Raw genomic sequence first — 493,397 nt, 5'->3', positions numbered from 1 at the left:
GCCCAGATGCCGTCCCTGTATCCGTTTTCTCCTACTGGGGACTAATCAGAGATATTGTTGAGGGAGCAGATTCAGACCCCAATAAAAAGCAGCTGCTCTCAGTAGCAGAATTCTGCCTCCAACCCGTGTCGCGGTCTGCTTCGAGAACGTCTTTACAGGCGACCGGAGGGTCGGCTTCCCCTAATGATCCTGAGAGACCAACATGCCCTTCCCCTTGCCCCTCAGTTTGTATTAATATGCCCCCTCAGGACCCATCGGTTGAGCTCCAAACATCTACGGACGAGCCCCCTATTAGTAAGCCAGACACCAAGACCCTCTACCCTCCCTTACCCGAGGGTACAGCCCCTCATGCATTCAATTACCCGGTATTCAAGAGACAACCCCTCCGAGAGTCCCTCGACCCCGCAGAAGAGGCAACCCTCGAAAAGGGAGTGGCCCGATGTCACGATCCCAAATGGCCGCCTCTTACCGTAGCACCCCATAGACCTCCTCCTTACGCACCCCAGATTTGCGCACCTTTGTTAATGCCTCCCCTTACAATGCCCTTACTTTTGCGTGCCAAAGAAGACTTAAGTCAAAGGGTTACGCAATTAAAGGATGTCTTACAACTTCAGAAAGTTTGCCCAGCTTTCCAAAGACTTGTCCTCCCTCCAAGATACGCTTAAAGATTCGGTCTTCATTAGCCACCCACATCATGAGACCGCCCAATCATATGCCACCTTAAATAAGAAATCCTTAAAGTCCTCCCATAAAGCCCTAGCATTCCCGGTAGTTACCCGGTCTAATAGGCGGGGAGACCTTGCCGCCCCTTCTTCCAGCCAGTCCCCGCCCCAAGATTCAGATAATGAGGATACGGAAGGGAGGGAAAGAGAAAGCGAAAGTGATGACCTCCCAGAAGAAACAGACTCAGAGCCCACTGAATTTCGCAGACTACAATTTAAAACCTTAAAAGAACTGAATTCTGCCGTGAGGGCGTATGGGCCCAATGCACCCTTTACCTACTCCCTCCTAGAGGCAGCCTCGGGGGGCGGCTACCTGCTCCCCGGAGAATGGGTCACACTAGTACAGGCGGTCCTTTCTGGCGGGCAGTTCCTCTCTTGGAAGGCCGACTTTCTCGACCGCTGTCAGACCACGGCTGCTAATAATTTAAAAAACCCCAATTCTGCATCTTGGACCCTTGAAAAGCTTAGCGGACAGGGGAGATTTGCCACTGAACAGCGCCAAAGGAGACTCCCAATTAGACTTTTGTCTCAGACCGCCGCAGCCGCCTGCGGCGCCTGGCGAACACTTCCCTCTACGGGATCTGTTCTTACTCCCCTGACAAAAATCACCCAGGGGGCTCAAGAGGGTTTCAGTGAATTTGTGGGCAGGCTTCTAGAGTCTGCTGAACGAACCCTCGGACACGAAGATGAGAATAATAGGCTTATTAAACAGTTAGCTTATGAAAATGCCAACAGCACCTGTAGGGCCATTCTTAGAGGCAAACTCAAAAATAAAGACCTTAATGACATGATTAGAATGTGTAATGATGTTGACCCCTTTACCCATAAGGTATCACAGGCCGTGCAGCTTGCGGTTGGGGCCGCCATCCAAGGGACCGCGGCACAGAGGGACTGCTTTAAATGCGGTCAACCAGGGCACTTTGCGAGGCAGTGCTCCTTGGCCACCCCTAACCTCAGTGAGCCGCCAGGCAGGCCAGCCCAGCCCCCCTCCCTCTGTCCTCGCTGTAGGAGGGGAAAGCATTGGGCCAATCAATGCTGCTCCAAGACTGATGTCTTTGGAAACCCCTTGCCCCCCCTTTCGGGAAACGGCCTGAGGGGCCAGCCCTGGGCCCCCATCCTATTCAATTTCAGTCGGCCTCAGGGAACAGCCGACAAGAGGATCCCCAGCCCCTAGACTCCTCCGAGCAACCACAGGGAGCGCAGGAGTGGACTTGTGTGCCTCCTCCGACACAATATTAAGACCTGAGGATGGTGTTCAGATTTTGCCCACTGGCTCCTTTGGACCCCCACCAGCTAACATGTTCTTTTTTATTCTGGGCCGAGCCTCCTCCACTCTTGCGGGGCTCATAGTCCACCCCTCCATAGTAGGTAGTGACTTTACCGGGGAAATTAACATCTTAGCCAGCCCACTTACAGGCCCTGTGTGTGTCTCTAAGGGACAGTGCTTAGCTCAGACGTTGCCCTTGCCCCTTAATACATCCTTCCCAGCCATCGCCTCTAACCGAGGTGCTTCTCGCCCTGGCTCTTCTGATCTCTATTGGATCCAAGCTATCACCAAAGAACGGCCCACCCTGCGGCTAAAATTAGATGGTAAACTTTTTGAAGGCCTCAGGTGCCGATTCCACGGTTATCGCCCAAGACGCCTGGCCTGATTCATGGCCACTGCAGCCCTCCCTTACGCACTTACAAGGTATAGGACAGTCTAGAGATACTCTCCAGAGCTCAAAAATTTTGACATGGGAAGACTCTGAGGGAAACAGAGGTACTACTCAACCCTTTGTAGTCCCGAGCCTACCTGTTAACTTATGGGGGCGTGATATCCTTGCACAAATGAATGTCATTATGTGCAGCCCCAATGAAGTTGTAGCCAGCCAAATGCTTAAACAGGGATTCCTCCCAGGGCAGGGTTTAGGCAAAGAGGGTCAGGGACTAAGAGCACCCCTGACCACCCTCCCTAAGTCAGACAGATCAGGACTAGGGTTCAAAGACCATTTTACGTAAGGGCCATTAATCCCCCTGCACTTCAGGCAGATAAAATCACTTGGAAAAGTGACTTCCCTGTCTGGATCAATCAGTGGCCCCTCCCGTCTAACAAGCTAGCCGCAGCTACAGCGTTGGTGCAGGAACAATTAGCTGCCGGACACATAGAGCCCTCTACTTCACCATGGAACACCCCCATTTTCGTCATCCAAAAAAGGACTGGCAAGTGGCGGTTGCTACAAGACTTACGGGCTATTAATCAAACAATGGTTCCCATGGGGGCACTCCAGCCTGGTTTGCCTTCGCCCGTAGCTATCCCCAAAGGCTACTATAAGATAGTCATTGACCTAAAAGACTGCTTTTTCTCCATACCATTGCACCCAGATGACTGCAAGCGCTTCGCTTTCAGTCTCCCGGTGGTAAATTGTATAGGACCCTCTCTGCGCTTCCAATGGCGAGTATTGCCTCAAGGCATGGCCAACAGCCCTACCCTCCTCCTCAGCTGTGTCCCCTTTTCCATTTAGCACCTCCCTATACCAACCTACCCTGCCCAAGGGGCCCCCCTCCTCTGCAGAACTAATTCTCACCTTAGTCAATGCCTCTGTCAGGACCATCTGAGAGGCCAATAATTCAGAATATCAGGAGTGTTGGGTATGCTACTCCCCCCGGCCTCCCTTCTATGAGGGCATTGCTACATTTGGTAAACTATTATTTACTAACGACACCAGCAAACTCAGATGGGGCCTAGAGACCCATGATGGCCTGACACTCAGCCAAGTCATAGGCCTAGGCCTTTGCCTTCTTGGCCCAAAAATGCTCCCCCCCGCACCCTTAGAGAAAATACGCAATCCGTCAATTACTGTCAACTCCACTTTTCAGTATATTCAGGCATCTAACACCTCTTATTTTGCTTGTTCTTCCGGCCTTACCCCGTATGTAGTCACTGCTACGTTTCTGGAGCATAGAGAATATTGTGTGTTAGTCATGCTCTTCCCCAGACTCACTATACGTCCTGCTGACGAATTGCTCAAATTTTGGGAGCGTGGCACCACAATGCCCCGAGAAAAGAGAGAGCCCATCACGGCCATAACACTCGCAGTTGTTCTAGGCCTTGGTGCCACAGGGGCTGGAACAGGCATAGCCTCTCTAGTCACCTCCAACCAGCAGTACCTGCAGCTCTCTGCTGCCATCGATAATAATCTCCGAGAGCTACAGCAGGGCCTAAAATATCTCAAAGAATCCCTCGCTTCGCTTTCTGAGGTAGTGTTGCAAAATAGAAGAGGCCTAGACTTAGTGTTCCTCCAAGAGGGAGGCTTGTGCACAACACTCAAAGAAGAATGTTGCTTCTACGCAGACAAAACAGGTCTGGTAGAAGATAGCATTGAGAGAGTTAGACAGAGCCTAGAAGATAGAAAAAAACGGAGAGAACAAAGTGAGGCATGGTATCAAAATTGGTTTTCTACATCCCCCTGGCTATCCACATTGCTTCCCAGTGTCTTGGGGCCGTTTGTAGGTTTCTTGTTGCTTCTCACTTTTGGGCCTTGGGCATTCAAAAAACTAACCAACTTTGTCAAGTCGCAGGTAGATGCAGCCACACAAAAATCGGTCTCCGTGTTTTACCCACGGCTAGAACTAAGAGGCTCCAGAGAAGACCTCCATGAAGAGTCTCCCAACACACCCACTGAAGGTCTAAATTTCTCAGACCTTGCCGCAGACGTGGAACGCAGTTGGTTCCAAAAGCTGTGGAGACGCCCATGACGGGATTATCGCGATGCCTCGTACCAGGTGCACACCCCGCCAGCAGTGAGGTGACTCCATGACGGGAATATTGTAGGTCCATGCCCGGGGGCACACTTCATAATCAGGAGTGCCGGAGCTGGATGACACCTACATAGCCTAAGACAGAGGCCTCACCTTCACATTGATCGCCCGATCTTATATTTGGGGTGCTGGTCGAGGAAGCACATCACGTAGCCTAAGACAGGCTCTCCACCAACCTATATAAATCTCCCTCATACTAATAAAGAGAAGGGGAGATGTTAGAGGCAAGGACCCTCAGAGATCCTCAACTCCCCTATGACTTGTCCTATGCATGGGCCTCGCCCTAGAAAAATTCCTAGGACAAAAACAACACCCCACCCTCCAGCTATAGCTCCGAAAAGAATGCGTTCCAAAATGCTCCAGGGTGTGCTAACTGCAATTGTTCCCGACCACCTGCCAGGTTGGGGTCAAGTAATCAGTCACAAACAACCTCGATACCAAGATACTGATTGGGGCTGATTAGCCCAAACCCAAGACTCACCGTCACCCCACTGCATTTTTTGTTTCTACTTCCTTGTTTCTGTATGCTTATAAAACCTACTAAGAATCTAAGTAAAGTAGACCTTGACAACCCTTTGCTTGGTCTCGTTCCTTTCTCTCGCCCATCTCTTTCAGGCACGGTCCCCCTTGCCCCCACGAGTAACAGAAGGTCCCGCGGGCCAGGACACCTGGGCTCAAGGGATCCTCCTGTCTCAGTGTCCCAAGTAGCCCGGCATGCGCCATCATGCCCATACTGCATTTTTTTTTTTTTTGAGACAGAGTCTCACTTTGTTGCCCAGGCTAGAGTGAGTGCAGTGGTGTCAGCCTAGCTCACAGCAACCTCAAACTCCTGGGCTTAAGCAATCCTCCTGCCTCAGCCTCCCGAGTAGGTGGGACTACAGGCATGCACCACCATGCCCGGCTAATTTTTTTTTGTATATATATATTAGTTGGCCAATTAATTGCTTTCTATTTACAGTAGAGACGGTCTCGATCTTGCTCAGGATGGTTTCAAACTCCTGACCTTGAGCAATCCTCCTGCCTTGGCCTCCCAGAGTGCTAGGATTATAGGCGTGAGCCACCGTGCCCAGCCTGCATTTTGATATTTAGTATGAAAAATGAAAGGATATAAAATATTTCCTTAATAATTTTTATACTGATCACATACTGAAATGAGAATATTTTGGACATATTGGGTTAAATGATTAAATTAATCTCACCTGTTTCTTTTTGCTTTTTAAAACATGATTGCCAGAAAATTTAAAATTACACATGTAGCTCACATGATATTTCTTTTGGATGGTGCTGGGGGAAAGGGCTTAGAAGAATGGGCGTGTGATTTTCAGCTGCCACTATAAGCAGCCCTAAGGACCCATTTTTGTTCCAACAGCCACCTGATTGTTATTTGGCTACTAAACACAAAGAAAGCATTTTGATTAATTTTTTTGTTTGTTTTTAGAGTAAGAAATGAAGACAAATTAATAGTAGATACAGAATTCTGTGTGATTCTTAAATGGTTCTCAAATCTATTCATTTCTTTCTACCACCTGGACTCTTACTTTGCAATCAGAATCATTTGCAAATATGGTCACGTCCTCCCACGGACTCTAACCCTTTTGTGACCCCCCCAGCACTCTCAGGATAAGGTCCAAATGCCCCACCGTGGCTTAAAAGGCCACGCAGGACCTGCCCCTTCCTCACCTTGCCACTGCTTCATGCCTCCTTTAATTAAGGGCCTCCTTTGGGGCTTCCCAATAATTGTTGTGATCACTCAGAATTGTCACCATCTGGGGAATGAGTCTGTCTCTGCCATAGGACTTTGAGTCCCCCTGAGGGCAGGGCTGGGGCTGGAGTGTCAGCACAGCACAGCTCAGGGTTGGGCACAGAGGAGGGTTTCAATGACTGTTGGTTGAATGAATAATAGATGAGTTCAGACATCAAACAGATTTATTCATCACAGGATTCCTGAGAAGTCAGGGTGCTGTCTCTTTCTCTTTCCTCTTTGCACTTTTCTCCTTACAGGTTTCCTCCAGGACGGACTAACAGTTGGCATCTTCATTCCTGGATGGCAGCTCCGTGCTGCAGGGAAGTGGCTGTAGTTTCTGTGGAAAGTCCCAGAAAAACTCCTTTTTTCCCAGTTCCCCTAACCCATCCAAGCCAATTTTTTTTGCTGACTCAGCAGCCTCCTAACTTTTATTTTTACATTTTCCCAAACATTTTTAATAAACATTTCAGAGAGAAAAGTGGGGTACAGTGAGCACTTAGGTACCCGTCACCTAGATCCTGCAATTAGCATTTTATTGTACCTGCTTTATCAGGTATCTGCCCATCTTCCCGCCCCCTCTCCATCCATCGCTCCCTCTTACCTTTCTGATGCATTTCACAGCAAGTTGCCATCATCGGTATACTTCCCCTACTTCCCCCTAAATACTGCCACGTGCATAAAATTAAGGAAAGTTCAGTATTTGCTTGCTGTTCCTTTTTACTTACTTAGTTCCTACTTTTCAGGTGAAATTTACATACGTCGAAATGCACAAAACTGAAGCACCCTGTTAGAGGCATTCTGACAAATGTGTAGACCTGTGCCCTGAAATCTCTATTGCGACTCAGAGTGCTCCCATCACTCCGGTTTCAGACGGGAGTAAAAGGGGTGGGGGGAACAGGGTGGGAAGAGGGGGCAGAGGTTGGGGCCAGACCTTGAAGGGCCTCATAGGCCACGATGAGAAATAAAACAGTAATTCCAATACTAATACTAATACTGATATTATGCTGGATATTTTCTGCTTGCCCTGTTAGAGCCGCCCCCCCCCCACCATGCTGTTAGGAGCAGGGTCAGTTCCTGGGAGGCTGATCAGCGTGGACCACAACAGGCTTTCCTGACCTTTCTTCCTGCCTGGTTTGACCAGTGGGCAACGCTGATGAGAGATCGGAGGGCAAGTATTTATTTCCCAGGCTCCCTCCCTGGTGTGGGGTTGCCTTGGGCTGGCTGTGTCTTTCCACCCAAGGCCACAGTCCCCTTCTCGCCCCAGCCCGGGTTCTGGTAATGACCGTCCTTCAGGCCGGAGCTGGTGAAAGCTCCCTCTTTGGAGCTCTGGGGTCCTGCACCACCTTTTGTGGATTCTCTACTCACTGCCTCTACCCCTGTAAATAGTCTCTTGCCTAATTAAGCTCTCTCCAGTGACTCCGCGTGAACTGGCTGGCTGTTTCCTGCCGAGACCCCGAGTGTCCCAGCAGCCAATGCGCAGTGACAACATCCTAAATGTCTGACAGCTAAATGTTCCAAATGTGTTGCAGGAACAATCTATTGCATCTACCCGACAGCCCTACGTAGAAGCAGAGGCTTGGAGAGGGGATGGCACTAGCTCAGAGTTTCAGAATGGATAAGTGGCCCAAGCCAAGATCTGCAACCAGTAGGCAGCTTGACTGTTAATCATTAAGAGCACTGAGAGCCGCTGTGGGCGGTCCAGCCAGGAAGTCAGGTTGGTGTTTTGCAAGCGCCCTCTGGCGGCGCGGAGGAGCACTGCCAGCTGGGATTTAGCACCCAGCTCTGTCCCCGCTCTAGGGAAGCGCCGCCGCTGTTTCGCTAGTGCGCATGCGCCGACAGGCAACCAGCTCTGCAGCCTAGACACTGACGAATGGACCCGCCTGGGTTTCCAGAAAGTCTCCTTGGAGGTGGTGACGTTGGAGCAGGGCCTTGAAGGACAAGTAGCACGTAGCACGTGAAGGCCTGAGAGAGCCTCGTTCAGGGAAGGGGGTGAAGCTTCGCATGGGAGGGAGGCAGGAGATAAGTTGGGGGGAAAGTCAGAGCCCATCTGGGAAAGACGCCTGACATTGGGTCTTTGTCCTGTAAACCAGTTTGGAGCTTGTGAACCAGCACGTTTCAAAGACAAAATTGGAGGGTCAGACATTAGGGTTGTCAACTTTTTCTGCTGTCAGTATGGACTTAAAAAAAAAACCCAACCATTTTTATTCCTTCTAAAAGCTTGTAATGAACATTGACTGTGTATTAGGGAATGTTCTGGGCAGGGCCTGAGTCTGTTTCGCTCACGTTGTACCCTCAGAGTCCAGAGTCATGGAAAGCCCCCCCGTAGAAGGAATGAATAGGATAAGAGATAATGGCTCTTGGCAAGCTCAGCGCAGGAACAAGCTGCTGGGAATACAGTTAAAAGTCTTCAGTTTTGGGGCCGTCAAGGGACAAAATGACAACAAATTTAGTTGATGGGTCTTAATTGGCTTTTATTTGTGCTTCTAGAATCAGGCAACACTTTATTATATGAAGTAGAATGAGTGTTCTGATTAGCTGAGCAGATGAAGTAGACTTTCTAGAAAGAAAAGGGCTGAGGAAGCAGAACAGAGAACAAAAAGCGGATTGGCCATTTCAAAGTTACTTTGCCTCGACAAAGCTCTCCCTCCCAGTCACCGGGCAGCTTCCTCTCCCTTGTCGTCCACGTGTTGCTGGAATGTTGTTTCCTCCCAGTGGGCTTCCACGGCCACCTTATCAAAAGCAGCGTCTCTCCTCTCCCACCCCAGCCCCGACCTTTACTCAGCTTCACTTCCGTTTGGCCGTTACTCTCTACCTGACTTTACATGGCAGACCTCTTTGTCTTTTATGCATCTGGAACTTTGTCTCATTCATCGTTATCTTCTCCTCACACAGAGCAATAGGTGCTCCATAAATAGTAGGCTCCTGGAACAGTCCTGTTGGGTTAGACCTGCCCTTGTCCCACTTTGTAGATGGGGGCATCTAAGGCACAGGGAGGTTAAGTCACTCAGCTGACAAATGGCAGAGATCGGTTTCACATCCAAGCACACTGGCTTCAGGATTGGACTGGGCAGCAAAGGTTTCCTGTATCAGTTAGTTATGGTAATGCGGTGTGACAAACCACCCCAACACTCAGTAGCATTTTTTTGTTGTTAAGCTCATGAGTTTGTGGGTGGACAGTTTAGGCTGGGCTTGGCTGGGTGGTTCTTCTGGACTCAGTAGTTGGCTTATATGTCTGGCAGTTGTCTGGCAGCTAATCTAGGTTGGTTTAGGCTGCAATGATTGGGACAACTTTGGTTGTGCTCCACAAGGCTCTCATCTCCCAATAGTCTAGCCTGGGCTTATTCTCACAGAGGTACCAAAATACAAGTGGAAATGTGCAAAGCCTCTCAACTGAGGCCCAGGCTTGAAACTGGCATGTGTCACTCCTACTTGATTGTGTTGGTGAAAGCAAGTCACATGGCCAAGCCCAGAGTCATATAAGCATAAAGTTACATGGTGAAGGGCATGGATACAAAGAGGAGTGAAGAATTGGGGCTGGCAGTACAATCTGCCATGGTTCCCATTGGCTCAAAGTTCTTGGGCTCTGTTCCCAGGCATGAGAGTCAGAGACCATTTGGAAAAGGACCCCAGGGAGCCCTTCGCCCTCCCCTTCTTTCCTTCCTTCCTCCCTCCCTTTCTCCCTTTCTTCCTTTCTTTTTCTCTCCCCTTCCATTTCCCGCCTACCAGGAAATGCAGCTTCTTTGAAGGGCACTCCCAGATTCAGGATGCTCAGGGTTTGTGGGGGGTGGGGGAAGGAACAAAGTAGGAGAGGGCAGCTGAGCAGGGAAGCTGTTGTGTCTGCATTTGTCATTTGGGTGTGGTGGTCTAGAGGAAGCTGGCAGGAAGCTTTGTAGGTGTTCACTTTTGCTGATTGGTGAAGAGTGAATGCTTTGACATTATTTGATCTTAGTCACTGCATCACCTGTTTTGGGGTTTTTTATATTAATCTATCTATCTATGTATCTATCTAGCTTTCAATTATCTATCTTTTCCTTCACTTTCGCCTTTAGCTCAATTAAGCATTGACTTGTAAATAAAGGTGCAGATGAGGATTTTATGCATCCCCAGATCTTTTGAGCTCATTTCACAATCTTTTCTCATAGTTTTGGCTCTAGGCCTCACCAACCTGGATTGCAAACCGATTCCACTCATCTGATACACAGAACCACCTAATGGTCAGGACAACTCCGTGAAGCCAAAACTGTGATTATTTCCATTTTACAAGTGAGGGAAATTTAGTGGCTTCCACAAGACAGTTTCCCAGGACTTTGACTGCTTGTAAAAAAATAATTGGGCCAGATGATTCTAGAACTTTCCTGAGTAGAATGAGCTGGCTGGGCTGTTGCCGGCAGATTAGGAACGGCTGTCCTGACACAGGGGCACATTCCCATCTCTGTGGCTCTGCAGGAAGTACAACCCAGGGCTGGTCTGGTTTGCAGTTGTCATCCTTACAGTAACCCTGGGCGTGGGCCTTTCCTGGTTCCTGGTCTCTAGGAGGGACCTCCCTGCCCTCAGGGCTGTCAGGGTTGGAGAGGCTCCTGACTGTAATAACACTGTTGCTTTTACAGCCACTCTGAGAAACCCAAACTGTCAGATAAGCACCTTTCAGCCCTCCCAGCATCTCACTAAGGACCTTTGAATTTCCCCCTATGGAGGCCACATTTGGAAGATTTATCATCGCTTAAAGATGGCTTTGGGGCCAGGCGTGGTGGCTCACGCCAGTAATCCTAGCACTCTGGGAGGCCAAGGCGGGAGGATCACTCGAGGTCAGGGGTTTGAAACCAACCTGAGCAATAGTGAGACCCCATCTCTACTATAATAAATAGAAAGAAATTAATTGGCCAACTAAAAATATATAGAAAAAATTAGTCTGGCGTGGTGGCACATGCCTGTAGTTCCAGCTACTTGGGAGGCTGAGGCAGAAGGATTGCTTGAGCCCAGGAGTTTGAGGTTGCTGAGCTAGGCTGATGCTACAGCACTATATAGCCCAGGCAACAGAGTGAGACTCTGTCTCAAAAAAAGAGATGGATTTGGAATGTTAATTAATTTCCCTGGGTCTTGCCAATCAGAGCTCCACTTTCCCTGGCCTTGGTCTTTAAGCAGTGGGAGGCAACTGGTATTTCCTGGCCCCACTCAGCGATATTATTGCAGCCCAGAGCAGAGATCTTGAGCCAATGTCAGGCTTTTGCAATACTGAGAGTTACTCTGGCTCCCTCGTGTCCATCACTGCACTCCTAAGGGTGTTCCTTCCACTCACCATCAGACCAGGATCAAATGTCCCATCACCCAGCTTGGAGCCGGAAAGGACATTATCAGCCCCAGCCCCACACCCTGTCACGGTGCTGGGTGGCTGTGCCCACCGGCCTCCTGGGAAGTGCTTCCCGACAGCGCCAGGGCTGCAGGCCTCTTGCAGCTCAGGTCCTGAAGGTTCCACATTCCCTAGCCCCGATGAGTGATAATGAACATGAGCTGCAAACTTTCCAGGATCTCCTGAACGGAGAGGGAAAATGGCGGCTCTTTCACCTCCACCTTCCAAATCTCATGCAAGATGTCTCTTGTGGCTCATGTGAACTCGGAACAATGCAGGGAAGGCATTCTGGAAACAATAGCTCCAGTTTAGCTAAATTGTAACAATACAAATGCATCAAAGTGGCTGACGCCTACACATGTCAACAAGGAGGCCCCAGTGGTGGATGTATATTAAAATACGCACATATTTGAGGTATACAATTTGATGAGCTTTGACATGCATTCACTCGTGAACTTCCCTGAATTTCCTGAAGGGACTTTCCAGAGAATTTAAGAAGTTTCCAGAACTCTAGGGTGTGTTTCCAGGGCTTGTGAAATGGGAAGATGGTGCCTCCCAGGGGAGTTGTGTGTCCCTATTGGGGTCAAAACCTTCTGAATCCCCACCCTGTGCCATTTTCAAGGCCAGCATCCTCCAGGCAACCCAAACCCTGTGGAGGGAGCAACCTGAGTCACCGGGATTCCTGAACCTCCACTGCCCCCCCCCCCCCACCGAAGGAAGGTGATGGCAGGGAACACCACCAGTCTCAGGATGGGTACATGCATGGAGCAAGGAGAGGGGAAGGGGTTCAGAACAGCATTTCTTTTTTTCTTTCTTTTTCTATTATGAAATATTTCAAACTTCACAAATGTACAGAGAAGGGTACAATAAACCCCCAGGTCCTAATCATCCAGCTGCTCAATCCATCCATCTTCTCAATTAATTTGAGATCAACCACAAATGTCATTTCATTGATATTTTCCAAAGAGACAGAAATTTTAGTATGTGTCTCTACTCTTAAGACAAATTCACCATAACATTATCAGACCTAAAAAGTAATTAACGATAATTGGTTAATATAATTAACAAAATGTTAGTGTTTTCAATTTGGTGGTGTCATGAACTTTTTTTGTACAGTTAAGTTTATTCAACTCATGAAGCAAACAAAGGTTGACACATTGCATTTCATTGATGTTTCTTTTTTTTTTTTTTTTTTTGAGACAGAGTCTCGCTTTGTTGCCCAGGCTAGAGTGAGTGCCGTGGCATCAGCCTAGCTCACAGCAACCTCAAACTCCTGGGCTCAAGCAATCCTTCTGCCTCAGCCTCCCAAGTAGCTGGGACTACAGGCATGCGCCACCATGCCTGGCTAATTTTTCTATATATATTAGTTGGCCAATTAATTTCTTTCTATCTATAGTAGAGACGGGGTCTGCTCTTGCTCAGGCTGGTTTTGAACTCCTGACCTCGAGCAATCCGCCCGCCTCGGCCTCCCAGAGAGCTAGGATTACAGGCGTGAGCCACCGTGCCCGGCCGATGTTTCTTTTTTTTTTTTTTTTTTTTTTTGAGAGAGGCTAGAGTGCCGTGGCATCAGCCTAGGTCACAGCAACCTCAATCTTCTGGGCTGGTCTCAAACTCCTGACCTCAAGTGATCCTCCTGCCTCAGCCTCCCAGAGTGCTGGGATTTAGGCATGAGCCACTGTGCCCGGCCTTGTTGATATTTTTTAGTTTTTGGATCACCCCTCCCTCTCTACTCCTTTCACTTACAATACATTTGGTAAATAATCAGGGTCATTTGTCTGGTAGAGTTTTCAACCTCCAGGATTTTGCTGATTGTAACCCAGTTGAGTCGTTTTGCATGTTCCTTCACGAAGTGCTTCTCAAAAGAGGGATTGTGATAACTTTTTTTTTTTTTTTAAAACAGGTTTTGGCCAGGTGCGGTGGCTCACGCCTGTAATCCTAGCACTCTGGGAGGCCGAGGCGGGTGGATTGCTTGAGGTCAGGAGTTTGAAACCAGGCTGAGCAAGAGCGAGACCCCATCTCTACTATAGATAGAAATAAATTAATTGGCCAACTAACATATATATAGAAAAAATTAGCCGGGCATGGTGGCGCATGCCTGTAGTCCCAGCTACTGGGGAGGCTGAGGCAGCAGGATTGCTTGGGCCCAGGAGATTGAGGTTGCTGTGAGCTAGGCTGATGCCATGGCACTCACTCTAGCCTGGGCAACAAAGCAAGACTCTGTCTCAAAACAAAACAAAACAAAAAACCCAGCTTTTATTAAGGTCTAATTGATATAGAAAAAACCTTCATATACTTGAGGTATACAATTTGCTGCGCTTTGACAAGTATTCACCTGTGAGACCACCACCACAGTCGGGGTGGTAGTGGGAAGACAGGTTCTCTCACTCATCATGGGTAGGAGTGTAAACTGTGCAAGCTCTATGGAGAGAAATTTGGCATCTCTTCCCATGACCAGCACAAACACCCTTTGACTCAGCAATGCCACTATTCCACTTGTCACGCTTGTGGTACGAGATGAATCCTTAAGGTTGTATGTTGCAGCGTTGTCTGAAATAGCAAAGGATCCGATACTCGGCTATGGTAAAACAGTCATATAACATGAAGTACCAGGCATGTTCTCTGTGCTTTACAAATAATAATTCACTTAATCCTCACAATATGCAGATGAGGCAGGTGCTATGATTAGGCGTACTTTAAAGATGGGGAAACTGGGGCCCAGAGAGATAAGTGGCTTGTCCAAGATCACACAGCCAGTCACAGTAGCACTGGCACCTAGGCAGTCTTTCTACACAGCCTGTGCACTTTCCTGCTGTGTTGCAATAGTCCTGTTGTAACTGGGCCATTGTCACAACAGAATGTCATGTAGCTATAAAAAAGAATGAAGAGGTTCTTTATGGACTGACATAAAATGGTTTCCAAGGTATAATGTAAAGCAAAGTATAAACCACCAGTGTAAAGTGGAATGAAAAAAACGTGTGTTTATATATGTGTATATGTGCCCACTTGTGTGTAGGCATGTGTCATGTTTACCTATGTAGATGTGCTTCGTACATGTATCTGCATGTGCACACATGTGTTATTTGTACATGTTCATGTATGTTTGTGGTTGTTTTTTGATTTTGCTTTTCACCCCAACTAGTATTTATCAGCCATGGCTCTGAATGCTTGTTATGCCCCCAAATTACCCCTCACAAAGTTAAAATTTGATTTGCTTGTGCTTCTTCTCCCTCTTTAGGGAGATTTAGCAAACAGATACAACAGGGAACTGTGTGCCTAAGGACAAAGATGAGGAATTAGCTAGAGTCTGGCATTAACTGCAAGAGAGTTGGTAGAACTAGAGAATCTTCTAGAAAGAACTTGATTGGCATATATCATGGCCAAATTTCCCAATCTTTTGGGAGGGTGACAAGAGTCTGCATTAAAAGTCTTTCTTCCCACTCCCCCAGCGCAGTTTACTGTGGGTCAATTCAACCTCAGTGAAGCTGCTTTGAAGAATAATGTCTCCCCTTTACCCTCCTCACCTTTTACTTTGCTCTATACACCTCCTGTATCATTTGAGTATTTTCCAATAAGATAGATTTTATGTATTCTTGAGCAGTAAGTAAATAAATAGGCATGAGAACTTTCCAAAAAATCTCCCCTACCAGTAGTCACAGATTCATGATATCTTACTGAGCCCTAGCTCTCTCCCAAGTCCCCTCTGTCCACTGAAGTCATTATGTAAGCTGCAGAGACGGGAAAAGATGGTGTAGAGCAGGCAAGGAACAGACAGGGCATAGGGAGATGGGGCCCATTACAATCAGATAATGTGGAGTCTAATTTTTCTCATTCTGACATACCTGCTGGGCAAATATTAGGACCAGAAACAGCAGACTTTGGCTTTAAAATTGGGCTAGGAGTGCTCTGGAGGTGGTTAATACTAGTCACTTACCCAGCTAACAAGAGAAGTTTGCATATTATGATGAAAGGAAAATCAGACTTTAGGTCAAAATATCTAGTTCTTGTCTTGGCTCTGCCCATAGCTATGTAACTGTGAGAAACTTACTAAAGTTTTCTGGATTTCAGATGCTCTTTCTGGAAAATGTATGGGTTGGAGAAGTCGAATTTTAAGAGCCCTTGCAGCACTAAAATTCTACTTCTAGTCTTGAAGCATACACAAATCATAGCAGAAATTTTATTAAAAATGTCAAGTACATCCACAGCATCTTTCTTTGCTCTCCCTCAAATTCCCACCCACTCCTCGACTTGTTGATGACCGCAGTCAGTCACCAAGCTCCCAGTGAAAAAAGGTGTCCTGAGACCTAGGACCAGAAGCACATTCTCAGAAAAAATGGACAAACGATTGCAGCAGCAATGGCAGCAGTAGCTGTAAACTCCAAACTGACATGGGAAGATACGTGGCTCCATTTTGAGCCTTTCTGGGTTCAGTAAGAAGCTTCTTCGGGCAGATTTCCTTCACTGACATGGGTCCTACTACTAAGACACCGGCCATCAGCCTGCAGCCTCTCATGGCTGTACAGCCTTTGACTTCCAGAGATGACTCAATGCCACCTATGGAACAAGGAAGAACAGGGAGACACAGATGTTTTAGGAACTCAGAGGGGAATCCAATCCAGATACTCATCCCTGGAGCCCTGAACGTAGAACCTCTTGGTATCTACCAAGATGTCTGGTTTTTCAGCTTCTGAAACCATCAGATGTTCATTTCGATTTACCTCCAGTAATCTCAAGTTTTCCTTCATAGCATTGTGTTGTACCGATGGGACAGGGAAGAGAAGGAGCACTGGAACAGTTCCCCAAAGACACGCAGGTTGGGCAATGGAGGGTTGCTGTCTTAGCGAAAACTGGAGGGGAAAGAAAGAGACAGTTAAGGGCATGTCCTGCCTCCAGAGATGTTCCTCCTTGCTGCTTTGTCTTCCTTAAGTCTTTCCGGCTGGTGCTACTCTAATCAATCAAAGCCAATTACTGCAGCCTCTCCGTACTTCCTCAGCTGACTATCTTTGCTGTCAGATCCCATCAGCATGACTGCCAAACTCTGTGCTCAGGTGTGGGGCTACAGAGATGAAAATGGCATGGTTTCTGCCATCTAGCATCATTGCCTAGAAGGAGAAAGTCACATAAGTAATAAACTACAATACCAACTCAGTAGTTTCTGTGCTCAGGGTATAATGGCAAAGGAATGGAGGAGTGCCATTTGCTAAGTATTTTTGAAGAGCTGATTCTGAGTTGAGATTGAGGGTGCATAGGGATTAGCTATGTGAAAATGGGAGTTGCAGGCAGGTCACAAAGGAAACAGCAAGGACTAAGGCCAGGAGGTGTGAGCCAGCTTGGTGGATGCAGGGAATTGTGAGACACTGAAGGGCCTGATCTTCAGCTGGTAGGCACAGTAGGGCTGAACGGTTTCATTTTTATGGCCAGAATTCATTTTGATTGGCTAGTGCTATCTCCATTGTTAAGTATTTTTAATATTAGCCCCAGCTAGAACGTAATAAATGAGAGAAGGAAGGAGGGAAATTAAGCTGAAAAGACAGGCAGGGCCAGGTTACTATAGGTCTTGAGTCCAAACTGGGGCATTGGGCTGTTGTCATGCAGTTATGGGGAACTGATACCTGTTATATTGATAATATCACCACCCTGCTCAGAAACCTGCACTGACATCTTCCTGCTTAATAAACACAAAACCCAGTTTACACTCCAGCCTTCACTGATTTTCCTCTACTCTGGTTGGACCCCAAGGAACAATTCAGAAAAAGGAAGACAATCATTTGAACTGTGAGGTCCTTTTGTGTAGAGCCCACTTGGGCTAAGGCAAGTAAGAAACACAAAGAGGGAAGATTTACAGTGTCTTTATGGAGTTTTTCTTAGCACTGATCTCCTCCACTTCCAGGGTACCTGAGGGTCTTCCTTCATTCCAGAACTGATATAAGCTGTCTTTGTCGTTACATAAGTAATCATCACAGTAGTTAGTGTAGGAGAGTGCAACCAGGCCAGGGGATGTGGTGTGCTGGATAAACGTTACCAACTCCAACTCTCCAGGCACGCAGCCCCTAGAGGCCAAAACAGCTGTCTTATTCCCTGTTAGGAGACAGGAGGGAGGGAAAGTGGATGGTGAGCCCAACGATTGGCCTTGACATGGACATAATCACCCTCCCTCCCACCCAACCCAACTGGCCCATTCTCATTTTACCTGCTTTAATCATCAGTGTGGTTTCCTGGCAAACTCTTCCATTGTCACAAGATTCAACTTTCTCTGTGGTCCAGTTAAATGCATCGGCTGCCTCCTCTGCTATAGTCACGGACCCATCCTTGTAACAATACAACTGGTTGGCCGCTGGGGAGGAAACGAGATAAAGATAAGCACTTGCCCTACTGTGTGGGCTAATGTGACTCCGTTTCCATCACAAATCCCTCCTCTGTGACCCGGCTGCTCTTCCGTCAAGTCCCCGATACGTACAGGCCAAGGAGGAAGCTCCTAGGAGAAAGAGGAACAGCAAACGTTGGCTATGGTCTGTTCCCATGGCTTCTCTGAGAGGTCGGGAAGAGCTGAGCAGGATCTGTGATTTGATGGAGAAAAGGCAACTTTTTAACCAGGTGGAGTGAGATTAAACCTAGGTTCTGGCAAGTACTGACTTGAGGGTGGAGCTGACGGGTCTACAAGGCTATGGTCTCTGAAGTCAGCCTGCCCCCAACTAGCTTGTGAGTTTGAGAAAGTTAGCAAGCTTGTTGTGCCTCGCTTTCCACAGACCCAGCCCGCCGGCTGTTCCCTCAGACATGGAATTCGGTGACCCAGCCCCCTCCAACTTCAGGATCAGGAGTCTGGGCCCAAAGGCGCCTTCTCCCTCAGACTCAGCTCAGGTTCAAACCTACTCTCTCAGGGCCTCGGTATCTCGGCCCCCAGCCCCGGGTTCACCGGCACCCGGGAGTCTGAGAACCCGTCCCCCTCTTGCCCAGGGATCCCGGAGTTTGGGTTCCAGCCCCCTTTCCCCGCAGGACGCACGGTTCTGGGCCCCCAGCCCGCTCCCTCTCAGGCGCGGGAGCCCGCGCCCCCAGCCCTGGTTCCCTCAGACTCAGGAGTCCGGGCCCTCGGCCTCCTCTTTCCTCAGGACTCAGGAATCTGGGTCCCCAGCCTCCTTTTTCTCTTTAAGGGGGCAAAATTCCTGCCGGCTTCCAGATGACCTCAATGGAATCTTAACCGCCGCGAAGGTGTGGCCTGAAGCGTTCTCTCGCCCAGCCAGCGTTCTCTCACAGCTCCCAGAGGCACGGAAGGCGGGGCCAGCTTCGGCCAGACAGGCAACTCGAAGCCCCATTGGTCGACTCAAAAGCATAGGATGAGCTCATTGGATGAGCCTGAGGAACGCAGCACCTCATTGGCGGCAGAGAAGCCAATTGCTGGCAGCCTTGGAAGGCGCACATGCGCAGAAGGTGAGTGGCGGGAAAACTGAAAGAACCCGTGTCTTTGTAGCCCTGGACATGGGCTGGGCATCCCCAGATGACCTCACTTCACCCTTTTGTGTCTTTGCGTTGTGTTGTCTCTGCTTCTACAGCCACACTAGGAGGTCAAACCTTTGGCTTTCACTCACTGAACTTATCTCCCTGTACCCAAATGGCCTCTCATGTACCCAGCCTGGCCCTTGCCCCAGCCCTGGCTGCTGGGAGTCCCCTTGGCCTCCTCACTTGTCACGTGCAGTGGCCCCTTGCTCCGCCCTGGCATCAACCTCTGATCGTATCAGGGCATCAACTTCTGATTGTATCATGGCATCAACTTCTGATTGTATCATGGCGTCACCCTCTGATCGTATCATGGCATCAACCTCCTCCGCCATCTGCTGGAGGGCCGAATTGAGGAATGCCTGCTTTGTGTTACTTCTGAGTTTGTCCTGTAAAAGCCTCCCGCTTGCATTCCCTAAGTGGAGCTCCTGAACCTCTTCTGGCTTGAAGCTGCCTGATTTCATGAATTGTTGTTTGCTCAAATAAACTCTTTAAAATTTTGGCCGGGGGCGGGGCGACCAGAGGCCTGTAGACGGCGCGGCCACGGGGAGGCACGAGCGGCCCTGCAGTCCAGATTTAGACTGGAGTCCCAACAGTGGTGAAGTAATAAGAGTTGAGCTTTTGTTGTCTGTTCATTCATGCCAGGAATATAAAGCCTAAAATGTTATATGCGCCATGGCTATGACTAATGTCAGATTGCTTGCTGGTATTTTAAGAAAGCCAGATGCCTGGATTGGACTCTGGGGTGTGCTCCGACGGACACCTTCTTCACATAAACTCTGTACTTCTTGAAATCAATACTTGTATTTTTCAAGTACTGAGTTAAATGCATCAAATTATAAAACATTTTTCCGTAATATTTTCTCACTGAGACTGCCAGGACTTTTAATATCTCCAGAATATGTTTTTTCCATTTTCCGTAAGACTCAAAGGTAATATAAGCTCTAAAAAAATCCACTAAAACGTCTCCACAAAAAGTCGAAGATGAAGAGGACTCTGATGCGGAGGAGGATGACAATGAAATGAGTGAGATGGAAGAGGAGCTTGAGGATGACCCTAGTGTGGTCAAAGAGTATAAAGACTTGGAAAAAGGAGTGCCATCTTTTTGGTATAATGTTATCCTGAAGACAGGCCTAGATGTTGGGAGAAACAAAGTGGAAGAAGCATTCTACAAAGGTGAACTGAGGCTGAATGGGGAAAAATTATGGAAGAAAAGCAGAACGGTGAAAGTGAGAGATACATTGGATCTTCTCATTGGAGACAATAAAGAAGCAGAAGCAGAGACAGTGATGCGGATTCTCCTGAAAAAAAGTGTTTGAAGAGAAGACTCAAAGTGAAAAATACAGAGTGGTGTTACGACGGTGGAAGAATTTAAAGTTGCCTAAGAAGAATGTGTCTAAATAAGCTTTTTTAGTGATAAAGCTGCTTTCTAGTGGTGGTGGGGGGGGCAACTTAAAAAGAGGACATTTTTATTAAAATAAAGTTCTCTTACCATTTGTGGAATCTGCTGAGCCATTTTGTGGAAATCAGGATCTATGTCTTAGAGACACTTCACTTGGCCTGGGTTTCCCGCTGGGCTTGATTTGTGCTCCTTTGGACACAATGAGGACATCAGCGTAAGGGCCTTTTGCCCAGTGAGATGTGTGCTGAACTAAGCCCAGAGAGGGTTTAATGACTTGCCTGCTGTTTCCCACATAAACTACCTCAGGATTCATTGTAAAATAAACCAGCATTGTTTCTTTAAATAAAAAATTATTGTGCCTCAGTTTACTTTATAACAGTGTTCAGGCTGTGCTGAGGCAAAAACACTAGTGGAGAAGGGAGTGCGGAGCTGAGACATGGGATAGGGACCTCAGGCAGACCATCTCCCCACACGGTGACAGCCAGGAGGACATCGCCACTCCCATTGGAGGGAACCAGGCCCGTCCCCTCCCCTGCACAAAAGCTTGCCACCGTCTGTGCCTGGGGCAGTTGCCACACAAGAGAATGCTTACCTTCCTCCATACCCACAATGGGAAATCTACTAAGAGTGAAGTTACGTAGAGAAGGACAGGCCTGACCTGGAACCACAGGGTCATGCACTGAAAGCCTTACAGGACTCACCAGCCTGAACTGCAAGGGGTTCCGGGGCATGTGTGTAAATAGATTTTGTTCCAATTATCCACTGATTGCCTCTCAGTTCCAAATCCACCCTTCGGCACCCTGCTTGTGATACCTGAGTTGGGTCTCGTCTCACAAGCTTGTCTCCTTGTCTCCCTGGTGTAATGCTAGACTTTGCCGGTAGAGGGTGCTAGAGGGACACTGCAGGAGGAAGAGCCTCTTCCAGCCATAGGGGTAGAAGTTGCTCCTTGGACCTGTCATTCCCATTTTCTGGAGAGTTCTCTTTACCCTTCAGTACCAATACCCTCTTAACCCCAATCCCCTGTTCCTAGTTAAGGATCCTTTTTTTTTTTTTTTGAGACAGAGTCTCACTTTGTTGCCCAGGCTAGAGTGAGTGCCATGGCATCAGCCTAGCTCACAGCAACCTCAAACTCCTGGGCTCAAGCGATCCTCCTGCCTCAGCCTCCCGAGTAGCTGGGACTACAGGCATGCGCTGCCATGCCCGGCTAATTAGGCAGGATCCTTTATATTAAACTTTTCCTGTTGAAATTAGCATGTGGTTTTTGACTCCTGCCTGGACCCTGACTGACACAGGTCTTGAGTGTGGACCAAATAAAGTGAATGAGAGGGGTTGATAGGGCCAAATTCTTTCGTGTGGGATATGGGATTTTTTCCATCCGCAGGAGGGAAGAGGCTGGAGGCTGTCAGCAACCCTCTCTGAATGTCTCTCTCTGCGGATGCCAGCAATGGCTCCTTCTCCTCCCCGTTTCAGGTCTAGGGTGGTAACAGAGCCCAGAGGCAACAGTCTGGGAAACTGTGCTAGCTCTTTTGTTCTCAACTGCTCTTAAGACATTATGTCAATTATCCCATTACTGTCATGTGCCACATAGCAACAGTTCAGCCGACCGCGGGCCGCATATACAATAGTGGCTCCATTAGATTCTAATACCGTGAATTAACTGTACCTTTTCTAGGCTTAGATGTGTTTAGAAACACACATACATGCCACAGTGCTACGGTTGCTACAGTATTCCGCATGGTGACATGCCGTTCAGGTTTGCAGCTTAGGAGCAAGCTTGTGTGTGAATACACATTCACATCCGGGCGTGTGTGAATACACTCTATGATGTTCACACAACAGCAAAATCATCTAAAAACAGAATGTGTCCCTGTGGTTACTCGACACATGACTACACTCACTTCTCCTCCAGGTACTGAGACCAGGGGAGCCCCGATGTGTGCTGGGGCCGATTGCCAGGGTGGAAGCTCCATTGGTCTCGGCGCATTTCCCCTCCCAGGTCATGGCGACGCCCAAATACCTTTGGCTGCAGCACTCTGGAAGTCCTGCCGCCACCCAAGCTGGAATGGACGTGTGGACCAAGCCCCTGAAGGTTGGGCCTTGGGTGGCAATTTTCTCACCAGAGTCCTCTCCTGCCCCATGCCAGACCTCTGGGAGTCCGGCCCTGCCCTCCCAAAGAGAAATCCCAGCACTGGAGAAAGGACAGGTCTTTATTATTATCAGGTACATGTGGCCGCTCCTTGAATGTCCCCTCTCTGTAGGGCAAGTTCAGCTGCTCCCAGGCCCTCCCTCTGTTATCATCAGGTGATAACCTGTGTTTGGGTGCGGGGGGGATGGTAATCCATAGAAAGGATGGAAAAACAATTTGTTGTCCAAGGCCACTAGATTGTGGGGTCAGAGGGAGGGTGGGGTTTGGGTGGTCAGCAGGGGTTAAGACTCATGAGGGAAATGGAGTTAGCGGGAAACACAAAGACCCCCATACCAGAGGGCTAGGGCTGGCCCCAGCCCCAACACCTGAGCAAGGGAGGCGGTGAGGGCAGCACCACTTTGGAGAAGAGGATTTCTATTATAATTATCATTATCTTTTTTGTTCTCATGCACGGAGAAGACCCCAATATTCCTGGTGTGGCTCAGCAAGGAGGTAGAAGATTGTGCCACGCAGCCCTGGATGCCCACTGTGGTGGTCACTCCACCTAGAGGGAGAAGATCAAGTCAGAGAGGAGACCAACTACAGCACATCAGCCTAAGAACCAGCCCCTCCCCTCCCAGACCCAGGGGTCCAGCCCCAGCCCCTCCCCCTCAGACCCAGGGGTCCAGCCCCAGCCCCTCCTCCCTCAGACCCAGGGGTCCAGCCCCAGCCCCTCCTCCCTCAGACCCAGGGGTCCGGCCCCAGCCCCTCCTCCTTCAGACCCAGGGGTCCGGCCCCAGCCCCTCCTCCCTCAGACCCAGGGGTCCAGCCCCAGCCCCTCCTCCCTCAGACCCAGGGGTCCAGCCCCAGCCCCTCTCCCCTCAGACCCAGGGGTCCAGCCCCAGCCCCTCCCCCCACAGACCCAGGGGGCCAGCCCCAGCCCCTCCCCCCTCAGACCCAGGGGGCCAGCCCCAGCCCCTCCTCCCCTAGACTCAGGGGTCCAGGCCCCAGCCCCTCCTCCCTCAGACCCAGGGGTCCAGCCCCAGCCCCTCCTCCCCTAGACTCAGGGGTCCAGGCCCAGCCCCTCCTCCCCTAGACTCAGGGGTCGGGGTCCCCAGGCCCCTTTATCCTTGGGATCCAGCTTTCAGCACTCACCTCCCTTGACGGAAATGCGGCCATCATAACAGTGGGCAGTGCTGTTAGGACACGTAATGCGGGGCGAGTTCTGAGAGCAGGATCCGAAGATGTTCACACAGCTCGGGCACTGCAGGCCTCCCGGGGCAGGGGCAGCTGGGGAGGGGAGAGAAGGTTGGGGGTGCACAGCTCTGTTCTCAGCTGTAGCCACCTGCCTTGGGCTCCAAGTGTCTGTGTCTCTGTGGCCCGGTCTCCCCAAGTCCCTGGATCCCATACCTGGACGAGGGAGGGACTTCAGCAGGACGCTGCTGCTGTTGGCTCCGTTGCAAAAGTTGGAGGAGCAGAACCGCGTATAGGAGGCCATGAGCACCCCGGTGGGCCCGGCATGTATGGAGGTGGCCTGGGAGTCCTGAGCCCCAGCCCTGCTGCAGCCCTTGCTCCATAGCAGGGCTGAATTGTCTCCTGAGGGGGTGAGAGGGGGACAGCTGGGCTGGGGAGGGGGCTCTGAGGGCAGCAGGGACTCAAAGCAGGACTCCCTGCATTCCACGGTGCTCCCCAGGCAGAGGGCAGAGGCAGGTTGTGCTTAGTTCTCATTAGGGGAAACCAAGGCACAGAGAGAGGAAGAGTTGGGTTGAGAACTCCAGGCGTGAGGGGAACTGAACAGGAAATTCAGGGGACAGGACCCGGGGTGCTACAGGGGACACAGGTAGGTGTGCGGCCCTCTCGCCCAGCCACGCACCTGCGTCTATGAGCAGCAGCGTCTCCTGACACTCCTGCCCAGCGTCGCAGAGCTGGACCAATTCTGGGTCCCAGTACACAGGTTCATGAGTTAAGCTGCTGCTAGTCACAATATTGGTCCCGTAGTCACATATGGGAAAATCTGGGGAGAGGAAATCATCAGGGTCTGTGTCAGCAGGAACCCGCCACATCTGTCCCTCCAGGTCCCATGCTGGGGAAGGAGATCACATTCTGAATCGCATTCCAGGTGGCCTGCACTGCTCACCCGTTTCTGCTTGAACACCACAGGGCCCTCCTCCTGGGGCCTTTTTGGGAAGGCTGCCCCTCCCTGCGGCGGGGGAGAGCCATGGACAGCCGGTCTTCCCTTCCCTGTCTGGGCTACAAGGTCCTCATCGGGATAATACGGAAGGCAGCCTGAGACCGTGTTTCTTTGCATTGAGAAACCCAATGTTCCAAACAGAAAGACTCGGTGCCTGGCGTGTACTGAGCTGTTGTAGCCCCTTTAACCCTTCCAAGGAGCTCGCCTTGTCTGCATGGCCTCACAGCGACCCACGAAGTAGGTGTTGTCGTCATCATCATCATCATCATCCTCACTGTGAAGCAACTGCCCGATATCACACAACTAGTGATGGCAGAACCAGCCTCAGAACGAGGCGTTCTGGCTCCTTAGGGCTGGGTTTGGGCTTGGCGGTGGGGAAGATGGGTGTTGAAGACCATCTGCAGCCACCCTGGCCCTGGTGGCCCTCAGGAGTCTAGTGCGAAAGCCACGAGCCTCGGTCTTCTCTCAAGGCCATCACGGACCGGCGGTGACGTGTCCCACTGTGCAGAAACTCCTCGGCTGGGGACTCCACATCCACCAACACCTGTAACCTTCAGAGCAGCCCCTAACCACCCCAAGCAGAACCAGTGTCTGTGGCGTCTCTCCCTCCTAGCCCTGGAGGCTCTCTAGGTGGGGACAGAGTCTGACTCATCTGGGGTCCCTGGGACCCTGGGACCCTGGGATCCTGCCTGGCCTCACTTCAGCCTACGCGTCCTGGGCAACCGTCCCGAGCCAGTGCTTCTGCTGCATAAGCTGGAAACCTTGGTGTCAGTGACACGCAGCCCCTGCCCTCAGGCTCCTGGTCTAGCCAGGGAGACAGCTCCCAATACAAAGAGGGACGTTTGCTGAGTTCACTCAACTCTCTCCTCGAAGCTCTAAGGGTTAGGCAACGTGGGCAGAGGAGGAAACTGAGGCACAAGCAGGGAAGACCTTGCCCTAGGACAGCTGGGACTCCTATCTGACGCTTCCTTCCCCCGCCCCCCACGGCTTTCCCTTGCCTCAAGGCCCCTCTTACTGAGGACCCTATGCCACTCTCCATCGTCCCGTGACTGGGCCAGTGGGGACCCTGTTGAACCCTTGCCTTCCCTGTCTCCCCTGAAGCACACTTGATTTTCCCTCTGGTTTTCTTTCCTGTGTAGACACGGCTGCTGGGGGCTCCAGGACCAAGGGTGGGGGGTGGATGAGGGCAGCAGAGAGGGCGGCGTGGTCAGGGGGAAGTGGGAGCCCCAGGGTTGCCCAAGGTCAAGAGTGTAGAGAAACAGAACTGGAAGTCCCCGGGCCTCATGAGAACCGGCAGGTCAACCCACCCGCACCCTGACCTTCCCCCCTGCCCCTCCCCAGCAGGCTGCCCTAACTCAGCCTGGTATCATTTAAAACTCAAGAGCAGTGGGCTCCTGTCCCCTGGGCCACACACCCATTCTCTCCTTCAGCTGGACACCTCTTGCTGGCACCCCATCCAGAGAGTCCCTGCACTTCACACACACCCGAGTGAGCAGTAAACCCCCAAATTGCCTGTGGCTGCTGGCTTAGGTGTGATGCCCTTGCACGCCCCACACGTTAGCCAGGGCCATCCCGCCCCAGGGCCGCGGTGCGGGACACAGCCTCCCTGTTAGGCGTGGGACTCACCTTTGACATTGCAGCTCTCCCTCAATTCTATGGGCCCGATGTCCCGGGTCCCGTTGAGCAGGTTGCAGCCTGGTTGGGACATGCATCCCTGCACTTGCAGTCTGGTGAAGATTTTCCCTGAGGAAGGCGGGGGGAGAGGCAGCGAGGCTGCTGCAGGGACCAGCCGACCCTCAGAGGGGGACGCTGCCCCAGGAAGCCAGGTCCACCTCCCTCCGGGCCCCTTCCATGCCTCAGCTCCCCAGAGACTCAGATCTCAGTCCCCAGACCTCCCCATTCAGCCCCCGCAGGGACCCCAAGGTCCCCGGCTCACCTCCCACCAGCCGGAGGACTCCATTGTAGCAGTGTGTGCTCCCCTCGGGACAGGCCTCTGTCACATCCCCCGCACAGCTGTCTGTAGAAAGGCAGGCTGGGCACCGCAAGGGCCCTGGCGCTGGGGAGGTGACAGACAGAGTGAGGGGGCACAGGGAGGGCTCTGGATTTGGACCAGATGCCTTCTCTCTGCCCCGCATTTGCTGGCCCCAATCTCCCCAGTGTCCTTCCTCGGGCCCCTCTGCCACAGCCCAGGTGTGCGGAATTAGGGGTGTGAGTCCAGTGAAAGAGGAAGTGAGGGGGGATATGAGGTCTGAGGGGAGCCGGGCACAGTGGCTCACGCCTGTAATCCAGCACTCTGAGAGGATCACTTGAGCCCAGGAGTTTGAGACCAGCCTGGGTAACATAGCCAGACCCCATCCCTAAAATATATTTTAAAAATGAGGTGGGCATGGTGGCACACACCTGTAGCTACCAGCTACTTAGGAGGCTGAGACAGAAGGATCCCTTGAGCCCAGGAGTTGGAGGCTGCAGTGAGCTATGATGGCACCACTGCACGCCAGCCCGGGTGAGGGAGCCAGACCGGGCCTCTAACAACAACAAAAATCTGGGCAGAGGCTCCTGGGCTGAGTAGGGAAGGGGGTGCTGGGGTGCAGGGGGTGGGGGTGGGGCTGCTGAGGCCGCACACAGACAGCCCTGGTCAAGTCTGAACGGGAAGTCTGGCCTTCTGAGGCTGACATGGACACAGACTCCTCGGTCAAGGCAGGGAGGGGTCCCCTGGAAGAGCCCCTGGCTTCACCTGCAAGTGCTACTAAACAGTAAGGAACACAAGACACGCGCGTTCAAAACTATTCCAGAGCCAGGCGCAGTGGCTCACGCCTGTAATCCTAGCACTCTGGGAGGCCGAGGTGGGTGGATTGATCAAGGTCAGGAGTTTGAAACCAGGCTGAGCAAGAGCGAGACCCCGTCTCTACTATAAATAGAAAGAAATTAATTGGCCAACTAATATATATATATACATATATTATATATTAGATACACACACACACACACACACACACACACACACATATATATATATAAAATAGCCGGGCATGGTGGCACATGCCTGTAGTCCCAGCTACTCGGGAGGCTGAGGCAGGAGGATTGCTTGAGCCCAGGAGTTTGAGGTTGCTGTGAGCTAGGCTGCTGCCATGGCACTCACTCTAGCCTGGACAACAAAGTGAGACTCTGTCTCAAAAAAAAAAAAACTATTCCAGAGAACAGAAGCGCAACACATCGCCCCAAACTCTATTTACAGCAGCCGACATGGATAGTGGGAAGGTAGGGGCCATGTTACTCAGGAACAGGAAATGCAAACGCCCTACGGGAGACATTGGCGAAGCTAATGCGACAGTACAGAAGAAAGGACAACGCACGCGATGAGCAGGCGAGCACGGTGGCCAGAGTGTGCGGCTGGTGGTTTCACGTGAGACATCAATCCAGGCTGCTGCTCCTGGACTGTTAGCAGCGGCTGGGCAGGGAGCCCTGGGCGGGCAGGGCACAGGGCACAGGGCGGAGGCAGGGATGGGGAGTGAGTGCAGAAGAGATGGGGAAGCAGGGGGCCAGGGGTTCAGGGCGCCGGCAGGGAGGGCTGCAGCGAGTGCGCCACGCCCTCTGCGGCCCCTCCCTGCCTGCTCCTCTGGGCCCTCCTCCTGTGGCACCTGTCTGGAGGGGCGGGGCCCAGACCGGAGCGCTGTTGGAGAGGTCGTTGCAGAGGTCCGCCTCGCGGCACACGTGGGTGTAGGAGACCACGGAGAGGCCGGGGCCTGTCCTGTGCAGGGTGACGCGGGCCTCGTGGTCCTCCCCCTTAGTGCAGCCCTTGCTGATCACCACCATCGCCTGTGGTCCTGGCCGAGAGAGGGAGGCAGGCGGGCGGGATCAGGACTCCAGGGCCCAGAGCAAGGGGCTGCATCGGGGCTTGGGGTGAGAGGCTGGAGGGGAGGGGCTGGGCACCCGAGGGGCTGCACCTGCTGGGGAGGGGGCTCCTGTGACCCTGCAGGGGAAGGGGCGGGCTGAGCGCCAGGGGCAGGGCCCTCCTCACCGTTCTCAATGATCATCAGCGTGTCTTGGCAGCCCTCGCCGCTGCCACATTGTTCCTGTTCAGCTGTCCATTGGACGGGCAGGGCCGATACGTTGAACACGGAATTATGTCTCAGCAGCTGGCAGAGCAGGGCCTGCACTCCTGGGGGGGGGAGCAAATCCATTTCAGCAGAGGCCCTGCCGCTCCTGCAGGCAAGTCCTCTCCAGGGCGAGGTCCTCACTCACCGGGCAGCGTGAGGGTGACCCCCAGGAGGGCCAGCAGGAGGGCAGAGCTCATGACCGGTGTGCAGCAGAAAGTTCCCTACTGCTCTTCCAACCAGGAAACAAGCCCTTTATACGTGCCCTGACCCAGCAGCCAGGAAAGGGGTGGGGAGGGCCAGGCCTTGCTAAACCGAGGCCTGGGCCGAACCCTCAGTCTCAACCGCTTGAAGGGCCTGGTACCAGGGCCCCTCCTCCCTCAGACCTGGGGGTCCAGGCCCAGCTCCCCGCACAATTGGAAACTGAGGCAGCCTGACTCCAAGGCCCCCTGGTCTGGATGCCTGGGCCTCTGTGCCAGCTTTGAAGTCCCCACCCCCACCCAGTGTCACAGCATTTGGGAAGGCAGTTTCCTCACCCCTCCTGGCCCCACGGCCACTTCTGGCTTCAAGTGGGGAAATGGCCCAACTGCCTGTGAGGACACTGTGCAGGGGGCACTGGCCGGTCCCCACAGTCTTCCTGCCCCAGCCTGCGCTGCCCGGCTACTCCTCCCTCTTGGTTCTCTTTCCTTCCTATGTGGCTTTCCTTTCCATTTCCCCTTTCGTGACTTTGGTTCAGGCTTCCTCTTCTGTCCTGTCCCCTCTCGGCACAGCATGGGCCCTGAGCCCCCACTTCCTTGCCCCCCAGGAAAGATTAAGGTGTGGCCTGGGGAGAGGTGGGAGTGGAGACAGATGTGGGCTGAGGAATGAAGGTGTGTCCCGACAGAGCAACCTTTCTTTGCTGGAAACAGGTGGGGCCCGTGGGGGCTGGAAAGCCAGCTCTTCAGAAAAACATCAGCAAACCTTTCTGCCTTGTCGTGCTGGCCTATTTCTGTGGTGTAAATATTCCCAACGTGTCTGATTTGAAGCTATAGGCAGTTTAATACCCAGCTGGGAAAATTCCTAGCTATTCAACCTCAGCTTTCACAGGCCCGTACAAACCAGCTCCAGCACACTGGGTAGGTAGGAGGGAGACAGGAGGGAATGAGGGGTGTCTGCCAGTGACTGCAGAGGGAAGAGGGGGGTGTGTGTGACAGAGAGAGGACAGGCCGAAGACGGAGGGTGAGAGCACATATCGTTGAGAAAGAGAAATGAATTTGTAACTTGTAACTATGTTTATTTTTGACATCTCTATACACTCCATCTTTTTTTGCAAGTTTGTTATTTTGCTACACGGGCGGGGACATGTTTGTCTGATCTCCTACTGTGTCTACACCCCCTACATGGCATATAGTAGGGGGTGCTTGATAAATGCTTATTGATTGAATAATGAATGAATGGAAAGGGAAAGATGGCAACAGAGCCATCTCCGTAGTGAATTCAGGTTGTGCCCTGTGGCAACCTTGGCCCCTCCCCAGCGATTCACATTGTGTGGGAGTGGCTCCCTCTGGCTTGTGCATGGCCTGAAGCAGTGTCCCTGCTGGAAGAGGTGAAGGAAGTATTGGCAAAGGGGCTCATAGGGTCATAGGTGCTCCATTAAATGTCTTGTTTTAGTCAACAAATACCCCGGAGGCCGTTGTTGTGCCAGGCACCATCCTAGTCGCTGGAAATACAGGGAAACAAAGAGGAATGGGGTTGCTACTTTTCGAGGAGCTCACAGCCTAGTAAGACAGACAGATCTGAAACAAATACATGAGCATGGAAAATACCAGATGGTTCTGGTTTGCTTGCCAGGGAGTGAAAACTAGGTGACCTGAAAGTGAGAAAATGAACTAGCTTTTTCAGCTTACAAGGGGCTCAGGGAGGTGACATTTTTGCCCCAGGCAGAGGGAAAAGACAGAGGCAGCTCTGGAAAGACTCACAGAAAGCACGCTGTAGGCAGGGAGGAGCAGGTGCAAAGGCCCAGAGGTGGTATGGAGCTTGGCTTGTGTAGGATTAGAGAGAGCACAGGTGGCTGGACTGCAGTGGATGACAGGGAGAGTGACAGGGGGTGACAGGGGATGAGAGCAGAAAAGGCTCGCAGGGCCGCTGATGTAGGACTAAGTGTATTAAGGCAGCCTTCCTGGGAGTCCACCTGCTTTCAGGTGGCAAATGCAAAGGCTGGGGGTGGGGCTGTTGAGCTAAGAGTCTGCCAGTCCTTGGTCTGTTTCACTCAGGTGCCACCGGGCCTGGCTCTGCTGCCTCAGACTGTGTGGCCTTGTGTCATTCACTTGCCCCTGCATCTCGTGGGGTGTGGGGAGGATTAAGAGCATTAATTATGCTAATTACACCCCTAAGTAGCTTCTCAGCAAATGATGAAGATAGTTAACATGTGAGCCCTATTCTGTTCCAGGTCCTGGTCCCAGTGCTCATTCAAGCATGGCCACAACTGAGGGAGATCCTATTAATAGCCCAATTTCGGCCGGGTGTGCGGTAGCTCACGCCTATAATGCTACTGCTCTGGGAGGCTGAGACAGGATCGCTTGAGTTCAGGAATTTGAGACCAATCTGAGCAAGAGCGAGACCCCGTCTCTACTAAAAATAGAAAACTTAGCTGGGCATGGTGGTACACATTTGTAGTTCCAGCTACTCGGGAGGCTGAGGCCGGAGGATCGCTTGAGCCCAGGAGTTGGAGGGTGCAGTGAGCTGTGATGATGCCACTGCACTGTAGCCCAGGACAACAAGAGCAAGACTCCAACTCAAAAAAAAAAAACAAAAAAAGTCCAATTTTCTAGGTAAAGAAACTGAGTCCCAGAGCAGCTAAATAACTTGCCCAAGGGCACACCAAGTGGCAGAAGTCTCGGTCCAGCAAAGATCCATGCTAGGTGGTGACTGCCCAGCTAGGGACCACCTTTCCCAACTCCCCTGCCCCTGGGGGACCGTGGGACTAGTTCCCACGGATGGAACATGGGCAGAAGTGATTCGGGTCACTCCAGAGCCTGAGTGGTTAAGAAACAGCAGTGCCTTCTCCCTCCCCCACGTACCAGCTGGGTGCTGGCATCGGGATGGCCCTGGGGACACAGAGACTGCAAAGCCAGCCTTAGCCTGAGTCCCTGCATGTCTGAGTACAAATGAGAGATAAACATCTATCAAGTTAAACTGTGAAACTGTAGCTTAATGATGTATCTGTTCCTAGCATTTCTAATACACACAGCTTCTGGCTTTTCTTGGTCTGAAGCTTGGGGTGCAGCCTCCTCGGCAAGGGTCTCCCGCTGCGCAAGGGCACTTCTCCAGTCAGCCAACACCAGCTGGCCAAGGGCACCTGGGTGAGACACAGCACATCCCCTGCAGCGCAGGACACAGGCTTGATCCCAGGGGCCAGCTCCTAACCCCTACACCACGCACGGATGCATTTGTAGTTGCATAAATACCAACTCCATAACACTAACGGCGACAGAAGCTACCATAGAGCGAGGGCCACAGTAAAGCGCTCTAAGGCACCCACCTATAGCACTGCCGGTACTGGTTTTTTTTTTTTTTTTTTTTTTGAGACAGAGTCTCACTTTGTTGCCCAGGCTAGAGTGAGTGCCATGGTGTCAGCCTTGCTCACAGCAACCTCAATCTCCTGGGCTCAAGCAATCCTCCTGCCTCAGCCTCCCGAGTAGCTGGGACTACAGGCATGCGCCACCATGCCCGGCTGATTTTTTGTATATATATTTTTAGTTGGTCGATTAATTTCTTTCTATTTTTGGTAGAGACGGGGTCTCGCTCAGGCTGGTTTCGAACTCCTGACCTTGAGCGATCCGCCTGCCTCGGCCTCCCAAAGTGCTAGGATTACAGGCGTGAGCCACCGCGCCCGGCCCCAGTACTGCGTTTTATTGTAGTAGTGTTTTGTTTTTGTTTTGCTATTGGGTGAAATAATTGCAAAGATTCCTTTCATCTTACAGAAGAGGATGTGGAGGTTGAGAGAGGGAAAGGGGCTTGCCCAGGGCCTCTGGGTCAGCATGTGGCCAAGCTAGGATCAGGTCTGGTCCCTTAGCACACAGTTTCGCTGACTCATTCTTTCTCCTTCTTGATGGGCCCGTGGGTTCCCCACCTGTGGGCAGCCCAGATCATGCCAGAATTTGTTCTGGATGTTTACCAAGAGAGGACAGAGCCAGACCCTTTAGCATGTGGGTGGGCCTTTCTCCATGCAGATAAACACTCCTTCGTGAGGGTAAATACTTTCTCCATGGAGATAAATCCTCCAGAAAGCACACTTAAGGAAGAAAGCAAACTTCCTTAATGATGTGAAATCAAATATTTCCCCTCTGGGTTTCCCCTTCTCCCACCTCTCTCTGTCTCTGCGGCAGTCATCCGGGGCTGGGACTGTCCCGTGGGTCTCTCCATGGCTAATTCCTGATTTCTGTCCCACGCAGGACGGGTAGGGAGGGTTAAGAACCTTCTATCCCACCTGTCTTCAAAGTGGTCCGAGGTCTTTCTGTTTCTTTTTCTTCCCTAATGATTTCATTTTGAAACATTTCAAACCTAACAGAAAAGCTGCAAGGATAGGGCAATGACCACCCGTATTCCATGCACCTGGGTTCACCAATTGTTAACATTTTGCTGAATTTGTTTATACACACGTAGCACATGCTTTGAAAATATTCTTAAAACTTAAAAAGCCGGGCGCGGTGGCTCACGCCTGTAATCCTAGCACTCTGGGAGGCTGAGGCGAGCGGATTGCTCGAGGTCAGGAGTTCGAAACCACCCTGAGGAAGAGCGAGACCCCGTCTCTACTATAAATAGAAAGAAATTAATTGGCCAACTAATATATATAGAAAAAAAATTAGCCAGGCATGGTGGCGCATGCCTGTAGTCCCAGCTACTCGGGAGGCTGAGGCAGAAGGATTGCTTGAGCCCAGGAGTTTGAGGTTGCTGTGAGCTAGGCTGATGCCACGGCACTCACTCTAGCCTGGGCGACAAAGTGAGACTCTGTCTCAAAAAAAAAAAAAAAAAAAAAAAACTTAAAAAGAAGTTGTAGACATTGTGACTGTCACTGCTAAGTGCTTCAGCAAGAACCTTCTTAAGAAGAAGCACTTTGTCCTACATAGCTGCAAGACCATTAGCATGCTTGAGTAATTCACACTGATGCAACACTGTCTAATACCCCACTTTCAATTTCCTCTGTTCTCCCAGTAACATCCTTCAGAGCGTTTTTGCTTTCCTGGCTCGGGGACGTCCAGGGTCAAGCACTGGATGCCCTGGACTCTCTCGTCTCTGGAATCTTCTTTAATCTGGGAGTGTTTCCTGCCTTCCGTTTTCTGGAATGTCACTGAAAGCCACATTCCAATTGCTTCATGGAGTCTTCTGCAACCTGGCTATGTCTGACTGTTTCTTTATGATGAGAGTAATTTCTAATAGCTTTTGGCAATCTTCTACATGGTTAACGTAGAGGAGGTCTTTAAATGCCTGTTTGTCAGATTTTTAGCTAATTAACAAGTAAGGTGTGGGGTGATCTGTGGAGGCCTCGTGAGCATCCTATTCCCCACCCCGAGATCCTTCTGCATCCTTGCAATCATGGTGCCTGCACTACTTCCTGAAAGTCCTCTTTGGCAAACAAAGCCAGTTGGAGGATGCTTTGCGCAGCTTCTCCCCCTGCCCAGCTCTGCGCGTTACTCGAAGCCTCCCACCCAGCCCCCAGAGCTGGTTCCATTCATCCACTTCAAGGAGAGGGGAACTGAGCCTTAGAAGGAGAAGTGAAGCTTGAGTTACCAAGCCCGGAAATGGAGCCCAGGCCCTGGGAGATAAGCTGCACTGTCTCCCAAGAGGCTCAAGAGTCATCTGAATGGTTCATTTCCATCCTCCTCCCCTGCCAGGTACTCAGTGTTCTCCAGCAAAGAAAAATTATTCATTGTCACCCTTGGGGCTGGACGGGGTGGCACACGCCTATAATCCTAGCACTCTGGGAAGCCAAGGCAGGAGGATCGCTTGAGGTCAGGAGTTTGAGACCAGCCTGAGCAATAGCGAGACCATCTTTATAAAAAAACGATAGAAAAATTAGCCGGGCGTACTGGCCCGCACCTGTAGTCCCAGCTCCTCAGAGGTCAAGGCAGGAAGATCACTTGAGCCCAGGAATTTGAGGCTGCAGTGAGCTGTGATGATGTCACTGTAGCCAGGTGATAAAGTGAGACTCTGTCTCCAAAACAAAAAAAAAAGAGGTTCATTTTATGTTATGTGAATTTTACCTACACTAAAAAATAATAAGCTGAATGAAAGAAGCCCAACAAAAAAGAGAACACACTACATGATTCCATTTATATAAAATTCTAGAAAATGCAAGTTACTTTCTGGTGACAGAAACAGGATGAATGATTCCCCGTGGACTGTGGGGATGGGTGGTACATGAGAGGGAGAGATTGCCAAGGTGCACGAGGAAACTCTCTGGTGTGATGGACAGGCTCACTGTTTTGATTGCAGTGAATGTCATGGAATGCTGGCGCAGGATTACAGGTGGTGGCTCAAGCTTGTAATCCCAGCACTTTGGGAGGCCAAAGCAGGAGGATCACTTGAGGCCAGAAATTCGAGACCAGCCTGGACAACAGAGCAAGACCCTCTCTCAAGAAAAAACAGAACAGAGAGTACAGAAATAAGTCCATGTATTTATAGCCAACTGATTTTCATTAAAGGCACCAAGAACATAATTTGGGAAGGAACATGCTCTTCAAAATTGGGAGGAAATGTCCCCAAACTGGGAAAATTGGATATCCACACACAGACAAATGAAACTGGACCCCTATTTCTCCCCATATACAAAAATCAACTGAAGTTGGATTAAAGACTTAAAGGTGAGACCTGAAACTATGAAATTACTAGGAAAAAACACAGGAAAAATTCTTCGAGACATCGATCTAGGCAAAGATGCCATGGCTAAGACCTCAAAAACACAGACACTGTAGACCTATAGAACTATAACAAAAATAGACAACTAGAACTATATGAAACCTTACAAGAAGCTTCTGCACAGCTAAGGAAACTATCAACAGAGTGAAGAGAAAACTTGTTGAATGGAAGAAAATACTTGCAAACAATTCATCTGACAAGTAACTAATATCCAGAATATACAAGGAACTCAAACAACTTAATGATAAAAAAGAATCCTATCAAAAAGTGGACAAAGGATATGAATAGACAATTCTCAAGAGAAGATATACAAGATATACAAAAAGCCCAACATGTCTAATCATCATGGAAATGGAAATTAAAACCACACTGAGATATCATTTTACCCCAGTCAGAATGTATTATTGAAAAGACAAAAAACAACAGATGTTGACAAGAGTGCAGAGAAAAGGGAACCCTTACACACTGCTGGTGGGAATGTAAATTAGTACAACCACTATGGAAAACAGTATTGAGATTTTTCAAAAAACTAGAAATAGGACTTTTATGTAATCTAGCAATCTCACTACTGGGTATTTATCCAAAGGAAAAGAAATCTGTATATCATAGCAATACCTGCACTCACATGTTTATCACACCACAATTCATAATAGCGAAGATATAGAACAGCCTAAGTGTCCACCAATGGTTGAATGGATAAAGAGAACCACATTCTCTTTGGAATACTATTCAGCCATAAAAAAGAATGAAAGCATGTCATGTGCAACAACATGGATGGAACTGGGGGTCATTATGTTAAGTGAAATAACCCAGGCATAGAAAGACAAATATTGCATGTTTTAACGGATATGTGGGAGCTTATAAAATTGATCTCAAAGAGATGAAGAGTAGAATGATACATACCAAAGTGTGGGAAGGGTGTGTGAGTAGGAGGGGCGCCATAGATAGGTTGGTTAGTGGATACAAACACACAGTTAGATGAAAGAATACTACGTAGCAGAGTAGGATGGCTATAGTTAGCAACAAAGCATTGTATATTTCAAATTGCTCAAAGAGAGGACTTGAAATGTTACCAACACATAGAAATGATACATATTTGTTTATTGGGGTGATCGATACCCCAAATACGTTGACTTGATCATTATGCATTCTATGCATGGAACAACCATGTGTAACAACCATGTAACGACCCCATAAATATGTAAAATATTTTCTATCAGTAAAACAAAAGCAAAAAAAGTGATAATGGACAAAGGCATGTGCATGTTTTCAGAAACATAAGGGGTAGAGAAGTTTCCTGATGGTGATGTCTTTGGGTTTCTCTTACCATATTCTTGTAACACGGAAAGGTTGGGAGAGATGGAGAGTTAGAAGGAAATAGAAAGAAAGAGAGAGAGGTGATGACAAGAGACAGACAGAACAAAAGAGAGACAGAGAAAGAGAGAGAGAGAAAGAGAGAGAGAGTCAGAAAAAAAGTGAGATGAGAGAGAGAGAGTCAACCCAGCCTGGAGAGGGTTGCCCGACAGGCACAGGCGCTCTGATCTCAGGCTGAAAAATGCGTCCAGCCTGAGGGGGGAGGGAGCAGGGAAGTGATATTCCAGCCTCACCCAGTGTCCTCCCTCGGTCTCCTGTTGGGGCTCCCACTGGCTGGACCCAGCTGGCAGCCGGAAGCAGGAGCCGCCATTGACCCAACCCCACGCACCTGCACCCACCGTGTAGAGCAGGCGGAGGGGGCAGGAGGGGCATCCGCAGAAGGAAACAGAAAGTGTCCAGCACAGGTCAGCCCTGTCCCCTCGGCACCCACCCTCTTCCCTCGTGCAGGTGGGAATCAGAGTCCTCGGTACAGAAGGCACACAATTCCCACCCGCCATTCAATCACTAACTCTGCGATGAGGACAGAGAAGTCCTCCCCGCGCCGTGTCGCACCACCAGTTCCCACACAGCGAGAGGAAGAAGAGGGAGGAGATGACTTCAAACAGAGCTGCTGAGGTCCAGGGTGTGGAGCTGCAACCCCCGTGTTCCCCGCCACCTCCAACACCGCGTTTGGACGGTGTCCGGGGCCTGTCGTGAGGCCAAATCTCCATTCTCACAGGGAGCCAGGCTTGGAAGGTCTCGTCTGTGTTGGGTTTCTGTAGTTTTCCACGGGACAGGGCCCTGGCCAAGGAAGGAGTACCCCAACGAGTCGCCTCAGTCCAAACCTAGTCTCTTTTTTTGAGACAGAGTCTCACTCTGTTGCCCGGGCTAGAGTGCCGTGGCGTCAGCCTAGCTCACAGCAACCTCAAACTCCTGGGCTCGAGCTATCCTCCTGCCTCAGCCTCCCGAGTAGCTGGGACTACAGGCATGTGCCACCACGCCTGGCTAACTTTTTTCTATATATTTCTAGTTGTCCAACTAATTTCTTTCTATTTTTTTTAGTAGATATGGGGTCTCAGTCTTGCTCAGGCTGGTCTCGAACTCCTGAGCTCAAACGATCTACCTGTCTCGGCCTCCCAGAGTGCTAGGATTACAGGCGTGTGCCACCATGCCCGGCTAATTTTTTCTCTATATATATATTAATGGCCAATTAATTTCTTTCTATTTTTAGTAGAGACGGGGCCTTGCTCTTGCTCAGGCTGGCCTCGAACTCCTGACCTTGAGCCATCCACCCACCTCGGCCTCCCAGAGAGCTAGGATTACAGATGTGAGCCACCGCGCCCGGCCCAAACCTAGTCTCTTTGTCCAGCAACCCAACTGCCCTCCGGTAACCAGGTTCAGTCACCGCAGCCCACAGGGTGACCCCCTTCTTTGCCTGTTGTTTTGGCCGCACGGGGAGCACACAATGGTGAGTGGCAGTCATGGCCTTCGCTGGGCAGAGCTATGAAGGACTCTTCACCCAACCAGCCCAAGGTCACAGGGACAAGGAGCAAACATTCTTTCAGTGGGTAGGCAGGTGCAGCAGGTGGAAGGGACAGTCCCTTGTTCTTCCTTTATGCCCTGGATCTGTGCATCTGGCCATGGAGAAGGTGGCACAGGAGACTGGCCCTTGGTTTAAGATGCATGGCAGTTCCTGTTGGATGTCAGGCAGGGTACGATCTGTCCCCTGGGGCCCTGGGAAGCCACTCGTGGGCCTTTCCACCATCCCGAGAAGCCAGGCGTCTCCACGTACCAAGGCACATGGGAATGTCGGTGGGTTCCATGGTGTGAATTAATTACCCCACTTCCACTGCCTTAAAATGCACCGCTTAGTTGGAAGCAATGCCGCGTGGGCTACCGTGGCACCAGAAAAGTCATCTCGGTCCCAGAACGGTGGTGTTCACAGAAGCACTGAATACAGGGGCAGGGCAACTGGAACCCACAGTATGTGTCTGTCCCTGTGAGGATAAAGCTCTGTCCCCTCCACGACAGGACGTGTCCTGTGTAGTCAACCTACCTCGGTGCCCCGTGGTCGGGCATTCAGATTCCGCTCTTGCTTTCCGAAAGGTGGGGAGTTTGCCCCAGAAGCTGCAGTTCTGCGCTCTGAATCTCCTAGCGGGGCTTGCAAAAGCCTCTATAAATGATACTCCAGGCTGGGCACCGTGGCTCACGCCTGTAATCCTAGCTCTCTGGGAGGCTGAGGCGGGCGGATTGCTCCAGGTCAGGAGTTCGAAACCAGCCTGAGCAAGAGCGAGACCCCGTCTCTACTATAAATAGAAAGAAATTAATTGGCCAACTAATATATATAGAAAAAATTAGCTGGGCATGGTGGTGCATGCCTGTAGTCCCAGCTACTTGGGAGGCTGAGGCAGGAGGATCCCTTGAGCCCAGGAGTTTGAGGTTGCTGTGAGCTAGGCTGACGCCACGGCACTCGCTCTAGCCTGGGCAACAAAGCGAGACTCTGTCTCAAACAAACAAACAAAAAATGATACTCCAGGTTAGAAACAGATGCTGTTACCTTCATTATGTTCTACAAGTGCCCACCCAGGAGTTTGTTAGGAGAGTATTTTATAATTCCAACTGGGCGATTTTGGTGAGAAGGGATGTGGTTAATTTCCACTGTAATTCTATCGTGGTTTAAATGGTTTTTCCCTTTTACAATATGTGGCTAGTCCCTGCAGGGCCTTTTGTTACTGTCCCTTTGATCTTTAACATACCTACATTTTTCAACACCTGATCTTACTTCTTTAGAGCCAGCATCAGATTAGTCAAGTCTGATTTCCTCTTACAGGAAGAAAGGGTTTTGCCCCATTGTATTTGTGTAATCAGGTTACAAGATTTTAAAAATCTATTGCAAGTGACTGCAAAGAAATATGTATATATATATCTCAAATATATATGTCAAATATATATATCAAATATGTGTATATATATATATATATCTCAACTGTGGGCTACAGAAGAAGAAAGCATTGGAATGCAGAGTTTATTTGTTTATTTGCAGAGACATGAACCAGCTTACACTCATTTAATTTCTTACTTATTCATGTCGGGTCTAAAGTCAATCTCTGCTAACAAAGTAACCAACTTTAAAAGGTGTGTAAAGTCTATTAGCATGACTCACAAAGGGGAGAAGAAAGGTGTTAAGAAAAAGAGAGAGGAGAAAAGAGAAAGAGTGGGAGGGAGAAACAAAAAAATTCATGCAAAAATATTAGTGAGAGCCGGACGTGATAGAAACAAATTAATTGGCCAACTAATATATATAGAAAAAAAAAATTAGCCGGTCATGGTGTCGCATGCCTGTAGTCCCAGCTACTCGGGAGGCTGAGGCAGGAGGATTGCTTGAGTCCAGGAGTCTGAGGTTGCTGTGAGCTAGGCTGATGCTATGGCACTCACTCTAGCCTGGACAACAAAGCGAGACTCTGTCTCAAAAAAAAAAAAATATATTAGTGAGAGAATGGAGTTGGAGAGAAAAGCAGTAGAGAGAGACAGAGTAAGCAGTGGGGTCTGTCATAACTAAAGATCGGCCTCTCTTCTCTGGATGGGGACCTCCAAACTGATCCCAGAAACAGGCTGATCCTTAACTCCGACCACACGCTCAGCCCTGGTTCTGACTGCAAATGCCTTCTCACAACCAGAGCCTGGTCCTCACTGGCCACAGCCTCAACCCTAAAGCCCGACTCGTCTTTGTTCTACACACTTGAACGTTCGAGATCCTGAAGTCATCAATCCCCAAGCCACCATCTGCCCCAAGAGACGACACTTCTCATGGTAACAGAGAGTGTGGGGCAGCCTGTGCCCCGACAGCCTTCAATGTCCCCCTCTCCATTGGCTCCGTCCCTTCATCCTACACATCCTCTGAGGCCACTTATGGGAAAAAAAATTTCCTTCCTTGGATTTCCTTTCCTTCCACTGCCTCTTCCCTTCTCAGTCAAGCATCTTCAACTTTCAACTATCCGAATACATTTCTTTTTTTAAATTAATTAATTAATTAATTTTTAATTTTTAATTTTTTTAGAGACAGAGTCTCACTTTGTTGTCCAGGCTAGAGTGAGTGCCGTGGCATCAGCCTCGCTCACAGCAACCTCAATCTCCTGGGCTCAAGCGATCCTCCTGCCTCAGCCTCCCGAGTAGCTGGGACTACAGGCATGCACCACCATGCCCGGCTAATTTTTTGTATGTATATTTTTAGTTGGTCAATTAATTTCTTTCTATTTTTAGTAGAGGCAGGGTCTCGCTCTTGCTCAGGCTGGTTTCGAACTCCTGACCTTGAGCAATCCACCCGCCTCGGCCTCCCAGAGTGCTAGGATTACAGGCGTGAGCCACCACGCCCGGCCCAGATACATTTCTTTGTTTCCACTTAGTCACCTCACAATCATTCCACATCCACTTTCCATCTTCCCCTTTCTCTGAAATGGCTTTCACCAAGATCACCAGCGTCCACCTTTATTGCTAGACCTTTCAGGCACTCCCGAGGCTTGTTTTGTGGCATTTGACACCATTCGTCACTTCTCCTGAATAATCTCTGAGAAGGTAAATACAAATTTTTAAAACGTATTTTTCCATGGTGCAAAAGAGCTTTCAGAGCATTTTTCTTTAGAAAAAGTGCAATTGAAAATTCTTTCTCTGCCTTTTGTATTTTTGAAACCCAAATAAGCCTCTTACCTGCTTTGCAATCCAGAACTGCCTTTCTCAAGAGTGAGAGAGAGAAACGAAAAATGGATGCAAAAAAATATTAGCTAGTGAATAGAGGTGGAGAGAAAAGCATTAGAGAGAGAGAGAGAGTGAGCAGCGGGGTGTGTCTCGCAGGTAAAGATCGGCTTCTCTTCTCCGGACAGGAACTTCTAAACTGATCCCCCAAACAGGCTGATCCTTAACTCTGACCACACCCTCAGCCCTGATTCTGACCCCAAACACCTTCTCGCAATCGGTGCCTGGGAACCATCTCTTTGAAAGGCACTCAGCGCCCCCATTTCCATGAGAAGGTCGGGGCCTGACTTCCATGGCCCCTCTCTCCAAGTTGCAAAATTACCACCTGTCATAAAGATGTGAGGTTACTTTTCCTGCAGCTAAAGCCAATTAACTAACACAGATCGTCAACCCAGTTACCAGGCAAATGTAGGATGAACTGTGTGTGACGAACAGAACTGTCAAGTCCTCTTCCCCACGGACTAGTTACTGTTAACCTAGAAAACACAGGTGTAACAGGCTGCGTACCTTTGGCTAGATGCAAGAGTGGGATTTCTTTCTCTTTGTGATCTTGCAACAGGTTGCCTGGGATTCTGGTTTAATGCTTATCCAATAATAAAACTGTTTCCTTTTCCTTCTATCTATGTGTTTTCTGGGTTGAGAGGAGACTTTGTTTTTAATTATATTTTCCCAACACCTCCTACCCTGTGAATTTCGAAGAACTCGCCCACCATGCCACTTCTTCTGCTTTTTAAGCTGCTGCCCCCAGCTTTTAAATAAGGCTATTCCCCAGGGACCCTCTCGGACCCTTTCCTCTCACGGTTCCTAAACTTTCCCAGCTGTGTCACTCCCCTTCTGTGTTCTGGCTGCCTAACGAGCGTACTTTAAATGCCTTTGCTGTATTTGGGGACTGTCCTGCCTTTCCAAGGCAGAAACCATTTTCCTGGCACTCCTTCCAGGGATGACACTGCCACGTGACTCAAGCTTTCCGCATCAGGTGCTCCCGCACAAGCCTCAGGATCGTAAGGTGGTGGTGCAGAAGCTTCTGGACCCCCGGGCCAGCCTCAGCAGTGCAGCGTGCATTGTGGTTCCTGCGCCCAGCAGTGGGGCCAGAAGGTCTTGACCAGAGCTGCCCTGTGCCTGTGGCTTGGGCTGCTTTGGTGCCCCCGGAGCTCGGTGATTTTCCAACAGGGCCCTTTAATCAATTCCTTTCGTCCTTCAGCTAGCTGGAGTGAGCTCGGCTGTCTCCTCCTCTTAGATAAGGGGACCCCTGGGCACTCGTCACCTCAACTGGATGGATGCTCAGTAGACGTTCTCCATGCTCTCGTTTTTCTTGCTCTTCATATCCAGTGATCGCTCATCCCTGTCCCTTGTGTGTCCTAAGTCTCTCTTTACTGTGTCCCTTCCTCCCCACCCTGTGGCCACCACCTAAGTTCAGGCCACCGTCCACCCTTCCTTGAATTTATGCAGTGGTTCCCCAGGTCTCCCTGTCCCCAGAGGGGCCACCAGCAGCCAGTCCACTCTTGTCCCTGTGGCCGAGCTGATCTTTCTCAGGCCCCCGTGCCATGGCCCTCCCTGCTCACCTTTCCAGAGTCCCCAAGTCCACGGGACCCGCTCCGAGCTCCGAGTGACATGTAAGGCTTCCTGAGATTTGTCCTCTGTTGTCCTCAGCAGTGGCCCCACCCACCCCCATCCTTCAGATATGGAAACTTTGCCTTTTTAATCTTTTGAATAGGTATTACATTTACATGGCTCAGAAATTTATTTCCGTGGGTATCTGTATATGGGTACAGACATGAAAAGCCTGTGTCCCATTCCACCGAGGTCCTAGCCCCGTGCCAGCCCCAGTGGTGAGCTGTACCATTAGCGACCTCAAAGCTTCCTACAGCTTCTTTCTGCAAATCAAATAAGAATTATTGAGAATTGTGGTAAAATACATATAGCATACAATTTACCATTTAAACTATATATATATATTTTTTGAGACAGAGTCTCACTTTTGTTGCCCAGGCTAGAGTGAGTGCCGTGGCGTCAGCCTAGCTCACAGCAACCTCAAACTCCTGGGCTCAAGCGATCCTCCTGCCTCAGCCTCCCGAGTAGCTGGGACTACAGGCATGCGCCACCTTGCCCGGCTAATTTTTTTGTATATATATTAGTTGGCCAATTAATTTCTTTCTATTTATAGTAGAGACGGGGTCTCGCTCTTGCTCAGGTTGGTTTCGAACTCCTGAACTCAAATGATCTGCCCGCCTCGGCCTCCCAGAGAGCTAGGATTACAGGCATGAGCCACCGTGCCCGGCCATTTAAACTATTTTTATACACACATTCAGTGGCATTAATTTATACTCAGATTGTCGTGCAACCGTCACCACCATCCGTCCCCGGAACCTTTTCATCTCCCCCACCTGAAGCTCTGTACCCATGAGACACTAACTCCTCATCCCCTCACCCCACCGCCCAGCCCCTGGCAACCCCCTTCTACTTTCTGCTTTCTGTCTATGAGGTGTGGCTACTCTGGGCGTCTCATATAAATGGAATCATACCGTATCTGTCCTTTCATGTGTCATTATTTCACTTAGCATAATGTCCTCAAGGTTCACCCATGTTGGAGCATGTGTCAGAACCTCCTTCTTCTTTTTTATTTTTTGAGACAGAGTCTCGCTTTGTTGCCCAGGCTAGAGTGAGTGCCGTGGCGTCAGCCTAGCTCATAACAACTTCAATCTCCTGGGCTCGAGCAATCCTGCTGCCTCAGCCTCCCAAGTAGCTGGGACTACGGGCAGGTGCCACCATGCCTGGCTAATTTTTTCTAAACATATTAGTTGGCCAATTAATTTCCTTGTTTTTTTATTTATAGTAGAGACAGAGGTCTCGCTCTTGCTCAGGCTGGTTTCAAACTCCTGACCTTGAGCAATCCTCCCGCCTCGGCCTCCCAGAGTACTAGGATTACAGGTATGAGCCACCACGCCTGGCCTCCTTCTTCCTTTTTAAGGATGAATAATATTCCATCGTCCGTATAGACTACATGTTGTTTAGCCACTCATGATCAGTGGACACTCGGCTTGCTCCCACATTTTGGCTATTATGAGGACCGCTGATATGAGCCAGGTATACAAGTATCTGTTCAAATCCCTGCCCTCCATTCTTTTGGGTATATGCCCAGAAGTGGAATTGCTGGATCACATGGTAATTCTATGCTCAATATTTTGAGAAACCACCATTGTGGCTGTACCATTTTATATTCCCATCAACACTACATAAGGGTTCCAATTTCTACTCACCAACACTTGTTATTTCCTGTTGTTGTTTTTTTGATAACAGCTGTCCTAATGGGTGCGAAGTGGCATCTCATTGTAGTTTTAATTTGCATTCTGTAATGATCAGTGATGTTGAGCATCTCCGCATGTGCTTATTGGCCATTTAAGAATTATTTTTCCATTTCCCTCTTTGTAATGCAAAAGCAGCCCGCTACGCATGTGCATGTGCTGCCCCGCTGCCTGTCCCCCTCCTGTTGCAACACCCCTTGGGAGTCTTCCCATGCCGCTGTCCTGCTCATTCTTTTTCGCAGCTGCATCGTGTTCCAGGGTATGGATCGCCGCTTCTCACCCGCCCCCCTATGGATGAACGTCTGGGTCATTCCCAGTCTTTGGCCTGTACCAGCCCTGCAGTAACTGGTCATGTGCTGGAGTCATCTTGTTTGCAATTCCCCGAAGTGGGCTGCTCAGTCAGAAGGGAAGTGCATTGGTGAGGTGTTCCCATGATGTGATGATAAACTTGCATTTTTTTCCTCAACCAGAAAGGCATGTAAACTTCTGAACCCTTTTGGGGAGCTGAATTCTCATTTTTCCGGGGGGTTCCTATGTATACACATTAAATAAATGTTCTAATTTTTCTCCTATTAATCTGCTTTATTGTGTGTTGATTTTTTTAGCGAGTCTTCCAAGGGTGAAGGGGAAGGTTTGTAACAGAGGTAAAGGTCTAAAAAAGGGCAATGAAATGTTTTACGAGCAGTCTCTTTAAAACTGCCACACATTTTGGGAATTAAAACCTGCATTCCTTCTGGAGGCCAGAAAAATATTTTTAGCTATTTGATTTCTAAGTATCTTGAATCACAGGAGATGGCTGAACATAATTGTCCAGACAAGGGTCATGAGATCATCGTCGTCAGAGATAAGGTTGACCAAAACCGCCAGTTATAGTTAAACAACAATACCCCGAAGCCACACTGGTCACATGGACCTGAGCCCAACTCCCGAAACCCGCAGCTTTAAAAAGCCCTGTACTTCTGCTAAACCCAGGATCGTGGTCTTTGAGATGCTAGTCCACTGACTCCCTCATTTACTGACAAATTAATAAACTTCTCTTTCCTTTTCCTCAAACCACTTGTCCTCCTTCTTCGTTCTCACAGATTTGGCCTTGGGGACGAGGACCAAACTTTTGGTAACAGTTTTGCCTTTGCCCCACAGTGTGGCACAGCGAGCAGGGTCATCGACGTTGCTCTGTTCTCTGGAGGCCGCAGTGACAGGTGTCCAGGGCCCGATGCAGCCAGCAAAGTGGGAAAGAGCTTTTGACCAGTCGGACTCCCGATTTCTACTTCTCTGGTCTCCAGTCAAGCAGATGGTAAAAATTGTTGTCTCCTCTTCCCTTTCCAAATTTAAGATTGATGAGAGAAAAGCATTTTGCATGACTAGTCTTGGTAAAGCCACTCTGGTGTGTTTTTTGGTCCCTTCTGGTCCTGTGACAATCACACCACCCAGGATGCCCAGTGTAAGGGTCAGCAGGGAAACGCTGAACACTGGGGGCTTCTGTGCCTTGGACTGGAACAGATCGCTCCTAACATCCCGCATCTGAGCAGCCACCAGGGTCCTCTGGGCCCTGTCCTCACACTCAGTGTCTCTGTCCCGGGTCACCCTTGTCATTTCTCCTGGACACAGCCACAGCTCTGACGGGTGGGGTTGAGGCTCTGTCTCCCCAGGAGTCCTTCCCACTCTGCCCACGTGAACCTGCTCAGCCCCATCCGACCCTCCCCTCACCAGGGCCTTGTGCTCGGGGTCCCTGGACACCTGTGTCCATGTCATGCAAGCTTCAGAACAATGACAACCACCCAGTCCTGACACCCTCACCCAAGGCAAGTGTCCAGTGAGCCTCACCAGGCTCACTAAAAATAGGCAAATAGGCACTTCTCTGGAGAAGATATACAAATAGTCAACGAACACATGAAAAGACGCTCAGCTGGGGTCGGGGAGCAGGACGCTGTGTTCAGAGGCTGCTCCAGGCTGGGTGATGGGTGAGGTTCCAAGGTCAGGCTCGGGGGCTCAGAAATTAATCATGGAATGTCCCCAGTGTGTCGTAGGCAGAGACAGTGGCCTGAGTGTCTGGGCTAGTGAGACTCGCCATGAGGCCAGCATGGGCTGCCAGCCTCGCCAAGGTCACACTCCGGGTGCAGAAATCAGCCCTGCAGGGACTGGCGATGGATGTGTCATCAACCCCAATGTCCAGACATGTGCAGATGGCTCGCAATACAGAAATCAGAGAAGAATCAGATTACCCCTGTAATAACTTTCTCCATGCCTCTTTGTCATGTAGGCTAGACAGGGGGCCTTCCCCACAGTCCCTCCCAACCCGTGAGCTCCCTGGTGCCCCTCCTGGGAAGAAGCTTCCCTGAGTCACTGTCCGAGGTGCTGATGGCCAGGAGGAGGAGGTGACGGTTCACGGTGATGACCGTGAACTATTGAAAGGCTTGGGAGCTGCGATCTTTCGGTTGTGTCTGCTGTCTTTCGTGCTGAACTGAGCATGTCACCAAGGAGAGGTTGGAGAGGTCCTGGGGGCGTGGAGAGACCTCTGTCTCGGGACCGGCGGCTGCTGTGGGTGTCACTGCGGGAACTGACAGCACAGGCAGGGCCACCCCATCCAGGGGCTCGCGTGCAGTTTGCACTGAACGAAGATGACAAAATGGCCTTGAGAGGAGTGGGGGGCAGAGCACGGGCCTCTCAAAGCCGTGCGTGGGAAAAGAGACGCTACAGACTAAAGGAAGGATGAGGAGATTGGAGATCATTGTCATTTATCCAGGTGGCGCCAGTAGAATCACAAGGCCCCTTCATCACCGATGAAGAGGGAGGCAGGAGGGTGAGGGGAGGAGGAGGAGATGGGAGGATGGGAGCAGAGCACAGAGGGCTCTCAAGACACTGTGCTGCTGGCTTTGACGCTGGAAGAAGGGGACACAGCCGATGACGCAGGTGACCTTGCCAAGGTGGAAAAGGTGAGGCAGTGGACTCTCTCCTGCAGCCCCCTGAAAGAGCACAGCCAAGCGGGCACCTTGGTTTGTGTTGTTCTATGTCACCAAATTTGTGACATTTGTTATAGCAGTAACAGGAAACGAAAGCAGGAGGCGCCACCTGGTCTAATCGGTGATGTGTGCGTGTGGATACAGGGTCAGTTAGAGCGGAATCATGACGTGAGATGTCGCAGTTGTATTTCTTACCCCTCAGCTCATGACAAACGACACTCGGCAACAGCGGAACATCTTCAGGAACGGTGACCCTGGGCTTCAGGGCGCTGACCGGCTTGTTGGTGAGAATGTCGCACCTGAGCTGACTGCCCGTGGGTGCTCCGTCCTCGTCCATCTGCGTGTGGACATCGGATGGTCCCCTCTTCTGTGCCCCTGAGACCCAGTGTGAATTCACGGGGTGGTGGGGGGAAGGGCCTGCAAAGGCTGGGAGCTGTCCCTGGTGCCCTGGGGGGGGTCTGAGGACAGCTGAGTGCTCTGTGGGCTGGGCAGGCCCTCCTGGATGTCACCCTCCCCTGTGTGTGGTCCACCCCATCCCGAATCCCAACTCCTGCCTCCTGTCTCCCAGCAAAGAGAGACTGGGGTAGGGGTAATGTAAGGGTCACGTTTTCCCTTTGTGACCCGGGACAGAGCACACAGAGGGTGTCAATTTCTGTTAAGTCTCCATGAGCAGACACAGAGCCATCGAAGGAAGGGTCCTCTTTATTGAGCCCTTTCCAGGTGGTCCTTGGTGCCACGAGCCCCATTCACTGTCCCTGGAAGCTGCACTTCCTGTGGTGACAGGAGCCCTTATCCTGGCCCTGCCAGAGCCCTGGCAGCCTGTCCAGGACTGCGGACACCAGGAGGGACCCCCGTCCCCAGCTGCAGGACACAGAACCTGCCAGGGCTTAGCGGATTCTCTACTCAGGTTCCACACCCTGCCCCCTCCACAGAGTTGGGGACTTAGGGGACTCTCAGCCCACAGGGGCAGTTCCTGGAGGAAGCTAAGAAGCCACATCTGCTCTGTGGTTGATGCAGCCGTACACGTTTGTGTCAGGGTGCAGCAGTTCCTGCAAAGAGAAAGAAGAGGCCTCTGACCCCTGCAGGCTTCTCAGAGCAGGGGGCGGCGTCTCCCAGCTCTGGGCCCAGCGGGCTGCTCTGTGGTTGGACCCGGCTGTGCTCAGGGGGCTCCTGCTCCCAGGCCCCCCCCTGCTCTGCTCACCACCCCCTGCTCCCATTTTTGCTGCAGTTTCCTGAGTCTCCAAGCTCAGCCAGGTGTGGGGTGGGGACAGATCCTGGGTCCCCGGGGGCCTGTGGGACCAGAACATGGAGGGCTACACTCACCTCATAGGTGGGGCTGGCTGTCCTGGGGTCAGGTCGGGGGACCTGGGCGGGGAGAGAGAGCCACGTCAAGGGACAGTGAGGGAAGGTCATGGAGGCTGGGGCTGAGACTGGAAGGGTCTTGTTTCTGACCAGCCAGGATTTACTTTCCGAGTCTACTGTGGGTCATTTCCCCTGAGGAGGGACCAGCTCTGCATCCTGAGCTCAGCCTCCCAGGCTGGACACGACAGCCCATCCCTGCCCTGTGCCCTCCCTGCACCCTTGTTAACCTGGGACCCTGAGGGACACTCCCAGCACCCGCTCTGCCCCTGCTGGACTCAGGGGTCTCCTCAGGGTGGATCAGGACAGGGCAAGGGTGATCCTGGCCCTGATGACAGGCACTGCTCCTGGCCAGGGCGGGCCTAACCTTGTCCTGGCCGTTCTGGGGTAGGGAGGGTCTGTGCAGGGGTTGACAGTCCCCCTGTCCTGAGCCTGCACAGCTGGGGTCCCCTTGAGAAGCCGCTGGGGAGGGGACAGGCTTACCGAGGGGGTGCCTCTGTTAGAGGGAGCAGGTCCTGGGGGAAGAGACAGGAGTTAGCTCCAGGGTGGGGAGAGCCTGGGCCCCTCCTCCAGGAAGTCAGGGGTCCTCGCTCCCAGAGAATGGGGGAGAGGCGTCTCCTGGGAGAGACCCTCTCAACCATAGGAGCCTTGTGAGCCAGTGAGGCTGAGGAGGTGACCCGTGACCCAGAGGCCACAGGTCAGGGCTGACCCAGCCAGTCGGAGTCCCCTGGGCTGATGTTCATGAGACTCCTCTTTGGGGTCCATGGAAGGGTCAGAGCCCCCAGGGGTGACTGGCAGGAGTGGACACTGTGGGGCAGGCCTTGGGGCTCAGCCACACCCGGGGGAAGGGCACTCACCGCTGGTGGACTTGGGGGGCTGCTGCTCCCTGAGGTCATCCTGGCCACTGGCCCTAGGAAAGGTCAGGCTTATTGGTGAGGGTGCAGGGTTAAATTCAGAACTTTAGAGTTAGAACAGGGGACAGGGAGGGGACCTCATTTCCAGGGAGGGGCGTGGGGATTTCCTTTCCCCATCAGTTCTGTGGTGGGCGCAGGAGAGGGAGCTGAGTTAAGGCCTTAAGAGCCACATGTGTCCTGGCCCAGAGGGAAGGACCCTGAGGCGGATGTGGGCCAGAGGAGGGCTGCACTGAGGGGAGGGTCCCGGCCCTGCAGGGAAAGCCCGGCCAGCCGCGTCTCAGGACACTGGGGAAGACACAGGACTCTTAGATCCTCCCTGAAATCGCTGTCCCTGCTGTGGCCAGACCCTTGGCTCAGGCCAGAAAAGACCAACATGTGACCAGCCTTGGCGCCCCTCTCCACCCACCTGGGCAAGAGACATGAGGACACTGCAGGACGTGGAGCCACGTCTCTGCGGCCACCAGGCGCTGCCGTCAGCATCTGGGGCCGCTGGCCCCAGTCTGTCCAGGCTCTCCCTCTCTCCACTGTGGGACCCTGGCCAGGACCCCCTCAGCCCCTGAGCCTGTAAATCGCCCCTCCCTGTGGGCGGATTGCAATGGAGGGCAGGGGGCGCCGAGACTGAGCACTTACCCAGGCAGCTGCAGGGAGCTGTGAGGGAACCAGAACACACTCAGGGCCTGTCCTCTACTGTGCCTCACTCCCAGAGGACCACGCTGCTGAGGACACAGCCCAAGCCGCAGCTGGCGAGGGAGGGGCCGGATGGAACGAGAGGGAAGAACCTCTGGGGTTCGGGAGGCCTGGGAGAGCCGGGCCCAGAACACAGGACGGGGTCTCATTTCTCTTGCCTGGCTCAGCTGGGGACAGGACGAGGAAGTGGGAAGCCCTGGTACCTTCCAGTCCTTCTGAGGAACAGGACACACCCCAGGGCGGCCACCAGAGCCACCCCGGCCAGGACCCCAATCACGATGCCAGCGATGGCCCCCACCGGGACGCCCGGGGCGTTTTCTTTTGCTGAAAGGAGAAGAAACGGGATGAGCCCCAAGTCTGCTCCTGGGGAGACCACAAGGGGCCTTGCAGGAAGGGATGTGGTTAGGGAGGAAGGAAATGCCACCATGTCCCTGTGCCCCTTGTGGTGTTGTCACCATAACCGACTCCCTTGCTCTCCGTGGTGGCATCATCTTCAGTCTCTCAGGTGACGCCGTGGATTTGCTCGGACTCTACCTTCTCCACACGCAGCCTGGACCTCCCCTGCCCTGGTGCCCTTAATGCCACTGTCCTCCAAGTCACGCCTCTCCCTGTTTCCTCTTTCCATCGTGTGACAGTGTTCTCGGCAGGCCCTTCCCAGCCAGGGCGGTGCTCATCCGTGGCCATGACGGCCATTGGCTGTTTGCAGGAGCCTTCTGGTGCCAGGCACAGGGGAAAACAACTCCGACCCTCCTCTGATCCTGCCCTCACCGTAGCAAGGTGATATTGTGAAGTATGTTTTTGGCCTTCAACTGTGATTCCTGCCTGAGGACTTCTAAAAAGCAATGTCTTCGTGTGCTGATGACTGCCTGTGGGGTGCAGCCCCTGGGCAGCTTCGGGATGGGGCTGGTCCCTGGAGAGACCAAGGCCGGATTAGAGGGGTGGCACTCTCAGCTGCACCCCAGCCTCTGGGTGGGGAGGAGACCGGACATCACCATGACCACCAATAGCCAATGGTTCAACCAATCATGCCTGAGTAATGGCGCCTCCATAGAAACCCACAAGGGCTGGGCTCAGAGACCTTCCGATAGCTGAACCCATGGAGGTTCGTGGAGGGTGGCGCACCAGGGAGAGCTCGGACGCTCCTCACACCTCGCCCGATGATCCTGTCATCTGTATTCTTTGTAATATATTTCATACAGTTTTACAGTGAGGAAACAGGGACTCAAGAGTTTGGGTGTCTTGCACAAACAAGATCAAGGTCAAGGTAAAACACCTGGAACGCATCAGAACGAAGAGAATGACCAGGCGAGTCTAATCCCTGGATGGACCACGTTTCTCCATAGACTCTGGGAGAGTGTCCCCCTCCCTGTGGCTTGGATCATTTTACATCCCCCAGCAGTGAGATTAGGGAAGCAAGGAGTGGAGGGACCCAGGGTCACTCACGTTCCACGGTCAGCCTGAAGATGTCACTTCGGCAGTGACTGACTGGGTTGGAGACCTCACACTGATACTCCCCGGCATCCCCCCTCTCCACAGGGTTTATGCTGAGACTGATGTTGCCCTGGGACAGCTGCATCCTCTCTGTCACCTGCAGACTTTGGTTGTTGAAGATCCACCGGATGGAGATTCCAGTGTCATTTGTGAGGCAGGTCAGGACCACAGAGTCCTTGTCCTCCGTGACTGTGCTGCTGCTGGCGTGGATGGAGGGCTGTGCCACTGGCTGTGGCTCTGTGGACAAGCAGAGGACTGAGAGTGGCCTGGGCCTGGGGCCATGCCCCTTCCTCAGAGGTCTCAGCCAGCTGTCAGGCCCCACAGGGAGCTGTGCAAAGGTGACCACCCAGGGGACACTGTGACCCTCTGTAGAAGGTCAGGTGTCTTTGTTCAGGTGATGATCTGTAAGGAGAGGGCGGCACCTCCCCTCTGGCCCCAGGATGACCCCTGACTTCTCCCCTGGACATCTCTGTGGCATCCGCTCCGGGACCCTTTCTCAGCGCACATGTCCTGCAGCCTCATCGTCAGGTGCGATGTTTCTCCCATCGACTGTGTGACCTTTTCCTAGAGCTTCCTGGGATCAGGCCCCTTCCTAGTGCTGTCGCTCTACACACAAAAGAGGTGCTTTCTTCCACTAAATCATTTATTAGGAATGAAGAAGGCCCAGCCAGTCTTCATGACCTTGTATCTGAACAAGTTGCAACCTCAAGGATTTCTCAATCTGAAGGACTTTCACTTCCTGGTCTGTGGACGGGTGTTAATAAAAGGCTGAGACTCTTACATTCTCTGCAGATAGAAACTTTTGGAGCTGCCACTTCCGCCCTTGCCGAGACTCACAAGTGGATCTTTCTGTTTCTCCACGGGGGCATCACTCGCTGTTCTCTGCAGTGGGTCACAGGTGCTGTGTCCACAGCTTTATGTTTTTTGGTGACTTCAGAGCCAGGACACTCTCAGGAGTCTGCCCTGAGGCTCTCTCTCTTCCCATTTCCCTGGTTTTTTTTTACGTTCTCCCTGAGCTACGAAGAAGATAGGAGGTTTCAAAACAGGCTCACATTATTTTCCCCCAAATGAGAAGATGAAACCCCCTCAGAGGAGGGGTGAGCATCTCGGAGCTCTGCTCCCTGCTCTGCTCCCGGCTGGCCTGGTGACCGGCCCTGTTGTGACCCCATCCGGGCTGGGACGGGCCATGTGCAGAAGGTGTCCAGATGGCCTGGCCTGAGTCTGGCTACATTGTGCTGCCAGAGCCTTCCCCAAGTGAGGCTGCAGGGAAATGGGAAGAGAGAGGGTCCTGTTGTCCAGGGACATCACCAGCCTGTCACTGTCTTGGAGCCTCTGGCCGTCTTTCCACCACAGGTAGGTGGTGTCCTGAGTCTCAGGTTCACAGGTTAATGCTACGGAGTCCTCATCCTCCACGGGGCTGGAGCTGTTGCTTGTGATGGAGGGTTTGGGTAACTCCGCTGTGCAGATAACAGAGAGAGGTTGCCCTGTGTGCTACCTTTAATTCCTCTAAAATCATCCCTCAATCAGGGTTGGCATCTCTCACCTCTCAGCCAACCCGAGTGATTAAAAGACCAAGGCAGGTGCGTGTGTCACGAGACAGACGCAGGACGAACTGAGGGTCAGAGAACGTGAGGCCACCTGCTCTGTGTCTGGGAGATGCACAGACTTTCTCACCTGAGCAGCAGCAGTGGGTGGTGGACAGACACAGGACCTGGAGCTAGAGTGCCCCTCCACCCCCACCCTGGCGCCTCTCCTGGTCCTTCCCTGACTGCCCGACTGACCCTGTGGTCCTCACCTGGAATGTGCGGGCATTAGGTCCCCTCTAGCTTCATAGTCCCACTTTGCCCCCCTAGGTGTGTTTCTCTCAGGCTGTCCTCAGATATCCCAGAGATGGGTGCTGAGGGGACTTCCCATTGTCCTTAGACCATGTGGTTACTGGGAAGCCTGGCCTGGGACTGGGTGTTTGAGCCCAAATAAGGCAGGGAGAGCAGGAGCCAGCCTGGAGACCAGCTCAGCAGTCAGGCTGTGGGGCCACGGGTTGGGGCAGTGTTTCCCAGCTGCTTGATGGTGACTGACATGAGCCAGTGACTCCTGAAAGGTAGAGCAGAGTCCAAGGAATGATTCGGAAAAGACTGAGGGGACAGGTAGGAGCTGGTGGGTTTGGAGTAGAGCCATGTTCCCTGCCATTGGTCCTTAATGTCCCTTCTCCCTCTGCAGAGTGCATATGAGGACTCTGTGTGGATCATTCCAGAAATACACATGGACGTTTGCAAACACAGACCTGACTCGTGGAAAGGGGGTAACACAAACGTGCTGGAATCTGGCCTCATGGACTTCGTGTGTTGGGCAGATGGGTTAGGAATATGTGAAGTTAAGTTTCTTCCGTATCTGAAAAGTATTATTAGTACTCAGGATCTAAGACCAATTGCTGGGAGGAATATTTCTCTAGAGAGCATGATGAGGTCTTGGACCAAGCTCTGAAGTCCAGCAGGTCACATTACGCTCAAAGAAAGATGCTGAAGTCAGTTTGGAATCAGTGACTCCCTGGGTAGAGAGAGACGTGTGAGCCCTGTTACGAGGACAGAACTGGTCAGAGGGAAGTGTGAGGTGTCTCAATAATAAAAACAGAAGAATGTTACCAAATTAGGAGAAGTGATATGTGTGATGGTAATAAATTTAGAAAGAGTTTCATGACCATCATTTCTGCTGACAGTTAGCCAAAATGGGGAGGAGCCCAACAAGGCATGGGAAATGTGTTCTTCCTTTTTCTTGACCTCAGGAAGCACAACTAGGGTTTGATCAAATTTGTCCACACTGGGCAGAGTCTAACTGAGATGCCCTGGCTTGTGCATGTCACCATCTGAGGGACCCCACCTTCTTGTAACCATGTCATCTGGAGGGACACAGGTGCCTGTGGAGCAAGCTGTCACCCCTCAGACAGCACCTGTCTGGCCAGCTCCACCTGGGAAGGTCCCGGCAACCACGGAGGACGTGAGCCCAGGCCAGGACGAGGCAGGAGTCAGGAGTCAGTGGGTGAAATGAGCCTGTGGCTTTGAGGGCTGCAGGCCTGTCCTGCTCCTCTGACCCCTGGTCAGACTGTGTACAAAATACATGAATGAGTTGCCTGTTCTTGTCCTATGGCCTGCCCCATGTGTCAACCTCATAGAGAGAAAGAGCCCTGGGTGGGGACATAATGGAAGCCCCTTTTCCCCCAACCTGGGGACATTCGCTCACGATGCAGCCTGGCAGGGGCGGCTGCTCCCTTTGATTTCCATGCCTTTACTATTGCCTAGGAGGTGGGCCAGGCCACAGGGAGTGGGAAGGGACCAGCACAGGCAACTGTTGTTGGTGGAAGTGCCAGAGGAAAGCCTAAAGATGGTGGAAGCTGTGCAGGGCAGGCGCAGTCCCGGCTGGAATGAAGGGGAAGGAAGATGAGGAACACGGAAGAGCAGAAAGAGCCAGACACGCCGTGGCAGTGAGCATGGGGGTTCCAAGGACTTCAGAGACCCCAGAACTAGTACCAGGGAGACCTGAAACCCCCACAGCCGGGAAGCCCCTGATTCACATGAGACAGTTCCTGGTGGCTTTAGGGGCAGGGGTCAGAGGGATGGAGCTTGGGTCTCAGCCCCTGAGGGTCAGGGAACAGGCAGAGTCAGAACCTCCTAGGATTCTGTATCCAGGATCCAGTCTCTGCAGAGGACATGGATCATTCATTCACTAATTCATTCATTCCCTCCCTCCTTCATCAGAGAACTACTGAGATTATGTCACATGTCAGACCCTGTGCTAGAGCAGGGTGTGAGTGGGGAGAGAGAAAGCCACGTCCTTTCCTGTACCTTCCGTGGCTGTGAAATGCACACACCAAGAAGCACCTGGTTTAGAGTCCAGTGGTGGGTGTGTGGCTGAGGGGACCCTGGGCATTCCTGACGCTGACTCTGCTTGTTGAGGCAGGTGATTTAGTTCTAGAGTGAAACTAAATAATTCTCCATTTGCTCCTCATTTCCCTCTGAGCTGCAGATGCAGCTGATCCCACCACTGGTGTTGGGGTCCCCGGATGCCTAATAAGGCCCCTGGAGTTGAGGGAGGTTGAGGCTGTGGCTGCAGACAGGCCTCCTGTGACTCTGATCTTCAGTCATTATCTGTGTGACTCTATTTCAATGATTCTGTTGCCCTGTGCCTCAGTTTCCACTCAGTATAATAGGATACATGGTAAATGGTCTCTGGCTTTCTTGTCTGTGCATTAACCTTAAAATATTCACAATTACCTGACCTAAAGCTTCGTGCAGAGGAGCTGCCCAAATAAACAGCATCGATTGTTGCTGCATCCATGAGAGCCTCCCGGCCTGATCCCTGGTGGACAGGAGCTTCCAGGAGCGTCCTCTGTCCTCTGTTCCTCCCCCTGGGGACACTGACTTCCCTGAGGTCTCTTAGGTCCCCCAGGGCAGTGAGCTGATGGCCTGAGGAGGCTGTCCGTGTGCCATCCACACTGAGTCTCGGTGACTTTCTGGGCATTGTGATTGCCCAGAGGAGGCTGTGGGTTTCGGCCCTGGCTGGTAACCAGGTCCAGGAGCCATGGCCCTTGGACAGCTGGTAAATTGTGGCCCCCTGTCAGGAGGCCAAAACCCAGCCCTGGCCATGGGCTACAGGTCACCTGGGCTCAGGAGCCCTGGGCCTGAGCTTCTCTGTGAGGATCCCAGGGGGCCCCTCAGGCCAGGCCCTGACCAGGTCCTACAGGATCCTTGTCAGGGCCATGTGCATGGGGAGGGCACAGGGTGCTGAAGGGAGACTGGTCCCCTGCTGAGTTGCCTGTCACACTGGTCCTTCCCCTGCAGGGAATGTCTGCAGGGTCTGGACACAGGAAAGGATTCTGATCTTTTGACGTTTGCCTCCCCCGTCTGTGTCCTGCACTAAGTGCCCAACCCCCACCATGGGACATGATGCAGAGGGGGAGGCAGGATCTGTCCAGGCCTGACAATCCCCGTGTGTGTGAAATAGAACTGACCCCCCAACACCCAGGGGTCACAGGGAAGCACTCACGAAACACGTGGAACTGTCCAGTCACTTCTTCATTTTGAAGATTTTTCCCTGTAACTTGTAGTGTGTAGTACCCTGTGTCATTCAGGGTGACGTTCTGGAACAGCAGGGATCCATTGTGGTAAACTGTCTCTCGACCACTGTATGCAGGCCCCGTGCTGATTGCTTGACTGACTGTTACATATGTTATAATTTGATAGTTGCTGCCCACCCTGTCCCCTTTGTACCAGCTGTAGCCATAAGGATCCTGTAGCACATTGTGGACGACTAGAAGAACGTGCTTCCCCTCCACAGCATTGAGCGGCACGGATTCCACAGAGAGTTGGGCAGCGGCGGGCGGGTTCCAGAAGGTTAAAAGTGAGACTAGGAAGGAGGAGAGAGAATCAATCCATATTGGGGCCTTGAGATTGGGATGGAAAGATGGGCCCTGGGTCTGGAGCAGGTCTCTTCACCCTCAGCCTTGGGGTGTGTGTGTGTGTGTGTGTGTGTATGTGACCGTGTGAGTGTGAGTGTCTGTGAGTGCGTGTGTGAGTGTGTGGTCTGGGTCCAGGTCAGCAGTGTGACCACCATCACTCTGGCGCCTCCGGACTGGCCATGCCCCTGCTTGGAATCCTCTTCCCAGATGTCTGCACGGCTCACCCCCCACTGCCCTCAGATCCCTGCTCACACTCAGGGGCGTCCTTGGGAGGGACCTTCCCTGGACACCTCCTCTAGGGACCCTGGGTCTTCCCCTCCTGACCTTTCCCTGCCTGTTCCCTCCGTGGCTCTTGTCCACAGCTGGCCTCACATTCGAGATCTGTCTGCTTGTCTGTCTTCCTTTCTCTAGGATGTGGGCTCCATGAGCTCAGGACGTGTCTGACCTTTGTTGTGTCCCAGAGCCTGGGACAGGCTGCGGACACCTGTGGGTGAGTGAATGAGCGTTCCCAGGGCCCACCATGTCTTGCTGTTTATTTTACAATGAACATAAAGATAATATCTGACACTGGTGGGTAAGGGCCATGTTTCGTGCCCCTTGTTATGTTTACTTGAAGTGTCACCCTGTTATAGTTATGACCATTTTCCAATGTATTACCAATGTAGTGACCATTGATGATTAACCTGGAGAACACAGAGCAATTGAGACTGTCCTGCCCCTTTCCAATTCCAGTTCAATGTGACTTCCCTGTTGTGACTTCCTCTTTTCCATTGGTGTCACCTCCTCTCTTCAGGCTCCAGCAGAAGTCCTCTGACCCTCTCAGAGCCCCGTCCTCCCCAGGAGACCCTGCCCAGTGTCTGTGCTCCCTCCTCGCACCCACCCCCAGGGCATCGTCCCTCTCACCTGTCAGCAGAAGCCCCTGCCAGGGGACTCGCCGTCTGCCGGGAGAGCCCAAGGGGGGCTCCATGGTCCCTGCTGCCTGCTCTGTCCTCTGTGCAGAAGAGCTTCAGCTCCAGGAACGCTCCGATCACGGCTGCTCCAACGAGTCAGCTCTGCTGTCCTTCCTCCCTCTGTGCTGAGCCTCCTCCCAGGCTCAGAGCTTTGGCTGGTCATGTGTGTCAGGGGCGGGGTCTGTGCCCAGGGCACCTCCCTGTCCCCTCCCCTCTCAATCCTGCCTCCTTGTCCCTCCTCCTCCTTTCCCTCTCTCTGTGTTTTGCTTTTGCAGTCCACACTTTGAGAAGCAAGGCTGATTGGATCCTCTCTCCCCAGCACTGACCTGTGTCTTGGCTTTGGGTCTGTCAGCGCCACACAGAGAGCCCGTGGATCAGACCAGGGTTTATTTCTCTTTGCAACACAGAAAGTCAGCTGGGCTCCAGGTCTTCTGGTTTTCCCTAGTGCGCTGGGGAGGAGGGTGACACCCGGCAGGCTGGTGGCAGGGAAGGCTCTGGGGGCCTGAAAGGGCAGCTGATTCTATCTCCAGAGTCACTGTCCTATCCTGTGACCCAGAGACAGAGCCCCAGGTCTGGGAGTGTCAGGAGGGGCTGCAGCTCCTGGGTGTGTGGGGGGGCGGTGTCCCGGGCAGAGAGGACTGTGGTGCAGGGAGGTGGGGGGCCTCTGGTGTCCACTGTCCTTGGGGAAGGGCGTCAGGGAGACCCTCCCTCTCTGTGTCTGGTGTCTGTTCCTTGGCTCAGGCCTGTCCATGTTCTCCCTGACTGTCCTGAGTGGTCTCTACCCTCTGTCCGGCTCACCTTCCTATGGTCACCCCACCTTCCCCATGGAGGGTGCCAGGAGTGAGTGCACAGGGACCCCTGGTAGAGAAGGGACCTAGAGGCCCCTGGAAGGATCCAGCAGGACACAGCAGGCATGTGGGAAGTACCAGAAGGGTCTACTGGAGCAGGGGATGGAAATCAGACTCCATCTCCACCTCCTCAGCCAAAGCTAGATTTTTCCATGGGGGAATTAATTCCCTCAGTGTTTCGGTGTCCCGATGTCGCCCCCTGGAGGAAAAGACATGTAAGGGCTGCCGCAGAGAGGCTGAGCAGCCTCCCAATGGTGAGAGCTGGCCCTGACTCTCTGGGCAGGGGTGGGCGCTGACCCCTGGTGAGAGTGCAGGGTCAGGTCAGCTGGGTCCCATTCACTGTGTCCCCAGGCTGCCCACCTGCATCCAGTGCAGGGTGTAGGGGGCAATGTCCACTCAGCGGAGGGCTTGGATACAATAAAATGGCAGAGGGACGGTGAATTCTCTCTGTGTCTGTTTGTCTGTGTGTCTGTGTGTCTGTCTCTCTCTCCCTGTGGAGCTGGGACACTTTCTTCTCCTGCCCTTGGATATTAGAACTCCAGGTTCTCAGGCCTGAGGGTCACGCCATTGCCTCCCTGGTCCTGAGGCTTTTGGACTTGGCCTGCTTCGTGCTTCCGACTTCCCTGGCTCTCCAGCTAGTCCTGGGTCGGCTTTGCCTCCATATTCACATAAGCCAATTCCCCTAATAAATCCCCTCTCATATCTGTAACTGTTTCTGTTTCTGTAATTATATTTATAGCTTAGTGTTTCTGTCTTTCTGGAGAACCTGACTGATACAGGTTGGAAGATAATAAGGGAAGAGTAATGTTTTCAAGTAAATGGTGCTGCAACATCTGGATAACCACCTGCAAAAGCATGAAGTTCTGGAATCTACTTCTCACCATATTCAACAATTAACTCAGAACAGATCAGTGAGTTAAATATAAGAACTAAACCCATAAAAAACTCTGAGTAACATGAGGGTAAATCTTCATGACCTCAGGTGTGTCAATGGATTCTTAGATATGACACAAAAGTATGAACCACGAAAGGGAAAATAGATAAACTGGGCTTTATCAAGATGAAAGCCTTTTGTGCATCAAAGGATATTATCAACAATGTGCAAAGACCATCCAAAGAATGAAAGAAAAAATTTGCAAATCATAGACATCATAAAGCTTTCATGTTTAGAACATATGAAGAACTGCACCCACTCAACAACATAAAAAAACAACCCAATTAAAAAAAATGGGCAAAGGACTTAAGCAGACATTTCTCCAGAGAAGATATGCAAATAGTCAAGAAGCACAGGGAAAGACTCTCAACATCATTAATCATTAGAGAAATGCAAATCAAAATCACAAGGACGGCCGAGCACGGTGGCAAGGTGGCTCATGCTTGTAATCCTAGCTCTCTGGGAGGCCGAGGTAGGCAGATCACTCAAGGTCAGGAGTTCCAAACCAGCCTGAGCAAGAGTGAGACCCAGTCTCTACTAAAAATAGAAATAAATTAATTTGCCAACTAAAACTATATAGAAAATATTAGCCGAGCATGGTGGCACATGCCTGTAGTCCCAGCTCCTCGGGAGGCTGAGGCAGGAGGATTGCTTGAGCCCAGGAGTTTGAGGTTGCTGTGAGCTAGGCTGAGTCCATGGCACTCTAGCCCGGGCAACAGAGTGAGACTCTGCCTCAAAAAAAAAAATCACAATGAGATATCACATCATGCCTATAATAATGGCTATAATTCTTTTAAAATGTTAAATAACATAATGTTGGCATTATGTGGAGAATTTAAAATCCTCATGCATCGCTGGTGGGAATATATGAATAAAATAGCACAGCCAATATGGGAAACCGTTTAGCTGTCCCTGGAAAAGCTAAACATAGAGTGATCTTATGAAGCAGCAATTTCACTCCTAGATATATACCCAAAGAATTAAAGACTGGGACTCAGATGAATACTTGCATGGGAATGGTCATTGCATCATTATTCACAATAAGTCAGATGTGGAAACAACCCAATTGCACATCAGCAGATGAAGGGGTAAGTAAATAGAGTATAAACAGACAACGGAATGTTAATCAGCCATAAAAGGAACGAAGCTCTGACACATGCTATTAATCCACATGGGTGTAGTAAGCAGATAAGCCAGAAACAAAATGACATATGTCGTATGATTCTATTTGTGTGAAATATCAAGAACAGGCAACTTCATAGAGACAGAACATAGATTACAGATTATCAGGGTCTAGGGGCAGGAGGAATGTGGGGGTTATGATTGAATGACTGTAGAGTTTCTACTTGGGGTGATGAAAATTTTCTGAAAAAAAATAGTGCCGATGGTCATGTAACATTGTAAATATAGTTAATTTCATTTAATTTGTACACTTAAAAATGGTTAAAATGATAGATTTTATGTTAGATATATATTACCACAGTTAACAAAAAGTCTTGATGTAAAAAATCCACCATGTGAAACACACCCACCCTGGTGAGAATAGTCCTCATTAAACTCACTTGCAGAACCCTCGACATCTGGGTAGAAAAATCCAAGGATTAGGGACATGAGATTGACCATTCAACTGTAGGTGCACAAAGTAGACTGAGTTGATCTGGCTGCTGTGGGCAGTGCCGAGGGAGGTCAGGCCCCCGGAGACTCTGGGCTGTGGGTGACTTTGCCGCCCTCTGGTGGACAGTGAGGAAAATGTAGAAGGAAAAGTATGACGAGCAGTTTTTATTTTAAAAAAATCATCCTTTAAACATTTTTCATGTGTCTAAACAAAATTGCAATGGTACATCACATTCCATATCTTTTCTTTCAGAGTCTTTCCTTTTTTTGTTTTGGAGACAGGATCTTGCTCTGTCACCCAGCCTAGAGTGCAGTGGCATCATCATAGCTCACTGTAACCTCAAACTCCTGGGCTCAAGGGTTCCTCCCAACCCGCCTCAGCCTCCTGAGCAGCAGAGATAACAGGCATGTGCCACCACCACATCCAGCCTCACAGCCTTTCCTGATCCTAGTCTTCCTGAACAAGGTTACACTAAACTCAGATTTGCACAGTCTGATGCCTTGTTGCTTCGTTTATTTCAGTGCACCTTTTTTCTCTCTCCTCTCCTCTCCTCTCCTCTCCTCTCCTCTCCTCTCCTCTCCTCTCCTCTCCTCTCCTCTCCTCTCCTCTCCTCTCCTCTCCTCTCCTCTCCTCTCCTCTCCTCTCCTCTCCTCTCCTCTCCTCTCCTCTCCTCTCCTCTCCTCTCCTCTCCTCTTCCTTTGTTGCCCAGGCTAGAGTGAGTGCCGTGGCATCACCCTAGCTCACAGCAACCTCAAACTCCTGGGCTCAAGCAATCGTCCTGCCTCAGCCTCCTGAGTAGCTGGGACTACAGGCATGCACCACCATGCCCGGCTAAGTTTTTCTATATATATTAGTTGGCCAATTGATTTCTTTCTATTTATAGTAGAGATGGGGTCTCACTCTTGCTCAGGCTGGTTTTGAACTCCTGACCTCGAGCAATCCACCTGCCTCGGCCTCCCAGAGTGCTAGGATTACAGGTGTGAACCACCGTGCCTGGCCTCTTTCTTTCTTTCTTTTTTGAAAGAGTCTTGCTGTGGTGGCTGGGCTAGAGTGCCATGGTATCACTCTAACTCACAGCAACCTCAACCTCCTGCATTGAAGCAATTATCCTGCCTCAGCCTTCGGAGTAGTTGGGACTACAGGCACACGCCACCATGCCTGGTTAATTTTGTCTATTTTTAGTAGACACTGGGTCTTGCTCTTGCCCAGGCTGGTCTCAAACTCCTGACCTTAAGCGATCCCCTGCCTTGACCCCCCCAGAGTGCTAGGGTTATAGGAGTGAGCCACTGTGCTGGACCCACATTTCTTGTAATTACTTTTAAATCGAGCGACAGCCATTGGCATGCATGAGGTCTGCCAACGCTTATCTCCGGAATAAGCTCAGTGGGGATGTTGAGGACTCAGGGCACAGTTATCACTGGGGCAGGATGCTGTGCGGCAGATGATTATCCAGGGGCACCTGCAGGGTGGGGGTGGGGATCTGGTCCTGCAGACAGTGGGAGCCATAGACAGTTCCATCAGGAAAGAGGCACAGTGACCATGTCAGGGCTCAGGACCTTTTGGGTCCTGCACCAGGCAAAGATCAGGGTTCGGATTAGTGCTCTGGCCACTGACCCCTGGGCAGACATGGACAATGGCCTCTTTCTGCAGGGCAGGGCCTGGCCACCTTAGGACCCCCTGGATCTTCCTGGGGCACAGAGAGTTCAAGGGTGACATGGGCATGAGGCCTTTCCCTGCAGTGGCACGTTGGCCATGTTCTTCTGGCTCAGAGGGTGGCCGTCATCTTCCCGCCACATCACCTAAGGGGCTCTTTGCTCTGAGGGATTTCAGAGGGGACTCAGCAGTGCGGGGGTAGGATGGAGGTCTGGGCTCTGAGCCCTGAGGATGTCACACTCTTCCTGGGTCATTTCAATGGCTTCATCTGTTGTTTGAGAAATCACATAGGAAAGCATGTTTGCTGTAAATTCCAGCAATACGAACATGTGCAATACGGTGTCTAGACCCCGAACTCCGCCTCTGCCCCAGCTCAGTTTCCAGGGTGTGAGCACTGTTTGCAGCTGGTGTGAATCCTCCTACACTTCCTCATTTGTCCCACTCATAGTTTTTGTAGCCAAACATTATTGAATTATATTATTGCTTGGTAACATTATTTTATAAAAACATGCTTCCTTAGTACATGAGGATTTGCTCCAATCATGTGTTTCACTGGTCCCCACTATTCCACTGCATGGCTACACTCTGATGCTCTACCCACATGCCTCTGCGGGCTCGAGGCTGCTTCTCCCTGGTGGCACTGACAGGCCATGCTGCAGTGACCATCCTCGTACCTGTCTCTCCCGTGTGCAGTGTGGATCCTGGATCTCACTCATTCCACATGCTTTTATGGGACACCCTGTGCCAGGCTGGGGGCTGGTCGCTGGCTTGAGCAGAGGCAGCACAGGCGCAGTCCTGCCTTCTCAGAGTCCCAGCTCGGGGAGGCTCTCAGAAGTGGACACTGGTCAACAGCAGTCTGCAGGAGTGTATGAGAACATCCATCTCCCGTCTCCTCTCCTTTCTGGGAATAATTCTTTGGGTGGAAAGCTCCCATGTCCCTGTGTCCACCCTCTGTCCGCCACTCATCCTTTCAGGAAGAGCTATTGGCCACACCCCTGGTGTAGATCAGATGCCAGGGCCCCTGAGACGCCCTGAGCAGCTCCCTCTGCTGGTCCCTCTGGGGGTCCTGGTCCCACAGGTGACCTGAGCCCAGCTGACCCCTGCAGAACCTGTGATTACACCCAAGGCCCACACTGAGCAGTGGGTGATCCAGGAGGGGCTGTCACCTCCATGGGCAGAGGCGGGGAAGATGGAGGGGAGCAGGTGGCTGGTGACTTTGGCAGGTGGACGGCTAGGTCTGGGCTCACAGGAGAGAGGGAAGGGAGAGCGTCCCAGGCAGTGACAGAAAGGCTGGAACCTGCCTCCATGGAGCACGAGCAGCAAGGAGCTGATCCAGGCTGCAGCTGGGGAGGGAAGACGTGGGGAGTGGAGTCAGGGGGAATGGGCTGGGATTGGACTTGGGGGCTGGACAGGAGCAGAGGTGAGTTCTGTGTGTCTGTCCCTGTCATGGATGTGAGGAGGGGGGGGCTGTGGTGGTGCCTGGGTAGGTGGGTTTCCGGGTGCCTGCTGTTCCCCACATCTCCCCCATGCAGACAGTCAGCATAGACTGAGTGGTCTGGGGGACGGGGCTGGTGGCCTGAGGCAGCCTGTGGTGCCCACTGACCCGGGGAGGGAGGGAGGGGGTGGATGAGGACACCCTGCACGTGGAAGCCTCAAGTGTGCGAGCCACAGGTGTCCCACCTGGGGAGGCTCCCTGGACTCCTGCCTTGGGTGGGCGTGTGTGGACTGGGTGGTTGTCATTGTTCTGAAGTTTGCGTGACGTGGGCACGGGTGTCCAGGGACCCAGAGCACAAGGCCCTGGTGAGGGGAGGGTTGGATGGGGCTGAGCAGGTTCACGTGGGCAGAGTGGGAAGGACTGGGGAGACGGAGCCTCAACCCCACCCATCAGAGCTGTGGCTGTGTCCAGGAGAGGTGACGAGTGTGACCCAGGAAAGAGACACTGAGTGTGAGGACAGGGCCCAGAGGACCCTGGTGGCTGCTCAGATGCAGGGTGTGAGGCAAGGCCCTGACCCAGCCAGGTCACAGGGGCACCCCACCCCTGAGCACCCAGGTGACCTCACACTGAGCTTCCTCAGTGCTGTGTGTGACCAGCAGACACACTGGATCATCTGGACTGAGTCCCTGGAAGGGCAGGGCTGGGTCTATAGGACCTGAGTTTGCTCTGTGGGTGTGACATGGGCAGGAATGAATGAAATGGGGGTGACAAGGCTCAGCCCGGACCAGCTGCCAGAGTAGCCTGGAGGCCCAGCTCAGCTCAGCTTCCTGGGGCTCAGCGGGGGTCGGGGGCAGGACGCTGTGTTCAGGGGCTGCTCCTGGCTGGGTGATGGGTGAGGTTCCAAGGTCAGGCACGGGGGCTCAGAAATTAATCGTGGAATGTTCCCAGTGTGTCGTAGGTAGAGACAGTGACTTGAGTCTCTGGGCTAGGGAGACACTCCATGAGGCCAGCATGGGCTGTCAGCCTCGCCAAGGTCACACTCTGGGTGCAAAAATCAGCCCTGCAGGGAGTGGCAATGGATGTGCCAACAGTCATACATCCTGACACGTGCAACGGGGTCACAATACACAAATCAGAGAAATTAGAGAAGACTCAGATTTTCCCTCCTTGCGTATTTCTCAGGTAGAATAGAATGGCTGGCTTTTCCTACAGTCCCCCCCCCACCCCCCCCCACACACATACACCTGCCTGCTCCCTGCTGCAGCCCCTGGGAAGTCAAGTCCCAGAGTCACTGTCCGTGGTCCTGAGGAGCAGAGACTGCAGAGGGGCCTGTGAGTTAGGATTTTCCAGTTACATCTGAGCTGAGTCAGTGGCAGTCTCTCTCTCTCTCTCTCTCTCTCTCTCTCTCTCTCTCTTTCTCTCTCTCTCTCTCTCTCTCTCTCTCTCTCTCTCTCTCCTCTGTTTCTCCCACCCTCCCTCTCAAAACAGAACTATGGCTTACAATCTTTCCATTTAAAAAAACTGATCATTATTACCAAAGAGCAGGTGGAGAGGTATGGGGGAACATGCAGTGGCCTCTGTCTCCCTCTCTCTGGACCTGGAGGGGCTATAAATATTATTGCAGCAAATGACACCATAGTCAGGATGACCAAGTCCAGGCTGCCAATGTGCTTTGTGTAAGGAGCAATGAGCAAAGAGTGAAGATGGCCTTAAGAAGTGTGGTGGACAAGAGAAGGGCCTCTCAAAGATGGGCACATGTTCATCTGCAGAATCTACGAATTTGTCGCATGGTTAAAAAAAAAAAAAGACTTTACAAATTAAATGAGAGATCAGGAGATCGTGAGAGTATTGACATTTAACCAGTATGCAGGTGACTCCAATAATGATAGTCCAGGTCTCCAGGATGGGGACAGACACACAGAACTCACCTCTGCTGCCATCCAGCCCCCAAGGTCAAGCCCAGCCTATTCTCCCTGACTCGCCGATCCCCACGACTTCCCTCCCCCGCTGCAGCCTGGGTGAGCTCCTTGCTGTTCTTGCTGCATGAAGGAAGGTGCTAGGAGGGACCCCGATCTGCAGCCCAAGTACCCAGAGTCTGCCCAGGGCTCAGCTGATTTTCTGGCTCAGGCTCCATGAACTGCCCCCTCCAGAGGGTTGGGGACTTAGGGGACTCTCAGCCCACAGGGGCAGTTCCTGGAGGAAGCTAAGAAGCCACATCTGCTCTGTGGTTGATGCGGCCATACACGTGTGTGTCGGGGTGCAGCAATTCCTGCAGAGAGAAAGAAGAGGCCTCTGACCCCTGCAGGCTTCTCAGAGCAAAGAGTGGTGTCTCCCAGCTCTGGGCCCAGCGGGCTGCTGTGTGGCTGAACCTGGCTGTGCTCAGGGGGCTCCTGCTCCCAGGCCCCTCCCTGCTCTGCTCACCACCCCTTGTTCCTGTTTCCACTGCAGTTTCCTGAGTCTCGAAGCTCAGCCAGGTGTGGGGTGGGGACAGATCCTGGGTCCCCGGGGGCCTGTGGGACCAGAACATGGAGGGCCACACTCACCTCATAGGTGTGGCTGGCTGTCCTGGGGCTAGGTTGGGGTCCCTGGGTGGGGAGAGAGAGCCACATCAGGGGACAGGGACGGAGGGTCATAGAGGCTAGGGCTGAGACGAGAAGGGTCTTGTCTCTGACCAGCAAGGACTTACGTTCCGAGTCTATGTGGGTCATTTCCTCTCAGGAGAGACCAGCTCTGCATCCTGAGCTCATCCCCTCTGCCTGGACACGACACCCCAGTCCCTACCTTGTGCCCTCCCTGCACCCTTGTTAACCCGGGACCCTGAGGGACACTCCCAGCACCCCCTCTGCACCTGCTGGACTCCAGGGTCTCCTCAGGGTGGGTCAGGGAAGAGCGTGGGTGGTCCTTGCCCAGAGGACAGGCCCAGCTCCTGGCTAGTGTGGGCCTAACCTTGTCCTGGCCATTCTGGGGTAGGGAGGGTCTTGCTGGGGGTTGACAGTCCCCTTGCCCTGAGCCTACACAGCTGGGGTCCCCTTGAGAAGGGGCTGAGGAGCCTACAGGCTTACCGAGGGGGTGCTGTGTTCTGAGGGAGCAGGTCCTGGGGACAGAGACAGGTGTTAGCTCCAGGGTGGGGAGAGCCTGGGCCCCTCCTCCAGGACGGCATGGGGTCCTCAATTCCCAGAGAATGGGGGAGAGAACGTCTCCTGGGAGAGACCCTCCCACCACCATAGGGGACTCGTGAGCAAGTGAGGCTAAGGAGGTGACCTGTGACCCAGAGGCCACAGCTCGAGGCTGACCCAGCCAGTCAGGGTCTCCTGTGCTGATGTTCATGAGACTCTTCCTTGGGGTGCATGGAAGGGTCAGAGTCCCCAAGGGGTGACTGGCAGGAGTGGACCCTGCGGGACAGGCCTTGGGGCTCAGCCACACCTGCGGGGGAAGGGCACTCACCGCTGGTGGACTTGGGGGGCTGCTGGTCCCTGAGGTCATGCTGGCCACCCGCCCTAGGAAAGGTCAGGCTTATTGGTGAGGGTGCAGGGTTAAATTCACAAGTTTAGAGTTAGAACAGGGGACAGGGAAGGGATCTCATTTCCAGGGAGGGGCGTGGAGATTCCCTTTCCCCATCAGCTCCGTGGCGGGGGCAGGAGAGGGAGCTGAGTTAAGGCCTTAAGAGCCACATGTGTCCTGGCCCAGAGGGAAGGACCCTGAGGCGGATGTGGGCCAGAGGAGGGCTGCACTGAGGGGAGGGTCCCGGCCCTGCAGGCAAAGCCTGGCCAGCCTCGCCTCAGGACCCTGGGGAAGACACAGGACTCTTAGATCCTCCCTGAAATCGCTGTCCCTGCTGTGGCCAGACCCTTGGCTCAGGCCAAAACAGACCGACATGTGACCAAGCCTTGGCGCCTCTCTCCACCCACCTGGGCAACAGACATGAGGACACTGCAGGACGTGCCTCCACGTGTCTGCTGCCACCAGGTGTTGCCGTCTCAGGATCACCGGCCGCTGACCCCCAACCAGTCCAGGCTCTCCCTCTCTCCACTTGGGACCCTGGCCAGAACCCCCTCAGCCCCTGAGCCTGTAAATCACCCCTCCCTGTGGGCGGATTGCAATGGACGGCAGGGGGCGCCGACACTGAGCACTTACCCAGGCAGCTGCAGGGAGCTGCGAGGGAACCAGAACACACTCAGGGCCTGTCCTCTACTGTGCCTCACTCCCAGAGGACCACGCTGCTGAGGACACAGCCCAGGGCCAGCAGCTGGCGAGGGAGGGGCCAGATGGAACGAGAGGGAAGGACCCCCGGGGTTCGGGAGGCCTGGGAGAGCCGGGCCCAGAACACAGGACGGGGTCTCCGTCCTCCTGCCTGGCTCAGCTGGGGACAGGACGAGGAAGGGGGAAGCCCTGGTACCTTCCAGTCCTTCTGAGGAACAGGACACACCCCAGGGCGGCCACCAGAGCCACCCCGGCTAGGACCTGGATCACGATGCCAGCGATGGCCCACACAGGGACGCCCGGGGCGTTTTCTTTTGCTGAAAGGAGAAGAAACGGGATGAGCCCCAAGTCTGCTCCTGGGGAGACCACAAGGGGCCTTGCAGGAAGGGATGTGGTTAGGGAGGAAGGAAATGCCACCATGTCCCTGTGCCCCTTGTGGTGTTGTCACCATAACCGACTCCCCTGCTCTCCGTGGTGGCATCATCTTCAGTTGTCAGGTGACGCCGTGGACTTGCTCGGACTCTACCTTCTCCACACGCAGCCTGGACCTCCCCTGCCCTGGTGCCCTTAATGCCACTGTCCTGTCACGTCCCGCCTCTCCCTGTTTTTTCTTTCCATCGTGTGACAGTGTTCACGGCAGCCCCTTCCCAGCCAGGTCGGTGCTCATCCGTGGTCATGAGGGTCATTGGCTGTTTGCAGGAGCCTTCTGGTGCCAGGCACAGGGGGAAACAACTTCCCGACCCCCCTCTGATCCTGCCCTCACCGTAGCGAGGGGGTGTCACCCCTATTCTGCAGATTTAGAATCTGAGACTTAAAGTGCTCAGTAAGTCAATGAAGATCACAGAACTAGTGACAACAAACAGCAAGCTGCCTCACTTGGCTGCTATTAAAACTGTTAATAAAACTAAGAGTGCCAGTTTGTGGTATTGACTGAGCACTGACTGGGTATGACCCTGTGCTAAGGGCTTTAATTTCATTAATCTCCTAATAACCGCCCTCACAGTGACTTTGAGATCCAGGTGTTCTAATTTTACAGATAAGGAAACTGAGGCTCAGGAGGTGGAGCGTCTTGCTCAAGGTGGAACACCTGCGCAATGAGAACCTGGTACCGGCTGGGTTAGTCTAATGCCTGGACTGTCCCGCTGCTCCGCAGGCTCTGAAGGAGTCCCCGCTCCTCCTGGCTCAGGTCGCCTTACCTGCCCCAGCAGTGACATACACAAGCCAATGGGTGGAGGGACCCAGGGTCACTCCCACTTCATGGCCAGCCTGAGGGGTCACTTATGCTGGAGCTGACTGGCGTGGAGACCTCACATCTCTACTCCCAGCAGCCTCCCTCCCGACAGGGTCTGTGCCCAGCACACTGTGGTCCCGGGACAGCTGCCTCCTCTGTGACCTGCAGACTCTGGCCACCGGGGAACCACGGGATGGACCCAGGAGCCCTGGGCCTGAGCTCTTGTGAGGATCCCAGGGGCCCTCTCAGGCCAGGCCCTGATCGGGTCCTACAGGGTCCTTCTCAGGGCCATGTCCACGGGGAGGGCACAGGGGCTGGTCTGAGACTGTCCCCTGCGAGTTACCTGTCACACTGGTCCTTCCCCTGCAGGGAATGTCTGCAGGTGTGGACACAGGAAAGGAATCTGATCTTCTGACGTTTGTCCCCCCTGTGTGTGTCCTGTACTAAGTACCCAAACCCCACCCTGGGACATGATGCAGAGGGAGAGGCAGGCTCAGTCCAAGCCTGCACCACGTGTGCCTCAAGTAGAACTGACCCCCCAACACCGAGAGGTCACAGGGAATCACTCACGGTACACGCGGAGCTGTCCAGTTACTGCTTCATTGTCAAAATTTTCCCTTATAAGTTGTAGGGTGTAGTATCCTGTGTCCTTCAGGGTGACATGCTGGAACAGCAGGGATCCGTTGGGGTAAATTGTCTCTCGACCACTGTATGCAGGCCCCATGATGCTTTCTTGAGTGACTGTTATATATTCTACAATTCCATAGTGGATGTCTGCCTTGTCCCCTTTGTACCAGACATAGCTAAAAGCATCCTGTGGCAGATTGTGGACGAGTAGAAGAACGTCCTTCCCCTCCACAGCATTGAGCGGCACGGATTCCACAGAGAGTTGGGCAGTGGCGGGCGGGTTCCAGAAGGTTAAAAGTGAGACTAGGAAAGAGGAGAGAGAATCAATCCATATTGGGGCCTTGGAATTGGGATGGAAAGATGGGCCCTGGGTCTGGAGCAGGTCTCTTCACCCTCAGCTTTGTGGCATGAGTGTGTCAGTGTGTGAGAGTGTGTGTGAGTGTGCTCTGGGTCAAGGTCAGCAGTGTGACCACCATCACTCCAGCGCCTCTGGACTGGCCATGCCCCTGCTTGGGATCCTCTTCCCAGGTGTCTGCACGGCTCACCCCCCACTGCCCTCAGATCCCTGCTCACACTCAGGGGCGTCCTTGGGAGGGACCTTCCCTGGCCACCTCCTCTAGGGACCCTGGGTCTTCCCTTCCTGACTTTTCCTGCCTGTTTCCTCTGTGGCACTTGTCCACAGCTGGCCTCACATTCGAGATCTCTCTGCTTGTCTGTCTTCCTCCCACTAGGACGTGAGCTCTGTGAGGGCAGGGACGTGTCTGACCTTTGTTGTGCCCCAGAGCCTGGGACAGGCTGCAGAGCTGGGGTGAGTGAACGAGTGTTTTCAGGGCCTGGCATGTCCTGCTGTTTATTTTACAATGAATATAAAGATAGTATCTGACACTGGTGGGTAAGGGCCATGTTTAGTGCCCCTTCTTATGTTTATTTCAAGCGTCACCCTAATATAGTTTTTATCATTTTTAAAATTAGTGACCATTGATGATTAACCTTGAGAACACAGAGCAATTGAGTCTGTCCTGCCCCTTTCCAATTTTAGTTCAATGCTACTTTCCTGTTGTGACCTCCTCTTTCCCTTTGGTGTCCCCTCCCGTTATCAGGCTCCAATAGAAGTCCTCTGTCCCTCTCAGAGCCCCGTCCTCCCCAGGAGACCCCAGCCAGTGTCTGTGCTCCCTCCTCCTGCCCACCCCAGGGCATCATCCTCTCACCTGTGAGCAGGAGCCCCTGCCAGGGGACGCGCCCTCTGCAGGGAGGGGCTGAGGGGGGCTCCATGGTCCCTGCTGCCTGCTCTGTCCTCTGTGCAGAAGAGCTTCAGCTCCAGGAACGCTCCGAGCACGGCTGCTCCGACCTGTCAGCTCTGCTGTCCTTCCTCCCTCTGTGCTGAGCCTCCCTATGGGGCAGGAGCCCTTCCCAGGGTCATGGGGCTGGGGCGGGGTCTGTGCCCAGGACACCTCCCTGTCCCCTCCCCGTCCCCTCCCTTCTTAGTCCTGCCTCCTTGTCCCTCCTTCCCCTTTTCTTCTGTCCACATCTCAGGGCCCTGAAAACTCCTGAGGCCTTTACCTTTTTCAGCAAGAATTCTGTCACCCCAACCTGCGGGCCACAGACACACACACACACACACACACACAGAAGTATGACACACAAAGGCAGACACACTCACAAACACACATATAGACACACACACACACACACACACATCTTGTTAGTTGGGTGAGCACAGCCCTGTGCCCTCAGCGTCCTGTGGTCCCCACGGCTCCGGGTCGGGGTGCACCGGGAGCCCCACCCCTGCTGCCCTCTCCCATCCCCACCTGGTTCCTCAGAGCAGGAGCAGGGCGGGGCCTCCACCAGGAAGTCTGTCACAGGGATTGCACCCCGCCATGCATCGGGCAAGCTGAGTGACGATTGGTGACAGGGACCCTCCCTCTCTCATTGGGTTTAGCCTGGTCACAGCTTCCAGGACCCCAGAGTCCCAGAGGGAACTGTCCCTCCTGGAGGTGTGCAGGGTCAGGCTCTCCTGTGTCCTGGGCGGAGGGACCTGTGCTGGTTGGTTAGTCGGGGACAGGCAGGGCAGAGCAGGGACTCAGGCTGGAGAGACCCGTGCTGACTCCTGACTGCCTCTGTGGCCAGGATGGGCTCAGCCTTTCGGTGCTCACTCACCTGGGGTCTGGCCTCGAGGGTTTGGGGGTCTGGTGAAGCCCTCAGTGCAGAGGAAGGACAGGCAGTGGCCAGAGAACCCGGTGGCTGTGGGCCGTGTTCTGGGAGCGGATGGGGCTCCTCCCTCACCCCTGTCCACCTGTCGAGCTCTGTCCTCCCTCCCCAGTCAGGCAGGGTGGAGGCCCCACATGTGCCAGAGAGCAGGGTCAGGTGGTCACACCCTCCGCGGTGCCTGTGCCCTGTCCTCGCACACTGCGGGGCCGGTCACCCTGTGTCTGGTCCCTTTGCTTCCACCATAAGGAGCCCCTCTGCCCTGTCAGCTCCGGGCTGGGCCCTGACTCCCCAGAGAACAGGACAGGCGGAGCCGGGCGGCATTTGGTGAACAGGTGATGGCGCTGGAGAGAAGGTCATGAGGGAAAGTGCCCTGTTGGGGAGGATTCAGGGCAGGAGCTGCCTGCAGGGGGAGCGGCCTTCAGGTGGGGACGCCTGGTGGTGGAGGAGGTGACAGAGAGGTGTGGGGAGCTTGCAGAGCGAGGAGCACCGTGGGCTGAGGCAGGGGGGTGTGGGTCAGACCCTGCCCGGCTGAGGAAGTTTTCACCGGGAGCTCCAGCTGGGGGACGTTGCCGCCCCCTGGTGGGCAGTGAGGAGAGTGTAGAGGGCAGAGATGCGGGGACAGGCGGCCTATTTGCTTCATCATCCACGTGTAGACATTTCCTGTGGGGTGTGGACTATGTGTTGTCAAAGCTCCATCAGGGTCGAGCCCCGTGGCTCACGCCTGTAATCCTAACCCTTTGGGAGGATGAGACGGGAGGACTGCTTGAGGCCAGGAGTTTGAAACCAGCTTGAGCAAGAGCGAGACTGTCTCTACAAAAAACAGAAGACTGAGCCGGGTGTGGTGGTGCACACATATGGTCCCAGCTACTAGGGAGGCTCAGGCAGGAGAGTTGCTTGAGCCCAGGAGATTGAGGTTGCAGAGAGTTATGATGAGTCCACTGCACTCTAAACTCTAATCAGGGCAACAGAACAAGACACTGTCACAAAAAAAAGGAAGGAAGGAAAGGAAAGGAAAGGAAAGGAAAGGAAAGGAAAAGAAAGGAAAGGAAAGGAAAGGAAAGGAAAGGAAAGGAAAGGAAAGGAAAGGAAAGGAAAGGAAAGGAAAGGAAAGGAAAGGAAAGGAAAGGAAAAGTTAGTTCCATCAGGTTCCAGTTCTGTGAGTCCCAATCTGTCCGTGTTTGTCTGCGGTAGGTTGCACCGTGCATGTCCCCAGGGGGACAGCGATGTCTGGGGCTGAGCGCTGGGTGGAGGTCAGGGAGTGGAAGATGGAGGGATGGGAGATGAAGGTCGGTGTCAGGGGAGCAGAGTGGGGAGGAGGGACAAGTCAACTTCGCTTCTCCTCCCAGGGTCCAGAACAGGGGACCCAGACTCTGGGGACATAGCACCACACAAGTCATGTCCTGGTCGGTGGAGGTAGAATTCATTCCTCTCCTGTTCACCTGGGCCTGGCCTCACCTGCTGGGATGGCTCACACTCAGTGTCCACACTGCGCTGTACCCCACAGAGCCTGTGTCCTCCTCTCCTCTCCTGCCCATGCCTGGGTTTTCCTTCCTGCACCAGCTTCTCCCTGGGCGTCTGCTGCCGCCTAGGTCAGTGCCCCCCTGCTCCTGCTCCAGGCAGCTGCCCCTGTGGTCGCCATCCCTTCTCAATCTCTGGCCTCACTGGGCTCTGCCATGGCCACGTGTTCTGAGCCTTGATCCCTGTGAGGGGGGAAGGGTGGAGATGAGATTGGCGCTGTCCAAGGTGCTGCACTGTCTGGACAGCTTGATCCTGAGGGACGCCGCTGTGTCAGCAGGGAGGAGGCCCCAGGATGGAGCTGTGTCTCAAGGGTGCCCGGATCACGTCCAGTGCGGGCTGGACCTGTGAACTGCAGGGACCCAGCTCTGGCTCATCGATCAGCTCTTCCAGCTCAGCTGACTCTCTTGCATTGTCCCTGACCCAGGGCTAGAGTCCTCCTCACGATGTCCAGATGGCCAGAGCTGTGTGTGAACACCTAGCAGAGGTAGGGACACTGTTTCAGGGCATACACAATGCAAGAGGGAGCCACTCCCAGAGCAACAATGTGAATCGCTGGGGAAGGGCCAAGATTGCCACAGTGCATGACCTGAATTAACTGCAGGGATGGCTCTGTTGCCATCTTTCCCTTTCTATTCATTCATTTATTCAGTCAACAAGCATTTATCAAGCACCCCCTACTATATGCCAAGTAGGGGGTGTAGACACAGTAGGAGATCAGACAAACATGTCCCCGCCCATGTAGCAAAACAAGAAACTTGCAAACACAAATAAAGATGGAATGTATAGAGATGTCAAAAATACACATATAGTTGCAAGTTACAAATTCATTTCTCTTTCTCCACGATACAATACGTGCTCTCACCCTCCGTCTTCGGCCTGTCCTCTCTCTGTCACACACACCCCCCTCTTCCCTCTGCAGTCACTGGCAGACACCCCTCATTCCCTCCTGTCTCCCTCCTACCTACCCAGTGTGCTGGAGCTGGTTTGTACAGGCCTGTGAAAGCTGAGGTTGAATAGCTAGGAATTTTCCCAGCTGGGTATTAAACTGCCTGTAGCTTCAAATCAGACACGTTGGGAATATTTACACCACAGAAATAGGCCAGCACGACAAGGCAGGGTTTGCTGATGTTTTTCTGAAGAGCTGGCTTTCCAGCCCCCACGGGCCCCACCTGTTTCCAGCAAAGAAAGGTTGCTCTGTCGGGACACACCTTCATTCCTCAGCCCACATCTGTCTCCACTCCCACCTCTCCCCAGGCCACACCTTAATCTTTCCTGGGGGCAAGGAAGTGGGGGCTCAGGGCCCATGCTGTGCCGAGAGGGGACAGGACAGAAGAGGAAGCCTGAACCAAAGTCACGAAAGGGGAAATGGAAAGGAAAGCCACATAGGAAGGAAAGAGAACGAAGAGGGAGGAGTAGCCGGGCAGCGCAGGCTGGGGCAGGAAGACTGTGGGGACCGGCCAGTGCCCCCGGCACAGTGTCCTCACAGGCAGTTGGGCCACTTCCCCACCTGAAGCCAGAAGTGGCCGTGGGGCCAGGAGGGGTGAGGAAACTGCCTTCCCACATGCTGTGACACTGGGTGGGGGTGGGGACTTCAAAGCTGGCACAGAGGCCCAGGCATCCAGACCAGGGGGCCCTGGAGTCAGGCTGCCTCAGTTTCCAATTGTGCGGGGAGCTGGGGCCTGGACCCCCAGGTCTGAGGGAGGAGGGGCCCTGGTACCAGGCCCTTCAAGCGGTTGAGACTGAGGGTTCGGCCCAGGCCTCGGTTTAGCAAGGCCTGGCCCTCCCCACCCCTTTCCTGGCTGCTGGGTCAGGGCACGTATAAAGGGCTTGTTTCCTGGTTGGAAGAGCAGTAGGGAACTTTCTGCTGCACACCGGTCATGAGCTCTGCCCTCCTGCTGGCCCTCCTGGGGGTCACCCTCACGCTGCCCGGTGAGTGAGGACCTCGCCCTGGAGAGGACTTGCCTGCAGGAGCGGCAGGGCCTCTGCTGAAATGGATTTGCTCCCCCCCAGGGGTGCAGGCCCTGCTCTGCCAGCTGCTGAGACATAATTCCGTGTTCAACGTATCGGCCCTGCCCGTCCAATGGACAGCTGAACAGGAACAATGTGGCAGCGGCGAGGGCTGCCAAGACACGCTGATGCTCATTGAGAACGGTGAGGAGGGCCCTGCCCCTGGCGCTCAGCCCGCCCCTTCCCCTGCAGGGTCGCGGGAGCCCCCTCCTCAGCAGGTGCAGCCCCTCCCCTCCAGCCTCTCACCCCAAGCCCCGATGCAGCCCCTTGCTCTGGGCGCTGGAGTCCTGATCCCGCCCGCCTGCCTCCCTCTCTCGGCCAGGACCACAGGCGATGGTGGTGATCAGCAAGGGCTGCACTAAGGGGGAGGACCACGAGGCCCGAGTCACCCTGCACAGGACAGGCCCCGGCCTCTCCGTGGTCTCCTACACCCACGTGTGCCGCGAGGCGGACCTCTGCAACGACCTCTCCAACAGCGCTCCGGTCTGGGCCCCGCCCCTCCAGACAGGTGCCACAGGAGGAGGGCCCAGAGGAGCAGGCAGGGAGGGGCCGCAGAGGGCGTGGCGCACTCGCTGCAGCCCTCCCTGCCGGCGCCCTGAACCCCTGGCCCCCTGCTTCCCCATCTCTTCTGCACTCACTCCCCATCCCTGCCACCGCCCTGTGCCCTGTGCCCTGCCCGCCCAGGGCTCCCTGCCCAGCCGCTGCTAACGGTCCCCGGGCAGCAGCCTGGATTGATGTCTCACGTGAAACCACCAGCCGCACACTCTGGCCACCGTGCTCGCCTGCTCATCGCGTGCGTTGTCCTTTCTTCTGTACTGTCGGGTAGCTTCGCCAATGTCTCCCGTAGGGCGTTTGCATTTCCTGTTCCTGAGTAACATGGCCCCTACCTTCCCACTGTCCATGTCGGCTGCTGTAAATACAGTTTGGGGCGATGTGTTGCGCTTCTCTTCTCTGGAATAGTTTTGAACGCGCGTGTCTTGTGTTCCTTACTGTTTAGTAGCACTTGCAGGTGAAGCCAGGGGCTCTTCCAGGGGACCCCTCCCTGCCCTGACCGAGGAGTCTGTGTCCATGTCAGCCTCGGAAGGCCAGACTTCCCGGTCAGACTTGACCAGGGCTGTCTGTGTGCGGCCTCAGCAGCCCCGCCCCCACCCCCTGCACCCCAGCACCCCCTTCCCTACTCAGCCCAGGAGCCTCTGCCTGGATTTTTGTTGTTGTTAGAGGCCGGGTCTGGCTCCCTCACCCGGGCTGGCATGCAGTAGTGCCATCATAGCTCACTGCAGCCTCCAACTCCTGGGCTCAAGGGATCCTTCTGTCTCAGCCTCCTAAGTAGCTGGTAGCTACAGGTGTGTGCCACCATGCCCACCTCATTTTTAAAAAAATATTTTAGGGATGGGGTCTGGCTATGTTGTCCAGGCTGGTCTCAAACTCCTGGGCTCAAGTGATCCTCTCAGAGTGCTGGATTACAGGTGTGAGCCACTGTGCCCGGCTCCCCCCAGACCTCGTATCCCCCCTCACTTCCTCTTTCACTGGCCTCACACCCCTAATTCTGCACACCTGGGCTGTGGCAGAGGGGCCCGAGGAAGGACACTGGGGAGATTGGGGCCAGCAAATGCAGGGCGGAGAGAAGGCATCTGGTCCAAATCCAGAGCCCTCCCTGTGTCCCCTCACTCTGTCTGTCACCTCCCCAGTGCCAGGGCCCTTGCGGTGCCCAGCCTGCCTTTCTACAGACAGCTGTGCGGGGGATGTGACAGAGGCCTGTCCCGAGGGGAGCACACACTGCTACAATGGAGTCCTCCGGCTGGTGGGAGGTGAGCCGGGGACCTTGGGGTCCCTGCCAGGGCTGAATGGGGAGGTCTGGGGACTGAGATCTGAGTCTCCTGGGAGCTGAGGCATGGAAGGGGCCCGGAGGGAGGTGGACCTGGCTTCCTGGGGCAGCGGCCCCTCTGAGGGTCGGCTGGTCCCTGCAGCAGCCTCGCTGCCTCTCCCCCTGCCTTCCTCAGGGAAAATCTTCACCAGACTGCAAGTGCAGGGATGCATGTCCCAACCAGGCTGCAACCTGCTCAACGGGACCCAGGACATCGGGCCCATAGAATTGAGGGAGAGCTGCAATGTCAAAGGTGAGTCCCACGCCTAACAGGGAGGCTGTGTCCCGCACCGCGGCCCTGGGGCGGGATGGCCCTGGCTAACGTGTGGGGCATCCCATCGTCACAGCCAGTGACGCCCCCATGGAGAAATAGAAAGATCCACCCGTGGAGTCTCTGCATGGGGTTAGAGGAAAGTGGCAAAGCCAAACGTTTCTCTCTGCAGAGAATGTTAAGTCTCAGCCTTTCATTAACACCCGGCCACAGACCAGGAAGTGAAAGTCCTCTTCATGTTGGGAAATCCTTGAGGTTGCAACTTGTTCAGATACAAGGTCATGGAGACTGGCTGGGCCTTCTTCATTCCTAATAAATGATTTAGTGGAAGAAAGCACCTCTTTTGTGTGTAGAGCGACAGCACTAGGAAGGGGCCTGATCCCAGGAGCTCTAGGAAAAGGTCACACAGTCAATGGGAGAAACATCGCACCTGACGATGAGGCTGCAGGACATGAGCGCTGAGAAAGGGTCCCGGTGCAGATGCCACAGAGATGTCCAGGGGGGTAGTCAGGGGTCAGCCTGGGGTCAGAGGGGAGGTGCCGCCCTCTCCTTACAGATCATCACCTGAACAAAGACACCCGACCTTCTACCGAGGGTCACAGCTGTCCCCTGGGTGGTCACCTTTGCACAGCTCCCTGTGGGGCCTGACAGCTGGCTGAGACCTCTGAGGAAGGGGCATGGCCCCAGGCCCAGGCCACTCTCAGTCCTCTGCTTGTCCACAGAGCCACAGCCAGTGGCACAGCCCTCCATCCAGGCCAGCAGCAGCACAGTCATGGAGGACAAGGACTCTGTGGTCCTGACCTGCCTCACAAGTGACACTGGAATCTCCATCTGGTGGATCTTCAACAACCAAAGTCTGCAGGTGACACAGAGGATGCAGCTGTCCCAGGACAACATCAGTCTCAGCATAAACCCTGTCGAGAGGGGGGATGCCGGGGAGTATCAGTGTGAGGTTCAACCCCAGGTGAGTGAGCACGGGGAGGCTGAGCCCATCCTGGTCGCAGAGGCAGTCAGGAGTCAGCACGGGTCTCTCCAGCCTGAGCCCCTGCTCTGCCCTCCCTGTCCCCGACTAACCAAGAGCACAGGTCCCTCCACCCAGGACACAGGGGAGCCTGACACTGCACACCTCCAGGAGGGACAGTTCCCTCTGGGACTCTGGGGTCCTGGAAGCTGTGACCAGGCTAAACCCAATGAGAGAGGGAGGGTCCCTGTCACCAATCGTCACTCAGCTTGTCCAATGCATGGCGGGGTGCAATCCCTGTGACAGGCTTCCTGGTGGAGGCCCCGCCCTGCTCCTGCTCTGAGGAACCAGGTGGGGATGGGAGAGGGCAGCAGGGGTGGGGCTCCCGGTGCACCCCGACCCGGAGCCGTGGGGACCACAGGACACTGAGGGCGCAGGGCTGTGCTCACCCAACTAACAGGATGCATATGTGTGTGTGTCTATATCTGTGTTTGTGTGTGTGTCTGCCTTTGTGTGTGTGTGTGTTATATGTCTGTGTGTGTGTGTGACTCTGTGTGTGTGTGTGTCATACTTTGTGTGTGTGTGTTTGTGTCTGTGTGTGTGTGTGTGTGCATAGGTTGGGGTGACAGAATCCTTGCTGAAAAAGGCAAAGGCCTCAGGAGTTTTCAGGGCCCTGAGATGTGGACAGAAGAAAAAGGGAAGGAGGAACAAGGAGGCAGGACTGAGAGGGGAGGGGACAGGGAGGTGTCCTGGGCACAGACCCCGCCCCAGCCCATGACCCTGGGAAGAGCTCCTGCCCCAGGGGGAGGCGCAGCACAGAGGGAGGAAGGACAGCAAAGCTGACTCGTTGGAGCAGCCGTGCTCGGAGCGTTCCTGGAGCTGAAGCTCTTCTGCACAGAGGACAGAGCAGGCAGCAGGGACCATGGGGCTCCCCTCCGCCCCTCCCCACAGAGGGCGAGTCCCCTGGCAGGGGCTCCTGCTCACAGGTAAGAGGGGTGATGCCCTGGGGTGGGCAGGAAGAGGGAGCACAGACACTGGGCAGAGGTCTCAGGGGAGGACGGGGCTCTGAGAGGGACAGAGGACTTCTGCTGGAGCCTGAAGAGGTAGGGGGACACCAAAGGAGAAGAGGTGGTGACAACAGGAAAGTCACATTGAACTGAAACTGGAAAGGGACAGGACAGTCTCAATTGCTCTGTGTTCTCCAGGTTCATCCTCAATGGTCACTACATTTTGAAAATGGTAATAACTATATCAGGGTGACCCTTGAAATAAACATAAGAAGGGGCACTAAACATGGCCCTTACCCACCAGTGTCAGATATTATCTTTATGTTCATTGTAAGATAAACAGCAGGTCATAGGGCTCTGGGAACACTTGTTCACTCACCCACAGGTGTCCGCAGCCTGTCCCAGGCTCTGGGGCACAACAAAGGTCAGACACGTCCCTGCCCTCACGGAGCTCACGTCCTAGTGGGAGGAAGACAGACAAGCAGAGAGATCTGGAATGTGAGGCCAGCTGTGGACAAGAGCCACAGAGAAAACAGGCAGGGAAAGGTCAGGAAGGGAAGACCCAGGGGCCCTAGAGGAGGTGTCCAGGGAAGGTCCCTCCCAAGGACGTCCCTGAGTGTGAGCAGGGATCTGAGGGCAGTGGGGGGTGAGCCGTGCAGACACCTGGGAAGAGGATTCCAAGCAGGGGCATGGCCAGTCCAGAGGCGCTGGAGTGATAGTGGTCACACTGCTGACCTTGACCCAGACCACACACGTACGCACTCACACACAGTCACAGACACCCCAAGGCTGAGGGTGAAGAGACCTGCTCAGGACCCAGGGCCCATCTTTCCATCCCAATTCCAAGGTCCCAATATGGATTGATTCTCTCTCCTCATTCCTAGTCTCACTTTTAACCTTCTGGAACCCACCCGCCACTGCCCAACTCTCTGTGGAATCCGTGCCGCTCAATGCTGTGGAGGGGAAGGACGTTCTTCTACTCGTCCACAATATGCCACAGGACCCTTATGGCTATGCCTGGTACAAAGGGGACAGGGTGGACAGCACATATAAAATTGTATCGTATGTAACAGACACTCAAGTAAACAACACGGGGCCTGCATACAGTGGTCGAGAGACAATTTACCCCAACGGATCCCTGCTGTTCCAGCACGCCACCCTGAATGACACAGGGTACTACACCCTACAGGTTGTAAAGGCAGATCTTGAGAATGAAGCAGTAACTGGACAGCTCCGCGTGTACCGTGAGTGATTCCCTGCGACTTCTGGTGTTGTGGGGTCGGTTCTACTTCACTCACACAGGGTTGTCATGCCTGAACTACACCTGCCTCCCACTTTGCGTCATGTCCCATGGTGGGGTTTGGGCGCTTAGTGCAGGACACACACAGGGGGGACAAACGTCAGAAGATCAGATTCCTTTCCTGGGTCCAGACCTGCAGACATTCCCTGCAGGGGAAGGACCAGTGTGACGGGTAACTCGCAGGGGACAGTCTCAGACCAGCCCCTGTGCCCTCCCCGTGGACATGGCCCTAAGAAGGACCCTGTAGGACCCGGTCAGGGCCTGGCCTGAGGGGGCCCCTGGGATCCTCACAAGAGCTCAGGCCCAGGGCTCCTGGGTCCATCCCGTGGTTCCCCGGTGGCCAGAGTCTGCAGGTCACAGAGGAGGCAGCTGTCCCGGGACCACAGTGTGCTGGGCACAGACCCTGTCGGGAGGGAGGCTGCTGGGAGTAGAGATGTGAGGTCTCCATGCCAGTCAGCTCCAGCATAAGTGACCCCTCAGGCTGGCCATGAAGTGGGAGAGACCCTGGGTCCCTCCACCCATTGGCGTGTGTATTTCACTGCTGGGGCAGGCAAGGTGACCTGAGCCAGGAGGAGCGGGGACTCCTTCAGAGCCTGCGGAGCAGCGGGACAGTCCAGGCATTAGACTAACCCAGCCGGTACCAGGTTCTCATTGCGCAGGTGTTCCACCTTGAGCAGGACGCTCCACCTCCTGAGCCTCAGTTTCCTTATCTGTAAAATTAGAACACCTGGATCTCAAAGTCACTGTGAGGGTGGTTATTAGGAGATTAATGAAATTAAAGCCCTTAGCACAGGGCCATACCCAGTCAGTGCTCAGTCAATGCCACCAACTGGCACTCTTAGTTTTATTAACAGTTTTAATAGCAGCCAAGTGAGGCAGCTTGCTGTTTGTTGTCACTAGTTCTGTGATCTTCACTGACTTACTGAGCACTTTAAGTCTCAGATTCTAAATCTGCAGAATAGGGGTGACACCCCCTCGCTACGGTGAGGGCAGGATCAGAGGGGGGTCGGGAAGTTGTTTCCCCCTGTGCCTGGCACATAGAAGGCCCCTGCAAACAGCCAATGACCCTCATGACCACGAACCACTGCTGACCTGGCTGGGAAGGGGCTGCTGCAAACACTGTCACACAATGGAAAAGAAGAAACAGGGAGAGGCGGGACGTGACAGGAAAGTGGCATTAAGGGCACCAGGGCAGGGCGAGGTCCAGGCTGCGTGTGGAGAAGGTAGAGTCCGAGCAAGTCCACGGCGTCACCTGAGAGACTGAAGATGATGCCACCACGGAGAGCAAGGGAGTCGGTTATGGTGACAACACAAGGGGCACAGGGACATGGTGGCATTTCCTTCCTCCCTAACCACATCCCTTCCTGCAAGGCCCCTTGTGGTCTCCCCAGGAGCGGACTTGGGGCTCATCCCGTTTCTTCTCCTTTCAGCAAAAGAAAACGCCCCGGGCGTCCCCGTGGGGGCCATCGCTGGCATCGTGACTGGGGTCCTGGCCGGGGTGGCTCTGGTGGCCGCCCTGGGGTGTGTCCTGTTCCTCAGAAGGACTGGAAGGTACCAGGGCTTCCCCCTTCCTCGTCCTGTCCCCAGTTCAGCCAGGCAGGAGGAAGGAGACCCCGTCCTGTGTTCTGGGCCCGGCTCTCCCAGGCCTCCCAAACCCCGGGGGTCCTTCCCTCTCGTTCCATCTGGCCCCTCCCTCGCCAGCTGCCGGCCCTGGGCTGCGTCCTCAGCAGTGTGGTCCTCTGGGAGTGAGGCACAGTAGAGGACAGGCCCTGAGTGTGTCCTGGTTCCCTCACAGCTCCCTGCAGCTGCCTGGGAAAGTGCTCAGCGTGGGTGCCCCCTGCCGTCCATTGCAATCCGCCCACAGGGGGGCGATTTACAGGCTCAGGGGCTGAGGGGATCCTGGCCAGGGTCCCACAGTGGAGAGAGGAAGAGCCTGGACAGACTGGGTCCAGCGGCCCCAGATGCTGACGGCAGCGCCTGGTGGCCGCAGAGATATGGCGCCATGTCCTGCAGTGTCCTCATGTCTCTTGCCAGGTGGGTGGAGAGAGGCGCCAAGGCTTGGTCACATGTCAGTGTATTTTGGCCTGAGCCAAGCGTCTGGCCACAGCAGGGACAGCGATTTCAGGGAGGATCTAAGAGTCCTGTGTCTTCCCCAGTGTCCTGAGACGCGGCTGGCCGGGCTTTCCCTGCAGGGCCTGGACCCTCCCTCAGTGCAGCCCTCCTCTGGCCCACATCCGCCTGAGGGTCCTTCCCTCTGGGCCAGGACACATGTGGCTCTTAAGGCCTTAACTCAGCTCCCTCTCCTGCCCCCGCCACGGAGCTGATGGGGAAAGGAAATCTCCACGCTCCTCCCTGGAAATGAGGTCTCCTCCCTGTCCCCTGTTCTAACTCTAAAGTTGTGAATTTAACCCTGCACCCTCACCAATAAGCCTGACCTTTCCTAGAGCGGGTGGCCAGCATGACCTCAGGGAGCAGCAGCCCCCCAAGTCCACCAGCGGTGAGTGCCCTTCCTCCAGGTGTGGCTGGAGCCCCAAGGCCTGCCCCGCAGGGTCCACTCCTGCCAGTCACCCCCTGGGGGCTCTGACCCTTCCATGGACCCCACGGTAGAGTCTCATGAACATCAGCTCAGGGGACTCCGACTGGCTGGGTCAGCCCCAACCTGTGGCCTCTGGGTCACGGGTCACACCTCACTTGCTCACGAGGCCCCTATGGTGGTGGGAGGGTCTTTCCCAGGAGACGCCTCTCCCCCATTCTCTGGGAGCTGAGGACCCCATGCCGTCCTGGAGGAGGGACCCAGGCTCTCCCCACCCTGGAGCTAACTCCTGTTTCTGTCCCCAGGACCTGCTCCCTCAGAACACAGCATCCCCTCGGTAAGCCCATCTCCTCCTCAGCCCCTTCTCAAGGGGACCCCAGCTGTGCAGGCTCAGGACAAGGGGACTGTCAACCCCCAGCAAGACCCTCCCTACCACAGAATGGCCAGGACAAGGTTAGGCCCGCCCTAGCCAGGAGCTGGGCCTGTCCTCAGGGCAAGACCACCCATGCTCTGCCGTGACCCACCCTGAGGAGACCCTGGAGTCCAGCAGGGGCAGAGCGGGTGCTGGGAGTGTCCCTCAGGGTCCCGGGTTAATAAGGATGCAGGGAGGGCACAGGGCAGGGATGAGCTGTCATGTGCAGCCTGGGAGGCTGAGCTCAGGATGCAGAGCTGATCCCTCCTCAGGGGAAATGACCCACAGTAGACTCAGAAAGTAAGTCCTGGCTGGTCAGAGACAAGACCCTTCCAGTCTCAGCCCCAGCCTCTATGAGCCTCCCTCACTGTCCCCTGACGTGGCTCTTTCTCCCCGCCCAGGTCCCCCGACCTGGCCCCAGGACAGACAGCCCCACCTATGAGGTGAGTGTGGTCCTCCATGTTCTGGTCCCACAGGCCCCCGGGGACCCAGGATCTGTCCCCACCCCACACCTGGCTGAGCTTCGAGACTCAGGAAACTGCAGCCAAAATGGGAGCAAGGGTGGTGAGCAGAGCAGGGGGGGGCCTGGGAGCAGGAGTCCCCTGAGCACAGCCGGGTCCAGCCACACAGCAGCCCGCTGGGCCCAGAGCTGGGAGACGCTGCCCCCTGCTCTGAGAAGCCTGCAGGGGTCAGAGGCCTCTTCTTTCTCTCTGCAGGAACTGCTGCACCCCGACACAAACGTGTACTGCCGCATCAACCCTAGAGCAGATGTGGCTTCTTAGCTTCCTCCAGGAACTGCTCCTGTGGGCTAAGAATCCCCTAAGTCCCCAACCCTATGGAAGGGCAGTTCATGGAGCCTGAGCCAGAGAATCCTCTGAGCCCTGGGCAAACTCTGGGTGCTGGGCTGGAGCTGGGTTTCCCTCCTAGCACCTTCCTTCATGCAGCAAGAATAGCAAGGAGCTCACCCAGGCTGCAGCTGGGGAGAGAAGTCGTGGGGTGCGGTGAGTCAGGTAGAATAGGCTGGGCTTGACCTTGGGGGCTGGACAGGAGGAGAGGTGAGTTCCGTGTGTCTGTCCCCATCCTGGAGACCTGGCCTGTCATTATATTGGAGTCACCTGCTTACTGGTTAAACCACAATACTCTCCCAATGTCCTGATCTTTCATTTAATTTGTGAAGTATTTTTTTTAACCATGTGACAAATACATAGATTCTGGGGATGAAGATGTGCACATCTTTGAGAGCCCTTCTCTTGTCCACCACACTTCATGAGGCCATCTTCACTGTTCGCTCATTGCTAGTCACACAGAGCACCTGGGCAGCCTGGACTTGGTCAACCTGACTATGGTGTCATTTGCTGCAATAATGTTTAGAGCCCCTCCAGGTCCTGAGAGAGGGAGACAAAGGCCACTGAATGCTCCCCAGTACCTCTCCAACTTCTCTTTGGTAATAATGATCAGTTTTTTAAAATTAAAAGATTATAAGCTATAGTTCTGTTTTGAGACAGAGAGAGAGAGAGAGAGAGAGAAAGAGAGAGAGAGAGAGAGAGAGAGAGAGAGAGAGAGAGAGAGAGAGAGAGAGAGAGAGAGAGAGAGAGAGAGAGAGAGAGAGAGAGAAGGATGGAAGGAGGGAGGGAGGGAGGGAATTCACCTTCCCTCTGCCATTTTATTGTATCCAAGCCCTCAGCTGAGTGGACGTTGCCCCCTACACCCTGCACTGGATGCAGGTGGGCAGCCTGGGGACACAGTGAATGGGACCCAGCTGACCTGACCCTGCACTCTCACCAGGGGTCAGCGCCCACCCCTGCCCAGAGAGTCAGGGCCAGCTCACACCCTTGGGAGGCTGCTCAGCCTCTCTGCGGCAGCCCTTACATGTCTTTTCCTCCAGGGGGCGACATCGGGACACCGAAACACTGAGGGAATTAATTCCCCCATGGAAAAATCTAGCTTTGGCTGAGGAGGTGGAGATGGAGTCTGATTTCCATCCCCTGCTCCAGTAGACCCTTCTGGTACTTCCCCACATGCCTGCTGTGTCCTGCTGGATCCTTCCAGGAGCCTCTGAGGTCCCTGCTCTGCCAGGGGTCCCTGTGCACTCACTCCTGGCATCCTCGATGGGGAAGGTGGGGTGACCATAGGAAGGTGAGCCGGACAGAGGGCAGAGACCACTCAGGACAGTCAGGGAGAACATGGACAGGCCTGAGCCAAGGAACAGACACCAGACACAGAGAGGGAGGGTCTCCCTGACACCCTCCCCCAAGGACAGTGGACCCCAAGGCCCCCCACATCCCTGCACCACAGTCCTCTCTGCCCAGGACACCGCCCCCCCCACACCCAGGAGTGCAGCCCCTCCTGACACTCCTGCACCTGGGGCTCTGTCCCTGGGTCAGAGGACAGGATGGTGACTCTGGATATGAAAACAGCTGCCCCGTTCAGGTCCCCAGTGCTGTCCCAGCCACCAGCCTGCCCGGCGTCACCCTCCTCCCAGAGCACTAGAGAACAGGGGAAGACCCAAGGCCCGGCTGGGTTTCTGTGTTGCAAAGAGAAATAAACCCCCGGTCTGACCCCAGGGGCTCTGTGTGGCGCTGACAGACCCAAGGCCAGGACACAGCAGAGGCCGGTGCTGGGGAGGGCAGGGCAGCCTGGCATGGGAAAGAGGATCCAATCAGCCTTGCCTCTCTAAGTGTGGTCTGAGAAAGCAAAACTCAGACACAGGGACAGGAGGAGGAGGAACAAGGAGGCAGGATTGGGAGGGGAGAGGACAGGAAGGTGCTCTGGGCACAGACCCCGCCCCTGACACACATGACCAGCCAAAGCTCTGGGCCCCAGGAGGAGGCTCAGCACAGAGGGAGGAAGGACAGCAGAGCTGACTCGTCGGAGCAGCCGTGATCGGAGCGTTCCTGGAGCTGAAGCTCTTCTGCACACAGGACAGAGCAGGCAGCAGGACGATGGAGCCCCCCTTGGGCTCTCCTGGCAGACGGCGTGTCCCCTGGCAGGGGCTCCTGCTCACAGGTGAGAGGGACGATGCCCTGGGGATTGGTGCAAGGAGGGAGCACAGACACTGGCTGGGGTATCCTGGGGAGGACGGGGCTCTGAGAGGGACAGAGGACTTCTGCTAGAGCCTGAAGAAGAGAGGGGACACCAAAGGAAAAGAGGCGGTGACAACAGGAAAGACACATAGAACTGAAACTGGAAAGGGACAGGACAGTCTCAATTGCTCTGTGTTCTACAGGTTAATCATCAATGGTCACTACATTTTGAAAATGGTAATAACGATATCAGGGTGACCTTTGAAATAAACATAACGAGGAGCACTAAACATGGCCCTTACCCACCAGTGTCAGATATTATCTTTATGTTCGTTGTAAAATAAACAGTAGCATGTGGCAGGCCCTGGGAACACTCATTCACTCACCCACAGGTGTCTGCAGCCTGTCCCAGGCTTTGGGGCACAATGAAGGTCCGACACGCGCCTGCCATCATGAGGCTCAGGTCCTAGTGGGAGGAAGACAGACAAGTAGAGAGATCTTGAATATGAGGCCAGCTGTGGATAAGAGCCACTGAGGGAAGAGTCAGGAAAAATCAGGAAGGGAAGACCCAGGGTCCCTAGAGGAGGTGTCCAGGGAAGGTCCCTCCCAAGGACGCCCCTGAGTGTGAGCAGGGATCTGAGGGCAGTGGGGGGTGAGCCGTGCAGACACCTGGGAAGAGGATTCCAAGCAGGGGCATGGCCAGTCCAGAGGCGCTGGAGTGATGGTGGTCACACTGCTGACCTTGACCCAGACCACACATGCACACACTCACACATATACTCACACACATACACACACACTCACACACTCACACACAGTCACATACTCTCACACACACACACACACACACACATACACACCCCAAGGCTGAGGGTGAAGAGACCTGCTCAGGACCCAGGGCCCATCTTTCCATCCCAATTCCAAGGTCCCAATATGGATTGATTCTCTCTCCTCCTTCCTAGTCTCACTTTTAACCTTCTGGGACCCGCCCGCCACTGCCCAACTCTCTGTGGAATCCGTGCCGCTCAATGCTGTGGAGGGGAAGCACGTTCTTCTACTGGCCCACAATGTGCCACAGGATACTACAGGCTACAGCTGGTACAAAGGGGACACGGTGGGCAACAGCTACAGAATTGTATCGTATGTAATAGACATTCAAGAAAACAGCACGGGGCCTGCATACAGTGGTCGAGAGACAATTTACCCCAACGGATCCCTGCTGTTCCAGCACGTCACCCTGAAGGACACGGGATACTACACCCTACAAGTTATAAGGAAAAATTTTGACAATGAAGAAGTAACTGGACAGTTCCGTGTGTACTGTGAGTGACCTTTGGGCATTCGGGGTGGGGGGTAGTTCTACCTCACACAGATGGGATTGTCAGGCCTGGACTGAGCCTGCCTCCCCCTCTGCATCATGTCCCATGGTGGGGTTTGGGCACTTAGTGCAGGACACACACGGGGGAGGCAAACGTCAGAAGATCAGATTCCTTTCCTGCGTCCAGACCTGCAGACACTCCCTGCAGGGGAAGGACCAGTGTGACGGGTAACTGAGCAGGGGATCAGTCTCAGACCAGCCCCTGTGCCCTCCCCATGGACATGGCCCTGAGAAAGACCCGGTCAGGGCCTGGCCTGAGGGGCCCCCTGGGATTCTCACAGAGAAGCTGAGGCCCAGGGCTCCTGGGTCCAGGTGACCCTGGGGAGCTCATGGCCAGGGCTGGGTGTTGGACTCCTGACTGGGGGCCACAATTTACCAGCTATCCAAGGTTCCTGGAGCTGGTCACCAGCCAGGGCCTGACCCCACAACCTCATCTGGGCAATCACGATGCCCAGAAAGTCACCTGAGACTCAGTGTGGATGGCACAGACGGACAGTTTCCTCAGGCCATCAGCTCACTGCCCTCGGGGATTTAAGAGACTTCAGGGAAGTTGGTGTCCCCACGGGGAGGAACAGAGGACAGAGGACGCTCCTAGAAGCTCCTGTCCACCAGGGATCAGGCTGGGAGGCTCTCAAGGGTGCAACAACAATTGATGCTGTTTATTTGGGCAGCTCCTCTGCACGAAGCTTTAGGTCAGGTAATTATGAATGTTTTAAGGTTAATTCACAGACAAGATAAGCCAGAGACCAATTACCATACATCTTACTTTACTGAGGGGAAACTGAGGAATGGGGCAATACAGTCACTGAATTACAGTCACACAGAACATGACTGAAGATCAGAGTCACAAGAGGCCTGTCTGTAGCCACAGCCTCAACCTCCCTCAACTCCAGGGCCTTATTAGGCATCCGGGGACCCTAATGTCAGTTGTGGGATCAGCTGCATCTGCAGCTCAGAGGGGGGATTCTGGTCTGGGGAGTGAGGAGCAAATGGAGAATTAGTCAGTTTCATTCTAGAACTAAATCACCTGCCTCAACAAGCAGAGTCAGCGTCAGGAATGCCCAGGCCTCCCCCTCAGCCACACACACCCCACTGGACTCTAAACCAGGTGCTTCCCCGTATGTCCGTCACTGCCATGAAGAGTACAGGAAATGATGTGGCTGTCTCTCCCCACTCACACCCTGCACCAGTACAGAGTCCAACATGTGACACACTCTCAGTAGTTCTCAGATGAAGGAGGGAGGGAATGAATGAATGAAGGAAGGAACGATCCATGTCCTCTTCAGAGACTGGTTCCTGGATGTAGAATCCTAGGAGGTTCTGACCCTGCCTGTTCCTTGCTCCTCATGGCCTGAGACCCAAGCTCCATCCCGCTGACCCCTGCCCCTAAAGCCAGCAGGAACTTCGTCTAATGTGACTCTGGGGGGAACTTCCTGGCTGTGGGGGTTTCAGGGCTCCCTGGTCCTGGTCCTGAGGTCTCTGAAGTCCCTGGAATCGCCATGCTCACTGCCATGGCCTGTCTGGCAATTTCTGCTCCTCCGTGTCCCTCATCTTCCTTTCTATTCCAGCCTGTGCCTGACCTGCACAGCTTCCTCCACCCCTAAGCCTTCACCTGACACTCCCACCAACAACACCTGCCTATCCTGGTCCCTTCCCACTAACCCCGTGGCCAGGCCCACCTCATGGACAGTAGTAAAGGCACAGAAATCAGTGGGAGCAGCCGCCCCTGCCAGGCTGCATCACGAGCCAATGTCCCCAGGTCATCAGGAGAACGAGCTTCCACTATGTCCCCACCCAGGGCTCTTTCCCTCTGTGAGGTTGACACAAGACAGGCCACGGGACAGGACAGGCGACCCCTTCATCTATTTTGTACACTGCCTGACCAGGGGTCAGAGGAGCAGGACAGGTCTGCAACCCCCAAAGCCACAGGCTCATTTCACCCACTGACTCCAGACTCCAGCCTCGTCCTGGCCTGGGCTCACGTCCTCCGTGGTTCCCAGGACCTTCCCTGGTGGACCTGGCCAGACTGGTGCTGTCTGAGGGGTGACAGCCCCACAGGCAACTGCGTCCCTCCAGACGACATGGTTACCAGAAGGTGGGGTCCCTCAGATGGTGAGAGGCACGAGCCAGGGCATCTTAGTTAGACTCTGCCCAGTTTGGACAAATGTGATCAAACCCTAGTGTGTTTCCTGAGGTCAAGAGAAAGGAAGAAGGCATTTCACATGCCTTGTCGGGCTCCTCCCCATTTTGCCTAACTCTCACCTGGAATGATGGTCATGAAACTCTTTCTACGTTTATTACCATCACACATATAACTTCTAATTTGGTGACATTCTTCTCTTTTTACTATTGAGACACCTCAGACTTCCCTATGATTAGTTCTGTCCTCGTAACAGGGCTCACGAGTCTCTCTCTACCCAGGGAGCCACTGATTCCAAACCGACTTCAGCATCTTCCTTTGAGCGTAATGTGACCTGCTGGACTTCAGAGCTTCATCTAAGACCTCATCATGCTCCCTACAGAAATATTCCTCCCAGCAATTGGTCTTAGATCCTGAGTACTAATAATACTTTAGAGATATGGAAGAAACTGACTTTTCATATTCCTATCCCATCTGCCCAACACACGAGGTCCATGAGGCCAGATTCCAGCATGTTCGTACTCCCCCCTTTGCACCAGTCAGTTTTGCATTTGCATATGTCAATGTATATTTCTGGAATGATCCACACAGATTCCTCATATGCCCTGTGCAGAGGGAGAAGGGACATTAAGGACCAAGGGCAGGGAACATGGCTCTGCTCCAAACCCACCAACTCCTACCTGTCCACTCACTCTTTTCTAGAACATTCCTTGGACTCTGCTCTACCTTTCAGGAGTCACTGGCTCATGTCAGTCACCATCAAGCAGCTGGGAAACACTGCCCCAACCTGTGGCCCCACAGCCTGACTGCTGAGCTGCTCTCCAGGCTGGCTCCTGCTCTCCCTGCCTTATTTGTGCTCAAACACCCAGTCCCAGGCCAGGCTGCCCAGTAACCACATGGTCTAAGGACAATGGGAAGTCCCCTCAGTACCCATCTCTGGGACAACTGAGGACAGCCTCACAGAAACACACCTAGGGGGGCAAAGTGGGACTATGAAGCTAGAGGGGACCTAACGCCCACACATTCCAGGTGAGGACCACAGGGTCAGTCAGGCAGTCAGGGAAGGACCAGGAGAGGCGCCAGGGTGGGGGTGGAGGGGCACTCTGGCTCCAGGTCCTGTGTCTGTCCACCACCCACTGCTGCTGCTCAGGTGAGAAAGTCTGTGCATCTCCCAGACACAGAGCAGGTGGCCTCACGTTCTCTGACCCTCAGATCGTCCTGCGTCTGTCTCGTGACACACGCACCTGCCTTGGTCTTTTAATCACTCAGGTTGGCTGAGAGGTGAGAGATGCCAACCCTGATTGAGGGATGATTTTAGAGGAATCAAAGGTAGCACACAGGGCAACCTTCTCTCTGTTATCTGCACAGCGGAGTTACCCAAACCCTCCATCACAAGCAACAGCTCCAGCCCCGTGGAGGATGAGGACTCCGTAGCATTAACCTGTGAACCTGAGACTCAGGACACCACCTACCTGTGGTGGAAAGACGGCCAGAGGCTCCAAGGCAGTGACAGGCTGGTGATGTCCCTGGACAACAGGACCCTCATTTTACTCAATATCACAAGGAATGACACAGGACCCTATCAGTGTGAAAACAGGAACCCAGTGAGTGGCAGCCGCAGTGACCCAGTCAACCTGAATGTGATCTGTGAGTATTTTCTGTTCCTCCACAGCCCAGGCTGCAGCCCAAATCCACACGGCCAGAGACAAGGCCATTCAGTCCCTGTGGGGTCCGAGTACACAGACCCTCACCCCTGGACACCCAGGCTGGCCAAGATTCCTGCCCCAGGCAAACCCGGTCAGGCCCAGCCTTGACCAAGAGTAGGAGGGAGGGGCGCTCCTGTCCTGAGATGCTCATGGTCAACAACCTGTGATGAGAGAAACAGGTCAGTGTCTCCATGTCTCAGACTCAGGTTATGGTTGGGATTTTTTTTTTCAAGAGACAGGGTCTCATTCTGTTCCCCATGCTGGAGTGCTCTGGAGCGATCACAGCTCACTGTAACCTCCAACTCTTGGGATCAAGTGATCCTCCTGCCTCAGCCTCCTGAGTAGCTAGGACTATAGGCACACACAACCAAGCCCAGTCAGGTTTTTTAATTTTCTGTACAGAGAGGGTCTCCCTGTGATGCCCGGGCTGGTCTCTAACTCCTGGCCTCGCACCTCAGCCTCTAAAAGCACTGGGATTACAGGTGTGAGCTGCCCCACCTGGCCAGCTTGTTACTTTTTAAACAAGATTGTGACAGGATTCAGAGAGCCCCTGTGGCCCTTCTATAGACCAGGAGCTTCCCCTTTCCTCTGATGACATCCCATGTGGCTTTATTCTCTTTGTCCAGATGGCCCCGACGTCCCCACCATTTCCCCCCCAGACTCCTACTACCCTCCAGGTGCAAACCTCCACCTCTCCTGCCACGCGGCCTCTAACCCGCCTGCACGGTATTCCTGGCTTATCAATGGGCGTCTCCAGCAACCCACACAAGAGCTCTTCGTCCCCAATGTTACTGTGAATAATAGCGGATCCTATGCCTGTGTAGCCCACAACTTTGCAACTGGCCGCAATAGGACCACTGTCAAGAATATCACAGTTTCCGGTAAGTGAATCCCTGGAGGATTGGCATTGAGTTTTGGCATGGACTATGTCTGCTGTCCAGAAAAGAGCCATAAAGAAGTTTTCTTTCCCAGCCTGTGTCCTGGGCACAAAGGAGTCCCAGCTTCCCCCTGAGCCCTCCCACTGCATCTCTGCAGACTGTCTCCTCCCTGGCTTCTCTGATTTCACACACATGACCTTGGGTCCAGCCTGGAATGTGGGGTGGCAGGGGCGGGTAGTGGTGGTGTCCCCTCAGCCCCAGAGAGCCCATCTAGTGGGAGGGGCTTCACAGAGAGGGAGAGAAAGGGTCCTCAAGGTCAAGTGGCTTCTCTCTTTGACTAACACTTCCCTGTCTGTAAATTCTTTGATTTTTTTTTTTTTTACGTTCTCCCTGAGTTACAAAGAACATAGGTGGTTTCGAAACAGGCTCACATTATTTTTCCCCAAATGAGAAGATGAAACCCCCTCAGAGGACGGGTGAGCATCTCGGAGCTCTGCTCCCTGCTCTGCTCCCGGCTGGCCTGGTGACCGGCCCTGCTCTGACTCCATCCGGGCTGGGACGGGCCATGTGCAGAAGGTGTCCGGATGGCCTGGCCTGAGTCTGGCTACATTGTGCTGCCAGAGCCTTCCCCAAGTGAAGCTGCTGGGAAAGGGGAAGAGAGAGAGCCTCAGGGCAGACTCCTGAGAGTGTCCTGGCTCTGAAGTCACCAAAAAACATAAAGCTGTGGACACAGCACCTGTGACCCACTGCAGAGAACAGCGAGTGACGCCCCCGTGGAGAAACAGAAAGATCCACCCGCAGAGTCTCGGCAAGGGGGGAAGTGGCAGCTGCAAAAAGTTTCTATCTGCAGAGAATGTAAGAGTCTCAGCCTTTTATTAACACCCGTCCACAGACCAGGAAGTGAAAGTCCTTCAGATTCAGAAATCCTTGAGGTTGAAACTTATTCCGATACAAGGTCATGAAGACAGGCTGGGCCTTCTTCATTCCTAATAAATGATTTAGTGGAAGAAAGCACCTCTTTTGTGTGTGAGCGACAGCACTAGGAAGGGGCCTGATCCCAGGAAGCTCTAGGAAAAGGTCACACAGTCAATGGGAGAAACATCACACCTGACGATGAGGCTGCAGGACATGTGCGCTGAGAAAGGGTCCCGGAGCGGATGCCACAGAGATGTCCGGGGGGTAGTCAGGGGTCATCCTGGTGTCAGAGGGGAGGTGCCGCCCTCTCCTTACAGATCATCACCTGAACAAACACACTTGACCTTCTACAGAGGGTCACGGCTGTCCCCTGGGTGGTCACTTTGCACAGCTCCCTGTGGGGCCTGACAGCTGGCTGAGACCTCTGAGGAAGGAACATGGCCCCGGCCCAGGCCACTCTCAGTCCTCTGCTTGTCCACAGAGCCACAGCCAGTGGCACAGCCCTCCATCCACGCCAGCAGCAGCACAGTCACGGAGGACAAGGACTCTGTGGTCCTGACCTGCCTCACAAATGACACTGGAATCTCCATCCGGTGGATCTTCAACAACCAAAGTCTGCAGGTGACAGAGAGGATGCAGCTGTCCCAGGGCAACATCAGTCTCAGCATAAACCCTGTCGAGAGGGGGGATGCCGGGGAGTATCAGTGTGAGGTCTCCAACCCAATCAGTCACTACCGAAGTGACATCTTCAGGCTGACCGTGGAACGTGAGTGACCCTGGGTCCCTCCACTCCTTGCTTTCCTAATCTCACTGCTGGGGGATGTAAAATGATCCAAGCCACAGGGAGGGGGACACTCTCCCAGAGTCTATGGAGAAACATGGTCCATCCCGGGATTAGACTCACCTGGTCATTCTCTTCATTCTGCTGCGTTCCAGGTGTTTTACCTTGACCTTGATCTTGTTTGTGCAAGACACCCAAACTCTTGAGTCCCAGTTTCCTCACTGTAAAACTGTATCACAACACCTGGATCTCAGGGTGGTAGTGACAATGGTTACTCAGAGATTAGTGAGGTTAAAGTCCTAAACAAGGTCATAAAGAGTGAGTGCTCAGTCGATGCCACCCTTTTTATGAGCGCTGTGGTTACTAGCTGTTGAGTTGAGCAGACGTCGGTTAAAGTTTTGTGTCATGGCTTAGCAGTTCTGTGACCTTCAGTGACTTACTAAAGCACTTTGAGTCTCAGAATCTAAATCTGCCGTTGGGGGTGACGCCCTGTCTGGAAAGACTCGAACCGTGTTTTCCTCTGCTCTCACTCCCCAACAAAAACCCTCAGCACAACCAGGCTTCTGTGAGCAACTGTGGGAGGTTCCCCACACACAAAACAAGCAACTGATTGCACGACACACTCCACTGGGTGCCCTTCAATCTGACTCTGCCGCTATGTACCTGCAGATAGCATCGAATCCCATGGGTGAGGTCTCAGTCCCACCAGAAAAATCCCCCTTCGCCCGAGTTCAGGCCTTGGGAACATGTGACCAGCCAGCTTCCAGCGAGGTTCCCAGGACTCCCTATCAGAGCTCAAGTAATTTGCTGGAGCAGCTCACAGACCTAAGGCGAGCACATCCGTGTGTTTACCGGTTTATTATGAAGGATATCACAAAGAATACAGATGACAGGATCATCGGGCGAGGTGTGGGGACCGTCCGAATTCACCCTGGTGCGCCACCCTCCACGAACCTCCATGGGTTCAGCTATCGGAAGGTCTCTGAGCCCAGCCCTTGTGGGTTTCTATGGAGGCGCCATTACTCAGGCATGATTGGTTGAACCATTGGCTATTGGTGGTCATGGTGATGTCCGGTCTCCTCCCCACCCAGAGGCTGGGGTGCAGCTGAGAGTGCCACCCCTCTAACCCAGCCTTGGTCTCTCCAGGGACCAGCCCCATCCCGAAGCTGCCCAGGGCTGCACCCCACAGGCAGTCATCAGCACACGAAGACATTGCTTTTTAGAAGTCCTCAGGCAGGAATCACAGTTGAAGGCCAAAAACATACTTCACAATATCACCTTGCTACGGTGAGGGCAGGATCAGAGGAGGGTCGGAGTTGTTTCCCCCTGTGCCTGGCACCAGAAGGCTCCTGCAAACAGCCAATGGCCGTCATGGCCACGGATGAGCACCGCCCTGGCTGAGAAGGGCCTGCCGAGAACACTGTCACATGATAGAAAGAGGAACTGGGAGAGGTATGAATATGAGGACAGTGGCATTAATGGCACCAGGGCAGGACGAGGTCCAGGCTGCGTGTGGAGAAGGTAGAGTCCAAGCAAGTCCACGGCGTCACCTGAGAGACTGAAGATGATGCCACCACGAAGAGCAAGGGAGTCGGTTATGGTGACAACACCACAAGGGCACAGGGACATGGTGGCATTTCCTTCTTCCCTAACCACATCCCATCCCTCAGGGCCCCTTGTGGTCTCCCCAGGAGCAGACTTGGGGCTCATCCTGTTTCTTCTCCTTTCAGCAAAAGAAAACGCCCCGGGCGTCCCCGTGGGCGCCATCGCTGGCATCGTGATCGGGGTCCTGGCCGGGGTGGCTCTGGTGGCCGCCCTGGGGTGTGTCCTGTTCCTCAGAAGGACTGGAAGGTACCAGGGCTTCCTCCTTACTCATCCTGTCCCCAGCTGAGCCAGGCAGGAGGAAGGAGACCCCATCCTGTGTTCTGGGCCTGGCTCTCCCAGGCCTCCCGAACCCCAGAGGTTCTTCCCTCTCGTTCCATCCGGCCCCTCCCTCGCCAGCTGCTGGCCCTGGGCTGCGTCCTCAGCAGCGTGGTCCTCTGGGAGTGAGGCACAGTAGAGGACAGGCCCTGAGTGTGTCCTGGTTCCCTCACAGCTCCCTGCAGCTGCCTGGTAAGTTCTCAGCGTCGGCGCCCCCTGCCGTCCATTGCAATCCGCCCACAGGGGGGGCGATTTACAGGCTCAGGGGCTGAGGGGATCCTGGCCAGGGTCCCACAGTGGAGAGAGGGAGAGCCTGGACAGACTGGGGCCAGCGGCCCCAGATGCTGACGGCAGCAACACCTGGTGGCCACAGAGATGTGGCTCCACATCCTGCAGTGTCCTCATGTCTCTTGCCCAGGTGGGTGGAGAGAGGCGCCAAGGCTTGGTCACATGTCAGTATATTTTGGCCTGAGCCAAGCGTCTGGCCACAGCAGGGACAGCGATTTCAGGGAGGATCTAAGAGTCCTGTGTCTTCCCCAGTGTCCTGCGACGCGGCTGGCCGGGCTTTCCCTGCAGGGCCGGGACCTCCCCTCAGTGCAGCCCTCCTCTGGCCCACATCCGCCTCAGGGTCCTTCCCTCTGGGCCAGGACACATGTGGCTCTTAAGGCCTTAACTCAGCTCCCTCTCCTGCCCCCGCCACGGAGCTGATGGGGAAAGGAAATCTCCACGCCCCTCCCTGGAAATGAGGTCTCCTCCCTGTCCCCTGTTCTAACTCTAAAGTTGTGAATTTAACGCTGCACCCTCACAAATAAGCCTGACCTTTCCTAGGGCCAATGGCCAGCGTGACCTCAGGGAGCAGCAGCCCCCCAAGTCCATCAGCGGTGAGTGCCCTTCCCCCAGGTGTGGCTGGAACCCCAAGGCCTGACCTATAGTGTCCACTCCTGCCAGTCACCCCCTGGGGGCTCACCCTTCCCTCAGCCCTAAGCAAGAGTCTCCTGAACATCAGCCTAGGGGACCCCGACTGGCTGGGTCAGCCCTGAGCTGTGGCCTCTGGGCCACGCGTCACCTCCTCAGCCTCACTTGCTCACGAGGCTCCTACAGTGGTGAGAGGGTCTCTCCCTGGGAGACGTTCTCTCCCCCATTCTCTGGGAGCAAGGACCCCATGCCCTCCTGGTGGAGGGGCCCAGGCTCTCCTCACCCTGGAGCTAACTCCTGTCTCTGCCCCCAGGCCCTACTGCCTCCAACCGCCACATGCCCTCGGCAAGCACAGCCCCTCCCCAGCCCCTTCTTAAGGGGACCCCAGCTGTGTAGGCTCAGGGCAAGGGGACTGTCAACCCCCAGCAAGACCCTCCCTACCCCAGAATGGCCAGGACAAGGTTAGGCCCACCCTGGCCAGGAGCAGGGCCTGTCCTCAGAGCCAGGACCACCCACACACTGCCGTGACCCCCCCTGAGGAGACCCCAGAGTCCAGCAGGAGCAGAGCGGGTGCTGGGAGTGTCCCTCAGGGTCCCGGGTTAACAAGGGTGCAGGGAGGGCACAGGGCCGGGACTGGGCTGTCGTGTCCAGGCAGGGGGGCTGAGCTGAGGATGCAGAGCTGGTCCCTCCTGAGAGGAAATGACCCACAGTAGACTCAGAACGTAAGTCCTGGCTGGTCAGAGACAAGACCCTTCCAGGCTCAGCCCCGGGGCCTCCATGGCCCTCTGTTCCTGTCCCCTGATGTGGCTCTCTCTCCCCACCCAGGTCCTCCAACCTGACCCCAGGACAGCCAGCCACACCTATGAGGTGAGTGTGGCCCTCCATGTTCTGGTACCACAGGCCCCAGGGGACCCAGGATCTGTCCCCACCCCACACCTGGCTGAGCTTCGAGACTCAGGAAACTGCAGTGGAAACAGGAACAAGGGGTGGTGAGCAGAGCAGGGTGGGGCCTGGGAGCAGGAGCCCCCTGAGCACAGGCGGGTCCAGCCACAGAGCAGCCCGCTGGGCCCAGAGCTGGGAGACGCCACTCTTTGCTCTGAGAAGCCTGCAGGGGTCAGAGGCCTCTTCTTTCTCTTTGCAGGAATTGCTGTACCCTGACACACACGTGTACTGCCGCATCAACCCTACAGCAGATGTGGCTTCTTAGCTTCCTCCAGGAACTGCTCCTGTGGGCTGAGAGTCCCCTAAGTCCCCAACCCTTTGGAGGGGGCAGTTCATGGAGCCTGAGCCAGAAAATCAGCTGAGCCCTGGGCAGACTCTGGGTACTTGGGCTGCAGATCGGGGTCCCTCCTAGCACCTTCCTTCATGCAGCAAGAACAGCAAGGAACTCACCCAGGCTGCAGCTGGGGAGGGAAGTCGGGTGGAGCGGCGAGTCAGGGAGAATAGGCTGGGCTTGACCTTGGGGGCTGGATGGAAGCAGAGGTGAGTTCCCTGTGTCTGTCCCCATCCTGGAGACCTGGCCTGTCATTATGTTGGAGTCACCTGCATACTGGTTAAACCACAATACTCTCCCGGTCTCCTGATGTTCCCCCATACCTCTCACCTTCTCTTGTCCCCATCATGGAGACCTGGCCTGTCATTATGTTGGAGTCACCTGCATACTGGTTAAACCACAATACTCTCCCGGTCTCCTGATGTTCCCCCATACCTCTCCACCTTCTCTTTGGTAATAATGATCAATTTTTTTAAATGAAAAGATTGTAAGTCATAGTTCTGTTTTGAGAGAGGGAGGGTGGGAAAAACAGAGAGGGGAGAGAGAGAGAAAGAGGGAGAGAGAGAGAAAGAGAGAGAGAGAGAGAGAGAGAGAGAGAGAGACAGACTGCCACTGACTCAGCACAGATGTAATTGGAAAATCCTATCTCACAGGCCCCTCTGCAGTCTCTGCTCCTCAGGACCACGGACAGTGACTCTGGGACTTGACTTCTCAGGGGCTGCAGCAGGGTCAAGCAGCTGTGTGTGTGTGTGTGTGTGTGTGTGTGTGTGTGTGTGTTGGGGGTGGGGACTGCAGGAAAAGCCAGCCATTCTATTCTACCTGAGAAATACTCAAGGAGGGAGAATCTGATCCTTTAATTTCTCTGATTTGTATATTTTGACCCCTTTGCACGTGTCAGGATGTATGACTGTTGGCACATCCATTTCCACTCCCTGCAGCGCTGATTTTTGCACCCAGAGTGTGACCTCCAAGAGGCTGAGAGCCCATGCTGGCCTCATGGAGTGTCTCCCTAGCCCAGAGACTCAGGTGACTGTCTCTACTTACGACACACTGGGAACATTCCATGATTAATTTCAGAGCCCCCGTGCCTGACCTTGGAACCTCACCCATCACCCAGCCAGGAGCAGCCCCTGAACACAGCGTCCTGCTCCCTGACCCCTGCTGAGCCCCAGGAAGCTGAGCTGAGCTGGACCCCCAGGCTACTATGGCAGCTGCTCCGGACTGAGCCTTGTCACTCGCATTTCATTCATTTCTGCCCATGTCACACCCACAGAGCAAACTCAGGTCCTATAGACCCAGCCCTGCCCTTCCAGGGACTCAGTCCAGATGATCCAGTGTGCCTACTGGTCACACACAGCACTGAGGAAGCTCAGTGTGAGGTCACCTGGGTGCTCAGGGGTGGGGTGCCCCTGTGACCTGGCTGGGTCAGGGCCTTCCCTCACACCCTGCATCTGAGCAGCCACCAGGGTCCTCTGGGCCCTGTCCTCACATTCAGTGTCTCTGTCCTGGGTCATACTCGTCACCTCTCCTGGACACAGCCACAGCTCTGATGGGTGGGGTTGAGGCTCCGTCTCCCCAGTCCTTCCCACTCTGACCACGTGAACCTGCTCAGCCCCATCCAACCTTCCCCTCACCAGGGCCTGTGCTCTGGGTCCCTGGACACCTGTGCCCACGTCACACAAACTTCAGAACAATGACAACCACCCAGTCCTGACATGCTCACCCAAGGCAGGAGTCCAGGGAGCCTCCCCAGGTGGGACACCTGTGGCTCCGCACACTTGAGGCTTCCACGTGCAGGGGTGTCCACATCCACCCCCTCCCTCCCTCCCCGGGTCAGTGGGCACCACAGGCTGCCTCAGACCACCAGCCCCGTCCCCAGACCACTCAGTCTATGCTGACTGTCTGCATGGGGGAGATGTGGGGAACAGCAGGCACCCGGAAACCCACCTACTCAGGCACCACCACAGCCCACCCCTCCTCACATCCATGACAGGGACAGACACACAGAACTCACCTCTGCTCCTGTCCAGCCCCCAAGTCCAATCCCAGCCTATTCCCCCTGACTCCACTCCCCACGTCTTCCCTCCCCAGCTGCAGCCTGGATCAGCTCCTTGCTGCTCTTGCTCCATGGAGGCAGGTTCCAGCCTTTCTGTCACTGCCTGGCACGCTCTCCCTTCCCTCTCTCCTGTGAGCACAGACCTAGCCGTCCACCTGCAAAAGTCACCAGCCACCTGCGCCCCTCCGTCTTCCCCGCCTCTGCCCATGGAGGTGACAGCCCCTCCTGGATCACTCACTGCTCAGTGTGGGCCTTGGGTGTAATCACAGGTTCTGCAGGGGTCAGCTGGGCTCAGGTCACCCGTGGGACCAGGACCCCCAGAGGGACCAGCAGAGGGAGCTGCTCAGGGCGTCTCAGGGGCCCTGGCATCTGGTCTACACCAGGGGTGTGGCCAATAGCTCTTCCTGAAAGGATGAGTGGTGGACAGAGGGTGGACACAGGGACATGGGAGCTTTCCACCCAAAGAATAATTCCCAGAAAGGAGAGGAGAAAGGAGATGGACGTTCTCATACACTCCTGCAGACTGCTGTTGACCAGTGTCCACTTCTGAGAGCGTCCCCGAGCTGGGACTCTGAGAAGGCAGGACTGCGCCTGTGCTGCCTCTGCTCAAGCCAGCGACCAGCCCCCAGCCTGGCACAGCGTGTCCCATAAAAGCATGTGGAATGAGTGAGATCCAGGATCCACACTGCACACGGGAGAGACACCCACGAGGATGGTCACTGCAGCATGGCCTGTCAGTGCCACCAGGGAGAAGCAGCCTCGAGCCCGCAAAGGCATGTGGGTAGAGCATCAGAGTGTAGCCATGCAGTGGAATAGTGGGGACCAGTGAAACACATCATTGGAGCAAATCCTCATGTACTAAGGAAGCATGTTTTTATAAAATAATGTTACCAAGCAATAATATAATTCGATAATGTTTGGCTACAAAAACTATGAGTGGGACAAATGAGGAAGTGTAGGAGGATTCACACCAGCTGCAAACAGTGCTCACACCCTGGAAACTGAGCTGGGGCAGAGGCGGAGTTCGGGGTCTAGACACCGTATTGCACATGTTCGTATTGCTGGAATTTACAGCAAACATGCTTTCCTATGTGATTTCTCAAACAACAGATGAAGCCATTAGAAATGACCCAGGAAGAGTGTGACATCCTCAGGGCTCAGAGCCCAGACCTCCATCCTACCCCCGCACTGCTGAGTCCCCTCTGATACCCTCAGAGCAAAGAGCCCCTTAGGTGATGTGACGGGAAGATGACGGCCACCCTCTGAGCCAGAAGAACATGGCCAAGGTGCCACTGCAGGGAAAGGCCTCATGCCCATGTCACCCTTGAACTCTCTGTGCCCCAGGAAGATCCAGGGGGTCCTAAGGTGGCCTGGCCCTGCCCTGCAGAAAGAGGCCATTGTCCATGTCTGCCCAGGGGTCAGTGGCCAGAGCACTAATCCGAACCCTGATCTTTGCCTGGTGCGGGACCCAAAAGGTCCTGAGCCCTGACATGGTCACTGTGCCTCTTTCCTGATGGAACTGTCTATGGCTCCCACTGTCTGCAGGACCAGATCCCCACCCCCACCCTGCAGGTGCCCCTGGATAATCGTCTGCTGCACAGCATCCTGCCCCAGTGATAACTGTGCCCTGAGTCCTCAACATCCCCACTGAGCTTATTCCGGAGATAAGCGTTGGCAGACCTCATGCATGCCCATGGCTGTGGCCCGATTTAAAAGTAATTACAAGAAATGTGGGTCCAGCATGGTGGCTCACTCCTATAACTCTAGCACTCTGGGGGGGGGGTCAAGGCAGGGAATCGCTTAAGGTCAGGAGTTGGAGACCAGCCTGGGCAAGAGCAAGACCCAGTGTCTACTAAAAATAGAAACAATTAGCCATGCGTGGTGGCGTGCGCGTGTAGTCCCAACTACTCCGGAGGCTGAGGCAGGATAATTGCTTCAATGCAGGAGGTTGAGGTTGCTTTGAGTTAGAGTGATGCCATGGCACTCTAGCCCAGCCAACACAGCAAGACTCTTTCAAAAAAGAAAGAAAGAAAGAGGCTGGGCACGGTGGTTCACGCCTATAATCCTAGCACTCTGGGAGGCCGAGGCAGGCGGATTGTTCGAGGTCAGGAGTTCAAAACCAGCCTGAGCAAGAGTGAGACCCTGTCTCTACCATAAATAGAAAGAAATCAATTGGCCAACTAATATATATAGAAAAACTTAGCTGGGCATGGTGGTGCATGCCTGTAGTCCCAGCTACTCGGGAGGCTGAGGCAGGAGGATTGCTTGAGCCCAGGAGTTTGAGGTTGCTGTGAGCTAGGCTGATGCCACCGCACTCACTCTAGCCTGGGCAACAAGGAAAGGAAAGGAAAGGAAAGGAAAGGAAAGGAAAGGAAAGGAAAGGAAAGGAAAGGAAAGGAAAGGAAAGGAAAGGAAAGGAAAGGAAAGGAAAGGAAAAAGGAAAGGAAAGGAAAGGAAAGGAAAGGAAAGGAAAGGAAAGGAAAGGAGAAAGGAAAGGAAAGGAAAGGAGAAAGGAAAGGAAAGGAAAGGAAAGGAAAGGAAAGGAAAGGAAAGGAAAGGAAAGGAAAGGAGAAAGGAAAGGAAAGGAAAGGAAAGGAAAGGAAAGGAAAGGAAAGGAAAGGAGAAAGGAAAGGAAAGGAAAGGAGAAAGGAAAGGAAAGGAAAGGAGAAAGGAAAGGAAAGGAAAGGAAAGGAAAAAGGAAAGGAAAGGAAAAAGGAAAGGAAAGGAAAGGAAAGGAAAAAGAAAAGAAAAAAGGTGCACTGAAATAAACGAAGCAACAAGGCATCAGACTGTGCAAATCTGAGTTTAGTGTAACCTTGTTCAGGAAGACTAGGATCAGGAAAGGCTGTGAGGCTGGATGTGGTGGTGGCACATGCCTGTTATCCCTGCTGCTCAGGAGGCTGAGGTGGGTCAGGAGGAACCCTTGAGCCCAGGAGTTTGAGGTTGCAGTGAGCTATGATGATGCCACTGCACTCTAGGCTGGGTGACAGAGCAAGATGCTGTCTCCAAAAACAAAAAAAAGAAGGAAAGACTCTGAAAGAAAAGATATGGAATGTGACGTAGCATTGCAATTTTGTTTAGATACATGAAAAATGCTTAAAGGATGATTTTTTTTTAAATAAAAACTGCTTGTCATACTTTTCCCTCTACATTTTCCTCACTGTCCACCAGAGGGCGGCAAAGTCACCCACAGTCCAGAGCCTCCGGGGGCCTGACCTCCCTCGGCACCGCCCACAGCAGCCAGATCAACTGTCAGTCCACTTTGTGCACCTACAGTTGAATGGTTAATCTTGTGTCCCTAATCCTTGGATTTTTCGACCCAGATGTCGAGGGTTCTGCAATGATTTTAATGAGGACTATTCTCACCAAGGTGGGTGTGTTTCACATGGTGGATTTTTTACATCAAGACTTTTTGTTAACTGTGGTAATATATATCTAACATAAAATCTACCATTTTAACCATTTTTAAGTGTACAAATTAAATGAAATTAACTATATTTACAATGCTACATGACCATCGGCACTATTTTTTTCCAGAAAATTTTCATCACCCCAAGTAGAAACTCTACAGTCATTCAATCATAACTCCCCCATTCCTCCTGCCCCTAGACCCTGATAATCTGTGATCTATGTTCTGTCTCTATGAAGTTGCCTGTTCTTGATATTTCATACAAATAGAATCATACAACATATGTCATTTTGTTTCTGGCTTATTTGCTTACTACTCCATGTGGATTAATAGCATGTGTCAGAGCTTCGTTCCTTTTATAGCTGATTAACATTCCGTTTTCTGTTTATATTCTATTCACTTACCCCTTCATCTGCTGATGTGCAATTGGTTTGTTTCCACATCTGACTTATTGTGAATAATGATGCAATGACCATTCCCATGCAAGTATTCATCTGAGTCCCAGTCTTTAATTCTTTGGGTATATATCTAGGAGTGAAATTGCTGCTTCATAAGATCACTCTACGTTTAGCTTTTCCAGGGACAACTAAACGGTTTCCCATATTGGCTGTGCTATTTTATTCATATATTCCCACCAGCGATGCATGAGGATTTTAAATTCTCCACATAATGCCAACAGTTGTTATTTAACATTTTAAAAGAATTATAGCCATTATTATAGACATGATGTGATATCTCATTGTGATTTTTTTTTTTTGAGGCAGAGTCTCACTCTGTTGCCCGGGCTAGAGTGCCATGGCCTCAGCCTAGCTCACAGCAACCTCAAACTCCTGGGCTCAAGCAATCCTCCTGCCTCAGCCTCCCGAGGAGCTGGGACTACAGGCATGTGCCACCATGCTCGGCTAATATTTTCTATATAGTTTTAGTTGGCAAATTAATTTATTTCTATTTTTAGTAGAGACTGGGTCTCACTCTTGCTCAGGCTGGTTTTGAACTCCTGACCTTGAGCTATCCGCCTACCTCCGCCTCCCAGAGAGCTAGGATTACAGGCATGAGCCACCTTGCCACCGTGCTCGGCCGTCATTGTGATTTTGATTTGCATTTGTCTAATGATTAATGATGTTGAGAGTCTTTCCCTGTGCTTCTTGACTATTTGCATATCTTCTCTGGAGAAATGTCTACTTAAGTCCTTTGCCCATTTTTTTTAATTGGGTTGTTTTTTCATGTTGTTGAGTGGGTGCAGTTCTTCATATGTTCTAAACATGAAAGCTTTATGATATCTATGATTTGCAAATTTTTTCTCTCATTCTTTGCACGGTCTTTTCACATTGTTGATAATATCCTTTGATGCACAAAAGGCTTTCATCTTGATAAAGCCCAGTTTATCTATTTTCCCTTTCGTCGTTCATACTTTTGTGTCATATCTAAGAATCCATTGACACACCTGAGGTCATGAAGATTTACCCTCATGTTACTCAGAGTTTTTTATGGGTTTAGTTCTCATATTTAACTCACTGATCTGTTCTGAGTTAATTGTTGAATATGGTGAGAAGTAGATTCCAGAACCTCATGCTTTTGCAGGTGGTTATCCAGTGGTTGCAGCACCATTTACTTGAAAACATTATTCTTCCCTTATTATCTTCCAACCTGTATTAGTCAGGTTCTCCAGAAAGACAGAAACACTAATATAATATAATTACAGAAACACAAACAGTTACGGATATGAGAGGGGATTTATTAGGGGAATTGGCTTATGTGAATATGGAGGCAAAGCCGACCCAGGACAAGCTGGGGAGCCAGGGAAGTCGGAAGCAGGGCTCAGGCCAAGTCCAAAAGCCTCAGGACCAGGGAGGCGATGGCGTGACCCTCAGGCCTGAGAACCTGGAGTTCTAATATCCAAGGGCAGGAGAAGAAAGTGTCCCAGCTCCACAGGGAGAGAGAGAGAGAAAGACAGACACACAGACAAACAGACACAGAGAGAATTCACCTTCCCTCTGCCATTTTATTGTATCCAAGCCCTCAGCTGAGTGGACGTTGCCCCCTGCACCCTGCACTGGATGCAGGTGGGCAGCCTGGGGACACAGTGAATGGGACCCGGCTGACCTGACCCTGCACTCTCACCAGGGGTCAGCGCCCACCCCCGCCCAGAGAGTCAGGGCCAGCTCACACCATTGGGAGGCTGCTCAGCCTCTCTGCGGCAGCCCTTACATGTCTTTTCCTCCAGGGGGCGACATCGGGACACCGAAACACTGAGGGAATTAATTCCCCCATGGAAAAATCTAGCTTTGGCTGAGGAGGTGGAGATGGAGTCTGATTTCCATCCCCTGCTCCAGTAGACCCTTCTGGTACTTCCCACATGCCTGCTGTGTCCTGCTGGATCCTTCCAGGAGCCTCTGAGGTCCCTGCTCTGCCAGGGGTCCCTGTGCACTCACTCCTGGCACCCTCCATGGGGAAGGTGGGGTGACCATAGGAAGGTGAGCCGGACAGAGGGTAGAGACCACTCAGGACAGTCAGGGAGAACATGGACAGGCCTGAGCCAAGGCACAGACACCAGACACAGAGAGGGAGGGTCTCCCTGAAGCCCTCCCCCAAGGACAGTGGACCCCAGAGGCCCCCCACCTCCCTGCACCACAGTCCTCTCTGTCCGGGACACCGCCCCCCCACACACCCAGGAGCTGCAGCCCCTCCTGACACTCCCAGACCTGGGGCTCTGTCTCTGGGTCACAGGATAGGACAGTGACTCTGGAGATAGAATCAGCTGCCCTTTCAGGCCCCAGAGCCTTCCCTGCCACCAGCCTGCCTGGTGTCACCCTCCTCCCCAGCGCACTAGGGAAAACCAGAAGACCTGGAGCCCAGCTGACTTTCTGTGTTGCAAAGAGAAATAAACCCCCGGTCTGATCCACGGGCTCTCTGTGTGGCGCTGACAGACCCAAAGCCAAGACACAGGTCAGTGCTGGGGAGAGAGGATCCAATCAGCCTTGCTTCTCAAAGTGTGGACTGCAAAAGCAAAACACAGAGAGAGGGAAAGGAGGAGGAGGGACAAGGAGGCAGGATTGAGAGGGGAGGGGACAGGGAGGTGCCCTGGGCACAGACCCCGCCCCTGACACACATGACCAGCCAAAGCTCTGAGCCTGGGAGGAGGCTCAGCGCAGAGGGAGGAAGGACAGCAGAGCTGACTCGTCGTAGCAGCCGTGCTCGGAGCGTTCCTGGAGCTGAAGCTCTTCTGCACAGAGGACAGAGCAGGCAGCAGGGACCATGGGGCCCCCCTTGGGCTCTCCCGGCGGATGGCGTGTCCCCTGGCAGGGGCTCCTGCTCACAGGTGAGAGGGACAATGCCCTGGGGATTCGTGCGAGGAGGGAGCACAGACACTGGCTGGGGTCTCCTGGGAAGGACGGGGCTCTGAGAGGGTCAGAGGACTTCTGCTGGAGCCTGAAGAGATGAGGGGACACCAACGGAAAAAAGGAGGTCACAACAGGGAAGTCACATTGAACTGGAATTGGAAAGGGGCAGGACAGTCTCAATTGCTCTGTGTTCTCCAGGTTCATCAACAGTGGTGACAACAATGGTAATACATTGGAAAATGGTCAGAACTATAACAGGGTGACACTTCAAGTAAACATAACGAGGGGCACAAAACATGGCCCTTACCCACCAGTGTCAGATATTATCTTTATGTTCATTGTAAAATAAACAGCAAGACATGGTGGGCCCTGGGAACGCTCAATCACTCACCCACAGGTGTCCGCAACCTGTCCCAGGCTCTGGGACACAACAAAGGTCAGACACGTCCTGAGCTCATGGAGCCCACATCCTAGAGAAAGGAAGACAGACAAGCAGACAGATCTCGAATGTGAGGCCAGCTGTGGACAAGAGCCACGGAGGGAACAGGCAGGGAAAGGTCAGGAAGGGAAGACCCAGGGGCCCTAGAGGAGGTGTCCAGGGAAGGTCCCTCCCAAGGACGCCCCTGAGTGTGAGCAGGGATCTGAGGGCAGTGGGGGGTGAGCCGTGCAGACACCTGGGAAGAGGACTCCAAGCAGGGGCATGGCCAGTCCGGAGGCGCCAGAGTGATGGTGGTCACACTGCTGACCTTGACCCAGAGCTCACACTCACACACTCACACACGCACTCACAGACACTCACACTCACACGGTCACATACACACACACACACACACACACACACACACACACACACACCCCAAGGCTGAGGGTGAAGAGACCTGCTCCAGACCCAGGGCCCATCTTTCCATCCCAATTCCAAGGTCCCAATATGGATTGATTCTCTCTCCTCCCTCCTAGTCTCACTTTTAACCTTCTGGGACCCGCCTGCCGCTGCCCAACTCTCTGTGGAATCCGTGCCGCTCAATGCTGTGGAAGGAAAGAACGTTCTTCTACTCGTCCACAATATGCCACAGGATCCTTATGGCTATGTCTGGTACAAAGGGGACAGGGTGGACAGCAGCAATCAAATTATATCATATGTAACAGTCAGTCAAGCAATCAGCACGGGGCCTGCATACAGTGGTCGGGAGACAGTTTACCCCAACGGATCCCTGCTGTTCCAGCACGCCACCCTGAAGGACACAGGGTACTACATGCTACAAGTTACAGGGAAAAATCTTCAAAATGAAGCAGTAACTGGACAGTTCCACGTGTTTCGTGAGTGCTTCCCTGTGACCCCTGGGTGTTGGGGGGTCAGTTCTATTTCACACACACGGGGATTGTCAGGCCTGGACTGATCCTGCCTCCCCCTCTGCATCATGTCCCAGGGTGGGGTTTGGCACTTAGTGCAGGACACAGACGGGGGAGACAAACGTCAGAAGATCAGAATCCTTTCCTGCGTCCAGACCTGCAGACATTCCCTGCAGGGGAAGGACCAGTGTGACAGGCAACTCAGCAGGGGATCAGTCTCCCTTCAGCACCCTGTGCCCTCCCCATGGACATGGCCCTGACAAGGATCCTGTAGGACCTGGTCAGGGCCTGGCCTGAGGGGCCCCCTGGGATCCTCACAGAGAAGCTCAGGCCCAGGATTCCTGAGTCCAGGTGACCTGTAGCCCGTGGCCAGGACTGGGTTTTGGCCTCCTGACAGGGGGCCACAAATTACCAGCTGTCCAAGGGCCATGGCTCCTGGAGCTCGTCACCAGCCAGGGCCGAAACCCACAGCCTCCTCTGGGCAACCACAATGCCCAAAAGTCACCGAGACTCAGTGTGGATGGCACAGATGGACAGCCTCCTCAGGCCATCAGCTCACTGCCCTGGGGGACCTAAGAGAACTCAGGAAAGTCAGTGTACTCAGGGGAGGATCTGAGGACAGAGGAGACTCCTGGAAGCTCCTGTCCACCAGGGATCAGGCCGGGAGGCTCTCATGGATGCAAAACAATCGATGCTGTTTATTTGGGCAGCTCCTCTGCACGAAGCTTCAGGTCAGGTAATTGTGAATATTTTAAGGTTAATTCACAGACAAGATAAGCCAGAGACCATTTACCATGTATCCTATTTTACTGAGTGGAAACTGAGGCACAGGGCAACAGAATCATTGAATTAGGGTCACACAGAACATGACTGAAGATCAGAGTCACAGGAGGCCTGTCTGCAGCCACAGCCTCAACCTCCCTCAACTCCAGGGCCTTATTAGGCATCCGGGGACCCCAACGCCAGTGGTGGGATCAGCTGCATCTGCAGCTCAGAGGGGAGGTTCCGGTCTAGGGAGTGAGGAGCAGATGGAGAATTAGTCAGTTTCACTCTAGAACCAAATGACCTGCCTCAACAAGCAAAGTCAGTGTCAGGAATGCCCAGGGTCCCTTCAGCCACACACACCCCACACTGGAATCTAAACCAGGTGCTTCTTGGTGTGTCCATTTCACTGCCACGGAAGGTACAGGAAAGGACGTGGCTTTCTCTCTCCCCACTCACACCCTGCTCTAGCACAGGGTCTGACATGTGACATAATCTCAGTAGTTCTCTGATGAAGGAGGGAGGGAATGAATGAATTAGTGAATGAATGATCCATGTCCTCTGCAGAGACTGGATCCTGGATGCAGAATCCTAGGAGGTTCTGACTCTGCCTGTTCCCTGCCTCTCAGGGGCTGAGACCCAAGCTCCATCCCTCTGACCCCTGCCCCTAAAGCCACCAGGAACTGTCTCATGTGACTCAGGGGCTTCCCGGCTGTGGGGGTTTCAGGGCTCCCTGGTCCTAGTTCTGGGGACTCTGAAGTCCTTGGAACCCCCATGCTCACTGCCATGGCATGTCTGGCTCTTTCTGCTCTTCCGTGTTCCTCATCTTCCTTCCCCTTCATTCCAGCCGGGACTGCGCCTGCCCTGCACAGCTTCCACCACCTGCAAGCTTTCCTCTGGCACTTCCACCAACAACAGTTGCCTGTGCTGGTCTCTTCCCACTCCCTGTGGCCTGACCCACCTCCTAGGCAATAGTAAAGCCATGGAAATCAAAGGGAGCAGCCGCCCCTGCCAGGCTGCATCGTGAGCGAATGTCCCCAGGTTGGGGGAAAAGGGGCTTCCATTATGTCCCCACCCAGGGCTCTTTCTCTCTATGAGGTTGACACATGGGGCAGGCCATAGGACAAGAACAGGCAACTCATTCATGTATTTTGTACACTGTCTGACCAGGGGTCAGAGGAGCAGGACAGGTCTACAACCCTCAAAGCCACAGGCTCATTTTACCCACTGACTCCTGACTCCTGCCTCGTCCTGGCCTGGGCTCACGTCCTCCGTGCTTGCCGGGACCTTCCCAGGTGGAGCTGGCCAGGCAGGTGCTGTCTGAGGGGTGACAGCTTGCTCCACAGGCACCTGCGTCCCTCCAGATGACATGGTTACAAGAAGGTGGGGTCCCTCAGATGGTGACATGCACAAGCCAGGGCATCTCAGTTAGACTCTGCCCAGTGTGGACAAATTTGATCAAACCCTAGTTGTGCTTCCAGAGGTCAAGAAAAAGGAAGAACACATTTCCCATGCCTTGTCGGGCTCCTCCCCATTTTGGCTAACTGTCAGCAGAAATGATGGTCATGAAACTCTTTCTAAATTTATTACCATCACACATATCACTTCTCCTAATTTGGTAACATTCTTCTGTTTTTATTATTGAGACACCTCACACTTCCCTCTGACCAGTTCTGTCCTCGTAACAGGGCTCACGCGTCTCTCTCTACCCAGGGAGTCACTGATTCCAAACCGACTTCAGCATCTTCCTTTGAGCATAATGTGACCTGCTAGACTTCAGAGTTTGGTCCAAGACCTCATCGTGCCCTCTAGAGAAATATTCCTCCCAGCAATTGGTCCTAGATACTCAGTATTAATAATACTTTTCAGATATGGGAGAAACTTAACTTCACATATTCCTAACCCATCTGCCCAACACACGAAGTCCATAAGGCCAGATTCCAGCATGTTCGTGCTCCCCCCTTTCCACGAGTCAGGTCTGTGTTTGCAAACGTCCATGTGTATTTCTGGAATGATCCACACAGAGTCCTCATATGCCCTATGCAGAGGGAGAAGGGACATTAAGGACCAACGGCAGGGAACATGGCTCTTCTCCAAACCCACCAGCTCCTACCTGTCCCCTCAGTCTTTTCCCAATCATTCTTTGGACTCTGCTCTATGTTTTAGGAGTCACTGGCTCATGTCAGTCACCATCAAGCAGCTGGGAGACACTGCCCCAACCCGTGGCCCCACAGCCTGACTGCTAAGCTGCTCTCCAGGCTGGCTCCTGCTCTCCCTGCCTTATTTGTGCTCAAACACCCAGTCCCAGGCCAGGCTGCCCAGTAACCACAGGGTCTAAGGACAATGGGAAGTCCCCTCAGTACCCATCTCTGGGATAACTGAGGACAGCTTCAGAGAAACACACCTAGGGGGGCAAAGTGGGACTATGAAGCTAGAGGGGACCTAATGCCCGCACATTCCAGGTGAGGACCACAGGGTCAGTCAGGCAGTCAGGGAAGGACCAGGAGAGGCGCCAGTGGGGGTGGAGGGGCACTCTGGCTCCAGGTCCTGTGTCTGTCCACCACCCACTGCTGCTGCTCAGGTGAGAAAGTCTGTGCATCTCCCAGACACAGAGCAGGTGGCCTCACATTCTCTGACCCTCAGATCGTCCTGTGTCTCTCTCGTGACACACACACCTGCCTTGGTCTTTTAATCACTCGGGTTGGCTGAGAGGTGAGAGTTGCCCACCCTGATTGAGGGATGATTTTAGAGGAATCAAAGGTAGCACACAGGGCCACCTTCTCTCTGTTATCTGCACAGCGGAGTTACCCAAACCCTCCATCACAAGCAACAGCTCCAGCCCCGTGGAGGATGAGGACTCCGTAGCATTAACCTGTGAACCTGAGACTCAGGACACCACCTACCTGTGGTGGAAAGACGGCCAGAGGCTCCAAGGTAGTGACAGGCTGGTGATGTCCCTGGACTACAGGACCCTCATTTTACTCAATATCACAAGGAATGACACAGGATCCTATCAGTGTGAAAACAGGAACCCAGTGAGTGGCAGCCGCAGTGACCCAGTCAACCTGAATGTGATCTGTGAGTATTTTCTGTTCCTCCACCGCCCAGGCTGCAGCCCAAATCCACATGGCCAGAGACAAGGCCATTCAGTCCCTGTGGGGTCCGAGTACACAGACCCTCAGCCCTGGACACCCAGGCTGGCCAAGATTCCTGCCCCAGGCAAACCCGGTCAGGCCCAGCCTTGACCAAGAGTAGGAGGGAGGGGCGCTCCTGTCCTGAGATGCTCATGGTCAACAACCTGTGATGAGAGAAACAGGTCAGTGTCTCCATGTCTCAGACTCAGGTTATGGTTGGGATTTTTTTTTTCAAGAGACAGGGTCTCATTCTGTTCCCCATGCTGGAGTGCTCTGGAGCGATCACAGCTCACTGTAACCTCCAACTCTTGGGATCAAGTGATCCTCCTGCCTCAGTCTCCTGAGTAGCTAGGACTATAGGCACACACAACCAAGCCCAGTCAGGTTTTTAAATTTTCTGTACAGAGAGGGTCTCCCTGTGATGCCTGGGCTGGTCTCTAACTCCTGGCCTCCCACCTCAGCCTCTAAAAGCACTGGGATTACAGGTGTGAGCTGCCGCAGCTGGCCAGCTTGTTACTTTTTAAACAAGATTGTGACAGGATTCAGAGGGACACTGTGACCCTTCTACAGACCAGGAGCTTCCCCTTTCCTCTGATGACATCCCATGTGGCTTTATTCTCTTTGTCCAGATGGCCCCGACGTCCCCACCATTTCCCCCCCAGACTCCTACTACCCTCCAGGTGCAAACCTCCACCTCTCCTGCCACGCGGCCTCTAACCCGCCTGCACGGTATTCCTGGCTTATCAATGGGCGTCTCCAGCAACCGACACAAGAGCTCTTCGTCCCCAATGTTACTGTGAATAATAGCGGATCCTATGCCTGTGTAGCCCACAACTTTGCAACTGGCCGCAATAGCACCACTGTCAAGAATATCACAGTTTCCGGTAAGTGAATCCCTGGAGGATTGGCATTGAGTTTTGGCATGGACTATGTCTGCTGTCCAGAGAAGAGCCATAAAGAAGTTTTCTTTCCCAGCCTGTGTCCTGGGCACAAAGGAGTCCCAGCTTCCCCCTGAGCCCTCCCACGGCATCTCTGCAGACTGTCTCCTCCCCTGGCTTTTCTGATTTCACACACCTGACCTTGGGTCCAGCCTGGAATGTGGGGTGGCGGGGCGGGTAGTGGTGGTGTCCCCTCAGCCCCAGAGAGCCCATCTAGGGGGAGGGCTTCACAGAGAGGGAGAGAAAGGGTCCTCAAAGTCAAGTGGCTTCTTCCTTTGACTAACACTTCCCTGTCTGTAAATTCTTTGCTTTTTTTTTTTTTTTTTTACCTTCTCCCTGAGTTAAAAAGAACATAGGTGGTTTCGAAACAGGCTCACATTATTTTCCCCCAAATGAGAAGATGAAACGCCATCAGAGGAGGGATGAGCATCTCAGAGCTCTGCTCCCTGCTCTGTTCCCGGCTGGCCTGGTGACCAGCCCTGCTCTGACTCCATCCGGGCTGGGACGGGCCATGTGCAGAAGGTGTCCGGATGGCCTGGCCTGAGTCTGGCTACATTTTGCTGCCAGAGCCTTCCCCAAGTGAAGCTGCAGGGAAATGGGAAGAGAGAGAACCTCAGGGCAGACTCCTGAGAGTGTCCTGGCTCTGAAGTCACCAAAAAACATAAAGCTGTGGACACAGCACCTGGGACCCACTGCAGAGAACAGCGAGTGACACCCCCGTGGAGAAACAGAAAGATCCACCCGCAGAGTCTCTACAAGGGGGGAAGTGGCAGCTCCAAAAAGTTTCTATCTGTAGAGAATGTAAGAGTCTCAGCCTTTTATTAACACCCGTCCACAGACCAGGAAGTGAAAGTCCTTCAGATTGAGAAATCCTTGAGGTTGCAACTTGTTCAGATACAAGGTCATGAAGACTGGCTGGGCCTTCTTCATTCCTAATAAATGATTTAGTGGAAGAAAGCACCTCTTTTGTGTGTAGAGCGACAGCACTAGGAAGGGGCCTGATCCCAGGAGCTCTAGGAAAAGGTCACACAGTCAATGGGAGAAACATCGCACCTGACGATGAGGCTGCAGGACATGTGCGCTGAGAAAGGGTCCCGGAGCGGATGCCACAGAGATGTCCAGGGGGGTAGTCAGGGGTCAGCCAGGGGTCAGAGGGGAGGTGCCGCCCACTCCTTACAGATCATCACCTGAACAAAGACACCTGACCTTCTACAGAGGGTCACAGCTGTCCCCTGTGTGGTCACCTTTGCACAGCTCCCTGTGGGGCCTGACAGCTGGCTGAGACCTCTGAGGAAGGGGCATGGCCCCGGCCCAGGCCACTCTCAGTCCTCTGCTTATCCACAGAGCCACAGCCAGTGGCACAGCCCTCCATCCACGCCAGCAGCAGCACAGTCACGGAGGACAAGGACTCTGTGGTCCTGACCTGCCTCACAAATGACACTGGAATCTCCATCCGGTGGATCTTCAACAACCAAAGTCTGCAGGTGACAGAGAGGATGCAGCTGTCCCAGGGCAACATCAGTCTCAGCATAAACCCTGTTGAGAGGGGGGATGCCGGGGAGTATCAGTGTGAGGTCTCCAACCCAGTCAGTCACTGCCGAAGTGACATCTTCAGGCTGACCGTGGAACGTGAGTGACTCTGGGTCCCTCCACTCCTTGCTTTCCTAATCTCACTGCTGGGGGATGTAAAATGATCCAAGCCACAGGGAGGGGGACACTCTCCCAGAGTCTATGGAGAAACGTGGTCCATCCCGGGATTAGACTCACCTGGTCATTCTCTTCGTTCTGATGCGTTCCAGGTGTTTTACCTTGACCTTGATCTTGTTTGTGCAAGACACCCAAACTCTTGAGTCCCGGTTTCCTCACTGTAAAACTGTATCACAACACCTGGATCTCAGGGTGGTAGTGACAATGGTTACTCAGAGATTAGTGAGGTTAAAGTCCTAAACAAGGTCATAAAGAGTGAGTGCTCAGTCGTTGCCACCCTTTTTATGAGCGCTGTGGTTACTAGCTGTTGAGCTGAGCAGACGTCGGTTAAAGTTTTGTGTCATGGCTTAGCAGTTCTGTGACCTTCAGTGACTTACTAAAGCACTTTGAGTCTCAGAATCTAAACTGCCGTTGGGGGTGACGCCCTGTCTGGAAAGACTCGAACCGTGTTTTCCTCTGCTCTCACTCCCCAACAAAAACCCTCAGCACAACCAGGCTTCTGTGAGCAACTGTGGGAGGTTCCCACACACAAAACAAGCAACTGATTGCACGACACACTCCACTGGGTGCCCTTCAGTCTGATTCTGCCGCTATGTACCTGCAGATAGCAGCGAATCCCATGGGTGAGGGCTCAGTCCCACCAGATAAATCCCCCTTCGCCCGAGTTCAGGCCTTGGGAACATGTGACCAGCCAGCTTCCAGCGAGGTTCCCAGGACTCCCTGTCGGAGCTCAAGTAATTTGCTGGAGCAGCTCACAGACCTAAGGCGAGCACATCCGTGTGTCTACCGGTTTATTATGAAGGATATCACAAAGAATACAGATGACAGGATCATCGGGCGAGGTGTGGGGACCGTCCGAGTTCACCCTGGTGCGCCACCCTCCACCAACCTCCATGGGTTCAGCTATCGGAAGGTCTCTGAGCCCAGGCCTTGTGGGTTTCCATGGAGGCGCCATTATTCAGGCATGATTGGTTGAACCATTGGCTATTGGTGATCATGGTGATGTCCAGTGTCCTCCGCACCCACAGGCTGGGGTGCAGCTGAGAGTGCAACCCCTCTAACCCAGCCTTGGTCTCTCCAGGGACCAGCCCCATCCAGAAGCTGCCCAGGGGCTGCACCCCACAGGCAGTCATCAGCACACGAAATACATTGCTTTTTAGAAGTCCTCAGGCAGGAATCACAGTTGAAGGCCAAAAACATACTTCACAATATCACACACCCCTCGCTACGGTGAGGGCAGGATCAGAGGAGGGTCAGAGTTGTTTCCCCCTGTGCCTGGCACCAGAAGGCTACTGCAAACAGCCAATGGCCGTCATGGCCACGGATGAGCACCGCCCTGGCTGGGAAGGGCCTGCCGCGAACACTGTCACACGATGGAAAGGGGAAACAGGGAGAGGCGTGACTTGGAGGACAGTGGCATTAAGGGCACCAGGGCAGGGCGAGGTCCAGGCTGCGTGAGGAGAAGGTAGAGTCAGAGCAAGTCCAGGGCGTCACCTGAGAGACTGAAGATGATGCCACCACGGAGAGCAGGGGAGTCGGTTATGGTGACAACACCACAAGGGGCACAGGGACATGGTGGCATTTCCTTCTTCCCTAACCACATCCCATCCCTCAGGGCCCCTTGTGGTCTCCCCAGGAGCAGACTTGGGGCTCATCCCGTTTCTTCTCCTTTCAGCAAAAGAAAACGCCCCGGGTGTCCCCGTGGGGGCCATCGCTGGCATCGTGATCGGGGTCCTGGCCTTTGTGGCTCTGGTGGCTGCCCTGGGGTGTGTCCTGTTCCTCAGAAGGACTAGAAGGTACCAGGGCTTCCCACTTCCTCGTCCTGTCCCCAGCTGAGCCAGGCAAGAGAAATGAGACCCCGTCCTGTGTTCTGGGCCCGGCTCTCCCAGGCCTCCCGAACCCCAGAGGTTCTTCCCTCTCGTTCCATCCGGCCCCTCCCTCGCCAGCTGCGGCTTGGGCTGTGTCCTCAGCAGCGTGGTCCTCTGGGAGTGAGGCACAGTAGAGGACAGGCCCTGAGTGTGTCCTGGTTCCCTCACAGCTCCCTGCAGTGCTGCCTGGGTAAGTTCTCAGTGTCCCGAGCCCCCTGCCGTCCATTGCAATCCGCCCACAGAAGGGGGCGATTTACAGGCTCAGGGGCTGAGGGGGTCTTGGCCAGGGTCCCACAGTGGAGAGAGGGAGAGCCTGGACAGACTGGGGCCAGCGGCCCCAGATGCTGACGGCAGTGACTGGTGGCCACAGAGACGTGGCTCCACGTCCTGCAGTGTCCTCATGTCTCTTGCCAGGTGGGTGGAGAGAGGCGCCAAGGCTTGGTCACATGTCAGTATATTTTGGCCTGAGCCAAGCGTCTGGCCACAGCAGGGACAGCGATTTCAGGGAGGATCTAAGAGTCCTGTGTCTTCCCCAGTGTCCTGCGACGCGGCTGGCCGGGCTTTCCCTGCAGGGCCGGGACCCTCCCCTCAGTGCAGCCCTCCTCTGGCCCACATCCGCCTCAGGGTCCTTCCCTCTGGGCCAGGACACATGTGGCTCTTAAGGCCTTAACTCAGCTCCCTCTCCTGCCCCCGCCACGGAGCTGATGGGGAAAGGAAATCTCCACGCCTCTCCCTGGAAATGAGGTCTCCTCCCTGTCCCCTGTTCTAACTCTAAAGTTCTGAATTTAACCCTGCACCCTCACAAATAAGCCTGACCTTTCCTAGGGCCAATGGCCAGCGTGACCTCAGGGAGCAGCAGCCCCCCAAGTCCACCAGCGGTGAGTGCCCTTCCCCCGCAGGTGTGGCTGGAGCCCAAGGCCTTCCCCACAGTGTCTACTCCTGCCACTCACTCCCTGGGGGCTCACCCTTCCTTGGGCCCCAAGCAAGAGTCTCCTGAACATCAGCCCAGGGGACCCCAACTGGCTGGGTCAGCCCCGAGCTGTGGCCTCTGGGTCACGGGTCACCTCCTCAGCCTCACTTGCTCACAAGGCTCCTACAGTGGTGAGAGGGTCTCTCCCTGGGAGACGTTCTCTCCCCCATTCTCTGGGAGCAAGGACCCCATGCCCTCCTGGCGGAGGGGCCCAGGCTCTCCTCACCCTGGAGCTAACTCCTGTCTCTGCCCCCAGGCCCTACTGCCTCCAACCGCCACATGCCCTCGGTAAGCCCAGCCCCTTCCCAGCCCCTTCTTAAGGGGTCCCCAGCTGTGTAGGCTCAGGGCAAGGGGACTGTCAACCCCTAGCAAGACCCTCCCTACCCCAGAATGGCCAGGACAAGGTTAGGCCTGCCCTGGCCAGGAGCAGGGCCTGTCCTCAGGTCCAGGAACACCCACACACTGCCGTGATCCCCCCCTGAGGACACCCCAGAGTCCAGCAGGAGCAGAGCGGGTGCTGGGAGTGTCCCTCAGGGTCCCGGGTTAACAAGGGTGCAGGGAGGGCACAGGGCCGGGACTGGGCTGTGGTGTCCAGGCAGGGGGGCTGAGCTGAGGACGCAGAGCTGGTCTCTCCTGAGAGGAAATGACCCACAGTAGACTCAGAACGTAAGTCCTGGATGGTCAGAGACAAGACCTTCCAGGCTCAGCCCCAGGGCCTCCCTGACCCTCTGTCCCTGTCCCCTGATGTGGCTCTCTATCCCTACCCAGGTCCCCCAACCTGACCCCAGGACAGCCAGCCACACCTATGAGGTGAGTGTGGCCCTCCATGTTCTGGTCCCACAGGCCCCAGGGGACTCAGGATCTGTCCCCACCCCACACCTGGCTGAGCTTCGAGACTCAGGAAACTGCAGTGGAAACAGGAACAAGGGGTGGTGAGCAGAGCGGGGGGGGGGGGGCTGGGAGCAAGAGTCCCCTGAGCACAGCCGGGTCCAGCCACACAGCAGCCCGCTGGGCCCAGAGCTGGGAGACGCCACTCTTTGCTCTGAGAAGCCTGCAGGGGTCAGAGGCCTCTTCTTTCTCTCTGCAGGAATTGCTGCGCCCCGACACACACGTGTACTGCCGCATCAACCCTAGAGCAGATGTGGCTTCTTAGCTTCCTCCAGGAACTGCTCCTGTGGGCTGAGAGTCCCCTAAGTCCCCAACCCTTTGGAGGGGGCAGTTCATGGAGCCTGAGCCAGAAAATCAGCTGAGCCCTGGGCAGACTCTGAGTACTTGGGCTGCAGATCGGGGTCCCTCCTAGCACCTTCCTTCATGCAGCAAGAACAGCAAGGAGCTCACCCAAGGCTGCAGCTGGGGAGGGAAGTCGGGTGGAGTGGCGAGTCAGGGAGAATAGGCTGGGCTTGACCTTGGGGGCTGGATGGAAGCAGAGGTGAGTTCTGTGTGTCTGTCCCCATCCTGGAGACCTGGCCTGTCATTATATTGGAGTCACCTGCATACTGGTTAGACCACAATACTCTCCCGGTCTCCTGATGTTCCCCCATACCTCTCACCTTCTCTGGTAATAATGATCAGTGTTTTTAAATGAAAAGACTGTAAGCCATAGTTCTGTTTTGAGAGAGGGAGGGTGGGAAAAACAGAGATGAGAGAGAGAGAGAGAGAGAGAGAGAGAGAGAGAGAGAGAGAGAGAGAGAGGGGGAGAGAGAGAGAGAGAGACTGACTCAGCACAGATGTAACTGGAAAATCCTACCTCACAGGCCCCTCTGCAGTCTCTGCTCCTCAGGACCACGGACAGTGACTCTGGGACTTGACTTCCCAGGGGCTGCAGCAGGGTCAAGCAGCTGTGTGTGTGTGTGTGTGTGTGTGTGTGTGTGTGTGTGTGTGTGTGTGTGTGTGTGTGTTGGGGGTGGGGACTGCAGGAAAAGCCAGCCATTCTATTCTACCTGAGAAATACTCAGGGAGGGAGAATCTGATCCTTTAATTTCTCTGATTTGTATATTTTGACCCCTTTGCACGTGTCAGGATGTATGACTGTTGGCACATCCATTGCCACTCCCTGCAGGGCTGATTTTTGCACCCAGAGTGTGACCTCCAAGAGGCTGAGAGCCCATGCTGGCCTCATGGAGTGTCTCCCTAGCCCAGAGACTCAGGTGACTGTCTCTACCTACGACACACTGGGGACATTCCATGATTAATTTCTGAGCCCCCGTGCCTGACCTTGGAACCTCACCCATCACCCGGCCAGGAGCAGCCCCTGAGCAAAGTGTCCTGCTCCCCGACCCCCGCTGAGCCCCAGGAAGCTGAGCTGAGCTGGGCCCCCACGCTACACTGGCAGCTGCTCCGGGCTGAGCATTGTCACCCCCAATTTATTCATTCCTGCCCATGTCACACCCATGGAGCAAACTTAGGTCCTATAGACCCAGCCCTACCTTCCAGGGACTCAGTCCAGATGATCCAGTGTGCCTACTGGTCACACACAGCACTGAGGAAGGTCAGTGTGAGGTCACCTGGGTGCTCAGGGGTGGGGTGCCCCTGTGACCTGGCTGGGTCAGGGCCTTGCCTCACACCCTGCATCTGAGCAGCCACCAGGGTCCTCTGGGCCCTGTCCTCACACTCAGTATCTCTGTCCTGGGTCATACTCGTCACCTCTCCTGGACACAGCCACAGCTCTGATGGGTGGGGTTGAGGCTCCGTCTCCCCAGTCCTTCCCACTCTGCCCACGTGAACCTGCTCAGCCCCATCCAACCCTCCCCTCACCAGGGCCTTGTGCTCTGGGTCCCTGGACACCCGTGTCCACGTCACGCAAACTTCAGAACAATGACAACCACCCAGTCCACACACGCTACCCAAGGCAGGAGTCCAGGGAGCCTCCCCAGGTGGGACACCTGTGGCTCCGCACACTTGAGGCTTCCATGTGCAGGGGTGTCCTCATCCACCCCCTCCCTCCCTCCCCAGGGTCAGTGGGCACCACAGGCTGCCTCAGACCACCAGCCCCGTCCCCCAACCACTCAGTCTATGCTGACTGTCTGCATGGGGGAGATGTGGGGAACAGCAGGCACCCGGAAACCCACCTACCCAGGCACCACCACAGCCCACCCCTCCTCACATCCATGACAGGGACAGGCACACAGAACTCACCTCTGCTGCTGTCCAGCCCCCAAGTCCAATCCCAGCCTATACCCCCTAACTCCACTCCCCACGTCTTCCCTCCCCAGCTGCAGCCTGGATCAGCTCCTTGCTGCTCTTGCTCCATGGAGGCAGGTTCCAGCCTTTCTGTCACTGCCTGGGACGCTCTCCCTTCCCTCTCTCCTGTGAGCCCAGACCTAGCCGTCCACCTGCCAAAGTCACCAGCCACCTGCGCCCCTCCATCTTCCCCGCCTCTGCCCATGGAGGTGACAGCCCCTCCTGGATCACCCACTGCTCAGTGTGGGCCTTGGGTGTAATCACAGGTTCTGCAGGGGTCAGCTGGGCTCAGGTCACATGTGGGACCGAGACCCCCAGAGGGACCAGCAGAAGGAGCTGCTCAGGGCGTCTCAGGGGCCTTGGCATCTGGTCTACACCAGGGGTGTGGCCAATAGCTCTTCCTGAAAGGATGAGTGTCAGACAGAGGGTGGACACAGGGACATGGGAGCTTTCCACCCAAAGAATTATTCCCAGAAAGGAGAGGAGAAGGGAGTTGGACATTCTTATAAACTCCTGCAGACTGCTGTTGACCACTGTCCACTTCTGAGAGCCTCCCCGAGCTGGGACTCTGAGAAGGCAGGACTGCGCCTGTGCTGCCTCTGCTCAAGCCAGCGACCAGCCCCCAGCCTGGCACAGGGTGTCCCATAAAAGCATGTGGAATGAGTGAGATCCAGGATCCACACTGCGCACGGGAGAGACACCCACGAGGATGGTCACTGCAGCATGGCCTGTCAGTGCCACCAGGGAGAAGCAGCCTCAAGCCCGCAGAGGCATGTGGGCAGAGCATCAGAGTGTAGCCATGCAGTGGAATAGTGGGGACCAGTGAAACACATGATTGGAGCAAATCCTCATGTACTAATGAAGCATGTTTTTATAAAATAATGTTACAAAGCAATAATATAATTCAATAATGTTTGGCTACAAAAACTATGAGTGGGACAAATGAGGAAGTGTAGGAGGATTCACACCAGCTGCAAACACTGCTCACACCCTGGAAACTGAGCTGGGGCAGAGGCGGAGTTCGGGGTCTAGACACCGTATTGCACATGTTCGTATTGCTGGAATTTACAGCAAACATGCTTTCCTATGTGATTTCTCAAACAACAGATGAAGCCATTAGAAATGACCCAGGAAGAGTGTGACATCCTCAGGGCTCAGAGCCCAGACCTCCATCCTACCCCCGCACTGCTGAGTCCCCTCTGATACCCTCAGAGCAAAGAGCCCCTTAGGTGATGTGATGGGAACATGACGGCCACCCTCTGAGCCAGAAGAACATGGCCAAGGTGCCACTGCAGGGAAAGGCCTCATGCCCATGTCACCCTTGAACTCTCTGTGCCCCAGGAAGATCCAGGGGGTCCTAAGGTGGCCAGGCGCTGCCCTGCAGAAAGAGGCCATTGTCCATGTCTGCCCAGGGGTCAGTGGCCAGAGCACTAATCCGAACCCTGATCTTTGCCTGGTGCAGGCCCCAAAAGGTCCTGAGCCCTGACATGGTCACTGTGCCTCTTTCCTGATGGAACTGTCTATTGCTCCCACTGTCTGCAGGACCCAATCCCCACCCCCACCCTGCAGGTGCCCCTGGGTACTCGTTGGCCGCAAAGCATCCTGCCCCAGTGATAATTGTGCCCTGAGTTCTCAACATCCCCACTTAGCTTATTCCGGAGATAAGCGTTGGCAGACCTCATGCATGCCAATGGCTGTGGCCCGATTTAAAAGTAATTACAAGAAATGTGGGTCCAGCATGGTGGCTCACTCCTATAACCCTAGCACTCTGGGGAGGTCAAGGCCGGGAATCGCTTAAGGTCAGGAGTTGGAGACCAGCCTGGGCAAGAGCAAGACCCAGTGTCTACTAAAAATAGAAACAATTAGCCATGCGTGGTGGCGTGCGCCTGTAGTCCCAACTACTCCGGAGGCTAAGGCAGGATAATTGCTTCAATGCAGGAGGTTGAGGTTGCTGTGAGTTAGAGTGATGCCATGGCACTCTAGCCCAGGCAACACAGCAAGACTCTTTCAAAAAAGAAAGAAAGAAAGAGGCCGGGCGCGGTGGTTCACGCCTGTAATTCTAGCACTCTGGGAGGCCGAGGCAGGCGGATTGCTCGAGGTCAGGAGTTCAAAACCAGCCTGAGCAAGAGTGAGACCCCATTTCTACTATAAATAGAAAGAAATCAATTGGCCAACTAATATATATAGAAAAACTTAGCCGGGCATGGTGGCGCATGCCTGTAGTCCCAGCTACACGGGAGGCTGAGGCAGGACGATTGCTTGAGCCCAGGAGTTTGAGGTTGCTGTGAGCTAGGCTGATGCCACGGCACTCACTCTAGCCTGGGCAACAAAGCAAGACGAAAGGAAGAAAAGGAAAGAAAAGAAAAGGAAAGGAAAGGAAAGGAAAGGAAAGGAAAGGAAAGGAAAGGAAAGGAAAGGAAAGGAAAGGAAAGGAAAGGAAAGGAAAGGAAAGGAAAGGGAAAAGAAAAGAAAAAAGGTGCACTGAAATAAACGAAGCAACAAGGCATCAGACTGTGCAAATCTGAGTTTAGTGTAACCCTGTTCAGGAAGACTAGGATCAGGAAAGGCTGTGAGGCTGGATGTGGTGGTGGACATGCCTGTTATCCCTGCTGTTCAGGAGGCTGAGGCGGGTCGCAAGGAACCCTTTAGCCCAGGAGTTTGAGGTTGCAGTGAGCTATGATGATGCCACTGCACTCTAGGCTGGGTGACACAGCAAGATCCTGTCTCCAAAAACAATAAAAGAAGGAAAGACTCTGAAATTTCTTTCAGATATGGAATGTGATGTAGCATTGCAATTTTGTTTAGACACATGAAAAATGTATAAAGGATGATTTTTTTTTAATAAAAATTGCTTGTCATACTTTTCCTTCTACATTTTCCTCACTGTCCACCAGAGGGCGGCAAAGTCACCCACAGCCCAGAGTCTCCGGGGGCCTGACCTCCCTCGGCACCGCCCACAGCAGCCAGATCAACTCAGTCTACTTTGTGACCTACAGTTGAATGGTCAATCTCGTGTCCCTAAATCCTTGGATTTTTCTACTCAGATGTCCAGGGTTCTGCAAGTGAGTTTAATGAGGACTATTCTCACCAGGGTGGGTGTGTTTCACATGGTGGATTTTTTACATCAAGACTTTTTGTTAACTGTGGTAATATATATCTAACATAAAATCTATCATTTTAACCATTTTTAAGTGTACAAATTAAATGAAATTAACTATATTTACAATGTTACATGACCATCGGCACTATTTGTTTTCAGAAAATTTTCATCACCTCAAGTAGAAACTCTACAGTCATTCAATCATAACTCCCCCATTCCTCCTGCCCCTAGACCCTGATAATTTGTAATCTATGTTCTGTCTCTATGAAGTTGCCTGTTCTTGATATTTCATACAAATAGAATCATACAACATATGTCATTTTGTTTCTGGCTTATTTTCTTACTACTCCATGTAGATTAATAGCATGTGTCAGAGCTTCGTTCCTTTTATAGCTGATTAACATTCCGTTTTCTGTTTATATTCTATTCACTTACCCCTTCATCTGCTGATGTGCAATTGGGTTGTTTCCACATCTGACTTATTGTGAATAATGATGCAATGAACATTCCCATGCAAGTATCCGTTTGAGTCCCAGTCTTTAATTCTTTGTGTATATATCTAGGAGTGAAATTGCTGCTTCATAAGATCACTCCATGTTTAGCTTTTCCAGGGACAGCTAAACGGTTTCCCATATTGGCTGCGCTATTTTATTCATATATTCCCACCAGCGATGCATGAGGATTTTAAATTCTCCACATAATGCCAACAGTTGTTATTTAACATTTTAAAAGAATTATAGCCATTATTATAGGCATGATATGGTAGCTCATTGTGATTTTTTTTTTTTTTTTTGAGACAGAGTCTCACTCTGTTGCCCAAGCTAGAGTGCCATGGCCTCAGCCTAGCTCACAGCAACCTCAAACTCCTGGGCTCAAGCGATCCTCCTGCCTCAGCCTCCCGAGGAGCTGGGACTACAGGCATGTGCCACCATGCTCAGCTAATATTTCTATATAGTTTTAGTTGGCAAATTAATTTATTTCTATTTTTAGTAGAGACTGGATCTCACTCTTGCTCAGGCTGGTTTGGAACTCCTGACCTTGAGCGATCCGCCTACCTCGGCCTCCCAGAGAGCTAGGATTACAGGCGTGAGCCACCTTGCCACCGTGCTCAGCCGTCATTGTGATTTTGATTTGCATTTGTCTAATGATTAATGATGTTGAGAGTCTTTCCCTGTGCTTCCTGACTATTTGCATATCTTCTCTGGAGAAATGTCTACTTAAGTCCTTTGCCCATTTTTTTAAATTGGGTTGTTTTTCTTTATGTTGTTGAGTGGTAGCAATTCTACATATGTTCTAAACATGAAAGCCTTATGATATCTATGATTTGCAAATTTTTTCTCTCCTTCTTTGGACGGTCATTTCACATTCTTGATAATATCCTTTGATGCACAAAAGGCTTTCATCTTGATAAAGCCCAGTTTATCTATTTTCCCTTTCATTGTTCATACTTTTGTGTCATATCTAAGAATCCATTGACACACCTGAGGTCATGAAGATTTACCCTCATGTTTTCTTCTAAGAGTTTTTTATGGGTTTAGTTCTTATATTTAACTCACTGATCTGTTCTGAGTTAATTGTTGAATATGGTGAGAAGTAGATTCCAGAACTTCATGCTTTTGCAGGTGGTTATCCAATTGTTGCAGCACCATTTACTTGAAAACATTACTCTTCCCTCATTAACTTATCTTCGCACCTGTATCAGTCAGGTTCTCCAGAAATAAGAAACACTAAGCTACAAATATAATTACAGAAACAGAAACAGTTACAGATATGAGAGGGGATGTATTAGGGGAATTGGCTTATGTGAATATGGAGGCAAAGCCGACCCAGGACAAGCTGGGGAGCCAGGGAAGTCGGAAGCACGGCTCAGGCCAAGTCCAAAAGCCTCAGGACCAGGGAGGCGATGGTGTGACCCTCAGGCCTGAGAACCTGGAGTTCTAATATCCAAGGGCAGGAGAAGAAAGTGTCCCAGCTCCACAGGGAGAGAGAGAGACAGACAGACAGACACACAGACAGACAGACAAAGAGAGAATTCACCGTCCCTCTGCCATATTATTGTATCCAAGCCCTCAGCTGAGTGGACGTTGCCCCCTGCACCCTGCACTGGATGCAGGTGGGCAGCCTGGGGACACAGTGAATGGGACCCGGCTGACCTGACCCTGCACTCTCACCAGGGGTCAGAGCCCACCCCTGCCCAGAGAGTCAGGGCCAGCTCTCACCATTGGGAGGCTGCTCAGCCTCTCTGCGGCAGCCCTTACATGTCTTTTCCTCCAGGGGGCGACATTGGGACACCGAAACACTGAGGGAATTAATTCCCCCATGGAAAAATCTAGCTTTGGCTGAGGATGTGGAGATGGAGTCTGATTTCCATCCCCTGCTCCAGTAGACCCTTCTGGTACTTCCCCATGCCTGCTGTGTCCTGCTGGATCCTTCCAGGGGCTTCTGAGGTCCCTGCTCTGCCAGGGGTCCTTAGGCAGTTCCCTACTCACTCCTGGCACCCCCCATGGGGAAGGTGGGGTGACCACAGGAGGGTCAGCTGGATAGAGGGCAGAGGCCACCCAGGACAGTCAGGGAGAACATGGACAGGCCCTGAGCCAAGTCTCAGCCATCAGACATGGAGAGGAAGGGGCGTCCTGAGGCCCTCCACCAAGGACAGTAGATCCCCAGAGGCCCCCCACATCCCTGCACCACAGTCCTCTCTGCCCAGAACACTGCCTCCTCCACACCCAGGAGTGCAGCTCCTCCTGACACTCCTGCACCTGGGGCTCTGTCCCTGGGTCAGCGGACAGGATGGTGACTCTGGATATAAAAAAGCTACCAGCCTGCCAGCCGTCACCCTCCTCCCCAGAGCACTAGAGAACAGGGGAAGACCCAAGCCCCAGCTGGGTTTCTGTGTTGCAAAGAGAAATAAACCCCCGGTCTGACCCCAGGGGCTCTGTGTGGCACTGACAGACCCAAGGCCAGGACACAGCAGAGGCCAGTGCTGGGGAAAAAGGATCCAATCAGCCTTGCTTCTCAAAGTGTGGTCTGCAAAAGCAAAACACAGAGAGAGGGAAAGGAGGAGGAGGGACAAGGAGGCAGGATTGAGAGGGGAGGGGACAGGAAGGTGCCCTGGGCACAGACCCCGCCCCTGACACACATGACCAGCCAAACTCTGAGCCTCAGGGGAAGGCTCAGCACAGAGGGAGGAAGGACAGCAGAGCTGACTTATCAGAGCAGCTGTGCTGGGGAGCGTTCCTGGAGCTGAAGCTCTTCTGCACAGAGGACAGAGCAGGCAGCAGGGACCATGGAGCCCCCCTCAGCCCCTCCCCACAGAGGGCGCGTCCCCTGGCAGGGGCTCCTGCTCACAGGTGAGAGGGACGATCCCTGGCATGGGGTGGGAAGAAGAAGCACAGACACTGGCCGGGGTCTCCTGGGGAGGACAGGGCTCTGAGAAGGACAGAGAACTTCTGTTAGAGCCAGAAATGGGGAGGGGACACCAGAGGGAAAGAGGAGGTCATAATAGGAAAGTAGCATTGAACTGGAATTGGAAAGGGGCAGGACAGTCTCAATTGCTCTGTGTTCTCCAGGTTAATCATCAATGGTCACTACAATTTTAAAATGGTAATAATGATATCAGGCTGATGCTTCAAGTAAACATAACCAGGGACACTAAACATGACCCTTACCCACCAGGGTCAGATATTATCTTTATGTTATTGTAAAATAAACAGCAGGACATGGAGGACCCAGGAAATGCTCATTCACTCACCCAGAGGTGTCCGCAGCCTATCCCGGGCTTTGAGGCACAACAAAAGTCCGACATGTCCCTGCCCTCACACAGCTCAAGTCCTAGTGGGAGGAAGACAGACAAGCAGAGAGTTCTCGAATATGAGGCCAGCTGTGGACAAGAGCCACGGAGGAAACAGGCAGGGAAAGGTCAGGAAGGGAAGACCCAGGGTCCCGAGGATGTGTCCAGGGAAGGTCCCTCCCAAGGACGCCCCTGAGTGTGAGCAGGGATCTGAGGGCAGTGGGGGGTGAGCCGTGCAGACACCTGGGAAGAGGATTCCAAGCAGGGGCATGGCCAGTCCAGAGGCGCTCGAGTGATGATGGTCACACTGCTGACCTTGACCCAGACCACACACGCACACACTCACATTCAGGCATAGTCACTCACACACTCACAGATTCTCATACACACACACACTCACACACTCACACACACCCCAAGGCAGAGGGCGAAGAGACCTGCTCAGGACCCAGGGCCCATCTTTCTATCCCAAACAAGGTCCCAATATGGATTGATTCTCTCTCCTCCTTCCTAGTCTCACTTTTAACGTCCTGGAACCCGCCCGCCACTGCCCAACTCTCTGTGGAATCCGTGCCGCTCAATGCTGTGGAGGGGAAGCACGTTCTTCTACTCGTCCACAATGTGCCACAGGATGCTTTTGTTTACAACTGGCACAAAGGGGACACGGTGGGCAACAGCTATCGAATAATATCATATAGAACAGACACTCAAGTAAACAGCACAGGGCCTGCATACAGTGGTCGAGAGACAATTTACCCCAATGGATCCCTGCTGTTCCAGAACGTCACCCTGAATGACACAGGGCACTACACCCTACAAGTTATAAAGGAAGATGTTCAGAATGAAGAAGTAACTGGACAGTTCTTCGTGTACCGTGAGTGATTCCCTGTGACCTCTGGGTTTCGGGGGAGGGGTGGTAAATTCTACTTCACCCACACGGACTTGTCAGGCCTGGACTGAGCCTGCCTCCCCCTCTGCGTCATGTCCCATGGTGGGGTTTGGGCACTTAGTGCAGGACACACATGGGGGAGGCAAACGTCAGAAGATCAGATTCCTTTCCTGCGTCCAGACCTGCAGACATTCCCTGCAGGGGAAGGACCAGTATGACGGGTAACTCAGCAGGGGATCAGTCTTCGTTCAGCACGCTGTGCCCTCCCCTTGGACAAGGCCCGGAGTAAGACCCTATAGGACCTGGTCAGGGCCTGGACTGAGGGGCCCCCTGGGATTGTCACAGAGAAGCTCAGGCCCAGGGCTCCTGAGTCCCGGTGATTTGTTCTCCTGTTGGGGACCACATTATACCACCTACCCAGGGGCCATGGCTCCTGGAGCTGGTCACCAGCCAGGGCCTGACCCCACAGCTCATCTGGGCAATCACGATGCCCAGAAAGTCACCTGAGACTCAGTGTGGATGGCACAGATGGACAACTTCCTCAGGCCATCAGCTCACTGCTCTGGGGGACCTAAGAGACTTCAGGGAAGTTGGTGTCCCCACGGGGAGGAACAGAGGACAGAGGACGCTCCTAGAAGCTCCTGTCCACCAGGGATCAGGCCGGGAGGCTCTCATGGATGCAATAACAATCGATGCTGTTTATTTGGGCAGATCCTCTGCACGAACCTTTAGGTCAGGTAATTGTGAATATTTTAAGGTTAATTCACAGACAATATAAGCCAGAGACCATTTACCATGTATCCTATTTTACTGAGGGGAAACTGAGGCAGAGGCCAACAGAGTCATTGAATTAGGGTCACACAAAACATGACTGAAGATCAGAGTCACAGGAGGCCTGTCTGCAGCCACAGCCTCAACCTCCCTCAACTCCCAGGGGCCTTATTAGGCATCCGGGGACCCCAACGCCAGTGGTGGGATCAGCTGCATCTGCAGCTCAGAGGGGAGATTCCGGTCTGGGGAGTGAGGAGCGAATGGAGAATTAGTCAGCTTCACTCTAGAACTAAATCACCTGCCTCAACAAGCAGAGTCAGTGTCAGGAATGCCCAGGGTCCCCTCAGCCACACCCCCCACTGGACTCTAAACCAGGTGCTTCCTGGTGTGTCCCTGTCACTGCCATGGAGAGTATAGGAAATGATGTGGCTTTGTCTCTCCCCACTCACACCCTGCACCAGCACAGGGCCCAATGTGCGATACTCTCAGTAGTTATTTGGGGAATGAATGAATGAATAAATGATCCACAACTTCTTCAGAGACTAGATCCTAGATGCAGAATCCTAGGAAGTTTTGACCACACCTGTTCCCAGCCCCACAAGTATTGAGACCCAAGCTCCATCCCTCTGACCCCTGCCCTTACAGCTACTAGGAACCTGTCGCATGTGACTCTAGAGTTTCCCGGCTGTGGGGGTTTCAGGGCTCCCTGGTCCTAGTTCTGAGATCTCTGAAGTCCTCAGAACCCCCATGCTCACTGCCAGGGCATGTCTGGCTCTTTCTGCTCCTCATGTCCCTCATCTTCCTTCCCCTTCATTCCAGCTGGCACTGTGCCCACCCTGCACGGCTTCCTCCACCCCTAAGCTTTCACCTGACACTCCCACTAACAACACCTGCCTGTCCTGGTCCCCTCTCACTAATCCCATGGCCAGGCCCACCTCCTAGGCAATAGTAAAGGCACAGAAATCAGTGGGAGCAGCCGCCCCTGCCAGGCTGCATCACAAGCCAATGTCCCCAGGTCATCAGGAAAATGAGCTTCCACTATGTCCCCACCCACGGCTCTTTCCTTCTGTGAGGTTGACACAAGAGAGAGGCCACGGGACAAGGACTGGCAACCCCTTCATCTATTTTGTACACTGTGTGACCAGGGGTCAGAGAAGAAGGACAGGTCTACAACCCCCAAAGCCACAGGCTCATTTCGCCCACTGACTCCTGACTCCAACCTGATTCTGGCCTGGGCTCACGTCCTCCATGGTTCCCAGGACCTTCCCTGGTGGAGCTGGCCAGACTGGTGCTGTCACAGGGGTGACAGCCAGCTCCACAGGCATCTGCGTCCCTCCAGACGACATGGTTACTAGAAGGTGGGGTCCCTCAGATGGTGAGAGGCATGAGCCAGGGCATCTTAGTTAGACTGCCCGGTTTGGACAAATGTGATCAAACCCTAGTTGTGTTTCCTGAGGTCAAGAGAAAGGAAGAACGCATTTCACATGCCTCATCGGGCTCCTCCCCATTTTGCCTAACTCTCACCAGGAGTGATGGCTATGAAACTCTGCTACATTTATTATCATCACACATATCACTTCTCCTAATTTGGTAACATTCTTCTCTTTTTACTATTGAGACACCTCAGACTTCCCTATGATTAGTTCTGTCCTCGTAACAGGGCTCACGAATCTCTCTCTACCCAGGGAGTCGTTGATTCCAAACCGACTTCAGCATCTTCCTTTGAGCATAATGTGACCTGCTGGACTTCAGAGCTTCATCTAAGACCTCATCATGCTCCCTACAGAAATATTCCTCCCAGCAATTGGTCTTAGATCCTGAGTACTAATAACACTTTTCAGATATGGAAGAAACTTAACTTTTCATATTCCTATCCCATCTGCCCAACACATGAGGTCCATGAGGCCAGATTCCAGCATGTTCATGCTCCCCCCTTTGCACCAGTCAGTTTTGCATTTGCATATGTCCATGTATATTTCTGGAATGATCCACACAGAGTCCTCATATGCTCTGTGCAGAGGGAGAAGGGACATTAAGGACCAAGGGCAAGGAACATGGCTCTGCTCCAAACCCACCAGCTCCCACCTGTCCCCTCAGTCTTTTCTAGAACATTCCTTGGACTCTGCTCTACCTTTTAGGAGTCACTGGCTCATGTCAGTCACCATCAAGCAGCTGGGAAACACTGCCCCAACCCGTGGCCCCACAGCCTGACTGCTGAGCTGCTCTCCAGGCTGGCTCCTGCTCTCCCTGCCTTATTTGTGCTCAAACACCCAGTCCCAGGCCAGGTTGCCCAGTAACCACATGGTCTAAGGACAATGGGAAGTCCCCTCAGTACCCACCTCTGGGATCACTGAGGACAGCCTCACAGAAACACACCTAGGGGGTCAAAGTGGGACAATCAAGCTAGAAGGGACCTAACGCCCGCACATTCCAGGTGAGGACCACAGGGTCAGTCAGGCAGTCAGGGAAGGACCAGGAGAGGCGCCAGGGTGGGGGTGGAGGGGCACTCTGGCTCCAGGTCCTGTGTCTGTCCACCACCCACTGCTGCTGCTCAGGTGAGAAAGTCTGTGCATCTCCCAGACACAGAGCAGGTGGCCTCACGTTCTCTGACCCTCAGTTCGTCCTGCGTCTGTCTCGTGACACACACACCTGCCTTGGTCTTTTAATCACTCAGGTTGGCTGAGAGGTGAGAGATGCCAACCCTGATTGAGGGATGATTTTAGAGGAATCAAAGGTAGCACCCAGGGCAACCTTCTCTCTGTTATCTGCACAGCGGAGTTACCCAAACCCTCCATCACAAGCAACAGCTCCAGCCCCATGGAGGATGAGGACTCCGTAGCATTAACCTGTGAACCTGAGACTCAGGACACCACCTACCTGTGGTGGATAGACGGCCAGAGGCTCCAAGACAGTGACAGGCTGGTGATGTCCCTGGACAACAGGACCCTCATTTTACTCAATATCACAAGGAATTACACAGGATCCTATCAGTGTGAAAACAGGAACCCAGTGAGTGGCAGCCGCAGTGACCCAGTCAACCTGAATGTACTCTGTGAGTATTTTCTGTTCCTCCACAGCCCAAGCTGCAGCCCAAATTCACCTGGCCAGAGAAAAGGCCATTCAGTCCCTCTGGGGTCTGAGTATACAGACCCTCACCCCTGGACACCCAGGCTGGCCAAGATTCCTGCCCCAGGCAAACCCGGTCAGGCCCAGCCTTGACCAAGAGTAGGAGGGAGGGGCGCTCCTGTCTTGAGATGCTCATGGTCAACAACCTGTGATGAGAGAAACAGGTCAGTGTCTCAATGTCTCAAACACAGGTTATTGTTGGAATTTTTTTTTTTTTAAAGAGAGATAGGGTCTCATTCTGTTGCTCAGGCTGGAGTGTGCTGGTGAGATCACAGCTCACTATTACCTCGAAGTCCTGGTCTCAAGTGATTCTCCTGCTTCAGTCTCCTGAGTAGCTAAAGCTACAGGCATGGATCACCAAGCCCAGTTAGTTTTTTGTTAATTTCCTGTACAGACGGGGTCTCCCTATGATACCCAGGCTGCTCTTGAATTCCTGGCTTCCCACTTTAGCCTCCAAAAGCACTGGGATTAGAGGTGTGAGCTGCCACACACGGCCAGGTTGTTACTTTTAAACAAGATTGTGACAGGATTCAGAGGGACACTGTGACCCTTCTACAGACCTGGAGCTTCCCCTTTCCTCTGATTACATCCCATGTGGCTTTATTCTCTTTGTCCAGATGGCCCCGACGTCCCCACCATTTCCCCCCCAGACTCCTATTACCCTCCAGGTGCAAACCTCAACCTTACCTGCCACGCGGCCTCTAACCCGTCTGCACGGTATTCCTGGCTTATCAATGGGAGTCTCCAGCCACCCACACAAGAGCTCTTCATCCCCAATGTCACTGTGAATAATAGCGGATCCTATGCCTGTGTCGCCCACAACTCTGCAACTGGCCGCAATAGGACCACAGTCAAGAATATCACAGTTTCTGGTAAGTGAATCCCTGGAGGATTGGCATTAAGTTTTGGCATGGGCTATGTCTGGTGTTCAGAGAAGAGCCATAAAGAAGTTTTCTTTCCCCACCTGTCCTGGGCACAAACAAGTCCCAGGTTACCCTCCCGAACCCTCCGTCTCTGCAGACTGTCTCCTCCACTGGCTTCTCTGATTTTGCACACCTGATCTTGGGTCCAGCCTGGAATGTGGGGAGGGGGTGCCCTCAGCCCCAGACAACCCCATCTAGTGGGAGGGGCTTCACAGAGGGGGGAGAGGAAGGGTCCTCAAGGTCAAGTGGCGTCTTTCTTTCACTATCATGTCCCTGTCTGTAACGTCTTTGCTTTTTTTAATTTTTTGCCTACTCCATGAGCTACAAGGAACATAGGAGGTTTTGTAATAGGCTCAGATTATTTTTCCCCATATAAGAAGATGAAACCCCCTCAGAGGAGGGGTGAGCATCTCGGAGCTCTGCTCCCTGCTCTGCTCCCAGCTGGCCTGGTGACCGGCCCTGCTCTGACTCCATCCGGGCTGGGACGGGCCATGTGCAGAAGGTGTCCGGATGGCCTGGCCTGAATCTGGCTACATTGTGCTGCCAGAGCCTTCCCCTGTTGAAGCTGCAGGGAAATGGGAAGATAGAGAGCCTCAGGGCAGACTCTTGACTTGTGTCCTGGCTCTGAAGTCACCAACTACATAAAGCTGTAGACACAGCACCTATGATGCACCACAGAGAACAGCGAGTGACACTCCCATGGAAAAACAGAAAAATCCACCTGTGAGTCTCTGCAGGGGCCAAAGTGGCAGCACCAAAAATTTATATCTGCAGAGAATGTAAGAGTCTCAGCCTTTTATTAACAGCAGTCCACAGACCAGGAAGTGAAAGTCCTCTTCAGATTGAGAAATCCTTGAGGTTGGGACATACATGTTCAGATACAAGGTCATGAAGACAGGCTGGGCCTTCTTCATTCCTAATAAATGATTTAGTGGAAGAAAGCACCTCTTTTGTGTGTAGAGCGACAGCACTAGGAAGGGGCCTGATCACAGGAAGCTCTAGGAAAAGGTCACAAAGTCAATGGGAGAAACATCACACCTGACGATGAGGCTGCAGGACATGTGCGCTGAGAAAAGGGTCCCGGTGCAGATGCCACAGAGATGTCCAGGGGAGAAGTCAGGGGTCATCCTGGTGTCAGAGGGGAGGTGCCGCCCTCTCCTTACAGAGTATCTCCTGAACAAACACACTTGACCTTCTACAGAGGGTCACGGCTGTCCCCTGGGTGGTCACCTTTGCACAGCTCCCTGTGGGGCCTGACAGCTGGCTGAGACCTCTGAGGAAGGGGCATGGCCCCAGGCCCAGGCCACTCTCAGTCCTCTGCTTGTCCACAGAGCCACAGCCAGTGGCACAGCCCTCCATCCAGGCCAGCAGCAGCACAGTCACGGAGGACAAGGACTCTGTGGTCCTGACCTGCCGCACAAATGATACTGGAATCTCCATCCGGTGGATCTTCAACAACCAAAGTCTGCAGGTGACAGAGAGGATGCAGCTGTCCCAGGGCAACATCAGTCTCAGCATAAACCCTGTCAAGAGGGGGGATGCCGGGGAGTATCAGTGTGAGGTCTCCAACCCAGTCAGTCACTACCGAAGTGACATCTTCAGGCTGACCGTGGAACGTGAGTGACCTCTCGCTTCTTCCTCCATCTTCCTGGAGAATTACTCTGCCAACGGTGTGCAAAATGGATAAAAGTCCAGGGGGCAGAATATCAATTAAGCGACCACTAGAGTAAACAGAATTGCAAAGTGGTTAAGAGCTCGGGCTGTGAATCAGATATACTTAGTTTTTTCCCTGGGTCTCACATTTATTGTGTGACTTTACATAACATTGTGGTTTTGTTTTTCTGTTAACATTTGTGTGTGTGTGGTAAAATATACAATACATAAGACCTACATTTTAGCCATTTTCAGTGTACAGGTCAGTGGCATTAAGTACATTCACATCGTACAACCATCACCACTATCCATTTCCAGAACTTTTCATCCTACCATACTATGCCTGTGTACCCCTTAAACAATAACTACCCACTCCCCACCCCAGACCCCAGTAACTACCATTCTACTTTCTGTCTCTATGTGTTTGATTATTCTAAGTACCTCTCATACAAGTGGAAACATACAATATTGGTTCCTTTTTGTCTGGCTTACTTCTCTTAGCATAATGTCTTCGAGTCTATCCACATTGTAGCACGTATCAGAATTTCATTCCTTTTAAGACTGAATAATATTCTGCTCTATAGATATACCACATTTTGCTTCTTCATTCATCCATCTATGAACACTTAGGTTGCTTCCTTCTTTTGCCTATTATGAATAATGCTGCTATGAATGTGGGTATATAAGTATCTGTTCTAATCCCTGCTTTCAGTTCTTTTAGGTATATACCCAGAAGTGGAATTGCTGGATCAAATGGTGATTCCCTGTTCTTTGAGGAACCACCATATCATTTTCCACTGTGACTGTACCATTTTATATTCCCACCAGCAATGCCCACGAGTTCCAATTTCTCTACATCCTCAAAAACACCTGTTTTCTGTTTTAGTTTTGTTAGCCATCTTAATGGGTGTGAGGTGGTATATCACTAGAGTTTTGATTTGCATTTCCCTAATGATTAGCAATGTTTAGCATCTTTTCATGTGCTTTTGGGCCATTTGTTTATCTTCTTTGGAGAAATGTCTATGCAAATCCTTTGCCCATTTTTCAATTGGGATGTTTGGGAGTTTGGGGTTGCTGTTGAGTTATAGTAGTTCTTTATATATTCTGGATATTAATCCCTTTTCAGATATATGATTTTCAAATATTTTCTCCCATTCTATAGGTGATCTTTTCACTATCTTGATAATGCCCTTTAATGCACAAAAGTTTTTACTTTTCATGAGGTACAATTTATCTATTTTTCTTTTGTTGCCCATGCTTTTGGTGTCATAGCCAAGAAATCATTGCCAAATCCAATTACATGAAGTTTTCACCCTATGTTTTCTTCTAAGATTTTTTATAGTTTTAGCTCTACATTTAGGTCTTTGATGAATTTTCAGTTAATTTTTGTAGGTGGTGTTAGGTAAAAGTTCAACTTCACCTTTCACATGGATATCCAATTTTCTCAACACCATTTGTGGAAAAGATGATCCTTTCCCCACAGAATGGCCTTGGCACCCTCGTGAAAAGCCATTTGGCCATGTATGCAAGCGTCTATCTCGGGGCTCTCTAGTTCATTCCATTGGTTTCTATATCTTGCTTCATGCCAATACCACATTATGGGGTTTTTGTTTTTGTTTTGGGGGGATTTTTTTGAGACAGAGTCTCTCTCTGTTGCCCTGGCTAGAGTGTCGTGGTGTCAGCCTAGCTCACAGCAACCTCAAACTCCTGGGCTCAAGCGATCCTGCTGCCTCAGCCTTCCTAGCAGCTGGGACTACAGGCATGTGCCTCCATGCCCGGCTCATTTTTTCTATATATTTTTACTTGGCCAATTAATTTATTTCTATTTATAGTAGAGACAGGGTCTCGCTCTTGCTCAGGCTGGTTTTGAATTCCTCACCTTGCGCGATCCTCCCACCTCGGCCTCCCAGAGTGCTAGGATTACAGGTGTGCACCACCAATACCACATCGTTTTGCATACTGCAGCTTTGTAGTAAACTTTAAAATAAGGAAGTGTGAGCCCTGCAACTTTGTTCTTCTTTTTCAAGAGTGTTTGGCTATTCAGGATCCCTTGAGATTCCATGTGAATTTTAGAATGGGTTTTTCTATTTCTGCAAAAAATCTCACTGGGATTTTGATGGGATTGCATTAAATCTGTAGTTCACTTTGGGTAGTGCTTCCATCTTAATAATATTACATCTTCCAGTCCATGGAAACAGGACACCTTTTCCACTTATTTATGCCTTCTTTAATTTTTTTTCAGCAATGTTTTGTAGTTTTCAGGGTACAAGTATTTACATTCTTTAAGTTTATTCCTAAATATTTTTTTGAAGTTCTTGTAAATAGAATATTTTTCTTAATTTTCTTGTGGGCCAGGCACAGTGGCTCATGCCTATAATCCTAGCACTCTGTGGGGCTGAGGCAGGAGGATTGCTTAAGGTCAGGAGTTTGAAGTTGCTATGAGCTAGGCTGATGCCAAGGCACTCTAGCCTGGGCAATAGAGTCAGACTCTGTCTCAAAAAAAAAAAAAAAATTACTTTTGGAGCGCTCATTGTTAGTATACAAAAATACAACAGATTTTTGCATGTTTTCTTTACCTGCAGCTTTGCTGGATTTGTTTATTAGTTGTTACAGTGTTTTTGTGGAATCGTTAGAGTTTTCTACTTAAATGTTCATGTCATCTGTAAACAAAGATAATTTTGCTTCTTTTCAATTTGGATGCTTTTTTTTTTCTTGCCTAATTCCTCTGGCCAGGACTTCCAATACTCCATTGAATAGAAGTGGCAAAAGCAGGCATCCTCATCCTGTTCTTGACCTTAAAGGAAAAGTTTTCAGTCTTTCACAATTGAGTATGATGTTAGCTGTGGGCTTTTCACATATGGCCTTTATTAGGTTGAGGTTGTTTTATTCCTAGTTTGAGTGTTTTTTTATCAGAAACAATGTTGAGTTTTGTCCAGTGCGTCTACTGACTGAATTTCATTACTGGTTGTAGGTCTATTCAGATTTTCTACTTCTTTATTATTCCATCTTAGCAGGTTTTGTGTTTCTAGAAATTTGTCCATTTCACCTAGTTATCCAATTTGTTGGCATACCATCATTCCTAGTACTGTAATAATCACTGTCTTTGCAGAATTGGTAGTAAAGGCTTCTCTTTCATTTCTGGTTGTAGTAATTGGAATCTTCTCTTTCTTTCTTAGTCAATCTAGTTAAAGATTGTCAATTATGCTGATCTTGTTTGAAGAACCAAGTTTTGGTTTCATTGATTTTTCTCCATCGTTTTTCTATTCTCCATTCTATTTAACTCCACTTTCTCCATTCTATTTAACTCCACTCTAATCTTTATTATTTCCTTTATCCACTCTCTTTGGATTTAATGTTCTTTTTCTTTATCCTTACGTTGTAAAGTTAGGTTGATTTGAGATATTTCTCCTTTTTAATGTGTTTATAGGTTATAAATTTCTTGCACAAGATTCTTAACTTCATTGTGCTCCAGATTCCTCAACCAAAAATTGTAACAAGAACCTGCTTCATGGTATTGCTTTAAGGATTTAATGTAATTAATGCTCCCTGCATCAATTAAACCCTCAGCAAAATGTCACACACAGACGAAATGTTTCATAAATGTTAGCTGCAATTATTACTACTGTTATCACTAGACTTGAAGTTAGATAGTCTTAGATAGACTTAAATTCCAGATGCACCTCTCACCAGCCATATGACTTTGGGTAAGTGTTTTCACCACTCTATGCCACCATTTTTCATTTTTAAAATGGGAATAATGTATCCCTAACAGGGTTACCCTATAGATCAAATGAGATACATGTAAAATGTTTAGCACAGGACCTGGCAAATAATAAGTACCCCACAATCATAGCTAACATTAGCATTAATCCTCTGGCTTGAGTTCACTGGTGAGAGCTAAGTCCCAAATGGTTGCAACAGAAAAAAAGAAACAGATGCAAAAGGTATTTTATGTAGATATAGATAGATACATAGATATTTACACACACACACACACACACACATATAAATATGGGAAGGAAGAAGCATTACACAAAAAAACCCACTGGGACATGATTACTGACTAAATTTGGTAGAGGGGGAGAAAAAGGAGTTAAGTGCAAAGTCTCAACCCTGGTACATTCATTTTCATCCACTGAGATACAGCCATGATGGGATTACACATGCAAGATAATTTGTTGGAGCCGGGCGCGGTGGCTCACGCCTGTAATCCTAGCACTCTGGGAGGCTGAGGCGGGCGGATTGCTCGAGGTCAGGAGTTCGAAACCAGCCCGAGCAAGAGCAAGACCCCGTCTCTACTATAAATAGAAAGAAATTAATTGGCCAACTAATATATATATATATATAAATTAGCCGGGCATGGTGGCGCATGCCTGTAGTCCCAGCTACTCAGGAGGCTGAGGCAGGAGGATCGCTTGAGCCCAGGAGTTTGAGGTTGCTGTGAGCTAGGCTGACGCCACGGGACTCACTCTAGCCTGGGCAACAAGTGAGACTCTGTCTCAAAAAAAAAAAAGATAATTTGTTGGGGAAAATGCCTGTGAGGGAGAGTGGGGCAGGAGTGGGAGGAGCCTGAGAGAGCTTCAGACCACATTGCAGATCTGATGCCTGTGAGGGAGGAAGAGAAGGGCGTTTGGGCTGCAGTGCAGTTCTAAGGGAGTTTCTGCAAGGCTGATGGGGAGTCCTCGAGCCAGTCACCCATCAGAGGAAACCAGAGCCTGGCAGAATCGGGCTTGCTGGGACCCAGTGGGAAGCCAGGTCTCTGTACAAAGGAGGTGGTGAACTCAAAATGCACTGGCCTGGGCCTTCTGTCAGCTCAGTCCCTGCCATAGAGATCTGAGAGGCTCATATTCATGGCTCTGAGACACTGAGAAAAAGATGCAACCACAAAGAGGTGGAAAGTTGTAATAACATACAAAAATTGCAATGAGCCTTTCTCATATTTCAAAGCCTTCACAAATATCTGAGTGCAGAAATCTCAAAATAGAATTGACCAAAGACTGATCACCAACCTAAAACAGGGTGAGAGGGACAAAATTGAAATGATTTAGTTGGCTAATCACCTCCCAGCAACTTTTCCACATGCACACAAAAATATTCCTTGAAGGAACAAGTAGAGACTACTTTTATGCTGAGAGTTATTTCCCAAGGCACCCCCACTGTAAAACAACTGCACCTTCATTCCTTCTCCTCTTTTCTTCCCATGCAGATTCTTCAACACAAGGCCTCTCAGCTGGGGCCATTGTTGGCATCGTGATTGGAGTCCTGGCCGGGGTGGCTCTGATAGCAACCCTGGTGTATTTTCTGTATTTCAGGAAGATTGGCAGGTATGATGGCCTTTCCTCTGTTAGGTTCATGCAAGGCTAACTGCCATGCTCGGGAGAGGGTAAGAAGTGCTTCACCTGTCTCTGGGGCTGGATCTCCTCCTCCTCCCCCTAAACTGCTGCTTGTTGGCACTAATTCCTGCAGGTCTCTTCTTCCCTAGTCTTCATGCTCCCTGCACCCCACCATCTCTTGGACATGGCTATTCTAATCCCCATATAGTCTAGAGGAACAGACCCAATCATGTTCCTCTGTTACCCAGTCAGGGAAGCCAAGGTCCAAGAAGAAAAACAAATGCAAAAATGAAAGAAGCAGCAGGAGAAAGTAAATCATGTGCTCCACCAACCACAGTAGCAGGATGAGGGAGAAACAGGACAGGAAGAGAACCTAAGAGATAGCAAAAACAACCAAAGTCCTTTCAGACAATAGGAAAAAAAATAAGAATCTACTCCTGGAAAACAAAATGGGAAAGCTCTTAGGGTAGAAGTAGGCACAGAAGCAGTCAATAGAGGATGAACCTAAATGTGAACATCCAGCAACGAGAAGAGTAAACCCTAGAAGGGGTCATGGTTAGCTGAAGAGGCCCTGACAGGAAAGGCAGCACCAACCATGGTTTGCACGAACATCAAGGAGCTCCAAGAAATTACCTGCTGACAGCGTCCTTCCTAACTCAGGGAGCAAAGATCCTGTGCTTGGGAATAGCAGTCACAGTGTCTGATGTTTATTTAGGGCAAGCGACCAGCATGATCTCACAGAGCACAAATCCTCAGCCTCCAACCACAGTAAGTAAAGCCACTCTCTCAGTGTGAACTGTTATGTTCCACCATGTGCCCTGCCCTAGCAAGGAATCCTAGATTACCAAATCTCCCTCCCTTATGATTTTGTATTCTTTTGAGACATAATCTCACTCTGTCACCCAGGCTGCAGTGCAGTGGCATCATCACAGGTCACTGCAACCTCCAACTCCTGGGCTCAAGTGATCCTCCTGCCTCAGCCTCCCAAGTAGCTGCAGCTACAGGTGTACACCACCATGCCCAGCTCCTTCTGAATTTTTACAGAGGGGATCTCCATTTCCCAATCTTGAGTTGGCACAGGTCCTCACCCTTCCTAGCCACAGGAGTCCCCTGAGACACAGCTGTGCCAAAGAGGCTCACTCCACCCAGGCCAGGCAGGCCTGAGCAAGATCCCACGTTCCCAGGAGCCATTTCCTCATCCTTACTCCTCCCCCTCCTGCCTCTATTACGGATGTGGGCATTCTCCTTGGTGAGACTTTCCTGGCTTTTGGGTGCTCTGGGTGCTGTGTGCCTCAATGCCCCTCCTTGCCACTGGAGCATGTTGCTGAGAAACACATCTGGGCAAAAAGCAAGGCCTTGTGAACCGGTAGAAATCTTCAAAAGTGGAAAGCGGCCTCCTGTGGCGCTACCCCTGCCCTCCTCTAATACTGCGCCACCACCACCACCGAGTCTGCACCACAGACTCTGAGGGAAGCGGATTCCTTCCCTGACGATGGGCCACCTCCCCGCACCTAGCCACGACCACTGCCGCCACCCGCCACCTCCTTCAGCTAGAAACTACCAGGCCTTAAGTCAGCTTTGCATTTCCACGGATTGGTAACTCTTCTTTGCTTCCCCAGGTCAGGACCACTCTGACAACTCACCTGACAAGGTAAGCACAGCACTTTCACTGGCTCATTTTCTCATGGAAATTACTCTGTAGAGAATTGGTTATTCTTGAAGACATAAATGTGAGACATTTGGGCAAAGTTCTTCAGTGCAGCAACAAAGAAGCATTGCTAATCACACCCATGAGTCCACCTCAATCATCCCCATCCTGTGTTGAATACTGGCTGTGACTCTTAGTAGCTCTGTGACTCTGGGCAAGTAACTTGCCTTCTTTGACCCTCAGCTTTGCCATCTGTAAAAGGGGCTTTCTGCCTACTTCAAAGAGAAGCTGAAGGGATTAAACAAGTTACCATGTGTAGAGCACCCAGCACCATGGCCAGAATAAGGAAGACACTAAGTCTTCAACCCTCCTCTCTGACCCTCTCTCAACCCTCAACCTGACCCTGCTCTTACTGTCGAAAGGATAATTTCCATTCTAATGGATCTGAGATCCTGCTTTCTTTATTTTATGAGAATTTTACAGAATTTTTCTCATTTTAACCTTTCAATAGAGCACACATACATACTGAAAAGTGCTAACTCATAATTATACTTTCCCGATGTATGAACTTTCACAAGCTGAACACACCCATGTAAACAGCACCCAAATCAAAAAACACTACCTGACCCCCTTCCCGGCACTTCCCTCCAGACAGTAACCACTATCCTGACTTCCAGGGCTCCAGATCAGTTTTGCCTGGTTTTGCTCTTACACAAATGAGAAATGCAGCATATCCTTATCTGTGGCTTCTTTCATTCAACACTGTGTTGTGAGTTTCATCCATATTGTTATACGTATTTGTTGTTTGTTCATTCTCATTGCTGTGTTATCATATTCCATCTCACAAACGCCACCGTAATCTAGGTCGTCTAATGATCATTCGTCAGAATGTCACCAAGCAGAGGATGGGTAATAAGTGCCCTTCTCCAAAGCTCACAGTGTCAGGTGGTGACAGGTGACAGGCCATGGCACTGAATCTCACTAGGCAAAGGGAGGCCCTGACTCATGACATTGACTTAACTGATCATTACTCGTGCTTTTCAGATGGATGAAGTTGCATATTCTACCCTGAATTTCAAAGCCCAGAAACCAACACAACCAACTTCAGCCTCCCCATCGCCAAAAACAACAGATACGGTGTATTTAGAAGTAAAAAAGAAGTAATGCAACCTGTCCTGCTCACTGCACTGCTGATGTCTTCCAAGTCTCTCACCCTCATCTCTAGGAGATCCCATTACCCTCAGGGGTGAAGGGAAGTAGTCTCCCCCACCCTTTCTTCCCTAATAGGCACCTCCTGGCTGCCTGGTCACATCCCTCCCTCCAATGTCAATACATGAAAAGGTACATCCGGGAGTCTGGGAGTCTGTAGGGAATCCAACCTTCCTTGTCATTGAAATTTGGCAAAACCAACTTGGGACACAGTTGCCAGAACTTCCCCACCCCTCCCCCTTTCCTCTACCTGGACTTGCTTTAAATTTATCTATTTAGCACTCACTCATTCCTTTCCACCCGAGTCTTGTCCTATCAGAGTCTGACTTGAATTTGCCATAACCTTGAGGCTATGCCCTTCTCCACTGAAGTACATGTGCCGGAAAAAGTGAGAGAGAAAGAGAGAAAGCAAAGGCAATAATAGTCTCTCCTCTCTCTCTAAAGTCTGGTGTGAACCCACCATACCCAGGAAAATCAAATATATAACCAATAGTGACCTTGGAAAGTCTATACCTTTGTTCACTGTCAGGGTGGTCTACCTACAGGATCAAGGTCTAGGCACCTTGCTGCTTACCTAAGCCCTTTGGAAAACCTCTCTCCAAAGAACCCACTAGAATCAACTAGGAAAACTATTTGCCAAGGTCCACAGGCAATTCCTGATGGAAAATGCAGAAGTGCACATAGGTTTTAATATCTTTATGGGCTTTATTCAAGGAAGTGCTGAAAGAGGGAGGGGTTGCAGCTTTGGAGAAAACAAGCCTTTAGTAGACACAATCTGCTAGGAACTTGGGAAATGAAGCAGAGAGCTGCCCTTCAGAGATTATTTAAATTATTGTTTAAAAATGCACAATTTGACATATTGGGGGTTTTCTCCTTTTCTCCAAGACATTCTGCCATTTTAATTTTTATAACAGTTTATTTATGTGAAAAGGGTTATTTTTACTTAGATTAGCTCTTAAGCCAGTCTGACTGCGTTAGGAGTAAGAAGCCACCAAAATCCCTCAGGTCTCTTGGTCAAGAGCCTCTCTAGGCTTTTTGTCAGGGGTTCCAAATAGAAAATAAGAAGAGCCTTCCTCGTTCATGGCTAGAAATGGATCTAACTCAGCTTCTAGGCACCTCAGACCAGGCATCAACTACCATTCTATTCCACATCTCCACCTGTGCATCTTCTGTCTGCCCCACTCACTGTCTCAGGAATCCTTGCCTCCGCTAAGGTGTATTTGGTCCTTGAGAAGTGGGAGCACCCTACAGGGACACTATCACCCATGCTGGTGGCATTGTTTACAACTAGAAGGCTGTACTGGTGCTAATACCCTTGGGGAACAGGGCTGTGAGAGGGTTTTAGGACGTGGGGGGGAGGGTGGTTATAACTCAGCCCTAGGCATTGTGAACAGCCTCTGAGATCTATCTTTTTCCCCGTGGGGTCCACAAACGTGTCTTACAATAAAAAGGAAGGGCAGGAGGAGAGGCAAACATGCTTCTCACTCAGCCTTCTTCTACACAGATGGAATCTCTTTGGGGCCAAGAGAAAGGTTTTATTCAATATTACCTACTTGATCTCATGCTATGCCTAAGAGGCCTTCTCCAAGAGAATTAGTTGGAAATTCTATGAACTCAGGTACCTTTTTCAGGGTTTTCTAACCCTGACATGATTGTACATACTTTCCCTCATCCATGCTATACTGTGTTATTTAATTTTGTCTGGCTAAGGCCACTTCCCAATTATTTGTAAAATTTGCTCTATATTTATAATAAAAATAATATATCAGACATCAGCATGCTGTCTCATGGCTGATACTATTAGACAATGTCATCTTTACAGGCAGAAGAAAGAAATTGTTCCATGGGGAGTCAGAGTAAACCTATTTCTAAGTCTACAGATATCTGATCTAGTGATCAGAGAATTACCTAAATTCACTCACACACCTGCTAACAAAGTGGGTGTATCTGGAAGCAACAGACCACGGCTCCAACCTGCCTGGAAGGAACTCCCTATCTCTCTGGGAGAGAAGATGATTTCATGAGCAAAAGATCTCCGGGCCTCTTCGATAGGGGCCAAGAACACTTCCCACACAGGTGGATCCATTGATTCAGGTGTAGCAATTCGAGGTTCTCCACAGGTTCAGTCACTCAGAAACTTCCCTAGACCTCCTGTCTCTTCCCTGCTCCCAGTTCCTTTTTTCTGCCTCCCAGAGGGTCAGATCTCTCCTTTTTTTTTGTTTGTTTGTTTTTGAGACAGTCTCGCTTTGTTGCCCAGGCTAGTGTGAGTGCCATGGCGTCAGCCTAGCTCACAGCAACCTCAAACTCCTGGGTTCAAGCAATCCTTCTGCCTCAGCCTCCCGAGTAGCTGGGACTACAGGCATGCGCCACCATGCCCGGCTAATTTTATATATATATATATTTGTTGGCCAATTAATTTCTTTCTATTTATAGTAGAGACAGGGTCTCGCTCTTGCCTCAGGCTGGTTTCGAACTCCTGACCTCGAGCGATCTGCCCACCTCCGCCTCCCAGAGTGCTAGGATTACAGGCATGAGCCACCGCGCCTGGCCAGATCTCTTCTAATATGAATAACCTTCATTTACTAATTCCACTAAATATTAACCTCTTACCTCATTTCCTTCATTCTCAAGCAACTGACATCCGTGTGCTGCCTTTCCCTTTCCTCATCACCTAATTCCTCCTGCCCCCTGCAGTGCTGCCTCCACACTCAAGACCACAAGAAGCAGCACAAAACCGGTAACCATCCCTTGGCCAAATTCAAAGGTATTTTCGACACCCTCACTCTTTTCACTTTGACAACATCTAAGACCACAGACAGCTTTGTCTTCTTGGGCGTTCCCCCATCTATGTATTGCACCCCAACACCAAATTTAGTACTCAGGCCCTCCTTGTCCCCCTCCTTCCCCAGCTTCAGTGACCTCTCTGCAGAGGCTCCTACATTTACATCTCTAACCCCTACTACTTCCCAGCGCTCACGACACCCGCATCCAAGCCCAGTCTGAAATCCCTCATTTAAACGAGCCCTGCCCCACAGCTCACTCACTTCCCCCAGTGATACCACCACAGTTTCCCCAGCCCCCCCCCCTCATTTGTTCCCCACATTCAACACATCGTCAGAGCTTCCCAATCCTTTTGTAACATCTCCCACTTACATCGTTCTCTCCACTTCCATAAACCTAACCTAACCCAACAACTGCTCCAGCACTGCATGACTTCCTGTCTCCAGTCTCCCTGAATCCTCCTTGCATACCACTGTCTCACTACCTTCCTGAGAACTAGTTCACTCTCCTACTCAGAATCCATAGTGGCCCACTCTGGCCTATTCGATAGGTTCAGATTTCTTCTCTTTACTAATCCTTCTGACTCCTTTACCACTACTACTGTCAATGGAAAAAAGCCAAACTCTGTAAAATAATTTTAAAGAGATTTATTCTGAGCCAAATTTGAGGACCATGACCTGGAGCCACTGCCAAGAGGCCTTGAGCTAGTGGACACGAAGGGACTGGGTTACAGTTTGGTTTTTATACATTTCAGGGAGACAGGGGTTACAGATAAAGTCACAAATCAATATGTGGGAGGCATACATTGGTTTGGCCCAAAAAGGTGGGACATCTTGGGGGGGGGGGAGCTTACAGGTTATAGGTGGGTTTAAAGATTCTTTGGCTTGTAATTAGTTAAAGACAAGAAGCTTTGTCTAAAGGCTTGAAATGTTTCAACATAAGGAGCTGTTATCAGAGATAAGCCACCAGACATAGATTTGTTGTGTAAATTGAGGACCTGCAGGATTGTCTTGCATACCCTTAGGCCTGTTAATGGGTTACAAAGGATATCTCCAAGAAGGGAGGGGGGGACATGATGACGCTTGTCTGACCTCCCTCCTCCAGGCAGACAATTTAGTTTTAGGATATTCCTTTGGCTATGAGGGGGTCCATTCAGTCAGCTGGTGGGGGGGGAGCCTTAAAACTTTATTTTAGTTCACACTACCTAGTATAATCCCCTATCTTAATTTTATTTATTTATTCATTTATTGCCTGTTGCCTGGGCTAGAGTGCAGTAGTATCATCATAGCTCACAGCAGCCTGAAACTCCCAGGCTCAAGTGAGCCTCCTGCCTCAGCCTCCTGAGTACCTGGGACTACAGGCATGAGCCACCATGCCCACCTCCCCAATCCTAATTACCGTGTTTCCCTGAAAATAAGACCTAGTGATGGGCGTGGCTACGCAGCGTATCTGCACAACCCATGCATTTCTTCACTGAGCGGTAAAGAAGACGAGCAGCCCCTCTCATCTGCCCCATCGTGACAGCTACTATCCCAGAGGTGACTGGAAAGGTCCGGGCAGCCCCACCAACAAGGTCAGCTCCCCCCTGTCAGGTCCCGGCCATCCTGTGTGTGCTGCGAGCTGAGGCCTTGAGAGGAAAGTCTCCTCAGTGAAGTGAGGAGCGGGACGCTCCGCTTTAGGTATTGTGTGTCCCCAGGGAGAAGAAAGAAAGCTGTGGCTGCCATTTTACTCAGCACTGTGGGCCTCTCTCACCCCCCACGAACACCAGGGGATAGGGGAAAAGCTTCAGGGAGTCTCCTACTGAGCCCAGAGAGATCATTTCTGCTCTACTGTGCAGATTGGACCCAGTGCTCACTGGATCTCTAATAAATAAGCCAGCCCTTACACATCAGCTTTGCTGGCCTATCTCTGCTTTTCCTGAGTATCTGTACCCCTAGACAAGATGAGTGTAAAAAGAAAGAGCTATTCTGTTGAGTACAAGAAAGAAATTGTGGAGGACTCCAAGGACTAGAATCGTATGGCTTTCTGCAAAGAGAAGTTGGATATTGGAATGGCCCGAAAATGGCGGTCAGAATACAATAACCTCAGTCTGCATGTGGATAGAGGAAATGCTAAGAAGTGCAAGTGTGGCTCAGGTCGGCAACTTTTATTTTCTGAGCTGGAAGACATGATCAGTGAATGGATTGCTGACAGGAGAGCAAAGGCTTTGGTTGTGCGCAGGGCTGATATTCAAAGATTTGCCCTTGCAATGGCACCACAATTAGAAATATCCCCAGAAGATTTCAAAGCATCACAACACTGGCTGGATGGCTTCCTTCAGCGACATGAACTGTCTCTAAGAAAATCGACAACACTGTTTAAGTGGGAAGATGCTGAAGTTATTAAGCAAGCACTTGCATTCAAATCCTTTGTTGATGGCATGAACTTTTCTAAATACCAACTTGCAACATGATTGCTATGGATATGAAATTACAGTGTTTATGGGTCAAAAGAGCCCAAACGACAACTGAACAGAGGAGTGACTCCTCAATCTATGTACCCTCCACTGGTCACGAAAGTTCACACTTACCTATATTTTGGCAATTCGTCTGGATGGAAAGAAAGTCACACCTCTTATCATCACTAAGGGCAGGAAAGATAAGATTGAACATGTTTCCAACATTTATGTTCTTGAAACCGAAAAAGGCTGGTGCACATAAGGAAGTGGCTTGATTTAATGCTGCCACTTGTTTTGTGAGGTGGCCAAAGAGGTCTGCGAGTCTGGGATTCAGCCAGCACTCACCAAGCTAAAGACATGAAGAACTTCCTTGCAGAGAGAAGAATAGATCAAATAATGATTGCTGCAGGAATGACTGCCTATCTGCAGACCCTTGATATTGCAATAAACAAGCCATTCAAAGACGATTTGCGCATAGAAATTAACGACTACATTGAAAATAGAATGACAAGAAATCAGCGTGGAAACTTTGTGAAGCCCAGCCTGCAAGAGGTCGTGATTTGAGTGAAGAATTCATGGGATAAAATCACTGACAGTGTTGTTACTAATGCACTCCGAGCAGGTTACATGGATAAGAGCTGCTCATTTAATGAGAGCTCTATTGCTCGACATGAGAGATTGGGGCCAATGGTTCTAAAGGAAATAGAGTCGTAAGAAATACAGGATGGAATTCGGGGTTTGGAGAGTTATGATGAAGTTCCATAAGAAAACAACTATATTTGAATAAATGTAGATTTTTGTACCATACTTAAAAAAAATAACACACCCCTTATTTTTAAATAAGCCCTAGGGTGTCTTCTAAAGGAAAAATAAATATAAGACCCTGTCTTATTTTCAGGGAAACACTGTAGATCTGCCTCTCTGCACAGCCCTGCCCCTCCACCCCATACGCACATATAATTCTTAGTCCCAATGCGATGCCTAAAAACATTCCAAACAGGGCGATCTCCCCTCCACTATCTGCACTGTGGAGCTACCCACACCCTTCATTTAAGCAATCTCTGACCTCACGGAGGACAAAGACCGTGGCATTAACTGTGAACCTGAGACTCAGGACACAACCGACCTGTGGTTGAGAACCTTCTCCTGATGACTAATTCATGTGTTCAGGAAAGATACAGAAATGAGGGAGGCAAGGTCCCTATTCCAGGGAACATAAAGTCTAAGATAAAAGATAAGACATGAAAAATAAGTACAATACAAAAACAGAAAGGAATAAATGTCACAAGAAGTCAGAGAAATTTAAAGGGAAATATGTCTAAACACTGGAATCACTGAGAAATTTTCAAAGAACAAATGATGCTCACACCCCACCCACAAACTCCAATTTAACTGGTCTGCAGTGGGACCCAGGCACTAGTAATTTTTAAACCTTCCCAGATGCTACTACCATGAAGCTAGGATAGACAACCTTTGCTATACTAGGTAGGACTTGGGCCTGAATCAATGTTTTTTAGCTAGGAGTATACATCAGAATTACTCAGGGAACTTTTTCAACAAACATAAGCCCATATACCAGCCCTGGGAAGCTGATGCAGTGTGCCCCAAGTGAGATCTGGGCTTGTATATTTTGAAAAACTCCCACGCGATTCTCACATATATTCCATGTTAGGAAACAGTGATCCGAAGCATAGGTAGGATAGCAATGATGAAGAAGAGTTGGAAGAACATCCTACATGATGAACATGAGATGAATAATCTTTCTGCGGGGCACAGAGAGGTACTCAAGAAGAAACTGTTGGCAAATGGCTGAACTTTAGCAGACTGACAATACCAAGTGTGGTGAGGATGGGGAGTGACTGGTACTCTCCTATGTTGCTGGTGGAAATATAAAATGACACAACCACTCTGGAAAACAGTTTGACAGTTTCTTATAAAGTTAAATATATACTTATACAACCCAACAATCCCACTCCTAGATATTTACCCAGGAGAAATGAAAATATATCCACACAAAGAGTTGTACATGACTGCTCATAGCAGTATTCTTAATAGTCAAAAAGTGGAAATAACCCAAATGTCTATCAGCGGATGAATAGATTAAAAAAACTTTGGACTACCCATACAATAGAATACTAATCAGCAATAAAAGGGCACAAACTACTGATAAAACAAAATGGATGAATCTCGAAAACATCATGCTGTGCAAAAGAAGCCATACACAAAGGAGCACGTGCTATATAAGACCACTTAAATGAAGCTCAAGAATTGGCAATTCTAATTAATGGCATTAAGAATTCATCCTACAGGGTGGGATTCACTGCAAAGGTGCTCAAGGGGGCTTTGGAGCTGATGGAAATATTCTGCATCTCATTTCAGGTGGCGATGACATTTTCGGTACACATTTTCCAAAAATCAAATTGTACAATTAAGATCTGTGCACATTTCAATGTAATTTAACTTTACAATTTTTACCTCAATTTTTAAAAGATAAAATAAAGAAAGGAGCTGCTGATTCAATGTCTCAAGTACAAAGCAGCTGTATTCACTTTCCATTGCTGCAGAATAAATTAACACAAATTTAGCAGCTTAAAACCACACTCACTTTTTAGTTTGCGGAGTTTGGTTCCTCGCAGTCATAGGTTGAGGTCCCCTTTGTCCTGCCATTGGCCAGTCGCTCTCAGCTCCTAGAGGACCTTCTCAGGCCCTCGCCCATGATCCCTCTGTCAGCAAGGGACGCCTCCCTCCAGTGGAATCCCTCTCATGCTTCCATCTCTGATTTTCCCTTCTGAGACCAGCCTGAGAAAACTCTTCACTTTTAAAAAGCTCGTGTGATGAGATTCAGTCCACTCAAATCATCTCTCTTTTGATTAACTCAAAATTAACTTATTTGTAACCTTAATTACATCTTCAAAATCCCGTTACCACACAAGGTTACAAAACCATAGGCGTGACATTGCATCACATTCACAGTTCCAGGGATTAGGGCCCATTTTAGGATTCTGCTACAACAGTGCCACATACAGCTGCTCCTGCCCTCAAGAGGCTCCTGTGGGGTCCTGATCTGAAGAAGCGACAAAGAAGCTAAACATGATCAGTCCAACTTAACATGAGATAAGACACTGTTGTGTTTTGCTTCTTCTCATCTCAGGAAATTGCCTTATAAAGATACTGTTGTTAGTCTGCTGTGGCTGCCATGACAAAGTACCAGAAAGACTGGGTGGCTCAAACAACAGAAATGTATTTTTCACAGTTCTGGAGGTCCAAGATCAAGTGTCCGCAGGTTTGGTTTCTTCCAAGGCCTCTGTCCTTGGCTTGCAGATGGCTGCCTTCCTGCTGGGTCCTCACAAAACTTTTTCTCTGTGCATGAACATCCCGGGTATCTTCCTTTGTGTCCAAATTTCCTTTTCTTATAAGGACACTGGTCAGATTGAATGAGGGCCCACTCCAAAAGCATTATTATTTTAACTTCTTCACCATTAAAGGCCCTATCTCCAAATACAATCATACTCTGAATGTTAGAGTTTCAACATCATGATTTTAGGGGTACACAATTCAGCCCATATCAGAGACCAAGGATAAAAAACAGAAACATAAATGCAAGGGCCCATTCATTTCCTCCTAGCCTGTAAATGTCTGATTTAAGGATACAGTCACTGTCCTCAAGCCCTTAGCAATGTTCACAGGCACTGATAGCAGTTAGCATCTAAGTTAATTCCTGAAAAACTAAAGTTATCAGAAGGCGAAAGGCATCCTCAGAAACCAACCAAAAATCAAACATGATCTTTTATAGAGTCTTAATGATTTATTCATTCAACAAACATTTGTTAAGGACTTACAATATGTCAAATACTAAGCTAGGTGTTGAGAAGAACATGAAGAATAAAAAATAAAATCCTTCTGATTCGGATCCTGATTCAAACAACTCTTCTTTCTTTAAAAGGAGAAGGAAGGAAAGAACAAAGGAAGGAACGAAAGAAGGAACAAGAGAATGAAGAAGAAAAAAAGGATAAGAAAGGAAGAACAAGTATGAGATAATTACAGAAAGCTGATCATTGGCTAGCTATTTTATTATATTAAGGAAGTATTAATTTTTAGTGTGATAATGGTATTGTGGTCATGTTTTTTAAAGCCCTTACATTTTAGGAGTACAGCTGAAATATCTACAGATGAAATGATTTGATTTCTATGGTTTTCTATAAAATAATTCGGGCTTGGAAGGGGGGCATATGAAGTAAGCGGGAATATAGATGAAACAAGATTGGCCTGGAATGATAATTGTTGAAGGTGGGTGATGAGTACATGTAAATTCATTATATTATTGGCTCTACTTTTATAACCATTTTCCAAGGGAAAAAAAAGTCCTTGCTTTCCAACAACTTATAACACAAGGAGTCAGACATTCCAACAAATGGAATATAAGGTAGTTAAACCAAATACACACAAAGTGCTAGGCAAGCTCCAAGGACAGCAGCTGCCCTGGCTGCCTCAGGATAGGCAGGAGTCAGGAAGATGTCAAAGAAGAGACTCCTTTGACCAGGATCGTTAAGGAAGAGTATCCCAGGCCAAAGGGCAGACAAGCAGGTAGGAAGGCACACAGACATGAGGTGGCAGAGCTTCCACACACTAGTGGTCGTGTTATTTAAGAGAACAGGTTCTAGAGCCAGGCCACCTGCACCTAGAGGCCACCTGCACCTGCACCTTTCTGCTCCTAAGTCCCTGCTATGAGACCTCAGGCAGGCTATGTGTAATGTCTCTGTGCCTCAGATTCTTGACTTATAAAACGGGGAGCATAACAATATACTTTACAGGCCTGATGTCAGTAGTCAATGAGTTCATCCATGTGCAGGATGCTTAAAGATAGTGAACAATAAATAGTAGCTATTAACAATGGTAGCAGAATCCTAGCTCACAATATCACACATTTTAAAAATTATCCTGTTTCTTATCTTCTTTTTGTTAGACTGTAAATTTGTAAAGTAGGGACTGTGTCTCATCTATATCCCCAGAACCTACCTAAGGCCATGCGCATAATAAGCCTTGGTCAGGCAACTCTTCTTTCAGATGGCAGGGGAGGAACCACCAACAGCCTCTATCTAATGTCCTCTTGTTTTCCCTATGTTATACTCTTAATTCCTACAATTCTCTGGCTTTCTTAGCTTCCTTCCTTGTTCCTACCTCTTACCCTACCCTGCTCCAGGGATGTTCATTCACACATTGTGCCCTCTGGTCCCTTCCCTGGCAGGTGCTCCAATGCTTTCTTTCTCTCTCTCCCCACAGATATGACATTGTCCAAACAGCTTCTGCATCCCTTATTCTGCAATTAGTGAAGGGTATACGAATCAAGACCATTGGCCTCATACCTATTTGTAAGAAGTAGAATCCTCTGGGGAAAAAAAAAAGCAGATCAGATGGCCACAACATAAAGCCTTCAAATGTAGCTCCAGCTTTGAGGAAATCCTGTGGACATATTTGAACCATTGGCTACTATCTCACCATGGTGTTCTGGGGATTCAGAAACTGCTAGGGGAGAAAAGGAGGGCATGATGAGAAGAGGCCCAGCTTTCTATGAATTTTTGCTTTGCAAACTTCAGGATTTCTTTTTTCCCTACTAGTAAACATCCTCATTTTCCCCCCAGAGCAGACTCGTAGAGAAAGAAAATACTAAGATCCAGAGCCCAGGAACTGAGAAGATATAAAACCACAGATGGCTACAGACTAAAGATGAAGTAGGAAGGTCAGAGGCAGCTCCCTCTGTGTGCAGAGTGCCCTCTGCCCTGAGCCGTGGTGTGGGGCTGGAACGTGATCCTGGCCTCCCCAAGAGCAGGGATTGCCAGTAGATCATTAACCAACCACTCAGCAGCAGAAGGAAATGGGGACCTCTGAAAGACCTCTCCCTGCCCATTCTCCCCAAGTTTCTTCTGTGAGTATTAGGGTGGAAAACAAGACGACAAACCAAAGCTGTGTCCCCAGCCCTATGTTTGAGGGTTCTTTAACAGGAAAAGGGTGAGAGAAGGGATCATAAAACAGAAATGGGGCACTGGAGGGAACTAAAAAGAGCAGCGTGGGCATACTTTGTTTAAAGGTCAAAGTCTTGTGAAATATGCCAATCTCCCTTCACTGGCTGGGCTCTACATGATATGAGCCTTGTCCCATACCCAGAGCCTACCTGAGCCCAGAGTTTTCTGTACTTGAGGCTAGAGCAAGATAGAAAGGGGAACTGGAAACAGAAATGCTAATAAATACAAGGAGAGTGGCAGGTACCTGAAATACTAAGTGTGATTTTCTTTTCTCCCCCTCCCCCTCCCCTCCCCGCCCTTTTACTACACTGTAGCTCTCCGATCTTACTAAGTGTGAGTATAAGGAAGTGAAACTGATTTTCTTGTAAGTTTCAGATTGGTTTTAAAAGTGACTCTTCATGATAAATGACCAAAATATATATATATTTTTTTGAGTCAGAGTCTCACTCTGTTGCCTGGGCTAAAGTCCTGTGGCATCAACCTAGCTCACAGCAACCTCAAATTCCTGGGCTCAAGCAATCCTTCTGCCTCAGCCTCCTGAGTAGCTGGGACTACAGGCATGCGGCACCATGCCTGGCTAATTTTTCTATATATTTTTAGTTGTCCAATTAATTTCTTTGTATTTTTAGTAGAGACGGGGTCTTGCTCTTGATCACGCTGGTTTCAAACTCCTGACCTTGAACAATCCTCCCGCCTCAGCCTCCCAGAGTGCTAGGATTACAGGCATAAGCCACCACGCCCTGCCCCAAAATATTTGAGTAATGACAAAACTTTTGAAATAAATGTATATTTATTCCCAGGACAACTACTTTTAAGGTGTCCATATTTATCTGGATAGGATATACTTATAAAAGGAATCCTACACCTAAAACTCACACGAGTCTCATAACTTAATTGTCTTAACTTTCATAGGACTGAGGAGCAGGAGTTTAAAGAGGCCAACTCCTCCTGTTGAAGCCTTCCTGGGCAACTCCATCAGCCAGCCCTGTTTGGTCCAGGGATGGGGGCAGAGGTAGAAATGGACAGAAACAGACGCTAAATTCTCCCACTTCCATTTCAACCCAAGAAGGGCTTTATTACTTTTATTATCCTACACAGGAGTATTAGGCTTTGCTCATTCATCGGCTACTTCACATTAGACAGAGGAACTTTAATGTCAATGCTTCAAAGAACCGGTGGTAAAATTTGCTTATCATTAAATTAACAAAGTAAAGAGCAAGAGTTATTAGTGCTTCACATGTTTGTGGGCTCGTTCTGTAACACTGAGCAAACTTTGTTCTTAAAAATGTTAAGGCCTCCACATGGTCCAGCAGCTCCACTCCTCAGTATATATCCAAAAGAAATGAAAACATGTCTACACGAAAACTTGTACACAGATGTTCATGAGCAGCATTATTTGTAATAGCAAAAAGTGGAAACAACCCAAATGTCCATCAACTGATGAACAAAACGTGGCATATGCATGCAATAGAATATTATTAGGCAATAAAGAGAAATGAAGTACAATACATGATACAGCATGGATGAATCTTGAGAACATCATGCTAAGTGAAAGAGGCCAGTTACAAAGACCACTATTGTATTATTCTATTTATATGAAATATCTAGAACAGTCTAATTCATAGAGACAAAAAGTAAATTATTGGTTCCCAGGGCCTGGAGGAAGGAGGCTGGAAGTTGGGCTGGGATGAGGAGTAATTACCAATGACATGATGATGAAAATGTTCTAAAAATTGATTGTGGCGATAGCTGCAAAATTCTGTGACTATACTAAAAATCATTGAGTTAAACACTTTAAATGGATGAGTGGTATAGCATATTAATTATATCTCAATAAAACTATTATAAAAGAAAAAAATCTTAAAGCCTGGATAAGAGCTGTGTCAGCTAGCTGGAGATTAGATTCAGTCATAGTATCCCATAAGTCCATTAAGACCCATAGCCAACCTGTAAAACTGCAATAATCTGGACTTCTGCTTTAATTAAAAAAAAAAAAACTAAGATCAAGGCCTTGGATCTTATTTTTGGTCTCTCTCTACCAGCTCTATACCACTTGTCCAACTGGTTTAATGAGAAATGTATCCAAAGTAATGATAGATATTTACTGAGCGCTACTGTGTGACAGGTACTTTTCTATGACTCAGGATTCAACAATGAGACATGTAGTCCCTGCCTACAAGATACTTGCGTTACATTCACCAGGTGATCTGAGAGAGCATGGTAAGTGCTACACAGGGTAAGTGCTGGGTACTTCAGAACTGTGACCTAGGCTTAGGGTGTCACAGGATCACAGAGACGTGATGTCTAAATCAAGGCCTGAAGGATAACTAAAGTTGATAAGAAAATAAAGAGGCACGGTAGGAGCGTTCTAGGAAGACAAAATAAGCACACAGGCCCAGACATAAGAGAAAGCAGGGGCATTTAAGGAATTAAAGTCATTTTGTGTGGCTAGAGTGCAAGAATGGGGATGAGGCAGGCGCGGGATTGGCACAGATGAAACTGGAGAAGACTGAGGTCTTTTAAACTTGTAACATGACAGAAAACTTGGGAGCCATGCCAAAGAGATCAAAGTGCATCCTAAGGGCAACAGAAAACCATTAAAGGGCTTTAAAATTGAGGGGACATGTGATAGAATTTTGTTTCACAAGACCACTGTAGCTGCATTACGGACAATGAATTAAAGGGGGCAAGGAATTAGACCGAAGGCAAAAAAGGGAGTCAGAGAGAAGACTGTTGCAGCGATTTACAGAAGGAAATGCCTGAATTAGTGAATAAGGTTGGAAAAAGGAATGGACATGTTGGGGAGATATTTAGGAGGTGGCAATGTCAAGACTGAATGATTGGCCGGGTGAGGTGGCTCACACCTGTAATCCTAGCACTCTGGGAGGCTGAGGCGGGCGGATTGCTCGAGGTCAGGAGTTCGAAACCAGCCTGAGCAGGAGCGAGACCCCGTCTCTACTAAAAATAGAAAGAAATCATCCAGACAACTAAAAAAATATAGAGAAAAAATGAGCCAGGCATGGTGGCGCATGCCTGTAGTCCCAGCTACTCGGGAGGCTGAGGCAGAAGGATTGCTTGAGCCCAGGAGTTTGAGGTTGCTGTGAGCTAGGCTGACGCCACAGCACTCACTCTAGCCTGGACAACAGAGTGAGACTCTGTCTCAAAAAAAAAAAAAAAAAAAGACTGAATGATTGACTAGATGAGGGAGTGATGAAGAGAAGAGTCAAGGATGATGGCCAGATTTCTGGTGTGGATCACTGTGGGGTACTATCTACTGAAATAAAAAATTTTTTTAAAGAATTAGGTTTGGACTGGCTACAGTGGCTCATGCCTGCAATCCCAGCACTTTGGGAGACCAAGGTGGGAGGATCACTTGAGGACAGGAGTTGGAGACCAACCTGGACAACATAGCAAGACTCCATCTCTACAAAAATATTTTTAAAAGTTAGCCAGGTGTGGCTGGGCACAGTGGCTCATGCCTATAATCCTAGCACTCTGGGAGGCCAAGGCAGGAGTTCCAGACCAGCCTGAACAAGAGTGAGACCCCATCTCTACTAAAAAAAAAAAAAAAAAGAAAAGAAAGAAAGAAATTAGCTGGACAACTGAAAATATATAGAGAAAAATATTAGCCGAGCATGGTGGCACATGTCTGTAGTCCCAGCTACTCGGGAGGCTGAGGCAGGAGAATCGCTTGAGCCCAGGAGTTTGAGGTTGCAGTGAGCTATGATGATACCACTGCACTCTAGCCTGGGTAACAGAGTGAGACTCTGTCTCAGAAAAATAAATAAGTAAATAAATAAAAAATATCCCCTCCTTCTCACAGGAAATCTGGAAGGGAAGATCTATCTGAAGACATGCTAGATGCTAAGCATTTTAAGCCACACCAGCTTCACTACAGACTTGATTTACTTACATCTTCTCAAACACAGTGCCTCTAATACCTCCATTAAAATCTACTCTCCTACTACCAGGTATTTTCTCTATTTACGGTCACACATACTATAAAACTACTGATTTTCTCATCATCTTTTAAACAGACCATATTCTTCTAAAATGGGCCTTTCAAAACCATAAGTAGGCCGGGCGCGGTGGCTCACGCCTGTAATCCTAGCTCTCTGGGAGGCCGAGGCGGGCGGATTGCTCGAGGTCGGGAGTTCAAAACCAGCCTGAGCAAGAGCGAGACCCCGTCTCTACTATAAATAGAAAGAAACTAATTGGCCAACTAATATATATATATGAAAAATTAGCCGGGCATGGTGGCGCATGCCTGTAGTCCCAGCTACTTGGGAGGCTGAGACAGAAGGATCGCTTGAGCCCAGGAGTCTGAGGTTGCTGTGAGCTAGGCTGACGCCAGGGCACTCACTCTAGCCTAGGCAACAAAGTGAGACTCTGTCTCAAAAAAAAAAAAAAAAAAAAACCATAAGTAGTTGCTAACTTATAAAAATCCAGTGGAGATATGCAAATGGTTGCCAGCCTTCTCTTTCCTTATATCAGCAGTAGAATTTCCATTGCTACTTCTTGGAAGTGGCAGTGCTTTGTTTGTTACTATTTTTGAAGAGGTTGTGGTTTCAGAGGTGGAAAGGGGAAGCATCTGTCAAAGCAGGAAATGCAGAGGGCTGCTGACCCTAGGACGGACTCCAGGAGGGTTGTCATGCCTGCCAACTGGGCAATTACCCAAAGATATCACCCCCCACCACCACCTAAAATTTTCATCCCACTTTATGAAACTACTTGATACTTTATCCAATTCATTTAGCACATGATTCTGAGGTTAGAGAGCTTTCAGCTATACATGAATCACTTGCACAGTCAGATTGCTTTTCCCCCACCACCTAGCTTCCATCTAATAGAGCCGGGAGCTTTGACGGAGCAGGGTTTGGAGGAAGACTCAAAAGCAAGGAAAGTTTGGGCCCTAAATGAGGAACATGGCAGGCCTGGATCAGATATTACAATGGAGGGATAAGGGTAGCATCCAAGTCCTATGTCCCTGAAATCTTAGAAGAGAGAGAAGAGTTCAAATAAAAAGGATTCAGGAGATGAAATGGTACCAAAGGCAGGCATCATTTTAAAGTATGCCTCATGTTAATCTAGTGCCAGGAATGATGGATAAAACTATTTTCCTTTCTCTGGGATATTTCTAAAATTCAAAACCTAAGTATTTAGTCAGGGTTCTCTAGTGAAATAACCAATAAGATGTGTGTGGGTGCCTTTTTATATAAGAGGAGATTTACTACGAATAATTGTCCCACACAATTATGGAGGCTGCCAGACTTCAAGATCTTCAGGGTGAGCGGTAAAGCTGGAGACCCAGGGGAGCCAATGGTATCATTCCTGTCCAAAGGCTGAAACGCTCAAGACCCAGGATGAGCTGATGTTTCAGTTTGAGTCGGAAAGGCAGTCAAAAGCCAATATCCGAGTAGAAAGTAGTAAGGCAGGAAGAATTCCTTTACTCAAGGGAGGATAAGCCTTTTTGTTCTATTCAGGACTTCCACTGATTGGATGAGGCCCATCCACATTAGGCAGAGCAATCTATTTTACTCAGTCTACCAAGTTACATGTTAATCTCATCCAAAAACACTCTCACAGAAATACCCAGCATAACGTTTGACCAAATATTTGGGCATCCCATGGCTCAGTCAAGTTGACAAATAAAATTAACCATAATACAGTTCGGCCACATCGTTCACTCAACATTTACAAGGCCCCGTGCTAGACACTATGGAATACTCACAGCTAAATTGCATGTGATTCCTTTCTTGCAGTGGGAATAAGAATGATAACCCATATATAACTCTAGGTAGATAGCCTTAAGTACCATGAGGAGGTCTAAAAAAACTGAGATGTTCAGGGTAGAGAGAGATTATTTCTTCCACAAGCTTTTATGAAAAGAGTAACATAACATTTCAGCAGGGCATTGAAGGATGATGATAATGGCATAAAGGAGGAAACATTCCAAATGAAGAAAAGAGACAGAAAAAGACAAATAAGCAGGAAAACACAGAAAATCATCTAGTTTATGTATAGTTTAAAGTATCTGAGGAGGAACAAACGCTATTTTGTATAATGGTAGGTGGCAAAGGAAATGCAGTACTTCCCTGTCTCCCCAACAGGTCTGTCTAAAAACCTCTAACGTTTCACCCAGAATTTTTTGGAAATGGTTTCAGTTCAACTGCTAAATATTTCCAAGAAGTAACTTACTTCCCATTCTGCTAACCTCTTCCATTTCTTAAAGTTCTTCTCTTTCTCAGGCCTTAGATATGCTCAGTACCCTGTTAGGCTGTAGATTTAAAAGGCTTCCGAGGAGGAATCTGAGCATTTAATCAACATTTACAACATATTTCAGATCCAAAACAATGAGTTTCAGATTCATGAAACATATATGTATGATCACCTATTATGTATCATGGACTGTGATAAGTCCAGAGAATACAAAAATAAACAAAAATAGGTTTCCTGCCCTAGAGGTACCCACTGTCAACTCTGGAACAAAGACTCTTCACAAAATGGAGAATGTCTATGGAGTCATCTTGAGAAATGCTGTGCAAAATATTAATATATTTTCCAGGTCAGTTCAAATCTGGAAAGCAATTTTGCCTAGTTTGTGACTACAGGAAAAAGGGTGCCCATCTTTCAAACCAGCACTTTCAAACCAGTGCTCAGTCACTGCTAACACAAGCCACAGCAGTAGAGCTATCCAACACATACTGAACACCTCCATATGTTAGGCTTGGGAGATACAGAAAGGAGTGAGATAGCTGACAAGCATTTCTTAAATGCTTTCTGTTTGCCAGGTGCTATGGCAGGCATAGAGACAAGGTCCCTAAAGATGGAAAGGAGTACCCCAGAGAAGAAGGAAGTAGCAATCATAGGTAACTTGGCCTATTCTGCTCCTGGGGGTTCCTTCACTGAGTTCCTCCAGTTTTAGTTCATCTTCCTCCAAATCATTTATTCAATCTATCCTCCACTTTGACAGTCAAGGGATCACCCTAAAACACAAGTCTGACAATACCAATGCCCTGCCTAAAATCTAAGTGCAAATTCTCCATCACCTTGAGGATAAAATCCAAACTTCTTTACCCCGCATACCATTGCTCTCCATAATCTGGTCTCTGCATATTACTAACCATTGTCCCTCTGCACTCTCTGTGACAACATGCTCAGCTACTTGTAGTTCCCTGAACATAGGAACTCCATCACATCTCTGACTTTGCATGTGTTGCTCCCTCTGCCTAGAAGGCCCTTCCCTCTGTTTTTACTCTTCTTTCAGAACTCAGCTCTGGAAAAACAAAAAAAGGGAAAGAGGAAAGGAAAGGAAAGGAAAGGAAAGGAAAGGAAAGGAAAGGAAAGGAAAGGAAAGGAAAGGAAAGGAAAGGAAAGGAAAGGAAAGGAAAGGAAAGGAAAAGAAAGGAAAGGAAAGGAAAGGAAAGGAAAGGGGAAAGGAAAGGAAAAAGGAAAGGAAAGGAAAGGAAAGGAAAGGAAAGGAAAGGAAAGGAAAGGAAAGGAAAGGAAAGGAAAGGAAAGGAAAGGAAAGGAAAGGAAAGGAAAGGAAAGGAAAGGAAAGGCTTTCAGAGGAGTATGGGAAATTAGATATGTACCCAGAGAACAAGGCACAAAGACAATGCAATAGGTACTATTAAAGTTATTAAAAGGGCTACAGGATGGCCACAGCCACCACCACCTGATTTCTGGAATTGCTCTTCCAACTACTCCATTTATGCTGTCCTAGGTAAGAACGAACCTTTTCTACTTAGTTCAGCCAAGATGGCTGTAATTTTTCAGTAGGAACTAACAATAAGAACAAGAAAAGAAAAAACACAAAAGAATTTTTTAAAAAGACAGAAATTTTCCACCAATAATAACTGAAGCCTAATCAGAGAATCCTTGCTGGATACCATGCCTAGGTCTGAACTTCCTTGGACAGGGGATGCCGGTCCTCAGGCTACTCACCGGCATTAACAGACAGGAGTGGCCTGATTTACTTTTGATTCCCACTTATAGACTGCCTCTAGCCCCCTCGCTGAGGGACAAGAGCCCTTCTCTTTGTGCCCTCTGGCTTCCCTGCTGAACTTTAGCCTGATTTACAGCAGCGGCCTTGGTCCTACCTAGAGAGCACTCTAATTTTGAGACCCTGGATTTCTTCCACTGCCTGAAACTTGCCTTTTCTTTGTCTTTATTTTTTTTTAGTTTTCTCTTTTTTGACCTTGCTGGAATATATGCTTTAGCCTGACTTTTGTCTGGGATGGTTCTGCCATTCAGAGTATTGTAATAGTTTTCACCAAGGGTCACATCTGGGACTGGCTCCAACAGCAGGTTCCGTCCTCCTGAGGTCTTCCTAAGGTCCACCCTTGCCAAAACAAACGAAAACAGCTTCTTTTCCCATCTCAAAGTCCCTTACCCATCTTCTATAGCGCCAGGGGAAGTCGAGATAATTACAGCTACGTTTGAGAAAGGAATTTGGCAATATTTATCAAGATCCCAAGTAACTCTATTAACCAAATGACCTATTCACTTTCAGAAATACAGCCCAGGGAAATAAGTAGAAATGCAAAACAAACAATGCAAAAGAGTGTTTATCATAGCAATATTTATAAGAGAGAATAAACAAAAACAATCCAGATATCCAACAATAGGGAAATTATTAAATAAGTTATGAATCGACCATTAATATAATGTGATAGTCATTTTTAAATGTTTGATATAATTTTAATAATGTAACAAAATGCTCGTTAGTAGTGAAAAAATAAGTATACAATGCTCACTAGTGAAAAAATAAGTATACAATGCTATATAAATAGTATGATCTTAATAGGTAGAAAAATAGGCAAAGAAAAAAGGCCTACTGCAGAACAGGAATGATATAAACACAAAGCCCACCAAATAATCACTCCTTTCCTAGAACAGTTTACCAATTTCCCCACTTCTCCAGGTGCCCCAAGGGTGGATGTCTCCTGAGGGGGTATCTTACAGGACTCAAACTGTTATACAGTTGTAATGTCTAAGCACCTACAACATACAATAAAGGTCTTCCTCACCTACACGTGGAGTCTCTTACAAGCGGCAATAAGAGGCATCGTGCCTGATACTACACTGACTGCCTAAATAATACCTCCACCTACAGTTCTCCCCTTCAAACTAACTCTGCATTTTATCAATGAAATAAGCTTCCTGTATCATAAGAATCATAGACTCTCTAGCTAAAGAAACTCCTCTACAATCACATCGTCCAAACTTCTTACTTTACAGATGGGGGACCTGAGGCCAAGAGAAGTTAAAAGAATAACTAACCAAAACAAGGTCATAATATTAATGTCATTTCTCTCCTCAAAAACCTTCAGATAAATCCCCAACTCCTTAGCATGCACTCAAAGCCCTTCAGAACCTGGCCTTGACCTACCTATTGAACCTCATCTCCTCTAGTCTCCCCTGCAACCAACCCCTTGCAAAACCCTTCTTTTGGCAAGGGTGGACATTGGAAAGACCTCAGGAAGACAGAACCTGCTGTTTGAGCCAGTCCCAGATGTGACCCTTGGTAAAAACCATTACAATACCCTGAAGGATAAAACCATCCCCCCAAAAGGTCAGGCTAAAGCATATACTCCAGCGAGGTCAAAAAGACAGAAAAAAGGTGAGTCTCAGGCAATGGAAGAAATCCAGGGTCTCAAAATTAGAGTGCTCTCTAGGTAGATTCCACTCCGAATAGTTTCTTCTCCATCTCCTGCACTTATGCTACTTGGCCTCATTCTGATGTTCTCCTGGAATGCCCCTCGACCTTCCTCTCAGACCTTTGCACATTTGCACTTTTACTTGTTCAGAAAGGCTTCCCTGGCCAGCTCAGCCCATAGGGCAGCTCTCCTGCCTCCAAACTCCCAAAGCCCTCACTGTCCATGACACTTGATGGCTGGCGTTAGAGGGAAAGTTTTCAATTAGCAACAGTTGCACCTTGGATAAATCTCACTGGCTACGACACTGCCACTGCAAAACTGGCCAGTGTCATGTTACATGCATTTCCTGACATCGTGATTTACATGTTTATCAATCTTATTCCCTCTCACCCCACCTAGACTTTAACCTACTTAAAGGCAAGGGCTTGTATTTATATTTCTCCACAGCCCCCAGCTGGACCTAACTGTGATTGTGGATGTTTACTGAGCACCTCCAGTATGTAAGTTGCTATTATAGGGGCTGTGCGTATGTTATTTCATTTGATCCTCACAGCTTTCTGACAAATGAGAAAACGGAGGCTCAGAAAAGATGAATAAACCATGGAGGTCACACAGGTAAAAAGTGGCAGAGCCATGACAGAATCCAGGTCCCTCAGCCTCCAATACACCTAGAGCCATACACCATGCTGCCTCTGGCCCAGCTGGTGCCTTGCAAGGGGCAGGTGTGCCGGAACTGCTCACGGACCTATCCAGCCACTCCCAGGGCCTGGCAGAGGGCCAAGGTACACATGACAAGAGAACAGAGCAAACCTGATGCTCCCTTCCTCTGAAACGAACATTTGGGTTTTCCTGGGTTACTGCAAGGTCTCCTTGGCTTCCTGGCATTGACCCTTCACCCTGTGCCAGTTTAGGCAGTAGCCCCACTCTGTTCCACAGGTGCTTATCTGGGAGCCCTGAGCAAATAAATGGGTGAAACATCAGGAAATGAAAGGCCAGAGTCATCTGAAGCAGAGTCAGAAAAGTGATTCTTGAGCAACTGCTTCTCTGGGAAGGAGCCCCTTCCTGTGGCTACCCAGTTTCAGCTCCTATTTTTTCCTTTCGGGGCCTGTCAGGCAACTTTGGGGTTGCAGGGACAAGACTTTCACCAATAAACCCTGTTGAACAGAGCCATGCTGGAAGAAGCCCTGACACCCTGCAAACCACAGGTCAGCAGGAGGACCCGTCTCTGTCCTGACTTGCGCTGACCCAGGGCCACATCCCCACATGCCCAGGTGGACACACGTCTCAGAAAGTGGGCTGCTCTACGCTGGTGGCAACAGTGCCTACTGTTTGCCGAGCACCACACCTGCTGCTTTAAATGTTTTTTTCTCCGTTAATCCTTGTTAACATTCTGTGGACTCCACAGTCCAGTGCAGCAGTTAGGGACACCTGACTGAGGTCGAACTGTCCATGTTCAGAATCCCAGCTCCACCACTTAAGACTTCCGTTAATGGGGACATGCTGCTTCACTTCTCTGTGCCTCAATTTCCTCATGTGAAAAATGACAACTGTAATAGTGCCCAATCCCTAAAGATGTATGAGGATTAACTGTGTTGATGTGTGTGAAGTGCTCAATACATTGGCTGTTACAACAATACGTGGGTCTCATGTCCATCCTACAGACTAACAGTTGAGTCTTAGAGAGCTTAAGTCAATTGCCCAAGGTCACACAGCTAAGTGTGGATTCAAATCCAGGTCCATTCAGTCTGAGTCCAAAGGCGCTGAACACATAGGGCCTGAAGCCCCTCTCCCTCCCTCCCTCCCGCCTCTACCCTCCCCCTCTCCTCCTCCTCACTCTCCCTGTCTCAGGCTGAACTGTACTTAGGGAGCAGCTGGGCTGGTCAAAGAACTACAGTAGGACCCAGGTTAGAATTAAGTTCCCAGGGTCATCTTGGAGAAGTGGAAATGTGTAAGGCTCAGAGCAAGAGCAAGACCCATCTCTACTGAAAACAGAAAATTAGCCAGGTGTCATGCTGCACACCTGGAGTCCAAACTATTCAGGAGGCTGAGGCAGGAGGATCACTTGAGCCCCGGAGTTGGAGGTTGCAGTGAGCTATGATGATGTCACTGCACCCTACCCAGGGCAACAGAGCAAGACTCTGTCTCAAAAAAAAAAAAAAAAAAAAAAAAAATGTGGAGTCTGGAAAATTCTCACTCACTCTACCCCCAATGATTTTGCACAAGTGACATCAGGCTAAAATTAATATCAAAGGCAGTATTGAAGGCAGAAAGAAGTCACAAAAGGGCATCATGAAGCCTAAGAAGAATGGGGGGTGGAGGGGAGCTGCGTAGCTATGGTGCCTCTGTGTGGTAGAGGGGACATGAGATTAGTGCACGAGCCTCAGATGAAAGTGCAGCACCCATTGGTCTGAGCATTTCTTGTGCATCTTTCTCCCTGCCCCACCCCCTTAACTACTGCCCAACACCCTGGTCTGAATGGAGGCAAGTCACTGTAGCTCCCTAGAGACAACTCTGCAGGGCCCAAATTGCCCTGCCACCTCCCTGCTAATGCCATCTCACTGCTGCTAATGTTCTTAGGAACAGACAAAAGTCCCATTTCAGGTCCCTCAGAGAACATGCACTCAGTCTCCACCAATGGGTGTGTTTGAGACTATGCTTTTGTACCTTGAGGAGCTGAGGGACAATCACAGTTGCCATCCCCACCACATTCCCTGTCACAGCATTTCCTAAGGAGCCCAGTGTCCTATCTGCCATGGTCACTGTCCCCTGAAAGGGAGAGTCAGAAAGTGGCGAGGGGCTGGACTCCCGCCCCACTCTCCTCAGCTGCAGCATCTGGGGCCCCCTGTCTGGTTCTGAAGCTCCCAGAGGTTTCCTAGTGAGAGAGGGTCGGGTACTGAGGGCATTAGCCCCAGAAATCCCAGTTCAAGGAAAGACAAACTATTAGTAGTTCCTGAGGGCAGAGATCAAACGTCATTTATCTCTGAATATTCAGCACCTGGCTCTTGGTAGGTACATGACAAATTTTCATGAAATCAAATTGTTTTTAAAGGTTGGAATGCTTAAATATTACTTAGAAACAAGCCACAAATCTGACCAGTTTCCTGCATGTCAATGGGCCGCTAATCTTCCCAGAACAGTACGATACCTCTGTTACAGAAACTATCAAATTCTCTGGGTTCTACCCACAAATCCAAGGGTGGCAATGGCTAAATAATCAACATCTAATTTCTGAGAACTGGCCTCAGACTGTTCAGGAATGTTCAGACTGTTCAGCCACGTCACTACCTGGGTGTTTCATCCTCCACCGCCCCATCCACTCACGTTGGGCACACCCAAGAATAAAACAAGGTGGATTTCAGCCTAGATTAAGGAAATTTCTAGCATCTTACCAGCCTCTGACAACAAATTACTAGTACATTGCACAACAAGCAGACACAGAGAGAGAGCAGACTCAGATCCTAAATCACTTCCTCTCAGCATCAACTGCCATTGGCACCACACACGGACCCACATGCACACACACGCAGACACATGTACATGTGCAATACACTCACACACAGTCATAGCACCCACCCTGAACCCTTAAGTGGCAGTGACATACAAGACATTAGGACATCACACCGGTTCACATGTGTTATCCGAGCTCCCCAGACAAATTCAATCAAACCATAAGATGTGAGCCCATCCCGCCCTTCACCATACTATGAATGCGAGAGCCAGAACGTGCACGTGTGTCTCTTTGTGCCCTGTGGGCTCCGTCAGGTTCTATGTAGGAAGGGAAAATATGAAGCAAATAGGCTAATGTCTATGGAAAGAATTTCCTATTTGTTTCAGAGAACTACAGGCAGGAAATAGCCAGGAAATTTATTTAAACAATCATAGCCTACTCCAGAAACTGAATGTCATGCTCAGGATAGATTATAGCGGTAGGTGGGACAACAGGAAGGGAAGCCATGTCACTACCGAACACGTGCAATGGCAGGGAAACCACCAGCTGGGCCCTCCTTCCCCAGGGGCCTGGGGTGGGGGGAGCTCCCAGCTCCAGAGACTCCTCGCCACACCCACAGTGGGCGTCTTCAGTGATGGAAACACAGAGCTGTTCATGAAGAGACACAAACTGAACGTACAACTGCTTGTTTGGGGGAAGTGGGCACGTGTGGCGGAAAAAGAAGCATTCAGGTCTGTCCTGCAGCTGCCCCTGCCTTCCCGCTGCTAATCACAGAATCAGAACTTGAGAACACTAAAGATTATCACACTCAAATTCAATAGTTACAGGTAAGAAAACTCCAGTCCAGAGTGGACGAGTGACTTTCTAGAAGTAACAAAGCAAGTTGGTAGCTTCACTGACACAGAACTGGGTCTCCTCACTCCAGGCCAGGGCCCTCCCCTCACTTCCGGATCTTCCTGAGGTCAGAGTGTGTGAGCATCCAAAAAGTAAACTGCGTGGAACTTTCTGATGTCCTCACCATGACAGGATCAGCCCTCCAAACGTGCTCATGGGTGAGGTGGAAGGAGAAAGATTAGCATTTCATCCTGTTTACCTGCACTACCTGCCTGGGACCCTCAGGGACACTAACCTGCCATTTCAGGAAAGATGAGGACGCATAAAAACTGCAGGTGGCAGGATCCCCCTTTCACATCCCAGGCTGCAACTCCACTGCTCCCCACCCGCTGCTCCAGGCAGGTCCCCACACTTGCCCTTGAGCAGACTGCCAGTAGCAAAGCAGTGCTACCTCCAGGGCAGAAGGCCATAGCCCCAAAGGAGCCCCTCTCTTCCGGTGCCCATCTCCCACCTAGCACCAAACCACACAGAGTCCCCTCCCAGCTGGGAAGCCCCCCAGGGTACAGGCAGAGAAGTGAAACCCATGGGGGGATGGGAGGAGAGAGAAGCAATGAAGGGTGAAAGGCAAATGTGAGTAAGAGAGGCTGCCTCCAAATGTCTCCTCTGGCATAAAGGCCACACCGTTTCCTCCATGCTTGGTCCCCACTCCCCACTGCTCCAAGAGCCCAGAGAAAGAAAGAGAGCAAAGACTACATTGCTAATCTCACAGAGGAGCAAGACCCACACTGGGGTGACTAGAGAAGCCAAGATTCCATTCCCTTCAAGAACCCAGACGTCCAACCTCAAGTCAGTAGGTCTCAAACGTCAGTGAGAAATTCTGCTTACAGTTGGCCCGAGGGGAGGCCTAAATATCTCAGTGTTTAACAAACATCCCAGCTGAGTCTGATACAGATGGTCCTATACAGACGGCCCCAGGACCGCTCTATGGGAAGTCCTACCCTATCACCATCCCCAGCCTTCCTGCTGTCAGTCAACCTGGGAGCCGACCTGAGATTCGACACTTTCTGTACCTGAGCTGCATTTTATCTATGTCTTCTTTTAAGGGTAAAGAAAGCATAGAATGTCCTGAATTCCCGCTTAATATTTTGAAATTTAAAAAAGGAAGAACGTCCTGAACTGCACTTAATTGAACCGCTGATGGTCCAGGGCACATGCTATGATGTCCCCAGGCAGCCTGCCTTCCTGCACCGGCTCCAGGGCACAAGCTGCAAGGGTGTGGCAAACGACCATACCTCAGTCCCCCCACCTGTAAAATGAGGCCAATAAAAGTCTCCACCTTCTATGCTACAGTGAGATCATATGAGGCAATCTAGTCAGTGTTTAGCACACTTCCTGGCATGTACTGAGCACACAGTATTTGTTGACTATGAGTTGTACTGGTTGCATTAGATGGACTAATTGTAAGCACATAACATTTATTGGCTATTGTTATTTAATATTGTCATATGAACATGTAAAGCTCATTGTTCCCAAGAGATTGCATACACCAAGCCATTTCTCACAGCTGCAGGGAGCCTTCCAAGGAGATTCTAGGACCTCCATCCTTTGAAGTGACTTCTTCTTTACCCTCTGAGTCCCACCCTCCCCCTTCTGACCCATGGAACCTGTTCTCAGCAGAACTTCACATTCACGTTGTGTTTTTATAGTTTACAATGAAAGTTAAAGGGTACAGTATGTGTTTGACCTGCCTGCTCCTTCCTGTCATCCTTCTCCAAAAGTCCTTCCTTTCCTCATTTCTCCCCTTTCCACCTCCCCCTTCATCAATTCACAGTCCCCATTTTTCAAAAGACTTGATAGTCAGTATGTGACCCTCCAGGCTAAGAACATCTGTCTGGCAAAACCCTGAAGAATCACCGTGATCAACAGAGAAAAGGGTGAGAAAGTGCAGAGGGCTCCCACAGAGGCAGAGACCCCCGGCTGTTCCCCCATCCTCAGCCTCCACCCCTCCCACTCCAGCCCCTGCCTCCTTCCAGGACTCACCCCGTAGTTCCCCCTGGATGGCCCATAGGAGTCCTATCTAAACGCACCCAGAACTGAGCCTGGCATCTCAGTCCCTAACCAACCTAACCCTCATCCTTATCTCAGGGCTAATGACACAACAAAGGCCCAAACTAGACACAGCTCAGACCAGCTTCAGCCTCCTCTCTGGTCACTCACAAAGGCCAACCAGCTCTTCCTCCAATGGCTCTCACCTGCCTCCTGCCTGCCATCCCCTCTGGTCTCCCAGTTCAGATCTGAGTCTCTCTTGTGGACTGTCCTCAGCACAGTTCTCCCAACAAGCCAGCTGCCAGAGTGTGCCCTGGACACAGACCTGGCTGGGTCACTTCTCGCTTCAAGCCCCTGCTAGTTCCCCACTCACGAGAGTCCGGACTCCTTAAGCCGGTGGTGGAGACTTTCACAATCTGGCAAAACCTACCTTCCTGCTACCAAAGAGCAGCCCCTTCCTGCTACCAAAGAGCCCCCAGGCCAAAAATATCCACTCCCTCCACTCTTGCCTAAAAGACCAAAGGGCCACATGAAGCCTGAGAGTTGGTCTCCTCTCACAGGGACACAGGCCAAATTGACCTCATCTGAGGGTGGGTTCTTGGCCCCAAAGGGGTGATACAGATTTCAATGAAGAGGAGGAAAGAAAATGCGCAGCCAGAGCAGTCAAGCTGTAGAGCTTGAGTCCATCTCCTCAAATCTCATTTTGCAAAAGGCACATCTACAACCTGGAGAGGAAAAGCTACTCGTTCAAGGTCAGAGCTCAGTCACCAGCACCAGGACCCAGATCCTGGCCCACAGTTCTGCCGCTTCTGCCAACAGGCCTGGAGGACTCTCTCACGCACAAGTGTCGGGGATTCCCACAACCTTCCTCTTTCCATGAACACAACTCAGGATCCCCTACCCCTCCCCAAAAGCCTGCAGATTCTGGGGTGACCTGGAAGGAACAGAACAGGAAGCCACGAGCTTTGGCACCAGTTCAGGGTGGAACTACAGGGGCCAAACACAGGGCCTTTGACGACAGAAAAAAATAGGCCCATTGTCTTGGTGGGTGGAACCAAATCATAACAGGAGCCAGCAAACCAGTTTCTTTGTGCCCAGAGATGAGGACTTGGCCCTAAAATATTAAGGTGGAGACGGAGGGGTGGGGGAAGGGTGAAAGGAACATATACTTTAAGGAAATAGAGGCAATTAGGAGAGTTCTCATCCCTGGGTTTTGTTTTACTGTGTTTCGCTTGCACACAGGGAGCTCTACCAGGCCTTCTGATTCCCCGTGTCTGGAGGGCTGGGAAAGGCGTGGCTCCCTCAGGGGCAGCGGAATCAGGAAGGGATTCAGATGGCTCCATTAAGAGGCCAGTAGGGGAGAAAGCAGCCACTCTACCATTTCCTTAATTGCTAATAAAGAAAAACACAAAACAAACTCAGAGCTGCATACCCACCCTTCGACAAAGGAAACGAATCCTCCAGCAAAGTGCAGGAGGCCTGTTTGAGGACTGGGGCCTGCCCCACCTCAGTACTGCAAGAAATAATGCGAGGGAAAAATGCAAAAAGGCTGAGCCTTAAGCAATGAAGATTTCATGAGCACATTCTCCCCTGCCGCCAAGTGCGAAGCCACTTAATACTGATTCCACGTTGTCAGAATGTCTCAGCTCATCCCCTAAGAGGTCACACTGACCACGTTCCTTAATGACTAGAGATTCCTTCCTTCCAGTTTGATCCATGGAAATGAGGGACCATTTACAACGAAGGACAAGGTCCTCCCTTCCTGCTTTTGCAAAAGCTGTTCCTCTACCTGTAACACCCTTTCTTTCCCATCCCTGGCCTTCGCAAGTTCATCCTTAGACTCAAACGTCACACCCCTCAGAGATCTTCACAAGGCTCACACAGGAACATTGAACATACCTCCATCATTACATCACCATGTAATAATGTTTAATTTTTTTATCTTTGGAAATTAAGCCATAAAGTATGAAAAAGAAAATGACTATCACTCCTATTACATTTTCCATCCAAACTCTAGATTTAATCATGGTTTAACATTTTGGCATATTTCTTCCAGTCTCTTTTTCAGTGTACCAGCCTATAAACTCCTAGAATGAAAAACTACATACATTTTCCCCCTAATTTTTACAGTTGTGGAGGTCAGAAGTCCAAAATGGTTCTCTCCAGATGAAAATCAGGACATTGACAAGATGGGATTCCTTCTGGAGCTTTGAGGGGCAAATCCTCCTCTTTTCCTGATCCGGCTTCTAGAGGCCGCCGCATTCCTTGGATCATGGCCCCAGCCACCTCCAAAGCCAGCGATGGCCAGTGGAGTCCTTATCTCTCCACATGATCCTGATCCTGGCTCTCCTTCCTCCCTCTTTCACTTACTAGGGCCCTTCTGACTACACTGGGGCCCCCAGACAATCCAGAATCGTCTCCCCATCTCAGGATACTGAGGGACACATTCCTTGACCCCCCAGGAGACAATAACTGTGACAGAAGCCACATCCACTCTGGATATTCCTGCTGTTAGGTAAAGGTATTTCCATGGTGCATGAGCTCCTGCTCCCTAATCCTTCCACTCCTGGGGAAGTTAAGCCTCCCCATTAACCACTTTCAACTCCCACTGTCCTGCCAGAGGCTGGAAAATACCCTCCACCCTAGATGACCAGGGTGGCTCCTATTCCCATAACTACAATAGCTCACACTGACTCAGCACTCACTGTGTGCCAGGCACGACCCTATGGGCTTTACTAGTAGTTACAATCCTCACCAAAAATCCTGTGAGCAAAATCACCCCTATTTTTGATTAAAAAAACCAAGGCAGAGAAGTTATATACCTAATGTGGCCCAAGTCCATAATTTAACCTCATCCTCTTCCCTATCTGAGCAGAGGATGCCCTAAGGTTTCTAAGGGCTCCTGAATGACATCCACCTTCCAGAATGATTTTTGTCCCCTCTACTTTCGGGATATGACAAACAGCATCTTGTTTTCTGTCTGGCGGCTCACCTGTGCACCTGTTCCCTAACACCACACTCACAACTGCACAGCCCTCCATAAATGTTTGCCAGTTTCCAAGTCTCACAGAAAGTCACTCTTACTGAATTGTCAACTATTTAATTTACATAGCCATTCTCTGGCCCTAAAAGGGTGCACTAGGGAAGGAAAGTATAATGAGAAGGAAGTAGGAGGAGGGCAAGTCCCTGTTATGGTCACAAATGGGAGAAGATTCTAAATTCAGAAGCAGTCATAAAACACACCCAGAGTTCGTGGCCTTTGAACTATGAAAGCCCCACCTATCTCTTTCCATGTCTGCTAGCACCTGACTGCCTTCTCACCCTGCCTCTCCTGGCCTTGCCTTCTCAGAGCAACACTAGAGGCCTGGGAGCTGGGGCCAGACCAGAGCACCCAGCACTGAGCTATGGGGGTGGAGAAGGCAGAAAAGAGAGACAAGGGTTCCATTGATAGAGGATCTGGCTCACCTATGTACACATCACCTGGGCAGGGAATGGATGAGTGAAGGGTTATGCAGGACTCACAGTTTAGGGACTTGGGTACTAAGGAGTTGTACTTCCTTGATGCTAAGAACAAAGGTTTGGGTGTGGAAGACATCACAAGTTTCTCTCCTTTAGAAACCCACCGTCCCTCCCTCCTCCCTTTGTTGGGTTACATTCCTCTATCCATAGGTCACTTATTTACTGAGTTGTGTTCCAGGAATAAAAATCTCAGCTGAATTCCTTAAAGTCCCAAGCACTGAGTTCAGTTCAAGAGCGTCTGTCATGCTGGGTGTGGTGGTTCCCTCCTGTAATCCCAGCACTTCGGGAGGTTGAGGCAGGAGGATTGCTTGATGCCAGGAGTTTGAGACCAGACTGGACAAGATAGCAAGATCCTATCTCTACAAAAAGATTTTTAAAAATTAGCTGGACATGGTGGTGCATGCCTGCAGTCCCAGCTACTTGGGAGGCTGAAGCAGGAGGAACACTTGAGCCCAGGAGTTTGAGGCTGCAATGAGCTATGATCATGCCACTGCACTCCAGCCCAGGTGACAGAGTGACACCCTGTCTCAAAAAAAAAAAAAAAAAAAGAGTGTCTATCATCTTAGTGATGACCAGGCACAAATACTTTTTCTTTCTTTCTTTTTTTTTAAGAAATGCAGAAGTGTCTGGCACAAATATTTTTAAAAAGCTCTGCAGGAAATAAGAGCCTTTCCACCCACAATACCTTTGGGTACCACTGATCCACAAAATGAAGATGAAGGAAACTGCTATGTGGTGGAGACCTTTATGTTTGTATCTCATCTAATGCTCACAGTGACCCTTTGAAGTAGGTACAACTGTCCTTCTATTCCAAGACATCAGTTAACTTGCCCCTTATCTCAGAACTGGTAAAAAATGGAACCAGGATTCAGACCCACATATTTCTGAATCTAAAGCTCATGTTTTACTCCAGACCACTGTAACTACCAGAATTCAAAGAAAGGAAACATTTCTCCTTCTAAGAGAAATAATTATATAAGGTTTCAATGAAGAGACAGGATCTGCAATGGGCCTCGAGATGAAGAACAGTTCAGGAGTGGGAATGCAAGGGTATTACTGGAAGAAGGAAAAGAATGAGAATAAGTTCAGGCTTGAGAAAGTGAAATGTGGGTCAGGTCCTTCTGCTCGGATCAAGGGAATAGACTGGGGCCGTGCTATGGGGGCTTTGAGTGGCAGCCTAAGGAATTTGAACTTTATTCTGTAGATGATAGGAGTCACTGGGAAGCTTTGAGAAGGTCAGATACATGACAAAAAAAAGCATTATCAGGAAGATTACTCTCACAGTATTAAGCAACATAACAGGAAAGTGGTTTGCAACTTTGGCAACTCACTAGAAATACCTGAAAGCTTGCTTTTGTTTTTTTTTTTTTAAACTTTCTATTTTGCAATAATAATTTCAGACTTTCAAAAATGTTCCCAAAATAGTCAGAGTCCTCATATACTTTTCACTCTATTTCTCCATATATTAACATTTTAGATAACCACCACACAATCATCAAAATCAATAAAGTATCACGGGCATTGCACAACTAATTAATCTAGAGACATTATTCAAATTCCATCTATCTTCCCACCGATGTCCTTTTTCTGGACCAGTACGCAATCTAGGATCACACATTGCACTTAGTTGTTTTGTCTCCTTAGTCTCCTCTAACTCGGGACAGTTCCTCAGAATTTCTTTTGCCGTTATGACCTTAACACTTTTGAAGCATACTGGCCAGTTATTTTGTAGCATGACCCTCAGTTTGGGCTTATCTAGTATTTCCTCATGATTAAACTCCGGTTGCACGGTGCGAGCAGGAACCACAAAACAGATGTTCCGCCTTCTCGGTCCATGATATTGGGAGGCCCAGGATGTGGATAACTCTAATCACTGGGGTGTTAACTTTGAGCACTAGGCTAAAGTCCCTCCACTGTGAAATGACTGTTTCACTGGGAAGCATTCCTAAACTACCAATGCCCGGGCCACACTATAGACCAATCAAATCAGACCCTCTTGGGGTAAGGCACAGGCATTGGTAGGTTTTAAATGCCCTAAGGGGCCAGGCAGCATGGCTCACAACTGTAATCCCAGCACTTTGGGAGGTGAAGGGAGGAGGATCACTTGAGCTCATAAGTTTGTGACTAGCCTAGGTGAAAGCGAGACCCTATCTCTATAAAAAATTTTTTAAGAACTTAGCCAGGTGTGGTGGCACATGCCTGCAGTCCCAGCTACTTGAGAGGCTGAGACAGGAGGACCACTTGAGCCCAGGAGTTTGAAGTTGCAGTAAGCTGTGATCACGCCACTGTACTCTAGGCCCCCGAGAGACATAGCAAGACCTGTCTCAAAAAAAAGAAAATACATATGCCCTACAGGTAATTCTAACCTGCATCCAGGGTTGGAAATCAACAGTTTAGACAATGATTAGAATTCTGGATATCAGCTAGGAAGCCATTCCTTGGGCCTCTCTTTTTAAAAGATCATCCAGTTCCAGGCACAGATAAATATATCTGGACTTTGTCATGGACTCACGGCAGGGGAATGGGAAGGCCAAAAATCCCCTGATTGAGAAAGTGATGGGTGAGTAGACTGCTGTCCAATAACAAGAGAAGGCAGGACACTAAATGAAATCTCCAGCCCTCCTGGCCTGTTTTCTCTCCAGACCTTAGAGAAAAGAAACCCTTGCTGCAGGGAAAGCACAAACCATGTAATTTTACTATCATAAGCCAGACGTGAGCACCTAATTGCCCCTGACCAAGAAGGAATTATGAACTATGTGATGTAAACAAACATATGGCCACATATGCAAAGTTGCATACTTCCGGGTACACTGAAAGAACAATTCACAGAGTCCAAGCTAGAGGTACATGACCCTTCCCTTTAAATAGCCTTGTCAGGCCAGACGTGGTGGCTCACGCCTGTAATCCTAGCACTTTGGGAGGCTAAGGCAGGTGGATTGCTCAAGGTCAGGAGTTCAAAACCAGCCTGAGCAAGAGCAAGACCCCATCTCTACTAAAAATAGAAAGAAATTAATTGACCAACTAAAAATATATAGAAAAAAAATTAGCCAGGCATGGTGACACATGCCTGTAGTGCCAGCTACTCGGGAAGCTGAGGCAGGATTGCCTGAGCCCAGGAGTTTGAGGTTGCTGTGAGCTAGACTGACACCATGGCACTGTAGCCTGGGCAACAGAGTGAGACTCAGTCTCAAAAAATAATAATAAATAAAATAAATAGCCTTGTCTTCCCCACTTGGTCTCTTGTCCTTAATCTCTTCTGAAGTAAGAGAGCAAATACCCTGGTATAAATTTCATGAAACAGGAAAGTGTACACATCTCCTGCTACCAGGCTGTTGAAGCAATAAGACACTGTGCTCAACTTCCTTAGTCATTATCCTGCGTTTCCATAAAGCAATTTCAACATTCCCTCCCTCAGAGGGGCTGTCTGATAACATACAAAAGGAAATATCAATTTTATCAAAATCCAGAGGCAGGAAGGACCCTGACAACAGCAATCCCTAAGGTGCTCACCAGGGTCTGGGCAGCTGGTGCAGGAGGAATTACTGCTAGGTAACAGCTGAGAAAAACAGAAGGTAGTTTCAACACTCAGGAAGTACTAACCAAAGAAGTAACTCAATTACCCTTCAATTATCACACAGCCAATATCCTTCAAACTGCCCTATGGGGTCTCACTGAGAGGGCTGGCACATGACTAAATGCTAACACACGGGTGCGATGATTTATAGAAGGGTGGGATCAACTTGGTCAGGAATGGCTGAGGAAGTTTCCATGAAAGAGGCAGGATTCCGGTCAGGCCCTGATTGGTTAAGCCTCAGGAAAGTGGAGAAAAGGAAAACTATGAGCCCAGGGAGCCAGGTGTCAGGCAGCACCATAGATGCTAGTTTTGAAGAGGCCCTCAGGAAGGAGAGTGGGTTTCCGTGGTATTTTATTCATTCCTCCCAACCAACATACAGATTATTTCAGAGGAGGAAGCTGATCCTCAGAAAGGTGAAGGAACCTGCCAAGGCTGGTGGTGGGTCTGTGAGAAACTGGGACTGTCGAGCTCCAGAGCCCATCCCAGCACCACCACCCCCAAGACAGAACTGAATGCAGCACATTTAGGGGACAGGAAGGAGCAGGGAGAGAGAGCTGTGGCAGAAAGAGAGGATTAAAAAATAGGGAAGTTAGGTAAGCTTGCCAAAGGGGGCCATATGTTATCGAGAGGTGAACACTAGACAGTGACATTTGAACTTGATCTTGTGATTACGGAAGAGACACTGAAGGTTTTGAGTAAAGGAGTAACCAACGCGACAGCTTGAGCAAGACCAGGGGTATGGTGAAAACAGGGTCCTGGGTTCCCAAGCTAAAGAGATGCCACTCACAACGCAAAGGTGGCCACATGACGCAGTGGAGCCAGAGCTGGATGAAGAGGCCATAGCCCTGGGTTTAAATGCAAACTAAGGTCCTGGCTCTGTTAGGCAAGTTATATGCTCTCCCTGGGCTTCAGTCTCTCTTCAGCCACAAATCAGGAGCAGGGAGAATTAACCTAAGTGACCCTAAAGTCTTGCAACTCAAAGTGTGGTCCCCAGCCAGCAGCAAGGGCATTGTCCAAACACCCACCAGAAATGCGGAATCTCAGGCCCTGTTGGAACAATGAGAATCTGTATTTAAGGAAAGGCTCTGGGTGATGCATAAGCACATTAGAGTTTGCGAAGCGCTTCTCTAAAGTGTTTTCCAGTTCTTTTATTTCACACTCACCTCAACTCTGTCACTTCACAGGAGAAAGAAAAATAAAAATGTCTACCTATTCACCTCCTTTGTGCCTTTTCCTAACCCTAACAGGCCCTCTCGGACATGCCCGCATCCGGGTAGAGCTTTAGGGAACACCAGTGGGGCGCTGCTGCCCCACCGTATGGCCATCATTGGTAAGTGCACGTAACTCTGGGTCTCTCGGGTGAAGGAGCTGGGAGGGGCTGGGGTGAAGGAGCTGGGAGGGGCTGGGGTGAAGGAGCTGGGAGGGGCTGGAGTGAAGGAGCTGGGAGGGGCTGGAGTGAAGGAGCTGGGAGGGGCTGGGGTGAAAGAGCTGGGAGGGGCTGGAGTGAAGGAGCTGGGAGGGGCTGGGGTGAAGGAGCTGGGAGGGGCTGGAGTGAAGGCCAAGTCAACGACTAGACAAGAGAATCACATCCGCCCACAACGACTGGAAGTACTGTCAGAGGGAGCTCAGCCTGCACCAAGCAGCGATGTCGCATTTCAAAAGACAGCTTTTCTAACAACTAATACGTAGTATCAGAGGGAAACCTGGGTTCCAAGCCAAGCTCTGCCCTTGCAACCTTAGAAATCACTCTGACAGGTATGTTCAGACACCCAGCCCCCGCCTGAACCCTGCCAGTAAACTTGTAAATTTCTAAGAAAACTTACTCTACTGCAACAATTCTTTTTCATCCTGAGCCAAAATGTGCCCGATACATGTTCACCAATCCCCATCCTACTCTCTGTAGGCACCAAAATGAGTCTAATACCTTCTCCTACAACCGACCTTCAAATTTTGGTAAACAACCACCATGTGCGCCAGCCCCATCTTGCCTCAGTGTCTCCCACGTGGAGGACTCTGAAGTCCCCACACGCTCCGGTCACTTTCCCATGGGCAAGTGAAGTGCAGCAACCACAGGGACACTCCGAACTCTAAGTGTGTCCCACCAGAGCAGCAGAGTCACAGGACCCCAACTCCCCCTTGGCACCACACCCCATTTAGAAAGCCAAACCCCACACCAGCCGATCTGGGGACACTGACTTTTCCTGCTTGTGCTTCTGCTCGGCCATCCCACACCTGCACAGGTGTAGACTTTTAATTCAGTTTTATTTTTTAAGACACGTGTCTCGGAGCCTGCTATGTACTGTGTGCTGGAGAGACAGAGATGAATCAGACCTGGTCCCTGCCCTCACAGAGCTCCGGCCACAGAGGGACCCCCACCCACAGCCAGCCCAGTACCGCTCAGTGAGACACAGCACGAGAGCCACAAACACAGGCTTCTTTTGCCCATCTCACCAATGCCCTGGGGGAAATCTTCCACTTGGTTTTCTGGGCTCAATTTTCCTCATTTCAATCTCACAGTGAAAACAAGAGAAGGCAACTGTCCCCAGCAGTCATAGTTGGACCAGGGGTTTCCTTCTGGCTAATCCAGGGTGTTCGGGGCTCCTGCTTCATTCTGAGTGTTCTCTCTTCTGTCGGAGCTCACCACACCTGCACGTGCAGCAGCCAGTAGCTGCACACGAACAGAAAATCTAGCAAGTCAGGAAACTTGTCTTACCCCTCTGGCTTCCAGGCTGGCTGACTGTATGAGATCGAATTAATGCTATAACTTCCCTGCACTTTGATTGCCACGTCTGTAAAATGGGGCAGGTGGATCAGGTCACCAAAGGTCTGTGTGTACAGTGAGGGCTCCCCCGAGACAGCACCACCCCTCATCTCCTCAGTGTCCACCATTGAGCAAATACCAGGCACACACCAGGCGCTGAAATGTTCACTGAATGTGTGTGCGAATAAACGACTACTACTAGAGCAACATGAGCCATGGAGTCAATCAACAAATATTTCCAAGTCTACCCCACTGGAGAATGGGGAAGCCAAATGCCCAAGGAGAATGGCGTTTTCTCCCTACCTTCCCCTCACTCCCTGCCTGGGGGAACGCTTCGCACCTCAGAGAGATAAAGCGTGTTCTTGAGATAAGTCATAAGAAGTTGTCAATATTAACAAGAGAAAAGTCCATTAGTCTCCTAGGTGTTTTATATCAACAGACCTGAGGGACCCACAGGATGCCACCCCCACCCCACATCCATGGAGAAGAACCAGACGGAGTGAAGGGAGCCAGGGCCTGGGAGAACAGCGGGGTAAACAGAGTGACGGGCCCAACAGCAGCATTCTGGGTAAGATTTTCTTGCTGTTAATGGGGTGCACTTTCACACACTTTCTAATATATTAGATCTGGTTAAGGGGTCACAAAACTATCACTCAATTCAACAAACATTTATAGAGTACTCCCAAAGTGCCAGGCCCTGCAAAGTTCAGGAAATACAAAACCAAACAACAAACAGCCTCTGCCCTCAAAGACTCCCAACCAGTAAGCTCCAGAGAGTCCCTGTGCTACGATGTGCCCTTCTCTGCTGTCCACCAACGCAGCCCTGACCCTCCTGTGAGACCAGCTCAAGTTCCACCCAAGCCCCAAGCCCGAGTCCCACTTGGTCCCCAGGGAACTCCTGCCACTTCTGAAACTTGACTGCACTTGAATCTCTAGGCTCTATGAAGTATATTCATCTCTGTGGCTAGACTTGAGACTCCTGAAGACCATTTGTAGAATTTTCCAGAAAGAATCCATACCTGTGGTTTATACCAAACCAAGCCCAGGCCAAGCCTGAGCCTTGAACTCGAGGACAGTCTCCACTGCCCAGGAGAGTGCCTGGCACCTGCGGGTGCTTTATAAACTCTGTGGTAGCAAAGCTACAATCAACTCTCCAATGTGCCAACAGGCAGGGATGATTTGAAAACTGAGAGAGAAAGAATGATCAAACAAACATCAAAAGGGGGATGACTCATGCCTTGGCTCTTCCCTCCTCTTAGTGGAAACAAAGTCATCCCACCTGCTCTCACTTCCGCCTGGAGGCTTCCAGGGAGGCTTCCTGTGAACCTTCCCTTCAGCCCCCACAAATATCACCCAGCATTCAAGCCCAGCCTCTCCTCTCTCTCTGAGCACATTTCCTTTTATCTCTGGAATAGACAGCAAGTTTTCCCATAACCCTTAACATTTACTATAGGTATTATTACCTTTCTTCTTTTGCCTGGGGCTGTTTCCAAACTAGGTCTGGAGCCAGGAGCCCCAGCAGCTGGGCAAACACACTTTAGGGCTCCTTCTCTAAAGTGGCTCCTGTTTCTCAAACCCTCTTGGACCTGAAGCTCTGGGGCGTCTTCTGCAACCCAGTTCCCTCTCCTTTGGACTGGAGCAGCCAAGCCTCGGGCACCTCCCCGACAGATGGAAGAGGAGGCCTGACTGAACCCGCTGCTCCAGGGGAAGTGTCTTGGGCAAGAGAAGTTCCATCTTCTCCTGGATCCTGCTCTGCTGCCACCTCACGTGGCTACAGAATTGGAGGGAACCGTGAACAGAGCGAGGACGGGGCAACTTCCCAGGCAACGACACTATATCGCCAATATTGTGCCCAGGATGGGAGCGGAGGGCAGAGGGGACACAGACCACGTCATCCTCTCTTCTGCCAACACTTAGCACCCACTTTCCTGACAAATATTCGGCTAAAGAGAATCACTGCAAGGTATAAGGAAACAAAAACGAGAAAAAAAGACTTGAGGAAGAAATAACACACCGGGAGCGGGGAGGCGGGCAGGAGCACAGGAGGGAACGAGCACTGCTGCCAAGTTATCAGTCACCTTCTTATGTTCCTAAGAGTGCTGCACTTCTTTTGTTTGACTAGTTTTACCTCCCAGATTTCCCGTAACACACATGGTCTGATCTGTTACCTAACAGCAAGACCAGCGTCACCTCACCTGTTCTTGCCCTCTAATGGGAAGACTGGCCTGGGACTACGTGCAGACCGACCGGCAGGCTGAGTACCTGCCCTGAACCATCCCGAGAGATCAGGACCCTGATCAGACCTGGGAACCTCCATCCACTCTTCCAGCTACTCACCGCAGCACTGACAGTCGCAATGAAAGTTCTAGTCTATTCCCTCCTTCTGTTGCTGCCACTAATGCTGATGTCGAGGGTCTCTAGCAGCCCGAATCCAGGTAAATAAGATTAATTGTCTATGAAGGGGAAAAGGGAGGATAAACATGGCAAAAGGGCCAGACCTGTATTAAAATGTAGCTACAGGGATTTGGAATATGTGAGCCTTTCTCAGTGCCATTTACCAAAAGGAGCAAACTGTGCTTACACCCAAAAGGTGATGTGAGGGTTAAATGAGATATTGTGTGTGAAAGTGTCTGCATCTGTAGCTGGCAAAATATGTATATATAGGTAAATACTAGATCAACACAGGTTTTCTCCCTTGCCTTCTCCCCCAACCCTTTAGTGGAAGGGGGGTGTATTTTCCCAGTACCAAACTTGGAGGTGGGGTAAGAGGGTGTTGTAGGCAACTGTACATTTATAGAAGACAAGGAAGTCCTTGTTGATGTTCTTTACAGCACACTGGACATGCCACCAACACTTTCTAGTGGTATTTAATGGTAATATAATAAACCAGAAAAATCCTATCACCGGGTAGTGTCCATGTTTGCAGCCTTAGCCATACTAAGCCCTGTTGGAAGAGCTCACCTTTTGGGAAGCAGAACTTTGGTTAAGGGTCCAAATCTGCTCTAGTTTTCACTACAGCCAAAGTAGCCCAGCCATTTGCAGAACAACCACGCAGAAGAGAGCTCATGCCATGTATATTTCTACCTGGTAACACCATCTCCTAAGGGCTACTTTGAGATGAAACAGCTTACTCAGCACCGCCTGGGAACTGGGCACCCACAGTGCCTCATTTACCCCTAACAACTCTGCAAGGTAGATATTACTATCCTCATTTTAAAAATCAAGGAATCAAGCAAAGATCAAAGAAGCTAAGTGACTTGTCCAAGACTACAGAGTTTAGTGATAGAGCCAGTAGTTGACTCCAGGCCTATCTAGATATAAAGTCCATGTTCTTTTTTGTTGCTATTGTTGTTTTTATTTTTTGGTTTTTTGTTTGTTTGAGACAGAGTCTAACGCTATTGCCCTGAGTAGAGTGCCGTGGCGTCAGCCTAGCTCACAGCATCAACTTGGTCCTAAAATCAGGAGTTCACCCTACTCCACTCCAGTTCCAAAGTTCCCTTCCTTTGTAGAAAGAGCTCTCTGGAAGCTGCTGAGCCCCATGGCCCCAGAGCCTGGCCCACCATTCTGGAAGGAAAGGCTTTTCCATCACTAGGATAGACACTGAGGCTGGAGTCCTCAGCCTGGATTCAAAGCTCTCACCCCTGTCTGCCTCTCCAGCGCTTCCCTCTCCACTCACTAACAAATACTCCATGCTGCATTCAAACTAGACCGTTTGCTCTTCTCTGAACAGGTCAACTTTTTGCTCATCTACCCAGCTCAAAAGCCACCTCCTCCCCCAACTTCCCTCAATCCCTCCCACAACCAGATTCAATCACCACCACCCCCACCAGGTTTAGCACCCCAACCCCAACTCTCTTCTTGCACTAATCACCTTCTGCCTTATACTGGAGTTGTTCCTGGAGGCTCCTCCTACCTCCAGCCCTGCCCTTCCAGACTGCAACTTCCTTGGTGGCACAAACTGGTATAGTGTTTCCATAATCCTCACACTATCGAGCACAGTACTCAGCAAATATTAACTAAGTGAAAGAAAACATCCTCAGGTTTTTAAGTTCAAAATGTTGCCCTTTTGAGACTATACCAGGGTTTGATAGCAGCTCTATTGACATTGGGGCTGAAATTCTTCACTGTGGGAGCTGCTCTGTGCACTGTGAGGTGTTTAGCAGCATCCAAGTGTCCTCTATCCACTAGATGCCAATAGCAGCCTTCCCCTTCCCCATCCCCACCCTGTTATGAAAGCCAATAATATGTCCAGACATTGCCTGGGGGTGACACTCCCTGGCAGGGAGCCACCCCCAGTTGAGACCCACGGCCCTATACCAATAGTTCTCCAACCTGACTACACATTTAGACACACCTGGACACTTAGACTCAGCCTTCAAATCAGGGGGACCTAGATCCAAATCCTGGCTCTGCCACTCACCTTTTTTTTCCCCCCCCACCCCTCTGCCACTCACCTTGCAACCCTGGACAAGTCGCTTCACTTTTTGAGCCTCAGTTTTATCATCTTAAATGAATAAAATACCGTTTCTCACACAGACTTGTGAAGATTAAATGATCTCTAACTTGACCTAGAAAGAGTTCAGTAGATGCACTGAATGGAACTTCTAAAGTAGCTCCTAAAGCACAGGCCACAGAACTGGGGAAAGTTCACGGTGTGACCAGGCAGCGTGATCACAAACCTCATCAGATGGTTGGTGGCTGGGCTCAAGCCTTGTCCCCCAGCCAGGCAAAGTTTTACAATGTGGGCCTAAGTCTGAGCTAATTAGTGGCTAGAGGAAACGACACACCCTAGACCCCTAAATAATACTCAACATAGAACTTAATCTTATTTTATCTCTTAACATAACCACATACATGCTCAACATGTTTTGCACAGAGGATAGGAAAAAAAGAAATAGGTGAGAATATATGAAGGTATTAAGAAATAAATTACTTATAATAATTACTTATTAATTATAAAATTACATATAACAATAGGTGAAGTGCTAAGAACTCCTATGTCTCAGGCATTGTTCTAGGTACTTTGCGCATCATTTTTTTTCCTCACAGAAATCTAATGCATTTTTAAAAATTTTTTTAATTCTTTATTTCTCAGACTTCCACTAATGCCCTTTTTCCAGCCCAGAGGCCATTCCAGGATCCCACACTGATAACATTGTCACGTCTCCTAGGTCTCCTGCAATCGAGGGTAGTTTCTCAGTCTTTCCTTGTCTTTCATGGCCTTGAGACTTTTGAAGAGTTCTGGTCAGCTGTTTTGTAAGAGGCCCCTCAATTTGGGTTTTTCTGATGTTTTCTCATAATTAAGTTCAGGTTATATATTTTGGGAAGAATACAAGAGAAGCAACATGTCCTCAATACATTACATTGGAAATTCATTGGCCAACTAAAATTATAGAAAAAATTAGCCAGGCATAGTGGCACATGCCTGTAGTCCCAGTTTCTTAAGAGGCTGAGGCAGTAGGATCGCTTGAGCCCGGGAGTTTGAGGTTGCTGTGAGCTAGGCTGATGCCACAGTACTCTAGCCCAGGCAACAGAGTAAGCCTCTGTCTCAAAAAAAAAAAAAAAAAAAAAATACATCACATTGAGAGGCCTAGGATGTTGATATCTTTCATTACTGGTGGTGTTAACTGTAAGCACTTGGTTAAGGTGCTGTCTGCCAGGTTTCTCTTCTGTTAAGTTACTCTTTGTCTCATTGTCATTAATAAGTACCTTATGGGGAGATACTTTGGGACTATGCAAATAGCCTGTTTCTTCTCATCAGACTTTTTTTTTTTTTTTTGAGACAGAGTCTCGCTTTGTTGCCCAGGCTAGAGTGAGGGCTGTGGCGTCAGCCTAGCTCACAGCAACCTCAAACTCCTAGGCTCAAGCAATCCTCCTGCCTCAGCCTCCCAAGTAGCTGGGACTACAGGCATGCGCCACCATGCCTGGCTAATTTTTTGTATATATATTTTTAGTTGTCCAATTAATTTCTTTCTATTTTTAGTAGAGACAGGGTCTCACTCTTGCTCAGGCTGGTTTCGAACTCCTGACCTTGAGCAATACGCCTGCCTTGGCCTCCCAGAGTGCTAGGATTACAGGCGTGAGGCACCGTGCCTGGCCTCATCAGACTTTTAACCATTAATTTTTAGAATCTACTGATGATTCCTGCCCACAAACAATTATTACTGTGGTATTAGCCAAATAATGATTTTCTATTTCCATCATTCTTCTACATTTACTAATTGGAATTCTACTATAAGAAAGAGCTGTTTCTTCTCTCTTATTTATTTATTCCATTATTTATTTATATCAGTATGGACTCATGGACATTTATGAGTTAGAATCCATTACCATCGTTATTATGTTGCTTGTATTGTACCAAAATTGGCCATTGGGAGCTCCTTCTAATTGGCTTGTGTAGTTCACGTAGGGCTGCAGAAAGAACAAAATGTCTCCATCATTTTTCGAGCAGCTCCTTACTTCCCAGCACCACAAGATGCTCCTTGTGCTCTCCTGCCCCAGCCCTGGAATCAGCCATTTCTCCAGGGAGCCCTGGTTCCTTTCATGGGAGAATGATGTTTACAATCCATGGGCACCAGAAGTGCCTGTTGCTAGTAGGCGCTAGTGCTCCTCGGCCCTCTAGTGGACAGAGCAGGGAAGTAACATACACGAATTCTAATGTACAGTAGCTCCCCCAAATTATTCACAGTTTCAGTTACCTACTAATCGCGGTCCAAAAATATTAAAATATTCTGATAGAGAGAGATACACCGCCTTCACATAACTTTTATTACAGTATATTTTTATGATTTTTCTATTTTATTATTAGTTACTGTTGTTAATCTCTTACTATCCCTAATTTATAAATTAAACTTTATCATAGGTATATATGTATAGGAAAAACATATATATAGGGTTCAGTACTATCCGAAGTTTCAGGCATCTACTGGGGTTCTTAGAACACATACCCCACAAATAAAGGGGACTACTGTACTATTATTAGCCACATTTTACAAATTAGGTAAATGAGGCACAGAAAAATTAAGCAATTTATCCAAAATCACAAAGCAAATATGCAGTAGAACTGGGAAATGAAAATATTGACCTGCACCACAATTATTAACAAGTGGAAGTACAGTAACTTCTTTACACATACACGTCGGCAGAAAGCCACAAGCCTAACATTCCAGCATAGATACTCTCTTTGGAAAATAGCTAGAAGTCCACAGTGATATCCAGAATAACAACCACCATGTATTGAACACCCACCTGGGAAGTGGGCACCCACAGTGCCTCATTTATCCCTAACAGCTCTGCAAGGTAGATATTACTACCCTCATTTTAAAAATCAAGGAATCAAGCAAAGATCAAAGAAGCTAAGTGACTTGTCCAAGACTACATAGTTTAGTGACAGACCCAGTAGTTGACTCCAGGCCTATCTAGATATAAAGTCCATGTTCTTTTTTGTTGCTATTATTGTTTTTATTTTTTGGTTTTTTGTTTGTTTGAGACAGAGTCTAACACTGTTGCTCTGAGTAGAGTGCCATGGTGTCAGCCTAGCTCACAGCAAGCTCAAATTGCTGGGCTCAAACAATCCTCCTGCCTCAGCCCCCCAAGTAGCTGGGACTACAGACATGTGCCACCATACCCAGCTAATTTTTCTATTTTTAGTAGAGACAGGGTCTCACTCTTGCTCAGGCTGATCTTGAACTCCTGAGGTCAAGCAATTGTCCCACCTCTCGGCCTCCTAGAATGCTAAGATTACAGGCGTGAGCCACCACGCCTGGCCAAAGTTCATGTTTATTCCACTGGATCAATGTTTCCCAAAACTGATTTTAGATAGAACATAAGTAAGCTTTTTTATTTTACTTTAATAGTTATATATTCATATTACTGCATGTTAGAAAAAAATTAAGCATACATCCAACCTGTAATTTCATGGATAATATTGCATAAGATGAGGGTATTTTGCAAAATAAATTTATTTACAAGAAAACTATAAAGTAAAAAATAATAGAGGTGGTACAAGCTATAGGAAAAAATCATAAAGATGATCTATAAATGTCTGAGGTTTGGGAGACATACTACTATAGTACCTATCTACCATACAGCTTCATTTTCAGTTACACCTGTGAAATTAGGGTCACATAGGGATGCAGGAAGAACACCAGACTAAGAATCTTGGACCTTTAGCTAGGTGCAGTAGGGCATGCCTGCAGAACCACCTACTCAGGGTCAGATCACTTGAGGCCAGGGGTTTGAGGCCATAGTACACTATCACTGTGCCTGTAGCCTGGGCAACATAGTGAAACCCTGTCTCTAAAAAAAAAAATCTTGGACCTGGGTTTTAGCCCTAGATATGTTACCAATACCTTTATGAATGTGGGCATTTCATATGCTCTGTCTGGGCCTGTTTCTTCACCTATAAAGAGAGAGAGAGTGATTTAATTAATTAGTAGAGCCCTTTTGAAAGCAATTTGATAAGGATATCAAGAAACATAAAACTGTTATTAACTTTTACACAGGTAGGTATAAATTGCTCTGCTCCATGTACAAAGCACTTTTAACTATTTCTTATAAGGCAGGTCTACTGGTGACAAATTCCCTTAGTGTTTGCTTGTCTGGGAAAAACTATTTCTCCTTCATTCGTGAAAGGAAACTATTCACGTGAAACTATTCTCCTTCATTCTCCTTCATTAGTTTTGCAGGATACAAAAGTCTTGGCTAGGACTTATTCCATTGAAGAAGACTAAAACTGGACCCCAATTCCTTCTGGCTGGTAAAGTTTCTGCTCAGAGGCCTGCCATTAGTTTGATGGGTTTTCCTTTGTAAATTACTTGACATTTTCATCTCGCAGTTTGCAGCATTTTCTCCTTCACTGTAACTTTGGCCAGACTGATAACTATGTGCCTTGGTCATGTCCTCTTTGCCATGAATCTTCCAGGTGTTCAATGACCTTCTTGTATCTGGATATCTAAATCTTGGGCTGGGCATGTTGGCTCACACCTATAACCCCAGCACTTTGGGAGGCTGGGAGGATCACTTGAAGCCAGGAGTTTGAAACCAGACACATAGTGAGACCTCATCTCTACAAAAAAATTAAAAATTAGCCAGGCATAGTGGCACATGCCTGTAGTCCTAGCTACTGGGGAGGCTAAGGCAGGAGGATTACTTGGGCCCAGGAGCTGGAGATTACAGTGAGCTATGATTGCACCACTGCACTCCAGCTCTGGACAACAGAGCAAGACCCTGTCTCTAAAATAAATAAATAAATAAACAAATCTCTACCAATACCAGGGAAGTTTTCCATTTCTCTATTATTCCCCTCAGATAGGTTTTCCATGCTTTTTGTTTTTCCTTTTGTCCCTCAGGGATACCAATGATTCTTATATTTGTGTGCTTTACATAATCCCATATTTCTCAGAGACTTTGTTCATTCTTCTTGATTCTTTTCTCTTCATTTTGGACTGACTGGGTTAATTCACAAGCCTTGTCTTAAAGCTCTGAAATTCTTTCTTCTGCTTGGTCTAGTCTGTTGTTAAAATGTTCTGCTGTATTTTAAAGTTCCCTAAATGACTCTTTTATTTCTAGAAGTTCTTTTATGTTTCTTCTTAAATTATCTCTTTAGTGAAATTTTCATCCTGAATTATTTATTTATTTTGGGTTTCTTTGTGTCAGTTTTCAACTTTCTCATCAATCCCATTGGACTTACTTATGATCCATATTTTGAATTCCATATCTGATATTTCAAAATTTTCCTTTTGTTTGGAGTCCATTGCTGGAGAGCTAGTATGATTCTTTTGAGGATGTCAAAACAGCCCATTTTTTCATGCTTGCAGAGTTCTTATACTGGTTCCTTTTCGCCTGGAACCTATTCTCTCAGCCCAAAAGAGATAGCTTTGTAGTTCACCTGTTCTCCTCTGCTGGGAACTCTGCTGCTTAGTTAGAGACAGAGAGATACACTGCCGGTAGATACCCACTGTGCTGTTGCTGGCAATTTAGGTCTATTGGATCTCAGACCTCTGGGAGAGTGTTTAGATGACAGCGGTAGTGGACTAGGTTAGGTAATCACCTGTTCTCAGGCCCCTGGATACTGTGCTTGAGTCCTAGGTGCACCAGACTGAGACAGGGCTGGCAAACTTGCCCTCAAGCCTCCTGAAGTTCATGTGATGGCTGTGATAGTGAGGGGTGGGGTGATCTGCTACAGAAGAATGCTCAGGCAGGAAAAGGGCACTGTAAGCCTGTGACAGGAGGGGTGGGACCATCTTGACAAGATTAGGCAGTCAGCTGTGGGCACACAAGCTGCTCACACTTCCCTTTCTTGGCAGCGACAGCAGTCTCTGTCCTTCAGGTGAACAAAAGCATGCAGATTCTCAGCTCCCACTTTGGCCCATCTGCAGCAGAGGTGGTGGAGGAAGCTCAACCCACTGTGTGCTGCTCTTAACTTCTGACCCACTAATTCCACTTTGGGAACTCTCTATCAAGAAAATAACCCAGGCCGGGCGCAGTGGCTCACGCCTGTAATCCTAGCACTCTAGGAGGCCGAGGCGGGCGGATTGCTCGAGGTCAGGAGTTCGAAACCAGCCTGAGCAAGAGCGAGACCCCGTCTCTACTATAAATAGAAAGAAATTAATTGGCCAACTAATATATAGAGAAAAAATTAGCCGGGCATGGTGGCACATGCCTGTAGTCCCAGCTACTCGGGAGGCTGAGGCAGGAGGATTGCTTGAGCCTAGCAATTTGAGGTTGCTGTGAGCTAGGCTGACACCATGGAACTCACTCTAGCCTGGGCAACAAAGCAAGACTCTGTCTCAAAAAAGAAAAAAGAAAATAACCCAAAACTTGAAAAAGAGTTATAATAACAAAAAACTTATCAATATCTAAAAATAAAACATTCTAAATATTCAGCAATGGAAGAATAAATAATTTGGAACACATATAATTGTTGAGAATATTATGCAGTCATTAAAAATGTTATAAAAATGACATAGCACCATTCTTATAAAGTGGAGAGAAAGGTAGAAATCTGTTCACATACTATGGTTATCACCATATAAAGAAAATAATATGTAGGTAGAAATACATCAAAATACCAACAGTTGGTAAGAATAATGAGTTCTCTGTGCTTTCAAAATGTTCTCTAATACAGGCCAGGCACTGCTGCTCATGCCTGTAATCCTAGCACTTTGGGAGGCTAAGGCAGGAGGATCCCTTGAGGCCAGGAGTTCGAGAACAGCCTGGGCAACAGAGTGAGACCCTGTCTCTACAAAATCTAAAATAAATTAGTCCCAGTCACTCGTGAGGCTGAGGCAGGAGGATCACTTGAGCCCAGGAGTTTGAGGTTACAGTGAGCTATGATGATGCCACTGCACTCTAGCCTAGGCAACAAAAATATTTTTTTCTCCAATACTGTTAAATTATTAATATATTACATTTAGAGTAAAAAAAAAACTTCTCAACTGAGACATTCAACTAAATAATCTCCAAGATTCCTTCTGGCTGTAATATTCTGTGGTATTTCACTGGAACTAGGAACAGAGGTCAGGCAAGAGTAAAAATGTTAGAAAAGTTTAGATGGTAGGGGCTACTCCCATTTAAATTACTTTGATAGCACATGAGGACATTTGAAAACTAACACTTGGGGAAATGATGCAACACCCTCCATCTGTGTGGCAGAAAGGGCACAAGTCTGGGAAATAAGAAACCTGAATCAAATCAGATGATCTCTAAGGGCCCTCTCAAAACAACTTGTCCATCCACTTAATGAACAAACATTTACTAAACACCTACCATGTGCCAGGAACCATGTAGCTGAATGACTACCACACTATTGGTTCAGTCTAATGAAGGAGAAAGATTAGCTAGGGCTAGCATAACAAAACATCACAGACCGGGTGGCGTAAACAACAGAAATTTAATTTCTCACAGTTCTGGAGTCTGGAAATCCATGATCAAGACGTCAGCAGGTTTGGCTTCTTCTGAGGCCTCTCTCCTTAGCTTGCAAATGGCCGTTGTCTGAGTTTGGGTGGCTATAATTAAGTAACATAGACTGGATAGCTTATAAAGAGCAGAAATTTATTTCTCACAGTTCTGCAGACTGGATATCCAAAATCAGGATGGCTGGGTTCTGGCAAAGGTCCTCTTCTAGGCTGTAGACAGGTGACTTCTCCTTGTAATCATCATATGGTAGAAAGAGAGCTCTCTAGGGTCCCTTTTATAAAAGCACAAATCCCATTGATGACAGTTCCACCTACATGACCTAATTACCTCCCAAAGGTCCCACCTCCTAATGCTATCACATTAGGGGTTAGGATTTCAACATATGGATTGGAGGGGGGGAGACACATTTAGTCCAAAATAGCTGCCTTCTTTTGTCTTCAAATGGTTATTGTTCTGTACACACACATCCCCAGGGTCTTTTTATGTATCCAATGTCATCTTAAACAGACACCAATCAGACTGGATTAGGGCACACATAACAGCCTCATTTCAACTTAATCAGCTCTTTAAAGGCCCTGTCTGCAAATATAGTCATTCTGAGGTACTGGGGATTAGGGCTCCAACATGTGAATTTTGGGGGACACAATTCAATCCATAACATATTTCCAACAACAAACTGTGCAATAATAGAACTGCATTCGAATACAATGAGAACTATGTGAAGGCATAATTAATTCTGACAGAAAATACCAGAAACTGCTACAGAGAGGAGGTGTCATGTGGGCCTAGTTCTAACTTGAGCAGCGGTCTCCAACCTTTTTGGTACCAGGGACCAGTTTCATGGAAGACAATTTTTCCACAGACAAGGGCAGGAGGGCTGCTTTGGGGATGATTCAAGTGCATCACATGTATTGTGCAGTCAAACCTCTCTGCTAATGATCACCTGTATTTGCAGCCGCTCCCCAGTGCTAGCATCACCGCCCCAGCTCCACCTCAGATCATCGGGCACTGGAATCTCATAAGGAGCGTGATCCCTAGATCCCTCTCATGAGCAGTTTACGGTAGGGTTTGCGCTCTTATGAGAGTCTAATGCCGCCACTCACCTGACAGGAGGCGGAGCTTATGCAGTGATGCAAGCCATGGGGAGCAACTATAAATACAGGTGAAGCTTTGCTCACTCACCTCCCACTCATCTCCTACTGTATGGCCTGGTGCCTAACAGGTCACGGACTGGTGGTGGCCTGTGGGCTGGGGATTAGGGACTGCAGAACTTGAGAATCTCAGGTCTACAAACCATTATCCTTGGTTGTCACAAAAATATTTTAAGTATCAAAAAAAAAATAGAGATAAGATATAATCATAAAATAACACAGGTTTGGAAAGAGGCCAAAAGAAGAATGTTTTTGTACCAGAGGAACAAAGAGAAATACCAACCTCTTATACTTGAACTGGGATTGTGGATTCAAATATAGCAAGTTGGAGGTCAAGTGAAAATCTTGGTTCACGGAATAATCCGCTCCTTGCTCTCACTCCTTAAGTCACGAGGATTTTAATGTAGAGTATGGGGGGAGGGTGTGATATCTTGATAAACCCCCACTTTTTGTCCTCTCTTCCATCTAGAAACCATTCTTTCTCCATTTACCTTCAGCTAAAATTTCTCTAGGCCAGATTTTAAACCCGAATTCCTTATCCATTAAAATATTCCTCTCTTGAAGTAAATTAGATCCCAGAAGTTAAAAAGGAGGAGAAACGGAGCTTTGCTGACCTAGGCAGCACAATGCTGGGGGGACCATTTCTGTTGGCACCTTCCAGTCCCTGGAAGTGACCTGTTTCCTTCCAACAGGGGTCGCCAGAGGCCACTGGGACCAAGGCCAGGCTTCTAGGAGGTGGCTCCAGGAAGGCGGCCAAGAATGTGAGTGCAAAGGTCAGTAACTTAGCATCAACAACAGCAATGGCACCACTATGACCCCAGCTCTCTCCCTTGGGCACCTCTGAGACCAGTGCAGATGTCTCAGCTGACTTCACCCATTTCCCTCTCCACAGCTCAGCCGACCTCACCCATTCCCCTCTCCACCAGCCCACCACATGCAGCAGCAGCGCCTGCTTTCTTCCTGAGTCTCAGGCAAGGACTAGACTCCTCCAAGGTGTAGGGGAGAGCTAGCCAAATCTCAGGCTGCCACCTCCCCCTTACCCTTTCCCCAAAGAACCCAGGGCTAGCTTCCAAAAGGCTTTTTACTTTTTCCTGGCCTTCCAAAAGCTTCCAGGATCCTATTCTCAGCCTTATTTCATTCACAGGAAAGACTGAAAGCAGAGAGGCAAAGTGGCTTGCCCAAGGTAAAGCGGCCACTAAAAGGCAGACACCTGGGTCTTACTTCTCATTCCTTGGTCTCCCCAGTGATATTCTGATGCCCCCTCCAAACCTGCCACCCAATCCTTGCCCACACAGGTCAGGAAAAACAACTCAGAAATCCTGGTGTTCAAATAGCTACATGTCTCCACGGTTCCATGCAGACCCCTTTTCCCACCCCACTGCAGTATGAAAGAGGAAGTGGAAGGCATGGAAAATGGCAAGTAAAGCCCCGCCCTACTCCCTACTCTCAAATGTATTAACCCTCCTGTCTAAGTAGCAACTCTGTTATTTCAGATTTGTTCCTAAGAGCCCCTAAAAGAAAACTCATGACAGTGCCTGGACTGCGAAAGAAGCAGTGTCCCTGTGATCGTTTCAAGGGCAAGGTGAAGAAAACCAGTAAGTTTCAAGAGCATAAGCTTCCTTATACCTGGGGAATCACTGGGGATGAAGCAGGTATTAGAATAGACAAGAGGCCGGGGGCGGTGGCTCACGCCTGTAATCCTAGCACTCTGGGAGGCCGAGGCGGGCGGATTGCTTGAGCCCAGGAGTTCAAAACCAGCCTGAGCAAGAGCGAGACCCTCTACTATCTCTACTATAAATAGAAAGAAATTAATTGTTCAACTAATATATATATATATATATATATATATAAAAGTTAGCCAGGCATGGTGGCACATGCCTGTAGTCCCAGCTACTCGGGAGGCTGAGGCAGGAGGATCGCTTGAGCCCAGGAGTTTGAGGTTGCTGTGAGCTAGGCTGACACCACAGCACTCACTCTAGCCTGGGCAACAAAGTGAGACTCTGTCTCAAAAAAAAAAGAATAGACAAGAGAGGTGAAATGAAGAGCCAGATGAACACACACCTCAGCCCTTTCTACTCAATGTCAACTTGTGGGGAAACAGGAAGAGCAAGAAAAAATGGTATACAATTCTCCTGATACTAGACAGGTTTAACCAAATTCTTAGATTTTAGAAACTCACTGCTTATCAAAATAGAGGGAGATGGGCTGTCGGGAACCTGGACATTGATCTCTGACCATGACACCACTGTGTCAAACAGAATTTGACTCCTCCTTAGTCTAGCAGTTTTTAAATGCCATATAAAAAGTAAATTGGCAAATGCTGAACTGATTGATATTATGATATCAAGAATGGGATAACTCAGGATCATTATATACTGGTTTTTTTTTTTATGGAACGATTCACGAATTTGCGTGTCATCCTTGCGCAGGGGCCATGCTAATCTCTGTATCGTTCCAATTTTAGTATATGTGCTGCTGAAATGAGCACTATACTGTTGATAGAAGTAAAATAAACTTGGAAGTATCTATCAAAATTTTAAATTAGTGCACTTTTGACCTAGTAATCTCAATTTAGAAACCTCAACTATAGAATACTAGCATGGGCCGCGTGCGGTGGCTCACACCTGTAATCCTAGCACTTTGGGAGGCCGAGGCGGGCGGATTGCTCGAGATCAGGAGTTCGAAACCAGCCTGAGCAAGAGCAAGACCCCGTCTCTACTATAAATAGAAAGAAATTAATTGGCCAACTAATATATATACAAAATATTAGCCGGGCATGGTGGTGCATGCCTGTAGTCCCAGCTACTCGGGAGGCTGAGGCAGGAGGATGGCTTGAGCCCAGGAGTTCGAGGTTGCTGTGAGCTAGGCTGACACCACAGCACTCACTCTAGCCTGGGCAACTCTGTCCAAAGTGAGACTCTGTCTCAAAAAAAAAAAAAAAAAAAAAAGAGGCCGGGCGCGGTGGCTCACGCCTGTAATCCTAGCTCTCTGGGAGGCCGAGGCGGGCGGATTGCTCGAGGTCGGGAGTTCGAAACCAGCCTGAGCAAGAGCGAGACCCTGTCTCTACTATAAATAGAAAGAAACTAATTGGCCAACTAATATATATAGAAAAAAAAATTAGCCGGGCATTGTGGCACATGCCTGTAGTCCCAGCTACTTGGGAGGCTGAGACAGAAGGATCGCTTGAGCCCAGGAGTTTGAGGTTGCTGTGAGCTAGGCTGACGCCACGGCACTCACTCTAGCCTAGGCAACAAAGCAAGACTCTGTCTCAAAAAAAAAAAAAAAAAAAAAAAGAATACTAGCATGAATACTCAAAGATATATGTACAAGATTATTAATTATAGCAGTATTTATATTGACAAATAAACAGGGAAAATGTTCATCAAAGGCAAATTGGGCAAACAGCAGTTGTCAAAAGTAATGAGGTAAGTTATTATGTGTTGACTGGTAAGATATCCACAATATATGAGTGAAAAAAAGACATAAAGATGCCTACTTCAACATTCTTCAGGGAAATAAATTTTAGGAGGATTATAGATTTAAATTTTAAAGATAAATCTATGAGGGAATATAGCAGAATATATTCATGACCTTGAGGTAAGAAAGGGTTTCTTAAACATGATAAAAATGTACAACCGGCCAGGTGCAGTGGCTCACGCCTGTAATCTTAGCCCTCTGGGAGGCCAAGGCGGGTGGATTGCTCAAGGTCAGGAGTTTGAAGCCAGTCTGAGCAAGAGCGAGACTCCATCTTTACTAAAAAATAGAAAGAAATTAATTGGCCAACTAAAAATATATAGAAAAATTAGCTGGGCATGGTGGTGAATACCTGTAGCTCCACCTACTCAGGAGGCTGAGGCAGGAGGATTGCTTGAGCCCAGGAGTTTGAGGTTTCTGTGAGCTAGGCTGATGCCACGACACTCTAGCCCGGGCAACAGACTGAGAGTCTGTCTCAAAAAAAAAAAAAAAAATGTACAAACCATGTACAGATGATGAAGTAAAAGATTAAATAAATCGTGCTTCATTGAAATTTATAAATTTTGATTATCGAAAGAATAAAATGGCAAGCTACAGAGTAAGACATGATACCTGCAACATTTATAAACCTATGAAGGATTAATATTCAGAATATATAGAGAATTCCTATAGGCCGGGCACAGTGGCTCATGCCTGTAATCCTAGCACTCTGGGAGGCTGAAGCAAGAGGATCACTTGAGCTCAGGAATTTGAGACTGAGCAAGAGCAAGACTTTGTCTCTACTAAAAATAGAAAAAATTAGCTGGGCATGGTAGTGCATACCTGTAATCCCAGCTACTCGGGAGGCTGAGGCAGGAGGATCACTTGAGCCCAGGAATTTGAAGTTGCAGTGAGCTATGATTATGCCGCTGCACTCTAGCCAGGGTGACAGAGTGAGACCCTGTCTCAAAAAAATTCCTATAGATCAGTGAGAGAAAGGCAGGAATTACAATAGACAAATAGGCTAAAGACTTGAATAGCCACTGCACAGATGAAGAAACCCAAATAGCTAATAAACATATGAAGGGGCACTCAACCTTATTATTAGGAAAATGTGCATTAAAACCAAAAAAAGATATCATCATATAATCATCAGATTGGCAAACATTTTAAAGTCTGACAAGACCAACTACTGGCAGAGTAGAGCAAAGAAACTCTCATACGCTGTTAATGGGAGTATAAATTAGTAAATCACTTTGAAAAAGTATTGGCAGCTGTTTACTAAAGTTTAAGTTATATGTACTCTTTGACTACCACTCTTACGCATTTACTCAAAAGGAATGCATGCATGCTTATGTATACCAAGAAAACATGTACAAGAATTTCATAGCAGCATTGCTCATAACTGCCCCAAACTGAAAACTGACCAAATGTCCACCAACAGAAGAATGAATAAATAAGTTGTGGTATATTAGAATATTATATATCAATGAGAATGAACAAACATGTAACAAAATAAATGAATCTTACAAACATAATGCTGAGTAAAAAAAAAAAGACAAGACATGAGAGAATAGCTACAGTATGATTTCACATACTGTCTTAGTCTGATTGCAGTGTTAAAACAAAATACCATAGATGGTGGTTTTAAACAACAGAAATTTATGTCTTCTACGGTTCTTGAGGTTGGGACATCCAAGATCAGGGTGTCTGTATATTCCATGTCTAGTGAGGGCCCACTTCCTCATAGACAGGAGTCTTCTCACTCTACCCTCACAGGGTAGAAGTGAGGGTAGCTCCCTAGCTTCTTTTATAAGGGGACTCATCTGTTCATGAGGACTCCACCCTCAGGACTTAATCACTTCCCAAAGGCCTTACCTCTTTTTTTTTTTTTTTGAGACAGAGTCTCATTCTGTTGCCCAGGCTACCTACAGTGAGTGATGTGGCGTCAGCCTAGCTCACAGCAACCTCAATCTCCTGGGCTCAAGCGATCCTGCTGCCTCAGCCTCCTGAGTAGGTGGGACTACAGGCATCCGCCACCATGCCTGGCTAATTTTTTGTATATATATTTTTAGTTGGTCAATTAATTTCTTTCTATTTTTAGTAGAGACAGGGTCTTGCTCAGGCTGGTTTTGAACTCCTGACCTCGAGCAATCTGCCCGCCTCGGCCTCCCAGAGTGCTAGGATTACAGGCGTGAGCCACCACGCCCACCCCAGGCCTTACCTCTTAATGCTATCACCTTGGGGGTTAGGATTTCAACATATGAATTTTGGGGAAATATAAACATTCAGACCATAGCATATAGTAATATAAAAAATTCAAAAATGGGCAAAACTAAATTAGTTAGGAATGTATATATATGTGGTAAAACAATTAAAAAAGAAATAAATGATTATAATAAAAGAAAGGATTACTTCTGTGAGGAGGAGAGGGGTGGTAGTGATCCGAAAACGAGGGATGCTACTGACAATATTCTATTTCTAAGCCTAGGTAGTAGTTTCATGATTATCTGCTAAATAACTATTTATTGAACGGCACATATAAGTTTTTATGAACTTCTGTAGATATATAATATTTTCCAGTAATAAACGATTTGTTAAATGTACAAAGCAAAGCAATCCATATAGCATAATCTCATTTTTATTTTTTAAAGTAAACCATTACATTTTATATATACCAAAAGTTAGGGAAGAATATGTAGCAAACTATTAACAATGGTTAGCTCTGAGAAGTGGGTTCCACATGTTGGGATGGGAGGAGGCTTTTACTTTTTACTGGATTTTTTAATTTTCATTTTATCCATTGGACGAGTCATATTTTTATAATTGTAAAAGCTCTCATAAAAATTAAATTTTAAAAATGCTTTTAACACTAACCTCTCCCCTTTATTTGTACCCTAGGACAACAAAGGCACCACAGGAAGCCAAACAAGCACTCCAGAGCCTGCCAACAATTTCTCAAACGATGTCAGCTAGCAAGCTTTGCTCTGCCTTTATAGGAGCTCTGGGAGCACACACTCCCAATTACACATTCTCAGGCAGTGAGCACGCCTAGAGGATACTCTTATTCTCCCACCTCATCCTCCCACTCCCAGTACCCACCCTCTAAATCATTCTAGTGCTCTCAAAAGGCATTTTTCCCAAGATCACTTTGATTATTGCTCCCTCTAGTGCCTTCTTCTCTTGTCAGTTTTCTCCTATGCCCTCCCCTTACCTAGGCTTAAGCTTAATTATCTGAAAGAATCCAGGAAACCCTAGCTTCTAGCTGGTCTCACTTAACCTTAGATATAATCAGGAAATTAACAAACCGGTCAATAAATATATTTAAATGTAATAGATCAAAATTGTTTCTATCAAATGGATTCACATACAATCCAGATGACCCAATTTACCCTGTTCACTCCAAACCCCACCCAGGATTCTACACATAGTACTCCTTACAATATCCTTCACTCTCTCTCCACTGCCCAACTTGTTAATCTTTCACTCATTCAACAAACCTTTCTGAGGTAAGAGCTATGTGGGACAAATAAAGCAAGTATAGCAATGAATCAGACATGGTCTTATTAAAGATAATAAAGGTTAAAAAGAAAAACTTGGGCCGGGCGCTGTGGCTCACGCCTGTAATCCTAGCTCTTGGGAGGCGGAGGCGGGCGGATTGCTCAAGGTCAGGAGTTCAAAACCAGCCTGAGCAAGAGTGAGACCCCGTCTCTACTATAAATAGAAAGAAATTAATTGGCCAACTGATATATATATAAAAAATTAGCTGGGCATGGTGGCGCATGCCTGTAGTCCCAGCTACTCGGGAGGCTGAGGCAGGAGGATCACTCGTGCCCAGGAGTTTGAGGTTGCTGTGAGCTAGGCTGACGCCACGGCACTCACTCTAGCCTGGGCAACAAAGCGAGACTGTCTCAAAAAAAAAAAAAAAAAAGAAAGAAAAACTTGGCAGTTTCCTAGCATGTAGGTGGCCTCCAGTGTTTGTGATTACTTATCATCATCATTGTCATCAATGGTCATTGTATTCTGTGAGTTTCCAATCCAGTGCAAAAGACATACATGCAGAACCATAGTTCAGGGCTAGAGAGATGGTGTCTGGAGGATCTCAAATGCTATTCAGAAGGGCTTCAAGCTATAAAAATGGGAGGTCATCACTTTTTTTGTTTTTTGTTTTTAGCATGGGAACAAAATTATCAGAGTGACAATATAAGGAGAGTAAACTGGCAGCCATTTGCAGGAATAAATAAAGAGGAAATATATATTACAATTATAGAGACCTCCTCCCCCATGACCCTTTCCTCAAACATCACAAGGGGAGAATAAAAAGGAACCCTCATCTAGAATCTGGCTTCTGTCATCCCAGATGATACAGAAGACTAAATTGGGATGCTTACCTTATGAGAAGAAACATTTTAACTAAGTGGTGAGTGGGGTGGGGCCCTATTTATGACACAAGAGGGCAAGCCCCTCCCCCCTGGTAAAAGGGTACAGGGCACACAATCTCTTCTTATTCCCAATCCCTCCCCACTAAAGTAGAGGCATAGAGTACACTACGTGGCACAGGAGTGGGGGCCAGTAGTGATCAGCCCATTTGCCACCTGCCTTAAAAAGGAAGACCAGGAATGCCAGGATGAAGGAGTGGAACCCAAAGGCAGATGCCATCATGAGGAATCAATGAAAGATCTGTGAAGAGGAAGGCCTGAGGGGGAGCACAGAAAAATGAAGACTGGGAGATCAACACCTCCCATGAGGGAAATAACCACAGTGGAGCCAGGTTCTAACACAGTATCTAGGCCAGACTGGGAATCTGAGCCACACAAAAGACCTACAACCCAGTCAGAGCCAGAATCCAAGATGCAGCAGGGATCCAATACCCAACAGAAGCCTGCTTCACAGCCAAGACCCCTCACCCAGCAGGAACTCCTTACCCAATCCAAAGCTGAATCCCAGCAGGAACCTAGAACCCAACAAAAATCTGTTTCACAGCAGGAATTTCTTGCCCCACAGGGACCTGTACCACAGCAATCACCTCCCATCCGAAGGGTGTGCTTCACTCAACAGGAAGCTGTCTCCCAGCAGGGTACTGGATCAGGCAAAGGATCTACAACTAAACCAGAACCAGAACTGAGAGAGGGACATATAGCCCAGCCAGGACCTGGGCCAGTGGAGCCACCTCTAGCTCAACAAGAAACTGAATCAACACTTACAGCCCAGGCTAAACCTGGACCCAAAAAGGGAACACCTGCCCAGATTGAATCTACATGCCAAGAGAGACTTGAGCAGTCAGACCCCACAGTCCAGCAAACAACTCCAACCCAGGGAGCCAAATCCAGGCAGGAATATTCGACTGAGCAGGGATTTCTAACAAAACTGCAGGAACTGTCCACACAGCCATCAGCCCTAGAGTGGAAGGCATTTTTTGAGTGGGTCACAGATTTTAACTCAGAATCAGATGTGCAGTCATCTTCAGAGACAGATCCTCTAGCCACAAGGGACGGAACAGTGGCCCAGGGCGTGAAGCTAGCCTTCAAAAAGAAACCGAGTTATGAAGTGATATCGCGGTATGGTGGGACATCACCACATGGGAGGAAATCTAGTGCCCAGAATCACAGACCCTACCAGGACACAGGTGAGTTTGAACCTGGAGGAAATGAAACCTCTCAGGGACAGTCATTGATTCATGTAAGAAATACTAAAAATTTACGGTATATCAGGTTAGCTCTGGTCACTCTTCAACAATCCTGTGAAATACATATCAACATCCCCATTTTATAGATGAGGACACTCAGGCCTAAAAATAAAGAAGTAAAGGATCTTGCACTGGCCTTAAATTTAAAAAGTGGCAAAGCCAGGATTTGAAGCCAGGGTCTGACTTTCTCCCCTGCACCAAGCTACCTTCCTGCAGAGGATTTGGGGAAAATCAAATAGAGGAGGGAAAGTCCTGTGGGGCTAGGGACCAGGAAAACAGGAAAGCTGCCCTCCTCCCAGTATTCATCTGTCCACAAAAACTGACTGAGCCCCAGCTCTGGGGCAGACACTGGCATAAGCACCAGCAATACGGTGCTGAATGGGGACCTTACCCTCCTGGAGTTGCAATGCAGACTAGGCAGAAAATCGGGGCATTAACAGTCTCTGAGTGTACTAGGTGTGTCCTCTGCTGCCAGGAAGACACTTGCTCCCCTGCCAAGCAGCCCCCATGGGGGACTCTCGGGCTAGCCAGGTGGAATGGCCATGCTGGCTGTGTTCTCAGGAAGGAGGGGCCTGGGAAAGGGGCCGTGGGGGCCACTAACGTCCCAGGCAAGGTCAGGGAGCGATGAAAGGAACGTTGGGGGAGCAGTATCAGGGGATGACGGGCTCAAGACTCCAGGTTGGCCTTTAGCGCTCCCTCACCTTCTCGGCTCTTCCTGGGGCTCCTCTGAAGCAGGCAAAGGTGGCCTTGGGGTGCAGGCTCCAGTTCTGTGGTGTTCAGGCTCTGAGCCTCCTTCTCTAGTCTCAAAACCCCCGCCATGGAGAAGGGGGGAATGCAAGTTTTGTCCATGGAATTGGGGGGGAGGGTAACTTGTTGAAGTAGCCTAAGGAGGTGGGAGAAACGACGCAGCCCCCATCCTGAAGCTGAGTCCAGAGGTTGGGCAATGGTGGTCTCCTTCCCCCGGAAAGGCTGGGCCGTCCCTCTCAGAGCTGAGAAGAGGGTAATTAGTCTCAGTGCAGGGCTGGTTGTGTGCTCTGACAAGGAGGGAGGAGAGGCAGGATGCAAAGACAGGGTTTGAGACCTGCTTTTTCTGGCGTTGAAGATGAAGAGATGTTTTTCTCTAGGCCACCAGAGCTCAGTCTCAAAGGACGCCCACACCACACCGCAGATGCGGACGAAGCTGCCTTTGAGGCGCCCCTAAGACAATTGGCCATGTGCGCATGCGCAAGCTTCGAGCCTTCCTCTCTTTCCCGCCTTTTCCCAGGCACGCGGCGCTCCCTCTATTTCGGCTCCTCTTTCGCGGGCCAGGCTGCGGCCTGAAGCTAGTGCGCAGGCGCCGAGCATTCTCCTTCCCTTCCATTCTCGCAGTGGGGTAGGTGAGAGTAGTGAGGGCAGAGGAAAAAAAGAACTTGGTGAAAGAGAGCAACTGGGGCACCAGGAGATAGAGAGCGGGGCTTCCTCAGGCGCAGCCACGCCTCCGGCGCTTGCGCCCCGCCCCGGCTTCGAGTTGCCACAGGACCGGGCCCGCCCTGCCCCCTGGCGGAGGCTCAGCAGGTGCCCCGCTCTCCCCTTCCAGCGGGCAGGCCAGGCCGCATTCTAAGGGATCCCGCCGTGGGAAGGTGAGTGGGATTGCGAGGCTGAGCACCATCACCTGAGAAGATCGGGACTTCCCCATTGGGATGGTCCCCGCGGGGCTTCGCACTAGTCCTGCCCGAAGGACGCTTTTCGCCGCCTCCAGGGGTGCATTTTTGTTGGCCGCGGGCCCTTTAATGCGTACGAGGGGGCGGGACCAGAACTTAAGCCCTTGCGGTTGAGGGGCGGGGCCCGGCAGTGGCGTGAGGCCAGAATTGCTCAGGGGGCGGGACCCAGAGCGGAGCGAGCCCAGGATTGGCTGTTATGGTAGCCCAGTGGGGTTGTGTGGCCAGGATTGGTCCTCGGAGCGGGGCCCGGCGCTAGAATTGGCCCCCGCGTGAGGACCGCGGAGAATTGATGGAGTCATCCGGGGAAGCGGAGCCCGCCGGGGCTACGGAGGCCCCGGCTTCGAAGAGTGCCAAAGAGGAGTCGAGGGAGCTCAATCGCCGGCGGTGGCGAAAAGCCAAGGTCAAAGGTGAGCGCGTGGGGCTGGCGGCAGCCCGGAAGGAACCTTGTACATCCTCCGGAAAACTGGGAACAGAGTGGACTGACCCACCACCACGAGAAGTGGGGGAGCCCGTGGAATGGCCCATTGCCGCTCTGCGGGAGGGCGGGGATGATCCGTTGTGAGAAGGGGGTGCCGTGAGAGCGGAATGTCCCACCAAGCATAGGGACTACTCGCCCGGTACCGGCTGGGGGCAGAGTCCAGAATGCGAGACTTGTGGACCTGGGTTCCCGCTCGGGCTCCGTATTCGCTCTGTGACTGAAGGGCAACTGCTGCCTTCAGTGTTTCCCGCTTGGAAAGTGGTTCAGGGGCCAATTTTGTGGTCTCTAGTGCTCTTGAGAGGATAATGGGGAAGGGGGGTTAGCAGCTGTTACCCAAAAAGGAAATTTAGGGGTGAGTCAGGGAAAGGTAGGAGGAAGGGGCGCCTGTAGTGAGGGATACAGCGGGGCCAGTACAGCTCATCACAGCTGCATCCTCCCACCTGTCAGTCAGTTTATCCATCCATCCATTCATTGCCAGTCCACCTGCTTCAGCCGACTCCACTAAGGTGTAGCTTCCTGGCCTCCACTCCTTCCAGGACAAGGGGGCCCTGGCCTGGCTTCAGACCTCCACACCCTCCCTTGGGAGAAGGTAGGACTGTCACCTGCGTTCTCTAAGGTGTCACATTATTTCCGGATCTCTGTTGACAGACCAACAGAGATGCTGCAAGCCTTAGGCAGGGAGAGGCCCTTGCTCAGTTATGAGTATTTATCAGTGTGGGCGAGGACCTGTGAGAAGTTCTTGTGCAGGAATAAAACTGACATGCTCCCCTCTCCAACCCCAGGAACCCCAAATTCATCCTGCTGTAGAACTCATCATTAGCCAAGGGTAGAACTGGAGTTGGCTCCAGACACATACACGCAGACTCAGACAGGCTTGGAGTTCAGATTGGAGCCCAAGGGCACTCGCTGTCACACAGCAAGATACTGAGCCTCACAGCAGGATGGCATACCCAGACACAGTCCAAACCAAGGTTAAGAACATAGGCACCGGAGACCTCATTCCTCAAGCTATGAGCTGTGATGCACTGGGCAGTAGGCTCTGTCTTTCCCTTCCTCAACTTTCTGAGCTCTAAAAGGGTATGATGGTAGGAGTACTTGTAGGGCTGTTGTGAGGTTTGATTGAGTGCAGAAGGTTTGGTGTGGGGTGGGCACACAGCAAGCCCACAGGAGAGATGGAGGTTTTTATTACTCTTAGTCCCCCATAGGCAGAGAGCTTCCTAAGAATGGGACTGTGTCTTCCTTGTTTATCCTGTATGTCCAGAGCCTGGTATGCCTGGCACATACACACTCAAATATTTATTGAATTAATAAGTGAAGGAATGCATGACCTACAGCATAGGGACATTAATAATCATGCTTCCCTTAAGGTTGTCATAAGGAGCCAGAATCCACTTGGGCAGGACTCCCTGCACAGGACTCAGCCAGTCCTACACACAAACCCATGGACCCACCTACTCACAAAGGCTCATTCCCCCAAGTTCCAACATTTGCCTGTCATTTCCTGATGCCTGCCGTGGTGCTAGACCTCAGATGGGTGAATCACCTCACCCCTCCTCCAAGGGCATCTGGGCTGGCTCAAGCAGTCCTCGTCATCAGTTTGATCTTGCCAGTAACTGGATGAGGCTAGTATCACCTCATATCCCAGATGACGACACTGAAACTCTGAAGCACCAAGGCTACCTGGGCTTCCTGACCTGACCAGTGAGGCAGAGCGATGGCCACCCCCTGCCTCCTCCGGGTAGGGAGCTTGTGAGTTCACAAACACTGTGAACCCAGCCTTGATTCTGGGCCCACAAGGTTCCAATCACACAGATTCATTCAGCAGATATTCCCTGAACACCTAGTTGTGCCAGGCCTGGGCTCTTGGTGGCAGGCAGGACAGACTCATAGTTGAAATGGGGACAAAGATATTAATCAAATAAGACTCTAATTGTAAACTATGATAAATACAACAGAAAAAAAAAAAAAACAAAAAAATGAAAGAGGGAGGCTTCCCATGGAGGTGACATCTGACCCAAGGATGAGCAGGCATTAACTGCTGGGCAAGAGGGGCGTTCAGGACAGAGAGGATGGCATGAGCAAGGAGCTCGAAGCCCAAGGAGGCAGCACGTTGCAGTGGTAAGAGAGGGAGCTGGAGCAGGCAGGATAAGAGAGAAGGAAGGTACCTGGCTTGGGAGGCGACGTCCAGGAGTTGGAGCTCTGTCCTGAGAGAAAGGCAGCAGGCATTGAAGGGTTGGGAGTGTGTGAGCAGATTTAGTTTTAGAAAGATCCACTGGCTACCAAGTGGACAGTAGATCGAAGGCAACGAAATCAGAGACACGTAACGAGCTGTCACAATCATCTAGAAGAGGATACTACAGCCTGACTAGGGAGGAGGCAGTGGAGATGGGGGGAAGGGCCGGTTCCAGAGGCTCCTAGAGGGTAGAGTGGACTGGGTGATAGATTGGATGGGGTTGGGGCTCGAGGAGTTGGCTAGGATGACACCTGGGTTCCAGCTTGAGCAAATGACGCTCACATACAGACTTGCATACCTTCAAACATACCAAAAACATGAAAATGCAGAGACTGAGAAAAAATGTCAACATGCCCACCCATAAACACAGACCAGGACACACATTAGCCAAGACACGTACCTACCAATGTACACACATCCGTGTGAACCCCAAAGACACACTCACCCCTGACCAGCACATACCCGAGGCACAGAGAGAGAAGGAGCAACACGCAGATACACACAGAAACACAAGCAGAGACCAGCAGTGCCACCCTGGAGCTACCCATGGCTGGCTGTGTGACCCCAGGTGTCCATGCTACCTCTCTGTGCCTCAGTTTTCTCATCTGCCAAAAAGCGATGGTAATGAGCCCTCCCCTCGTGGATTGTGGAGCAGATGACACAAGTTACTTCACATAAAGCACACAAAGAAACCAGTGCCTGGCACACAGTGGTTGTTGGTGCAATGTCTGCTCTTTTATGCAGACTCTCAGGGAGCCGGCCACATGCACTGGGCCCCACCTGCATCTGATCTCAGGTCTTCCCGTTTCAAAGGCCTTTGTCTCCTCCTGAGCCCCAGACCTGGCCCTTCCTCCTCCTTCCCCCACATCCTTCCCTCTGCCCTTCTCACCCCTGCTCAGTCCCCAGGACCCAACATCCAGGCAAGATACAGCTGTCCAGAGGCTCCTTAGCGCCAAAGGCAGGTGCCCAGTGGGTAGGACACCCACACACACCTAACAAGGGCTCAACCCCCTCAGACCTACCTCTGCCCTAGTTATCATTATCATCCAGGCCCTAGCGGGCCTGCCCCTGCCCCAGTGCCCTCTGCCTGGAATTCCTGTGAAGTTTCTGGCAGTCTCAGCACCCCTTCCAGCTTTGCCCATCCCAGCCCTCAGGGAGCTGCCTGGAACAGGGCAAAGGGCAGGACTCCGGAGTCACTAGGGCCTGGGATCCAGCCCCTTCCCCACCGCTTTGTGCAAGTCACTAGTCCTAGCAAAGGTATCCTCTCTCGTCTTTAACAAGACCTACCCCGTAGACGGGAAGCAAATGAGACTGGGTTTATAAAGTGGCAAATCGCAGCGTCAGACAATATTTACCAAGCACTGGACATGCGCCAGACACCACACAAGGGCTGAATAATACAGACACAAGTCCCTGCCTTCGGGGAGCCTATAATCTATCTAGTGGGGAGACAGAGCAAATGACATAAATATAGACGTACCCCGGAGAGACTGCAGGTCTGCTTGTAGACCACCACAATGAAGTGAATCTCACAATCAAGTCAGTCACACGAATTTTTTGGTTTCCTAGTGCATAAAAAAGTTATGTTTAGGCCGGGCGTGGTGGCTCACGCTTGTAATCCTAGCACTCTGGGAGGCCGAGGCGGGCAGATTGCTCAAGGTCAGGAGTTCAAAACCAGCCTGAGCGAGACCCTGTCTCTACTATAAAAATAGAAAGAAATTAATTGGCCAACTAATATATATATATATATATATATAAAATTAGCCGGGCATGGTAGGGCGTGCCTGTAGTCCCAGCTACTCGGGAGGCTGAGGCAGTAGGATTGCTTGAGCCCAGGAGTTGGAGGTTGCTGTGAGCTAGGCTGCCGCCACGGCACTCACTCTAGCCTGGGCAACAAAGCGGGACTCTGTCTCAAAAAAAAAAAAAAAAAAAAAAAAAAAAGTTATGTTTACACTATACTGTAGGCTATTAAGTGTACAATATCATTATGTTTTTAAAAACAATGTACATACCTTAACTAAAAAACACCTTTTGCTAAAATTGGAATCAGTCCTCTCAAACCCTGGCACTGCATTATCAACTAAGTTTATGGAATATTCTGAGTCCTTTGTTGTCATTTCAACAATGTTCACTGCATCTTCACCACAAGCAGATTCCATCTCAAAAAACCATTTTCGTTGTTCATCCATAAGAAGCAATTCCTTATCCATTACAAAGTTTTATCAAGAGATTGCAGCAATTCAGTCACATATTAAGACTCCACCTTCTAATTCTAGTTCACGTGCTATTTCTATGACATCTGTAGTTAATTCCTCCACTTGAACTCTTCAAAGTCACCCATGATGGTTGGAATCAACTTCTTCCAAACTCCTGTTAATGTTGATATTTCAGCCTTCTCTCATGAATCACAAATGTTCTTTATGGCATCTAGGATGGTGAATCCTTTCTAGAAGGTGTTCAATTTACTTTGCCTAGATCCATGAGAAGAATCACTCTCTATAGCAGCTATAGCCTTATAAATTTTTGTTTTTTTGTTTTGGGGGCTTTTTTTTTTTTTTTTTTTTTTTTTGTAGAGACAGGGTCTTGCTCTGTTGCCTAGGCTGGCCTTGAACTCCTAGGATAAAGCAATCCTCCCACCTCAGCCCCCCGAGTAGCTGGGACTACAGGCACACACCACCAGACACCGATACGAAATGTATTTCTTAAATAATAAGACTTAAAAGTCAAAATTACCCCTTGATCCATGGGCTGCAGAATGGATGTTGTGTTAGCAGGCATGAAAATAACTTCAATCTCCCTGTACACCTCCGTCAGGGCTCTTGGGTGACCACATGCATTGTCAGTGATCAGTGTAACATTTTGTTTTCTTCTGAGCAGTAGGTCTCAACAGTGGGCTTAAAATATTTAGTAAACCATGCTGTAAACTGATGTGCTGTCATCCAGGCTTTGTTGTTCCATTTATAGAACATAGGCAAAGTTAGATTTAGTATAATTCTTAAGGTCCCTAGGATTTTCAGAATGGTAAATAAGCACTGGCTTCGACGTAAAGTCATTAGGCATTAGCGCCTAACAAGAGAGTCAGCCTGTCTGTCCTTTGAAGCTTTGAAGCCAGGCATTGACTTCTCCTCTCCAGCTACGAAAGGCCTACTTGACACCTTCATCCAGTATAAGGCTGTTTTGTCTACATTAAAAGTATGTTGCTTAGTGTAGCCGCCTTCATCAATTATCTTAGCTATATCTTCTAGATACTTCGCTGCCGCTTCTACATCAGCACTTGCTGCTTCACCTTACACTTTGATGTTATGGAGGCTTCTTTCCTTTGATGTTATGAAGGCCTCTTTCCTTACACCTCATGAACCAGCCTCTGCTAGCTTCCAGCTTCTCTTCTGCAGCTTCCTCACCTCTCTGAGCCTTTGTAGAATTAAAGAGAGTCACGGCCTTTCTCTGGATTAGGCTCTGGCTTAAGGGAATGTTGTGGCCGGTTTGATCTTCTGTCCAGACCACTCAAACTTTCTCCATATCAGCCATAGGGCTGTTTTACTTTCTTAGCACTCTTGTGTTCACTGGAGTAGCACTTTTAATGTCCTTTAAGAACTTTTCCTTTGCATTCACAGCGTGGCTGTTTGGCGGAAGAGGCCTAGCTTTGGGCCTGTCTTAGCTTTCAACATGCCTTCCTCACTAAACTTAATCATTTCTAGCTTTTGATTTAACATGAAAGATGTGCAACTCTTCCTTTCTCTTGAACATTTAGAGGCCATTGTAGGCTTATTAATTGATCTGACTTCAATAATGTGCATCTCAGGGAATAGGGAGACTGAGGAAAGGGAGAGAGATGGGGAACAGCCAGCCAGTGAAGCAGTCAGAACACACACATTTATCAGTTAAGTTCACTGTCTTATATGGGTGCTGTTGGGTGGTGCCCCAAAACAGTTACAATAGTAGCATCAGAGATCACTGACCACAGATCACCATAACAGACATAATGATAATGAAAAAGTTGTTGAAATGTTGTGAGAATTACCAAGGCACAGAGGCATGAAGTGGGCACAAGCTATTAGAAAAATGGCACCAATAGACTTGCTCAGCGCAGTTACCACAAACCTTCAATTTGTAAAAAACGCAGTATCTGCAAAGCACAGTAAAGGGAAGTAAACCTGTAGTAAATTGCATGCTATGTTAGACTGTGGTAAGTGCCAAGGAGAAAAATAACCCAATACGCCGTCTCAGCGAGGCCGAGTGAGCCCACAAAGCAAACTGCATGCAGAAAATGCCACCTGTAGGTACCAGTCATAAAGCACGTCCCCACCCTGAGTGGGCAGGATGGCTAGGTACAGTTTCCACGTGAGGAAACCAGACTCACCCAGGACTGCCTACTGAGTGGCGCAGGCCAGTGTCCCATTTCCACAGCCACAGGCTGAGAGCTGCCTCCCGAGGCCTCTGTCCGTCCATCCGTGTGGCCGTCTGTTCACCAGCCCTGGGGAGGGGCTCTCCCAAGCCCCACTCCAGCGCCCATGGCCTGCACTCTGCCTCTGCATGCCTTCCTTCCTCCTTTGGGTGTTTGCTGAGCACCTACTATATGCCAGGCCCCATGATAGGCCCTGGGGCCACCCCCTTCCCTCACGGGGATGACAGTCCAGGGTGAGAAAACAGAGGATTTGCCTCGACCTAGGCCTCAGGGCCCCTCATCTGCACAGGGCCCTGCGAAGGCCCTGTACTGAATCTTGTATTTGTAATTTTGTGATCATCTTCCTAAAGAGCCACACCCCCATACCTTATGTTTCATGGCTTCATAAAACCTGATTCTGTCCTGGTGGAGACGAACAACAAACATGTAAACAAATAAGTGTATAATTGTAAAAAGTGTCAAATGCCAGGAAGGAAAAGCACTAAGTATTATGGCAGAAAATAATGGGGAGTGCATATCTCCAATGGGCAGGGGAGTTGAGGTGTACCCCTTTGAGGAGGTGACAAGTTGAGGACTGCAGGGTGAGAAGGAGCCAGCCGGGCAAGGAGCCTATGGAGTAACACAGGTGGAAGGTCTCCGAGCCTCTGCTTCCCCACACACGGAGTGGGGAGGCAGTCACAGCAGGGCAAGCTGTGAAGGGTAAGTGGCAGGTGCAGGGTGCCCACTGTGGGCACACCACCCAGTAGGACCTGTGGCTCATGCCCCCGGCTCAGTTTGGAACTGCCCTTAATCAGCTTTTGTCCTCCCAGGAGGGACAAGTAGGGCTGGCTACCTCCTCTCTCCCCCCAGCAGCTGGGGCCGGCTGTGCCAGGGCCAGGCTTGGGGGCGGGAGCTGAGATCACTGGGCCTTTGGCTCTGTGAGTCCACTCTGGGGAGAGAGAAGCAGCCTGGCTGGGTGAGAGGGGACAATTTGTTCAGGACTGGGGCTCGGACCCCTGAGTCTGACGGAGGAGGGGCTGGGGGCCTGGACTCCTGGGTTCTCCTGGGACAGGGACTCCCAGTTGAGCTGGGGCTGGGAGCGGGCAGAGAGCGGGGGTAGGGAATTGGGCTCCGTACTCTGTTTATAACACGTGCTCCTCACTGTCCTTTCTGGGTGGGAGGTGACTCTGGTGGCCACACCCTGGACAGGACAGCCCCTCCCCTAGTTTATCGCCCCAGGCAGCCACTGGCACAAGCCACAGACTAGCAGTCCCAGCCCGGGAGCTCAGAAGAGGCCTGGGAGGGGTGAGTGCGCAGCCAGCTGCGAGACAGGAATAGCCGCTGCCAGATCCCAGGGCCAGGGAGAGGAGACACCTTCTTGGGGAAGAGGGAAACAGGCAAGGTGTCAGGCTTCGGGCTTCGGGAGGGAAGAGTTCCTGGGACAGGTGGTAGCATCCCCACCAGGAGGGCAAGGGCCGCTTGTCCGGGACCTGGGTGACAGGGCATCCAAGTAAAAGGGTGGCCTGAGTGCCTTGGAAATTGGGGATACCAGAGGGAAGATTACTGGGGACCCAGAAGTGTGGGGAGTTGGACGTAGTATAGCAGAGGTTTTGAGGGCCAGAGCTAAATGTCTGGCCTCCGGAGCCCAGGAGGGCACCCGGCATAAATATGGCTCTGGACCCAGAGACCTGGGTTTGAATAAGCTCTGCTACTTTCAGTGCAACCTTCAGCCCCTTTCTTAACACTTCTGAGCCTCCATGCTTTCTCTTGTAAAATGGGGTGTGGGCAACAATAGAGATTTGAACCTAGGCACCGTGTGTCTCAGAGGGTTAGTGCACTACACGGGCAAACGCACAGACAGCTCTCAGCACAGCTTGAGGTTGGTGGCCACGATGAGTACCGCTGTTCCAGCCAGGGGAGTGGGGCCGGCCATGCAATCTAAGACAAGTGGGGGGCCCGAAGGCCAGGGGACCCAGCTGGAGGAGAATCAAGACCTGGTTTGGGGAACTGAGGCTTAGAGGGAGTTCCACAGCCAGACTTGAGGGGTTAGGAGTGGCTCCTCACTGAAAAGGCTAGAATTATGAATTCCTGGTTCAGGAAGAGAGCTGGGCCTGGGGGCTAGGGTCCCTGGAGATGGGAATGGGTGGGCTGGGGGCTAAACTCTCCCAAATACTAGTGGAGAGGGAGGGCCCATGGGTGGCATCCCGGGCCTAAGAAGGAAAATGAGATGGGGGCCTGGACTCCTGGGGCCTAACAGAGGGGACCAACTGGGGATCTGGACTTCTTGGGGCCTAGGAAAAAGAATCCTGGGCTTGGAGAGTAAATGGGGACAGGTGCCTGAACTCAGGGGTTCCTGGGAGAAAAAAAAAAAGGTAGGTGGACTCCTGGGTCCTAGGGGCAAAGCAGGAGCTACAGAACCAGATTCTTATGGGTTCAGGGGAAAGTATGCATTCCTGGGTCCAACAGAGAGGAGGCGGCCAGGGATGGCAAGGTTCTGAGTCCCAAATAGGTGAGAGCAGGGGCTCCTGGGTCCTGGAGAGGACGAGGTAGGGGCCTGGGTACCTGGGTCTGAGGGAAGAGGGGACTGACAGGGGACTCTGAGCAGAAAGCTCCTGCTCAGAGCTGTCTGTGCGTTTGCCCATGTAGTGCACTAACCCTCTGAGACACACACTGCCTAGGTTCAAATGTCTATTCTTGCTAGCACCCCATTTTACAGGAGAAAGCATGGAGGCTCAGAGGTGTTAAGAAAGGAGCTGAAGGTTGCACTGAAAGTAACAGAGCTTATTCAAACCCAGGTCTCTGGGTCCTGAGGAGGGAGAAAGGCATGGGGACTTGAACTCATGGGTCCTAAAGAAGGAAGGGGACAGGGCCCCAGCCTCCTGAGTCCTAGGAGCAAAGAAGGTAGCTTCCTAGGTCCGAGGGAGGAGGCACCTGGGGTCCTGGACACCCAGCCTGAAGGAAGGGAGGGCTGGGTCTGAGGGAGGAGGGCGCTAGGGCCCAGACTCCTGGGCTCCAGGTGGGCAAAGAGTAAGCTGGCCCTGCCTAACAAGACTCCCCACCTACCCACAGCCTCAAGGCTCATACACAACATGGACCTGCGCACAATGACACAATCGCTTGTGACACTGGCAGAGGACAACATGGCCTTCTTCGCTAGCCAGGGCCCGGGGGAGACAGCACGGCGGCTGTCGGGTGTCTTTGCCGGTGTGCGGGAGCAGGCGCTGGGGCTGGAGCCAGCCCTGGGCAGCTTGCTGGGTGTGGCGCACCTGTTTGACCTGGACGCAGAGACCCCGGCCAACGGGTACCGCAGCCTGGTGCACACGGCCCGCTGCTGCCTGGCGCACCTGCTGCACAAAGCCCGCTACGTGGCCTCCAACCGCCGCAGCATCTTCTTCCGCACCAGCCACAACCTGGCCGAACTGGAGGCCTACCTGGCCGCCCTCACCCAGCTCCGAGCTCTGGCCTACTACGCCCAGAGCCTGCTGGCCACCAACCGGCCCGGAAGACTCTTCTTCGAGGGTGATGAGGGGCTCACCGCCGAATTCCTGCAGGAGTATGTCACACTGCACAAGGGCTGCTTCTATGGCCGCTGCCTGGGCTTCCAGGTGAGTCCCCTGCCCTGTGCCCCATGGCATCTGGTCACCCCTCGATTGACCCAGTAGTGTGATAAAATAACCGCAGTGGTCAGGGTTGGGTTCAGAAAACAGCAGACCCAGAAAGAGGAAGTTCACTGGAGCTTAGACAGAGCTGCACCAGGGGTCTCAAACTCATGGTCCCTGGGCCAGATCTGCTGTGTAGTGAGAAATCTTCAGCTTGCATGGCTGTTCTCACCAGGACACCCACTGCGCTCCCCTGTCCTGCATTCAGGAGTCACTCGCTCTTCTGTGTTAGCTGTGTGGCCCCTGAAGTTATTTGAGTTTGAGACCCCTAGGAGGGAGGCATTGTTCTCGAAGGACTGATCTGTGCACGCCACTTAGTTTGGCCCCTGGAGCCTTAGAGGGAGAGGGGACGGCAGCCCACAGCTGCTGGGCTGTGCCCTGGGCTTTTCCACTTGCTTAAGGAGCTGTAGGATCACAGGATTTTCAGGCTGGAGGGAGGGCCAACGAGCCAATCAGAGTTGGTGACAGTGAGGAAGCCCTGGTGTGGCCTCTGTCCTCCCTGAACCAGGCGGCCTCCTCCCCGCTGCCCATCCCAAACCATGCTCAGAGAAGTGCAGCTCATCAGCGCTCGAAAGTGAGGCAGCCTGAATCAGGCCCTTGTGTAAAAAGCGGTTTAGGGACTCAAATAATTTGGGGGCCTCGAGGCACCAGGCTCACAGCTGAGGCCCAGCTTGTCCCTGTTGGGGTTAGGGTTGGGTCCTCCAGTCCCTAGCTGCATCAGGGGACCCCAGCAGGAGTATCTGGAGCTGGGTGGCCCTGTAGTCCCTCCCACGCTCTCTGGGCCTCTCCCAACCTCAGCAAGAACTGGGCTTGGCAGTCCCTCAAGCCTCCCCTCCCCGCCCCACGCCCCAGGCCTCCCTGCGGGCCATCCTGTCCTCAGCAACCCAGCCCGGCATTCCTGGAAACCTCTCCTCACCCAGGCTGAACCCACAAATATTGATCAGCCCAGCTGGGCCAGCCAGCTCCTCCCTGTGGCCCAGCCACGACCTTGGAGTCATGAGAAAGAGATTCTGGGGCCGCTCGAACCAGCATCGCAGCCACAATGGCCAGGCCCTCTGGCCCACTAGGCCTCCCGCCAGGGGCAGGGCCCAGCTCTGCCATGGTGCGGGGCAGTCTCCCTCTAAAATGTCACCCCCCCAGGAGGACAGAGTCCTCCCCGTCTTGGTGTCTGCTCCAGCCTAGTGTCTAGCAGGCAGTAGGACCTCAGCCAGTGTTTGTTAAGTGAACAGAAGACTCCTGCTGGCCCCTTGCCTCAGCCTCCTGTGGCATTGTTTCCTCTGATCCTGTGTCCTCACTGTCATTTCTTAACTGCCTGTCTGCTCTCAGATGCAACAACTCCCTATTCCTCAGTTGTGGCTCTGTCCCTGTCCCTAGGCCTCAGTCAGTCTCCCTCCCTCTCTGGCTATCTTTCTGCCCCAGATCTCTGTACCTGGCTGGCTGTCCAGACACCCCCTTTTCCTTGCTTCCTGCTGTCCCATCTCCCCATCCTGTCTCTGACTTTCAGGAAGTCCCCACACCGTCTTTCTCCCCAGCTCACAGCCAGCCCACCAGCGGCTCCACCTCACACTGAGAATGAAACTGAAATTCCCCAGCCAAGGCCGAGCATGAGCCCCCCTGCCCCTCCCACCCCTGCCCTGCTCACCTGCTCCAGGCACGCCAGCCCCCTGGCTTTCGCCACCCATGCCAAGCCCAGGCCCCTTCTAAGTCTTCGTGCTTTCTGTGCCCTCTGCTGGGAACACCCTTCCCTTGCTCCATTCAGACCGATCCCTACTTATCACTCTGTGTCCCCTCCACCTACTGTCATTTTCTTCAAATTATTCCTTCTTCATGACATGACATTGCATATGGCCTTGTTTATTTGCTGATCATCTCTCTTCCCTTCGAGAATGTCAGGTCCACGAAGGGGCCTAGAGCCACGCCTGGCCCACGGTAGGAGCTCACGAAATGTTCACTGAATGAAGTGTCTCCCCCACGCATCCCTCCCTCTCCTGGGGGGGTGGGTGACAGCACGTCTCTCTCTGCACAGTTCACACCCTCCATCCGGCCGTTCCTGCAGACCATCTCCATCGGGCTGGTGTCCTTTGGGGAGCACTACAAACGCAACGAGACGGGCCTCGGTGAGTCCCAGCCAGGCCCTGCCCGCAGCCTCCACTCCTGCTTCTCCTCCCCACCCCTGCCCAAGCAGCCTGACCCACCGGGACTCCCTGACACCCGTCCCACCCCCCAGGTGTGACCGCCAGCTCCCTGTTCACCAGTGGCCGCTTTGCCATCGACCCAGAGCTGCGTGGGGCCGAGTTCGAAAGGGTCATACAGAACCTGGATGTGCACTTCTGGAAAGCCTTCTGGAATATCACCGAGATTGAGGTGCTATCGGTGAGCCTGGGGCCCGGTGAGGACTCTAACTTGTTACAGATGGGGACGCTGAGGCCCAGAGACCCATCCGAGGCCACAGCAGGGCTCTGCAGGGCTCCAGGCCCAGGGAGAGCAGCACAGGAGGGGAGAGGCTGAGGATCACAGGGGAGCTGTGGGCCTCTGCTGCAGGCGTCCTCCCTAGAACCCCCTGTTCCCTCCCACCAGTCTCTGGCCAACATGGCATCGGCCACCGTGAGGGTAAGCCGCCTGCTCAGCCTACCACCTGAGGCCTTCGAGATGCCACTGACCACTGACCCCACGCTCACGGTCACCATCTCACCCCCGCTGGCCCACACGGGCCCTGGGCCTGTCCTCGTCAGGCTCATCTCCTATGACCTACGTGAAGGACAGGTAGGGTCCCAGCCTCGGCCAGGTACAGGCCAGAAGCCAAGGGCCGCGGACAGCCCCTTGGCTCCCACCCTAGATGCCACACACACCTCCCCCATCCTGTCCCTTGAGCACATCCTCTTGGAGAGGTGCGGCCCGGGGAGGCCACCCAGCCTCACCCGCCGCCTCCCTGCCCACTCCCAGGACAGCGAGGAGCTCAGCAGCCTGGTGAAGTCCGAGGGCCAGTGGACCCGGGAGCTGTGGCAGCGCGCCCAGCAGGCACCCCGCTCACGGTCCCTGGTCGTGCACTTCCACGGCGGCGGCTTCGTGGCCCAGACCTCCAAATCCCACGAGCCCTACCTCAAAGGCTGGGCCCAGGAGCTGGGTGCCCCCATCCTCTCCATCGACTACTCCCTGGCCCCCGAGGCGCCCTTCCCCCGCGCGCTGGAGGAGTGCTTCTTCGCCTACTGCTGGGCCGTCAAACACTGTGCCCTCCTCGGTGAGCCCAGACCTGCCCCAACCCGCTGCTAGCTCCTTAGCCCCAACCTGGCACCCTGCCTCCCCCACGCCCACCTCCCACCCCGAACCTGCCCCAGTCTTCCCCGTTCCAGCCCGAGTCTCCATCTCTTCTACCTCCTCATCCACTTTAATCCACTTCCCACCCACCCTCCCGCCTCCGTGGCCTCTGCATTTCTTGTCCGACTGTCACAGGCCCAGCTGTCCTGCACCGCCAGCCTCCTGGATTACACCGGCTCATGCTCCAGCTTCCCTGCCCTCCCTCTTCAAATACTAGCTTCTTGGGAGGACACTGAGGCCCAGAGCAGGGTGTGGGCACCCCCTAGGACACAGGGCCTACAGCCCAGCCTGACGCTCCGCTCCCACGCGCTGAGGCCTCTCCCTCCTGCACCAGGCCCAGAGTGCCTCCCGCCCTCCCTCCCCCATCTCCTGCCCCTGCCAGGCTATGACCAAGCCTCCCCCAAACCAGGCTCAACAGGAGAACGAATATGCGTTGCGGGGGACAGCGCAGGCGGGAACCTCTGTTTCACCGTGTCCCTTCGGGCAGCAGCCTACGGGGTGCGAGTGCCAGACGGCATCATGGCAGCCTACCCGGCCACCATGCTGCAGTCCGCCGCCTCTCCCTCCCGCCTCCTGAGCCTCATGGACCCCCTGCTGCCCCTCAGCGTGCTCTCCAAGTGTGTCAGCGCCTACTCGGGTGAGGCCCACACCCTCAGAGCAGGGGGTGCAGGGTGCTTAGATGCCAGGGTCCTTCAGGGGCTGGGGCCTGGGCCCCTGGGGTTTAGGAAGGAGGAGCCGGGCAGAAGAATCCGAGACTCCTTCTTTCTGAAGCAGTCAGATGGGCACAGGTTCCTGGGGACACAGATGCCTAAAGTTCTGGGTGCTAAGACTGGGCCCAGAAAGAGAGGCGACCACTGCAGCCCCACATACACTCTGCAGGTGCGGAGACAGAGGACAACTCCGACTCGGACCAGCAGGCACTGGGTGTGATGACACTGGTGCGGCGGGACACAGCTGTGCTCTTCCGAGACCTCCGCCTGGGTGCCTCATCGTGGCTCAACTCCTTCCTGGAGCTGAGCGGGCGCAAGACCCAAAAGATGGCACAGCCTGTGGCAGGTGGGTGACTCCCTCCCACCAGGCACCCAGCCAGGGTGGCCAGGAGGGACAGCCAAGTACAGCAAAAGCCCCGGGGCACACAGTTGAGCAGAGATCACCTTCCGGGCTGGCTCTACCCCATACCTATCTCTGGTCCCTACCACAAAGCCTAGCTTTTCCATGACATCCTAGAAATGCCAGGACTTCGGGTCTCCCAGGTCATCTCGGAAATTGCAGGATTTAGCTTTTCAAACAGCCTCACCCAGAAAGGCCCCACACCCTGGCAAATAGAAGATCTGCCACACATCCTGATTTTCAATCCCTGGAAATCCCTTGAGTCCAGCCCTCCTTGATTCTTTTTTTTGTGTTTTTTTTTTGAGACAGAGTCTCGCTTTGTTGCCCAGGCTAGAGTGAGTGCTGTGGCATCAGCCTAGCTCACAACAACCTCAATCTCCTGGGCTCAAGCAATCCTCCTGCCTCAGCCTCCCGAGTAGCTGGGACTACAGGCATGCGCCACCATGCCAGGCTAATTTTTTCTATAGATATATTTTTAGTTGGCCAATTAATTTCTTTCTATTTATAGTAGAGACTCGGTCTTGCTCTTGCTCAGGCTGATTTCGAACTCCTGACCTTGAGCAATCCTCCCGCCTCAGCCTCCCAGAGTGCTAGGATTACAGGTGTGAGCCACCAAGCCCGGCCCTCAATGCTTTCCAGACTTCTAACAGCCATACAGGAGGCTAATACCCCCCCATGGGCTGTGGTGCTGGGGTGGGGACATCAGCAGATTCGAGGGACCCTGGGAAATGGAGGAGATTCCCAGCCTCAGGTAGATGGCAGGACCCCCAGACAGCTGAAAATCACCTCCATCCAGGGATCCATTTTTAAGGATTTTAAGGCACAACTAATTCAATTTATTTTCTATCTCTAGCAAGTCAACAGCATTCTCTGAATAATAGCAATTACATGTTCAAAAGTAGATACAGTTCCTATTATTCAGAAAATTATTCCAATTGAAGGCATTTTAGTTTAAATTATATTTTTAATTTTAGGATTTTCAAATGGATACAAATATATACACAACAACAACAATTAAAAGGAAGTTGAATTTGAGGCATATGGACCATTGGGCACTGGGGTTTTCCTTGTAGGATAAAAGTGACAAATGCAGCCCCTGGAAGCTCACGCATTCCTGCTCTCCCCTCCACCAGTTATCTGCTGGCTACTGGGTGACATGGACAAGTGACAGTATCTGTGAATCTTGTTTTGCCCCTCTGTGAAATGGGTACAGTAAGAGTACCTACCGTATTAGGTTGCCGTGAGGACTGCATGTACCCATTTGTGTCAAGCACCCAGCACAATGCCTGGCACACAGTAGATGCTCTTAGAAGATGCCAGCACCCCTGTGCCCTAGTGTCAACAATTCTGTTCCAGTGACCCCATGGGTCACAGAGCACTTATTTGTCTCATATTTTGCCTTCATGAATTTACAGAGGCAAGTAAAAAAAAAAACGTAAGTGGCCAGGTGCGATGGCTTACACCTGTAATCCCAGCTACTCAAGACACCGAGGCGGGAGGATTATCTGAGCCCAGGAGTGCAGATGAGCAGTGAGCTGCAGTCACGCCACTGCACTCCCGCCTGGGTGACGGTGCAAGACCCCGTCTCTTAAAACACAAAGCTGAAAACGTAGGTCTTCGTGACATTACCTGGTCCTAGTGGTCGGTAATGTGGTCTGATACAATGAATAGAGCCAAAGCCCAGGTGGGCACGCCAGGTGGGCTGAAAGTGCATCTTTAGCATCACTGGGGCACTTGCTTGCCTGGTCACTCTAAGGGAAGGGATAAAACTAAAGCACAAGAAGGAAATTTGGAGGAGCAGATCCCTGTGGTGGTCACAGGTGGGAGATCCCTGGGAACCTGATATACTCTCGAGACTCTCGGTAGCTCCCTGTGATCAGAGCTTCCTTTCAAGCCACAGGGCCAGCTCGCTCTTAGGATCACTTTGATGCATTTATACCCTGTGTCGAGTGGCCAGGAAAAGTTGGCTGGGCCAGCGAGGTGGCTGGCACACAGCACCAGCCTGGCAGTGAAACCTTAATACTGACATCCTGTGACCTCCCAGGAGGTAGCAGAAGCTAACCCCATATATATTATCCCACTGAGTTCTTCCCACCTGGGAACTAAGGACAATTTTTATCTCCTCTTCATAGAAGAAGAAACTGAGGCTCTCAGAGTCAAATTGCACTTAACCTTCCCAGTCATTGCTCGTGTGCACACACACATACACACACACACACACACACACACACACACACACGCTCTCTGCTGGGACACGGCCTGCCTTCAAGGCTACCACTGTGACAGCCTGTGGCACCTGGAACTTTCCACCCTCACCTAGGCCTCCCGAGCCCCCCACAGCTGAAGGAGGGTTCAGCTTCTCTGCCGGCCACTGCCCTTCCTGTGACCTTCCCTGCCACCCACACACCCAGCTAACAGAGCCAGGCTTCTCTGTGGCCTTGTCCAAGCCCCCGCCCCTGCCCCTCTCGCAGAGCCCATGCGCCGCAGCGTGTCTGAAGCAGCGCTGGCCCAGCCCGAGGGCCCCCTGGGCACAGACTCCCTCAAGAACCTGACACTGAAGGACTTGAGCATGAGGAGCAGCTCCGACACGTCGGACACCGCCGAGATGTCACTGTCAGCTGAGACACTTGGCCCCTCCAAGCCTTCCAACGTCAACTTCTTAGTGGGGTCTGAGAATGCACGGGGACCGGTGGAGGCCAGAAGTGAGCTGAGCCCCAAGGACAGAGGCCTGGGTGCCCAGGCCGCCTTCCCGGAGGGTTTCCACCCGCGGCGCTCGAGCCAGGGTCCCACGCAGATGCCCCTCTACTCCTCGCCCATTGTCAAGAACCCTTTCGTGTCCCCGCTGCTGGCACCCGACAGCATGCTGAAGACCCTGCCGCCGGTGCACATCGTGGTGAGCCCCAGACTGGAGTGGCACGCCCAGGGAGGAGCCAGGCTGGTGGGGCACAGGGCCACGTGGGGGAGCAGGGGAGGTGTGCCACCTGGAGCCTGAGTGATGCCTGGGAAGGGAGTCGGCTGCCAGGGGTCAGGATCAGTGGGGCGCCCAGAGCTTGGGAAATCAAGACAAAAGAGGGGGTTGGAGGTAGGGAGGGACAGGCCGGACAGTGGCCAAGGAGCCCAGTTAAATTCATTCTCTTCCTTCCCACACCTCCCCCTATTCCCTCCCCAACTCCCCGCCCACCCACTGTCCTATCCATGTGTTTCCCCCTCCCTTCGCTCATCTGCCCGGTCTCCCCACCCCACCCCTCCGTCACTGTGCCCCCCCACCGTCCCGCAGGCGTGCGCGCTGGACCCCATGCTGGATGACTCGGTCATGTTTGCGCGGCGACTGCGCAGCCTGGGCCAGCCCGTGACGTTGCGCGTGGTGGAGGACCTGCCGCACGGCTTCCTGACCCTGGCGTCGCTGTGTCGCGAGACGCGACAGGCCACTGAGCTGTGCGTGGAGCACATCCGCCTCATCCTCACTCCGCCCGCCGCGCCACCGGTCTGAGCCGCCGCGCGGGGGACGGGGGCTGCGGGGGGCGACACTAAAGGCCTCTGTTCCCACCTACGCCGGCCTCGTGGTGAATGCGCTCCGGGGAGGGCGGGAGGGGCGCGAGCTGTGCCTTAAATCGGGGGCGGCAAGGGGGGCGGCACTGGGGCTGAAGCTGAGACCGCGGCCTGGGGAAGGGGGACCCCCCCCACACAGGTCACCGAGACAGCTGGACCTGCGCTCCGCCACTGCCTTCTACTGCTGCTGTGACCGGCGCAGGGCGGGGTCTGGCCCTCCCTGGCTGGTCGATTTGTTTGTTTGTTTTGTAAATAAAAGTATTTAATTAATTTGGCCTCTCTCATATAGAGTGGGGTTTTTGCCCACCAGGGGGCAGCATCGGACTCTAGCTGCTGGGAACGAGAAACCTGGAAGGGGCGTGGAGCCTGCATTCTTGGGAGCAGAGGGTGTGGCCTCCCAGCAGACCCACCTCCCCCTCAGACTTAATCTTGGTAGGGTGCTACAGGGCGCTGGGTCCTTAGTTTCCCACCCTTGAAGTCCCTCAGTAAGATCGACTGTCCCTGGGCCCAGTGGAAGGCTACGCCCCTTTACAACTCAGCCTCAGCATCCACCAGGAGAAAAAAACAAATCTCTTTGGGTCTCAAAGGCTCCAGTGACCCAAACTCCCTACACAATAGGCACAAAGCTGGCAGGAAGCCAGAAACAAACTGGCCACTCAAAATACTGGAAATTTGGCCAGGCGTGGTGGCTCACGCCTGTAATCCTAGCACTCTGGGAGGCCGTGGCGGGCAGATCGCTCAAGGTCAGGAGTTCGAAGCCAGCCAGCCTGAGCGAGACCCCCGTCGCTACCAAAAATAGAAAGAAATTGATTGACCAACTAAAAATATATATACCAAAAAAAATAAATAAATTAGCCGGGCATGGTGGTGCATGCCTGTAGTCCCAGCTACTCGGGAGGCTGAGGCAGCAGGATTGCTTGAGCCCAGGAGTTTGAGGTTGCTGTGAGCTAGGCTGACGCCACAGCACTCACTCTAGCCTGGGCAACAAAGTGAGACTCTGTCTCAAAAAAAACAAAAAAAAAAATACTGGAAATTCGAGCTCTGCCCAGTTCTGACAGCGCCTGAACCAACTCCCTGGAGACCTGGCCCCTTGTAAGGCTGGGTTTGGAATGGAGATTATTTATACTGAGGGCCTGCATGCCTTCAAGGAGCTTCTGATCCTGGAATCAGGGAGGGTCAGAGGACAGACGCAGGCTGTCACAGCCCCCAGAGTTTCCATCTGTGGTGGTCAGGGAGGGCTTCACACAGGTGGTGGCCAGAACTTGACATTAAAGGATGAACACAAGTTTCGCAGGTAGAAAAAAAAACATGGCAGGTTGTGAGAACCAGTGGGCAGCGATCGAAGCTTCCACCTGGCCAGAAGGTCAAGTGTAAAGTGGGTAGTGGCTGAGGGGCTGGAGTGGTCAGTAGGAGCAGGCCCTGAAGAGCCTGGAGTACAATTTGGACTCTAACTGGAGGGCAATGGGGAGCCACGGAGTACTTTAAGCAGGAAAGGGAGAGGGTCATCTCAGGGCACTGAAAGAGACTGGCGCCCTAGAGGGCAAAGGAGGAGGCTGGGGACAAGGGAAGACAAGGCCTAAGCTGAGGCAGCAGCCATGAGGGTAGGGACTGTGGGTGGAGCATCCCAGAGCCACAACAGTTTGGATGTTGTGGTTAGGGACAAGGTTACAGGACAGCAAGGGGACAAAGATGACAACAGGTCTGGCCAGGTGGCCCATGAGGCTGTCTCCTCACCAGGAAGAGGCTCAGATATGTGTGTGTGTGAGGGGCTGGGGCATACTGGGTGCTGTTTGGGACGTGGTGAGATCGAAGGTGTCCATGAGACAATCCAGAGGGACATCCAACAAGAAGCAGGAGGCAGAAGCAGTCTGGGTGGAGCCAGGGGACTCGAAGCTTTCCAGGAAGCCTGGGCTGAGCAGAAGGCCAGGTCAGAGAGAGCCCTGAGGACCATTCCTCCAGTTCTGGTCCCAACTCTCAACCTGATCCTCCATTGCTGTAAATCCTTACATGGCTCCCCACTACCCTACCCCCAGAGCAAAGTCCAAGCTCCTTAGCCTGGCCTCTGACTACCTCTTCATCTTCTTCTAGCCTTACAGCTCCCCTGCTGGCAAAACCCCCAGTAAGGGGTGGGGAGTAGAAGGCAAGTGCTAGAAGGTTCTGAAGAGCAGCTGGTGAGGGAGGAAGCTGACCAAGAAAGAAAAGGATATAAAGCAAAGGGAGTTCCAGGTAGGAGAGAATGGTCCGTGTTAGCTGAGGATCAAAATGTTATCCTCAGGCCTCAGCAATGAGCAGGTGATCTCGGTGACCTTGTCCAGAGCTGCTGCAGGGCCATGACAGGTAGGCCACCAGATGTAGCGGGTGGAAGAGAGAGCAGGAGGTAAGGGACTGAGCCAGTGGGCTCCGCAAGGGAGCCAAGGCAGGGGTATGTGTGTGCATGTGTTTAGAGATGATGGAACATTGTAATGTTGCAGGGTGGGGGAGACTGAAGATGCAGCAGCACAGAAAGCAGTTTCTGGAAGGGATGGAAAGCCAGGATCCCCACCTCTGAGGCCCTCCTTCACTCAGCAAGTGACTTCTGAGTCAGGGCCTGTGATGGGGGAGGGAGCTGCGGCCCAGAACTCTCCAGGAAGGTCCAGAGCCACTGGCCAGAGTCACAGCTCCCCTGGTCCAGCTTACAGAACCCCTTGCTCATCTCCGTGAAAACAGTCATCACCCACCAACCTCCTCTTCCTTGTCCCCAGCTCAGGGATGGCTCCACCATCCCCCAAGCCAGAGCTCTGGGTGTTGTCCTGGACAGCCACTTGTCCCCTGGCCCATCAATCCGCATATCGTGTTCTCTCTGCCTCCCGAATCTCCACCTTATCCCCTCAGCCTCTGCCCTGATCCAGGCTCCATCTTCTCCTGCCTGGGTCCCTGCCAGAGCCACCTCCCGGACTACTGACTTCCAGTCTCATTCCTCCAGTTCTCATCCTAACTCTGACCCCATCCTCTGCTGCTCTAAACCCTACCCTTCCCCCAGGACAAAGTCCAAGCCCACCTCTTTGTCCTCTTCCTGCCTCATAGGTCCCCTGCTGGCAACACAGACCTGACTGGCCTTCCACTTGGGCATCTGCACACAGGATGCTCCTGCCATTGCTCATGCTCAACGCCCTCCCCACACCCTCTTCTCCTGGTACCTCCTGCTCCTCCAAGATCCGGCTCAAGGGCCCCTCCTCGGAAAACCTTTCCCTAACCACGCCAAACCCAAAAAAGATTTCTGGGCTTCCCCCCCCACCCCCGCCGCCTCTGCACACCCCTGCCCATCAGTGTCCGCCCTCCATCTGACCGGGGCTCCTTGAGGGCGCGCCCAGGCCTGACTCATCTCGGTCCCCGCCATCGCCCAGCACGAGGCCCGGCACCCCAGAAGCCTCGGGAAGTGTTTGTTTAAGTAATAAGCGGGTGCGTGTGTGAGTGAGCGAAAGAGTGAGTGGTGCAGGGAGGGAATCAGTGAGTGGGGGAATGAATGAGCGGGCAGGCGAGGCTGAGCGGATGGCCGAGCAGGGCAGGCAGGGGCAGGCCGGAGTGAGGCGTAGGGTGGGAGGAACGGATGGCGGAATATCCGAGTCGTGCATCCCGGGCGCAGTTTCTCCGACGAAGCAAAATGGGTTCGGCCTGGCTACGCTTCCCGCTCCGCCTCGAGCCTCCCCGAGCCTCATCGTTTCCCGTCCCAGCTCTGTCAAGAACCCCAATACTAGGCGTGCAGGAAAGGGCTTACCCGGCCACACCCGCAGAACCGGTTCCCTCGCGAGCCCGCTCAGGCCTTGGCCGAGCGCATCCGATCCCGACCCCGCAGGTTCCGGCCTATTGGCCGACTGGCAGGGACTGGCGGAGACTGACGTCCCCGAGAGCCTATCGCCTTCCAATTTGGGCTGTGGGCCCCGCCTACCAGGGAAAGCGCCCTGAGTGGCCCGGGGAAGTAGGAGGCCGAGTCTCCTATTGGCTGGGTGGTAGTGACTGACGTTGCGAGCAGCTTGTCGCAGCTGGACCAGACGAGCGTCTCGCGTGTGGGACCCGCCTCTGGAGGCAGGTTGCGGAGGTAGCTGCGGGCGCGGTCGGTCGCAGAGGGCAATGAATGGGGTTTCCGGCGGCACAAACCTGGGCTGTTTTGCTGGCCTGATCCTTAGGTCTTGAGGGAGCATGGGGACTTCCTGATCCTGAGGGAGGAGGAGGCTGGGGACCCAAAGAAGGAGGGACTGGGGACCCCAACTTTTGGGTCTGAGGGAGGAGGGGCTGGGAACCTGCTGGGTCTAGCTAAGAAGGGAGACTCCCGGATCCCTGAGTGACCGGTCTGCCCACCGATGACAGGTTTGAGGTTCAGGATTTTATGAGGTTATTTATGGGATTGGAGCCAGCCTTGCCCCCAGGCGAGTGTTCTGGGTCCTGAGGTGGAGCTTGGAATAGAGATGGAGAGAAAAGCTTAGGGAAGCTCTGGCCTGGGTATGTCCATTCCTCGTCTCTAAAAGGGAAGTCAGAGGCAGGGTGCTGTCTGCAAAAGGAACCCAGAGTGGGAGGAGACTCGAGACCCACATAAGACAAAAGAGAAAAACACAGATACCAACAGAGAGATAAAAATAATAAAACAATAATAAGAGCGCTCTCGTACCAACTTTACTGGGCCCGGGTTCTGTGCTACGCATTTTACATAATTATCTTATGTCTTCATCATCACAACTGTAAGAGATCGGATTATTATTATTATTATTATCCCCATTTTACAAGAGAGAAAATTGAGGCCCAGTGAGGGACAATCAAGATGCAGATGGAAAGAGACAGGAGAGACACAAAACAGATGGAGACAAACAAAGAGAAACAGGCCCAGAGAGAGAAAAGAAAAGCTAGACAGCAAACAGAAGGAGAGGGGCTGAGAGCTGAGACTTCTGGGTGGAGATAGCGGCTATGGAGAGCTGGGGACTAGAACTCCTGGGTTCAGGAGAAGGCAGGACCAAGGATGGGGACTCCCAGGTATTTCCTCCCCTGACTGCATGATACTAGGTTTGTCCAACCCTTCTTGTAGGCGTTGAACCTGGTTTGGGTCGAAAATAATGATTAGGAGGGGAAGATGCATCATTATCCTTCTAGGAGATGATAAGAAAATGATTAATGGGGGTGCCCCTAGTTTAGGAGGGGCCTTTGCCCCATGGCCTCTATTCTTTGATCTGGACAGATCAGAATGCAGAGAAGACTGAGGAGGGGCAGGGCCCTCTCCGTGCCTCCCCATCTCTGTATCTCCGTCACTCAGAACTATCACTGCGGCCCATCTTGGAGACAGGTGGGCCACCTTGGGGCAGCAACAGCCTTCCTGTTGGGTCTTCATCTCTCTGGGTCTCCCTACATCTCCCCAGAACCCTGAACCCACCTGAGGTCCTGGCACACTTTAGGCACTCAGCAAATTGCTCATGGAATGGATGGACAAATGTCCCCATCTCTCTGTCCCCATCCTGCCATCTTTTTCTGTGTCACCATCATGTTCACCCCTCCCTGACCTCATCAGTCTTGTCTTCCCTTTCACCCTAGGTTGCCACTGGGCCCACTGTCCCCATTAGGGAGAACTCATTTTGGAAGGAGTCACTCTCCGAGGGTCACCTGTGGGACTGAGAGAGAGGTTCTCAAGACTCCAGACACAGGCACATTCCCAGCATCTCAGTGTCAGAAATGCAAGATCACACCAAATACCTACCCTCGCAGTATGTGTTAGGTATCATCTTGCGTTTGCACCACACAACCAGAGAATCACACACGCAGCATATATAATCACCTACGAGCACAAATATAGGCACGTAATTCCATGGAATCAATCACCAGCAATGACAACACACAAGAAATATCCTACTTCACATGCAAAACAGACACCCCAGCGATGCAATTACATGCCCACTGATAGGCTACTCATCCAGTCCCTACTAAAAGGAACATGAGCAAAGACTTTGTTTAGTTCCCTCTTGCAACCCTAGCAACTAGAAGAACACATCATCATCGTCGTCATTATCATCATAAAGACAAAATGTTTCCTATGTGCCAGGCACAATTCTCAGCACTTTACATAAATTAACTCATTTAATCCTTTGCAACAACCCATTTTACGTATTGGAAAATTAAGGTGCAGAGAAGTTTAGTGATTTGCCCGGGGTTTTGTAGCCAGTAAGAGGCAGGAGGGATTTGAACCCAAGCCTTCTGGCTCCAGAGCCCATCGCATTAGGCTACCACTCAGTAAATAATTGCTGCCTTAATCCAGTTAGAATTACAGAGCCACAATAACTGGGAACACATCCAACTACCGGTGCACAGTGTGTAGAATCACAGGAGGGCAAGACAGACACACAAATAGAAGAGACCCCTTCACATGTCACATCGCAGACCACAGACACACACAATACATCATGACAATCCCCACACAGACACACAGCACCCCGAGAGTCACACAACCACACACAGAGACACAACACACCCAAACCCAGACAGAGGGACACACCCAGAGATCCGAGTCCCTCCTGTTCCACTCCCAGCCCCTCTGGGCTGGCCCTCAAGGAAACAGCAGGTTTGGGAGAGGAAGGGGGGCCACCTCACTCGTCCGCTCAGCCTGACCGGTTCCACTGGGGCCACGGGTGGCCCAACCCACCTTATGAAACCCACGTTGGGCAACTGGACTCAGACCTGCCTGGACGCCTGCGTTCTGGGGAGAAAGGGACTGACAACCCGACTCTGGGCCCCGAGGGAGTAGGAGGCTGGGAGCCCCATGCATTCTGAGGGAGAGGAAGGGGACTGAGACCTAGACTCTCAGGTCCTGAGAAGGGAGGGCTGGGGGCCTGGGACTCCTAGGTTTACTGAAAAGAGGATCCTGAATTCCTAGCCTTGAAAGTAGGGTACCAGATTTAGCAAATAAAATACACGAAGCCCAGTTTAATTTGAATTTCAGGTAAACAATGAATCCTTTTTTAGTATAAGTATGTCCAAATAGTGCATGAAACATACTTATGCTAAAAAAAAAAATGTATTCACTGTTCATCTGGAATTCAGATTTAACTGGACATCTTGTTTTGGGTGGCCTCTCCTGTTCCTGCTCCCCACCCTTCCCCCACCCCCAAGCAGGCCACCTCACAGCTTCCCCAGTCCCGATTTCCTCATCTGCATGAGTTGCCGTCTCTAACTGGGGCCCCCACGCTGCGTCAGGAGTGGAGAGAGGAAACTTGAGGACAACTCATATGTCATCCTGGGAGCTCTTGGGTCCTCAGAAGTGACTGATCCTGAGTCACCTGCACCCATAGCCTAGACAGAGGAGGGGATGGGGCCCCCCCGGCTGCCTCCGCAGAGAGACGGGGAGCAATGAGGAGCGATAGCAACATAGGAGACAGGCAGGGACACAGAGCCTGGGGACAGAGAGACCCGGAGAAGGGGACACAGAACCAGAGATTTGGAAACAGACTTGTAGATATGAGGAAAGAAATAAGGAGAGATTCAGAGCCGGAGAGACGAAGATGCAGAGACGGGGAGAAAGGAACGTTGAAACAGAAGTGGGGTGACGATGTCCCTCAGACATTCAAGTAGCACGATGAGCGCTGCCTGCAGGTCTGGGCATGGGGTCGGGGACAGCCACCTGGGCGGTGCTGGGAGACCAAGGCTGCATCCTGGCGTGCTGGGAGGCTGGGCTCCCAGGCCAGCAGACTGATCCAACTGCCATCACCCCATGCCTATACCCAGTGGGGAGGTGACACCACCTTCTCTGCAGGTGACATGGTGACATCCCAATCTTCTGGTGCCTCCTACATTTTTGGGGTGACACCCGTGCTGGGAACCCCACCCAGCTGTAATGCTGCTTCCCTCACTGAGTCACCTCCAAGCCCATCAGGTTTGTCGGGGGGAGACTGGCAACTCAGGCCTCCGGGCCCCCAGCTCCTTCACCCCCCAGGAGCCCAGCAGTCTGGAATCCCAGGACCCCCACCCTACTGGGGCATGTGCAGCCTAATGACACCCAGGAGCCCAGGCCCCCCATGCTCTGCTCTGTGAAGACCCGTGAATTCAGGTGCCACCCCCACCTCTGCTCCGTGCGGACCCAGGAGTCCTGGCCACACACACCTCCTGCAGGAACCACGGCTTTTTGGTTCCCAGCCTCCTCCCTTCCCAGTATGGAGGTGGGGTGAGGTGTGTTTATTTACTTCAGTACCAGCATGAGTCACTCCCCAAAACACACTGCCTCCATGTGTCCCCTGGCCCTGAATGGGAGGACAATGCCCCCATCTCCCAGGGAAGTAGGGACATCACTATGATGAGAGAGACCACCACTGGGCTCTCCCCTCCACACCCGCCTCCCTCTCCCCCTGCCCTCTCCCCGTCTCCCCCTTCCCTTCCCTCTAAGCCTCTGCGGTAGTCCCCCCACCTGCCTCTCCACCCTTCCCGCTCTGCTCTGCATCTCTCTTCTCTGCACCGTCTTCCCTTTTCTTGTTACTTCTCTGCAGACCTTTGTGTCTGTCTCTTTTTCCCTACATCTTCCTGTCTCCCTCCCATGTCTCCATGTCCCTGCGTCCCCTCCGGTGTCTGTGCCCCATCCCCTCACCATTTTTCTCTCCCTCTCCTTTGGTCTCTGCACATTGTCCCAGCTGTGCCCCCCTCTCTCCATCTCTCTGTCTCCACCTCTGCCCACTCTCCTGCCCCCAACCCATCCCTAGGGCCCCATCCATCCGCAGTACTTCCCGGGTCCTGGGGGGTGAGGCAGGAGGGGAAGTGGGGGGTGGGGAAGGGAGAGGGAGGGCGGGAAATCCCGGTGGGGGCAGAGGGTCAGCCAGACCGGATAGGCTCCCTGGGCACCTCTGTCATGCCCTGCCCAGGTGGCCCGCCCATATAAGTGGCTCCTGGCGTGAGACCGAGGATTCAGTGCCTGTGTCACCCACACCTGTGTCTCCATCACTGCCATCGCGGTCCTGAAGGTAGGAGCACCCCTCCAGCAGCTTCCTCTCTGAGGCCAGGACCTCGGCTCTGTCTCCTTCCATATCTCTAGCTGTCTGTCTCCTTGGACATCTGTCTTTCTCATGCGCCTGGGCGCCTCCTGAACCCGAGTCGTGCTGCGTTGAATGTGGAAGCCCTGAGCCCCAGCATCCCTTCTACTAACCCCCCAGCCTAGGTCATCAGACGTGCAGCATTTCTCTTCACCTCCCTGAGCTTCAGTGTTCCATCTGTGAAATGGGCTTGCAGGGGAGTCAAAGTACTGGGCGCATATGGGCAGCACTAGGGGCATCTCTATGGGCACCTGGCTCTGATCTCTTTCTCTCCTCGTCTCTGACTCTACCTGTCTCTGTCTCTTGGTCTCTCTCCAGCTCTGCCTCAGGTGTGAGGAGGGTCCTCTGGGGTCTGTCGGGCAGCTGTAAAGAGATGGGCGAGTCTCTCGCCCCCATCCTATCCCCCCCCACCCCATGTCTCTGCTCGCCGGCAGGCTGACTGGGCCTCTTTCTCCCCAGCTCCTCTCCCCCTGAGAGCCCAGCCCCCAGTGCCCCAGTCCCCCGCCCTCCCCTCCCAGTATCCAGTGTCCCCTGGACAGACTCCACCGCCGCCGCCGCTCTGCCGTCCCCAACGCCACCTCCTCAGGGCCAGCAAGATGCAGTTTGAGATGCACGACAACGTGAAAGGCAAAGGTGGGATGGCTGGAGGGAGCAGCAACCCCCTCGGTACTCGGAACCTGGCCGCCTCCCTCCCCTGGGCACCCTGGCTTCGAAGACGGATGGCGCGTGCTTCCACCCCAGAGGCCCCAGAAATGCTGGAACCCAGCGCCCCAGGCCCAGACGAGGAGGAGGAGGTGGCATGCCCCAGCCACCCTCAGACGTGGCGCCCCCCCTTCCTCGGACGTGCAGCAGACCCCGCCCTCAGCTTGGCCAGCTAAGCAGGAGGCAGCGGCCACAGGGACAGGCTGGGGTGTCAATGTCCAGACGTGGCAGAAGGGAAGGGGGAGGTGCGGTAGTGTCCCCTCCATGGGCGGCCTGGTGGCCCTGCCCAGACTGCCCGGCAGAGGGAAGGGTGGCAGGGGCCACGCCAGGCTGCTGCTGACCTCGCCCCCACCTCTGCAGCCATGTCCTACCCAGTGACCACTCAGCCCCAGTGTGCCACCAGCAGCTGCTACCAGACCCAGATCAGTGACTGGCACACAGGTCTCACGGACTGCTGCAACGACATGCCCGTCTGTGAGTGCCCCCGCTGCGGGGACGGGGGAGGGGAGGGACGCTCTCTTCCTACCCCTGGAAGCCTATGAACCCCACTCCCACCTCCCTTGGACTCTGAATTCCCACCCTCTAACCCTCACCCCAATCCTCAGACCCCTGACAGTCCCTAGGACCCTGACCTCACACCATACCTCCCCTTGCACCCTCAATTCTCCTCGTGGCGACCCCCACCTCCCCCTTCAAACCCCACCTTCCTCGGACCCCTCATTCTGTCTGGGACTTCTTTCTTCTTCACTTTCTCCAACACTCAGTCCTGCCTGGGACCCTCCTGGGGTGGGGGCGGGGAGCCGGCTGGAAGTGCCCGCCCGCCCCGCTCCTGACCGCCCTGCCCCTGGTCCAGGTCTGTGCGGCACCTTCGCGCCTCTGTGCCTCGCCTGTCGCATCGCCGACGACTTCGGCGAGTGCTGCTGCACGCCCTACCTGCCCGGAGGCCTGCACTCGCTCCGCACCGGCATGCGCGAGCGCTACCGCATCCAGGTGCGCGCCCGCGGGACCCGGGGGGCAGGAGGGCTGGGACTGGCCTCCAGGGACCCAAAGCAGCGCTGCTCACCTCTCTCTTCCCCTACCCTCTAGGGCTCCATCGGGCACGACTGTGCGGCCCTCACCTTTTGTCTGCCCTGCGCCCTCTGCCAGATGGCGCGGGAACTGAAGATCCGAGAGTAAAGACGTTCTCCACCTTCCCTCCTTCCCTCCTTCCCGCCGTCCCGCCCGGCCTCCTCGCCCCTCCTGGGAGCGCCTGCCCCGCAGCCACAAAGCCTCCCATAATAAAAACCCGAAAACCAACTCCGCCTACATCCTTTTTGTCCCAGGGAAGGAATCTGGGTGGAGAGAGAGGTTTGGTGAGAGGTGGGGACACTCCAAAGATGCCTAGGTGTGGACCCAGGAGCTCCTGCGTCAGACCTTTGACCCACGCCTGCTGTGTGGGACTTTGGCAAGGCACCCCTCTCGAGGCCCGGCTGTCCTGCTGAATCCTTAACTGCAGACTCCCTAGCTGAAGCTCCACCTGCACCCCAAAATAGAAGCAGAACAGAAAGGCAATCTTGGCAGAACAGTCTAGATTCAAAGAAATGAGCCCCGGGCTCATACAATACCTGTGGATGTGGCCAGGTGAGGTGCATCACAATTTCCTGCACTTTGGGAGGCCTAGGTGGGAGGATCATTTGAGGCCAGGAGTTCAAGACCAGCCTGGGCAACACAGTGAGACCCCCATCTCTACAAGAATTTTTTTAAAAATTAGCCAGGTGTAGTGGGATGTGCCAGTAGTCCCAGCTACTCGGGAGGCCGAGGCAGGAGGATTGCTTGAGCCCAGGAGTTTGAGGTTGCTGTGAGCTAGGCTGACGCCACGGCACTCACTCTAGCCTGGGCAACAAAGCAAAACCCTGTCTCAAAACAACAACAACAAAAAAAACAAATCCTATGGATTTGGGCCTGCACACTCTTCAAACAGGTGTGGAAGACTTTTGTCTCCAAAGTACAGAACTGCCAAGCTGAAGGCTCCGCTGCTGAAAGGAATCTTTAAGGATTACCCAGTTCAATCAACCTTCTTTACTGCAAAAGCAAATAGCAGATCAGAAAATGTTCAGGTCTTAAAATTGGACAGGCCTGGGATCTAATCTGGACTCTTGCCACTTATTTGCTGTTATCCTGATGACTTCATAACCCTTTCTGAACCTGTTCCCCCTCTGAGGATAACAATTTCTAATGTGTCAAATGGCTACTGTGAGAACAAGAGATGGGACAGGAAAGGCCGAAGTGTGAACTCAGTAAGTCACTGTTAATGTCACTATGATATATAATAAATATTCTAATATTAATATATTATTACTATTATTTGCTGTTCTTCCTCTCTCTCTCTCTCTCTCGGTGCATCCAACCATCAAGTGACATCTTCACATGAGATATCTAAGAACCATCTCAAATTTGACACATCCAAAACCTAAATACTGACCCACTCTCCTAACCTACTCCTCCTATAGTCTTCCCCACGTCAGGAAATGGCAAGCTCTATCCTTTCAGTTGCTCAGTCGCTTTCTCTCTCACCCAATGTCCCACCTGTCGACAGATGCAGTTGGCTCTACTTTCAGAACATACCCAGAATCTCACCACTTCTCCCACCCTGCTGCCCCCATCCTGTCCCAGCCACCCTCCTCTCCAAGCCCAACGACAGTAGCAGCTCCCTCACTGGGCTTCCCACTCTGCCCCACCCACTAGGTCTCTTCCTCACAGAGGAATCTGTGAACACCTAAGTCAGATCACATTCCTGCCATGCCCCAAATCCTCCCACGGCTCCACCCCCACAGAGTAAAAGTTAGAGTCCTCACTGTGGCCCAGGATCTGCCACTTGTTCTGTGATGCTGTCTCCTCCCTGTCTCCCCCTTACTCTCTCTGCTCCAACCACAAGAATCTGGTCTCTAAAATGTTTAGCACACTCCTGCCCCAGGGCCTTTGCACTGGCTATTCCCTCAGCTTGAAATGCTCTTCCCTCAGACATCCCTCACTTCTGCTCACACGGCACCTTGTGAGAGAGGGTTTCCCTTCCCACCTTACATTCGATCGCAAGCACCAACCGCCTGCTCCCTGCACTGCGGTTTCTGGTCACTTTCCAGCATATTGCATCATTTCCTTATTACCCAGCACCCCTCTGGCTTATCAGCTCCACGAGGGCAGGGACCTTGATCACTGCTATGTCCCCACACCTACATCAGCGTGGGGCCCATTGTGGGTGATCATGGACAGAAGACATCAGCTTAGGAAGGGAAGTGACTTTGGAGGTGATGTGTGGAGCAACGGAGAGTCCGACAGGCTTGGGTCAGACTCTGGCTCACCTCCTAATTGGCCCTGAGTTCTTAGGCAAGACACTTCGCTTTCACATCTGGGAAAACGAGCCAGTATCTCCCAGTGGTGATATTGGAAAGATTAAAAGACTCATGCCAAGTACCCAGAACAGTGCCTGGAGGGCTGTAAGCCCTCAATATAATTCCCCACCTCTCCCCGAGTCCCCAAAGTGTTGGTAGAACCCAGGTGTCCGGCCTTGCATGCCCAGCTTCCTCTCACCCTACCTGGCACCTCCCGCATCCAGGTGCGTCCAGGGAGAAGTGACAGCTCCAGTGAGAGGCTGACGAGGAAGGAGGACGGAAGTGCAATACAGTACATTTGTGCAGGAGCACGTGCATGGCCCCGACAGGTGTTGGAGAGAGAGTGGCTCAGCATCCCAGCGCCAAGGGCTGGTGACGGGGCGAATGCTCTGCTTAAGAGGGCAAAGTCGCAGGATGACTGCTAGGAAGAGACCTTACGTAAGGGGTCCAAGCACAGCCTGCAGGACTCTTGACGAAGAACCTTAGCTCCTTCCTGGCCACGCAGGATAAACTGTCCTCTGGCCTTGGGACTGTCTCTCTCGCAGCACATCACGCTGCTCATCAGCTCTGCAGTGGGTAAACCGTTTTTGTTTCTTTGTTTGTTTGTGTTTTTTTTGAGACAGGATCTGTGGTGTGACCGTAGCTCACCATGACCTCAAACTCCTTGACTCTAGCGATCCTCCCACCTCAGCCTCCTGAGTAGCAGGGACTACAGGCACACACCTCCACACCCAGCTAATTTTTTGTAGAGACAGGGTCGGGCCATGTTGTCCAGGCTGGTCTTGAACTCCTGGCCTCAAGTGATCCTCCGGCATGGATTGGAGACACGTGGATTTGAGAGTCAGACGGCCAGTGTTCAAACAGCAGCTGTCACTTAACAGCTAAATGATGTCTGTGACTTTTTGTTTCCTCATCTGCAAAACAGGGATCACACAGCACCTCCCTCACAGGGTTGGTGGAAAGATCCGATGAAACCACTGCAGTACATGCCGAGCAGACTACGTAACATACGGTGCTCAGGAAGTTCGAGTTCATACATCCTGGAGGGCAGGGACTACGGGCAGCTAGTAAAGGCAAAACTCGTGTATGGTCAGCAGTCCCTGAAAATCCCATCAATTGCTCACAACAAGACCAACTGTCCAGGTCATCCAGCACTCAGGGGCTGGTTCAGAAAGTCAAGACCCAATCCATCCCTGTCCTGCACGCAGACTATACTCGGACACCTGTGTCTTCCCCACACTTTTTATTTGTTGGTTTGGCCACTCCCCCTCTTTCTCGGATGTGGCCCCTGCCACCTCCGACACACACGCACCGGCAGCGCCTCTCAGACCGGGGCCCCCAGCAAGGGGAAGATGTGGTGCCCAGCCCCGCAAGAACCAATAAGCAGCTGGGGGTTGAAGTCTGGGAGCAGAAGGAGAGCCCCAAGTTCAAGACAACTGCCAGGATTGGGGATAGGGGGGTCTTCAAAGGGTAAAGGAGCTCAGAAGTCCATGGAGGTGGCTCGGGTGGGGGGCAGCCCCTCGGGAGGGCCCAGAGATCGTCAAAGCAATACTGTCTGAAGAGAGCCACGCACTGATGATCCCAGCATGGGCACCCCCAGCCTGGGACCCTCCCGTGCCCACCTGAGGCCGCACCTCAGGCAGAGGGTTGGCCCCCTCTGAACAGGACTCAGTTGTCCCAGCTTTGCTGGGTGACTCTGGAGCCAGGGCTGGGTAACACCCATGCTGAGCTTTGTCCCTCCAGCCTAGGGGAGTGCTGGGCTATCGCACTGTCCCATCTGTTCCTTTGCAGCCACTACCTTCACCAGCACTACCAAGTCCCTGCACTCAATTCCTGCTATTGAAATACAGTGGTGTCTCCACCCCCAGTTGGACCTGGCTGAAGAGATGTCTACAGGCCAACTTGCATCAAAAACTAGACTCATGATCTTACCACCAGCCCCAGTCTGCCCCAGCTTAAACCACCGCACATCCCCAAGCTTCAGGCTGCAGTTAGGGGTCATCCTGGATTTATCCCCCCCTCACCCTGACATCTGTACTGTTGTTACCTTCTTCCACACACATCCTGCATCCTGACTGTCACTGCCCTGGCCTGGCCCTCCCCACATCCTCCTGCTGCGTCTCTTGTCCCCTCCAATCCATAGCTGAGTAATCTCTTAAATAGGAACGTCAGACCCTGTCGCTCCACCTCCAAAAACCGTCAGCTTCCCATTGCCCTGAGAATTAAACCCCAAACTCCACCCGGGCCCCGGGTGATCCAGCCCCTGCCTGTCCCCAACATCGTGTCCTGATACTTGGTCTGGGACATAATGGCCAGTTTTCTGGTCCTTTCAATAAAATAAGCTGGTCCCCACCTCAGGGCCTCTGCCCTTGCACTTCCCTCGGCCTGGAGACAGTTCCCGAAGCTCCTCCCATGGCCAGTTCTTTTCGGTTGTTCTCAGTGGAGCTTCTCTGAGTGCCCCATCGACTTTACCCCGTGGTCCCTTGCTGCCACTTCTCACTGAGGTTTCACAGCACGGATCTCTCTCTGAAGCCACCTTACTTGCCTGTGTGTGCGCACATGCACGTGCCAACTGTCTCCCTTCACTAGAGCCTCAGTCCCATGAGATCAGGGAACCTCACATGGTTCCTGCTTTGCCCCATGCCTACAACAGTGCCTGGCACATAGTAGGTGCTCAATAAATAGCTGCTGAATGCAGAACAAAGGAGGCCCTGTCTGGGGACCCCTGGGTGATTGGTGGGCCCCCTGGGAGCCAGTGGTCTCTAAGGAGACAGTGTCCAGGGGCCCCCGGGTGGAGGGGCCCCAAGTCTAGGGCGGCCCCATCAGGCGACTCAGATACTGTGGCTGAGGACCCTGCAGCAGGTCAGAGGGACATGCTGGTGAGGTTGTCCTGGCTCAACAGTCCCTTCCGGCCTGCTCCGGCCCCATGCCCGCTGCCCCCAGCACCCCCGCCGCCCCCACAGTACTCGTGCAGCCTGTGCCGCAGCGTGACCAGGGCTGACCCCAGGCAGGCCCCGTTGGGTGCATGGGGCCCACCAGGTAGCTGGAGCAGCAGCGTGGCCACGCCAGCCATGCCATCTTCTGTGGGCTCGAGGGTGATGGGCCCAGCTCGCAGGCCAGCAGTGGTGGCAGGGATGGCCGGTGGGCAGCACCCCCCTCCCATGGGTCCCCAGGGACCCCCGGCCCCTGTCAGCAGCAGGGGTGCCAGGAAGGGCTCAGAGCGGCGGAAGGCAGGGGGCGGGAGCCCAGCGGGCTTCCAGGCCGGGGCTGGAGCAGTAGGGTCGGGCGGGAAGCAGACGGTGACCTTGGCAAAGGGGCGGCTGGCCATCTTGGTCATCTCCTGCAGGTGCCGGCGCTGCTCCTGCCGCTGGTCCAGCGCCTGCTTGGCCTTCCAGAGGAGCACACAGAGTGACAGGAAGAGGAAGAAGCAGGAGAAGAAGACGGAGAAGAAGACGAACAGGTCGATGTGGGCCTGGTCCTGCCGGAAGAAGAGCAGGCCCTGCGAGTCGGCCGAGCCGTTGGCGCCGGGCCCACTTGGGTCTCCCACGCCCAGCAGCAGCAGGTAGAAGCGGCTGGACTTGAGGGCATGGTGCTCGTGCGGGTAGGTGATGACCAACCGGTCCCGCACGCTGCGGACCACGAGTACAGCCGACGGCTCCGTCACTGTCACGTAGGTAATCAGGCCCCGTGGCCACACCTCTCGTACCCGCGGCTCTGCTGGGCTGCCCGGCCCACTCCCAGCCCCTGGTCCCCCTGGATCCCTGGTCCCCCGGAGCCCACCGTCAGCAGGGGGTGGGGGTGGCGGCGGGGGTGGGGGAGGCTGGATGTGCACCGTGTGGACTCCAGTGTCAGGGGCCACACGGACGACAAAGGTGTCATAGGAGGTGGAGACGTAGAGGTCCACAGCACCAAAGGTCACGTCCAGTGTCAGGCGGATGTCCACGTTGGTGAACTTGGGCTGCACACCAAAGAGCACGGTGCGGCCAGGGCCCAGCGCCCGGCGCTTGGGCTCGTGGAAGCAGTTGGTCTGGGACGTGGGGTCCAGGCAGCACTCCTGCTCCACGGAGATGAGGCGGTAGCACTGCTGGCCGCCCAGCGGGCTTCCATGGAACGACTCCCGGCACTTGGCGCACTGCGGGCAGGGCAGGGGGCAGGAGGTGGCCGTCAGGACTGAGCTCGGTGCCCGCCTGGCCCCCAAGCAGGACTGAATGACACCCTACACTTGTTGATACGTAGCTTTTGCCCTGGAGGCCCCCTCTGTGTCCCAGCTACTTCCCGGTGACCCTCCTGGAGCCTCCCTGCCACAGTGCACATGCTACCAGGACCCGACACTCCAGCACTGCGGTCCCTGGTGTCACCCTAGGGCCCCCAGCACCCTGATGCCAAGGCCGCTGGCACTCTGAAGCACAGTGATGAAGGGCTCTGTTGAATTCTGGCTCTATCTCCTCACCAGCTGTGTGGCCTTGGACTAGTGACTTGACCTCAGGGAGCCTGGGACTCCACACACTGGTAGCAACTGTGGCTCGCTCACAGGACCAATGAAATCACAGGCACGGCTGTGCTAGGCATGCTCCCACCTCAGGGCCTTTGCACTGGCTGACCCTCTGCCGGACAGCTGTCCTCCCATGTGTCTGCTTGTCCAGCACCCTCTCTTCCATCGGGTCCTGACTCAAGTGCCACCTCCTCACTGTCCTCCTTGGCCACTGCATGCACCATTTCCACTCCCAACACGTCCTAGCCACCCTTTCTGCTCAATTTTTCTCCCAGCTGTTCATCATCATCCAACACACTACGCATCTCACTTGCTCGTTTACTCACTGCCGGGCTCCTCCACAAGAAAATAAATTCCTTGAAGACAGAACATTTTGCCTGTTTTGTTCCCTACTGTGCCCCCAGCACCTCGCAGTGTGTGGCCTATAGTAGGTGCTCAATAAACATGTGTGGCATGAATGAGTGTACGGATAACAGCTATTATGATTCCCGGAGCGTAGCAGAAAGCACTAGAGTTCCACGATCAGACCAGGGTCAATCTTGGCTCCAGATGCAACTGGCTGCCTGACCTGGAACAGGCGATTTGACGTTTCTGGGCCCGTTTCCCTCTTACATCCACACCTGGCCAAGGCCCCAGCACAGCCTTGCCGAGCCTTCCACCTCTGTGCTGTTGCCACCGTCTGCACGGCACAGCTCCCAGCTGGGTGGCATGTGCCCCGTACATACCAGCGGTCACTGCCATTCCTAGTAGAACTGAAAGAAACTGCTACTTCAGAGCAGCCAATGGACCTCCTAGAGGAGGAGGTCTCAGTTGATCTCTGGGACTCTCTGGTAGAAGCCAAGGGGTCTTTCGCTTAACAAGAAAGCAAAAATTCTGATCTGGGATGGCAATATTGGGGGGGATCAGTAAAGTTATAGAACTGCTGTCATTTGGGGTGGAGCTGCATCTTTGCAGCTATGATGCAGATGGGTAAGAGAGACTGAGAGCAAGGGACTCTCCCTTTCCTCTGGAACTGGATAGAGAAAGTGGGTGGGGTGGGGTGGTATCCTCCAGGAGGGAGCATGGCATGTCCTCCTCCCGGGAGGTACTCCGCAACATGGCAGCCAGCCAGGTGGCCAGTGCAGGTGCTCCAGGAACCTCCCGAAGAAGACAAGGGAAACGGACGAGGGGGAATTTGAATCTGGGTATTAGAACTGAGATTCTGTTAGCCTAAGGTCATCAGGTAGGAGCTACCACTTGGGGAGAACCTGCCTGAGAAAGAAGCTAAGAAAGAGGAAAGCAGAATCAAGATCAGGGAAGCAGAGACTCCTGACATCACTGTGTGAGCACCTGGATCCAGCCATTCCTGAAGGCAGACCTGGATCTCAGTTTTGAGAGCCAATATACTTTATTTTTTTGCTTAAGCTACTATAAGATGGATTTTCGGGCATTTGGAACCTTCGAGTTATGCTATCTGTAATGGAGACTATCTCCCCACTAATCTGAGAGCCGCCCAGAAGCTCCTACCTGGGTCCCCAGGATCACCTCCCACGGCCTAACACTGACTGGGCCTCAGGAACAGTCTGTCCAGCTGACCTGGATCCCAAGGCTGCAGATTCAGAACCACGTTCTTGGTCCTGCCCCCAGCCTGGCGACCTCATCCCAGCTCTGGACCCTCAGGGATGCGGGACCCCCAGCCCATAACTTGCTTCTCCAGCCAAACCTGGTACTTGTAGCAGTCTCGGCGGTCGCTGGGGGAGCTGCCCTGGCACGTGCCGGTCTCCGTGTTGTTCTGACACGGGCAGCCCGTGCCATCCTGCTCGTTACATGTGTCCGCGTGGCCGTTGCACTGGCATCTGAGGACGGGAAAGAAGGGGAGCGTCACAGAGCTCCCACGACCTGCAGGGGCCCAGGCTAGACACGGTATGCGCGAGCCCCACCCTGTCCAACGGGCCACGAGAGGAAACTGAGGCTCACACAGGTCATCTGCCAAGCCCATGGAGCAGCTAAATGACAGATTTCAGGATCAGAACCCAGGGTAGACTGAGTTCAGAGTTCACTGAACATGCAAAAGGCAGGAGGCAGAATAGGGAGGTTGTTTCAATGCCTCTCCCCTCAGCTGCCCTCTCTCTGTCACCAGTCTCGGCCAGGGCTGCTGTGTAGCCCGCATTTCAGCACCAGCCTTGGAGGTGGTGGTGGTGGGGGGTGTCTCTGAACTGAGTTTACCTCCTTCTCCCAACTCTGCCCCAGCCTGGGGGCTCCCTGGGGGGTTCATTCTCTACTGACTGAAGGCAGAAGATGGGGGGGTGTGGCTCCAAAGCCATTCCTAATGAGAAGGATGAGGGTCCCAGACCCCGTTCCTCTCACTTGGTGCACTTCCCATCCAGGAGGAAGTAGCCATGGAGGCAGCTCTCGCACTTGTCCCCATAGCTGTTGTTCTGGCAGTTCACGCACACAGCCTCGTCTTCAGCAGGACCCTCTGTCACCCAGTTTTCAATCTGGCCAAGAAAGAACAGAGTGATCACAAAAAGGCATGGACCAGCCCCCACCTCCCTCAGTCCCGGGGGTCTGGCCCCAGCCCCTCCTCCCTCAGACCCAGGAGTTGGGGACTCAGCCTCTTTCACCTCCTCTGGATCTAGAGAATATTTCTCTGGCTCCTTCCTGGCCATTTCAAGTTCCTTCCTGGAGACGCAGACGTGGCTATTTCCACGACAGAAGGTGTGGCAGGGCCGGCAGGTCCCGCCCCCGACAGCTGAACCCACGAACAGCGGGAGACACTGCTCACAGTGGCTGCCCTGAGAACCCAGGACGGCATGGTCAGGAGGGTTGGAGAATTACTGGGGAGGAGGGGCATTAGGTTCTGAAAGCACAGGACGGGAGGGCGGCAAGGGCTGGGGCGCCTGGTTTGGACAATTCCAGCCCGTCTGCGATTTAGCCCCACCATCACCTATGCACTTGCAGCCCAAAGTCCTGCACTCAAAGAGCCCTTCCCTGCACTATCCCAAATCTTCTCCATGAGCCTGCCCTCCCAGCCTGGCACCCGCTCCGTCCACTACTCCGGGGCAGCCCGAGTCTTCGCACACCTCCCTGGCCCAGCTCTGCCGCCGCTTCCCCTCCCCCGGCTTATCAGGGCTTGGAATGGGGCTCAAGATGCCCGAGCATGGGCTGAAGGCCAGCAAGGGCCCGGGTCCCGCCATCGGGGTCTGAGCCCCCAGGCGGCCCACCTTGGTGTGGTTGCGGCAGAGCAGGCAGTGGTCACGCGCCCCCACGCCGGCACACTCGCTGTGGCGGTTGCAGCGACACTCCGTGGAGCAGTTGCGACCAACAAAGCCAAAGTGGCAGCGGCAGTGGTCGGGCTCCACGCACGAGCCGTTCACGCAGCCCTGGGCACACACGGGGCGGCAAAGGCCTGTCACGCTGCAGGGGGAGCGGAGGTCAGGGCAAGCGGCCCCCATAGGAGGCCACCCTCCTCGTTACTCCGTGGCCTAGCCCCTCAGCCACTACTCCACTCTCTTCTCCACTAGTCCCTCCTCCCTGGTCTGTTGCCTCATCCTCTCCTCCTCGGGGTCTAGCTCACCACTCCTCCAGGAGTCACAACCTCCTTCTGGCACCGATCAACTCCCTCCTCCCTGCTCTATCTCACCACCCCTTCCCCTCCCAGCCACGCCCACCACCCACACAGCCTGCATAAATCTCAGACATATCTCGCCACTTTCATGCACTGGACTTCTTTTTCTCCTATCCTGCTCTGCTCTACACTTGCGGCACTAGCCTACCGCCTGAGGGGGACTGAGCCACAGAGCTCTGCCCCCCACTGCCCATCTGTGGAAACATTGTCTTCCATGCAACTCGGAGGGTGCCACACAGAGCGAGCGAGCAAAGCTTCGTCTGTATTTACAGCTGCTCCCCATCGCTCGCATCAGCGCCTGAGCTCCGCTCCTGTCAGATCAGCCTCTGTCTCCCATCAGGCCCAGATGGGACGGATGGGAACGTCTAGTTGCAGGAAAACAAGCTAAGGGCTCCCACTGATTCTGCATTATGGATTGTAATTATTTCATTACATATTACAATGTAATAATACAAACACAGTGCACGATGAATGTAATGCACTGGAATCATCCCAAAACCATCCCTTATCCCCCCCCCCCCCCAGTCTGTGGAAAACTTATCTTCCATGAAACTGGTCCCTGGTGCCAAAAAGGTTGGGGACGCTGCTCTAGACCTCACCCCGGTCTGTCTGGCCCTGCTCCTGCAGCCGCCCAGCCCTGTCTGGCCCACAGCCTCACTTGTCCATGGTGTAGCCCGTCTTGCAGCTGCACTCGTAGCCGTGGGGCTGGTCGTGGCAGTTCTGGGTCTCGTTGCAGTCGTGGTGCCCGTTCGCACACTCGTCCTCAGGGGGGCAGGACAGGAAGGCCCAGGAGGCCTCGGGATGCCCACACATCAACCCTGGCTCGGGGAATACAGGGCTTCACCTGGGGGGCTCTCTGCACCGCCCACCCCCAGCCACCCAGGCCCTTGCTCCTACTTCCTCTGAGCCCCACTTCCGGTCTGGCTCAGCACCCCCACATTCCCACGCTAGACCCCAGCTAAGGGCCAGCCCTTCTAGGCCTACCCCCAAACCCCTCTCACCATCGCGGGGGCCGCTGAGTCCGCCCTCCATGCAGCGGCCGCCCCCATCCTGGCCCCCCAAGGCACACCAGCCGCAGTGGGGGCGCCGCAGGCACAGGGCACACTGGGTTGCCTGGGCACAGCCCAGGGAGCAGCTCTCGGGTCCCCGGAGCAGCCGCCCACAACCTCCGGCCATACACCGCAGGGGCAGGTAAGAGGGGCTCAGACACTGCAGCGGGTGGGGCGAGAGTGGGGGAAGAGAGTCAAGCGAGCACATTCCGGGCATCTTCACTGACCACACTCTTCTCCTAGGCCTTGCCCCTCCCTGGCCATGGCCAGGTGCACTAGCTGTGGTCATATGTTCTCCCTCTCAAGCATTTGAAACTGGATGTCAAGACTAGAAGTCGGGCTAGGAAGGTCCTTGAAACGAGAAGGTCATGTAGACTTGGGACGGAGGGACTGTCTGGATGAGCAAAAGACGAGAACGTGGAGAGGCGAGAGGAGACGGCTGCAGACAGAGGCAGAGATGGGAACCACACCCCCACAGAGAGATGGAAAAGAGCTTTCCAGGCTTCATCGCAGCCCCTGGTGAGGCCTGGCTGCACCTTCTACCCAGGTTCCAGGAGGTGCCACTGTATGGCGTAGGGAGTACCCTTTACCCAGCTAGCTGAGGACACTGTTTTCTTACAGCTCAGGAAGGCAACAACCCCAGATGGGCACAGAAAAGAGTGTCAGGAGTGGGGTTGTAACCACAGTCACTTAAAAAAAACACAGACCTGACTGCTGGGACAAAAAGGCTTCTCCCACCCCAGGCTGGGAGGCCAAGGAGTCCTTGGTTAGGGGCCAGGTGGCAACTCCTCCAGGGGTGGGGAACCTGCGGCCCCCGGGCCACATGTGGCCTTCCAGATCCTTGAGTGTGGCCTTTCGACTGAATCAAAATTTTACACAACAAATGCGTTTAACAAAGGGATTTGTTCTGGGAAGTCTGGATCCGGTCACAGGCTTCACTTGGGGATCTGGAGGGCCACATTTGGCCTTGAGGACACACCCCTGTTTGGGACCCCAGCTACAGGCACCATGAGGTTCGGACCCCTAGGAACCTACCTCAGTGTTTAAGAGCATTTTATTTACTGCTGGGGCCTTAAGTGAAGTATGAGAGGAAAGAGATTAATCTGGACTGGCTGCCTGGAAGCACTTAGGAAAAAGCAAAGCAACCCTGTGATCCCGAAATAGAAAACCCCGACTGCTCTGGCCGGAGCTCTGAGACCACTGCGGGTCAGAGCCCTCGACGAGCTGAGCCTTGCTGAAAGGCCAGAGGAAAAGCCTCTGCCAGGCTGGGTGTCTAGATCTAAATTTAGTGCCCGCGCTGGCAGATGGCAAGGCAACCTGGGAGGGGTAGAGAACCGAGTCCCCGGCCCTGCACAGCACTTTCTGCTGTGACCTCCCTAGCGGCCAAATGTGATGACACCCCACTCTATAAACTGCACGTCCTGTGTTCTGAGAGCAGGACCCTAGCTTGTCTGTTGACAAACCCCACAGCCTAGCAAAGTGCTCGGCACAAGGAAGGTGCTTGATAATGAATTTATTAAAAGGACAGAGGATGGGAGGAAGGAGTAGGCCAGGGACAAGCTCTCTCTGCTGCCTGCCCCAGGCTCTAAGCCCAAAACCATTAAAGAATAATGCCAGAAGGTCAAAACCAGGTAGCCCTTGAGCCAGATCATAAGACGTCTACGAAAGGACGTCAGGGAAAGACTGAGGGACCGTGAATAAGAACGACCAGGCAGCCAGGAAGAGGGCACAGCAGCATGGCCACAAGACACAGGAAGGACAGGGACACTCACAGGCAAAGGGGGAAGGGGGAGATGGTGGGCGGAGAGAGAAAGGACTGTGGGGCTGCGGCCAGGGAGATGGGAAAGGGAGGGCGGAGGAGGTGGAAGAAGGAAGGTCAGTGCCAGGGCAGAGAAGGGAGACCCGGACGGGCCCCAGCCCCGGCGGGCACAGTACCTGCTGCAGGCTGCTGCTCCAGACGCAGTGCTGCCAGCCCCCGTCCGCACCCTTGGAGTCCAGGCAGGAGGTGCAGTTGGGTAGGAGGTGACAGGGGGTGGGGCAGGGCAGTGGGGGCGACGATTCCACCGGCATCGGGGACACGTTCAGCAAAGAGTGGCTGAAGCACGTCCAGTCATAGGTGGGCTGCACTGACAGGATGCGGCGGGTCTCCCCTGGGGTTGGGGGCACAGGGATGGTCGCCAGTGCCGGGCCCCCGGCTTCCTCCTCCCTCAGACCCAGGAGTCCAGGCCCCCAAACTCCCCTCTCGGGACCAAGCCCAGCACTCACCCGTCCTCTTGAACTGCCTCGTCCACATGCACTTGCCCTCCCGAGTGCACTGCTCGCAGTCGGCCGCCCCGCACGTGGCCTCCGAGCAGTTCCCCGCCCAGAAGACCTCTCGCTGGTTGATGCGACAGTCATTCTCCGAGGTGCAGGACCCGTTGCGCCCGATGCAGGCACCCTCGGGGCAGTTGGTACACCACTTACAGCGGGGAGCAGACGCCTGACGGGGAAGACACGCTCGGAGGGGTCCTCAGGGGCCCCCAGCACGCCTCCTGAGCCAGCTAAAGGGCCCGGGGTTCCTGAGCCCCTGAGGCGGGTGGGACAGCCGACCAGAGTGGAGACCAGGACCCCCTACCCACCTGCTGCTCCTCATCCCCCACCCACTCACCTCTCCATCTCCAGGCTGCAGGGTCCGGGGGTGGCGGGCCAGGCACTCACTGCAGGTCCGGAGACGGCGACATTCCTCCGGGGAGCGAGGCATCGGGGAGCAGGGGGGTGCCCCACAGCCCAGCCTGGAGGGCATGAGGCCTGGCTCACTCACACCCAGCCAGGCCCTGCCCTCCCGCCTCCAGGACCAGGACACTGCCCTGCAGGCCGGCCCTCCCTGCCTCGTCCCAAGCCGGACTCAGCACCAGCCTCCGGAACCTGGTCCTTCCCATCCCCACTTGGTGATGGATGGTCCCGTGTCCACCTGTCATCTAGGCTGCAGATGCTGGACAATATCCCAGGTCCCCCTGCCCCTCAAGCCACCAAGGCCTTCTGCCTCCTGAATTTTTCTCTGACTGTTCCTGCCTCTCCACCTTTGCACCCCTTCCCCACCCAGTCCCCATCCACAGCCTCCCCTCCCGACTCCACCTCTCACAACAGCTCCAGGGATCTTTCTGCCTGGGCCTGCCCCTGCCTCCCTCCTGCTCAAACCTTCTGTGGCTCCCTGCTACCACAGTGCAGGTCTACAATCCCTTAGCCCAGATCCTGGGAGGCACACGTGTTTCAGAACTTTTCGGCTTTTAGAAAAGCAGTGGGTGTCCCTATTATTACACATACCCTAGGAGGGGTCTGGGAGAGCACCCCGTCATCAGACCCATTAATCCCCTGTAGTAAATGCGATGACACTTCACAGGGCAGATAAGGCCCGTCAACAGCCCCACATCAGGAGAGGATGACGGGGCAGCCAGATGGGCTTGCGAGGGACCTACAAAAGCGTCTTCTGCTTCCAGAGAGGCCTGGATCCCTGACTGCTGCTGAGGGGTCTGTCTCATTCAGAGGGCCCCACTACCGCCTGCTGGCAATGGGCTGTCAGTCGCCATGGTTACCTGTGGGCCTGGTCCCCAGACAGGCAGGCCCCATGGCACCAGGTGCAGGCCCCAGACTGGTTACAAGCTTCCGGCGAAGGCAGCAGGCGGCAGGGGTCGGGGGGCAGGGTCAGCGCCAGCAGGCGGCCCAGGGCCACCCCCCCAAAGCCTCCAGAGACGTACAGGCGGCTCCCCACGGCTGCCACGGCATGAGCCACGGACTCCTCCACCGGGGGCCCCACGGAGGCCGGGCCTGAGGCAAGATGGGTTCAGAGAGTGAGTGGGACACCCAGGGATAGGACTCCTACAAAGACGCCAGTCAGAGAGGGACACCGAGACAGAGGAGGAAGTCAAAGAGAGCCGAGACAGACACAAAACGATGGAGCAGACAGGTGAGGAGAGAAGGGGCCTGAGGCTCAGATACACAAACAGAAAAATGGAACAGAAAAAGTGGAGTAAGACCAGAGACAAATGTCTTGGAACCAGACACACATGGTGGCACTAAATGCCAGTGAATTTTTTTTTTTTTTTTTTTTAGATAGTCTCACTCTGCCGCCCAGGCTAGAGTGCCGTAGCGTCAGCCTAGCTCACAACAACCTCAAACTCCTGAGCTCAAGCGATCCTCCTCCCTCAGCCTTCTGAGTGGCTGGGACTACATGCAGGTGCCACCATGCCCGCCCAGCTAATTTTTTCTATATATATTTTTAGTTGTCCAGCTAATTTATTTCTATGTTTTTTAGTAGAGTAGGGGTCTTGCTCTTGCTGAAGCTGGTCTCAAACTCCTGAGCTCAAGCAATCCTCCTGCCTCGGCCTTCCAGAGCGCTAGGATTATAGGTGCTCGCCACCACACCCGGCTAATTTTTCTATTATTTGTAGAGATGGGGTCTCCCTCTTGCTCAGGCTGGTCTGAAATCCCTGACCTCAAGTGATCCCCCACCTCAGCCTCCCAGAGTGCTAGGGTTACAGGGATGAGCCACTGTACCCGGCCTGAATTTCACCTCAATTTTTTTAAATTTCCAAAAAATACACCTAGTAGTGGAAAAGATAGATTAAGAGAAAAAGGGAATTAGAGACAGAGGGTCTGAAAGAGAAGTGAAAAGGAAAGGAGCCGGCCCTAGAAACACACACAGCCAGTCACTTACAACAGTGAGAGACAAAGGCAAAGCTAAGCCCCTTTCTAACCTACGAACAGCAAAGACTGTCAGAAAACACCCCCACACGTAACAGTGGTTGTCTTGAGAGTGGGATTATGGGTAGTGTTTTTCTTCCTATCTTATAAATTATGTACCGTGAACATTACTTTTATATACAGAATGAAAAAATGAACTTTCCTAAGGGGAAAAAAAAGGACAGTAACGAGGGCATCTCCATGGCATTTAGATGACACAGAGGGGCCAGGAGCTTTGCTGAAGGCCTGAGTGACTCCTGATGAGGGGAGGTCCCAGGAGGAGATGGGGTGCCTCCTAGATATCCCCAGGCTTCCCCGGGACAGCGCTGGGGACTTACGGGTGAGGTCGGGCAAAAGCCAGGCATTGCAGTTGACCTGGTAGAGCAGAACATCGCTGCTGAACTCATCCGGGTCGGAGCGGCCCCCGAGAACCACCATGGTGTCCCCCAGCAGGGCTGAGGCATGGAAGAGCCGAGGACGGGGCTGTTGTGGAGACACATGGCAGGGTTGGCCTGTCAGAGCTGTCCTGTGCTCCACGTGCTCCCTCCCAGCCCACCCGCCACCCTTGGATTTCCCTACCTGTTCCCCAGCAGCCCACCCAATCCCAACCTTCCTGGAATCTTCCTCCCTCCTCCAGGAGACCTCCTGTATCCCCAAGAGCAGCTCACAAAGCCATCTCCTTCCCCCTGAGCACCGGAACCCTCATGACCCAGGCTGCCCTCCAGGAACCTGGCCCAGACCCCTTGAGATGAGCCCCCTCATTCTTCATGTGGTCTTAGCAGCTGGGTGGGGGGAAACCTGGGGGGAGGCTCTCCCTCCCCCAAGATGGGCTTGGAAATATACGTGGACTGAAGACGCAAGCGTCCCCAACCAGCGCAGCCAGGTCTCCCCGTCTTCCTGCACACTGCCTGCTGGGCCTCGAGGCAGGAGTTGCGAGGAGCCTCAGCCCTACTTTTTTATCGGCAGGGAGGGAAGGGGCAGGGGCCTGCCAGGGCCACAGCAAGAGTGAGGGCAGAGCAGGGGTAAAACTCAGGCCTCTGACCCGATAGCCTAGGAGCTTTCCTCCTAATCAGGGCTGGAGACAGGGGAGACATGGGAGTGTCACAGCTCAATCAGGGACTAGAAAGGAGAGGAAGCAGGAACCCAGGAGGGAGCCAGTCCCTGGGGCACTGCAAAAGGTGGCACCTCCCTCCTGGCCCCCACATCCATTGGTCCAGACCTCTTTTCCTGACCTTTGATCCCTGAGACGGGGCCAGCAGGCTCCAGGTACGGTCAGGACAGTGCAGGGAGTAGAGCTCCGGGGACGGGGCCGCCAGCTCCACGTGGAATCGGAAGCCCCCAAACACGTAGAGGGAGTCAGTGGCCTCGTGGTAGACCGCAGAATGACCATAGAGACCTGGTGGGGGCAAATGACCACAGGCTGGGGAAGGGCTGGCCACCAGCAGTGCCCCCTACTACCTCCTGGGCTCGCCCGCTCAGTGACCACACCACTACCCATGGGCCCTGAGGCCAGAGACCTGGGAGTCCCTCCCAACCCTGCCCTCTTCCTGCAGTTCTAAATGACGATCACTAGAGGCTCTGGGAAAGAAAAGAGAGTCATCCACCCTTAAGAAGTTTTCACAGGCTCTGAGGAGGGAGGGTGACCAGAACGTCTAGGGAACAGTGACCAAAGAATGTCCCAGGAAGCACAGAAAAAGGAGAACCCCTGAGGAGTGATGATCTCAGAATTACCGAGGGGAGGCGGAGGGTAACCACATGTGGCAGGAAGTGGGCAGTTTATTATGGAGCGTGGGAGGGAAAAATAGAGGAATTGAACATTTCAAGATGGCACCCTGGGAATCTGGGTGGGGGCCGGGGAAGACAGGGAGGTAACAAGGTGTGGCAGGCAGTGACCACAGGTGGTGCGGCAGACAGAGTCTACACACAGCCTGGACAGCTGGAGGTCAAAGGGTGCTGTGCCCTCCTGGTCCCCAGCCCCACCTGTGGGGGGTGTTCCGCTCTGGGCTCCTGACACCCAGGTGCCGGTCGCCAGCTGGTACTCGAGAAGCTGCTGGTTGAAGCCATTTTCGGGGGAGTAGCCACCCACCAGGAGCAGAGACAGGCCTCGGCGGGCAGTGAGGGTGTGACCAGCAACTGCTGGCAACTCCACGGTCTGAGGGGCCTGAGAGATAGAGGGCCAAGGTCACCAAGGGGGCTGGAGGTCAGGGGTCACCTTGTGGGTAGAAGTGAGACCCAGCTCCCCAGAGTCCTCTGTGACTGCTAAGGAGGCAGGGAGCTCCCGGGCTGGTCAGACCCCAGGCCTTCCAACAAGGTCCCGGCAGGTCTCTAGTCATTTCTGCCTGTCATTGTCCACGCGTGGCCTGGTGCAGCTTTGGGAAGCCTGGCTCCTCTGCTCTCTCTGTGTGGCTGGGTGGGACTATGTCCCAGGGACAGGCTCAGGACTGCAATGTGACCCAGGATGGCCAAGGAAATTCAATTCTGGGGCTTCTACTGGAAGCCCAGGAGGACACTGTTTCCTCTGGTGGCAAAGCCAACAGGAGCTGTTGTGGCTGCCTTTGCCAGAGCCTGGGTGGGGGCTAGGGGAGGGGTGGGGAGAGATGCTCACCTTCTCCTGCCGCCACTGCAGGGTGGTGAGGTTGAGGACCCAGAAGTCACGGGTGACACCTCCAGCTGTGAGTCCCCCCAGCAGGTACATAGCACCACGGCCAGCAGGCACATATGCAGCTGCGTGGAAAGAGCGGGGTGACGGGCCTGGGCCCCCGTCTTCAGCCCCTGCCAGCATCTGTGTCCATCGCCGCTCGCTCACTGAGTACCTGAGGCCACCGTGCAAGGAAGCAGCCTCGTTACACAGTCCTCCCAGCACCTTTAAAGGTGACCCTCCCTGACAGATGTCCCAGCACCCCCTGGGGTGGCACTACCCAAACAAGTTCCCTAGTTCCCAGGTATCCACAGGTGAGCCTCCTATGACAAATGTCCCACCATCCTTTGAAGTGTCAGTCACCTTAGAGGCTTTTTGCACCCCTCTGAAGTGACTCTTAGGTGACAGACATCTCAGCCTCCCCTGAGGTGACCTTCTCTCCTTCAGGTATCCCAGCTCCCTAGGGCTGTTCTCACCTGTACAGGTTTCCCAGCAGCCCCTGGGGCAGGCCTAGGCCCCCAAACATCCACAGGGTAGCATCAGGTCCCTCCACCATGGTGTGCCCCAAGCGGTGCAGGAAGCGGCTAGCGGTGTCCTGGGGGTGGGGGAGTCAGGGGTCAGGCTAACGTCATGACAAAGTGTCAGGCCTGGGTATAGGGTCTGGGGGGTGATGCCAAGAGCAGGGATGGGACTGTGTCACATGTCCCCAGAGAGGGAGCGCCCACAACTCACAGCTGAGAGGCGGCTGTCCATGAGGGTCTCCCAGACCAGCTGCCCGCCATCCAGCTTTGTGGCACAGTCGGGGCCCCCGAAGCCCTCAGCGCAGATGCACACGCCCAGGCTCTGGGGACGACAGAAGGAGACTCAGGGGAGTCCTGATCACCACCCTGTCCCACCTGGCTTGCCCTATCCCACCTGTACCTGGTTACAAGTCCCTGCCCCAGTGTGGGCATTGCAGTTCTCAGGACACAGGGCCATGCGACAGTGTGGGCCAGCCCAGCCCTGGGGACATCGGCAGAGCCCTGCGCCTGCAGCTCCATCCTGGGGCACACACTCCTGGGGGACAGGGCAGCTTCCGGGGCCCCCTGACCCACAGCGGGCAGAGCCCACCGAGGCGTTGAAGCCCCAGGACGAGGAGCCGTTGGCCTCCCAGTGCAGCACCAGCAGTCCTGCAGAGACAGCCGGAGGTTTACGGTGAAGCCACGCTCCAGGCACTGCTCCAGCTCCAGGTGTCAAGAAAACCCAGTGTGACTGGGCAGGGGAGCAAGGCGCACCATCATTTTTAATCACCGTCACGATTAACCATCCTCCTGAACATCCCCTCCCTCGGCCAACCATCTAGTTCCATCGATTTGGAAACCTGGATCGCTCAAGTTCACCCATTGCTTGCCACCTCCTTGGCAGCTGTCCAAGCCAGCGTCCTGTCTCGCCTGGACACTGTGCCCAACCCCCACCAGTCTCCCTGGCTGTCTACACCCAACCCTCGCAGCGGCCCAGTGATCCTCAGAAACATGAACCTTCCATAGCTCCCTACTGCTCTTATGTAATATCAGGTTTGAGGAGGGAAGGAAATAATTATATCACATGTTAGGACACGTAAAACATGGCTTAATAAAGTTATATGTAAACAAAGTGTCCCACCTGGAGCTCACAGAGCCCTGCTGACCCTCCATCTCATGACCCCCCTGTCTCCCTGCCCTCTGCATCCCAGCGCCTTCTGGCCGCTTCCTGGTCTCAGGGCCTTGGCACCTGTGACTGCTCCACCTGGAGGAGCCCGTGCCACCGCGCCTCTGGCTTCATGCCACAAATCAAACTTCCCCTTCGCCAAGAAGCCCTCCTGGCTGCCCAGCCCTCCTGGTGAGGCCAGGTGCCCCCTCCTTTCTACTCCCTCTCAGTCCTCAGCACAGGCATGACTCCCCTGAACATGCTTTGTCCCATGCAGTTCACACCCTACCCTGTAAGTCCCCGAGGGCAGCGCCTGTGTCCCTCCCTCACTGCAGTGTCCGCAGAGTCTGGCTGGGGCCTGGGTTACTGCAGGTGCTCAGTAAACATTTGCCAAGGCAAGGAAACCAGCTCAGCTCTAGGGGCTCCCCGGTAGGGGTCTGGGCGCTCATGCAATCTCCTGCAGGCCAATTGCAACTTTGTCCCTTTGCCCCTTTGTCTCCCAGCCTTGGAGCCACTCTGGTTCACAACATGAAGCAAAACTTTCCCAAACTCAGGCCCTTTAACTGTTGCGGGTGGCATGTCTCCATCAGACCACGGAGCATAGCAGCATCTCTGGTCTCCACCTACTAGATGCCAGTCGTTCCCCAGGTCATGATGATTAAAATGTCCCCAGACATTGCCAAATGGCCTCTGAGGGGCAAAAATGACCCCGGGTTGAGAAGCACAAGCTAAGGAGCTGCTCGGGGTGCTTACACCAGCCACATCCGACATGCTCCAAAGACACGTCCTGCTCTGCACGTCTCTCCAGAACAGTGGCCCAGCGAGCGCAATCCTCTCTATTTCCTCTTTTTTTGTGTTTTTTTTTTTTTTTTGAGACAGAGTCTCGCTTTGTTGCCGAGGCTAGAGTGAGTGCCATGGCGTCAGCCTAGCTCACAGCAACCTCAATCTCCTGGGCTCAAGCAATCCTGCTGCCTCAGCCTCCCGAGTGGCTGGGACTACAGGCATGCGCCATCATGCCCGGCTAATTTTTTTTCTATATATATTAGTTGGCCAATTAATTTCTTTCTATTTTTAGTAGAAATGGGGTCTCGCTCTTGCTCAGGCTGGTTTTGAACTCCTGCCCTCAAGCGATCTGCCCGTCTTGGCCTCCCAGAGTGCTAGGATTACAGGCATGAGCCACTGTGCCCGGCCCTCTATTTCCTTTTAACTGGGGAAACTGAGGCAACTGAGGCCCAGGGATGATGAGGGACTACATCGCCCAGCAAGTCAGCAGCAGAATCGAGCTGGGTCCTGATCCCACTTCAGGTGGTGAGTTTAGGGATGAGGGACACATAGCCCAGGGCAGAGAGACCTCACCTCCCCCAGCACCCATACCAGACAGGGCCTGCACCGTGAGTGGCCTGTCGCGTCGCTGGCCACAGAAGGCAGCTATGAGGCTGCGGTCCGACTGGACGACACCCGTGTCCAGGAAGCGTGGGAATCCATCAAAGGCCAGGACGTAGCTGAGCTGGAGGGGTGGGAGTCAAGGATTAGAGGACAACGAGGACAAGAAAGAGGGCACCTAGGACCGGGGAGGGGCGGGGCTCCAGAGGAGAAGGCCATCTGACACCGGGAAGTGGGCTGTCTGAACATCCAGGGCAGACTGTCACAGTGTGGCACGGAGGCCACCACTACCCATCCTGCGTCCAAAGCAGACATGGCCGACAGACCAGGCACGCCTGCATTGAGCCTCTGTCTCAATACACAGCTCCTGGCAGCTGTGGCCAGTCGATTGGAGTTGGCACACAGATGTAACAATCTACCATCCCTGGTTTGGGAAGAGTTTGCGGATCTGGTGATTAGGGACAGGAATTCAGAAAACAGGAAGTGATCTGGGAAACAGGAGGGTCTATGGGCTTAGGAACAAAGGGCTGGGATCTGAGGAACCAAGTTTGGGGTTTGAAGGATAAAAATAAAGACGGCGACATCTGGGTTAGGGCCTGTCTGGGGAACTGGGGTCGGGGGGAACAGGGCTCTGGTTTGTGGGCCTCACCCGAGCTAGCCTGAGCGCTCACCGTGCAGGGGGTGCTGCTGTCAGGGGAGAAGGTGAGGGTGAGTGGGGGACAGAGGGTCCCGGGGGCACAGGGCTGTAGCTCCTCGGTGGCTGAGACAACCCACACACAATAGGACAGGCCAGGCCCGGCTCTTGCAGCCCCGCCACCTGGAGGCAGCAGCCCCCCAAACCGGCGTGAGCCCAGTGCCACCGAGGACACGTTGGTGAGGAGGGTGCGACCTCCACACTCCCGGAAGCACGAGCCACCGGCCCTGGGAAGATGGAGGAGAGCCAGTGTCAGACCAGTCCTGCCCCAGCCCACTATGTCCCTGAGGCCACCCTACCCAGCCCCGGCTGGTGCCCTGGCTCACCGGGGGTCCCCGTAGTAGCCTGGGGAGCAGATCTGGCAGTGGGCACCCTCAGTGTGGTCCTGGCAGAAGCAGAGCCCACTGAGGTTGTCACAGTGGCCACGGCGTGGGTCCCCATGCCCGTTGCACTGGCAGGGCCGGCAGCCGCCCGAGCCCGTGGCATTGCCGAAGCTGCCGGGCCGGCACCGTTCACAGTACTCCCCCCACGTCCAGTCTGTGGAGGCCCCAGCAGTGGGATGCAGGGTCAGTGACAAGGACAGGAAGGAGTCCAGATCAACTGGCTCAGCTGATCCCTGACCCCCTCCCAGCTGCTTCAAAGGACAGAAACCCAGGCCCAGACTGGGGGAGAGAGCAAGTCCCAAGCAGGGGACTAAGACTGGTTATACCGAAACCTGCCTGAGTCGGGAGCTGGGCGTGGGGCCGGGGACCCAGAGCTGCTCAAGGGAAGCCCGAAGCCCACTCACAGCAGAACTGGAGCCTGAGAGGGAGGAGGCCCAAGGCCAGTCCCAGGACCAGGGATGAGGCTGCTCACCCTGGCACTCATCGCAGAAGCCAGGTCCCCGCTTGCGGCAGTGGCTGTGGAAGCTGCAGCCACAGTCCCGGGAGCAACGGGGGGGAGGGGGGCCCGGGGCGGGCGTGGGCGGGGGCAGGTCGGACGTCCAGCCCAGGTCGCACACGCAGGTGAAGTCCGGGGGTCCGCTGCACACACCGTGGCCACAGTCCTCCAGGCACCTGAGGGGCCAGGTCAGGGGTGGGGAAGGGGCCAGACAGGCCCAGAGCTCCCAGGGCCCCCATCATCTCTACACCGCAGCCCCATCAAAGCCCCTGCCTATTTCCATGGTTCTGAGCTGTGTGGGTGACCCTGTCTCCAAGGTAACTCCACCACACATCATCAGGCCTGTCTCCATAGCAACCACATAGCACCACTGTGAAAACACCCTTTCAACTGGGTCCTGCTCCACCTCCATGGCACTGAAGACTATGACCGACAGACAGCCTAGGGGTGACCCGTTTCCATGGTAACTAGGGTTACGCTGGGGACCCTGTCACTCTAATGAGGGCCTAGCCTGCAAGGTAAAAACCCCAGGCTAATTGGAGATGCTGGTTCCATGGGCGGAATCCCAGCACCATCATGGCTTCCTCACTCCATCCTCAGGAGTCCCAGCCCTGGGGCGACATCTCCATGGCAACCCCTGCCTCACTCACGTGCGGTTGCAGTGTGTGATGCCATCGCCCTGATAGCCCCGCTGGCAGTGACACTCGTAGCTGAGAGGTGTGTTCAGGCAGGTCGCCCTCGGGTGGCACCGGGCCAGGCCCAGACGACACTCGTCCACGTCAGGACAGCGGGCGTACGCCCAGCGGGCAGGGAGGGCCACGGGCAGCCCCAGGCCCTCCCCGACCCACAGGGAGCAGTTACCCCCTCCCCGGGGCCCCGAGAAGTCTCCCTGTAGGCACCTGCAGGAAGGAAGATTGAAGAAGGTTGGGGGGACAACGTAGAGACAGGGGACAGGGAAACAGTGACAGGGAGAGAGGCCAGTCAGAGGCAGAGAAACAGAAAAACAAACATGGAGAGAGAGACAGAGAAACCAAGAGCGGTCACAGACAAAAAAGATTTAAAAGACAGAAGAGAGGGAAAGGAAGGGAAGAGGAGAAATGAAAACAGAAAGGCGAGGAGAAAGAAAAAAAAGAAGGAAAGGTGAGAGAAAACGAGTCCCAGAGACAGAGAAAAGGAGAACAAACAGAGAAAGAGGCGGAAGGGGGAAAGCAGAGACGGACGACAATTTGGAAAGGACAGGCAGCCACAGAAGGGTTGGGCCAAAGGGCAGAGAAACAAGGTGGCTGTCAGAATGACCAATGACAGGCGTAGGAGGGCCAATTGCCCCTGCCCCCACTCGGGCTCACCGTCCCAGCGTGGGGTTGTCCTCGTTGCCACACCAGCCACACTCGTGGCTTTGCAGACACTCGTGGCAGGTCAGGAAGCCATCACAGCTCCGGCACCGCGGCTCTGAGTGCACACTGTAGGGCCACAGGGGTGGGGGGTCAGAGTCTGGGACCCTCGGATGGACCCTCCCTCCGTGATCCACACCCCGGGCACCCACCTGTCATCCCAGCCACGGCAGCCCCCGTGCGGGTACCGGGCCAGGTAGGCGGCAAACAGGAAGCAGGTGTGAGTAGACTGGCACCAGGCGCACTGGCTGGAGTTGGCCAGGCAGTCCTCGCAGGTCAGGCGCCTGGGGGCAGGGGGAGGGAGGGCCGGGTCACTCAATGGCCCAGCCCAGCCCCCAGGCACACCCACCTGCCTGCTCCCCAGATCCAGCCGGCTCACTGGCTGCAGAGCGGGGGACACTCCTCTGGACTCTTCAGGGCACCCCGCCCACGGCCCCGCCGACTGCACGCTGCGTCCCCTTTGCGGCTGGTGCTCTGATGCCACTCGCAGAAGGGGTCCTGGGGGGCAGTTGGACAGAGGAGGCAGAACCCCACTCATCCCACTCCTTTGGGCTCCCAGTGCCCAACCCACCACCTGCTCAACAAGCAGCTACTTCCCTCGATGGCCCCACTCCAGAGACCACCCCCCAAGCCCAATTCCCTCCCTGCTGCCTGCCTCTCTGCACCTTCCCCTCCAGCCACAGACAGGCGTGGTTCTGCCTGCCTGGCACCCATCCCCGTCTCTGGGCAACAGCAGCCCTTCTGTGTCATCCAGGTGGGGCTGATTCAATCCTCAGGATCCAAAGGTGGGCAAAGGACCACGCTCCCTTCCTGCAACCTCACTCATTGGTCCAGGGGCCTGCACGAGGCCCAGCCAGAGCCAATGAAACGTGATTCTGGGACTTCTGTTGGACTGGTGGGTGGCGGTGGGGAGGGGTGGGAGACAAAGAGAAAGGCTCACTCCACCTGGGATTGAGCAGGGGTGGATGGAAGCCTGGAGCCCTGGTGGCTTCCTTGCAACTCGCAAGGGACGAACCCTCCCTGGGAAGAAGAGGACGCAGACTGGAGGGAGAGGGACGCCTAACAGCATTTAACCGCTGGAGCTAGCGGGCCGAAAGACCTACTCTGGGCTCTGTGTGCCTGAGCCCACAAGTCCCCCACTGGTGACGGAGGGTTGAGTGGCATTTTCTGGCCCCTGCAGTAGGGAGAGCCCTGACTCCCAGGTGCCTCTCTCTCCAGGTCCGCCTCCTCCACTCCCCACCTGGCTCTTGCCTGCAGATCAAGGACAATAGCCCCAGCTGCTCCCCCAGCCTCCCACCAAGGAGCCCCTGCACTGCCTAGGCCAGCTCTATGGGGCCTTTCCCAGTTCTGCACTGGCTGCCTCCACCTTGAGACCTCCCCTGGGCGCCCCCAGGCACCTGGGTGCAGGCGTGGCAGTCCCGATGCTCCTCGCAGAGTGGGCAGAGGGCAGGCACGAGCACCAAAAGGGATCCACCAGCCCCATCGTCCCCACAGTGGGCCCCGCCCTGGCGCAGGTGGCAGGTAGCACTGGTCAGGCACCAACCGCAGCCCTGGTCAGCCAAGCAGCCCAGGCAGGAGGAGTAGGAGGCACAGGCCGCTGAGCGGTAGGGCTCCAGGAAGAAGAAGGAGATCTCCTGCAGGACAGTCACGTGAGGGGGTGAGGGGGAGAAGTTGAGGCTCGGGGCAGGGGACAGAGTCTGGAGCTGGCCAGAGGTACGGTCTGGAGACCAGGGCGAGAACTCGGGCATGCGGAAGCCAGGCTTTAGGGACTCAGCAGACAAAGAGGGTCAGGGTCTGAGGGATCAAGAGATCACAGTATGGAGGGCAGAGGTCAGGGTCAGCAGGGTCAGGGAAGGAGATGTGGACAGGGCTCAAAATATGGGATCAGGCCAGGGTAGGGAACCAGAGGTTGGGGTCCAGAGACTTCAATGTGAGGTTCAGAGGGCAAGAGTCAAAGAGCCAGAGGTCAGGATCCAGGAAGTTCAAGTTTGTGTCCTGGGGTTCAGAAAGCACAAGGGATCTGAGGCTAGGGCCAGGGCTAGGGTCAGAGGCCGGGTCCGGGCTACTCACGCTGCCGCCTGGCACACCAGTCCGATCCCACAGCAGAGTGAGCTCGCTGTGCCCAGGGCCCGCCGAGCCGTTGAGCTGGCCCCGGATCTCTACTGCGTACTTGTGGCCCCGCCCGGGCATCGGGAAGAGGCGAGCAGACCCCGGGCGCTGTAGCCGCCTCGTCTCCTTCTCCTGCTGAGCCACCCAGCGCCCCACCTCCTCCTGAGTAGGGGTGAGCAACACACAAGGGCCTCAGAACCCTTCACACTCCTTCTCAGACCCCTGAAGCCTCCAAGAGCCCGAAACCCACCTAGCACCCTCCTCCTGGGAAGGCGGGTAGGCCTCAGGGCTCCTTAGATCCCCAAAAACCTACACGGAGCCCCAGCCCCCCCCTGTGACCCAACTCCTCTTCAGGGGACTCTTGACTCCTCAGGGAAGTCTGACTCAGACCTTCCTCACTTTCTTCAACGTTCCCCCAAATTCTGTTCCCAAATGAGAACCCCAGAGCCCTCGCTCCCCCACTAAGCCTAGATCCCATGCCTCTGGTTCCTCCCCAGTGCTCCCCAGAACCTTCAAATCACCACATATGCCCTGCACCACACCCCCAGCCCCTATATTTGCCAAAACCACCCCCTGAATGTCCCAAGCAACCTCACCATGTTCTCTGTGTCAGGGCCACGGGCCATCCGGGCCAGGACATGTAGGCGCTGGGCCCGGGCCCACACGGCCACATCCTCAGCCCCAGGCCCGCCTGGCCCTCCCGGCAGCAGTGGGTGGATGAAGCCACGGTAGACCAGGGACACATCTGTCTCTGCACTCGGCGTGAGGGTGATGGTCGTACTGCGGACAATTGAGACCTGTGCCAGCCAGGGATGAGGCGCATGTGTGAGTCCCTCTCTGAACTGTCCCTAAGTCTCCACACCTGCCAGGCCACATCAGAGCCAGAAAAGACCCGTCAATCCAACCTTCTTCCCGATTTTACCCAATGAGAGACTGAGGCCGGGGGTGGGATGGCTTACCGAAGGCCACTATGGAAGAAGAGGCAAGACTCAAATTCAGACAACAGAATACCCCTGGCCCTGCCCACTTCCACGTCACTTTAACAGTCTGGGACCAGACCCTCAGAATCTTCTTCCCCAAGTCCCTACCTTTCCACCTAAGCCCTTCGAAGCCAAATCCACATGCAAAGTAATGGACACAGTGCAGGATGTATTTTGCTAGTACGTGATTTTCTAATAGCAGAAGACTGGAACAACCCAAGTGTTCATCAGTGGGAGGCTATTCAAAAAAACTGCAGCACTATGATGTTAGAATATAAATGGAATATTGCATAGCTATAAAAAAAGAATGGGGGTGTTTCCCAAGTTCTTTTATGGGAAGCTTGCCAGGATGTATTAAGAAAAAAAGGAAGTGGTGTTATAATATGGATAATATACTACTTTTTGTGTGCAAGAAAGAAAAATAAGAAAACGTCACATTTACTTGCATTTGAATAGGTAGATTCTCAAAGGACATAAAAGAAACCCAAATGGATCTGTTGGGGAGGTATGGTGCTCTTAAGTTGGGGCATTCCTAGAGCTGGATAATTCTGGATCACAGGAGGGGTGGCGAGTGGGGTAGACAGGAAAGACTTTTCACTCAACAACTTTTTATGTCATTATGATTTTGAACCACGTGAATATATTGCCTATTTTAAAAATCAATAAAGAGCCACTGTGAAAAACAGTTTGCAGATTTCTCAGTAAGTTAAATATGGAATTACCATACGACTCAGCAATTACGCTCCTAGGTATATACCCAAAAAGAATTAAATACAGGTGTTCAGGCCAGGCCAGGTGGCTCATGCCTGCAATCCTAGCACTCTGCGAGCCCAAGGTGGGAGGATCACCTGAGGTCAGGAGCTTGAGACCAGCCTGAGCAATATAGTGAGACTGTCTCTACAAAAATAGAAAAAATTAGCAGGGCGTGGTGGCGGGCACCTGTAGTCTCAGGGAGGCTGAGGCAGGAGGATCACTTGAGCCCAGGAGTTTGAGGTTGCAGTGAGTTATGTTGACACCACTGCAATCTAGCCAGACAGAGCAAAACAACAAGCAAACAAAAAAGACAGGTGTTCAAACAAAAACTTGTACATAAGTGTTCATAGCAGCACTATTCACAATAGCCAAAAGATGTAAACAATCCAAATTTCCATCAGCAGATGAATGGATAAACAAAATGTGGTAGACCCATATGATGGAATATTATTTAACCATAAAAGAGTTCCTTTTTGAATGAAGTTACAACATGGATGAGCACTGAAGACATTATGCAAAGTGGGAAAGAAATCAGACCAAAAAGGCCACATATTACATGACCTTATTTACTTGATATGTTCAGAGTTGGCAAATCCAGAGACAGAAACCAGATGGGTGGTTGCCAGGGGTTAGGGGGAGAGGGGAGTGGAGAGCGACTATGTAATGAGTCCAGGTTTCTCTTTGGGGTGACGAAAATGTTCTGTAACTAAACAGTGGTGATGGCTACACAATACTGTAAATATGATGAATGTCACTAATGGTAAATTTTTTTTTTTTTTTTGAGACAGAGTCTCCCTTTGTTGTGCAGGCTAGAGTGGGTGCCATGGCGTCAGCCTAGCTCACAGCAAATCAAACTCCTGGGCTCAAGCGATCCTACTGCCTCAGCCTCCCGAGTAGCTGGGACTACAGGCATGCGCCACCATACCCGGCTAATTTTTTCCATACAATTAGTTGGCCAATTAATTTCTTTCTATTTATAGTAGAGACAGGGTCTTGCTCTTGCTCAGGCTGGTTTTGAACTCCTGACCTCGAACAATCCGCTCGCCTTGGCCTCCCAGAGTGCTAGGATTACAGACATGAGCCACCGCGCCCGGCCACTAATGGTAAATTTTATGTGTGTTTTACCATAATACAAAATTTTTTTAAGTCCATCAGGAAAATCAGACCCTCGAATGTAAAGACTTTTGGGGTAAATGCAAGGGTGATAAAGGTCTATTTGGAAAAAAGCCCTAGGACCAGGGCCATCAACACTCCACCCTGGGCCCGGGCTCCTGGCTCCCCACCTTGTCGGGCTGGGAGGTGTTGGGCGGCTGCTGGAAGGTGAGCAGGTGCAGGCCAGGCAGGAAGCTCTGGGTGACACAGGCCTCCAGCGATGTGACGAAGACAGGTACAGGCCCCCACCAGCCCACAGTGCCTGAGATCTGCTCCCCTCGGCAGCGGGCCTGCTCTGAGAGAACAAGGTGGGGGACTGGGGGTCAGTGTGGGGTGCTCTGATGCCCCTCCCCCACTGCCGCCAGGCACTCACCAGGCCGAGGCAGGCAGCTCTCATTGTGCACGCACCAGCCCAGGGCACCAGGCCCCCGGGGAGGGGCTGCGGGGCTGCTGAAGGCCAGGCATGCCTGGCAGTCACCCAGGAGGCGGCCCAGGCCGAGACAGCTGGCAGCTGGACACTGCAAAGAGGGCAGGGGACAGGGCTCATTGTCCACAGGGTCTCAAGAGATTGGGGAAGGGCTGTGGACACTGGGGTTCTGGGTAGAAGGGGCCAGGAAAGTGGAGAAGAGGGAATTGAAAGCAGCGTTGGAATGTGGGAGGTCAAGAGGTCAGGGGATCCAAGGACAGGGTCACAAGCTCAAAAGCACGGGGCAGGCGGTGGGTGGGGAGGAAAAGGTTCAAGGCTCAGCAGTCAGGAGTCAGGAATGGGGGTCTCGGGTGAGAAAACAAGTCTCCCAATTGGGGGGAAGTCCTTGTGCACTCGGTTTAGGCAGAGGGACACCCTGAGGGTAGGGCTCTGTGCTAGGGGACAGAGGGTCCCAGGTAGTCACTCACAGCCCCAGAGGGAGTCCCAGGAGGGGGTGCAGCTTGGCAGGCTCCCTGACACCAGCTGCACTCAGGGTCCCGGGAGCAGACGCTGTGGTCTGTGTACATGGAGCAGTAGTCCAGGTGGTACTGTAGGGAGACGAGGGGACAGAGGACGAGGCTGCTCAGACCTGGGCCTGCCTCCGAATCCTCACTCACTTTAGTCATCCCAGGATATCCTAACTGCTCCTCCCTCAGCCCCAGGGATCCTCTGTCTCCCCAGGGACCTCCTTCCCTCCTCATGGTCTTAGGGATTTTCTCCCTCACCTGTGGGAACCATGCTTCCTCCCACCCCCAGCCGCCCTTTCCCTCCCAGCCCAGTGCTCACGTCAGGGGCAGGTGCCTGGAACACGAAGGGGGGCACCTTGTAGGCCATCAAGTCCCCACGGGGCCGGCCGCTGTACCCCCCAGCCACCAACAGGACGCTGCCACCAAGCACCGCCGCCACATGTGAGTACCGACCACTGGGAGGCGCTGCTCGGCCTAGGCGAATACAGACCCCCAAGAACATTAGACCCCCAGCCTCCCACCACCGTGGTGGCCCCCCTGCCCAGGGGACTACACCCAATTCTCCGGAGCCTCCGCCCAGCCTTCTAGGTGCTGCTTCGACCCCTCCTGCCCAAGGAAACCCTCCCAGCCTTGCCCTGTACTAGCTATAATTCTCTCACCTCTCTGAGCTCCCACACCCGGGCCCAAATCATCTTCCAGACAGAGCAGGATCTTTGGAATCAGAAAGACTTGGGTTTAAATCCTGGATCTGCCATGTGGTTTCAAATCACGGATCAACTACTGACTAGCTGTACGGCCTTGGGCAGGAGACTGAACTTCTCTGCGTCTTGATTTCCTCTATAAATGGAACCATCATCCCACCCTCAAGGCGCTAGGAGGACTGTAGAAGAATCACTGAGGCCTCAGCAGGCTGCCTAGGTCTCTCCCAGCCTCTCTTCTGGTGACAGCCTCTAATTCTCCTCTGAAAAACCACCCTCTCCCACTCCCAGTCCCTGAGACTCAAGTTGAGCTGTCCCTGCTCTGGGACAGGGCCTCTGAGCCCAGGCCTATCAGTCTAAGTGATTAGCTCAGAGATGAGTACAGGACCCGATTCCTACAATTCTTGGGAAAAAGGCACTCTCTTCTCTCTGGGAGTTTTAGGGCAGTAAGATTAGCTGCTTGAGGCCATCTACAAAAGGCAAACCTGGTCTATAGAGACTGAAGTAAATCCAGCTGAGAAGTAGAGCGAGACATAATTGATGCCATCACATGAGCACCTGGATCAAGCCCAGCCTGATGCCAGCACTTGTAGTTGTCACTCACGTGAGCCAAGAATTTCTCCTTTTTGCTTAAGCCAGTTGGGTTGGGTTTCTGTCACTTACACCCAAGAGTCCTGACTGATAGGTGACTGGTCAGTGAGTGGTGACTTCCCCACCTCTTACTGACCCATATGCTCTGTAAGCGACAGTGGGTGTGGCCCAGGGAATCACAAACTATGAAGGAGGAAAAGGCTCTGGAAACTTCATGCTCTTCCCTGACCAATGAATGGGCCTCAGGGAAGGACAGGGGTAGGCAGAGGAGACCTGGAAAAGGGGCCTCAAATGCCAGGCCTGGGCTTTATTCCTGATGGTCACAAAGGGTTCTTTTGGGATCCTGCCTCCTTCCCAACCCTTAAGTGTTAATTTCCCTCCTTATGCCTGTCCCCTGTCTTCTCTCCTCTTTTCAGGGAGGAGTGAAGACATGGCCTCTGGGAAGCCCACAGCCCCTGAAATGATATGGCCAGCTTGAGCGCACAGTGTCGTCTGAGGGGAGGACCTGTGGCTTCTTCCCACTCTCAAAGCAACCTCTGATCTAGTGAGTGTGAAAAGTGTCTCCATGTCCCTTCTCTGGCCCTGCAGCAGGACCCCTGCTGCTATAGAAAGACCACTCGCCAAGCCTGTTTACTGGGCATCGTTGTTTCACCATCATCCCAATTTACTCTCACAATAGCCCAATGGCATTTTATTATAATCCTCATTTTACCAATGAAGAAACTGAGGCACAGAGAGATTAAGTGATGGTTTTTGTACAAATAGTTGTTTGCTGCCAACCACCCTGGTTCTGCCACTTGCCCACTGTAATCCTGAAAAAGTCACTGCCTCTTAGGCATTTCCTGGGGGCAGCTGGAAACTGGCAAAACCTGGATTGGAACCTAGATCTGATGTCCCTGTAACCGCCTCCCATCTCTATGGTAACACTGCCCGGTCCCGTCTCCAGCCCAGGCTTGCTGCTAGAGGCTGGTTCCAGCAGGATGTCCAGCTCACCCCAACAAAGACTGAGGTGGCCTCAGCCCAGAATCACTGTCAGGGGAGGTGGAACCCTCGGGAAAACAGAGGAGCCACTCACCCTCGGGGGTCCCTGGCGGGGCAAGCTCGGCCCCTGACACCCACTGATGGCAGCCAAGGTGGTAGAAGAAGATGCCGTCTTCGTAGCACTTTTCCTCCTGGTAATGGGTGTGCACATTGCCCCCTGGGAAAGCAGGAAAGGGGCACAGCTGGCGAGCCTGGGGGAGGTGGGGACACCCATGCAGGGAGTCTATGCTGGGGTCAGGCTCAGGCCCCCTGCAGGCAGGCGGGGAGATTGGGAGTGCCTTACCGTAGACCACCATGTAGTTGCCCAGGACGCTGGCCGTATGGAAGGCCCGCTCCCTCGGGCCCTGAAGCCCATCCCGGCCCTTTAGCGTTGTCCACACCCGCCGATCCACGTGGAAAAGCTCAGTGGAGTTCACCCGCACAGAGAAGCTACAAGAGGAAAGACAGACAGTACAGGGCTTGGCACAGGAAGGGTCTCTCTGCCGCCTCTATGCTCTTAGGAGCTATGTGATCACCCAAGGTCGAGATTGGCCATGACGGGGTCTATGTCCCCTCTGATCTAGAATTTCCCTATTGGTAGGACCCAGGACTCATCTCTGGGTTACCTGTACAATCAATCTAGGTAGGGCTGCCATCAGGCAGGGGTTTGTTGAATGGATAGATAGATGGGAGTGCAGGGGGAGGCAACTGACTAAAAGATTGAACAAAAGATCAGAGAATATGTGAGTGGGTAAGTGAGTGACTGGTAAATAAATGAAGGAAGGAATGACTGACTACAGGAGTCTGTTAATGGGCAAAGACCTCTAAAGACTAAAGGCCCATGGCATTGCACCAGGCCTGGCCCCACGGAGCAGGGTTGTGCCAGGTAACTTACCGGGCAGTGGAGGGCCGGTGTCCACCGTGGACCAGCAGGGCCCGGGAGGGGCTGTGGAACACCATGGAGTGGCCGGTGGCAGCAGGAGGCCGCCCACCTGCTGGAATCACCTGCTCCCAGTAGCCCCCACTGGTGCCATCAAGGCGGAAACGGAAGAGGCCAGAGGAGAAGAGGTCGTGCTGAGTGCGGCCGCCAGACACATAGAGCCAGATGTCATCCACCAGGGCAGCTGCATGACCTGCCAGGCCTGGGGGACCCGAAGAGCTGGAAGCAGGTGGTGCCAGGAGCTCCCAGTGGCCCCCGCCTAGGGGGCTGAAGGCCCACACGTCGTTGGTGAGCGATCCATCGGCCAGTTCCCCGCCCATCAGCACCAGGGAGCCAGCCCAGGCCACAGCCACGTGAGAGTGACGGGCCGCCTGTGAGGAAGACACAAGGAGGTAAAGATGGAGAGCAACAGAGATGTGGACACAGGGAGAGCCCGAGCCAGGCACAGACAGAAATACGGAGGGATGGAGAGGCAGACAGAGAGGGACAGAGACACACCAATAGAAACAGAGAAGGTGAGACAGAGAAACATGGTAACAGAGCGGGAGGCGGCAAGACAGAATCAGAAGCAGCAACGACAGAGAAAAGCAGAGAGATAGACCGAGAGACACAGAGATCCAGAGTGTGGAAGACAGGAAGTCAGACAGACAAAAACAGAAAGATGGGCAGAGGAAAACAGGGACACACAAAAAGACACAGAAGGAAAAGCTAAAGGAAGAGGAGGGAGACAAAGAAAATCAGAGAGAGAAACGGCAATAACAAGGAGAGGTAGATTTCTATATCAAGCTGTGGGGGTGGCAGGAGTATGGGGTGACAGGGGATAGTCTTGGGGGTCATAGCTGGGTCTGACTGAGAGGACAGGCTCCTCCAGCTGGGGCGGAGGAGGGGCCATACCGGGGCAGGACTCAGGTCCCAGCGCTCCCAGGTGTTGGTGGAGAAGTTGTACAGGACGAGGTCACCCAGGGCGTTGTTGAGGTCCTGGCCTGCAGAGGGGAGGACGGTCTCAAACCCTAGCCATGGGCTGCCAGACCTCCAGACCCCAGACCCTCATCCCATCTGCTCACCTCCAAAAACAGCCAGCAGCCCTGGTGGGGACAGGAAGGCACCAGCCGCCCCAATGCGGGCAGAGAAGGCAGGGTCTCCGGCACTCACGTTGTGCCACCAGCCAGCACCCTGGTTCTCCCACAGGTGCAGGTCACAGGCTCGTCCCAGGAAGCCAGGCTCACAGCGGCATGGTCCCAGGGGCTGGGGGAAGGGGACATAAAGTCAGGGAGAGAGAGAGAGAGAGAGGAAAAGACAGAGACATGGGGAAAGGGACACAGTAAAACAGAGTTGGAGTGACACAGGGAAAAAGGGAGCAGGCAAGACAGATAGGAAGGGAGAGAATGAAAGAGAGAGAGGGAGGAAGGGAGAGAAACAAAAACAGGAAGAAGGATACAGGCAAACAGACAGCGCGAGAAAAACAGGGGAACAGTGACATAACCAGAGGAAGAAAGAGAGGTGGAAAAAAGAAGACAGGCCAGGTGTGGTGGCTCACGCCTGTAATCCTAGCACTTTGGGAGACTGAGGCGGGCAGATTGCTCAAGGTCAGGAGTTCGAAACCAGGCTGAGCGAGACCCCGTCTCTACCAAAAATAGAAAGAAATTAATTGACTAACTAAAAATATATATACAAAAAATTAGCCGGGCATGGTGGTGCATGCCTGTAGTCCCAGCTACTAGGGAGGCTGAGGCAGTAGGATCACTGAGCCCCGGAGATTGAGGTTGCTGTGAGCTAGGCTGACGCCACGGCACTCACTCTAGCCTGGGCAACAAAGTGAAACTCTGTCTCAAAAAAAAAAAAAAAAAAAGAAAGAAAGAAAAGAAAAAAGAAGACAGACCAACAGAAAAAGGAAAGACTCAGAGAGAAATGAGAAGAGAGAAGACAGGTTGGAGAAGAGACGGTCAGTGAGGTAAAAGTTCAACCTGGGCTGAAAGAGCTCAGACTGGGGGAGGTCAAGGCAGGAAGGGCTCAAAGTGTGATCCAGCTGCAAAGCTGACGGCACAGCTTGGGTGCAAGGCCAGTGGTGAAATGCCACACAGAGTGACTGGGTGGGAGAAGGGAGTTGGGCCTGCAAGAGGAAGGCAAGTGGTGTCCGCAGGTGACAGGCGGGTACAGATGAGGGTGGGGTGGGCTCAGGCAGGGGAGGACCACAGGTGAAGGTGGGATGGGGCTGGAGTAGCCAATGGAGGTGGGATCTGGAAGCAGAGGGGAGTAGCTCTCATGGGACAGGATGGGGAACATTTCATGCAAGAGAAGGTCAGATCCAGGAGAGGGACACGGTGGGTGTGGTGACACAACAGGGCCCCAGGGGCACACAAATGGGAACAGGCTCACCGAGGCACAGGTGCCGTGGCTGCCACAGTAGGCAGAGCATTCCTGCAGGCTGCAGTCCGGGCCCCCCCAGCCCGGCTCACAGGCGCACACCCCGGGGGGCCGGCACTGCCCGTGGCTCTGGCAGCCGCCCGGGCACAGGGAGAAGCGGAAGGAGGCATTAAAGCCCAGCAGGTTGTAGTTGGCATCACTGAAGAGGTGCAGCAGCATCTGTGGCACAAGGTGGGCTGGGCTCTGGGGACTGGACTGGGAAGGTGTCCCACTCCTGCCCCCGCCCCACCCTGGGGGACCCAGAACCCCACATCCTTTGTCTCTCTCCACCTTCCTCTGTCCCTGTGTTTGTCTCTCTGATGCCCTCTTGCTAGCTCCCTGTCCCTCCCCTTCTTTCTCCTTTCCCTCCGTGTATTGATCCCTCTCTCCCCAGACGCCACCCAGACCCTCCGGCCCCGGCCCCGCAGTCCCCGTCTACACCAACCTTGCCCGAGGAAGCCTCGATGGGCGGAGGCCGGGTGCTCCCGCTCAGACTGGCAAGCAGTGGCCCTCGGGGGGAGTCACCATCATACACGAACAGGTAGTCGTACGTGCATTCCGTGTCCAGGAAAAGGAAGTCCAGCAGGATCCGGTGCTGGGGACTCGGGGCTGGGAGGTAAGCACGGGGGGACAAGGTCCAAAAGCAGCCCTTCTCCCCACGCCTCCACGCAGCCCACCCACAAATACCAGACCCTGCTCACAGCGATACTGAGAGCTCAAAAATGGGTCAGACCTGGGCCCTGCCTTGGAGGGGTTAACAGTCTCATAGCCCAGGGAGGTCAAAGCTGTGACAGCCAGAGGGACAGGAGCCCAGAGAAGGAATTACAATATCAGCCCTAGAAAGGCCTCCTGAGATCAGGCTGAACCCCTGCTTCGGTTCAGATGGGGAAATAACATGCAGAGAGAGGAAAGCCATCCCCGTGGTCACACAGGACAGCCACCACGATGTTCCTGAGGTCTTGCTCTTCCTGTCTAGGCTTAAGCTTCAGACATGCCCAGGCTGGAGGGTCAGGGCACAGGCCCTGGCAGAGAGGCTGCTCCCAGTGAGCAGAAGGCCTCGTGAGAGCTGTTTTGGGGTGAACAGAGCCCTGAGGGAAGAGTCCTTCTTCTGCCTCCTGAACAAAGGCCTAATCTTGGAGCCCCATAGTTCCCCTCTGTCCCCACCCAGAGCCTCATCTCTCTGTTTATTCGGCCAGGGGCATAGACTCCTCAGGCTCAAATTCTGACTCTGTCACTGAATAGCTACTAGCTGTGTGACCTTGGGCAAATGCCCTACCCTCTCTGGATCTGCTTCCTCATTTGTAAAGTGGGGATACAATGGTACTGTGGTGGATTCAAACTGCTAGGCTACTGCTCCTATTGAAAGGTGAGAGCTAATTCCCTGTCCCTTGTATCTAGGAAGAGCTGCAGTGACTTGATCAATAAAGAGCAGCAGGGAGGAGGGAAGGAGGGTAAAAATAAAAAAATAAATAAATAAAGAGCAGGCTGGGCACGGTGGCTCATGCCTGTAATCCTAGCACTTTGGGAGGCTGAGGCGGGAGGATTGCTTGAGCTCAGGAGTTCGAGACCAGCCTTAAGCAAGAGCAAGACCCTGTCTCTACTATAAATAGAAAGAAATTACCCAAACAACTAAAAATAGAAAATATTAGCCAGGCATGGTGGTGCATGCCTGTAGTCCCAGCTATTTGGGGGGCTGAGGCAGGAGGATTACTTGAGCCCAGGAGTTTGAGGTTGCTGTGAGCTAGGCTGATGCCATGGCACTCACTCTAGCCTGGGCAACAGAGTGAGACTCTGTCTCAAAAAATAAAAATTAAAAAAAAAAATTAATTAAAAAAAATAAAGAGCAGCAGAGGTTGGGTGTGGTGGCTCATGCCTGTAATCCAAACATTTTGGGGAGCCTGAGGCCTGGAGTTTGAGACCAGCCTGGGCAACATAGCTAGACCCTATCTCTACAAAAAATTAAAAAAATAAAAAAGCAAAACAGCAGCAGAAGTCATGCTGTGGGACTTCCAAGGCTAGGTCATAAGAAGCCTTGCAGCTTTCACCTGGGCCTCATAGAATGCTCCTTCTCAGAACACAGCTGTCATGCTACAAAAAGCCAAAGCCACGTGAAGAGGCCACACGTAGGCGTTCCAGCCAACAGTCCAGCTGAGCTGACAGCTGACAGCCAGTATCAACTGCCAGCCCCGGAGGGACCTTCTTGGACATGCAGCCCAGGTGAACATTGAGATGATTGCAGCCCCAGCTGACATCTGACTGTGACCATGTGAGAGGCGATAATGACATAAAGTGCTTACAGCAAGGTCTAGCACATCATAGTAAGTGCCACTATCCCTAATATTGTCATTGTTTTTGTTCTCCCAGGTCCTGGTTCCAGAAGGTTCTCTATATACCACCTCCCATACTACAAGACCACCGCAGGCAGCTCAGGGGAGTCCTCTGGGCTCAGGAAACTAGGAGACCTAGATCCCAGCTCTGCCCCTGACCAGCTGGAGGACCCAAGGCCAGCCTGGTCCCCCATGACCCTCAGTACACTCATCTGGATCCTGGAGATACTCATCCACTACTCGCAATGGCTGCGTGATCTTGGCTCAGTACCATGGGCTCTCTCAGCCTCAGTTTCCTTGACTGTAAAATGGGGATAATTCTCCCCACCAAGGCTGGTGTGAACATTTGATGAGATGAGGACTCTAACCTACCCACCCAGAGCCAGGCTGCTCAATAACATGCCTGCCCAGTCCTTATCCTCTCCTACCAGGACCACTGGACGCCAGCCTCGTGGTGTCCCCTTCTCCCTCAATCTGTGACATACTTTCCCCTTCCCACCAGCTAGTTTCCACTCCTCCTCCAGGAAGCCTTCCCTATTGCCTCCTGGCTGGGTTAGGAGTCCCTCTTCGGGGTTCTCATATCCCATTATAACCTTCATTCTTCCTGGCCAGGACCATCTAAGTCTAGGTCTGTTTCCCCTGTAGCCTACAAGGCCCAGAGAGCAGAGCCTGGACCTGGGCCTAATCCCCTCTCCAACATTGCCCAGCCCAAGGTCTGGTGCCGAGCAAGTGTTCAGGAAATGCTGCATGGTGGAATGAAGAAATACACAAAAGAAAGAATACTGAGACTGGCAGCTCTCCCTGAGGGTGTGACCAGAGCCCCTGAGAACATCATGCACGAATCCACAAGACCAGGCAACCGGACCTCCCAGAATCTTACCAGCCTCAACCAAACTATAAAGCTCTGTTCCTGGAAGCACAACAAGTACATCTTTGTCAAGTGCTTGCCGGAGGCAGGCTCACCATCTGCCTTCCCAAGGTTCCTCCCTAAGTTCAAGGTCTCCTGTTTCCACTCAACCCCTATGCCACTCCAGACAGAAATCTGATCCCAACCACGCCCCCAGCTCAAAAGCAGGAGCCTCTTATTCGTGAGGATGTTATGAATACTAGGACCAAATAAAGTGTGAGTGTGGTACAAAAGTAAGTGGGTCGGTTGCTTATTTTTTAATAGATGAAGGAAGTTGTTGGTTCTTAGAGGTGACAGGCATTGGGAAAAACCAGAGATCAAGGGAGGGGTCTGGAGGTTTCCCAGACTCCTCCCTCACCCTAACATCCAGCCAGTTGGTCCTGAAGTCTCTCTGGTGAAACACCATAAACATCTCTCTGCACTCTCCACACCTCTCCACCCCCTTTAGTCCCTGCTCCAGCTCAGAACTCATCCTCTCCTTTGAGAAGCTCACCAAGTCTCCCGTCTGCTCCCCACCCAGCCTGAGAGCAATGCCCTACTCCTGCTCAAAATCCTTCTTCGGCTCCCCATCAAGATAAAGGCTAAGATGCTCAGTGTGACATTCAAGGCCCTTCCTCCCCTGCTTCTGGCTCCCTCTTCGCCTCCCAGTCCACAGTGCAGTCAGACCAGACAAACCTAGACATGGATATTGAGATACCCCAGCCTCCTGCATGTCTTCACAGGGGCTGTTCCCTTTCCCCACACAGTAAACTCCTATGCATGCTTCAGAACCCTGCTGCAGTGGCTCCTCCTCTGTGACTCCCAGCAGGTCCTCTCCCTCCCCTAAGCCCATCCACCCAATCCCAACTTTCCCGCCTCAGTGAGCACACTGGGGGTGGAATGTCTGTGCCCAGCCCACCATTCCCAACTAGTCTGGGACTCTTCAAGGCCAGGGAATGATTTATACCCCTCCCCACTTCCCATTCTGTTCTCACACCCCCAGCCTAACAGGAATGGCCCCCAAGCTGGAGACAGTCAGACACAACTACCGCAGAAAACATGCCCCCACCCATACCCCACACAGCAGAGAGATATTCTAAGACTGCGGTCCTCAACCCCAGGGCCGTGGAGCTGTACTGTGGCCTATTAGTTAGGGACAGGGCCACAGAGCTCTGCTGCCCCCCCCACCCCCCAGCCATCTGTGGAAAAATTATCTTCCATGAAACTGGTCCCTGGTGCCAAACAGGCTGGGGACCGCTGTTCTAAAACATAACCTCCCCCTGCACAAAACCCTGCCATAGCTCCCCAGTGCCCCCAGATAAAGACCAAGCTCCACAGCTTGCTAAAGGAGGCCCTGCATGATCCAGGCCCTCTCACACCTCTGGCCTTCGCCCACGACCTCCCCTGTCTGGGGAACTCCTACCTCTCCTTGGAAACCAGCTCCTATGTCCACTGCTCTGTGAGCTCCTCCTAGACTTCTCTAGCTATTGCCTTCGGATTTCTCTTCCACCTCCTCATTGCCCACAGGACACAGCTCAAAATCACAAAGTCCTACATCCTCTAGCTCCTCTCAACCCTGCAGCCTCTGGCTCACTGGTTGTCTTCTTGTATTCTACGTTTTAGCAAACCAGATTTCTGGTTCCTCAAAAGCATCACACTCCCCTGCTTCCCAGCCTTTGCATGGGCTATTCTCTGTGCCTGGAATGCCCTTCTGCCCCCTCGTACACAAGCCTCTGGGTGTCAGGTATACCCCACGCCAAGTCAGATGTATTCTCTGGGCTTCCCCACTCCCTGGCAGTGGGTTTGTCTCCCCCACTGACTGGGAGCCCATAAGGTAGGGCTGGCATCTTTGCACAGACTGTTCCCTCCTTCTGGAATGCTCTTCCTCCCCCTCCTGACTGATTCCCATGGGTCCTTCCCATCTCAGCTCAGGCATCTCCTCCTCTAAGATGCCTCTCTGCTCTCCCCTGCCCCCAGGTCAAGCATTTCCTCTGGGCTCTCTCAGGCCTGTGGGGTTCCTCCATCACAGACCACTCTGGGCTGTCACTGTGAATGTGTTTGTCTCTCCCATTGGAATCCCAGCTCTAAGTACCAGGGATTGCTGGGGCTGTCTTGGACTCTGTTATGTCCCATGTGGCACATGAATGCCTACAAAAAATGCTTTTATTGAAGTACCTTTAAACCAACAATAATAATGATCTTAATACTATTTATTGAACATTTACTATATGCCATGAATCAGGCATGTTAAATACCTTGTCTCACTTAATTCCAACAACTCTATGAGGTGACTACTATTGCTATTCCCATTTGGGGGTCAGGGAAGCTGAACCTCAGAGGAAGGAAATCACTTGCCCAAAGTCACAAAGCTAGTAAGAAGGAGAGCCATATTCAAAGCCAGGTGACTGGACTCAGAGTTTGAGTTTTTAACAATTACTTAGAAAACCCCTCACTGATGCTCCTGGCTTGTAACCATCCATCTGGGTCTCGGTGCATCTCCCCACCAGACTTTGAGGACTTCCAGGGCAGGGCTCAGGTTGGTTGAAACCCTGGGTGTCCAGCATTTTAGAGCAAAAGACCTCGACCAGAACCAGGCTCTGAGAAAGTGGTAAATGGATGAATGCACAAATGAATGAACTAGCAGCGAATTAGTGACTGACCCACGCAGCCCCACTCACCCTCGATGAGCCACTCGCAGTTGCCATTGACGCTGTAGTTGCCGGCACCATCGGTCACGAAGCCTGGCGCCTCCCGCAGCACCTGCCGCTGCCCCTTGCAGTCCCCCGCCCGGGCCCCGGGGGATAGCGAGCCCAACATGGCCAAGGCCAGGGCCAGTGCCATGGCCAGAGCTTCAACCAGGGCCATCGCCGCCTCTCACACGGCTCCCCTTAGAGACAGCCCCGGCCGTAAAGACGTGGAGAGCACCCTCTACCCCCCTTAAGGCCCTGCAAATGCGACCTCTAAAGGCATAGCAGGACTGTGTAGACCGAGGAGGTCCGGGAGACGCAGTCCCTGCAAAGGGAACGGCCGCTGTTGACGAGCTCTGGAAGCCGAGAAGCGGGCCCTATAGACCGATGGAAGGCCCTGTATATGAAGTCATTATGGTTGGGGACAACCCCTAGGGACCGTGAGGGTCCCCTATAGACACAAGCCCCCATAGAGAGGCCGACCCCATAAAGTGTCCAGCAGTTACAGACTCAGGCCGCTGCAGGCCAAAACGGACCTTATAGATGGACGGGTCCCCAGGGGGCGAAGGGCTCTACGGCCCGGCAGGGGCCTCTGTGGAAGGTGCAGGCCGGGACAGGCCAGGCTCGGATGGTCGGGGAGAGACTCCTCCAGCCGGGGGCGGGGTGCGAGCGGGCGCCGGGGGCGGAGCCAGGCTTCAGGGGCTCGGGCCGGGACCCCATAGACGCGCTCCTTTCGCTCACCCACCCGCGCCTCCCTCCAGAGCCAGATAGGCCAGATCAGAGAGACGAGGGGACGCTTGGGCCAGAGCGGCCCCGGGAAGACCCGCTGGGAGGGCGAGGGGGCGGGCCCCGAGCGGCCGCTGTGGGAGGGCGGGCGAAGAGGAGACGAGAAGTTGCAGAGCGGCGGTCAGAGCGGCCCTGGGAGGACTGCGGAGCGCCCAACCCCCCCTGCAAAGAAAGACTTCCGGAAATTTCCCCGCCCATTTGTTCCCAGCCGCATGCGCAGCAGCGGTCTCCAAGGCTAGCGAAGAGAGACTCACACATGCGCAGTGCTAAGATCGTAACCCAAACTCGGGATGCCGGTGGCTGAGTAAAAGCTGTGCCACTGGAGGGCGCCTCTACCTCTAGCTGCAGAAGGGAAGATAAAAATAAAGGAGCGGCGCAGTAAGAGGGCCCTGCTAGATCGATTTCTTCGACGCTCCCAGATTTGGGTCAACATACGGGTCAAGTAATGCAGGTCCCTGCCTCCTGACCCCAAATGACATTTCACAGATGGGCACATTGAGGTCCCGAGCCGGAAACGGCCCTGGCTCAGCCCTGCCGCTGATCACCTTAAAGATTTAAAAGAAGTCATGTTGTAGATAAAAACTCAACGAATCCTCTTTATTTTGGCAAGAAGGGGGAAAAAGTCTTTCTGCTAGGGACCTGAGGGACGGCCCCTGGACTGGAGATGGGGGCGGACCGAGCACGGGTCTGCGGTTACAGATCCGAGGGAGGGCTTCAGGGTCGAGACCAGCATCACAATATCCATCCCGGGAGCAGTGATCGGGGTCCGGAGTCCTGGAGAGTCACAGGCAGGGTCCCGGCAGTCCTCACGGGCGTTCCGGAGTCCGGCGGGCTCAGAGGTCTCGGAGGGGGCCGGGGGGCCGGAGGTCACGGAACAGCGGGAGCCCAGAATCCGGCGCCGCTCGGGGCAGGGGCTGAGGGAGGGGACGGGGAGAGCGGCTCCCGCGGGACCGTTTGGCACAAGAGGAGAGGGGGGCGGGACGCAGCGCACCCGACGTGGGTGCGCGGGGTGGGGAGGAGAGGGAAGGCCCGGGATGGCCGAGCGCCGGGGCCGGGATAAAGCAGGGGTCCAGAGCCCGGCCGGGCCGGCGCGCGGCTCCTGGGCTGGGGCGGGCAGGGGTGCTCAGACCGGGGGTGCGGTGCCCCCGGCCGTGTGCATGCTGAAGTATTCGGTGAAGCCGGTGTGCGGCACCGCCGTCTGGGGCACCAGCGGCCGGTAGGGTGGCGTCGGGCCATCCCAGCCCGGGTCGGCCGCCTTGGGGAACCGAGCGGGAGGGGGCGGGGAGGCTGCGCCCGACTCGGCCATGGTCACCACGCGGCCCCTCGGGGCCACCGCCGCCGCCACCGCCGTCTCCTCCACCTGCTTCCCGGCCTGGGAGGGGGGTCAGGGTCAGAGGCCGTCCGGAACCCTCGGGGGGCAGATGCGGCCCCGAAGGCCCGTCCCCCTCCCCACGGAGGACCCCTCCACCCCAGGTATGGACGCACGTGTCAGTCAGGGAAGGAGTGGGTGGCGGGGCGCCTGGGCAGCGGGGCCAGGTACTCAAGGGGCGGCGTTGGGGTGCGCCGGGCGAACTCCGGCGGCGGCCGGGGAGCTGGGGGAGACCCGCGGAAAGCGAGCGGCGGGGGCACGGCGCGTGGCGTCTGCGGGGGCGTGCGCAACAGCGCCAGGACCCAGTCCGGCAGGGTGGGCGCGGGCGCTGGGGGACAGTCGCGGCGGGGTATGGGGGCGCGGGGCGTGCGAAAGGCGGGGGGCGGGCTCAGGCACCCGGGAGTGGGAGCGGGGGGCGGCGGCGGGGCCGGGAGCGGGGTCAGGTACTCCAGGGGCGGCGCCAGCAGCTCCTCGGGCGCTGGGGCCGCGGAGCTTACGGAGGAGGCGGGCGGGGGTATGGAGAAGAGCTCCGTGAAGTTGGGCACCGAGTCGCTGATGAATGTCACGTTCCCATAGACGTGCTGCGGGAAGGCCTTGTCCGACGATTGGCTCCCTCCTGGTCCAGGGGCCCCAGCTGACGCGATCTGCGACGTGCGCACGTGGTACGGGAAGTTCTTGTTGGCAGCCGATGGGCGAGTCATGATCTGCAGCGAGGGGCCAGGAGCAGGTTGGAGAAGCACTGTCCAGGCCCCAGGCTGTCTCCATAAATTTGGGGTCCTAAGGATTCCCCTTCAGTTGGCATCTCCCACACTTCCCTAAAACCATTCAGAGTGGATTAGGCACCTTCTCTGGGCTCTTACAATGCTCTGAGCCCTGACCTTTTCCCTTCAGCACAACTCTTACTGCTCTGCCTATGCTTCCTCCAGCAGAGCCAGGATCACTGAGCGATCACTGATTGCTTAAGATCAGTATCCTGCACTATCCAGTATGATAGCCACTGGCCACATATGGCTTAAATTTAATCAAAATTAAACCAAAATTTTAGCTTCTCAGTCACACTATCCACATTCAAGTGCTGACAGCCACATGGGGTTAGTAGCCACCATATTGGACAACACAGATTATAGAATATTTTCATAAACACAAAAATTTCAATTGGACAACAGCTAATAGAATCTAGAATGTTAGCTCAATGAGGGTAGGAACCTGACTCTTTTGATCCATGCTGAATCCCCAGTACCTTCTAGAACAGTGCCTGGGACACATAAGCCCTCAATAAGTATTGGTTGAGGCCGGGCATGGTAGCTCACGCCTATAATCCTAGCACGTTGAGAGGCCCAGGTGAGAGGATTGCTTGAGGCCAGGAGTTGGAGACCAGCCTGACCAAGATTGAGACCCCGTCTGTACAAAATATAGAAAAAATTAGCTGGGCATGGTGGCACGTGCCTGTAGTCCCAACTACTCAGAAAGCTGAGGCTGGAGGATCTCTGGAGCCTGAAAGTTTGAGGTTGCAGTGAGCTAAGATGACGCCACTACACTCTAGCCCAGGCGACAGAGTAAGACTTTATCTCAAAAGAAAAAAGAAAAAAATATTGGTTGAAGGTAGAGATGTCTGATACTAGTTAGTCTGGTGGGCCATAAGGGCAGGGACTGGCTGTGACTCCACTGCCACACTCCAAAAGCCCAGCACAGCCCCTCTAAGGTTGTGCTGAATGAAATGAACAAGGAGCTGAAACCAAATGAGCAGTGGAAGACCAGAGGTGGAGCTGCGCTGAGCTAATGCCAGCATTCTTCTGAAGGAAGCCGGTTGAGTTATAGCAGAAAGGGCACTGCATTTGTCGTTCTGAGCCGGCGTCGACCTCTGCGCTCCAGAGCTCACTGAGTGTGGCTTCTGGGGCATGTTCGTTAAACTCCTGAGCCTCACTGGGGAAAAGGAATTATAGTGCCCACTCAGGAAGACGAGAGGGTAGAAATGGAAAACCACTGATGCAGAGCCTGGCACAGGGTGGGTTCTCAGCATTTCTCGTGTTTCTGTCCCTTTCTGACTTCCTGCAGAGCTTTTTTTTTTTTTTTTTTTTTGAGACAGGGTCTCATTTTGTTGCCCGGGCTAGAGTGCTAAGGTGTCAGCCTAGCTCACAGCAACCTCAAACTCCTAGGCTCAAGCGATCCTCCTGCTTCAGCCTCCCGAGTAGCTAGGACTATGGGCATTCGCCACCATGCCCAGCTAATTTTTTCTATATATTTTTAGCTGTCCAAGTAATTTCTTTCTATTTTTAGTAGAGATGGAGTCTTGCTCTTGCTCAAGGCTAGTCTCGAACTCCTGAGCTCAAATGATCCACCACCTCGGCCTCCCAGAGTGCTAGGATTAGAGGCATGAGCCACCACGCCCGGCCTCCTGCAGAGCTTTAACATAGACTGGCCACTGGGAAGGTGAGTGAGTCTGTACCTAATTCAGTCTCTGCTGAGGTGGAGGATGGGAGACCTGGCCCTCCCTCCATGGCCAAGTACACTCCCTCCACAGGGTACATCGTGGATCCCTGGAGTCAGGAGCTGGGGTCCTCAGTGATGCCTGTAGCTCTTTCTGGCTCCCCTTATGGTCTGCTGGAGGAGGATCAGCTTCAAAGGGCCTGCCCTGCCACCAAAGGCCATGGAGCCCTGGCAGGTCACCTCCTGTCTCTGGGCCTTATCGTCCCCTCTCTGTTTAGTGGGTACAATCAATGACCATTATCCATCCTTTTCTGGAACTGCTGACAATTAAGAGGGCAGGAGTAAATGCGGATGGATGTTTCTAGCATGAAACAGGCTGGGTCAAGGTAGGTGCCTAGTGAACAGCTGATGGATGAATAAATTAATGAATGAATAGGAGAACTGTCACCAAGAAGGTCAGATAGGATGTGAACCAGGGCAAAGAAAAGATTTGGTGCCAGTATCCTCCTGATGCCTAGGTCTGGACAACACTGTTCAGAACCAGGCCCCTGGCAGCCCCAGCCTGTCCCATCCCAGCTGCTTCCTCCTGAACAGTGGCCTGCGATGGGAGAATGTGGGGGAGAAGAGTGGAGCAGAGACCAAGGGACTTGGGGAAGGTGGTGGGGATACAGAAAGGAAATGTGAGAGTCTGGGGACACAGGGGTGGGAATGGAAATGGGGAGGGAGGGCACAGAAAGAGGGTAGCGCTAGGGGAAGAGGCCAGGACACAGGGTGGGAGCGAGGACTAGAAGAGCTGGACTCTGGGGGACACAGTAGAGTAGCCTGCAGGAACCCAGCAGGCTCTGAGTAAGTGTCTGTTTATGACTAAAGGAGAAATGGATCAAGAGGTCAGAATGGGAGAATCCGGCAGATGGGGGTGGAGGGGGGGGCCTCGTGCATCCTAGGCCCTGGCTTTCCCACTCCCTCTGGATGCCCGTCCTCACCAGGAACACGCCGTGGGCGTACAGGTGGATCCCCAGCTGGATGCCATTGACAATCTTCTCCCGGGCCCACTTAGGGATCCCGAAATTGGCAATTAGAGCCATGACTGGAACCGCAAAGAACCTGAAAGGGAGGCATTGGGTTCATAAAGACACTGCCCCTGCCCTCCACCCCATCCCATGGCCCCACCTCCCCTGCCATGCACACACACAGGGCCCAGGGAGGTCCCCAACTAGAGGGAAGCCTGTGGGACCCTCCAAAGCCAGACGTTGAAAGGGGACAGGCATCCCACTTGCCTGGAACATTCTGGGGGGGTGAGGGCTAGGTTGAATTCCCTCCCCCAGATCCTGTCATCTGATAGGAAATCAATAGATGTTTGAGGAATGAATTAACAAATGTAATACTTAAGGACTTACTGCATGCCAGGCCTGTTTCTAAGCACTGAACACATAAACTAATTTAACTCTCATCGGGACTCTATGAGGGAGGTACAATTTCCACCCCCATTAACAAGTGAGGAAACTGAGGCAGAGAGAAGTTAATGGACTTGTCTAAGATCACACAATTTATAAGTTTTAGAGCTGGGATCTGAACCCAGGCAGTCTGGCTCAGAATCCGACTACCTTACTGCTGTTATAATAATAATTACAACATTTTTTTTAAAAATGTGTTCTCTACTCTTTTTTGAGACTGAGTCTTGCTCTGTTACCCTGGGTAGAGTGCAGTGGCATCATCTTGGCTCACTGAAACCTCCAACTGCTGGGCTCAAGTGATCTGCCTGCCTCAGCCTCCTGAGTAGCTAGGACTACAGGCACGTGCCACCACACCCAGCTAATGTTTCTATTTTTAGTACAGATGGGGGTCTCGCTTTTGCTCAGTCTGGTCTCAAACCCTTGAGCTCAAGAGATCCTCCCGCCTCAGCCTCCTAGAGTGCTAGGATTTCAGGCATGAGCCACTCACCCAGCATTACAACATTTACTATGTGCCAGACACTACGCCCTTGTATATTACCCTATACGTGCTCTCCTTTACAGGAGATACTTGTTTTATGGGTAAGCAACCTGATGCACTCCTTCCAAAAGTCGAGTTTTTACTTTCACCTTTTTTTTTTTTACTTTGGGAAAGTAAAGTCACAAAGTGAGTAAGTGGCAGGTTCTGGGTGACAGGTGCCTGAGTTGAAAGCCCATCTTCCTCACTGAGGAAGGTCTGAGATAGGGGGCAACCACTTCTGGGTAGACCCGGGAGGCAGGGACAGGTTGGGGGCCCATGACATCTCACCAGAGGGTGTAGGCAGCAAAGAAGGGCACATAAAACGGCTGCTTTTCAGGGAAGTGTCGCAGTGAGACGAGCACAGCGTAGCAAAACCACACGTAAGCCGCCACCTGCAGCCCGATGAGCCCATAGCCGGCTGGTGACTCGTACGTGTACAGTACCTGGCCCGGGTCAAAGAACTGGACCCGAGGGAGAGGGATCATCATAGCCTGGCTTCCTGCCCTCCATCAGGGTCCCCGGACACCACCCCTGGGCACCCAGGGAACAGAAGTACTCAGATCAGAAGCAGCAGGAGAGCCAGGGATGGAGACAGAGCACAGAAAGGTAGAGAGAGAGGGTGAAGAGACAGGAAAAGAGTACATCACTACCTGTGCCCAACATGGGGCTAACACCTCCCATGTGTGATCTTAGTATTGCCCCATTTCACAGAAGAGGAAACTGAGACTCCAAGGGAAGCCCTTTGGCCAAAGCTGATCAAGTGACAAAGCTTTGGAGGAGCCCCCTGGGGTAGGTAAGATCCTCCGAACTTCCCAGAGAGGAAACAGGCCCAGAGAGCAGGGTCATCACCCAAGGTCAGCCAGCTAGGAAGTGGGACAGCCACATGGAATCCGGCATGAAGGTGACAGACGGCGAGAGACAGAGGGAGGAGAAGAAAGCCACTCGGAGATGGTGAAGAGCGGAGGAATCAGTTAGACAGATGGGAAGGCAGAGTTTGCAGAGTGGGAGAGCTAGCAAGCGGGAGCTAGGTGGGGAAGGGCTAGCGGACAGGTCAAGGAGGAGGCAGCCGCCCAAAGCTCGGAGGGGATGGGGAGAGTGCGGGGGGCGGGGCCTGGGCAGGGGCGGGGACTCACTTCGGCCTCGTAAATGAGCAGCACCACGTGGGTAAGCGTGTACAGGGTCATGTAGACAGACAGCTTCACAGAACCCGAGTGGCTGATGCGGCCCCTGGCGGCAGGCCATAAGGGGAGACAGCAGGGGTGGAGGACGTCAGGGAGAAAGGCGAGGCCACGCCCCACGCCCCCCACCCCCACTCCCCAGCCCAGCCACCCCAGGAGCGCTCCCTGCCCGGGCACCGTGTCACCGTGAATCCCTTCCCCAGAAGGATTAGCATCAGCAGGAAGATGAGGAAGCTGGAGGAGAAGAGCAGTTTGGCTGGGAGAAGGGAGGAGAGGGAGCCTCAGAGACGGCTCAGAGAGGACCCCTTCCCGCCAACCTGCGGCCAAGGGCTCCCTCTCCTGGGCCCTACTTCATTCTCACCCAAGATCTTCACACTCTCGTTGCCAATGCCATCGGTGGCATACTGGCCCCAATAGATGCAGAAAAACAAGAGGCTCAGGACTGGGGGGAGGATGGAGAGAGAAGAGGATAGAAACCAGCTTTGGGGCATCACTGTCCTCTAGCGCTATGATCCGAATGATCTGAACCTCGCCTCCCCCATCGGGACTCTAGACTGACCACTAGACATCCACTCCTACTGACCTACTAGGAGACTCTGGCCCCCAGCCCCTCCTCCCCTGGGGCTTAGGGACCCAGGCCCAAGCCCCTTCTCCCTCAGACCCAGGGGTCCAGGCCCCATCCCCCCAAACAAAGGGGGCAGGTCCCCAAGCATTCCTCTCCTGGACCCCAAGTCCCTTCTCCCACAGAATGCAAAAGTTGGGACACTAAACCTCACCCTCCACTCCTGCTGCGGCCATGAACATTTTGTAAGTTGTGTGGAGCAACTGACGACCTTTCAGCAAATCTAGGAAGCAAGGTAGGGAAAGACTGTTCACAGACACGAAGGGACAGTAGCTCATCTGCCCCAACCCTGCTCCTCCCATAGCTCCTCCCCAACGCTCCATGTGCTGGACTCACATCCAAAGTAACAGGAGAGGAAGAAGATGAGGATGAAGATGAGGAGGAAGGTCACATCTGTCTCCAGGATCCCTGTGGATTTGGTAGGAGGAGGGTCACTCAGGTTGGTGTCCCCTCAGTAGGCACTCAGCTCTGACATCCCACAGAGATTCAGGCTTCTGGGCCCTGACGTGCTCACCAAACTCATCGGCCGAGAAGTGTCGTGTCCAAAAGGACTTGCCGTTGGTGAGGACCATCTCGTACTCCAGCTGCAGTCCATCTCCCTGTGGGGAGTGTGGAGGCCTAAGGGGGGGCCTGGGCAGGTGGGGGGTTGGCAGGCAGGCAAAGAGGAGAAGGCCAGGTGGCTTACCCCGCACTTGCTGAGAGCAATGTACCACCACCTTTCACGCACTGAGCGGAAGCTGCGGCCACTGGAGCAACTCAGGTAGTGGGTTCCCTCCTCTGACACCACCTGGGGACAAACAAGAAGGCTGCAGCCTGTCCTCTGTGCCCCCAAACCCTCAACCCTCTGCACCTGCCCATGCCCAGGCTGGGCCCGAACCTGGCAGCCTGACCAGGCGTACTGGGTGGTGAGGTTGATGACCTGATTGTTCTCCGGCCTGATCACCGACTCCTTGGCCAGGCAGTCCTGGGAAAGGCAGGGACAAGGTCACTACTTCTTGGCCAGCCCAACCTTCTCCCCTCCCCCCACACCCTCTTCACAGCCCTCACCTTGTCCCCTGCCTTATACACAGCTGGCCACTGGGACGGGTCGTCGAAATAGAGGAGGATGTTCTGACAGCACTTGGCCTGCAGGTCCAGAGGTTTTGGGGGTTTAGAGGAGCCCAGGAGCCGGGGTAGCCTGTGCCTTTGGAGGCCAAGGCGTGGGGGGTGTTGGGGGAGACTCACCTCAGGGTAGCGGAAACGGAAGTCCAGTCGGCCGTAATCCGAGAGGAAACAAAATCTTGTCAGGAACACCCAGTCCTGGAAAAGGGGCCCAGTCAGACCCTCTCTGCCGGGTTCTTCGAGAACTCTCCTCAACTCCACAGATCCCCAACTTTTCTTCCCTACTCTCAGGTACCCGGTTTCCCAGGTACTGTTAGGAGATCAAGTCACCTCCAGAATTCTTCCCTGATTCCTTCACTGTGGGGCCTAGATTCCTGCCATCCTGATTTTCCCCTCAGTTGTCCCCCAAGTTTGCTCCCCTCCTCTCCAACACTCCTCCCATTTCCCAGGCCCCTGAGCAAGACCTTGGAGGGCCAGATGCCCATCCTGGCCCCCTTGTGGCCCACAGCACCCCACCCCATTCCCCTAATATCCCCCACACACACACCCCGCCCCCACGGTGCTCCCAGAGACCATCCCCGTGCTGGGGAATCTTCCAAACGGCCCCTCCCGGTCCTGAGCGGGAGTGTGGTGAGCTCGGGCCTCTCCGCGGAGTGAAAAGTGCTGTCCGTTCAGCACCACCTCTGCCGCACCCCCCCCAAACTCTGACTCTCCCAACCCGTTTCCCCCCCCTGCCCAGCTGTGACCTCAACGTCCCTCCTACAAACCCCAAGTCTGGCCTTGACCCCACGGCCCCCCCTCAGTCTCGACCCTGGCCCGGCCCCCCCATCGTCCCGGGCCCCATCCCCCCGTGGCTCCCCGGGTCCGCCGGCAGGGGCGGCAGGGGGCGGGGCGGCACCGTCTCCCTCCCCTCCCCGGCGTCGCCCCTGGGCCGGGCGGGCAGCGGGGGAGGGCTCGGCGTGCTCACCTCCTTGGAGCTGAGGTTGCCCCGCACGTACTTGGCCCGGGCGCGGGGGGGCAGCGGCAGCAGCAGGAGCAGCAGCGGCGGGAGCAGGCGGCGCAGCGCGGGCGCGCGCGGGGGCTCCATTCCGCCCGCCTCGGCCCGGGCTCCGCTCCGGCTCCCGCTCCGGCCCCGCGACGGAGGCGAGAGCGCGCGGGCCGGCCAGTGCGCGCCCCCGATTAAAGGGGCCGCCGGGCGCCGCGCTCCCCGCCCCCTCCTCCAGGATGGCCCACCCTGGCTCCTACCCTGTACAAGTGGGAGGAGATGTTCATCCTCTGTCACCCCGCCCCAATCCTCCCCTCTGGGAGTCTCGCGAATATCTTCCGTTCCCCGTACCCTAAACTGAACTCCCATTCCCCAAAGCTATATCTCCTCCACACCGCCCGCCTTCTCCCACAACCCCTAGACTGGCACATTGTCCTGGCCTCCCCCCAGTTTAGTCCCCAAACTATTCTTTGATTGCCCATCCCGCCCCCATAAAAGCCACTCTCTGATGTGCCTAGCCCCGAGTTGCCAGCATTCTAGATCCAATGCACCCTGTGAAGTGCCAACAGAGGCACAGAAAGGGCAAGCCACTTCTTCTAGGCCACACAGCATAAAAGCAGCAGAGCCCTCAGAACAACCACCATACCCCATTGCCTGACCCTGACCTGTTACTGCTTACCAGGGTATGAAACTGGGTTACTGTGAGACAGAGAGGTGGTGGAGTGAGACATCCGACTCATGATTCTGAAATAAGTTTTCTGGGTTCAAATCCCAGCCTGGCCCCTACTTGCCACTTGCCCAACATAAGACCTCAGCCAAGTCATTCACCCCTGTCCCCTCAATGGAACTCCCAGTCAAGTCCTTTCTATGTTGGCATGGACCCTATGGCTTCCCAGTGGGCCACAGGGAGCCCTAGAAATGCTTTCCAGAGTAGAATCCAAGCCCTTCAGCTCAATTTTCCTGATCAGACTCCAACAAACATTTCTAGCTTCATCTGTCCTCTCCACCGCAGAAAATTTGGGGACTGCTCAAAATACCATTTAAAAAAAACTTTCTAAGCCAAAGGGCCAAGCAGGAAACATAATTGAGTGAGTGAAAGACTTTCTTTTTTTCTTTCTCATGGCCTGGACAATAGTTCAGTGAAAGACTTTCGATGAAGAGTGTGGACCCCATGAAGAAGGGGCCTCTGCTACATGGCCAGTTGTTGCCAAGAGGGAGGAACTGTAGGACTGCTGCCAGATCTTTTTTTTTTTTGAGACAGAATCTTGCTCCTTCATCAGGGCTAGAGTGCAGTGGCATCAGCCTAGCTCACAGCAACCTTAAACTCCTGGGCTCAAATGATCCTCCTGCTTCAGCCTCCCCAGTAGCTGGGACTATAGGTGCACACCACCATGCCCAGCTATTTTTTTCTATTTTTAGTACAGACTAAAAATAGAAAAGGTCTCACTCTTGCTCAAGCTGGTCTTGAACTCCTGACCTCAAGCAATCCTCCCACCTCAGCCTCCCAGAGTGCTAGGATTACAGGCATGAGCCACCATGCCCAGCAGAGAAATGCAATTTTTTACAAAAGCAAATCATCTGATTTGTAACAGTAAGCAATTGATTCAAACATTTAAAATATATTATGGGTGAAAGAAAAAATCCTGTGGGCCGGATTCAGCCCTGATCTGCCATTCCTGCCTTGAGCCTGCACATACACTGTTCCCTGTGCTCATCAGACCAGGAGGCCCTCAAGGGCAGGCCCAGATGTGACTTACTCTAGGTCCCAGCACAGCCTAGGAATTTGCTAGGGAAGTGGTCTCACATCCACTATTTACCCTCCTCCAGGCCTTGCACATGCTGTTCCCCTTGCCTGAAATGTTCTTTTCCTCTTCAAATAGCAAGTTTCTACCAATCTTGAAAAATGCAGGGTCTGTGTGAGCTCCTCTATGAAGACTTCCCTCATCACTGGGACAGATTCATCACTTCCTCTTTGGACTCCTCCAGCCTCTGCACCTCTCTTATTCTCCTAGACACAACCACTGGAGCTGAGAGTCTCATAAGGACAGGGCCTTGGGCTTAGTCTCACTCACTCTGGGACCCCCAACATTGCCAGTGGTGTACGTGTTGGACTAACTGAAGCCCCACGTTTCTCCATCCTGCTGGCCCCTCAGGCCCTAGAAAGTGACAGGTGGTCGTACCTTTCCCTCCATTTTGGACTTAGAGCTAAGGAAAGCTGCTCTCCTGGGTCAGTGACTCACTGAAAATCAAGAGGACCATGAAGAAGGTACTTTATTGAGGTGACTGGGAGTGTGGGATACCTGCCCCCAGCCCTAGCCTCAGCCCCCTCAGTACAGTCTCATGGGTGGAAAGGACCAGGCTTCCGGACTGCTGTGGGCTACCACCCGGGAGAGGCTGGGAAGCGGAGCAGGGGGGCTGGGGCTCCAGTCCAGGGCAGAGTTTCGGGGCAACAAGGGTGATAGTGGCCCAGGCAGGGGCTGAGGTGGGCTGATCCCCCAGGGCCGGGGATTGGGTGGTGTGGCTACCAGCCAGATGCTTTTCAGTAGGTCAAAGGCTGTTGGGGGGCCCCAGGCCACCCCTGATGGTGAAGGCAATGAAGGCAAGGGGGGTGGCCAGGGACCTCTTGGTGGTGCCAGGCTCACCCTGTGCGCAGTGGGCGTGCTGGAGGTGTGAGGCATGGTGAAGGTGAGCTCCTTTGTCCCCTGTGGCCTCCTCTGCCTCCCCTCCCCTGGGACCTGCTCAGGACTGTCGATCCAGGAGGGTGTCATCCTTTGCTTCTCAGGGCCCCCAGGCTTGGCCCCTGGCACAGAGGAAAGAAGCACAGGGGACAGCTGAGTTAAGGGAGACAAGGGAAATGGGAGTGCAGGGGCAGGAGATGAGCTCACCTGGCAAGGGTGGCTGGCAGCCCCGGAGCACCAGGGCAAGGTTAGGCACACAGCCATGGCAGGACTGTAAGGTGCCCAGGATGGTATCCCTGGCCTCTTGTACCAGGTTCCTCCTGGGGAAGGCCTGTGGCAGAATCAGCTGGCACCGCAGCTCCCTCAGCAGCTGCCCCATGCCAGGTAGCTCTGAGGAACTGGGTGGGCCTGGGCCTGAGCCTCCAGGTACCTGATTCTCCTTGCCCCTTGACTGTAGAGCTGGCTCTTGTGCCATGTCTGGGCTTGTGAAGGGCTTGGTGGGGAGTGGAGGGGTACATGGCTCCAGGGCCCCAGTACTAAGAAGCCGTGCCACGTCCAGAGACTTCACCTCGTGGTTGAAGAGACCCCGGTGCTCCCGGCTCAGCCGGCCTTGAGTTATGACTACAAGCTTGGGGGCAGAAGTGGCCACAGGATCCCGGAAGGCCACAGGTGGATCCTGACTGGCCACAGGAGCATTCTGACGAGCCAATGGCCGGCGGCTGCCCACCAGGGCCTCATTCCGTTCCCGCCTGGTCTTCTGACGGCGGACTCGACCAGGTTTCTCACGCCGTTGGAAAGACTGAGAGGCTGACCCCCGGGGGTCCATGGTGTCCTGGAAGATAAAGATAGGGTGGTCATCAGCATGCAGGTAAGTCAGGGTGCATAGCAAAGTGAGTAGGGAGAAGAGGAGATGGTTTGGGGTGAAGTGGGATTGCTAGTCAAAGAGATAAGAGAAAGGAAGTGGGCAGAGAGTGATTGGAGAAGGTTTGGTCAAAGAAAGAGTCATAAGGGTTGGATGAGGTCAGGGTAAAGATGATTAATGGGAAGAGACGTCAGGGAATAGAGAAAGGGTTGCTAGGAACACGAACGTGGGGAAATAGTTAAAAGATGGAGGATGGGGAAGGGTCATGAGATCAGAGGGATTTGAGGGACCAGAAACGGATTCGGACAAGGGAGAAATCCAGGGGATATGGGAGAATACAAAAAGCGGAGAGAGACGGTAGAGAAAGAAAGGCAGGAGAGAGCGCAGCAAGAGAAAACCTCAGGAAAACAGAAAGGGAGGCAGGAGCTAACAGGGACAGGGGCCTGGTCGTGGGGCGGAGGCAGAGGGTAGGAGTGGAAAGCAGAGTCGGGCAGTTGAGGTAGAGCTGCGGGCAGAGTGAAAGGAGTGGGGTACAGTTCTTGGGGACAGGGTTGGGGAAGGGCACCTCACCCTCTCCTGCCCCAAAGAACCCCGCCCCTCCTCCTGCCCCACGTGGCCGTGGGGCGCAATGGCTTCTTTTCCTCAGTGACCCCAGCTCTCGAAGCCCCCTGGCGCTCTTCCGGACTCAGTCGCACCGCACGCATGCGCGTGCCCCTCACACGCCCTTTGGCTTCTCGGCTCCCAGATACCGAGAAAGGACAGAGGCCCAGGGACACGTGCCAAGGGCCTGGAGTGCCCGTTATAGCCCCTCCCCTCCCAGCCTCACTTTCAGAAACCTCCCTCATTTGTCGTTAGCACCTCCCATCCACCAATTGGTTGTGAAGTTCATAAGGTCCGCCCACCTCCTGAATGCTGATTGGTTTACGCAGCTATTGGCTGTCTTTGGAGGGAGAGATGAGGTGAGGCAGGAGGGGGAAAGGGGTGATGGTAACCCCTCTGCTCAACCAGTCCCTAGGCAGTCACACACTTCATCCCTATAGCATTAGTATAGCCTCAGCAGAGCGAAGTGGCTCATGCCTGTAATCCTAGCACCTTGGGGGGTCGAGGTGAGAGGCTCCCTTGAAGCCAGGAGTTTGAAACTAGCCTGAGCAAGAGATAGCCTTTCTTCTCTACAAAATATAGAAAATTTAGCTGGGCCTGGAGGTGCGAGCCTGTACTCTCAACTACTGGAGAGGCTGAGGCAGGAGGATCGTTTGAGCCTGGGAGTTTGAGATTGCAATAACTATCATGATGCCACTGCACTGTAGTCTGTGCTACAGAGTGAGACCCTGTCTCAAAAAAAAAAAAAAAAAAAGAATTAGTATAGCGTGATGCAGAACTAAGCTAGGTTGAAATGCTAAAACTCGTGCATAAGAGCTGGGTGACCTTGGAAATGTTTATAATTGCTCAGAGACTCAGGTTCCTACTCTGTAAAATGGGGTTAGTATCTCCCTCAATCGGTTGCTAGAAGCATGAAGTGAATCAACACATCTAACTTGAAACAGTGCCTAGTGAATGAATTGAAAGCTTTGTTTCTCACTAAGCGTTGCTTCAGCAACTGCCCCTCTAACTCTACAATTTATCTTTCTACATTTGTACCCTGAGGCTTTGACATCAAACCTGGCGAGGTGGCTCATGCCTGTAATCCCAGCAATTTGGAAAAGTGAGGTGGAAGGATGGCTTGAGCCCGGGCGTTGGAGGCTGCAGTGAGCTATAATGGACCACCACACTCCAGCCTGGGTGACAAAGCAAGACCCAGATCTAAAAAATAAATAAATAAATAAATAAAGCCATTCCAGGGTATTCCCCACGCCCTAATAAGAAAGCGATATTAAGTCTTTTCTTTCTGTTTCAAACCCAGCTCAGATACTGCTTTTAGGAAGCCCCTAGTTCTAAGTCCTTCTCCTCCTTCTTTGCCAGAGGTCAGTCCTGTGTACCTCCCTCAATCACAACTTTGACCTCTCCCCCACAGATAGTTCTGTGTCTGGATCTGTCTCCAGGAACAGACTTGCACAAAGCCAGGATCTGACCCATTCATTTAATATGCATTCAGCAAGTAGTTGTCGAGCAGCCACTGTGGGCCAGGTCCATTTTAGGAAAATGGATTGAAGCAGAACAAAAGCATAATAAATAAGATTCTTTGTTCACAAAGGGCAGACATTAAAAAAATTTTTTTTAAAACAATAGGCCAGACGCAGTGGCTCACGCCTGTAATCCTAGCACTCTGGGAGGCCAAGCTGGGCGGATTGCTCGAGGTCAGGAGTTCAAAACCAGCCTGGGCAAGAGCGAGACCCCATCTCTACTATAAATAGAAAGAAATTAATTGGCCAACTAATATATATAGAAAAAATTAGCCGGGCATGGTGGCGCATGCCTGTAGTCCCAGCTGCTTGGGAGGCTGAGGCAGGATCGCTTGAGCCCAGGAGTTTGAGGTTGCTGTGAGCTAGGCTGACGCCATGGCACTCACTCTAGCCTGGGCAACAAAGCGAGACTCTGTCTCAAAAACAAAAACAAAAAAACAATAAATAAGACTCATCTCTATGTCTCAGTACTAATCTATCTAGAAGGAATGAATAGAAAAGAAGGTTCAACTTGGGAGTGAGGCTACAGGAAAATGACCAGGACGTTTATCGGGGGAGTGAGACACCCCACCTGGTCCCTAAAAGAGAGAGATCAGAGAAAACATTGAGGTCGGTCTGAAATTAACTTGGAGTGGGGTGGGGGAGGGGCGCGACCCTAGGTGGCCTTGGTTGTGGATGCGGGTTTCAGAGCTCAGACACACCCAAATGAAGTTGTTGGTTGGCCCTTCGGTTTAGAGAGGGGAGCAGAGGCTACAGATCTGCAAGATGATCTGCGGGTGGGGCGCCAGGCTGGACCTGGGCCCTGCAGACGTCTCTAATTTCCATTCTCTTTCTGTACCTTCTACCTTCCACACAGGTCCCATGGGGTCTTGAATGCAAAGAAAATGTAGTTTAGATGTTATGCCACACACACAAAAAAAAACTAATGTTTTGAGTAGAGGAAGCCCACGAGCAGATAGGCTCACTAAAGCCCTGGCACAGCCTTAGAGTGTCTCCTCAGAACTGAGCCTCTAATTTTCACATTTTGCTACCTTCCTTTTCTGTCCCCCGCATCAGTAGAAAATGGGAGCATCGCCTCCTAGCCAGGTGCGTAGGAGCCACCCCCGCTTCCAAGGATGGACTCGTCCACTCACTCCCCTCCCCCCACCACGTGAATGGGGCACCCCCCCTCCCCAGTAGGTGGTCCCTTCCGCACAGTTTTCGATCCACTGCAAGTGGTTTCTTCCTCCCAGGAAGAGCACTAGGTTTTCCCCGCCCACTCCCGGCTTTCCAGGTAGTCGCCCCTCCTCCTGACGCCAGTGGGTGGTTTCTCCCTCCTCCCCACCGCGGGTGCTGTGCGGTCTGGCCTGTCCCTTCTCCCGCGGCCCGGGTGCCCTCGCCGTCACCGCTGCGGGTGAGTCTGGGGCCCCGGCGGGAAGCGCCGGACGAGCGCACTGCGCGGCCGCCGCGGGGGAGGCGAGGGTTCCCAATTCCTCCTAAGTGGAGGTTTTCGTCCCTGGAGAGGAGGCGGCGCCCTGGATCGGCCTTCGCCTTTCGCTGGAGTGCGCGCGGCGGACAGTCCTTTGTTGCCTGGAGGGGTAGGGGTGGGCGTGGCGGGGCGCCGCCTCCTGGAGCTCTGCAGACCTCTCGCTTACCCTGCAGGAGCTGCGGCGCCAAGATGAGCGGAGAGGAGAACCCGGCCAGCACGCCCACGCCGGTGCAGGACGTGCAGGGCGACGGGCGCTGGATGTCCCTGGTGAGCGATCCCTGCTGGGTTACTCGGGAGTCCGGGTCGGGGTGGGAGGCCCCAAGAGAACGGCCGATGCGTGCTGCTCTCACTACCTGATTGAGAAATTGAGGGCGGTTGGGGTGGTGCTGGCTAGGGAAGCAGGGCGGCTGGCCCAGGGGAGCGTGCGTGCCACTGGCTCCCTCTCGTGCGTCCCCGCAGCACCATCGGTTCGTGGCCGACAGCAAGGACAAGGAACCTGAAGTCGTCTTCATCGGGGACTCTTTAGTCCAGCTAATGCACCAGTGCGAGGTGAGGCCCGTGGATCTCCTCCTGCCCCACCCAGGCGTGTGCCCTCTCTGACACATCTGGACCAGGACCCAGGCCAGGTGGGCCATGGGATACCCAAAATGGCCTCAGGTAGCCGAAAATCTCGGTGTAAGTTGTAATATTCTATTGAGAAGGAAATGTGTGTCCCCAACTTTGTCAGATTGGATTTGTGTATACTAAGACTTGAAATGAGGCTTTCTTGCCAGAAGATTGCCTTAAGGTGAGGCTCTTTATTGTTTGCTTTAAGTAGTGTACAGCCCTGTTGGGTTTGCACTAAGCTATAGTCGCTTTACACAAAGTGAAGGTCAGTGATAATGGTGCTCCACAAAGCAGGCTCAATCATAGTATCTTTCCACTAAATGATGTTCAAATGTAATAGCTTTCCTCAGTGTAATTCTCCACTGTAATGGTACTGGTTCAATGCATGGCTGAAGCAGACTGGGTTTCCATAAAGTGACTCTTGCTTCCAGGGGGTTTGGTTTAAAGTGAGACTATAATAGGTTTCTGTGAAGTGAGTTTTGATCATATGGGAGTTTGCTCCAGCTGAGATTTAACCAGAATACTTCCATAAAGCACGGCTCTTCCATAGTGGCATTTGGTTGGCACCTGGGCAGAGGGTGGTAGTCCATGCTGACAGTGGTCTTGTGCTCACACCACTTCTTGCCCACAGATCTGGCGGGAGCTCTTCTCTCCTCTGCATGCCCTTAACTTTGGCATTAGTGGTGACAACACACAGCACGTGCTGTGGCGGCTGGAGAATGGGGAGCTGGAACATATCCGGCCCAAGGTGAGTGGGGCTTGGGCAGGACTCTGAAGCACCTTTTGCTTGTCCCCTTACCACCACTTCATGCCCGTCTTTCCACAGATTGTGGTGGTCTGGGTGGGCACCAACAACCATGGGCACACAGCAGAGCAGGTGACTGGCGGCATCAAGGCCATTGTGGAACTGGTGAACGAGCGGCAGCCCCAGGCCCGGGTTGTGGTGTTGGTGAGCGGCTGGGAGGGTGGGAAAGAATGACAGTGGTCTGGGACCCCCTCAGATGCAGCCACAGCTGGCACAGTCCTGGGCAACTTGGGCTATAGTAGTGGCTTTCAGGCAAAATCTCACGTGGGAATTTGCTGCACCCTTCATAGCGGCTGTGGTTGAAGACATGTTCAGGGACCAGTGAACTCCTTTTGCCCAAGCGACTGCTAGAGATTCTGGGGGTGTGGAAGAATTCAAAAGAACCACTCAAATAGCTAAAAGTTGTCAGGCACCCATTTTTGGGGTGAATCTAGGCTCCATCACTTAGAAATGGGACATCTAAAAGGAAGGATTAGCTCTTTGCTATGCCAACATGTTTATGAGTGATACTTGGAAAGAGGCAGGCACCCAGAAGTTTCTCGCTGAATGGGGGCTGAGACGTGGTATTAGAACACCTTTCCACCCTCTCCACTCTCCCATTCCTAGTGTATTCTATGACTCTTGGTGTCCCTCCTCAGGGCCTGCTTCCAAGGGGCCAGCATCCCAACCCGCTTCGGGAGAAGAACCAACGGGTGAATGAGCTGGTTCGGGCAGCACTGGCTGGCCACCCTCGGGCCCACTTCCTGGATGCAGACCCTGGCTTTGTACACTCGGATGGCACCATAAGCCACCATGACATGTACGATTACCTGCATCTGAGCCGCCTGGGCTACACACCCGTCTGCCGGTCCCTACACTCCTTGCTTCTGCGTCTGCTGGCCCAAGACCAGGGCCAAGGTGTTCCCCTGCCAGAGCCCACACCCTAAGCATCCTACCTTCCCACATTAAATTCTCCTTCCTCAGTCTCCTGTTTCTGGCTCTGTGGTCAAGCCTGCCTGGGTACCACCATCAGATCCTTGCCCTGACCTGTGACCATGCAGTTCTGCAGGGTGGTTCTATTTCTGCCCAAGGCCAGCATCACTAATCCATCAAGGTACTTTGGTTCTTGTAGACTCAGGCGAATTTCCATTATCACAGTAGTGTGCTTCAGGCAACTGCTACCAATCAGTATACACCAGGTGAGACCAGCTTGCCAGCACTCCCTACAGGAGCAGTTCAAGCAAGAGTTCTGGGAACATAGTGACCCAACACAGTCAAGCCCACCATAAGTTGCCCCTCTAATCTCTGCATATGCTATTCCCCTTACTGAAACTTCTGTTGCTCTAGCTGTAGCTTAGATGCCACTTCCTATGGAGGCATAGTCATCCCTCCACACTGGGTGTGGGTATCTGTGTCTCCTCGCGTGGTCGCTGTGTCCACACGCTGAGTGGAACGGGTGTAACCCAGGCGAGGCTCCTTCTAGGCTGCCTGCAGTGCTGGCACAGGCCACACGGTGGCAGCAGGGCTCAGGGTAGACTAGTCTTCCCACCCAGTGCCACCTCTGGGCTAGGGCCTCTCAGGGCCTGTTTCTTGAGTAAAATGATTCCAGGGCCAGTAGGGGTCAACTGCCTGTCTTGCAGCCCCTTGTCTCAGGCCGCCTCTGCCAAGTGCATGGCTGAGAAAGGGACAAAGTAGGTGTCGCAGTTCCCTAAGCACCAGGGCTCCCAGAGCTGCCTGGCCCACAGGGTCCCTGCGATGTGTCTGGTGGTCCTGGAATTGCTCGCCCCACCCTGTGGAAAGCCTACCACTCCATGACAATCTGGGGACAGGACTGGCACAACCAATACCCCTTCCCCCGTAGAGCAGGCAGCCATACAAGTGTGTTAAACAGCTTTAATCTCGGTCATTGCGGCTTCTCGGCACAGTAAGAAATATTGCACATGATCAACATGTTTTGTTCCGGGACGGGGTAAAGGTAGGGGGATCACCTTCTTAGAAAGTACAACCCAAGTTGGGAGGGCAGAGGGGGTGGGGAGAGAACCCTCCCCATGCCTGTGGCAAAGTGCAGGAGCCCCCACCCCCAAACTAACCTGAGTCCAGCCCCTCTGGGGAAAAAAGGGGTGCATGAACTCCCCCTTACTCCACAGGCGCCTCCCTGTGGCCCGAGGCCCACACCACCCTCCAGCTTGCAGCCCTTACACGAGCCATTTTGCATATAGTGAAAAGCTCTGAAGGTCACACACTCCAGTCCAGGCTATGTACAGGGGCTCGGAGGGAGACTGCCCCTACGTCCCCTCAGCTGCCCCCCAGCACAGGGGGGGACTGTGAGAGAGGGGGTATATACAAGAGGAGCAGGCCTCATTCCGCCCCAAACTTGAAAGGACGAAATGGCTTTGTTGGGTAGGAGGAACCATCCTATCCCCCATTCCTGCCACCTACACACTGTCCATGTCCTGAGGGGGGGTACTGTGAGTCCGAGGGTGCTCTCAAGGTTCCCTCACCTGCCTGTGGCAGCTGTAGAGGGGCCTGGGGGTGGGGGAGAGGGTTGGGGGGCCCCCTCCCAGCCAGGCTGTCCCGGCCCTGACTCGGGGGGTGGAGGCAGTGGTGGGGCAGCCTGCACCATGCCAGAGTCCGAGCCAGGTGAGGTGGGGTCAGGGCCCCCAGCAGCGCTGGGAGTCGGGGCAGGGGCAGCAGCGGTGCCAGTGGGGGGCGGTCCAGGGAGAGGGGCCTCAGCTCCAGGGGGCTGCTCCGTGGGCGTGGCTGCCTGCATGATCTTCTGGCGCACCTCTCGTATCTTCAATTGTAGACAAACCTTGGAGGGGAAGATATCTGCATAGCGGGCCTGGAAGGCTGCGGTGGCCTGGGCTGGGGACAGAAAGATGGTGGGGAAGGCAGGGTGAGATGTGGAGGCAGGTCTCAGCCAAGTGACCCCAAAACTCTGGGACACACTCACCTGATGGGAAGAAGCCGTGGTCCTGGAAGAGCTGCATGACCAGGGCCCGGCGCTGGTCCAGGGTACGCCGCAGTGACGAGTATGGCACTTTCTCATACTCCAGCTCCCCAAGCACATCCTCGGCTTCTGTACCTGCACAGGGAACAGGGAGCACAGTCAAGGCTACAGCCTGGGCCTTCCTGCCACCATCTGAGTGTCCACTCAAGTCCTCGCCAAATTCTGTCTCACAGAGTTTAGAGAAGGGACCTGCCCAAGGTCACACGGCAACTTTAGGGGCCTGCTAGACCCCAGAACCCACTCTCAACCTGCTGTGCTTCCTTCTGAGTGCCACCGAACTCACCTCTCCCACTCTGTCTCCCTAAGACCCCACTCCATGCCTGGGGTCCCCCACAGCTCTGCCCACCATGGCACCCTCACCTGTACGGTCAAAGGTGAAGATGTCCCCCTCGCACTTGGCACTCTTGGGGGTGTTGGGCTCCGAGCTGCAGCTGGAGCGTCTCCTCATCTTGCGCTTAGGTGAGGTGGGGTCCTCAGGCGCCGAGTCCAGGTCTGGTCAAACAAAAGCAGGTTCAGCGGAGGTGGCTCCAATCTGTCCTCCCACCTACCTGCCCCGGGTGCCCAGTGCTCGCTTACCGGTAGAATTCTTTCTCTTCTTGCGGTAAGAGCCCAAGATGGCACGGGGCGAGGTGGCCAGAGACTGCAGGGTCGGGGAGGGCAGCACCTCCTCAGGCCGGAACTCAGGCAGCTCAGCAAAGCGCTCTTCGAAGTCTACCTCCGACAGGACCCTGCTGGAGAGTTGGCAGGGTCACCTCCCCTGCCTTGGCCTGCAGCCGCCCCTGCTCCCACCACCCCTCACGCTCCACCATGCCCCAGCCCATGCTCACTTGTCCACAGAGTCAAAGGTCTTCTTCAGGGGCGGGGGCCGCACCTTCACCTTCTTGCCAGTACTAGCCGCCTCTTTGCGCTCAGGAGTGTCCCCGGCCGCCCTCCCACTGCTGCCCTCGCTGCTGCCGCTGCTGCCACCAGGGGCTGTGGCCGGAGCTGGGGCTGGGCTGGGAGGTGTGGGAGGCTCCCCACGACTCTCCAGGCCCTGCCCAGGGACACGCCAATCTGAAGATGAACTGGGGAATTTGCTGGCCTGGGGCGGAGACAGGCGGGGATGGAGAACACGAGCTCAGCCTCACCACAGCAAAGGCCAGAACAAAGGTGAACGCTCAGACAGCCCGACACGCAGAGCGCTGGAGAAGACCCAGTCACAGACTTGGGAAGGCCAAAACGTGGACCTCGGATGAGTAGGGATACAACACAGGCAGGCAAGAGGGACAGAAAGGACCCTTCAACCTGAAGGATACACAGGCAATGGGGGGAAGAGAAACAGGACAAAAAAACAAGGACAGCGGACTGCAGGGCAAAGCCGGGCACCTATAGACGCTCACCATGGTTTCCGGGCCCTTGGTGCTGGTCCGCTCCTCAGCAGGTGGGGGTGGCGGGGGGCTGCTCCGGGCCGCGGGAGTCCAGGTCTCTGGTGGCGGTGGAGCTGGTGGTGTGGGCTGCCCCTCAAGCTCAGACTCCGGGACAGTTGGCTCGCGGACTGGGCCAGGCTCCAGAGGCTGCCGGGGTGCGGGGCCAGGCCGCCCAGAGGCACCTGCCTCAAAGGAGCCCACGGGAATGCTGGCGATGGCCGCCTTCACTTTCTGGGGGGCCTTTGGGCTGGGACGCTGGGCCTTGGGGGCCACTAGGCTGTAGGTCATGGAGCCTGCAGGTGGGGAGAAGAGCATTTGCTGAGCCAGGCCTGCCTGGAGCCCAGGCCCAGGGTTCCCCAACTCACCCTGCCCCATGTTGCTCTGACACCCACCTGTGGCACTGGGGAAAGGGCTAGTGGGGGCTGGGGTGGCAGTGGCAGGGGCCGGCGGGCCCTTGGGCAGAATGGTGGCAGCAGGTGGGGTAGTGCTGGTGGCCACAGTGTAGACCAGACTTGGAGGGGCCTGGGATGGCTGGGCCAGGGGTGCTGAGGAGGTGGGTGCAGGGCTGCCAGGATAAAATGCCGTTATGACGGGTCCCCCGGGGGCTGCGCAGGCAGGCGGCAGCTGGGGGCTGGGCACAGGCGATACGCCCACTTGGCCAGGAGCCAGCAGCGGGGCTTGGCCTGCTGAGAGAGACAGAGGAGAGGCGGAGGACCGAGTTAGGGCCCGGCCTGCTGCAGCCCCACCCTGGGTCCCAGCGCTGCCGCTGCCTGCCAGGCCACCCTCACCTGAGAGCAGGGGCTGAACGAAGGCGGGGCCACTGGGCCCCAGCGAGGTGAAGCCTAGAGCTACAGAGCTCGTGGGCCCGTACGAGGTGACTGTTCCAGCCTGGCTAGACGCAGGGCTGGTGCCCAGGGGCAGCGCGTGCCCGCCTGCTGACTGCACGTAGGTGATTCTGCCGCAGGGAGAGGAAACGGGGAGGAGTGAGGTGAGCTGCCCCACCCCACCCCCTTCCCTGGCCTCCCAGTGAGGGCTTGGCTGCAATTACCTGGTGGACGAGGGCAGCAGGACTTTCTGGGGCTGTGAGGTGGGTCCAGGAAGCGTGGCCGGGCTCAGGGGCGGCACCAGGCCGCTGGGTGTGCTCACAGGCACTGGCGTCAGCTGGATGATCTGTGGGGAAGGGCACCCACAGGCTGGGGTGAGCTGTGGCCCCAGAGTGGGGCAGGGGAGGACCAAGACCTGACAGCAAGGATCTAAGCAAAAGCAGGGAACACAGAACTTGGGATCAGGACAGGATAGGAAAAATAACAGCAAGAGGTGGGGACAGATAAGGAATAAGACACAGAGGACTCCAGAGACAAGAAAAGAGTTAGGACGCAAAGAAGAGGCAGGATAGAAACCCAGAAATAGATGGGAAAGGAGAAAAGGAGAAGACTGGAGGAAAGGCAGACACAGAACAGTGGGATACGGAGCCAACACCCAGCAGAAGGCCAGGAGAGAAAGGCGAGGCCACAACCAGGGCGCCCTCACCTTGCTGGGTGGCTGGGCACCGTTCTGTACAGGTACTGAGAAGGGCGGGCTCACCAGGGGCAGCGGCTGGCCAGCCCCTCCACCCCGCACTGACATGCTAGGGGCGGCCAGGGGCACTAGTACCTTCCCAGGCAGCAGCTGGGCTGAGCCACCCGGAGGTGGGGCCTGCACGGGAGAAACTGACTGGGCTGGAAGTTAAGAGGCAAGAAAGGAAAAGGTTACAAGGGAGCCAACCAGGCCTGCGGCCCCTCTCCTTGTGCTGCCCAGCCCAGGCCTCACCTTTAGGGGGTGGGGCGGAGGGTACGGACTGCAGGATAGGGATGCCAGGAGTGGGTGCAGTAGCGGCCAGGACCTTGCCGTTGGTAGAGGTGCCCGGCGGGAGGGTGAAACGGATGCTGGTGGTGGGTGCAGGGCCGCTGGGAGCCACTGCTTTGGTCCCAGGAGCCGGTGCTGGGGCAGGTGCCACCTGAAGCTGCTGGGGCAGCGTGGGCAAGATGTACTGCACCTGGGTGATTCCCCCAGCCTTGCCCAGGGCACCTGGCTGCAGGATGCCCAGGGGTACTGGCCCATTGGGGCCATTCCCAGCACCTGCTCCTGAGCCCGAAGTGGTCCCACTGCCAGGGGCCCCCTGGGCAATAAACTGGACAGCAGGGGGTGCAGGGGCCCCATAGCCTGGGGTGCCCACCAGCAGGTTAGTGACGGTGGCAGGCGCTTTCCCTACAGTGCCCAGTAGGGGCCCAGCCACCAAGTGTGGGGCTGGTGAGGTGGCTGCTGCCGACTTCTTGTCCGAATACACTAAGCTGACGCCAAGTGGGGAACCCCCAGGCACCCGGGACCCAGTGCCCATTTCAGTCCTGGCACCTGCTGTGTCATTTGGAGACACCTCAGCCCGGCCAGAGGTGGGGAAGGGCTTAGAGGCGATGGGCACAGGAGTGCTGCTGACGGGCCGCACCACGTTGGTGACCATGGTGGCAGCAGGGCGGGACAAGGGAGCTGCCGGGGCCCCGTAGGCCAGTGATGGGGCCGGGGCCGAGGGCACTCTGGCTCCACTGCCCTCCTGGTCCTCCTTGTTTGGGGGCAGGACCAGTGTCTGCAGAATGCTTCCTCCTCCACTGGGAGGCGCTGCAATGACCGAGGGGCCTGGCGGCTCCAGGGCCCCCACACTTTCAGGTCTCTTGCGCCGGAAGCTGGCAGGATCCGTTGGGAGGAATCGGGTAGTCTTGGAAGGTGTTGCTGGGCCCCCAGCCCCAGGGGGTGGGGGCCGTAGTGGGCCTACTGTGCTGCCCTGGCCAGACTCCTGGGCCTTGAAGGTTCCTGAGCCCAGCGAGAAGGATGTTGCTGCTGAGGCTGAGGAGGCAGGTGAAGACGAGGAGGAGGATGGGGTGGGACCATAGCCTTTACTGAAGGCTGCAGGTGGATCCGGAGGCCCTGGGGGCTCAGGGTCCAACGTGGGACGGCAGTGAGTAAAGGAGGAACGGATTACGGGTGAAAACACCTTCCGACCAAAGCCCTGGGTGGAAGAAAAAGGGAGACACCCCAGGTCAGGGAGCACAGGGACCTAAGCCTGCACCCCTGCCAGCTAAAGGCCTCGACTCATCCTGGCTGTGACCCAACTCCCCACGGGGCAAGTAGCTTTCCCTTTCTGGACTTTAATCTGCCCCCCTGTCAACGCATGGGAGAAACAGACATTTCCCCTCCCCGGAGTGAGCGTGATGGGACACACCACATGCAACAAGCCCTCACCTTGTTGCCCTCTGGGTCCTCCCCAGAGCTGTCTCCACTCTCGCTGTCGGTCACTCGCTCCTTGCACTTGAGATCAATGTCAGTGGTGCCGAAGCCATCATCAGCTGAGGGAGCGGATGGAACAGTGTGGGCAAAGGGCTGGATGCAAGGCCACCCAGGAGGAACAGTCTGGAGACTGGGCTCTGGCCTCAGCTCTGGCCAAGTGGGCAGCCAGTGTTGCCCGGGAAGGCTACTCCTCAGCCCAGGGCCACGCCCACCTGCTCAATGTAGGAGCCTAAGCGCAAAAGGGCAAGAGCATCTAACGCTGCGCCAGGCAATCTGGTCATGGCGTGTCCTCCAGGTTTCCTGCCTGGCCAGGGACTTCCCAAGGCGGGACTGGGTTTACTCAGGAGGCCCAAAGTGAATGCATGCAATCCACACACCCATGTGGAAAAGAAGAAATGAAGGTGCCTAGGGGTCAAAGTTCTGTCCACCCTCCAAGCCTAATGCTCACCAATGACATCATCATCTCCTTCCTCCTCACAGATGACCATGCGTTCCTCGTCGCTGGTCATGTCCTCACTGGCTGCGCGCTGGGAACGAGAGGCTCGGGTGGGCAACAGTGGGGGCCGCCCACTGGCTGCCAATGCACCTCCCTCACTGGGGGCTGCAAAGGGGCCTGGAGCTCCATACTGGGTGGAAGGCTTTGGGCCAGAGTACGATGCAGGGCCAGACACCATCTGCAGGACATCGGGCAGGGCAGGATCAGCTGGGGTGGCTTCCTCAGCCAGCCCTCCCTGCCCACTCCTGGGTGGTCTGCATCCCAGACCTGTGTCAGTTCCTGTAGCGCCTGGCTGTCTACTTCGCCACCGTCCAGGCTGTGTACCCCACTGTGGGAGAAGGCTCGGGGCCGGGCGGAGCCAGGTCCCCCAACTGCGTGCAGCCGTTCTGCCCCACAGGAGCTGCTCCCTGGAGCCTTGGTGTCTGAGCTCAAGAGTGTCTGGGCTGCGACGGACAGGAGCTCAGAGGACACTGTAAAGCAGGGTGGGGGAGGGGAACTGTCACAGAGTCAAAAAAGACTGTCATCAGCACGGGACTGGCTAAATGACCTACAGACATTTCTAGGTACTGGACAGAAGGCTGGAATTCCTGGGCCACTTGGTGAAAAACAAAACACCAGCTACCAGCCCAGCACCTCCTTCCTGCTGGTTCATGCCCTGTAGGGTGGCAGGAAGCAAGCCCATTCCCTGGGGAGGCAGGCAGCCCTTAAGACTAAGCAAGCCTGGAGACAGTGTCGCGTGGTGCTGGCTAGCTAACCACTGGCCTGTTGAGCCTTGGTGCCCTCGTTTCAGAAAGGAAATAACTAGTATCCCCACCCTCATAGAGCTGCAGGGCCATAGCCATGGGATCATTCCAAAAAAGTGCCCCAGAACACTGCCAGGCACACCAGACACCCTCAGTAAGTAGAAGCAGCCGATTAGGGGCGTTGTGAACTACAATGGTTCCAACTATGGTGCTGGAGGTCATCCAAGCTGGGGTTTAAATTCTGGCTCTGCCACTTGTTTGTGACTTTAAGCAAGGGACTTTGCCTCTCTAAGCCTCAGTTTCCTCATCTGGAAATTGGGTGCGGTTTTGAGTACTAGGACTCATATTCCCCATGGTGTCTGGCACATAGTAACTACTCAATAAACCACAGTTGATGATGAGATTGCTGTTTGGAAATCTTAATCTCTATGGATCTCCCTGGTTCTCTCAAATGGAACAATTTCCAGTTCCTTTCTTGGTAGGAGTCATCAAATAAACGTGACAAAGCAGAGAGAAGCTGCCAGGGCAGGGGTTGAGCAAGCAAAGGGGTAGCTGGTGGCTCCCACGGAAGGAGGTGGCAGGGTCGGCAAGCCAAGGGGCTGACTAACCCCCAGGGGCAGCGGCAGTGCCCGTCTCCGACATGCTCCGCTCCCGTGTCTCCTTGTGCCCTCCTGCCAGCCCCAGGCTCGTGGGCTTGGCCTCCGAGCTGGACTTCTTTCGGTCCTTGTTGCACCACTTCCAATCTGGGTGGGCCTTGAAGTGGGCCTCCTTCACCTGGCAGGAGAGGGCAGGGCGACCCTTCACTCACCCACCCCACCAGAAGAAGTCTGGAGGAGCCAAGAGGAGAAGGCTTTACCTGGAAGGCCAGGTCGTGGTACTTCTGCTTCTCCTTGGGCCCCAGGGCGTACCACCACTCGCCCAGGATCTTGCTGACGGTCCGGTTGTCCTGGTTGGGGTGACGCTGGTGGACCAGGGCCCGGTGCCGCTTGCTGAAGATCATGAAGGCATTCATGGGCCGTCGGATGTGGTCCTTCTCCCGCTGCATTAAATACAGACCAAAGCAGGATAGTTAGCATGCGGGAGAGAGGCTTGGGTGGCCATGGGTAAGGCCAAGGAGACAAGCCTAGGTGGCCATCGGACAAGCAGGGGACAGGTGAAGATGAGGCACCTTGTTGGGGCTGCGTCCATCCTTCTCGGAAGATGAGTCCCGTTCCTTAGGCAGGGCACTAAGGGACTGGGTCCGCCGTTTTCCAGGTGGCAGAGGCAACTGGATCTCAGGAGACATGATGGAGAGGAAGCTGTGGCAGGGCAGCAGGGACAGTGAGGGCCATGTCTCTGGCTACCCCAACCCCCTACTCCCAAGCCTCAGGGAACTCACGCATCATCGTGGTCACTCTCTGTCTCACTGTCCAACCGGGGTTCTCCTGGGGGACCGGGGGCCTCCTCCTCAGTGGTGGGAGGGGGACCCTTACCAGGTTCCACCACCCCCAAAGCGTGTGGGGGTCCAGGCCCTGGGCTCTCAGGGCATGTGGCTCCAGGGGGTCGCCCAGGGTCAGCACTCCCTGTCCCACCTAGTGGCTGTTCATGAGCAACAGCTGCCGATTCAGCAGGTTCTGTGGACAGAGAGAGGGATCAGAGGCTCCTGGGCCACCTGGGACGCTATCCCCATGCCTTCCCACAGTCCCCCACCCCTCACCTTTGCTCTGGTTGGAGGCCACTGGGTGGCTGGCAGGTTGCTGGGCTTCACTCGGCTGCACAGAGGGGTCAGGCTGGCTGGGTGCCAGGAAGGGGACTAGGGAGTGCCAGGGGAACACGGCCACAGAGCGAGGTTCCACATTCGTCCACACTGTGGAAAGGAGCCAGGTGAGCTGTGCGGCAGGAGAACTTGGCCCTGACCCCCCAACTTGAGCTCTTCCCCACCCTGAATGAGGTGGCTCCACCCCTTCTTTACAGCCCCCCAACCCCAGAGCCTCATGGGCTCGTTCATGTGACATCACTCAGGAAAAACTCCTCCCTGAAAGGTTTCTAGATTTATAAAAAAGAACACAGAAGCAGGGAAGGGAAATAGTACTCACACCCCACTCCTCCCCCCACCAACCTCCACCAGCCCTGCCACCAGGGACCAGGCCAGAGGAACGATTTGCTCCTGCCACAAACCAGGTCACACTCAGCTGCCATCCCACACTCCTGAGCCCCAGGACCCCAGTTGGTCTGGGGACCCCCCACCCCAGTCATGCTACATTCCCAGCACCCAAGCTGCCAACTGACACAGCCTTTCACCTTGATCTCATACTCCCTTTCCTGAGGCAGATGGCCGTGTCTCCCCTGCCCTCCAGCTCTCTGTCCTTTACCCACAGGCTGTAGGGTCTCACATAGCTATGCTGTAGGAGGGGCTTTCTCCTGGCCTTCCTCCCCCACCAGACACCAGGGAGCCAGACCTGCCCCTCCCTGGCTGGGCACAGGTGGCTCCAGCAGCTCTCCCCTTTCACCCCTAAAGAGAATCTACTGCTGAAAGAGAGGCCTCCCAGCCTCCCCCCCCAAAAACCCTCAGCTTATCTTTAGCCAGCATCCAGCCCTCTTCCCCAGAAAGAGGGGAGGGTGTGGTAAACTCCTCAGAAGAAAAGGCCCAGACAATGGGGCAGAAAAAAGAATTGTTACAAGTCTCTGCCCAGAGATGGCAAAAGTGCCAGGTGTTTCCTTGAGGATATGCACGGGAAGATGCTTCCTCACCAGGGGGCCAGTCCCAGGGGTCCAATCTTCAGTCCTAGGAGGTGGGTGGTAGGAGGGCGAGCCCTGGGCTGGGACCCACCCCTGGCTGGACTTCTGGGGCGGGCCTAGGCTAGGAGTGGGCTTCCCCTCTCACTGCCTGGCTCCCTGGGGGAAGTGGAACCAGGCGGGGAGAGAGGCCCCTGATTGGGGAAGACGAAGGAGGGAGGAAGGAACCGCCCTAGCCCTGGTCTCCATCATTCCAGGCCTCCCCCGATCCAGATCAACCTGACCTGAGGTGACCTCCTGTCCAATGCCTTCAGAAGCCTGGACCAGGGGAGCTCTGTGCAAGGCACTAGCCTCAAGACCTGGTTCTGTGAGGGGCTGACAAAGGAAAAAGTAGACCTCAAGGAAACAGTGGGCCGGGATCAAGAAGACAGCACTGGAAGGCACTCAAGACTCTATGATGACCTGGTCCCCCACCCCTGGGGCACTGGAGGCCCCAAAACCTGCTGGGCCCTCCTAACCCGTAAAAGCCCCCAGGGACCTGGATCTGTTCCTCTCTTCGCAAAGATCTTTCTCATCAGGGCTGCCTCATTTTCTGAGGAGTGGGGAAGAAGGGAGCCAGCAAACAATGGAGGGCAGTCCTTTGGTCCTGCCACCTCCTGAACCCCTCCCCAATGTGCTACCCTCTAGGTTCCCAGGTCTTTCTCTCTCTCTCAAAGTACACCACAAACACTGCAGCCCCTCACTATGCTGTGAGCTAACAGTGCCTCACTCACTCCCTCCCGTAGCCCTGTCCTTGGCCCCACAACTCAATCAATGCCCCCTCCCCTAGAACCAGCAGGTCTCATGCTGCTCCTATTCTAACAGGCTCCAAAGCCAATTACTCTGCACCCCTCGCCTCCAATTACAGCGGACCTATTCCATCCCATCACTTCAACATCACAGCTGTCCCCAGGTACTCCCCACTCTGCTACACTCCCACCTGCCGTCACTAACCACTCGGCCCGGCCGAGCTCCGTAACTTTCCCCCGTCATCCCTTTACTCTGCCTCTACCGTACTATATACCCCTATCACCGTTACTCCGCACTCAGCACCCCAACACCTTGACCCCTGCAGTCCCAGGGCCCAAGTGCTACTGACCGAACATGCCGAGGCCACGGGAGGCCGCGCCGGACGCGGGCATCAGGGGCCTGTGGGCCGAGTACATGGTCCGGCGCGAGGGGAGCCCGGCAGGGGCTCGCACCTCCTCAGCGGCCGACGCCGCTCCGCCCGCAGCCGGCTCCTCGGCCGTCGCCGCTTGGGCCCGGGGGGAGCGGGAGGCCGTCGCCGCATGCCCCCCCCGCCCCCCTCCGGCCGCCCCACGCGGGGGTCTCCGCCGGGCGCGCCTGCGCACAGCGCCGCCTGCCTCCCGCCGCCCGGGGGGCGGGGGAGGTCAGCGCTCACTGGCCCCGCCCCGCCCCCCGGCGCGCGCGGGGGCCGTCACGGGGCGCGCGGCTCGGGGGCCATCGGCGCCGCCCCCTCCCTCTCCCTCCTCCCTCGCCTAGTCCGGCGGGCGGGGCAGGCGGGGCGGGGCGCGGCGCGCGTGCGCGGGGGCGGCCCCCTCCCTTCCCCGCTCGCCGGCTCGCTCGCTCCCTCCCTCCCTCGCAGCTCCGGCGGGTAACGGCTCTGGCCCCGTGCGCCCCAGCTGCCGGCGCCGCCGCCCCGCCTTTCCGGGCCTGGGGGCCGCGGCTCAGCGCCGGGTCGACCTCCGGCCCCGGGCGAGCAGACGGACCAGCGTGCGTGCGTCCGTGCGCTCCAAGCGAGCCCCGCGCCGAACCACCGCCGCCTCCCCGCCCCGCCACTACTACGCGCTCCCCTCCCCCCGCCGCGCCTCCCCCCGCCCTTTCCCCGCTTCCCCCGCGGCCTTCCGCGCAAGCCCGGCCCCCCGCGCGTGAGCCCATTGGCTGCCGCCGCCGCGCGCGGGTCAGGCCCCGCCGCGCCCGCCCCCATTGGCCGCCCCGGGGGAACGTCAGTCATATGCAAATAAGGACAGGGCGGGGCGGGCCCCGGTTGGCCTCGAGCCTGCCGGGGGCGGGACCGCGGTAGGAGGGTGGCAGGGAGGGCGCACTGCAGTAAAGGCACCGAGCCAGGGGGGCGGTCCGGGGCGCCGCTCTGCGGAGGCCCTGGGGTTGTGCGTGGCGTTGTGTGTGTCCAGTCCGTGAGAGGAACACGCTCACGCGCGGCTCGACCCGCTTCTCGCACTCTTGCCTGGGCGTGCCTGGCCCTGCTGGGCAGACAAACTGCGCGCATGGTTGGACGAGCCCTCCCTGAGCCCTCCCCAACTCTCTCTCTCTCACACACACACACACACACACTCTCTCCTCACGGGCATACTTTCGTGCCACACCCATTATCTTTTACACACCCCACGGACACATATGCCCTCGTCTTACACCCACACTGTCACACTCAAAGTCACACCTCACACACCTGCTCACACAGATGCACTACTTAACACACTCAGGGTCAATCACTCCCACTCGCCATCGTGCACGCTCACTCACTCATCTTGTTTACATCGCCCATTTCATCCATGCCGTTACACATGCTTCACCAACATGTATCCTCATCACACTCCCACCAGCCCACATGAATCATACAGACAACATACCAAACAGGCAGAGCTCAGCACAGCCACCGCTTGGCCACTACACACACCCCACATCCCTCCTACACAACCACACACTCTTCCATCTTCACACACTCTCATACTGCCATCCTAGCACTCACAATGCACCCCTAATCCCCAATACAAATTAACTCTCACAGACACCATTGTACTGACCCTACACTGTGTATATAAACTTACCCTCAGGGGCACTAATTATGTCACTGCCCAGGCCCATCAGGTATGTGTACTACATCCTCAGCTACCCAGCCTGACACTCCTCTGCCCTATCTAGCAGGGCACCACCATGGCTGGACCTGACCAATACCCTAGGCTGGGAGCCACTCCCTACCCCCACCTCCTCCCCCCAAAAAAAAGGCCAGGAAGAAAGGAAACTAACACTTACTGGGGCTGCTGTGTGCTGGGAGCTTGTATGTATTATCTGGTTCATTGAATCCTCACAGCCACCTAGGGAGGTATGCTTTATTACACCCATTGTTCAGGTGAGAAAATGAGCCTCAGAGATTGAATAAATTGTGCAAGATCATGCAACCAGAATTTATCAGCCCAGTGCTCCAACTCAAGTCCATTACTCAAGACTTAACTTCAGGGTGGACACAGGGAATTCCAAACAGAGTCCCAGTATAGTCAGACAATGACACAGAGAATGGGGAACTACAGAAAGGTGAGAGGGAACACACAGAGACACAGGCAAAGGTCAGGGCACCACCAGGCAGAGATACAGAGACCTTGGATCACACCCAAGAGGGGGCCTGCAGCATAGTCAGTAGAGGCAGAGGCCTGGAGTCACACTTGGGCAGGTAACCGTTGCAGAGGCTCAGATGGACCAAGACTGGGCTCCTACACAGGTTGGGTCATCCGCAAGAGCAGACAAACCCTTTTCCCAGACTGCCACATCCATAGACAGAGCTGAAAGCATGGACAGGGGTAAAAACTGTAACTAGAGCCCAGAGGGGAAGAGAAGGTCTGTAGCCCTCTGACCTCCAGAGACTACAGGGCCAGACACTTGGCTGTGAGCCTAGAGGGGCTACCAGAGGGACTATTAGGTAACTGCCCCCTCCTCCCTATGCAGCCCCAGACTCAGACCCTCCATTACCTCACTGCCCCAGGGACTGCAATGTGAGGCAGGAATTGAGGCTGAAATCAATGTGGCCCACTATCTCCCCACCACTGCCCCCTCCTCTCCCCACCGGTGAGTGAGTCACCTACTGGCAAGTTAACCCCTTCCCTGCTGCAATGCAGCTGAAGGACAGAGCTCACAGGAGCTCTGCCCCCAGCTCCCCCACTTCTTTGGGTGAGAAGAAGAGCCAGGCATGGCACAACAGGGAAAGAGGGCCCCACACATCTGGAAGGGTTGCACATCTGGTAGAAGACACAGTGCCCATGGAGGAGGGATGGGAAGAGGCCCCTTTTGGGGCAGGGTACAACCAAGTGGGGGCCCAGCCTGGCAGGGAGGGGCACAACCAAGAGGGGGCCCAGCCTGGCAGGGAGGGGCAGGAATCTGGGCAGGAAAGGCCCCCCTGCCCTGGGCTCTGGGCCAGCCCTATACTTAGCTTCTATTGTTCAGGGTGGAGGAACCCTGGGTGGGGGTGGATTAGGAACAGAGGAGGGAGCAGGTCCTATCCCTAGACAGCTCCCTCTCTCCTGCCATCCCAAACCCTAACTGGGGCCTCCCTAGTTAGAAAAAGCTGGGAGGGTTCCCCAAACTAGGGCCCCAGCCCCATCTGGGGGGCACAAAGCCATCTTTCACTGGAAGCAGGTACTCCCTGCACTAACCCCTAACCAATTCCACAAAAGGTTTCCCTTTAAAGAGCCCCCACTCTACCACCACACCCCAGCTGGTCTGAGGACAAGGAGCCCAAATGCAGACACCAACAGCCACCTGGAAGGCACAGGCAGGGGCCTGCCCAGAGGCCTGAGGCGAGCAGCCAAAGATGCTGACAGACTGAGGGACAGGCAGACGCTCTGAACTCACGGGCCACATTTATTGAGCCCGTGAGGCACCACACCCCTGCCTGCTCCCCACCCTGCTCTCTAAGCCCCGTCCCCGCCCCAGCTCACCACCCTGGTGTCCCCAGCTCCCCTCACCCGCTCTCCACATACACACCCACCCACCCACCCCAGGCGTCGGTGACGGCCAGGGTTGCCTGGGGAACGAGCCCAGGATTGGGCTGGCGCAGCTCCGCAGGGATGGGGGGCTAAAAATAGCGCTGGGGTGAGTCAGTGTGAGTGGGGCTGGGGTAGGCAGGGGGACCAGGAGGGAAAAAGAGATAGGGGAGGTGTGGGGGAGGGTCCCCTGGGATTGGGAGATGGGCGGGATGCGGGTTTGGGAGTGGGGAGGGGGTGTACAGGCGCCGGGGCTGGGAGGGCTGGTCGGCGCGGGCTGAGGGAGGCGCCACTGCCGGGGCAGAGGAGGGGGCGCCGCCCAGCTTTCCCTTCCCATCCCCGCGCTCACGAGATTTTCCACTCGCCGCCTGGCCCCCAGCCAAACCCCGGCAGGCCCTACAAAGCCGCTTTGTGCTGGGAGGGCAGGCGGGCGCCCGGCCGGCCTGACACCCACGCGGGCCGAGGTGGGGCGCGGGCCAGCTGGCACCCGAGCTGTCTGCGGGGGAGGGGGGGCGCCCCCACCTACCCCCGAGAACACGGTAGCTCAGGGGTTAACTGCGAGTGGCCAGGAAAGAGCTGGCCTCGGCCAATCGCCGGCCTTCGGGAGCGATGGCAGCCAATGGAAAGAACGGAGGCCCGACACTGGGGGGGCCTACCCCTAGGGGCGCCCTGGAACTCGCACCCCTAGGTGCCAGCGGGGGCTGGGCGCCACCCTCACCGGGTGCAGTCCGGGCCTACTTAGTTCCTGGGGCATCCAGCTTCCCGGACTACTACTCAGAGGCGGGTAGCATCTTGCAGTCTGCAAGCAAACCGTCCAGGATTTGAACCCAAGACTGCCAGGCTCCATAATCAGCTTTTCCGCCGAAATGGGGAGACAGGGGTTCCCTGCTCAGGCCCGCGTGGGGAGCGGGAACAGGGGACAAGGTGGGGGCAGAGGAGGCAACGCGGCGGGCTAGGGTCCAGCCGCCTGCGGTGTAGCCGCTGCCGCCGGTGGTAATGGGAGCCAGACGCCGTCGCCGCCGCTAATGCGCCACCCTCCCGGCCACTAATGGAGCCATTAATGCCCGGGCGCCGGGGGCTCCGGGACGCGCCTCCCCATGCCGCGCATGCGCGCACCGGCCTCCCCGCCACTGGCCACCAGGAGGCAGCCTGACCCCTCGCAGCGCCTAGTGCAGCCGGTTGCTAAGCAGTGGAGACTAGGGTCTATTCCACGAAGTCACCAAGACTCAGCCCTGCATCCTCACAAGCTCTCCCTCTCTCGTCCTTTCCCCCAAGCCATCCTCGACTTCCCAGCCTAGGCCTCCTTTCCCTCCAGGGCCGTCTCCAGGAGTCTTTGATACCTAGATCCAACCTTTTTCCTTCACCTGCTCTAAATAAACACGTTCTTGGCTCTTTACAGGCCCCAGAGCAGAGCCCCAGCTTCTCAGCCTGGCATTCAAACTGGGCCTGAACTCTGGTCAGCTCCAGCCTCAACTAGCCACTCCGAGTTCATGCACTTCCACTCCTCCTGGCCTTTGCTTATCCAGCTGCCTCTGCCTGGGGTTGCCCTTTCTTTCATTACTCTGAAATCCACTTATTCCTCATACTTCAGCTCCAACATCACCTCTAATGAGAAGCCTACTTTTGAACCTCCCTCATTGAGCCCCCCATGAGCCACTGAGTTGTCCCTGTCCCCCGGCTTCCCCAGACTCAGTATCTCCCTGGGCTCATCTTTGCCTGTGTAGCCTGCATCCTCGCCTCCCCCACCCACTTGCCCCAGCACTGTTCAGCCCTAGACCCCGCAGAGGAATGAGGAGGGAGCTGACTTCTGGTGGTGCAGATAGGGTTCATTGTTTGAGACAAAATGGAAATTATGGTGGATAAAACCTGGATTTGGGAGTCAAGAGACCCAGGCTCAAACCCCTTGGCCTCTCTCTAGGCCTCATTTTCCCCACCTGCCCAAGTGTAGTTGGCAGGTAGTGCCTGGTCTTTGAAGCCTTACCCACTGGGGTGGACTACATCCATCTGTTCAATGGAGCTGGCACCAAATGTGTCTCTTGAAAGGCAGGAAGTAGGGAGAAGTAGGGTGATCTGGGTCATGCCCTCTAGCAGGTGGGTGGGCATAGGAGCTACTTTCCTGCCGCCCCCCACAGCCGGATCTCCTAGCTTGGCCCATGCAGCCCCCGCTTTCCTGCCTGTCTGGGGAACAGGTGCTTGGATGGTGGATGGGTCTGCAAATTGGATCCCAAATCTTTGCAGTAGCTTTCAGGGACAGCAGTAGGCAACTAATCTGTTAAGGAACAAGAGTTGGGGCAATCTCCCAACATTCCCCAAGAACGGAATAGGGGACCCAGTGCTTAGCAACTGCTCACTGACTTAAAAGATCAGAACACCTGATGTGCATAGGGTGGAGGTGGAAGGCTGGGATGGGGGCAGCCAGCCTATCTAAAGAGTGGGAGAGGGAGGGCCAGGGAAGAGGCCAGGGCTGGCCCAGAGACATAGGTTCCCAAGACTGGGAGCCAAAACAGAAAGAGAGTGGGCTGAAAGCTCAGACAAGGACCAAAATCCAGGGAGGAAAAAACCCAGAAAGTTACAGAGAGCCAGACTCAAAGAGACAGACAGACAGACAGAGATCCAGAGAGAGGCACATAGACCCAGAAATAGAGACCAAAGAGATACATAGGAACCCAAGAGTAAGACAGATAGACCTACAGTGGCTCAAAGAGTGACAGACCATCAGGCAGAGGCCCAGGAGAAGGGGCAATGCCTGTCAATAAGGGGACGCTGGGCAGGAAGCTGAGAACTACAAGGGAGGCCATGCCAGGAATGGGGGCTAAGACATCTGGCCTCCAGGACTGGGTCTACAGGCGCTCTGGCAGGTTCTTTTCCTGGGAAGAAGGCGGGAAGAGTCAGAGGGAGGTGGCAACAGCAGCTGGCTGGCCATGCCATGCGTAGAATGTGGAGAATGCCAGCCGCCTGCCCCAGCAAGTCCCCCAGCGGAAGCAAATGCCTGGCGGGGGGCAGGAGCAGGCAGGCTGCCCTGGGCCGCCCCCTCACACCTGCTGCCCTCTGATGGAGGGTCAGTCCCTGGCATGGGCCAGCAGAAGGGACCAGGACTGTGGCCTCTGCATGGCACTGGACAGAGTCTGCCCTATCTGGGCCTCAGAGGGAGAAGGCCCCAAGGTACCTGCCTCCCAAGGGCTTTGAGAGGCCTCTGGGAGAAGGATGAAAGAGCTGGCTGTTTGGTAACCTGCACGCAGCCTGGACACCTCAGCATGGGTGTTGTCAGGGAGGCGCTGCTCAGAAATGCCAGGACAAGCACTGGGCAAGTTCTGACGACCGGGTGGCCTCCAGCAAGGGGCCTCCCTTCCCTGAACTTCAGTTCTACCCCTGGGTAACAGGGCTGGTAATCGTAGATTCACAGCATTAGGCAGATTTGATGAAATGGCCCCAAGCCTGGGGCTGGGCACATGGTATATGATCAATAAAGAGTGGTTATTATTATTGTTATCATCATTTTTTTTTTTTTTTTTGAGGCAGAGTCTGGTTCTGTCACCCAGGCTAGAATACAGTGATATCATCACAACTCACTGCAACCTCAAATTCCTGAGCTCAAGCAATCCTCCTAAAGCCTCAGCCTCCCAAGTAGCTGGGACTAAAGGCACACCACCACACCCCGCTAATTTTTCTATTTTTAGTAGAGACAGGGTCTCCAACTCCTGCCCTTAAGCAGTCCTCCTGCCTCGGTCTCCCAGAGTGCTCGGTCTCCCAGAGTGCTGGGATTATAGGCATAAGCCACCGAACCTGGCTTGAAATCATTATTGTTATTCTTATTTTATTTTATTTTTTTTGAGACAGAGTCTCACTCTGTTGCCTGTGCTAGAGTGCCATGGCGTCAGCCTAGCTCACAGCAACCTCAAACTCCTGCCCTCAAGCGATCCTCCTGCCTCAGCCTCCCAAGTAGCTGGAACTACAGACATGCGCCACCATGCCCAGCTAATTTTTTCTATTTTTAGTTGTTTGGCTAATTTCTTTCTATTTATAGTAGAGACGGGGTCTTGCTCTTGCTCAGGCTGGTCTTGAACACCTGAGCTCAGGCAATCCTCCTGCCTTGGCTTCCCAAAGTGCTAGGATTATAGGCATGAGCCACAGCACCCGGCCCATTATTGTCATTCTTGAGAGTACTTAAGGGACCTGGGACCTGGAGCCAGACAGCCTGGGTTCAAATCCTGGTGCTCACTCTTCCTAGCTGACAGATCCTGGGCAAGTCACATCCTCTCTGGCTGCACTTTCCTCCTCTGTCAAATGCAACTAATAATCGCACCGACCTCCTGGAGCATTGAGAGGAGTCAGTGAGCAAACGCTCAGCAGGACGCACTAACGTGTGCGGGCACAGGCATGGCCAGTATTCAGTTATCATTGCTGTAATTTTTGGTAGTGATGGTCCTGCAATCTGGGGAGGCCTGGTCCTGCCCTTCTCTGGCTGGATGAGACACTCCTTTTGTCAGGGTCTCACTTTTCTTCATCTGGAAAATGGTGGCAAGAACCCCTGCTGGGCCAGCCCTGGTAGACTTGAGTGTCACCTGCCCCTGTGCCATCCCTCCCCCCATAGCATCAGTGGGGGTCACATGAGATGATGCTATGGGGGCAATGTTGGGGGGCTCTGGGCACATAGCGGGTGACGGGTAGAGGGTAGTTAGAGACTCTGTGCTTTGGTTTCTTTATCAGCCTAAGGACAGAAATCCTGCTGTGCCTACCTCTGTGAAATGTTGTTCATATCACCTATAACAAATGTAAAAACTGTTGGGGACAAGGTGTAAGACACAGCTCACAACCTCAGTGCTGTATATGAGCATAAGAGGTGGCACAGCCCCTGTGTCCCTGTGCCCTAGCTCTGGGGACAGGTCTGGGCTGGAGCTCCACGAGGGCAGGCAGGGCCAGGGGTCCTTCCTGATTTCACCCCTGCCCTGGCCCAAGCCACGGCGGCTCCTACCCCCATCCACACCCTGGTCTCCTTCCTCCCTGGTCTCCCTGCCTCTGATCTCAGGGACTCAAACCCGCCCTCCATGGCACAGCTGTAGTTGTATCTGCTCAAAACCTTAAGTTCACAAGCCAGGTCTCTGATCTGACCCTTCCTCACCAATCCAGCTGTGTATCCCAACACTCACCAAACCCTTGACTTTGAAGATTCACATCCTGCTTTTGCCTCAGGCCTTTGCACAAACTCTTCTCTCTGCCTAAACATCCTTTCTGCCTGCCTTGCCTGGCTCTCATGTCATGCCCTTCAGGTCTCAGTTCACACACCCCTAGCCCCGTTTCCAGGAAGCCCTCCCCGACTACTCAGGTTGGATTAGTGTCTTCTCTGAGCTCCCACAGCCTCCTGAGCTTCCCCCACCCCATCCCTGACCACTCTGGACTGTCACTGTCTGGGGATGCGTCAGTCTACTCCAGGGACTGTGAGCCCAATGAGGGCAGGGCTGGGTCCTCAGCACCATCCAGCACAGGACTAGGCACAGAGGGGGCCCTGAGTCAAGAGTGTATTAATAAATAAATAAATAAGAAAAAGATGCTAGGGAAGGGGCTGCTGACGGGTTTGTCACCTTCTCTGTGAGTCACTTCTATGAGGCCCAGCCTGGCCTGAGTCCCTGGTTCTCCAACACCATCTCAGAAATGCCACTGCTCTCCCCACCCCCAGCCCTCCAGCAACACTGGACTTCCCTCTTCCCTCCTAGGCTGCTCCTCCTGCTCCGAGCCTTCCCATCGCCCTCCTCCCAGGAGGCTCTTCTCCCCAAGACGCTGGTTCCGACTCATCTTTCAATCCTTGGCTTACACACCCTGTCCCGAGGGCAGCCAGACTAGATTCACGCCTGGAAGAGTGCCCAGCACACCCCCGGCTCCCGCCACGACAATGACCACACCTGTGATGTTTACCAGGTGCGGTGGTGAAGATGAGGGCTCCAGTCCTAGTCCCATCACTTCCTGGTTAAGGACACATTAGACAGAGCCTCAGTCTTCTCATTTGTAAACGATGGCCGAGTGGTCAGGAGCCAGCCTGGCTAGGTTTGAGGGCTGCTCCGGGATTTACTAGCCATGCTACCCTGGGCAAGTTATGAACCTGGTCTCAGTTTCCTCTAAACAAGCATAATCATAGCACCCCACCCATGAGGGTCGCAGTGAAGACAAAATGAGTTAATATTTGAAAAGGGTTTAGAATAGGAGGTGTGTGGTGAGTACTATATTATGGGGTGGGTATGAAAATTCACCAAGGTAACTTACATGCATTGTTTATCATGGTGATGTCCCTGCCCAAGACATGGGAGCTGTCACCACAATTATCATTCTCTGTTACCCCATCAGCTCCATGGAGACCTGACTCTGCGCTCGGTACAGATTTGCAGATTGATGGAGCCCTTGAGAGCACATTCTCCAATAGGAGACCTCTGGAAACAGTGCACTGAGCCTTAAAAGTCCAGTCCCTGGCCTAACTAACATGTAACATTTGTGCGGAGAGGAGGCCAGCCTCCTCTTGAGCCCTTCCTGAGATGGGAAGCTCACTTCTCGAAAGCCCAGCTTGCAAGAGCCCCCTGTTTGAAGTAAGGACTTACCCAGTCCATCTGAAACCTCTTACCTGTTCCAGGCCGGCCCATGATGACTTCTTTCTTGGGGGCAGGATGGCTGGTGTAGCTGCTGGGCACCAGGACAGGCAACAGGGCAGCAGGTGAGGGGTGGAAGGCCACGGGCTGGAAGGGTGAAGAAGCCAGGCCAAAGGTGGGCATCGGCTGGGCCACAGCAGTCGGCGCGGCTGGAGGCACAGTGATGGGCACGGGGGCCGGCAGAGGTGGGGGCAGGCCAGGCTTCCCGCTGGCCACCCCAGCGGGCACCGGGGTCTCACGGCAGCCCCGCCCAGGTCCCCCGGCCCGTGCCTCACCAGAAGTGCCCACGTCCCCAGGGAATTTGGAGGGTAGTGGCACATCGGGGTTGCGGACAATGACAGGTGAGTCCCGCTGCACGGCAGGCACCCTGCGCACGGAGGGCCCTGGATCTGAGGTCAGGCCAGCAGGTGGAGGCAACAGCAGCAACGGTGAGGGCTGGCGGGAGCGAGAGAAGGGCACGGCAGGTGACACAGCCCGGAAGCCAGCCGGTGTGGAGGGTGTAGGTGTGTGAGACACCGAGTCCACACCAGAGTCTAAGCTGTCGTTCTTGGGGAATTCTGGGGCGGCTCCTCCACCCCCTGCACCAGGGGCGCCCAAGGCCCCTGGGTGCGGCAACAGCTCTGTCTTCCGCCGCCCCGGGCTGATGGGCACGGTGAAGGTCAGGTTGGTCTGGAAGGTGGGTAGGATGCCGGAGGAATGGCGCTCTCGAGGGGCAGGTGGCGGTGGGTGGGCACCCAGGTCTGGTGGCGTCAGCACACCTGCCTTAGGGGTGCTGGCGCTCAGGTGGCGACTGCGAACAGCAGTGCGCTGGATGACGGGCGAGGCATTAATGGGACTGAAATTGGCAGGGCGGAAGCCAAAGAGCGGCGAGGGTGAGGGTGACGGGGCTGGCGAGAAGGGCGACTGCGTAGAGACGGGTGAGAAGGAGGGTGTGCCCGAGCGTGAGCTGCCCAATGACACCAACATCACAGCCGCCTCACATTCGTCAAACTCAAAGCGTGACAAGTCAGCAGGGGCCACCAGCCGTGGCCGAGAGTCTCCACGGGCCGCCACACTGCTGGCCTCGCTGTCCCGAGATGTCTCATCACCCCAGTCGAACTCGGTGCTGCCCTCACGGGCTGCCACGCCGGCCGGCCGCCCCGCCCCACCCGGCCCACTGTCTGCCAGGCCCTCCATCTCTTTGGTTCGCATGGACAGGTGGCGCGAGCAGTAGCCTCGCCGCTGTGACTCCTTCATGCACCCATCTCGAGAGCACAGCCGTCGCCATTGCTTGCCGTTGAACTTCTTTCGGATTCCATTGGGTGTGCAGACCACATCGCCCTTCTTGTACTTCTGCTGGGCGGCTGTCAAAGGCGTGCGGGCCCGGGCTGCCGGGGCGGCCCCCTTATCCAGTGAGGCCACACTGCTGCTCCGGCTGCCGCCCTGGCTCCCTTCCTGGCAGGGCGAGGGCTGCTCACCAGGGCGGCCAGGACCCGCAAAGGCTGGAGACTTGGGTGGTGGCGACAGGAGCTGGGGTGGGGCCAGTGGGAGCAGGGCTGGGGTGCCCAGGGCTGGTGGGTGCTTGTCCTCACCCTCCTCGCAGTGAGCGCCTAGGTTGCCACCAAAGCTGATCTTGGAAACCTCAGCATCCTCAGGCTGCTTGGGGTCCAGGGCAGCAGGGCAGGGTGGCAGGGTGGCCCCAGGCTCAGCCTGTTCTTCCTCAGGGCCTGTGGGGGCCTTCCTCAGCAGGGCCTCAGGTTCCCAGGGGGGCCGCAGCAGGCGCAGACTGGAGCGGGCCACCCACACGGCCTCCTCGGGCTCTCGGTGCAGTGGCTGCGGAGGCTGTGGGAGACTGCCCGGTGGGCCTGGCTGGGAGCTGGGGCCAGGGCTGAGACGGATCTTGTAGGCAGCTGGCTTGGTGGCCACCTCCACCACCACACCCTCCCGGTAGGCAGCCACGCCGGGCTCCACACAGGTACAGACGGCTGTGCCCACCACCAGCGCACCTGGCGGTGGCGTGGCATCCAAAACCACATCCACACCACCGCCTGGCACCCCCTCATAGAAAGTCAGGGCCCGGTCACCAGGGAACTGCACACCCAGGTCCTGGCTTCGGCGCACCTGGCGCACTACAGCTGGCAGGAAAAGTCCATCACCACGCCGAGCCAGCACCCGCTGGGACCGCAACTGCCGTAGGTCATAGCCACCACTGGTGCCACTGGAGGGCCAGGGGCCTGGACCACAAGCCTCAGCTGGCTCGTCCTCTAGGTCTGCTGAGTGCTCACTGGCTGTGTCGGTGGAGGAAGAGCGGGTGGAAGTGGGTGGCCGTGGAGGCACACCCAGGGCACTGGCCTCCTCGGGGGTCCGCACCCGCTCTTCAGGGGCCCCAGCCATGCCACCGCCGCCAGCCCCATGCTCCTCCACATACTTCTTCTTGGGTGCTCGAGACTTGAATGTGGCCGTCTTGCGGCTGAGTGAAGGCTCCCATCGGCCTGCCTCCAAGTCTCCTTTGGGGTCCTCAGCTGGGCCTGGGGCCGGGTCGCCAGGGTGCAGCTCCGGGGGTGGCCCCTCAGCCCCAGGGCCCTGCTCAGCCTCCTCCTCCTCAGCCTCCTCTGCTTCTTCTGGCCCAGGCTGCTGCTGCTGCTGCTGGACCTCGTCTTCATCCTCCTCTGGCTTGTCACCCTCCCCGGCCCCTCGCCGCCTCAGAGCCTTGGCCCTCGTGGCTGGTGGGGACTTGCTACCACTGCCGGGACCTGAGAGGCCGGTGCATGCTGAGTGCTTCTTCATTGGCTTCATCTTTTGTCCTGTTAGGTGGGAGAGCAGACAATGTTCATCGGGAGCAACCCAGGAAACCCCCCAGACAGTGTCCCCCAAGACTTCCCACCTACTGAGTCTACTGCCTCAGTTGTGTGATCCCCAAAGCCTCCTCCCCAGCCGCCTCCAACTCATTTGGGCCCCTGGCCAGCACCCAGACACAGACTAGCACCCAAGTCCCCTGAGCATACACACTCTGGCTCTGTGGGGAACACTCACATACACCTGCTCTCTCAGCAGAGGACAGGATGCACATGCTCTGAATGCCCAAGGGGACGAGAGAAGCACTAACAGTTCACACCTAGGGAGCACTCCCTTGTCCTCAGCCCTGCGCTAAGCCTGCCTTTATTAACCCATTTCATCCTCACAACAGCCCTAATAGGCAGGTGCTACTATTAGCCTCATTTTACACTTGAGGAACCAAGGCACAGAGAGATTAAGCAACTGGTCCAAGATCATCCAGGTAGGAAATGGTAGAGCTAGAGGCTGAACCCAGGCAATCTGGCTCCAGAGTCCGTGCACCTGACCATTTCAGTGTGCTGCCTGTCACATGATCCAGAGGGCACACTTACATTGTCACCATCCAGAGGGTACACACACTCAAACACACACACATGCACAAGCACCAAGACACAGAAAGGGAGGTGACTAGGCTGTGATATGAGCCTCTCTCCACCCCCCCCCACTCTCCCTCCACCCCTCTGGGCGGCCTGGCATGGCTAGGCATTGTGGGAAGGAGTGGGCAGCTGAGAGTCCCGAGGGATGGCTGCCCACTCTGCTCTGCACCCCAGGCCTGCCAGGTACAGCCATCTCCCCAGATCCTGGCAGGGAGCAGGCAGGGGCATGTCTGGGGCAATAGCTCATACCCGGTGCTGCCACGGGGCCGTGCATGAGCACACACACGCACACAAACACGCACGCGCGTGCGTGCACACATACACACACACACACAAGCACACGTCATCACACAGTGGGACACAGAGCTGCACCCCAGGGTTTCTCTGTCACACTGGATGAGAACCTGCCCCTCCCCCCACAGCACCCAGCGTGATACCCACAAGCCCAGCCCCCCCTTCTGGCCTGCATGCATCCCCGCCCTGCCTGGGCTGGCTCTGGCAGGGTAGCTGAGTTGGCTGGCCCCCCCGGGCCCCCAAATATGTCCTCCAACTCCAAGTGGGGATAAGTGGGATAAGGTCAAAGAAAGCAGGACAAGCCCAACAGGCCAACCTCACCCACTTCCTGAACAGTCATTACTGCCCGCCCCCTTTCAAGCTGCCCTGAGAAAAGAAAAGGGGAAAAAACTTTACTCTGAAGTGACTAAGAGAACATGAGAGGCCAAAAGGGGGCTTCTAAGCGAGTTAGGGGACCCAGGACCATAAGTCAAATACAATAAGAAGCACCCCTGTCTCAATCTTCAGGCTCCCCAGGGACCCCTGACCTCATGCTCCGCCAGTTGGGGCCTGCTCCTCCTGTGGACCCTGCAGTTCCAGGCCTGCCCCTTCTTTGGCCAATCCTGGGATCCTCATAGGCAGAGCCTGGAGGGTCCACGGCTGGCACTGAAGTATCTAGGAATTGGGCAGCCATCACCACCTTCTCCCCACTGACCTGCTGGGCCACAGTCTTGGGGACTGAGATCTGGCCCCAGTTCTGCCCAAACACAAACCTTTGCATACCCCACCCAGAGCCTACAACCATACCGCCTGGCACCCTAGACTCTGCTGCTTGGTGCAGCCCCTCTTCACCCCAGAAACCCAGCCTTAGTCTTTCCCCTGGGGCCTACTCTCTTCCTGTCCACCCGGCTCTGGATAACTCCCACCCCTGAGGGCCCTCACCTCTCTCAAAATCTGAGCAGTAACTCCTGAAGCCCAGGCCAGCCCAGGCCCTCTTTGGGGTCTCCTGGCCTCTGCTCCCATCAGCCCTCCTGGCACCAGCTTCTCTGCCACTCTCTCTCCCATCCTGTAATCACCTCTCCCTCTGCTTCTCTCCTCACAGGCCCTAAGGCCCCCTCCTCTGTCACCCCTTGCTTGTCACCCGCATTTATCTCTGTCACCTATTCCTCCCAGTCACTCTCCTGTCAGCCATCTCTCCGGACCTGTCACCTCTCCTCATCACCTCTCCTTGTCACCCCCTCCAACTCTGTCCCCTCCTTCTCCCTGTCACCCTGATCGAGTCCTGTCACCCCTCCATTCCTGTTACCTGTTCTCTGCCCACCACCCCCTCCCTAAGTCACCCCTTTTCTGTCAACCCATCTCCACTTCCTCCACTCCCTCCCCCTTCCCACCATTCCGCCCACCCCTTTTCCCCTGTACCCCCTTCCCGTCCCTGCCACCTGTCCCCTCTCGGCCCTCAGCCCCCTGGACCCCCACTTCCCGTGTCAGCCCTGGCCCCGACCCTCACCTCGGCTCGGCGGGGTTTCGGGGCGGGGGGCCGTGGCCCCGGCTCAGTCCGGTCCGGTCCCTCCCCGCCCCCCCTCCGGCTCTCCCTCTCGATTCTCCCTTTTTTTTTTACTCCAACACACAAAATGGTGAATGGACCTGCAACAGCTGGAGCAGGTAGCCAATCAGCGGCCACAACCCCGCTGACCGGCGCCGGCCAAAGCCAATAGATATCCGAAGCCTGATCGGCTCCTCCTCTCAACAACGAGCGACGCTCACAGCGACCAATCGCGCCCATCCGGCAGCGCTAGGGGGAGGGGCCAAAGTCCAAGACCGGCCTCCCTCCGGGACCGACACCAACCTAAGCCTACGACCGCCTGATCTGCCTAGAGCCCTGCCCTACAACAATTGACGGACACCAGCCTTGACCAATTGCAGGCCGTCTTAGTGCCGAATGACAAATACAGTACCCAGTCGCCATGCATCCTAGGCCGGAACCCAGCCTCTGTAAGGGACAGTAGCCAATGAACTGGAGGAAGGAGGGGCTAAGGGAAGTATTCTCCAATGAGCGTGCTTGGAAGGCGTGGCCCGAGCGTTTGTTGACCGGCTAGTCGCAATTCCTGCTGGGAATAGTAGTTTTCTCTCGTCTCTGACCCATAGTCCACAGTACAAGGCAGACTACAACTCCCATGTGACAGAGTGCCTGGAGCACCAAAGAACCCCAGCGAGGAGAAAAAGTCGAAAAGGGCAATTCATCGTGAGTCTCACTGGACACAAGGAGTATCTTAGACCCAGGGCCCCAACTCACCCGGATTCCTGGCTCTGGCGTCGCCGGTGGCTCCTCTCAGTGGCGGCGGTAGCGGCACGAGGGGGAGGTGCGAGGAGCAGCCAACCGCCACCCGCGAGCCCCGCAGCCAATCAGGAGCGGCCGGGGCGGTGCAATGACCTCACCGGTTCTACTCTCTTACCCCTCCCCCACGTGGTTGTTGCTGCCGGTAGCCGGAGTAGGGAAGTTTGGGGTGGGGGGAGGGGAGAAGAACCAGTGATGTCATCTTTCCACCGCTTGATTGGTTACCGGGTGGCCGTGAGTACGACCAATCGACGGTCTCAAAAAGTCTGGCGCGGCCCCGCGGAAAGCCCTGTTGCCACCGGGAGGGGAGAGAACGCGCGCTTGTGGGGTGGCGCGCTGCGGTGTAGGCAATGCGCGTGGCCTGGGGCTTGGGGGCCCTGGGGACACCTCTTCCAAGAGTTTGACATTTAGGACAGCGCAGTTTTTTGAAAGCCTCCCCAGGCATTGAAGGGGAGGCACGAGATGAGGAAATGCAGCGCTTCATGGGGGCTTCACGATGCATTCCGTGGAGAGCTACACTTTGTGGGTGTTCACACCTGGCAGAGGGAGATTTTTAAAGATGGGGGGGTGTCACGCCGTGAGTGAGGAGGAGAGGGATATACCCTGTTGGTAGTAGATGCCTGCTGCCCAGATACGGGGTTTACACTAGGTATGAACCTATCTGCCATGCACCTATCTGCCATAGCCTCCACATTGTATTTGCCCTGGTCTGAAGATATGAGGAGCAATGCACACTGGCCACAGGGAAGGTTTCTTTTGCCTGTGATCGGTTCCTAGTACCACACTAGAATCACACCAGGTGTGAGGAAAGTGCATCTAGCCTATTGCAGATCACACTGTCCACGGAATATTTGCACTACCTGTGAAAGAGTATACTATGGCATGGGGCTAGTTCACACAGGGCATGGAAGAAATATCAGTTGTCCAATGGGGTTCACTGGCTATAAAGGACATTCAACATTATCCATGGGAAGGGCCCACTGTCCACAGAGGATTAGCCTTGAGATTGGGGAAAATTCTCTGTCCACAAGGAGTTCTGACTCGCAAGGAATATTATACTATTACTTATGCAATTATGTTATCATTTTTACAATCTTATACTATTATGACTATTTTAATATTGTAAAAGACAGTTCATACTTCCATATTGGGTGGACCCAGAGTTGAGGGAAATATTACAAGGCAGTTTATCATGTGCACATTTAGTAGATGCTGGGTCTGGAGAAAATGTTCACTCGAGAGTTCACACTACCCACTTAGAGCCTTGGGGAGTGGTTTATGCTATCAGAAAAGAGGTTCACAGCAGCCACAGAAAGTTCCCCATGCATGGAGATGTACCCTGTCTGTGTTCACTTTGTCATGGATGCAAAGATTACACAGTCTATGGGGAGGCTGGTTCTGGGCAGGAGTTCACATTGCCCGAGGAAGCTTTCATTGTGTTTTGGGGAAATTTCCATTGATTAGCATGGGGCTTCGTGTTCCACAGTTTACATCAAGCATCAGGGAGAATTAGACTGTTGGGGGAGGTCTATGCTCTCCATAAAGGAACTCACCCTGCCTAGAGAGCATCTCCTGTGATGAAAAGGGGTTTCCACTGTCAGCTCAGGATTGTCTCTGGCTGTGGTGAATTTCTAATGTCCACACAGGGATTCCCCTCTGCTCACGTGAGTTATACCATGCATGAAGGAGACCTGTCAGTGGGAATTCACTGTCCAAGGCCTATTTCCCCTGTCATTGAGGAAAAGTGTGCACAGGGAGCTGTACCCTGCCCCTGGGAGAATTACATAAACTGTAGTTAACTTAGTTACACAGTTCACTGAAATTACAGTCATCTGGGGTAAGGGGTGATATTGCAGGAGGCAGGATAGCACTATCTGAGGCAGGCTATCTGGGGCCACATCCCACCTGGGCTTCTTCCCAGCTGTGTGACTTTGGGAAAGTTACTTAATCCCTTTGTGCCTTGAAATTTCCACCCTTGTAAAAGGGGATAATGAAAGAACCCTGATGTTGGGCAATAGAACCAAAAAAAAAAAAAAAGCATGGTGATGCACACCTGGAGTCCCAGCTACTAAAGAGGCTAAGGCAACAGGCCGGGCATGGTGGCTGACCCCTGTAATCCTAGCACTCTGGGAGGCCGAGGCAGGCGGATTGCTCGAGGTCAGGAGTTCAAAACCAGCCTGAGCAAGACCCCGTCTCTACTATAAATAGAAAGAAATTAATTGGCCAACTAATATATATAGAAAAAAATTAGCTGGGCATGGTGGCGCATGCCTGTAGTCCCAGCTACTTGGGAGGCTGAGGCAGCAGGATCGCTTGAGTCCAGGAGGTTGCTGTGAGCTAGGCTGATGCCACAACACTCACTCTAGCCTGGGCAACAAAGTGAGACTCTGTCTCAAAAAAAAAAAAAAAAAAAAAGGAGGCTAAGGCAAGAAAAACTTGGGGCCAAGAGTTCAAGGTTGCAGTTCACTATAACCATGTCTGTGAATAGCCACTGCACTCCAGCTTGGGCAACACAGCAAGACCCTGTCCCTAAGATTTAAAAAAACAAAAAAAGAATCCTAAGGCACAAGGTTGTTTATGAAGATGTAATGACTTGGCCAGGTGCAGTAGCTCAGGCTTGTAATCCTAGCACTCTGGGAGGCCAAGGTGGGAGGATCGTTTGGGCTCAAGAGTTCAAGACCAGCCTGAGCAAGAGTGAGACCCCCATCTCTACTAAAAATAGAAAGAAATTAGCGAGACAACTAAAAATATATGGAAAAAATTAGCCGGGCATGGTGGCTCATGCCTGTAGTCCAAGCTACTCAGGAGGCTGAGGCAGGAGGATCACTTGAGCCCACAAGTTTCAGGTTGCTGTGAGCTGGGCTGACACCACGGCACTCCAGCTGGGGCAACAGAGTGAGACTCTGTCTCAAAAAAAAAAAAACAAACAAAAAAAAACAGTAATGACTTAACATGTGCAAAGCATTTAGAATAGTATAAGCGAGTAAGTCCTCAAAAAATATTAGCTATTGTAGTAATTATTGTTATTCAGAAGTTTACCACTACCTGAAGAGTTTATGCTGTTACAATCTCAGTGGTAACCTTTTCCATACTTTGTGTGTGTTGTGTTGGTGGTGGTGGTACTTTTTTGGAAGGAGTCCAGGATTCAGCGTATCTGTGGGACATTTATCAATGCATCCAGAGGTATTATAGTCTAGTGGGGAAAATGAGAGAATCTACCTCATAAAGTTGAGGTGAGGATGAAATGGGATGTCTAACCCAGGGCTTTGCATTTAGTAAGTGCTCAATAAATAGGAGTTGTGTGTTTTATGTGTCCCGACATGCATTGGAGCCTGTGAAGTCTCTGTCCTTCTGGATGTCACCATTTCTTCACCTTTACTGGGGACATCATTGTCCATGACAGGATATACTAGCCTTGAGGGAGTCATAGTGTCTTAATTTCTGTGTGTATAAAAGGGGTGTTGGATAATGTTTTGTGGGAGAAGGAAGACTTTGGGGGGGGGGCTCATATAATTTTATGAAGGTTACAAAGGCCCCGAGGGTTTCAATGGAACATGGAGTTTCTACCAGTCCATGGGAAACTCAATGAAACTGACATACCAATCCAACATTGGATCTGTCGTACCTATTGCTGAGTCTACATTGTTCACAGTCTATGCTGTACCCATTGGTGGTCCCTCCAAGCAAGTGGCACTGTCCATGTGGGAGCTCCGTGTCCATGGTTTATACTGCATGAGGTCATGTCTATTATAGGGCTACACTGTCCATGTGAAGAGTCACACTGCTTATGGAAGGGCCCCTGTTTATATGGTTGTCTACGCTGTGTATATGGGTTTACCCAGGTTATGGGACTCAACCCTGTTGATAGAGGAATTCACACGATGTTAAAGAAGTTATACTGCCTCTGTGTTCAATCACACTCACAAGTGAATGATATGGGGTTTTATGTGGGTTGTTGCCCTGTCATATGGGGTCACAGCACTTCTAAGGGTCATCCTCTTTGTATGGAGTTTATAAGGGTCACACTGCTTAGATTGGGGTTCACACTGTGGGCGTTGTGCTATTTGGGACTTACACTGTCCATATGAGAGTCACACTATATATGGTGGTTTTTCTCAGTTATGGACATCGTGCCATCTGTATGGTTTCATACTGTTTGTAGGGTTATAGCAGCTAAATGTGGACTCAGCTCACTTCAGCAAATACATATTCCAGCCTATTTTGTGACAGACACGGTTCTAGGCACTGGTGAAGGCAGTGAAGAAAATAGACCAAATTCCTGTGTTTGTGGCGCTGACATTCAGTAGGACAATTATACCCTGTATGGGGGTCTCCTGTGTTCATGGAGTTCACATTGGGTTCCTGTTCAGGAGGTTGCACTGGCATTAACTGGCCAGGAGGGTCTGTGTGTGTATGGGCTCACAGGGATTGGTATTATATTGGGTATTTGCAGGTTCACAGTCCAAAATCGAACTTATTCATTGTAGATTGCCAGGTGCTGGGATACTGCAAACACCAAAACAGGGAAAAAAATCTTTGCCCTCTTAGAGCTAACATTACAGAGGAGGGATTTGGTCAACAAGCAAATACATTAGGGAAATGCATGTTGGGTAAGGATAAGTCCTATGGAGAAAATAGTGTGCAGAAGGGGACACAGGGCTCTGGAAAGGGGGCTGCAATTTAAAACAGAGTGATCAGGCAGAGTCTTATTGGGAAGGTGGCTTTGAAGGGGAGGAGGGACAGATGTCTTGGGGAAAAGGTTTCCCGTCAGATGGAGCAGCATGGGCAAAATCCCTGAGGCAGAAATATGCCTGGCTTGTTGGAGACCTAGCAAGGGGGCTGAGTGTAGTTGGAGTGGCAGTGAAGGGGGAGGGTAGGAGGTGAGGTCAGGGGAGGACCTCCCAGGCCATGCAAGGAGTTGACTTTCACTCCTAGTGAGCAGAGGGGCTGCTAAAGGGTTTGGGCAGCAAATGGATACAGTGTGGTTTACTAGAAGTCCTCTGGCTGCAGGTAGAGCACAGACTGCAGCAGCTGGTGGCAGTGGGGAGACCAGTGACGAGTCCCCAGACCAGGGGTGGTGGCAGCAGTGGTGAAGAATAGCTGATTCTGGAATAGCCAAAGGTAGAGCTGATGGGAGTTCCCTTCAGATTGGATGTCAGAGGAGAGAAGGGAACAGGATGACTCCAAGGTATTCAGCCTGAGCAATCAGCAAAATAGGGAAGACTGTGGGGGCAGCAGTTTGGGGGAGCTCAGGAAGACCATTTTTGATTTGGCAAGCTTGAGAAATCCAAATGTAGCCAGACACTGCTGAGGCAGTTGGATGTGCTAGATTGGAGTTCAGAGAGAGTCGTGAGGCAGAGAGAGAAATGTGGGTGTAATTAGCATGGAGATGGTATGTCCACCACAGGACTGGTGGCGCGCCCCTCAAGGGGACAAGTACAGATGGAGAAGATAGGACCCAGAAGCCCAGTCACCTTTAAGGAGGCTTCAAGTAGAATTTTGGCCAATGTAACTGTGCTGAGATGTGGTTCGAGATTCTCCCCAGAACTGCCCGCATGGGTGCATACTTCGTCATGTCCGGAGTGGCCACCTCAATAGTGTTGGTCATATCAACAAGTTTATAAATGGGGACAAGGAAAGGAGAGTTGCCCATTATTTATATCAGTGGAGTTTGATGGCAAGAGGTAGGCACATCTGTGGAGTGAATCATTACTATGTGTCAAAGGGTTTGGAGGATATTGATTAAGGAAGCATTTTCCTGATTGATGAAAAAATAACTCAGGGGGGGAGGGGGGGAAATGGGCATTTATTGAAACCTTAAAATCTGTACCCCCATAATATGCCAAAATAAAAAAAATAATTAAAAAAAAAATAACTCAGTTATGGTCATCTACCCCTGCTAGAAGGTTATGCAGTGTATTAGGTAGCATGCAGTGTGTTATATGGTGCTTAGCAAAAATAAAATGGAAATAAAAGAAAAAAGAAAAAGGGGCCTTTAGCTTTTAGGTTAGGGAGACGAGAAAGAGTGATACTCTATTGAGGTTACATTCTCTGGTCACACTGTTTATGGTAGCTACATTGTCTATATGTGATGGATCATACTACTAAGGTAAGTACAATACTCTTTGGGTCTTAATGGTTTATTATTTCTCATAGGGCTGATGGGTGGGTTGCAATTATGATTTATATTGTCTACATAGTTTCCTTTTCAGGACTCAGATGACAAGTCTGTTAAATGTTTGACTTCTGTGGGCACAGGGCTTGTGCATGCCTTTGCCAGACAATGGTAGGATAAATGTTATCTGTGTCAGAGTAGTAAACTGGAAGAACTACCAGGTCCAAGCACTGGGGCTGTCCTCACTGCACAGACTTGCTTTCTGCTTACAGCATTGCATGGTTCATCGCACCCAGGTCCTGGGGCCATGGGAGGCTGCACTTTTCACCAGCCCCAGGGGTATTTTTGGAGGCTTTTCATAGTGAACTTGGTGGGGGGGGGGTCCCCTTGTTTATTGGAGTTGAAATGGCCTTGGTTAGATGGCATGTCTTCAAGGAATGGCCAGTGATGATGAATAGTTTCTATCACAAATCCACAAAATCTGGGTGTTTCACACAGTAACAGTGGGTCTGTCATCTCTGGGTGTGAGTCTCAATGTTAAGGTGACTGAATTATCCAAGGGGGTCCACATTTCTGTGGTAGAGTCACATGGACTTCTGGAAGGTTACAATATCCATGGACAGGTTTGCACAAACCATCAAACTCACAAGGCCCAGTGGACATTTTCACTAGGGACTCTCCCATGAGGCATGCCCACCATCGATGACCGTGTTTCATACAAACAGTGGGTTTGAGCTGTCCATCCGGGTCAGGGTGGGATTATGACATTAACAGGCAATTTCACACTGTCAGTGCCGTGTGTTTATTGTCGGGAGGATAAGGAGTGCTCACATTATCCATGGGGTGCAGAATTCACTCTGCTAATAATTATTACCAGTATTTATTCACATCCCTGATTTCTCACAATAACTTCATCATGTAGGGTCTATTAATAGTCCCATTTTATAGATGAGGAAACTGAGGCTCAAAGAGGTGAACTCACATGCTGTATGTACTTGGAAGTAGTAGAGGTAGGGTTGCCATCCAGGTGTCTGTCTTGCTGGTGGGAGGGTAGGGGTCACTTGGGTTGATAACTGATCTATTATCTTTTAAATTTTGCATTATCTTTTGGGGGGTAGTAAAGGAGGTATTAATAGTAAAGCATATGGTTAAGTGTGGTGATTTCGAATTGGATAGATCTGGGTTAGAATCTGGTTCCAATACTTCCAGGCTACAGGACTTTGGCAGACTGATTTCCCCTATCAGAGCCTCACTTTGTTAATCTGTAAATGGGGATAACAACAGTAATCCCCTTCACTGGGATTTCGTGAGTATTAAACGAGAAGATGCCCCTGACAATGCTTGGCCCGGTGCCTGGCACATCATGAACACTCGGAATTCGGGAGCTGTTATTCTAACAATGATGATGATTATTATTGCTGGACCACGCTGCTCCCAGAGGGTTACAATATCCGTGGGGGAGCTGCACTGTCCGTAGGCAAGGTTACATAATTCCCCAGGGGGGTGATGCTTCTCCAGAGGCCTTGGTGTCCCCAAGGAGGAGGCCTGAGACTTTTTCTGAGGCACTGGTGAGGAGCTGCACTAAGGGGACTAGGAACCCAGCAAGGGAGGAGGCCCAGCTGGAAGCCCTAAGAACCCGGAGCCTGACCCCTGCAGGCCTTCCCTCTCTGTGACTTGTCTGTCTCTCTCTCACTGCCCATCTTCTGGGTTTCAGTCTCCCCCCCATACTGCCCTCCTTTGGTACCTTAGAGTCTTTTTCGAGACTCTGTTCCCAGGCCCCAGTGTGAATATTGCTTCTGTGTGTCCTCTACCCTGCTGCCGACTGTCTGCCTCCAGCAGATCTGCACTCTGATTTCCTGTTTCCCGGAGCCTCGGGCTCCATCCTTCCCTCCCGGCTGCAGCGGAGAACAGAGACTTAACACTTCCCTACGCTCTGGCTTTTGCTCTTAAGCCCTGTCTTCCTCTCTCCTGGTGACCCCCCCAGTGTCCCTTGGGAGCACATTTGTTCAGACTTTGGTCGCCCCCTCGTATCCTGGCCCCACCTCCGGAACCCCCTGCCCTAGTGGTGCACTGGAGGTGGGGGGACCTCCGGCGCTAGCCGTGTCCCCAGGACAGCTGCAACATGGGGATGGTGGTGGTGGGGCTCCCAAATGCATTCCCTTTGGTCACTTCCTCCCAGCTGGACTAGGGCTATCACGAAGGCCAAGACCCCATCCTACAGGAGCGGAGGACACAGCCGCCTCCCCGTTTCCGATGCTGGGAAATGCTTCCCACCCATTCCACCCCACCCCTGGACAGCTGCCCCCATTCAGGCTGGGGGGGGGGGCTGGGTAAGGCCAGGCTGGTAAATACTGTGGTCTTAATCATCCTCCAAGGTCCTGATCAACACCCCCCGCCGCGCAAAGAAGATTCTGTCTCCTCCCCAAAGGTTCAGGCCCCCTTCCCACAAAAGTTTCTGACCCCCCTCGGAAGGTTCCCCCTTCCCCCTTACAAGCTCCCACAAGAAACTCTGGAGTCCGCAGTGGGCAGGAGAGGAGGAGGGGCAGCAGGTAGCGAGTGCCCGGGACTTAAGTTATCTGCAGACTTGGAGCCTCCGAGAAGGGTCATGACCTCCGGGACCCCATCCCACCCCCGCCCCCTCCTTCCTCCCTCCCCCGCCGCGCGGCTCCTTTAAGCCCAGAGCCGGCCGGTCCTCAGTGGCTGCGCGCCGGCGAGCGTGTGTGTGAGTGAGCGGGGAGGGGGCGGGCACAGTGTCTCCATGGCGACGCGGCGGTGACGTCGCCGGCCGGGGGGCGTGGGCGTCCCGGCCCCGGAGTGCGATATTAACCCGGGAGGCGGCGGCGGGGAGGGGAGAGGCTCTGAGAGGCGAGGCCGGGTGAGGCGGCGAGGGCGGCCCGACGGGCGCGGGACGGGACGGGGCAGCGCGGGCGCCGGGAGCCACGGCCCGGAGTCGGGGCGCCTCGCCCCGGGCCCCCCAGCATGAAGACCCCGGCGGACACAGGTGGGGGCGGGGGCAGCACGTGTGGGGGAGACTTGTTGCCCCGGGAAACCGGGTGGAGAAACTTTGGGGGGGCTAAAGGGGTCCAGGGGAGCCCGAGTGATCCCCAGTTCTGGGGGACCCCCAAGCACTGGAGACCTGTTGCTTCTTGCGGCGCTAGCGGGGGTTGCTGCCTGGGACCCCCGATTCCAGGCTCCGGGCGGAGTGGTGTGGGGTGCTGCGAGTCGTGGTCCTCTCTCTCCACCGGGACCCCGCAAGCTAGGCTCTTCCCCGCTCCCGGGATCACGGGGGTGGCGAGGTGCTTCCCTGCTGCTCTGTCACGTTGCACTCTGGGGGCCGGGACGTGTGCAGGGCGGGGGGGGGTGGCTGTCCACGGGGCCCGCTATCCCCGGTTCCGCGCTGCGCGGTCCGGCCCGTGACCTTCACGGCGACGCGTGCCCCGCACCAGGTTAGCGAGGGATACGGGATGGCCTCTAGGAGGAGGGCGTGAGTGGGGAGCCCAGGACTCGGGGTCCCGGCTGCGCTGCCCCTCCCCCGCCCGTCTCGGCCGGCTCCTCGTTCCCCCGCCCTCGCGGAGTCGCAAAGTTCCAAAGCGCAGCCCGAACGTTCGAAAAAGGAACTTTTTGTTTCCGACCTTAGAACGCGCGGCTTTAAGGTGGCTCCGGGGAGACCTGGGTACCCTCCCATCGCGCCGCCCGAGCCCGGGGTTGAAGAGGGTGGGGAAGGTAAGGGGGACGCAGAGGCTCCCCCCTCGTCCCCCCTCCCTGATCCAGCTCTTCTCTTTCAGCGGGCCGTCTTTCCCTCCGCCCCTCTCTCCCCCCCGCCAACTTGCTCCTCCTTAAGGGGCCAAGGTTCCCCTCCCCCCTCAGTCGGCGGTCGGGGGGCGGCGGGATTAACCCCCCTCCCACTCGGACTTTCTCCCCTCCCCTCCCCCGCCGCCCCCGGGCTCGGGCGGGCTGGACTTTGCGCCCGAGCGTGCAGGGGGAGGGGTCCTAGCCGCCCCCTGCCCGTCTACCCCGTCGGAATCCGGCCCGGGGCGGGGACGGGGGAGGGGGAAGGGGGCCGGGCGCCGCTGTTCAAACTTGTTTCCTTCCCCCGGCGGCGGCAGCGGCTAGGGCTCCTGTGTGCGGGTGTGTGCCCCGACCGGCCCACCCACCCCACCCCACCCCACTCCCCTGCTCGGCTGGTGGGGGCGGCTCTTAAAGGGCTCCGAGCAGGGCTCCAGCGGCAGGGGATTGGGGCCGAGGAGGGGGGCTGGGAGTGGGGCAGGGGTGCGGAGTGCAGTAGGGTCAGTCACGTGCGCCCCACATACTCCCCGGCTTTCACTAGCTCCCGGCTTGCTGGGCCCTGGGGGCAGCAGGAGCTTCCCCTCGCCTGAGGAGGGGGCCAAGACGCCCAGACAACCCCGCCTCATTTTCCCTCCCTGCTAAGGGCCTTGGCCTGATGGGACCGGCTGAGCCGCTTCCCCAGCCCTGTCTGGGGGCCGAGCAGTGTGTGGGTTCTCTGGCTGGGGGAGGGGGCGGGGCGGGGGCCCTGGAATGGCCTTCTGATCGGTCATCTTTCAGTCTGCCTCCAGGCCTGCTGCTATGCACCCTTCCATCCGATCCTCCATCCCGGCCCCTCTCTCCTCTGCCGTGGCTGTTTCCCACTTCCTGTTTTCTTCCCGGCTCTGGCGCCATAGAGGGTTGCCTGGAGTGGGGGAGGTGGTAGGGCCCCCCAGGAGGCCAGCGTGTTCTTCCTCTATCACCACTCCTCCCTTCCGACCCCACCGTAGCTTAGAAAAAGTTTGGGCAGTCGGTGAAGTTGGGGGGTGCCCAGGAGTTCTGTGCCCCCCAGGCTTGCACAGCCTGTCTGGGAGAATCCCTACCCCGCCTCTGTGGGACCCAGGTGTGCCTCTGGGACCCCACCACTCCATCCCTTTCTGTCTGTCTGCTGCCACTTCTATACCCTGTCTGGCAGTGTTGCTATCAGTGTGGCTGCTCCCTCCCTGCCTTACTGGGCCCCCATGCTCCAGAGGTCCTGCACCCCCAAGCTTCCTTGGTGCAGGTCCGGTGTTTCCCTGTTTTAAGCACGTGGACGCATACACAACACACTCACACATGCTCCCCTTGCCCGTGCCTGGCTCCTGGCTCCAAGGCCTGGGGAACAGAGCCCCATTGAGACACCCTGACGTCACCCCCCCTTCAGACTCCCCCCCCAAAGCTGGGAACAGGCCCTCATGTATGCTGTGTCCGATGAGGAAAGCTGGCATTGGGCTGGGCCTGGGAGTGAGGAAGGGTCTCTGCCAGGAGTGGGAGCCAGGGTCCAGGCCCCGAGGGGGGTTGCTCAGGAAAGGGGGTTAACAAGGGGGCCTGGGACAGCTCCCAGAATGCGGCTTGAGGCCTTTCCAGAGCCCCCCCACCTCCTTTCCGAGTTCCCTTTGTGTTGCATGTAGTCTCTCTCACTCCCTCTCTTCTGCAAAGTTTATTTTTAGCCTCCTGCTCCCCCGCTCCCAGGACTGTCGCTGCACACACGTTGCCTGGTTACCGGGACACGGAGGCTGGGGCGGGTGGGCTGGGAAGGGTGGCTTTAATTTTGGGGGGAGGGTGGAAGTCAGCAACCCCTCCCATCCCCATACTGATGTCTCAGGGGCTTCAGCCCCCCTCCTGGGTCTGGAGCCAGATTGGGGCTGAGGTGGAAGTAGGGTGGCACTTCATGCCCTGAGGGCGGCCAGGAGCTTTTTGGAGGGGGTATGAGGGTACAGGGAGCTGGTGGTTTGGTCACCTGGGTTCCAGAGGCCTCTGGGCCCTGAGGGAGACCCTGGGACCTAGATTCTTCAGTAGGGTGAGGATAATGGGGTGAACCACCTGGATTCCCAAGAGATGGATGTGGCTGTGGGCTAGGGGGTCTCTGGAGGGATTGTCAGGGGCTGTCACTTCTAAATGGAATAGGGGCTGCTGGTACAGGACTCCAGTCTGAGAATAGCTGGAGGTCATATCCCTGGAACCCTGAGGGGCTGGCTGGTTTGAGGCTGGGATTTCTGTATGGGACAGGGACTGGGTAGGGAATGCCATACTGGCCATCCCAGTCTACCCAGGGCCAGGGATCAGGGGCCTGGCTCCGGTCAGGGACAATGAGCTCTGCATTTGGAGGGGATGGTCCTTGTGGGAGTGGGAACTACTGATCCCCTGTGTTCCCAAGGGGAAGGATCCCCTGTTGGATTCCAGACTGGGGTGGAGTCTTTGAGGGAGGCTCAATGTTGCCTGGAGGCTGGATTGGTACCTGCTTGAGCAGAGACCAAGGAAGGGAAACTGACCCTTACAGCCTGACTGGGACTTGGGACCCCGCCCATCTTTAGCAATCCACCTTGGCCTTCTCTCTCTAGTGGCACCAGGGCCCCCCTGCCCTGCCTTCCCCCTCCTTCCTTTCCTCCCTTTCCCTCCTCCCACCCCTCCATTACCGGCTGCCTAGTGTTGAATTATTGATGGCCCCTGATTACCCGGGGGTTTGGGAAATGACAACAACCGCAGCCCCCCCACCCCAGGCTGCCCACCCCCTCCAGGGACCAGCCAGCCCACCACCAACCTCTACCCAAGGTTAATGCTGGGGGCGGGCAGGCAGGTGGGCAGGGGAGAAGCTGAGGATGAGAAGGCAGAAGTGGGAAGAGGGCGACAGCTCCAGCAGTGCCTGCTCCTTCTCAAGGCCTGGGCTAGGGCCCCTCCTGCCAGGTTAGGCCTGGATGCCTGGGTCTGGGGAGGGCAGCACAACTCAGAGGGTCCAGGGCTTGGGGGGGCCCACTCAGACAGTCTGGGTTTCAGTCTCCAGGGAAGACAGAAGCCTCTGTGTGTGCAAGCGCTGACCTCATCGTCAACCAGCCACCCCACCCCTCCTGGTCCTTTTAAGAAAAAAAATCCTCCTCTCTGGTCCTGGGTGGGAGTAGGGGCTCTGTCAGGTCTTGGGGGGAGGGACAGTGTATATTCCTAAGAAGGAGACTGGGGGTTACAACTGCTTCTGAATGGTAGTGGGGATGGATTGGGGGGCTGCACCCCAACCCAGCTGGCCACGTGTGCCCCTTCCTGCCCCTCCCCCACTGGCAGCCCTGCCCGCCATCCTGGCTTGGTGCCTGGCCCCCTGGCACTGGCCCCGGGACCCGCCGCCGACGGTTTCCTGTTTCTCCCGGTGTCGCCGGAGCAGGCTCCAGCTTCCCTTCCCCCTAGCTCCTGTCTAGCCCCCTCACACAGACAGACACACACTGTCTTCTAACCCAGGCCCTGACTTGGCGGAGGGGAGACAGATTTCCCCACGTCGAGGGCGGGGCAGAAGGTAGACCCTGGGATGGGGCCCAGAGCCCCGGACTTGGCATCCTGACCTGGGGCCACTCCCTGCCTCCTGTCCCCAGGGTTTGCCTTCCCGGACTGGGCCTACAAGCCTGAGTCGTCCCCCGGCTCGAGGCAGATCCAGCTGTGGCACTTTATCCTGGAGCTGCTGCGGAAGGAGGAGTACCAGGGTGTCATCGCCTGGCAGGGGGACTACGGGGAATTCGTCATCAAGGACCCCGATGAGGTGGCCCGGCTCTGGGGCGTCCGCAAGTGCAAGCCCCAGATGAATTATGACAAGCTGAGCCGGGCTCTGCGGTGAGGAGGGCTGGGGGCCCCTGAGCAGATGTGGACAGCCCCCACTTGCTGGGAAGCCCCTCGTCTTTGGGAACAGCTTTGGGTTTGGCTCCTGGCTCTGCTACGTCCTAGCTGTATGACCTTGGGCTGGCCCTAGTCCTTCTCTGAGCCCCTTGATGACACAGGTGTCCTGAGAAGAGAATATAGTCACCAGTGGAGCCTCTAGTCTGGCCCCAGACCTGAGGGCAGAGCTGGTCTGCACCTTCCGGGCACTTGATTCCTCTAGTGGCCTGTGTGTCTTGGTTGCCCTTTGAAAGCTGCACCTAAGCATGTGTCCAGGCATGGAGTCCAGACCCGAGTCCCCTGTACCTGACCATCCCAGTGGTATTTCTCACCTGCAGCTATTACTACAACAAACGCATCCTGCACAAGACCAAGGGGAAACGGTTCACCTACAAGTTCAACTTCAACAAACTGGTGCTGGTTAATTACCCTTTCATTGACGTGGGGTTGGCTGGTGAGTGCCAGGGACAGTGGGCATGGCCTGTGAGGGAGGAGAGGGTCTGTGTGTCTGTCCCAGATAGGCCAAGAGCCTTGATACCATGTCTCTACTCTCCTGCCAGGTGGTGCAGTGCCCCAGAGTGCCCCACCAGTGCCATCAGGTGGCAGCCACTTCCGTTTCCCTCCCTCAACGCCCTCCGAGGTGCTGTCCCCCACCGAGGACCCCCGTTCACCACCGGCCTGCTCTTCATCCTCATCGTCCCTCTTCTCGGCTGTGGTGGCCCGCCGCCTGGGCCGAGGCTCAGTCAGTGACTGTAGTGATGGCACGTCAGAGCTGGAGGAGCCATTGGGAGAGGACCCCCGGGCCCGGCCACCCGGCCCTCCGGAGCTGGGTGCCTTCCGAGGGCCCCCGCTGGCCCGCCTGCCCCATGACCCTGGCGTCTTCCGTGTCTACCCCCGGCCCCGGGGTGGCCCTGAACCCCTCAGCCCCTTCCCTGTGTCACCTCTGGCCGGGCCTGGCTCCTTGCTTCCCCCTCAACTCTCACCGGCTCTGCCCATGACACCCACCCACCTGGCCTACACGCCCTCACCCACGCTGAGCCCCATGTACCCCAGTGGTGGTGGGGGCCCCAGTGGCTCAGGGGGAGGCTCCCACTTCTCCTTCAGCCCCGAGGACATGAAACGGTACCTGCAGGCCCACACCCAAAGCGTCTACAACTACCACCTCAGCCCCCGCGCCTTCCTGCACTACCCCGGGCTGGTGGTGCCCCAGCCCCAGCGCCCTGACAAGTGCCCGCTGCCACCCATGGCACCTGAGACCCCACCGGTCCCCTCCTCGGCTTCGTCATCCTCTTCTTCCTCTTCCTCCCCATTCAAGTTTAAGCTGCAGCCGCCCCCACTAGGACGACGGCAGCGGGCCGCTGGGGACAAGGCTCCAGCAGGCGCTGACAAGAGTGGTGGTGCGGGCGGGCTGGCCGAGGGGGCAGGGGCGCTGGCCCCGCCGCCACCGCCACCACCCCAGATCAAGGTGGAGCCTATCTCGGAAGGCGAGTCGGAGGAGGTGGAGGTGACTGACATCAGCGATGAGGATGAGGAAGATGGCGAGGTGTTCAAGACACCCCGAGCCCCACCTGCGCCTCCCAAGCCGGAGCCCGGCGAGGCAGCCGGTGCGGCCCAGTGCATGCCCCTCAAGCTGCGCTTTAAGCGGCGCTGGAGCGAAGACTGTCGCCTGGAGGGGGGTGGGGGCCCTGCTGGGGGCTTTGAGGATGAGGGTGAGGACAAGAAGGTGCGTGGGGAGGGGCCTGGGGAGGCTGGGGGGCCCCTCACCCCCAGGCGGGTGAGCTCTGACCTCCAGCACGCCACAGCCCAGCTGTCCCTGGAACATCGAGATTCCTGAGGGCTGTGGGCAGGGGACCCATGTTCCCCCTACCCCCCATGCTTCTTTTGCTGCCTTAAACCCCCATGCCCTGGAGGTGAGGGCAGCTCTCTACTCTCTTCCCTGCCTCCTCCCTTTCCCCTCCCCACATTTTGTATAAAACTTTAATTTCTTTTTTTTTTTTAATGGTGGGGGTGGGTGGGTGCCCAGGGCTGGGGGCTGCCCTCAGTCTCTGGGTTTCTAAGCTCTGGGCAAAGTGGTGTTGGGGGGAGGGAGGGGGGAGTTAAGGGGGCCACCTCCATTCTGAGGAATTTATATTTGAATTGAGGCTGTGGCCTTAACACCCAGGAACTTTTTTATTACAATCGCTTAGGAAGTAAAGCCTTGTCTCCCTCCCTGTTCTCTGCCTCTTGCACCTCTGCCCCCCCCCCCAAGCTATCCTTAGTCCCAGCCCTGCCTTCCCTGCCCCTCCAGGGGCCATGAGTGCCTGGGTTTCTCATACCCCTCAAGGTTACAGCAGCGGAGGGAGGGACAATTTTATGATGAACCAAAAATTCCATGTTGGGAGGGGTGGGGGGGCAGAGGAGGGTAGAGGGGTGCCACCCAGGGGCCACAAATCTCTACAAGTGCCTGCTATCCCTCTCCCACTCCCCACCCCAGCACCAGTCCAGCCCCTTCACCCCCAGCTGCTCCTAGGACTGGCCCATGGGCAGGTGGGTGGGGAGATGTGGAAGGGGGTGCCCTCAAACCAAACTGGAAGCCCCCTCTGCCTCCCAGCTGGGGCCCCTGGGGTGGGGTAGGGGGGCTGTGGTCAAGCCTTACTCTGTATTGGGGACTGAGGGTGGGGGGAGGGAAGTAGGGGGCCGCTGGAGAATGTATTCAAAACAATAAAACTTTGGACCTTTGGATGCAGTGATCTGTCCTAGGTGCTGGGTGCAGCCACCATAGGGGCACAGCCTTTGCTTGATTCTGAAGGTTGGGGCCTAGACTTGCTCTCTTGGGTCTGTGGCCAGAGGGCCTAACCTCAATGGGTCAAAGCTACCCCTGGGAAATGATCTAAAGATCTTGGGGGCATAAGAACCCCAGAGCTTGATGATTAAGGTCTCAGGCATACTCTGGCCCTGTATCTGAATCCCCAATTCCATGGGGATCTGCTTGTCCTTGGAAACTCTTTAGACTCCTCTTACCCCATTGCCCTTGTTCTTTTGATTGATTGCCTGAAATGCCTTCCTACATCTAGCTCTGTGAAGTGTTACCGGTACCCCAGCTCCTGGTGAAGGCCTGGAGCTCCCTGTCCTCATCAGTCTCTTAGTGTGCTCTGTGTTAAGCTGGGAGTTCTTTGGAGACCAGGCCTGCAGTGTCTCTTGAAATGTGGACCTTGCAAAGTAATTTAGCGATCTTTTGGTCCAACCATGGCAACACCCCCAGCCAGCAAGTTGAGAAGGAACTGGCTCACAAATCATAGTTGCTACTGACCTACTGTGTGCCAAGTTACCGGTTGCACTACTGTAACTCCTCAAACACCCAAAAGGGTAGGGGCAGCCAGCGCATTGCAGTGACTTCAAGGCGCTATGGCCAAGCCAGCACTTCAAATGAGGTCTGTGACCAAAGCCCACATTCTTTCAACTACTGAATTTTTTTTTCCCCTAAAGGCAAGATGGTTTGATCCAGTTCTGGCTCTCAGGATCATAGGATCTGAGAAATGAGCATGTAAAAAACTAGAAGCTGAGATTGGAGAGCTCAAATCAAGGATCAAAGAACCAGATGGAGGAATCTAGGCTGGAAGTGCCCTTAGACACTAGCCCAGTCTCTCCAGTCTCTCCAGTGCAGGTGAGGTGCCTGAGGCCTAGAAAGGGGAAGGAGCTTCCCTAAGGCTACGCAGCTGCTAAGAAAGGGAGTGGGAATTTAGGGCTCAGGGCCTATTGGACTGGCTTCACCACAAAACTCCACCCTGTGCAACCTGAGGGGGAAGGAACGTTTGTTGACTGGCAACTGCTACCCACTCTCGATTAAACCTCATCTCATGCCAGCCCAGAGTGGGTGGTCCCAGATGATGTCGCTTGGCAGGGAAGAGAAGATTCAGGGCTGGGGTACTGGCAGGAAAGTGAGGCTCCCGTGGCGGCCTGCAGGCAACTGCTCCCTCTCCTGGGTGATGTAAGTCATTCCCTAGGGTGGGGGCCACTGGGCTATTTCTGGAAGTTGGGATGAGGCATGTTTCCTGGCAACATAGATGCTGCAGAATTGGTGGTGGGGTGATGGAGAAGGGGATGTCGTCACTGTGGGGAGTGGGGAAGGACCCTGACTAGTGTCCTCAGTCCCAGACCCTAGTGCCTTCACAGCACCTCTAACCACATCTAACGTGGATTCCTAAGTGCTCAGACTACAGTCCTACCAGACCTGTTGCCCCAGATTCTGGTTGTGTGGGATGTCACAGGTGGCATCTGGCCTTGAAAACTCTGGCAGCTCCCCTAATCTTTAATTGCCCACCTAAATCCATTTGCAGGCTTGAAATGTTCCTGAAAGACAACACCTTTGGTCCCATCTATATCCTCTAGATCTCTCAGGACACTTCACAGGAGTAATTCATCCCATCAGAGACCCCTCATTTGCACCTGTAGCCTCCCAGCACCTCCACAGCCCCCCCCCCCAAGCTCCCTCCTGATGCTTCTCACCATCTCTCACATGTTCAGGTCGCTCAGAGAGGCCCTTGGTCACCAGTAATTTCTCACAATCTCCCACAGACCTTTTACAGATACCTTAAGTCCCCTCAGACTTCTCCACTGGTCCCCAATAATTGTTCTCAGGTGCCTATAGACCATCAAAGACTCCTTCACCTCTCCACCGACTCCCCTCAGTCCCTTGAGACACCCATAGGCCTCTCTTAGACACTTATAACCCTTCCTAGCACCCCTCTAGGAACGTTCTCACCCCCTACAAACATCCTGATAGATATTTCCTCAGACTGTCACCCTCAAACTCCCACGGACCCCAGTCCCCTCGCGGCGGTTGCCCACACGCTTCCTATTGCGCATGTCCCACGGGTTCTGGCAGTTAAGTAACCGCCACTGTCCTGCCCGGTTTCGCGGACTGTGAACCTTCTTGGTCCCGTGTGGGATTCCCTAGGCCACGGGGTTTGACTCAAGTTTTTACTTTCCTACTCAGAGCTGCCGTCAGAGGGCAGCAGGCACCGTTTGGCTGAGAAACTACAACTCCCAGAAAGCCCTGCTCTGAGCTGTGCGGGGATGTAGCCGCGTGCTTTGTGAAGGCAGCGGAAGTGTGTCCGCACTTTGCCTTCTGGAAAATGTAGTCTGAAAAGCCTGTAGCGCTGCCACCTGACGCAGTTCTGTGTCCGCAGGGAATTGCAGTCAGGAACAAACCAAGTGGCCAGGACACTCTTCTGGCTTCAGAAAGGGCAGGACAGTTAGTATGAACACAGTTTCAGATTAAAGTGAAGTCCAGAGACTCCATTTCCCACCACTCCACGAGGCGCTTTCAATCTAGTTCCAAGTATTTCCGGGGGTGGAGGGGTGGGGACACACTCACTCTGAGAACTCTGTTTCCCAGCGCCCTTTGGGAGTACCCTTCTTCCGGGTACTAATCGACAAATGGGACGACTCATTGAGCGCGCAAAACCTGAGGCTACTCCTTGCAGCCGGTTTCCTTGTTTTCGGTCCTCCCGGATCGTGTAATATAGGAAGCGGGAGGACATAAAACTCAATAGGGGTTCAAGACAAATTCTATTTCCGTCTTTTTAACGCTCGGCTCAATTTGCTGATGGTGAACCACATTGCTAGAAAGAACTAGACTGTATTCGAAGACTAGTGTCCTGAGAAACCGTTGGGAATTTTATTTTTCAAGTTTTTTGCGGAGGGCAGGGAGGGGATTTTTTCTTTCCTGATATGTGGTCACCAGGCACTTGAATGTGCTTGGCTCCATTTTCCAGCACTAGCTGATCGACCTCGGCTCTTCCTTAAGACTTGGAGGCGATGAAAGAGGCACTAAAACACTTTTAGTGCGGTCTTTAACCTTTCGCTCATACTCCCCGGACGGTGCCGTGGGACTCCACTTCCCAACAAGCCTTTGCACATTAGCCTCACAAAGGGTCAGGATCCAGTCTGGACTGTTCCCCAGCATGCTTCGGGCTCATGGTCGACCCCGGCCCCTCAGTCAATGGGGAGGCTGTCTTAAACTCCATTTCCCAGAAGACACCAGGGCTCGCTGTAGCAACTGCACTGAGGCCTTGGCGTTGACTACATTTCCCGGCAGGTAGTGCGGCCTAGCGTACTGAGGAGGCGGAGTGCGATACGTACTCCATTTCCTAGCCTATCTCAGGAACTGCCTTAGCCACTTGGGGTTCAGGGACCACTTGGGACTCCATTTCCCGGCGTGCTTTAGAAATCACTTTACACCTGCAATGCGGTGAGGGAGTGGCAGATGACTCCATTTCCCGGCTTGCCTCACGGTCCGAGATTTGCGGGTTCACGGGCGCCCACTCGATTTCCCAGAGTGCACCTGGCTCCAGTAGACTAAGTGGGCGACTGGTCTCTGTTTCCCATCAGCACAGAACTGCACAGCTCAGGGCCGGACTGGCTATAGTGGAGTGAGTGTGAGGCTGTTTCCCAAAGTGCTTTGGGGCCCGCCCTTGGTATGGTCGGCTGACAGATTACCCAGGACTCTATTTCCCAACGTGCAGCGCGACCCGTCATCCCCGCGGCGTCCTCTGAGGCCTTTGCGGACTTCATTTCCCAGCGTGCCACGCGGGCCCCCGTGCGGACCGGGGGCGGTGACGGCGGCGCAGACGACAGTCGGACTGCATCTCCCGGCGTGCCCCGCGGCGGGCGCTGGGCCGGAGCCGGAGCCCGAGCGGCGCGGCCTGGAAGAGGCCGGAGCCCGGGAGAGGCGGCGGCAGCGGCGGCAGCAGCGGCGGCGGGGACAGCCCGGGCAGCCCGAGCCCCGCGGCCTGGGCCTGTGCTCGGCGCCATGAGCGGCAGCGGGCCTTCGGGAGGCGGCCCTGGGGGCTCGGGCCGGGCGCGGACCAGCTCGTTCGCGGAGCCAGGCGGCGGAGGCGGAGGCGGCGGAGGCGGCCCCGGGGGTTCGGCCTCTGGCCCTAGCGGCACCGGCCTCGGGAAGCAGTCGGTCGGGGCCATGGGTGGGGGCGTGGGGGCCTCAAGCTCCGGAGGTGGCCCCAGCGGCAGCGGCGGAGGAGGCAGCGGCGGCCCTGGCGCGGGCACTAGCTTCCCGCCGCCCGGAGTGAAGCTGGGCCGTGAGTACTAGCAGTGCCCGTGTGGGGAGGTGATCGGGATTCCAAAGCTCTTAAAACGGTGATCAGGTTCTTTCATATGCCTACATAGGAGCTCGAGGTCACTATTCCTCAACACTAGGATCTGAGCTCTCTTCCTCCCAGAAAAAGGGGTTTGGGGGTTACTGTCTCATGGAGTTTAGGGTCAGAATTACTAACACTCAAAGAAACAAGGGTTACAAGTCTCTATTCTTCCAGTATCGAGGTCTTGGGTCCTTGAGTCTTAAAAATGGGGCTCTGACGTTGCCATCCATTAGGGAACAGGATCAGAGGTCATAGTCGTTTGCAGATGGGGATCTAAGGTTATGGTCCCCTAAGAGAACAAGAATAAAATCACCCCCCTAAAAGGGGAATCTGCTTTTGCTGTCTTTTAGAGGATGGGGATTTGGAGTGAATATCACTTAGAAGCAGGAATTTGGGGTTACTGTGTCCCCAAAGAACAGGGTCAGGGTTTTCCAAACCTGGTACTCAGATCATATTCCCTTTTAAAACACAAGGTCTGGCATCATTACCCACCTAAAATGTATAAAGCTGTACCATCAATGGTCAAAGTTAATAGCTGTTGCTTCTTAGAAATGAAGATAGATTGGGAGTTAGCATATTCTTCAAACCAAGCCCATAGTCACTGTTCTAAAACACATGGCTTGGTGAGCTTTTTTAATAAAAATGGAATAGAGGCAGAGTGGGTCAGTTTCCCATAGAATATGGGTCTGAGATTATACTTTATTATAATGATCATTCCAGGTTATGGTGTCATTGACTCTGAAAAGAATAGTGATGTAGGGTCATCTCTCTCCAAAAGAACGTGTCACCGGCCCCTCAAAATGGATTTGGTTCAGTTCCCCAAAGAAAAGGGATCACTATCCCCTAAGAATTGCACCAAAGTACCATTCAGAGAATGGGAGTTGGAATTGTAGCTTTCCTTCAAATGACTGAGACAGGAACAGCCCCTGGATAATAGAGATCACACCATTCTCAGGATTTGGTGCCTGTCCATTAGAGACCATCCACATACAGGGAGGGGTCTGGTGTTCTGGACCACACCTATGAGGAGGTCAGGTCAGTGCCTTCTCTAACCCCAAAGTACCAAAAAGTGAGGGGCAAGGAACTAGTACACATAGTAGAAGAAGAAATTCATTTCTTGAAAAACTGCTGCAAATGTTAAAAAAAAAGAAAAAAAAAAAAAAAGAAATTCATTTCTGTCACCAAGAACCAGTGGTGAAGTTACCAGCTCCACCACAGGAAGACTTAGAGGTCAATATCCTCCAGGTTGTGAGAAACTTTAGTGCTTTCCTAAAGTAGGAGTATCTTGGGGTTATTTCTCCCTTAAGAGGAAGAGGTTAGGCCAAGCTTTCCCCAAACAGGAGGGTCCAGAGGGCAGTAGGCCCAGAGTGGATGGATTCAATATCTTGGGGATGTTGGTGTCTCCCAGTATCAAGAGGGACCAGTGATTTGCTGCTTCCTAGAAGTGGAAATTAAGGGTTGCTAACCCTTGAACAGCAGAGGTTTAAGTGTCAATATCCTCCCATTTGGGATTAGGGTTCCCTGAGGGAAGAGAGGAAAGGTCACTGGGAGGGTTCCAGCAGCCACTTTTCCTCAAAGAGGAGGAAGGGACAAAGAGGTCCCCAAAGAGCTTCTTCCGGAGATTTCCCTTTCTTACAACTCTGGGATGGGGTAATGGCCAGACAGGAAAGGTCAGTGGATTATGTATCCCCTTTGTTCCCCAGGTGACAGTGGGAAGGTGACCACAGTGGTAGCCACCTTAGGCCAAGGCCCAGAGCGCTCCCAAGAGGTGGCTTACACAGACATCAAAGTGATTGGCAATGGCTCATTTGGGGTTGTGTACCAGGCACGGCTGGCAGAGACCAGGGAATTGGTCGCCATCAAGAAGGTTCTCCAGGACAAGAGGTTCAAGGTAGCTCGGGAGGAATGGGGACAAGGAGGTTTGGGGACTGGGCATGACTGGTGGGAGAGCCCCAGCAGGAGAGTTCGAGTCTGGGGTTTCAAAAGGATCTGAATGTGGGCCAGAGGAGAAAGGGGCTAAAGAAAGAAATGAGGAGAAGAAATCTCTTCTTTGTGTGGAAGGTGTGGGAAATGTGGGTTTAGGAGAGTCCAGAGCTGACATTGGGCATTTGTAAGTGTAAGTGCTTTATAGGCAGGTCTTGTTTAACTTAAGTAAAGATTCTCTGAGGGTAGGTGCTGTTGTTATGCCCATTTTAAGTGTAAAGGGACAGAAACACTCGGATAAGAGAATTATCTGAGGTCATATAGCGTCAAGACTAGAATCTGGCCTGATTCCCAAGCATTCTACTTTAACCTCTTGGTTACACTTCTCCCAGAGGAAAAAGGAAACTGGCAGGGTCGATGCAGGTGGTTCTGAAGGTCGTGTTGTGTACAGGTGTTTGGCCAGTGCAGGACGGGATGGAGGTGCCCCGTGAGCTAGCGGAGGCCCAGAGAATTAGGAGATGGAGAAGATGGAAGTTGAGGAAAAATTGATGTTTGAAGGACTAGCATCTGGAGCCTAGGCTAGTCTGGATGCTGGAGGACCGAGCCTAGCTGTAAGGGAGCCAGGCCAGGGCCTGGGTCTTGGCAGGGAGAATGCACGGGCAGGAGGAACTGCGGGGTGTCCGTCAGAATTTGAGTTCTGGAAGTGAGAGGGACCTGGGGGCAGGGAGTTTCTAGGCCCCAGAAGGGAATAGAGAATGGGGCCTTCTGGGAAGAGGTGAGGCCTGGAGTCTGGGGCTCAGGAACGTGTCTAGAGTCTAAGGACCCAGATGCTTTGAGGGGAAGCAATAGAGAGTGGTGGGGACTGGGGTGAACTGAATGGCTACTGCTTGTCTATTGTTGCTTGTGCCACATAGGACAGTAGGCCTCATGTGGCCACATCATCTGATTTTTCAAAAGAAGCTGAAAACTAGATTTGTATGTGAAGCCATTTGATTTTTAAATATCAGTAATAAATTGAAATTTTGAAGAAAAGTGGGCTGAAGAAAGCACATTTGTGGTCTGGCCTTCAGCCATGAGGCCTTCAGCTTGTATGGGAAGGGAGCGGACTGGGGGGTAAGGATTGCCCCAGAGGGGCCTGGAGCTGGGGCATTGGGCGTAGCTGCCTAGCTGTATGGACAGGAATAGGGGAGTAGGGCTGTGGTGAGGGGTGCCAGGGAGGGGAGGCAGACAGAGTTGGTTGTATTCTGAGGCAATTCTCCCTTTGCCTCCAAGAACCGAGAGCTGCAGATTATGCGTAAGCTGGACCACTGCAATATTGTGAGGCTGAGATATTTTTTCTACTCCAGTGGGGAGAAGGTGAGACCTTGGAGTGGGGGGAAGTGGGGGGGCACCAGGGTTTCTCCACCTGGGCTTCGCCCATTTTCCCACCCACCTTTCCCATGAGTGCCAGTCCTCCCACAGTTCCCTACACACCTTCCTTCCCTGCTTCCTCACTCCTCTCACAGTGCCTCATACCTCTTCTTTGCTCTCTGCAGAAGGACGAGCTTTACCTAAATCTGGTGCTGGAATTTGTGCCCGAGACAGTGTACCGGGTGGCCCGCCATTTCACCAAGGCGAAATTGACCATCCCCATCATCTATGTCAAGGTAGGCAGGCAGGCTGTTGTGGCCCAGGCTCACAAAGTCAGGGACTCTGGAGCCTTCTGCTTTTTGTTGGTTCCTTTATCCTCTAAGTACATGTTGGTCTCTGGAGGCTCTGTGTTCCCTGCCCTTACCCCCGTGACCCCCAGTGATGGAGCTTGCTAAACACAGGGGAGGGCCAAGGGCAGACTGAATCAGGGAGGCAGCCTGACCAGGGGACTGAGGAGGTTGCAAGGTACCTGCTCAGGTCCCTACTGGGAGCTCAGTGACACCAGGGGTGTTGGGGTTAGCTCAGGATAAGGGGGTGCACGGTAGGGACCAAGAATGCAGAGGGGGAGCTGCTGAGGTCAGAGTCCAGGCCTTCAGAGCCTTGGTGAGGGGGTAGGTGGGAAGGAGGTTTGGAGGAAGGTTAGTATCCACAGAGCCTGGAATGCATATGCATCCATCGACTGTGCAGGCTCATTCTCCATTGCCTGGCACTGTGCTCTGGGTGTTAAAGATCCTCAGGAGGTGTTTGAATGAATGAATGAATGAATGATGCCCAGGGATGATGTGAAGAACAGAGGCTGGAGCAGCCTGCTGCATTGGAAGGAGGTGGGTGGGTTTTGTTTGTTAGAAGCTGCTTGGGCAGCGGTTCCTGCTGGCTTTAAGTGCCCCAAACCTGGGTGAGCTAATGGAATTTCTACCAGTGGTTGTTGCTGTTGGACCTCACCTTGGAGGGCAGTTCTCTGGTTTGGTGACTCTATCCTGTGGCTACCTGGGGCACATACTGGTGATTCCACTGACCGAGACCCAAGCCCTGCCCTCGATGAGCTCTCAATTTGGTAGGGTAGACAAGCACTGTTACAGAACACCATGAAACCAACTAGGTACTGTCATGCTAGAGGGAGCACAGGCTCTTCTGCAAATAGAGGAAGCCCGCAGCCTAGCCTGGTTTAGGAGTGAGAAGGATCAAGCATGGCTTCCAGGAGGAGACCAGGCACAGGGCGAGGAAGTGGCATCTGTGGCTGAAGGGAATGGGAACGAGGGAGGAGGGGGCCTCGGAAGTAGCCCTGTGTGCCATGGAGAAATGGAGCCATTATTATAGGCCAGGCCCTAGTCTAGGCCGTGGGGGATGCAGCATTGCCCAAAACTCGAAGATGCTCTCAAGGCACTTCTGTTCTAGTCAGTGGGAGGAGAGCAGCAGGGGAATGGAGCTGGAGAGGGTGCTGGCTCAGGGGGAGTTTCCACTGTCAGGTGAAGGAGGCTGAGCCTTCCCCAGAGCCAGTGGTTTTTGGTGAGGGGGAAGCCGAGTGCCTCATTCCTGCCTGCTTTATGACAAGGCCTTCCTATGCGTCTCTTATGCAGCAGGCTTCTGCCAGAGGGCGTGATTAAAGCAGCGGTTCTTAAACCGTGGTCCTAGGACCAGCACCAGCACTGAAGGGCTTGTTGTGAATGCCCCATTCTGAATTCACTGATCAGAAAACTCTGGGTGTGGGGCCCAGCAGTCTCTGTTTTAACAAGTTTTCCAAGTGACTGGTGTACAACAAAGTTTGAGAACCAAGGGTTTCAAAGAAGGGCTTCCCTGAAGCTGCAGGGGCAGCAGGAAGAGTGGCCTGGAAGGGCTCTGCAGGCCGAGACAGTGGTACAGTGGTGTGTTGTCTGGGAATGGCTGGGTTGATGTCCTACTGTCCTGTGCCTGCCCCAGGTGTACATGTACCAGCTCTTTCGGAGCTTGGCCTACATCCACTCCCAGGGTGTGTGTCACCGTGACATCAAGCCCCAGAACCTGCTGGTGGACCCCGACACTGCTGTCCTCAAGCTCTGCGATTTTGGCAGGTGGGCCTGACCTGGGGCGTGCTGGGTGGCTGAAGAGGCAGGAGCAACTCCAACTGACCCTTGCCTTGTGTTTACCCCTCCCGTCTCTTCCCACAGTGCAAAGCAGTTGGTCCGGGGGGAGCCCAACGTCTCCTACATCTGTTCTCGCTACTACCGAGCCCCGGAGCTCATCTTTGGAGCCACTGATTACACCTCGTCCATTGGTCAGAGTTAGGGAGGGATGGGGTGGGGAATGACAGTCTTGGCAGGTTTTGAGTTCTTTTTGTGTGCTGTGTGCCAGGCTGGGTGATAAAAGCTTAATGTCTGTTCTCCTCCTCAGTCCTCACAAACTTGGGAGGTTGACGCTACTGTATGCTCATTTTACAGAGGAGCAATCTAAGGCTTAGCGCCGTGAGGCCACTGTCCTCACTGCCGGGACCGGGCAGGGCTGGGATTTGAAAGCTGACCTGACTCCGGAGTCCATACCAGCTCTGGAGCTTCCCAGTCAGCCTTCTGTCCTGAGCTGGGGGGAGGGGCTGGCGGTGACCTTGGGGGAGCTGGGAGGCAAGGCTCTGCCACTGTGAAGGTGCAGCCTGCTCCCAGGGCCTCTGTCTTTTCCTGTTGGAGGGAATGACAGTGCCACCTTCCAGGCATGAGGGGCAAGCTGAAACGAGGGAATGCATGTGAAAGTTTGATAGAGAACATTCATCAGCAGCGTGAGGGAATGTGTAGTCCTTAGGTATGAGCTTGTGCTGTAGGGGTCAAGGTACAGACCAGGGAGGGGTGAGGCCGCCAGGCTGCAGCTCTTGCCACTGCTGGATGAGGCTGGGAAGTGAAAAGGGCAGTCCAGGATTGAAGGCTTTACTTTCCTGTGGCCCAAAGAACACAGGTGCCTGTTAGCAGGTTTGGGCCTAGTTTGGTTTGTCCTCCATGGCTAGAGGCAGAGGAAGAACTCACTGGGGTCTCTTAGCAGATAGAGGCCATGAGGGCTGGAAACATACCTAGGCCGGAGCGTGCAGCGAAGTCAGGCAGACCTGGAGGTTCAAGGTCAGGCTTGTGTTCTTAAGCTGTGTATGACCTTGGGCCAGGTGCTTCATCTCTGAGTTGAGAAAATGGAACTCCTGACACCTCTCAGGATGGCCGTGAGGAATAGAAACATTTGTGGGGTGCTGGGCTTGGTGGCCCGGATCACCTGTCCTTGACCCTCCCCCATTTCCCTCCAGATGTGTGGTCGGCTGGCTGTGTACTGGCTGAGCTCCTCCTTGGCCAGCCAATCTTCCCTGGGGACAGTGGGGTGGACCAGCTGGTGGAGATCATCAAGGTGAGGGCAGGGCCGGGGTGGGCAGAGGCAGGGCTGAAGGTAGGGGCCCTGTCTCACACTCTCTATCTCTAGGTGCTGGGAACACCAACCCGGGAACAGATCCGAGAGATGAACCCCAACTACACAGAGTTCAAGTTTCCCCAGATTAAAGCTCATCCCTGGACAAAGGTGGGGCAAGGCCAGGGGCTCAGGCAGTGTGGCTGAGGGGTGGGATCCCCTTGCAGTCCAACTTGTCTGGTGACTTGGCTTCAGAATCATGGTTGGGAGGATTTAAACAGTTATCCAGGGATCAGTAACTTTTATCAGATTTCAAAGTTTATGGGATTTTAAAAGTTGAGGACCCACAAGTAAATTCAAGATTCTCATTTTTTATGGTGGGGAAACTGGGCACTCACCTGGTACAAACTGACCCCTCCCTCAATGGCTGTGCCTAAGTTTCCTCATTTGGAAGGTAGGTTTATGGGAGGCAGGCAGCTACGCTCACCATGGGGCACCGAGACAGTGAGATTACAGGAGCATGCCAGTGCCTGAGGCCTCTCACCCTCATGACCGTGTGCACGTGTCTCCAGGTGTTCAAGTCTCGAACGCCGCCAGAGGCCATCGCGCTCTGTTCTAGCCTGCTGGAGTACACGCCGTCCTCGAGGCTCTCCCCACTAGAGGCCTGCGCCCACAGCTTCTTTGATGAACTTCGATGTCTCGGAACCCAGCTCCCCAACAATCGCCCGCTCCCGCCCCTCTTCAATTTCAGTCCTGGTGGTGAGGGCACAGCCTGGGATCTGGGGAGCAGAAGGGGCAGCCAAAGATTGTGACGAGCTTGGTGTTGAAGACAGGGTGGGGACGTGGGGGGTGGGGTGGGTGCAAGGAAGGCCTGGGGCTTGGGGAAACAGTCCCCAGATTCAGGGACAACTGAGCCTGCTTCAGTTGTGCTCAGCTGTGATTTGCCTTGTGCTGGGCTCTTTCCGGTTTTTCATTTAAAGAGGTCTATGGCTAAAAGCGTCCACAGATAGCTGGCCTTGCCAATAGCTGGGTCCCCATTTGGTGCCCCATCATAACCCTAACTAGGTCTCTGGATGCCCTGCCTCCACCCTGACTAGGTATGTCAATTCCTTTCTCTAGAACTCTCCATCCAACCATCTCTCAATGCCATTCTCATCCCTCCTCATTTGAGGTCTCCAGCGGGCACTACCACCCTCGCCCAGTCCTCACAAGGTAAGTTGGGGGCCGTCTGCTGCGGGTTAAAGCAGCATTTCTCAGCCAGAAGAATGTAGAGCTGTTCTCACAGTCGCCGAGTTTCCTGCGGGTATTTTTAAATTGGTGACATTTGGATGGCATAGAAAGCATATTTTACAACATGTGAATGGTTACCCCTATAGGGCATTATTGCCTACATTTGTATTTAAATGCTAGCTGAAAAACTAAAGAAATATGTTTGGCCTGAACAAACAAAACGTTGAATTTGTTGCCCATGTTTAAAAACTGGGCTATTTGATGTGAAAATCTAGATTTCATGTTTCTCTTGGGGGAGAAAATCAGATCACGCAGCAACGGCCTGCCTGTCCTCCCGACAGCAGTCAGCTAGGGCTGAGTCCGAGCTGCCCCTCGGTGCAGAGCCTGGCGCTCTGGTGTGTCAGTCACCATCCTGGCCCTTTGGCATTTGTGTTTGCCAGCCTGGAACTAAAGTGACAGCTTTCAACTTCTAATATAGTATCTTATATAGTATCTTACACTGAATTCCTACTCTTTGGGGGCAGGGGTTGTCTGAAAGGCAAAGGCTAACTGTCTACTCCTTCCTCCTTCCCTTCAGCTTTAACTGAGACTCAGACCGGCTCAGACTGGCAGTCGCCCGATACCACACCAACTCTCACTAACTCTTCTTCCTGAGGGCCCTGCCAGCCACCCTTCCACTTCCATCTGGGAGCCCTATGTGGGGCTGGGAGGGGGCCATAGGCCATCAAGCTCCTGCCCTGGCTGGGCCCCTAGACTAGAGGGCAGAGTTAAATGAGTCCCTGTCCCCACCTCCAGTCCCTCCCTCACCAGCCTACCCTGTGGTGGGCTTTTTAAGAGGATTTTAACTGGTTGTGGGGAGGGAAGAGACGGAAGGAAGGACAGGGGGTTGGGGGCATGAGGACCTCCTGCCTCCTTGGCCCCCTCTCCTCCCCCCAGGCCTCCACCTCCTCCAACCCCCCCCTCCTGTGTCCCTTGTAAATAGAACCAGCCCAGCCCCCATCTCCTTTTCCCTTCCCTGGCCTCCGGGTGTAAATAGATTGTTAATTTTTTTCTTAAAGAAAATGTGGATTCGCACCGTCCAACCTGGCCCCTCCCCCTCCTACAGCTGTATCTCCCCTCCTGTCCTCTGCTCCCAAGGTCTCCTCCCTCCTCATCCCACCCTGGAGGGCTGGAGGAGTGGGGAGAGCTCCTGATGTCTTAGTTTCCACAGTAAGGTTTGCCTGTGTACAGACCTCCGTTCAATAAATTATTGGCATGAAAACCTGCTTCCTGTCTGGCTGCCTCTTTCCACTGAGGTGAGGGGGGTGCCTCGGGGGCTGTTCTAGGACCAGAGTGTGCTGCATCTCAGGCAGAGGAATGCCAGGAGGCCTGAGTCCTCTAGCCCTGGCTCAGGTGCCCAACCTTCTCGTGCCTCAGCTTTCTCCTCTGCTTATGTGGTGAGGTGCTTATCGCTGCAGGGGCCTGGGAGGAGCCTGCCCCATGACCCAGCATAAATCATCTGCTTCTGCTTAGGGAGGGAGGAATTAGCATCACAGTAACCACTTAGAGAGCTGGGGATCAGAGGGGTCTAGGCCACAGAGCTTAAGTGGCAAAGTCAAGACTTGTGTCTCAGTCCAAGCTGCTGCTGCATCAGGGTCTGGGAGGGGACAGTGGATGAGGAGGGGTCATTTGGGCCAAAACTTAGCCTGTTTAGTCTCTTCGTTGGGTAGGCATGGCTGAGGGCAGAGCCCTAGAAGATCCTAAGCCTTCATTTCTGAGTCTTTAACAGGGCACCCACCTGGCCCACCTCTTAGTGAAAACCATGGGAAGGCTGGCTGGGGTAGAGAGCTGGGCTTTTCTCCTTACTTTTAAAGATGGTGGAGCCATGGGCAGAAGGAAATGGTATCTCCTCCACATGGTGCCAAGCAGTAAGGGTGGCCAGGAGGCCCCAGAAGTGAAAGGGGTCTGAGGAGGAACAACACATGTCCTCCACTGGATTCCACTTTTGAACAAAAAGGGATAAGGGTTTCAAACATGTCCCAGAGAAAGTTAAGGGACTGTTTGTGAGGGGCCTGGGCTCTCCAATCTGCTTATACCAACTCCAGGGGCATCTTTATACTCTCCAGGACAGACCCTGTCCCTCCTTTGCTTAACACCATCTGGATTTCACCTTGTCTGTACAATAAATACACAGAACAGACTGGCTGTTCTAGGAAAGAGGGAGACCTTGGGCTCCTGAGGACCCCTTCCTCCTGGCTGCTCACACATGAGGTCACTGAGGGTGTCCCTCACCCTCCCAGCCCCACAACCCCTGCCCAGGTCCGGCCTTGTCTTCTCCCTCCCGGACTATCTACAGCCACCCACTCACCCTACTCAGACCCCCAAGGAGATTTAACACCCAGTTATGAGGCCCTCCCTTCCCCTAGAACTACTCAGCCTAGCTTTCAAGGCCTTCCAAGGGCGGGGTGCGGTGGCTCACACCTGTAATCCTAGCACTCGGGGAGGCCGAAGCGGGTGGATTGCTCGAGGTCAGGAGTTCGAAACCAGCCTGAGTAAGAGCAAGACCTCGTCTCTACTATAAATAGAAAGAAATTAATTGGCCAACTAATATATATAGAAAAAATGAGCCGGGCATGATGGCGCATGCCTGTAGTCTCAGCTACTTGGGAGGCTGAGGTAGCAGGATTGCTTGAGCCCAGGAGTTTGATGTTGCTGTGAACTATGCTGACGCCACAGCACTCTCTCTAGTCTGGGCAAAGTGAGCCTGTCAAAAAAAAAAAAAAAAAAGGCCTTCTAAGGTCCAGGCCTCCCACCTGGGCAACTCCCAACTCCAGCTGCATGCTGCTTCACCTGCCTGCGCACCCTGATTTGCAGAGGCCTGGGAGGAACCTGCCCCATTGACCTGCCATAAACCATGTGGGGGGAAGGATCGTTATCCCAGGTAAGCTTCAAAAAAGACGGGAATCCTTGCCTACTCCCAAGACCTTTGATCTTTCAAGGTCCCCTCAAATTGCAACTGTTCTGTGACACTGGCTGGCTTTTCCTTCAATCGGAATGAATCTTCTGACCCCCAGCCCCTGCACAGATTTCAGCTCTCAATCACTCAACCCGTTTGTACTGGTTACAAATGTGGGCTTAAGGGACCTCCTGGGTTCAAATCTCTCAATGTCTCTGCCTAGTTGTGAGACCTTGGGCAAGTCACTGTCCTCAGTTTTTCATCTATACAACAGAGATAACACTGAGATCTACGTCACAGCCCTGTTGGGATCATAGTGCACACAATGCTAAGTGCGGTGCCTGCCTCAGCTAGGCAGTCAACTGTCCACTGTTATTGCAGTTGTGAATAACTGGACAGTCTCCAAATATACCAAGAGCTCACCCTTCTGTTGTAGGCAGTGCTATCTGCCTGGAATGTTCTTTTCTTCTTCCACTAGCAGATTCCTATTTTTTCTTCCGGGATTACCTCATCTGACTCTGAGAGTCTGATCAGGAGTCTTTGACTTTGGATCTCCCACCATGAAGGTCTGTTCCCTGCTCTAGGATACTGCTGTCTCTGCACAGCCCCACAACAGTCCTAAGAACTCCTAGGCCTGACTCATTTCTGACCCCAGCATTGCCTAGAATATGGGAGGGAGGCCTTAGGACACACAAGCTATTAATAAATGAATCAATGAGACACATTCAGAGAACAAGCCATCTGTACTTGTGTGAGCTTCTCCTACCAGACTGTGCGTACCTCCTGAGGGCAGAGCCTGTGTCTGACTCATTCTTGGGGCTCCAGCATCACCCAGTCTGGAGCAGAATGCCTGAGTACCTGCGGATTTCCTTCCACATTGTCAAAATTGATATGAAGTCAAGTGCCTTCCTCCCCCAGGCAGAGCCCAGTCCTGGGTGCCCAAAGTCCAGGGATGGCAAGGGCTGGGTGGGGGGCAGGCAAAGGATCTTAAGAGGTATATGAGAGTCCCCAGCACAGACCTGGCACGCGGTCAGTGCTCAGTAAAGATTACCTGACGTTGCTGGGCACCAGGGTGATGCAGTGCAAAGAGCCTTGGCAAACCCCACTTTATAACACAGCAGGGTGACCTGGTATAGATCATGTCGCATCTCGGAGCTTCGGTTTCCCCTTAGGCAGAGAAAGATGACAAGAGGACCTAGCAGGTTATTCTGAAGTGTCAGTGGCTAAAAGAGGTCAGGGTGGACCCTGGCACATAGTGGGTGCCAGATCAGCTTGCCAGAGGGGCGTCCTCTCTCTTCTGGAGGTATCCACACTCACTGTTGCAACCAAAACCTTTTATTGTTGTTCCTCAGCTGTGTCACACGAAGGCTGTGTCCAATTGCAATAGCCCGCTCGCTTCGCTGGCCCCCAGTGCAGCCTGGCACAGCTGCAGCGTGTCTTCAAGTGCCAGTGGCTGGGACGTCTCAATGATGGCGATGGTCTCCCCCAACTCTGTGCACATGATAGTCTGCTGGGGCTCAGGGGGCGGGGCAGGAGGTGGTGACCTGGGAGGCTGCAGTGTCATAGTCCGGGCTCGGGCATGGACCCGCTGGTGCAGTCGCAGGCCTGCCATGGCGCGGAACCAGCGGCCACAGGTCCCACAGTAGTAGGGGCTTTTGTTGTAGAGACCGGTAATGGGGAGGCGGGGGGCCCGGGCAAAGGCGACTGGCCGCAGGTGCAGCCGCCGGTGCTGCTGCAGGTTGGAGCTCTGAGTGAAGCGCTTGCCACAGTCCATGCACTGGTAGGGGCGCACGCCTGTGTGGGTCAGCTGGTGGCGGCTGAGGTTGGCCAAAGAAGCAAAGGTTTTGCCACATGAGTGGCACTGGAAGGGCCTCTCACCTGTGTGTGTCCGCAGGTGGTTGCGCACATGGATCAGTTTCTTGAAGCCCTTGCCACAAACCCCGCAGCGGTGCCGCCGTTCAGGGGGCCCATGTACCGCTCGCCGGTGCCGGGAAAGTCGGGAAGCCGAGGCGAAGGACTTAGAGCACTGTGGACAGGGCAGCTGGGCAGGTGGGGCCGGGGGCGGGGGCCGTGGAGTGGACTCGGCTGGAGCTGGGGAGGCTGCTGCTGCCATGGGAGGCACCCCGCTTTTGCCAGAGTGAGTGCGCCTATGGTAGAGGAACTTGGTCATGTTGCTGAATGTCTTGCCGCAGCGACAGCGATGCAATGGGTTGGCAGTGTGGGCCCGCCGGTGGGCCACCAATGTGAGTTCTGTGCCAAAGCCACGGCCACAGTCCACACAGAGGTAGCGGGCTTCACCGCGGTGCAGCCGAAGGTGCTGCTCTAGCGAGGCTGCTTTCTTGAAGACCTTGGAGCAAGTCGTACACTCGTGTGTGCCACCTACATGAGCCCGCCCATGAGCCAGCAGCCGGTTGGCTGAGCTGAAGCTGCGCTGACACTGACTGCAGTGGAAGGGGTGGGTTGCTGATGCTGGGCCACGAGATGCCCGCCGGTGTCGTCGGCGTGCCCCTGCTGAGGTCTGGTGCTGGGGACAATCCCCACAGCCCTGGACCCAGCCGGCTGTGGACTTGTCACCTCCCATAACACCATCATCCACCTCTGCCACCACATCTTCCTCATCGTCTGTCTCTTCATCATCTTCTTCATCCTCATCTTCCTCCTCCTCCTCCTCCTCTAGCCCATTACGCTCTTCTTTCTCTAGGGAGTCAAAGTGGGTGCCTTGATGCTCCAAGAACTCCTCAGGGGTGGCACAGAGAGTAGAACACTCAGGACACTCATAGGGCTCCATCTTGACTTCGGGGGGTGGAGGCGGTGGTGTTGGGGGAGGCAAAGGAGGTAGCACTAGTGGCTCAGCTGCTGCGGCAGAGAGGTGCAGGGCCTTGCGATGAGCCACCCACAGTTCAGGCGAGGGGAACAGCACCTGGCAGTCCCCACACTGGTATTGGATCTGGCTTGCAGACTCTCGGAGGTGGGCGTCTTGGTGGGCCAGGAGCTCACAAGGGGAGAGGATGAGCTGGCTGCATTCTCCACACTGGAAAGGCCCTTCCTCAGTGCCTGGCATGAGCTGTGGCGCCAGGCCAGCATCCTGGGTGGTCAGTGCCTCTTCCTCTGAGACAGCGAGCATATGCTGCTCCTGGTGCGAGAGGACTTCCTCCAGCGTGTTATAGAGGCCGCCACACTCGGAGCACATGAACTGGTGGTGCTGGAAGAAAAGGGATGAAGCAAGGGCCTCCCCCGGTGTCATCTCAGTCACCTCAGTCGACATCTCTGTCATCTCCCCTGACATGGGCGTTGACATTTCTACTGTCCCTGGTGACATCTGTGTTGGCATCTCAGCCACCTCAGCCACCACGTCTGCCATTGTGGGGATGACAGCCTGGAGAAAGAGCGGTGGAAGCTGGTGAGGCACCAGGAACCTGAGAGGAGAGGAGGCAATCTCATGAGTTTGCCTGCCCATCCCGTTACTTACCAGCTGCTACCAGTCAAGAAGTCTTACTGCAATGTTTATGCCTCAGTCTTCGATGATCTTGTGTCTCTGAGCCTATACACGCCCCATGGCAGTCAGGCATCTGACTGAAAGAGAGAAAGGAGAGAAAGCACTTCTCAGCCTGGCCTCTGATACTGCCCTCTTCACCCAGAAGGCAAGTCATACCCTTTTTGAGAACACAACAGCCTTTGCCTGCTGTGTAGTTTCCTCTTTGTGCAATACCTTTCTTCCTTCTCTTAGCATACAGAGGTACACTAAAGTGTTTAAGAACATAGGCCCTGCCTGGGCTGGGTGTGGTAGCTCATAGCTCACATCTGTAATCCTAGCACTTTGGGAGGCTGAAGCAGGAGGATGGCTTCAGCTCAGGAATTTGAGATCAACCTGAGCCAAGAATGAGACCCAGTCTCTACTAAAAATAGAAAAATTAGCTGGTGTGGTGGCACGTGCCTGTAGTCCCAGCTCCTTGGGAGGCTGAGGCAGGAGGACTGCTTGAGCCCAAGAGTTGGAGGTTGCTGTAGTTAGGCTGACACCATGGCACTCTAGTCTTGGCAACAGAGCAAGACCCTGTCTCTCAAAAACAAAAAACAAAAACATAGGGCCTGGAACCAGACTGCTCTTGACTTAAATCTGAGCTCTACCACTTATTTCCTCTCTCTGAGATTATTTTCTCACCTGTAAAATGGGGCTAAAAGTAGTACTGACACAAAGTCCTTGGTACTTGTTAAAAGTTAGCTATAACCATTACCTGTAGTTTTCCAGAAAGTTTGTTTTTGGACATTAAGTCTTTAATGCTGCTAATCCCTCTGCCAAAAAAGTTCTGTCCTTTTTTTGTCTGGCAAACTCCTACCCAGCACCTCTTTTGTAAGCCTTCTCTGACAACATCTCTACATGCTTAGGGTGGTAGCCATTCCTTCCTCCTTGGGGTTCCTGTGGTATCCTGTGCCACCTCTAACACAACAAATATCATAAGCTTGGGATGGCATCTCTGTACCCCTCACTGGACTAAGAGAGCTTGTGGGTCTGATTCATTGTAGGAGCTCTAGTTACCAACAAAACCAAGACCAGGGACAAGAATTTTAACTTTCAAACTTCACTCTATGTGTCCCATCTCCCCTTTTACTTGTGTAAGCTCAACCCAACCCAGGCCCCTTCACACAGCAGGGGCTCGGAGTCCATTCAGCAAATAAATGACTGTCCCCTCCCAGGCCTGGCAGCTAATTTTGTGAATCCAATCTCCATCTTCTTTATCTCTTCTTCACCTCATTTGTTAGTCCCTGAGGACAGATGGAGTTTAGCTTACAGACCTGTATGTAGAAGTTTCTCATATTAAGCTCCCAGAGGGCAGGGATTTTAGCCTGTTCATCACTGGGGTATTTCCAGTGCCAAAAAAATGCCCAACACACAGCAGGCACTCAGATAGTGAATGAATGATGCTCCTTCAGGAAGTGAGGCCCTGGGAGTTTAACTGTCTCTGTGTCCATTCCACTTCTACCTGACCAATTCTCCAATTAGACATGAATTCCCACAATATATAGCCCAGTATAGACTCTGCTTTCTTTTTTTTTTTTTTTGAGACAAGAGTCTCGCTTTGTTGCCCAGGCTAGAGTGCAGTGGCATCAGCCTAGCTCACAGCAACCTCAAACTCCTGGGCTCAAGCGATCCTCCTGCCTCAGCCTCCCAAGTAGCTGGGACTATAGGCATGCGCCACCATGCCCAGCTAATTTTTTCTATATATATTAGTTGGCCAATTAATTTCTTTCTATTTTATAATAGAGACCGGGTCTTGCTCTTGCTCAGGCTGGTTTCGAACTCTTGACCTCGAGCAGAGCAATCCGCCCGCCTCGGCCTCCCAGAGTGCTAGGATTACAGGTGTGAGCCACCACCCCCAGCCTAGACCCTGCTTTCTGTTGGTGTCCAATGAATGTTCCTTGAGTAAGTGAGTCACTAAAAGTCCAGAAGCTAAACTTTCTTTAGATACTATTTCAACTCCCTCACTAATTTTTGAGTTGCCATAGTCCTGCACACAACAGTTATTCCATAAAAGATCTTCCTGAGATTACTCAACCTGGGGCCCAAGAATTCCATTTTTCCTTGTTTACAGCCCCACTCCAAACAGAGAACTTCCTTCCGGCCAGGCCTGGTGCCTGCTGCAAAGCTTGCACAAAACAGGCACCAAATAAATGTCTCTCTAGAAGGCAGCCCGAGAGGCCTAAAATCTGCATTTTCCTTGTCTACATTCCCCTTTCCCAATCTTGTTTGCGAATGACTCAGGGGAGAAATGGGGATTTTCATACAGTAGATCAATTAGTTCTTCCAGGAACGAACCCCTACCAGGGACCAGGAAGTTCAACTTTCCCGCTGCACAACCCTTTTCTTCTACCAGACTCATCTCAGCAGCCCGAGAGCTCCCTGCAGGGCGTTGGGGTTAGGGTGGGGGGCGAACTCAAGCTTAGGGTCCTGCACACCTCAGCTCAACCAACGCTCCGGGGCATACAGGAAGGAGCGCTCTCCTGCCACCCAGCGCTGCTCCCGCCCTAGCGCAGGCCCCAAAGCTTTTAGACCTCTGGTGTCCCCTGCGTTCTCCCTCCGCGCACTCCGTACGCCCAGAGCTCTCTTCCCCGGCCCACCCCGCGGCGCCCTCACCCGTTTCTTTCGCCTCCTGCAGCCCCTGCGCCTCTTGACACAGACCCTTGGCTCCAAGCGTGTAGGACCCCTCACTATCCACACCTCCCATTGGGCGGCGCCCTTACCCGTGGCGGCCAATCAGAACCGGTAGCGCAGGGCACGCGCCCTTGCGCCTGCGTGTTGACGCTCAGGCGGGGCTCCAGGAGTTCTCCACGCACACATCTGTGCCCTATGGGCGGGGCTTGGGGCGAGGAGAAGCGCCTGCGCAGTTCTCCCTGGCCGCTCCTTTCCTAGCCTCTGAAAGTTCAGTAGAAAGAAGGGGGCAGTCTGGGAGAGCGCGGGCCTGTGCAGTGGACTGGGCGGCGGGAGACCTTGACAGATGTCATTTCATAGCTGAAGAGACTGAGCATCTCTGAGAGCAAAGCTTTGGAGCTAGACACACTTGGGGTACTTCTCCTCTCCCTGCCTCAGTTTTACTGGTGTAAAGTGGGCTTGAGTCGCATCCACCTCAAAGGCTGTTGAGGGGATTGGATGATGTCACACATGTAAAAGCACTAAGCACAGGGCCTACTACACTGCGGGTGTTCACTATGACCCATCTAACAAGGACGTAATCCCTCCTAGTTTGTAAAATTGCTTTCCAGTTCCTCCTACTCTTCGTTTGATTCAATGGTAGTCGCTTATCTGGCGCCCGCTGTGTGTCCGGCCCTGGAGTGTGCTTCCGTAGGTGACCATTGCCATCCATCTCTTTCACGAGTAGGGAAACTGAGGCCCAGAGAAGAGATGGGAAGGGATTCTTCTGAGGCCACTGCTACAGACCAAGCAGAGCCAGTGCTGGGTCAGTGCCAGGCAGAACCCAGGTCTCCTGCCTACCAAGGGGAGATAATTGCGGGGTTAGGAACTGGTCGGGGAGGGGACCTATCTTAAGCATACTCAGGCCCTGACTTTGAGTCACCTAAGTGCAGGGCGGGGCGGCTGTCACACCCAAGGCCCCGTGGCTAGGGGACTCTACGCTGACTTCCCCTACAGACCTGCTCTAGTTGGTGCAGGTTAGGGAAGGGGCATCTGGGGCGTTCTGTGACCTTAGAGGTGCTGTTCTGATCCTGAGTGAGGATGTCTGACTGTGATGAAGGGTCATGATGGATGCCATTGGGGGATGCACAGTCGGGGTGGAGGAGTCTATTGTGATTTGGTAGGAGGTGTCAGTATGAGATGAGGGAGTCTTGGTCTCTATTAGGGGAAGAAACTCATAGATGGGGGCGGGGTTTCTGTTGAATAGGGGGAATGTTCCAGTTGGGATCATGAGACATCACAGTTGAGATGTAGGTTCCTGGTTGCCACTAGGAGTGAGGAACAATCTAATGGAGGAGGAGTGTCCAGGTCCCGATCATAAGAGGCCCAGGCACCCCCGGGAGCCAGGCATGTTGTGATTGTGGTCCTTTGCCACAGGCAGCTGGGGGCAGTGGTAATGTGGGCGTCTAGGTCGTGATGACGAGGGAGCTGTAGTCCATGGGAAGAATAATTCCAACAGGTCGTGACATTGGGGCTACAGGGACCCGGTGGCTTAAGTCACCCGAGGGCATTAGGGACCCAGAAACCGGGTAAGACATCCAGCCCCAGAGGTAGCGCTGAGCTCGTTCCGCGCAAGCGCAGCACAGGCCGGCCAGGACGCTTCAGTTGGGGGCGGGTAAGGCAGCCCAGGAAGGGCGGGGCTTGAAGGCCTCATTCTGCGCTTGCGCCTAAGGGGCGTGGCGGTCGCACCTGCGCGAGTTGGGGGAAGGAGGAGGGGCGAGGTGACGCAGGCGTAATAATAGAGAAGGTGCCAGAAAGATCCAAAACAAGTGGCTGCGGCCGTCGCCCAGGAGTCTTCGGACGCCGGAATCCGGTGAGGGGGTAGAGAAGCCTAATGGCGACCGGTGGCGAGTAGATGGAACCACCTAGGCTGCGGGGAGAGGGCGGGACCGCCCTTATACGGCGAGGGGTCGGCTTTGGACGGTACCACCTGTGTGGAGAGAGGGCTGCCTCGGTCCGTCCCACTTGTAGTGAGCAGAGGGTCGCTTTCGGGCGGTACCACTTGGATGGAGCCGAGGGACTAATCGGACGGTACCACTGGGGAGCCGCGGGGCAAGTCCGGGCGGTACTACCCAGAGTCACAGGGCAGCGGGCAGTGTGGGCCGGAGTGGGCCCCGGGCTTGTTCGGGCCGCGTCCCTGGGTCGCCTCTGAGGCTGGCTGGGAACGTACCACCTGGGCAGGGGCGTTCAGGCTCTGCGGCCCGGCTGGTCAGGACGAGCGGGGTCTGGCGTCTCGACCTGTTACTAGGGGACCTCGGGCGAGACCATTCCCTTCGGGGGAGGGGGAGGCTGCGCCGAGTGGGGGTGTGAGTGCGGCCCTGCCTGGCGCGGCGGGGTTGGGGACTCGCACTGGCGGTATGGGGTTCGGGCCCCCGCGTCGCTGACCTCTGCCTCCTCCCCACCGTGTGGGTTCTAGGCCTCGGTTCTGAGCTTGTTCCGCCTCCTTCCCCCGGGAATGGCGTTGTCTGGGTCGACCCCGGCCCCGAGCTGGGAGGAGGATGAATGCTTGGACTACTACGGGATGCTGTCGCTTCACCGTATGTTCGAGGTGGTGGGCGGGCAACTGACCGAGTGCGAGCTGGAGCTCCTGGCCTTCCTGCTGGACGAGGCCCCCGGCGCCGCTGGCGGTTTGGCCCGTGCCCGCAGTGGCCTGGAGCTGCTGCTGGAGCTGGAGCGCCGCGGGCAGTGCGACGAGAGCAACCTGCGGCTGCTGGGGCAACTCCTGCGTGTGCTGGCCCGCCACGACCTGCTGCCGCACCTGGCGCGCAAGCGGCGCCGGCCAGGTAGGGTTGAATGGGAGGGTGCCAGACTTCCGGCGAGGAGAGGGCCTTGGTCCTGCTGGGTTCCTGTATCAGACAGCCTGTGTCCTGTGCCACCCCTTCTTTTCCCAGAATATTAATGAGACACATGAGAGGGAGGAGGCATGACTTTGGGAGGGATGAGTATGTAGGATTTGGTCATGTCAATAATAATGTTTATGGCCACTGTTTATGGAGAGCTTGTTTCATGCGAGGAGCAGCTGTAAGCTCTGTATGAATTGTCTCCTTATATTCTCCAAGTAATCCTACGAGGAAGTTCTGTTACTCTTTGCACTGTACAGAGGAAATAAGTTCAGAGAAGTTAAGCAGCTTGCCCACATACAAGAACTCAATCTGTGTACCAGGCATAAAGGTTATGAGGTGTAGTAGGCTAACAAGGAGTTTGTTCCTTGAAGTTTGCAGTTAGTGGGGCAGCGAGACAATAAAACAGATAAACAACCAACTTACTTTTAGATGTGGTTGTAGAGAGACTAAAAGTAATGGAATTGAGAGACTTGGGAGAGCAGCAAAGTGACAAGAGTCAGCTTTAGATTGGATAACCCACGAAGAGCTTTCTGAGAAGATGATGTTTAAACTGAGGCTGCACTACCAGCCATGCACAGATCTCGGAGAGAATTCCAGCCAGCATCCAAAGCCTGAGGTTGGAATGAGCTTGGCATCATCAGAGGCCAGTGTAGCAGGAACAGAGGGGACCCAAGCAAGGGCAGAGAGGTAGATGAGAAGCCATGTCATGAAAGAGCTTGCAGATAATTTAGCTAGAAGGTGTGGGAGCCAGCATTCAAACCCACCTGGTTTGTCTCCAGAGTTGATGCCCTTAATCCTCGTGAGGGAAGTGCTCCTGGAGGATAGCAGTCTTGAGGTGAGGAGCTGGGAGGGTTTCAGACTGCCACTAGCCCTGTGCATGCATAGGCATTTGAGCTCCTGGCTGGGTCACTGGAGGTGCAATGGCTAGGTTGGGGAGGGGAGATTATGGGGTTCCCTGACCCAGAGTAGGTCCATGGGATTTAGATGACGAGGACAGTTCTAGGGAAGGGCTGACAGTGTTTTGGAAAAATATGTCAGAGGGTCAGGCTGTAGAAGAGAAGATGTGGGGAGCCTGTAGAGAGGCCTGCTTACTCCTTAGGGTCTCAGGGAGAGCTGGGGACAGGTGAGGTGGGGGGAAGGGGCCATTGCAGGGATCCTGACGATGACTACTTACAGTTTGAGCTGTGTAGACATGGGTTGGCTAGCCCCTAGAGGTGAGGAGTCCTCTGTTCTGGGAGGCATCTGAGCAACCTCTGGGCAGCTGTTTGAGAAGGAAGTGGATATTCAGGCTCCAACCTCTGGGGAACTTAGGCACCCTGTGGTGCAGGCTTTCTTCTAGGGGTGGGAATTGGTGGCAGGAGGCTGAATGCTTCTTCCCTTTCTTTTCTTCCCCTAGTATCTCCGGAACGATACAGCTATGGCACCTCCAGTTCTTCAAAGAGGACAGAGGGCAGCTGTCGGCGCCGTCGGGAGTCAAGCAGTTCTTCAGATTCTCACCAGGGTCAGTGGGAGACAGGTGAGCCCAGCTTAGTGGGCATGAGGGCAGTATCCCTCTCTTCCTTCTGAACTTTGCTGGACCTCTTCTATCCTCAGGGGGCCTGAAAGGGTCTTTCTGTCTTATTTTCACTGTATGTATATTGCTATAGAAGCACTATTCTGAAGCAAAATACAGAATTGTCGCCTGTGGTTTTGTATATCATTTAAGTGGCATTACATTATGGGTATTGTTCTGCACCTGGCTGCCTTTACTGGATATATTTCTGATTAATTCGTATTCAGTACCTCTGATTGGTTTCTTTTAATTGCCATGCCCCAGTTTATTTAATCTCTCCCCACAGTTTTTTTATTATGTAAAATTTCAAACATACAGAAAAGTTGGAAGGTTAGTACAGTGAACATTACCACTCAGATAATTATCAACATTTTACTTTGTGTGTGTATGTATGTATGTACTTCTGGTGTTTTTGTTGAATTCTTTGAAAGTAAATTACAGACATCAGGATGCTTTATCCCTAAATTAGCAGGCATCTATGAAGAATAAGGATATTTTCCTAAACCACTTTAAGACTGTTGTCAATCTAAGAAAACAATTACTATTTCTCTGATATCCTGATGGTCCATTTTCAGATATCCCAAGGTTGCCTCAGTGTTCAGAATCCGTTTGTAGTTGTTATGCATTCAATTGTTATGTTTCTTTAATCTTTTACTACATAGAACAGAAACTTCTCCCCCTGCTGTACATTTTTGTTTTTCCCATGACATTGACTTATTTACCCTACCAGGCCAGTTGTTTTGTAGCATGTCCCAATTATTTCTGGTTCTGTCTGAGTATTTCCTGATGGAGTCTTTCAACTTGTCCACCTCTTCCTCTTATACTTTCTGTTAAGTGGGAGTTATGTCTGCAAGCTTGGTTAGATTCAGCTTACACCACATTTTTGGCAGGAATACTCCTTGGTCAATGCTATCTACTTCATATTGGAGCACATCACGAGGCATATAAGGTCTGGTTTTCCCTATGTGAGTGGGGAAATTTGATCACTTAGTGAAGGTGATGTCTGCCGTGTTAATCCATCATAAAGGGACATTTCATTCTCATTACAATTAGTAAACAACCTAGGGGGTGATACTTCTGCACATCTTGTTCCCCAACAGCCATTCACCCAGTGGGTCCAGCATCTGGTAGTGAGCACTGCCTGAGCCAGTTATCACATTGGTATTTGCAAAATAGTGATTTTCTAATTCTTCTTCTTCTTCTTCTTTTTTTTGTATCTCTATTATATACTGGAATTCTTTAATTTCTTCCTATTCCTCTCTCCCTCTTTTTTTTTTTTTTTTGTCAGTATGGATTCATGCATTATTATTTATTTACTTTGTTATATCAATTAGTCATTCTTCATAAGGTTCAAATTGGCCAGCTTCTGTCCTTCTGTCCTGTCTCCATCATTCTTTGGGTGCTTCCTGCTTTGTGACACTGTAAGATGTCCTAGGCCCACTTTGAACTTTCCTAGCCCTAGAATCAACTGTTTTTTAAGGAGTCTTGTTTTTTTGAGGCTGTGGTATTTAGAGACCAAGGTCTAGGTGCTGCGTGTGTGCATTGCTTTCTAGGTTCTTTCAGTGAACAAAGCTAGAGACTTGGCTTTTTTTTTTTTTTTTTTTAATTTCCTATTAGTGTGTTTAATTTAAAATTAATGTTACAAGGACTTTTTTTTTTGAGACAGAGTCTCACTTTGTTGCCCAGGCTGAAGTGAGTGCTGTGGCATCAGCCTAGCTCACAGCAACCTCAAACTCTTGGGCTTAAGCAATCCTTCTGCCTCAGCCTCCCGAGTAGCTGAGACTACAAGCATGCGTCACCAGTCACCATGCTCGGCTAATTTTTTCTATATATATTAGTTGGCCAATTAATTTGTTTCTATTTATAGAGATTACAGTCAGTATGCCCTTCAAGTTACTTGAAATAGTTCATTTCTCTAAGTATTCATGTTACCAATTATGTATACAATTGGGTTCATTTGTTTCTGTTTGTATTTAATTTTATGGTTTGTTTCTTTTTAACTTGTTGAATGTTTAAAAGAGTAACCTGACTCAAAAATCAAAACTAAACTATAAAAAAGTTGTTCTTAGACATGTCATTTCCACTGTTGCCCTTCCCCCAAGTAGACAGGTAATCAATTTCATTTATTTCTAATTTGTCCTTCCGGTGTTTCACCTTGCAAATTCATATATTCTTTTTCTCCTTTTATTTTTCATTTTTTAAGAAGCAGAGTCTTTGCTCTGTCACCCAGGCTGGAGTGCAGTGGCACAGTTATAGCTCACCACAGCCTCCAACTAATTCCTGGGTTCAAGTGATTCTCCTGCCTCGCTGGGATTACAGGTGCGCACCACCGTGCCTGGCTAGCTTTTAAAAATTTTTTGTAGAGACAGGGTCTCAGTATGTTGCCCAGGCTGGTCTTGAAATCCTAGCCTCAAGGGATCCTTCTGGCTTGGCCTTCCAGGCCTTCCAAAGTGCTGGAATTACATGGAGCCCAGCAATTTTTTCTCCTTTGTTATGCAAACTGTAGCATCCTGTGGATACTTATTTTGCATCTTCTTGCTTTTCCTAAACAATCTACCCTGGAAACTACTGCATATTCTCATTTCTTCTTGCCAGACATGTTGTTTTCAGGTTTTGATGATTATAAGTGATTGCCCCTGTGGCTGCTGTCATGCCCATGTCCTGGTGTGAGTGTGCAGAGAGTTCACTAGGGTCAGAGTGGAGTGGATCTGCTGGATGGTTGGGTGTGTTCCTCCACCCTTCTACGTGATGCTAGGTGGTACTGTACTCCGCATATTCTAGACAGGGCCACTGAGACACAGAGGCAGAGGGGCTCACTCAAGGGCTCAGCACTGAGACCACCTGTACTCTTCCCTGGACACCTGCCTTGGCATTCCAGCTATCATCCTGGTGCTCAGCCCACCACATCTTTTCCCCCTCAGGCTCCCCACCAACCAAGCGGCAGCGGCGGAGTCGGGGGCGGCCCAGCGGTGGTGCCAGACGGCGGCGGAGAGGGGGTCCAGCTGCCCCCCAGCAGCAGCAGGAGCCAGCCAGGCCTGCCTCTGAAGGCAAAGTGACCTGTGGTAGGTGTTTGGGGAACGCACACGTAGTGCCCAGAGCAGACTGTAGAGTCAGAGGGTGGGAGGAATGGCCTGGGATTTGATGCACCTGGCAGAGAAGCTGCAGTTCTCATTCTCCCTCTCAGCACAGAGAAATTCTTTTCCTTTCTCTTGCCATCTTGTTTGTCTACATCCTGCCCATAGTTGAGGGACCTACTTGTGGACACCTCCTTTGGGGAGCCATCCCTGTTAGCCCCCTGCCCTAGTTTCATTTGTTTATTCAGCAAACTTCTGGAGGGTTTCCTTATTCTATAGTCATTTCTTGTGCAGTGGTGGACTATCACAGGGGTTAAAAAAACAAGGACCCTGGGCCAGGCTGCATGATTCATATCCTGGCCTTGACACTCAACATAGGCTCTCTGACCTTGGGCAGGTGGTCGTACCTCTGTTGGCCTCAGTTTGCATATCTGTAAAACGAAGCTAATAATGGCACCTCCCAACTAGGGTTGTTATGAGAAAAACAAGGTAACCCACTTGGGACAGTGCCTGGCTCAGGGCACGTGGTAGGTAAGGGTCTGCTGTTATCCTCGCTGTTGCTGTGCAGCATGCTTGGAGCAGGACTGCAGCAGCGAGGCCCCTGCCCTTGTGGAGCTGGCCCTCTGGTCAGGTGACACACTGGTGAACTGCAGATCATTTTAAACAGTGATAAGTGCCACGAAGAGAGGATGGGGAGCAGATGAGGGAGTCAGGTGGGGCTGCAGCTGGGCCTGGCAGGCCATGGGGCGGAGTGGGGGTGGGGGTGGGAGTTTGGATTTTATTCCACGTGTCAATTGCTATCAGAGGGTTTTAAGTAGGTGAGTGACATGATCTGGTACTTCTTTTTCAAGGAGCTCTGACCCCCTCTGGAAAATCAGTTGATAAGTGAGTGAGGGTTTATAAATTGCCCAGGACTGTGCTGGACATCCAGTATGTCTCTGTGAGGCGTGTGTATATATGTGTGTGAGGCGTGTATATAAATTAAGTTATATGGAAGCAGGGAAATGAGTGAAAAATCTGTGAAGTCCAATGAGGAGGAGAGGGCAGAGTTCTGGCCTGGGGTAGTCACGTTGGAGACGTGAGAAGGGGTGACTAAGGAAAGAAGGAAAGATTTTGGACATTGGGCTGACTGCAGACAGGTTGGGATGGGTGGGTTGGGGCCTCTGCCATGGAGACACATGCTCAGACTCACCCTTGAGAAATTCCACCTGTTCCCATGGGGAGGACACAGCCGTGGGCACCTCCCGTCCTATTTGTGGTACTCCCTTTTCTGAGTTGGGCAAGCCTGGTGATACAGAAGGGATCTGATGTGGTGTCCAAGCTTCCAGACTTCCCAGGCTGCCAGGGAGATGGACAAGGGAAGTGGCAGCCAGGCTGGTGTGACAGGTGCCACAGATAGTATGAGCACAAGGGCTCTGGGGTGTGCAGGGAGCCCTCTGGCCAGCCCCAGTTTCCCTGTGGAAGTGCCACCTCCAGGACAAGCCTGAGGAAGCTGGAAGAGGAACTGGGGATGGCATTCCTGGAAGAGTGACCCATCCATACAGAGTGTCTACAGTGTGGGATGTCATCAGGTCTGAGTTAGTCTGTTGGGAGCAGAGGCTTTCTGGGTGGGAGCAGGGGGCAAGGGGCAGGTAGGAGTCCTGAAGGTTTGGACTTTATTCCGGGGCAGGAGGGAGCCATTGGAGGGTTCATTTATTAATTCCTATCCCTAGTTTTTATTAGTATCATCTCTGTGCCAGGCACTGTTCTAGGCATTGAGGACACAGAATTTGACTAGGTGAAGAAAAATCACTGGCCTCGGGGAATTTATATTATAGTGGGCAAGACAGATAACTCGCAAATAAGCTAGTATATCATGACATCAGCTAGCAAGCGCTCTAAAGAAACACAAAGCCAGGGAGCAGGGAGACAGAGCTGAGTGCTCTGTGGAACCTGGGGAAGCACCTCTGCAGAGCGCCTGAGACCACGTGGCGGGATGGGAGGAGGGAACTTTGGGGGACCTCAGGAGCACAGGGAGCAGCAGATGTACAAGGAGGAAGGGTTCAGGGGAGGAGGCTCATGTGGAAGCTGGAGGTCAGGAGACTAAGAAGGAGCTGGTGAGATGCTGAGACTCAGGATGGAAGATCAGCACAGCTCTGTGTCCCCAGGATACCTTGGCTTGGGGGTGCTTCCTGCTGCCATTTGCAGAGCCTTCTTCAGCCCACAAAGCACCCATCCCTGCCTCCTCCTAGTGCCCCTCATGGCCCTCCATGCAGTGGTGTGACACCCACTTCATAGATGAGGCCACAGTTAGCTGTGTTGGGTGCCATCAGGAGGAATAGGGCCAGCCCTGGGTCCTCAGCTCCTGGCTTGAGGGGCAGGGCTTGAGAGGGTGGCTGCCTGGTGGTGACTGTCTCCCAAGTCAGAGCCACCAGGCTGGCTGGGCAGGTGAGGGAGTCACTGCCTCAGGGTGGACAGGAGCAGGCTAAGGGAAGCTTCAGGTCTTTTCCCTGAGGCCAGGAGGTTGTTACCAGGGTGTGGCGGGGCTTGATGGGAGTAAGCAGGTCTGACTGCTGACTCACCAGGCAGGGTGGGGCTGGAGTGAGGCTCTCCCCATCTGGGCCCCTGTTTTCCTTTCTGAGAAATGGAATGGCTTACTTCAATGAGGCCGAATGCCAGATGTGGAAGGAGGCCCTCTTAACTGGTTGTAGGAGAGGCCAGCCAATCTTACTTCTTGCCTGTGACATCTAGAGGGTTTGGCCCCCCAGTCAGCTGCTCCTCCATTGAGGGGTAGAACTCGACTAAGCTCTCAAGTGACTGAAGGTGTGAGGAGGGGAACTTGGGGATCGTGGGCTTGGACACAGGATATCTGAGTTTCCGTGTCGCTCTCAGGGTGAGTGCTGGGCGTGTTGCTCACCTGATCTTGAATTCTCAAGACAGCCATTGAGGTAGGGGTGACTTCCCCCATTGTGCAAAGAAGGAAGCAGGCTGGCAAAAAGGAAGTCACTAGTCTGAGTGGCAGGGGCAGAGCTGTTCATTTGTTTATTCCATGTGGAATATCATATATTCCATACATATTTAATAGAGCACTTACTACATGCTAGGCATAGCAGCAATGGGAGCCCTTGCCCTCATTGAGCTTGTGTTCTGGTGGGAGGAGAAAACAAAGAGACAGAGATTTCAGATGTCAGGTTAAGGGTGTTCCAGATGGAGGGGACTGGAGGAGCAAAGTCCCAAGTGAGAGTGTGCCAGTGGTGCTTAAGGGGTGGGCAGGAAGTGTGATAGAGGCTGGAATGGAGGCGAGAAGGGCTAGGAGGTGTGAGGCAGGAGAGAGCCTGGTGAGCCATGGCCTGGGCTTTGCATTTTTTTTGAGACAGAGTCTCACTTTGTTGCCTGGGCTAGAGTGCCGTGGCGTCAGTCTAGCTCACAGCAACCTCAAACTCCTGGGCTCAAGGGATCCTCCAGCCTCAGCCTCCCCGGTAGGTGGGACTACACGTGTGCACCACCATGCCCGGTTAATTTTTTTATATATTTTTAGTTGGCCAATTAATTTCTTTCTATTTTTAGCAGAGACGGGGTCTTGCTCTTGCTCAGGCTGGTCTTGAACTCCTGACATTGAGTGATCTGCCTGCCTCGGCCTCCCAGAGTTCTAGGATTACAGGCATGAGCCACCTTGCCCGGCCTGGGCTTTGCATTTTTTTAAATTATGGCAAGTATTTTTTTTCTTTTTTTCTTTTTTTTTGAAACAGTGTCTCACTTTGTTGCCCAAGCTAGAGTGAGTGCTGTGGCATCAGCCTAACTCACGGCAATCTCAAACTCCTGGGCTCAAGCAATCCTCCTGCCTCAGCCTCCCGAGTGGCTGGGACTACAGGCATGCACCACCATGCCTGGCTAATTTTTTCTATATATATTAGTTGGCCAATTAATTTCTTTCTATTTATAGTAGAGACGGGGTCTCGCTCTTGCTCAGGCTGGTTTCTAACTCCTGACCTTGAGCAATCTGCCTTCCTCGGCCTCCCAGAATGCTAGGATTACAGGAGTGAGCCAGCTTGCCTGGCCTATGGCAAGTATTTTTTTTTTTTTTTTTTGAGACAGAGTCTCACTTTGTTGTCCAGGCTAGAGTGAGTGCCGTGGCGTCAGCCTAGCTCACAGCAACCTCAAACTCCTGGGCTCGAGTGATCCTTCTGCCTCAGCCTCCCGAGTAGCTGGGACTACAGGCATGCGCCACTATGCCCGGCTAATTTTTTTTTTTTATATATATATATCAGTTGGCCAATTAATTTCTTTCTGTTTATAGTAGAGACGGGGTCTCGCTCTTGCTCAGGCTGGTTTTGAACTCCTGACCTTGAGCAATCCGCCCGCCTCGGCCTCCCAAGAGCTAGGATTACAGGCGTGAGCCACAGCGCCCGGCCTATGGCAAGTATTAATAGTTGGAGGATTTGAATGACAGGATCAGCTTTGCTCCCCACCACCTCTCACAACTTTTGTTATGGAAAACAGAGCAAAGCAGGTTCGATAGCATAACCAGCCCTTAGATCCCCATCACCAAGCTTCAGTCGTCAGCTCATGGCTGAGCTCATCTCACCAGCCATGTTATTTTGGAGTCAATTCCAGTTTCATCTGTAGATGTGCCAATGTGTATCTCTGAAAGATAAAAATTCTGTAGGATGTTACATCGAAAAAATGAATAACTCGTTACTATCAAATATTTAGTCAGTGTTCACATTTCTGATTATTTCTTATAAATATTGGTTCTTTTGAGTGTCTCCTCCTCTTTAGGATTCCCCACCATCTGCCCCTTACCCCTTAAATTGTACCTGTTGAAAGCAGTTGTCCCGTAGCATTTCCCAAAGACTGGATTTTGCCGATTGCATCATCCATTAGAGTTGATTTAATGCATTCTCCTGTCATCTGTATTTCTCGAAAATCAGATTCTCGTTTGATGTTTTGTTTTTTTCCCAAGCTCACTTCCGAGGGGCTATTGTGCTCTTCCATCAGGAAGCAGGCAGTGGCTGCCTGTCTTTTTTTGGAGTTAGAGCAGCTTCTCCTCATTGCCTTAGTTCATTAGTTCAGTAGGAGTTGTAGGGCTTTACATGTGTCATGATGACCTTGGCTTTGTTGTGGGGAAGAGACAAATGAGGCCAATGTGGTGGCTGATGCTTTGGAGGGTCCCACTGTTGTCCAGAAGAGGATGGTGCTGGTCTGGTGTGGCAGTGGGATGGGGCCTTTCCACTGAAGCCTGCTGGCTGCCTCTCTGCACCAGGGCCGGAAACTCCCCACCAGTGCTGTGGGAACACGGGTCTGCCTTGTCCCCAGCCCTCCCAGCTAGGAACTCTTGAAGGGAAGACCTGAGTGAGGTGCATCTCTGGGCTCCCAGACACACCCAGCACAGGGTCGGGTACCCAAGGTTGCTCACCCAGCCCCAGGGCCTGCTTCCCCAAAACTCACCCTGGTCTCCCACTGGGAAGTCCCTCCTACTTCCTTCTATGTCCCAGTTGCCCCAGAAGAGAGACTGACAGGGTGTGGGGTACAAGAGGGTGGTTTCTGGGGCCCACCCCAGTGGAGGCAGCAGGAGCAGCTCTCCTCTCTAGGAAGTCACACCTTGCCCCCAACCCCTTTGCAGGGAACATTTCCCCCCAGCTGTCAAAAGTAGAAGCGATTCAGCCAGCCCCTGGCCCAGAGCACAGGGGTGCTGGGTGCTCCTCCTGCCTCATCCCTCACTGGCACACCTGGACCATCCATCCACTTCCCTCCATGCCTGCTGCTCCCATTCTAGACAGCTACTTGTGACCCTTCCCTGTCTACTACTCTGGCCCCATTCCTGCCAACCTGCCACTTTCACAGAGCAGCTGGAGTTGCTTCTGAGTTGTGAGTGCCTGTCCTTCCTACATGCAAGGCACTGGTCGCTGCTCCTTCCTTGCACTCAGCTGTGTAATCTCTAGTAGCCCCACATGAGCAGGGCCAGGGAGCCTTGTTTTGAAAGGAGGCCACTGAGATGCAGAGAAGTGTGGTTGCCTCCTGAGGCCCCGGAACCATGGGGCTCTGCTGCTGAGCGAGACCACAGTCCCTAGCTTGGCTGCCACGTTCTGCCCACACACCCCAACCCATCAGCCTGGGAATGTCCAAGTTCTTTTTTTTTTTTTTTTTTTTTAACAAGTCAGTGAGAGGTTATTTTTTTTTGAAACAGTCTTGCTCTATTGCCCAAACTAGAGTGGCATTATTATAGCTCACTGCAGCCTTAGATTCCTGGGCTTAAGTAGTCCTCCTGCCTCAGCGTCCTGAGCAGTTGGGACTATAGGCATGTGCCACCATGCCCAGCTAATTTTTCTATTTTTTTGTAGAGACAGTGTCTTGCTCTTGCTTAGGCTGGTCTTGAACTTCTGTCCTTATGCAGTTCTCCCACCTCTGCCTTCCAAAGTATTAGAAATACAGGTGTGAGCCACCATGTCTGGCCCCAAGTTCATTTTTTCTCTGGACTTTCATGAGTGCTTTTGTCTCTTCTGGAAGTGCCATTTTCCCCTTCTCTCCTGTTTTACTGTCTAAACCTACTTGTCCTCCACATTTCACTTCAAATGTCATTTCTTAGAAAGGTCCTCTCTGATCCTTTCAATCTAATTTATAACATGCTCTATGTAATTTTCTTTCCTGGCCTTCAGGATGTCTTTTAATTATATATTCATGTGTATGATTGTATGAGAGACAACAAACAGGATAGGGGTAGTTCAGACCTTGGGCCAGGCACTTCAGATAGAAGTCCAGCTGGGCCAGTTCCTATCTTTGTGGTCTTAAGCAGATGACTCAATTTCTGTGCCTTGGTTTCCCCATCTGCAGAAAGGGAAATAACAGCATCATCTTATAAGGTTGTGGGGATGATCAGAAGGGTTAACAGAGCTGGGCTGAGTGGCACGAACCTGTAGTCTCAGCTACTTGGAAAGCTCAGGCAGGGGGATAACTTGAGCCCAGGAGTTTGGAGCTGCAGTGAGCTGAGCTGTGAGGACACCACTGCACTCCAGCATAAAAAAAAAGAAAAAAGCCAACAGATAACGTAGTATGTAGTATTGTGCCTGCCCACAGTGAATACTGTGTGTCACCTGTTGTTATTTTATTTTATTTTTTTGAGACAGAGTCTCACTCTGTCACTTGGGCTAGAGTGCCATGGCGTCAGGCTCACAGCAACCTCAAACTCCTGGGCTCAAGGAATCCTCCTGCTTCAGCCTCCTGAGTAGCTGAGACTACAGGCATGTGCCACCATGCCTGGCTAATTTTTTCTATATATTTTTATTTATTTATTTTTTTGCATGTTAAACACAGCGATTTCTATATATTTTTAGTTGGCCAATTAATTTCTTTCTATTTTTAGTAGAGACAGGGTCTCGCTCTTGCTCAGGCTGGTTTCTAACTCCTGACCTTGAGTGATCCACCTGCTTCGGCCTCCCAGAGTGCTAGGATTACAGGTGTGAGCCACCATACCTGGCCCACCTGTTGTTATTTTAGTGAGAGATGAAGCATGTGCTTCAAGGCAGGGATAGAGCAGAAGCTCAGAGAATGTTCATCTTCTCCTCTGCCTGGTGGCGCCTCCCTGTCCTCTCCCTCTGTGTGCTCTGATTTTGTTTTTCTGGATCAGAGGTTGGAGGACTCTGGTCTGGTGAAGTATTTCCTCACCTGTAAATAGGCATAACGAAAGTGCTCCTAGGATTAGGTGGGCTGATGGGAAGGCCCTTGAGTAGGGCCTGGCATGTGGGGAATGCTCCCTAACTATGGGTTACATGTCTCCATGTCCCACACAGCAGGGCCCTTGTGTCACCCTAGCATGCCTGGCATTCATTGAATATCTGTTGAATGAGAGATTGAGCAGGGACACATTTGAGTCTGCCCTGGCCCTGTCCACATGGGGACATGATGAGGGCTCTGGGTGAATAGACAGGTAATTTATACCACAGGTCCAGTCCCTATCCATGCCGAAGAGAAGGATGAGCTGGGAGAATGATGTGGGGTTCTGGATGGAGGAGGTGGACAGGTCATTTTGTGAGTAAGGCTTGTGTTGGGAGCACTTTGTTGTGACTGGAGGGAAGGGTATTGGAGGAGTTGATGCAAGAGGAGCTTGGCTCAGGGACGCACTCAAGAGAGATGAAGGCCTGGGCAGGAGGCGTTGGGGTAGAGAGATGGGTGTCAAAATCCCAGTTCCTGTTTCTGGGTGCCTTCTGTGTGGTAGGCCCTGAGTCAAGCATTTTACGAGTTGCCTTATTTAGTCCTCATGACTCCATTGTGCAGCAGGAACCTCTTGTTTGTCTGTTTTTCAGATGAAGAAACAGGCTCAGAGAGGTGAGGTCATGTGCTCAAGGCCCCAAAGCTAGAGAGTGGCAGAGGTGGAACTCACCTTAAGGTCTGTGGGACTCTGTCACCTGCTCTGCCATTGACCAGCCCTGTGTGGCCTTGGACAGATACTGCTCCTCTCATGTTGATCAAGGGCATGGCCAGACCGAGGGCACAGGAGTCAAGGATGTGGGCCCAGAGGGCTTATCTGGTCCTCAGGATGGAGGCAGCTGGGCCTGAATGCCGTGGAGGCCCTGGGGGCTCAGGCTGGGCAGGCTTCCCTGGGCCCTGAGTGGAGAGGATGGGGTTCCCCAAGAGCCAGAAAGAGGAAGGGTTTGAGGTGGGAGGAGGAAGTGGGTGGAGCTGAGAAGTCATCTGGGGGATCTGCCTTCTGCTTTCTGCTTTGTGGCTGGCTGACATGGTCTGTGAAAGGTGAAGGGAGCCCACAGCATGAGACTTCCCTTCCCAGAGCCTCGGTGTCCCCATCTGTTAAGTTGGCTGAAGGTGGTCCCTGCCCCACAGGGCTGATTGTGCTGAATCCCCAAGAGTCATGCATTTGTTACATCAGAGTGGTTGACAGCTGCCATTCTGGGAGCACCCAGTGGGCACCGTGCACAGTGCTAGCCCGTTCCTTTCTATCCATTGCTCTCTTTTTAATACTCTTTACAGCAGGGATTGTTCCCTGGTTTAGGCAGGAACCTGTGCTCAGAGAGGTGGAGACTTGTCCCAGGTCACACAGTGAGTGCCGGAAGGTTCTTGGGTTAGTATCAGAAGCCTGGTGTCTGGGGCGTGGGAGGTTAATTGACCTTTGTCAAGCACGGCCACTGCCTGGCGTTGTGACTTGGGTAAGTCACTTCACTTCTCTTGGCCTCCATTTCCTTACCTGTAAATTGGGAGTGATATTAGGGACTGCTTCACATGGTTGTTTGTGGATTTAATGAGTTCATACAATTCAAGACTGGAGTAGTGCCTGGCAGATAGTCAGCACTCTGTAGGTGTTGCCTGCTGTCATTTCCAACTTCTAGCTGATCCTCAGGACGGCCTTGTTAGGTGTGTGGAGAGTAGTATTGTTACTAGTCCCATTTCACAGATGGGAATTCAGAAATCCCAGAGTAGAGGTGGTATGCCTGAGTTCACGTTTGCAGGGATAGCCTCAGAAGTGCTGTGTCCTGTCCCCTGTGCAGAGCTACCACCTCATTTGGGCAAATTTGGGTGGAGTTGTAAGTGACAGAAACCCAGCTCAAACTGCATTAAGCAAAAAAGGGAATCGATTATAACCGAAAATCCTGGCAAGGTGTGATCCTGGGCTCACATGATGAACTGAGGAATCCTTTTCAATCATTGGCCCTGTGTAGGCTTCCTTTTCTTCTCTTTTGGCGCACAGTGGCCCCCAGCAGCTGTGGGCTTACAGCCTATATTGTAGCAGCCTCCATGGAGAGAGAACGCTTGACTCCCAGTAGAGCCAGCACAGGTCCAGCCTGGAGTCTGCTGGGCCTGATCAGGCCCCTGTGCCTCCCTGGTGCCTGCCTGGGAGGGATGGGGATGTGGTTGGCCCGATGTGAATCTCATTGGGGGATGGGGTGTGAGGCTGGGTGCCTAAAGGCAAGTTCATTAGTTCATGCATTGGTTCTTTCACAAATGCATATTGAGCAACTACTGTGTGCCACAGTTCTACAAATGAACAAAATGGACAAAGCTCCCTTCAGGGAGCTCCCATTAGTAGTGGGGAGGCAGATGGTAACAGGATAGTAACCCATAGAGCAGGTAGAAGGTGCTAAGTGCCTTGGACAAAAACAGCTGAGGGTGTGGGGACCTGGGCATGCTGTGGGGGGTGTAAATAGGTTGGCTGGGGGTTGGCCTCCTTGGTAAGGTGGAATTTGAGCAAATACCTGCACAGGAAGTGAGGGAGCAGGACCTGTGGAGGTCTGGGGAAAGAGTACCTAGGCTGGGGCCATGGTGGAGCCACCTGGTGGTTGGGGGAGCAGTGAGGAGGATGCAAGGTCAGAGAGGTAACCGAGCCCAGACCACAAGAGCTGTGGAGGCTGTCAGGACGTCACTGAGCTTGGGTGTGGCCTGCGGAAGGGGGCTGAGGGAGGAGCCTGCCCTAGGAGGCTGGAGAGAGGAAGGGTGGGGTTCTGTGTCAGCCCCTCTCTGATGAGTTTTTCCTTTCCCTCCTACTCCCCGCAGACATCCGGCTCCGGGTTCGAGCAGAGTACTGTGAGCATGGGCCAGCCTTGGAGCAGGGTGTGGCATCCCGGAGGCCCCAGGCACTGGCGCGGCAGCTGGACGTGTTTGGGCAGGCCACTGCAGTACTGCGCTCAAGGGACCTGGGCTCCGTGGTGTGCGACATCAAGTTCTCAGAGCTCTCCTATCTGGACGCCTTCTGGGGTGACTACCTGAGTGGTGCCCTGCTGCAGGCCCTACGGGGCGTGTTCCTGACTGAGGCCCTGCGTGAGGCTGTGGGCCGGGAGGCTGTCCGCCTGCTGGTCAGCGTGGACGAGGCCGACTATGAGGCTGGCCGGCGCCGCCTGTTGCTGATGGAGGAGGAGGGGGGGCGGCGCCTGACGGAGGCCTCCTGATCCCGGATCTGGCAGGACTGACCCCACCTCCGAGTCTCCGGGCCACCTTCACCCCTGGAGGACAACCATCTCTGCCCCTAGAGGACTGTCACTTCAGCAGCTGAGGACTGTGACCGGACCAGGATGGCACTCCCCTTGACAGCCCCCTTGCACAGGATGTGGGCTCTGAGGCCTAAACCACTTCCAGCTGAGTTTCCTTCCCAAACTCCCCCCCACCCCCGTGTGTTCCCTGAGCCTCTGGCAGCCAGGTGCCCCTGTGTCCCTGAAGGGAGGGAGGCGTAGCCACACACTCACCAATGGCCCCCTGCACATCGTGTCTCTGATCTTGGGCTGTCTGCACGTGCATGCGTGCGCACACACTCATACACACTGCCCCCTCTGAAATCTTCCCACAGCCCCTGCCCTGGCCTGTTCCACACACTTCTTTGGCCTAAGGGCTTCTCTCTCAGGATCTCTGATTTAACCACCCCCAACCTGGACTTCAGCCACACCAGTGGGCACTGGAGCTAGGGTGCTCATGGGGCCTGCTCACTTTTCCCACACATCTCTGGCTGGGGCTCTGCCCAGCTTCCACACACAGACCCAGCTCTCCTCACCTTCTCTCTGCTTCCCAGAGCTAGACACAGACTCGCACCCAGACCCTCACACGTGGGTGTTGTGGCAGCATCAGACCAAGGCCTGCTGTTGCCCATGGGGCCAGGACCACGAAACAACTGCCTTCTTGAAAAGGGAAAGCAGAGGTTTGGGGGCTGATGGGAAAGACCTTTCTCAAATGGCACCAATAAAACTGCCCTGGAAGGGGCATAGGTGGGCATCAGGCTTTCTAGGACTCTTTTTTTTTTTTTTAATTTTTCTCTTTTTTTAGAGATGAAGTCTTGCTGTGTAAAGATCTAAGATTTGAGGTTCTTCTCTATTTGGGGCTACCTGTGCTTGGAGGTGGGAGCTGCTGCTTACTTTAGCCTCTACTGGACTCCCAACTATGGGGCTAAATTCCAGGATCCGCGTCTCAAGCCCTGAGTATTGTCTCCTGCCGCTTTTGAGTGACGGACCCCGCCCCCTGACTGGACACGTCCTGGGCTCCGCCCCCTGCTTCAGTTCCAGGCCCAGGCTGGTCTCGAACTTCTGGGTTCATGTGGTCCTCCCACCTTGATAAGTGCCTCCCAAGTAGCTGGGACTATAGACTCATGCTATGACGCTTGGCTTTGGATTCTTGATGTGCTAAGAGGAGGAGTGTTCCTGGCCCAGTGTTAGGGGCTAGAGGGTGGGCGGGATACTAGATATCTGCCATCTGCTACCACACGCTTATCGTACTCTCTGGACCTCAATTTCCTCATCTGTCAAAAAGTAGGAAGTACAGTACTGCTTTGGAGTTATAAATTCTTCCAGCCCTGTCCACATGCTTTGCTCCTGTATGTCTAGGGTGGGGGTAGAGGGTGGTTCCAGGATTTTTAACTAGTTAGGTGAGGTGGGTTGGCTACCCCCAAGGCTGATGGAGCCCAAAGGTTTGGAAATTGGAAAGATAGGCAGCCAGGGGTTCTCTGCCTAGAATTCCTCTCCCCGTGGCTCCCTATCCCTCACACCTTCCGGGCATTCACCTTCTCTAATATACTTCTACTGTTCTGTGGCTGCAGCTAAGGTTGTGGCCTCCTGCCCTTTCCCTACTCCTGGTGTAAGGGCTCAAGTTTCTTATGCAATGCCCAGGGTTTTCTTTCCTGAGAGGGAAGGGAACTTGGGTTGGGGAGTTAGGGGTAGGGTGGGCAGGGATTCCCAAGAGCCAGCCTTTCCTGTGGGGAGGGGTATGCCTGCCCACACCTTGGACCTGGCCCCTTGGCCTGTGCTGATGTACAGGGATGACAAGTCTAGGAGGTGAGTCCAGTCCAAGAGCCAAGGCTTTGTCCAGTCATCTGTGTGATCCTAGATTCTGCCTTTGCCCTCTGGGAGGGAGCTAAGTTCTACTGGGCACCTATTCGAGATCTGTTTACTGCTCAGCCACCATGTGCGGGAATTTGTCCCCATTTTATAGAAAATGGGCTCAGGGGAAGTGATTTGCCCAAGGGATAGAGAAGCAGTGAGATGGAGACTAGCAGGTAGGTGGAGGAGTAAGGTGGGAATTCTCCCTTGCTTGGACCATTCCCTAGAGCCGGAGGGCTCTCCTTGGCCTGAGAGAGAGAGGTTTTTCACGATCTAAGATTTGAGGTTCTTCTCTATTTGGGGCTACCCGTGCTTGGAGGTGGGAGCTGCTGCTTACTTTAGCCTCTACTGGACTCCCAACTATGGGGCTAAATTCCAGGATCCGCCTCTCAAGCCCTGAGTATTGTCTCCTGCCGCTTTTGAGTGACGGACCCCGCCCCCTGACTGGACACGTCCTGGGCTCCGCCCCCTGCTTCAGTTCCAGGCCCCAGGCCCCGCCCCATACTCTGGGCCACTCCCGCCCCACTCTTCAGTCCGGGACCCGCCTCTTTCTCTGGCACGCGCCTGCTGGAAGTAAGGAAGCCGACCTTGAGGCTGCGCAGGCGTAGTGGCACCCGCAAAGTGGCGGGAACCCCGAGGCAGTGTCTCGCGCCTCCAGAGCGTCCCTGAGCACATGCGCTGTGGAGCTTACCTGAGCTTGTCAGAGGCTGGTAGATCACCAGAAGTGAAGAACAGACCCTCAAGGCCCAGAAGTGGGTCAGACCCAGGCCATGAGGACAACTGAGGGAAGTCAAAGAGCTTCAGAAAGCAAAAAAGACAGGATTCTGTGGGGCAGGGCGTGGACAGGCTGCAGCCGTGGGAAATAGGGGCCTCCTTCCTCCTCAGAGGGAGGAGGGCCATGGTTCCACAGAGGAGAGGAATCTGGGGCCGGCCCTTGAAGGATGAGTAGGAGTTCAACAGAATGACACAGACGGGGCATTCTAGACAGAGAAAACAGCCCTTGCAAATGCTTCAGCGCATTCCTGAATGGGACGTAGAGAGACAGATGGACAGAGTCAAAGGTAAGTGGAAATGTAGGGCCAGCCCCCCTCTCGTTAGGTTGGTAGTCATCTGCCTCCGGGTTCTTCTGTGTGGGGAGCAGGAACTAGCCGGGAGACTGACATGACCCTGACAGGTACAGTATAAAGTGGTGATATGAGGCAGGCCCAGGGTGCCTCGGGCCTGGCAGCACATGTCCCACGAGGCGTCCTGTGTGCCAGGCCCTGAGAGGACTCCAGCCTGGGTGCTGGGTCTGGAGAGCTGCTGTTCTGGTGGGTGAACCAGACTGGGACACAGTGGCTCACAACCCAGAGTGGTCAGAGCCACGACTGAGCAAGTGGCAGAGGCTGGAGGAGCCCAGAGGACACCGAGAGGAGGGACACAGGAAGGCGTCAAGGATTGGGAAGCTCCCTGTTGATTCTGCCAAAAATTACCACCAATGCCAAAATACATATTGTGAAATATTCAGAAAAGCATGTAAGACATAAATGTACAGTTATTATTGTAAAACACCAGTGTCACCATGCCAAGAAATATATTACCTGGACCCCAGGAGCGCCCCCCCCCCACCTTTCTGTTATGGGCTCCTTCCTGATCACAGCTCCCCTCCTACCCTAGCTGGAAACACTGTCCTGATTTTCACAGTAATTCCTTGCTTTTCTTTAACTTTCTAGCTTTTCATCACTCAGTGATATATAATAGTTAATTTGTCTCTTCTTGAATTTAACATAAACAGAATCATAAATATGTTTTGTTGTGTCTGGTTTCTTTTACTTAACATTGTGAGATTCTTCCATGTTTTGCTTTTCTGTAGATGACTTTTTTGTTGTTATTTTTGTGGATGACTTTTTATTGCTGTATAGAAGGGTATTCCATTGTATAAACATACCACAATTTGTTCATGCATTGAACTGTTGATGGGCATTGGGATTGTTTCCAGTTTGGGGCTGTTATGAATAATGCTGCTATGGACATTTTTGTGCATGGTTTTTAGTGAAAAAATGCTTCTATTTCTATAGGGATACACCTAGAAGTGCTGGACATGGGTATGAGTATGCTCAGGTTTGGTGGATACTGTCAATATTGTTTCCTATAAGTGCTATAGCAAATTAGCACAAATATGGTGGCTTAACACAACAGAAATTTATTCTATCACAGTTCTGGAGGCCATAAATCTAAAATCAGTTTCACTGGGCCGAAAGCAAGATGTCAGCATGGTTGTACTCCTTTCAGAAGCTCTAGGGAAGAATCTATTCCTTGCCTTTTCCAGCTTCTGGTGGCTGTCAGCATCCCTTGGCTTGTGGCAGCATCACTCCATTCTTTGTCTCTGTGGTCACATTACTTTCTTCTTTCTGTGTCATATCTTCCTCTGCCTCCCTCTTGGAGGGGCACATGTCATGGTATTTAGGGACCACCCAAATGGGCCCTAAATGCAGGATAATCTCCTTATCTCAAGATCCTTACTGTAGTCACATCTGCAAAGTCCTTTTTGCCATATAAGGTTACATGCACAGGTTCCAGGGATTAAGTCTGGACATCTTTTGGGTGACATTTTTCTACTCACTACACTGCCAAACTATTTTTCTAAAGTGGCTGTACTATTAATAGTGTGCTCTCCCTCCAGCACTGAATGAGAGTTCTCTTTGCTCCACGTCTTCACCAACACTTAGTACTGTCAGACACTTTAATTTTGCCAGTCTGATGGATATGTGGCAGTATATCATTGTGGGTTATTTTTCTTCTCCCTGATGATTAATTTCTGTTCATTCTTGAATGAAGAGTAGGGGGGATCTTTGAGTGGATAGAGTGGGCAAGTGTATTCCAGGTAGAATAGCATGCATGAAGGTCTCAGGAAACATCTGTTTAAATTGAATAAGAGGGTTGATTTTTCTGGTTTGTTTTTTGCTTTTTGAGATGAGATCTTGCTCTGTTGCCCAGGCTAGAGTGCAGTGGTGTCATCATAGCTCACTGCAACCTCAAACACCTTGGCTCAAGTGATCCTCCTCCCTCAGCTTCCTGAGTAGCTGGGACTACAGGTGAAAGCCACCATGCCCGGCTACGTGTTCTACTTTCTGTAGAGATAGGGTCTCACTCTTGTTCAGGCTAGTCTCAAATTCCTGGCCTCAAGCACTCCTCCTGCCTTGGCCTTCCCGAGTGCTGGGATTATAGGCATGTGCCCAGCCTAAATTAAATAAGAAGTTTTTCGAACTTCTCATTTTTTTTTTGAGGCAGAGTCTCACTCTGTTGCCCGGGCTAGAGTGCCGTGCGTGGTGTTAGCCTAGCTCACAGCAACCTCAAACTCCTGGGCTCAAGGGGTCCTCATGCCTCAGCCTTCCAAGTAGCTGGGACTACAGGCATGCGCCACCATGCCCAGCTAATTTTTTCTATATATTTTAGTTGGCCAATTAATTTCTTTCTATTTATAATAGAGATGGGGGTCTCACTCTTGCTCAGACTGGTTTTGAACTCCTCACCTCAAGCGATCCTCACGCCTTGGCCTCCCAGAGTGCTAGGATTACAGGCGTGTGCCACCGCGCCCAGCCAAATAAGAGGTTTTTTAAAGAAGCATTAGGTTAATTAGAGACAATGTAGAGAGATAAATGGAACAAGATCAAAGGTAAATAAGATGCAGAGGTAGCCTTTTCTCTTTCTTTCAAGCACCAAGTCATTCAACAAACATTTACCCATTTATACTTCTGTTGTAGGTGCTACAGGATGGGTTAGATCCAATCCTGCTCTTGGTAAGCCCTGGTTTAGTAGAGGACATGATCATGGGGAACATCTCAAAGAGAAGTACACGGTCTGTGGGAGGTCAGACGAGGCAGACACTGACTCTAACCTGGCTTCACAGCACCCAGGCTTCCTTGAGGTTTACGTGCTCAGGTTCTGCCACCCTCTACCCCACTTGCTCATTGACATCTATTGACTCCCTGGTCACTTCCCCTCATTTCTGAAGACATTAATACGCGTCACAGACTTCCTCACCACCCCAACCCATGCTGTCCTGCTGGGATACTTAACTGCTGATCCATTCTTCCAATTATCTAGCTTCACAGTCTCTTTAACACCTCACCTCTGGTGACCTTCATCCCACTCCAGCCATCCGCTCCCATGACCACACCTTGGATTTTAGTCATTACCCAGAAGTGTAGCATACATCATGCACATTTACTGAGCACTTATACCGCACAGCAGGCACCATGCCAAATGCTTTACATGTGTTTCCTCCTCACATAAACCTGCAAGGTTGGTATTAGTATCCACATTTTACAGTTGAGGATACACACTTAGGAAGGTGAGTCACATGCCCAGTGCACACAAACCTCACATTTAGTAAAATGGTAGAGCCAGGATTCCAACACAGGACTTTTTTTTTTTTTTTTTCTTTTTTTTTTGAGACTGAGTCTCGGTTTTGTTGCCCAGGCTAGAGTGAGTGCCATGGCGTCAGCCTAGGTCACAGCAACCTCAAACCTGCTTGAGCAGGATTGCTCAAGCAATCCTGCTGCCTCAGCTTCACGAGTACCTGGGACTACAGGCATGTGCCACCATGCCCAGCTAATTTTTTCTATATATATTAGTTGGCCAATTAATTTCTTCCTATTTATAGTAGAGATGGGTCTCGCTCTTGCTCAGGCTGGTTTCGAACTCCTGACCTCGAGCAATCTGCCCGCCTCGGCCTCCCTGAGTGCTAGGATTATAGGCATGAGCCACTGCGCCCAGCCAGGACTTTCTTAAGTCCCAAATTAAAAATCCCTGTTTTTAACCACAACCCAGTACTGCCTCCCATGTTCAGAATACCTGCTCTCTGATCCCATCACCTGCCTTCCAACTCTGACAGGCCCTCACACCTGTAACATCAATTCAGAGAGGTTCTTCTCCCTTTATCCCTCTGTTTTTTGCCAGCCTGCCAGACCCCTCCTGGCTACTGTCTCTTCCCTGCCCAGCCAGAGTCTCATATTGGACCATCCGATCTCTCTCACTAGCTCTCTAATAGTCAAGGTCCCAGCAGGAAACAGAAGGCACCACAGCTGGGATTTTGAAGATAATTTAATGAAGGGAGTATTTGCAGAGGTTTGGGCAAGGTTGAGGGAACCAACAGGGAGGTTAAGGCAGCAGGAAGCTGTGACCACACTTGGGTCTGAGTGGGTGAGGAAAGGAAACAGTGTTGGCTGGAGTGTGGTGAGAGCCCTGGAACAGCCTAAGAGGAGCTGGAGTTGTGCTGGGGTACAGCCACGGCCAGAACCAAGGTACTGTGACACAGCTTGGAGGAGGAGAAGGAATATCCAGAATGCGTCCCTTTTTTTTCAATTTTTTTTTTTTTCTTTGAGAAAGGGTCTTGCTCTCTCACCCGGACTGGAGTGCAGTGGTATGATCATAGCTCACTGCAACCTCAAACTCCTGGGCTCAAGTGATCCTCCTGCCTCAGCCTCTGGAGTAGGTGGGACTCTAGGTGAAAGCTACCACGCCCGGCTAAGTTTTCTGTTTTCAGTAGAGACAGGGTCTCGATCTTGCTCAGGCTGGTCTCAAACTCCTGAGCTCAAACAATCCTGCCTCGGCCTCCCGGAGTGCTAGGATTACAGGCGTGAGCCACCATGCACAGCCTTTTTTTTTTTTATTAAAAAATGTTTAATTATTGTGAGTACATAATAGTTGTATATCTTTATAGGGTACATGTGATGTTTTGATACAGGCATACAGTGTGAATTAATCAAATTAGGGTAATTGGAGTATCCATCACCTTAGTCATTTATCATTTCTTTATGTTAAGAATATTCCAATTCCACCCTTTTAGCCATTCTAAAGTATACCCTAACTTATTGTTGATTATAGTCACTTTGTGGTGCTATCAAATATTGCTCATTCTATCTAATTATATTTTTGGACCCATTAAGTATCCCCACTTTATCACCCCCACCCTGCTACCCTTCCCAGCCTCTGTTAACCATCATTCTCCTCTCTGTCTCCATGATATCAATTGTTTTTAATACTTAGATTTTATATATGAGTGAGAACATGCATGATCTGTCTTTCTGTACTTGGCTTATTTCACTTAACATAATGTTCTCCATTTCCATCAATGTTGTTGCAAATGGCAGGATTTGAATTCATTTTTGTGGCTATATGATATTCCTTTGTATATATACCATAATTTCTTTACTCGTTCATCTGTTGATGGACATTTAAGTTGATTCCAAATCTTGGCTATTGTGAATAGTGCTGCAGTAAACATGGGAGTGCAGATGTCTTTTTGATATACTGATTTCCTCTACTTTGCATATATACCCAGCAGTGGGATTGCTTGGTCATATGGTAGTATTATTTTTAGTTTTTTGAGGAACCTCCATATCATTCTCCATAGTGGTTGCGCTAATTTACATTCCCACAGTGTACGAGAGTTCCCCTTTCTCCCCATCCTTGCAGCACAGAATGCTTTCTTTTCCTGCCCTCTGATACCCTGCTGGTGCTTCTCTTGGGGAGAACCAAATTAGAAGTCAGAGAACAAGGGACCCTAGAGGATGCCATCCATAGGAAGGGTGGAGAGTGGACCTGGAAGGCAGATGGAAAATGACCAGGGCACATTCTCAATTCCCTTTCACCCCAAACCTCCTGTCTCATCTACAACATATCTTTGATTCTGGTCCAGGTGGTATAACTTGGTTCAGGGGAAAATGATGGCAAAGCGACACATGCGGGTTCCATTCCAACTTGTTAGTTAGCCCTTCTCTAACTCACCGCTCTCCCTTGAGTATCCCCCCAACCCTACTCTTTCAGTCTCAACACATAAAATTGAGGCAAATCAGGCCAGCACGGTGGCTCACACCTGTAATCCCAGCACTTTGAGAGGCCAAGGCAGGAGAATTGCTTGAGCCTAGGAGTTTAAGGTTACAGTGAGCTATGATGGTACCACTGCACGCACTCCAGCTTGGGTGACAAAGTGAGACCCCGTCTCAAAAAAGAAAAAAATTGGCACAAATCATCATGATTTCCTTCGTGATGGAAATAGCTTCCGTTTCAAACCTACGTATATCCATACCCTTATTTATTTCACTTCTCCAGGCTCTGTTCCAGTACTGCCCCTCCACCCGTGCATCACTCTTTCCATCACGACTCCCCAGAATATTACTCTGTCATTCTTCCCTCCTCTCTCTCCTCCTTCTCAGCCTATAGATATATCCAAATTTCTACCACCTTAAAAACGGACTGACAGAAAACTCCCTCTGCTCCCTCTCATCTGTGCTCCCTGGTGCTTGTCCTTTGCTGTCCTCCTCATCTCATCCCAAATTCTTGAAAGAATGAGTTAGGGTTCTTTGGCTGTAAGCAACAGAGACCGACTCTTGCTAACCTAAGCAAGAAAGGTTATTTATTCGAAGGAAATGAGAGTGGCACCCACAACAGAGGGAGAAATTAAAGAACCAGGCTTTGGAAAAGACTGGAGGCAGGCAAGTAGCGAGGATTGGGGTAGCAGGAAGGAATGGGAATTTCCTCGGGGCTGTGGCTGCAGCATGAACCAGCTCTGACCACGTTTGGGCCTAGGCAGGCGCCCTGACAAACAGCCTCATGGAAACGTATCCAGTAGGCCATGGGTGGTTACTCGGAAAAGTCAAGGAGCTGTTGTTGACGGTGGGGAAATGGATGTTGGGCAGGCAGAAACAATGGCTGTCCAGGTCGGTGGAGTACTCCTGCTCGCCAGCCCCAGCATTCACCTCCCATTTGAGTCTCAACTCCCTGCAAGCATTCACATTTAGCTTGTTAAGGACCTTCTCTTGCCAAATTCAAGGACGTTTTTCAGTCTTTATCTGCAATTTTTTTTTTTTTTTTTTTTTTTTTGAGGCAGAGTCTCACTCTGTTGCCCTGGCTAGAGTGAGTGTCGTGGTGTCAGCCCAGCTCACAGCAACCTCACACTCCTGGGCTCAAGCAATCCTGCTGCCTCAGCCTCCTAAGTAGCTGGGACTACAGGCATGTGCCGCCATGTCCAGCTAACTTTTTCTATATATTTTTAGTTGGCCAATTAATTTATATCTATTTTTTAGTAGAAAAGGGGTCTTGCTCTTGCTCAGGCTGGATGTGAAGTCCTGACCTTGAATGATCCTCCCGCCTTGGCCTCCCAGAGTGCTAGGATTACAGGCCTGAGCCACCACACCCGGCCTTTTATCTGCAATTTTTAACTCCATTGACTGGTACCTCTCTTTTGCAAGTCTTTCCTTCCTTGGCTTCTGCATAACAAATCAAGCCAAAACTTAGTATCTCAAGACACACATTTATTATCTCATTGGTTCTGTGGGTCAGGAATCCATGAGTGCTTTAGCTGAGGGGCTCTGGTCTCTTCAGAAGGCTCAGGTTGTGGGGAGATGACAATTTCCCCTAGGGTGAGTGATCCAACAGAGAGTGACAGAGAGAGAGACAGAGAAAGAGAGAGAGGAGTGAGGGAGAGGGGGAAGGAGCAGGGGAGGGAAAGAGAGACACAGACACATATACACATACATGAACATATACATGTCACATGGAAGCCATAGTCTTTTTTTTTTTTTTGACACAGAGTCTCACTTTGTTGCCCAGGCTAGAGTGAGTGCCGTGGCGTCAGCCTAGCTCACAGCAACCTCACACTCCTGGGCTCAAGCAATCCTACTGCCTCAGCCTCCCGAGTAGCTGGGACTACAGGCATGCACCACCATGCCCAGCTAATTTTTTCTATATATATTAGTTGGCCAATTAATTTCTTTCTATTTATAGGAGAGACGGGGTCTCGCTCTTGCTCAGGCTGGTTTCGAACTCCTGACCTTGAGCAATCCACCCGCCTCGGCCTCCCAGAGTGCTAGGATTACAGGCGTGAGCCACCGCGCCCGGCCCAGCATCTTTTTCTTACGGTTTATGCCTTAGCAACCCCAAATGCCTCTGCACACAGCCTGCCCTTCCTCACGTGCATGTTCATGCCATCCCTCCCCACTTCAGGAAGACTACTTCCCCTTTAAAACTCAAGAAAATTCTCCTATTCTCCCAGGCTAGTTTTGTGGCCCAGCACACCGTGGTGTTGTAATTTATATACGCATTTGTGTCTCCTACTGGACCATGAGCTCTTGATGGCAGGAGCTGTATCCTATTCCCCTTTGCATGCTCAGCACCTTTTATGGAGATCATACAAATGTAGGGACTCAAGCTGTGTGTATTGAATGGATGAATGTCTGAACCGGAGCTTACAATAGCATATGATACATAAGCTGGGTCTTGAAGTCGAATGGAAGTTGGCCAGGGGGAGAAGAGTGGGAAGGACATTCCAATGATAGGGAACTGCGTGTGCAGAAGCCAGGAGGTAAGAGGAGGCAGATTCGAGGAAGCGGTGGTGGCCTGGTGTGGTTGGAGTATTGAGTGCACAGGGGTGCTCCTGGGAGGGGGAGAGGAGCCAGATATTGTGAAGGATCTGAAAAGCTGGCTAAGGAGTTTGGCTTTTGTCCTATGGGCAACAGGGAGCCCTGTAAGCGTTTGAAGCAGGGGAGTGGTTTGCTCAGAGCCATATTGTAGAGAGGGTGGCCAATGAGGAGGATGCACTAGAAAGGGCAGGACTGGAGGCAGGTGGGAAGCAGGTGGGGTGGACCAAGCAGGTGATGTGGAGGCCTGAACCAGGACACTGGGAGTAAGGAAGAGAAGAGGAGATGAATTTGAGAAATATTAGGTTGAACTCTGTGACACTGTTGTTCCGTAAGAAAAAACAGGTGACGATTGGCGATTTCTTACGGTTTCTCTTGATGTTAAGGAGGTAAATGAACTGGGTGGGATTTTGAGTCTGACTGGATGTGAACTTGAGGAAGGTGTCAAGGACAGGGGCCATTTTCCTGACTTCGATGCCAGATTGGATGGAGGTGGGTGTGGAAGGTGATGTATTTAGATTGGACGTGTTGATTTTGAGGTGTTTCTGGAACCTCCAGGAGGTGACTGGATATCTGGATCTGAAGCTGGAGGAGAGAGGGCTAAATTGGAGACAAATTTAGGGATTACCAGCATAGAGAAAGCAGTTGTGGGAGGGGATGATTCACCCTGGGAGAGCAGCCCAGACAGAGCAGAACCGAGAGTGAGGTTTCTTAAATGCCAAGAGGATTTTGAAAAGATATTTGTGGCTTCGTGCTGCAGAGAAGGGGAGTCAGACAGGACTGGAAAGTGCCTGTTGCATTTAGCAAGGAGGAGGCTGTTGGGGAGGGAGGACAGTGATGAAAGTGGCCTGCCCTGGGCTCTGTCTGGAAGGGCAGAGCTGGGCCTGGCCTCGGAGCAGTGTCTTCATCCTCAGTAATGTATCACTCCGGCCACCGGGGGGCAGCAGCCACACAGAATCCAGGCTGGAGGGATTCACGAGGGCCAGCGAGCTGCGGGAGACCTGGGCAGGGTCCAGGGATTGGTCCCCAGCAGACGCTGCTTCCTAGCAGAGAGGGACGTCCTATCTGAAAAGAGCAGGGAAGAAGTTCAAGGAAGGGCAGGCAAGGGGAAGGAGGCCCTTTCTGTGGGGCCCACAGGAGGACAATTAGAAATTCCCAGTCTCTCCTGCGTTGGCCTTTGGGGGTGCAGGTGGGGGTTATTCAACACGAAACTTCCAACAGCCACGAGTTTGTATTTTAGACCTTGATTTTCTTTACTGCCATTTATTGATAGTCTTACTTTGCATTCTGTGTTCAAAACATACTGAACATTTAAGAAAAGTCAAGTGTTGAAAATATTTTTAAAAAGTTAAAAATGCACAAAAAGTAATTTTAAAAAAGGGGAAAAAAAACCAACAAACCCATATTGAACTTTTTCCAGTTCTTGCCTGCTTCCCTATGAGAGAGTCCTTCTTCCATGGAAACGCCTCCCCCTGGCTGCCTCCCCCGTATCCTTGTCTTATCTCAGCCATCACCTCCTCCCAGAAGCCTTCCCTCACTGCCCCGCCACCTCCTCTTGGTGCCCACAGAGCCCTATCTTTAGTCTTTAATGTTCTGGCTTGTAATCATTTATTTGTGTGCCGTCAGCTTTATTGTGGTATAATTTGCATTCACTGAAATTCACCAGTTTTACGTGCACACACACACAGTCATGTAACCACCACCACAATCACAATACAAAATATTCTCAATACCCCAAAAGTTCTCTCCTAGGCCTTTGCTGTTGGTCCCCTCCCCCCACTGCAGCTCTTTCTAACCACTGAACTGCTTTTCTGTTGCAATAGTTTTGCTCTATCTAGAATTTCATATAAATGGGATTCTGCGGTATGCTGTCTTCCATGTCTAGCTTTTTTCACTTTGCTTTGACGTTCGTTTGTGTTGCTGTGCGTATCAGTAACTGGGTATTTATTGTTTATCCTACTGTTCCCCCTACCAGCTGAGGATCTCTGTGAGGGCAGTGTTGTGTCTCCTTCACCTTTGTTTCTTTAGCTCACAGCGTAGCACTAGCATATGGTACTCGGTACATATGTCTTAAATGGCACTGAATGGATTGTCCTAGGAGAGCCAGCCTCGGAGAGCTTCTGAACCTGGGTGTGTGTAAGGCAGGACCCGTCTGGGAGATGCCCGTGGCCTTCTTGCCCCACTCCAGCTGCTCCTGCATTTACCCTGGCTGGTTCCTGTCCGCAGGCCCTCATCCCTCTGCCCCTTTCTAACCTGCTTCCTTCCACGTGGTCCAGGGTTCCCTGCTCCTGGTCTCAGGCCGGCTCCATTGCTGCTCCAGTCTCCTCCTGGCCTTTGAAGTCTCCACCCCACTGGGCCCTGGCTGCCCCTCCTCCTGCCTCTTCCCTGACCCTCCCCCTTCAGATGCCTCCACATCTCAGGGTATGCTCCTCACTCTGTGTCTCGGGGTCCCTCTCTCTGGGCCCCTTTGAGGATGGCGGAGCAGCAGGCTGCCCCATCCTAGGGAGGTACGTTATGATTTCTCTTCCTTTCTCTCTTTTGCTTCCCCTTGAACCCCACACTCCAACACCTTTTCATGGGAGGCCCTTGGGGAATCTAAATTTTGTTCAGACCGAAAAAGCCTCTGTCTCTTATTTCTTTCCCTTGGTTCCTTCTGTCCTCCCATCTCCTTTCTCCTCTTTCCAGTGCCTTTGCTCAGCTTAACACACTCACCCTGCTTTCTTCTTGCCATTCTTGAGTCAGTACCCCCTCACCTTCCTTCTTCCTTCTCCCAGCCTCCCTTCCTTTTTCTCCCACCCCTTCTCCTCCTGTCCTTGTTCTCCTCCTATCTCACCCACCTCTCTCCCTCTGCCTGTGTCCTCAGGGCCTCCTTCCTTCCTTCCCTAGGTCCAGTTCCAGGTCTTTTCTGTTTGCCCCTTCTTGCACCATTTACTTCCTTCTTCTCCCGATTTCCTCCATTTCCCTTATCTTAACCCTTTATCCTTGGGGGTTGTAAGGGAGACCCAAGACTTGTAACCAAGATGTACACACACACACACACACACACACACACACACACACACACGTAGCCACAGATGCATGAACAGACACGTTGCATTAGTGAGCATGTGCATCTGACTAGAGGCATGTTCAGATGCACTCACACAATCAAGAGTATCTTTAGCTTGCAACGTACTGCACTTAGTATATGCCAGGTACTGTTATTTCTACTCATGTCTCTGAAGTGTGAACAGGCAGAATGAGGAGGGAGTGAAAGCCATGCACACAAGTTCACTTGCACAGGAAGAGCCAAGGAGATGTACACCTATTCCCAGAGGTGGCCCTTACTTAGACGTGCACGCACACATATTCCTCAGAGCAATCTGGTACTCTTTCTGGAATTTGGGCTCTTTCAGAAGCAGAGAGAGCACACACATTTTCTCTGTGTTGTGTGCAGTGTACTGCATACATCTTTGCATGTGCCTGGTGTGTATACATGTGCTTCATCAACCTTCATGGAGTCAGGACTCAAGGCTGGGTGGAGCCCTGGAGATCATTTAGGACAACTTGCTCCCAGGGATTGCTTGAGTCTCCTATTGGGTCTGCCTCTGGTATGTACATGAGGGATGTCAGCCTCTGGATAATTAAAAGATACCAATCATACATAGGCCGTGGACCACAGACACTCAATACTGTCCAGTAAGCATATAATAAGGACTTAGCACGTAGCAAATCAACTTTTTTTTGGATCGCTAACATTGGTTCTCATGTGCTTAGCATATACTTGTATACATAATCATCATCTACTTGGTCATTCTTAGAAGGGATGACCACCTCCCGCCCCATGTGCTGGTCCTTCTAGGTGCTGGGGATGAGGCAGAGAACAGGACATCCTTGGCCCCTGCTGTGTCTCTGAACTCCCCTTCTAGCAAGTGTACAGAGTGTCTGCAGCTCTTCTTAGGTCTATTGTATTTGTACAGAGTGGGGCGGGGGTGCTCCAGAATCTGTTGGATATATTCATTGCAGGGTCCAGTGTTCCTTTCTTCCAGAGTGGGTAGTTCCTACGTTGTCATTACACACACCCTTTCTGAGTTCCCGTCTTAACTAGTGGGACCTCACGTGCCTTTGTATGCAAGTGGGGTGGGTGTTTCTTATGTTCAGTTGTGTTATATACACTCTGTGGGTCACCAGAACCTGCTTATAGGTGTCTATTATGCTCACACCAGGTAGGGCTATGAGGTTGCTGTGGCTGCTTTTCAGGCATGAGGGACAGGGTACTTCCTGCATTCATTTGTGTTGTGCACACGAAGTGTGGGTCCTGGGAAGCTGCTTGGTATGTGGCTACTGGGTAGTTTCATGTCCCATATGTTTATGTCCTGTAAGTCCCGTGTGCCTTGTTTGTGTGCAGGTGGGGTGGGCGTTTCCTTTATTTGTGTTGTGCGCACACAGCACGGATCTGGGGAGCCTGCTCTGTGTAGGGGGTATTACGTGGTCCCGTGTCTATTATGCACTTGCTGTGTAAGTTCCTGAACCTACTTTGTATGCACGTGGGGTAGGTATTTCTTGCATTTATTTGTGTTGTGCACACAGTGCGGGTCCCAAGAGGCTGCGGCGTACAGGGAGTAGTAGGTAGTTGTGTCTATCATGCACACGCTACACAGGTCCTGGGTACTTACTTTGTACGCCCGCGGGGTAGGTGTTTCCTGTATTTATTTCTGTTACGCACTTGCAGTGTAGGTCCCGGGAGCATTTTCTGTTCACGTGGGCAGTTGGTGATTCTCGTGTTTCTCTCACGCACACGTCGAGAAGGTACCGTGTACCCACTCAGCCCGCGAGGGGCAGCCTCGCTGGTAACAAAGCGAAGGGCGGCTGCGGCTGCTGAGCCGAGACCGCGCAGCGCGTCCCCCTGTCCTCCTCCTCCTTCCCCCTTCTTCTCCCTCCCTCCTCCTCCCCCAACACCCCCTCCCCGGTCTGGGTACCACTCGCAGCCCCATCCTCCACCCTGCACCACTGCGCCCCCGCCAGCAGGGGGCGGGAACCACGCACCCTTCCCAGACCCTACTCGCACCTTCCCCTGGCCTAGGGCCCCTTCCCCCTCTGCCCTCCTTTCCCAAGCTGTACTGTGCCTGGCACAGGAGAGCTGCTCAGTGACCGGGCACTGTCCTTGCTTCCCTCCCTCTTCTCCCTTCTGCTCCCTCCTCTCTGATGTTCTTCTCTCCCCTCCCACCAGCCCTCTCCCCGTTGGTGCCCCCCAGACTCTCTTGGCACCCTCCTAGTCTCTGCTCTTACCCCGGCCTGCCCCTTCTTGCTTTCCTGGCCTCTCTTTGTCTCCCTTCCTGTCTTTTCCAGGTCTCATTCTCTGATTCTCCATTTATCTCTTCCTGTCTCTGTCTTGTATCTCTCCGTGCACCAGAAAGTCTCTTCCAGTGTCTGTCTCCATCTCGCTGTATCTCTGCTCGTCTCCTTAGGGTTCTCCTTTTCTGTCACTTTCTTGCAGTCTCTGTCCATGTCTCTCTGCCCACTTTGATTCTCTAAGACTCTGTCTTTGCTTTCTGTCTCTCACTGTCTCTGTATTTCCTTTTGTCTCTTTATGTCCCTGTGCCTCTCTTTGCCTGTGTCTTTCTGTCCCTGTTTCTTGGGTTCTTAGAATCTGTTTATTTCTCCGTGTTTCTGTCTACATCTCACTAATCATCTGTCTCCTTGTTTGACTGTCTCTCTCTCTCTCAATGGCTCTTTCTTCATATCTCTCTGATTCTGTAGGTATCTCTCCTATCTCTGTGTCTATCTCTGCATGCCAGTCTCTCTCTGTCTCTTCATATCTCTGTCTCTCTCCAACTTTGTCCTGCATCTTCATCTCTCTCTGCAGGTGGCTCTGACTCTTGCATGTCTATCTCTCTTATCTCTCTGTGCCTCCCTATCTCTTTGTGAGTCTGTCTCTCTATTTTTCACCCTGTATCTCCCTGTCTCTGTGTCTGCTTCTCTGTTGTTCTGCATCTTTCTCTACATGGAACTCTTCTACTTATCTCTTTATCTCTGGGTGTCTCTGTGGTCCTTGGTGTCTCTCTCTCTTTGCCTTCATGTCCCCATGTGTTTCTCATCTCTCTCCTGTCCTCCCCACGCAGTCCCTGCGTCTGTATGTTTCTATGAATCTCTGGACATCTCTCTCCCTCTGTGAGTCCCCCTCTGCCTTGATGTCCCCTGTACTCCTTGCTCTCTCCCTCCTCCCATTCCTCTTTTTCTCTGGGTGTCTCTTTGAGTCTCTGGCTTTTAGGGCCTCTCTCTGATTTTGGGTCCCCCTCTGCTCTCCTCCTCTGTCCCTGTGTCTGTTTGTTTCTATGTGTCTCTGTGTCTCTGTCTCTGAGCATCTCTCTCTATGAGCCCTTCTGTGCTCTTCTGTGTCTTCTATGCTCGCTGCCTGTCACCTCTCCCTTTTCTCTCTGTCTCTGTCTCTGTGTGTCTGTGAGTATCTCTGTGAGTCTCTGGACCTCAGGGTCTCTCCCTGCCTTTGAATCCCCCTCTGCTCCCTGCTCCTCTCCCTTTCCTCTCTGTCTTTTTCTGTGTGTCTCTGGGTATCTCTGCGGGTCTCTGTGGGTCTCCGGGCCTCTCCTTGTCTGGGTGTCCCCCTCTACTCCCCACCCCTCTCCCCCACCTCTGTCTCTGTATCTCTGTTTCAGCGTATCTCTGTGTATCTCTGCATATCTCTCTATCTCTGTGTCTGTGTGTCTCTGCGGGCCTCGGGCCTCTCCCTGCCTCCGTGTCCCCTGCGCTCCCCGCCCTCTCCCTCTCCCTCTCTCCCCCCTCGCTCTCTGCTCGCGCTCTCTCTCTGAGCATCCTTGGGCCCGGGGTTGCCATGGGGACAAGGTGGGAGCCGGGGATGGCGCGCGCCTGGGCTCGCGCCGGCAGCTCAGGCGAGGAGCAGCGGCCAGAGCAGCGCCAGCAGCAGGCAGCGAGCGGGCGCGGGAGCGGGAGCGGGAGCGGGGGTAGCGTTGGCGGCGGCGGCTCCTCCTCGGCCATCCCCTCGGAGCCGTGCAGCTGACGCGCATGGCGAAGACAGCGGCGCCTACCGATGGGAGCAGCGGTAAGGCAAGGCGGCGCGGCGCAGCCGGGCGGGCGGCGGGCAGCCTCCTCCTCTCCCCAGCTCGCCTGCGCGCCCGCCTGCCCGCCCTCCCTTCCTCCCTCTCCCCTCGCAGCCCCTGCCCGCCCGCCCGCGCCGCGCTCGCCCTTCCATTTAAAAATCTTTAAAACTTTGCATATTAATATCTGCGCTTTGCATAATCTGACCCGCGCTTTATTGATTGCAAGAAGCTTAATGCAGCCGGCTCGGCCTATTGCAGAGAGCTCTCCGGGCGGGAGCCGGGCGGGCGCCGCTCGCTCCGCACCGCGCTCCAGCCGCCCGCCGCCGCCGCGGCCCCGGCCCTCTCGCCTCCCTCCGGCGCCTGGCGCCGGGGCTTTGCCCCCTGGCTGGGTATTTTTATTATTTGGGGGCCAGGGGGGTCGGCTTGCTGTCGGTGGCAGAGAGGGAGCCAGAGGAGAGATGGGGGGGATAGGGATGGGAGGAAATAGGGACGGAGAGGCGGTGAAGAGGGACAGAAAAAGGGGAGCAGGGGCAGAAGGATGGGGAAAGGACAGGCGCGCAGGGGCGGCAGTGGGGAGAGGAGAGGGCAGTCGGCCGGCCCAGGACGGAGCCGAAAGGACGGAGCAGAGCCGGGCAGGAGAGAAAGGAGGAGGCAGAGGCGCGCAGCCCAGAGAAAGAGCCGGGACGCCGCCGAGCTGGCGGAGGCGACAGGCAGCGGGCGCTTCGTCGCTGCCGCTTCCAGGCCAAAAAATAAAGAAAAGGAAAAGAAAAAAACAATACCAATAAAAAGACAGTGAAAATAAAACACATCGCGGCCAGGGCCACTGAGCACAAAAAGGAGCGAGAACGGAGAGGCGAGGGAAGGCGGCACCGCTGCTGGCCGGCTGCGGCGCGTCGGAGAGGCTCCCGGTGCTGGGCGGGACCCCCATTTTGACCCTGCGTTTGAGGAAGGGGCGACTGTGGAGAAAATGAGGCGAGAGGGGGTCAGGGCTGGTGGCGGTTCCGCCTGTTTTTTCTCTCTCTCTCTCTCTCCTTTCCTGGGGGTGTTTAGTGTGATGATGGTGAGGATGTTGGTCGGTGATGCTGTCTGAAGCTCCGAAGCAAGCGGGGTGCATGGGGGGGAGAGGTAAGAGGGCGCAGGGACCGAGAAAGGGCTGGAGGGTGGGAACGAGGGGCGAGAGAAAGGACGGGGTGTCTTGGACGGCAGGAAGGGTGGGAAACGGGGAGAGGAAGCAGCCGGGATGGGGCGCTGGGAGAGGTGGTGGCGCGTCTCAGGCAGGAGGAGAGATGGAAAACGGAGCTCCTGGGCCCCAGAGTGATGTTGGGGAGCCACGGTGTGCCCCTCAGCTTTCTGGACAAAGTCCGCAACTTGGGGAGCCCCCCTTGGCTGCCTCTCTGCTCCCTTCTCTTTCCTTCCCCTTCTCCTGTCCTTTCTGTTCCTTTTCCTCCATCTCCTGTGCTGGTTTTTCTTTCTCCCTGTTTTCCAGTTTCTCTGTCTCTTCCTCTCAATAAAATCTCTTTTTCTCCCCCCCCCCCAGTTTTTCTTTTTCTACCTCCCTTCTCTACACCCACTTCCTTTCTGTTTCTCCCTTTTTCCCCTTCCCCCTTTCCCCTTTTCTTCCATTCTTCCCTCCCTGCCACTCATTTCCCCTGTTGCGGGTCCTTTCTTTCTCCTTCCTCAGTTTCATTTATTCATCACTTTGGCAGTGTTAGCCTCAAATGGGGTGCTAGGAGAGGGGCTTGTGCAAAGGCAGGAAGCCCCCAACTTCCCACCAGAGCCGAACCCCCACTCTGAACCTCATGTATTTCTACCCTCTTTTTTCCCTCCCAGCTGGGGGCCTGGGTCTGCCCTGGGGGTTTTAGCGCCACCCCCTATTTCCTCCCAGCGCCTAGAGAAGTCCCTGGATGCTCCTGGGGCAAAGGGAGGGGGAGGGGAAGATCTTAAGTGAGGGCTCTTGGCTGTGGACTCGGCCCCACCGACAGAGAAGGGTGTGGACACAGAAGAAAATGACATGGATGGCTAGCGGGAAGTGAAAGGGGAGGAAATTGGGGTGGGGGTCCATCTGAGAGGGCCCTTGGAGCTTTTGAGTATAGGAGAAAGATCCCAAGAGGAAGCCTCTGGCCTGCTGACCACTACCCACTTTCTCTCTCCATCCTAGGGCCTGTGGAGTTGGGGAGCAGGTCCTTGGTTTAGAGAAAGACCCAATCAGCTGCTTAACTCCGTTGCTTTTAGCCTCTTGCCATCTTGTCCAGCGGATTTGTCCCCCCATCCCCCAGGGTACGAGGGGAGGTTATAGAGTCAGTGTGCAATGGGGGGCTGGTGTGTACAGAGTCAGACCATGGCAGCAGCATGCATGTGTACAAGGCCCGTGTGTGTGTCAAGATGTGATCAGAAAGGACTAACTATGTGTGCAGGGCTTGGGAGCCTTGGCAGACTGAGGAGCCAAAGGTGTAGACCATGACATGTGTTTTCAGTGGGGGGTCAGTTACCGGGGGTACCCATTGTGGGTAATATATGAGCAAGAAGGAGTCCGCGCGGGCATCCGATCTCTCTCCCATCTTGATGTCTATGTACACTCGCTGTGTGTGCATTCAGGAGGCCTTCTCTGGCTCTGTTCATGGAAGCTGTCCACGCGTGTGCAGGTCCGTGTGCCAAGTCTGGCTTCAGCAGTGGACACGTGACACTCTGTATGTGCAGTGCGTTTGGAGTAGTGGCTCTGCGTTTGGGTCCCTGGTCTGGATATAGTGCGTGCACATGAAGGTGCGCATTAAAGAAAGTCACGTATGTGGAAGTACCATTTCTGCGTGGAGACACTATTATTGTTATCTCGAGGGGTCCCCGTCTGTCCCGGGGAAGAGGGAGAGTAGGTTTGCGAGGGAGGGTCTGGGTGGAGTGCTGAGAGATGTGTGAGCGCACAGAGGTCGCGGGCGTATGGGTGGGTTTGACGGCATGCTTGCGCAGCAACCTTGAAGCTGGGTTCAAGACAACAAAACAAGAAAAGATCTCCCCTCCTCGCAGTCTGCCGGGCTACGAAAGCCCTTCTGTAGTAACAAAGCGTCCCGTGTCGGGGTGGCAGGGGGGCCTGGAGGGAAGCTGATCAGGGCCGCAGGCAGCATCTCCAGTTGCTAGTAATGCAATTCCGCGTCTACTTCCTGATTTATGGGTGATGCTGGACAGAGGCCTGTCCTTGCCCGTTGGACAGGTCCAGACCCCCGTTTCCCTGAGGCTGCTGGCCAGCCCTCTGGCAGGTTGCCGTGCCATCCTCGGGGCCCTTGGTCGCCCTCACTTCCATCTGCCAGTCTTTGCAGGGAAAATGGGAGGTGTCTGTGGCAGGGCCGTGGTCAGGAAATAATTCAGTCATAATTTGTGAGTGTGCGTGTGTGTGTGTGTGTGTGTGTGTATACACACCTACACCCGCACTGTGTGTGTGATAGAGGTTATTAGCCTGTACATCCCGGATAGCATGTCGGCCAGATTTTTTTTCCAGTGGGCCCATAAGTGGCCACTCCAGGCTGCTTCCACCCTGATTCATACATACTCCGCTTTTGCAGGGTTCATAGGCCAAAACCACTTCCCCACCAATGTGACAGCCAAGCAAGGGTCTGCAACCCTAGCACCCCACTGGGTAGATATTTCCATAGCCCTGGTGCATAATCGGAATGTGTGGAGGCATGACCTGCGGCAGGCGGGCGGGTGGGCAGATGGCCACGCCAACGGCTGTTTGGACATCCATGGGGGCGAGGGAGCAGTTTCCCTTTCTGGCATGTGCTGGTTAATTGCCAGGATTTTTCAGGATGGAGATGGTTGAGAAATCGGGTGTGAAGGATTGTTAAAAGAGAGAGTGGTTTTGGGATCTCCACAGGCCAGGGTGTATTCTTCCTTCTAAATATACATCACAAGTTTTCCCTTGAGCCCAACACCTCCTGATCTAATAATGATGATGATGATGATGAGACGCCCCTTACACTTCTCCAGCTCTTACCGCAACCCTCATGGTGCCCCTTTCACAGATGGGGATTCTGAGGCTCACATCATTTGCTCAGCCCGTCGGCAACTGAGCTGGCACTAGAACCTTTGTACTGGCACTAGGCCTTTGTACTCCTGGTACTGAGCTTTGTCTGTCCTGAGAGGTCTGTCCCTCTCCCGTTAGCTGTCCCAGCGACTGTTTCCTTTCCCTGGCTTTGCCCCTTCCCCCACTTCCTGCCTGCCCCCTGAGACGTCCATCCACAGACCTGTCTCCCCGGACTTGTCAGGTGGATGGATGCCTTATGTGGCTCAGCGTGGGCTTTGAGGACCTGGGTCTTGCTTTGTATCCTAAAGACAAAGCTGGCAAATGAGCATGGTTGAGCCTGCTCTGTCCGTGAGGGTTTGGGGCTGGGCCTTTTCAAAGACAGGGGTATGGATGAGTTTATGGCCCTTCAGCCCCTCCTGGTGAGCCCCGTGTCATCTTCCCAGATGCACGTAGTGGCCTTGGGAGGCAGGTGCACCTTCCCTCACTCACCCACCACCCCAAGTTTGTTAGATCCTCGGGGAGGCAGCTTTCCCAGCTCTCACACATTGGGAAGGAGGCTGAAGGCGGTAGCCCCACATACAAGATCCCTGCATTCAATAGGTATTATCGAGTGGTATGAATCACTGAACAAATAAAGTCCAATAAGTTCCCTGACGTTCCCTGCAGTAATCAGGCAATGGTAGCATGATCATTCCTTACCTGAAAATGATTGTTAAGACCACCTATGGATCAACTCAGGCCTGGACTCTGAAGCACAACCAGTCCCAGCCTTAGTCAAGATTCTAGGACTGAGCACAAAGGGAACTTCCAGCTCATTAAGAATCTGGAGAAAGAGGAAGGCATGGGTTTGGATAGGGAGGTGAGTCTTTGAGGATACTCATGCATTGAGGAAGGGGGAGTGGTGGGAAGGTATAAAGATGGCTGGGGATGCAGGGAGGAAGCAGCCCGGTTGGCAGCATGGCCCTAAGGCAGAGGGTGTCATGATATTGCAAGGTCCCATCTATGGAGGCTCAGCTGCTGCTTTGAGAAGTTTAGACTTGATCTGGCTGGCAGCAGGGAGCTATCACGTATGCAATCGCACATACAGGCACACACACACATGTATCTTACAACGATGTGCCTTGGACAACATGGACCAGGGTGTGAGCATGGGTGTATTCGTGTGCACTCACATGCAGGGACCTTCATTCTGGCGTGCCTCACAGAAACCAACAAGGGGGGTACTTTAGTCCTCACCCCCAGCATCCCATAATGTACAGGGCTGTGGCCCACACACGCGAGTGGAAGAGCAGACTGGGGACCCTCCCCCGCCCGGGGTGCGGACTCATGTGGCATTCACAGACTTAATCCGCCGCAGTGAGGCCAGGGAGGCAGCATCTGTCACTTTCACAAACACAGGCAACGGGGTCTGAGAGGCACACTTTTCACTTGCTCACAACTGCTTGAGAAACGGACGCCTGTACTGCACTGTCCCTCGTGCCGAGACAGAGACGGCCCCTCATGGCCCCCTACACCAAGCCCAGACCTATACGCCTAGTCACTCCTGCATTAAAGCATGCACACACACGCACACACACACACACACACACGCACGCGCACACACACACACACGCACGCGCACACACACACACACACACACACACAGGAAGCACAGCCCCTGACATACCGTCTCCCCACATACACAAGCATACACTCAGGCACTCTTTGACTTTAAGCACAGCCGCTGACATCCTAACCCCTTATTCACACACGCACACACACACTCCTTTCGACTTAAAGCACAGCTGCAGCCATCCCGCCACCCATACACACATACCTACCAGCAGACTTCTACACACACTCAGACACACAGCCCCGAGATCCACCAGAACCACTGTGGCCAGCGGTCATTGAAGAATGACAGCCTGAGCAGAGTGCTGGGTGGGGGGGTCGCCCTGAGGCCTGGGCTGAGGGTCACACAACAGGGTACATCGGACTCTCTTGAGGAAAGGGTCAGGCAGACCCCGAAAGGGCTCCATTGGTCCGGACGGTTCTGCCAGGTAAGGGAGATTCAACAAATGCAGGCCAGAGGCAGGAGCCGGCTAATGGCCGAGGCCGCCGTTGGCCGAGATGGCTGGTCAGCGAGGAGGGGAGTCTCGACAATTGATGTGACTCAGAGCTGGACAAATGATGGCGCATTTGGCTGAAGCTGGCTGGGGGGCCACGGACCAGAGACCAGGCAGCCATTCTCGCCTCAGTGGGGAAAGGGGCAAGGCGGTTTACGTTGCAGCAGGGTGGGTTTCCCAGCCTGCTCCACCATGCATCCTGCCTGGTGTGCGTGTCTTGGGGTCTTTGTAAGTGTGAGTGTTCACGTTTGTGTGCGTGTTTGTATGTTTATCTGCAGTTGTCAGTGTGCACCGTAGAACTTTGTGTCTTTGGGACTTTGTGTCTTGGTGTGTGTCCATGTGCGTGTCTTTGTGTGTGTGTGTGTTTGCTTGTATGTATATGTGTACATGCCCACCCACAAAGTGTTCAGGGACCTTTCTTGTTGGACTCTGCATTTTTGTGTCTGTGCGTGTGTTTGGGTGTGTATGTGTATCAAATGTATAGGGATCTTTCTTATTATGAGATGCTAAGCACTCTTGAGTGCTTGTATTATTATTATTTTTTTTGGCATTGGGGTGAGGGTTGGGGTGGGGTAGAGGGGATGGGGCTGGACTCTCAGCTGTCCATACATTTGGGGGCCCACGAGCCTGTCTTTGTGCATCCATTTGAGCCTCTATCTAGGTATCGGCAGCCATGGGCTTGTGTGTTTGCCTGCTCCGGAGTTTGAATATCTGTCCACAACAGCATCTCCCTCTGAGCGTGGCTGTGGGTGGAGTGGGCCAGACCGGGATTTGGGGGCATCTCCCTGAATCTCAGCATCCTTCTGGAGGGGGGCCACACAACCCATGCTGAGCCCGGCTGGGACCCAGCAGCACAGCACAGTGCAGACCACCCCTCCTCCTCCTTCTCCCCCATGACCTTTGAGCACACCAGCCCCAAATACATATTTATCAGAGGGGCTGTGGGGACCAGCCCCTCCCCCACCACTCCCCTCAGGGCCCAGCCTGCCTGGCTGCGGAGAAATTAACCTTGTGACACAGGAGCTCGCTGACACCCCGGCCCCCTCCCCATCGGCAGGCACATATGAGCATGGGGGTGTGCGTGTGAGAGAAGAGAGAGATAGAGAAAAGGTACTCATCCAGGCTGGGAAGGCAGCAGCAGCCGGGGAAAGAAAGACACAGGTATACATGTGTCCGTATCACCCCAGACACACATGCACGCACGCGCACACACACACACACATACACACACACACACACTCTCTCTCTCTTTTTCTCTCTCTCTATACTAGAGAGGCCACATAAGTCTTGAACAGATACACAGGCAAATACTGAAATAGATATGCATGCATTTGCATGCAATGATCCTGAAATAGATGCAGATTCTGAAACACATGAGAGACATGTGTACTCATGAGTCCTGAGAATCAGGTACCCCTACCCTTGGTCAGAGATTCTCTTAGAAAATTCACAGACACTAAAGCCCACAGATCCACTCAGACATCTGCATACATGTCTACAGAGATGCTGTAGTGGACATACCAGGTCTGGGAACAAGGATAAGCACATACTCACACACAGGTATGAAAACCCAGATGTCTGTGCAGGTGTGTAGGTACCAAGACAGCGCAGAGCAAGACAAATACCAAAACACCAGGGTGAAATTTTTTTTTTACAACAGAAAGTGTACAAATACAAATATACTAAAACATAGCGGCATCCCAGCCTACATGCCCATGGGTCCACACAGGCCACGTTCAGAGATCCCACGAGGAAGCCACACGTGGTGACCAAAAGTGACACACCCTGAACACACAGATATTCCCCAGTCTAGCCTCATACCGTTAAAGCGAAACGAGAATGGGTAGATGCTCAGGTTTGAAAATGTTCTTGGAATTAGTTCATCTCACAGGTATGAGCCCCTGCATGTGCCAGGCCCTGTTTCAGAAGCCGGGGAAACAGTGGACTTACAAGACAGACGTGGGCTTTGCTGTCTGAGAGCTGCAAGCCGGCAGGACCTGCAATGCTGGGACCTTAGTGTATGGTCGGTTATAAATGGAGATAACATCTGGGACGGAGAGGACAGGGCTGTGGGAGGGGGGAATCCGGTTTAGATTGGTGGGTCAGGTGTAACACCTCTGAGGAAGTGACATTTAAGCTGAGTGTTAGACACAACACACAGTTCTACATGTGTACACACATCCCTCCCGAAACCCACCCGGGCCACACAGGCATAAATAATGCAGGGCTCAGATGCCCCGCCCCCACCCCACTGTGCTGCAACTGTCCCTTTAGACAACTGCTCTGGCATGTCCCTAGATGGAAATGGGGCTGCAGCCCAGGTTCTGGGCTCTGATGGGGTGCATAGAGCATGGGGTGGAGCAGCACTGAGGGGGGACTCCAGGGGTCTTCACCAAGGAGGGGATGTGGAGGGTGCAGAGGAAGAGGGAAGGCAGAGGGCTTTCTAATGGAGGCGTTTGCCTGGGCAAAGGCGCAGAGATGTGAACAAGTGTGACTATCCCCAACAGCCATGCAAGGCCCAGGGTCACTGGACCATCAGGAGGGTGGGGGGCTTGATGTGACTGGGAAGGGCTGTGAGATTTTGGATTTATTCTGAGTGCACCGTGTAACCACAGAACAGTTTTGAGGAGGGACTAGACAGGGTATGTGAGCTGGGCACTAAGTCTAGCCTCTCCTCCCTGTCTAGCCTGGGAACCCGGGATAGGGCCTGTTGAGGGGGTGGTAGACAGCCTCTGCCTTGTGCCCAGCCCCATCTCTTGGCCACTGGGCAGAGATGGACAAGATATGGCTTGTCCCCAAATGGAGAATTGCTGGGGGATGGGGGCCAGGGATTATAGTCCCCCTTAGTGACTACTGACACTACCGATTTCTGAGGCCTCCTGTGGCCAGGCCTGAGCTGGGTGCCAGGGCACACAAATGAGTCGGATCCTGCTCTGTTCCAGAGGAGTCCCCAGTTTGGGGAGATTGACCCTGACAAAGCCCTGTCAAGGGACTCCAAAGGCTTATCAAAGGCTTCTTGGGTTTGTTCTTGGAGAATGGCCCTGTAGGATGTATAGAGAGGGAGTGAGGCTGCAGCTTGGGTTTTCTCTCTCTCTCTCTCTCTCTCTCTCTCTCTTTTTTTTTTTTTAAGAAACCAGGTCTCACTATGTTGACTAGGCTGGTCTTGAACTCATGGGCTCAAGTGATCCTCCTGCCTCTGCCTCCTAAGTAGCTGGGACTATAGGCTCAAGCCACCACACTCAGGGAGCCTGGTTTTTGAAGGTGAGACCAACCCTCACTTGCCACCGTGACAGCCCGTCATTCCCCCATCACACTTAGAAGAACATCTGGCCGGGCGTGGGGGTGAATTCCTTTAGTCCTAGCTACCTGGGAGGCTGAGGCAGGAGGATCACCCGAGCCTAGGAATTTGATGCTGCAGTGTGCTATGTTTGTGCCACTGCCCTCCAGCCTGGGCAACAGAGCAAAAGCTTGTCTTAAAAAAAAAAAAAAAAAAAATAGAAGGAAAGAACATCTTCCTTGGCCTACAAAGCCTACATGAGCTGGCCCTGCCTGCCTATTCAACTTTTCCTCCAGGCTCCAGAAGCTCAAGCCACTCCCTCCTTCTTGCTGTCCCTTAAACCTTGTTCCTGACTCAGGGCCTTTGCACTTGCGGCTTTCTTTGCCAGGAAGGCTCTTACCTTCATGCTTCATTTGGGCCGCTGCTCAAAACCCATCTTCCCTAGTAGGTCTTTTCCTGGCCACTTAGTCTAAAATAACATCTCGTAAGCCACTCCCTACCTGCTTTATTTTCCTTCTTAGCTCTTAAGTATACTTTCCTGTCTGTTATATCTCTTCCTCTACTAGAAGGTCAGTGCCATGAGGGCAGGGACTTTTCCTTGTTCTCGGCTGCGTGTATCCCCAGTGTATAGCACGGTGCTCAGCACGCAGTTAAGGGCTGCGTGGATGTTCCTCAGATGAACTGCAGCGGACCCCCTGTCATCCTACTTGCCCAGTGTACTGCTGGAGGTACCTGCTGTGTCAGACAAGGCTGGGGGAAGCTCACCTACCAGCACTGTAGGAGGATGTCGGCAAGCTAGTCCCCCTCTGGCCTGAGCCTCAAAGCGGCCAGATTTCTAAGCCACCATCCTGGGCCTGTCTGCTCCCCTCCTGCACCTCCGTGTCTCCCTCCCTTGGCTCCAGCCAACTCACCCTCACCCCCATTGTCTCCTCCGCTCACCGCTGCCCCTCCCCTCCTTCACCTCAGCGTACACCCTGCGGCCCTGCCCCCAGACACAAAGGATGAGGGACACACCCAGCGTCCAGTCACAGCACTCCTTTCAAGCCTTGAGTTTCCTCGTTGGCAAAATGAGGTTTTTGTGGGGATGAAGAGCAGTGGCACCGTGGCACGTGTGATGATGACGCTAATAATAGCTGCTATTTATTGAGTACCTGCCAGGTGGTAGGCATTGTGCTAGGTGCTTTGAACTTTTTTTTTTTTTTTCATTAAAAAAATGGAGGGGGGAAATAAAAAAAACCCTGAGCTTGGAGTGTCCCCAGAGCGTCGGGCCTGTGAATTACAAAGGTGAACATAACCCATCCACACAGAGCTTACTATTCCAGTGTGTGCACACACACCTGAGGTGCCATGCCGCTCAGACGGTGGGGGGTTCGTGCTCCTCTACTCAGCGCTTTTCAGTAGAAGCCCCAAGGGACAGTTTGGGGGCCATTGAGGCAGCAACTCTCAGAGACAAGGGACCAGCCCCAGCCATCCCTAATTCCCTTTTACCAACCCAGTGGGAGCTTTCATTGTTCATATCTGGATGGCAGGGCCCAGCACGGGGGCTGGCCTAGAACAGGCCTCAGGAAATGCTTACTGAATGAATGAATGAACGAATGAATGAATGAACAAAGGAACGTATCTAGCCAGGTGTCTTCATTACATTTGTTCATTTGCTCAGGTTACCAACATGCACCATCTCCCTTCCCCTCCTACCGCAGCACTTGTGGCTGAGGTTGGTAATATCATTTCTGCCACTCGCTTGCCCCTGTTTTGTGTGTCAGACCGTCTGCCAAGTTCCTGAGCTTGTTGGCTCCTCACACCAGCACTACGAGGCTGGTGTCATTATTACATTCGTGCTATGTTTGAGCAAACTGAGGCTCAGAGAGATGAAGTGACTTGCCCAGGGCCACACAGTGAGGAAGCAGCACGCCCAGTGTTACCCGACACGCTCTTCCGCCCCGCAGAAGTGCACGTTCTCTCAGTAGCCTGCGTGCACACTTGCTCTTGCAGTTTTCCTCCTGCCGGTCGTGGGATGGGACGACCCAGGAGCCGGGAGCCGGGAGCCTGGAGCTCCAGCTTCTGGTCCCAGTTTTGTCACACCTAGTTGAGTAACTCTGGGAAAATCCCTTCCCTCCCTCTGGGTCTTGGCTTTCCCTCCAGCAGTTGCTTCTGTCTGTAACTCTTCAGCCAGTTGCTGAAGAGGGTACAGGGGACATTATTTGGCTTGGTCCTACCCTGTTCGCTCTATTGAGAGAAACCAGAGGAGCAAGCTCTTCTCTATTCAGCGGATTTGAAATTCATTCACATTCTTCTTCTTCTTTTTTTTTTTTTTTTCTCATTCACATTCTTGAGGGCACTGAACTCTGCTGGGCTTGGATGTAAGACAAACCTGGCTGGGAAAGGGAGAGAAGCCAGAGAAACAGCACTCCTTGTGTGTCCACTGAGCGCTTAGCCACAGTCCAGCCGGAGCAGTGTTCATTGGCCCCACGTCCTGCAATGACATGCAAATGGTTCATTGTGGAAGCAATAGAAAATACAGATATTCAAACAGATGAGAAAAAACTACCATGATAATCTAGTTAAACAAACCCCAAAATCCTTTTAACTTCAGTCTATCCTTTTAACGTCAGTCTATCCTTCTAGAAAGCTTTTTCCTCAAAGGGGAATATGCCTCTGAGTTTACCCAGAGAACTTATGAAAATTCGGGTGCCCGGGACCCAAACTCAGAATTCCAATTTCTGCTCCAAACCTTTTTTTTGGGGGGGAGGAGCGGGGGAAGAAAAGTATGGGTGTGTGTTTTATAAAAATGAGATCATATGCTACATACTTGTTTATAACTTGCCTTTTTTCCTTCCTAACAGCACATTGTGAACATTGCTCCCTTGTCAGTGAATTTATTTCAAGCGTATTTTCTACAACTGCACAGTTCTCCTTGGTATGGCTGCCGAACCGTCATTTATTGTGCCAGTGCCCAGTCATGGGACAACCGTGTTGTTTTCTGACTTTCGCTCCCTGTGATAATTATCCCCAGTTAATAGATGAGGGCATCGAGGCTCGGGTGTGGAGATTCTCACGTGTGTGAAGAGCTAAGGTGTGGTCCGAGGGGAGCTGGGGGTGGTGTGGGTGGTGCCTGGCCCCACTCGGGAAGCAGTGTGTTAGCCCCACTTCTTGCAATTATAGTCAAGAGATGTGACGCATGTTCACGATAGAAGTAACAGGACGTACAGGGAGGGGCTGAGGGCCCTGAGAGAAGAGAAAGGCCTGGGCAGGGGAAGCCCCCAGGGAGAAGACATGCAATGTGTCGGAGGGGAGGCGAGGACCCCTGAGGAGGAGAAACCTCCTTCCAGGCCCCAGACCCAGGCTCCACGCAGGCCTGAGCCCTGCCTCACCGGGCGTCCCCCGTCCCTCTCACCACCTCCCGCCCTGAGCCCACTCACCGCCTGCTCCATCCTTGCCAGCTTATCAATAGGTTAAGTGGTCAGGTCAGCGATATTGACCATTTGATTAGGACCTTGTCAGATCAATCCCTGGCTCATCTTGTGGGCCTCCGCCCCTGCCCACACACTCCCTCCTGCTCTGCTGCGCCAGGGAGCAGGCGGCCATAGAAGCTTCTGCTCTCCCCTCGCAGCACCCCGGAACTGGGAGCCCTGAGGCCGTTTGTGGGCCACTCCTGGTCCTCTGCCTACGTGCCAGGTTACGCCTCCTCCTTGCATCCACATCTCTTGCTTGCAGTCGTTAGATCTCATTTGCTCCCCATCCTGAGCCCCTGAGAGTCCAGTTAGGAAGATCTGACCCCTTTTGGCTGTGTGACCTTGGGCAAGTGACTTTACCTCTCTGAGCCTCCATTTCCTCGGCAGTGTCATGGGATGATACTCACCAAACATTCTGAGTGATCATACCTGCAGAGCAGCTACCACACCTGGTGCATAGCCAGCTCTCAGGAAGTGCCAGCGCTGATGTGTTTGTGGGTGCTGGTGTCTCCATCTGTCTGTCCCCTGGTGGGGGAGTACGTGGGCAGTCTGTGTCCTTGTGTGCGAATGGTACCATCATCCTTAGGTCTGTCCCAAGCTCTAGCTTAGGGCTGTGCACTGCGTTGGGTGATGCTGGGGACGCCCAGAGGAGCCAGGCCCTGCCCTGCCCTCAAGCAGCTCACAGCCTAGTAGGCAGGTGGGGGCCCGGACACAACAATCCATTGTCTACCTGCTGTGAGGAGGGCCAGGGCCCGGGCCTGAACTCTGAGCTTTCATTCCTTCTGAGAACCTTGGAATCAACCTCTTCTCTGCTGCAGCTGCAGGGAACACAGGCTTTGGAGTCAGACACATCGGGTTCAAATCCTGGTTCCTCCTCTTGCTGTACCTGGTAACTATGGGCCAGCCACTTCCCTGTCTGTTCCCCAAGTCCACACCTATAAAATGGGGAGAAGGCATCTTATAAATAGCTCCCAGTCTCAAAGTACTGCTGGGAATATGGCTCCCAACTCTGGTGGGCTGTCTCTCTGCTTGGAGATGTTGTCTGCTTGGGAGAGGGGTCTTGTCTCGGGCCTACGGGGTGTGGGGGCCTGGAAGATGGGATGAGGAGAGCGGGAGGCAGGCAGGCCAGGGGTGGTGCTGCCCGTGGGCACCGCAGCTGAGGGTGGCAGAGGGCAGAGAGGCTGAAGTGTGGGCCCTGCGGGAGGGAAGCCCAATGTGGGGGTGCTGCCTGGGGGAAGACCCCAGCCCTAAAGCACTATCTGATTCCAGCCCCCCCGAGGCCCGGGGATTCCCCCGCCTGCCCGCCATCACTTACACCAATATTGACGGTTAATGCCGTGTCGCCACCGTGTTCAACACTCAGCGCGGCTAATTGTTTTGACTGGGAATCGGCAAGGCGATTAAACGCCATCGATTTTGCCCTGCGCGCTGCATCGATTTTTAAATTTCCTATTGATCCCGGCCCTAAATCTCCTTAACCAAGACCTCACCGTGGAGATGACAGCCGCTGATTAGCTCCAGGGCGGGGGGGGGGGGGGAGCAGCCCCTGGGGGGGGAGCAACTCCAGCTCCTCCCTCCCCCAGGGACCAGGCGTCCTGGTTCCCTTCTGCCCCTGAAGATGGAGGCCCAGTGAGAGGCCTGGGCAGAGACCGGGGAGGGAGGCTCCTCGGCCCCCTTTTCTTTCCCACTGGACTTTTCTCTGGTCTCTGCCTGTGCTCCCTCCATTCCTCCCCTCTGTCTGTCTGTCTCCCCATCTGCCCTCCTCTCTCTGCAACTCTCTTTCCCCTCTATCTCAGTTTATCTTCCCTTTTCTCTTCCTGAGCTCCGGTGCCTCCTCTAACTCCTCGTTCTTCCTTCCTGCAGGGCTGCGGAGAGGCTCAGCCAGCACTCTTTGGGGATGGGTCTCCTGACCTCTTGTCTGCCCCTCTGTCCTCTCCCTCTCCTACACAGCACCCGGGAAACTTCCCAAAGACAGACTGGACGGTGGCCTCTCCCTCTCCGATGAAGTCCCCACTGCTCGGACCTGGCACTCGAGGCCCTGCAGGGTGCAGCCCCTGCGATGTACGAAGCCTCATCCTTCCCCACTTCTCTTGCTGACCCTGGGCGGGCAAAGCCCTGACATTTTCTTTCCTTCCCCCTAGTTGTTTGTCTGACTAAAGTTTGTCTTCCAGGTCAGCTGGGGTGTTGTTTCCTCCCCGAGTCTTCCCTCGCTTCCCCTGGGGTCCCCACAGCATCCTCTGCCTGCCCAGCGTGCCGTCCTCGGCTCTTTATCCTGTTTTCCCAACTTGTCTGTGAGCCCCGTAACAGACCGGGCAGAGATCCTGTCTAATGCCTTTTTGTACCTCCACATTTGATTCCTCAATATGTGTTGATTAACCAAATGCACAAATGCAGGGACAAATAAATGTACGAGTCAGAAATACCACCATGATTTTTATTATCTCCCGACCTCACACAGGCACCTAATAATGAGTGACCCTTTCAAACATCTTCTTCACTTGATGCCCCCCAGCAGTCTTTTGGGATACCCAGTTTGTTAATGAATTCATTCCTCCATCCATCCATTCACTTAGTCATCCATATGTACTCACTGAGCATCTCGAATTTGCCAGGCCCTCTGCCAAACGCTAAAGCTGCAAGACACAGTCCCCGCACTTTAAGAAGCTTCTAGTCCAATGGGAAAAGCCAGATGTTCGTGACACGGCAGGTACCAGATTCCCATTTATGAGATGGGGACACTGAGGCTTGGGAGGCCAGAAACAGCCCCAGAGGCAACAAGCGGCCAATAGGACTGAAGTCCCAGGCACCTGACTTCACAGTCCCCAACTTGCAGCTCCTGGTGGTGTGACGGAGGAGGCCCCCGCTGGAGGCCTGCATCATCTTGCATGAGCCTGAGATGGATTCTCTGGGAGGCTGACGCATTCTTTTCTCTCTCCAGGTTCTCAACTGGACCGGGTTGGTGGCCTGAATGTATTAGCTTCGCTGCGTCTGCCCAAGAGGTAAGGGCCGTGGCCTCGGGGTTTTGCTTATTGCTGTGTTCGGGGGTCCTGTTTTCTCACAGAAGCCCCTGTTTCCTACCCTCATCCCTGGCCTCTCCCTGGAGGGTGCTGCCCGTCACCATTCTGCACCCCTCACTCCCCCAGATTAGAGTCTCACTGGTTTGCACTTCCCTCCTCCAGGCATCCTGAGACTTTCTGGCCAAATCAGTGGTTTTGGGTGCTGGTGACTGTGGGCATTTCTGTTGATGAGTGTTAGGGCTCAGTAGGAGAGAGGTGGGGGTAACTTGGTGGCTCAGATCACAGCTTTGATCAGGTACACCTACATTTTCATCTCTTTTCTACCCTTTCCGACCTTCCAGGGATTCCGGGATGTTGGCACCTCCATTTCCTCAGCTATAAATGGGCATAATAACAAAACCCACCTCAAGCGCTGCCCTGAGGGCAGATGGCGTAGAGGAAGGATAGTCAGGTGGCTTTGTGATCTTGGGTGTGGCTCAGTTTCCCCAACTGTCAAAGAAGGGTAATTAAAGGCACCTACCACACTGAGGTATGGTGAAGATGAAAGTAGTTATTCCTTGGAAATAGCCTCAGGAAGTGGGAGCTCACAATGCAGCTGGAAGCACTCTGCTGAACCAACAAGGGTTTGTGCACTCCCACCCCATGTTGCCACCTATTCCAACTAGAGCAGCTTAACCCACAGGGCTCAGGACCCTGGGAGACCTCTGGTTACCTTCATAAGACTCTACTCTGGAGTCCTTTGCTGTACCAGGAATCACAAACTCACTTTGAGAAGCAGATGAAAGCTGTAGCCCAGGGTTTGCAACCTGTTGTGGTAGGGACTGTGGTGGACTGGGACTGCTTTTTGGCTCTACTCATTGTCTTCATGCACCGATGCAACCCTGACATGCCATATTTTCTGATTTTTCGAGAGCAGGCAGAAATCCAGACTTTTATGTGAAATCTCCCAATTTTTAAAAGTTGGCAACTAATGAAAAATGTGAAAAATCTCCATGTGGTCCAAACCACACATTTGAAGCAAGCTTCGGACCATAGATGTCTAGTTTTCCACGGTATAGACCTATTCCTAGAAAAACACATACCTGCGTTTAGCCAATTGTGCTACACCTTCAGGATAGTCACAGACCCTTTTAAGCTCATTCAGGGACCACTGATCTAGCTGGTGAGGAACGTGGGAGTATTAGTTACAGGACATGTTCTTTCTCTAGTGTGCTTTCCTCAGGGAACCAGAGTTGTAGCTTTCCCAGGAATCCTCATGCCCTCTGATACCCTTAAGGTTGCAAAGAAGGTCAGAGAGCTTCCAGGTTGCAGAATTAGTTTGGGGGCTGGAGGCTGGCTTTGGGGAATGCCTGAAAGTTGGGCTGGATCAACAGAGTCATTTAGTTATGTTTCAGAATTAGTGGAGGGTACAGTCAGGTCTATGATTTTAGTTCTCCACCTTCAAAAAGATGTTCATTAAGTATCCAAGGTTTCATGGACATGTACATGACAGATCTGGTAACATGTTAACAGAACTGTTACATCCCAGTAAGGAAATTTAATATCTATTAGGGACCACCATGTGTGAGGGCCTGTTCTGGGCACTGTACACATACATATCTAAGTCATTGTGTAGGTCATTGTGGCAGCCATGGAAGGGTACTTTGCTTTTTTTTTCTTTCCTTTTTTGTAGAGATAAGGTCTTGCTCTGTCACCCAGACTAGAGTGCAGAGGTGCAACCATAGCACACTGCAGCCTCAAATTCCTGGCCTCAAGCGATCCTCCCACCTCAGCTTCCAGAGTAACTAGGACTATAGGCACATGACACCATATCTAGCTAATTTTTAAATTTTTTGTGGGGACGAGGTCTTGCTATGTTGCCCAGGTTGGTCTTGAACTTCTGGCTTCTAGCAATCCTCTTGCCTTGGCCTCCCAAAGCACTGGGATTATAAGCATGAGCCACCTCACCTGGCTGCACTTTGCTTTTAATCCTCACTGCGATGATCCTGAGAAGTAGGTGGTGGTCACCTGCTATAGGAGAAGGAAACCGAGACACAGAGAGGGATGGCAACTTGGCTAACATCACCCAGCCTGTAAGGAGTAGAGTCAGAATTTGAATTTGGGTTTGCCCGAATTTAAAGCTGTCATTCTTTTACCTTACCAAAACCCACTATAGTTTTGGGAATCTCCATAGGGTGGCAAATTTTTGCACTTTTTTTTTTTTTTGAGACAGAGTCTCACTGTGTTGCTCGGGCTAGAGTGCCGTGGCGTCAGCCTAGTTCACAGCAACCTCAAACTCCTGGGCTCAAGCGAACCTCCTGCCTCAGCCTCCCGAGTAGCTGGGACTATAGGCATGTGCCACCATGCCCGGCTAATTTTTTCTATATATATTAGTTGGCCAAGTAATTTCTTTTTTATTTATAGTAGAGATGGGGGTCTCACTCTTGCTCAGGCTGGTTTCGAACTCCTGACCTTGAGAAATCCACCTGCCTCGGCCTCCCAGGATTACAGGGATTGCTAGGATTACAGGCGTGAGCCACCTCGCCCGGCCTAAATTTTTGCACTTTGGGAGTGAATTTGATTTGGGAAAATACCTGAAGTCTGATTTAGCATCAATTCTGATAAACTTAGCAATAATGGGGCTACTTGTTAGTGTTTTCAGTAGAAACTAGAGATAGTTATACAGTAAAGGGATGTTTTGCTAGTTCGCAACTAGCCTTGAAGGCTGTTGCCAACATATCTGAGTGGTTCAAGAAAAAGTTCAACCTCCTAGGGAGACATCTTTGAAGGAGGCCACGTTCTTTTAGGTGTACAATTTTGTTATAAAGCAACTAGTACAATAAACATTGCCCCCACCCCCACGGTCTTTCCTTTATAGCTATGCTTGGAAGGTGAGCGACTCCCCAAAGTTGTCTGGAGGCCTCCTCAATGCTCCATGTGGGAGCTGGAGCCCCAGCAGGAGCCAGACCCTCCCAGGCCTGGGGTGGTGGTCTGCCTCCGCCACCCATGCCCATGGGCTCCCTCCTGGCCCTTCCTCCGGCTCCTCCCACCCATGCCAGGGCCTCTCCTCCACCCGTGGTGGGTTCACTCCCTCAGCCCTCCAGCTAAGCCTCCCCAACTTTAAGCCACCTTTCCTGACCCCCGGGCTGGGGTCAGGGCCCCTCCTGAGCACTGTCACCACATTAGATTACATACTATGTGTTTAGTGTCTGCCCCCAAAGCCTCACTGTGAGGGGACTCCTCTATTTGTCTAGCGCATCTGCACTCAGTCCCTGGCACAGTGCAAATGCTCAGCAGGTATTTGCTGAATGAATAAATAAGTGAGCAAACAGACACATAAACCCATATCTATCCATTTATTCCTTCCGCCAACATTTTCTGGGCTTTGTTATGTGCAAGGCCTAGTACCATTGTCTGAGGGGCCCCCGGGCTGGTGGCGATTCAGGCAGAAACACTACCTCCCTGAACCAGGTGGGCAGTGAGGTGCTGGGCTAGGGGAGAGTAGGAGAGATTGACCCACCTGGGGGGAGGGGCCTCAGGAAGCCTCTGGAAGGAGGAGGTGGTAAGGGGGGAGCTCCTGAAGGGTGAGGAGAAGCCAAAGGCTATGTTGTGGTTTGGGTGGGTGTGAAGGGCGCTAGGTGACCAGGCTGTTATTCACGACAGGGGACTGTGGATGCTGGCCTGGCTTAGGGTCCCCACAGCCAGCTACAGTCCTGTGGGCATCTGATGTCTCTGCCAGGGCAGAAGCAAGGCTGTGTTCCCACCTTGCCTCTCCCTCCCTTCTGTCCTTCCACAAAAAGACAAAATGGCCTTCTGTGTGGAGTAGGTCTCAAGGTCACAGGTAACTCAGACACAAGCACCCAGGGGTGCCCCCACACACCCCGAGGGAGTCCTGAACGCCTCAGAAGTAGAAGCTTAGCTGTGGGTGAAAGTCTTTCATCCTGGCTCTGGCGAGGTGAAGTGGAGAGAGCCCAGGGCTGCAGGAGGAGGGACGGTGAGCCGCAGGAGGTGTGGCGGTGGGCTGGCGGGGATCGGAAGTGCAGGCCTTCAGGGCAGCGCAGGTGTTCTGCAGACAGGGCCCAGCCGCCAGTCGGTGGGGTCAGAGACTTGTCTAGATGCCCCAGGCCCAGTGAGCCTCCGTCTGAATTGCACCTGGGGGGCTTTGGCTACAGGAATAGGGTGTGTGCTGTTACAGATGTGGCTGGGGGCGGGCTGGGCTGGGACAGAGCTTCAGCATGGGGGCCAGCACTCTTGGATGCCAGTGGGCTATGGCTGTTGGTGGGACCCACAGGGTGCTCGATAGGTGGCAGCTGTGTGATCCGGGCGGTGGACAGGGGCTGAGCCCAGATGCAAGAGGCTGTTTGCTGTTTTGGGGTGCTGGGAGGTGATAAGAGGGTGCTTGATCCCTGTGGCCGCCTGTGTTCTGTCTCTGGGTGGTGGAGATAGCTGTGGACTGGGAGCGTTTGTCAGCCACGGGGTGGGGCTTCCAGACGTGGAGGAGGTAAAAATGGCTCTCCTCTCCTAGCAGATTCAGGGACCAGGGGGCCGCTGGAATCCCTGACAGCCCCACAGCAGATGAAGGTCAAGTGTCCACCGTCCTGGCAAGCATGGAGCCCCAGGCGCTTGGCTCTGACTTTGCGTAGCGGGAGCCGAACCTCAGGGCTCTCGGAGCAGTTGGTGGCAGCTGGCAGGCAGGGGGTGGGCCTCAGAGTCTGACCCCAGAGATTTCGACAACGGGGGTTGGAAATCGTGATGCGGCCCACCCTGCCCCCACCCGGGATTGTCCAGCTCACACTGCTCTGCAGGGCTCCGCTTTCCTGCCTGTCCTCTTCCTCTCCCTGTGGCTCCAGCCCCGTCCTCTTCTTTCTTCCTTTTCTTGGTCTTCATCTGTATCTTGGCCTCTCTCTTCTTCCCTGGCCACTTGCTTCCTCCCTGAGCCTGGATCTCTGTTTCCGTGTCTTGCCTGTGAGGAGTGTGTAGGTTCCAGTCTCAGCTTCTGTCTCCAGAGAGCCACGCGGAGACACGTGGAGACACAGACGAGACACAGAGACGTAGGGCCTGGTGGGAGCAGGGGAGGGGCAAGGAAAGGGAGGAGGAAAAAAAGACACTTGAGGGAAAAACAAGAAAGGAGGTGTCCCGCCACCCCCAGCCAGCCCGGGACAGCTTCCGAGGCCCCATGCACAGCGAGCTGCCATCGCCATTGCTTTTTTCTCTCCAGTGTCAGGCGGGCCAGAGGGTTGTCTGACAAAGGGGAGTCCAGAGATACACCGGAAGGGCGTGGAGTGAGAGACGGGGGCGACTGAGAGAGGACCTTGCCACACAGACACGCGGAGGGATAACGGGAGCAGCCAAGTTGAGGACAAAGAGAAAGGGAGCCCCGGGAGTAAGTCGGAGGCAGGGAAGCAGAGTGAGGGACTCCGAGACAGAAAGAAAGAGAGAGGGCGATGAGCGAGAGCGCGTGCAGGTGTGAGCCGTGTGAGCAGGAGAGCACCTGCGATAGAGGTGAAGGCCCCTGGGCTGGAGCAGGGACTGGGAGACAGGGCTGAGGGCAGCCAGGAAGGCTGGGGGAATATGGGGCAGGAAGGAAGTGCCTCCCGCCTGGTCCCCAGCCCCTCACCAGGCTGGCCTGGCAGAGGGTAAGGAACTTGGCCAGGGCCCTGCGTGTGTGTGTCCCTGCGTGTGAGGGTGAAGGCAGCAGAGACCCACCCAGCCCCTGCCTGCCCGGTCGTCCTTGTCTGTCCATCCTGTCTTCTCCCTGCGCTGGCTCACAGGGCCCAGCGGAGCAGGGGGAGGGCTTGGCACCCCGACTTCTGCCTGGGGGTGGGGAGAAGGCTGAGCATGTGTGGATGTGTGTGCGGGGGATCACTTTCGGCTTGGTCCGCTTCAGCCGCTCTCTAGCTCTGCTGCCTCAGTCTCCAGCGCGTTACCAACTCCCCCGCCCGTCTGCTGGCTGCCTTTTATCCGGCCCTCCTCTCTCTGTCCCGGCTGTCTCATTCTCTCCCTGTGCATCGCTCCCTTTCTAGCTCTCCCTCCGCTCCCATCCTCTCTTTATCTGGTCTTCTCTCTGTGCGGCTCATCTGGGTTTCGCTCTGCTGTGTTCTTTCTGTTTCTCTGTCTCTCTGGTCTGTGTTTCTGTGTCTCTCTCCGCCACGTTCCCTGCGTTCGCCCTTCCTCTGCTCTTTTCCTCTGCCTTTGCCTCCTGGTTTCTGCGTGTGTCCCTCCTAGTCTCTTTCATCTTCTGTCTCTGCCTCTCTCTGCGCGTCTCTCTGTGTGTCCCTGTCTCTCGCGCTCTGCCGGTCTCGTCCTCGCGTCCTCGCGCCTTGTCTCTCTGGTCTCTGGCTCCTCATCCCTGCCTCTGTGTGTGTCTCTCGCTCCCCCTCCCTCCCCCCTTTTTTTCTGTTCCTAACACCCACACTCACATCCTACCTCAGGAGTAATTGCTTTTGTCTGGGTTGGACTGGACTTGTGGTGGGGGGAGGGCGGGGGGAGCGGGTGGCGCTGGGGGGGTTGGGAGGGACGGAGGTCGCTTGGTGCAGTTGAGGTGGTGTCCACCAGCGCAGGGGGTGTTGAGGAGCAGAGGTGCACCTGCCCGAGGGGGCGGGGGAGGGGCTTGGGCTCACCCTGGCAGGGGCCTGGGGCCTCTGGCAGGGAAGAGAAAGGCAGCAGGCCGGCCCTCACATTCGCACGGGAGCCGCTACAGTGATAAAAGGGCTGGCCAGTGTCTCAGTGGTAGCCTCTGCTGCCTCGCCACCCCCTACTCAGAGACTCGGGGCTGTAGCCCCCCACCGTCGTGTACACCAAGTCAATGTGACACAGGGACACACCCAGAGCCTCCCGCCCACTTGTGGAGACACACTCGGCCATCGGCACACAGGGACATGCAGAGTCACGTAGACACATGGAGAAACCACACGGAGTCTCTGGCACTCATAAAGAGAGGTCCTCTGACACACACAGAGACAGCCACACGGAGCCCCTGAAACACACAGACAGCCACCCACTGACACAGGCACGGAATCCACACGGGACACACAGGGACTCACTCACAGAAACATCCGTGCTCAGACACACTCCGGCAGGGGCACACACACGCTGACACACGCAGGCTTCCCAGAGCACATAGGAACACACAGCCACCACGTTACCTGGGGACAGCGGGTATCCCCTGAGATGCTCCCAGGATACATTCATGTTTCCCCAAGGGACAGGCAGATACTTGAGGACATCCAGAGTCAGGGAGACACTCATGGCAGCACATACACAGCCACCAAGTGCTCCGGGGACACACCTACAGACTCACGGCCACATACAGACATGACTCAGGAGCCAGGACACTCGGGCACACACAGCCCCAGAGTTCCACAGCGGAGCTTAAGGACACACACACAAACACACACACACGCACACCTTTCCTATATGGCACTCAGACACCGCAGCCCTCTCTCTGGAACCTTCTGTCCAAAGCCCCTCAAGCTCCCGCCCCCGCCGTACATGTGCAGGCCAGGCCCTGGGGTGAGGCCAAGGCAGCTTCTACCCATAGAGACCCAGACGAGGGGCTGCCAGCGGCTCTGTGGTGGGCGGCAGGCTCACCTGGGGGGCTGCCCCACTCCTCTTTGCACCCATTCACCCTGGCCGACTCCAGCACCCCCAGGCCTTCCCCTGTCCCATGGGCTCAGGACAGTGTCTCCCAGACCCCCAGGTGCCCCCTGCCCACTTCCCAGAGCTCTGTCCCTCACATATCTTCAAAGGGCCCCGTCTCCCTGAGCTGTTCCCAACTGAGGGGATACCTGCTTTTTCCCGGGGGTACTGTCCCTCAATTTATCCCAGTCCCCTAACCTGCAAGTGTGACCCCATCCCCATCTGCTTCCCTGCCCACTCCCATACTCACCCCCTCTCCTGGCTGTCCAAGCTCTCAGCCTCCCTAAGCTCTCCTGCTGTAGGGGAGTGGTGGTGGGGACCCCTGGCCCCTCAGAGGCTTGGGTAAGGGGTACATGGAGGTGGGGGGCCTGGGTGCGGCTCCGGGAAGAGGAAGCGAGGCAAGCTAGGGAGAGAGAGAGAGAGGCAGAGGCAGGCAGGCAGCCAGCCGGCTTTATATCCCTGCCGTATTGATCTACCATGTCACAGCCCCGGTCGATAGCCAGCCGAGAAAGAGAGAGGGAGAGAAGGGAGGGGAGGTTTGGGGGAGGGCGGCTGGGACCCCTATAGTCCTCGGACCATCTGGGGCCTCCTTGGCAGGCAGTGGGGGCATGTTCGAGCCCGGCCCGCCCCCCCCAAAAGAGGCCCACTGTATCCTCCCCCTCTTCCTCTTGACAGAGGCCCTGGAGAGCCACCTCAGCCTTGGGGGAAGAATTTAAGCACCGAAGATTTGCCCCCTTCTTTCTGTCCCTGGCGGCTTTCTCCCATGTGGGCATGGGGCTCATGGCTGTCCACTGCCCCAGCTCCCTTTGCCGTCTGCTGTCGGCTGGGCAGGTGGGAGGCCCCAAGGCAGCGTCCAGTTGGCTTCAGGACTGATGGAGTGTGAATGCTCCTTCTTCACTGTGACCGTGGGCAAGAGAAAAAACCTGCGTGAGGCCCTCTTCCCCTGCCATGGCCCGCCAGGCCCTTAGGAGCACCCGTCTACCTCGATTTCCTGCTGATTTTAAGTTCCTCCCTGCAGCTGTGCCAGGCCAGTGCTAGAGGCAGATCACACTTAAAGGTTTTTTTCTCTGGCCCCCCACCCTCCCACTGGCCTGAGAGGAGAGCCTCTCCCTCTCCTTAGCCTCCCCTCCCCTCTCCATAGAACCTTCTACTACCCGCCCCTACCTAAGCCTCCCCGACCCGGGTGAGGAAGGGCAGGGAAGGGAGGCGTCTTCCCTTGGTAGGACCAGAGGTGAGGGCCAAGGCTGTGGGACATCCCAGCTTCCAACCCTGGTTCTGTCTCCCCTCTCTAGGCCTCGGTTTCCCCTCCACCCCCATCCAAGCCTGCCCAAGCTCGGAAGTCTGTGTGGCTCTGGGATCCGCAGGGATTGGTGCAGATGGGAGGCAGGGACATCCGGAGGGTGAGGCCAGGGCCAAAGGGGTGCCTGCTGCCCTCCCTCAGCCAGGACCGCCTGGGTCCCAGGTGCGGCCCCCCAGCCCTCAAATCCCAGGGGCTCTGGTTCTTTGTCTGTCCAGATCCTCCTCCCCTCCCAGCCCAGCCTCCAAGAGGTTGAGGAATCACCTTAGCCTTGACCTGAGGGGGAGGGCAGAGGAGGGGCAGGCGGCCCCACCCCCGCCTCCTGCCCATGGCCATCTCGCAGCCCCTCTCCTCCTGCTTCCCTGAGTACCAGGCCACAGCCAACCAGCCTTGGGCCTGTGCTCCCTTTGTTAGGAAGGGGGAGGGGAGAGAGATGAGCTGAGGGGACGTGGCCTGACCCCCGACCTCTACCCCTCCCTCCTCCCATCTGGGTCCCCAGGGGCTCAGAGCCCCCTTGACGGACAGTTCTGACCATCAGCCAAATGGCTCTGGGAGTGAGCAGGGGGCCAGGTAGGGGGAAGGGGAGGAAAGCCTGGCCTGGGCCCTGAGCCCACCACGGGTGTATGGGGTGCTCTGTGGGGGGAAGGAGGTCCCCAGGAGGGATGGCAGGGGGAGATGGACACCCACAGGGCACAGGCTGGGGGAGCCTGGTTGGACTGGGGGATATGGAGGCAAAGTGGGGCTCATCCCACTCATCTCAGAGCCAGCAGCTCTGGCCACCCTGTGGGTAGGAGCCTGGCTTGGGCAGACACCCCCACCCTGCCCCCACCCGGCCTGCGGCATTGGGAGTGCAGTGAGTTTTGAAAAAAATTAAAAGAAAAAAAAAACAGGAGCAGGAGAAGCTGGGGGAAAAAATATATAAGAAAAAATATAATAAGAACTAAGCGGTGGCTGCAGGAGAGAGAAAGGGCAGGAGGCGGGGAGGGGGGCGCAGGGGGGAGGGCGGCTCGGGCCCTGGTCGCTGCGGAGGCCGGCCGCCGGCCTCTGCGCTGAGCCCTCCGCGTCCCCCCTGCCGGCCCCCTCCAGCCCCGATCGATCCAGTTTCTTGGCAATAAAGCATTTTTATTGTCAGCTGCCCTGAATGCCAAATGTGAGCCTGGTCCAGCTCCCCCCAACCCGCTTCCTCACCACCCCTCCCCCAGCCCTCCTCCACCCCCTCCCCTGCTGTCCCCCCACCATAGAATCAGCATCGTCCATCACCAAGACCCCCTCCTCTTCCTCCTCATCCATGTCAGCCGCAGTGCCCGCACATCCTCAAGAATCCAGCAAGCCCTCCGCCCCGCCACTGTGCTCCCCTCCCTAACCCCAAACCCGCGGGGGAGCAGAAAGGTGGGCTCCGGATGAGTGGTCTTGGGGGGCATTGGGATGGGCAGGAGGAGGTGCAGGAGGGTGTTGGGCAGGCAGAGAGGTAATGGCCACAGGTTGAGGGAGGCACTGGCCAAAGTCAGGAGCGCACAAGCCTGCCCCGCAGCAGCAGCTGGGGACAAGAGGGTGGGGAGGGCAGGCTGGCCCTGTGCCCTGGTGTAGCCCTCGGCTTTCTGTCCCCCAGAGCCTGTCCCTGCCTCTTCCACCCAAACTTGGCCTTTTCTCTGGGAGACAGGTGGGTGAAGGGGGAAGAGAGAGAGAGCTGGGAGTTGGGCACCCCTCACGGTATCGTGTCAGCACTGCCGAACAGCCCCTTCAGGGCTGGGGACAAGACACCACACCAAGACACCACATGCCCTGCAGCCTGCTGGTGTGAGGGGCGGCGGGGGGGTGCTGGGGAAGCAATTTGTAGAAGGCCGGGAGCCCCAGCCGGCTTGCTCGCTCGGCCTCCCACCCTCCTCCTTTCCTCTCCTTTTCCCGTTGTGTCTCTCTCTGCATCTCTCTGTCTCTGTCTCTCTGAAACTGACTCTCTCCTTTATTGCTGCCTCTCCCTCCAGGGATTTAAAAGCCTCCACCACTTCCCTGCTCTACCTTCATATCCCTGGTTATTCTTTCCTGTCCCCTGTTTTCTCAGCCCTGCTTTCCCTCCGTCCCTTTCTACCCTGCCTTGTCTGCCACTTCTCCCCTTGTCTCTTCCCACATCCACCTCCCAGGACCGTAACAATAAGCACAGGCCCAGGTCCCTGGACGTCAGCAGGAAGTGCAGAAGGGTCTTCAGCCCCTCTTCTCTCATTCCCTCAGGGCCACCCGTGTCCAGAGGAGTTGGAACAAGTGTACCCCTGCAGAGACGCAGCCGGAGAACCAGGGATCCGTCCCATCTCTCTGCCAGAGATGTGCTGTGTGGTTTTGCTAGTCATTGCCAGCCCTGAGCCTCAATTTCCCTCTGAAAAATGAGCTGCTCAGAGGGTATTCACGGCCTCTCCTATGGACTCCGTGTGCCTGAGGCCCCGGGTTCTCTCAGTCTCCCAGCGAGGCAGTGGGCAGGACCCTCACTCTGGGGAACCCGGTCCACCCCTCACCTTCTCCTCATGGCTTGGGAAGGGGAAGCTGGAGAAGTAGGCTGGCCTAGGGTGCCAAGACTCCTCCTGTCAGTTTGGGCAGGGGAGAGACCCAATCAGGGTCATGCTTTAGGGAGTGTAGGGCATGGATTCGAGACCTCTGACCCCACGTCCATCGTCAGCTCCCCAGAGCAGTGGCTGTGACATCACAGGTCCCTAGCTCAGTGTCTGCCACATGGCTGAGGTTCAAGAGATGTCCCTGTGGAGGCTGGGCGTGGTGGCTCACGCCTGTAATCCTAGCACTCTGGGGGACTGAGGCGGGAGGATCGCTTGAAGTCAGGAGTTTGAGATCAGCCTGAGCAAGAGTGAGACCCTGTCTCTAATAATAATAGAAAAATTAGCCCAGCATAGTGGCCTGCACCTGTAGTCCCAGCTGCTCAGGAGGCTGAGGCAGGAGGATTGCTTGAGCCCAGAATTTTGAGGTTGCCGCGAGCTAGGCTAGAGCCAGGTAACAGAGCGAGACTATCTTAAAAAAAAAAAAAGATATCTGCAGAGTGAATGAGGAAAAACCTGTGCAACGTGCAACAGGATGGGCTGGGGTGGGGTTGGGATTGGGGGTAGGGGAAGGAGCAGAGGAATTCAGACAGTTCCGGTTGATTGAGGGCAAGTTGACAGATGCGGGCACTTGGGAGGAGGAGGAAGATTCCAGATGACCATGGGTCCGAGCCTTTTACTCAGGAGTCAGTGGCCCTGCTCCTGGACTGTTTCTGGGTGCTAAGCGCTCGGCCTGTGTGCTCTTGCTGACCCCCAACCACCCTAGATGGCAGGCACTTTCATTATTCCCACTTTGCAGTTGGGAGACTGGGGCTCAGAGACGGGAAGCAACTTGCCCAAGGTCACCAGCCAGTGAGAAGCAGAGCTGGGACTGCCGTTCAGGCCCAGTGATTCTGGTTGGGTCTCTTCGGTGGTTCAACTCCAATGTTTGTCAAGATCCCACTGCTAGGGGTCAAGCTGTGCTAGAGATGCTTGGGAAACCTGACTGCCTTGGTGTGAGGGGTTCAAATCCCAGCTCTACCACAGACTCACCGTGACATCATGGCTAGGGGCTTCCTCCCTCCTGAGCCTCAATTTTCTCCCCTGGGTCATAACCACCGCCTCATAGGAGTCAGTGCAATAGGAAACGCAAAATGCAAATAAGGTTACCTGACAGATGGCCCTGCCCTTCCCCCCCCCCCCCCCAGCAATCCTCTTCTCTGATTCCTGCCCATACTCTAGGTTCCAAGTCTTTCAAGCTTTTATATTTGTAGAGCATTTTTTCCAAAGCGCTGTCAATATTCATCGTCTTTTGTGTCCTCACCACTGCCTTCCTTGTAAGGGAGGAATTATTATCTTGACTTTACACAAGTGGAAACTGAGGCTCAGAAGACTCAAGTGTCTTGCCTTAGAGTGCTTGTCCCTATGAAGGATCCGTTTAAGTCGTGCATTCCACATGTCTGTTGAGCACTTGCCACGTGCCAGGTGCTTGCTTGTTGGGCACTGAAGCTACAGCGGTGAACAGTCCCAACGCAGCTAGTTTCATGGAGCCGACAGACGAGAGGGGGTGCAGCTCTTTAAGTGCGAATAGGATTCAAACACAAAACTGGAAATTGTGATAAATTCCCCCAAAGAATAGACTAGAACGGGGACCCAGGAGAGAGAGGACAAGACATTTAAGCTGAACCTTGAAAGGTGAGTAGGATTTCACCTGGCAAAGAGCACAGGGAGAGTGTTTCAGGCAGAGGTAATGGCATATGCAAAGGGCCTGGGGTTGAAAGCGCTTGGTTTGAGGAACAGAGGAGGCTGTGTGGCTTGGAGCGGGGTAGGTGAAGGGGTGAGTGATTGGGGAAGAAGTGAGAGGTGCTGGCAGGTGACAGACCACATGGGACTTCGTAGGCTGTGTTAAAGGGTTTAAATTTTATTCCAAAATGCATAGGAAGCCCCTGGAGACTCGTAAGCAAGGGAGTGTCACCGCCTGGTTAAATTTTAGAAAGACCACCTCTGGGTGCCGGGGGAAGGCATGGATGTAGGGAGGAGGCCATTGAAGTTGCTCAGGCCAGAGATGGTGGTGGTGTGGACTGCAGTGGGGGGAGTAGAGAAATCAGAAAGCACTTTGGAATTGGTGACAATGTTGAGGACCAAAGAAGGAGCAGAGAGCAGAGTGACCCCCTACACACGTTAGCTTTTCCTCTTTCCAGAACAAGTACTACTTTGTCTAGGAGGCTGGGGTAAGCCTCTGGGAGCCAGGGGCCTGGGCTAGGTCACATCTCTCTGGTATTCTCCACAGGAACCCCAAAGTTCCTGGTGTCTTTGGCACTGAGAAGTTCATTGCCAGACTGAGATCCCGCACAGAAGTGAGGGAGGGGCTCGGGAGACTACATGGCGACCGTATGGAGGACGTGAGTCTGAGCAAGGTGGTGTCCCCTACAGGCGGACTTCCTGTGACAGCTTGGGGACTCTGCTATGGCCCCATAAAGTGGGGTGAGGACTGCTGTTCAGCCGGTATCCCAGAGTTGTTGTGGCTCAAGGTGGGCGAGTAGCATGTCGGCTCTTAGTGAACAGTTCCTAGTGGCAGAAGGCTGTAACTGGGGACAGGGATGGGAGACACATGGGTGTCCCAGGTGGCAAAGTCCAGTGCAAAGTCTGCTGTTTCCTGCTGAGCCAAAGGGAAGAGGTGGGCAAGGATTTGTGGAGAGGAAGAGAACAGTGGATGGCAACATGGATTTTGGAGTCCAGCTGCCTCCTGGTGCCAATCCTGGTTCCATCTGTGTGACCCCAGGCAAGTGATCTAACCTTGTTGAGCGTCATTCTTCATCTGTAAAATGGGAGTGTTGACAATGCTTTCATTAGAGCGTGTTGAGAAGATTCAGTGAGAAAATGCTTCTAACAAGTAGGTGTAGGTGCAGGGGTCCTCAAAGGACATTTATCCTGCCTGCCGGGTGTTTTTGCCGCTGCTGCCTGTCCTGCAGCCAGCTTGTCCCGGGGCCCGCAGTGCGCATGTGTGGAATGTGCCCGCACTCTCCAACGGCCCTCCAACGGTCTGAGGGACAGTGAACTGGCCCCCTGTTTAAAAAGTTTGAGGACCCCTGGTAGGGCGTCTCCTCTAATTTGTCTAAAGCAGAACTCTAGATTCCCTGTCTCCAAGCCTCTCCTGGAGCTTGTGTCCATCTCATTAGATGGCTGTCACACCAAAGACCTGGACATCTCTCTTGATCCCTCACTTTCCTTCAAGTGTCCAGAGCTCAGAGTTTGCATCAAGGATGGCAGGGACTGTGTCTCATATGATCTGAGCCAACCCAATTCTATTAAGTTCAGCTCCTCTGAATAAATGTCTGGGGAGCACCTCCTGCAGGCAGGGCCCTCTGTGGATGCTGCTCAGAGTCCACACTGTCCCGGGAGAAGCACAGAGAGGTTGAGTGGCTTGCTTGAGGTCACACAGCAAGGACTCAGCAGGGTTCACAGAGGCTGAGAGAAGCCCAGGCCACTTCTGATTCTTGAGCCTCCTAGTACACTAAGAATGAAGGAATGCCGAAATGGAGTTACGGACTTGTGCTTTTACCAATGACAACAACAAAATGTAGCATTAACTGCTACTTACACGGTCATTTCAGGATTTATGAAAACAAATTCACAGTGTCTTAGAGTGGTGTGGTCTGGCAGTGGTACCAAACTATACAGCTGAAAATGAACATCTCATTTTAATCTCATCCCTTCATGAATATCATACCTGGGCCAAGTGACACCCCTGCCCAGGCCACACCTAGCTCTGCAGCTGGGACCTAACCACCTATTTAAGTGACTGTAAAGCTGACACCTTTTCATCCATCTTCAGTTGCTTTTGTAGAGAGGCCTGGGACCTCCCGGACTTTTGAGGCAGAGAAACATGCATGAAATCAGTGTAACACAGACTGTGGGGCCTGGTGGTAAGGAGAGTCTGGGCTCTGGACTCCGCCTGCCCCTGACTGATTCTGGGCAAGCCGTTGCCCACTCTGACCCACCTCAAGGTGCTCTACTGCCCCCACTGCAGTCCACGCCACCACCATCTCTGAAAAGGGTTGGGGTACTAATAGCACCTGCTTTAATGGATTATTGGGAAGATGCAAAGCGAGCAGGGCAGCCAAGGGGCCAGGCCATAGAGGTTTGAGAACTCAGGGGCATGGCCAAGGCTGACCCGCCCTGTGTCCCCAGCTCTCAGCACAGGGTCTGGTACAGGGGGCCATCCCTGACGGTGTAGACCTGAGTCGTATGGAAGAGGCTCTGGCCCAGGGTGAGCAGGGTGTGGGAGCATTAGGGGAGGACGAGGAGCTTAGTGGAGGGCCTGGCCTTTGCCTCCTTCTCCACCCCCTCGTGAGCCAGGAGGGCACTCCCATTTTGTAGGATGTAGAGGTCATTGTCTCTTTGTCAGCTCCTCCTTCAGCAGATAAATATTGAGAGCCTCCTATGTTGCAGGTTCTGGAGACACGGCGGTGAGCAGGACAGACACAAGTTAGTGTGATTATCGTTACGGTTCTAATCTGAATGCTGAGTGGTGGGTTCACATTAACACATTATTAAAAACAAGTACAATATGGCCAGGCCCAGTGGCTCATGACACTAGAACTTTGGGAGGCTGAGGTAGGAGGACCACTTGAGACCAGAAGTTTGAAACCAGCTTGAACAACATAGCAAGACTTCATCTGTACAAAAAAAAAAAAAAAAAAAAAAATTAGCTGAGCATGGTGGTGCACACTTGTAGTTCCAGCTACTGGAGAGGCTCATGCAGGAGGATCACCTGAGCCCAGGAGGTTGTGGTTGCGGTGAGCTATGCACTGTAGCCCAGGCAACAGAGTGAGAAAAAAAAAAGTAAAATAAATAAATGAATAAATAAAGAAAGAGGGCTCTACACAGCCCAATGATGGGAGTATGCCATGAACCAAGGATTATGATTAATCCAATTTTGTGCACCTGAGGTCCTTTTAAAGGAGGAGAGAAAACATAATGGGACGAAAGAAAGAAAGAAAGAAAGAAAGAAAGAAAGAAAGAAAGAAAGAAAGAAAGAAAGAAAGAAAGAAAGAAAGAAAGACCCTAACAGGGTGCACATACATGCTCCCTGTCCTCCTGGCATGAACAGTCAAGTGGGGTGAAAAGAGGTAATAAGCACCTCACACACAGAAACTTGCATGTGAGATGGTGAGAAGTGCTAGCAGAAAATGCACCCTGGTACAGGCCAGAGAGTGACAAGAATGGCCATGTGAGGCAGAATGATTAAAAAGACCTCTCTGTGGCAGGGATATTTAAGAGGAATCCTGGGACGAGTGAGGGAACGAGCCCTGGGAACATCTGGGGAAAGACGGAACCAGGCAGGTTTTTTGCAAGAGCAAAAGAGGAAAGGAGGAGCCCAGGCTTGGGGTGCAGGGACAGAAAGCCAGGCAGCACGGAAGGAGGGAGTGACAGGGCCAGGAGAGCAGGAGAGCGAGGGAGAGTAGCAGAGGTGGGCAAGGGCTGCAGAAAGAGAAGTCTTGGAGGTGGCTTGCTTGGCCGGACTCCCCGGGCGGGTGTGGGGCCTTAGCACCCTGGACAGAGGCCCCGGCCCCTGGGAGCGCTTGGAGCGATAGGGCACACCCTGCTGAACACGGGCTTGCATTAACTCTGATGCTGGGCAGTGAAATGTGGAGGGGAGGAGATGATACTGCAGTGAGTGGGAACTGGCCCCCGCCCGCAGGAAGCACAGGGTCACTGGATGAGACACAGACGTACAGTTTGGTGAATCTGGATTGAGCGTATTCCCTACGTGGTGCAGCTGTTGGAGGTGCCCAGCGCCCGAAGCCCCATCCCTTCCCAAACACACCCCTCCTTCCCTGCTGGAGGTAGCCACGAGCCTCACTTTTGGGATAATCACATTTATGCTTTTCTGCCTCTGTATCATTTATTGTATTCTAATTTTAACTTTAAAAATGAATACAATCTTATGAAAACTAAAAGCATTGCAGAAAAAAGGCTAAAATCCCCTTCGAGTGCCCTCTGCTTTCCCGGTCCTGGTCCTCTCACCAAAGGTAGTAGTCGTTAGTTCATTAATTAGTTTCCAGGTCTTTCTGTCTGCATTTGCTCAATACCTATGCACCCATAGAAAATGTATAGCTTTTTTTTTTTTGGTATGTGTTTTATATAAATGATACCACATGGTATAAATCATTCTGCAGCTTGCTTTTTCATTCAGTAGTGTCTTGGAGAACTTTCTATGTCCATATCCATAGATCCATCTTATTCTCTTTCATGCCTATGTAGTATTCCTGAGTGTGAATATACTGTCATTTACTTAGCCCCTGTCCTATTGGTGACATATAGATTGTTTCTGATTTTTCTCAGTCTCCAACCTTGATGTAGTGAACACTTTTGTGCTTAGGGGGCCATGGCAAGTATTAGATTTAAGATTAATGAAGTTCCTATCAGCCTATGTTTCTGCCCCCATTTCACAGATGAGGAGCCTGAGGCTCAGAGAGGAGAGTCACTTGCCCAGGGTCACAAAACAAATGAGTAGAGAAACCAGTTTCCAAAGCCTCATCTGTCTGACTCCCAACCCAGTCATTATGTGCACCTGTGTGATGATTTACAGGTGTCCTGGAGCCCCGGCTATATGAGGGACTGGTGCTGGGCTGTGACTCAACAAGAATTAATCGAACTCAGCTCTGTCTCAAGGAGCTCAGAGTCTGGGGACAGCCTCCCTGGGAAGTAATTCAAGGCTGCACGATTAGTGCTCAAGCCCACGATGCTGGCTGGAGCTGCCAGACGACTATTACCATTCATCGGGCCTCCAGTGGCATCCATGAAGGCTTCCAGGGAGGGGAGGTCTGAGCAGAGGCTGGTGGTGGGTAGAGTATTATGGCAGACCAAGCAGGCATGAGGGACAGGGCACACAGGACAACCCAAGTTACTGAACAGAGGGAGAGGGTGAGCTCTGAGGGCAAGAGCTGAAGCAGTTGACAGGCACCGTGTCCACCTGGGCTTAGAGAGCCGGCCTTGACTTCATTCTGTGGGCCATGGGAGCCTGGAGGGATTTATTCATTCCACAAATAGCGTTCGAGTGCTGACTATGTGCCGGGCACTGTTAAAGTGTCAAGCATAGCACGGCGAACAAGACAGAACAGGATGCCTGCTTTCAGAGAGCTTACATTTTAGAAAGGAAAACAGACAGTAAAGTGAGTGGACAGTAACAAAATTCCAGAGTGCTCCAAGGAAAGTAAAACCGGGTAGTGGAGTGGAGTGGACTAGGGGGCCTCTCTGAGGCCTGGCCTTTGAGCTGAGGCCTGAAGGATGAGAGGAGGGGGAGGAGGAGGGGAACAGCATTCAAGGGGATCGGCAAGGTTGAAGGCCCTCGGGGGGAGCAAACGTGGCTTCCTCCAGCATGGCTCGAGCGTGGCACTCTTGTGGGCAGAGGGTAGGTCCTGCCGGGCCCTGGAGGCCAGGGTAGGGCGATTGGGTTTGTCCCAGCGGCAGCAGGGCTGGAGGGCTCTGGACCAAGGCCATGGGCCCTTGCTTTTCAGCCTTTGGACAGCTCCCTGCACTATGGGGAAGGCAGTGGCCCTTGTGCCTGCAGAGCCAGTGCAGAGCAGGAAGCACAGGCCTGTGGGAAGCCTGGGTGCAGCAGGGCGTGGCGGGGGCTCCTGGGCCAAGGGTGGAGCCTCACCGAGGAAGGCCCAGGGCGAGGCGCCTGCTCCGCAGCTCATTTGGGGCCCCTGGTGAGCATGTGGTGATGGATGACAAGGACCCTATTCTTGGGGGATCTGCAATCTGGGAGAGACATACCCAAGTCCAGATGAGAAGCAGTGAGCTCAACACAGCAGTTTAGGCACAAGCTTTGGGGTCAGTGAGACTCTGGGGTCTGCCCTGGGCTAGTCATGTGACTGTGGGCCTCAGCTTCCTCGTCTGTAAAATGGGGATAACAATAGTCCCTGGCTCATAAGATGGCAGGGAGGAGTCAGTGGAATGCTGAGTATACTCAGCTAGGGCTTCTCTCTCTCTGTCTCTCTCTTTGTCCTACAGCTAATTGACCCATCAGCCCACCTTGCCTGTTCTTGTTTATTTCAAGCTGTAGAGTGTTAGAGCTGGAAGAAGCCTTACAATGCCCCACCAGCCCACTTCCCACCTATAGACAGGCAAGCTGAGGCCCAGAGAGTAGCAGGGGCAGGCCCTAGGCCACCAGAGGGCCAGTTTCAGAGTAGGGAACTGGTTGGTCTTCTGACTTTTACCTTCTTTGAGCCACATTGCCACATAATGAGGGGTGTTTGTGTCAATGAGAATTTATTAAGCACCTGCTGGCTTCCTGGTCTGTACACCTTGCTTTCCAAGATGCCTCTTCCTGATCTTCCCCCAGACACTGACCTAAGCGCCTTCCCCCAAATCTTCTCCCCTTCCCACTGTCGATTAGTGATGGCCTCAGCCACCCTGGCCCACTTCCTGTCTCCCATTCTGTAGACTGTAGCCTGAATGTGTGCCCCATATCCTTCATCACGGCCCTGTCCTTTCCTGCTGCCTGGACTGTTGTCCCAGCCTCCCATTGGTCATCCTGCTCCAGCCTCCGCATCACCAGCCTGTCCCCACCTGTCCCTAGTGGGTCTTCCTTACACAGAACCTCCCTGCTCAAAAGCCTCCTACCTACAACGTTAAGTCCAGCCTCAAAGCACACGTCCTTTCCTGCCCTGTGCTTCTTGTCTGAGCTTAAACTCTCCCACCTGTCCTGAACTTCCTCTGGCAGGAAAGATACTTCTACATAGCTGGGCCTCATTCTTGACTCCTCCCCCTCCCCCACACCCCACGTTCAGCCAGGCACCAAATTTTGCTTTGTTAGCTTCCTCGCGCTGATGCCACACACGCTGGTCCTTCACTGCAGCTTCGACAGCACTAAAATGTTCACAGAACCTGGCCGGGCGTGGTGGCTGACGCCTGTAATCCTAGCACTCTGGGAGGCCGAGGCGGGAGGATCGCTTGAAGCCAGGAGTTCGAGACCAGCCTGAGCAAGAGTGAGACCCCATCTCTACAAAAAATTAGAAAAAACTTAGCCAGGCGTGGTGGCGCACCTGTTGTTCCCACTACTCGGAAGGGTGAGGCCAGAGCATCCCTTGAGGTTGCAGCGAGCTATGATGACGCCACTGTACTCTAGGTCAGAGACCTGTCTCAAAAAAAAAAAAAAGAAAATGTTCACAGAACCATGTCACTCCCCAGCTTGAAATCGTCTCAGTGGTGTCTCATTGTACTTGGAGTAAAGTCCAAAATTCTTACCTTGGCCCACAAGGCCCCGTGTGGCCTTTTCTCTCCTCCCTGTTCACTCTGCGCCAGCTACACAGGCCTGCTTCCCACTCCTAGAGTTGCCATTGGCTTGCTGCTGCGGGGCCGTCACGCCCTCTGTCCCCAGTGCCTGCGGGACGGTTTCCTGCAGTGTGTCACCTTCCACCTTACGTCTCGCACCCTTCTCTACCTCATCTTGAAAGCACTTTTCTAACTTGAAAAACATATTTATTTGATAGCTTTTAAAAACTGTTTCTCCCCCAAAAGACTATAAGCTCTATGTGTGTGTGTGGGTGGGTGGAAGGGGGAGCAAACCCATCCTTGTTTTGCTTTTAACCACGGTATTCTCTGAGCTTGGCAATGGCTTGACACAACATGGCATGCATGTACTACTCACTGAGTGATGGAGCATCAGGGTGTCTTTGTCTGGCCATCTCTGGGTCCTAGCTCCCAGCACAGGGCTCGGCACTGAAGGACACGAGGAAATGTTTGAATTTAAGGAAGTGGGGAGGGTTTGGCTGCCCTTCAGCCGGGACCTGACGGGAGGAGAAGGCATCCAGTGTGGCACCAAGTATCAAGGAACAGACTAAGGCTGTCGGAGTGGGGCTGTGGGCTGCGGGGGCTTCTTGTGTTCCTCCGTGGGCAAGGAGTGGTTATTCCTGCTGTCCACGGGAGGAGGGGGGGCATTTAAAAGCTCTAAGAACGGCCGGGCGTGGTGGCTCACGCCTGTAATCCTAGCACTCTGGGAGGCCGAGGCCGGAAGATCGATTGAAGCCAGGAGTTTGAGACCAGCATGAGCAAGAGGGAGACCCGCCTGAGCAAGAGCGAGACCCTGTCTCTATCATAAATACAAAAAAATTAATTGGCCAACTAATATATATATAGAAAAAATTAGCCGGGCATGGTGGCGAATGCCTGTAGTCCCAGCTACTCAGGAGGCTGAGGCAGGAGGATCACTTGAGCCCAGGAGTTTGAGGTTGCTGTGAGCTAGGCTGACGCTACGGCACTCACTCTAGCCTGGGCAACAGAGTGGGACTCTGTCTCAAAAAATAAAATAAAATAAAATAAATAAATAGATAAAAGCTCCAAGAAGGAGGCCCGGGGCTGAGTAGGCAGAATAAGCTGTGGGGAAGAAAGACCTGGGTTTGAATCCTGCCTCCACTACTCTCATGGTGTGCAACTTGGGACAGGTGACTTCACCTTTTTGAGGCCCAATTCATCCGTAAAACGGGCACAATAACAGACCTTACCTCCTCGTACTGTCATGGAGATGTAGAAATAATGTATTGGTTCAAATAGCACAGAAGAGACAGCAATGCTGCTACTGCTGCTGCTGACAGGATACGATGAAGAAGAAACAGAAGAAATATTTTAAGTCCCTGGATGCTGGATGCTCCTAAGAAGAACTCGACTTTGACTTAGGGCTGCTGGAGAAGCAGTCCTGAGGGCACCTCGGGCCCAGGGGATTCAGGGGGATGAGGCAGGTGTGTAAGTAGGAAATAGGCTTGAAGCCAGGAGCCAGGAAGGTGGGCAAGAGATGGGCAAGCAGTGCCGGGGCGGCCCAGGGCTGAGGGTATCTGAGGCCCACTGGGGACTGTGTGGCCCTGCAGCAGGACCTGCCACACCTCCCTTTATGTGTTTGCCACCCCTGTCATCCTGTTCTCCTTCCTAAGCTAGCGTTCCGCACCTCTCCAGCCGCTGCCCTTGGACTGGGCTCTGCTGAAGGCCCACGTGGCCAGATGCAGAGGGGAGGCTGGTGTCAATGAATCTTGAGCCCAAGTTCACCTCCTGGCCCAGACATTGACTCGCAGCATGCCCTGTGACTCGGTTTCCCTATCTCCTGCCAAACTAAGGGTCTGAGGGGCCTCTCTGAGCTCCTGCATGCTACACCCTACAGATAAGGGCAGTACCTATGGGGAAAGAACCCTTGGGATCCCTGGCAGAGCAGGGATGAGGCTGATGGCTAAGTGGAGAGATTGCCAAAGACTGCAGGAGTCCAGGAGAGGCTGGGGAACTGAGCCACAGAGAGGGTCCCCAGGGGTGGCCAAGAGGAAGAGGCCATGGCTGGGGGGCCCTGCGGGGTGAAGAATCTCACTCTGCTGTCCCCGGTGGGCTGGCTGCTCCCCCCCCAACTCCCCGCCGGGCCCCCGGGGACCTCGCTCTAATAATGTATTTGATCGACTCACCGGCCGCGTACAAGCGATTATTGTCTTGTCGGGAGTCAAACGTATCGATCCGGCGAGAAATATGAGCGGAGCAATGGGGCCCGCGTGTCAGTTACCAGCCCCGCTGGCCCTGGGGAGCCCCCTACGTCTCCTTTAATTACCGCTCAGCCCTGAGCCCAGCCTGGCCTCCCCTGTGCTCCTCCCTCCCAGGCTCCCTGCACCTGCAGTGGCCCCCACTGCTCCCCAGCTCCTGTCTCCTACCTGCCTTGCTCAGCATGGCTTGAGGCCTCTTCTCTGGCAATGAAGCCACCATCTTCCCCTGCCTGGGCCTCCCCATTCCCAGCTGCCAGTTCCTACCCACCAGTGTGCTCCAAACTCTGCCCCTCCGTCCTCTCGGGCAGCCCCATCCTCCTTCAAGATCCCCTCGCCCAGGCCCAGGGACTCGGCTCTGGTCTGAGGCAGTGATAGTGGAGGCAGTGTGGGGGCGAGGGGGGGTGATTTCATCCTTTGGAGAGTGTATAAGGCCTCCCCTGGCTCCGGGAACCAGCCGCAGACCTGGCAGCACAGAAGTGGGTGGTCCTTCTCTTCTTGCTCACCTTAGGGGGCTGGCACGGGGTCATGTCCGAAAGCATGCTCCTGACCTGGGTGATACTGAGTGTGTCCAGGGTGGAGCATAGGGATGGCTGGTGGGTTTTGGCACCCCCCCATAATGTCCTAGGACCCCCATTTCCAAGCCCCCCCCAAACATAAATCCTAAATGAAAACAGAGCTTACAGGGCAAATGCAGCTGTAAGATGAGGCTCCAGTACCCCACCGCCACCAGACTGCTGTTGGGAAGACCCTTCAACAGAAACCCTGCAGCGGGTGGCTGTGTGGCGTGCGGATCTCCTCTGTGAAATGGCCTTTACAGTACGGGATGTTGTGGAGTGTAGACGCCTGGAAACTGTCCCCTCTGTGCGTGCATGTGAGAAGCGCGGGTCATTCCTGCCGGTCCCGCTGCCTGGGCGTGTCTGGGTGCACAGGGCCCATGTGCGGACAGGGGAGGTCACTAATGCAGTTGTGTGTTACGCTCTATGTGTGAGTGTGGGTACAAATGGCCGGGAAGCGTGGCCGGGCGCATATGTGTGGCTGTGCCCTTGTCCCACGGGTCCACGTGAGGGAGCAGAGGGTGTCTGTATTGAGGGTGCCCATCGTCATCAGGGAGAGTTGGAGTTGGGGCAAGCAGAGAGGTGTTCATGTGGGTCTGTGCGTGCACGCGCGTGTGTGTGTGTGTGAAGTGTTGGGGCCCATGTGTAGAAATACTTATGTGTACGCGTGTGTCCGGTTGAGTGCGGACGTCCGTGCGCGCGCGTGTGGTTTTGGGGCCCCCCAGCGTGGGCCCCGACCGCTGGGGGCAGGCAGCCGGGCTGTTTGGAGGCGCCAGGAGGCCCCGCAGCCTCGGACCCCGGGCGCCGAGAGGAGGAAGAGGGCAGCGGGCTCGGGCGCGCCTTTGTCTGAGCCGCTGTGCGCGGAGAGTCCTGCGCCTTTGTGTGACCCTCGCAGGTGTGCGCGCAGGGGCGGGGTGGGGGCGGGGACGAAGGGGGTCGGCGAGGGGAGCGGAGGGAGGGGCTCCATCCTCCGCAGCCGGCCCCGCCCTCCGGCCCATTGGCTGGGCGCTGCCGCCCTCTGGCGGGCGCGGAGGGACGCGCTGGGCTGGGAGCGCCGCTGCACGAAGGGCTAGCCGGCAGCAGCCGGGGACCGGGGCTCCCCTCCACCAGAGCCGCCTCTGGCTCCCGCGTTTGATCCCTCACAGACTTCTTGCCACCCCAGGCCAAGGACCGCCCGCACTGCCACTGCCCACGGGCACCGCTTCCTCCCAGTGGTGGCCCTGGACACCTCACCTGCAGACAGGTGCGAACTTGGTCCTCCCCAACGCGCCGTGCTTTTTGGCTGCAAGTCTTCCTTGGGAAGGCCACCTCTCACCTCTTTGATCCTCAGACTTTCCGTCTGTAAAATGGGGCAAGTAACAGTGCCCACCTCTGGAGATGACACCTGTCAAGTGTGAGGTGCGGGGCTGGGCGTTGGGAAAGCCCTCTCTCCAATAACCTGTTAGCTGGTGTTTATTGTTGTTATCGGTCTGGGCTCACCTTCTCTCCCAGACCCGCATGCCCTGTTCCATATCTGTTTGCCCCCATGGGAGTGGCAGAAGGGCAGGAGCAATTGTTGCAGACACCTCCTGGGGCGGAGGCTGTAGGAGTAAGATCTTCCAGCCTGCTTGTCCTCTGCCCCACCAACCCCCACCCGCCTAACATACACACATGATTTGGGATCCGCAGGGTTGCTGGGGTGGGTCTGCAGGCCTCCTGGGTATTTTCCCTTCTGAAGGGGGGGACTCGTGCTCGCTTGGGCAGCACATATACTAAAATTGAAGGGGGCGGACCCGGCCCTGTGGTTTCCTCCCTGGGTGACTTCCGGCAGGGAGGGCTCAGCCCCCAGAGAGGGCGGGGAGATGACACAGTTGTTCCCCCAGCCCTGGCGGGGCGGGCAGCATGGTTCACTCCAGCATGGGGGCTCCAGGTAAGGGGGCTGGTGCCCGCGCCACTGATCAGGAGGACAGGCTGCACATTTGGGTTTGTTCTGCTGTGCCACCTCTGCTGGCCCTCCCTGCCCCTCCTCCTTACCTGTCTTCATTGTCCCTCTACTCTGTACTCTAGCAACTCCCCTCTCCCATGCTGGGTGCCCCTGCCCCAGTTCCTCCTTGCCCTCCCCTTCTAAATCTAACACTGAAGCTTCCAGTGTCTTCTCCCCATCTCCGTTGTCTGGGGGAAGGAGGGATGGAGCCAGGTGTTGGTCGTGGGCCCTTAGATGGGGAACCAGTGGGATGGGTGACATGGGTGATCCTTGGGTGGGGGCTGCAAAGAGGTTAGATACCAAGTTGCTGGACTTGGAGGGTGTCATTTTCCTTTTGAGCGTGTATGGGTATGTGTCTGCGTGTGCGGTCATTCTGAGTCCTCTGAGCGTGACTGCCGTGTGCTTGTGTATGAGAGAGGGGAGGGGGCTGTTGTGAGTGGCATCCTGCGGGTAGCCTTGGCCCTGGGCTCTTGGCTCACTTCCCCACTTCATTCACCTCGGATGTCACCTCCTCAGGGTGGCCTTCCCTGACCTCCCCAACCAAACTGGCACTGATCCTGTCACTCTGATCCTCTCGCTCTGCTTTATCTCTTTCTTCACGGCACTTATCACCACTGGAAATTTCATTATGTGTTTGTTAGTGTGCTTATTAAATGCCTCCTCCGACAAATGGCAGTTGACTGAGTGAACATTGTGTGCCAGGCACTGGGCACTGTGCGAGGTGATTTATAGTTGTTGGTGTAACGTGGCAACAGGCATCTTTCGGCAGTGTGGACGGGAGCTGTAACGAGGTGCTGTGTGTAACGTGCTTAGCACGGTGCCTGGGACGTGCGAGCACTTGGCCCTTCATGACGGTTTCACCTGTGGACGGATAGGCGTGACTGTGGGCATGCGTCTGGGTTTGGCTTATGCCAGCCTATGTGTGTCCGTGAGTCCGGGTATCTTTGTGTCCTCCATCAGTTATTAATATAGTCATTGAGCAGTTCTGTGCTGGGCATTGGAAACATAAGTGGAAAAGACAGTTTCAAGTCTGCCCTCCTGGAGCCCCCAGATCCGTGGAGAAGACAGACCTGTGACCCACGACAGCACAGAGTGGTCAGGTTTGGGATGGGCAACAGGCAGAGGGGCTGGGGGAAATATAGGAGATTGTGGGAGCCCAGAAGACATGTGTGATTCAGTTGCTGGGGTGTCAGGGAGGTGGACCAGGGGGGTATCTGAGCTAGGATGTGAAGGGTGAGTGGGTGTGAGCAAGGCAGAGGAGGTGAGGAGGGGGTTGGCATAGAAGGAAGACTATTTGTAGGATGGCATATGTGTATTTACTGAGGTGACAGTATGCGCAACTGTGTATGAGTGTGTGCGTGCCCATGCAGTGTAGACACAGAGATCCAGGGTGTCTGCACATGCATGGTGTCTGCTCCACCACTGACTTGTCCCTGTCCCGGGTCGGATGGGGACGTTGTAAGTACTGGGCAGTAGGGTAGACCTTTAACTTGAGGTTTCTCATAGAACAGCCCTGCCTGGGAGGTCCTGTCTCGGTCTTCACTGCCCAGACATGAATTAATACCTTGTGTGGCCTTGAACAGATCATTTACCTTGGCTGATCTTGGGCTCCACACCTGTGAACTGGGTTCAGGGGTCTGCCCTGGCCAGCTGCCAGGATGAGTGACTCTGGGTGTGGGAGTGTGTGCACATCTGTGTGTGTCTGTGTGTGTCTGTGTGTGACTCTGGGTGTGGGAGTGTGTGCACATGTCTGTGTGTGTGACTCTGGGTGTGGGGGTGTGTGCACATCTGTGTGTGTCTGTGTGTGTGACTCTGGGTATGGGAGTGTGTGCACATCTGTGTGTGTCTGTGTGTGACTCTGGGTGTGGGGGTGTGTGCACATCTATGTGTATCTGTGTGTGTCTGTGTGTGACTCTGGGTGTGGGGGTGTGTGCACATCTTTGTGTGTCTGTGTGTGTGACTCTGGGTGTGAAGGTGTGTGCACATCTGTGTGTATCTGTGTGTGTCTGTGCTTGACTGTGGGTGTGGGAGTGTGCACATCTGTGTGTATCTGTGTGTGTCTGTGTGTATCTGTGTGTGTCTGTGTGTGACTCTGGGTGGGAGTGTGTGCACATCTGTGTGTATCTGTGTGTGTCTGTGTGTGTGACTCTGGGTGTGAGAGTGTGTGCACATCTATGTGTATCTGTGTCTGTGTGTGACTCTGGGTGTGGGGGTGTGTGCACATCTTTGTGTGTCTTGTGTCTGTGTTTGTGACTCTGGGTGTGGGGGTGTGTGCACATCTGTGTGTATCTGTGTGTGTGTGTGACTCTGGGTGTGGGGGTGTGTGCACATCTGTGCGTATCTGTGTGTGTCTGTGTGTGACTCTGGGTGGGAGTGTGTGCACATCTGTGTGTATCTGTGTGTGTCTGTGTGTGTGACTCTGGGTGTGGGGGTGTGTGCACATCTGTGTGTATCTGTGTGTGTCTGTGTGTGACTCTGGGTGTGGGGGTGTGTGCACATCTGTGTGTATCTGTGTGTGTTTGTGTGTGACTCTGGGTGTGGGGGTGTGTGCACATCTGTGTGTATCTGTGTGTGTCTGTGTGTAACTTTGGGTGTGGGAGTGTGTGCACATCTTTGTGTGTCTATGTGTGTGACTCTGGGTGTGGGGGTGTGTGCACATCTGTGTGTATCTATGTGTGTTTGTGTGTGACTCTGGGTGTGGGGGTGTGTGCACATCTGTGTGTATCTGTGTGTGTCTGTGTGTAACTTTGGGTGTGGGAGTGTGTGCACATCTTTGTGTGTCTGTGTGTGTGACTCTGGGTGTGGGGGTGTGTGCACATCTGTGTGTATCTATGTGTGTTTGTGTGTGACTCTGGGTGTGGGGGTGTGTGCACATCTGTGTGTATCTGTGTGTGTCTGTGTAACTTTGGGTGTGGGGTGTGTGCACATCTTTGTGTGTCTGTGTGTGTGACTCTGGGTGTGGGGGTGTGTGCATATCTGTGTGTATCTGTGTGTGCCTGTGTGTGTGACTCTGGGTGTGGGAGTGTGTGCACATCTTTGTGTGCCTGTGTGTGTGACTCTGGGTGTGGGAGTGTGTGCACATCTGGGTGTGTCCATCTGGCTGGCTGGGCATGACTTGGTGTGAGGGTGTGTGTAAGTGCGTGTGTGTATACACACATCTGAGTCTGTGAGTGACTCTGGGGATGTCTGTATGTGTCTGTGTGTTACTCTGCCTGTGTGAGTGTGTGCACATGTGTGTGTATCCGGCCGGCTGGCTGGCTGTGTGTCCTCGGTGTAAGAGTGGAAGCGCCTGTGTAGGTACACACGTCTGGGTGTGTGCTTTGCATGTCTACCTGTGGCATCATGTCTGGGCATGTGTCTTTCTCTGCAAACCTGTGCATATTCCTGTCTGGAATCTGGCACACCTGTTGTTGTGTGTGTTGGCGGGGCCCCTGCCTTGCTGCGGCTGTGGTGTGGCCGCTCTTGCTTGTTGTCGGCACAGCTGTGGGGCCACCTCTCTTGTTGTGTCTGCTGCCCGTATCTCCATCCCTCCCTCCTGACAGCTCAGAAGTGTTCGCTCCCCTGAGGCCACCCAGGGACAGCTGTGGGGCTGGGGGGGTGAGGTGTTGCTCCTGGGGAGGCCAGGACTGGGCCAGCTGGGCCCACAGAGGTTCCCGGCAGCGCCAGCCTGCCCACAGGGGCTCCCGGGCCACAGCCTTGATTGAGGTGGGTGTGGAGGCAGGGACCCAGGGGACAGGCCAAGCGGGACCAGGAGGGGTGAGGGGCAGTCCTTGGGCCCTCTATATTTAGCCTCATTTTCAGTAAGTGCTAACGAGAAGCTGGCCTATGTCTGCTAAAACTGGCTGGGGGAAATGCAGAGGAGAAGTGAAAGTCCGGGGAGGGTGGGGAGGGGAGGACGGAGGGGACCCAGAGTCCCAGGGTCCCAGGCGTGGGGCAGTTGGGCGAGTGTGAACTTAGGGCCTGGACATCCCTGGGTGGGTCTGTCCCGAGGATGGTGGAATTCAAGGGGCCTGGTAGGGTTATGCATTGCTTTTCTCTGCCGGTTTCTCTAAAAAGGTACACACTACCGGGGCTGGGCAGTGGGGCTGACCATGAATAACCAGCCAAATTTTCTGTGCAAACGAAGCTTTGAGAGGAGCTTCTGAAGGTGCCAGGGGCTGGAGCACATTAGAGTCACCTTAAGAGTCTTTTAAAAACCTAGGTGCCCAGGTTGCACCTTGTATCTGTGAAATCAGAGGGTCTGGGATGGGAACAGGCGTCAGTATTTCTGTAGAGTCAAAAGGTGGGCGTTGGGCATCCCTGCGTGGGCCGAGGCTGAGGCAGAGCCTTTGGATGGGCCCTCCAAGTCCACGGCTGCCAGTGCCCTGGTGTCCCCATTGTGGCATCGTTCGGCTTTTGGTCCAGGTTGAAAACAGAGCCCCCTATTCGTCCTTGGTGGGAATGATTTGACCCTTTTCTCAGATTGAGGTCTGATAGGGGAAGAGGAAGGAGGAGAGAGACCTGGGCCAAGGGCCGCACTTGGCTATTTGCTGCGGCCCAGCCAAGAAGCGCCGGATGGGGAGAGCACGGGCTTGTGGGAGTGGTTGGGAGAATAAGAGTAACTTAGTGGTGGAAATTTCCCCTCAAACTGCTTCTGCCTCTCCAGCCGCTATCCCTGCAGAGGGAATTTACATTAAAGGTTTAAGTTGGGTTTGCTTGGGGACGGGGACTGAGGGTTGAGGTGTTGGGTGACAGCAGAGATAGGGGCTTGTTTGGGGCAGGGTTGAGCCCTGGTGGGTCGGGGGAGTCTCTCGTGCGTTAGTTCATCCCAAAGACTCGGTCTGAGGCCTGTGCAGGACGACTCCAGCCTGGGCCCTCAAGGAGGGGTGGGGATGGGGTGACATCACGGTCGATGGAGGGTGGCACAGGAGTGGGGGAGCTCAGACAAGAAAGACACTGGCCGCCTGGGGAGTCAGGGAGGACTTCACAGAGGAGGTGACACATGAGCGGAGCCTTAGAGAGGAGCAGGAGTCTGCCAGTGGAGAAGGAAAGGGTCACCCCAGGTGGGAGAGGAGCAGAGGCAGAGGTCTGGGGGAGGGAGGGGCCGCCGTTGTCCACTGAGCCTCACGTCCTCTGCTGGGCACTGTGGGGGCCCCACGATCACACCCGCCCTTGAGGATTTCCCAATCTGATAGTGGAGACATACCGGGGCCCAGCTGGCTGCCGTCAGCCCCTAGGACAGTGCCGGGGAGGTTCTGGGGCAGGGGGAGCTGGGGAGAGACCTCTGACCCCAGCTGGGGCGTCAGGGTGATGGCTTCATAGCGGACAGAGCCTGTGCTGGGTCTTGAGTAATGAGTGGGCGGTTGCCAGGTGGGCAGGTGGGGAGCAGCATTCCAGGCAGGGGGACCAGGACACACCAAGGCCCCAGGAAACGTGTGTTAAATGGCAGGGAGGCAGCAGGAGGAGTGAGGGGCAGGAGCTAGTGAGAGACAGAGAGAGCTTCAGGGAGGGACGTCCGGCAGACAGTTATACCCTGTTCCGAACTGGTGACGCCGGGGACCCAGCGATGAGTCAGACCAGGCCAGTCCCCCTGGTCTGATGGGGAAGGAACCTGGACACAGACAGCCACGGCCATGGGGGCTCAGGGCTGGGACCGTGGGTGGGGGTTGGGGGGCAGGAGCCATGGGAGGCCCTATTTGCCTGCTAGGGCTGCCATCACAGTGCCACAAACCGTGTGGCCAAACAACAGAACTTTGTTTTCTCGCAGTTCTGGAGGCTACAGGTCAGAGCCAGGCTGTCGGCAGGTGTGGTTTCTTCAGAGGCCTCTCTCCTTGGCTTGTAGATGGCTGTCTTCTCCGGTGTCCGCATATGGCCTTCCCTCTGTTCCTGTGTCCTAATTCCCAGTTCTCATAAGAACGACAGTCAGATTGGATTAGGGCCCACCCTAAAGACCTCATTTCGCCTTAATTACCTCTTTTTTATTTATTTATTTATTTTTTTCTTGAGACAGAGTCTTACTAAGTGTTGCCCAGGTTAGAGTGCCGTGGCATCAGCCTAGCTCACAGCAACCTCAAACTCCTGGGCTCAAGTGATCCTCCTGCCTCAGCCTCTTGAGTAGCTGGGATTACAGGCATATGCCATCATCCCCAGCTAATTTTTTTCTATTTTTAGCTGTTTGACTAATTTTTTTCTATTTATAGTAGAGGTGGGGGTCTCGCTTTTGCTCAGGCTGGTCTCGAACTCCTGAGCTCAAGCAGTCCTCCCGCCTCGGCCTCCCAGAGTGCTAGGATTACAGGCGTGAGCCACTGCATCTGGCCTAATTACCTCTTTCAAGACCCTCTCTCCAAATGGTCATATGCTGCGGTCCCAGGGCTTAGGACTTCAACATACGAATTTGGTGGGGACACAACTCAGCCCATAGCAAAGCCATGGGTGAGCTTGGACTTTGTGGGGTGGAGGTGAGGGCAGAGGTTGCCCGATCTGTGGGCAGGAGAGGCGTTTGCCAGCTTGACGGAGAGTCAGAGCCTGCAAGGCCTGGGCTCCCCTTCAGGCAGAACCCCCAAGCCGAGGGAGATGTGCAACAAGACACGGTTGAAGGGCAGGGTGCGAGAATGGCAAGAGAGAAGCAGAGGGTGACAGGCCACACCCAGGCCAGGCCCAGGAGCCATGGAAGGGTGTAGAGCCAGGGAGAGTTGGGTGTAGGAAGGATTGACCTGGGGCAGTGTGGAGCCAGGCTGGAGGGAGGGTCCGGGGAGGAGGCTGGAGGTTTAGGTAGGCTGAAGGGGCGAGATTTAGGGGTAGGCTGGGTTCGCAGTTGCTTGGAGTAGGGATAAGGTCAGGGTAAGTCAGAGCTAGGATCAGGCAGGATTTCTGCCTTTGCTGCCCCCAAGTCAGGAGAGGCCTCGTCACCAGCCCCCTTTCTGTCTTCCTGAATCTCTAATCATCATTAGCCGTTCAGTGCCCCATCCCCAGTGCCCGGAAACGGGACCTAAGCTCCATAGCGTCCTGAGCACCTGCTCCCCAGCCTGCCCCCACCCCCAGTGGCCTGTGCTTTAATAAGATTATGTGCTGTTTTTTTTTTTTTTTTAGCTTTAAATTTTTTTGGTTTGGGGTAAAATATAATGTGTCTACAGTAAAGTGCTCACATTTAGAAGTGTAGAGCTTCAATGAATTTTTTTTTGTATAAATGGTTATGTTGCCCAGGCTGGTCTTGATCTGGCATCCTCCTGGCTCTGCCTCCCAAGGTGCTGGGATTACAGGTATGAGCACGCAGCCCTCAGTTTTTGCATACATATAGACTCCTGTAACTACCAAACAGAGCCTTTCTAGATGGAACTCCTCACGCCCTTGTAGCCTTCCTAGTCAGCACCCCCAAAAGGTGCTCACTAATCTGACCTTGATCATCTGATACCAGCCTGCCTGTTTTTGAACTTCACGTAATTGGAGTCATAACTGTATGTCTGCCTTGGTGCTTGGCTTCTTTCACTCAGGCTCCCGCCTGTGAGATTCAGCAATGCGTGTGAAGCAGGAGTTTGTTCTTTGTCATTGTATGGACGTGCCACATTTTGTTTATCCATTCACCTGTTGATGGGCCCTTTGGTTGTTTCCACTTTGGGGCTATTGTGGGAAGCTGTGCAAACATTCATGCCCATGACCTTGGTGGACAGCATGCGAGTGTCTCTTGGGTGGGTGCCCAGGAGTGGACATGCTATGTTGTAAATGAATAGTGGGGTTCACTCTTCAGTTTTCTGAATACTGCTCGTATCAACTCATGTTCCCACCAGCAACACACGACCTGACTTTTTTTTTCTTTTAATTTATTCTTTATTTTTTGAGACAGTCTCTCTCTGTTGCCTGGGCTAGAGTACCATGGCTTCAGCTTAGCTCACAGCAACCCCAAACTCCTGGGCTCAAGTGATCCTCCTGCCTCAGCCTCCTGAGTAGCTGGGACTACAGATGCATGCCACTATGCCCAGCTATTTTCTACTTTTAATAGAGACACAGTCTCACTCTTGCTCAAACTGGTCTCAAACTCTTGAGCATAATTGATCCTCCCACCTCAGCCTCCCAAAGGGCTGGGATTACAGGGGTGAGCCACTGCAACAGCAACCTGACTTTTTTATTATTATTATTTTTTTTTTCTTTTGAGACAGAGTCTCACTCTGTTGCCCAGGCTAGAGTGCCATGGCATCAGCCTAGCTCACAGCAACCTCAAACTCCTGGGCTTAAGCGATCGTACTGCCTCAGCTTCCCGGGTAGCTGGGACTACAGGCGTGCGCCACCATGCCCAGCTAATTTTTTTATATATCAATTTTTAGTTGGTCAATTAATTTCTTTCTATTTTTAGTAAAGACGGGGTCTCTCTCTCTTGCTCAGGCTGGTTTCGAACTCCTGACCTTGGGCAATCCACCCGCCTCGGCCTCCCAGAGTGCAAGGATTACAGGCGTGAGCCATTGTACTTGGCCGGACCTGACTTTTTAATTAGTGATTTAAAACACAAGCAGTGATTCATGTCAAGTAATCCTCAATTGCAAAATTCCTAGCCTTTTTTTTTTTTTTCAGTTGCTGAGCTCCCATCCCTCACTTTATCCTGCCTTCTTTAAATATCTTGGTGCCAGGGTTGGACAGTTCCCTTTGGTAGGGCTGGAGTCACAGTTTAGATGGGGATTTTGGAGTAAGTCATGGAGAGTTTAGGGTCAGAGGCAGGGTCATGAATAAGGTCTCAGGACGGTTGGGAGTCAAGGTCAGATGAAGGACTTGGACCATTTGGGCACAAGCTGGGATTCAGGGTGAGTAAGGGGACTAAGAATGGGTTGGTGAAGCCTACATTTGTGCTGGGGTCTAAGACCAGGAAGGGTTGGAATTGGCATTAGGATGAGCTTGGGCGGGGGGTACTTTTGGATATGAAATGGGTAGAAGCAAGGACTAGGCCATTAGACCGGAGTGGAGCCATGGAGTCACGAAGACCTGGGGTCCAGTCAGGGCACCTCTGCTGTCCCAGTGTGCTCTTGGGGAGATGACATCCTCTCTTGAAGCCTCAGTTTCCTCCTCTGTAAAATGGGGTGATATTAGCACCAACCACTAATGTGAGCTCTGAGTCACATCTGGCTCAGTGCTTGGTATTGGTGAAAACTCACCTTTCTATGAGAACAGGAGTTTGTCCACGGGTTTGTGTCCTCTGGTGCCCAGCCTGCTGCCTTCCCTGGACTACTTCCTTTCATTTCCTGGGTCTAGGGAACTGTGGAACAGGACTGTGTTGCAGGGGCAGACATGAGGTGCAACTCGGGTTTAAGGCTGAAGTCCCGGGTGAGGTCTAGGGTTAGATCGGAAGACAAGATCAGAGGTAGGGCCGGCTGGGGTTGGGGTCAGAGAGGATCAGGGTGGGGCCGCTGGGCCGGGGCACTGAACAAGCAGGAAGGCCAGGTGGGAGTGAGGTGTGGACGGGGAAAGTGGTGGGCCGGGGCAGGGGCCAGAGGGCGGCTGAATCACACTCAGAGATCTGTCAGCTCCCTTCTCTGGGGATGCTGCAGCCCCATCACGTCCCCCAGGCCCCACTCAGAGTGGAAAACATGTCTCACCCGAAACCTGGTGGGGTAGGACGGGAGCTTCGGCGGCCGCCTGTGCGGGAGGCCCAAGGTTGCACTCGTTCCTCTGGAACATCGCCAGCCCCTCCTGGGCAGCTGACACCTTCTCACGACCACCTTCTACCTCCTGCCCTGCCCCAGGGCCTCAGGGTGGGTGACACCCACTGTGCCACTTTCTGGAGGGGAGAAAGGATACGGCAAGATCCCTCAGGGCCCGAGGTCCCCCTCTCGTCCTGCCGAGAAGGGCAGAGACCCAGAACAGAGGGCCCGTCTCTCAGAAAGAAACACTTCCAAGGCAGCAGGAGGTGGGGGGTGGGAAGGATTTGGAGAAAGGCAAGGGTGTGGCGGAGGGGGGCCTGAGAGCCCTTCTGGCTTCCCCTCCCTCACCCCACTTCCATCCCTCCTCTGTCCCCAGAAATAAGAATGTCTAAGCCCCTGGAGGCCGAGAAGCAAGGTCTGGACTCCCCGTCAGAGCACACAGGTGGGTGGGAGGGGAGTGGGGGCAGGGTTGACCGTGGGCAGGGGGAGAGGGGCAGGTGGGAAGACAGCAGGGAGGGGACAGGTGTGGTGGGGGTGGCTGGTGACAACACATCCTTTCCCTCTCTTTACAGACACTGAAAGAAATGGACCAGACACTAACCATCAGGTCAGGAGGGAGTGGCTACGAAGGAGGGGGTGGGAGGGGGAGAAGGGAGTGGAGGGGTCTGAGCCGGGCGGGCCAGGAGGTCAGAAGCTGCTTCACTGCATTATTCCCATCGCCCTGCACCTACTTTCTCTTTGCAGAACCCTCAGAATAAGACCTCCCCATTCTCTGTGTCCCCAACTGGCCCCAGCACCAAGGTAAGCACCTGTCAAAACAGCCAGGGAAGGGGGTGGTGCTTGGGAGAGGGTCCTGGCAGGCCTGCCCCAGGCCCAGGGCCTGAGGGAGCACCAAGCCCTGGTACCTTGGTGACAAGGTTCCTCCCGCCCATTCTCACCCCTGGGCTCCCGCCCCAAGCCTGTGACTCACCCAGGCTCCTTCCCCTTCCCTAGAGGGTGGGGGTGGCCAGGGAAATCCCCCCCACAGCCCCAGGGTGATGAACAACAGGAAGCCAAGGGCCCCGCCCCCATCCCGACTTCCCTGACCCAGCAGGGGCCTGCACCACTCTCTGCCCCCCAACACACACATTTAGGGGACAGCCTAGGTCAGCAGACTCGGTGAGGACAGTTATGGGATGCAGGAGGAGGGGATGATGGGGAGGCTGGAAACAGCCAAAGGATGCAAATTCCAGGTCCAGATGGGGCCCCTGCTAGGTACTGCTGGCTTCCTGGGGTTTCTTGGGCCCAGGTCTCCACCTTCCAGCCTGGTCAGGGCAGCAGGCAGGCCCAGAGCACCGATGGTGGGGGCAAAGGGGGCAGGAGCCAGACCCTGACCCTGATCGGTGGTGGCCGAGGGGTGGGGTGGGAGGCTAGGAGCTGTTCCCCACCCTGCTGCAGCCTTGCTCTGTGACCATGGGAAAGTCACTTCCCCTCTCTGGGCTTCTCAGTTTCCTCTTCTCTACCACTGGCTGGGGGGAGGGGGCAGTCAGATTGGATGGCCCTCGGAGGTCACAAAGTCTGGTGTGCCCCGATGCTGCAGTGGGAGGACAAAGTGCTTTGTGAGCAGGTGTCTTCCCTCCTGTACTGAGCGCTTTGCACGAGGCCCGAGGGAGAAGCGCTCTGGGTCCCGACCCCCTCGACCCTCTGACTTCAGGCTTGGCTCTTGCCTTAGCCCTCGGAGTGGAGCATGCCCCCACTCTGTCCCTCCTCAGCGGAATTGGATCTCGCCCTGCCGCAGCCTCCCTTCTCTTGGGGAAGCCTTTGGGGCCGAGGGAATGAAGGGGTCTTTCTCCCCTTCCCGGACCTGGGCTCCATCCACATCGAGCCCATTTCTCTGGCCTTTGCCTCTCGGCATCTCTCCACCTCCTCTGTGTCAGTCTTTCCCTAACTGCCGTGATTCATGGGCTCCGGACGGCCTCAGATGTATCCACCACGCACCACTGTGGATGATTATTTACATAATAATTTTGCTAATTGGCTCAATTTCTAAAAACACTTTATTATGGAAAATGTGAAGCAGACACAAAAATAGAGAGAAGGGTATAATGAAAATAAACCCCCAGGTACCCATCAATCAGCTTCACCAATTACCCACTCATGAACCGGCTCGATTTTCAACAGCTTAAATAAATGTTTTTTAAATGGAAATTTCATGAATGGAAAACCAGAATCACTTGCCATGGAAATAAATGCAATGATTATTAAAATTTACCCAGAGCCTCTTACGTGCCGAAGGGTCTAGACCCGAGGCCTGTTCTCTGTTTATTAAAAGAAGCGATTAGCCAATATTGGAGAGGTGTTAAAGACATCCTAGCACCAAACCAAGGCTTTCTTAAGATAACCAGAAAGAATGAAAAGGCACCAAAAATGGAAGAGTGTTCTCACCATGGCATTCAACGTTATATTTTAAAAACTTTATATTCAAATATGACACACGTCAAAACACACACAGATGCTCAGTGTATGACGCTTTGCATGTCCACAAACCAAGCACACCCACGTCACCAGCTCCACATCAAGAAGCAAAGCACGACCGGCCTTCTAGAAGCCCTTACTGCCCCTGCCAGGGGTAGCCGTTGCCAAATGACCCAGTGTCATTTCACGCTGCATCCCTGTAGCCCTTAAACTTTCTGACACTTGTGTCCCATAATTTGGTACATGCCACTCACTGTGTGTTATCTGGCCTTTCCCTGACCTCTGTTCTCTGTCTGCATTCCAAATGCCACCCTGCTATGTCACCTCTCATAAGTTGCTTTCCCTCTCTGGACCTCCTTTTCCAAAATGGTGTTGGGGTATCAGGCCAGAGGATGGTCCCAATGTACGTGATCCATCAAGCCACGCCTCTCCCCCACCCCTACATGTGCTTTAGCCAGCAGGACTTTCAGCCAATAGCCGCTGTGTCCTGGCTTTTCTTTTTGAGACAGGCTCTCACTCTGTTGCCCATGCTACAGTGCAGGGGTGTCATTGTAGCTCACTGCAACTCCAACCTCCTGGGCTCAATTGATCATCCTGCCTCAGCCTCCCGAGTAGCTGGGGCTATAGATGTGCCAATGTGCTCAGCTTGCTGACTGGCTTTTTATCTAGGAGAGGAAGAAGGCCAGGATGGCTCTGTGCCGGTCTGTTCTATGGGTATGAAGCAATATGAGTCCATACCATACTCAGAGAGATCCAGAGGGGCTCGGCAGACCCCGAGGACAGAGGCTGAAGCCTGGCAGTACCTGGGCCACATCTGGCCTGTCCACAGCACAGGACATATGCTGTGCTCTGCTTGTCCTGCCAGCGTTTTTGTTTTAGACTTTGAAATGAGTGACTAGTAAGACAGCCCACCCCCATTTACCCTGTCCCTGTCACCCTTTGGTGCTGTCTGCCTGTCCCTGTAAGCATTTGAGTTAGTGGCCTGCATTCCAAGGTGGCGGTTTTAACACCCTAAGATAATTCTTCCAACCACAGCCTGCCAGCCAGCTCCCTGGGACTCCACAGCTCACCTTGTCCCAACCCACCCGGCTTGTTGGACAAATGGAGTAAGACTCCCTCTGGCTGACGCAGATGAGGGGTACAGGACCCAAGACCCCTTTGTTTGACCTCCCAGGTGCCCCATGGCACTCTTTTCCATTTGGCAGATGGGGAAACTGACTCCCAGGAGGGGAAAAGCACCCTCCAAAGGTGACCTCTCCTGTAGAGAGTTTGGGTACAGGTAGTGTGTTAGCCCTGTCTGATTGATGAGGAAACTGAGGCCAGAGGAGTGGTCTGAGGCCCCCAGCCGGCCTCACCTCTGTACCCCAGTCTGCTCCTCCTGTGCCAGCCTGAGGCTGCCATCGCCACACACGTGCCCTCTCTTTGGTTTGCAGGTGGGCATTCTCTCTGGCCTCCACTTAACATTCTGGGGTCCCGGACCCTGCCTCTCTCCCCCCCAGATCAAGGCTGAAGACCCCAGTGGTGACTCAGCCCCTGCAGCACCCCCGCCCCCCCAGCCGGCTCAGCCTCATCTGCCCCAGGCCCAACTCATGTTGACAGGCAGCCAGCTAGCCGGGGTAAGTACCTGGGGAAGGACAGGGACGGACGGGGGCACAAACCAGCCACCTCCCATCAGTGGCAGGGTTGGTGGATGAGGTGTTCCACCAAGGCCATGACCACTCTCTCACGCCTGCCTCTTGCCCTCCTGTCCTCCAGAAAGACTTGTCCCTTCACCTGCGCTTGGCTCAGCCACTAACCCCTCTCTGCCTTCTCTGCTCCTCCCCTGCTCTGGCCCCTGCCGTTCCCCCCCCATCTGTCCCCCCAACAGCTCACGGCGCTGATGCCAGCTCAGCAGCAGCTCCTCCTGCAGCAAGCGCAGGCCCAGCTCCTGGCGGCCGCCGTGCAGCAGTCCAGTGCTGCCGCCGCTGCTAACGCCGCCGCCGCCGCCGCCGCCTCCTCCTCCTCCTCCTCTTCCTCCTCCTCCTCTGCCTCCTCCTCGACCTCGCAGCCCCCAGCCTCCTCTGGGGGAGGTGACCTGCCACCACCACAGCCTGCCAGCCAGCCCCCCGGGACCCCACAGCTCACCTTGTCCCAACCCATCCAGCTCACAGCACAGGTAAGGGCAGCCACTGGGCCCACACGCCCTCCAGCCCAGGACGTGCAAACGCTGCAGCGGGGGTGCGGGCGGGGCTGCTGGTCCACGTGGACGTGCCAGGCTATTCCTGGCAACCCTAAGAAGCCTTAGGAGATGTTGCCCTCCCATCTTACAAAGGGGTCAAGTGAGGCTCCCCGGGAGGAATATCCCACATGCTGGCCCTCCACCTGACGGAGCGCCAGGCTAAGCGCTTTCCGTGCGTCCCACTGAGGGGTCACAGCCTCCTAGGAGGTTGACATCATCATCCTAACTTATAGGTGAGCAAACCACAAGCCACTCCCGTGAACGGTACCCGTGTGGGTACAAACAAAAGGCTGGAAGTCATAATTAGTGCCCCACGTCATGTCCCCCGGCTCATCCAACAAGATGATCCTTTCAGAAAAGGGGTCCATGTGGGTTACAAGTGTATTCAAGTAAAAAAAAAAAAATAGAAAAAGTATCATGATGTATGACTTAGGAAGTGCTACATCCTCTCTCCCATGCTGGAGTTGGCTCGTGTGCAGTTAACCAGGAATTAGTGGCTGTCTCAGTTTCCTAGAGCTGCCATAACAAAGTGCCACTAAATGAGTAGCTTAGAACATCAGAAATGTGTTGTCTCCGACCACGAGTCCAGGTGTCGGCAGGGCTGTGCTCTCCCTGGAAGCTCCAGGGAGAATCCGTCGTCGTGCTGCTTCTGGCTTCTGGTGGTGCCGGCGATCCTTAGTGTCCCATGGCTTGTAGATGAGTCACTGCCATCTCTGCCTCCCTCATCACATGGCCATCTCCTCTGTATGTGTGTCTGTATTCAAACTTTCCTTTCTTGTAGGGACACCAGTCATTGCATTAGGGCCCAGCTTACCGACCTCATTTTCACTTGATTACATCGACAAAGACCCTATTTCCAAATAAGTTCATGTTTGCAGGTACCAGGGGTTGGGGCCTCCATATGTCATTCTGGGGGACAGGACCCAACCCGTAACAGTGGCCAGGAGGTTTCCCATGAGGATAGCCTCACGGGAGGGGGAGCAGAGCAGGAGCTGAGCAGCTTCCCCTTCAGACAGGCCGCTCCTCCAGCCCACCCCCGTCCGCACCTGCTCACGTCGCCCATTTGTGCTGAGTGTCTGGTTTCAGCAAGCATCTGAGTCTGTGGTGTGTGCTGTCCTGAGGTGGGAAGGTCCTGAGAAGTCCTACAGCAAAGAGACCTGTTTAACTTCCCTTAGCCTGGAGTTTCCCTCAATGACGACTCCACAGGTGGCTTCTCTCCCCCCAGCCACCCTCTTGCACAGAACGCCGGAGGGCAGACACTGTCTACCTAAGGGAGTTGTCCAGCCTCCAAGAGGCTGTTCTCTTGACAGAGTCACCCCTTCAGACTGGCCCATTCCGTTACAGACCGATGCTCCCATTTAGGACTTCCCTTAATGCTGAGCTGACACCTGCCTCCTTAGAACTCCCTGCCACTGGGCCCAGCACCTCGGAGACACAGCAATCCGGGCCACTGCTCCACGATGGCCCTTCCAGACACAGCCTCCCAAGACCTGGCTCTCCACATTAACCGTAACGATAGTCTGTACCGGGCACTGTGCCAGCGATGACCTCTTTGAACCCACAAATCTTCCCTGTGGAGGCTCTGAGTGGCAGACTGACCTGCCCCAGGTCATGCCGTGAGCAGGAGTGGCAGAGCCAGCCTGCAAGCCCTGGGCCATAACCACATGATCTGCTGCCATGATTCCCAGCCCCTCCCACCCCGGCCACCAGAGACTCCTGCAGCAGGTGTAGCACCTTGGGTGAGCAAGGCCAAGGGCTGGGGCTCCTCTCAGGGGCTGGGCTCGTTCTCCTTTTTACTTGGAGGCCTGTTCCCTTCCTTTACCTGGATGGCTCCTCTTCATCTGTTAAGCCCCAATTCCGGGAGTCCACACCTCCAGGAAGTTGTATTGATGTCCCTCCCTCCAGCTGTGCCTGATTATGCCTGAGGAAATACCAGTTAAGGAACAGAGACTAGAGGGAGGGAGGAGCGACAGGGCAGCCTAGTGCAGACCCAGCCAGGCAGGAGACACTCCTGTTAATGCACCCCCAGAACTGCCTCCCCCAGCTCTCTGGGGACCCTAGCAGCAGCAGGCTGACCCTCTGCCACTTGCTGTCCAGCCCAGGCCCTGATTGTCAAGGTCTCCTTCAGCCCCTCCCTGCCAAGTCCTTTCCTCTGGCTCCTCCCTCCCCGGCTTCCTTCAACTCTGATCTCTCCCTGTCTGTCCTCAGCTTGTTTTCTGGGAATTCTTTCTCACGGGCTGAGCTGCCCTGTGACATCATTTCCCCAACAGCACTTCCTATGTGCCAGGCCCCACGCTGGGCCCAGGCCGCAGTGGGGACCAGCTCCTCCTGCCCTAGCTGCCACCGCCCCAGCCCTCCCCAGCCCCGAGCTTGAACTTGAACGGCTCCCCCACAGCCTGCGTTCCACTTCTCCTGCCTGCTCAGCGCTGCCGCTGCCGCCAATTCGGTCATTTCGCAGACATTTCCCGGCCTCCTGCATGTCAGGCCCTGGCAGGAAAGCTGAAGATTCAAAGTGAATCGCAGCTGTCCCTGCCCCCTGAGGGGCTCCCCATCTTGTCCTGAGACAGGCACATCTCCAAACCACTAAGAAATGTTTCACTTGGAAAATGCTAAGAAGCCCAGGAAAGAGAGTCAAAAGCCCTCCTAACCTGTCATTTTAAACTCATCTAAAGTACCAAGGAAAAGTTCCCTTCCATCCCTCTGATGTCAGCTTCTGAAGTCATGCCAGTTAAACAGTTTGGCAGGATCCTTCCCTGCAATTTCCTGGCTTGCACAGATGAGGGGTGATTACAATACGGTTTCATAATTTGTCTGTCCGTTGCCTGGCGCGATGCGATGCCTTCCACCGAGGGGGCCGTGTGGATGCTTACTGAATCAATGAGGGATGTTTTGCTGCAGTTTTTCAATCAAGGGAAGGGAAGACATCTCTCCAGGGGAGTATTTCAGAATGTCTGGGGTAGGCATAGGCATTGATTGAAAACTTACGTTAATGGTAAAAACATCGTTTTATATTAGAGCATAGGGGGAAAAATCCCTATTTTTGTAATAGGGCCATGGAAAATAAAGCTTGACAAAATCTCTTAGGCTAGTAGGACCTAGTGAATAAAGGTTTCCAGGGGAAACCTACTGGATGTGATGTGAATGTGGGAAAAGAAGTGTGACCGTGTGTCTGAGGGAATCAGGAAGGCTTTGGGGTGGAGGCAGGATCTGCACTGAGAGGAGATGAGTAGGAGTTTTCCCGGAAAGGGCTTCCAGGCAGTGGGAATGGCAAGTGCAAAGTGAGAAAGCAGAGGCGGGAGTTGCTGGTGGGGGAGCCCAGGGTGGAAGAGGGGAGGGTGAATGGGTCAGGCAAAGCCCAGCTCCAGGGGGCTGAAGAGGACAGGGAATGTTCAGCTCAGACCTCTGAAAAAGGCCTGGCCTGGAAATCAGGCCCATCTCCAGGAGTCTGTCTCCCTGTTTCATTTTTAGATAGGCAACATGGGTGCCAGCATTTCAGACTTGCAGTTGTCCTGCCCAGGGAGATAAAACACACCGGCTGGGCAGCTTTGAGTCAATGCCCCCCCACCCCTGAGACGGCAGGGTCAGCCCCACCTAGACCTCGTGACTTGAAAGTGGGGCGGGTAATCCCCCCAAATTGCTTGAAGAAGGGGCAGTGGGTACCTGGCCCGCCAAAACTGCCCACCTGGAATCTGCCGCTGTTTGTCTGTCCAGGAATTTTAGCATAAGGCAGCACATGACGTAACACAATCCATATGTACCATGTTTCCCCGAAAATAAGACCTACTCATAAAATAAGCCCTAGCAGGATTTCTAAGCATTTGCGCAATAGAAGCCCTACCCGGAAAATAAGACCTAGTGATGGGCGTGGCTATGCAGCATATCTGCATAACCCATGCATTTCGTTGGGGAGCGGTAAAGAAGACAAGTACCCCTTCTCATCAGCCCCATCTTGACAGCTACTATCCCAGAGATGATCCAAATGGTGCGGGGAGCCCCACCAACAGGGTCGGCTCCCCCTGTCAGGTCCCGGCCATGCTGCAAGCTGAGGCTTTGAGGGGAAAATAACACATCCCCTGTGTTATTAAGCCCTAGGGTGTCTTCTTGAGGAAAAATAAATATAAGACCCTGTCTTATTTTCGGGGAAACACAGTACGTGTTTTTTCTCCTTGTCGAATGGGTCTGTGTTTTGTGGCGGTCTACCCTACTGCCAGGACTTTCTGGGCTCCATTTGGCAAGGCCAACCTCTGGGGAACAGGGGACAGAGAAGAGCCCACACTTGAGAATGGCCACCTCCTCCACCCCATCTTTCAAGCTTTCCCTAGCGGAGGGACTAGAATAATCACAGTCATTTATTCATTCGACTGACATGTATTGAGTACCTTTTTTTGCCAAGTGCCGGTTCATGGCCTGAGGGGGTAGCTGTGTACCAGGCAGAGGTGGTGGCCCTTGAGGACCATATGCTCTGGTAGGGACACAGAGAGTAAACAAACAAACCAGCAAAACAAGGCAGTTTCAGAGTGAGTGTAATGAAGAAAATGAAACAGGGCAGTGTCTGAAAGCGAGGAGGCCACTCTCAGTGGCGTGGTCAGGAAAGGTTCACTGAGAAGGTGGCCTCAGGGAGTCAAGGCCTGAAAGAGTCAGTCATGGAAGAAGCCGAGGAAGAGCATTTCAGGAAGAGGGGACAGCAGGTGCAAAGGTCCTGAGGTGGAAACCAGCCTGACTTATTCAGGACACAGAGGAAGGTGGTATGGCTGAGCCCCATGTGTCACTCATGGGCGAGGGGCAGACACATGAGAGCGAGAGGAGAGGCGGGCGGGACTCCGGTTTGCAAGGTCTCATAGGCCAGCACCAGGGGTTTGAGATGTTTTCTAAGTATGATGGGAAGCTGTTGGGGGTTGTAAATAGTGGGGGGGTGACATGACCAGCTTGACCCTTTAGCAAGCTCCTCTCGCCACTGCCAGAGGGCTTCTGGGCAGGGATGAGAGTAGAAACAAGAGCCCAGCAGGAAGTCCTTGCAGGCATCCAGGTGGGAGGTGAGAGTGGCATGAGCCAGGAGGGTGATGATGGGGGTCCTGGGTGCTATTTCGTACGGACTGGGTCGGTCAAGGATGACTCCTAAGATTTTGGCTTCGGCAACTGGGTAGGGATGAGCTGTTCTCCTGAGTTGGAGACGACAGGGAGAGCAGGGTGTTTTGGAAGCTGGGGTAGGGAACCAGGAGTTTCATTTTGGACATGTTAGGGTTTGAAGAGTCTATTAATCACCCAAGTGGAGACACCAGGTAGGCAGGTGCATCTTCGAGGCTGAAGCTCAGTGGAGTGTTGGGGCAGGAGCTGGGAGTTGTTAGCTGTCAAGAAGAGAATGGGCTCCATAGCCAGAAGGGGTCCCTCCCTCGAGAGCTCACCGTTGAGTGGGGTGATGTGAGGGGGCAACGGCAGCAAATGCTCATCTTTGAGGGTATACTGTGATTTCCAAAATGCTTTCAGGATCATAATAGTACTCAGGCCTCAGGACAGCCCAGTGAAGAAATAGACATTATAATTCCCATTTTACAGATAAGAAAACTGAGGCCCCAATAGAGAAATGATTCAGTAATAATAACTACCATTTATGGAGGTCCAATCAGGTAACCAGGAATCGGGCATTCTATATGCATTGTCTCATTTAATTCCTTTAACAGCTCCGTGAGGTGAGAATTACTGTGGTGCCACCTGAGGAAACTGAGGCTTGAAGAGGGTAGGGGCCTGCCCACAGTCCCATGGTGTGTGAGAGGCAGTTAGGTTTCTGGCATCTCCAAAGCACAGGTCTTTCCGTGACACTTGCACTATTGTCCTGTACAGTTAAGGAGGCCGAGGCCCAGAAGGGAGGGTGGCTCCGCCCCAGTTCACACAGCAAGAAGCAAGAGGGCCAAGACTCAAATCCCCAGGTTTCCAAGCTGGAAGGGACCCTTGCACCCCACCGCTGTCACCTCCCCCCAGTGTAGGCACTCCCTCAGCACTGCTGTTGCCCGGTGGGGATTCCCCGCAGGTGGCTTCTGTGACCCGGCCTCACTGCTTCCGGGGCACCATGTCCACTGGTGGACAGACTGACACTGCCCAGAGTGTCGGGAAGCCTGTCCTCATTTTTTCTTAAGTTTTATTTTATTTCTAATCAACAAACAATACGTGCATGTATTTATGGAGTACAATGTCATGTTTCAATGCATGGATACGTTGTGGAATGATCAAATCAGGCCAGTTGGCATCCCCATCTCCTCAAATATTTATCATTTCTTCGTGGTGAGAACATTTAGAAATCTTCTCTTTTAGCTGTTTAGAAACATCCGTTTATTATTAACTGTGGTCACTGTGCTGCACCATAGATCGCCAGAACTTAACCCTCCTAGCTAACTGAAACTTCGTACCCTTTGACCAAGGGCTCCCCTTTCCCTGTCTGCCCCCCTTCCTCATTCTGAACACAACTGATCACAATATAATTTGCATGGTGCCCAGGCCCCACCCCTAGTCTCCGTGTCACGGAATGGGGGGTCCAGAGCTGGTCACCATTTGCCATATCAGAGAGGCAGTCGAGTGTCAACTCTCACGCCAACACCATCCCAGTCGCAGTGGCTGCCAGGGTGCGTGTGGAGGCCTGTGGGGTGGGGGGCGTGAGGCCACGGGGGGGGGGGGGGGGATGGGCCCTCCGCCCTGCGCACTGGAGTGAGGCACACACCTGGGCCGGGTGGCCGCAGGCCGGCTCTGGGGCCCAGGCCTCCTCCAGTTCACTCTCTTGGCTTTCTCTTCCCCCTCAGGTGGAACCCAACCCAGGCGGGGAGAGTGGGCGATTACACTCCAGTTCACTTGCACATCATATAAACTGCGCACCAGTCATCTCTGCCCCCATCTGTGGCCAAAGTCCCGGCTGTGGCAAAGCACAGCCAGTCTGTCCCGAGGTCTCACCTCATTCATTCATTGACGATGTATCGATCACCCGAACTGGTCCCCTCCCTTCTCAGCGTCGGCGGGGTGTGCTCGCCTCTGCGCTGGGCTGCCCCACAGGCCAGGGGGGAGCAGTCGAGCCCCGAAATATGCTGGCCTGGGGCTGTTCTCTGCCCTCTCTGGACTCACGCTGAACTTCTCCATCTGACTCGGACAGAACATGCCCCCAGTGGCTTCAGACGGTCGCGCAGCCTCTAGATTGTGGAGAAATGGTGCCTCCTACCGGCTAATGCCAATCCTGAGCCAGATCGCTGTTCACACAGAATCTTCTCTTTCTCCCATTCTTTCCTTCCTTCAGTCAGCAAATACTGAGTGAACATCACCACACCCAGGGGATATCGTGGGGAATAAGGCAGCCACGCTTGTGCCCTCATGGAACTGACATGCACTGGGGCTGGGGACAGAGACGGGAAGCAGATAATTGCTGTGAGGGAAAGAAAAGAGTGTGACGTCATAGAGAGTGACAGGAAAAGGAAGATTCCTTGTCAGCGCTGTGGCCAGAGAAAGCCTCTCTGAGGAGGAGGCATTTGATGGAGACTTCAGGGGTGGGGAGGGGTCGGCTTTGTACAGATCTAGAAGTGGGACTAGCAAAGGCCCTGAGATGGGGACCTCTTTGTGGGTTCAGTAACAGGAAGGAGAGCTGTGGGGCTGGATCGGAATTAGGGAGCAAAAGAGTTGAGTCGCCTGAGGTGGGGAAGGAGAGGTGAGCCCGGGACTGGTGAGCAGTGAGAATTTACATTTTAGAACAGGGACCTGGAGTCCACAGACCACCCCTGGAAGGGTCTGTGGATAGAATTCAGAGGCTCCATCAACTTGGATAGGAAAAAAAATTATATCTCAATTTTTACTGTCTTCTAACTGGAATATAGTATTTCCTTCTATTGTGAATGTCAACAGACTCTAAATAGTACTATTAGCAGTACTTGGACTTTGTCACCAATATTTTCATATTCTCTCTCTTTTTTTTTTTTTTTGAGACAGAGTCTCACTTAGTTGCCCAGGTTAGAGTGAGTGCTGTGGCATCAGCCTAACTCACAGCAACCTCTAATTCCTGGGCTCAAGCAATCCTCCTGCCTCAGCCTCCCAAGTAGCTGGGACTACAGGCATGCACCACCATGCCCAGCTAATTTTTTTTCTCTCTTTCTATATATATATATGTGTGTGTATATATATATATATATATATATATATATATATATATATATATGAGTTGGCCAATTAATTTATTTCTATTTATAGTGGAGATGGGGGTCTCGCTCTTGCTCAGGCTGGTTTCGAACTCCTGACCTCGAGCAATCTGCCCACCTCGGCCTCCCAGAGTCATATTCTCTTATAGTTGTCGCAGATCTCTCAAAATATTGTTTTCACTCGTTGTTTTGAAATAAGTCATCAGACCTATGCCTGGATCTTGTTAATGTGCTAATAAAGAAGCCCGTAGATTACTATGTCACAATTTGAAATATGTTTGATGACGGTATTTCAATATAATTGATTTCATTTGAAATCCTATCTATTTTCGTGGGTCTGTGTAGAGACAGGGTCTTGCTCTATGGCCCAGGCTGGAGTGCAGAGGCTTGATCATAGCTCACTGCAACCTGGGACTCCTGGGCTCAAGTGATCCTCCCATCTTGGCCTCCCAAAGTGCTGGGATTACATGTGTGAGCCAGGCCCTCCCCCCCTTTTTTTTGCACAAACAGTAGCACATCCTACCCACTGTTCTGCCTCTTGAGTTTTGCATTCAACAGGGTATTCTGGAGATTGTTCTGTATCAGGACACAAAGATGTCCTCATTCTTTTTGATGACTGCGTGGTGTTCCACTGTAAAACTCCACCCTAACTCATCCAACTCATCCTCTATTGCTGCAAGCTCAGCTTGTGTCTCCTCTTGCTAGAACACCACTAGCGCTGCGTATAGCCTTCTATGGAGATCATTTTGCCCAAGTGTGAGTATATCCCTAAGATAAATTCCTGGTCATGGAGTAGCTGAATCGAAGGGCATAGGCATTTGTAATTTTGATAGGCCAATTACCCTCTCACCAGCAATATACAAAAGTATTGGTTTCCCCACACTCTCCAGCTGTGTTTATCTTTTTTGATATGACAGGTAAAAATGGTATCTCAGTGCAGCTGTAGTTGGGTTTATCTTCTTGTGAGTGAATCTGAATGTATTTTCATTCAGAGCTGTTTGTACGTCCTTTGCCGTGCACCCTCCAGACCCACCTGTCTGCTGTATTACTAACTGGCTTGTTAGGTTTTCTCTTATGGATTTGTAATTGTTCTTTATATATTAAGAGAAATCAGCCCTTTTTGTCCAGTTGCCTATATTTTTTCTCAGTTTGTTCACTGAGACATTAGTGAACTCGGTTTGTGAACTCTCATTAGTGAGACTCAGTTTGTTCACTGGTCTTTGGAATAATGATGGCATCAGGAGGAACTGAGGCACATGTGCTGTGCCCCCAGACTTTGCAGAAGGGAAAAATTGTAACTAACATGTTATAGCTTTCACCTGTACCTAAAATTTGCCAAGTCAATGAAGACACATCAGTCTTTGTACATTAAGATACATACATGGCTGGACGAGGTGGCTCACGCCTGTAATCCCAGAACTTTGGGAGGCTGAGGCAGGAGAATCTCTTGAGGCCAGGAGCTTGAGGTTTCAGGGAGCTATGATTGCGCCACTGCACTCCAGCCTGGGCGACAGAGTGAGACCCTGACTCTCAAAAAAAAACCCCCCAAAAACAGATATATATGTGGAACACCTACTGAGTGCTAGATGCTATTCTAGGTGCTGAGGATACAGCAGTGACCGGAATGGTCAAGATCACGCTCCCGTGGAGCTGATGTTCCCGTGAGGTGCATGCTACGAATGAGCAAGCAGGAAGAGCAGTACCTGGAGCTTGTGCTAAGTCTTACGAAGCAGATGAAAGGGGAGTGATAAAGGGAGGCGTGGCAATGGACTGGTTTAGATTAGGTGGTCCAAGAGGGCAGCTCCCAGGAGGTGACTTTGTGTTAGGACCAAGACATGAGTGTAGGAAGTGGAACTGTTCAGTAGAGGGAACCTTTACACACATAATCATGTGTAAAGGCCCTGAGGCAGGAACAAACTTGGTGCATTCGAAAAACAGAAAAGGGCTGGATGGCCAGAGCCCAGCCAGCCAGGCCGAGAGGGTGGTGGGAGTTGAGCTCAGGGAGACTAGTGCAGGTCTCAGAGGGCAGATGAAAAGCTTTGCTTGTATTGAGGGCTACAAGAAGCCATTGGAGGGTGTGTGGAAGGGGGTTTTGCTTTTTTCTTTTGGAAATGTTTAAATACAAAAGTAGAGAGAATGATATTAATATAATGAACCCCACATACACATCACCCAGCTCAACAGATACCAACATTTTGCCAATCCTACTGGCACATAGGATTTCACCTATATTCCTCACTTTTTTGGGTGGGGGAGTTGAATTTTCTTTTCCTCTCCTTCTTTTCCTTCCTCATTCTCCTTTTTTAAAAAAAAAAACAACCTTGTTGTTGAAGTATAACAAATACAGAAAAGTACACAAATCCTAAGTATATAGCTCAGTGAATACTCACAAATGCAGCACACCCATGCACCTGGCACCCGGCCCAAGAAACTGAGCCTGGCCATCCCTTCACAGTCCCCCAGTGCCTCCTCCGGTCTCTGCCTCCCAAACTTCTCACCTGCAAACAGAACACAAATGGAGGCAAACAGGATGTCCTCTAGGGTGACTAGCTTCTTTCACTTAATTACATTTGGGAGGTTGATATTGTTGCATGTGATTTTAGAGTACAGGCCACTCATTTTCATTGCTGTAGCATTCCACTGCATCACAGTTTATTTACTCATTTTGCTATTGGTGGGTACCTGAGCTATCTTCAGGTCATAGCTGTTTCATTTTTATTTTTTATGTTATTTATTTATTTTGGAGATGAGGTCTTGCTATGTTGCCCAAACTCCTGGGTTCAAGTGATCCTCCTGCCTCAGCCTCCTGAGTAGCTAGGACTATCGGTGCATGCCACCATGCCTGGCTAATTTTTGAAATTTTTTTTAGAGATGAGGTCTCAGTATGCTGCCCAGGCTAGTCTGGAACGGCTCAGCTCAAGGGATTCTTCCACCTCAGCCCCGCAAGCAGCTGCGATTACAGGCATATGCCACTGTCCCTGGCTAGGTGCTGGCTATTTCAAATGGTCTGCGTCAACATTCTAGCACATGACTCGTGGTAAACACATGTACACAGTTATGGTGGGTTACGCCCAGAGTTGGAGTGGAATTTCTGGGTCAGAAGGCAGTTGTGTGTTGAGCATTAGTAGATGGTGCCTGTATTAGTGTGCTAGAGCTGCCATAACAAAGGGCCCTGGGCTGGGTACCTTAAACAACAGAAATTGTTTGTCTCACAGTTCTGGAGACTAGAGGTGTGAAATCAAGGTGTTGGCAGGGCTGGTCCCTTCTGAGGACTGCGAGGGAGAATCTGTTCCAGGTCTTTCTCCTTGGCTTGCAGTGGGCCATCTTTTCCCTGTGTCTCTTCACAGTTTCTTCCCTCTAGCCATGTCTGTCTCTGTCCAAATTTGCCCTTTTTATAAAGATACCAGTCTTATTGGATTAGAACCCACCCCAATGACCTCATTTTAACTTGATCATCTGCAAAGATCCTATCTCCAAATAAGGTCACACTGAGGTTCTGGGGCTTAGAATTCCAATATAGCTGGGGTTTTTTTGCGGGGGGGTGGAGGGGGGCACAACTCAACCCATAACAGTGCCAAAGAGGTTCCCAGAGTAGTTGTACCAATTTATACACCCACTGTTTGCTGGAGTATTTTAAAGCTAATTCCAGGCATGCTATCATTTGCTTTGGGAGTGTTTTAAAAGGAAGAAAGACTTGGTCCGGTTTGCATTTTTAAATGAGTCTATTTGTTCTGCAGGAACATAAGACAAGGCAAATATTTCAACAAGAAAGAAAAAGTAAATAAAGAGTGAGCCCTCCTGGGACAGCCCATTTGGGACTCTCTGGTACCCCATGGTCCAGAGAGTCTCTCTCTGGTGCCCTTAGCTCAGGGATGCTGTTCAGTGACCAAGTGGACCATCATTAACTGCCCAGGCCAGACTGTGCATGGAACAGCTTCCTGATTTCAGCCCTGTGGGGTTCAAGTGATGCAGAGGGAGAAACCTGGCCAGGGCTCAGGCTGTCTTTCTGTCCATCCCCTTCCCTGCCAGGACATACAGCAGCTCCTCCAGCTCCAGCAGCTGGTGCTTGTGCCAGGCCACCACCTCCAGCCACCTGCTCAGTTCCTGCTGCCACAGGCCCAGCAGAGTCAGCCAGGTAAGGACCCCACCCTGGATGGCCTCCCTGACACCACCACAGAAGTCCCTCACTTTCCCCTCTCCTGCTCACCCCACGTGTTCCCCTTTGTCTCCCCAGGCCTGCTGCCAACGCCAAATCTATTCCAGCTACCTCAGCAAACCCAGGGAGCTCTTCTGACCTCCCAGCCCCGGGCCGGGCTTCCCACACAGGTGAGACTGTCCACTGAGTGTGCCAGGCTAGGCCAGTAGCAGGAGGGGTAGAGAGGGGAGAGAGCAGATCACTCTGCCAGTGATCTGCTGTGGAACCTCAGGCAAGCCACTCTTCCTGTCTGGGTCAGCCCCTTCTTCTACAGAATGAGAGGAGTCGAACCAGACTAGTGATTCTGTTTTTGAGACGGAGTCTCGCTCCTCTGCCCCAGGTAGAGTGCAGTGGCATCATGATAGCTCACTGCAACTTCAAACTCCTGGGTTCAAGCGATCCTCCTATCTCAGCCTCCTGAGTAGCTGGGACTACAGGTTTATGCCATGATGCCCAGCTAATTTTTCTATTTTTAGTATAGATGGTTTCTCGCTCTTGCTCAGGCTGGCTTCGAACTCCTGAGTTTAAGCCATCCTCCTACCTTGGCCTTCCAGAGTAGAGGATTACAGGTGTGAGCCACCATGCCCAGCCAGACTGGTGGTTCTTAACCCTTTCAGGCACATGGACTCCTCTGAGAATCTGATGAAAGATTTAGATTCCCCCCAAATGCACAAGTGCACAAACACATGAAATTTCAGGGGCTTGTAAACCTGTAGGTTATGAATGCCTTGAGTCTTTTCTAGCATGGTAGCTGGAGGGTTCTCAGAGCAAGGTGTCTGTTAGGTACTAATTCACATCTGCTTCTTAGACCAGAGACGGAAAACAGGACCCACAAATGTATTTTATTTGGCTAATGTCAACTAAATTCCAAGAAAGCACCAGATCTCCAGCTTCTCTTGACAAACCAGAAGATCTGGCAATTCTGGATCTGTGTCCACGTAGTGGCTTGGTGGCAGTGAGCAGCTGGCTTGGCCACTGGTAGGAGCAGGGTCCTCATAGGCAGGGTGCCAGCTCTTCAGGCCACCTCATTGCCTGGACCCCAAGGCCTTTTTTCAGTTTGATGCCTGAGTTCTAGACTTTAATAATAATCTTTCAATACCCTTTACAAATTTCAAGCCTTATTCCCACTCAGTTTTGTTTACAGCCCTTTCGAAAAATATATGAATTATTTCAGAAAGACCGAAAAGTTTAGAGTCTAATAGAGGTTTTAGTTACAGTTCTGAAATCCAAAATGCTCTGAAAGTCAATTTGTTCTTGTAACGTTGACATCAGAACTCATTTGGCTGCAAAAGCTGCCCTGCCCTGACATGAGGCAGTGTATGACTTTTCTGTATTCCCCTCTGTGTGGTATTCCTGCCGCTGCAGAGATGTTAATGTGTAAATGTGTCTGATTGTGGGGTAATGCTTTGACCCTGATGGAGGGTGCTGGGTCACATTATCTGTGATTTATGCCCTATGTAGGCTTTCTAAAACCTGAAAAACTTCTGAATTCCAAAACACATCTGGCCCCTGCCGTTTTGGAAAACAGATCAAGGAACTGGGTGACAAACATCCCTGTACCCACCACCTGCTTCAGATCTTTTATTTTTAGGGTAATGAAGCATTCCAGATGGAGCTGTTGCTTTTTTTTTTTTTTTTACTTTCACTTTATTTGCAATCTACTCATTTTTTTAAGACTTAATTTTTTTAGAGCAGTTTTAGATTCACAGCAAAATTGAGTGGAAGGTACAGAGATTATCTCCTACCTTCTGCCTCCACTCATGCACAGCCTCCCCCATGATCAACATTCCCAACCCAAGTGGAACCTGTGTAACAATTAATGAACCTACAGTGACACATCATTATCACCCAAAGTTCACAGTTTACATTAGAGCTCACTCTTGGTGGTGTACATTCTATGGGTTTGGACAACATATTCATTTTTAACCGGATTCTCTCAACAGCCCCATAGGGTAGGCAGAACCGCAGTGATTGTTCCCATTCTGCCGAGAGGGAAAGTGAGGCCCAGGGAAGTAAGAAGCTTACCTGAGCTGCCCAGCAATTCTGTGGCAAGAGCCAGTCCTTGATTCCCCAGCCTGAGAGGAGGATGAAATCACCTGCCCCCAGCTCCAGGAAGACAGCCCTAGGCAAATGAAGCTGGCCGCTTCTTTTGGGAGTTCACAGGCTTGAAGGGACCGTGCCAAGAGCTCCAGGCAATGAGAGGACCCCTGTAGGGCAGCAGAGTCAAACCTTTAAAGGGACGGACAAAGTGTGGAGGGGCCCCCTGGGGCAAGTGGAGGGGAGTCTGCAGGAAGAAGCTGGGCCTCAGAGAGGGAGGCGCGGGGGGCTGTGCAGTCATTGCTGAGCCCCCCGTCCTGGTCCTCCGTCCTGCATCCCACCCACCTGCCCACCCCACCAGGCCGTGACCCGCCCCACGCTGCCCGACCCGCACCTCTCGCACCCGCAGCCCCCCAAATGCTTGGAGCCACCGTCCCACCCCGAGGAGCCCAGTGATCTGGAGGAGCTGGAGCAGTTTGCCCGCACCTTCAAGCAACGCCGCATTAAGCTGGGCTTCACACAGGTCTGGGGCCACCGGGCAGGCTGATGGCGGGCGGGCGTGGGGACGTGACCAGACGGTGGGCCGGGAGGGGCGTGGCCCGGGTGGGGGGGGTGCCCAGCGCCCGAAGGCCCCGCCCTGACCTCCGCCCCATGCCCGCCCCACCGGCCCAGGGTGATGTGGGCCTAGCGATGGGCAAGCTCTACGGCAACGACTTCAGCCAGACGACCATTTCACGCTTCGAGGCCCTCAACCTGAGCTTCAAGAACATGTGCAAACTCAAGCCCCTCCTGGAGAAGTGGCTCAACGACGCAGGTGGGACCAGGCTGGGGCTCCCGCGTGGGGGAGGGGGCGGGCTGCGGCAGGGGGAGGCGCCGTCTCACGCTCTTGTCTCCGGGGCGCAGAGACTATGTCTGTGGACTCAAGCCTGCCCAGCCCCAACCAGCTGAGCAGCCCCAGCCTGGGTTTCGACGGGCTGCCCGGCCGGAGACGCAAGAAGAGGACCAGCATCGAAACAAACGTCCGCTTCGCCTTAGAGAAGAGTTTTCTAGCGGTGAGGCCCCTGCCGTCCCGGGTGGCCCTGAGGGGTGGTGGGCAGATGGGCCCGGGGCTAACAATCCCTCTGCCCCGGCAGAACCAGAAGCCTACCTCAGAGGAGATCCTGCTGATCGCCGAGCAGCTGCACATGGAGAAGGAAGTGATCCGCGTCTGGTTCTGCAACCGGCGCCAGAAGGAGAAACGCATCAACCCCTGCAGTGCAGCCCCCATGCTGCCCAGCCCGGGGAAGCCGGCCAGCTACAGCCCCCACATGGTACCAGGAGCCCTCTGGGGGGCAGGAAAGCACAAGGCTCAGCAGGCTCCTGCGTGAAGCACGCCCTACCTGGTTGTCCACAGAGCCCAGAACCGAGGCAGGGAGTCACTCCTGGGGACAGGCTGTCACATAGATGGAGCACAGTTACACAGGGGCACATAATTTCCAGGGAACTGTGATCTTATGTAGGAGATACAAGCACCCCCAGATGCACACTGACACAGCCAGATATGGAGTTATCACAGGGACATAGCCACACAGCGATGGATATGTATGTCCAGGGACATGGTCCAGGTAGTGACACAGGCTCGCAACCATGCGGAGACAGGCAGAGGAGCTTATTTACCCTGCAGGGACATCATCACACCCATGGGTGTACTCATAGGTCCACAGGCGCACACAGACCCATTTGGTATCGGACACAACTGGGACATCTTTTATTCCATCCCTTTATTTCCATTCATGAAAAGGGCTGTGACGCTCCAGAGAGGAGCCCCTGCCTGGAGTGGTGTGGATGGAAAAAGGAGGGACTGTCTGGGCTGAGTCATAAAGGATGAGAGAGTGTCACAGCCCCGTGAAGAAGGAGAAGGTCCTTCCAGGCAAAGGGACCAGTGTGCACAAAGGCCTTGAACCCAGGGTGTCCCAGCCTGATTTGAGGAACTCCAGTGCAATTTAGTATGGCTGGAGCTGCCATGTATATGAATGAGGGTGGGGGCAAGGGGCAGACACCCCAGGTTTCAAGATGAGGAGCTTGAATTTGAACCATGGGCAGTGAGGGGCTAAGGAGAGATTTTGAGCTGGGGAAGGTTTGGCTAAATTTAGTGAGGCTTCTCGGGCTGACACAAAGGTGAAACTGGAGGCTGGGAAGCCAAGAAGGAAGCTGGTAGATGGTACCAGAAGATCAGGTAATATGACATCCCAGCACTCTGACACAAAGATTTGTGTCAATTTAGCCTCATAAATACCCCCCCCACACACACACCACACACTTTAGATTGGCTCCTTCCTTGCCTGGGTCACTTTGAACTGTCTCCCGCATTGCTTTCCAACTCCACTCTCAAAAGGTCAGTGAAAGGAAAGGATTTTTAGTTTCGAAGAACTGACGACAGCGGGCACAGAGAGAGCACTGGCTTCTTCAGGGGCACTGTGGCTGCAGACAGGATGCAGCCCTGCAGAGACTGGCCAGGGCGGACAGGGTCAGATGAGAGATGGGAGCACTCTCAATTGCAAATTTATACTTTCCTTCTTGTGGCTCAGGATCACCCGGGGTAAAGGTGAAGAAAGATCTGATGGAAAGCACGTGGAATAACACAAATGCAGCATTGCACCCAAAGTCCCCGTTTCCCCCAACTGGGGGCAGGGGAGCGGGAGTTATTCCCACAGGGAGTGTCAGGGTCAAGGGGCTGCTGGGAGACAGTGACCTAACCATACCTCCTTTCCTCTCTCCCCAGGTCACACCCCAAGGGGGCGCGGGGACCTTACCGTTGTCCCAAGCTTCCAGCAGTCTGAGCACAACAGGTCAGGGAGGGCAGACGTCGGAGAGGGGGGACTGGGAGGATGCACCACAGGCTGGAGCCTGAGATTCTCTCGTGGCTCTGGGCATCCTTGGGCCTCAAGGCTGGGCCTGGGGGTGTGGGGGGCATGGGAGGGATAGAGAGGCAGGGCAGTCCCCACCCTTCCTATGAGAGAGCAACTTGGCTTTAATCTGCTCCACAATTTAATCAGAAAAGCATGGGATTGGTAAAAGTTGAGGCACTTGGGTTTTGGGCCTGGCCTCTGTCATTTATAAGTTGTGTAAATTTAAGAAGTTACCTTAAGTTTGGGTGCGGTGGCTCACACTTGTGATCCCAGCACTTTGGGAGTCTGAGGTGGGAGGATCGTTTGAGGCTAGGAGTTTGAGATCAGCCTGAGCAACATAGTGGGACCCAGTCTCTACAAAAAATAGAAAAATTAGCCAGGTGTGGTGGCACATGCCTATAGTTCCAGCTACTCAGGAGACTGAGGCAGGATGATTGCTTGAGCCCAGGAGTTCAAGGTTACAGTGAGCTATAATTTTGCCACTGCACTTCAGCCTGGGTGACAGAGTGAGACCCTGTATCAAAAAAAAGTTACTCTACCTCCCTGAACCTCCGCTTTTATAAAATTGTGAATGTGTAACACATACAGAAGATATATACATAAATACATACATATAAGAGTGTATGTATGTGTACTCTTGTACCCAGAGTCCCCTTTCCCTCTCACTGAGACAAGGCATGTTTAACACCATATATGAGAGTTATATAAAAGAATAATATAAAATGAACGCCATTTTGCCCCTCCCCAGGTTAAGAAATAATAAGTGGAGATTTATAAAATAGTAAAGGCATGCCTGGCACTGTTCTAAGCTCTTTATCAGCCGGGTGTGGTGGCACAGGCTTCCAGAAGAGAGATTGGAAGTTCTGAAAGGTTAAAGCACTTACCCAAGGGCGCAGGAGTTTCTGCCCCAGAGTCTGGGCTCCTAGCCCTCCCAGGTGGCCCGTCCTGGGCTGCCAGCCAGCTGCCCTGCACCCTGTGCGCCTTCCCTGGCCTCTAGAGGGAGCAATAGGGCTTTGTCTCCTTGTCCACGTGAAATTGGTGCAGGGCGGGGCATGCGTAGTACCAGCGCATCTGGCACAGGGCACAGGCTCAGTAGGTGACAGCTGCTCTTACTTTGATTACTGTGATTGCTGTCACCATGGCAGAGGCACAAAGAAATAGCTCTGGGAAGAGAGGGCAGGAAGGTCTAGGTCTGTTCTGACAGGAGATGCTGCGTGAGCTGGGTGGGGAAGACAAGTATTTGACCCCGAGTTCCTTGTTGGGGGATGAGTGGAAGCTGAAGACCCCATCTCTCTGTCTCTCTCTGGCAGTTACTACCTTATCCTCAGCTGTGGGGACGCTCCACCCTAGCCGGACAGCCGGAGGGGGTGGGGGCGGGGGCGGGGCTGCGCCCCCCCTCAATTCCATCCCCTCTGTCACTCCCCCACCCCCGGCCACCACCAACAGCACAAACCCCAGCCCTCAAGGCAGCCACTCGGCTATCGGCTTGTCAGGCCTGAACCCCAGCACGGGGTAAGTGGGTGCAGGTGGGGAGGCTATCGGGAGAAGCAGGGTCTCGCTGCTGCTTTCAGGGTGGGGAGCTGCACCCCAATTCTGCTGGTGGGTCCCTGCCTCTGCTAACGCCTCTGCTTTGCCTCTTGCAGAAGCACAATGGTGGGGTTGAGCTCCGGGCTGAGTCCAGCCCTCATGAGCAACAACCCTTTGGCCACTATCCAAGGTGCGTGCTGCCTCATGTCACTCCCATCGTCACCAGCCCTGCCCCTCCAGGGCCTTGAGCCCCCCCATTGCTGCTCCAGCCATGCCATCCTGCCCCCGCTCACTGCATCGCTCACCTCTTCATACCCATCTCGCCTTCGGGGAAGGTGTGAGGGGTGCTGATGGGGGCCGGGGGGACAGATGGGAAGACGGGTCACACTGGGCAGGACGCTGGAAGGCAAAGGTCTCCCCTGGCCCAGCGTGCCCCCAGCCCAGCCTCTCTCTCTCCCCGCCAGCCCTGGCCTCTGGTGGAACCCTGCCCCTTACCAGCCTTGATGGCAGCGGGAACCTGGTGCTGGGGGCAGCCGGTGCGGCCCCGGGGAGCCCTGGCCTGGTGACCTCGCCGCTCTTCTTGAACCACGCGGGGCTGCCCCTGCTCAGCGCCCCGCCTGGCGTTGGCCTGGTCTCCGCAGCAGCTGCAGCTGTGGCAGCCTCCATCTCCAGCAAGTCTCCTGGCCTCTCCTCATCCTCTTCCTCCTCCTCCTCCTCCTCCTCCTCCTCCTCCTCCTCCACTTGCAGCGAGGCGGCAGCACAGACCCCTGGAGGCTCAGGGGGACCCGAGGCAGGGTCCAAGCCTGAGTGAGGGCCCGCCATGCCTCCCCTCCCACTCCTCTGACCCCCACCTAGGCCCCCCGCCCAGGAAGAGGGCGAGGAGGCCAGCAGCGGGGACGCAGAGGGACCTCGGAGCAGGAGTGACAAGGGAGGAAAGACCAAAAAAACCCCAACCAACCAAAAAAAAAAAAAGGAAAGAAACCAACAAAAAGAAAACCAAAAATAATCACAACAGAAACCAGCTGCCCCAAAGGAACCAGAGGTGAAAAACGAACGAACAAACAAAAAAAAAAACCAAAAAGCAAACCAAAAAATCCCCTACAAAATCAAACCAACCAAAAACCAGTCTGGAGCCAGACCTCAGTGTGCTCACCCTCACTGCTACGACACCAAAAAGAGCCCCAGCCAGGGGCGGAGGAGCCTCGGCAGGTCGGACCTCACGCCACCGAGCCCTGGCTATGGGGCCAACCCCAACCCTGCCTCCTCCAGCGGGGGCTACAGAAGGAAAAAGAGAATATGCCAGCCTCCTGGCCCCAGCCCCAGCCCTGGGCCAGCGAAGACAGGGCACAGCCTAGGGCAGACGGGCTGGGGCTCGGAACCAGCCGCCAAATGTTCTTTTCCAGAAGGTGAAAGAGAAAGGGCCTGAACAACCTTACACCAAATATTCAGTAGCTTCATCCAAAGGATGTACAGAATTTTTAGCATTGTGCTCAACAGAATGTGTCCCTATCATGTGTCCCCCTACTCCCTGGCTCCCCCGCTCTCCCCATCTGGGCAGGGGGGTCTTGCTTTAACCTCCTCCCTCCCCCCAGCCAGGGGAGAGTTCAGGGGGCAGGCCTGGGGATGACTGCTCATCCCCTGCTCCTCCCCTTCTTCCCCTTTGAAGGGTGGGCTAGGCCATTTTGCCAAGTTCTAGCTCTCACAAGTCCCTCCTCAACCCTGTCACCTTCTCGGCTCTGGAATCTACGCCCTCCCCAGCCCATGGGAAGGTGGAAATTTCAGATAAGAGGGGATGAGGTGAGGGCATTCAAGTTGTCTTTTTTTCCATCTTGTCTGTCAGTTTCCCTGAAAAAAAAAAAATTCATATTCCAGTGCCTATCCGTGGGATCCTTCACGTTCTTCGACATTAACCAAAAACCAAAAAGAGAACTCGCCTCGCTCTTCCCCTCCTGCGCCCCTCTGACACTGGCGAATGCCTCTCCTCCCCCACATGCACACACGCACGCACCCCGGTGGTGGGGGTCCTCGAGATGGCATCCCCATCAGGGTCCCCGTGGCAGGGACAGTGCCATGACCTGTGGTCCCATCCAAGAGGGCACGGTGGTGGCCACCACTTCCACGAGACCTCCACCAGTCTTGGCTGACCCCCGTGTGTGTCCAACCCTGGACGCACCTCAGTGGGGCACGGAGGAGAGACGCCGCCGGGAGCCACCTCGCCCTCCTGCTGTTGTGGAGGCCAACGAAGTTTTGAACCAAAAAAACAAAAACAGAAAACCAAACAAACAATAAATTTAAACTAGAAAAAAAAAAGAATTTATAGATATATATATATATATATAAAAGGGAAAGAAGACAAGGACTCTTTGAGAAGAAGAAGGAGCCGCGAGGTGGAGCCAAGCCCTTGGTCCCCAAGGCGGATGGAAGGACGGATGCTTCTTTCTCTTCACAAATACCTCATGGACGTCGTCTTTGGGAAAGCCGGAGGGGGCGGCTGGGGCAGGGCCTGTCCCTGGGCCAGGGCGGATGGAAGCGAGTGGGCAGGGCTGAGAGAGGGTGTCAGGGACAGGGGTGAAGAGCCCCAAACTCCCCGCCCCCCCCCAATCAACTGAAAAAGCTTTAAAAAAAAAAAAAGACAGGAAAAAAAAGGAGTAAGAGCAAAAAGAATGGACGAAGGAAAACTAACAACTTTCGGGTGGTTTGATTCTTCCTTTGATTTCTTTTTCTGTTCTCTTCTGTCCTCTCTCCTTTCTGTCTCTCTCTTCTTTCTCTCCTTTCCCTCTCCTTCCTCTTCCTTTGCTCTTCTCGCATCTCTCTCAACCTCATTCTTTCTGTGTCTCTCCTCAAACCAAAGTGTCGCTGTGAAGGACGGGAGCCATTGAAGTCTGAGTGGAGCCCAGCGGCCGCTGGGCCAGAGCAGAGGGAGGGGAAGCCGTGTGGCTTCCACTTTCTGCTGGACACTCGGGGGAGAGCAAGACGGAGCCCCAGGCCTCAGCGTTCTCTTTTTTTCTTGTCTCCTTTCTCCCACCCGGGAAATGAAACTGTTGGGCTGGGCCATGGAGGCAGCAGAGACTCGGCCGTGGCAGGGACCTCCGGGTGCCTTCTCTGGGCAGTGGTGGAGTGGCCGCCCCCCCACCCCTGGCACCAATGGGGCCTGGCACCATGTCCACCCATCCTCGCCGGAATGTAAGCATCTCTGCCCAACCGACTCCCTGCCCTTACCCTACCTCTGAGTTTGTCCATGTTTATTTCCTGAAGAGAGAAGGGATTGGCGAGAGGGCCTGGGCCCCAGCCCGAGGGTGGAGAGGGGGCCAAGGGCTCCTGACCAGATAGGAAGGACATTTGAGCAGAGCAAAATGAAAGGAATTACAACCAAAAACCCCCTCCGAGAAGACAGGCAGCATGGAAGGCATGGTGGAGATGACTCAAACAAAAACTATGATTCTAGACCAAAAAAAAAAAAAAAAAAAACAAAAAAGAAAAAAAAGAGAAAATCCAGGACTCACCACCACCCACTTCATCCTGCTTCCTCCCGGTCAAGTCCCACCACCTGGGACCTCTCCCACCCCAGGGTGGGGCAAAGAGCAGAGGAGGAAGCAGGGGGCAGGGATGGGGCAGATGCCCTGACATTGGTGGAGGGACCCCCATGCAGCCGGGGGTACTGGGGACCCTCCCCATCCAACCCCCACAACTGGGAAAAGTAAAGCAAGAAAAAAGAAAATTCCTGGGAGGGGGAAAAAAATAACCAAATCCCAAGCTTTAACTACAGCTGTGAAACCAAATATTGGGAAGGGGGTGGGAGGGAGGGAGGGGCAGGTGAGCCCCAGGTCTCCCCCCTGGGCCCCCCTCCCCCGAGGACTCGAGATAAGGCACCAAATACCTCATAGAACTTTAATGTTAAAAAAAAGAAACCAAATATCGTTGGCTGGGGGCCAGCCAGGGCAAGGGGCTGGGGGGCTGGAGGGAGCCAGGGTTGGGAGGTGACGGGGGAATTCATGCCCCCTCCACCCCCCTCTGCCCCTTCCACTCCGGTCCCCCTCGACTCCGGGAAACAAAACTATCTCATCGTTTTTATTTTGTGGTCTGTACAGAGCCTGTGTCCGTGTGTCTGTGTGTGAGCGAGAGAGTTGGAGGGCTGGGGAGCTTTCTGTGGGGGATGGGGAGGGGAAAACCCCAGGCCAGGCTCTGGGCTAGGTTAGGTGTCTAAGGTGGGGGGCCAGGGGCCTGGGCTAGAAAGAGAGGAGAGAGGGGTGGATTGGAGCAAGGGGGAGCCCTCTGAATTTCTCTTCTCCTCAACCCTGACCTCCTGGATAAGGGAGGAACAGAGGCTGGGTCTACCCTCATGGTAGGCCTTTTAATTGTGCCAAAAAAAAAATATGCCAGTAACTAAACCACCTCTCTCTGTTCTCTTCTGGGGGGTGGGGTCGGGATGTGTGTGGGGTGGGTAGGGATGGGGGAACCCAAGCCCTTGTAGGAGTTGGGGCTAAGATCAGGAGGAGGGGAAGGATGTGAGTTTTCCGCCCATCTCCTCCCTGGGGAAGGCCAAGAAAGGGCCTTCCAGCCCTGGGAAGATATGATGAGGGACTAGCCAAGTCAGGAGTGACCTCTGAACCTGGATAGTTTTTCTCATCCACCCAAACCCCAGGGTGCCTCTCTCTTCCTCTCTAGCCCAGGGTAGGGGGAACTGAGTGAGAGAGAGAGTGAGACCGAGTGAGCAAGATTGAGACACGCGGGCCCCCACTGGTCTCTGAGTGGGAAAGGCAAGTGCGAGAGATAAAGGCCTCCAAGAGAAAAAAGAAACAAACCAAAGATTTAACCATTAAAAAAAAAAAACCCACAGACAACTCCGCTACCTTTTTATATGTTGGAAAAAAAGTGAAAAAAATTTAAAAATAAAAATTAAAAAAAAATTACACAAAAAACTCCAAGCCGCAGGTCCTTTGTGCGGTTTGAACTTTGACCTCAGCAGTCTCCAAAGCAAGACGACGATGATGACAAAAGCGGAATAAAAAGAAAAAATAATGTATATTTTTAAGTATTTGTCCTTGAGATGTTAGCTCCTTGATAAACAAACAAAAAAAAGGAGAGAAAAATTCAGAGAGAAGTGTTGCTGGGACGGAGACAACTATTTACTATGTCTGTGACCCCTCCCCTCTGCCTCCCTCCCCTCCTCCTCCTCTTTCCTTTCCTCTACTCCTGCTGCCCCTCCCTCAACCTGTCCCCCAAGCCCAGGGGCTCAGTATTTATTTATTTATATAATTGCAGGGTGACTGGGGGCCTCTCAACAACTCATGGAGGGCCTTTGGATCATGGTGTGGTGGGGAAAGGGCAGGGAATTTTGGGAAAAGCAGGGGCCTGATCTTTTGATCAACTCCTTTCTGGCCTCTTGTCCCACTGTTGCCACCATTACCTCCGAAATCCAGGGCTGCACTAGGGTAAGGTGACCACCCTCCCCTGGAAAGGTCTGCTTGGCTCAGCCTTTTCTGGTGTGGGGTATCTCACCTACTCACTTGAAGGACCAGGTTGGACTGGAGGGTGAGGGGAGTCGGAGGGGGTGGCAAGTAGTGGGCAAGGGAGACGCAAGTGGCATCCGGAAAAGGAGTTGGCCCCAGAGTAGACCTGCCTTTCCCACATTCTCACCGAGTTAGCCCCCCTTTCGGTTCTGACCCCTGTGTTGGCAGCCCCACCCTTCCCATCCTATACCCTCACCCTGTCTCTTCTCGTGGTAGCGGGTTAGCGTTTCAGTGTTCTTAACTCCAATCTGCTTGTTCATTGTACAATGTGCTTCTTTTAAGGCCCCATTTTTGTAACTTGAGTGTGTCATTCATCTGAACAACAAACATCAAAAAATAAAAAATTAAAAACTGTACAGAGAGAAATGATGCCTGCTCTCCCTTGGTCTCCTCTTTCCTGGGAAGCACAGTGAGGAAATCGGGATGGGGATGGGGATGTGTGTGCTGGGCTGGTGGTTACTTCTGTTCAAATAGTCAATGTTCGGAAGTGGATGCCTCTTGTGGGGATGGAGGCACAAGGTTTCTCAACAATCAAAAAAGCCAAGTCTTGGAACTTAGGACAAATTCAAATTCCTTAATTCAAATCTCAGTTCTGCCATTTTATGGATATGTGACCTTTAGTGTCCTCATCTGTAAAACAGGGACAGTACCTACACCTCACGGGGTTGTACGAATTGTATGAGATGATGGTGTAAGAGCTTAGGACAGCTTTCCAGCACAATCTTCCCCAAACGAGAACTATGAGAAAGCTAGGAAACAGCAAGTACTTCCCCATCGCCATCCCTGGATACTTCCCAAGAAGACTAAAAGGACCCTGTAAAACCAGAGTTGACTGTGAAGTTGGTGGTGCAATGTTCACACCACCCCCTTTCCTTTTTAAAGCAGCGTTAGCTCTTACTCAAATTATTGTGCCCATCTTGACTAAGTCATTTGGCACGAATAACAGCCTCCTAGGCCTCCAGGCCATGGACTGACCCCCAAGACCTCACTATTGAAAATCAGAAATGGTATCAATGAAAATATACTGAGAAACCACTGGGTTTCCTTGTCACTGTTCCATCCTCTGAGGTATGCCTGGCACACAGGTGCTAGGACCCTGCAAATTAAACAGTGAAGACTGGGGATGGAGGCACGGGAAAAAGAGTGGGAGATGGGTTTGATAATTTAGTAAGATAAGTTAGCGCTGTATCATTTTGGCAAGATTGAAAGAAAAAGCACCTCCCCAGCTCTCAAAATAAGGCAGCAGGGAAGGAGCTTCAGGATAGTATACAGAGAAAATCATTCAGTCAAACCTGCTGCCTTCAGGGTGGTGCAGTCAAAACCACAGAGACTCTAAAGTTCCTTGTCATCCAGGCCATCTTGTGACAAGCAGATGGCACACCTGAGAGCACTGTGGAGCTCCCCACTTGTCCTGAAGCCTTAACTCCACGTCCACTTACAGCCTGGTGAGTGTGCTCAACTGCTTTCTGTGTCCAGCCTTCTAGTCAGATTCGCTTGTTAAGAACATATTGGCACAGTGGCTCATTCCTGTAATCTCAGCACTTTGGGAGGCTGAGGTGGGAGGACTGCTTGAGGCCAGGAGTTCGAGACCCTCCCTGTCTCTATAAAAATAAAAAATTAGTCATAAATGGTACTGCACACTGTAGTCCCAGCTGCTTAGTAGTCTGAGACAGAAGGATCACTTGAGCCCTGGAGTTCGAGGCTGTAGTGAGCTATGATCCGCCACTGCACGAAACAAGACCCCCTCTCTTAAAAAACAAAACAAAACCTGTACTGGACACTAGGTGACTTGCATTCTGTCCCCTTGACTACTTTGGCTTATGCAACTTTCATTTTAACTAAAAACAGGCAATACAAGCCCACCTTCATCAGGATTGGTGTGTGTGCACAAAGCAGAATCCTAGGTCTCATCCCAGATCGGCCTGCTGGATGGAAGTCTCGGAGGGAACTGCCTAACACACATTAACATTGGGGAACCATCCAAACAGAACACCAGCATCCAAGCGATCAGTGTTACTGTGCTACTTTTTTAGGACCACAGTTCAGTTGAGGACCATGCAAGTTTCAGTGGGTGACAGAGAACAATGAATCCCCTGAACTTCATAAACATGTTTGTACACATAAACTTTTCGCAGGGTAGGAGTCTAAAACTTTCATTTGAGGCTCCCCAAAAGAACAGTGGGGCAAGTATAGCCAACCACTGTCACAGAGCCATTCTTTTCTGCTGAGAGCATCTGGTTAACCTCAGTTTTTTTTTCCCCATTCTTGATTCGTTCGGCCTGATTTTTATCTGGTTTTGTAAGGATGACTGCTCCAATTGTTAAAAGCACTTATGACTTTATCTGGGAATTAGGGGGACCGGAATGCTGGGCTAGATGGCTCAAGTCCTTTCTGCAGGGTACGCAGTAACTGAAAGATGGTGTCCACGAGCAACATCCCCTAGTGAGAAACAACTGCTTAATAGAGACTTGCTCTTCACAGGAGCTGTTAGGACATCAAATGGGTGAGTGCTTTTTCTTTTTAAAAAATTATTAAAATAAGCATATTGTAGTAGAGTTAGGAGACCTAACTTCTAGCCCTCTTCTTATCTGAGGAACAGGTCAAACCAGTGATTTTCAAAAACTATGTCCTAGAGCCCTGGTGCCTGCAGAGGGCTAAAGGCCTCAAAGGGAGTTGACTGCAAAGGCAGTTCTTAGGCCTCCCTTTCCCAGAGTTTCAAAATAAATAGCTTCCATTGGGGTTCTCTTTCCAAGAGAAGGACCTAGAGCAATCTGGAGGTTGGGGGATCTTAGAGGCAAGGCTAGCCCAGCAACTCAGCATTTCCATCAGTCACACATTCCCCATCTCCTGTCTTCACCACCCTCCCCCAAGTAGGCCAAAGGCAGGGAGTGGAAAGGAAAGCACCAGGTGATTAAAACAAATGAAACCAGGCTTAAATTCCAGCTCTGCCCTGCCTGGGTTGAATTTGACTTTGGTCAAGTCATCTCAATGTTTCTGACTGCAGATTCCTTCCCTGCAAAATGTTCTCATAGGATTAGCATGAATACTTTTCAAAATAATATAGGAAGGTACTTGAGACTAAGTATATGTTCAAACATTGGCCAGCCACCCCAGTGATCCCCCTCCCCACAACAAAAATTTGTTGGTTGAGCCAAAGTCCAATTCTTTGGGTGGCTGGGGGGCTTCAAGGCACCTTCTCTGAGGCTTCTGACCTGCAGGCACAGATTATTCAGAATCTTCTCCAACCCCACAGCTGGGTGTGGCCCAAGGTGCTAACCTCCTCTACTGCCCCACAGATCATGCCTGCATTTGCCCTCAGGCATCCAGTGAGAAAACCAGGCAGCCTTGGGAGACACAGCCCGTATCAGGCCAAAGTGAGGGACAGGGGTGCTAAGAATCTGATCTCTATAATTATGTTCCTGCAACCACCAGAAATAGCTTTGAGCTTTTCCACAGGGATTTGGGGACCTCTAGTGGCAAGAAAGCCATGCTGCCTCCCTCTAGTACCAGAGTGAAGTCCCCATTCTGAGAGCCATGCCTGTGGATGCCAGGTCCTTCTCTTCAGTCCAGCACATTTACCGAGCTCCTACTATCCACCAGGCCCCATTCTGGGTGCTGGTGAAGTCAGACCCAGTACCTGGCCTCATGACTCCTCAAATTCCACTCTACACACCTGGGTCTGACAAAAACTCATAATCTCCAACTCAGTCTTTATTGATGGTTTCACTTTGGGGTTACCAGTGCTAAAAGTTGGAAGGTAGGGGGAGTACCTTTATGCATATCAAGGACCCCAAAAGGGAAAACAGATCCAATTATAGAACTTACACAGTGGTGGGGACAGGACGGGGAAGGGCTACAGTCTGTACAGAGTTTAAGGGGATGTTGGAAGGCCTTCAGCAACAGGACACAATGGTGCTGAAGGGGAAAACAGGGCAGGGTCAGCCACTGATCTGGACCCCTTCGGCTTCAGCCAGAGGGTAGATCTCAATGGCCTCCACCAGGGGCAGCGCCTCCACTGCAGTCTCCATCACAGCCAGGCCGACAGCAGCCTCTGCCTCTGCCAGCTGCTGCCGCACAGCTGCCTGATGCTGCTGCTGGTGGGTCTTGCGGTGCTTCCAGAGGTTGGAGAAGGAGCGGTAGCTCTTGCCGCAGTCGGGGCAGGAGTAGGGCCGTTCACCTGTGTGGATGCGGCGATGTTCTGCCAGGCGCATGGAGATGGCAAAGGCCTTACCGCACACTTCACAGGCAAAGGGCCGCTCACCTGTGTGCAGGCGCCGGTGGTCTTTCAGGTGGGTGCTCTGCCGGAAGGCTTTACCACAGTCCGGACATGGGTATGGCCGCTCACCGGTGTGGATGCGCCGGTGTACCTGTAGTGATGTCTCTGTGCTGAACAGCTTCTTGCACTCGCTGCATTCCAGACCCCGGCGCCGGGCAGGGGTCGCAGGAGCTGCTGTGGCAGTACCTCCGAGGGCCGTCGGGGAGGCACCTGGTGTGCGAGTGGCCCTCGGGGCCCGCGGGGCTGGGGGCTCCTTAGCCAAGACCTCTCCAGGCCCAGCAGCTGCATGAGCTGCCTCATGTGCCTGCAGCCGTGCAGCGGAGCCCACTTTCTTGCCACAGGTGCCACACTCGAAGCGCCGTGGGGCTTGGGCAGCCGCAGCTGCACAGCGGTGCTCACAGAGCCGCAGAGAAGAGGGGAAGGCAGCCCCACAGGATGGGCAGCGGTGGGGCTGGCGCCCTGCATGAACCACGAGCTGGTGGACCTCCAGCAGCCGGCGCAGCAAGAATGAGCGAGGGCACTCACGACACTTGTATGGGTACTCGCCCGTGTGGTGGTAGCGGTGCATGAGCAGGCGGTAAGGGCGGTGAAAACGCACCCCACATTCCTGACAGCGGTAGGGGAAGTGCTGGGCGTGCACCAGGCGATGCTGCCTTAGCGTTGAGCTTTGCGTAAAGGCTTTACCACAGTCCCCACACCGGTAGGGCCGCTCCCCTGTGTGCGTGAGCCGGTGGCGGGCCAGGTTGGCAGGCGAGTTGAAGGGCTTGGAGCAGTCAGGGCAGGGGAAGGGCCGTTCCCCAGTGTGTGTGCGCAGGTGGTTACGCACATGAGACTTCTTCTTGAACATCTTGCCACAAATGCTGCACTTATGGCGCCGCTCTAGCCGGTGTACAAAACGCTGATGTCGGGTCAGCTGCAATGCCTTGCCAAATTCACGGCTGCACAGGAGACAGCGGTAGGTGCCTGGGGCAGTGGGCCCTGCTGAGCTCTCCTCGGACACGGGGGGCTCCGGGGCCTCTGGCTCTCCAGTCTCTGCTGGGGCTGGCTCAGGTAAACCGATGACAGGCTCCTCTGGTGGGACTGGTGTCGTGGGCAGAGGGACACCCCCTACCCCATGGGTACGCCGGTGATAAAGGAACTTGGTGAGATTGACAAAGGTCTTTCCACAGGGACACGAGTGCAGAGGATTTGGGGTGTGGGCTCGCCGGTGGGCCAAGAGGAGGGCCTCTGTGCCAAAAGCCAGGCCACAGTCTACACACAGGAAGTGCGACTCACTGCTGTGGTCTCCAAGGTGCTGGTCCAGACTGGAAGGGCTAGGGAAGACACGGCTGCACAGGGGACACTTAAAGACGCCCTCCCGGTGACTCCTCAGGTGCTGCTGTAGCTGGTGGGGTGAGAGAAAGAGCTGGTCACAGGCTGAGCAAAAGAGCTCCTGTGTGGCTGCCCCACCTGGCTCTCCACTGTTGTTCCTCCGGGCCTTGCGCCCCCGGCGATCGCGCCCAACAGCTTCACCATTTCGCAGCTCATAACTGTGGTCGGAGGCTGGCAAGGGGTCAGGCTGAGACACAGGTTCCTCTGCAGGTGATGAGGTCAGCGTTTCCTGCTGTAAGGCAGGCTCCTCAGACTCTGGGGCAGGAGCAGAAAAGTGAGTTGCCTGGTGCTCCAGGAAGTCGGCCGGCAACTGGAAGAGCTGGGAGCACTCAGAGCACTTGTAGAGGAGCAGCTCCACCTCAGTCACCACCTCAGTGGTGGTGGCAGCTGCAGATGGAACAGCTGCCCCTTCCCCACCCTCTTCTGCTTTTCGGTATGAGTGCTCCACAGCCACTCGGGCCTGGCCCATGGGGGGCCCTAGGACAACTGGAGACCCTAGGACTACTGGGGCAGGAGCCTTGGTAGGTGTTGCCCGGAGATGCATCTGCCTGTGGTTCAGCCAGAGCTCCTGGCTGGCAAAGAGAGCCTTGCAATCCACACACTCATAGTGGATGGTGCTAGAACTCAGTGGGGGTGCCTTGGGTGGTGGCTCAGCTGGCACTGCCTCCTGGGGTACCATCATTTTCAGGTGCAGCTCCTGGTGCTCCAAGAGCTGGCTGGGTGACATGAGTAGCTGACCACACTCCAGGCACTGGTACTGACTCTCCTGCACTAGAGTCTGATAGAGGCCCGTGCCAGAAGCTGCCTCTGTGGCCACAGTGACTCCAGGGTCAGCCACACCCACCAGCTCAAAGTGCTGCTGCGGCACGTGGGAGTTCTGGTGCATGAGCACCTCCTCCAGGGATCCATAGAGCTGGTTGCACTCAGAGCAGACATAGCGGTGTTCAATGTACAGGACTGTCTCCTCTGACTCCTCAGTCATGGTGGCGGCAAGGCCCTGGGCTAGGAGAGGGGAGAGTGGGAACAAACCAGTTAAGCCACTTTCCTCAGTCCTTCCCAGGGATAGTTCTTCCCTTTATCACTCCCACCTCCCAAAGCCTTACATCTATTTCCTCCTCTAACTTCTATTGACTTTTCTAATCCCACCTCCATCCCTTAACAATCCTTCCTTCCCTAACATAAAACAAAAACACCAAACATAAAAATCTTCCCAGCATTCCCTTCCCCAGAATCTACCCCAAATCTCACCTCTGAATCAACTGGAACCAAACTCCACCCACCAGATCCTTGTAACCTGTCCAATCCCCTTATCTTCTGTGCCTCCCAGCAGGCCCCACAGTCCCACCCATCAACAGCAACCTGTCTCTTATCCTAATGAATTCAAAGTACCCCATTCCCTCTCAAAGGTACCCAGGTGAAACCTCACTTAAGCCTTAACTGCCTATTTCTCCCAGTCACACTTCTCCCATGGCCTCTGCTCCTTCTCCCAGGTTCTTGGACCTCTTTTTACACTCAGACTATTCAAGCTGTCCCAATGCCACACCACTCCACTTTCAGTACCCTTACATGGTACAACCTTCCTTCACACACAACCCCTGCTACCCACTAACTCTCTTCCTATGGTGCCCAGATTCCGCACATTCGACTACCCCTTGCCCAAATTTTCTCACACTAACCTATTCCCACACTCACACCTTCCCCACTTTAACTTCCTCGTGATATCCAGCCGTCCCCTTAAACTACTGAACCTCCTCTACAAACCAAGGCCTTCTCCCACAACCCTAAACCCCCCCCATCCAGAATACTCAGACCCGTCCTCACAAAAGCCTAATCCTTTCTTCCTATCTAGACCCGTCCTACCACTCTAACTCATGCCTCTAGGGTATCCAGCCACTTCACATTAATCACTTCTTCCTTGTTCCAAGACCAAATCTACAATTGTAACCCCTTCTAGGATACCCATATCCTCCCTTCACATTGACTTAAACCTCTCTTCTTCATATACAACCACCCCAACTCATTCAGGGATACCCACACCCTCTCTTCATATCAACTAAGCACCTCTTCTTTGCCAAACAGGCCCACCCTAACCCATTCTGAGGATGCCCAGATACCTTCTCCACATTGTTTTAAACCCTTTATACACCCACATACGCTAACCCATCCCAGGGATACCCAGATACTCCTTCACATTATTAACTCAACCTTTTCTTATTTGCAAAAAAACCCAACCCCACCCTAACCCATTCCAGGGATGCTCAGAACCCATCTTATATCAACTTAACTCCTCTTCTTTACAAAAAGATCCCTACATACTCTAACCCACTCCAGGGACATCCAGACCCTTCACAATGTGGCTTAAATTCCTTTCACACATACCCTCCCACTGCCCCAATCTCTTTTAGAGATTCCCAGCCTCCCTATTCTTTTCAGGCAGAACCCCCCCCATCACCACCCTAATCCTGCAGACACCTCTTCCTCACACCCAAAGCCCTCTCACCAGCCTACTGCTCTGGGGATACCCAGACCCCCAATTTATCAACCTACCACCTCATTCTCATTCCAGGAATACCCAGAACCCACCCCACTTTTAACACACAGATCTCTTGCCACCCTATTCCACACCCCCAATAACCAAATCCCATCTTCACTTTGGCCTAATTACCTGTACTTTAAAAAACAAAACAAAAAAAACCCTCCCAGCGCATTCTAGAGACACCTAGAAACCCCTTTCTTATTAACATATTCCTCCTTTGCGCAGAGACCACTCTTAACGCATTCGAAGGGTACCCAACCCCCTCCCAACACATTGTTTTAACGTCTCTTCATATTAATTTAACCCCATCCTTCACACCTGGACCTCTCCCTTAGCTCTAGATCTCTTCCTTAGAGAGATTCCTAATACCTTTTCACACCAATTCACTGCCCTAATTCTGCCCTCCCCATGTTAACTTTAATCACCTCCTTTCTCACTCCCTAAACCCTTCACCAGGAACCCAAATGCCGTCTAACCGCCCTACCTCCTGCGGTCCTGAACTCGTCCCACCACCAAGCCCTTCACCCCAACACCCTATAGAGCCTCAAAGCTCTCCTCAGGGACAGCTGTAAGGCCTCCCCTTCCCGCCCCGGTTCCTCCCAGCCCCCAGCCCGAGCCCCGCCTCTCCTCACTCAGCCCCGCCATAAGACTCAAACCCCTTCCACACCCGCCGCCCCGGCCCGGCCCGGCCCCCGCCCCGCCCCCCGCGCGACCCGGCGGCCGTTGGTGCCGCTGTGCCCTCACCGCCCGGCGCGCGCCCCGCTCGGGCCCTCAGCGCGCAGGCGGGGTGACGAGAGGAGGCCGCGGGGGAGGGTGGGGAGCAAGGCCGGCCCTCAGTGCGCCCGCTTGCACTCACCTGCCTCGGCCGTCTCACTTGCCCCGGATCCGGACCCAGGCCCAGGCCACCGTTCCCCTTGCACGGCCACCCTAGCGCTACGCCTCTCTAGCTCCCGCCGTCGCGTCTCGCCTGCTCGGCAGCCTCGCTCTATCCCTAAGCCACCCTCAGCAACGCCCCTCCCACCTTCCTCCTCGGCCGCCGCGCGGACGGCCGAACGCACCCAATCATCGCTCCTCTGGCCCTTGCCGTTCAGCCAATCGACGCTCATGTCTCTGAGGCTTGGACCAATAGCGCAGAGCGTTGAGAAGCCCAGCAGAGCCCAACCAATCCGCTAGCGACGGTCCCTCACCGGCAGGCCCCCTGGTTGATAATGCCCGCCCCCTTAAACCTCCCTGGAGAATACTCCTCCTCCAACTCCTCGTCGACTCCGCCTCTGACGCCTCGAGAGGGGAGCGCTGAGCGGAGGGCAGCGTGATGACGTCAGGCGGCGGGGGGAGGCTGCGGCCGCCATCTTGGGGGCGCCGGGCGGGATTTGGCGTCCGTGTCAGGGAGGGGCAAAGTCTGGGAAATTGAGGCACGCGACGCCCTCCGGGGAGCCGGGAGTTGAGGCTTAGAAACCTCCAGGGGTCAAAGGGAGAAAGTGAAACACCACTCAGCGCTAATGGGAGAGGGGAAAATGACACCAGTCACATGAAGAGAGAAAAGAGAAACCAAGGCTCAAGACTCTTTTATTAAAAAGAGAAGAGTGAAGGCAACAGGAACGAAAAGAGAAAAAACCCAAAGGAACTTCTTTTTTTTTTTTTTTTTTGAGGGAGGGAGGAGATATGTAGATATGTCAGAGGGAAAGCAAGGTGAGGGAATCTGGAGGAAAAGGAAAAGCAGGAACAAAAAATTTAGTTTGAAGAAACCGAGTGTAGGGTAGAGGACCTGAAGGAAGTGAGCCTGTAGGACCCTGTTTTGCTTCCTTACAGGGTGACTGACCCTAAGCAGCTCAAGGAGAGTGGGGCCCAATGTGTCCATGGGACTGTGGCCATCCCTACTCACCTTCCCCTGCGGCACTCAGGGCCTGGGGAGTGAGTAGGTTCAGTGCCCTTAACACTGTTTCCAGGGCTACTCCTTGAACCCAAGGACGGGAGCTGCAAGAAATTCACTTGGTTCAACCTCTCATCCCTCACCACCACCCATTTCTCAGATGAGGAAACTGAGTCTCACAGTTGGGTCATTTACTTACCTGAGGCAGAAAACTGCTAGAGGATGGAACACGGAGTAAGACCCACGTCTGACTGTTCAGTCATTAGCTTTGCTGTGTCCATTTGGTCTCTCACTAGACGTTCTAACTTTCTCGTGGATTGAACTCCCTAACATCAGGCCCCTGTGGTTAAACCATGCTGCCTGGCTTGGAATCCTGGCCCTGCCACTGCCTAGCTGTGACCTCGGGCAAGTCAATTGCCCTGTGACTCCATTTCTCATCTGTGCAATGGGGATAATAACAGCCCTTGTCTCATGATTGTTGTGAGGCACAGAGCAAGATCTATGTAGGAGTTAGTTATTTTTATTATTATCTCCAGGAGTCTAATAATAATAGCTAACATCTCCTGGGTGTGTCATGACGAGCTAGGTATTATGCTCAGTGCTTTACATTGGTTATTCAGTTTAATCCTCCCAACACTCCTGTGAGGGAGAAATTATTAGCCTGACTTTACAAAGAAACTGAGGCTCAGAGAAATTAAGTAATTTTTACAAGTTCCCACAATTCAGAAGAGACAGAGCCAGGATTCTAACCCAGGAGTTAGGTCTAAGATCTATAAGTCCCCCCAGGCTTGTGGTTTAGGTTGAGGGGATGAATGCAAAAAGTAGAGGAAAGACATTGGTGGTAATCAGTGAGGCTAAAGCTAGCTCCAATCTGCTCCAGGCAGTCTGGGTTTGCCCTTAGGACAAAATCACCTGGGGAGGGGGTGTAGCCCAAGAAGTGGAAGCTAGGCTCAGTCTTTGACAAGTTCTCTGAACTTGGGCGGGTTCTTGCTTCTGCTAAGGCCTTCTTTTCTCCATTTAAAAATCTGAGGGTCTAGCTTAACTTCTCAGGGTCCTTTCTGCTAGGACTTTGGGTTGCCCAAGTTATTGGGTTAATTAGGTTCCTCTTCAAATGATACAGGAGTAAGTTGAAGCCTGGATCAGTTTTTCTGGAGGTGGTAGCATGGGACTAGGACTTCTGGGACAGGTTCAATTTAAAGAGGAAAGGTGTTCTACATTAGGGTCCTGCGTAAGCAAAGGCCTAGAAGCCAGTATGAGTGTGGGCTTTCAGGTCTGGCTGGGGCTAAGGACAAAATTGGTAATCCTTTGGGGTCAGATGTATGTTGGGGATACCCCACATGCCAGCTTGCTGAGGGCTTCGCATGCTAGGCTGGCATGTAGTCCTAGAGTTGCCATGTGCCAGCTGTGTGTTCAAGGCATGCAGTCACATGTGCTGGGGGCTGCACGTGAGTATGTCAGTGTCTCCTCCCCATCACGAGCATCGGGGGTGGTGGTGAGTCACGGGCTCAGCCTTCAGCACCAACTGTCATGTTCCTTTCCCCCAAATTTCACCCCCACCCAGCCGTGCACCACCCACCCCCAATCTAAGATCTGTGTCGCTCGCTCTCTTTTCCATCTTCCTGCCCTGCTCCACTCCCTCTGAGAGGCTGCAGAGTGTTCCTGGGAGGAAGTCTCCTGCTTCTCCTGGCTCTGCCCTCTAGCTCCCTGCCCTGTTGTCCCACCCTCTTTCCCACTGCCTCTCTGCTCCCTCCCACTCATCTCCCTGTGTCCGGAGGATTTCTCTATGCATGACAGAGAATCCCCATACTCACCATCCATCCCTTCACCTCTGTGGAAGCTATTTCTATTTTGGGGGGCTTCTCCCTCATCTCTATGGCTGGGCACTCCTGCCTCAGTGGGCTTCTTGTGTCTATGAGCCACATCCATGTGTCTTTGGGTCCCCTGATGTTTGTGGGCCTCCGCCCAGTGACTGTGACCTTCTCCAGCTCCTCCTGGCCCTCTCCCTGCCTCTCTGATGTGCTACCTTGTTCCCATTTCTGTGGATGCTCCCTGTACCCAAGGGAGTGCTTTGTGTCTCTCCTTTTTTCCTTCATGGGGAGCTGCCTGTGTCTGTGAACTGCCCCTTGTCTCCTTCCTTTTTCATGTCTCTGTGGGTTGCTCCCTTGTCT

General features: G+C 53.2%; 20 protein-coding genes, 3 long non-coding RNA genes, 1 other non-coding gene and 3 pseudogenes across 45 annotated transcripts; 12 read left to right on the top strand and 15 right to left on the bottom strand.

Annotated features, from left to right (window-relative positions):
• The window catches only part of LOC105869604 (10 kDa heat shock protein, mitochondrial pseudogene), a 26,904-nt pseudogene extending 15,162 nt beyond the window's left edge, over positions 1-11,742 (bottom strand).
• A 4,032-nt stretch (positions 11,743-15,774) lies between these two features.
• TEX101 (testis expressed 101) lies at positions 15,775-18,921 on the bottom strand. The gene is made up of 5 exons (XM_075993445.1): positions 18,861-18,921; positions 17,802-17,945; positions 17,507-17,689; positions 16,330-16,458; positions 15,775-16,165 (listed from the first exon to the last, which is right to left on the bottom strand). The coding sequence occupies exons 1-5, from the start codon at positions 18,919-18,921 to the stop codon at positions 15,936-15,938; spliced, it is 747 nt and encodes a 248-aa protein (XP_075849560.1). The 3' UTR covers positions 15,775-15,935.
• An 850-nt stretch (positions 18,922-19,771) lies between these two features.
• On the top strand, positions 19,772-20,506 carry LOC105869453 (mitochondrial transcription rescue factor 1 pseudogene; annotated as a pseudogene).
• Positions 20,507-22,693: 2,187 nt separating this feature from the next.
• On the bottom strand, positions 22,694-29,150 carry CD177 (CD177 molecule). Of its 2 annotated transcripts, none has more exons than XM_075993139.1 (9): positions 29,063-29,150; positions 28,839-28,979; positions 28,459-28,644; positions 26,757-26,876; positions 26,447-26,596; positions 24,503-24,643; positions 24,040-24,225; positions 23,785-23,919; positions 22,694-23,194 (listed from the first exon to the last, which is right to left on the bottom strand). In XM_075993139.1, the coding sequence occupies exons 1-9, from the start codon at positions 29,112-29,114 to the stop codon at positions 22,956-22,958; spliced, it is 1,350 nt and encodes a 449-aa protein (XP_075849254.1). In that variant the 5' UTR covers positions 29,115-29,150; the 3' UTR covers positions 22,694-22,955. The 2 variants fall into 2 exon arrangements, with proteins under 2 accessions (XP_075849254.1, XP_075849255.1); XM_075993140.1 differs by having other exon boundaries at positions 26,447-26,563.
• Positions 29,151-48,859: 19,709 nt separating this feature from the next.
• LOC105869450 (cell adhesion molecule CEACAM4-like) lies at positions 48,860-72,981 on the bottom strand. Of its 2 annotated transcripts, XM_075993137.1 has the most exons (8): positions 72,777-72,981; positions 71,512-71,871; positions 69,907-70,027; positions 69,645-69,662; positions 68,955-69,007; positions 68,573-68,604; positions 49,499-49,540; positions 48,860-49,224 (listed from the first exon to the last, which is right to left on the bottom strand). In XM_075993137.1, exons 1-8 carry the CDS (start codon positions 72,838-72,840, stop codon positions 49,159-49,161), a joined length of 756 nt encoding a protein of 251 aa, XP_075849252.1. In that variant the 5' UTR covers positions 72,841-72,981; the 3' UTR covers positions 48,860-49,158. The 2 variants fall into 2 exon arrangements, with proteins under 2 accessions (XP_075849252.1, XP_075849253.1); XM_075993138.1 differs by lacking the exon at positions 69,645-69,662.
• On the bottom strand, positions 67,348-68,553 carry LOC142861094 (uncharacterized). The gene is made up of 2 exons (XR_012912465.1): positions 68,054-68,553; positions 67,348-67,779 (listed from the first exon to the last, which is right to left on the bottom strand). It is a non-coding gene; the product is annotated as an uncharacterized LOC142861094 (long non-coding RNA).
• Positions 72,982-77,133: 4,152 nt separating the features above from the next.
• Positions 77,134-89,727, top strand: LOC105869447 (CD177 antigen-like). The gene is made up of 7 exons (XM_020283312.2): positions 77,134-77,223; positions 77,305-77,445; positions 77,624-77,809; positions 78,990-79,109; positions 79,302-79,418; positions 80,159-80,400; positions 89,635-89,727. Exons 1-7 carry the CDS (start codon positions 77,172-77,174, stop codon positions 89,644-89,646), a joined length of 870 nt encoding a protein of 289 aa, XP_020138901.2. The 5' UTR covers positions 77,134-77,171; the 3' UTR covers positions 89,647-89,727.
• LOC105869393 (cell adhesion molecule CEACAM6-like) lies at positions 81,005-121,722 on the top strand. Of its 5 annotated transcripts, none has more exons than XM_075993132.1 (10): positions 81,006-81,383; positions 82,289-82,648; positions 93,559-93,837; positions 94,523-94,777; positions 96,171-96,455; positions 98,201-98,321; positions 119,969-120,021; positions 120,370-120,401; positions 120,882-120,923; positions 121,201-121,722. In XM_075993132.1, the coding sequence occupies exons 1-10, from the start codon at positions 81,320-81,322 to the stop codon at positions 121,264-121,266; spliced, it is 1,557 nt and encodes a 518-aa protein (XP_075849247.1). In that variant the 5' UTR covers positions 81,006-81,319; the 3' UTR covers positions 121,267-121,722. The 5 variants fall into 5 exon arrangements, with proteins under 5 accessions (XP_075849249.1, XP_075849247.1, XP_075849251.1 ...); XM_075993133.1 differs by lacking the exons at positions 81,006-81,383; positions 82,289-82,648; positions 93,559-93,837; ... (1 more) ...; positions 96,171-96,455; positions 98,201-98,321 and adding exons at positions 109,052-109,362; positions 110,342-110,701; positions 114,296-114,574; ... (1 more) ...; positions 116,913-117,197; positions 118,951-119,071; XM_075993136.1 differs by lacking the exons at positions 93,559-93,837; positions 94,523-94,777; positions 96,171-96,455; ... (3 more) ...; positions 120,882-120,923; positions 121,201-121,722 and adding exons at positions 84,135-84,255; positions 85,149-85,201; positions 85,543-85,574; ... (2 more) ...; positions 87,644-87,785; positions 88,473-88,620 and having other exon boundaries at positions 81,024-81,383.
• A 7,873-nt stretch (positions 121,723-129,595) lies between these two features.
• Positions 129,596-147,510, top strand: CEACAM1 (CEA cell adhesion molecule 1). 3 transcript variants are annotated; one of them, XM_075993129.1, is made up of 9 exons: positions 129,603-129,743; positions 130,698-131,057; positions 134,617-134,895; positions 135,587-135,841; positions 137,224-137,508; positions 142,752-142,869; positions 143,594-143,646; positions 144,498-144,529; positions 145,571-147,510. In XM_075993129.1, the coding sequence occupies exons 1-9, from the start codon at positions 129,680-129,682 to the stop codon at positions 145,688-145,690; spliced, it is 1,566 nt and encodes a 521-aa protein (XP_075849244.1). In that variant the 5' UTR covers positions 129,603-129,679; the 3' UTR covers positions 145,691-147,510. The 3 variants fall into 3 exon arrangements, with proteins under 3 accessions (XP_075849246.1, XP_075849244.1, XP_075849245.1); XM_075993131.1 differs by lacking the exon at positions 137,224-137,508 and having other exon boundaries at positions 129,596-129,743; XM_075993130.1 differs by lacking the exon at positions 143,594-143,646 and having other exon boundaries at positions 145,571-145,695.
• Positions 136,180-211,174, bottom strand: LOC142861093 (uncharacterized). Its single transcript, XR_012912464.1, has 2 exons — positions 209,370-211,174; positions 136,180-137,613 (listed from the first exon to the last, which is right to left on the bottom strand). It is a non-coding gene; the product is annotated as an uncharacterized LOC142861093 (long non-coding RNA).
• Positions 166,825-166,955, bottom strand: LOC142861431 (uncharacterized; annotated as a pseudogene).
• On the top strand, positions 184,970-202,889 carry CXCL17 (C-X-C motif chemokine ligand 17). The gene is made up of 4 exons (XM_012758533.3): positions 184,970-185,252; positions 196,580-196,660; positions 197,381-197,482; positions 202,242-202,889. The coding sequence occupies exons 1-4, from the start codon at positions 185,174-185,176 to the stop codon at positions 202,337-202,339; spliced, it is 360 nt and encodes a 119-aa protein (XP_012613987.1). The 5' UTR covers positions 184,970-185,173; the 3' UTR covers positions 202,340-202,889.
• On the bottom strand, positions 198,272-198,375 carry LOC142861447 (U6 spliceosomal RNA). The gene has a single exon (XR_012912677.1). It is a non-coding gene; the product is annotated as a U6 spliceosomal RNA (small nuclear RNA).
• LIPE (lipase E, hormone sensitive type) lies at positions 206,844-225,455 on the top strand. The gene is given in 11 exon segments (XM_012758530.3): positions 206,844-207,133; positions 216,891-217,426; positions 219,507-219,597; positions 219,708-219,853; positions 220,058-220,243; positions 220,424-220,718; positions 221,205-221,432; positions 221,675-221,851; positions 224,377-224,798; positions 225,183-225,381; positions 225,384-225,455. Coding segments are annotated over 11 exon segments (2,451 nt in total). The 5' UTR covers positions 206,844-207,015; the 3' UTR covers positions 225,437-225,455.
• On the bottom strand, positions 219,319-231,038 carry LOC105868015 (uncharacterized). The gene is made up of 2 exons (XR_001152511.3): positions 229,209-231,038; positions 219,319-219,571 (listed from the first exon to the last, which is right to left on the bottom strand). It is a non-coding gene; the product is annotated as an uncharacterized LOC105868015 (long non-coding RNA).
• A 3,319-nt stretch (positions 231,039-234,357) lies between these two features.
• CNFN (cornifelin) lies at positions 234,358-236,434 on the top strand. Its single transcript, XM_075993128.1, has 4 exons — positions 234,358-234,411; positions 235,543-235,656; positions 236,036-236,172; positions 236,269-236,434. The coding sequence occupies exons 2-4, from the start codon at positions 235,545-235,547 to the stop codon at positions 236,356-236,358; spliced, it is 339 nt and encodes a 112-aa protein (XP_075849243.1). The 5' UTR covers positions 234,358-234,411; positions 235,543-235,544; the 3' UTR covers positions 236,359-236,434.
• Positions 236,435-240,043: 3,609 nt separating this feature from the next.
• On the bottom strand, positions 240,044-279,382 carry MEGF8 (multiple EGF like domains 8). Its single transcript, XM_012758471.3, has 41 exons — positions 278,538-279,382; positions 273,092-273,255; positions 272,620-272,826; positions 271,308-271,488; positions 271,138-271,226; positions 270,199-270,614; positions 269,608-269,753; positions 269,359-269,481; positions 267,314-267,468; positions 266,956-267,075; positions 266,435-266,579; positions 266,193-266,356; positions 263,773-263,973; positions 263,138-263,338; positions 262,465-262,701; positions 261,447-261,565; positions 261,220-261,351; positions 261,023-261,136; positions 260,327-260,575; positions 259,653-259,852; positions 259,124-259,334; positions 258,775-259,024; positions 258,095-258,227; positions 255,977-256,224; positions 255,788-255,898; positions 255,532-255,650; positions 255,023-255,230; positions 254,398-254,578; positions 253,650-253,813; positions 252,756-252,900; positions 251,271-251,502; positions 250,346-250,469; positions 249,964-250,177; positions 249,634-249,848; positions 247,651-247,858; positions 247,308-247,467; positions 246,246-246,438; positions 245,646-245,816; positions 245,389-245,519; positions 244,745-244,877; positions 240,044-242,682 (listed from the first exon to the last, which is right to left on the bottom strand). Exons 1-41 carry the CDS (start codon positions 278,722-278,724, stop codon positions 241,414-241,416), a joined length of 8,370 nt encoding a protein of 2,789 aa, XP_012613925.2. The 5' UTR covers positions 278,725-279,382; the 3' UTR covers positions 240,044-241,413.
• A 519-nt stretch (positions 279,383-279,901) lies between these two features.
• Positions 279,902-289,155, bottom strand: TMEM145 (transmembrane protein 145). 2 transcript variants are annotated; one of them, XM_012758511.2, is made up of 15 exons: positions 288,968-289,155; positions 288,124-288,198; positions 287,947-288,024; positions 287,777-287,863; positions 287,585-287,686; positions 287,414-287,498; positions 287,236-287,307; positions 287,054-287,122; positions 286,639-286,719; positions 286,455-286,533; positions 286,233-286,326; positions 285,388-285,560; positions 284,112-284,232; positions 281,199-281,405; positions 279,902-280,704 (listed from the first exon to the last, which is right to left on the bottom strand). In XM_012758511.2, the coding sequence occupies exons 1-15, from the start codon at positions 289,085-289,087 to the stop codon at positions 280,456-280,458; spliced, it is 1,692 nt and encodes a 563-aa protein (XP_012613965.2). In that variant the 5' UTR covers positions 289,088-289,155; the 3' UTR covers positions 279,902-280,455. The 2 variants fall into 2 exon arrangements, with proteins under 2 accessions (XP_012613965.2, XP_012613964.2); XM_012758510.2 differs by having other exon boundaries at positions 280,354-280,704; positions 287,947-288,198; positions 288,968-289,087.
• Positions 289,156-291,260: 2,105 nt separating this feature from the next.
• Positions 291,261-292,489, bottom strand: PRR19 (proline rich 19). Its single transcript, XM_012758522.3, has 2 exons — positions 291,871-292,489; positions 291,261-291,785 (listed from the first exon to the last, which is right to left on the bottom strand). The coding sequence occupies exons 1-2, from the start codon at positions 292,487-292,489 to the stop codon at positions 291,313-291,315; spliced, it is 1,092 nt and encodes a 363-aa protein (XP_012613976.2). The 3' UTR covers positions 291,261-291,312.
• A 3,390-nt stretch (positions 292,490-295,879) lies between these two features.
• Positions 295,880-298,489, top strand: PAFAH1B3 (platelet activating factor acetylhydrolase 1b catalytic subunit 3). The gene is made up of 6 exons (XM_012758526.3): positions 295,880-296,038; positions 296,287-296,380; positions 296,573-296,662; positions 297,351-297,467; positions 297,546-297,668; positions 298,163-298,489. Exons 2-6 carry the CDS (start codon positions 296,303-296,305, stop codon positions 298,448-298,450), a joined length of 696 nt encoding a protein of 231 aa, XP_012613980.1. The 5' UTR covers positions 295,880-296,038; positions 296,287-296,302; the 3' UTR covers positions 298,451-298,489.
• An 893-nt stretch (positions 298,490-299,382) lies between these two features.
• On the bottom strand, positions 299,383-326,685 carry CIC (capicua transcriptional repressor). Of its 8 annotated transcripts, none has more exons than XM_012758474.3 (21): positions 326,572-326,685; positions 320,571-323,378; positions 308,173-308,322; positions 307,855-308,089; positions 307,645-307,774; positions 307,333-307,515; positions 307,085-307,250; positions 306,001-306,203; positions 305,686-305,911; positions 305,193-305,296; positions 303,729-304,959; positions 303,450-303,637; positions 302,968-303,089; positions 302,708-302,874; positions 302,312-302,605; positions 301,893-302,212; positions 301,341-301,594; positions 301,090-301,244; positions 300,874-301,005; positions 300,457-300,588; positions 299,383-300,368 (listed from the first exon to the last, which is right to left on the bottom strand). In XM_012758474.3, exons 2-21 carry the CDS (start codon positions 323,368-323,370, stop codon positions 300,001-300,003), a joined length of 7,560 nt encoding a protein of 2,519 aa, XP_012613928.2. In that variant the 5' UTR covers positions 323,371-323,378; positions 326,572-326,685; the 3' UTR covers positions 299,383-300,000. The 8 variants fall into 8 exon arrangements, with proteins under 8 accessions (XP_012613928.2, XP_012613927.2, XP_012613930.2 ...); XM_012758473.3 differs by lacking the exon at positions 326,572-326,685 and adding an exon at positions 325,786-325,891; XM_012758476.3 differs by lacking the exon at positions 326,572-326,685 and adding an exon at positions 325,786-325,891 and having other exon boundaries at positions 301,090-301,241.
• An 8,869-nt stretch (positions 326,686-335,554) lies between these two features.
• On the top strand, positions 335,555-343,103 carry ERF (ETS2 repressor factor). Its single transcript, XM_012758515.2, has 4 exons — positions 335,555-335,729; positions 340,105-340,339; positions 340,720-340,835; positions 340,942-343,103. The coding sequence occupies exons 1-4, from the start codon at positions 335,708-335,710 to the stop codon at positions 342,213-342,215; spliced, it is 1,647 nt and encodes a 548-aa protein (XP_012613969.1). The 5' UTR covers positions 335,555-335,707; the 3' UTR covers positions 342,216-343,103.
• A 3,887-nt stretch (positions 343,104-346,990) lies between these two features.
• Positions 346,991-356,690, top strand: GSK3A (glycogen synthase kinase 3 alpha). The gene is made up of 11 exons (XM_012758521.2): positions 346,991-347,457; positions 349,221-349,408; positions 350,713-350,796; positions 350,976-351,086; positions 352,768-352,898; positions 352,995-353,101; positions 354,101-354,198; positions 354,271-354,366; positions 354,768-354,954; positions 355,315-355,407; positions 356,003-356,690. The coding sequence occupies exons 1-11, from the start codon at positions 347,175-347,177 to the stop codon at positions 356,077-356,079; spliced, it is 1,455 nt and encodes a 484-aa protein (XP_012613975.1). The 5' UTR covers positions 346,991-347,174; the 3' UTR covers positions 356,080-356,690.
• A 2,394-nt stretch (positions 356,691-359,084) lies between these two features.
• On the bottom strand, positions 359,085-364,595 carry ZNF526 (zinc finger protein 526). 2 transcript variants are annotated; one of them, XM_012758507.2, is made up of 3 exons: positions 364,491-364,595; positions 361,830-361,933; positions 359,085-361,736 (listed from the first exon to the last, which is right to left on the bottom strand). In XM_012758507.2, the coding sequence occupies exon 3, from the start codon at positions 361,719-361,721 to the stop codon at positions 359,718-359,720; it is 2,004 nt and encodes a 667-aa protein (XP_012613961.2). In that variant the 5' UTR covers positions 361,722-361,736; positions 361,830-361,933; positions 364,491-364,595; the 3' UTR covers positions 359,085-359,717. The 2 variants fall into 2 exon arrangements, with proteins under 2 accessions (XP_012613961.2, XP_075849240.1); XM_075993125.1 differs by lacking the exon at positions 361,830-361,933 and having other exon boundaries at positions 359,085-361,776.
• A 1,630-nt stretch (positions 364,596-366,225) lies between these two features.
• Positions 366,226-383,698, top strand: DEDD2 (death effector domain containing 2). Of its 2 annotated transcripts, none has more exons than XM_075993124.1 (5): positions 366,226-366,357; positions 366,961-367,327; positions 368,784-368,888; positions 371,861-372,001; positions 382,493-383,698. In XM_075993124.1, exons 2-5 carry the CDS (start codon positions 367,000-367,002, stop codon positions 382,882-382,884), a joined length of 966 nt encoding a protein of 321 aa, XP_075849239.1. In that variant the 5' UTR covers positions 366,226-366,357; positions 366,961-366,999; the 3' UTR covers positions 382,885-383,698. The 2 variants fall into 2 exon arrangements, with proteins under 2 accessions (XP_075849239.1, XP_012613978.1); XM_012758524.3 differs by having other exon boundaries at positions 368,784-368,903.
• A 68,862-nt stretch (positions 383,699-452,560) lies between these two features.
• POU2F2 (POU class 2 homeobox 2) lies at positions 452,561-477,541 on the top strand. 3 transcript variants are annotated; one of them, XM_075993122.1, is made up of 15 exons: positions 452,564-452,627; positions 452,758-452,792; positions 452,930-452,986; positions 456,139-456,255; positions 456,507-456,794; positions 469,049-469,154; positions 469,254-469,345; positions 471,661-471,774; positions 471,924-472,065; positions 472,155-472,303; positions 472,385-472,561; positions 474,013-474,079; positions 475,450-475,651; positions 475,783-475,856; positions 476,131-477,541. In XM_075993122.1, exons 1-15 carry the CDS (start codon positions 452,570-452,572, stop codon positions 476,475-476,477), a joined length of 2,025 nt encoding a protein of 674 aa, XP_075849237.1. In that variant the 5' UTR covers positions 452,564-452,569; the 3' UTR covers positions 476,478-477,541. The 3 variants fall into 3 exon arrangements, with proteins under 3 accessions (XP_012613954.2, XP_075849238.1, XP_075849237.1); XM_012758500.3 differs by lacking the exon at positions 456,507-456,794 and having other exon boundaries at positions 452,561-452,627; XM_075993123.1 differs by lacking the exon at positions 475,783-475,856 and having other exon boundaries at positions 452,561-452,627; positions 476,131-476,298.
• A 7,328-nt stretch (positions 477,542-484,869) lies between these two features.
• On the bottom strand, positions 484,870-490,347 carry ZNF574 (zinc finger protein 574). Of its 2 annotated transcripts, none has more exons than XM_012758484.2 (2): positions 490,216-490,347; positions 484,870-487,825 (listed from the first exon to the last, which is right to left on the bottom strand). In XM_012758484.2, exon 2 carries the CDS (start codon positions 487,803-487,805, stop codon positions 485,115-485,117), a length of 2,691 nt encoding a protein of 896 aa, XP_012613938.1. In that variant the 5' UTR covers positions 487,806-487,825; positions 490,216-490,347; the 3' UTR covers positions 484,870-485,114. The 2 variants fall into 2 exon arrangements, with proteins under 2 accessions (XP_012613938.1, XP_075849236.1); XM_075993121.1 differs by lacking the exon at positions 490,216-490,347 and adding an exon at positions 490,027-490,047.
• Between the last annotated feature and the right edge of the window lie 3,050 nt (positions 490,348-493,397).

This window comes from Microcebus murinus, chromosome 16 (assembly GCF_040939455.1).
Source record: "Microcebus murinus isolate Inina chromosome 16, M.murinus_Inina_mat1.0, whole genome shotgun sequence".
Taxonomy (NCBI): Eukaryota; Metazoa; Chordata; class Mammalia; order Primates; family Cheirogaleidae; genus Microcebus; species Microcebus murinus.
The sequence above is the reverse complement of the archived record's forward strand: the minus strand, read 5'-3'. Positions and strand labels throughout refer to the sequence as shown.

Coding starts and splice junctions, on each gene's coding strand:
- TEX101 (XM_075993445.1), bottom strand. CDS start 18,921: ATGGGGCTTCGAGTTGCCTGTCTGGCCGAAGCTGGCCCCGCCTTCCGT. Junction 17,946..18,860: donor CTTCCGTGCCTCTGGGAGCT/GTGAGAGAACGC, acceptor TTTCCTCCCCAG/CGGCCAACCAGTTGTATTGT. Junction 17,690..17,801: donor CACACTGATGATTAAAGCAG/GTAAAATGAGAA, acceptor GTCTCCTAACAG/GGAATAAGACAGCTGTTTTG.
- CD177 (XM_075993139.1), bottom strand. CDS start 29,114: ATGAGCTCTGCCCTCCTGCTGGCCCTCCTGGGGGTCACCCTCACGCTG. Junction 28,980..29,062: donor GGTCACCCTCACGCTGCCCG/GTGAGTGAGGAC, acceptor TCCCCCCCCCAG/GAGTGCAGGCCCTGCTCTGC. Junction 24,644..26,446: donor GGAGAGCTGCAATGTCAAAG/GTGAGTCCCACG, acceptor TCCTCTCCCCAG/ATTTTCCCATATGTGACTAC.
- LOC105869450 (XM_075993137.1), bottom strand. CDS start 72,840: ATGGAGCCCCCCTCAGCCCCTCCCTGCAGAGGGCGCGTCCCCTGGCAG. Junction 70,028..71,511: donor TGGACAGCTCCGCGTGTACC/GTGAGTGATTCC, acceptor TTCTCCTTTCAG/CAAAAGAAAACGCCCCGGGC. Junction 49,225..49,498: donor CAGCCAGCCCCACCTATGAG/GTGAGTGTAGCC, acceptor TTCTCTTTGCAG/GAACTGCTGCACCCTGACAC.
- LOC105869447 (XM_020283312.2), top strand. CDS start 77,172: ATGAGCTCTGCCCTCCTGCTGGCCCTCCTGGGGGTCACCCTCACGCTG. Junction 77,224..77,304: donor GGTCACCCTCACGCTGCCCG/GTGAGTGAGGAC, acceptor GCTCCCCCCCAG/GGGTGCAGGCCCTGCTCTGC. Junction 79,419..80,158: donor GGAGAGCTGCAATGTCAAAG/GTGAGTCCCACG, acceptor GCTTGTCCACAG/AGCCACAGCCAGTGGCACAG.
- LOC105869393 (XM_075993132.1), top strand. CDS start 81,320: ATGGGGCTCCCCTCCGCCCCTCCCCACAGAGGGCGAGTCCCCTGGCAG. Junction 98,322..119,968: donor TTCCTCAGAAGGACTGGAAG/GTACCAGGGCTT, acceptor GACCTTTCCTAG/GGCCAATGGCCAGCGTGACC. Junction 120,402..120,881: donor CCAACCGCCACATGCCCTCG/GTAAGCCCAGCC, acceptor ATCCCTACCCAG/GTCCCCCAACCTGACCCCAG.
- CEACAM1 (XM_075993129.1), top strand. CDS start 129,680: ATGGAGCCCCCCTCAGCCCCTCCCCACAGAGGGCGCGTCCCCTGGCAG. Junction 131,058..134,616: donor TGGACAGTTCTTCGTGTACC/GTGAGTGATTCC, acceptor TTATCTGCACAG/CGGAGTTACCCAAACCCTCC. Junction 137,509..142,751: donor CTTCAGGCTGACCGTGGAAC/GTGAGTGACCTC, acceptor CTTCCCATGCAG/ATTCTTCAACACAAGGCCTC.
- CXCL17 (XM_012758533.3), top strand. CDS start 185,174: ATGAAAGTTCTAGTCTATTCCCTCCTTCTGTTGCTGCCACTAATGCTG. Junction 196,661..197,380: donor CCAAGAATGTGAGTGCAAAG/GTCAGTAACTTA, acceptor CTGTTATTTCAG/ATTTGTTCCTAAGAGCCCCT. Junction 197,483..202,241: donor GGGCAAGGTGAAGAAAACCA/GTAAGTTTCAAG, acceptor TTTGTACCCTAG/GACAACAAAGGCACCACAGG.
- CNFN (XM_075993128.1), top strand. CDS start 235,545: ATGTCCTACCCAGTGACCACTCAGCCCCAGTGTGCCACCAGCAGCTGC. Junction 235,657..236,035: donor CTGCAACGACATGCCCGTCT/GTGAGTGCCCCC, acceptor CCCCTGGTCCAG/GTCTGTGCGGCACCTTCGCG. Junction 236,173..236,268: donor GCGAGCGCTACCGCATCCAG/GTGCGCGCCCGC, acceptor CCTACCCTCTAG/GGCTCCATCGGGCACGACTG.
- MEGF8 (XM_012758471.3), bottom strand. CDS start 278,724: ATGGCCCTGGTTGAAGCTCTGGCCATGGCACTGGCCCTGGCCTTGGCC. Junction 261,137..261,219: donor TGCCGTGGCTGGGATGACAG/GTGGGTGCCCGG, acceptor GTGGCCCTACAG/TGTGCACTCAGAGCCGCGGT. Junction 242,683..244,744: donor GAGACTGCTACAAGTACCAG/GTTTGGCTGGAG, acceptor CCCTGCCCGCAG/TGCGCCAAGTGCCGGGAGTC.
- TMEM145 (XM_012758510.2), bottom strand. CDS start 289,087: ATGGAGCCCCCGCGCGCGCCCGCGCTGCGCCGCCTGCTCCCGCCGCTG. Junction 288,199..288,967: donor GCAACCTCAGCTCCAAGGAG/GTGAGCACGCCG, acceptor CCCCTTTTCCAG/GACTGGGTGTTCCTGACAAG. Junction 287,123..287,235: donor CCTCTCCTGTTACTTTGGAT/GTGAGTCCAGCA, acceptor CTTGCTTCCTAG/ATTTGCTGAAAGGTCGTCAG.
- PRR19 (XM_012758522.3), bottom strand. CDS start 292,489: ATGGACCCCCGGGGGTCAGCCTCTCAGTCTTTCCAACGGCGTGAGAAA. Junction 291,786..291,870: donor CTGCCAGCCACCCTTGCCAG/GTGAGCTCATCT, acceptor CCTCTGTGCCAG/GGGCCAAGCCTGGGGGCCCT.
- PAFAH1B3 (XM_012758526.3), top strand. CDS start 296,303: ATGAGCGGAGAGGAGAACCCGGCCAGCACGCCCACGCCGGTGCAGGAC. Junction 296,381..296,572: donor ACGGGCGCTGGATGTCCCTG/GTGAGCGATCCC, acceptor GCGTCCCCGCAG/CACCATCGGTTCGTGGCCGA. Junction 297,669..298,162: donor AGGCCCGGGTTGTGGTGTTG/GTGAGCGGCTGG, acceptor GTCCCTCCTCAG/GGCCTGCTTCCAAGGGGCCA.
- CIC (XM_012758474.3), bottom strand. CDS start 323,370: ATGAAGCCAATGAAGAAGCACTCAGCATGCACCGGCCTCTCAGGTCCC. Junction 306,204..307,084: donor CACTGCCGCTGCCCCTGGGG/GTTAGTCAGCCC, acceptor CCTGCTTTACAG/TGTCCTCTGAGCTCCTGTCC. Junction 305,912..306,000: donor CGCTACAGGAACTGACACAG/GTCTGGGATGCA, acceptor GATGTCCTGCAG/ATGGTGTCTGGCCCTGCATC.
- ERF (XM_012758515.2), top strand. CDS start 335,708: ATGAAGACCCCGGCGGACACAG. Junction 335,730..340,104: donor GAAGACCCCGGCGGACACAG/GTGGGGGCGGGG, acceptor TCCTGTCCCCAG/GGTTTGCCTTCCCGGACTGG. Junction 340,836..340,941: donor CATTGACGTGGGGTTGGCTG/GTGAGTGCCAGG, acceptor CTCTCCTGCCAG/GTGGTGCAGTGCCCCAGAGT.
- GSK3A (XM_012758521.2), top strand. CDS start 347,175: ATGAGCGGCAGCGGGCCTTCGGGAGGCGGCCCTGGGGGCTCGGGCCGG. Junction 350,797..350,975: donor TCTACTCCAGTGGGGAGAAG/GTGAGACCTTGG, acceptor TGCTCTCTGCAG/AAGGACGAGCTTTACCTAAA. Junction 354,955..355,314: donor CTTCAATTTCAGTCCTGGTG/GTGAGGGCACAG, acceptor TCCTTTCTCTAG/AACTCTCCATCCAACCATCT.
- ZNF526 (XM_012758507.2), bottom strand. CDS start 361,721: ATGGCAGACGTGGTGGCTGAGGTGGCTGAGATGCCAACACAGATGTCA.
- DEDD2 (XM_012758524.3), top strand. CDS start 367,000: ATGGCGTTGTCTGGGTCGACCCCGGCCCCGAGCTGGGAGGAGGATGAA. Junction 367,328..368,783: donor GCGCAAGCGGCGCCGGCCAG/GTAGGGTTGAAT, acceptor TTCTTCCCCTAG/TATCTCCGGAACGATACAGC. Junction 368,904..371,860: donor CCAGGGTCAGTGGGAGACAG/GTGAGCCCAGCT, acceptor TTTCCCCCTCAG/GCTCCCCACCAACCAAGCGG.
- POU2F2 (XM_075993122.1), top strand. CDS start 452,570: ATGTCTAAGCCCCTGGAGGCCGAGAAGCAAGGTCTGGACTCCCCGTCA. Junction 456,795..469,048: donor CCATCCAGCTCACAGCACAG/GTAAGGGCAGCC, acceptor CTTCCCTGCCAG/GACATACAGCAGCTCCTCCA. Junction 472,066..472,154: donor GAAGTGGCTCAACGACGCAG/GTGGGACCAGGC, acceptor TCCGGGGCGCAG/AGACTATGTCTGTGGACTCA.
- ZNF574 (XM_012758484.2), bottom strand. CDS start 487,805: ATGACTGAGGAGTCAGAGGAGACAGTCCTGTACATTGAACACCGCTAT.